At 41.7% G+C, this 526,829-nt stretch overlaps 7 protein-coding genes across 13 annotated transcripts; 4 read left to right on the top strand and 3 right to left on the bottom strand.

The window, feature by feature from the left end:
• Positions 1–28,299: 28,299 nt before the first annotated feature.
• Positions 28,300–34,342, bottom strand: LOC146304613 (cyclin-Y-like protein 1). Of its 2 annotated transcripts, none has more exons than XM_084713859.1 (10): positions 33,419–34,342; positions 32,301–32,375; positions 32,171–32,205; positions 31,981–32,084; positions 31,584–31,619; positions 30,926–30,977; positions 30,723–30,842; positions 30,472–30,638; positions 29,341–29,503; positions 28,300–29,097 (listed from the first exon to the last, which is right to left on the bottom strand). In XM_084713859.1, the coding sequence occupies exons 1-10, from the start codon at positions 33,576–33,578 to the stop codon at positions 28,981–28,983; spliced, it is 1,029 nt and encodes a 342-aa protein (XP_084569985.1). In that variant the 5' UTR covers positions 33,579–34,342; the 3' UTR covers positions 28,300–28,980. The 2 variants fall into 2 exon arrangements, with proteins under 2 accessions (XP_084569985.1, XP_084569986.1); XM_084713860.1 differs by having other exon boundaries at positions 31,981–32,081.
• Positions 34,343–35,544: 1,202 nt separating this feature from the next.
• Positions 35,545–38,178, top strand: mettl21a (methyltransferase 21A, HSPA lysine). Its single transcript, XM_084713399.1, has 3 exons — positions 35,545–35,825; positions 35,905–36,016; positions 36,508–38,178. The coding sequence occupies exons 1-3, from the start codon at positions 35,679–35,681 to the stop codon at positions 36,903–36,905; spliced, it is 657 nt and encodes a 218-aa protein (XP_084569525.1). The 5' UTR covers positions 35,545–35,678; the 3' UTR covers positions 36,906–38,178.
• Positions 37,014–44,598, bottom strand: LOC146304611 (cyclic AMP-responsive element-binding protein 1). Of its 2 annotated transcripts, none has more exons than XM_084713397.1 (8): positions 44,431–44,598; positions 43,320–43,413; positions 41,849–41,995; positions 41,488–41,588; positions 41,088–41,227; positions 40,159–40,341; positions 39,907–40,060; positions 37,014–39,639 (listed from the first exon to the last, which is right to left on the bottom strand). In XM_084713397.1, the coding sequence occupies exons 2-8, from the start codon at positions 43,404–43,406 to the stop codon at positions 39,495–39,497; spliced, it is 957 nt and encodes a 318-aa protein (XP_084569523.1). In that variant the 5' UTR covers positions 43,407–43,413; positions 44,431–44,598; the 3' UTR covers positions 37,014–39,494. The 2 variants fall into 2 exon arrangements, with proteins under 2 accessions (XP_084569523.1, XP_084569524.1); XM_084713398.1 differs by lacking the exon at positions 44,431–44,598 and adding an exon at positions 44,254–44,424.
• Positions 44,599–120,802: 76,204 nt separating this feature from the next.
• Positions 120,803–167,430, top strand: LOC146304610 (Krueppel-like factor 7). Its single transcript, XM_084713975.1, has 4 exons — positions 120,803–121,127; positions 150,093–150,720; positions 159,740–159,863; positions 164,407–167,430. Exons 1-4 carry the CDS (start codon positions 121,026–121,028, stop codon positions 164,456–164,458), a joined length of 906 nt encoding a protein of 301 aa, XP_084570101.1. The 5' UTR covers positions 120,803–121,025; the 3' UTR covers positions 164,459–167,430.
• An 18,154-nt stretch (positions 167,431–185,584) lies between these two features.
• LOC146304609 (putative methyltransferase DDB_G0268948) lies at positions 185,585–189,015 on the top strand. Its single transcript, XM_084713746.1, has 6 exons — positions 185,585–185,727; positions 186,548–186,708; positions 186,876–187,089; positions 187,214–187,317; positions 188,077–188,214; positions 188,802–189,015. The coding sequence occupies exons 1-6, from the start codon at positions 185,620–185,622 to the stop codon at positions 188,887–188,889; spliced, it is 813 nt and encodes a 270-aa protein (XP_084569872.1). The 5' UTR covers positions 185,585–185,619; the 3' UTR covers positions 188,890–189,015.
• A 2,255-nt stretch (positions 189,016–191,270) lies between these two features.
• LOC146304608 (receptor activity-modifying protein 1-like) lies at positions 191,271–200,496 on the bottom strand. The gene is made up of 3 exons (XM_084713960.1): positions 200,208–200,496; positions 196,906–197,041; positions 191,271–191,689 (listed from the first exon to the last, which is right to left on the bottom strand). The coding sequence occupies exons 1-3, from the start codon at positions 200,260–200,262 to the stop codon at positions 191,434–191,436; spliced, it is 447 nt and encodes a 148-aa protein (XP_084570086.1). The 5' UTR covers positions 200,263–200,496; the 3' UTR covers positions 191,271–191,433.
• A 4,168-nt stretch (positions 200,497–204,664) lies between these two features.
• On the top strand, positions 204,665–524,541 carry LOC146304607 (receptor tyrosine-protein kinase erbB-4-like). Of its 5 annotated transcripts, none has more exons than XM_084713356.1 (27): positions 204,665–204,992; positions 364,321–364,472; positions 396,670–396,856; positions 425,533–425,667; positions 427,117–427,182; positions 428,960–429,078; positions 429,856–429,997; positions 431,898–432,011; positions 434,150–434,276; positions 435,891–435,964; positions 436,815–436,905; positions 438,076–438,281; positions 441,073–441,205; positions 446,980–447,073; positions 451,165–451,319; positions 457,600–457,644; positions 462,618–462,750; positions 472,772–472,894; positions 474,542–474,640; positions 481,117–481,299; positions 508,550–508,711; positions 512,232–512,307; positions 512,505–512,651; positions 517,532–517,629; positions 517,832–518,002; positions 520,467–520,758; positions 521,689–524,541. In XM_084713356.1, exons 1-27 carry the CDS (start codon positions 204,929–204,931, stop codon positions 522,525–522,527), a joined length of 4,227 nt encoding a protein of 1,408 aa, XP_084569482.1. In that variant the 5' UTR covers positions 204,665–204,928; the 3' UTR covers positions 522,528–524,541. The 5 variants fall into 5 exon arrangements, with proteins under 5 accessions (XP_084569482.1, XP_084569483.1, XP_084569481.1 ...); XM_084713357.1 differs by having other exon boundaries at positions 481,114–481,299; positions 508,550–508,705; XM_084713355.1 differs by having other exon boundaries at positions 481,114–481,299.
• The last annotated feature ends 2,288 nt before the right edge of the window (positions 524,542–526,829 follow it).

The raw sequence follows: 526,829 nt of genomic DNA, 5'->3' as shown, positions 1-526,829 counted from the left end.
CACCAGCATGCGCAATATACACACACACGAACGGACGCACAGCAGCCGTCACGGTGCAAGGCGGATACAAGGCAGGCAGAGGGTGAGATGATTGTGGTGTGTGTGGAGAATTGGGTCGAAGGGAGAGAAGGAGGGAGGAGAGAAAGAAAGGATGGAGGATGACAGAAGAGGAGAAGGAGCGGGGTGTTGAATCATTGTGTCTTGGGTGATTATTTCCCTCCACACACACACACACACACACATACACACACGACTGCAGGTGGTGCACAGGCTCGTTCACTGTGCTGCAGTCTCTCTACGCTTCAGTGGGAGCACATTTTCACTGCAGAACGCTTTTCTCTGCTACACACCCCCCCTCCTCCTTCCCTACACCCCTACAGCCCCAACCCCTCCCACCCCAGCACACCACCGCCACACCAACGCAATCACAACACATCAAAGCAATGAGCGAGGGAGATAAAGTGTAGAGAGGATGCTGTTCTGTCAACCAAAGCTAGCTCAGCCTGAGGGGGGAGCATGGGGAGGGGGGGCGGTGGGCGAGGAGGGTTTGTCAGGGGGGTGTTTGGGGGTAACGTAACACAAATTGTTCGACCATATGGAAATGCACTGGCAATAAAAGAAATACAAATCTTTCCACTGACAGAGAAGTGCTCCCATCAGAGCCACTCTTCATACTATCATCTGCAGTCAGTACACATGTCAGTATATAAATACTGTCTGTCATCCACACATATATGTTCCCGTATGAATAGAATCATGCATCGATGGCTTTGTTAGTGAATATTTCGTAAAAAGTAAACATCTACAATCATTTAATGCTTTGGGAGGGAACAAATGTATATGAGGTAATTTATAAATTCAAGTTGTGCTTTGCTAATGCTCAACAACTACTGAATGACTTAGTGAATGGTTTAAAAGGCACATAATAAAATATAAGAATCGCAGCTGACATATAAGAAAAGGCTTTCTTTAAGAAATGCTAATGCTTTCTGGAAGAAAGCCTTTTGGACGTCAGGTGATGTACTATAAAGGGTGATGAAGTCCATGTAAGGAGCACACATCATTTATCCATGTATGTAAACTTGTATTAATAGAATCATGCATCAATGGCTCAGTTAGTGAATATTTATTACAAAGTTACCGACGTATTCTGAATATCTTGCACATTCAGAATAAATGCATATCATGTAACTCATTAAGCATTGCTTTTGTGCAACATGTATTGAATGAATTGGTGAATAAGTGAATCAAAATCCAATGCACTTTTGGTTTAAATGACATATCATAAAATGTATGAATATCAGCTGACATATAGTGCAGGTTAAAAAAAAGAAAAAGCACTGAGATGCTTATGAGCAGTGCAGCTTCACCCTAGAAGCTAATGATGAAGTCAAGCCGATTATATTTTAATTTTATTGCACCAAATCACAACAGAAGTTATCTCTGCCCTTTTCATATAGGGCAGGTCTAAATCATACTCTTTGTATCATTTACAACCCAATAGTTCCCACTAGGAGCAATTTCTGACAGTCCAACGGCAAACTGAGGAGTAAATAATGCTTCAGCATGCAACTAACAAACCAGTTAGCTTTTCAAAACATGTCAAAGTCCAAACTGTAAAAGTGCACATTTTCAATTTTCATGTAGACTCAGCCAACCAATATTCCCTGTGACCCTCAGAGTCTCCTCTGGTGATGCACGCAGCAATAGTTGTTGCAGTGGCGGAAATATGGTAAAATTGTGACATAATAGAAGTAGAAGAAGAAAATATTCTAATGAGTTACTTTGTAGCGTGTTAGCCCCAGCACACGACCAAAGTCTTGTAATGAGATCTAACAACGACACCTGAGCAAGTTCAATTCAAGAAAAAGGCCATGGATTGGTTAAGTCTAAGTCTATATCTTGCCACAGATGGGATAATAGCAATACAGTAATTCCTACATTTACCAGAATGCCTTTCAATATCCTAAAAAAAATAGGTTTGAACATGCTGTTTTCAATCAAAGTGAGAATATGTGAATATAGTAGCCAGCTACATAATTATTAACAATGCTTTATGCAAACCATCATGGCCGCGCTGCATCCAGGAGGAACAACAGAGATATCTTTCTTTGCTATAATGGTCGACATATGATGTCAATATGATGCTGATGCAAAGTGGCAGCTCTATAGAAAGAATCCCTCACTGTCTGACACCAAAACCTAATATATGTCCTTGATGTTTTTGATCTGGCTGCTATAGCTAAAAAAAATCTATGCAACATCTCACATCTCTGCTTGGCTACTTGTCTGCAGGAATAAGAAAAATGTGCCACCAAAAAGCAAATGGGCCCAGAAATGCAAAGCAGACAGTGTATTTCTCCTTTATGTCAACATTATTGATGATGTCCTGTGGACCTGCTCCTTCTACACTGAACTGGTTGCCTGCTTTACTTTGCAAGGTCTGCAACACAAATACAGCCTTTTTCCCCCCACAAAGATATGAAACCATTTAGGTAGAAATTTTAAAGAATTTGTTGTAAAATAAAAATATATTCAAGCTATTTTGTCGACATCATCAGTAATATTTCTGTTTAAAGAGGGCGTTTCAGTTTCCGCAGCACAGATGAACGAGGAATATGTTTTTGCACGGCACATTATTCTACAGCAGTGTGTACTGTACATCTCAGTGTGAGACTGGGCTTGTGTCCCACTCTCTTGGCAATGCGCTGACCTTTCTCATTAGGCATAAGCAACTTGCATAATCACTGCTGACTTCTATTGACTGGCCTGTCACACTGCCTATCCGTTTGACTGGAAACCCTGTGAAAAAGTGCAGGCTGCCAAAAAAACTTCTCCCTCGATGACTTTCCCCTGTCATCCGCAGCCGGATCAGAATCTATCATTTTTCACCAAGTGCACAAAAACAGAGACTTTGCAATGTTAGCGAAGATTTATCCTCTATTGCACCTAAGGTTTTCTAGCAACACCGTCTATCGATATTTATCAAGTGTTGGCTATTTTCCCTTCATCCAAATATATACACTGTTTGAAATATTCAACATCAGATTAAATCCTGTCCATTAATGGTGTTTAATGTTGTAATTTGGTTTCAACAAGCTGATAAAGACCCTTTCTCCAAGTCGAAATCCTCACCTGCACACTCACATCTTTTGAGTCTTCATTCGCCTGGAGCAAGGTTATGTAAATTTTTCATCACATGCAAACAAAATCCGAGTAAACCTGACTTGAGTTCATGCTTTTCATAACAAAGATTGTCATGAATGTTTTATACTGTACATACAGGGTATTTGTTCTATTAAACACCTTGTTGATTCATAACATTTGAGGAGATTACAGACAAATGTTGAGGGATTTTTGACGAGGTTTGTTTGTTTTTGCTCGCATTTTTGTGCAACTGGAGGTGGGTTCCACACGACATTTAAAGGAATAGTTAGTCCTTTACTTTCTTGCCAAGAGTGAAACAGTCCATACCATCAACATCTGGCTAACTTAGCTTAGCATAAAGACTGACAACAGGCAAAAACAGCCAGCAACAACATTTTCTACCCAGCACCTATAAATCTCATTGTTGCATCTTGTTTATTTAATCCATACACAACCTAAAGTGTTAAAAAGCCAATTTGTATTTTTATGTGGAGGTAATATGCCAGGTTACCTCTTGGTCAGGGCTGGTTGCCAGGGTAACCAGCAGAGACGCCAGGATGTTACCAATCTCAGCCAAGAACTCGTCTGGTACATAATCCCTCGTGAAATGGCAAATTGACACTAGATAGAGCCAGGCTAACTGTTAATTATTTGTTTTCTTGAGGAGAAAGACATGAGAAGATTAAATGTCACTATCATGTTCCTCACCATCAGCAGGTGGCAAACTTAGCTTAGCATAAAGACTGGAAACAGGCAAAAACAATCATCAATAACGCTGATTAACTTGTTTGTTTAATTCATACAAAACCCTAAGTGTAAAAAGGCTATTCGTATTTATATGGCAGGATTGTGTGCCAAATTATTTCTTGGCCAAGGCCAGTTGCCAGGCAACCAGTGGAAACCCCAGGAAGTTACTGATCATGTCCAAGAAATAGTTTGCTACATAACCCCTCGGTGAAATGGCAAACTGTTGTTACACTGGCGTTTGAACAGAGGCGGGCTGGCCTTTTCCTGACGATTTTAGTGATAAAATTGCGTTCCTGGAGGAAGATATTACACCAAACTCCCTTTAAGAAATGTAATTACTCCTTACATCTCCTTTAAAATACGTAACTCCACAAACACAAGCTAAAAGGTGTCACATGTCTTCACTCTTTTTGTCAATTCGGCATTGGTATAATTTGTAAGTATAAACTACATGTCTGTACAAACTTTACATTTTGGATTTTGTCACCTCAACTTACTACCAGCCTCCGTTGGTTAGCTGCGCAGTTTTAGGGCCACTGATGGCATTATCATCTCATAGAAGGGCCGCAATGTTCAAGCACTACAAGAAAGCACACTACTTCTGAAAATGTACCCTTCATAGGCATTACTAATATGTTTACACCACACTTAATACAAGCAAAAAAAAATGGGGATGCAGCTGCTCTGTTTGCTCCGTTGCACCGGCGCTGCTGGCTGTAACTTCATACAAACATGAGAGTGGCATCAATCTTTCCATCTAACTCTTGGCAAGAAAGTGAGTAAGTGTGTTTCCAGAAATGTCAAACTTTCCCTTTAAAATTTGCGTACAGTCTCAGGAAAACAGATTCAGGTTAGGTGATTATTCGGGTTAAACAGAGAGCAGGGTGGGAATCTTCAGTTTGCTCAAGGACAGATTAAAAATGTGACCTTCCACTTGTCCCAGGCACAATCAAAATCACACAGAACCACACAGAATCAGAATAATGAGCAAAATTAGCTCACCGCTAGAGTTCCCAGGCGTGCGGTGACGTCATGCAGGCCTCAAGTGGGCTTTGTTGTGACTGACAGCTGGTCAGCCTGGTCTACAAAGCTGCAGGAGAAACAAGAGACAGAAGGAGGTGCAGAGTTTAGTTTTCTGCACCAGCATCCCATTCACATTCAGAGCACAGAGTGTGCACTGTACTGAGCAGACAGCAGATTAGGTCCCATCACACACCTCATCATTCACTAACACACAGACTCATCTGCCTTCCATTTCTCTCCCACTCATCCTCACATTCCCTTCTTTTTCACTTTCTCCTCTCCTCCATTCAAACTACTTTTGTTTTATTTCCCTCCCCTTTTTGCCCTTTTTCTCTTCGTGCCTCAGTATTAGCCTCCATCTTTACAGCATTTGTGATTTTTAGCCTCTTTACTGCTGTTCCTTTCTTCATCTGCTCATGTAAACACCCAAAATTTTCACGTTTTTAAAGGTCATCTATTTTCAACACTAAATAAATTGTTAGTTTTGATATTCTTTGCAGCGAAAGTACAAATCTCAAACTCTAAAACAAAAAAAAAAGCACACACACAGACAGAATACAACCTCCCGTGCCCTTGCGCTGCAGGCATGCCAGCCCTGACTCGCGGGTGCAGGGTGCCATACATAATACATAATAATACATAATAATGACGACACCTCGTTGTTTCAGAAATGTCCCTCTTCATCACATCTAATCCAAGAGAAAGCACTGCAGAGACAGAGGTGACCCTCATGGCCTGTGATCAATGATTCAGTCTATTAAGTGAAGGTGCTTTGATCAGTGATTCTCAATGACACCGGATCATCGTGCTTCCCGAATTATTCAGTATTTTCACCAACCGTCTGAAGCTAAATTTGATCTTATTTAAAAGTATTAAAATAAATGATAATCAGGAAGTAAACTTGGAGAAAAGGTGACGATAAAGATGGAGTATGGAGTCCATCCCTGCCTGGAAAAACCTCCAGGTGACAGGTTTGTCTTTAGCAGGAGCAAATAATGTGCGGGGACAGGGGGAGCACTTGGATGCGCTTAGAGTGGAGGTCTATGAGCGGTGACACTTCCGGGGCCTGCTGCCAAGAGAAACTCAGTTATCCAGCGACGTCTACTCCCCTCCCCCCAATACACACACACACATGCATTCACGAGGCGGCGTCCAACCTTTCCTCCGACCCCGAGGGAGAAGGGAAGACAGGAGGGAAAGGGTGATGATGAAGCTATTGACAGAGAAGTGAATCTACACTCTCTTAGGAGAGCAGCACCAACATGATCAATTTGTATTCGGTTTTGCAAAATTTTGATCTAGAAACACGGACATATGGCATATTTTTATGGTTCGCATTGGGGTTTCTCTTTCAAATAATTTAGGCTAATCTGAGGGTTTGTTTAAAAACTGCCTGATCTTCTGATTGCTTGTGCTTCTTTGCCATTTTAGTTTGAAATCTAGTAAAGTGCACATACTGACTTAAAGGACTTAAACTTAAAAGTTAAGCTTTTTAAAGTCTTACTGCAAAAAAAAAGTCCTAATTTTATTGAAAATATTTTTGTAGTAGTTGTAGTTGTTTTCAGTTTTTTAAATTAAATGTAAAACTCTGTAAAATGTACTTTTTAGCGGCACATGCAAGTGCTGGCCATCTTGTTGGTGTCCAAGTGTTTTGAATGCAGCTACAGTAGCAGTGGGGGTGGAGTATCAGATATGTTCTAATGGTAAATAATAAATTATTTATCATGCAAGTACATGTAAATTATTGTCAGTGATATAAGTCAGTAAGCAAACAGTTATATTTAAAGGTCAACCACAGACCTTTGCATCGGCCGTCGCCCTGGGCTGAGGTCATCTGTACCCTTTGACCCCCACTGACGGCAGCCACAGGCAGGAACTGCAGTTTTTCACAACATTGGTCGTCACAATATTAGCTTCCACTTCTTTTACATTTAGATGATTTCACTTAAAAGAAATGAAAGAGTTTTCTTTTTTAATTTTGTCTCCACCATGTTTAACTCAGCCAACAAGGTTTTCAGAGCAGCTTTGCCTCGAAGGTGCATTTTTAACCTGAAAATATGGTCTGATCATTTCTAAATCTATCTTATATTTTCCACTGTTTAGCTTTGTAATCTGATGCAAAGCTGAGGTCATGTTTTTTCGTTTGGTTTGTTTGTTTGTCTGTCTGCAGCATTATGGAAAAACTACTGGCCTGATCTTCATGAAACTTGGTGGAAGGGTGAAGCATGGGACGAGGAAGATCCTATTAAATGTTGAAATGAATCCAAATTAGGGTGCATATTTACAAATTATTTTTTGCTTTCATTAACATGGCAAGTTAGACTGTCAGTGGCAAAATGAAGTGAATTTGTCACATATTTTTTCAGGCTTGAGCCTATATAGTGGTTGACTTGCATATCACAGAAGACTGGACTATTACCCTTAGTGAAGGTCTGACTTACACAATTCATTTTCATGCTTTGACATAACTGTCATTATCAAAAATCTCATATGGTCTTTTGTCAGTTTTACTGTCTCACGGGCTGGACAAGGACAGGAGATCTGGGTTCAGTCACAGCAGGCAGAAGGTAATCAGTGATGTAAATGCCCCTGATAAGCTGCAATCAGGTATCAGCCAGACGACAGCAGCGTAATGCACCTCAACAACACGGTTATCGCAGCAATCAGCTGCAGACCAGGGCCAAATTAGAATCGACCCCTGACTCTCCACTCCTGACTCTTCCTTTGAATCGTCGGCACTGTGCAGCTTTCACCTTCTCGAGCCTTGAGCAAAGCGGGAGAGGCCGATTCCCGTTTGACTTTTTTAGCAATGGCATAAACTGAAATATAGCTGGTGCAATGGGATGATAATTGTTATTCATGGAAACCGTTTTTGGGATTGAAGATGCAGAGAGCTAAAAAGAGACATAAAACATAACAAGGTATTCTGCTAAATTTACCAGCTGTTTAGATCACAAATGGGACAGCTAAACCTATTTATTCATATTATTTTCAAACCATTTCCACCACTTTAAATCATGCAGCATATGAAAGAAATTGGCTAGCAACAAAGCTGACCACTGCCCCCAAAGCAAAGCAAGCACAGAACAATAAAATGAACATAACATGCAATACAGCAAACAACCCCCCAAAAAAATCTATCGATATCATTTGGTCATTAAAATGTTTCTGGAGCGTGAAATATAAAAAAAAAAAAATCCAGCACGCTGTTTATAAAATCTAATTGTCCTCCTTCTGGTCATCACGGGATGTGTGCCTGGAACACAGCAGCGGGATAGTGCATTGTGGCTATTTTCATTTGGAACAAGCTTGGAAAAAGCCTGAGGGAAGCTATTCACCCCCCCTTTATGTCCGAACATCCAGCTCATAGCTCACGTCCTGCTGCTGACTTGGCTGTTTTCCAGTAGGGTTTTGCGGCGTGCTTTTAGCCCCGCTAATGTAGCTACCTATGTAGGTTAAAGACCCCCTCGTGGTCAACAAACACACCGGTGCCAGGGGAGACATCTCAAGGTGAACACGGTGTTCAGATCATACTCTCCCCCTTCAGAGGTGGCGGCAACGATAAATAGGACAGAAACAACAATGTCAGAGAGACTCGTTTCAGTTGTGATTGATTTATTCTGAGTGGCACGGGACGACGAAAACATTTAACCAAGACAATAGTCTAAAAATATTAAATCAGATCCTCTTTTTTCAGCTGGTCTGGCAGTGTGTGATTGCATCTCTGTAAGCACACGTGGGAAAGCAAGTTTTGCTCTCTGAACGATGGGACCTTCTCTATTTAATCCTCCAGTCCTGTCTGCTGTGCTTAGGAATTTGCAGACCCCTTAATTCCCTAAATGAGCCAAGAAATCGATAGGAAGACTACAGGCCCTTACTCAGTCTAATTATACACATTTATCACCAATCACAGCCTTGGATTTGGATACTGACTGCTGAGACTCTGTTGTACTGTAAGGCAAAGTGACAGTCCACTGCAATCCAGTTCATCCGTAAAGCAAGACTCAGCAATGTGCTATCAGGATAGAGATGAGAGAAAATAACCATGAAACCAGAGGGAGAGAACATGGAGTGTCTTCTGGATAATCGCAGAACATGCATTTCTGAGACCAGGCAGAGCAGAGCGGCACATCCCTTCACACTTAAAGCTGTTCACAAGAAAGCGCTTTAATCCCAGCAATTACTGTGCAGCCGCAAGATGCAGAGATCTGTCTGGACCAATCTGGAGAAGACTTACTGGGCTTTAGAGATGAAAATCAACAATGTCAGCCCGTGTTCTTGGCAATGGAGGTCTGGCTAATACCTAGCCGCTATGAAGTAAACCTTAACAAGTGCAGACCTTTTGTCTCAGAGGTGCAATAAAGCATTTCTCCAGTGATGAGAAATACCAACTGACACCATGCTGAAGGCAGATAAAGTATGCTACTGGCGACGATTCAAAGTGGAACTAAACCAGGGTTCAGTTACTGTGTGAAAAACAATAGTCAATGTTAATTTTAAAGGACATATTTATTTATTAATTCCCTAAGCTTAACTAAGTAGTTTAGGTAACTAAACCTACCCAAACTTCTATATTTTGAAAGTGTAAGTGCAGATTTATTATCGCTAACTTGAGAATGAAATGAAATGAGAGTGGCAGTGCTTCTATGGATGAATGGTACAAATATTCTTGAACAAACAAAGCTTTCAAGCAATTTATTAAATACTAGAAAGGCGCTTGGAGCGTGCAGGCCTCTGCCAAGGCCAAATGTCCTATATCGCAATGTTAAAGACCGAGAAAAATAAAGATTTGGATCTGCTCAAAAACTTAACAGGTTCTTCCTTGGCCCATGGCACACGCTTCCACCAAGTTTTTTCCATAATCTTGCTGACAATCAGACAAACAAATGGTACGATAAACATGACCTTCTTGCAGAGTCAATGATTTAAACATGAAATGATTGGATAAAAATCTAAAAAGGAACCATGGACTCAAAAAAAGGAAATAATTTTTTTGTTGAGGATGGTTGGATTGCTGGGACTCTTTGCCTACCAGGCTTTTGCACTATACAGTGATGATTTGAAAGCCAATGTGCTGCTTCATGTTTTCCTCAAATATGTCTTTGTCTGAGCACACCTACAGAACTAGAATTTCTTTTGACAGCAAGTACACTGTGGCCTTGGATGAGAAACCGCGAGAAAGGTGCAGAGTATTGAGACAGAGATGACACACTGGATTCGGCCAATGCTACACTGTCACATTGAGTGACATTAAATTTACATAGTGACATTGAAGTCGGCCTGCTTCTTAAGCAAATAAGAACATTCGGGAAACGGGCAGAAAAAAATGAGCAAAGGCAAAACACTTCCCACTCGTCGGGAGGAGCAGTTCCCTTCCCTCTAAATCTCCTTATCTCAGCTGAGAGGCAGAGAGAGGAGGGAAAGGGACAAATGGGAAAGGACAGAGTGAAGCAGACGGAGAAACAGAGACAGAAACACTCAGAGAGAGGAGGGAGGGGGTCATATTAACAGCAGAGACTGAAGGTGGATGAGGTGAGACGACTGGAAGGAAAAAAGGTTGCTGAAATGGTCACTGTGAAGGAGAAACGATGTTGAAGGTCCAATGAAAATGAGGAAGACCTTCTCCATGTTGTTGTGCATGCTGTTCCACTGTGTGCCAGAGCTGCTGCTTTAATTTAGTATATTTTGACAATTTAAATGTGAGCAAAATCCCCTAATGTTACATTTTACACAGAACAACACGGAATAAGATGAAAACAAATTTTCTGTGGTTATTTGTTTCCTTGCTTGTCTGTCACAATCAGCTCGCACATTTTCTAACACATGAATGGATCATTTTATTGCACTGATGTGTAATTTTCGCAGTTAGACTGACTGGAACAAAGAGGTCACTGCAACTCAACATGTTCGTCAAACTAAACAACAAACTGGGTCACTGCCTTCGAAGATTAACTGATCAGTGTTTTCTGATCCAACAGTGCAATCGGGACAGACGGTGTTGTTTGACAAATTCCAAAATGCATGATTGTTCCGAAAAACATTCACGTGACTGTGAAAAATGTGGTGGTGGTTGTTAAAAAGAAACCTGCACTGACTGGCATGGCTGCTGGCAGAAAACAAGATGCAAATAGCATCAACAAAGTCATGGATTTTCACACTTTAATTCAAATTACGGTTTTCTGATCTGCCACTGCTGTGGTTTAAGTTTGGTAAGGAATCGGCACAAAACTGCTTGGTCAAGGTCAATGACATATATAAAGATAGACAACATGACAACTCTTAAAAAATGTGGCCAGAACACCTGTATTGCCCCCTGGAGGCTGGCTGCAGTATAGGTCATTAACCCCACCCTCTCCACATTACCAGATGCAACACTGGCCGAATTAAATACATGTGAAATAAAAAAAATTACAAATAAATTTTGCCCAGAGACGCTTTCTGTTATTTTATGTAGTTCTAATCACGCTTATGTCTTCAAGTGTTAATTTTTCTGATAAATTTGGTTTTAAACAGTTATTTGATGCTTTTACAGGAAAAGATGAAGGGTGAACCAGGTACCAACTCTAACTGGAGCGCAAAGCAAAAAGGGGCAGGACTTGCTCTTAAGTCTGTACCTCAGCTGGTGCATAAGAATGCATAATGAGTATATTCACCAAGGTTGTGCGTTTGCGGCGGCTGGGCCAGCTGTTGTCCTTTTCACGTACTTGTATGATCCATGTTTGTCCCCAAAGGTTTTCCAGCACTATAACATTCACATCATTACTCAAGAGATCCATGTTAAAGAGGCATCAACACAGGTCGTTTTAAGCATTTGACCGACCAAGGATGTGACTTTTCCTCGAGTGAGGACGGTCTCCATATCACATATGTTTTGACATTTTCAAAATTAGCCTGCTGGACCAAAGTGGTCACAACTCACTACTGCAAAACAAGGTGACATGAACTGCATGATTCACGGACAACAACATATTTATTATTCATTGGTTGTGGTCTGATTTGTGACGGCCAATCAACCGTCCCTTTAGCCTGAAACTGTGTTTATGTGCATTTAGTGACTACAAAGGTAAATCTACGCATGTTCACAACGTGTACACATTTTGTAGCTTATCTTTTCATGCAATATGAGTTTTCAATTTTAAAAGTAAACAACGAAGGCCAGATAAGAGGTGAAAATGCCAAATTCTCCTCTGTCCCCTTAAAAGCGCTGGCAAACCTGACCTCTTTCGTGGACAGAAAATGCCGACCAGATATTAGCAGAGACATTTCGAGGAAAACAGCGAGAGACGCCGAGACCTCGACTCTCCTTCATAGACGAAGCCATGAGAGGCAGTGAGCAATGTGTCTCTCCTGGGGGAATTATGGGAAATGAAGCGTTCTAAAGGCCTAGTATATCCAACGGGACACAGCTTCAGGCATCGCTGCCAAAGTGTCACAACATTGGCAGGCCACAAAACACTGACACACACACAGGCTGGACAGAAGCTACAAAAACAAACAAAGAGCGCTCAGTCACTGCAGACTCTTGGCTTTGGGTTTAAATATCAAAAGAATAATACAAAGTTTACAAAAATGCACAAAATATTCATAAAAAAATCAAATGACAGCAGTCGGCTTGTTAGCTGACTAAAGGAGGTGCTAAGATGGACACAGTTTGCCTGCACAGGAAACACATGGCTGTAAATATCATGCATCAAAGCCAGCTGACACTCAGCTGACCAGACCGACGATGATGTTTTCCGGTGACGGCTCCTCTCACTGCCTTCGCCTGGCGCCGGTGCACTGTTGCCATGGGAGATGTTTATGTAAGCCATGCCTAATCCTGTTAACTGTTACTGCGGCTACTGAGCAGCATAAGTGTTCGGCAAATGCCGCACTGCAAAAAATGTCTATCTTTAAGTCCTTTCATTGAGTGCTGAGTTTTATTTTTTGTCTTGGAACAGGCTTGAAAAGGGAAAATGGGAAGAGATAATTTTAGGCTTTGACTGGGGAGAAGAGAACAGAGAAGCAAAGAGGCAGGGAAGAAAGTGACTGGGTGCAAAGACATTTACACATGCATGAGGAGATTTTTGCAAATATTGTCAATAAATTTCACTGATTGAACCCAGTTCTAACATGCTCCAGTCATCAACCTTAATTTGAGTGAACAAGCCAAATGGTTTAGCTTTCAGAATAACATTTAGGTCTAGTAAAATTTGTAAAATAGCTTTTTTGCTGTTCAAATTGTTCCTTGTCTGATTGTCTGATGAAGAGAAACAAAACACAAATTGGACAAATTATGCTGCACCGTGAACTTCAGCTCTTACCGGTGTCAGTTTTTCCGTTTTTTCCAAAAGCGTCCAACCATAGATTTATATTTATCTCAAGAGGGTGGTGTCTTTTTTTGTATTCTTTAGAACAGTGGTGCCCAACCCTGGTCCTCAGGGACCACGGTCCTGCATGTTTTAGATGTTTCCCTGCTCCAACACACCTGATTCAAATGATCAGGCTTCTGCAGAGGCTTGATGATGAGCTGATGATTTGAATCAGGTGTGTTGGAGCAGGGAAACATCTAAAACATGCAGGACAGGGGTCCCTGAGGACCAGGGTTGGACACCACTGCTTTAGAAAAACCTAACACAAGAGCAAATGCATGAGGAATGGATATTTTTCTACAATAACTGTAGCTGCAATCATTAGTATTTCCAGTCATTAGCATTTCAAGCTAACTAGTCTTTTAGTCATAATTTTAGATAGAAACAAAATCAGCTAGAAATACTTTTCTGCAGAACTAAAGACTGAATTTCAACATTAAATCTTCCACCTGATCACTATAAACTGCACAGTGCAGTGTGAGAACAGAAAGCTTGACAGATGAAGCATCAGTAACTAAGGGGGGGGGCAGGGATCTGAAAAGACAGATATTCTGGACATTCCTACAACTACTGACCTACAGTCCTCATGATTCAGGATCATCTTTGTGTCAAGAATGGGAGAGACAATGAGAAGAGACAAGGCAGAAGTCACAAGACCCTATGATGCAGCCTTGTATCCTCATCTCATTTCCTACTGTAGAGTGTAACGCTGTCACTAAAATGGATTTTTTCCCTGGACAACATAAAGCATCATGGGCCATAAACCCCCACCTCATTGCCTTATCTTCAACCTTCACCGCTGCCATAAAAACACAACCTTCAAATAATTTTTAGATGATTATCCTTCAATAATAGGAGCATTATTTAGGTATTCCACCATCTTCTGCAGGAAAGGAACGACAAGGGAGAAGTCTAAGCCTAATTATCCTGATTAAAAAGCAGAGAGTATGAACGAGTCATACAAAAGAGGATTATAGAGACATGAAAGAAGAGAGAGTGGGAGAGGAACAGAGCAACGGAGAAATGGGAGAGCTCATGTAAAGGCAGACGTGGATGATGAGACACCACATACATGCTTTCTATACGCCTCACAATGGAGATTGGACAGGGAAGCTATGCATCGCTGTCTCCTGGTCTCCTCCCCTCATTCGCGCTCCTCTCTTTTGCTCCATTAGCTTTATTACAGTCTCTTGGCTGAGGAATCAGGCTATTGTGCAGTTACTTGATCGTGAAGGTCAACAATAGATCCACTGTGGCTTTGATTCTGGCCTGCAATTTTTAGGGTTTTTCCCAAAGCCATTTGCAGCCCCTACTGACTCTGGATCCCCTGACTTTTCCTCTAGCAACACCATGACATTGACTTTTTGTTTTTAGTAACATGTCCAAACACCTTTGAGTTGGACTGTCATAAAATTTGGTACAGATATCCCAAGTCCCCGGAGGATGAATCATCATGACTTTGATGATACCTCGATTTACAGCCTGATCGAGCACCACTAGCAGCGTGCAGTGCATTGAAAAACTAATGACTTTCCAATTAGCCTCAGTTGTGCTAAATGCTAATTAGCAAATATTTTCTTGCAATGTCAGCATGTTAGGATTGTAATTGCATGCATCTTGGCAAGCTGATGTTAGCATTTAAGGTACAAGGTAGATGTATTTATCATTTTTCAAAACAGGGTTGCATAACACAGAGAGCATTTGCACTTACGAAAAATATGGCCAAAATCTTAAGGGTCAAGCTCCAGAAATGCTAGATCCCACACTTCCTATACTGCATCTTGATTATCTTCTTGCATTTAGCTAAAAGTGTGCTGCCTCCACGTCCAAGCTGAGGAGGAACTATGGAGGATATTCAGAGAGTTCCTCCATACATACAATAAAACATATCAACATTTTTCCCTCTCTCTCAAACACACACACACACATCTCACCTGCCCTGTCTGTTGTGTGCCAGCGCTGCACAGCAGCCGGGCCTCCAGCCCATTAAACACAGTTTTGTTCTACTCAGCGTGTCATCATCACTCTGATGCATCTGCTGATCACAGCACAGAGAGGAACATTAAAAAACAGTCTCCGCCGGTTACCAGGGGACCATGAGGCCCCAGCCTCATCCTAAACCTCCCCCCTTCATAACTGCCTGTTCACACCTCCTGTCCAGTTAGACTTTAGCTGATACTGGACCAAGAAGGAAGCTATAATCCTGAAGGCATTTAGATGCAATTACTACTCATAAGATCATAGAGGAACGGGGCCACTGCTTGACCTCATACTCAAAGAACCACCGTTTTCTAAAGCCTGGTTTGCAACATAGTTTAATGCTGATTAGAATTATGACGGGACCATCATGACTTTTAGCACAAATTAACCTCAATTTTAAGATGGCTTAATGCAAGAGAAATTTTGGTTATGAGATGGATGGCCCTTTCTCTTGTCACTATGGAGGAACTCGTTATCACCACAGGGACCAGGGTCCAAATTAAGTTCCTGGAACATTAACTCGTCCCTAAGCACTTAACATTTCAAGTTGAGCACAGAAATCTCAATCGCAGAAAATCTGCAAGTTCTCTGTAATCATCACCAGTCCTTTCACAGAGGTTCTGTAGAACACAACATGCTATCAGTATTTGCAGTAGAATAATTTCTATAATAATAGATATAATATGCTCTTAAAGGTGCAGTAACTGATTCTGGAAAAAGGTTGTCACATTACTGATGCTTGGCTCGAAGATGGTTGATTGTTGGGTCTCATTCCCATCTTATCAAACACTGACATGTGAAGAACGAGGCTCAACAATCAATTTTCCAGACCTGTGATTGGCCAAAGTCTCCCGTCATGGGCTAGATTTTCTAAAGCCTGAAAACAGAGCCACCAAAAATAAACTGCCTACCCCAGTTTTAACAACAACTCTTTGCATTAGATACATCATTTCAACTATCTTCTTGTGACTTCTTAAAAATAACACTATCATATACTGCTATTACACATGGGATGGGCAGGTGAACACTGCATGACTGCACATTCTACGCTCTGCATCATAAAAAGCAAAACTCAGGACAAATCACATCGAAATGCCTTCCGCATGCAGGAAAAAGGAAAATCACCCTGGTTCAGCAAAGCCGACATTTTCTCATTTGCTGTGCAAATGAAAACATGTATATGGGTAAGCAGTTTTGTGTTTTTGATGAGAACTACAGTGAGACTAGTGCAGCACAGCAGCTCCATCATGTATAAGATTTTCAATCATAGAGGTCCTTGTAACATCACAACTACATACACTATGATTCGCCCTGTGCCCTTTACATACCGGTTTAATGTTGAAGAAGTGAAAAGGAAAATCACTTGCCTCCTCACCTTTCCTCCTACTCCCCTTAAAGGTCAAAGAGCATTTGGCTCTATTTGGACCAAGTTGGCTGCTGGCATCTGCGTAATGTCTGGTTTAATGCTGACAGACTGACTGTCCTGGTATTTTTTCCGATGCCAGGAGCCAGGGGCGCAAAACAAGGTTTAAATCTTCCACCGAGCTCATTAGAGGAGAGGCGAACCAGCAGTAGTCAACCACCATTTTCATGCCAGCTCAGCAGTAGCAACAGTGGGGCAGCAAGGTTGACATGAAAGCCGTGCCATGAGATGGTAGGAGCTTGGATCAGAGACACGACAAAAACTTGAACAAATACGCACAATTTTTTTTTGCCTCTTCCGTGAAAAAACAAAGGCTTACTACAAATCTTGTACACAATCTAAAACAGATTTGTGGAACCTACGTGACCTTGACATTCATGAATTAACTCTCCAAAAAAGAGATCGAGTCAAGAAGGCGCCTGAGGACAGTCAGATGGAGAGAGACCGCCAACACTGAAAGCAGCTTGATGAGTTTACTATTGGTGATCAGAAACTATACAACAAGTGTTGATACATGTAAGTTTCTCCAAAACTTCACAGTTCACACTCGCCTCGCCTCAAAAAATGCACACCACCTGTAACACCTAGACCCACTGACACACAGATCAAGACCTGCAGCAATAGAACAGGACTTCACCTGGAACCAATTAGACTAAATCGAATGTGGAACCTGATGTGGGTGTGGATTCTCCAAGCTACAAAGAAATAAGTACACCCATGAATACATCTATCTGATCCTGCATTCATGTGGTGAAGGAATCATTGGAAAAATTAGTTCCCAACTGGGAAAATTCATGTCAACGCCCCCTCAAGTTGGAACAAAAACTTTGAAGGTTTGCGAATAGTTGTAAGAAGTAGTGTGCTCTATCTGTAGTGAGACAGAAAGTATGGGTGTGGAGGTCAATGTGGTGGATGAACGTCTCGTGTGACTTGACAGAAGTTTCCTGTACCCTTTAATTAATGTTCTCCTTCTAATGAACTGTAAGCACAATCTTCCCCAATTCTAACCATAGTCTAGTAGCCATGCACAGATGTCAAAGAAAACAATACAGTTTAAAATTGTTGGCATCATATGCAAAGAAAAAGTTGTCACTGACCATGATCTGGGGTTGTTGTAGTTTAGTCGAAGACTGATGTTCTTGTCTGGCGGCAGATTTGTTCAAAGCTTCTTACGTTGAGCAGGGACACACAGGCTGTTCACCTGAAAAAAAGGGCAAAATAAAGCAACTTCTATCAACTACACCGGCTTGTTGATTGAACATTTAGCACAACTTGAATGAAGCATGTTCAAGAGCACAGCAAGCGACACACGTCACAAAGCAGAAACACATAGCGTAGCTTCATATTGACAGTCCATAGTCTAGCATAATTAAGCAGTCCGAAACATTAGATCCCTGTATCTCTATAAAACACTCACTTAAGGTAATGGTCATAATGGTCTGCTGCTTGCTAGCCCACTGACAACTGTCCAAATGGCTCCAACACATGGCTATCAAAAAGTAATAAAAGTTTCGATGACATGGCGATTTAATTTGGTCTACTTTTAGCAACTGTGGGCTACTCGTATTTCTGCAGCCACAACAGCAGGGCAAATGGGCCGTTGCTCTTGCAACTTTAGCCCGGCCTTGTGGACATCCCAGGTTTGAGCCAAAAACAACTCATGAGGACAGTGCCATCTTGATTTCTATACAGGTATTTAAGGTTGCATTGTACTATGAAGTTAACGATGTAAAGAACAGTCCGGTGTCATCCTGCCCAACTCTTCTCTGTGGGTAATATAGCTCTGTTAGCACACATTTTTAATGCAGGGAAAATAACCATCAGCATTTTACACTCTAACCACATGCGGCTGTGGTGTAAATTGTCTCATCCAACAATGCTGTCAGTATACACCATGACACACCGAGTGAGAATTGTGGAGGTTCCCATTCAGGGACGAGCTGGTGGATCAGAGCAGCATGGAAGCCAAACGTGTTACATCCTCCTAGGCTGATTTAATTATAGGTGCCATTTATTTTCTCATTCATCTTCCACACAGGGAAACCGCTTTTCTGTTGGGATAAGCTTTTGTGGTGAATCCACTCGGGATGATTCTGTGGCACAGAGTGCAATGGTTTAAAAGCGGCGAGGAAAACAGGTGATTTGATTAGATTTGATTGGATCCCGACTGATTCCAAGACTACTACAGCTACTGATGTAATGCTCTGACTCCCACTTTTTCTGCTGTCATGTTCAAAGCTGATAAAGAACATTTTTTAAAAATTTTTTGGAGCAGGGTGACATTGAAAGACCTCCAGTTTTTATTAAAAGGCAAATATCGTCCTGATATCCTCACGTTGGCCTACACTCCAAGAAATAAGTTCAAAAACGTTTCTTCTTGAAGAAACCTCAGAACCACTGGCTTCAAAAGAACTATTTGTTGAAGAAAGCATTCATCAAGGGTTTGATGTAAGACTAAGGGTTCCTTTAAGAAATCTTTTTATCCTAAGAGCCCTTTTAAAAGAAAGAGTTCTTCAAGGGTTTTTGAAATCCTCAAAGAACTTTTTTGTCAGGGGCTCTTTCCACCACAATATTCTTGGTAAAACTCTGTGGGTGGGTTCTAGATGATACCCTTGGAATATAAAAGGGTTCGTAGTAGAAGCACCTGGGTGGGTTCTACATAAACCCCTTGTAATATAAAAGGGTCCTTGGTAGAAGCAACTTGGTGGGTTCTAGATAAAATCCTCTTAATATAAAATTCTTCTCAGCAGAACCCCCCTGGTTGGTTCTAGATGAAAACCTAGGAATATAGAAGGGTTCTTTGTGGAAGCCCCTGGATGGTTAGCCCCCTTTGAAGGTGGAAAGATTCTAGCTAGAACCTCCAGAGAGGGTTCTGGGTGGACCCATGACACCATGCAGGGGATCTGGTGATACCTTTCACAAACGTCTCTTGATAGAACCCTTTCTTTATAAAAGATTCCACCAGGAACCAAAAAGGGTTCTCCTATGGGGGCAAGCTGAAGAACCCTTTATGGTTCCAGTTAGCCCGCTTATTTCTAAGAGTGTAACTGTAATCAGTATAGTGTGAATCTTATCCCTATGTGAGAGTCTTGAGATATTTATAGCAGTATGTTTTGTAATGTAATCAGTATATGTGCTTTCCTATGCATTATTGAGGAGAAATAAATATTTATGATACAGTCGTGGCACAGTTTTTGCTTTTCGCTACTTGAAGAAATCATGCAACACATTCAGTATGACCCACATACAGCTTTAAAAAGTCTCACTGTCTAATATGCACCTCTCACCCTCTATCACTCTTCATGCATGGACAAACACAAATATGCACACGCAGATACGCACATCACACACACATTCTGCACAGATCAGCAGCAGCAGTTCTGTGTTTTCAGGCCTTCTGGAGGGTTTGACATTGTATAGTTGAAGAGTGTGTGATATGAGAAGTGACCTGAGTGCGTGGAGGGTAAACGGAGTGACTCCCCGGGGGGGCAGCTTGTTCTCTCCAGCCCTCTTTTAGAGTTCAGACAAGTCCCAAGATGCTGAGAGATTAATGAAGCTGCACTGGCACTGTGATCCCTACAGGATACACACACGCACGGACGCAGGCATATATGCACACACACACTATTCATTTCAGATTAGGACGGTTTTCGTGTACCTGCACTGATATGAGCTTTACACCAGCCAAGTACACTGAGGGTTGGTGCACACACTGTAAAGAGACTGAACTCAAGGAAGTTTTAGTAAGAAAATTTAAATAGGATTATTAATTTATTATAGTCAGTTTCTTCCAACATAAATTTTACTTTTAGGTACAACCCCAAGTTCAAAAAAGTTGAGTAAAACTTAAATAAAAACACAATGCAATGATTTACAACTTATTTTATGAGCTTTGGTGTTTTCTTGAAAACATGTACTCATTCTGAATTTGATGCCTGTAATACCTTTCAAGAAAGTCGTGACATCTTTACCACTTTGTAAAGAACTGCATGGGAAAATAGTAAAAAACATTTTTTTTCAGGAATATAAGAAGGAAAACCCTTTACAGTAGACAGTTTGTTGCTGCATCTACCAACACAAGTCGAGACTCTACATACCGAGTGAAAGCCAAATATCAACAACTTTTGGAAATCATGGATTTCATGACCTCCGCACTAAAGAGAAAAAGGAAAATCCAGATTGTTCTGCAACTTTCAGCAGGTTTGGGAGCAAAACGTGCCATCCAGATGTCTGATGCCATCCAGACGTCAGACAAAGCCAAGACAAACTCTGAGCGTGTTACAACGCTGGACTGTTGTGCGTCCTCAGCTCCCCAACACTGAATGCTTTTGCCCCGTCCCAACTTTTTTGGAACACGTTACAGGCATCAAATTTAGCATTTGCAAAAAGAACAGTAAAGATCATTAGTTGGAACATTAAACATCATGTCTTCATACTAGAATCAATTAAATATAGGTAGAAAATGATTCGTAAGTCATAGCATTCTGTTTTGTTTACTTTTTACACAACTTTTTTGGAATTGGGGTTGTAGAGTACTTCTCTTAAACAAGGACATATCTAACATGGCTTTTTAATGGTACCTTGTCTGCCATTTCAGCATTATGTCATAAATAATACTCAGGAACTCATCCTCAGGATTTGTTGATTTGCTCACATGAAACAGGCCTGATTGTGTCCATCTCCATCATCCAGTCTGGCAATGATACAGAAGCAAGCTGCACCAGAGCTGGGGAGAGCCAGGAGGATGTCGCATTAACACATGGATTAATCTCACACCTGCAATTAGGCCAGCCGTGTTACACACTGCAGCACTGCCTCTCTGTGGCCACTAATGGGTACTACATTTCTGCAAGGAGCAACCTCTCAGTTTGGTTCAGCTGTGAAAGGGAAAAGAAAGGACACCGAGGCAATATATTCCCCAATGATGTATACTACTTTAAAGTATTTGAGGTTACGTAAAAGGAGAAACAAAATATTTGAAATTATTTTTGAGTCAGTTATTACAGAGAGAACACTTCTGTATGATGGATATGTTTGACAGTATCACCTACAGTAAATATAAGTAGTTGATTGCAGTAACACTTGTATAATTTAAGTACAAAGTCATACTTTTTAGAGAGACAAGGTATAAAAAAACATCTTTGCAGCAGACATATGTAAAAAAAAAAGTGTAATCTAATTACATACATATTTCAAATGTAATCTGGGCTGATTATACTTTGGAATGTAATTAAGTAATCTCAGTTACATATAATGCATTACTACTCAACCCTGCATATGAAATGGTCTTATGTATAATATATCGTATTATTCAGGGTGACCTTCAGATGTACAATATAACTTGTATTACTTCAGATTCTGGCTTTACTTTGCAGATGTTTTTCACTGAAAAGGCTTTTCAAATTCAAGGTGAGCCGTTGCCAAGAACAGATAGAAAAACAAATTCTGCTGCCCTTCTGGCATTAAAGAGATTTGTTTTTGCCTCAAACTCTAACAGGCTAAATGTCTCCTGACATGCATGTAAAAGAAAAAAAATAGGACAACCATTCAACGTTTTAGTTAATGTGATAGCATGCGAACAATTGCTTAATACTACAAAACACAAATCATAGCTGAGGATGTTGGGAATGTTTGTTTTGTAGATATTTGCTCATAAACGAAAGCATCAGACAAATTTTGACCTGGTGGTGGTGCTAGAGGAGTCAGAGGATCATAAGGGGGGCGTCATGGGTGTAATCTACCCTGGGGATGATTCGTGTTGAAATTGCCAATTTTGTCCCCCCAAATTTTTTAAAAGCATTGTCTGTTAAAAAAAATGCTTGAATATATATTTGTGTATATATTTATTCCCTGTGTTGTTTCTGTTTTATAGCATTTTAGGGTATTTGTATCAGATATTGTTGTTGCTAGGTTGATTGGTGTTGCAGCAGTGGATGATGACGTTTTATCCTAAGTATTTTTGTATTGTAGACTGTGTAGTAACTTACGCAATGTCCTTTTGATGCGCCACTATACTTTCTTTTTTTATTACCCGCTGTAATTACCTACATTGACCTCACACTGATCCCCCATTGTATTGCTCAAAATTGCGTAGGTTGAAGGCTTCTTTTTTCCATCTGAGCCCTTCTGTCCCACCCACTTTTCAACACAAAGTCACACCCTTGGAGGTCATGTCAAGCTTCACTAAACACAAAGGTCAAACTTATTGAAGTCCTTAACAGTCATTGTCAGGAAATCATGAATAGATGTTATTACACTAACTAGGGAGAACTTTATAAGTCAAACTTTGCCATCTTCCTGATAGTTCACGCAGCTAACATGCATAATCAGAGAGCCGAGCTACATTTAACAGATCTTTATGCTCTGGTGATGTTCTTTGACTGAATCTTTAACAGCAACAAGTATTCAACCAGCTAATTGCTATGTCCTCTAGGCGTCTGTGTTAGACCAGATCAATTGTAGCTATACAGCTGAACACCTTTTATGAAGATGTAGCCCCTAGAAACCACTAATCACACTCAGAGCTGCAGGGTTTCTGCATATAATGAAGCAGAGAGCATGTCAGAGTCATGTTTGCATCACTTAGCTTGCATGAGCAGCACTTAAATCTGAAGCTATTTATGAAGCATCTCATTACATTACAGATAACAAACAATCAAAGTTACTATAGCACAGCTCTGAAAGAGAAAGTGACAGGTGTAGGACAGGAAGTTTTGTCCAAAAAGAGTCCCTGTGGCAGGCATTGGCCACCTAATAAAGAGCCTTGATTGGTGTCAAGTTTTCATCACTTAAGATGTATTGCAGAAAATATGTGCTGTAGTTAATCAGAAAAAAAGAAAGAAGAAAAAAAAATCTGTCCTTGGAAAGTGTGAGGTAGTGTGACACGCTGACAGATTTAAAATAATTTCCGGTGGCTGGTTGAGTTGGTAGCATGGCAACATGTTGCTGGACCACTCTCTGAGCTAACATTTATAGTTCATCAAGTAGCTCTTCATTTCTGGGAATTGGATTGGCTCTTATTGAAGCTGCTGCTATTAAAAGTAGGTACTTTTAGCAGTTTGTATCCTCCATTTCTTGGAAGCCATTGCGTCCATTACAATCAATTTAAATGCCATAGCACAGGTAAATTACAAAGAATTGCAAAATGTATCCTGCCTGTTAGCCACAATGGTTGAGGGAGAGAAGAATGAGGAAAATGTGTCTGACGAAGACCTTGTGGTAAAAAAAAAAACAAAAAAACAGTGTTTTTGCTATTTGGAATTAATTTTAGTATCAGAAGAAACAATGTTTTATAATTACAGATACTGTGTAAAACATGCCGAACAGTTGTCATATCATCATCGCCTTATTGAACAATGTTATTGCATTTCCCAGATTTTCCTCATATTGTGTAGGACTAATTAGTGCTGCTATTAAATTAGAAAGAGACCAACGTCACCTTACCTATGCAGTAATGTACAATAAATGAAGATAACATTCATAATAAGAAATGTTCTCATACTGAATTATCATTATGTGCACTGCTGTTTCCAAGAGCCAGAAATAAAAGTAACTGGTTGATATTCAGAGAGAGATTTTTCAGAAATAGCAAACTTTCACGGCAAGTTCAATTTAGTGTGAAATGTAAATTAAAAGAAAATATGTGGCCATATGCTTGTAGTTCATTTGTTGACGGCATTCCTTGATCTTAAGTGCTGTCTATTATTCTACCAGTCACAACATTCTTACAGCCTGGAAAATCTCAATGCAAAACTGTGACCATACAAAACAACAGCTTCGATTTGGAGTCCCACAAGGCTCAATTCTTGGACCACTACTTTTCACTTGTTACTACTTGCTTCGGTGGACGGTAGATTTTTATGTTGTTTATCCACCTTTACAACACAGGGCGGAAACTTGCTCACTGCAATAACTTCTGAAAAAAATGATATAGTTTCCCCCAAACCATTAAACAGAGCTCATGCAACGAGGCTACAAAACCAGATGGAGACGTAGCCTTAACATTTTGCAAAGTTAACAGTTTGTGAAGATGTCTGTCTTGTTTTTCTTTTACAAAGTACTGACTGAAAAAAGGAGACATGTTCAAACTATAAAGTAGATCCAACAGATATGTTTAATCATGTGTCAAAGTCACAACACAACCTTTATAGCTACATTTACTGTAGATATCTGAAAATGTATTATCAAGTAACCCACAAAAGTAACACTGACAAAAACAAAAACACCAGTACAACTATTAACAGCATAATGCTAATTAAAATGTGTACAACAGCAACAATTAAATATAAAGTCACATTTAACATTAAACTACCCAAGCTGAGTATTTAAGTGATACATGTACAAGTTACATACAATATACATTGGTATATCACAATCATATTAACAATACATACAAAATAGAGGTACTACAGTATGCTACTCAGTACTGTGTTGAACTGGACCATCTTGGCATTGAGAACATTTTTGTGTGATCAGCTGTGTTAAAAAAAAAAAACATAATTACATCCTGTGAGCTCAGAACTGGTCTGCTGGTCAAGTGCTGTGAAGAGTGGAGCACAACAATGTCTGATACTCCGTCGCTTTGACTGTTGCACACATGAGCACGTTACCACAACAGTGACCAAAAATGGCACGTTTGTATTTTTAGGAGAAACATTTGGTACTGCTCTTGGCACTGTGGACGGATCTAAAAGCGGTCAGTGGCTAAGACTATTAACAGTCCTCAGAGATGGAGGGAAAAACGTTGCCGGGTAGAGGAAACGGTGTACTCTCTCTGTGCACTTGCCTTTTGGGCTCAACCTGACATGTGTGCTCTCCTGTCCCGTCAGCCATCCTGCTCCCCTGAAACAACTCTACCTCTGTCTGATTTGGAGGCTGGAATGCAGAAAAGAGAAGTCCTTTAATCTGTGGGTTGCGGCCGAGAAGGAAAGCGGCATTGATGAACGCAGGAATGATTATTAATAGTGGCGTCACTATGGAACCGATCGTCTTGCAGAGGAATGCTTTTCTCTTTCCAACCGCTGTAAGGACGACGAAAGACACGTTCAGTGCCAGCTGCAGCAAAAACATGAAAAAGTAGAATCCGACAGTGCGTTTGGCGCGGTGATTTTTACGTTTAAGAGCTATGCTCACCCTGAGCGCTGCATGATACATGCACCCATAGCAGTAGCAGATGGCCAATATGCAAAAAGTTCCTATGACAGATGGGGGCCCGAACAACTGCATGTCCTCTTCCCAAGTAAAAGTGCTGTGCTCCCTCAGAGTAAAAGCATCACAGAGGAGCCCGCTGGTTTGCTGTTGGAAGCCACACTGGATCCGGCTCAGCACTAACCCTCCATGAAAGCTCAGTGCCACACTGACCAGCCATGCAAGTCCCATCCCAATGTGAACACTGCAGGTATTGATCATCCTGAGGTAGTGGATGCCATGACAAATGAATATGTAACGTTCTATGGCCATTAGAGCCAAAGTCATCTGGGAGGTTAAGAAAAAACAACGCAATATACAGAACTGTGCTATACACCAGTGACCATATGTCTGAGTTTGCTTGCGCACTACAGACGACAACACAACCACAGCGGTTACAAAACTCATCCCAGCACCACATGCTGACATATTGTTTATCAAAATGTACTGCGCCTGCCAAAATCGCTGCTTATATCTCACCATCAGAAAAAAGAGAAAACCATTTGCCGTACATGACAAAAAGGCACAGCCAAGAAACACAAAGAAAAAAGCCAGGAACAATTTCTCTGAAAAAGGAAAGTCCAAAGAGGAACAGCTGGACATTTTATCCCCACGATGATTCCAGTCACACTTAGTTGTCATGTTGGAGGAATTGGAGAAAAAGCTGTGTGAGGAATTCAAATGCACGTGTTGCATTTTCCTGCTGAAGGGCAAAACACCGTTTGCTGTCTGTTGACATGTACAGTAGATCAGGCATAGATTCAAAGCAGGGAGGAGTGGCCGTGAACAAATCAGAGGTTACCAGGAGGTAGGAGGTATCAACGTTCATTCACCCTCATCATATGAGCACACGATCCTGCACAGACAGAAAAAAAATCCCGAAAACTGCAACATTGCGACTGACAGACAAAATTCATTTAATTAAAAATGAAGTTACATTTAAGAAATTCAAAAGGAAACTACAACTACATATTTTAGTACAGCCCTATGTTATATAATGATAAATAAACCTACCTTGTACCTTGTCAAGACTGCACAGTGCTGCTTTAATAGGTGGCATAATTATGATACATTGTCCACCGACTGAAACTGAGGAGATGTGCAATCTGTACAAAAAGACCACTGTGTGAGATCCTATGACTGGTGTGACATTTGTCTCTTGGCAACTGCATCAGAGCTGTGTGAGGAGCACCTTTTTTTTTGCATTTTGAACTTTGTGCTTTGCAATGCAATTTTTACTCGTTTGTAACGTTTGCTCAAAACGAAACAAAAATTACTGGGCCATCTAAACAAATTTAACTTTATGTTTGTGAGGTGTTCTTAAATAATTTTCTGTATGCTGTCATTGTATGTCATTTAATTTCCCTTTTCACATTTTTAGAAGTAGCGGTGATAATCCCGTTTAGCTGTGATAAAAGATGTAACATATAAAAGTGGTGCTTAGATCCATAATTGACGAACAAAAGCCTAAATAGTTCCATCTAAAGAAAGACAGGCATGGTATATAGTTCCTTTTTTTCACAGCAGCCATACTGATATGAAATTGTAGGGTAAGTTTTATACTTACATTTCTGCCTGCTCAATTAGCCTTTTCATGGCATCATGGGTGAGGAACAAAGCAGCACTTACGATACTAAATTTAAACACCACATACTTGTGGCCTTTTATTGTGAGCAGTCAAAGGCCCATCTGTGCAATCATCATACTGTAATCAGCATCTCTTTGTCACACCTGTCAGCAGGTTGCATCGACTTGGCAAAGTAAAAGTGCTCACTAACACATATTGCCAACAAAATTTGAGAGAAATAAACCTTTTTGTGGGTCTTAAATCTTTTAATCTCCTCCTGGTTCTTTTGAACTGTGTAACGTACTACTCACTGTAACTCTGGTTCATTTAAACTGATTTTAAGGAGAATCTGACCTGCTGCCAGACATTAAGATAGCCAATTTTCTCGCTGATGGTCTTGTTTGGTTCTGCGAGTCATAGAGAGGCATCAGTATTAAACTGATCCTGTTTCATAACTAGTTCAAAACTCTTTTTAAAAGTTATCTAAGAGCTCATTCAAGACTCTTTCCTGTTGTATAAAATCAAAGTTTTAAATTCTGACATTGTGATAACTCTATTTGGGAGTTGGACAAATAATAATTTTCTGGAGGAGCTAACAGTAGCATGTTCTTGTAAGTGAACAAGTCATAAATTTATTAAAAAACCAGCAAGTCTTATTCAGTATGAACAGTCCCCAGTGATCCTTGCAGTTCAATTCAACTAAATTTGATAAAATTAAGGTAAATGTGATGTTTTACCACTTTTGTAGAGAAACAATGTATTGTATATGATTTTTTTGTTTGAAACACACAAGGCAACTCAAAATGCAATCTCATATTTTTCATTTCTGAAAAAGACCCCAAACTTCCCACAAAACAAACAAACACCACGACACATTTCCCACCTAAGCAGCCTCAACTTTAAACAGCGACTGAAATTTATTTGAATTAAATAAAATCTTGTACATTTCACAGCTATAGGGGCCTACATAGTAAGCAAAACAAAGTCTACTCTTTGTCCATGTGCAGAACTACACCACAGGGTAGTTCAAAGACAGGTTGTCATGTGAATGAAGGAGCGGGGACACGGCTGGTGGACAGAAGAGCCAGAGAAATGACTCCCCGAAAGATCTGCTGATGTAAAAAAAAATATATATAATAATAAAAGAAGAAAGAAGATGATGAGGTCCTCAAATTGTGTGACTTCAGGAAGCACTTTCATGCGAATTCCTTCCATGATTACACATCCACCATTTGAAAGAAAAAAAGTGACAATCTGCAAAATATTTCACCAAATTACCATGCTTTAAAGGCAAATAGCTGAAGTTCTTTGCAATGAACACTTACGAGACTGGATTCATTGTATTTTAGAGATATCGTACGGTAAACTTCTGCTCTTTTGTTCGTCCCCAAAGTCGATATTTAACATTTTGTAACAGAAATTTTCAGTTATTGATATTAATCTACTTTTGAAATGTCTCTTGGCGAATGTCGTCCGACTGTAGCATCAGCTCCTGTGGCTTCACCCTAAGCCCGTTGCTCCACCTCCTCGCTGGATCCACGACGGCTGTCGCAGATTTAAGACAACACAGCCTGGGCGTTCTTGATGCCAACCAGGTTGTCTGCACTAATAGATCTCCTCATAGCAGCTTTACTTAGGTCCTTGTACTTGTCCTCGCACAGCCTGGAGATGGCCTGGAGACAAAGACATTAGCACAAAATCACTGTTACCACCTAAACATCAAAACAAGTTCAACAAGGATGCAGACATTTACTGGACTTACTGACAGAAAACAGTTCAGTGATGACATGCATGATTTCAGTAAACAATTTCCAATGAGAATCATGCTGTCCTCACTGAGACTTTTTTTTTTTTACAGAGGACAGAAAATTCCAAATGCAAATTCCAGTTGTGAATGCAGCTTTGGGCAAACTCACCTCCAGTTTCTGGGCCCGCTTGTTGCTCAGCGGCTCCAGAGGGAAACTGAGGTTGTTGTCGTCGGCCAGCGAGCGCAGGTCAAAGTAATACTTGGCGTAGACACTGGCTGGGACGTTGATGTTGAACTGGAGAAGCTCCAGGAAGTGACGCTCCATCTCATTCCTGCCGAACACGCAACAAAGCAGACAATCAATCAAAGAATTCATCATTTTTTTGTTCAAAGTTACAACACTTTTCTACAACAGGAAAAATGTAATTTCAGTTGTAAAAATACAAATTTGACAATATTTACAACTGAATGATGGTTATTGCACGGAGACGTTACTAATAAGTGCAGAAGACAGTGTGCAGGAGTCTTTTTGCTCGGTATTTATTTACAACAAATTAAAATCCCTTCCTACTTCGCTCTGCCCTCCCAAACCTGTTCTTACAACTTACAGCCTCTCAGAATATCACCAGGACATTTAACACTGTGTGTGACTAAGGTTTTGGACATACTAATAAATCTCACATTCTGTTTTAGCAGGTTGGTAAGGAATTTCAAACCCAGCCAGCGGCTAAGTGTTTGGAAACGGCAGTAAAAATGACAGATATATTTCAGACAACAACTTATCCAACGAGCTAATTAATCACCTGAAGATGAAGATGTCGACGACTCGTCCATGGAGGGTTAAACTTCTCCTGCGCTGCCTGAGACATGCTATCTGTGGCTCTGTGGGGGACTTGGCTTTCAGGCCGTCAGAGATCACTCGCTCGTCACTCTTCAGCTTGTAGATATATCACTGAGTGTCTGACCGGGTGAACAGGTTAGACGTGTTCCCCTCACCAGCTTTGCATTTCGCATCGCAAATACTGCAGTGAGTCCGTGTTGAGTTTTGAAAACTTGAAATACTGCGACCACTGTCGGCTTGCCACTGTTCTGTCTCTCTGAGACTTCATCAAGCTGCAGGGGTGTGTCCTGCTGTCTTTATTGTAATTTGGTGTAGATTGAATTAACGTGAATTATCACCTGGCAGTACTGACATAATTCAGTCGGGACCCTTGACAGGGCGGAGTTTGGTACCCGACCCTACAGGTCACCCAAGTGATTTTCGTCAAATGAACTTTCATAAATGAAAAGTAAGACTCACATGTCCTCCACTGTGATATCTTTGAGGATCTGGCAGTAGTCGACATTCCACACAGCCTGGTCGTCCCAGACCTTGGAGGCCAGCAGGATGGCACCGAGAACAATTCGCTTCCAGTTACAAGGACAGATGTCCATCTCAGCGTACGTCAACAGCCTTTCCAGGTAAACCTAAAACACAGGCAGTAAACAAACACAGGGATGAATGTTTAAATCATTCACCAGACTCCTGTAATGTGAATGTGGTAAACTTACCAGAGTGACGATGGCGCACTCAGCAGTGAGCTGCGCAGAGCTGAAGAGCGTTCGTATGAAGCGGTAGATGAGTTTGTGTTCTGGGTCTACCACAGAGTAGTCATCTGGAACCTTCTCTCGCTGTTGAGCAGAAAGCGGTCGTCATCGGTCGGTCACGACAGAGGGAACATCGGTGTGTCATGAAATCAAACACGTCAACTTACCGACAGAGGGTGCTTCTTCTCATCGAATATATCCAGCGAGCGGTTCGAATCTCTGCAGAACATTAATGAGTCAATGTTAAATGTGCATATTGTGTGATCTTCGTCCCGCTGCGGGGGTTTAATAGCGTTAACTGAAATAGTTTCCTAACTAACTGACTGACTACAGGCTGGCTGGCTATCTATCTATCTACACTCCATATTTATTAAGATGTGACTTATTTCTCAAATGTGATCTTTAAGACAGACTGCAGACAGTGTGTCTGCACAGATTTGTGTCCAGACATCACCAACCTATGTGTATGGGCTTCTGTCCTGGTGATGTTCTGCTCAGCTGCTCTGACGCACTTCCATCACTCCGGTTTTGACGATGTCAGTGTGTGTCGTGTTGCGGGGGATGCAAAAGACACTCTGAAATTTGATTTCAGACTGAGACGCATCTGTAGATATCAGATTTGAAATCGTGTTTAAAGCCACCTCTAAATGTGGCTTGGATCCAATTTGCAAAAATCACATTTTTTTGTGTTTTTTCTGCTGTCCAGACTTTCTAAAATCAATCTGGATTTGCCAAAAATTATTTGGGCTAGGAGCCTGAGCAAGACAACAATCTTCCTGTCAGACAGTAGCATTTCTTTTTGATAACATTTCAAACGTTACCTACCTGTTTTTTATGTGGTAGTATATGGCCAATGCAACGCTGGAACAGAGAGAAGTTGACACAAACAGACAGTCAATCACTGGATGTAATTTTGTTGCATTAATGTTTGCTTATTATGATTATTCTGATTGGTCGATAAGGATATTCTATAATCTCTGAATAGCAGATCATTGCTATGGACACAGCTCTCATCATAGATTCTGGAGAACGGAGCGGAAGCAATACTAGAATTTTCAAATCAAATTATTGCTTTTTCCAGCTCTGTAATAAGTGGGATAATGTGCAGTGACCCTTCAGAGTGAATCAAGACATTTTAACAATTTGTTTGCAGCACACAAAAATTCAAACTGCTAAACTATTCCTGTAAAGACATTTAGAGGACAGAGGGAAAGTCAGTCACCATTTGATCGTGCTCTTGAGGTTGGGCTGGCTGACCGTGCTGTCATCGATGAATATTGTCGAGCAGGAACTGTACTTTTTTGTCAGGAGCCCCGGGGACATCTGCTAGAAAAGAGATGATAGTTTAAGACACACGTATGCGACCGGAGAGATACCTGTCATACCAATCAGCGAGGCGTTTAAACACTTACATGATTCATGTAGTTGCTTTTCCTTTTCTCACGCACTGAAATGAGGAGAGAAAAGTCGGTGAGATTTTGAGATTCAGAGGAGAGTCAAAAAAGTAGATAAATAAATAAATAAATCATGAGAAATACCAACCATCTGTCTGTGACTTGTTGAGGAAGAGGGTGCTGGCTCTTGGGTGGTCTGATGGGTTCGCCTCTTGGGCCAATTCTGCAAGATGCAATTGTGAAAGTGAAGGGGGACAGCATAATTATAGCGCTGCACTAAAATAGGTCTCCAGTATGGCTCTATTTTGCTGTTAATTTAGGGCTTAAGTGGATAATTTACATTATTTGAAGTGGGTTTGTATGAGGTATTTATCAATAGTCGGAGCATTACAAATGGTAGATGCCAATCAACACGACCCAGTTTGGAGAATCGGAGAGCAGCACCAAACAGAAGCTAAGCAATGTGCTGCTGTGAACAGGGTCAGCAGCAAATTTTAATTAATAATTTTAGCAAATTAAAAATATTTAGAATATTTTAATCAGAAAGCCTTTTCTGGTGGGAATTCACTGTTATATCAGCTAAATACTGCTCTCCCTTTCTCAACCAAACTCCACTGATAAAATCAGTAATTTTACCTCGCTGGTCTGCTGCTGCCTTGATCTGTTAATTTATTTGTGTTACTGTGTGACTTTGTGACTGACCTTTTAAAACACAGAAGTCACACAAACAAACTTAAGGACTGAGGCAGTGGTTGACAGGCAACTCCTACTGTATGTTCTGCAATGTAAAATTACTGATTTCACCCGTGGAGTCTGGTTGAATGAGATAAAGTGACATTTGGCTCATAGAGCAGTGGTTTCCCTTTTAAAAAAAAAAAGAAAAGGGCCTGTCTGATGGCAAGGTGGTGGTGGTAAAAGTATTCTAAATATAACATACACTTAAACTGATATTGATTCTTTTAGATGTACCTTTTCTTAAGTGGGGTGAAATATATTTTGTTGCTGACCCTGTCCACAGCAGTGCACTGCTTAGTTTCCATGCTGGTGCCACTCTCTGCTTCGCTTAACTGGGGGCATGTCAATCAGCATCTACTGTAGGTGATAAACTGACTTTTGACAAGTACCTCCTGCAAAAAAACCACATTCCAAATAATCAGAACTGTCCCTTTAACTGCAGATAGATGATGTGAGACATTATTATGAATCCCATGTGGTGTGAACAACATGAGGACGTGGAAAGGTGTAAACAATCCATCCATCACCCACCGTCCGGGAGCTCCCTGTCGCTGATGTGCTGCAGGTAGGTCCCAGTGTCTTCACTCACGTCCTCAGTGGTGGTGATGGGGCACTCCTCCAGCTCCACCTCTCTCCTGTGGATCTTGGGACTCTCTCCAGGAGAGATGCAGCAAGACACCGAGCCTCCCATCGTTGACCTACAACAGTCCTGCTACAGCTGACACTGTTTCCCATACAACTGAGGAGGGATCACCTACTAGTCTACTGTGTCTGCAACTTATGTAAAGTTTAATCTAAATCTTATAAGTGGCAGCTAGTAGAAGTAAATCTGAAACTAGATCTGACTGGGACAAAAACTTCAACTTAAATCTTTAAATCAATTCAGTATATTATTATTATAGGCCAGATTAGCTGGTGTGTTTGGCTGCAAGATGAAAAATGAGGCTTCAGAGTTGAATGGGATCTATGTACTACAAGAAGCCAACTGGGTATCTGCGGTATGTGCAGGACAGCTGACATGCTCAGGGCGTATGCGCAGCATAGCACTGGCGCACTTTAAGAACAATTACATGCGTGGACTGAATAGTTTTGGACGGAAAATAACTAATATCACTTATTTTACGGACTAGAGGTTAACAATACAAAGTCACAGGCTCCTCTGTCTCCCTCCATGGCTAGCCGGCTAGCTAACGCTAGCTTCCGCACCTCAATCCATTCCTGGCTCCTTCAGCGGCATGGATCAATCCATTTTCACTGCAGTTCAAGGCTCTGTCACAATTTAAGTCTTTTCTACCAGACTAGCGGGCAAATCCACTCACAACAAATGATTCTAGAGGTAGCTAAGAGAGCGGAAAGGCAGCGAGTGTTGGTATTTTTAAGAGATAGCCAACGTTAGCTTTCATCTCGTCGCATTTGCAGGACACGTCTTGGATGTCAAATCAGCCGAAGCAACTAAGTTCAGAGGTAACTTCCGGCCCCTTTCTTTCAAAATAAAAGTCCAAATTGTGTATCTTATGGAGTTAATATAGTAATAGAGTAATCCAGAGGTTCTCTTTTTTTTTTCTCAACCAAGATAGATCCAAGACAGAAAATATACCAGAGACCTCCTTCTGTCCCCTGGAGTAATTTGACCATATGTCTTCCACATTTCTTTGTTATATAAGAACAACATAAGAGAAATGTATTAAAAAGATATTAAACACACACACACACACACACACACACACACACACACATATGTATATATATATATATATATATATATATATATATATATATATATATATATATATATATATATATATATGTATATATATATAATGAGGGTTCTTAATAGTTTTAATTTATACAGTAAAAAAAAAAAAGATAATAATAAATAATATAAAATGTTTAAGTACCGGTCATCTTATCCTTTCGGCCTTGAGTTGCCGGTAATTACAGGTTAATAGGTATTAGGCGAAAAAAAAAAAAATCACATCTGTGCACGCCTAGTAATGTTTTTATTTTGAGTGCGGGGACGCATATGAACCGGAAACTGTATTAGTGCAATGCGTTGTAACCTTTACAGACCTGGGGGGCATTCATTTGTAGGCACCGCCCCCTCCATTATGGAGAGAACACAGCCTTTGAGAAAAATCCTCTTAGGCACGCCCATCATGAAATCAAACTTTCCCATTGGTCACTTTTATCTAAGCGGTTACATGATTGGCTTAAATTTATCATTGACTGGTCAAGAGTGGTCTGTGGACGTTGCATTGAACGCACCTCGCACTGCAATATTCACTAAATAAATTGGCAAAGTAGCTAGTTCCGAAGTGACGAGGCAGAAAACTGGTGTGATGCAAAACAAAAGATAGAACGAATTAAAAAAAGAAATGGACACTGAAGGTGATACTTCCGCAAGAATACCACAAGATGGCAGTAATGAATCAGGAAAGCAGCCAACTGCTCTTAAAAACCTCAAGGAAGAACATAAGGGAACCCCAAACCCGCGAAGATCTCGCGAGAGGAATGATTCTAGCAAAAAATATAATAATTTCCTAACCATAACCAAGTATTTCATGTCCGCAATCCTACCCAAATAGCAACGAGGTTGTCACTTAAATAATGTAAGTAAACCTAAATAATTTGCATACATGCTCATTGTATAAAGGACACGTACAAAACCCGCGAGAGTTCACAAATCAGGGCTCTCTGCTCGACACGACTTAGTAGGTTCGCATTGCGCAGGCGCACTGAGACACAAGGTGAAATATGACTACATAGCTGTAGTTTTTGTTCATGTTGCAGCATGGCTCTCGTTCCGTATGTAGAGAATTCGTTACCTGCGCTTTCCAAACTCCACAATTCATCAGCACAGTTTCGTTTCGCCAACCACGACCTCCGTCTTGCCCAGGACTGGAAAAAACATGGGGTAGCAGCTGTTGTGTGGGATGCGGTAAGTGATATTATCAGTGGCTACGTTACGACTGTTTGTCATTTTTGACTAATGCATACTCGCCATATCTGTTTTGTAGGCAGTCGTCATGTGTATGTACCTGGAGCTGGGGAAGGTGGAGTTAAACGGGAAGAGGACAATTGAACTGGGAGCTGGAACTGGACTGGTGGGCATTGTAGCAGCTTTATTGGGTAAGTGTCTGTCTTAAGTAACTAAGTACAGATACTTAGTTACTGTGCTGAAGTAGAGTTTTCAGATCATTTTTCTTGCAACTTTTTAATTTTACTCCCTACATTTTAACACAATTATCTTTACTTTCTACTGTTTAAATTTTCAAAACAGGCTCGTCACTTTAATTTTAATGTATTTGTGTGGAATTATTATTTTTATTTTGCATCATTGTGTGCCACCTACCCAACATCAAGACTGATATCAAACTAAATGGATGGAAATTAAAAATAGAAAGATGGTTCCATAGTGCTTATGACGCACAACAAACGTGACAAGTTGAAAATGACGTCAATGATGCAGATAGACGAATATGACATAATAAAAAAGTGCAACTACATTCAATTAGCTTTGCACAATAACAGCCAAAAATGCACATACAGGTTTTAAGTATACACGAGTATCTGTAGTAGCCTTTAAAAACTGTATCACTGTCACATTCTTATCTCTCCAGGTGCAAAAGTGACCATCACTGACAGGGAGCCTGCCCTGGACTTCCTCTCTGCCAACGTGAGGGCAAACCTGCCCCCAGACTCTCAGGGGTCTGTGGTTGTGTCAGAGCTGAGCTGGGGCGAGGGCCTCGAGCGTTACCCTGCAGGGGGATTCGACGTGGTGCTGGGAGCGGACATCGTTTACCTGGAGGACACCTTTGAGCCGCTGCTCAAGACTCTGGAGCACCTGTGCTCCGACACCACTGTGGTGTTACTGGCCTGTAAGATCCGCTACAAGAGAGACACAAACTTTCTGAGCATGATGAAGCAGCGGTTCAGAGTTGAGGAGGTCTACTACGACAAACAGAGGGACATCCATGTGTATAAATCCTGGAAACTGCCACCGACAAGGGATTTGTGATGAATTAGGTGTCATAACTGGCCAGTTTTTGTTAATTGACTGCCTTGTTTTTTGTAATAATTTTTCTATTTTTGCATTAAAATAAAATAAAATGATTAAAATCAAAGATTACCAGAAACACATTTATTAACAGCTGCCAAAAATGTAATATTTCAATAGCTCTAACATAATGCACTGTATTATACAAGTTGGTGCTGACATTTAGAAATTGTGAATACAAAATTAATGAAAAGCAACATAAAAAAGCATACTATGTCATGACAATACATAATACCAAAAATAATACAATATGGCATTTCTTTATCATGAAAATAATCCATTTTGTTCACTGTGAAGTCATTGTCTTTTTGATTTGGTCGCACTTTACAATCCTTTAGCAGGGTGTTTGATAGGTGCAAATAATCGAGTCGTACTTGGTGATTTGATGCTCCACACAACTAATAATCAAATGCATGATGATCGCTAAGCAACAAAACGCTCATGGACACCTTGTAATTCATTACCAGTTAGCAGTGTGACTTTCAAGTAAAACCTTCCAGGCATCTCACTGTGCAGCAGCAGGGTTTGCCCGTTCTTAAGATTTTCCTGTTAAATCGTGTGAAATGTGGTAGGATTGTATATGCAAGGAAAGTGCGCATGCCACTTTGTAACCCATAAACAGAATTTGGAGACAGCCTCTGCAGATGCTGTAAACAACCAGGTATCTTAGTAGAAACTTGTCCACCTCAAATCAGAAGAATCGGCCCTTCCTAAGTCCTGCCCCTTTTTGTTCTGTGCTCCAGTAACGGTTGAAAAAACTTGGTACCTTTGCCAGTTTTCTTCTTTTTGTTTGCTTCATGCTAGCTAATGTTAGCAAAATGTTAACTAACTACCTAATGATGGATGTAGACTGGCTAGTGTTTTCCTGTCTTGAGATGTGAGTACGTGTCACTTTTACAGGTCCACCAAAAGAAAGGCAAAGAGGAAGTTGACTAAGGTACCAAGGCTGCTCAACATTTAAGTGAAAGGCATAGCAAAAGGGGGTGGGACTTAAGATTAATTTCAAAGAATTAATCAAAACTTTCCTAATAATTAACAGGAGGAAACAGAGACAGAATAATACACCAACATACCAGACATTCCAAGATTCCAGAGATGAGTAGTAGCAGTAAAGGTTTTTCTTTCATTGCATAACAAGTAAGTCTCATTATTTTTGGTTTTCATACAAAAAGAATCCAGGAATTTGTTTCTTTAGATCATATTAGATACTGTGGAGCTGCAACTATTTAAGGGGGGGAAAAAAAGTCCAAATTCTCTGGTATTTTAGGACGTCACCTTGGGCTGTGATCAACATTTTCTGGACCAAACAACTTATCACTTAATCGAGAAAATGATCAACAGATTCACTGAAAATGAAAATCATTAGTAGCAGCCCTAACCTACTGTACAGTAACAGTAAATCAATAAAATGAATTAAAAAAAAAAAAACTGGATTGAAAAATCCAAACACTAATGAGAGAAAATCCAACTTTTAAAACACTTTTAGTGCCAACACTAACCATTTTTTTTACTGACAACACATGCACACAAGCAGCCAATTTGACCAATTTCTGTCATTGGAGGCATAAAGTATTATGCCACAGAAGACCATGTTTCCTGTCAACTATGGTGAGCAGCAGGAAACAAAATTAGCCCGGGGCTTGTTTTTTGTTAAAACTGGCATAAATCAAAAATAATGAGCCTTAGAAATTTGATTGGGAACATGCATCAGAGAATAAACACTTAACAAGTTCTGTAACCATAAATGTTCCGCTTGGTTTGAGAGGTCTGACCTACAGTCGCTCATCATGTATTTTTAAAGCTGCATTTAACATGAAAACCATTTTACAACCCAACTTGATGGTTAGCTTTTTTGTTCATGTCGTATCAAGGCAAAGTAAATTTAAGTAAAAAAAGAAAAAAAAGTCAATGGCATTATGCAAGCAGATAATCCAATACATAATAAACCAAAACATAGCTAAAAGATAAAATGTCCATGACACAGCCCATCTACAGTTCAAAGCATTAGTAAGTAACAGATGTTAATGCGAGAGCGTAGTTACAGTTACAAACGTTGCACACAAAGGTAACCTCTCCACATGACCCAAGCGTCTCGGGGAGGTTAAACTGTAAAAAGTTCCTTCGTTTGTGGCGGTTATCGAGCAGTTCCTCGTTGCTGGTGATGTTGCCCAGTTCGTCCAGGCACCAGTGACTGGAATGCTTCCCGTTGGTGGCGTCAAAACAAGAGCGGCCTCATTGTCTGTTCTATAACTTCACCACAAGGACCCTGTAGCCTCCTCCACGTCCGTCCTCGACATCGCCTCTCACCCTTTCGTGGGAAACTTGATGGGAACAGAATTTTGAATCGCTGAAGTGGGAGGTGGGGTGTGTGTTTTCCTATTCCTGGTGAGTCACTTTACAGATTTGTCAGCAGTTTTTTTTTTTTTAAAAAGAAAGCAAGAGAGTAGAAAAGGGGGAGTGGCATCCAGATGCATGGCTCTGTGCTGAGTCTCTGTACATGGGGACAGACGGATGCCTGTCGAGCCCCTCGCAGGCATTTGGTGACGTTTCCTACTCGGATTTATGGCAGTACAAGTCTTTGAGGGCTTTGAGTTCCTCGATGAGGGTTTTGTTCTGGTTCTCCAGCACGGCCACGCGGTTCTCCAGACATTTGACGTACTCCTTCTTCTTCCTGCGACACTCGCGGGCTGCCTCCCTGCGTGAAACAAAGACCGTGTGTGAGTGTGTGGCTGTTTGTTTTAATTATTGAATTCTGTCCAGTACTGAGTGAGAGTGCTGCAGCCCGCTTAACAGGCTACAAGGTAATCCTCACGGGCAACTCATCACCATCATCTTGGTTCAAACTTGACAGAAACAAAACAAACAAACAAAAAACCTTCAAGATAACAGCAATGACCTGTTAACACTACCATCAACTGCAAAAAAAAGTACACACCATTAGTGAATCTCAGACCACACATACCTGTTTTTCATAAGTCGGACCTCCCTTTTGCGTGTGACTTCCTCAGTGCCTCCACCTGTACCCAGTGCAGGCGAGGTCGCCATGACCACCCCAGGAGTGATGGCGCTGGTGGGAGCTGTGCGGATCTGATAGGCCTGGACATCACCAGAGGCAGCTGACAAACACACAGGTTTTTTTTTTTTTAATTAACAAATTCACATGGAACTGCACCAATTAACACAGAAAAACATCAGTGAAAACTGCATTCCCTACCTTGTACAACCACTTGGTTGCTGGGCACGAGGATCTGCTGCCCGTCGCTGGTCTGTGCGTACTGCAGGATGGTGGCACCGGGCTGGGCTGCAGCAGCGTTGGCCATGGTCAGTGTTTGCAAGCCCTGCACTCCATCTGTGCCATTATTGGCCAGCTGGATCGCGCCACCCTGAGTGATGGCAACTGCAGAGGGACAACGTCATGTGTTAGAATTAGTCTCAAAACATTAAGAGACATTTACGAAATCCAGAGTGTTGGACATGGAAACTGCAGTGCAAGGCAGCATGTGGCAAAAATATCATGACACCCAACAACTTTGCGTGTGTGTATGAGCCAAACAAATGCAACTGATAGACAGTATCGTGCCATAACACAAAAACAAGCTTTTTAAAGGCTGATTGTGGAGACATTTTTATCATGTAAAACAGAAATAAAAGTTTCAAAATGGCTTTTTCCAAATATGTCACATCACTGGCATCACCACATCTTTTTATATTGTATACAGCAGCTCCTTTTCTATTTGTTTTACTGCCTTCATGTGCTAAATCCCTCTGTGCAATGTTCAATAGTGTCTCCACACATCAAACAACTGAATATGGGGCTTTAATAAGACAAACTCTGCCTCCTGTCAGACAGTTTCTGATTCAAACAGCTCAGTGCAAACAATGACACGCAGGATTTATTTCAGCCCAATAGGAGGAGTGTTTCCAGACAACAATCAATCCTTGGCACAATAAAAAGCCAATTAAATCACAATATTACTCACCATTATACCATATCTAATTATTAAGACAACTGCCTCTAAATTCAATTGGCCTCAGCACAGACAATTCATTACTAGAAAGCGTAAAAGAGCACTGACTGATGGCAGGAAATCCCATGTTCAACAACATGTAGCTTCTTGTATCAGAGTGTCCAGATGTACTTACTGTACTGGCCACTGCTGGTCTGATAGATGGGAGTGGGCATGGTGACTGTAGTGATGGCAGGGGCTGAGTCATCCTCTGACTTCTCTTCCTCAATTCGAGGCACTGCTGGAACATCTGACGATAAGTCATTCAAAATCTTCCTGCAGAGGGGAACAAACACAGAGAAATTGAAACTGACATTGAAAATTATTTAACCTCTCTCTCATGTGCATTGGAAGCAATTGCAAGTTAAGTTGTTTGCCAGACAGCAACAGTAGTAGATAAAACGGAATAGCATCAGTCAAACATCAGAGACAGGCAAAATATAACTGGGTAAATGTTTATATTCAATGAAAAAGCTCTACCTCTACAAGCACACAAGTAATTGAGTAATACATTTGTGATAAGATGTCTCACTGACCTGTAAGAAGGTCTTCTGGACAGGATCTCTCTCCTCTTCTGAGAATCTGTCACACTGTCTACAGACTCCTGAGAGTCCTCGCTCTCGGCAACAGTCGAAATCTGCAACAAAAATCAGAATCATTTCATTTCAATAGATGACTCAAAGACAATCAGTTATGGAAAACATTTTTGCACCACTTACAAGGCTTTGTGTCACTGCAAATATGTAGTGGACAAGGTAGAACCAAACAAGGAAACGGAACTACAGGTGTACAATTACAGTGACTAGTGGTGTAAATCACAAGTTTCATCACAATGATTATATTGATTCTTTGGACACTGATCTGTGATAAAGGAATAAAAAACAAAATTTATCTCACCTGTACAGTCTGGACTTGTGGGGACTGGATGACAGAGGGCTGGGCAGCTTGGATCACCCCGTGCACTTGGACTGTCTGGCCGTTGGGTAACTGCACAAGGGTGACTGTGGGACTACTGGTTGACACCTGGGCTGCAGCTATGGATGCCTGCAACCCACAGTCATACACTGTCAGTATGCACAGTTATAAACTGTTCTCAACAGCAGTAATTACTTTTCTTAACAGAAGGGCTGTAACCTGTGCAGAAATTTGTCAGCTGTAAAATAAGAAGAATCGACGTTTGGTTCTTCTTTTTCAGTTTCCAGTTAGACCCACATTTTAATGCCTGTCTTTATCAGGCATTAAACACATTATGTGTATGCGTCCTGCTCATAGTTCAGGTATAAATCCCAGCACACTGCAGACCATGCTGTTGCATTGCTGTGTACATGACAAATCCAAAAACACAAGCCCAAACTTGTTTGCCAAACAGTAGCGTCACCTTTTCATTCCAGGAAACACTAGTGCATTTGAGGGCTGCACGATTAATCTTAAAATGCAATCTAATTTTCAGAATAACAAACACTCATTCGAGCTTATACGCCATTGCATTCACGTCACACTGCATATTAAGAGTCTGAGCCAAGAGGTTTCAAGTCAAAGCGAAAAAATGAGCAACACTGAGGAAAATCCCAGTGGCGACACACAGGCTTTTGTTGTATTCCATTTGATGCTCCTTAGCTGGGGCACAATGTTTTTGTACGTGAACGTCTAAGAGTTTAAAAAATGTTCATGATGAAAAATAATAGGAATTGTGAGTGAACTGTGATCTCCACCCTAAGGGGAAAAAAATGTGATTCACATTTCAATCATGCAGCCCTCACACATGTTGTCACATGGATTTGTTTTAAGTACACCAGCAAATATAACAGTATATTCATGATTCCTTTTACTTTAAACCCCTGAGTGAAATGTTCTCCTTGTGTATTTTTGCATCCACTTTATCCTGTTATTGTAATTCACACTCACAAGGGCTCTTTCACAGACTTTTTGGGCCCTTTATGCACAATTTCATTAAATCCACATTTTTGCCTGAGGTAATTACCCACAGTTCATTGTGTTGTAACTTTAAACAGTGGTAAGTCCTGAAGTATAAACAAATAATGGGAGGAGCAACTACAACTGAACAAGAAAACCAAACTTACATCTGAGTGTTTGAGGCTGTTTTGAAACAGTTGAGGATCGAGGCAAATAATTCAGGCAATTAAAACAATACAAACATAAAATAAAATAGTTCTTTAAAAGCTGTCCCTGATATGTCAGTCCAATTTCTATTTATACCAGTTTGAGCCCTTGCACGCTCTCACACTCAAACACTACAGGGTGACGTCAGCTAAAGTCTGTGAGGGTTTCAAGGCTTAAGACTTTAGAGAGGACACTGGGATTGAGAATAATAATGCAACATGTGAATACAAGTGATGACAAGATTTACCTGGGCCAGGGTGATCTGCTGGGCCTCGGACTCCGAGACAGCTGTTTCACCACTTTGCTGTGTGTCTGCACCAGCCTCCATGGTCATTTAAAATCTGCAAAAAAAAGTAAGAACGTGCTTGTTAATACACGTATCATACATCATACTTGAAACAGAGCAGTGCAGCACAAACAGGGAGAAAGTGGCATGTGGTGTGCAGAAGACACTCTGGAGGTTTATCCACAGTGATTGTTGATATTCTAAAAGGAGGGTGTGGCTTAGCTTAACATGCTAGCATATAATTCATTTAGAAAATTTGAATGAGTTTCCTTGGGAAAAAACATACTGACTAAACTTACTTAAAACATTTCGCAGATATTACATTAAAGACTGGGCAATATGACGTTAAAATACAGATTTAAAAACATGCTGCTTGTTGTAACTGGGTTCACACTTCCCTTAAACGCCGGAGGCTAAAGCTAACTCCCTCTCTATAGTGTTACTACAGTTAGCATGTAGCCTAGCTAGCTTGAGCAGTATGAGCTTCTTTGCCTGTTAGCATGCTAACATGCTAATAGGAATGCATTTGGACGTTAGCAGATCTTTATTTAACATTTATCGAAGCTCTATTTAATCTCGTTTTCAGCTTTTAACAGCTTGTGTCGCTTTTCTGTAAAAATTAATCTGTAACGTTAGTCTTAACTAATCCTGCACTGATTAATAAATAACGTTATAGTGCTCGCTGTGAGCCTATTTGGAGGGAAATGTCTGCATGCATTGTATGCCAGTTTTGTTTGCAACTAGGGCACCCCACTTTCACTTTTTGGGCTCAATTTTAGTTAAACATAATGTTGACATGAATACATTTAACATAACATAGCCAATTGCTTCTGTAACGTATTTCTAGACTGTTTATTAAAAGAAAAAACATTTAAGCCCACTCCCATATTTATACCTATGTCTCAGTTGTGTTGCGAGCCACCGAGCCTTGCAGAGACTGACTCATTTTGTGAGCCTCTGCAACACGGCCGCCATGATCTCTTTGTTGGCTTTGTGCGGATATTAGCCGCAAAATAACTTCTGCGGGCAGCCATCTATCTGTTTAGCAAACATCGGATGCGTATCCTCTTACCAACACAGACTCGCTTCGTCACTCCCGGGTCTACGGAGCTCCACTTTTATTCAGACCGACACGTAAGAGACCGCGTCAGGCTACACCTCCGTCGCGTCACCGAGAACAACAACACGGAGAGGAGGACGAGGGAGACGACGACAGAGAAAATCAGCTCTATCGACAGGACCCGATTGAGAACGGAGAGAGCCGGGAAGTTACGAAGGCTACCGAGGAGAGGATGGAAACTCACGGAGATTGCCGAGGAAAGCTATTGAGGCGCTCACATTTATCTGCGCATGCGCACGGTTGTGTAATACCTTTTTCATTTTTTTTAAAGACAACACCGCGAATCATGAGATCTCTGACACACTAAAACAGCCAGTTCATCTTAATTTTAGTAACTGATTTACATATAAATACAAACATTTAAATTAATTAAATTAAATAACAGTTTTTCTTAACAGAACCTTACACAAAACAGAAAAAAATACACAAATTTCTTGCAAAAGCAAACTAAAGCAAGTATAAAATTTAAAATACTATACTTGTTTTAAAAAAAAAAGTTTAGCAATAACCTAAGCTTCCCTGGCTCACTTCCTGATTTAAAAAAAGGAGTGAATACTGCTCAAGCACTATTTTTCAAGAAATTCATGAAATTATATCAGAATATGAGAATAAAAACTTGTCATTAGGAGGCTGGCCCTTTACAAGGTATAATAGCTAAGAGTTTGATCTTCCAGCAAAACTGAAGAGTAAAAATCACTGCAAAATGAGTGAAAAGCAGGAAATGTGTTGTTGGTGTGCAGAACTGCTGTAAGATAAGATACATGACATTCAGTTTCTGGACACCGTGTCTCAAGTTCCAGTGTTAATGTAATTATGATAAACTTTATTTATGTAGCAAAACAGAGTTTACAAGTAGATTTACGGGGTAGAAAACAACAAATGATAGGAAAGATAAAATTATATATTATATTTAATTTTAGCAGTACATTTTAATAGTAATCATATTTTTTTAACGGGCCTGTCTGTTCTTTTTTTCTTTATTTGTTCAGCTTTATTTTCCTTGTTCTGTCTAAGTTAAAAAAAAAAAAAGTTTGTTTGTGTACCAAGGTTGCAGATTGTAAGCCCTTTCCTTCATTGATTTTTGGTACAAATTAATGCTTAATCAGTCAACTCATCAGAATATAACAATTTGGTTATACCAAACAAAACCAAATGCTTTTTTCCCCACAGCAACAGCAGCATGTTCTCTGACATCATTGCGCCGCCTATGAAACGAGCAGGCGACATATTACACACATCCAACTGAATATCAGATAACATGCAAACTCATAAAAATAATCTCAGCTGTATTTCAGATTTTTATTGACAGTAGATCAATTAAATTTTACAAGATCTATCAGTCGCTGATTAATCAATACTATCCCATATGTATTGGCTAATGAAGCTAATGATGATGTTTATTATCTCTATACCAATTAAACTTCAGCTTTATTTAACTTGAAGACTGGTTTTTATGATTATAAATCAGATGTTATTATTAGTCAATGTGAGGCACATTGTTGAGATTAAAGTGTGTGGGCTGCATTACTCTTGTTGAACACATGATGGCAGCAAAGTCTTTTTTTAAATCTTTCCACACTGACAGTCATCACCGGCTCTGCATCATTATGACGTGTTTAGCCACATGTTTCTCTTATCCTAGCCTGATATGATCAGTTATTGCTGAATTCGATTAGTCTTAACTGTGATAGAGGCTTTCTACCACCACACCACATTGTGATTTCATTGAAAAAGCAGTGGGCTCCTGCTCTTTATTACTTATTATGTACTATTTACAGCCCTCGTGATTGCCATCACATTTGCTTCTCCTTGGTTGTCGAATCTGGCCATAAAGTGTACTCATTAACTCGGTCGCTCGGTGTGTGAGCGCGAGGGCCACAGGAGTGAAATGGCTTCTAAGCTGTGGCAGCTGGTCAAAATCCTGCAGGGAAAATGAGACTTCAGACCAATTTATGACCATCATCTCTATGTGCGAGGTCATTTCGGAGGTCTCTTAATGCACACGCGCGCAGACACACAGATGTCAAACATACCAATCTTCAACTGTCGAGTGATTGACTGCACTGCTGCTGACCCAACCAATCTTGCGTCTATAAAAACTGCCTGAAAATTGTCTTGACTCCCAAAAATCTTAAAATTTTCACTCTTCTACTCAAATTAAAGCGCTGATAATGAATTGTACTCATCATTATAGCAAATGTAGTAAATATTTGTCTCAAAGCAGCCTTTGTATTGGTTCCTGTGTCCATGTCAGTGACTTGATTGGACATTGATTTCCCTTAATAATGACCACCAGCTAGGATAGCCTTAGCGAACCATAATTAGCCTGCATCCCTACATGAGTGGAGAGGTTTCATTAGTTCTCACCCAGTGTGCGCTTGGCTATGCCAGCTGTGCACATTCAGATCATTTGCAGCGTTTCTGGGAAAATTAGCCCACAGTTTGTACGCCTGTTGTGCATATTTTGTCAATTGCTTCTTGTTTTGCACATTCGGTGAGTATTCTGACAGATGGAGGAACAGATATCAGAAATCAGACAGTGTATTGAAATATTTTTCCGTCATTTACAAGGATTTGGGTCATCGTAAATGTGTAGCGATGAAGTATGGCTTTTTGTAGACTGTAAGAGCTTCATGACATGCATGAAAAGTACTCATATTCTCTACTCAAGTATAAGTACAAATACTCGTTTAAAGAAGACAAAAGTGGAAACACTGATTCAACTTCTTTTCTCAAGTTAAAGTGAAAAAGTACCAAAGTAAGAAGTTGCCCTCTGACGGACTTTTTCTGTGCAAAGCTAACTTAACAGTATAGTTTTTTTTCTCTCTTCTTGTGTCTTTTGGTTTTCTGTACATTATTTTCATCTAGCTGTTTCATTTTCATCTTGTTACATCATTTATGCTGTTTTCATCCTGTTGACACGTCCATCATTTACATCTCGTTACGTCCTTTATATTGTTTTTGTTTTGTTATGTCATTTTCGTCTGGTGATGTCTTTCAGGTCACCTAAAAAATATTAAATTTAGAGCTATATTAAAAATAAAAGAGTTTGTTAAGGTTGCAATTAAAGATTATTTTCTGATTATTAACTATAAAACATTTAAACATATAAACTTTTAGCCAACCAACAGTCCAAAACCAAAATATCCCCAGTTTATGATTTAATTAGTTAATTATGAAAAACAAAACATTTTTATCACCATACAATAATGAAAATTGTTGCCATTTAATTTTCTGTGAATAGACTAATCTTCTCAGCTCCAAATTTTGTATAAGTCCATTTTGATTTTGCTTCTTTCTGTCCCTGAAACCCAGAGCCTTTCACATCTGCTGCTGAAAACACATGACTGCACAAACACAATCAGACTATCCTTGTGTTTTTCACTTCTTTATTGCTCCGCCATCTCATGTCGAGTTCAAAACCAAACATTTACACTCTTAACTATTGTAAGAGACTGAGAAAACCAGGGTATGCTCACATTTTTTTTTGGCATTTTTGGTTAAAAACATATTTTGTCATTTCCATGCAGTTATTAAATTTGTTGACATTAATTTTCTGTGGATCAACTGATCTTCCCAGCTTTAAATATTGCATAAATAGCTTGCATTTTCATTATACTTCTAAACCCAAATCCTTCCACATTTGCTGCTGAAATCACATGAATGCACAAACACAATCAGATCCTTGCATTATTCACTTCTTTATCACAGCAGCATCTCGTTTTCTGGGTGCGTATCGACGTGGTCAGCGTGCGCCCTGGTGATTAAAGCAAATTTCTGATTCTGACTGCTAATGCTGGTGAGTTCTGGCACGGAATATCTGATTGCAAGGCTTTTTTTTTTTTCTTTTTTTTTTTATAAAACCAGAACGCTCTGCAGCAGCGACCCTGGCTCTGTAAATCACTGCTGAAACACCCACAAACAGCAGAGTGAAATGATGCCACAGACGTCCAAAACGGTGTAGGAGGAGGAGGAGAGGAGTTTAATCTTCGGAATATGAAGCAGAGACCTGACTCCAATCCGTAGCCCTTTCCTTTCTCCTTAAACCCAGCTGTCAAAGCCCCGGGCTTAACACAAGCCTCCAAAACCCCATCGACAGCAAGCCCTATGACACTTTCTGTTCCCCCACTTTCTGGCGTCTCTCTGTTTTCACCTCTTCCTCTTTCTGCTTCACTCTGTTTATCATTATGTTCTATTTATGTGTTTGTTTTTAATCGCACACTCTTATGAAAAATCATGACCCTGTCCAAATCATGATGATGTACACTCTTAGAAATAAAGGTGCTGACTGGAACCATTAAGGGTTCTTCAGCTTGAACCCTTTTTGGTTCCTGGCAGAAGCTTTTATGAAGGTTCAGCTTACGAAAGTTCTCCTTAGAACCCAAAATACAGGGTTATGCTTCGAACCATCTGTGAAAGGTTTCGCCCAAAAACGCCCAGCGAGAGGTTATACAGAGAACCTTTATATGGTCTCTCTCTGGGGGTTCTACCCAGACTCTTTCCACCTTCTAAGGGTGCTAACATGACCCCACCCAGCAGGTTCTACAGAGAACAAGGGTTTTACTTAGAACACACTCAAAGCGTTCTATAAGAACTCACCGTTTCCTGTTCTTCCAAGAACCTTTTTTAGATTTCAATGGGTGTTATCTCAAACCCACCCAGGGGTTTCTTCCAAGAACCCATTTATATTCCAAGGATTTCATCTGGGTTCTACGGAGAACATTTTCATATTCCAAAGGCTTTATTTAGAACCCAGCCAGGGAGTTCTCCCAAAAACCTATTCCAAGTATATTTTCCTGAACACACTCAGTGAATTCTACTTTTTATATTCCATGGGTTTTAGAACCCATGCAAGTGGTTCTAATGAGAGCCCTTGTAGATTCCTAGGGCTGTATCTAGAACACACCCAGAGTTCCTAGAAGAACTCTTTGTTTCAAAAAGTGTTCTTAGTCTTACAAAGAACCCTTGACAAACCCTGTTTAAAAAAAGGTTCTTCAGAAGTAAATGGTCCTGTGTTCAGGAAGAACCCTTTAGGAACCCTTATTTCTCAGAGTGTAACAAGCACCCCTTGGCGTCGGGCATGTCTTCTGCAATATTGAGTGTATTAATAACACGCCTGATATATTCTGTCAAGATTGCAGACGAATTTTAAATGCAGTCCTCAATCAAAGCGAGTTGAAATATCATACCTGCCACTCAAGCAGGGCATTGTGGGAGACGTTGGCTCATACGGGCGCGCAGGAGGCCATGTGGCGGCGTCCGGAGAGAGCCTGAATATGAATACGGAAGGGGGGGGGGAAACATGCAGTGCATTTGAATACCACTGACCTTATATGCATGCTTTTCATCGCAGGTTGAATTACCTGAATCGCATATGAACCAGTGCACCTGGCTGGGGTTGCCATGGATACTGGGCCCCACAGTCTGTCTCTCTCTATCTACACACGCACACACAGATTCTCAAATCTGGAGATGTGAGTTTCAGAGATATCCAGTAAAATATTGTGTTGTTGAGGTGCAGTATCAAGCTGCAGCTGCGAGGCAGGGGAGTTATCTAACACACAGAGATTGTGCTGACCCAGACCTCTCGCTAATCTAGGCTGTAGGCAACGCTGTGTATTGGGCGATCTCAATCAATCCGTCAAGGTGTCAGCTCCTCCCTCCCTCTCTATCCTCTCCTCCTGCAAGGATTTTTTTTTTCGCTCGCTCCCCTCCCCCTCCGCTTCATCCACCTGACCATTTCGTCTTTCTTTTTTGTCTTAAAGGCTAAGATCAGATTTGTTTTTCAAGTTTGTTAAAATACAAATCTCAGTTGCCAATAAATGCCTTGAAAGAGATATTGATCACTGTCCTTGTTCTGTGCAAAAAATTCACTCCGAGGTTCAGCCAAAGCTCATGTGAGGCTTCAGCGGGCTGATATAGACAAATCAAGAGGGTGTCTTTCAAAGTTGTGGTATTTTTAGCATGAATTGCACTCTTTGTGTTTCTGCAGAGGAGCAGGAGGATACGTTCAGGGACTTAGATGTAGATTTGTTGCCGGGACAAAGCACCCCGGAGATGAACTAGCGACCTGTCGAGGGTATACCTCGCCTCGCACAGAACGTCAGCTGGGATCAACCCACCGAGGGATAAACTGTTACACATGATGGATGGATGGATGGATGGATGGATGCAACACCAACAATAAACCTAAATGCAAATGTCTTTGCAGCCTTTTTAAGTGGTTCAGGTATTGGTCATGATGTAATTTCACAGTGTCATTAAAGAAATTCATTATTTTTCTCTTTCAGTTACATTCATCAAGGCCTCATTCTTGTTTTTAACAGAGTTATGGACTTGAGTCACGAATTTAATGACTTGAAAAAAATAAAAAAATACTTCACTTGACTTGAAAATACTTGACACCCTCTCCCAAACCCCAAAATTATATGTTATTTAAAACATGTGCCAGAATCAAATTAATTTCAGCACCTTTGCAGTGTATTTTTGCATGAAATAATTATTGCAAGTCATATGGCAAGTGAGTTAGATAGACTTGACAAAATGTGAACCTCTGTTAAGATGACTGAAGCTGTGATCCTGCAAGTTACATCCACAAATGACCTCCATCAAATATTTGTTACTCCTCAGTCATCATATCCTTGCATTCCTCTGTGTAGCCACGCCGTTTTCTTTTTAACAAATATCAAATAAAACTAACAAATACAAATAACATCTCTTCCAGAAAACCCTTACCAGCACTATAAACATGGCAGTGAAGGTTGCCAATTTCAGTTATTCATTTTAAGCACCATCTTGTTACTCTCAGTCCAATTTTTCGTGCCGCTGCAGCATCTGTAATTTTCTATCTTTGATTGCCAGGAGTTTCAGGCTGGTCTCTGGTGTTTCTTTATCGGCCGTGTTTGGCTTCACACAGGTAGACGAGCTCTTCCCACACTCCGCCGCGTTTTGTCAAAGCAATTTGAGCTCGAACTGAAGCCATCTCATCCCTGTGAAGACACCAGAAGCGTACACCGATACTACAATCTTTCCTTTTAATTAGAGGAAACGGCTTGTTCAGGTATTCATGCTTGAGGTAAAACATGTAGTCAAAGCCCTGCAAGAGTTTTGATCGTCATGAAGCAAGTTTTACCCCAATGAACATAACATTTTCTGAATACTGTGTGATCTAGCAAGCTCATTCATACTTTTATTTTTTTATTTAACCTTTATTTAACCAGGAGTGAAGTCTCATTGCAAATAAAAATCTCTTTTATAAGCGTGTCCTGGCCAAGACAGGCAGCAGCACATGTCACATGGATGCAGATATAAAACATACATAGCCTATAAGAATTTAAAACAAAAACGGGGGACAAATTAGAGAATAGTTATATTTCAAAAATCACTCAAAACATCTACAGCCAGATGTCCTCACTTCAAGTAATTTACAATCAGTTCTCGAAGATTCAGGTAATTCTGTAACTGATTCCAAGCAGATGGAGCGGCATATTTAAAAGCCCGGTGGTACTTTGGGGACAGTTAAGTACAATAACTTTGCATACTATTTTTTTGAAGGATTTAAGTAAGATTGAAGCAGATGAAGAATAGCTTTATAAATAAGATGATTGAGAGAGCATAATCCCTCAGGGCAACTGCGCTCCGTCAAAGTACGTCCACTGAAAGTGCTTGTTTTTGCCACTGACAGGCTCAGATTGTTATTGTAAGTGTCTCATAACATTATGGAAAGGATCACGACGGACGCAAATCTGTCATTTTATCATCATTATCATCATCTTTCCACTAACTCTGGTTTGGTTGAAATAAAAACTTTATTCATCATGTTAGATCAGAGAGGCAGTAGGGAGAAGAAGCGAGTATTTTTGCATTTAACACAGTGGGTAACAGGTTTATTTTGATCAAATCATAGAGTCAGAGGGGACAACTGACTGGGCTTTTCACATATAAATTCAATAATTTTTCTTATGTGAGCTGCCAAAAACACAACCCACACCATGGTGGGAAATGACAGACATTTGGATTTTTTTTTTATTTTTGCTGAAGATCACATCACATAATCGCCATCCTTAAATAGCGGGCCCAATTCGGCTCTTTCTGCCAAAGATAGACACTGTTTGCTGGAGGGAATGGCGATGAAGATTTCTGCGATTTTTCTCATACAAGTTACTAAAAACTGTACTAAAGTTGTGTGCAAATGAGGGACGTTTCTCTTTTATTTTGAAAGCCCTGCTTTATCTGTTGAAGGAAATGTTGTGGATAATAAAATTGACCTAAAGTCACTTCCTCTTTATTTGGACAAACTGAGATTCATTCCATCACAGGTTTAATGCTACTTGTTATCTTGGAAATTGTGTTTTTTTAGTAGAATTCTGCTGGGGTCTAGAGGGTTAAAGGCAGGTCTATCTCCGGCCTATGGGGTTTAAAATTTGTAATAAATCTCAGAGCTCTGTGGCAGACGGTATCCAGCGTGTGCAGGTATTACAAACATCCCAATCGTCCAGCAAATACTCAAGCAAGACTTAAAGATTTAAAGTAAAAACCCAATTTCAAAATCAGTTCAGTGCCAAAACATTTGATGCAAGTTACAGTGAAAAGGAACATCCTCACACTTTTAGCACAGAAGTGCATTTTTCATATTTTAGCTTTTTTTTTTTTGATCTATGACTTTCTCCAGCTGGTTTTCTCTCCTAAACGAAAATCGACATTCAATCCCCCCTGTTGACTTTTTTCTTTTAGTGAAGCCGCCGGGAGGGCAAAGACAGCGGTAAAGACAGACGCACACATGATGGGCTAGGTGCTGGCATGCGTGTGTGGGTTTTTTGTTTTTTTTTTTTGTGTGTGTGTGTGTGTGTGTGTGTGTGTGTGTGGACTGGCCGCAGTGCTCCGTCCCGTCATAACATGTCATTCTGGACACTATTACTCCCAACAGAGGCAGACACTGCGGCTCAGTGACACAGAGCGTAAGGTCATCTGTCAAACAGAGAAACCAAGTGTGTGTTTGTGTGTGTCCATATGACAATGTGCTTGTATATCTTCTCTATCTCGGCTTGTGTTTATATGATATATATGTGTGTTTTTCCAGCTTGAAAATATGTCTGATTGAACGTGTGTGTGTGTGTGTATGTGTGTGTGTTAGAGAAGATATATACATAAGACCCTGGGAAGCTGTCACTCACACGGGCAGAATACCGTTACCTTACAAACCTCACTCTCATCTCTCACCTCCTCTTGCTGCCGAGTTCAAAGGTTGCCATGGCTACCGTTGTCCCAGTGGGAACGCAGCGTGCTCTGCCCCGGAGCCATCAGAGCGGGCGAGCTCAGAGGGTGGGGAGGATACGCCGACCTTTGACCCGTCAAGGTCTTACCGATGGAGAATAGGAGCAGGAGGGGGGTTAGCGGAGCAGGGCCGCGCCGGGTTGTAAATTCAACTGATCCTCGCTGGAGATTGGCGTGCGGGGTTGTGGGCGGAGCGGCCTTATAGCTTCTGAGCCCGGCGACTCGTGCCGGCTGCCTCCTGGATTTCCGAAGGAGGCCCTGGGCGAGAGAGATAGCCGCCCTCTAATCCGCCGACTCGTTCTCACCTTGCCTCCTCCGTGTTCCTCAGATAGTGCATCTTTTGTGTCAGATCTTTGCAGCTGTCACCGCTGTTGCTTGTAAGGATGATGGCGGCTTTGTGTGGGTTTGTTTGTGTGTGTGTGTGTGTACAATGTGTGACAGAGGCAGAGACAAATACACATAAAAAAAAAGTGATAGATGTGAGAGGCACCTTTACAACCACCCACCCCAAAGAGAGGCAGAGTAAGGTACCCACAGGGCAACGGTGCAGATATCATGTAAATGTGAAGCATTTATTCTCAAGAAGGAATGTCAGGGTATTTGAAAAATTCTCCAGAGAAGCTTTAATATCAGGATAATTCTTGAAATTGGTCATTTTACAGGAATTATCTCTATTTGTGCTGTTTCTTTTTGACCATTTTCAGGGCAGGTTGCATATTTAAAAATGCATATAGGTGTCTCCATTTCTACCTTAAATGTATCATAATATGACATTTCAAACTTTAATTGTGTCATTTAACAGTATATTTGTGATTATGGTAGGAATAAAGCAGATTGCTTGATGAAATATAATAGAATAAAAGAAGTCTAGATTCTCTACATTACTGCGTGTTCTGCGGTGTGTTTATAACATAAAACGAAGGAGAAAATGTTTTACTTTAAACTTTTTGTCCTCTTGACTGTGGGAAATTTGACTTTCTAATCATGTAGCGTGCATTTTTAATGCTTGACACTGAACTCACTTAGCTGTCTCTCCAAAGTCAGAAGATGCAGAAATATTTGTGTGGAGAAAGAGCAGCCAGTGTGTGTGTGTGTGTGTGTGTGTGTTTGTGTGTGTGTCCATGCCTGTGTATGCATAGGGGAATAGAAGGGGACAGTCAGGAGAAGGGTTATTTACTGCGCGGCCCAGGCGACCTGTCCGTCCTCACGTCCAGCCCCAGCAGATTAAGATGCAGCCGCTGGCGGCTGCCAGAGTGGGCTGAGATTGATGGGGAACACGGGGGCCACAGAGGCCCCGCAGAATTCTGAACAGAGCCTGTGGGTACCGAGCAGCCATGCTGCTAGCAGACAGCAGCTCCTCTCTCCTTCCCTCTCTCTTGTCACCCTTTTTCTATCTTTTTTTTTTCCTGACTTTTCTTTATCGCTCTGTTGCTCTTTCTGGCATTTTTCTCTCTCTGTCACTCTGCCGCTTTCTGCATCCCTGTTTTTCTGTCTCTCTGTCACTCTATCGCCCCACTGCGCCCCCCCAAACAGTCTCGCAGCCCCCCCCAAAACCTCCCTTGAAGACGCTGTCTCAGCAGCTTTAGCAGATTTGGATGTCATGAAACTGCAGGTGTGTCAGCACCGTGGGTGTGTGTGTAGAAGATCGGGGCAAAAGTGAGGAGGAATATGCTCTCAATAAATAATTCTCTGGTTAATGGGTAGCAGGAAAGTTAACTATGAGATGGATGTGTGTGTGTGTGTTTTTATGGATCGATCGCTGCCTCTGAGTCGTCTGCACAGCTGACGAATTTTAGCTGAAGGAAGAAAATAGCAATTATCTCAGCGTGTCAACATCTGCATGAGTGTTTGTACTTGCCGCTTGTTTCAAAATAATTCTTATGTTGCAGTGATGGAGGAGGAAAAAGATGAGAATGGAAGATGGATGCTTGCGTGTGTGTGTGTGCAGAACAAACTGCACTGGCAGGGTTTTTGTTGGAGTCCCCAGGGCAGAAGACGCATGAGTCAGCGGCCAGTAGGATTTATAGCCAATTGATTAAATTAGCATTTGTTCTGCTACTGGGGCAGCAGCCTGTCAGTATAAACATACACTGAAACACACGCACACACATACTCCCACGTGGGCAAACAAACACACACTCGCACCCCGAGTGCAGTTAAGGAACGCAGAGCGAGAGAAACGAGACAATGAGGAAATGGGGGAGAAAAAAAAAATCCAGCAAGAAGCAGCAGACAATTAGCAATGATGTCAATAAGTCAACATGATTAACATCAGGATCACTGGGATGTAAATACTCAAAGAAACACGCACAGCGCTCCCTTCCTGAGCAGCTCCTTCATGCGATACAGCGAGTGAGCAAGGGGGTCGCACACACCGGGCTTGCTGACAAGCCTTTTTTATGACATTCATCAAAGCCATCTGCCATTTTCCGCTCAATTAATTTGTTATGGGAAGTGGGATCAATTAAGTGCGCACTGTAATGGCTTTATATCCTTGTTTCCCTTTTATAGCCCAATATTTTCTGTGCTCCACTCTGGCATGAAAAGGCGAAATCGATATCCCCAGCTATTTTCCCCTCCCGTGGACTAATTTGTTTTTGCCACTCTCTTCCTGGCATGATAAACTGGCTGTAATGAGGGGTTAGGGCGAGGGGACAGACCAAACATAAACCCGCACTCCAGCCAACAAACGAACTGGGCACCGACTTTCTACTGCAGCCGCTGGATCCAAGAAGATACACTCTGAGAAATACAGGGGCTCACGAGAACTACGAGGGACTGTAACCGGCAGAGAGCTTTTTGGTTCCTGGTAGGACCTTTTATAAAAGTTACATTTGGCGCTCTTACAGAGGGTTCTACTTTGAACCCAACACTAACCATTTATCACCCACAACCCCCTATGGGAGGTTCTCCCAAGAACACCCTGAATCTTCTGTGGGAGTTCTAGGATTTTGTCTAGAACCCACCCAGGGGTTTCTACCGAGAGCCCTTTTTATATTTAAAGTGTTTCATCTTGAACTCGCCCAAGGGGTTCTACCAAGAACCTTTTTATAGAACAGAACACCTTGACAAAAGAGTGCTTCAAGGATTTCAACAATCTTTGGAGGCCTTTCTCCCAGGAAGGATTCAGTGTTCTAAACACTTGATCTTACAAAGGACCCTTGACAAACCCTTTCTTCAAAAAAGGGTTTGGAGTAGAACCTCAGCCCGCCATGAAGAACGCTCCAAAGAGTGTACAGACTCTAATCTAACCAGCTCTCATCTGGATGTCGGGAGTGACGTTGTTTCGCCACACTTAACTACAGACGTAGTAGTATCAAGAGGGATTGACCTCCGCCCTGTTATCATCCGACACATTGGTCACCCGTAGCGACTGTGAGTGGCTTAGGAGACGGCGATGATAAGGACAATGGACGGCTCATTCGGGACGGTTAGTCTGACAGTGACAGGTGGAGGCGCGCTGGCTCGTAGCGCCATTAGTACGAGTGTCACGAGCCGGTGGTGTGCTCCTATATGCCTGGCTCACCTCGACCCCTGCGATGTATTGATCGCTTCCCCATTAAGCCTGCTGATGGGCTTGATGATATGATGAAGAAGCGGGGGAGTGATGTAGGTGTGTTTAAGTGTGTGCGTGTGCATGACTTCACAGCAGGTTGAGGGACCATCATTACTCCTGGAGCAAGCCTGATGACATTGCCATATTGATTTTGACATCATCTGGTTGGGATGTGCTTTAGAGGCCCGGGTCTCAAACCAAGGCGACCAAAGTGTCACCTTGTTTGTGTCAGCAGGCTTACAGGGCCACCGAGGTCCCAACTGTACCGACATGAGCTGAACATTGCTCTGTTAAAGCTGAGGCTGTGTAAAAGTCTTATTTAAGATGTGATTCTATATGTTCTAGGTTTAAAAGCTTGGTTAACTAAAAAACAAGCAAACGAACAAACCCCATATTTTCACTCCAACTTAAACTACCAAGGTAGAATTAATGTGTTAATTAGTAGGATTTTGAGGTATTACAAGGTATATTTGTGACCTTCAGAGAGAGCCAGGATTGCTGTTTCCCCTCTGCCTTCCAGTCTTTGCTAAGCTAAGCTAACTGTTGTCATGTTCATATGTATGAGACCGATATGCAGTATTGATCTTCTCCTCTAATTCTTGGCAAGAGAGTCAATAAGTGTATTCCACTAAATGCCAAACTGCTCTTTGAAAGGTCCAGTGAGTAAAACTTACAGGAATCTAGTTGCAGAATATGGCAAAAGTGGGGTGTAGTGTTCATAATTATGCTTTCTCACCTGAAAATTACACAATTCTTGCCTGGAACTGTCAAACCAAACCCTTTATTTCATGAGTTTTGCAGGCAAGTCGGTTTATAATGCACACTTGGGGAAGGTGATGCTTTCTGCAACACAAATAATCAGCTTCATTTCTCGAATGATTTGCTTTAATTTGGATTGGCATTTTAATTTTCATTTACTAGTATTTGAAGAATAATACAAGCCTTAAGGCGATTTCCTTACAGTATCTAAAAATTGTCAAAAATGATGCAGAAGATGAGGATATTTCCTGACATTCATTGCCACTATATGAGTCAATTCATAATGCAAATAATATTTATATTAGATCCCAACACTCTTATCTTTTGAACCTCTATGCTCTCACTTTGTAAGCTTTCTGTTAAAGCCCCTGAAAATGTTCATATCTTAAGAATTTCACTATATCTAAATATTTGTGGCTAAATAAGCAACAATCAAGTAATGAAAAACGCTCTAAATTACTATTTACTATTTTAACATTCAGAAACAGAGCTAATCTGCTACATCACATTTGACTGACAGTGGCCTGGCAGCATCAGCAAACAACTCAACAGCTGCCATAAAATTGTGATTCAAGCAGCGCAAAATCCTGATGGGTGCAATAAAGGCAAAGACAAATACAGACATGAACTGTTGTAACTTTGGCAGAAAATGGTGTGCTTTTAAAAGAATTTCCCAGACTTGACAAAGCTCCTCCAGAGCCACAGGAGACATACAAATATTTTCACAGGCTGAGCTGTACTCTCAATGTCTAGTAAACTGATCTTGAAAATTGTCAGATTTCCCCTTTACACAAAGAAAAGTGTGCTACGTTTGTTCTGCTGCAAGTTCGCCTTCCGCCCCGGAGGTCACAGTCTCCCATTGTTTTCAAAACTGCATTAAAGCAGTTGCTGCAGCACTGGCAAACGCAATTCATCATCTGATGGATGATGACCCTTTTAATTTTACCAAACATGGCTTTGTAGCTCCATAAAGCCCAAATCATTTGATTTGTATTGAAAGTAGCTCCATTCCACTGGAACTGAAAGTGAGGAAATCAATGCACGTCTCCACCTAAATTTGCCTGCCACTCTCCCTTAACTTTTTGTTTTGACACTTCATTGCAGCCAGAAGAAGTATGTAACAGTGCACTGTAATAGAAAACATGAAAACGGTGCCCATTAATGGATTTTTGAAAACAATGGGAGGCTGTGAGCTCTGGGAGGTAAAAACCAGCCTGCAGAGGAACACACACTTGCTCTAGACAAGCAAACCGCTGGTGGGCTCAGACCATGTATACTGCAAGGAGTAAAAAATAAATGACACTGCTGTTTTCTTTAAATATCAATAAATCATTTCCACATTGATTAATTGAGACATGAGTTTAATTACTGTAAACAAATGAGACTAATTACCAGCGTCTACCTTGCATTTGTATCATGGTTCACTGGGTCACAGTCTGTTGGATTGCTTTATGGCACAATATATACATTTACAACACAAAATAGAAAGTAATAAGCACATTTATATTATATTATAATATAATATTAGGGTTGATGAGAGCACTAAGACCAAATCATTGAAGCAAGATTATGCAACTATTTTACCATAAAGTCATTTTGACCGACTTGCAAAAGGGAGAATGGCGCTTCTTTTGTTCCCACTTCACACTGCTGCACCACTTGGGTTGCAGGGCACAATTTCCCATGATACACCACCAACTATGTCACTGATTTTTGCACTCCAACGAGGAGACCAAAAAGGATGCTGACAGAGGACACTAAGAAGAGAAAAAGAGACAGCAATTGAGCAAGAGGCTGCAGGAAAAGAGATTGTGTTCGACTGTTTTGAGTTTTGTGAATTGAAATGGTGCAAGTCTGATGCCAAGCTTGGTTTCTTGCTGTTGGAATAATAGGCACAACGAGTTCAATCATAACAAATGGACATATACACCAATTCTTGCAAAATATATTTTTAAAGCTGGCCGTGAAACCTCTTGCACTATGTAACCATGATCCCCTGAACTCTTGTCAATATAAGAATATTGATTGATGAAAAAGTGCCAAATTTGACGCATTTTTGTGGTTTCGTTTGTGTGAGAAACATGTTTCCCCATGCGTTAGTGTGTTGCGCCACAGCTCTTAATGTGTGCGAGGTCATGCCTGAAGTGGGCCGGGCACCAGAGATGAAGGGGGTCAGGCTGCTGGACACAGGTTTCATTCATAATCAGGCACCCAACGCTGGCTGCGCGCGGTGGGCGGGAGGGGGAGCGAGACTTGGCTGCCTGTCAAGACCGGACGCAGATTAAAACCCCATCGATCCGACTGTAATTTATTTATCAATTCAACTAAAAATTAAACATTGACCTCGTTCTTTGAAAATCCCCCCTTTTCATCTGGTCGGACGCAGTGACTCGAATACCAAGCGAGCAGTCAAATGCGGGGCCTTTTATTCGGAAAAGTTAAGCAAATCGCGGTGAAGCAGCATCTTTCTCTTTCTTCCTCCTGCTTCAGAGTTCAAAAGCGAGACTATTAAAAGCTCTATACTTCAGCTCCTGCATTGCTGCATCTCCCAAACCCTTAGGACTTCTACTTCTGACAATAAACAACTCACACTTTCCTCACCGCCGCGTCAAAACCTCTCTCCACCATTCGTATTCTCGTCACTCCTCCCGCTCTTCTGATCTTTTCTTCCCTCTCTGGCTATCACTGGGTGCTGTCTTTCTGGGCGCCGTTACATACTGTAACTTTCTTATCACCACATCAAAGCCTCGTCTCAGCCCCCCGTCTCTGCCCTTCTCTGTCCCCCCCCCCCACCGGTTACAGATGTGCCGAGTTTCTCTTAAAACCAAAATCCTGCTGACTGCAAAAAACAAACACTCATCGCATCATTATGAAAGCTTCATCCTCCCTTCTCCTTCCTCTCTTCCCCTCCGTGCTCTGCCCCCCTGCTCGGCCAGAATAATAAGGTTACCTCGCTCACGCTCATGTCAAACAGCCTCTCCTCCCTCGTCCCCTCACCTCGCGCCCTGCTCTCTGTCGTCCTCCTCACCCCTTCCTGAACCCTCCCCATGACCGGCCCTGTAATCCAATTAAAAGCACATTAGGGCCAAATGAATAGCGGTAGATTTAATTAGCTGCTGACGAAGGCTGGCTGGATGGCTGGCTGCCTGGCAGTCGGGTGGGTGGATGGGGCACTGAGGCTCACGGGGGGAGCCGAGCGTTATTCTCCTTTACCCCGCTGATGTCGCAGGGGTGAGGAGTGTTCGCTGACAAGTTGGTGCATGTTTTGCATGCACTGCTGTGTGTGAAATGGAATTTGCGCGTGTAGGATTACAGTAAAATGGACTTAAAGGATGAGTTTGCAGTTTTTCAAGAGAATCTCAAACTATTTTTGCACCCTCCTCACTCCCACATGTTATTAGATGCTATAATAATTCTTACTCTCCATAATGGCTGTGAGGGGATGCCATTTGTAATGTGTGTCCAATGGAGGACACTGGGGAACAAAATCCAGTTTCTTTGCTGGACTGAGGTAGAGGTAGAGTTACACAAAGATAAAAAGTCATTATTACTTTTTAGCTGAATTTACATGCATTTTTGCACACAGTGTAATGTCTATGAGCCCAGGGGGAAGTCAGGGTGCGGCCGGCAGGAGAAACACTACTGTGTAAAACTCTTTTGGCAATGTGCCAAGCATGCAGTTCTCATTGAACTGAAAGGATGCCATTTTTGTGTGCATTAAGTTCATATGGACTATATATGTTGCTTAAAATGTGTCTTGGCATTTGTGTATTGTTTTCAGACAGACTTAACAGCTGCAGAGTTGAAAGATGACTGTGAGAACTTGTTCGTTCATATGTTTAGCATGTCTCAAGGGCTTCTTTCGCCACAAATTAGCCAAACACTTCACACACACTCCAGACTGAGCATGAAAAAAAAGGTTTGCCTCTCTTTATTGTCTCGGGTTTGGCTGGCTTTTGTGGCCACTCGCGTCTTTCTAGTGACTTTGAGTGTGCAATCTGTCTCAATTCTGCACCGAACGCTCGGCTGAATGCAGCTTCCACAAGATACAGTCGCGTTCTTCAAGACGCGGAAAATGGCTCGCTGGATTTTGCAAAGTTTGAGGATGCTTCTTTGGGCGCCACCGACGTTTTCTTCCTGCTTTTTAGCCTTCTCGTCTCTCATCCTCCCCTCACTCCAGAAACTGGATGCAACCTTTACTGCTGCAGCCTCCCAATGTGCGCAGTCAGCAGAGTAGTCAGCGTAACCCACTGTGGCATTTGCATCATGCCCCTCTGCGTGTGTGTGTGTATGTGTGTGTGTGTGCTCAGTGCCTAATGAAGAGAGACAGTCTCTGCTGGGGTCCCTTTTTTCCAGCCACCGGGGGTCTCAGGTACAGGTGGACAGTTGGTGTGTGTGTTTGCCACCATGCTCGAATGCCTCTTTGTGAGTGTGTGCGTTTTTGTTCATGTGGTCATGCATTTTATGTTTGCATACATGCAAGCCTGCACTCTTAGAAATAAAGGGCCTAAGTAGAACCATAGGAGAATCAATAGGAGGTCTCACTTTTAAAGAGTTCTACTTAGAACCCAACATAAGGGGTTATACAAGAACAATGTCAGAGATTTAAGGGTGCTATCAAGAACACATTCTACCATGAACTCTTTTTTTCAATGGTTTCATCTCGAACCCACCCAGAGGGTTCTACTGAGAACCCTTTTATAGTCCAGTGGTTTCATCATGATTTTTTCATTATGGTACAAATAACCCTTGACAAAACTTTTCTTCAAAAAAGTGGGGTTTTTTTAGAAGCAAATAATCCTGGGTAGAACCTCGGGCCTTCAGGAAGAATCCTTTTGGAACCTTTATTTCTAAGATTGTGCTGCTGAGCATGTGTGTTTCTGTGCGTGCAATCGTATATGTGTGTGTGTGCGTGTGTGTGCGTGTGTGTGTGTGTGTGTGTGTGTGTGTGTGTGTGTGTGTGTGTGAAATGAGATCCAGGTCCTGGCCTCTCCATTTCTCTCTGCAGGTAATAAAAATATAGAGTGCCCTCCAGATCCCTTTATAGAGAGAGAGTTGAGACCGCAGCGAAATCTAGGACAGGCTCCATTGATTTGGAGGCTACAGTATTACTAGCCATCACAGCCAAGGCAATATGAGAGGCCTTTTTTAAATCACACTGCTACCTCGAGCCCAGAGGGACAGAGAGACGGCACAGAGACAGAGAGAGGACGGGGGAGGGATAATTGGGGAAAACTATCCTTATTTTGTTTCCTCTCCCTGCCATCGCAGCTTCGCCGTGTGGATTTTATCACATATTTCACATTTCCTACTCACATTTCTTCTTCAACAGTGTCTCCCCGCTTTGCGACGCCGAACGCCGATCAAATCTCCACATCTTTCAGAAGACACAGAAGATGTAACGTGAGCGTGGCGCTGCCGTCGGCATCACTCTCCCTTGGTATTGTGATCATGTTTTCTTTTTGTTATTCGGATTGAAATTTACATTTTCATTTAGGGAGTCGGGTGAGCCTGCTGGGGTGTTATACCACGCCATTAAACCTGTTAAAAGCTCATTGTATTATTTCCCAAATGTCATTCTGCTCTCAATTTGGTTTCCATCCAACAGCAGTGATTGGTACCATTTCAAGACCTGGGCTTTTTATACTTCAAAGGTGTGGACAAATGAAAAAAAAGCATGTTTTCATAGTACTTCTCCTGGATTGGGCTCTTCCAGATCTCAGGAGAGTGGTGGAGTATTCTGGGTCGGGCCAGGAACCGACCCCCTCTGTCTGGCTAAATAAGATAAGACCCTGTCATTGTATCCCTCCACTCCACAGCCCTGACCGCATCAAATATTCATGGGCCACAGCAGACTCTTAAGTAAACTGGCCAATTTGTTGCGGAAGACGTGCATTAAGATTGGCTGGGCCGATACGCGACTGGCCCCCGGGGACGGGCCAGACAGGGGCGGGCGGCTGCCATTTTGGCTCTCCTGTCTCTATTGTTGCCACCCGTCGGAGCGGTGAGGGACGAGGACGGGGCAGCACGTGGCGGCCTGTCTGACGGTAATGGGCTGGGTGTGAAAGTGAGGGCGGGGCAGGAAAAAGCAGGAACGGATGGGAGATAACGGGAGGTCACGAGAAGCCGTCTTTCATCCGGACGCATGTTGAGAGGGAGTTAAGGACGGACAGAAGAACAATGAAGCATTGAGGTGGAGTCATGTTTGAATGACAAAAGATATGAAGTGGGGGGCTGAGGGGGGGTTTGAATTGGCATGAGAAGAAGGACAAAGTGGTGGCTGCTGATCACATGATGTGATGGCTGCCGACAGCATATGGACACATGAATGGGAACAACTTCATAGATCATATCGGCCTTCTATAGTGTAATGGTTCCACCCAGAATTTCTAAGAGTACTTGAGTTTACCTGAGCAATTTTTTTTCTGACAGCTTTTTACTTTTACTCCCTACATTTTAACACCAATATCTGTACTTTCTTCTTACATTTTTAAAGCTTGTTACTTAACTTTAATGCTTTTATGAGGAATTACTGATTATATTATTTTGTGTGCCACCTTTCCAACATCAAGAATGGATGGGACAATAAATCGACTCTTTGACTCCTTGAGTAAAGAAGTTGAATCAGTATTTCTACTTTTACCACAGTCTTTATTTCTATCGAAGTATCTGTACTTCTACTCTAGTAAAAAATGTGTGTGTTTTTGCCAACTCTGCATATCACAGGGACAAACAAACAGAAAGTACAGATGTCGCAGCACACACACACACACACACAATCACACAAACACAAGCGATCACCAAGCACTTTTGAAAGATGGCTCATGCTGCGTCTCCAAACAATAGATTTCAAGGATAGACCGTCTCCACATTATATCTCCCCGAGGACAGAAGTTGACAAATCACTAAAGCACATTTTTATTTTGCTTTATGGGCGCCGAAGTTGAGCGGTGGCTTGGGATAGACACAACTTTACGCTCGGCAATTCCCTGTAGGGCATCCGATGGAAATGAGCTGAGAAAGCTGTCTGCAGAAACGTCTGTTAGAAAAAAAAAAAAAAAGAGGAAGAAGAGGAAAAAATAAGTAGATGAAGCTCATAAAACCCCAACTCGTAAAACTGTTGAGCGGATCTGAGAAGTGAGGATTCCTTGAGGCGGGAGAAGGAGGCGAGGGGGGGGGGGGGCGGCTGTAATCCTCGAAGGCAGCGGGGGCGAGATCACGATCTGTGGCTGCTGAGCGGGCGGCGGGGACAGAGATGGCAGGGCGCAGCGAGGGCCTGGCACAGTTATTAGGTCACTTCCGCGGAGGACCGGCGGGTGTTTAGAGAGCGACCGGGTTGCCGGGTGACCCCTGACAGCCTGCTCGTCATCTGGCACCAGGGAACTCTGGGGGATCGGCGAGAAGCTTGTTGTGAATATCAAATGTGACATTCTGCCTTTCGCTTACAGAGGGAAAAGAAAAGAGATAGAGGGAATAATAATTTGAGGTGAAAATGGCCGCCATTTATATCCAGCGGGGCTGATATCACTCGTTGGAGCATTTAATTTCTCCTGCTTGAATTGTGGTTGAAATTTGCAGCACAAAACTGCATTTAAATCACTTGAAACCTGCATTCAACGCATGGAAACAGCTTCTTCCTTACATCCTCTGAGAGGTTTGATTGTTGCCTCAATGGGCTGGATGGTGAATGGAGCCATTTACATGCTAATAGCCATGCAGGGCAATTTCCTTATCATGTATGTAAATGAACACATGCGCTGGATCTATGTTGGCCAAATACAAACAGTAAACAATATGCTGACTTCATGTTAACGTTTCACTTTATTTATTCATACAGTAATTAAACACTGCCGACACACATGATTCCCCGTTCATGGGCTCGTTAGCATTAATTAGCTCTAATTAGGAAAACGAACCAATCTATCACACCTGTGGTTTCTGACATGGTGCATTCAGCATCTGTAACATGAATATCACCTATATGAATAATAATAAAAGGCATATGGCAAACATGAGTGGGAGTTTTTTGAGGCCTGTACACAGGAGCAGTTATTAAAGTAGGAGTAGAAAATGTATGAGAAAAAAAAAAAAAAGAAGGTATGTATGAAGCCAGCGTGTGTGGGCGCGGATGAGGATTATTCTGAGCTCTGCCATCTGTAAACAGGCGGACAGGTTTGTTTCCAGAGTGATGAGACAGAGCAAGTAAAACAGCATAAATAAACAGTTAAAGTCAGCAGAACGCACGCTTTTAGATGAGAGAAATGATGGTGTTTCTGCTTTTTTTTTTTTTTGCCAGGAAGGAATAAAAATCTTTGTGATCTGTGTGTGAAAGAGGGTGAGAAAGATTGCATTGTGTTTTTTTTTTTTTTTTTTGCCCCTCAGGTTGAAGGTGCTGGACGCAGATTTCATACATGTGCATTTTAAAGCGCGGGTGAGAAAACAGTATAACATACGAACAAACCATGTGGGTTTTTTTTCAGCTCGGAAGCACATGTTGTGTGCACAATTTAAAGGAGCAGCATTGTGCATCCAAAAATGAACACCGCAGTCTAAATAGAGGGTTTAAGAGAACAGCATGATAATTAATAGTGATTTTCTAATGACTTTGATTAAGCATATTTAAAGACAAGAGATTAATTTTGCTGTTTTAGTACATTATGCACACACAATACATACAGTTTATACTGATAATCTTCAAGATTTTGAGTTTAATCACATCTCAGCTTTGATTCTATTTATGGCTGTCATTTTTTCTTTCATTTTGCATTAGCCATTCAATGTATTTACATCCTCTAATTACTTTTCTATTAAGTACTTTTCATTGTTAGTGGTGCAGTCGCCAGTTCCCTCCTTTGTCTACCAATGCATACTAATATTTAACCCCACTTCAAATTATCTAATAATCCTTGGGATTTTCCTTTAGGTCAAAATTTAGCAATAAGGCTGATAAAAACCATGTTGGAAGCATCATATATATAGTTTTGAATTATAGTTTGTACTTTCATTTAGCTCCTTCTCTCTTTTACAACAGGATGACATTAACATATTATAGCCTAATAAAAACATAACAATTTTTTAAGTGACCTTGATTATGCACAATAAAGTTTAGAGCCCGAAAATCCAGTCCAGAAAAAAAAATGCAACATTGGCACACTCCTTGTGGCGACTTTGTCTGAAGAAAGTATGTTTGCACACATGCCAAATTATCTGAAAAGGTGCATGCACACACAGCTACTGAAGTGTTTCGGTGTGTGCGCCTGTGTGAGAGCGTGTGTGCATGTGACCGACTCAGAGGTCATTCCCATAAAAAGTAAAGGGGACATTTTGAGCGAGAGAGGAAATCCAATTAGGACCGCGGTACAGTCGTAGTGGCATTTAACAAATAACTCTCCTCTGTCTCTCTCAGCAGCCGCCCCGGCACACTAATAATAACACACTCCCTCTAAGTTATAGTCTTATACTGTATTATGTCTCCTATATGTCCGAGAAGAGTTACGTTTCCATTCGCAGCCATGATGAAGGCATTAGTCAACACATACTGTAACGACCAATCATCAGGGGCTTTATCCATCATGTGTTTATGCATGTGCACACACGCGCGCACACACTCACGTAAACTCATCCATTCCCTGAAATACGTGTATTATCCCAAGGTGGATAAAAAATCAATGAAAAGCAATATTCCTATTGGATTTAGTTTATGCCATCGACCTATTTCTGTGAGCTGGAGTGTAGATCATCTGTGCAGCGGTGAGTGGATGACCTGCTAACCTCCATCCAGGGTCACCGCATTAACGCCCGCCGCTGCTGCTCCTCCTCAGATAGCGGGTTTACCTGTCGTTTACATAATAGATTCTCAAGGAATATTGATGCAGATTTGGAGTGGATGTTCACTCCAGTGCCTCTTTTGGACGGGAAGGTTGAATTTTCGCAAATGAAGACCTAATCCTCTTTGTGCCATGCTGCTGGAGCAGATTTTATTCTTGCCAGATTAAAATAAACATCCAAAATTCATCTGTATACCGTACTTTAGGCCAAAAACAACAAATCAAGAGGTTTTTCTGTAAAATGAAAAGTACTAAATGTTAATAGTAATCCTCCAACATGATCAGGACTGGAGCTTTTCCCGGGTAATATGAAAGCTCTAAATTTTGCATATTATTCCTTTAACTTGTTGTTTAAGTGCTTTTATTTCTATTGTCTTGTTGCAGCAGACACACAAGTTAAACTTCAGGCAGTAATGTTGTTTTCCAATATTAGAAGTAGTACTTTATAACTGGCCTAACAAATGAATCATCAAACCTCTGCAGATGCACCATGTGATGCCCCAAAGACCAAAACCGGGCCCCGTGTGTCAACCGTCGCCTTGTCTTTCCGTCTCCTCCCACCCAACTGTCTCTACAACCCATACACTTGAACCCAATGTCACAAAGTGACACGGTGGCAGGAGACCGACCTGGCAACTCGTGGCTCCACTCGTCTGGGAAGATAATGAGTTCCCATAGGCCAGAGATAGGCCGCCGAGCGCGTGTGTGTGTGTTGACTGAAGGTGTATGTGTGCCTTTCCTTGTTACTGAAGTACAGAGAGATAGCGCTAGAAAGAGACAGTGAAATTCTTTAAAGTTTAAACTTCAAATCGCCCCAGTTTGGTCAACCCCCAGCAGGATTTGGCCGTAATGAGGACTGGTTCTGCTCTCGCTGTCTGCTGCCCTCTGTCAGTTTCTCTCATTCTCTCTTTCTCTTTCTGTCTCTGCTCTCCACAGTTGATGGTACAGACAACAGATCACTCCCAGGAGAGCTAGCCCTAAAACATTATCCATCATGTTGACAGCAGCACAGCTCTGGAGTCTTAAAGTGAAGAAAATATCATGTACTACACACAGATAAACTCCTCCTTCAAGCTCTTCTACACTCTGTTTTTCTTCCCCGTTCCTGCCACGTCTTCTTCACTTTCCCTGACAGAGGCAGGTGTTGAAGAAGAAGGTAATGCTTCGTAGTTGAGAGGTTTGCAAGTCTGATATTACTGAGACAAAAATCACAGTTTTCATGATCAAATGGCACCTTAAATCCATATCTATCTGACAGGTATTGGAGCACCACCACTTTGGCCAACAACAGCAGGAATACTGTAATACAAGTCAACAGGCAATTGCTGGCAGTATGTCATCCTGGCTGTATATGTCCTTGTAAAAATAAAAGCGTACACAGACAAGTGTGGACAAGAGGGAAGGGGTGAGATATATGGTGAAGAAGGGAAGGTAAGAGGACACGAGGGGGAAGAGAGTGTGAGGGCAAAAATGACGATATTGCTCTCGTAACTTTAATTTGGTGGTTTTAAGAGAGGGGAGCGAGAAAACCTCATTCAAAAATCCCATTGACATTTACACCAATCAGCCGTAACATTTAAACCACCTGACCCACTGAGGCACGGACTCAACAAGGTGTCTGAATGCGCCCTGTGGTATCGGGGGTGTCAAACATAGAGCGTGGGGGCCAAAACCGGCCTGTCAAAGGTTCCAATCCAGGCCACTTGATGACTTTGCAACTGAATCTGTGATCACCACGGTTGCCCAAAGATTTAATGCTTCTCCTAGATCTTTCTGCCTTCTTAACCGCTATTTATTTGACTTATTTGCAGCTGTGAGTGCCTCCTCCACTTCCTTTGTGCGATAGTATCCCTCAATAGCACACTCAAAAATCAAGGGCCTTTAGTCTGCAGGCTGAGTGCACTTGATTTTTAAAGTTTTCCAGTGTTGACATATTCAGAACTCGCTCGCATTTGCAGACAAGGATGTCAAGGTTGGACGATCCTGCAGAACCCCAGACTACATTTCACTTTTTGTACACACAAAAAAATTAGTCTCAATTTCTGCAACGCCTGTGCATGAAAGCTACGGTTTGGTGAGTTTGGGCACAGATCGTGGCTTTGGAATATAAACTATGATAAAGATATAATAAATGTTAAGCCACTAAAACAGGGGAAACGTCATGGTTACAGTTGATTAAAAGGGCAGAGATCAGTGATGGGATGTGCTACACACCCATCCACCACACCAACCTCCAACTTCACACTGGATGCAAATCATGAGGTGCAGAATCGTCCAATATGGGCATCATTTCTAGGAATGCTGAGCTGCAAAACTTGCTTAAAATGTGTATGAAATCAGGACACAGCCCTAGTTTTGGTCACTATCCTCCTTGGGCTGAAAAATGTGTGTGACCTCCTGGCTTACGTTCTCCAAACTCATTGTATAATTCAAAAATCCATGGCAGTCATTGTGAAAAAAAAAGTTTTTCATACCACACAAAAATGTGGGCTGAAATACTTGAACAAGTTTGAGAAAGTGCACTTGGTTATCTCTGAAGACACTGCACGCAGGACAATTCATGAAAAGACTCGAGTGCACACCCCCCCTCCCAAAGTCTTCTGGCTGCATTCAATTACGACTTTTCCAAGGTCTGGGCTGAATGAAGCTGAAGGTAAGGAGTGGGCAAAAAAGAGAGATGGAGGGAGGATGGAGGACGAATGTGTTGAGGTGTGTGACGACTCTGTAAGGAATGATAAAGAGACAGAAAGAGAGACTGCTGGTTTTACTGCACCAAGGCCGACATGCTTGGATTTATGGACGCAAAGTGTGTGTGGCCCGTTTATGTGTGTGTGTGTAAAGACTACAAGTGTCCTAACTCTGCTGCTGACCTTGTAAAACTCCTAAAAACTGTGTTTGAATCCATTCAACGCAATGACACTGGCCATTTCCAGTGGGTTTATTAAGTGAGGAGCAATACTCGGACATTTTAAGAGGGTCTTAAAAGACAGATCTGCCCTTAGATGCTCGTGCACAGCAATAAATCATCGATCTGCGATCTTCAAGGCATGCAGGAGTTATTTTGTGATTAAATGTCGCAGCCTCATTCTTTGATGTGTCTAGTTTCTTTCTCCGCAAAGAATTTCTCGCTGTATGAGTGCTGAATGTCGGTGTACAATGAGTTTGCAACAAAGCCCCTGCTCTTTGATTCAGACAATGACCAAAGTATTGACATTCTGACAAATTATATTTTAGGGTTTTCAGCGCTTCACCTCGTCTCAGCGGGAGGCCGCAACATCTTTTCACGGGAGGAAGACAAACACACGGGCGCTGGTGGATCGTAACTAGTGAAGTGTTTTAGGGTTTTTCACTGAACTCAAGGTTAACCGATGCGCAACAATAGAAGAAACTTGTGACTGCAAGTTCTTAAGAATACATTTTAGATACTTGGGCTTCAATTATAAAAAAAGGGTTGTCTGTATCTGCAACTTTTCAGAAAACATGCACATGGACAGAATGTTTAGCATAAATTATTCATAACTCCTCACAACAGGCTTAGGCACAAGTGTTTTCCAAACTGCAATACGCTGTTATAACCAGCAGGGAAATCACTTAGTCATGTCTTGATTTCCATGTCAAAGTATAATAAAGTTTTGTGCATTATTCATATTAAGAATATATATATATTACAGAATATTTAATCATATAGAAGGAGAATTTTAAGGATTTTAATGTGGAAATCATACTTTTTTGTTGAAAGAAACACATCATATATGTCTTATCACATGCCTGTAGGGATCCCTAAACCTCACATGCACTTGAATATTAATGCAATATGTAAGTCCTACTAAACTGTGTATATGGTCATAACATGCACTGTATACACAAGGGGTGTATTAGGCTCCATCTACTGCATTAAATAACTTATAACAACTTGAATTTGTAATGGCATATATACTGTATACAGGAGCTAAAATACAACTGAGGTGTATCAGACTCCATAGATTCCACAGGTTTTAATACATTATATAAATTATAATCATAGTGAACTTATGTGGCGTTAAGCATTTAAACATATAATGTGAGTTTGCAGTAAATACAATAAATCAGATGTGGATAAAATTATAAATTATTGGATTGTTTGAATAAATAAAGTTATAGATTTTGACAAAAAAAGACATGACTTGTCTTAGCAGCTCATGTGCTAATCACGTTACATGCTTAGGCATGTTTTAAAGGAACATTTCACATGCAAATGTACGTAAATGTGACAAAAAACAATAAATCCACAAATGTATATGCACCGATTGAACATTTGTTACTTTTACAGGTACAAGAGAGCAAAGAATGAAATGATTGATGAATAATAACATGATGATAAATGCATAACAACATGAGTGTGACTGCTGCTTGCAGCTCAGAAGTGGGTTTAGCTGACTGTCGATGTACCGTCAGGAAACGCGGAGTAGAAGAGCAGGTACTGTATGTATGAACTGACTTCAAGACTCCATTACCAAAGCGTGATCTGGGTCTAAAGATAAGCTCACGGTGCAGTCAGTGAGGGGGAGGTGATTACTCTATTCACAGCAGAGGAAAGAAAAAAAAAAGAGGCGAATAGTCAGAATGTGACAGCGGAGCAGCAACCTTGAAACCTTAGGTGGGCGAGAGAGGAGCCTGAGGGGGCTTTATGTTAGTGAGCGAGGGAGATCATAGGCCTATTGCTGCACAATGACAAGAGCCTCCACGCGGGGACAAGGACACATGTGACTTCAGTTCTCTGCCGCTCTCTGTGAGCTGAGGGACACGGCCTGCGTGTCTTCACCCCTGCTGTGGAAAGAACACAGTGGAACACGGGTTGGAGGTTCATTACTGCACGGTGACGTCTCAGAGCATGACATGTGGGTATGAGCGGCACTGTAGTTCATCTACAGGAGTAAAAACACAAGTATCTGCCTGATTTCATCAAATGCGCTATGAGCATGCTGCAGGTTTAGCACAAATTTGGCGATATTTTACTCATTTATAGATGAATGATAATTTCTTTGCCTGGCATAATGTTGGACAAAGGTTTGTTTTTGTCAGAGATCTTGCTGATCATCTAGGCCCTGATCGGTCAGTGATAGATTCTAGGGATTTCTAAATGCAAGGTAGTTGCTAGAACAATGAAAATCACAGCGTCTTCTGCTTGTAAACTCAGGTGTTACCAATGATACTAATTAAGGTCCCATTCCATTTAGTGTAGCAGAGTCTTATCAGTGAGTCAACATGCACAATAGCGGCATCCCAACTCTGTTTGACCTGAATCACTTGGTGGCGCCTGTGTTTACCGTTTCACATCGAAATGGCTGCCGTTAAGCCTCGAGCCCGTGTGCCTCCAGAAGTTCAGCACAGCGAACTTAAACACCCCCAACCAGCCGTGATCAAAACCGTTTCCCCTCTTTGATTTGCGCCTTCGCTGAAATGACTAAAGGTGGCAGCTTACCGCGTGTCAGCGAGGAAGCCCTTTAAAGGTGACAGGTCAAAATCAAAGATCAAGACTGCTCTAATTTTTGGATACTTTGTGCGCAAAATGACTCACCTCTGTTATATACCGCTGGAGTAGAAATCTTAAAAAACACTCTGCATGAATGGTTACCTTTTGTGATTTGTAACTCACTGTACCTTCTTGTGATTTGTGTTTTTTTGCATTTACGTGCATAAATGAATATCTTGTAATTTTTTTTAAGATGACCTGCACAGACACAAACCCAAAATATGCACACACACAGGCTTGCGCTCGCACACATCCCTTCTTTCCCTTTAGGATCGCATCCGCTGGATGAAAGGTGCAGTCCTCCCTCCCTCCACCTCCCCTCACCCCTCCTCTCTCTGCTCTCTCTCAGTTGTCAAACATCAAAAAGAAGGGTGCTGTCTCCAGAAAGACTCACCCAGGGCTCATAGGGGAGGGGTTGGGTTGAAATTTTTTTTTTTTTTTTTTTTTTGGGTAGAGGGTGATAGATAGAAAAAGGGAACATGGCTGACGTTATTCATGCCCCACACACTCCCCTTGTGTGTTGGGCGAGGAGGACAGGGTTCCACTGATTAGTGCGAGAATGTTCTAAAGAAAGAAAGAAGGTGCCATGCCACTGCCTCTAGCAAAGTTACACAGAAGGAGAGGAGTGTGTGAACGTGTGTGTGTGTGTGTGTGTGTCAGTTAAAGGGAAAGAGGGAGCGGGTGAGAGACATAGAGATAGAGCGCTGGTGCAATGATTAAGTCATTTCTTATACTCGCCTTTGAGTGTCTTGTCTTTGATGCTGTAAAAAAAAAAAGCCCCTCCCACACAGACATCATTAAGGAACAGAGGAATTGTCTCTCAAGTTGGATGAGGAGGATGAGGAGGGGTGGTGGCGAGCATGACGAGGATGAGGAGGGAAGGGGTGGGGGTGTGTGTGTGTCAAACAATTCATCCACAAAGAGACAACACGGCAGATTTGTATCGCAATCTTGGCATTTTGTTGTCTTTCTTCTGTTGCACTAGCATGTTGTGCATTTCTTCGTTTGGTTAGCTAACGGCTCGGCTGCGTTACTGAGGGCTAATTTAACAATGTGGCGGCGCGTTGTCTTGTGAATCGTTGCTTAAAGCATATTTTTACATAATGTGTTACCTCCTGTCTGTTTTATTCCCATTTTACCCTACAGTAATCATTATCACAGACATAGAGGTAGCAGCTGCAGCACCACTGCTGCTGCTGCTTAAATTAGTATAAAGTAGTATTGTGGCACTACAGCAGGAGTTGTATTATTAGTCAGTGAAGGAAAAAAGTATTCACATCATCTACTTAAAAGTAGCAACACCACAAAGGAGAAAATGCACGATTACAAGTCATTATAAACTGTACTGTAAAGGTACATCAGTATGGGGCCTACAGGCAGCTCAGTACTTTTTAATTTTTATTTCTCATCCCTGTTTATTCCATTTTAGTTTTTGTATTTAGACGGTTCTTTATTCTTCTAATTGTATGAGTCCAAAATTATATGCACAACGTTAAGCGCCAAGTAGAATTAATTTAAAAAGAGAAAATATGTCAGTGTTAGAAGCAAAATCTGCTTAAAAGTCTTGGTACTAATTATGATTAATGATGCCTTTTAGCCAGTGGTAAAACTACTCAGCTAATGTACTTAAAGGAGCAACATGTAGCTGTTGCACATTCAGAAATGTGCCCAAAAAGCGGGTTGGAGCTGCAGACATACATTAGATAAGTTGAAATTGATTAAATATCCATGGTTGAAGTGAGTTTTGAGTTGTTTTGTCTGTCTTCTCTGCACAAGGAAGCGTGCATCTACTCATGAATGAGAGGCTACAGCTTAGCTAATGTTTTAACTAAGATGCATGACTCCAAGTGTTAAATTTGGTACAAACTGGCTACTAAAAACAAGTTTTAAGTGGCAAAAAACTGGCAAAGTAAGTGCTGCTGGTGGTGACAGCGGTAGTAGCAAGGAACGACAAGGCGACCACTGCTCACCCAAACACAGTCAGACACACACAAACACACATATTGTAATGTTTTCAGTCCCCGGTCATGAGTCAGACAGCCACCGCCGTGCCAATGATGGCCTGAGCTGTGAGCCATCATTGTAACTGATTTTGTGTTTACTTGTCCCCGTCTTGAGTGCAACTATTAAACTATAAAATCTACATTAAGCGGTCGGGGCATCTGACACGAGGAGCCATGCACTTGATCATGTCGGATAACAGTAGATTGTGCTTTTGATTAATGTGTCAGTCAGGGAGGCCATGAATAACATTACTGAGAGCGCGTAGGTGCAAAGTTCTGCTCGGTAAGCTGCAGGGCTGCTGACTGAAACAGCAGTGTTAGAGAAAAATGCTGTTTATGCAGCATGTATTTTAATGTTAAAAATCCTCATTGTGTGTGATTTAAACACAACAATGGTGATATGATACAGTGGCAGACGATATTGTATAATGACCACTAAATGCCACTTTAGATGCTAAAACCAGCTGGATAATCCTACTTTATCCTCATAACAGGTATCACCAGCCTAATATTCCATCACTACATGGCTCCTACACTCTGAGAAATGAGGGTTTGAAACAGGTTCTCCCTGAAAGACTGAGGTTCTCTCAAGAACCATTTCTTTCTAAGGAAACTTTTTTTTAAAGAAATGGTTTGTCAATGATTCTTTGTAAGATTAAGGGTTCCCTTGTCATCCAGTGAACCCTTTTTGGAGAAAAAAGTTCTTCAAGGATTGTTGAAAACCTTGAAGAACTTGGAATATAAAAAGGTTCTCAGTAGAACCCCCTGGGTGGGTTCTAGATAAAACTCTTGGAATAGAAAAGGCTAAATTTTGGATGAAGCCATTGGAATTTAAATGGTGGGTTCTTGTTAGCACCCTAAGAAAGTGGAAAGATTCTGGATTGAACCCCCAGAGAGGGTTCTGGGTTGAACCATTACACCATAGAAGGGTTCTCTGAATCTCTTATAAGGGGTCTGGGTGAAAAAGGTTCATGGTAGAACCCACTGGATTGGTTCAAGATAAAACTTTTTGAGCATAAATTGCTTCTCAGTAGAAGCCCCTGGGTGGGTTTTCACAGGTGGTTCTAGGTATATTCCTTTATGTTGGGTTTTTAGGTAGAACCCTCTGAAAGGGTTCCAAGTTGCACCTTTATAAAAGGTTCTACCAGGAGCCAAAATGGGTTCTCCTCTGGAGACAAGCCATAGAACTCTATATGGTTCTAGTAAGCATGTTTATTTGTAAGCGTGTATAAAAAATTGGACCATGTGATGCAGAGACGGAGGAGAACATAACCGGTTTGTTTGTCTTCCTTTATCCTGGGCGAGATGAAAAGAACGCTGTTAAGTCTGATGTTGTTGGTTCTCTCTGCCGTCAGAATGAAAGACTCGTAGACTGACAGACACAAAAGGGCTTTTTGAGATTTGTTGCAACTGCAGGAAGCTGCCTCTCCCTCCAAATTTGCCACTTGACAGTGATGGAGTGCCTGTCTAATACGATGATGTGTTAGTCCACCAGTGTGCGCGCAGCGGCACACCCGCAAACACAACTGGGAGTGTGTTCAAAGACTCGAAGGCTGTCTGACAACATCATTAGTGTGTCTGTGTCTGTGTGTATTACGTCTCCTTTCTTCTCTATCTTACCTCTTTCACCCTCTCCCCCGCTTTCTCTCTGTCTGTCTCTCTTGACGGGAATCGTGGGGGAAACAGGTGGAAGAGTATTCACAGGGAACAGACATCATACATTCCCTCTGTTATGTCTCAGAAGCAGATCAATGTGCTGGGGTGGAGATATGAACTGCTACTGGGTGACAATGGGGAAAGCGTAGATAATTCCCTCCGCAGACATGAAGTGAATCTCAAGTCTGGGCCTGGGTTGTACAGTATCCCTCCTGGTAGAGCTCATACTAAGTGTTCATCCCACATCTGTGAAGCTGCGCCTGCATCAACAGTCTGTGTCGCTCCCGTTCGGGCCTCTTATTGCCGCGTTACATGTGACGTGGCCAATTTGTGTGCACCCAATTACGGGCCGCACAACAACACACATCCAACCATCTTTCGTTTGCAGCTGCTATCATATGCTTTATTTTCAGGCCAGAGCTATTGTCGTCAAGAAACAAAGCACAGTTTCTCGTGTTGTGATCCCATCTCAGTGCCAAAAACGAGTATTTTCCACCAAATAATGATAATTTGTTGCATTTCATTCAGTCCTGATGAGCACTGCTGCCTGCAGACAATGAATAAATTTCCAGTTAGTGTGAATGAGCCTGTTCACACTTGGTTTAAAATGCATCCTGGGTGATCCAGCCTCCAAGTGGACAGATGTGAATGCACCCGAGATGTATTGAGGAAGCACTGAGATCCGATCACTCAGACCTCATTCAGAGGTTGTCTCAGCCGCATATGACCTCATTCTTCAAACAGTGTCTACTGATTGTGTCCTGGGCCACATTCATACCTGCCAAAATGTAGGTTTCAGAATACAAGAGTATTCTGAAATCTCCGCAGCGCCTGAAGGCAGCAGGATATGTTGATAAATCCACAGTGCCACGCCACAACACATTTAATCAAACTCAGTACATAAAGTTGTTTCTTTCCTTATAAAAAAACATTGTGTTGCTGTGAAGAGCAGACAGGAGAGACGCTCCATGGTGCGCTATGATGCACTCTTTTATTTCCTCTGAGTCTGTCAATTAATCTGTCATTAATTGTACTATGTATGATTGCACGGTCACACTAAAGTTGGCCTTTACCTTAATGTCTTTCTTCATCATCTGTGATGTGAAAACATCAGACTTCCACAGTCAGAAAAAGTAAAAGTGTGCGTCCTGCTCCTAATTCAGGTATAAAATCCCAGCACACCACAAAGCGTCTCAGGCTGCTGACTGAGCAGGTAAAACAGGCTCATGTAGACGGATATAAGGATTTAGTGTGACGCTAAACAAACAAAAAAAAGGAACAAATTGTCAAATATTTATACTGAACAGCAAAATGGACAGTGATGGACATTCAACTGACAAAACAGTGCCAGTGTTTATTTGCATGTAGAGCGGGGAAAGTGAGATCCAATCACAAGTGGTCACTCAAGACACATCTGGAGACTCATTCTAATGCCAGTTGTGCACTTTCAAAGTTAGAGTTGTTCACTTGTGATTGGATCCTCGATGTGTGCAACTGTTTCACGCATTTCACACCACAAAAAGTTTATTTTTATGCATTTACCTCACAAAGAGAATCTGACAAGACTCGAGAAAGCGCACAATAAAGAGAAGAGTGGCACAACAAAGGGCGCAGAAAGAGAAGAAAGGGGGAAAAAAAGACAAGGAGGTAAAATTGTGCTCTTCACTGCTGGGCCTTGTGCCCCCTTCTCTCCACATGAGAGGGGGGCCTCTGATGAGGTGTTGATTGCCTGTGGGCACAAGTGGTTTCTCCGAACACTCTAACAGTGGCCTATCCTCTGATTAGATTCAAGTGTTATAACGGCAAATAGGCCCAGACACTCGACCATACATTACAGCATTGAGATAGACCTTGAGACGAGGGCTTTTATTAAAACGGTGTCTCGTAAAGACCCGGATGGACCCAAAGGTCCTTTTGTGCACATTATTGCACTTACGCCGTATTCATATCTGAAACCATCAGCGGCTTTGTCCTTGCTTTTTCGAGTCACAACAATGTTTTAAATTACTACAGATGTGACGCATCACTGTGATGGTGGCGTGGACCACAATGTATAAATTTGATTTAAAGGTACTACGTGTAAGAATTAGAATTTTAAACATTCAAAAATTAACTGAAATGATCATCAGTGTGTCAAGATATTGTCACTCTGGTGATATGCTGCCCCTTAATCGTTTGAAGTATGAATTTGACCAGTGGACAAATCGTACTTGTTGAACCTTTAAGCTAATTCCAGTTTTAACTTTATGCAAACTCTGAATGAAACTTATATTTTGTATCCTGGGGTTTTTGCAGGTTTCAACAAGTTAAACTTGAGAATATTTAAGACCTTTAAAGGTCTAATACTGCAAAAATTCCCATATCATCTACGAGCTCTTGTCATTTATGGATCCAGAAAGTTTTTTTTAAATTTAAGTAGAGTCTTGAGAAGAGAAGATCCCGCTCACTGCTCTTGCTCAGCATCACAATTTATTGATAATACTGACGTTCCAGATCCCTCTGTAGCATTGTCAAGGGAGTTTTAAACAACTCTTACAACATTAATCTTAAATAGATAATGCTCCGCTCATTCTGTGGGCACAGGTGTGGGAGTTTCTCTCAATAATTGACAGTGACAAGTGTACAATCTGTCACATTAAGAAAAACAGGAACAAGTGAGACAGCAAGGCACATTTATTTATTTACAAGAGTAGAAACTGCATATCTAATGAATGAAAACAAAACAGCAGCATTACCAATAAACTGTTATGCTGAGCGAGAGCAGTGTGCAGGATTTATTTTCTGAAGACTGAAGAGATACTTTCTAGTTGGATACGCCAATATCACATTTTAAAAAAGAAGTAGCAGAGTAACAGAAAATAATTAGGACTCAGTTGTGGACTAAAACATAACTTTTTTTGGAAGTTTTCCAGGTTGGCCAGGTCTCTAGTTTTAACTCTCAAACAGTGCATGCTGGGAAATTTGTTAATATACTGATCATGTTTCTTTTGGAACTTATTTAATGAGCTGATTGAGCTCTGTACGTTATTCATTTAACTGATCATTTATAGTTGAAAGTTAGAATAAATACTAAATATTTTAAGTTAACTTAGACTTTAACTTAGATAAAAGAAATAAAACTTGCATATTTACTTTATATTTATAAGAGAAGATTAGTTAATTTCACTAACTTCCTGTATGTATGTAGCAACATGTTGCTGGAGGCACAATGTTTTTGTGCGGTCAATATAGTGATAAAAAATACACTTAATACCTTTTATTAAATCCCTTCAAACTTTTCACTACATATATTATACAGACATGGATGCTGTGGGAATGAAGTTTCTCCGCTGTAAAAACTAGACTCACAGGTTTTACAGTCACAGTTGAAATGTGGGACAATAGACGTTCACTAAGTATACAATCATGTACAGATATGCAGCCAACGCACACACACCGACGAGCCCAGACTGGCATCTGTCCGCAAATGTATAGACACACACACACACAAACACACACGCACAGACATGCACATGCTGTCTGTGATGCACACGGCGATGTACGGGCACACAGACGAGACATGAATATTTAAGAGGCTTCAGTCTGCATGTGTTCCATATATGTCACCATCAGTGTCTCAAGAGCCGGTTAGAGGGCAGGGGGCTGATGAGCTCTGTGTGCGTGTGTGTGTGTGTGTGTGTGTGTGTGTGTGTGTGTGTGTGTGTGTGTGTGTGATGACGGGCTCAAAGTGGCCATCTTCATATATCATGTAGCTCCTCCTTGCCAAGAGCACTGCTTCTGTCAAGTGTGTGTGATGAGCACCCACAAGACCTCTCCGCTCTTCACCCCCTCATCTGTGTGTGTGTGTGTGTGTGTGTGTGATGGAGAGAGAGAGAGAGAAGAGAAAGAGAAAGAGAAAGAAAGAGGGAGAGGGAACATCATGTACATCTGCTGTGTCGAGAAAGCAGGTCAGTGGGGTAGGTTGGACTGTGTGTGTGTGTGTGTGTGTGTGTGTGTGTGTGTGTGTGTAGGTGGGTGCGAGCCTTGTGTAAATCATCTTAGAGCACTCAAGTTCATCAGGTTCAATTTTTTAAATTGCAAACAGCATATATCATTCAGAAACCATCACAATATGTTTCACAAACAGCCGGAAAACAGCACAACAGATGACTGAAAACAGATGGATATTTGTCATTTTCAGTCGTAATTATCAGTTTAAGTTTGTTTGTGGGGAGGCAATGATGCTCAGAAACATGTGGTGGGTTTTGACAGTGATGAAGGCTGATTAAAATCCATGATTAAAATTGATTAATCTCCGCTAAAAGCTTTAAAAAAGTAGATATTTTGGAAGTCATTGTGTTTAGATTACAACCTACACTAGTATTAATATCTGAAAGTTAAAAACAGTAAACAAAATTACATAAACTATAATAGCAATAAAATGAAATAGTGTGTGTGTGTGTGTGTGTGTGTGTGTGTGTGTGTAGACCTTAATTATAAACATTAAAGACCCTCCAGACATATTTAAGACATGAAAATACTTTGCTTGGAATAATAATGTGTTTTAATATGTTTTTTCCCATAAAGATTCAATTCCCTTGTTAAAAATGATTAAAATTATATATACACTTCTTCGCCGTCATTTAAACATCCCTAATATTCAGATATGTAAATAAGAGTTGTGATGTCACAAATTGGAATTTCTATAAAAAGTAAAAAAAAAAAAAAAAAAAAAAACTAAAAACATTTAAAAACTAAAAATGTTTCAAGTTTCCTTGGGTCCCACTGGGAACCAAACCCTCAATGGGGACTAGTCGAAGAACCCTATATGGTTCTAGATATTAGTTTCTCTTTGAATGAATCAAATGCTCACAGTTTGATCTTTGTGGTCAAACACACTGGAATTCAATAAACCACTGCAGTAAATCGGCACCTTTACAGTGTCGACTTCTATAGAAGCCAAAATGATATTCAGCTCGACGTCTGCTTGTCGGGACGCAGCCACACGTAAAGGGTTAATGACACGACTGGTGATGCCTCGCTTTCCACAACGCTGCATGATGGGTAAACGACACCCCCCGCGGAGTTTGACAGTAGCTTGCAGCGGTCCGTCGCCTCATGTCCAGTCTCAGCGTGACGTCTGGCACTTGTGATGTTATGGGATATGCACACAACAAGCACAAGTCTGCACAGGCCCCCGCGTGGATATTCCCTCTGATCTGAGTGCATCCAAGTAAAGTTGATGAAATAAGAGAGCCACCATCTGGAAAATAGGACACTGACTAAATAACTGCTGGCGTAAAGGTAATACTTATTTATGAGCCACCTTGAGACCTTCTATAATATCACAGTGAGGGATATAATATCATGAGCAGCCTGTCGCTTTAATCAAACATCAGATGCATCACTGTTTTCCTAAAGTGCTTTTGTAGCTTTTTGAATTTAAGCTCTCTAGACAAATTTTCTACATATACAGGACTTCTTTTAGTGACAAAAAATCCCATTAAAAGACCAAAAACAAAGAATTTAAGTATTGTCTGTGTATTAAAAGCCCGTTTTAGCTTCAACTGTGTCTAAAAGTACAACAATGAGCCACACTGTTGCTCTGAGTGACATGTTCCTTCATTGTGATGAACGTGGGCTCTGCAGCTTGTTTCAAGTCAATGCCACACGCCACGCTCTACTGCTGCACATGCTCACTAGAGCATGAAATGTGTATTAATCCACAGCTGAAAATAGTCCCAAACAAATGCACAATCTTCTCCTGTTTGAGCTACATTTGCTACAAAAACTACAGGGTGGGGGCGTTTGATAAGAGAGGGACCTGAACTACTGCACCTCCTCGTCCTTTAAAGGGAAATTCCACCAATTTTACACAGAAAGGTCAGTTTATCTGCCATGAGGGGAACCACTCAGCTACTGTCTTGTGTGTCATCACAAGACCTCAGAAAGCCTGGGGGCAGGGCACGCATGCAGAGTGTAATAAAAATATGCCATTGGTTGCATTATGGCAGTGTTCCCCAGCCCTGGTCCTCAGGGCCCTCTGTCCTGCATGTTTAGATGTTTCTCTGCTCCAACACACCTGATTCAAATGATCAGGCTGATGTCAGGCTTCTGCAGAGGCTTGATGACGAGCTGATCATTTGAATCAGGTGTGTTGGAGCAGAGAAACATCTAAACATGCAGGACAGAGGGCCCTGAGGACCAGGGCTGGGGAACACTGCATTATGGGAAATGTAGGATCTTTTGGCTGACTTCCAGGGGCACACTTAAAATAGCTCTTTACTTGAGTAAAATCTTTTCATGCTTTCATGCTACATTTATTTGACAACTTTACTTACTAGTTACTTTACAAGTTAAGATTTTTGCAAACAAAACATGAAAATGTACAAGTCCAGCTGAAACACTTAGACAGAAAATGAATTGACTATTTTGATAATTGTTTAAGCTATTTTTCATGCAAGAATATTTCATAGTTCCAGCTTTTCAGATGTGAGGATTAATGATATTATACTATTGGTTGGACAAAACAAACATTTTGAAGCTCTAAAAGTAATCATTAGCTGCAGCCCTACACAAAATAGTTCACAATCAACTCCACCTCAATCAGCTACTGTTTTTACATGATTGCATGCATTGCAGTCAGTTTTTATGCATTGAGTAATTTTAATGCTTTAAGTACATTTTCCTGATTGTTCTTGTATAATTATATTTATAAAGGGTTAAGTAACATTTGCATAACTTCTACTTTTAATGGAGTGTTTTTGCTGTGTGGCATTGGTAGTTTTTCTCAGCTGAGTGTTCCTGACATCTCATCCACTCGCTGTATTTCTGCTCAGGTCACGGAGAAAACAGCACACTTATTTGCCAGGAAATCAGTTCCCGAGCCTGAATGTTTACCTCCTGAGTGTGTAACACGGTAATGTGGCCGCTGTATGAGAACAAGCTTCACTATATGACCGATATGAGGCAGAAACAATCATGCGATACATTGCCCTCGTCCGGTGGGCTCAGCTCCATTGTCGCGAGCTTCTGTTACAGAGCAATCTATAAGTACTTAGCTGCTAAGGAAATTAGCCGCTCCACCAGCTGGAGAATGGAGAAATCATTGTGGAGCGCGGTATGCTTCTGTGCGCCTGTGTAATTGTGTTTCCAACAAATGTGCTCGCAAAGTAGGGGGCTCCAGACCTTTTTCTCCCTCCACTCCTTCCAACTCCTCCTCCTCCCCTCCTCTTAACTAAAACCTCCTTGCAGCCCCTTTAACATGCGAGCACAAGCTAGCCGCGCATCGGGGCCACGCCAGCGCACCGCAGCCAACCTCATTACCGTGTGATTATGCGAAATCAGCAGAGAGGAGCGAGAGAATCAAAGCCGCCGCTGGAGATGAGTGAGTTGTACAGTAAGTGTCCCTGCCCCGCCGGATTGGTGGGGGAAAGATTAGAGAACTCGCTCCCAGAGACTCACGGAGATCAAATTCTCTCTTAGTTTGCCTCCCTCTTGGGCGTCAAAATGAGTTTCAGTGATGAGGCAGATGTCGAGGTCTATCCTCCGGTTGCTGTGGGGATATGAGAGGAGCAGGTTTGGGTAAGCTTAGAAAATGAGGGAGATCCTCGCTATGATAGCCATAAAGAATTCTGGGAGCCTTGCAGAGAGGAGTGGGTTGAAACACCGTCATTTATATTCAAGGACAGCTGCAGCCGAGGAGTGGGTATAAAATCGATGCAGGGGCTTTACCTCGTCTCATCCTTACTTTTTGTTCATGCTGAAAAGATGGCTGTGTGCTCGCCTTCGCAGACCTCAACAGTGGCTGAAATGATGTTTAGAGGAATTGAACACAGGGACGTCAGGCCGACACGCACTCATTCATACACAAATAAGAGCACAAACGCATGCAAAGAAACACTGAGAAATAAAGACGCTACTTGAACTAGAAAGGGTTCTTAAGCTTGTCCCCATAGGCGAACCGTTTGTGGTTCCTGGTTCCACCTGGAATCCTTTCAGAGAGTTCTACCTACAAACCAACAGAGTTCTACCTACAAACCCTCAACATAACCCTCAACATAACCCTCGGCTCTATTCAGAACATTGTAAGGATTTCACCTAGGATTTCCCATACAAGAGTTTTTTTTTGGTTCCTGGTAGAACCATCTGTGAAAGGTTCACTCAGAAACCCTGTAAGCTTTCTAAAGTAGAACCCTTCTATGGCACAGCTGTGCCACCCAGAACCCTCTCTGAAGGTTCTATCCAGAATCTTTCTACCTTCTACCGAGAATCTTTTTATATTCCAAGGGTGCTAACAAGAACACACAAAGGGCATTCAACAAGGGACCCTTTTTTATTCCTTGGGTTTCATATGGAAGCCACCCAGGGTGCTCGACTGAGAACATTCTTATATTACAAGATTTTTTTTAGAAGAACCTACACAAGGGACTCTACAAGAACCCTTTTCATATTATGGAACAAAGTATCCTTCATGAAAGAGTTCTTCCAAAGAGTTCTTTGGATGTAAAGGGTTCCTAGTCTTAAAAAAAGCCCTCGGCAAACATTTTCATCAACAAAGGGTTCGTCAGAAGCAAATGGTTTTCGATTGAACCTCAGCCCTTCACAAAGAACCCTTGTAGAACCCTTATTTCTAAGCGTGTATACACATACACGCAGCAGCCATCAGTGCTGCGTGAGATAACAGAACCATATTGAGGATGACCGGAGGGGTGGAGGGATGGAAAGGAAAGGCGGATGAGTGAAAGAGTAAGAAAGTGGTCACGCTTGGCTTCCTTTTGCCATGTAGCTGCCCTATCTCCCCGCTGCACTGACCCTCTACACGACTAGCTCCACGCCTTATCAGTGCTTTCCTTGGTCCCTCGCTCTTTCTCCCCTGGCGCCGTGCGGAACGTGATGCTGGGAACGTAACGCCAGATATAGGTTGAGTCATAGAGCGGCACTATCATCTTCGGACACAGAGCCCCGTCAGCCCGCAGTCATCAGGCAGTTCAAGGTGTGATTTAAAAGTGCGGATTGGTCTTCCCCTCAGGCGTATATATAGACATATGTTCATGCACAAACACACACTCCAGTATCCCCTGTGAAAACACACACACACACACACACACACAGTTATGAGCTCGCCTAAGTGCAGCCTTTAATTGAAGTGGTAGTTGCAGGTAAAGAGCTCATTTATATGCATTTCTTCAGCCTAAAGCCACACATGCAAACACACAAACAGATCTACACACACTCACACACAATGGCAACAATACTTACAGGGGCCTTATCCGCCTAATCCAAATTTACATACACCACTTCCGTTTGGTATTTCGACAAAAGCATTAGCCCCCCCTCCCTCTGCCATGCAAATAAGCCATAACATTCAGCTTATTGTCCAGACTGATACTGGTGGGGCTTTCCGTGCCAGCTAGTCTGGACCAAGGGTCGAGATCTGCAACTGCTGAAAGACAATTGATGATGCAGGAAATAAAACAGCTGCGTTTTTTACCCCTCAAAAGGGTCGCTAGAACTTCTTTCTGACTTGCCTTTCTCTTGTGAAATGCTGGACAGTGTTCAGCTTGATTTCTAGTTGTGGGACTGCGGTGAAGCTACTGTGCCGATAGCTACGCCATGGTTCTTCAGGCATGCCTTCTCTTGTCTTGATGTAGGGAGTTCTGGTTTTATTCTCAAACTAAAAGGACAAATGGCAAAGCTCCCAAATTGTTGCGCAGTCCAAATTCACTCTTTTGGAATCATCTCTGGCACAGCTCCATCTCCTCTGCTGATCTCCGTGCCGCCCTCAGGTGTGTTACATGAGTGCAACGATCTCTCAGTCTACCAGAATAAAAGATGCATAACAGTTTCACCATTTTCAATCAACAATCTGATCAGTCTGATGCTAGAAAGAAAAATCATACTTTGATATAACTGTTACAACTATAGAACTGTTTTCTGTACTCTGACATTGCTTCATTTTAAGAGGTCATGAGCCAAAAAGGTTGGGAGCAGAATGTTAATAGCAGTGTTTAATTTTAATGTATGATCAATAATTATATTAATGGTGAATTCTGCTTTTCTTCATTTATCGTTGTAGTTTGTTTTTATTGGTTGTTTTACTCTCAGTGTGATCGTCCCAGTAATATGTTACATCTGTTTGTGGTGTTGTAACAAATGTGGTTTGTGCTTTTTAAACAGAGCAGGACACACACTGTCCCAATCGGTCATTAACAAATGCACAGATCTTGGCATGAATAATTTGGAGTCCCTGGTAGCCCTCCTCAGGACGAGCAGAGGGGGGTGTTGCTGAATCAATAGCCATAAGGAGTCTGGCTCCCGTTTGCTTTCAAGATCTACAGCCAAAGGACCCAGTCATCAAAAGTTAATGAGCTATTTAGATCATGCTGTTTCCTCCGCTCTCTACTGCAAAAACACTGCTGGACTGGAGAGAAAAGAGCCACCCACGAGTGTGTGTGTGTGTGTTTTATGTGTCTCCTATAGATCTACAGAGGGAGATTGGCAGCTGAGACAGAACAAAGCAGTGAAAATGGTTATCATGCATGTGCAGTTGTTCTCGCATTGTTCGCCGCAAATGCTTGACATGGGTCGCAACCCTTTTTCTGGCCAGTAATGTGAAAAACAAAGCCTGTTTTTGACTCTCGGTGTTACATTATGGTGGGGCTGCTCAGCCGTTGCAGCAGCCACGTTATTTGGCTCCAGTCTTCAACGCTGTCCAGCAAAAACCACGCATCTGCGAACATCAGCTTTTCAGTGTTTCTTTAAACAATCAAGTATGTTTGGACATGATTTTCTCAAAAAAATGAAAGAATATGGGATCACTGAACTTACTTTACCTACCATCTTTTTACTTTCTCTGTCTTCTTTTTAAGTTAAGTGCTAATCATGTAAGTCTGAACACTCCTTTTGGAGACAAAAGACTTCAGAGAATATACAGGAAGTGATGTTACCATCCTGTTAGATCACCTGTAGGCTACCTGTAGTCTGCAGTCTGTGTTCATAGAAGAAGTAAACTGCATTCTTGATCGCTGATGAAGTTAAAGTAGAAGAGATTCCCCTACTGTTATATGATCCTGATCATGAACCACAAAATATGCATTTGTTATATTTTGTTATTGTTGCCCACACGTGCCTGACGTCGGAGCATTTCAGGAGTCGGACACAAATCTAACCAGCATGCATTGTGCAGCAATCATGACTGATCTAGAAGAAAGGAAGTATTTTTGGTACATTCTAAAGTAGTTCAGTTAAGTTTTACTTGACACTAAACTGCTTACAATGAGGTGTGTGGATTATCTTGAGTAGCCGGGTCATTCCATTATTGCCATATTCTGTCAATAAATCAATCTTACTGCACCTTTAAAGAGAGTTTGATCATTGAACTTACTGTACTGAACACACTGAAAAGGTGCAAAAAAATAACTGGAGATACAAGGTAGCATTAAGTAGCATTTCCCCCATTTTTTTTCTTTGTTTTTCAGTTGCTTAGTACTGAGAAAATGAATTATGTAAGTGCAAATTATGAGTCTTACTTTCTTAAATAATCTGCCAGGGCAGTAAACATATTTCAAACTCTTTCCACTGTGTTTTTTCTTGTTGTTTCTCAGACATTTATAGCATTGAAGTGTGATTTGAATCCGAGTAATAATGACCGTTGTGCTCATTAGTTGGATTATTGTCGGTCTCACCCCTGGTTTGAAAACAATTCTTCTTTCTTTGTTCCTTACCCACCTACTCCCCCAGCGCCTTTACGTCTTCTTGCCTCCCTTCCTGCTTATTTTCCGTCTCCCTTCCCTTCTTCATCCACCCGGACTGTGCTGCTAACGATGCCTGAAGCAGACCGGTCGACATGTCACCCAGGACTCCTGCCAGGTTCCCTCGCTGGCTGTTTCCCTGGTCACTGGCCTTGTTAAAGAGATGGCACATAAATGTGGCAGTGAGGAAGAAGTTATGGCTGTCCAAATTCCCTGCAGGACAGTGGGGAGAATAGGAGGAACTCCTTATTGCTTAGACCACAAAATGTGTGTATGTGCACCAAGGATGGAAGACATGATCATTAAGAATTAACATTATTCCCACTGTGGCCATTTTAAAGACTAGGGGAATGAAACATGACCCCATAGACTTATAAAATATATATAACTCAAAGTGGAAAGCAATTCCCATCCCAAATGTAATGTCAGTTCAATATCAATGCTGTGGGAGTAAGGTGTAATGTATAGCAAACTTTTCTGGCACTATTACTAAAAGAATTTTGACCATCCTGCCAGTCAAGCAGCTCTGCAAAAAAGACTCACTCACTGAGGTGAGCCAAGCAGAGCATTGATTTTCAGCATGTACCCAGTGGAGCAGGTTTTATCTGTTGTGTTCACCACAGATGCACATTAACCTCCAGCTCCCTTTGAAATACTCCTAAAACCCCCAGAGGACTCAAACCTCACCAGTGACGATTAATTGGTCAACCTTTATGTCGTCCTGCTTCTGCCAGTCTGCCCGGCCGGTTCTCTATTTGTCTCCTTCTGTCTGTCTGCCAATTGATACCTTCCTTTCTCCGGCGCTTTTCCCACAAAAACCAAATCCTGCAGCTTGAGAATCAGGCACCAGAGGTTCAGAGAGAAGAAGAGATGTGGGATGAACTTTGGCTTACTGTTGGGCTTGGCAAGTCTTCAACATAAGACCTCCAAGAGAAGGCGAACTGATCAATGATCACTGGCTGAAGGACATTACCCACTTGTTTACATTTGCAAACAAATTGACTGGCTCACACCGACAAAGATTAATTTAATCGGAGATTAGTTCTAATCAGAGTTCAGTAAAACTTGGTTTAAAATGAACTGAACCAGAAAATTAAGCAGAGCTCTGTTGCACAGTTAATGAACAAATCTCCATTTATTAAATCATGTTGTGATGTAAAATGAAATTAAGTACAGTCTATTCAGTATAGAGCTGATTTTCTACCCAAATTAAAACAAATGAATAAATAAAAAAAACAAGCTAGCTTGTGAGTATAAAAAGGGATATTATCGCTAAGTTTTGGCTGCACTGTTCTCCTAAGTAAAATGTTGCATTGTTAGCCAGCTAAAAAGTTCACAACCATTCATTTGTTTGCAGTCTAGCTGAAAAATTAACAAAATGTTTTTAAAAAATTTAGCTCGCCATAAAAGTCATGGAACATTAATTTATTTGCTAGCTGGCTGAAAAGTAAACAAAAAATTACATTGTTTACTTGCCAGATGAAAAGTTATCAAAACATTACATTGTTTGCTACCTGGCCAAAATGTTAGCAAAATGTTGCATTGCTAACTGGCTAAAACAATTTTAACAATTTAACAATTTTTGCTCATGAGCTACGAAATTAACAAAATTTACATTGTTGGCTAACTAACTAAAAAGTTAAGAATATTTACACTGTTGGCTAGCTCATCACAAAGTTAACAAAGCTTAAAAATTAGTTAACACTAGCCTAGTAGCCTACTCATGATGGCCAGATCAATATGGCTTAGAATATTATAACTAAGCATGACAAAAAAAGAAACTGCCTAACAGTAGATCAAATTTAAACTCTGTTTAGAGTAAAAATTAAACTGAGGTTTAAAGAGCTTAAAAGCTTAATTTTAGGATAGTGTTAAATTTTTGCAGCATATATCTAAATTTAAGGTGCAATTTTTGGTGCAATCCAGCCATAAGATTTATCTTTTCAGTGCCATCCTTTTGAAATCCTTTTGTACTGGCCCAAATATAAGACGACCCCAGTGATAAGACAACTGTGTCTCTTACAACTCCTGTTTCTGGAATGACTCTCTGAAGATGGACCAGAACATTTCCAGAGTCATCTGTTATGAAAGTCGTGTTCGATGATGGCGAGCCCCAAAAGACAGTCTTTAAAGACAGTCAGAGAAAATCTATCTGTGGTCCCAAAATTGGCTTCTAAGAGTCTGAAAGGAGAGCGTGTGACATGACTTAGAAACAGGATGGACTTTTTTTTTGTTACCAAAAATGTTATTCCAATCCTGAATCCAAGAAATCAAGTCTATATGTTATGAAATTGCTTTCATAATTACATTTAGGTGCCAACAATTTTGTCCAAAAGCAGGTGTTACAAACAGGTGGTAGTACTGCATCTAGCCTGGAAACATAAATGTGAAGAAAACAAACAATAATACAGATACAATAGGGCCTTTCCTGACAGCACACATTTTGACTTGTCACAGTAGGAAAAGCACAGGTGCTACTAATAAGGTTAATGATGACTCCCTTTTATTGAAGTGTCCCAGAAAGTCTTGACAGTGAGGCAGCATGCACAACACCAGGATCCTGAAATCCAAGCAGCTAAATGGAATTCAGGTGTCATCAGTTTTGTTATTTACACCTGTGCTTTAACAACCGTGACATGTTTCAGTGCCCTCTGTTGAAAAAGGTTATATTTTATTGAAAAAACAGGCTCACTTGGCAATGTGAAAGTTAGTTCTCTCTCTCGTCAAAGAGGATGCGGAGCTGCACACCTGCACAGGTGTTTTCATTCTGGCTGATTAGACCTCTGCTTTGAGACTGAGTGATGATCAAATTAATTCTGAATGTTTGCTGAATGAGTAAGTATCTGTGTATGATTAGTAAAAATCATTAACAATCTTTTAGAGGCAGAAGACGTGTATAACAATTAAATTGAGCACTTAACTCCAACTCCAGAGTGTGTATTTTTGCAGTGTGAAGACTCTTTGCCACTTATTATTGTCAAGTTATAATCTTGCACTCGTCTTGTGCTCCTGCAGTGTTCCTGCAGCCTGCCTGAGCTTCCTCCACTCTGGGGAGGAGGGATGTAAATCTATTTAAATAACATCTATGGCTCCAGCACTCTATTTGGACTGCAGGACTCATTTTTGGACGTGCGAATGTGGCATATCGCTCCTTTAAATGTAAACAGTAATTTTGAGGAGAAAGCGCAAAAACAAATGATAAACCATGATAATTAGCTGTTGAATTTACAGTCCACAGTTGCCCACTGAAAAGAAAAAAAAAAAATCTTTCTGGGATGGAGCTGGGGCCCACTAGGGATGTTCATCGGTCACTGATGAGCGCTCTCCACAGGACTGGAGCAACAGCCACTGAATTATTGAACACAGTGGCGTCCCTAAGGTGAGACGCTGCATGGAAGTCTTCAGTCTCCGGGCCCTGACAAAGAGAGAAGAAGGCTTGATGAAACATGGTGGGATGCTTACAAGCCATCCGTCACGGTACCTCCCCGGTCACACAGAGGCAGGATTGGATTTCCGGCCGGGGGGATTTGTCGTGTCGGGCGGTTGGGGGGGGGGTGTCGGGGATTGAGCAATACTTCAGCAAGATGGCGTGATAAGAGTAGCCATGATTGTTTCCAGAGTTTTTTTTCCCCCATAAAATCTAATGCACATGTCAATTTTCCATTTGTATCTGCAGTTTGTGCGTGTATGTGACAACACTTAGTCATCAGGGTTCCAAAAGGGTTCTTCCTGAAGGGCTGAGGTTTACCCAGAACCATTTGCTTCCAAAGAACCCTATTTTTGGAGAAAGCACCCCTCAAGGGTTCTTTTTAAGACTAAGGGTTCATCCAAATAACCCTTTTTTGAAGAAAGAGTACTTAAAGAATTCCTGAAATCCTTAAAGTTCTAGATAAAAAAGACTGGAATATAAAGGGTCCTTGATAGAAGGATAGGTGGATTCTTGATGAAACTCTTATTTAACATAAAGGGTTCTCGGTAGAATCCCTTGGGTATGTTCCAGATGAAACCACTGGAACATAAAAGGGCTCTAGTTAGAACCCCATGAATGTGTTCTAGATGATTTACATATTATATGATTTAGATTTTCTAATTTTTTTATGTTGGGTTCTATCAATCCATCAGTTTTTTATGGTTCCAGTTAGCCTTTATTTCTGAGAGTGTATATGTATGTGGAACTGTGTATTTATGTGTGTCAGCATCTTTATTATTACATGCGTACATGCGAGTAAGTTATGCGTCTGAGCCCGTGAGTCTTACACCTGACCCAGCGCACCAGCAGTAATACCATCAGAGCTCTCCCACTGAGCACCTGTTTTATTACATTGCATACCCCTGATCCTCAAGCTGCATATGAAACCTGATAACAAGCCACAGTCTTTGATTTACCTGCCAAAGAGAACAACGTTGGGCTCGTGTTGTCGGTAAGAGCGGGCTCCACTGAAATCAATTGCTAAATCTGCAGCCTAATGGTGCTGGTGAGCTCATGATATTACATCAGATAGTGTAGGCTTGTTGTGGAGGGTGAGTTCTTATCGTTCTTATTGTGGTGATAAAAAACAGAAGGGTGATTTGAATTTCACATCAGAGGTTAAAGCCTTATTTTAATGTGCTGCAACAATATTGCTCTTGATTTTCTTCAAAAAAAGGAGAGGATGCGACCAATTTACATGCAGATTTTACACTCCCAGTTACCCAAAATGTATGTTTCCTGCTGCAAGAAGACACTGATTACTGCAGTTTATTGCAAACAAGGCGCTCCTCCAGGTTAACAGCTCAGAAAATGTTTCCGGTAATTGAAAGTGAAGAGAAAAGGAGGGGACAGCACGAACGAGCTGCTGATTATACGTCTGAGACGCTTCTAGTAATCTGATTTTCTCATGAAAATTATTACAGATACATCAGAACTGCTATATTATTTTTTTTTCAAAGATTGTTGTTAAGATGTTTTTTTGCCTTTATTTGACTGGAGATATTAAACAAGCAGACAGAAAGCAAGGCTTGACATGCTCTGAAGCCCCCTGCAGGGGATGTTGTGGCTGCAGAGCATATGTCTTAGCCACTAGACCATCAATTTGCCCCATGTTTTTTGGGAGTTAGCAATTAAGGCTGACCCGAATACCATTTCTGGGACCTTTAAGCATCACTGAGAAATGCTTCACAACAGAAGCTATCAAACTTTCCTCCTGCTTGCATCCATTCTTTACTTATATATTTTGCCATTCTTGTAATTATGTGTTTAATGAGATACGAAGGCAGCAGGGGAGATATCAGCAGCTGCAAGCGAGTACAGTCAACCTTGCAGTCATCACAATCCCCTGCTTGTGGGACCACACTTGTGCGCCCTCACAAAGACGCTTTTCTGCTCACACTAAATATTCTGTGCACTTGTATCACATTGTGCGTGCAGGTTTTGAGACTAACTAACATTGGTCTTCATCAGTCTTTTGCCACTTTCTCAGGAGCCTAAATGCAGTTAATTGATGTCTCACTAAATAGTATGCATACAATACACATTGATGCATTTCTAGTTTGTGTTTACAGTGATGCAATCTTTCAAAACGTGGATTATTTGAAGAGCAGGTAACTATGTTTGATGCTTCCTAGTAACCAGACACCTTTAATTTCCTTATACTACGGTCACAAGAAGAGCGTTTGGGAGTTGGAAGCTTGGATTTAATGTTAAAATTTAACTTAGGAAATAGACACTTGTTCTGTACCAACAGTTAAACTTTGCTGAGTGGTCATGTGGATTTTTTTTTAATGTGAATTGTGACGAGGGGAATCTTCTTCATCTCCTTCATGCAGCATTCAAAAACTGATGTGGACGTTGACTACCATGGCAGTGTTCGGGTCGGCCTCATTTGCAATATTCACCACACGGATCGTTTGTTCTGCGCACTTTCTTTATATTTTAAACATTCAACATATGTTCTTCTATCTCCTTTATAGAACATGAAAATACCATCTATTCTTCTGCTTAAACAGATGCAGGTATCTCACCTACACACACATCTAGTGCGCACACCGAAACACCTACTCACACATGCAAACACCTTCCCCGTTCCCTCCCCATCTCCACGTCCCATGTGGGCCGTTGCATCAGCAGCGGGGCCCTCTGACTGTTGTCATGGTGTGAAACATCCCTGTAACCCCAGCGGGTTTAACCGGCCCCCGTCTGCCTGCGCGTACCGTGCAAAGCACCCTGCTACCCAGCCAGCTGCTTTCCACAGGTGTTGTCAACAGATAGAGGATGCGAGAGGAGGAGGAGGAGGCAGAGAAACAAACACAGGCAGACCTCCCCTCACCTGATGGAGTGCGGCTCATCGGGAGCTTACACATCCCCGTGATGGTGTGTGTTTTCAGCAGGGCTCCCGAACCCCCCCCTTACCTGCCCACTTTTACAAGCTTTGCAGCAGCTGCGTCACAAATCGCCTAGCAACCACACCTGGCGTCATCACTGTGACCCATAGGAGAACTGTCTGCGCACAAACACTGGCTAAATAACTATATAAGCACCGAGCTGGAAAGACATAACTGTGTTTATGGATCAAATCAGTAATTTCGTTTGCTGAGGTAGACTGAGTCAAAATGATGGCAAAATAGTAACTTGATCATTCAGAAATGATCTCTGAGTGGTACTTTTCTCAGCAGTCTTCCTCACAGATAATAAAATTGCAGCAAAAAAGGCCACGGGCTGTATTTTATATAAACAGAAAAGAAAGTAGAGGGTGTAATTGCTCCATCAGCACCTATTTAGGATAATCTGGGGCCATATTAGAGAAAATCACGTCGTCACTGATGCAACTTCTGGGTACTTCAACTGGACTGTCTGGACTGGAATCTGGAAAATTGTGTTTTAAATTGACAAACACTATATGTGCAACTTGGGGTACATTTAGGAACTTTTTTTGACTACCAAAAATGATTTTTCCTTCCAAGGTCCCATGGTGGTCTGCCAGAAGGTGATGGACTTCACATCTCTCTATCAAATTGGCTGTAATGCAGCCTGCGATCTACAAAAAGCCCTCTGATTGGCGGAAAGAACGGAGGCCGATGGGTACATCCTGCGCAGGAGAATGAAGGAGCGACACAGGAAATACAGATGTAGATAGAGACAGACTCAGAGAGATAGAGCAGGAATCAGCTAATGGTCAAAATGGGGCCTGGCTGCTTCCTGAATTGTTAATAAACCCTCTCAGAGAGCCTGATGAGTGTGATTGATTGGTGCTGGCCTGTAACAATGCGAGCCTCTTCAGTGCACTCAAACTCATTTACCTTTCACCGACTCTGCCTTTCAGTTCCTCTTTTGTGCGACTGTGGCTTTATCTGCGCCGATCCTCAATAAGCCTTTATGCATTGTCTTTGAATATTAGAGTGCAGCTATGGAGCCCTAAACACAACATTCATCCCCGTATCTCACAGGGAGAAGAGTCGCTCCTGTGAAAACGGTCAATCATGGCACGAGTGTGCGTGTGCGTACCTGGGATTGTTATCAGCTTCTGTTTGTGCTGCTGTGTGGGAGATAACCATCGCTGTGTGTTCTCGTATGTGCTAAATGGATATGCATGTCCACTGTGTGTACTTTATTGCACGCAATTGTGCGCAATACCTATCGGTTTGTGTTTGCGCTCCTGTTTGGTTGATCCCTATCACCGCGTGTGTGTTTATTTGTGTGTTTTTGTGTGTTACGCCCCCAGACAGACAGGTAAACATCGCCGCCCGGCCTCTTTCTCCTCCATTCTGATACCGTCTCTCATCTTGTTGACTTCACCTAAGCCTCCAGATTGCATTTTGACAAGCGCCGATCATCTCGCTCCGTTCCCTGGCATCCGACAGCAGACAAGCCGCCGCCGCCGCCGTCACAGCCGCCGCCGCCAAGATCTTATTAAACAGGAGAGGGGAAAGCAGTGCAGAATGAAAATAGGAAGCTGAACTGACTTCTAAAGAGTTGATTTTAATGAAAAAACTAAAAAAAATTATGCCCTCTTTTTGCAGGGAGGTCAGTTTTTTCTGAACATTTAAGCTGAGAAAGAGAGAACAGAAAAAGAGAAGCGTGTTTGTCAGTAAAGTGCAGGCTAATGTGTTGTCAAGGCTGAAATGACACGCCTCAGACGGAGAAGATAAGATAGTGAGGCCCTGGCAGCATTGTGAATGTGGTTGCCAGGGAAAAAATAATCTATGCATGGCGGAGACGGGAGCGGAAGAGCCAAACATTATTCAAACACAGGTGAGGAAATGAAAACGGCCAGTAAGAAAAGGAGAAGTGTATCCTTTTGTAATATATTCTTGATTTATTCCACGCTGGAGCTGGAAAGTGAGTCAGAAAAGGGCCCATTTGACGGCCTCCTATCAAAAGACTTGTGCTTAATGCATGTACTCGACTAGCCTAGCATCTTTTTCCTCTTCCCTCCTCACCTCACCTCTCTCATCCTTTTTCTCCTGCCTCTCAGGTGTACTAAAGCTGAGGCCAATCTCTCCCCTCGCCATCCATCCACTTCATCCCCCATCTTCACTCTGTCTTCTCTCCTCGGCTCCCATCACTCCTTCATCTCATCGTCTTTCCTCCGCTCTCTCTCCCCTGCCTCTTTCGCTCTTACCTTGCTATCTCATTTCTTTTTCTTTCTCCCCCCTTTGAAACGCCTGTTGCTGATCCATCAGGCTGCTACTAGAGTATGTTCCCACTCGTTTCTCACAGTGAGTAAAGTCTGTCTCGGAGGAGGCGGCGGCGGCGGCGCTGGGAGGTAGCATCTACTCCAGTAGGGTACCAGCCAGTTATTAATTACTCCCCAATTCCTCATCTGTTCTCCGTCTGCCGAGAGAAGTAATTACGTCTCTCCCAGTTTCTCCCCTCGTCGGCATCAGAAATGACGCGATAACCAGGAACCCAAATTACTCCCGCTGATGAGACAATCATTGAGCGAGAGGGAGCAAGCCGGAGATTTTTCAGCCCCACTGTGTTTCACCCATTGGGGGTAATGGCACCTCGATTCGGTTCGGGGATGTCTCCCCGACGCATTCGCGGGGCGTTTCCAATTTCCACCTCGCAAAACACTAGAAGATGGGGAGGGAGAGATAGGCAGAATGAATTAAATGAGGATATATTTTTTTCCTCCTTTCTTTTTGCTCCCAATAAGAGAGTGCAATCATGAGGCGGTTCCAGCTCCAATCAGTGTTTTGCAGCTGGAGAGGAGCGGTGATGGAAGAGGGACATTAGCACCGGATCCTCATCTGCCACAGAAGACAGAGGGAAAGAAAGGGTGGGGAAAACAATTAAGGATGCTTTCTTTCTTTCTATTTTCTTTCTTCCTTTCATTCTTTGGAAAAAAAAAGAGTAAATTGGTGGTAACCAGGTGTCTACACAGGTGTGAGCGGCTATAATTCGGCTTATATTTCAGCCTGTTGTGTGCCAAGTGCAAAAAAAAATTTTTTTATGAGGTTGCATGAGGTTCTAATGTATTTTCTTCCGTTCAGTGAAGAATCAACCAATGGTTTTCTGCAACAAACCTGCTTTATATCAGTACCTTGCTAGAGTGTTGTCATGTTTTAAGACATTTAACTCTTTTCCCTGCCAGGCAGCGCCAGCAGTTTTTATAAAATTCACTGTTGCTGCAGTGCACTGTGTCCCAGGTGCTGTGGAGGGCCGGAGGGCTGCAGTACGAGCTCTGTGCCCGGGTCACGACGCTTTCTGACACGTGAATCTGCCACTGAGCTCCACTGTTTTCATTCTTGACCATCACCATCATCTTCAGCTGCTGCTCAATTCCAGTGACTCCCTTTTTCTTCGAGTGACAATTTCTTGTCAGATGACGTGTCACAGCATCCACTACCGATGAGATATTCACCACAAACTCCTCCTTATGTGGACTTGGTTGCTCTTTACATAACTTTCTGGCAGAAAGCCCTCAAGGCAAACTTCTCCCACAACATGGATAAAGATGTTTGGCTCTTATAAACACCTCAAACTAAAAACAATAAGACAGGAAACTAAAGGCATAAAAATTATTTTGTATGTTAAAAGAAAACACATTTCATTTTCTTTTTTCATAGCAATAATATGATCAGCACTTCCTGGTTTGTGAGAGAAGGTCTGATTGGACCATCGTTTGTCATGGAAACCATCATCCATGGTCATCCACAGAACAACGTTGCAGTTTTTGATGTCCATTTTTGGACAGGAACATCTGACTAATGCTTGCTGGGAACTGATTCAAATTGAGACATAATTTGCATGATTGTCCTTGGCTTACTGGGTCACTTGAAGGAACAGAGCCAGCGTTAAAGAAATTTATTTGCTTTTTACCTGTGCTTTCCCTGCTTTGACTGTATGCTGATGTCACATAACAATTAATCTTCTTCTGCTTCATGTGACAAGCTAATGTAACCTTGTAAGACAGTTTACAAAGTTAGCAAACTTTATCTTAAATTACATTTTAACAGTAATTCCAAAATGCTTTTGAACAGTATTTTCCATATGGTTTGGTGTCATAATTATCCATTCAGCAGGGCTTGCTAGTTTCCTCCTTTTCAACTTAGCGAGGAGGACAAAAACAGCTTAGCTCACTGAGCAACAGGGCATGTAATAGGCCTTTTTCATGGCTGACATTTTGACATGTCACAGTAGGAAAAACACAGGTGTAAATAATGCAATTAATTCAACTGAAAGCTATTTAGCTGCGTCAGTCTCAGGGTCCTGGTATTGTGCACGCTGGCTCTCTATCACACTGTCACGGCTCGCTGGGACACTTGAATGGAACGGCGTCGTCATTAATGTCATTAATAATACCTGTGCTTTTCCTACTATGACAATCTAAATGCCTATAGGTCAGACTGCACAGCTTGTTGCACTTATACAATACATTTTCAATTTGAGCAGATTGACATTCAAATCGTAGCTAGAATTTTAAATAAAAAATGACAGATTCACCTAATAAATTAATGCACTGAAGTACATCAAAATGACACTTGATATAAGAAAATTTGGTCACACTTCATTTTACAGTACAGCAATAATGAGAACTGTACTGTAAACTGATGTGAAATTACAAATCTGCTTTTTCTAGACCAATGCCGCCTTCTTTGATCAAATCAGATCAAATAATTTGAACTTTGACCTCGTTTCCAGCTGACCTTTCAAAGCTGGATGTGACAACGTAGACAAAAGCGACCATAGCAGGGACAGAGTGAGGAGTCTTGAAGGGAACCCCAGACCTGTAAAAGGTCTCATGACAGAGATCATTTTAAGGGGGGTTCCCTTCCAGAGTTGACTGAAAAAAAGTGTTTCAGAGTTCCCCCAAACTGTACAACACAATACAACTTTTATTAAAAAGTGTCCTAAATTACCATCTAAGAAAGTCTAATATGGGTCTCAACAGTGGGAAATTATACACTTTAGTTTACAGTAGAGTTTTGTTAAAAAGAGCAGCAAATAAAGTCTAATAAGCGTCTAACAGCAGGAAATAATACACTTACTACAGTTCAATCAGGAGAGACTAAGAGTAAAAGAAAATGGTTTATTGACACGTGCATGAGATATGAAATCAGCCTCATCTGGAGGAGCTGCCTGGTGTCTAACTGGCTTATAATGAACATTATTTCTAGTTTTTGTCTTATTTCATACAAAGTACACCTTGTACTTACTGGTGAACTGTGAAATAAACTGAGAATTCTTCAAACAAGCTGTTTAAATGCAAACAGGTTTAATAAAGATCAGATTGTTTTTAAAGGACTCAGCGCTGGACAAAAATAACTCGATTTTTGTGGTGTGTGTGGATTCAAATCTTCTGCTCCTCCATGGGAGCCCTGTGTCAGGGCCGATCGAGACATCTCCAAATGCACCCCCCACCCCCTCCCTGCTTCCCTCCTCAGCTGTCAAACTGCAGTTTAAATGGAGCAGAAGAACCAGCAGGCTAGTGCTGTTCTCTATATTGTATTTCAGTACCTGTCAAGTGCTTATTGATTGGCTGCGGTGGATTAGGACGGCTACGTTGCTGCAGAGCAGTGTGTGCTAGCGAGCGTGCGGTGTTATATGTGCGAGAGTTCATGTGTGCATGTGGAGCTACGCTGGAGGTCTCGGCGCTGACAACGAGCACTCTCAAATCACACCACCTAATCCACCGCTCTCTTACTTTATCTCCTACTACGTCTTCTTCTCCCTCTTCCCCATCGCCCCCTCGCTAACTTCCCTTAGCCTCGTGCGTCTTCGGTCCAGAATGATTTGGATCCTAATAGTCTTTTTACAGCTGCCGGCTAATGTTGCCATGGGGGAATGTAACAGGGCCATAACGAGACAATCCCATCCCATATGCAGAGGATATGAGGGGGAATTTGTCTGCTTCAACAGTGACAGGAGCAATCTGTACTGTGGGGCACTTCCAATGAAGAGTCCATCTGAGAAAAAAAAAACCCTCAGTGTATTCAGGATTATGGTGTAGGAGCCCATTGAAAATCTAATGGACTAGTCACATCAAATAGACTTGGTAGCAGCAAGCTCAGATGAATACATGTATGCCACCGCGCACACACACCCGCACGCAGAAAGAGAAGCCATTACCACCACGGGTTGGGCTATTACTCTCTGTCCAGTATGCCACTGTGTGTGTGTGTGTGTGTGTGTGTGTGTGTGTGTGTGTGTGTGTGTGTGTGTGTGTGTGTGTGAGGCCCAGCCATAATGTTTCCAGTCCCACAGGGGTCTCAGTACAGTACGGCCCTCCTAAATAATTACCACAGGTCTCTTTATATAAGAACAGGGGGAGGCAATAAAGAGACCTGCGATATTGCATTGTGCATACGACACTCATATGAAAACATGGTGGTGATTTCATAGAGCTGCAATAAAAGCAGGTTTGTGGTGTTACAGTGAGTGCGGCTGCTTCATTAGAGGAATCTTTGAGGCTCTTTTCTCCAAAATGAAGTCGGAGATGATTCCATGATTACATTATACTCTTAGAAATAAGAGCTCCAACAGGGTTCTTCCTGAAGAACTCAGGTTCCGCCAGAATTATTTGCTTCTGAGGAAACCTGTTTTTAAGTCACTTTACTGCCACTTCCACCTAAACATGTAAAAAAAATTCTCAGTTTTGCAGTCAGGACTGAATATCTTCCTCAAATCCTTTAGCATCTGTGCACATTTCACAACATCTTATTGTTCATATTCCCAAAAAATACAGTTCAAATGACAAAAATCATTTACAGCAGGGCTGTTCAACCACAAATTCAGTTAGGCCAGATTTTAAAACCGGGAAATGTAGATGGATCAGTCATTTTCAGCGGCCTATTTTAAACCTTTTTTTAGCTCACGGTAATGACAAATGTGCCAGACACTGGTACAGTTTTAATCACGGATGGCGCACAGATTTTTTTTTTTTCATCATTTATCACCTCATTCTCGATGGCCTGCATGCATTCGTTCACATTTCGGAGTCGGTGGTGCGAATGGCCTTTTCCTCTTTGCCAAGATCCAGCATAGACAAAAGCAAGCTCCCTCCTGGTCCTCCTGGCTTCCCTCCCCCTGTGACCCCTCAGGAAAGTTTGTCCAGAAAGTTTGGTATTTATATTATTTAACTACCATCATTGCAAATTAAACACAAATGGTTTGGAGTTTGGAGATGGCAGTAAAATAAAAATACTTGCTAGTCCAGGCAGTGTCCATAAATGTCCATCTTTTGCTCAAGTTGCCTCTAACTTTGTTGTAGGTCTCCAGTCCAGCTCTTTAGCAGGTTGTCCCCTCCACAAAGGGATAAAATGTATAATTTCCTGGATAGGGAAAGAGATACTTTAGACTCATAATTTCAGGCATCTAAAATGCATTAGAATTAAACAGTCTGAGAAGGGGAGATCAATTTTCGATTAAAATGCCCACAGCTCAAAGATGTTTAGTTTACTATCCTCTAAGGTGGAGAAATGCTGCAGAACGTCGTGTCTGAGAGGCAGCTGGTTTGGGGCATTTTTTGCTTGAAGAAAAGACACTTTAATCAATTATGAAAATTGTCAATTAATTTTCAGTCTGCTGCCTAATTGATTAATCGGCTGGCTCGACTACATTGACTTTGGTGACCTTACATAATAAGGCTTTCTCACAGCAGACTTCTTGACTCATCATAGTGGGAAAAGCACGTGTGTTACTAATGACATTAACGATGCTTCTGTTCTAGTAAGCTGTGACAGTGAGTCAGCGTGAACAGCACCGCGGCTTTGAAACTAAAGCTGCTTAATTTCATTCATTTTAATCAATTTATTTTACACACAACTGTGCTTTTCCTAATGTATCAAAATGTTTTCCTCGTCTTAGCAGAGGTCTAATAAGCCAGAATAGCTAAAAAAAAAAACGTGGGTGTGCATGGCCTTTAAATGTTCACACACAGTTAGGCAGTTTACTCTACAGTGCTGCATGCAAACACTGAAAGCTCCAAGAATCGAGGTTCAGTCCTGCAGCAGCATCGGCCTGATGGATGCAGCTGCGCGTTCGGCTGTCACACCTGAGACGAGTCAGCCGTTAATCCACACCACCACCACCTCTCCTTCACCCTGATGACCATCTGAAAGCAAAGCCCACATTTTTAACACACAAAACATGGTTTTGCAACTGTCAGGAAGAACTGAACACTGAATATTTATGAAATAATGGTTTACTGACCACCCAGTAATCCTAATTTTGGTGGGTCAAAAAAAACACAAGTTAAAATTTTCATCATATTTGATTGATTTAAAGCAGTGGTGCCCAACCCTGGTCCTCAAGGACCTCTGTCCTGCATGTTTTAGATGTTTCCCTGCTCCAACACACCTGATTCAAATGATCAGCTCATCATCAAGCCTCTGCAGAAGCCTGACAACAGCCTGATCATTTGAATCAGGTGTGTTGGAGCAGGGAAACATCTAAAACATGCAGGACAGGAGTCCCTGAGGACCAGGTTTGGGCACCACTGATTTAAAGCATGGCCCTTTTGTCAAGTCAAGTCAGTGTTAGTCTAGCTTTTTTTTGTCATCAGTTCAATTTTATTGAATATTTCAGTCAATTTAGTCGAACAAAAAACAATATGTGTGGCATTTTAGTCAAACAGATTTAGATTTTATTTAGATTCAATACAAAACAGGCTAAATGATCCAAAACACAGTTTGCCTAGTAGAGCTTAAAATAAAAAAAAAAAACTTTTCATTAACGTGCTTCAATTTCTTTGTGATGAACCTTAATGTGTCTCTTCAGGTTTGTGGTGGGAAAATAGGTTGTGGTTGAGGATTATGGCTCCACTTCTCCCTTCTGATATCAGAACGCCTTCATCTTTTTTCTCAAAATATCAACTTGTTTATTTCTCCAAATCTCTGTTGTCAGTCCCGACTTTAACCTGCTTTTTGTAAAATAGTCAATAAAAGTAATTCCAAGTCCTGACTGCCATAACGCGGAGAGAGATTAGTTTTTATTGTTGAACCACATGTCAGTGTTGTCTTTAGTTGTCAAGAATATTGCATGTTGATACGGTCACAGTTTGTGTTTACTGAGGTTGGTGCCATCTCGTCGTCATTTCATCTCAGTCATGGGAAAAAAGTTATTAACAAACATATTTTTACTGCTTAGGCAGCATTTTAATGACTGTAATTTGAGGTGTACTTTTGACTTGCTTCAGCTTATAATATAGCCAGTAAATTGCAATTGAAACAACAATAAGATGTAACCTGAAAGTCTAAAAAAGCCTTCCTACTTTTCAATTGACTTCAGTCTGGTTTTAACCTTTATCTACAAATCTGCGATTCGCCAAATGACTGATCTTAAAAAATCCGCAATTTTCTGTCACCAGAGTTGAGTCCTCAGCCTCCAATAACCTCAAATTTTGAATATCCCATTTTCTGGGAAAACTGTCCAGCTGTCAAGCAATCACAGATGAGGCGATACCAGATGTTTTAAAACCCATCTTTCACAAACCCTCCTCGTTTGCAAAAGTATATACCTGAGTAGAAACGTGATAGTCTTATGTTTAAATGTCTTTTTTAACTTTAACATGTGTCATTCAGGGAGGGAGAGATAATATCATATTACTGATGCAAATCACGTATTTTCAACAAGGCTGCTGGTGATGAAATGATTGGCTTCATTTTAAGATATTGTCTGGATTTTGTTGGAAAAAAGTAGAGCAGATAAAGTTTTTCAGACTTGTTACAGAAGTAGAAGGTGGGTGTTCTTCAGGAGCACATGTCCTAAAACATTTTGTGGCGTAGGTTTAAACACATTTATCTATGCCAAGTCCCCAGGCCTCGTTGGGAGGAGAGTTACGTGCCTGCCGGTGTGGCACATAGGCTGTCTGTTGCCTCCGATTCCTCCCCCCACCAGTCATAATCTGCGTAAGTCATCCTTGATTAACCCCTGCTGAATGACTCTAATTAGAGCCAATTAGCCCGGGCAGAATGAGACGCTCTCCATGCAGATGAATGCGATGGAGAGGTGGAAGGACGGATGGAGGGATGGAGCCGGGGTCGAAGTGGAGGTGTGGAGAGCCTGGGATGATTGAGGGATCGAGGTGCTCGGGGCGTGGAGAGAGCCGAGATGCGGTGGGAGGCGGGATGGTTGAGAGAGAAATAATGAGGGGATGAAAGAGAAGAAGGCTGGTGGAATCTAAAGAAGCCATGCCTGTTGGGTGGCTACCAGCCGCTCGGCCATCCAGTCAAGCAGTCATGAATAAACACTTGTAAGGGCAGATTAACAATGATGAAATGTGTATGTGAATCAAACACTGCATTTTTATGAATTTTATTTTCACGAAACAGTTTGGAAATTGGCTGCACACACTAATGGCTGAAAACACTAGAGATGGGACTGATCCAGTCTAGTATTGGTATAGGGACCTGATATTAACATAAGGAATTCATCAGGTATGGGACTTGCAACACCGATAAGCATTACGATCTATGTTCCACAATGCCACATGTTTCCTAATTGTAAACTCTGCAAGTCACAGCTCAAAAGGGCATTTCACTTTTACTCTGAATTTTAATGGAATTGAAGGGAAAAGCATTCCAAATGATCAGAAAATGATACAGCTGGAGTGACGAAATGTGCCACTTAGTCCCTCCAGGATTTTGCAGTGTTTTTTTTGAATTGTTGCAGCCTAAAGTGCCTGATTTCACAGCAGCTTTTCTAAAAACCAATTTTGATGCGTCTTGCAATGTTTTTCAGATGTTTTTTTTTTTCAACAAAATTACAGAAGCATGTGAAAAAAAGAAAAGGGTTCATTATTCATTAAAAATCACAGGCAATTGGTTCCAGGGAGAATAAAACTGTGCTCTGTTCTGAGTCTTCTAACTAACCTTACCCAGAAGGCTCAGGATTGCAAAAATTTCAAACAAAACATGCTTTATTTGTGAGAAGATCTGCGCCCGGGGGTATTCCACAAAGAAATAAAATCATTTTGGAGCTCAAACTCAGTCAAAACAGCAAGCATGACATTATAAAATATAAAAGTGCACAAAAATACAAAAAATAGTAAATAATAAAAACACTGAGTTCAGATTATTGGTCAAATTTGTGGAAAAGTTGCACTGATTGGACAAAGTTGCAAGGTCTTTGCAGAATTCATGGGGATTGAATTTGCATCATTAATTGCACCTGCAACAAACTTAGACTGTCTGCAATGCATCATGGGAAATTATGCAGTTCAATTTACTAATGCAATCTTACTACTATCAGTCATTGGAGTCATCGGCAAACAAACTATTCTCTCATTTACATATACAGATGTTTGGGATCTTAGCATAAGGAGTACTGCTAAACCTGTGATAAATGCTGCTATGCATTCTGGGAATTGTAGGATTGAGTGTTTTTGGAACTTGACACACACTAGGGGCTAAAAGTCAGGATGTCTCAGCCTTTGCTGTTTCAGTTTTAACCATTTGTTTTTTGCTCTGTCGTCCAGCCTCGTGGAAGTGCAGTGGTAGATCACTTGAGTGTCTGGACCTACATTTAAAGCTGTTCTGGTTGTGTGAGCATGTGAAAAAAGAAATTACAATGCGTAGTTTTGTTAAACTAGCCATTCATTTTGACTTGTGTGCTACCTGTCTGTGCTTTTCCATTCTACTTCCAGAACATTTAGCTAAGTGAGGATATCTTAAATTAATAAAAAATAAATGAATAAAATTGTCTGACAGGTGAAAAGATATAAAAATTCTCCACAAAACAAATTGTCCATTTAAATGATAAACATATGGTGCTCGATCCCCACAGCCCTGAGTATTTTTTTTTTAGCTTTTAATTATTGTTTTTTTTTTTCACTCTCCGTACCCTTTACCCTCCATGTGTATCCATCCAGTCTGCCAGCCAGCCAGGGCGCTCTGAGGCCTACCTACCAGATACCCGTGCCAGCCTCCCCCGGCCCTCCCCTGCTATCAACCAGCAGCAGGGGTGGAGAGGCCAGACTGAAGAGCCCACTCAGCCTGCCCAGTGATTGCCTCAGTCTATCATCAGCCAGAAGATTTCTATTATTGCAGATGGATGATTGGTCTGGCTAGCTGCCGGCCTGGCAAAGCAAGCTCATTTTAGAGCAGTTTGAAGTGCGAGCCCCACTGTACTGAGGCGGACGGGAGGGGGACGACAAATCGAAGAGGGGGATTTGGTGATTTGGTGTTGAAATAATGGAGCAGAAATGGTCGTAATGACAAGGCACGCTGACGCCGAGAGCATTATGCACAGAAGACGAGGTTGTTAATGTGGACTGCCTCTATTTCCGACAGCAATTTAAACGCTAATGGGGAGCGCTTTTCTGCTAAATAAATAGACGCCCCGCTCTTAGAACAAGGAGTTTGTTTACTGTTTGTACAGCGATTCTGTATCAACCCAAAACCCTGATGATGAGTTCATTGCATCTGTGCAAGCGTCATGATTTCCTCATCATTCAGTGGGACATCATGACAGTTTGCTCACAGGATGAAAGATGCTTTAAAGGGATAGTTCAGACTATTTGATGTAGGGTTGTATGAGGTACTGCAGTGAGGAGTGCCGCACAGAAGCAAAGCAATGTATGGCTGTAGACAGGGTCAGCATAATAATGTATCTTAGGCAAGGCAACTTTGTTTGTACAGCACATTTCATAAATAGGAAATACAGTGTGTTTCACAGGGAAATGAAGATACAGGTTAAGATAAAAAAAATGCAATAAATTAAATTAAAAACTATTTTTTCTAAAAAGCATGAAAATGAAGGCTATTTAGATGAGCTTTTCTAGGTAGTTTAGCCACTTAAAAAGGGTCCACCTAAAACAAATCAATATCAGTTCAAGTGTATGCTATATTTAGAATATTTTCACTGCTTTACATCACCATCACACAGCCTTTTCCAGTTGCAAACAGCCATTATATAAGCCACACACCAGGCCCTTCAAACCAACCAAAGTCCATAGGCAAATTCAGTAATTTTTCCTCACAGAACACAGGAGTTGCTAGTCTACTGCTGCCTCAATCTATTAGTTTTTATTATTATTAGTATTAGTTGTTTCTGTTCTTTTGTTACTTTGGTGAATCCAAACTTACCTTTTAAACACTGAAGTCACACAACAAGACCGACAAACTAAAAGACTGAGGCGGCTTTAGATCAGCGACTCCTGTATTGTGCAAGGTAAACTTTCTAATTTGACCAATGGAGTTTAGTTGGCTTGGAGAAAGTGATGTGTGGCTTATATAAAATTAGGTTCCCAGTGGAAAATGCTGTCTGATTGCAATTTAAAGCAGTGAAAATATCCTAAACATAGCATACGCTTAAAATGATAGTGACTTTTGTGGGTGAGCAGGGTTTCTGCAGGTTTCAAGAAGCTAAGACCTTTTAAAGACCATTTTGAATGAATTTAACAGCTATTTTACATCTATACTGGCAACAAAAATTACATGCACAGTTTGCATTAGTGTTCATCAGTTCTAAGTTGGTTTTGTTTTGTAGTTGTTACAGCGTGATAAATACAGTTTTTCCTCAAAAGCACTTGTAAAAGCAAGACTGAAATTAAATCCAACTTCACGCTGACCGACATCTACATCTATCCATAAGCGCCTCATACAGCCCCACAATAAATAATCTGAACTATCCCTTTAATGACATGAGTTTATGAGTTGGAGGAATGAATCAGGACGGGCGTTTTGGGCTCATTGCATCTACTTGTTGGATAAATAACATCAATTTATTCAGTTAGTTTCAGCTGCAAACACCCAAATGTCCCCTTCACCCCCTTTTTTTCGACATCACATAAAAGACGCTGTATTCATCAAACAGACAAGGGGTTGTTATACGAACGCAACCTCACTATCATATGACTATCATATGGTTACACCCACCGCCCCGTCCTTCATGTTGTTGCTCTGCAGCAAATCAAATTACCACAACACATTTCAGCTATGAATATGACTATTTAAAGCACTTCATGGTCCAACTTAGCAGCACTGGCTTTACTTTACTGTTTGACATGAGGTCAGTTTTCTCTGTTGTCGGAGCGCTGGACTCTGCGACCTGCAACCTGAATCAATAGTCTTGAGGGAATTTGAAGTATCTGACTACATGGCCTCTGCACTTGGGAGATTGGAGAAGTACAGAGGAAATGCAACCCTACATGTTTTTTTTTTCTGCAGTATTGATCACTGCACCCAGAGCTTTAAAATAGTGTTGTACAAAACAGTGGGAAATATATGATGCTCTTAATGTATAAAGCTGTCCAATAAGGCTAAAGAGCTTTGATTGCAAGCTCAAAATCAAACGTGGATCATCCAAAGCACATTACTATTGGTTTATATTTCATTTTGGAACAAAATCTGGACATGTATGTTCATCTTTGAGCCAAGTATTACTTTACGCTTTGCTCTCCTCTCCTCTCTCTCTGGCGTTCTTTCGTCTCATCTGTTTACGCAGCTAAGGCGCTTTGAACCTCGGTGCATCGGTGGCTCTGTGGCTGCTGCTGTCACCTGCTAATGTCACCGGTAATGATGTGAGGCTGGTTTTTCCTTGAAACGGCGTCACAGAGCCAGGACTCAATCATTTCATTTAAGCAAAACAAAGTGCGACAGCGACAACTGTGAACCAGCCAAGAGAGAGAAGCGGCGTCGCTTTCGTCTGCAAATCATTCCGCTAACACCTTTGAAGTGGTGACATGCCTCTGGAAAATGTAGCGAGAAGCTCCCGGTTTGTGGGATGAAAGAGGAGTCAGCTTCTTGTCAACTTTTGACCTCTATATGGGAGAGATCAGTTGGGGTTTGGGCCAGCTGCTGCTCCAGACGCTCCTGCACTGTTTGATAAACGACGCCGAGAGTTTTCTTCTACTTTATTGAATTGAGCAGAACTGCAGAGAAAAGTAAAAGTAAACTGGCTTGAAATGAACTGAACTAAACTCAAACAGAACTGAATCACATCAGAACAAAAATCCATTTTCAGAGGACCCGTCTCCGCCAGGTCGCAGAGGTTAGCTTTAGAGCTGCAACCACAAAGCATCTGTCTTGCTCATGGACAAATCAGCAAAATGGATTAAAGCTACGTGGACAGAGGACAGAGCTCTTGCATGTAAAGGACAATTGACCCTGCTTCTCCTTCAAGTGACCTAACCCTGGTTGACCCTTAACAGCTGTCAGCACCAGCTCATATGAAGTGAGCTTTACTGAAGGGTCAAGACGTCATAAGACACTAAACCTCAGATCTGCAGCAAATGTTATCAACCATTCAGAGCATTCTCTTTTTTGAACAGGGTTGATAAAGGTAGTTAAATAGATCGTCAATTGAATTGGGCCAACTGTGGCTGAATGTCGGCACATTCGGCTGTGTTCTGGCACCAAAGAACCAAACCTAAGACAGTTCTGGTGCATATATCGCTGCAAAATAAGCATTTGGGGAGATTATTGAGTGGATTTGGACTGATAATCAACTCCACTTAGCAGCCTTGGGTCAGATTGAGTTGAAATTTAACAAAAAATCTCGATAGTCAACTGAGTAAGGCCAACTATAGCTGAATGTCAGCACACATGGCCCTGTTCTGGCACCAAAGAACACAATATAAGCCAATTCTGGCTCATATAAGGCTGATAATAAACTCCAGTTAGCAGTGATTCGGTCAAATTGAGTTAAAATCTAACTAAAATCTTGATATTCAATTGATTTGGGCAAACTGTGGCTAAATGGCAGCATCAAAGAAACAAATATATGCCAGCTCTGGGCCAAACATGGCTGCAAATTTAGGATCTGTAAGTGAATTTTGGGTGGATTTTGTGTGACAATAAACTCAATAAACAGTTAGCAGCACTTTGGTCATTTTTAGTTGAAATCGAACTAAAATCTTGACAGAATATTGAGTGGCTGAAAGTCAGCACACTTGACTGTGTTCTGGCATAAAAAAACAAACAAATATAAGCCAGTTTTGGCACATATACGGCTGGGAAATTAGGACTTGGGGAGATTTTTGGGTGGATTTTGGCTGATAATAAACAGCAGTTTGCAGTGCTTGGATCAGATTGAGTTAAATTCTAACAACAATCTTGGTAGTCAATTGTGATTAGCATACTCGAGCCGATTCTGGGGCATCACGCATCAATAGGCTTGAGAAGTTGCGTGCACATCTGCAAAACAGTGGGACAGGTGCTGGATATCCAAAAAAAAAAAAGAGAATAATTGAATTTCAAAACAACACAGGTGTTCCTCAGGCAAAAAAGAAAGATGTGATATTAGCATTGAAACATGATGGATTTAGGTCAGTGTTGAGCCAACATATTTTGGCTATCATGGAAATGACAAATGCAAATAGTGACCATGCAAACAGGCCTAAAAACCAGGAAAATGCAGAACAATGTATTACCATTAAAGGCAGTGGGACACTGATCACATACATTAACGGCAACCACTGTTAAATTATCACTCTTGACAGGCGAAGAGTAACATTTAGCATTTGCATAGATTCCCTGTGAGGATTGTTTTCCAACACACCACCCTCCTCATTGAATTCAGCTTCAAACCTGTGAATCTAGTGCACGCTAAGCCCTTACACTGATCGCTGATGCGGTGGGCGTGCTGTCAATATTGGCCCATTCACTGTGAGTGAGCAAATCTCCCCTTGACATGGCCAGCCATGCGAGTAATAGCTAGGATTAAGATAGGAAGGTACACACATGAATATACAAAACACGGTATGGCGCAGGCGGATCTGAGGCGGCAGCCGGGGGAAATTACTGAGGCCTCAGATGTGCGGCGCGCATAGAAACAAGATTGACTGGGAGCTCGGACATGAAAAGACTCATTCATCGCCGGTGACCCTGATGACGAATGACGCTTTTACATTTGAAACCATTGTGAATCTATCAAGGTAATTTGGACCGTTGTACAGTTTCATGTGCGCACAGTATAAAAGGACAGAAAGTCATGCAGCTCGATGATGTGTTTCTGTGACACAGAAAGAGTCCGCGTGTGCAGCTGCAAGTGCTGAATTCAGATAATGTAAATGTCTTCTTTTGCTGCAAACAAGGTCAGCTGCTTCGCTATAGCTACCGTTGCCATAGCTCCCTCCAGAAGAGATGTGTTATTCTTGACCTCGTGGCTGCTGTTTTATGCCAAGTCACCTCCTGAAATACATCCACAGCCACACACCCTTTTATAGGTGAATGCGGTGTCTAGTTGCTGCAGGGGTTTTGTGGAGAATTTATAGCTTTGCTGCCTTTCATGTGTGTTTTCATCATTTAGTGGTTGTTTTAGGTACTTCTGATTTGTTCTTTTTTTTGCTAGTTGAACTCTCTAGACCACTCTTCAGGGGTGAGCTGCACTTTTCTACCTTTTCTTCATGTTTTAAAGGGGTCAAGGGGTCAAAGTTTGAAGCACAGTGGTACTGACCAAGCTGCTGTATTTGAGGTGGTGGGAGCAAGTGCATAGCATCGGGGTGGACAAATATAAGTGAGGGGTCTGGGGGTCACGCTTCATTTTTACCTTGTTAGGCAACTAAATTGACACAGTCAAATGAGTATCCAACTTGCAAGGTTGCATCAGTGTGCTATGAGGGACTGGTATGTAACAACAGTGAGAAGTATCCATGGAAGTGTTGATCTTATTGGTTGAAATAAGCCAGATGGTTCATCCAATCACCTGTAGTGTTTTGTTAAAGTGCTTGCCCTTTTCCAAGCAGTTTCTATATTTCTCTGTAGAAATATTCATTTCTAATATTATTTATTTAGTGGTGTTCTGACATGTTTTGTGTTTTACAAGTGGGTGTTTTGATCATTTCTGCAGGCAGCTTACTGTTTTTTCTTTATTTTGTATATTCTGTTTCCTGAAAACCACGGCTTTCCAACAACACATTAAATGCATCATTAAGTAATGAATTCATGTCAGTGTTTATATATATTCAGCAGTGGATTAGGCATTACAGAGAACTGTGAACTGGAAAGGCAAAAATTGACCCTGCAGTAGAGAAAACAGCAGCATCTGTGTCAAGTTGGTACTTTTTTCTCAGTTTTGCATAGTTTAGTTAGTTCTTTCTTTCTTTTTCTCAACATATTTGCTTTGTTTCTCATTTTGGTATGTCGTGTCACGGACAGAGAACCCCTGACATCCAATTTAAGCCCCAATTACTCGCAATAAAAGATTTGTCTGCTACTCATTTGCCTCATCTGGTCTCATTTAACTCCCAGTCCTCCCTGACAACGTGGGAGTCGTAACACAAACACTGTGACCCACGTGGAAGGTATACATGCACATGCAAAGATATGCAGACGCCACCAGATGCAAACTAACCTGAATAAAGAATAGGCATACCCACACGCTTCCCTTTGAAAAGCTCACTGTGGAAAAAAAAAAAAAAAACGTCCCAAAAAAGCCACAGTGGCTCCATTTTCCTCACCCTACCTTATCATTTTCTGTGTCATGGACTAAATACGTGAGTGAATTCGCTCACTAATTGGACGTCTGACACGGGGCATTGTCCTTTGGCATAATGTGACAAGCTCTTACAAAACGTTGCTTTCAGTGGCCTTCAGAAGAGGTTGAGGCCAGACGGAGACAGAACGAAACGGAACAGCAAATCATAACCCACATTTTCAGCCGACACTGATGTGACGCTACCTAACAGGCGGGAGGCGAGATAGAGGCTGAGACGGAGAGCGACTCCGGGAGAACTGACAGGGATTAGGCCCTATTTGTTTCACTTTTTGACTACTCCTCCCCGCCTGCTTGCAGGAGTGTGTGTGCAAATGGGTATTTCCGTCTCCCACTCATCATCGCCTAATTGGCACTTAACAGCTGCCCCTCATGGCCTCCTCACTGGCTGCGTTTCCGCTCACTTTTCCCAGCGTAGGAAGGAGCAGCACCGCATCAAACATCACCCAGCTGAGAGGGCACTTTCTCCTGCACCCTTTACTCCGTTCACCCCCCTCCCCTTCTCCATTCCCTTCCCTTCCCTTGCAGCTATCTCACGCGGGAAGCAGTTTGCACCCCAGACAGCCCCGAGCGCTCATTATCGCTTTTCTCAGTCGGCCTGTCGCTCTGAAATCCACCCCCTCCTCCCCCCGACTCGTTGCCCACCTCCACCTCCATCTTCTCCCCCGGCTTTCCCCCTACGGAAAGAGCAGCACGAAGAAGACGTCAGGATATTGAAGATGTTCTGCATCCAGGCTCTGAGCCAAGAGAGACAGTGCATACGGCAGACATATGGCCACGTTTTCAAAATCTTATCTTTATTTAACCAGGCCCATCAATCACCAGCAAATTTCCTCCTCTGCACTGATGGCTGGGCAAAAGGCATGTTCAGGGACAGATGTTGGAGGAAAATTGGTATATTTTTATTTTCTATAAACATAAAGGTTATCATAATACTCCACTGAGGCAATTTGAACTAGAAGAAAATGCACCACATTTGTGCAAATGTTATGTTCAAACACATCAGGGCATGTGGATGTCATATTACCCCAAATGAGGCAAAATGAAGCAAAGCAAAGCACCGACACTCAAGGTCCCCCGGTTGCAGGAGACTAATGGATGGAGAGGCGAGCTGGGGAGTGTGTTTCTGCAAACATCAGGTGCTGTTTTCAATGCAAATCGATTTGTTTTTGGGAGCTTGGTTATATTAGGTTAGAGGAGAATGATTTCTTCTTTTCAAAATGGGTGAAACTGCTTTGGAAACAGGTGAAATAATCCCAGAATTTTACGTCTTTACAAAGACATCCGGCTCGTGAGCCGCATCATTAAAGGGTAACTTCAGTATTTTTCAACCTGGACCCTATTTTACCTTGTTTGAGTGAGTAATGGAGGTGGCATGGTGGCTCATGGTAGAGTATTTGACCCTTGTGCCGGGGCTGTGGGCCCTCTACGGCAGTCGTTCCCAATCACTGGGTCGGGACACACAGCTGGGTCACAGGAGATTTTATTTGGGTCTCCGAATAAATAAAATACTATAGAGGAAATTCTGCAAATTGAAGGTTTATATCTGCTGTACACCTTTAATAAATCATTAAAATGTATGGATTGTTTCACTGATATGAGGGTTTAAATGAAGCTGTCCTCAGGAAAAAAGTTTGGGAAACACTGGTCTACAGCAGCTGAGGGTTCAGCTCCCACCTGCAGCCCTTTGCTGCATGTCATTCCCAACCTTTGCCCCATACGTTAAAGGCATAAACCCTTCCAAAAATATATTTAAAAAAGTGACTAAAAGTGAGGGACAATTGGGACAGAACTGAGGGAAAGTGCTGCAGCTGTCAGATGCAAAACTTAGCTATAACGTAATCCTTTGGGGTAACTCCGCACCGTCACATTAAGGTTACTAAAAATGCTTGTTTTTGCCACTGACAACCTCCCTTTTCTCCCCCTCAAACAAGCATGTGTTGCAAGACATTGTAACCTGTCTTTGTGTTCAGCTCTCAAGACTTTTGTAGCTTCTAACTGAATCTCTATGGTTAAAAGTTTAGTTTCTTACTTTCAGGAATCTGCATATTTTACTGTTTTATGGTTGCTTTCAGTTAGATAGGAGTTGTGTTAAGTTACAGTCAATAAAAACAGCATTTCCTGATTATACTGCTTCAAACAACAAGCTTTCAAATAACAAAATAATGAGAGGGACTTTTATTTTGAAGAATTTAAAAGAAATTAAGTGTCATCATTCCACAGCCACTTGACCTAAGCTAAGCTCGTCTTCAGGTTACAAGACACACCTTCAAGTGGGCAACTTAATACAAAAACATGGGAAAATAGGGTTAACCTTTAAACTGACATTTTCCGTTTGTTTTCACCCTGTAAAGCGGGGCAGCCTCTGAAAAACTCCCCACATGCTCGGCAGAAGTTCCTGGGACAAGGTCTGAAAGATTGGAAAGTTACAGTAAAGTGAATATTACAATAAAAATGCTGTTATGAAGTTTTAACCCTGCCAATGTCAGCTAACCATATTAGCATTCCCACATGGGGGAAGGCTGTGAGTTGGAATAGAAATGGGCTGGTTCAGTGAGCAGGGGGAGTCGAGGTCCCATTCGTCTTGTCCTGTTTAAATACACTGGTTAACTCCTGCCAACAGGGAAGCCATTCAGCAAAAGGCCAAGGGCATCTGTCATGTGTTCAGCACATTGATATTTTCCCCTTCCATCTCCCCCTTTCCCCCTCTTCTTCCCCTCATTTCCTCTATCATTCCCCCTCTCTTTGTTTATCTCCGCTTCTCACCGTCACTCTCCCGCTCTTCCTCCTTTCCCCTCTGTCTTCCTCTGCCTCTCTCCTCCTCTTCTGATGAAAGGAGTGAATATGCAGGGAACTGACATGATTAGCAGCCTCATATCCCCATGATGGATGGTGCCTGCTCCATTATTAATATAGTAAAAGCACCAACTGCCAGGTAAGAGCAATGTCAGCATCCACAATATAACGCTGTGTGCCCACGGATAATGGTGAGCACTTATTTTTATCTATGATATGCATGGGCTTCGGCCCGAGGAAGAGGAGGAGGAGGAGGGTGGGGGGGTTATACGGCTGAGAGCGGGCACTAAGATGGGGCTTTCAAGTTTTGCTAATTCCCAATGATGGCAGCGGGGTGGCACACTGCAAAATAAACTATTTCAGCAACTCAAAGAGGGAAAAAAACTGCATTTCTTCCAAGGCAGTTTCAACAATTTGATTGAAACAAGTGAGATCTTTAAGACTGGCTGATAAAAATAAAAAGGAAGATTAATTTAAATTGGAAAGTTATGGCACAAAATGGAAAAAAGTACCCATAATATTGCTACATAGGAACATATAAAGTGTCATAAACTCAGGAATAAAGTTCATAGTGACCTTAATAATATTTAACGCTGTTCGTCAAACTTTATAGTTGATATTTTATCTCCTGTACTGTATTCCATTCTGGTCTCAACAAAAGGCGGATGAATAACACAGCAGTGTCATAAATATATATATATTTTTGCTTTTTTGTGTCATTTCACGCCATTTAGTCTGCACAGACTCATGCAGAGACAGCGTGTCATTTTACACATGAATGTCAGAGAAAGAGAGTGAGGAAGCCTGCAAATGGAGGCGTTCGGGGGGGATGGATGCATCAAACAAATAAACAAACAAAAAAAAAACATCCATCCTGCAGACCACAGTTCATGTCCTGTTTAAAACAAAGAGTCAGAGTTAACTTATTTTAACTTTAGCATGTGAACTATGTACTTAAAGCTATAATATGAAATATTTCTGCACTGAAATGTCAGATGTGTGTGAGATATTTTGTTGAGTTGTGTAGTGTTGTTTAGCGTGCTATTTGTTTTTTCCTAGTATTGATCAATTTCCTGTAAAAACAGACATATAAGGAGAGACTTGTTGCAGTAGCCAGCAGCGCCGAATGAGTGTTTTTGTCATATATTGTTAAATAGGTGCACAGTATGACTGGAGATGTGATCTAAAAGTAGAAATAGACTGTATCATTTCATTTTCTGTATGGGGGACTATGGGAAAACACCACAAATATGTACATACACTCTTCATAGTCTGTTATTTACAAATGATAACACTTGTCAGGTTGCTCAGCTGACAGTGCTAATGCATAACTTTATCATTTCAGTAAATAATGTATTTCCATTCTCCATCAGGGCTCAGCACCAAGGTCATGTTGTCAGTGTTGTTTCACAAAATCTGGGGGTTTAAACAACCTGAGGAGACACTAAATAAAGACAAATTGCATGCAAAGACTAAAAAATCCTGGATTCCACTGCTTTACGCCAAAAGCATAGTTTGATTAAAAGGATTTCTTATTACTTTTACAGAATTATATTCCTGGCATTGTGGGGGAGGTTGTGAAAGAGCATTTAGATAATCGTGTAGGAAGATCACGTTCAACTTTTATTGTTTAGCTCTTCCATGTGAGCATCAGTCAAACCCAAAGCAGCAGGAAATCCTTGTGGACGCAGCCAACTTTGACTCCAGTTTTAAAATTCCTGGTATTTTGTTGTGGTGCTAACACGGTTCTTTGAAAGCGAAAATCAGCCACGGCTCAGGAGAATCGACTTTGTCACATGAAACAGTCCTGGACTGTCTGAACCGGTTTCCGTCAGACTTCGACTCGTCCAAAGAGCCACATAAAGAATGCATTAAAATAACATATGTTAAATATTTAACACTTCAGTCAGCCATGTGGAGATCAGCTGAACGAGACACAACAAGATTGTTGTTTTCTCTCAGTTTTGTGTCAGTTGACCAACCGCTGCAACGCACATGGCAACCGTTGATGTTTGCATTTATGTCCTGTCATGTGTTCTCCTTCTGTGGGCGATCAGTTCCTGCTGAAGACACTGATAGATTCAGAGTGTGGAACAGGATTATAGGGGAGAAGGATAGATGGAGAGCGGCAGAAAGAGAAAGAAAGATGAGGGGCTGATGTAAAGAGCAAAGGGGTAGAGGGAAAAAAAAAAGAAAATGTGAGACAGAGAGATGCAGGAACAAGAAGCAGCAGAGGCAAAGAGAGACTGAGTGAGTTGTGTCAAATGGATAAATGTCAGCGGGAGCTTCATCGTCCGTCTGAGCTGAGCTCTCCCTCCCAAAATGCCATGTGTAAATCGCATAGCCAGGGCCCTCGGCCAGCCTTCCCCTAGCACTGTAATGAGATTACAGACCTCTACAACACTCTCTGTGTGTGTGAGTGTGTGTGTGTGTGTGTGTGAGAGAGAGACAGAGAGAGAATGCTATTGAGCCTGCGTGGAAGTGTACAATTTTCGATAGCTTACACAGGGCGAGCGAGTAAGCGGCATTACTCACACCACCAAACAAGACATATTGAGGAAGATTTGGCTACTTATTTATCATTCCACACACACACACACACACACACACACACACACACACACACACACACAGGGTGGGCTTTTTTCACCCCGTTTTACCTACAGCACATGAGCTGCATAAAAGAAGTGCAGAGACTGATTTTTATCGATGTGGGTCAGTGTAATAAGCATCCTGTCGCCTCTTTAACATGAACATTTTATGCAACTTTTAAAAAGGCTTGGGAAGTAATGGATTACATGTCACAGAGTTACATAATTACAGAAGAGGTAACTGTATTCCATTATAGTTAAGATAAGATACTGCAGATGATAGAGATTGCAATTTGCCTTTATTTTGTCTTTAAATCAGAAAAACAGACTACTACTAGAGGAGAGGTGCATTTATTTAGAGTAACCATATTTTATTGTGAACAGCACACATGCTCTGACTTTGTATAAACGAGTTGGGACACAATCAGACTGGAAACTGCTGTTGCGTGTTGTTATTTTTGTCCCTTTCCGCTGGGATGAAAGTAAACAGCTGGATGAAACAAAACCATGTTATTCTCAGATCTGTTAATCATGCTGAATGTCACTTTTGTATGAAATTTATCCAATGCATCAGACTCTCAATAGCGCACAATACTTCCTACAGACCGTCCCTCAGATAAAACGGCCTCACATGTTCTAGGAAACACATCTGGACTGGTGAGACGTTTGTTTGGTTTCCTCACCCTAACACGGGGCATTCCCTGCAAATATAACGAGCAAAGAAACACATTTTTAATAATAGCTGGACAAAAGTAACACCATGTATATGTACACAAAGTATATTCAAAAGTGCATCATTACTGCTATTTAGCTAAACAAGCATTTGCACAAAACAGAATAGCTAATAATAATAAAAAGAATAAACAAGTGAAAGAGAGTGAACTCTCCCCTGAATAAATAAAAGTAGAAATATATCAATATCAGATCTTTTTTTACTCCCTAATATCTGCATCCGACCCCAAAATCCAGCTGAGCCGTCATTGTGATATTTGGAGTAAAATACTGCGATTTTTTCATTTTACTGACATTTTAAAACACGTAATTAGTAACTGTATTGCCACACATTTTTAAGTTAACCCTCCCAACCCCTGCTGCAACCTCAGTGAACTTGTGAGGAAGCCTCTGCTGGATTATGGTGCTACTCTGACATTAAAAACATATAATTAACAGACTAAATCTATATCATGGACAGTATACACACCATATTTAATGATCCACAGGAAAACTGCACCAGCACTGTCACACCTAATATTTTAATCTCCTGTAATATCACTATAACTTTACTATAAACTCATGTTTAAAGCGTAGTGTGAGTCCCTATACAGGAATATGTTTTCCTACAGTCTAATGCCTCATCCTGCACCTCATTATAATTAAATATTTATACAGTGGAACAATATAGCAGCCTATTAATACTGTTTCCAGCTCCTGTTTGTGAGCACATGATGTTTACACCATGGCTTCTCCTCTCAGACTAGCCTTTTAGACCTTCTTCCAAATCTAATATACCCATCCATAAATAGCTCACCTATCGAGCCCATATTTGGCGTGAGCGACGTGGCGCTGGAGCCAATGGCGCTGTGTAAATCTGCCTAACCCCGCCTCTCCACGCTCCGCCGCCGCTCAAATAACCCCACAACCGCCCATTCGCCTTAAATGGACAAGTCGAGGAGTTGATTGACAAACTAAACGACGCCCCTTCGTTTACCAAACCCCTCCCCTCCTTTGGCTCCCTATCAGCGTCTAGTTTGGCAACACGGATACGCATGGAGCCTCCATCACCTCCAGTCTCTTTTACGCACCGAGTCCGATAATGCGCGTAGGTACAGGGACTCTAATCGCCACATTTCCCGCATCCATCCACACCGACTAATCTCCTCTTATGGACTAATATGAAAGGAGTGGATGTAGAGGTCTGACACAGCCAAGAAAGGAGGCATTTTTTCTCTCGTGGATCGTTCTTGTTCTCCATCAACGAGCGTCAGCATGGATGTCTTGGCGAACCACAGTATCTTTCAGGAACTTCAGCTCGTCCACGACACCGGCTACTTCTCTGCCATGCCTTCGCTGGAGGAAAACTGGCAGCAGGTACGTCCCAACTTTGCATTTTAGCCGGGGTGCGCCCTCTCAGAATCATTAAAAACCACGCTGATGGTGTCACATGCGCTCGGGATGCAGGCGTCAACTTTTTCCCCGAAGCGTGTGGGATGGATGGTGTGTAGTTCTTGTGGAGGGGGGAGGAAGAAATGAGCAGATGAAATGCTTTATATCACTCATATATCTGACAATTTTCCCAGAGATGGCAAAGTGGATAAGATGCGAACGCACGCCGGCGCGTAATAAAGCTGTCAAATACGATTTGGGAAGATGAAGATCCGGATTCCATAATAGAGACTGAATTGGTCGTGAATAATACATCTGCATCCCTCAGATTACTGAGTTGTGAACCCCCCCCGCATGGAGAGAAGTCCCCTCTCTTATCCATAATAGATTTCCTAACATGTCTGGCTTTGTACCATCTTTAAATGCAGTGCTGGAAAAAAGAATGTGCGACGGCAGGCAGGGCAGGAAAAGGAGGAATAACTGTCATCTGCGTGTTGACTTCCTCCATTCAAGTTCAGTGGAGGAATATGGAGAGATAAGCACGGGGATCCACGCGGCCACATGGTGATAGATGCGTGGGGAGAAGATGCACCGGCACTTTACACGGCCATTACTGCTCTTATATTCCTCACACACTCTCTTTACTGATTGTATGAGGCTGAAATTCCATGTGTTTGGATTTTCCAGATATTTTACATCTAAAAATGTCATTTATAGTTGTAGAAATAGTATTTTTTAAACATTTTCTGGTGTAAAATTGCTTAAAATCTCAACTTTTCCACTAATCAATTTGGGTTTCTCAGCCCAATCTAAATTTTCTCTCCTACAGTCTCAATTTAGTTGCACCTCTCATGCACATGAGCACCATCTTTTACTAAAAAAGCCCAAATAAGAGCCATGCAGCCATCAGCCCACCTGCATTTTGTGCTGCTGCTGCTACTGATGGTGCTTTCTATGCTAAAATGTCACTGATACTGACAGAAATGCTGTCTTTTTAACATTTTCGGGTGTAAAATTGCTTTAAATCAGTACTTTTTCATGAATCAGTCTGGGGTTTCTCGGCCCAATCTCCATTTTTTCCCTCCTGCAATCTCAATTTAGCTGCACCCATCATGCATATGAGCTCCATCTTTTACTAAACAGGCCCAAATAAGAGTCATTCAGCCATCAGCCCACCTGCAGTTGATGCTGATGCTGCTGCTTCCACTGGTGGTGATGCTTTCAGTGTCACCAGTACCTGTAGAAATGCTGTTTTTCAACACTTTTCCAACATTTTTCATCATAATCTGCGCTTTCTCGATAATCAGTCTGGTTTCTCAGCCTATTCTCCCTTTTTTCCCTCCCTCAGTCTCAATTTAGTTGCACCTTTCATGCTCATGAGCTCAATCTTTTACTGAACAGCCCTTCATTTTCCTTATCTAAGGGCCTTGCTGCTGCAGGTGGTGGGGATGATGCATGATATGCTAAAAATGTCACTGATACTTGTAAAAATAACATCTTTCTTGGTGTAAAATGTCTCACTTTTTTCAGCCTAAATAAGGGCCATGCAGCCATCAGCCCACCTGCATATGGTGGTGCTGCTTCTTTCCATCCTAAAATAGGACTGATACTTGTGAAAAAATAACATTTTCTGGTGTAAAAATGCTTAAAATCTGTACTTTCTTAATAATCAGTCTGGGTTTCTCTCATTTTCTTCCACAGCCTCACTTTAGTTTCACATTACATGCATATCTTCTTTTACCAAACAAGCACCACCTGCATCTGGAAATGTTACTGACACTTCTGATCCCAGTTGTTTCCCCTTTCCTCCACAATCTCACTTTGGTTGCACCTTTCATGCATACAAGGATCACTTTTTACTTCACAACCCTTCCTTTTCTTACATGTGCCCACATGAGGGCCATGCAGCCATTGGCTCACCTGCATTTGCTGCTGCTGCTGCTGGTGGTGATGATGCTTTCCATGTTAAAATGCATCTGGTACTTCAGGAAATAACCTTTCCTGCACTATTCAACAATCAATCTGGGTTTCTCAGCTTAAACTCCAATTTTTCTCCCACACTCTCAATTTAGTTGCATCTTTCAGCACTATCTAACACTTTGAACACTATCTTTTTCTAAGCAACCAGTCATTTTCCTTATCTAAGCCTGCATAAGGGTCAACCATCCATCAAACCACCTGCACCTGCTGCTGGTAATGATGCTTTCCATGCTAAAAATTTTACTGATTCATACAGAAATCTTTTCTGGTGTAAAATAGGTTAAATCAATCAATCTGGGTTTCTCAGCCTAATCTCCCATATTTTCACCTACAATCACAATATATTTGCATCATCTTTTACTAAACAATCCTTCATTTTCCTTATGAAGCCCAAGTAAAGGTCATGAAGCCATTGGCCCACCTGCATTTGCTGCTGCTGCTGCTGGTGGTGATGCTTTCCTTTTCTGGTGGGAGACTTCATAAAATCTGCACTTTCTCAGCTTAATCACTCATTAATTCTCCCACATTCTCAGTTTAGTTGCACCTTTCATGCACATGAACATATTTGACTAAATAATCTTTTCATTTTCAGCCCAAATAAGGACCATGCAGCCATTAACCCACCTACATCTGCTGCTGCTGCTGGTGATGATGCCAAAAATTTTACTGATACTTGTAGAAAACACGGACTTGTTCATTTTCTGGCCTAGAATTGCTTAAAATATGTACTTTCTCAGCCTAATGTTACATTTTTGTTGTCCCACAATCAGTTTAATTGCAGCTATGAGCATCTTTCACTGAGCCCATCATTTTCATCCCAAATAAGAGCCATGCAGCCGTCAGCCCACCTGCATTTGCTGCTGCTGCTGCTGCTGCTGCTGGTGATGATGCTTTCCATGCTGCACTTGACTGACTGGGCAAGAAAAAAAAAATCATTGCATGGAAATTTGACACCGGTATTGTTCATGCAATAGGAGCTCCAGCTTTTCCCCACTTCTCTGCTCCATGCGTAAGAGAGGGGGAGGTAGCGAGGGAGGGGGAGTGACGGGGGGCAGAAGGAGAGGGAGAGAGAGAGAAACCGGTGCGTGACCGCGCGGATCCATTCGTTGTGGCCAAGCAGCCTAATTGGCATCCTACTGTTAGCCACCGACGCATCTTTTCATAACAAGTCTCCAACTCCCCCTGCCTTCACTGTCAGTGGATTTTTAAATTGCACGGGCCTACGTGTACCATATGCAGTGCATGTCTCTCCCTGTTTCTCACCCACAGCCTGCATATCAAAATCAATACCTAATGCAAATGGACGAGAGAGGAAGAGCTGCATGTGTAGGCAAAAGGCTGGGAAAGCTCTTATCTGTGCAGACTGAAAATGTCAGTTTTCTTTCACTGTCTGCAGCTCGTTCTGCCAAAGACAACGTCCATTTTGGAATTAAAGAAAATCCTGAAACTTAACTGCTACTGTCTCTTAAATGCAGAAGGATATCAGGTCTTTTAGTGCTGTAATTTTGCATGGGAAAATGCCATTTTTACATGTGGGATATCCGACTTTAGAGATAAACCCTCCTATTGAACCTGGCTGGCTGACTTTTCAAAAATGAAATGTCACATTTCTTTCCTGATAGCATTTATAGATCTACATCAATGCACGTCTTGCACCTTTAGCCACTTTTACCTCTCAAAAAGTGTAGATTTCATTTCCTTTTTATACCATAAAGATTTATTTTTAGCCATCCTGCTTTAAAATAGGATCATAATTAAAGAAATCGTCTTAGCATTTGAAAGCACTTTTTCTTACAATCTGCAGGCTTTTACTCAACACATTTGGAGTCTTGTGTCCCTTTATGAATCATTGGAGCAAATATCACAGAGATGTTTTTGGAAAACAACCCTTATTTGGGATAAGAAGATTGCATTGTGTCCGTGTGTGAGCACAAGGATTATGAGTTGCCCCACACTTTGAAACCTCCCCCCCTCTCAGTCCCCACGCAGCGCAGAGATGTTCTTGGCAAAGCGATCCTTGTGTTCATTGTAGCAACATGAAGATGCCACCGAGCCCTCCTGAATACATGAATTATGAGTTGTGGCTCTCCTTAAAAGCTCCGTCTCCAGCCGAGTCCCCGCAGTTTGAGCAATCCCCCTCTGTATTCCAGGCACAATTTAGAATTTGATGCTTTTATGGGGTCTGATGGTGAGATAGGAGGCCGTTGTAGTCGGCCCCTAAATGGCTCCCTGAGATGCGATGGCAAGAATGATGACTGTGTCCCCTGTTGGTGTCTGTGAGGCATGATTCAGGCGCTTATAGGGGGATGGGGAGCAGAAAAGGAGGAAACTGTTCTGGAGGTCTACGTTTGAGGCTGCTATTTGTTCCATTATTGAACCAAATTGTGCCAAACTGAACGGCGCTGTCTGGCGTCCAAATCCCAGTACAGTTGGTTGTTCAGATTTGGAACAAACAGCAGGGCTGAGCTGGATTTGGAACAAGAGAAGCTGGTCATAACTTACTCTTTACATGTAGAACCCAGTTCCCTTCAAAGCATTTGTACATGTGTTGTTTTGCATCTTTATACCAACAGAAATTGCTTGTTATCTTGGCGGCAATTTCCACTGCTTGTTACGCTCATTTGTAAACTGGCTTTCACTCTGATAAAACCTTGTTTGGCTTCACTGTCAAACATTTATCAACATCTTTAGAGCGTTCACATGTGCACTCTTAGAAATAAAGGCTGTTCTTCCTAAAGGGCGGAGGTTCTGCACAGAACCTTTTGCAGAACTATTTTTTGAAGAAAGAGTTCATCAAGCTTTTTTTGGGAAGACTGTGGGTCCAAAGAACCCTTGTTGGAAGAATTGTTGAACTCTTTCTTCAAGGGTTTTTTGTATTATAACCTTAAAGGTTCTTCCTGGTTGGGTTCTGGATAAAATGTTTTGAATACAAAAGGGTTCTCCATAGAACCCCTGATGAACCTTTTCACCAAAAAAGGGGTTTTTATCAGGGTTTTTTTTTTGCAGGAACTCTTTCTTGAAGGGTTTGCCATAATATAAAAGGTTTCTCAGTAGAACCCTCTGGGTGGGTTCTTGTTAGCATCCTTAGCAGATGGAAAGGTTCTGGATAGAACTCCTAAGAGGATTCTGGTGAAACCTCTCACAGATGGTTCTAACCATTTATGTTGGGCTCTAGGTAGAACTCTCTGGAAGGGTTCCAACTGCAACCTTTACAGAAGGTTCAACCAGGAACCAGAAATGGTTCTTCTGTGGGGACAAGCCAAAGAACCCTATATGGGTCTTGTTAACCCCTTTATTTTCTTATACAATACACCACATTCTAAATAAAACCCTTGGAATAAAAACAGGCTCTTTCTGGAAAAGGGCTCTTGGTAGGACCCCCAGTTCAGTTCGAAAAGAACTGATTGACAAGATGAAGAACGCTGTATGGTTCTGGTTAGCACCTTTAATTTTAGAAGTGTAAAATATAAAACACAGAACATGTGGATTGGGTTTCAGGTTGGTATGATAGATTTTTCAAGCGGCTTCAGGCTCAGCTGATGACGTGCCCTCATCCACAGCACTTGACCCTGATGGTTAGGACGTAACATGACACCACAAATGGCTGTCTGTCATTGACCTCAGGACACACTCCATACCCTCCAACACATATATTATCCCTGAGGGGTTCAAAACACGCACACACAGACGTACACACGTGTAGACTGAGTGCCTGATGCCTACTCAAGTGAAATGTCTGTATGTTGCTGCTCGGTGCATTATGGGCGTCTATATGTGGATGTGGACAGATTGCATAGGGCTTCGGAGTTTCTAAATATGGAAGGAGTAGCAGGGCGCTCCGGCGCGACCTCCATATGCAAGCCGACGTGCTCAGATGCATCCACTTACATCCACTTCTTGCTCGATAACACGCACATTGGCAGCAGCAGCAGTGGCGGCGGCAGCAGCTCCGTCTGGGTTGGGGTGAGTAAGGGGGGGGTGGGGGGCGTAGAGGTGGAGGAAGTTGCAGAGCACGCACATTCTCCCCGCCGCAGGGTTTCGCATTTCACAGTCCGGTGGGCTCGAAACCCCCCAGGAGCGACCTACACATGCAGAAAGACAGTCAGAGAAGAAGACGGGGCAGAGGCATGATGTCCTGAGGAAGTGGAGATGCAGATAAATGGAGTTACTTTGTATTTTGGGTGAAGCCTCCAGGCGACAAATAGCTCCATACTGGTCTGTTAGGGGAATAGTATGAATGATTTAATATGGGGTTGTATGAGGTACTCGATAGTGTATTACCTGCAGTAGATTGCAGCCAGACTTTTCTGACAGGGAACTAACATTATACAAGCCAAATACAACTCTCTATAAAAACCAACCAAACTCCATGGGTAAAATTTGTAATTTTGCCTCACAGAGCACAGGAGTTGTTGGTCTGCTGCTGCCTCAATCTGTTAGTTTGTTAGTGTAATTGTGTGACTTTTGTGTTTTGAAAGGATAGTTTGGATACACTGAAGTCACACAATAACGCAAACAAACAAACAGACCGGGACAGTAGTAAAGCAGGAAGTCCCGTGTTCTGCAAGGTAAAATTACTGATTTTTTCAGTGGGGTTTGGTTGGTTTGGAGGTTTTCTGTCAAAGTCTGACGGCAAAGTAAGGTGGGGGTGGACTGCCATCTACCACAGGAAATACACTGAATGTCCTATTAAATCTGTGGTCTGGGTCCGAGAGATGCATCACCATGGTGACCCCCTCTCTCAGCCTCCAGCGAGATCATGATGAGGATAGACAGAAAGAGAACAAGTAAGACGAAGACGAGAGAACTGTGAACATCCATATGCATCCATACGCTGCCGTGTGCGTGTCTGCATACATGCACGCCACCGCGTATGTGTCTCAGTATGTTATGTAATCCTCAGTAGGCCACAGCTGCTTTCTCACACACAGCAGGCATGCTGGGGAGCGCAGCCAACTGGCCCCCTCCTTCCTGTCTCCGTCTTCCTCCATCCCTTGTTCCTCCATTCTCTCTTTCTCCCTCTCTCTTTTTCTCCTGGTTTCCTCTTATAGAATTAGCACGGTATGGATTTTTGATCTCTGCAGGGCTGTTGTGTAAGCTCAGGACTTGTGCGTTTTCCCTGCGCCGTACTGTTGTAGCATGGCGGCTGCCAGGTAACGCTGTTCCCCAAGTCACTTTTCTTTGCTTTGCAGAGCAACAGCGACGAGAATGAATGAATTTAGGTGTCTGAATCATGCTAAAATAAATCAGCCCGTTAAAACACACACCTCATATCTTCTCTGTGACCTTTTACTCGCTGCTATTTGATGTAATTTTATGCAAATTAAAATTAAATCAATCCTGCAACGGGCACAGTTCAGTATCCTGCAGGAGGAGGAGGAGGAGGCGGAAGGACAAACTGGGACCTAATCTTATTTGTCTCAAAAGAGCTCCTGGTAGTGTCTTCGTCGCTCGCCTGCGGCTTTATTAAAATGTCACATCAACTGTAAGTATGAGACGTGGAATTCCTGAAATCAAGTTTGGACGCTCTCCAAAAGAAAAATGCAGTTAATTCCCTTTTAGTTTAACTGACATCTGCTCCTGTTTGCACAAAGCCGCTCAGAAAGTGATGGAAGGTAGAAGAGTGGCGTTGCGGTAGCGACCCAGAGTCATTCCTAATATTTGAGAGCACCCTCAGAAGGTGGAAAGTTTCTGGATAGAGCCTCCAGAGAGGGAACCTGGAACCTTTAGAGCTTTTGCAGATGGTTGTAGATATAACTCTTTATGCTGGATTCTAGGCAAAACCCTTATAACCTTTATAAAGTCCTACCAGCAAATGAGCCCTTTAAGGTTCTTGTTAGCCTCTTTATTTCTAAGAGCATCCAAACACCAGTAGTATTTCCAGCTGCAGTTAATTTCCAGACATCCTCGAAGAATCCCAGACGAGCCTCTGTTACCACATGACGCTCAGATGTCGAATATGAAATTGATTTCTCGCAGCGTTGTTTTGCTCGCCTCTAACCCGATAGCAGTCAGAAGATCTTGAAGATGGATGCCAAGTAGAATCTATTTGACATGGCCTGGCCCGTGACGCACCGAGGCATGAAAGGGAGCCTTTGTGCGCCGGTGCACAATGCGGCATCTCTGCTGGACGCTTCTAAGTGTTTCTAGCCACAAGGTTATTACTCAATGCACTGAATCGAGGAAAAGATTCACATCTGTTAAAAAGAGACAGGTGCACAGAATTTTGGGTGTTTTTTTCTTAAATGTGCAGGATTTTCTCTCGATACCAGGATGTGATTTCACCTGCAGGTGCACAGGTTTGTGTATGTTGTGTAATGAGATGTGCAAGCGACCCCCTGACCCAGTAACATCCATTCTGCCATAAGAGCGCTTAGTGAACTCTGCCACCTCTGTCTCATCACTCAGGCAGCTGAGAGGCGATTGCCGGTGATAGGTGCCTGCTACTGCTTTATGGGCGTTGATGAAAAGGTTGGAAGCGCTGATGAAAGAGAGGACGGCGGAGGAAGTATTCATTTGTCTGACGCTCTGGTGACTGGCCCGTCAGAGATAGAGGCAGAGGAGGAGGTGTAGAAGAAAAAAAGGCAGCAAAAAAAAAAAAAAAGAGGGGGTGGCGAAGGGAGAGGAGAGGAAGGTGGGGGAGTGAGAGGGAGCGTGGTGAACAAGCACATCTTTATGTATGGCTTCCGTCTGCAAAACGCTCTGCCACCCCAGGTTTGATTAACAGTGAGAAGAGGAGCCAGTCATTTTTTTCGCCTCACACCAGCACACATGGCTTGGCAATGACTTTCACATCATTTGAGGCGAAATCGGGAAGCCGTTACAGCACCTTACAGTGATCCGACATGCTTCGCTGCTGCCATCCGGCTTGGCAACCGCAGGGAGAAAAGAGAAAGGAAGAGAAGTCTCAGGCACTCGTTTTATGCTTTGGAATCACCACCGACTCTCTCTTGCGCTTTATCTCATGACTCTCTCTTGCTCTGTTTCTCTTTGACAAATTCTGAGAAGACGAAGTCACAGCTGCCTTGTTTGATTTGCCCTGCTCTAACCCCTATTTAAAGTCAGTCTCTGCAGAAAGTTGAACTCTGGAGAGTTATGCAATCAAAATTTGGCACAATGCTGAATAAAGGCTCTTTTACACAAAGCGTGACGCAAATAAACGGCATGAAGCTGCTGGTGGAATCGTTGCACCAGAAGTATTTACATCTGTCACAATGCAGATTTCAGACCACTGCTCTGGGTTTTTCAAAAGCTCCTTACCTCATTTACATTTAGCAGAATAGCTCAACATTTTGGGAAACACATTTGTTACCTTTTGTGCTGAGAGTTTGATGAAACATTTGATATTGCTTGCATATCCAAATTTCAAGAGTATCTATCATTCACATCATGATGAGGAATTTGATTTGAACATTGAAAAGTGGGCCTGTCATAACCAAACCATGCTGTTGCTACCTAGTGAGGACACGTCATATTATTCACAACGTGAATGTGTAATTGTACTGATGAGAACATGTGCTCTGATTTTGCGGCTATTTTTTTTTAAAGAGCATGTGAATAATAAGCTTTAAAAGAATAGTTTGAATTTGAAATACACTTATTCCCTTCACTGGCAAGAGTTAGATGAAACAATTGGTGTAGCTGACATATCTCTCCATTAAACATGAAGCTAAAACCAGGTGACAATTAGATTAGCTTAGCATAAAGACTAGAAGCAGTGGGAAACAACTAACTTGGCTCCATCTAACAGTAAACAAATCCAGTTTACAGCACTTTTAAATCGCATGTATTAATACGGTTTATCTTGTTTATTTAATTTGTGCCATTTTACAGGGTGTTTTGTGCGGGACTATTTCTTGGCTGGGTGCAGTGATTTTCTTCGTTATTGTCATTGTGGGCTTCCAAAGTAATCGTATTTTCCTAAACTACTTACTGTCATCACTTAAGTACATTGCAGATGTGTAAGTATCTATTAATAAGAACATGTGCTCTGATTTTGCCGCTAGCTTGGTCTGATGTGCCAGTACAGTATTCTTATGGGCTTTATCAAAGGGCTGCTGTTAGAGGTAAACAATGAGGTGATTCATCATGGTTTGCGAATGTTGCCATGTAGCTGCTGGCACGTTTGACGTTGCTTGTTGTAATGAAACTTCCCTTTGTATGTGTGAATTGTTTCCTTCAATGATATGTTTTCAAATGACCATGAATCAGGGTCTCAAGTATATAAACGCATCAAGCGATAGCTGGTTGCCTTGGTTACTTCCTCCCCATCTCCCCACTTGGACCACAGTGTGATTAATCTTCCAGCCTGCTCACATATTTGTAAATCCATTGGCTTCGATAATGGCCACACATTCACACTATGTCCAGGCATTTTATGGCCATCGTTGGCTGTGACATACCAAGCGTTGCATCCCATCTTACTGCCTACCTGTTGCTAGGCAGCCTTGGCAAGCAGGAAGCCCGGCTTTGGCCTATTTGTTTGTTTAGCTGTCAGTCTGGGAGGCTAATCCCACCCCGAGGGACTCCTAGCCATCCAGAAACCAGAGATCCAGCCATGTGGACCATCCCTCTCCAAAGACGGAGCGAGAGGACGGGGGGAGAAAGAGATGGAAGGGGGAGAGAGACAAGGGCAATTTGCCCTGAGTAAACACCGCTGCTTGTTGTTGTCATCCGAAGCCAGTCATCAATCACGGCCCTAAGCTCTGCGTGGTGACAGCCACAAGGACGCGCCACGCTCTGAAACTGGTTGGATAGTTTATAAAGCAACACAGTCATTGGTGAAGATCACAGCTGAGCCTCCAATGCAGGCCTTGTTGACTTTTTAGGAGCTTTTTTTCTTTTTAAAAGGGTGTTATCTTGGCTCGAGGTTCCACTCACTGGTGTTACGGAGTTCAGTAAAGACCGAACAATGCCAGTTATCGGCTTTGAGAAGGGGTGTGTGCTTGACTTTTAGCTCTATTATGTAAGTGACGGGCGAGTTCGTGTGCCTTTGTCAGTGTCCGTGCAGTCACGTGCGTGTGTGTGCTTTGCATGCCAGCCTCAACACTCAGCTGCGGTTGTCCAACATGCAAAGCCAGTGGTGTTTTTCCACCTGCTATGGCTCGCTGCTCCAAGGCTGTCCGCCTGGTTGGCCACTGTGTCAGGACCTTTTTCCTCCTTCAGTATCTCCCTCCGTCCCTTCATCCATCCATCTTTTCCCCAAACATTCCTCATGCTGCCTTTCCTCTTTCATCACTCTTTCCTGCCTTCACCTCTCTATATTTCTGTCTCCTACTTCTTATCTTTTGGCATCTTCACTCTGACATTGAGTGCATTTACATGTGCATTAGTATCCTGGTTTTGAACCTTATCTTGGTATCTGGCGTCTACATGGAACATGAAAAACCTTGTTATTCATATCCCTGTATACATGATCATAGCATTATCCCGGTTTGTGATTGTCTGCCTTGACAATGAGCCTTGATTTCTCAGCATCTCAGACACTATAAGATGGTTCAAAAACCCAGATAAGGTATCCTGTTTCTATTCCAGGTTGCAGATCCAGGTTTCTGAAACTGGGCTAAGCTGTTATACATGCCCAAAATGTAACCAAGACGCTAGTGTGCATGAAAACACACTCAGTGTTGTGTGTTCTTTTCTCTGCTTTTGATTTATTTGCATGCTGGTTGATATAATGTCCTATGAAAGGCAAAAATGTCCCATATCCCTTGAAACTGATATATTGAAGCAAACAGCCCAAAACAACATAAAGACTCTTCATTTACCATCGCAAATGACAAAGAAAAGCAGCAAATCTTTGACAATTTGCTTGAAAAATGACTTGAGTGATCAATTGATCATCAAACTTAGTTGTCAGCTAATTTTCTTTTGATCAACTAACTGATTTATCAACTAATTGTTGCAGTATTCTTAATTTTTTGCAGCCCTTGGAGGTCTGTTGTCTGTTGACCACTTTGCCCATGTGGTAATCCAGCCCTGGATAGAATAAATTGGTTGGACTCATCCATGTATCACAAAATATTACAAATTACTATTTATTGTGGCATGAAAAGACGCATTTACTATGAGATACAGCTTAAATCTCCATCTAATAGTAAGTGTATTTGAACCCAGGGCGAGGACTCAGATGGGTGGTCCAAAACAGATAAAGGATGTTTTCCATTGTCAGCAGCTGATGCTAAATTCACTGGAAGATTAAACTGGGTCCCAAATTACCCTTAAGATACTGGTATCTCCAGCCAACTGGGTACGTCATGTAGTTTCAGTCATTCCAATCCCCTGCGGCGCTAAGTTGTCTGAATAAGATACGACTTGTATCCTCAAAACCAGGCGGATTCAGCTTGAATTGGGATTAGCCTATATGTCAAAGCCTGAAAGCACAATTTTTCACTGGGAGAAATATTATTTTGACAAGCAGCCTTGGAAAAAAAAAGGGTGTATAAGTGTCAAAGCAGACAGACAGAAGGGGTGAGGAGATTTTGCACCCTGCTTAACTCCTCGAACGGCCTGGGAAGTGCCCTTCTGTGATTTAATGAGACCTGTGGGAAGAGCCATTCATCAGCGTGACAGCGTACCTCTGTTTCCCATTGTTCTGTTCTGGTATGTGAGGAGAGCAGTGTGTGTTTTAGCCTTAATGATGGGCTGGCAACCCTTTGATTAGATGAATCTCCTGGTGCTAATTAAGATTTGGGTTGCCAAAAGACATCTGTGTTTATGTCCTCCTTCCTCTTTTCCTGTATGTACAGTGCTTACACATCAGTGTGTGTGAGCAGCTCACACTGTTGGTGATATTTTGGTCGAAACCGGGAGTTTTGGTGGTATCTCGTGGGCTGACGTAAGCGCAGGGCCTTGGGCAAAGACAGTGGGCAGTTTCAAACAACTCTGGATACAATCCCAGAAAAGGGGATTTTTTTGAGGACGGTCATCTGTGTCTGAAATCTGACAGCAAATATTTTAACTTGTTTCCTACATAAATCAACTCGTTTTAAGAATGCTGTAAAAATGAGTGTGTGTTGAAAGAAAATGGCAGAAGTAGGGACGCTGGTGGCTTTGGAGAGAGTGATATTTGGTTTATTTAAGAGAGGTTTCCTGTTGTAAAATACTTTGCGATATCCTAAATATTGCATACATCAAAACTGATATTAAGTTTTTTTAGGTCTCTTTATAAGTGGCTAAAAACATGAGCCCTTTAAGGATTTTCTATAGACAAACATGACTTTATAGGGAGATTTTTGCATCAATATGACAGCAGAGATGCATATCGTCTGTATTTTTGGATGTGTGTGTTGTCATTCTTCAAACCCAGCCAAATGCTAACCTAAATGTTGCAATTCCATTTGCTATAATTTTTCCCAGTAAGAGAATCTGCATCTATTAATAGGGTCCTTGATTATATCCTCATGTTAAGTGCAATAAATTATATTATTCAACACTAAATCAATAAAAACACTCTATCCATGTGGGGATCTGTGCTACAAATCTTCAAATGCAAATATCAGTTTGTGACTTGAAAACATTTAAGAACCCTCGCTGTGGATGTTTTTCCCATCTTTTAACTCAACTGATGGTGTCACATAAATGTTTCACTACCCAATTCCCCCCTCACGTATTTTCAGGGAAGAGAATTTGATAACTTATGCTAACAAGAACGAAGGCATCCCCATCCTCTCGCTGCCAACCCTCCCTTTCCTCAAATCACTCCCCGATTGCCTCTGCGAGCATTTTGTGTGGCTAGACAGCATAACACCCTCCTGCTCTCCAGTTTACTGCCATGTGTTATTCCGTCTTTTGCCCCAGATATTATTTCATTGTAAAATGATGCCAATTAGTAAAGCCAGTCGCCGGTGGCTGTGGTCTGGCTCCTTCGTCGTTCCGGCGGGGAAAGTTATTTGGGTCGGCAGCTATTTTCAGCCTGTGATGTTGCCAGGAATACTTTAGGGAGCAGCCACTGTTTTATAAGAGAGCACATCAATAATTTTCATTGGTGTATGCGTGTGTATGTGTGTACAAGAGAGGAAAAGAGAGACGTAGCGAGCTTCGCAGACAGAGTTTATTGGGTTTATGTGTGTGTGTGTTTGTACCTGTGTGTGCATCAAGACAGAAAGTGGCCGCTTTCTTTCTAATATTCAGATGAGCAGGTGGTGCGTGCACACTCTTAGAAATAAAGTGGCTAACTAGAACTATACAAGGTTTTTCAGCTTGTCCCTTTTAGAAAGGTTCCACCTGGAGCCCTGTCAGTGGGCTCTACGTAGAACCCAACATAAAGCATTATACATAGAACCATCTGTTAGGTCTTTTCCACCAACAAGGAACTGGCCCTGGTCCAGTTCAAGCACCTAACACTCGGACCATTTCCACCAAAAATAAATCCCAAAAAGTTAGTTCTCTCCTGGAACCAAAAACTAGCACTTTTTTCTTAGGAACCAAAGTGGGCATGTGATATTCTACAAGTTCAGTACCTTCTCTTGATGACATCATTCAAAGTTCCAAAAACCTGGAACAGAACTGTTTAAAGAACCAGAGCTAATTAGGTGGAAAAGTAATCTATTAGGGTTTTTAAAGGAGAACCCTTCTATGGTGTAATGGTTCCACCCAGAACTCTCACTGGGGGTTCCATCCAGCATCTTTTCACCTTCTAAAGGTGAACTCTCCCAAGAACCTTTCTATCCTTTCTATATTCTCCCCAGGGGATTCTATCGAGAGCTCTTTTATATTCCAGAACCAACCCAGGCAGCTCTATAGACAACTCTTTAAGGCTATAATTCAGTACAGAGAACCCTTGACAAACCCTTTCTCTTAAAAAAAGGTTCTATAAAGGGTTCTTTACTCCTTAATTCAGCCCTTAGTCTCACAAATACTTTTTCTTCAAAAAGGGATTTTTCCTCAGAAGCGAGTGGTTCCATGTAGGACCTCAGCCCTCCAGGAAGAACCCTTTTATGACCTTTATTTCTAAGTGTGTACAGTGTGTGTGTGTGTGTGTGTGTGTGTGTGTGTGTGTGTGTGTGTGTTACACATGTACTTGTTCTTATGTCGGACTGTAACCGTCCCATTAATTTAAAACGTTAATTTGCCAGCCCTTAAACTTTAACCCCAAATCTTAATGCAGCTCTTATTCTCAGCTTCACCCCTTTGCCCCGTAATCACCCGCTTCTCCAAACTGAATGCTCTACTTGTCGGACAGCAGTCAAAGTGCGCACACACACCGACACACACACGGAGCTAAAAGCCAGAGTCAATGAGTTCCTAACACCTTTCTTAGTGCATCTAACCGCTCTCTTCCTCTCGCCGCTGAGCAGCCGTACATTGTCAGGATGAAATTGGGGTGAAAAGTCCTCGCACTCCGCTTACGCTTCCCCGCTGAAAAGCCAGCCGCTCGGCACAGAGGGGTGAACAGGTTCAGCCTGCCGTGCTGCCTCCGCCCATCGCCATCCAACCTAAACTCACACACACTCTCTCCGTCTTTCTCTACCCCTCTATCTCTTGGAGGAGAGCCCACAGCAGTGGCGGTGGCGAAGAGACGTCTTTCAATATTTTAAGCGGCTTGGGCTAATCTTTGTCGCTCAGGTTTGTTTTGAAAGCATTGCCATGGGAATAAAGACGGAACGACAGTGCCCCGCCTCCTGTTTGCACGGTCTCTGATACACATAAAGTCAGCGGGATGTACACACTCTTGCATAACTGCGCAGATTCCCCGCAAACACACACTCTCCCAACACGTCTGCGACCCTGAGCTAATCCACCTTGGCCTTGCGAGACTGTGCCACTGACCTGCTTTTGCTGCTCATGCTTGTTTTCTTACAGACATACTCCCCCCTCTTTCGTTCCGTGATAACCCTGAGGTTTGGGGTTGTGATGAGTGACAAAGCCTGAAACAGACAAGTTAAGTGTTACACAACACCTGCATGGCAAAAGCAGGGTAAGCACTGGCTAAAAACAGTGGTGGTTTCTTATTTAGCCATAAGAATGAACCGTTTTGACGCTTATCAATGCGGGCACGGCACCACAGTTGCACTTCACGGTTTGTGGACGTGATTGGGGTACCGAACGGCCCTTTCTGACTGGCACTGTATGAGGAGGAAGCAGAGTTTTTCCGCTTCACTGTTTCCTTTATCTCTCCCCTCTCCCCTCTGTTATTTTCGGCCCTCCTCCCCTCTCTCTGTCTTTCTCTTTCGCTGCTCGCCGCTCTTTTGTTTCTCCGTGCCTTTTCCAGCCAAGGCCCCATTCTCTTGCCCCGTCATTGTGTGCGGTAATGAAGATTAGCCAGCCTGCCGCACACAATGGGGTCCCCACATCCGGAGCACAGACTCCCCAAATCCTGCCGCAAGCTGCTAACCCCGGTGTAAAACCACTGTTGTCGCCGACCCCCTTCTATCCGCACACATATACATGCTCCTGTTCACCCACACACACACACATGCACGCACAAACATGTCCAATATGCACTCTGCACGCTGCCGTGTTGAACGCAAATGGCTGAAATGTCTCCTGATTAGATTAGGATGGTTTTGACAGCTGAGAGGGAGCGCTTGGCGACTCATACGCCGATAAACAGCAGCTCACCCAAATCCAGTTAAAGAGAGACAGAGTTCCCCTCCCCAGTGAGTGCAACACGGCTCCAGTCCTTGGGATTATACCCCCCCCTCCCTTTCTCCCCCTCCTCCTCACCCCTATCCTCCATGCCCTGCTATTCTCCTCTCCAATCTCATCCTCCTCTCCATCATTCATCTTCTTCAGTCTCAAGATGCTCCTTCTCTTCTTCTCTTCTCTATCCCATTTCACCCTCACCTCTCCCATCCTCGACTTAATACCAGAACAAAGACATTTTCCACACTTTGTCACAAGCTATTTAGATGGCGCCGTAGAGGTCTTTATATGCAGTACACTTGTTGTTGCCTGAGCCTAAGACCTCTTAATAATGTCTGTATCGCTCTCAAGGTCGGCAGATCTTCGCCAGTTCAATCTGTTTACTTGTCAAGCTACTTTCAGCGTTTAGAGGATACTTGCATGGCTTTGTGCGTGGAAAGATGGATTATCCACATGTGACAGCAGTTTTTTTATTGTCGTACGATGCACTGGGAACACAAATAATCTTATGTCAACTTGCCACGTACTGCATACATTTTGGGATAGTTCCACATTAAGGAAGTGCATCAGTTTCTTGCCAAGACTTGAGATGATGCCACTCCAATGTCTGTCCTTTATGCTGGAGCCAGGAGATGCTAGCTTAGCTTAGCATAAAAACTGGAAGCAGGGAGAGACCGATAGCCTGGCTCTGTTTTCACCTGCCGCCATCAGCCCAGCAGCTTGCACGTTTCAGCTGAGAGGCATGTGCATGCAGCAAGTTTGCTAGGTCCTGCAAAAATGTTAAGAAAGCAAATACTGAAATATACCACTGAATCCACATCTCCCTTTTTTACCGAACTAATTCAAACTTAACCTCATCTGAAAAACAGAATACAATTCACTAAAACATCTTGGTTTGTCTCGCCACTGTTCCAACAATCACCAGCTTTGGTTTTGTCAGAATAATCTAATCAACACATTATCTCCTGTTTGTTTAATCTGCAGTTGTGCTGGACTAGTTCCTGTGCAGGAGCACTCACTTCCTCTCTTTTAGTGGCTTGGTAATATTATTGTGACATGCAAAGATCAAAAGATCACAAGAGAACAAATAATAAATAAACTTTTCAGTAAACATGTCTGCAGTTTAGTGTCAAGCTTGTCAAAATATGTAGGGCTGCAACTAAATCATTATTTCATCATCATTATTTCTATTTGTTTGACGTATTCAAAAATTAAGAAAGAAAATGTGAAAAAATGCTCAAATGAAGTTCCTGAAACTCAGTGCAACATCTTCCGATTGCTTCAGATTCTGTCTGACCCACATACAAAGTCAGTTGATTAATTGATAAGTATTTTGATAAACAATTAATTGTTTTGAGACATTTTTAAGAAAATGTCCAAATCCTCTGATTCCAGCTTGTCAAATGCTTTTGTCCTCTGTGGTGGCAAGCAGTCATTGGAAGCTGTGCACAAAAAAGAAATTGATTGATGTCACCTGGTTTCGCCTTGCATCAGTTTGGTTGCTGGGTGCTTAAGCTCCAATACTTTTTTAAACATCAAATTTTTACAAAGAAGTTCTTGTATTTTTGGCGTCCACGCTGTGTTATGGGGAGACAGAGGGGAGGTCCCCGGTGTCGGTGATGATGTGGATGTGTGCTTTCTGTTGTGTCTGCACGGAAAAAGCAATGGGAAATGTCTTTCTGCTCCATTAAGCAGAGGTCACCAGGTTTTTTGCGCTCTGAGTGCTCCATCATTGTTGCTTTCCTGCTAGATGAAAGCTGCTTTGAAGATCCCTCCATCACACACAAACACACATCCACATCACGTCACGTAAACCTCCAGAAACTGAGGGCTTAGTGGGGAGATGTGTTGCTTCAAAATGGGCAAAACCGGACCACATACCGGTAGTGTTCTGCACAAGGAACGAGTTTGATTCCCATATCCAAGAGAACCGCATGAAAGACTGAATTAAAATGACAGCTTAAGTACCTAAAATTTAGATCTGAGCAAAAAAATAAATAAAACTAAATTGCATTTTCTGCCTGAACACTGCGTCAAGTGCCCAAGTGTCTATTAGCGCATCCATCCAAACAAAAATTGACTGTGTGCAAAGGAGGTGTCAGGTTTACTACCAAATGTGCATTATTCCCTCAAACTCCGTCAGCAAATCATGATTTAACAACTGGCAGTGTCTGTTATCAGCTTGAAGCCCGCACTGTGTAAAACCGCCTCAAGGTGCTGCGTTGTCAGGCTTTGACGGAGGGTCTGACGGCGGCCCTGATTATTACTGTGAGGCTAATGTCGTCTGATAAGGCCGTGTGTGTAATTAAGCTGTTTCCGTGGCGTGTTATCTGAAGCTAGGTGAGGCTCAGCTGCCTGGAGAGATGGAGCTGTTAGTCAATGAGGAGGAGGAGGAGGACTCCTGTCTCCTGTCTGTGGCCTCGTGTCTTTCTTTTCCTCCTCAGTCTTAGAGTCAAGGGTTCCAAAAGGGTTCTTCTTGAAGGGCTGAGGTTCTTACCCAGAATAATTTGGCGCCCAGGAGAACCCCTGGGTGTGCTCTACAGGAAAGCATTGGAATATTTAAGGGTTCTTGGTATAGCTCCTTGGATGGGTTCTTGTTAGCACACTTACAAGGTGAAAAGAGGGACGGTTTTGGATGGAACCAAGGGTTCTCCTTCTGTGTGAACCCTTTCACTGATGGTTCTCATAATAACCCTTTATGTTGGGTTCAAGGTAAAGCCCTCTGATAGGCCTTTTCCACCGACACAAACCCAGTCCTGTTTTAGTTCAAGAACCTACTTTTGAACTGTTCTGAAAAGAAAGTTGGTTGCCTGCTAGAACCAAATCACCAGGTTTTCTCTTGGGAACCAAAGTGTCATATTCAACAGGGTTTTGGTGCATTGTGCAATCTCATCCTTGATTAAAATGGTTCCACTCACAACTGGTGGAAATGCAGACTGGTTCACTAGACAGCACCAAGGTTCATGCAACTTTTATAAAAGCTTCTGCTAGGAACCACAGAGGGTTCTCTTATGGTGAGAAGCCCTCATGGTTCTAGTTAGACCCTGTATTTCTAATAGTGTAAACTGCAGATTTTTGCTTACACATCTGTAGTAGGGAAGCTGCTGAGGCTTCACCCTTCACCTCTCACACTCTGTTCAAACTTTCCTAATCTGAAATGTAATTCTTTGCATAGCTTGTATTTCTTCATCTTTCACCTGTCTCTCTCTTTCGTAGTCTCTCTGGGAAGGCAGATAAATTAGCTTTGTTTCTGCCCTCTAGCTCTTTCTCTTTGTGTCTATGCTCCCTCCGTCTCCCCTTTGCTTCGTTGCTCCTCCGGAGCCCCGTTGGGGTGTCAGGAGGAGCTCTAAGATCCCTCCTGGCCAAACACTGCACCCCCTGCTGCTCGCTCCGTTGAGAGTAACAGGGTGAAGCGAGGGCGCTCTGCTATTCAGATCAGCATTGAGGAAAATGAAGTGTTATCTCCCCACCGGCTCCCCACCCTTCCTCACCTCCTCCTCCTCCTCCTGCTGGCCCCGTAGGCAGGTTCCCCCGCTCAACTGGGATACGCCGATGACGCCATGCTGCTCTCCAAGGAGTCTGAAATCTGGGGGCCAGAGCTCTTAGTGAGCACACGGGAAGGAGCAACAACCCTGAAGGGCAGCTTAGAGGGGTGGGAGTGCTTTTTGGAGATTTTGTGAGTGTGTGTGTACGGGCGAGCGGGGGGTGGCTGTGTAAGTATTGCTCAGTGAAGCTATAGATTACCGTCTCTGTCAGCTGCGACGGCCACCGCTGATGAGCTCCTGCGCGGTATCATTTCGTATCGATTAGGCACTGCGACGCAAACACACAAAGGCTGTTGGCGAGATGGCCAGTGCCTCGGGCTACTGGTCATTTAGCTGTCACCTCAAAGTGATGGCTTGGCCCGGCTCACCAGATCAATGGTAGACATAGGTCCTATAACACACTATGGCAGACGAAGACATGCGCATAGACACACTCACATATATGCACGCACACACTCGGTGAAAGACTGCTCTCTGAATTAAGTGCCTGCCCAAACTTTTCCTTCGATAAAAGTGCCAAGCGTGTTGCTGAATTACAAACAGCAATAACAAAGATGGCTGTAAACAAAGTCAGTAAAGCACAACAGTGAGTCATAAAAATGAAATCAAAAGAATCAGAAAGAAAGGATAAGACAGTCTGGTCCTCGGTTCATCGCAGGCCAGATCTCTGTATTGATGTGAGAACTGATGTGGCTGTTGTGCAGCCTTACCTGTAGGGTAAAACTGTGATTAATTTCCCACAAGGATTTTAATCAGAGCTGGTATCGCTGTGCTATTGAATTCACAGTCTGTGAATCAAACCAAGGCCCTCTTTATTTTCTGTGACCAATGACAATGTGCGATTTAAATAAAAGCACACAACAAGCAATAAACAGACTGTCAGTTAAATGTGAAACAACAAAAGAGGAGAAGAAAAGCAGCGGAGACGCCAGTGTTAATTCATCCATGACTTGAATGTTACTCACTTTTAAAATGAGTAATCCTGCGAGATGTAAAAATGGCCCAACCAAGTAATCAAAATGTCATGTCAGCGCTGAAAAGGAATCTTTTTCCAATTTGTGGAAGATGATGACGACAATCAAAAGCATATTCTGTGCATCACTGTTTTGCTATGGCGAAAGCATCGCAATTCAACAGCCTGCGTACAAAACTCCTGCCGTACCAATAGTTTGACATTTTGGGAAATACACTTATTTATTTACTTTCTTGCCAAGGTTCAAATAGACTACTATGTCAGCATAGTAAATATGAAGCAGGAGCCAGAAGCCAGTGGGCTTAGCTTAGCATTAGGACCTGAAGTTAGGTGAAACAGCCAGACTGGCTCTGTCCAAAGGTAAGGGCTTCAGCAATTCTGGTCCTGACCAAGAAATAGTCTGTCAAACTCACTGTAAAATGGAAAGTTTCACACTTAAGTTTTTGTTCAGATTCAACAAACAAATTGTAACATGTTAAATAAGTAGGATTTCCGCTGCGGGGTATGACTTGGCTTTACTCAACTCTACTTGATTTTTTTTTTTTTTTAGGTTTCCATCATAGATAGTGCTTGGTGCTTGGTACTACACATTTACCATACAGATGTGAGCAGTATCAAACTTCTCATTTAACTAATAGAATAAAGATGAATTTTCACACAATGTTGAACCATTACATTAATGTATTTCATTACAAATTACTTACAATAGACAAGAGGTGGGCATCATTGTTCATAAGTAATATCTTATATAAATTATTGTGTAAATTTTCTCTTTTTAACCAAAAACCAAGATATTCATATCTTGGCAGTATTGTAGGGATGATTATTGGTGCTTTCACAAAATAGAAACACTTAGTGATGTGGATATAATGACTAAGGGGTTAAAAAACAATTGAGATATGAATTAAAAATAAAACCTATATAATCCTGAAAGATGAAACCCTGTGACGAAGGTGCTGCAGGGAATCATGGGTCATCTTTGAAAAGAAGTGACAGCACCCCCCCTCAACCCTTGTGCATTTAACAATAGTGCTGCATCACCCCCTCCAGCTCCGGGCCCCCTTATATAGTCCTGCCCTTTTCAACCCTGCTAGCATCAGCGCTGAATATTATTCATAGCACCTTGTCTCTATCACGGCATCTGTAAAAACTAAACACGGTTATCCTAAAATTAATGAGCCGTATCCACCCCATTACATTTATCTGTTTAGTGGTGTTTTGGGCCTTCCTTTAGGGCATTATGCATGCTCTTCTGTTCATATTTATAACCCAGGCTTTTTATTAGCGACGTAGCGGGGTGCTAACAGTTGGGAGGCAGCCTGCACTTTGATGGTGATGGCAGGCGGCTTGGCGCAGGCCAAATGTGACGGGGAGAGAGGATCAGCTGCCAGGCCAAGGGCCCCGTGGAAGGGGAGGAGAGGGTGAGACAGAGAGGAGAAGTGAGGACTGGAGGAGAGGGAAAGAGACTTTTTTAACTTGAAAGACAGAATAAAATGCAGAAGTTAGTGGATTGGGACTGGTTCACAGCTCTCAGCCTGCTTAACTTTGGGAGAAGTGCGTCTTGTGATCACCAAATGGCTTTTTACCGGAGTAAAGCATAAATGGGGAGTGAAATGTTTGCACGTAATGACATCATCAGTGTACAATGTGATGACACAAAACAGAAGCCTTAGTTTTCCATTACAAAAAGAATAAATGCTCTAGCTAATATTGTTTTTTATTTTATTTTGGGTAGATTTAAAAAAGGTCTTGCAAACAGTTTGTCACCACGTTTTGCATGCACCATAATGCAACATAGTGACATCATCATCAGTGTACAACATCTTGATGCGAAAGACAAAAACCCCAGCTTTCTGCTGCAAAAAGGAATAAATGCTTTGACTATTATTATATGTTTTTATTTCAGGTTGATTTAAACATGATCATGCAAACGACGATCTCTTATAACCAGTTCAGAATCACCTGCAGGAGGCCAGTTTTCCTGTGTGACACTTACAGCTGCTGAGTCTTGTTGTTTTTTATGTGTTTAATGTTCAGTTGAGTTTTTCTCTCAGGAATTTTCTTATAGATTTTTCCACAAATATGATGCATGTGTATTTATGAGTAGGAAGATACAGAAAAAGGTCTGTGCCCATGCACAATTTGTACTAAACACTGCTGAAGTGTGAAAAAGTTTAGAGGGCTTTAATTTCCACACTTGCTCGTCATTTACCAATCAGTTCTGACTGACAGCTTCTTCCTCTCTTATAAGAGCCACTATTTCCATTATGCAGTGTATACATATAAAATGTCAACCTAATAAAAAGCACTCAGAAAGCATGTATTTTTTTTTTTAACAGTCTGATGGTGACTGAAGCCACAGCTGAAAATTGTTCAGGTAATTAGCTGTGCAGTTAAGTGTTGCTGTGCTCAGCTCATCAACCCGTCTTGGAAATGATTTTGAGTTTGGCAAGAAAACGACAAAAAACATCAATGTAAATTAAGAATTTACTCAAATATTTTGATATATGATGAATCGTTTTGCTTGTTAAAGAAAAGAAATATCAACATTTGTTAGTTCCAGTTTGACAATTGGATCAGATAAGTTGCAGTAGTGACGACACTTTTAGATGCAAAAAGGCATCAGTACTGAAAGTTTCAACAGTGCTTTTGTTTTTTCCTCACCATTGCACTGAAACTTTGAACTTATTAGTGGTAACCTTTCACACCTCAGCCAATTAGATAAGACATTACATAACCTGAGAGTGACTTGAACAAAACAGGCTGAAAAAAAGTTTCACACAGTATTTGGTTCAGAAGTATCCCAAAGATCAGACATGATATGCTGTTGTACCAGTTTTGCGTTTTCCTGACTAGCCTGTGTTCATGTTTCCAACAAGTACCATCAGTACCCAGGAGGAGGAGGAGTCAGCAGCACTGTTAGCTGCTGTGCGACTGAGATGCTGACGGCTCTTGGTTTTGCACTTTAGTGACGTTTTTTTGGTTTCAAACTTGCAGTAAATACAAAGTTGGAGTTTTGCTCACATCCTCACCCAACTAAACATCTGTTTCCAGGATAATTGAAAGTCTCACTTGTGCATCATGTCTTAAACCTTGTCTTTACCTGCTGCCATGAGTAGGATGCAAAAGGCAACCCCCATTCCTCTGCTACTTCATCATTAGCTCCAGAAAAAATGATTAGCTCAATTCTTTTATACCGTTTGCCCGATCGCAAGCAGTAAAAAACGAAAGCAAGCGGCCAGTCCTGATTGTTGACACCTGCATGCTTTTGGTACCATGTTAAGTCCAAGTGTCTGATGTCAAAAGGCTTACTGATTCTTGTTCACTTTGCCTTTGCGGTGCTGTATGTTCATCATGTAGCAGACACAGAAAGATAAAAGGCTTCAGGGGGTCACTCCTGAATTCGGTCATGAATGTCTTGTTCCAGTGAGATGGACATATGGAAGCATGAATCTGGGTTGAAGGACTGTCCCACCGCCCTGCGCCACCAAAGAGATTTACTCCAGTTTGGAGGTGGAGGTTGGGCTGCTGGAACAGCCATTGGATTGTCTCAGCTTATCCTGGCTCGCATGAAGGAATCATCCCGAAAGCCTTTCAGGAAACGGACCCTGGCTTTATGCAGAGCCAGTTCATGTTGGCTCTCCAGATCGGCGTTTGTCCAAATAGAGCTGAAGCGGGCCATGAGCTCTCCTTTATCTTGGCTATTGTGCCATGCTTTTGGCTCTTGATTCCTTGCCTACACACGCACACACACAAACGCAAGTTGCACATTCACTTTAGGCCACAAGATCAGCAAATAGACGCGTTTATGCATGAGCGTAGGTGTTCACACAAACACACACACAAGAGCCGCATAATTACACACAGAGCAGCATAATTATGCTCCTCACACGTGCACTTGCAAAATTATGTGCACACACGCACACGGGCAAACTAGCATAATTACATGCAGCCACATACAGTACATACACCCACACTACACACACACACACAGGAACCACTGATCAACTGCATGACCTTCTCTCTTACAATGTTAATGTCACCACCTGGGGGAGGAGGGTGGAGGAGGGGAGAGAGTCGGGGGTGAGGGAAGTGATGGAGTGATGGGAGGAAGGAAGGAGAAAGACGGATGCAGAGAAAGAGCAGCGCGATCAGGCTGTCGTACCTGCCGCCCCCTCACCTGCAGCCTCTTTCATCTGTCTTACTTTGTCAAACCTTCCACAATATATGGAAGCCCATTACTGCCAGTAAAAAACAATCGAGTGAGTTATAATTATGAGGTAAAAAAGTTTGAATTACAAGTAAAAAAGTAAAAAAAAAAGTCAATATTTATCTCTTACTTAGGATATTTTTCTCTTAATTGACTTTTTATCTCATATTATCAATTTTATATCATTATGACTCTCATTTCAGCTTTTTAACTCATAATTTTGACATTTTATCTCTTAATTATGACTTTTTATGGAATCATTTTGGCGTGCTCTCATAATTATGACCTGATCAGATAATTTTGGGTCTTTATCTTAGAATTTCAACTCATAAGTCATAATTATGAGATGAAAAAGCATAATTATGATTAAAAAGTCAGTAAATTTGAAAATAATGACATATAATTATGACATTTTATCTCATAATTTTGACTCTTTTATGTAATTTTTGAGTTTTATCTTAATTTAAACTTTTTTTTATTATAATTATGTCTTACCATGGATATATTTTCTTCTTTTTCTCAGAGAAATGGGCCTCCATACACATTCTGTACGCACACATAAATGCACACCTCATATTTTTTACTTAATTCTGAATTTTAACCCTCACAACTTCTACTTTCCAATTTATTCTTTCACTGGTGGAAACAGGCTTCCATGCACATTCTGTACGCACACACGTACACACACTTAAAAGTGAAGTCTGCGTGTTCGTGCTCACACTCGCACTTCACCTTGCGCGGTGTCACAGCTGAAATCCTCGCACATCCTAGCACATCACCGTGGGTTGTAACCTAACATTTAGTGTGCGTGATTCCTCTCCCGTGTGTGCGCGCGTGTGTGTTTGTGTACGAGGCCCGTGGCTTGCCCGCTGACACGATCCTGTTATGCCAAATGTCACACTTCCAAAAAGGATTCACCCCCCACGGAGAAAATGAAGTCAACACCTTCCTTCGCTCTTTCTCCCTCTCTTCTATCCCCTCTTGCCTCTTTCACCTTGTCCCTCCATCACTCTCCTCCTTCCTCGTCGTCTTCACCTTCCACTCAGCCCCCCTCTCACTTATCCGTTTCTATCCTCTTTTCCGCTCCCTTGAACTATCTCTACCTCACACACACACACACACACACACACACACACACACACACACACACACACACACACACACACACACACTCACCTTGGTTTGCAGTCCTAAGCGTTTTGCTGAATAAAGTCTCCTTTAACTGGTTGGTTTTAGCGGATAATTAGTCCTCACCTTGGGAGAGGAGGAGGCGACAATAAGGAGAGAACGAGGAGAAAAGGGAAGGAGAAAATGGTGATTTTGGGGAATCGATAGAAGGTGAGGCAGGTGGAGAAGGATAATAGTGAAAATGAGTGAAAAGGAGGATGCACTCTTAGAAATACGAGTTCTAAATGGGGTCCTCCTGAAGCGCTGAGGTTCTACCCAGAATCATTTGTTTCTGAAACCATAAAAGAGTTCGTCAAGGGTTCTTTGTAAGACTAAGGGTTCCATTAACAACCCTTTTCATCCAAAGAACACGTCTAAGAAGAAAGAGTTCATCAATGGTTCTATGTATCATACTATAAAAAGGTTCTCGATAGAGCCCTTGGCAGGGTTCTTGATAAAACCTTTAGAATGAGAAAGAATTCTCAGTAGAACCCCCTGGATGGGTTTGAGATAAAATCCTTGAAGCATAAAAGAGTTCTTGATAGAACGCCAGTGGGCTAGGGTTAGCTTGTTATGGGCACCATTAAAAGGTGGAAAGATTCTATTATAGAACCCCCAGAGAGAGTTGCAGGTGGAACCATTACATCATAGAAGGGTTCTCCTTTAAAATCTCTCATAGAACCTCCTGGGTGGGTTCTAGACATATAAAAGGGTCCTTGATAGTTACACCTGGGTGGGCTTTAAATAAAAACCCATTGAATATGAAAGGGTTCTTGATAGAACCCACTGAAACGCTTTCTGAGTGACAGGATCCTGAAGATCCCACAGAGAGTTGTGGGTGTAGCCATTACACCATGATAGGGTTCTCCTTTAAAAACCCCTGAGTGGGTTCCAGCTAAAACCCTTGGAATATAACAGGGTTCTCTGCAGAACCCCGTGGTTGGTTTGGAGCAGTCACACCATAGAAGGGGATGATGTAGTGTGATGTAAGTTTCTATGTAGTTGTTACCAGGAAACAAAATGGGTTCTCCTGTGGGAACAAGCTGAGGAACCCTTAATGGTTGTTAGTTAGTGCTTTTATTTTGTTAGACTGGTTGTGGGCCGGTGAAAGGATTTTTTTTTTCTGTACCCCTCCACCCTCTCACACATGTTATTCTCTTCATCATGTCTGGATTCCTTCAATATTTAATTGTCCTCTGAAAGAAAGAATAAAGGAGGAAAAAAAAAAATCCCTTCTCATTTAATTCACGACTCACTGGCCGCAGCCATCAAGGAAACAGTAGAGACCTCTCACATCGTGCATGAAAGGAGTTATTTTTCAAAGCCATCACAGGAAAAAATAAAAACATGTAGGCGTGCAGTGGAGGGAGGAAGCACGGTGCATTATCTTCACTGTGGTCTCGAGCAGCTTTTTAATTTGATGTCAGTATATGCAAATACTGTAGACAGTCAAAAAACAACGCCAAATCCCTTTTTCCTTCCTTGTTCCTGGAAGGAGACAACTTACAGGAGAAATCACACTCCCTTAGCAACAGACACCACCCTCCAAAAAAAAAAAAAAGAAAAAAAAAAGAAGTGTGGTTTTATTTTTAGAAGGTGCAAACAAGGAAAGGGGCGGGGGGTTGTGAGATTGTAAATGTCTCTGATGTGTTCAGTCTGTACAACCTTATTCCTGATAATGGAACTAGCTACTCTTGTCTGTCAGTGCCTATTTACACACAAATGAAGTGGCGAGTAGCGTGCGCCCAGTGGAGCTGCTAGCCTCCATCTCAGCTGTCAAAACGGGTTAGCGGCTACAAGTGAAACACAACGATCCCTGGGATCAAACTGGCGCCGTCCATTCAAACATAATAGCTTCATCCTTGGACATGGGGCGTCTCTTTCCCTCGCTAGAATCTCGCCAGCTTGTTGTGAAGTAATAGACTTCTCAGGATGCCAGTTCACACAAATCGGGGATGTAGCCTTTTATTTGCCCTCCACGGGGAGAGGTGTTTGGAGTAATAGGGATGAAGCAGACCATAACTACAGCTGAATAAATCTTCCTATCTTGGCTCAGAGGAAGCCGGTGCACACATGGCTTGTCAAAGCTCTGTAAAATGTTGTTTGATAGGAGTTCTGTACAGTTTAGGACTTCTCCTCCCGCTATCCACCTCGCCTCGCTTTCGTTCCGCGCCGCAGCGGTTGCAATCAATCAGTGTGTAATCAGCCGTCTTGCCGGAGCTGCCAGGTAATCCTGGCTGTCTTGGTGGCTATCTGTGCGTGTGTGCATGTGACAGCTGGCAGAGCTGCTAAGTTGCCTGTCTGGGTGAGTGGATGGCACCATGCAGATTCTCTCTCCACAGTGTGTAAAGTCATATCAGATGATCTGATGGCTGTTGAAATTGTCAAGTGGGATTTGAGAGTGAGGACGGGCATTTTCTGTGCAGATGCCCAAAATCTGAACCTACCTGAATTGAGTCTAAATTGAGTTTCCTCTTCCTCTCTTGCAGACCTGCCTAGAATTGGAGCGTTATCTGCAGACGGAGCCCAAGCGTCTGTCTGAGCTCTTCGACCAAGACCTGGATGGCCTGCTAACTCCGGCCTACCTGAAGGAGGATGGCGAGGAAGAGCTGACCGACGCCCTGCTCCCCAGCCTGCCCAGCCTCCCCGAGCCCCCGAGCCCGCCTCCGGTGATCCTCTGCCCGACACGGAAGAACTTTCCCTCCGCGGGTGCAATGAAAAGAGACCTCAAACCCAAAGGCCAGGGGCTGGAAAACGTAGAAGGGATGGAAGGCGTCCACCAGGCCCAGCTGAGCGCCGTCACCTCCCTGACGCCCCCATCATCGCCAGAACTGGGCCGGCACCTCGTCAAACCCAATCAGACACTGACGGCCTCAGCTGACGGGACGCTCACGCTGAAGCTGGTGGCCAGGAAGGTGGGGCTCAGCGCGGCCCGGCTGGTGGCGGCGCACGCGCTCCCCGTCCGGATGAAGGACGAAGAGGAGAGCGCTGCATGTGTGATCGGGGTCGGGGAGCTACCGGAGAACAAGAAGAGGATCCACCGTTGTCAATTTAACGGCTGCAGGAAGGTGTACACCAAGAGCTCCCACCTAAAGGCTCATCAGAGGACACATACGGGTGAGAATGACGGCTATGATATGATATATTTAGGATATTTGCATCACTTTACTTTCTTGTCAGACTGTTTTGTCCAGCAGGAAAACATTGTTATATAAGCCGAATGTTGTTCTCTTCAAACCAACCAAACTCCATTGACAAAATCAGACATTTTACCTTGCAGAGAACGTGATTTGCTGGTTGACCACTGCCACTATCTTTTAGTTTATATGTGACTTTGGTGAATTCTAATTAATTGTTTAAAACACATAAGTTACAAAATTACACAAACAAATAGCAGATTGAGGCAGCGATGGACCGGCAAATCATGTGTTCTGCAAGGTAAAATTACTGATTTTGCCAAATGAGTTGGTTTGGGAAGAGGGATGTTTGGCTTACAGCAATGTAAAGCAGTGAAAATAATCGAAATATAATTTATGGACTATGAATAAGTACCTCATACGACCCTAGTGCAAATAATCTAAACTAAATCCAAGACACAAGGTTACATAATCTGTATGTAGTTTAAGTATGAGCATATTAGTTTGTGCATTTTTCAGATACAATGTCAATGAGTGAGATTTTCATGCAGGCAGCTCTGAGGACACCTCACTGACCAGAGGTGGCCACTTGATACACCTGCTGGTGATAAAATTGATTGACACTCATTGTTGGTGACAGGCTAAAAAGGCTCAGTCCTGAAGCTAAAAGACTGCTGCACACTGAAGAAGACAGACAGAAATGTCTGCACTGAGCAGAGAAACTGAAAGACTAGAACTGAAAGTGCTTTCTATTAATCTGAGTTTGCAGGCTCTTTTTGTACTTGCAAAATACTATGTTTCTTTCAGTTTGCTTCTGGGTAATTCTTTAGGTCTAAGAAGGGAGATAAACTGTTAGCATTTTTCTACAAGAGACATATAAAATGTGGGCTGTTTCCAATGTAGACTGATATCAGCAATTTTATCTATCTATGTGCGCACTGCATCATCCTTCCAGCCTGCCAGCTTTCTGAATTCCTAGATAACCTGACTTGAGATAATTGAGGAAAATCCACCTGCTTCACATTCTTGGAACAAGTGCAAAATGCACATAAAGTGATAAGAAACGTAACGAAAAAACAGCTCCGTCATCATGGAACGGGATTAAAGTGGCGTCCCTGTGGCACCACATGGAAATATAGCCATGTAAGGCAAAACTGTGATGATTTTAAAAAAGAGAAAACACTTCTCTTATCCTGCTCTTTCTGCCTAAATACTTCTCTGAGCCAAACCAGGACGGGTCCTCCTTGTCAAGGTTCTTCTCAAGAAGGAAAGCGGGGGAGGGTTCAGGAGCTATAACTCTCCCGCTCTTCCATCTCAATCCCAAACCACTCAGACCCCTGTCGGGGAGCTGTCCTCCGTCTGAGTAACTGCACAGTGATGGATGGATTGACCTGGATAGGCCGCCATTTCCCCGGTTTATTTCAGGCCCTCCCGTCCTCTATGCGTTCTATAAGTCTAGGTCAGTGGTTCTCAATCTGAGGTTTGAGACTGCCTGATTTTGCACGGCTGGAAATGGGATAAATTTAAGGCTAGGAAAATATGTTTTGAATATAAAAGTGTATTATTATCTTTGAAGGATACCATCCGAACGCTTCTAACGGGAGCCATTGCTCATGCTTGGAAGGCTCAGAATAAGAAATTAAATGTATGTATTCTGCAGTCTGGACTCTTCTTCTGATTTCTTTATGTGATTTAACCCGTGGAGGTACAGCAAAGAGCGTCCATCACGCTAAATCAAGTTACAGGGACTCAAATGAGATTTTCCTGCCATCTAAAACTTAATGGTTGACAGATCACCAAAGCTGTCCAGCTCAGAAGCGACACATGACTTGTTTACCAGCTCTGGCTCGGGGTGTGAATATAAATAAAATGAACTTGTCAGCTACTGTATGTTAGGAATAAAGAGAGGACGCTGTATGTGTGATCACACCCTCGATGGTGCACGCCACAGGTTTAGGCATAAGCCTGGCCGGAACAAAAGGCACAGACATGCGATCATTGATTTCCCCAGTGTGGCGTGTCTGCAGCCCCCGTGCTTCAGCTCCAGGCCAACTGGGCCAGCTCAGGGAGACCAGCGCCACTGATGCTGTCCAGTCACGATATTGATATACAAGCAAAGGGATGCACTGATAGAATATTTGGATTTGTATTAAGGCTGAATTGACCAATGATGTTTGATGTGTGTGAATTTTTTCTATGAGGCAAGATTTAACCTTCTTGAACTTTTGCGGAGCATTCTAATATCCATACTACCATACTTTTTAGCATGCCAGAAAAATAATACGCAATATGTCAAATGCAGTATGCCAAAAATAATACAATGTCCTACTGCACTGGGGTGCATTATGCAGTATGCAAGCTAGCATAATTTTCTAGCAATTCTGACCCACAATCCTTTGTGTAGCAGATGATACAGTAGATAAACTGAGTGCACAGACGGGCCTACGTGCAACAGTAAGTATGAATCTTATGTTAGCATGGCTGTAGACTCCAGGACCTGTTTTCTTTCTTGATTTCTGTATTTGAGTAATTAATTAATAATCTTTTTGTCAAATGTCAGAAAAGGAAAGTCCAAGTTAAAGTCTTCATGTTGCACATTCAGCCCAACCAACAGTATAAAAGTACAGTGTGTAGGATTTAGCACTGAGATTATAGATTACAACCAGCTGAACCCTGCTCACCTCACCCTCCCTTTCCAGGCGTGTAGGAGAACCTGAAGTGAAACGCAAAACTTGCACAAAACACAAAAGGCCATACGCAGAGCCACAGTTTGGTTTGTCCATTCTGTCCTACTGTAGAAACATGCAGGTGGAGGAGGATACATTTGACAAGCTGGAACCAGTAGATGTTTGCTGATTTAAACCATTAATAGATTCCTTTTCTCTGACTCAGCTAATCAGCGAATCGTTTCAGGAGCACATTGTGCTGTACCTCCCAATACACCGGTCTATTCCTGTTGGAGCTGGAAGCTAATGTGGCATTCTTTCATCCTCTATTCAGTTAATTGTGTGAAAACTGATATGATAATGATTTAATGACACACAATGTAACATATAGCACCATAAAGGGCTCTGTTTCTTCAGGAAACCTCCCCCTCCAGAGCTTATCCTTGTCACTTAAGGTGCTTTAGATAAAAGCATCCACCCAAAGAACATCTGTCTTGTTATTCAAACCAGGAAGGTAGCATGATAAAAGGGGGAAATGTCGACATAAGATGACAAAAGGGAAACACAAAAGCGGAAGAAAGAGGCAGAAGAAGAGGAGAGAGTGATGTGGCGTGAAACAAAGAGTGTGATGAAGACAGAAGACAGGAATGGGGGAGGTACAGTAGAGCGACCCTCTTCAGAAAAAGACAGCAGTGCCACAGGCTCCCCCATTCACTGAGCCATTATCCTGACAAGTTTAAAGATGTCATTACTCAAATCCTCTTTTTCTTAGTTGTTATTTCCATAAATTACCGACGGAGAAAAGGCTACGATTTAATCTGGAATTAGACGGGCTGAGTTGAAATGACAGTGCCCTGTAGAGCTTTTTGTGAATAGGCTTATGGGAGATAAGGAATGGTACAATTAGATTTTGGGCAGGGTGAGGGAACGGGTAAAACACGACGACTGTTGGGTTATTCTGCCGCCTCTCTCTCTCGTTTCCCTCTTTTCCTCATCTGCCTCGCACTCTCGCTCTTTCCATATTTCAAGTCTTTCTCTCTCTCTCCGCTTCTCTCCTTATTTCACTCTCGATCAGTCTTTCATAACACGTCTGTCTCTGTATATATTCTTCACTCTCACGCTCTTATTTTATTGCTCTGCTCCACTCTCTTTCTCTTTGGGCTGAGGAAAATATCTAACTGCAATTTTTCCGACCAATATTACACTTGTTTTCTATAAATTAAACTGCAGGCCTGTATTTGTGGTCTTCGTGGTATTACACATTTCTTTTCCCAGCCCACAGATCTGCTCTATGTGGTCAAAAGTACAGAAGTTAAATACTCATGGTTGCTTTTTTTCCAACACCATGTATTAGAAAAGCATCTGATCCATCCTGAAAAAGTTGTTGCAGTCTATATGTGACCCTTCTACTTCCAAGCAGCATCCCATGTGCCATATTTTTTTAATAACCTGAGCCAGGCCATACAAAAATGATAGCAAGTACATAAAAAATAATAATAATGTATAAAATATATATGGGACTCTGTATCTAGCGATACGCAAAGTTCAGGTATCAGAATCTGTTCAAGTGTCCACATACTTCAGGCCATGTACTGTATGTCGTTTCTACATAAATTAAATATGGTAAAATAATTCTGTTGCTTGTTTAAGACAGAGAAATGTAACTTTTAGGTGCACTTTTCTTTTTCTGTCTGCTACTTCAGCACCATGGACAGCAACACAGGCCTATGAATAAACAGCACAGTTAGGCTGCTGGTATTTCAGAGCCGTGGTTGGGGCCATAGATTCGAACTTGCACAAACATCCATCAGATCAGGGATCACTGGGTCGGGCAGACCAGACTAACACATCATCCAGTCCGGTGAAAACCACTTATCTCCAAAATGTCAACTTTTCAGGAGCTAAGAAAGGCAGCCATGTTTTCAGCTTTGGGCCAGTGCATTTTTCAGATAAAAAAAAATGGTATTAGTAGATATACAACTCGCAGAATTAATGTTTATTAACTGCAGCAGAGTAAATTTACCAGAGACAGTTGTTAAAGCTGTCAAAATCAACAATCACCACCAAAAAATACATGAGTAAAACTGTGGTTCTTTTAATTTGAAAATTGCACATCCAATATAATGATGTTCATCTTTCACCCCCAGTTTTCCATCATCCTCACACCTCTCTCTAACATACTTAACTTCTCCATCACTTCCCTCATCTTTCATCTTCCTCTCTTAACCTGTTTCCCTCTTCCTCTGGTTTTTTCGCTCGTCTCCGAGCCCGCAGAGCTCGCTGTGGACAGGATTCTGTAAAGCGTTCTCCGAGAGCCTCTCTAATGACCTCTGAGCCCCGGATGCCCTGCTTCAGCTCCGGCTAATGGAGGGAATGCAATTAACTTCAGCACTGGCACCTGAGAGGCTGGAGCGAGCGCGTGCGTGCGTGTATGCGTGTGTGTGCATGAGAGCATTCGGAAGTCATAGATTACACGTAATGGGATTACAGTGACTCAGGAAACACCAAATTATCAGATTATGGATGAGAAATATATGATTGCTTATTTGATTACTCTCAAAAAACATTTTCGGACGGAAAAAGCATTTTGGTTGCACATGATTTTTGCCTGGAATAAGCGAATGGTGTCAGATGATGTGGATTTTATTAAATAATGCAGAAAAATAATGATTTTTAACAACAGCACCATCCACAATCCTGATTCTTTAAATCAGGAGAAATAATCCACTTAGCTTCATAATCTACATTATATGTTTAACAGGCAAAGTAATCCAAAAGTAACAGAGCATAATCAGATTAAGCTGCTGAGTTCAGGCTAATCCGGTGGATTAGGTTACTGATTGCCATTTTAAAGTGCCAATCAGTCAGACTGTGTGTTTTTTAAAAGTAACCTTCCTTGTCCGGTTTGTTGGTGAATGTGTGTCTGAGAAGGCGAGCGTGCACCTGCTCTACTTGCCTTTTTGTACGAGGGCATCTTGAGGGAGAGGAGAGAGAAGGAGGGGGGCTCTGTTGCTAGGCAACGGGGGGCAGCGTATCGTTGGAGGAGTCGGTAGCTGAGTGGTTATGTACTGCTGCAGGCTCTGGTCTCTTAGTGCCCCCCTCCCCGCTTTCCTCTCCTCCTCCTCCTGTGCACTACCACCACTACTACCACCACCACTACCCCAGCACTCCCTCCCTCCCCCTCTTGCCCCGTACAGCTCTACGGTTACCGTCGCTAGGCAACTGCCTCCGTGCTCTGCCAGCGTGCTCGGTAATTGGCCGGTGGCATGGCGGCGTGCCGTTGCCAGATCCAGCCAGCTGCACTGACTACTGCCTCCTCATGTTTCAGCGCACCCCCCCCTTCTCACACACACACACACACACACACCCCACCCCCTCGCTCCCGTTGCTAGGCAACACATTCAGGCATCCTTGCCTCCCGGGAATTTCATTGGCCAGAACGGGATGGCCCAGACCTGCTGCTCTGGGTGTTTCAGGGAAGTGAGGCAGTATGAAGGGATACGTGTCCACAATGGGGACATGTATGGATGGATAGGATGGGACATGGCTTATTCCTGGGTTTACCAGCTATGAATATGATTTCATGAGAAATAAATTCATTTCATTTACCATAGTACAGTTTCTTTCTGTGTCAAATTAGTAAGCAAGTGGTACTAAAACGAGGCAGTTAAAGGGTTAAAAGTCCAAATTAATCATAATTGATCAAGTGTTGTCAGTCTGTACTCATTAGTGGTTGTTTTTTTGACATTACATGGTTGCCCACTGAACCTTCTTTTCTCACTTGTTCATTTATCACCTCATCACGGCTGTAACCTTGTGCACCTCTGTTTCTCACCATCAAATCATACATGATTCCTGTTAATGGACTGTTCTGGAACATGGCTGCTCGCTGAGTACATCTGAGAGAAACAAGTGCTTGTGCAGGTCATACGTGCACAGAATGGCTTGTGCCATTCTGCGCTGCATTGCCATGAAATTGCAGTTCATGTAAGTGGAATTTAAAGCTATAATCTGCAGCATTTCTGTATTAAAATTCAAACCAGACTGCTGTATTAGTTGGCTGATATAATCGGCTTCATAGCATTTTATGTATATTTGCTGCTTTTTCTTTATTCACATGTATTTTGCACTATTTGCATTTTTTTTATTATAATTATTAAAAATAGGAGTGAAAGTTTCAGTGCCCTGATGTCATTTTTACAATGAAGTTTAGTGTCAAAGTGTAAAATATCCTACCTCAGTTACATACCTTTGTCATCAGTTTCTTAATGCATATATTCTATATTGTGTACATTTTAAATATTCATGCCAGGACAAATCAAGTACCAGTCAGGCCCTAATTAAAATTTCCAAAGATGATAGACATATGTTGTATGTTGACCAATACTGGATCTCACGCTACTTCACGACATCATCGAACTATGTTTTCTGTTTTTGTTTTAATGCGAGAGATAGACCCCTAGTGGCAGAACTTAGATGTGCTTTTAATATACAGAAAAAAACAGAAATGCACCTTTAATTGGAACACAGACTACTTTATACATTATTGATTTTTTAGCTTGACCAAATCTGTGCACAATCAGTGAATTTCTGCAACAGCTGGTCCAGATAATGGCACTGAAGCACTACTGTCTTTACACCAGCGTTCTTCTCAATCTTGCTTGTCTTCACAAAGCACTTGATCCATTGATTGTGTCCCTTTGATAATCACATTCAACAAATTAAGCCTGTTTTTGTGCCCGAGCCACTCAAGCAGAGCTGGTCAGTGTGTCAGTGTGACTGTATTCACCGGTCCAGATGGGATGTGACTGATGCAGGTGACATCTTCGGAGCTGGACGCAGCTGGCAGATTGTGGGTTCCTTGCCATTATGCCGTGTGACTGGCCTAATTATCGCCACCCCTCCTCCCCTGCCGGCATATCTGCAGCCTCCTCTCTGCCTTAATCCACTTCTGCAGCACTTCTCTCCTACTCCACTATTCCCTCTCCTGGTCTCATCTCACCTCCTCTTCTCACTCTCTCATCCACCTTGCCTCTAATCCCCTCCCCTCCCTCCCTCTCCACTTCTTCTCTCGCTCTACTTCTCTCTACTCCTCTTCTGCGTGTTCAGCAAGATTGGAGACCAGTGGGAGCTTCTCCATCTCAGTGTTAAACATTGCCTTGCTCTCTTTCCAGCCCCAGAAAAAAGGGAAAAAAGTGAAGTGCAGGGATCTTTATCAGTGAAACAGAGTGCAAACTCCAACTGAATAACAATATACAGGATATAATCTTTCAAAGAAAATCTCTGCACCGCAAATTTGCAGAATTTTGTTTTGACTCCCGTTTTTCATGAGTTGAAGTGAAAGATCTAATACTTATTCTATGCAAACAGAAAACTTAAGGTAAGATCACATGAGGCCGAAACTGTGGTGAAAAGTTTTGTGTCAGTTGATGCTGATGCACATCCATTTTTTCCTCATCTGGAAAGCTTATTTAGTTTATGTAATTTAACTTGTGTAATAATGACCTTCCATGATGATTCTGCCATCCGATATTCACAAGTGCAGCAGATAGGCTGAAAGACGGCGTTTGCATCATTTCCCATGATGCATTGCTGAGAGTTTAAGTTTGCTATGTTATGTATAGAGTAAACACAAAAAAGCGCCATTCAACTCTTCACTTTTAATTTGCACTGTTTAACAGGAATCTAGATTGAAACGCCGATCAGTGACATAAGTCTACTACCCAGTGCCTGAGTGTTTTATGTCAGTATCAGGCCCCGATACAGATACTGGATCGGACTGGTCCCATGTCTATTTTTTTTCCCATGAGGGCAAAGTCATGATGTGCCTTACTCTGCCTTTGATTGGCTCACCCTGATATTTTTACCGTAAACCAAACCAAGAGTCAGAGTCGGATAGATCATGACTTTGCCCTCCTGGGGAAAGAAAATTCTATCTGTAGCGCTATGTGAAATGGCCAAAATATTTTATATTAAAATATTAAAATATTAATTATTTTCAAGAAAAAAGTCCATATTTTTGAGTGGTAATTTATTGTGATCAGTCCATGGCACATAGTGTGCAGAGAAGTGCTCACTAACATGAATTTAACAAAATTATGAATAAAATTTGAGAGAAATAAACCTTTTGCATGCACTGAAAAAGTCAGATTTTTACATTAACTAAAAAGCAAAAACAGTTTCAAACATCAGCTTGAATGGACCACGTATTTAGATTCCACACCAGTGCCAGAGAGGTTTCTTGCATGACCACAGAAGCTTGCAGTCAAATAAGCGTGTGATTGGTGGACGAGTGGAGAAACAGGTGCTTAAGTGTGTTTTTTCATCCCCCAGGTGAGAAGCCGTACAAGTGCTCGTGGGAGGGCTGCGAGTGGCGATTCGCCCGGAGCGACGAGCTGACGAGGCACTACCGCAAACACACCGGCGCCAAGCCTTTTAAGTGCAACCACTGTGACAGGTCTGTCAAAACACATCTCTCCCCTTCCTCTCCCTCATATGTGTTTTCTTCCATTTTCCAAGGGTTATTTGAAGTAGTTCCACTAGCGCAGCGGGCTGTGTTTTCCCATTGTGTTTTGTACACAGTTTGGTTTAGTCAAGAAGTGCTACAAGATGCTGGTAACACACACCCAAATGTGTTTGGTACTGACCCAGTTTAAAAGTGTGCTGGCAGGATTACTAATGTGTGCTCCTCTGCAACACACGCAAGACCCAACCTGCTCAGTCTTTCATTGGGAATCCAAAGGGTGCTCTATACCCTCACTAGGCTCTGCACAGAATATTAATAGTGCATCTCCTCACATGGTGTTACATGGCCTTGATTTGGAGGCTGCTTTCACACTGGGACAGAGGTGTAAAATAGGTGTAGAATCCATTAGCACTGTCACACATCACTGGTGCAGAATATTAATTTGAGCTAAAGTTTTTGGGCACTTTTAACCCATTTTATGAAGTATCCTTTTCCAAATAACAAAAAAAAAAGTACAGTTTTGTCGGTGTGCTGGACATTTTCAGGGGGAAATGTGTTTGGGAAATTTACGAAGCCACCGTGACCCAAAATACAGGTATCTGTGTTACTGTAAATAAAGCCTCGGGCTGGCCCGCCGATTGGAGGGACTATCCTGTAAACCGGATGATTCCCGGTCTGATCCCTGTGAGCTGAGCACGGAGTGTCCTTGAGGACAGCAAACTGACCACCAGAGCAGTTTGCCACACACAATCTCACTTTAAAGTCATTCTTAAAGGGACGGTTCACCTCAAAATCCAAAATACATGTTTTTCCTCTTAACTGTGGTGCCATTTATCCATCCATCATTCTGACTCTTTGAGTTCTGCATTCTTAACAGCAGAATTGCAGAACATTAATTACCGCAGATAAATGTTACTAACAGAAACAATGAGCTAAGCTAACATTAGCTTTTATGACTGCAACAACAGTTGTCTCGATTCTGGTTTCTCAGATATTTGGGGCTTTTCTGAAGCTGCTTTTCACAAACGATGGAGAGTATCCCATCCTTCTAAAGTGTTTTGTAGCATAGCCTTTGTGAAACTGGAGATGAGAAGACATGCATGCATCAGTGCAGACAGACAGCCAGGTCGATATATGGTAGGCGTTTGCAGAAGCAGAATCTAAATTAAAATTTCTTAATGATTGCTTTGGAATTGAAATTTTGGAATCAGAGAGAAGAGAAGAATCTCCAAAACTCTGCAGAGTACGCCAAAACAGTCTAGATAGATAAATAGCACGACAGGTCAGGGGGAAAATATGTATTTCTGATTTTGTGGTGAACTGTCCCTTTAAAATGTAATCATCCTATGGGATCTTTAAGTGGCATTCTGTCCAGTGTCACCTACTGCTTACCATCAGAAAATATCCTCCTAATCTTAAACAGAGGTGTTTGGTGCACGGGTTTGTCACTTTGAAGAGTGAATCTGATGTAATTTGCCGGCGCTTCTTAATTAGTCACCCCGGCTCCTCTTTAATTATGAACCACAGCAAAATGTTAATTTGCAGGGCTCCAGTGACAAAATCATCAAACATTCAGTGGCCATTATTCGCTACAAAAAGATCAGCTCGACTCAGACACAAAAATCTTTAACTCCTGTTTTAATTACAAACCCTGTGTCTGTGATCCGGCCCTCGCTGACACCTCTGGGATCTCAGAGCAATATTGTCTGCAGGAGCCACCGTGGTGTTTAAGGCGAGAGGACCCCAGGTGAAAATTTGGGTGAGAAGGTCATTGTGAAGGTGTCACAGTGCAAAATCTCTCTCTATATTTTTTTTTAATAAAATGTGAGTATAATTTAAAGTGACATTGAGTATTTTCACTGAATAAAAGACACTTTTATAGCTATATTCTTAAAAAAACGTCTTAAAACCAGTGTGTGGATATGATATAGATACCTAATTTAACGCAGTGCCCCTGAGGCATTTTTGGCAGCTTTTGTCATTTAATGTCTTCTGCATAAAGATTTAATGATTTTTTATAATTCATTTGTTTTGCAATGTTGCCACATAAATACAGTTTAAATGTTTTTACATTTTATTTCTATTTTTTGTCGCATACATACAGTTCTATCAATATTAAAAGGCTCAGATTACTTTTTTGACATGTGCAGTTTTGTCAACATTAAAGGAGTCAAATTAACATTTTCGGTTAGACATATGCAGTTTTGCCATTAATATAAAAGTTATTTGTATTTTCGACAGATAGAGTTTGTCTGTCTGTGACTTGGTGACAATACAGCATGTGACTGAATATGTGACCTCCTGAATCATGTATAGGTTCATTATGAAAGGACAAAAAAGAAGTCCCTCTTCACCTGGGGTACTTTGCCTTAATGTGTGTGTGTGTGTGTGTGTGTGTGTGTGTGTGTGTGTGTGTGTGTGTGTGTGTGTGTGTGTGTGTGTGTGTGTGATGGTGCAGAGAGGCCGGGCAGTGTCAACTTAATCAGGTCTCAGCTGGACAGACAGTAAATACAGTATCCCTCCCTCGTCCACCCTGATTTCCCACCCACCCCCACCACCACCACCACCAGACCCCCCCCTGCAGGCACATCCCTAATTCGGGCCCACCTCTGTCATGTGTCACAAGGCGCCCAGCCCCTCCAGCCCAGCACACACACACACACACACACACACATACACACACACACACACACACACACACACACACACATACACCCTGCTGAGATGAAGGAAGAGGGGAAACAGGGGAGACAGAGAAGACGTGGTGGAAGATTGAGGATGAGGGTGGGTGGGGTGGGGCAGGGGGGAGGAGGAGGAGGAGGAGGGGAGGAGGAGACAGACCCACGGTGTGCCAGCTGGTGTCGTGCCCCCGAGTCGTGACTCATACTTTACCATCTGTCTCACCAAGCGCACACACACTCTCACAGCGACACACACACACACAAAACCACCCCTGCACGTCTCCTGAGCCGTTCATTAATCTCACATGTGTCTGTCGGCGTGCACGCGCTCGTCAGACACACGCGCACACACACATGCAGGTGTGACAGTAAGACAGATGACTGGTGGCTCATCACACTGTAACTCCCCCTCTTGGCCAAACACTGATTCATCTCAACATCTTAGACAGTTGCCTCTGTCTCAGTGGAAAGAGCCAATCTGAAACTGGTGTCAAAAAAAGGAAAAAGAAATCAACAGTTGCACAAATGTGAAAAGGAGTCTGACTCCTGAACTGGGACTTCATATGCAAATGCTTTTCATTTGTTAAACAATGAGGATTGAAGTATAATATTTGGTGTTTTTCTTATTTAAAATCATTAATTTGAAAAACAATTCCCAAATTATTTGTTGTAAAGAGTATTAGCAAAAATCAGTTTTAAAAAAAATGGGAAATACATTGTCCTGCATAAACCACAATACACCAATAAAAGTGGGGTGTGAGGGGGCCCTACCCCTGTGTTTGCCTTAGGCCCCAAAATGACTAAATCCGCCCCTGCAAAGAAGATTTGTATACCCCCTTGTGTTAATCAGAAAATACTGCATGCAGAATAAGGCCTAATTCACAATATCCAAACAGAATATTCTGTTTACATAACCTGTATGAAATTCAGAAATTTGTGTGCGTGTAAACGTAGTCAATGATACGTTCTGCACTGATTTACTGAGCTCACCTTCAGTTCCAACACATTTCCTGCCCTTCTATCAGAACATTTAGAGCCGTATTCAGGAAACGCAGCAGCAATTGGGAGCAATTTTGCAGTGTCTTGTCTCTTTTTGTCTCCCAAACATTATTAAAAGGAACCACTTTAGTAAACTCTAAAACAAGTCTCCATCTCAAATATTTCTTAACACACTAATCACCAGAACATGCAGCTCCCAATTACCTAAAAGAAAGCAACACTTGCTTTTTGAAAAGCACTCCTCCTGGGAGCGGAGCTGTAGTATTAGTTCAGCGAGCGTGCAACAGAAACACTGGTAGTGGTGATGAAAAAGTAGGTCTCCTCTCTATAATGGCTGCATCTTTATGTAGGCATGCTTGGAATAAACAAAACACCAGCTGAAAGCATACATTATATCAATTTGTGGCAATCAGGTTGAAATAATCAAACATTTTTAAAACCCTCGCAGAAAAAAAAAATAGGCCAGTGTACTTCCAGAGCAATTTAATTTCTCACTCCGCAGCTATGCCCTAGCAATTCTGCAAGCCCGATTTCAGATGAGAGGCTTCGATTCATCTAATTTAGCTATCGTTTTACAGCACATGTTTTGCATGTTGCTTTTTTTCTCCTCTCCCCCCTCCGCACTGTTTCAACAGATCCATCTGCGGGCTCTCTAGTTATTCATGGCGCAGCTGAAGTCATTAGGAGTGCTACTGAAAATGCTGATTATGAATTAGTTACACATATACTAATTGCGTGTGCATTAGTGGCTCAGCACTCACTAGCTAACAGCAACATTTAGCTCAATCGACAAAACAAACTTCTTTCCCCTGCATTGGTAACAAGCTGTTCTCTGTTTCGCTCTTTGGTTGCAGGTGTTTCTCGCGGTCGGATCACTTGGCGCTACACATGAAGAGGCACATCTGAGGAATTTGAGAGAGGTCAGCGGGAGTGGAAGAGAGGGGAAGGGGATGGAGGCGGAGTGGAAGAAGGAGAGGGAGCATCATCTGCAGAGAAATAACACCATGGATGTTTGAGAGAGAGAGAGACAGAGGGATGGACTCAAAGAACACCAGATTTGGCCGTTCTGGACTGGAGGGAGAGGCGCCACACAGGGACGCTGACTACAGACAGAAACACAGGCAGGCAGACAGACGGATGCTTAGTGCCTCTGTCAATCTGCGCTCAACCAGTTGGTCCATGATTCCACAGTGATACATCGTCACCTCGCAAATGTCTCCCGGTGTTGTCGCGTGGACGATAAAGACGCTCCATCCAACCCTTCGTATGTGTCTCACGAGATGAGTGGTGGACCACGTGCCTGTAGTTGGCAGCTCTTTCTTGTAGTCGTCCTTGCAAAAACGTCCCCTCGGTGAGACGCTTCCCAAATGTCAGCCCTGTTCATGCAGCAGTGCTCCATGTACCAGCGAGCTCACCATCAACGCCAAACTGGACCAGTTGTACAGTAATTTTAGCCCACAGCAGAACCGCTGTTTGTATATTCAAGATTTCCTCTTCTGTAGAACGCACTGTACTTTGAGCTGAGGAGAACAGTTCATTTCCAACAGTAGCTAAACAGCGTCATCTCACAGGGTAAGCAAGCAGGAAAGCTGGCTTTCTCCCCCTCGAAACTTGCCACAGCCTTTACAATTCGCCAAAGGGTTTGTTATCTTCTATACAGGACCGATAATAATTTTACAGTTTTTCATCTGACCTCTGTCACATCTGCCAACTGGATCCATTCATAAATCCTCCTGGTTCGATGGCATCGGAGCACTTGTTTGAACGGAGCGTTAGATTGGATTTCCCGAAGACTTGAAGATGTGTTGCACTGGTGTGCTGTGAAGACTGATTGAGGTCATCCGGAGGACTGGCTTGTTTTCTGACCACCATCCATTGAGTTTTACTGCTGGATGAGGCTAACTAATCTACTCTGGGAAAGACCGTTCATCTCCTAGAATGTCAGCTGAAACCAAGCGTCTCCAGAGAAGCTAGATGGCTCCTCCTAAGATCCTCGCCAGGATCTCGGCTCTTGCAAGTTGTTGTCAGGAACTGTTGCACAATTGACTCTTTGCAGACTTTTTGTAAAAAAAAAAATTTAAAAAACGCCCCACCGTCTTGAACTGGGAGACAGTTTGGGACTCACCAAACTCTGGCTTCCACCTGCCGCCGAAGCGTGGACAGCCACATGCACAAGTCGAAGCAGCTAGCTGACTGCGATAGCACACCGAAAGCAGGCAAGATCACTATGTATGATAAAGGCTATATCGTTTCTAAGAAAAGATTCTCCTATTTGTTCAAAACAGACAGTTGAAAAGACCATTTTGAAGAACACATTGGAAATTGATGCAGCCAAAAAAAACACAAGTGTCTAAAGTAGATGCCTGAAATGATCTCTTTGGCCTTTGAGAGTGATTGGCACCTAACTAGCCACTGGGTTGAGGAGGGTTTCGTCCTGTTCACGCCGCCCATGCAGATCTCTTCCAATTTAGCAGCTCTCAGACTTCATTTCAGAGAAAAGCAGCACTCAACAGCTCTCCTAATTGGGCCCTATGCATATCCAAGAACATTCCTGCTGACTTCCTTGACCATACATGTATGTCTGAATGCAGATTTCTGCCCTGCTGGACACGGAAGGACTCATAGGAAGACATTTGACACAAATTCAATCAATTGGATGGCTCTTCTCGGAGCAAATCAATGTGAATGTATCTGTTGTAAGTCTGTACATGTTGCTGGGTCCATGAAAACACTTGAGTGTGGTTGGTAAGATCATACCAGACACCGTTTGTGTTCATACAGTAGTCTCTCTTTTTCACATTAGAAATGAATGGCTGGACATGGAATAACTAGCCGGTCACGGCTGGTGGCTTTTGACATTTTACTGGTTGTACAGGACCAGCGGGAGGTCATGAGTGCAGATTTCCAGTGGGTGGCTGAAATGGGTTTGGGGAGGAACAGATCTGCTCAGTCAGCAATGATAACTGCCCCATCAGCTCATGAAACTGCAGTGGAGTGAAACCCACACGCACGAGACACATAGATACACTCCTAGAAAACTGGAATTAACATTTGTCCTTGGTGACCTGCCTCTTGTCTGATAGAACACAGACCCTAAAATCTAGTTGTTTCTGTTTGCCGCATTACACTTAAGTGTCACGTCTTTAATCTGCAAATAGAAGTGAATTTTAGATGAACATCAACTCATCTCACACATCAAACAGGCAGCTTGGACAAAAGTAAATTGTCAGGATTCTTACAAACTCGATCGGGAACAACTATGTCAAGGTGTTTATTCTTTATTTTACAAGACTTTTAATACTTTGAGGCAAAGTGAGGCGCACAGCATTCTGCTTTTTGGCAAGAGAGACAGAAAATTGATTTTCCTCTGGATACCAGAGGCGCATTTCAATTTGGGGTATGAATGCAGCCCAGCTCAATCATATCCAGACATGATCTGTCTGCGGCTATGGAAGTGGAAGCTGTATCAACTCCTGCTTCGCATATAATATTGAACTCTTTCTGTCCATACGTGCAAACAAGCCAGACTCCCTTTTATTTCGAACATCCTGGGGACAGCTAGGCCTTCGCTTGCAAAGACAGGAGGGACCACAATAGAAACCAACTGATACAAGTTTTAACTTCTGGTTTGTTTTCAAGGAGACCAGAAATTCTCACATCTAGGTTGCAGCTACAACACTATAAATGCTACCATTCTTTCTTTGTGTTTGTTGACATTAAAGGGAGTTTTTGGATTATTTTATGTGGGGTTGCATGCAGTACTTTTCCATAGTCAGTGTATTACCCGCATGCTCCATTTGGAGAAGCAGAGAAAGGCACTGGCATGGAAGTTGAGCAATGACCTGCACTGGGCCAAATGGTCTTTAAGTCACTCAAAAAAGGTCCACCTAAAAAAGTCAATATCAGTTTATAGGTAGACTATATTTAGAATATTTTCAATGCTTTACTTGAAACTAGGAAACTATTATTTATGTATGGGCCAAATATCACTTTCTCCAAATCAACCAAACTCCATAAGCAAAATTAGTCATTTTACCTCGCAGAATGTGGGGATTGCTGCTCTACTGCTGCCTCAATCTAATAGTTTGTTTGTATTATTGTATGACTTCTGTGTTTTAAAATGATAGTTTGGATTCATCGAAGTTGCAAAAAAACACAAACAAACTAACAGATCGCTGCAGCAATGAACCAGCAAGGCCCATGTTCTGTGAGGTACAATTGCTCATTTGCCTATGGAGTTTGGTTGATTTGGAGAGTTCAATATTTGGCTTGTATTTCCTGTTGTCGCCAAAGGAAAGCGTTGAAAACATTTCCAAATAAAGCGGACATTGCCTCCTTTCCCGTACTCCTGCTGTTTCTCTAAAGTGGTGGTGTGCCGACCAACGTTTACTATAGGTAATACATTGATAAGTACCTCATACAAACCTTCAAATAATCCAAACTATCGCTTTAATTAAAGTCAAATACACTGGCAAACATTTTGGATTTGATTTATAGACTAAACTAAAAATATCCAGTTCAGATGGGAACGTTGGAGCCGGTTAGCAGGTTTGTGGTTTTCCTGCTTAGCCTCAATGTGAAAGATTAAATGAAGAAAAGCATTTTAACCCATGGGTTAAAATTGTATCATCAATGGCAGCTCTACTTGTGTGTTTCAGTATTTCAACGGGGCACTCTTGTGTTTTAACTGAATGGTTGCGAATGTGTGGGAATGTGCAGCTCGGGAGTGTTTTGTTCCTTTTTTTTTCATGTTCTGTACCAATCATACACACTGAGGATTTTGGACTGAAACACTAAATGTGTCGTTGCTGTTCATCGAGTCTTTAAGGAGACGAGACATGGAAATACTCAAATTACAAGGACGCTTTAGAATCTGGTCTTCTCGCGACTTGACATAAACAAATTTTTCTCATGTTTGCCGGGAGCACAAAAACTGGGATTTCAAAATGTGAATGTGTTTTTCTGGAAAAGGTTGTGTCATGTTGTCTCTGAGGATGCGGTTCAGTTCTGTGTCATCTTAATGAATGATTGTCAATTCTGCTGTGCCTGTGTGTTCTTCGTCTGTTTGTATTTGCACTCTGAATTTTTGGAAAAATCACTTGCATATCTGATGTTTTTCTGTCCGCTTGTACACTTACACTTCACACGACGACCCTGGGTGATGAAACACTGATCACAAAGTCTGTATAGTAGCCGTTTTTAGCACAAATGTACACACTCATACGCGCATACATGCAGTCACACGCGTTTACTTGCATTCACACGCATTGCAGACACACAAACTACATGCATGCAGACACTCCCCAAACACACAGATGCATACAGATCTGCTCACATACATGCACAAGCACATCCCAAATCCACACAGTCGCACACAAACACCTGAACGTACTCACAAACACACCCACACACACACTCTCCATTCTCCTTGTGTGTTTTTCACCGTTTTTCATGCCACCTTGTGAGAGTCAGACATCCAGACTGCAGCTCTTGCTTTCAGCAGAGGAGGAGGCGGAGGTGGGGGGGGGGGGGGACACGCATTACTATGTGTGACACCACCTCTGTTTCCACCAGGTCTGAATTTCAAATCAAACGCACCCCCTTTTTCTACCAGCATTCCCTCACCGCTTCCCCCCCTTCCACCCGCCCCGCCACCTCCATTTTCTCAGATATGATCCCTTTCAACTCCTCTCCTCTGTCCGACTCCCCCTCCACCTCCCCTCCCCTCCCTTCTCCACCTTTATTCCTTCCGTTGTCTTTCTCCTTTTCTTTCGCTGTACAAAGTGTTTCAAATTTATCATTTGTATATTATGATGTATGGGTACGATAATGTTCTTTATTATGGAAAAATGAGAAAGATTTATTTTTGTTACCGGTTTGTTTCATAATTCCTTTTTTAAATTGGTATTGTAATATCTCTATGCAAGGAACTGTTCGGTGAATCGTTTTTATTTAAGAATGTAATTATGTGTAATAAATGGTAGAAGCAGTTTGGCATGGAGTATTCATGGTTCTTGGCTGGTCTGTTAATGGCGGTTTCATCCAGCAACAATATGCACCTAATCATCCATCTTCTCACAGAATATTTTCTGATTTCTTATCGAGTCTCAATCACAGAGCCATTCAGTTTGCTGACAATGAGCGCCCGGAGTACATTCGCACACCCCTCTGCTTTAATTCCCACTGACCAGACAACTTTTAAGGGCTGCCTGCTTCAGGTTTGCTGCATTTTAGTTCTAAATCTGCAAGCTGGCTGGGTTAAAGTGGGCAGGGAAATTAATTTACCTCCCTCCCTTTTTCTGCTATTTGCAGCAAACCACCCCTGGATGAAAAAAAAAAAAAAAAAACGCCTCTGATTTATCGTTCCTTTTGATCAAACACAGGAAATGGGCCAGAATACCTTCACTGTGCCTGAATGCACTCCCTCCAAGGGAGCTATGGCATGTTAATTACATCTGTTACCAACCAAGGTGATGACTTATCCGCTATTCCTGCCTTTTGACCATGACTAGCTGATAAAAGGGTAATCGAATAACTAATGGCTAATTAGGGAGTAATTACTCCCTGGTAAATGGCCCTATGCAGTGTATTAATTCTCCTTGGGTCTGGCAGTGAGAAACTCCCATAAGGTTTTTTGTTTCATTTAATGCTCCCTAATTGAAATGGGCACCCTCATCAAGAAGCTTACATGTATCTGTCGAACTTAATGTTCTTTTATCTGTAATTACAGACAGCCCCATATTATCTACCTAACTACACCTACTACGTCAATCCCACAGACACATTATGAAATTAGAAACGATGGAGTCATTTTTCAATAAAGGTCGCACGTCCCATGAGCGCTTTCCGATCGTCATTTTCCATTTCACGTGATGGAAATGAGGCTGTATGTGAGTTCACAGCAGAGCTAAATGGCCTTAATGTGTTTCCGCAGAGGAAGGACCACGTTCACATCAACATATATTCATAAAGGTTAACGCACACATTCACAAATGCAGAATCATGCAGTGTAATGCTGTGTATCTGCAAGTAATCTGTCTTTGTTTCTTTCTTTTTTTGAGTATGTGTGAGGCTGCTGCAGTCCCAGGAAGACTAAAGGCTGCTTTCACACCTGCAGTTCAGTTCATTTGCTCTGGACCAAGAGGGAAAATATGATACATTGCATATATTGCATTTTTCCTCTGGTCTAGTTTCTGTTCGCACTGACTTTATACATTTAAACTGAGAGGAGTAATCATGTTAGAAACAAGTTATACAGACTGACAGATAACATGACGATTGGACAGTTCGGGAAGAAGTTTCGTAGCACTTGTATGTTGGTGTCACAAAGAGCTCACAAAGAAATAACTGATTATAAGCATTATTAGTGTTATGAGACTGCAAATTGACTACATGTTATGAATAATGCCTAGAATAAACAGAGTAGGATACAGGCAAAGTACTTTTAACATCTTTTGACTTATTAATGAGGGCGCTGATGTGCACACGTTACCATGGTTATCAAATTATTTACATATGTACATACCTGGCTTATACAGATCAATTATGACAAGATTGTATAAAATGTACTATGGTAGAAAATCTGAAAAAACAGACACAAGGACCACAGTTGTCTTTGTGGTGACTTTGCAAAGGTGTACAATCACACAGAGAGTGTAAAAGTGTATCTGTTTTATAGGATAAAGAAACGCAGGAGTTTGGGTCAAGATGTATTTTAAGTGCTATCAGAAGAGTCATGATACACTTGTGTTATCAGACGTTGTCCTGCCAAAAGGAGAAATACTGTGTGGACAAGTAACCAATTAGTCCCTGTCAGACAACATTTGATGAGAGGCGACCAGGAGGAACAAAGTTCAACATATAATTTTCTCACTTTAGTACTTCAGTTAAATATATACCATCACAAAAAATACCGGTCCATTTGCTTTTCACACCACAAATAAACCTCTCAGGTGTTGGACAGGAGACGAGCCGGGCACCCTTTCTTGGCGATCTTGTTTTGTTCCACATCTTACACACCTGCTGCAAAAGGGCTCTGTTATAGCCCTGAATGGACACGGACAGCTGCAAACACCATGGATGTCTGTTATTTTTGTTTATGCTACTTTCTGGAGGGCGCTTGGAGGACATGTTCTACACAGGCACAATACATCAGCATCTGTGGTGGCAGCATGGACAAGCCCTTACACACTTGCCAATGCAGGATGTGTAATTTTGGCCGAAGAATCTACAGCCATGCTTGCAGGAGTGTGTAACTCAACGTGGCAACAGTGATGCTTTGAGCTAAATGCTAACGCTAACACGCTGATGTGCAGCAGGTATATTGTTTACTGTTAGTTTAGTATGTTAGCATGCTAACATTCACTAATTAGTGTGAAACACAAAGCACAGTTTGCACACTTAGCGGTGCATTGCTTAACATCCATGCCAACAAAAAGGATGCATTGAAAGTATTTGTGCATTGTTTTAAAGGTCTTTTTCATACGGACAGGGAGAATAAACTAGCCTTAAGGAATCACCACATTATTCCAATGAATCCTGGAGGAGACATGAATGTCTGAACCAAAATTGGCGGCAATCCATCCAGTAGTTGTTGAGCTATCACAGTCTGAACTGACCAGAATGATCCAGCACCCCTTGAGTCATCCCACCAGCGGGGCTAAAAATAATCATAATCTGATAAATCTGGTGAAAAACCAACAATAATCTTGATTAATACACTATATGACCATGCAGTTCGGCTCAATGTAAAATTCAACCATGCACGTTCCACAGATTTCCTTCTTTTTCTAACAGACAGCTGGTGAATCAATGCACAGACACACTCTGGAAAGAGGTGGATTTGTTATCCAGCTAATTACACTGGGGATCCCAAGCAGAATAATCTGAATAATAGAAAAGCTGAGTTGATAAACATAGCTGTTGAATGCTCCGTTACATGTACTCTGTCACCCTGTTGTTTCCAATCATCTGCATCAAGTGATAACATCTATGTAAATCTTATAGGACAACAGGATTAAAGCATCCCATGATATTATCTTGTTGTGTTATTCTGAACATGCGTTTATAGCAATCAGATTTCAGCTTTTATTCAAAGTACTTGACCTTAAAATGTACACACACTATTTATCCATGCATGGATGATGGTGATGTGCTTTTCATGCACAGAGGTGCTCTTATCTATACACTCTTAGAAATAAGGGTTCCAAAAGGATTCTTCCAGAAATGCTGGGGTTATACTCAGAGCAATTTGCTTTGCTAGATGAAACCCTTGTATATAAAAAAAATCTGGGTTGGGTTCTAGGTAGAACTCTCTGAAAGGGTCCAAAGTGGGACCTTTAGAAATGGTTCAACCTGGAACCAAAAAGGGTTCTGCTATGCGGACAAGCCAAAGAACCTTTTATGATTCTAGTTACCACCTTTATTTCTCAGAGTTTAGGTCTCAGACATTAAATTTGTTTTGCACCCTAGAATTCAGTTCAAGAGTAAAAAATGTAAAAGCTGATTATTTCTGAAATGAAAATTTAATATTTAATGGTTACAAAAATTCTGACCACAGGAGAGTTTTGTTTTTTCCAGACTTTTCAAACATAGCGTCTCATTGTTGGGGAGGCTGCAGGCTTATCAGCTTGCCCTTGAATCGTCTACCGTCTCTGCTCTGCTATTCAGCTCCGAAACACCTGAGCACATTTCAGAAATGTTGTCTTTGTTTTATATACAATGAATCAGCCGTGGCTCAGGCCATTGAAGGAGGGTATAAATGGTGTGATGGCGCTGAATTGAAGCGACTATAATGAAAGAAAGACTGATTCTTCAGGCGAGGCAGTGATTCACTTAACCGGCAGAACATAAGGCCCCTTTTTTCATGGTTGTGCAACAGAAGATTTCACCAGGGGAGCTGCCAATGCCTGTGGGTGTCTTGTAGGCGTTTGGCAGCCATATAGGGATGTTATTGTCACATCTGGCAACGTGGAGATGCCAGCATGCTGAAGCAGAGCTACAAGTTTAAAGCTTCCCTCACAATATCTTATTCCACGCTCAGACCGTCGGCGCTCTCTGTCACCAACTCTGGTGATAACAAGAACTCCCTACTAAGATTACATCGAACTGCTTAGCAGCTAATCTGCATAAAGACAAGCCTCAATCTGAAACACCTCAAAATCTCCTGCTGCCGCGCCTACGCAGAGTAGAGTTCACCAAAAGTGAGAACGAGGCTTGTCCTACAGAGGGTTGTGAACCGCAGATTCTTTGGTTTCATGCCACGAGCAGCCATGTGCTTAGGTATTTCCAATTATAGGGAATATGTCGAGGCAGCCCTCGGTAATTAAAGCCTAATCATGCTGGTGGATTCAGAGAAGCGTCCTCATCAAGCTTTCATTAGTGTCCCTCCTTGTGATGCCCGGCAGCAACCCAACCCCCGTCAGGGACGCTCAGATAGCCTGTTCCAGATCCAGTTATTTAATGGCGTAGGAGTGTACGGTGAAAAGTTATTTTCCAAATTCTAGCTGCACAGTATGTGAAAGTAACAGCAAAAGAGAGAGCAGAAGTTGACTGAATTTGAAAGGACAAGTTCAAGCTAGATGAACTCTGAATGTTAATCAGTTCTGAAGTGTCCTGAAATTTTAATTAACTTAAATAAATCTTGTATATTTAAGTTAAGTTAATGTGAAGGGATTAGTTGATTCTGTATGATTTTTTTAAGCTTCTCTTTTCTTCTCTTTTAGTTTTATGGTTGATCGAGGAACAACAAACAGCACCCTTACAGACCTGCTGGTAATATAAGGCAGCAGTCGATCTTTAATGCAGGCAGGAGCATGACCGCGCACGGCTCTATAAGTGATGGATTTTGAATTAGACGGGGGAGTCGGCGAAGAGAAATCAAAACAGGCGTCACATGGGACCTTTTGGTGGACCTGCAAAGCTCTGCAGCAGCGTAGTGGACGGCTCGAAAACAATCCAGAGATGGGATGCTTTGGTTGCAACAGATAAGATGGGAGTCCAGAGTCTTTCTTCCTTCTAAGGGTGCGTACAAGAATTCACCAAGGCCCTTCAGGAAGAATCTATTTGGAACAATTATTTGTAAGAGTGTCGACATTACATCGTGTTTACCTCCCTAAAGAAATATTTTCTGAGCTAAATTTGGATCCAAACTGAAGCAGCATTGTTTCTGAGACAGGGGAAATTAATTTCAAACTGCGACACAACAACTCATGAGTTGTTGCCATAGATCTAAAAAAAAAAAAGTTGCTGCATGACCCTTAAAACAATCGTGTGCATTTGTCCCAGATGTACAAGCACTCTTGTTTTCAAAGTGGTTTCCCGCTGCAGCTGGGTCAGTGTATAATGTGAATGTATGTGCACTTGTTTCCCCCCTGCAGCTCCTGGATGCTCTCGCACTTCACAGGTAGATCTGAATGAAACTCCGGGCGAGGTCTCGTGTTCAGGGGAGAGAACAAGCAGCTGGAGAGGCTGGTGGTCTCGAGCTCTGAGAGAGATCAACTCGAGCATCGTGTGAGAGCACCTGGCTCTGCTATATGCTGCCTGTTTGACAGACAGCACAGACACCTGGAAGCCCAGTGAGAGAGCGCAGTGTAAAAGCCACTGCTGCTCTACAGGGCCATGCATTATGCAGGAAGCTCTCTCTCTCTCTCCCCCTCTGCCCCCTGCTCTGCGGTAAAAATAGATCAACAGACCTGAGCGTTCAGCTCTTTTTTATGCTTCTCACTTTCACTTGGATCTCGCCAGGTGCAGCGGCTGCTGGCTCCCAACTCGCATTTCTTTGCCTGAGTGTTTGTGTATCTGTGTGCGAGTTTAAACACGCATGTGTTTGCACACACTTTCGAGAGCGTGCGCAGAAGCATGTGTGCTGCAGCATGTGTGCATGTCAACCAGGGTTTATCAGTTTGCCACTGCACTTGGATTTTAATAAAAGTGGGATATTAGTCCTGCAGCAGTGTTTCCTGCTATTATAGCAGCAGAGAGGAAGTGATTTTATCTCACAGGGTCATTGGTGACATTATATTTGTAAAACCTGCAATAAAACTTAGTATATAAGGCCAAGAAGTTTATGGACACACCAAACTGTTGTGTTAGGTCTATTCAGGTGTATCACGATTCAACTCAATTCTGATTCAGAGGGCAACAATGTAATTATAAAAAGGATGGATGGATGCATCTTAATACTTCACAGTGCACGATTTCTATACTGTGTGGCTAGTTGCTTCTTTTTAAACGTTGCACCACTTTAGTTAGAAGTAAGTTGCATACAGTGTGACTTTTGTCCAGGTCCCTTTTCCTTCAACTTCACAAAAATGCTTTAAAAAAAAAGGTGGTGATCAGATTGTATCCATGTGCATTTGGCCATGTTCAGCCTCATCAAAACTCAGGAAGTAGCCCACTTTAAAACACAAAGTGTTATAGTGTTGAGAATTGGGTTTTAAATTTCCAGTTGACTTTTCTGCAATAATCTTTCAAGACAGAATCAAGAAGAATTTATCCAATGTTACACGTCAGTGGAGGCTTTTTAATATCACACCACCTTACAGACTAGATGCAGTCAAAAATCAGCCAAATCCAAACTGTTGAGACTAAAGTTAATGACGAAATCTTTTCCTAATTGTATCTATATGTATGTATACATGAGCGTGCTGCATGCTCATATGTGTAAAGGTCTCCTGTTGCTGAGTGCAGAGGCTCCCTGAAGACCATTGATCCGTGTCTATGACCACAGAGGTCTCCGGCTCCTCCCTGATTGCCGTTCCACTGCTAATTAAACAGTCCTGCTTAACGAGTTCACGTTGATAACAAGGTTGGAAGGAAAGGTCACCCTATCACGCTCACTTCAACTGGACACCGTCAATAATGATCCTGCCTGGGAGGAACAGGTACACACACACACACACTCACACACACACACAGAGGTAATCACCCAAAAGATAAAGACAGACACAGAACATATGCTTTAGTGTTGAGAAAGACAGATGAACCAGATGTGTTGGTGCAGAATTGACTTTTTTTTTCTACCGGTCGATCTTACATAAGCTTTCAGAATTTGATTAGTTTGAAGCGTCACTCCTGGGAGTGAGGCAGAGCAATGGCACGCTATTCTGTGTATTTTATCTTTTTTTCCCATAAAGTTACACATTTTCTGTGTTTCTCTTTGAATTCTACGCCTTTGAATGTAAATTCTTTGAAACAGCAGTTGGAACACTCGAACTCTCAACTGAAACTCAGACTAATGGAATTCATTTAGTGCATTAGCAGCACTTCAAGGCTACGGGTGGTTTTGCATGTTTCAGACCATTAACTATAAATTTACATTACCCATAACCATTTTCCAAAGCATACAATTAGGGATTTAAAATCTATTTAAATCCTGAAAACCAACTTCCAGAAGGCTTCACTGAGACAGTGGCATCAGGGTGGATATTTCCTCAGCTTCATTCTTTTTGGTAAAAGTTATATGTTGTAGTTGTTTGCAAAAAAATGAAAAAATGTGTGTCTTTGAGGGAATCTTGAAGATGATTAAGACAGGACACAAAGGCAATTCCATGTGCTTTACATGAGTAAAGGCAGAGGTGAGGACTGGACTCACATGACTTGGACTCATGCGCCTTCATTTCACAAATAAACTAATGTTCTGACTGCTCGTTCACACCAAGTCTACATTTAATTCCCTGCAATCCCAAGATCCACTTTGTTTCAAAAGAATCTGACAGAGTCCAGTCAAGCTGCAGGAGATAATCATGATGAATGTTACTGAGCTCCAGTTGAAAAAAAATGATATTAAAGATCATCAACACATTGCGGTATGAAAAAGGGAAGAATTACAGACAGAAATGCAACTACTGCCAACTTTTTCAACATTTAAAGTTGCTCAAGAAACTGAAACTGAAACTCAGCTTGTGGGAGCATGTAGATGTTAAAAAAATGAGGACTGACTATGGAGCCTTGGGGAACTCCACATGTGTTTTTACCCACTGACATAAAGTCGTCGCTATTGTGCAAAAAGAAACCAGTTTCGCTTTCTGTCAGAAAGTCTCACCCAGTTTTCCAATCTGTTCAAGGCCAAGAGGATGTTCAGTTGTTGAAAGACCAGACTTTTCAGTGCTTTTACTTAAAAGCTTTAGAATGGGCCTATAATTGGTCATTAGTGAGTTGTTGAGATTATTCTTTTTTAATAGTGGCTTAATAACTGCAGTTTTCTGGGCCTTTGGGAAATAGACGGAGAAAAAGAAAGTGTTGACTGCTTGTAGAAGAACTGATGAAAAGCCTGTAGGGAGAAAATCAAGGCAGCAGGAGGAGGATATAGTTTCACAATTTCTTCCGAGGTTTCATAGCTGATAGCACCAAATGCAAAATGCTAACCGAATCATTTCAAGTGGACACAACACAGATAATATTCCTGATATAAAGGAAGTGACAGTTTGACTAATTCAGAATTTTGTCGGTGAAAAAGGAGGTAAATTTATTGCATTACTCGTTGGATAGAAGTTCAGGGGCTACTGACACAGGAGGGTTTGTCAGCCTGTCAACAGTTGCAAATAAGGAGCATGAAGAGTATTATTATATTTGGCAAATTTGACAGGGACAAGAGACTGTCTACCTGATGTTTTATTAAAGCTGAATTTAGTCAGTTAAAAGCATTCTCTGACATTTTATTTTGTGACAGAGCTGAAAATAGGAGTTGATAGAAATTAGTGCCATTGTGCTTATAGAGCCTGTTTACACTTTGTATTAAAATGTGTTTCGGGTGATCTGATCACAAATGGACAGCTGTTAGTGTGTTGGTTGACACTTGGCATCACAATGCGTCTCCACATGTGTCTCCACTGACCACTTGTGATCAGATCTCACTTCCCCGCTCTATATGCAAATAAATACTTTACATCATTTCCATTTGCAGTGACAAAACGGATCATTTTAACTGGTGGCTCAACAGTAGAAGCCAACATGCTTAAGAAGACAAAATAATGAAGAATTTGTCACTAACAGTATTTCAGAAGGTTATAAAGTTTCTCCAAACTATGTATTCTACATTGTTTTCAGGCTACCATCGTCATCGTAATGCCAATCATAATGTCGTCTTTCATAAATTTAGGGCAAATGGTGAACTCAGTCGTAACAGCATAATCATAAGATGCATTTTTGACAGGAATAGCCACCAGTGCAGCAATGATGCGACAAACTAAATTTACAAGAAGGCATGATGAATAAAAAATTGCTGTAAAATTTTAAGTAGACTGAGTATATAGCAATCACAAGTTCAGTGGTGAAATCAGCTGAAACAGTGTGTTCACAAATATCTGCTGCTTATCTTGGCAGGTAAGAGAGCCAAAACTAATGGAAATCAGATAGTGTGTTTGTTGTGCTCTTATAGGATGTCAGTTGAGTAGGCGGTCCTTCACTGCGGCCCAGACCACCTCCAACTTTGGTCTGAGCAAGTGGATCTCAATGCATCCCCAGTGTCCTTTTGGGGTGTCTAAACTTAGAGCTGCTCAGTTGTGATCACCCAAGACGCATGTTAATGCCAGGTGTAAACAGGGCCAAAATAATAACAGAGACAATACTGGCAAAAATTTGTACATTGGCAAACTCATATATTGTTATGTGTTCTTTTTTCTTGGCAGAAAGGATTTGAGATGGTCCAGAAATAAAAAGCAGAGGCACAGACACGAACAAAATTGTTTGAATTTTGCTGAAATCATTCTCAATTTGCCCGTCTTGCAATATAAATGGACCTTTGTCCACGAGAGCAAAGTGCTTTTTCTGTATTTTTCGAGCAAGCCTGTAAACGTCCACAGACACACAAAACCGGCGAGCCAGACACACAAACACACGACCTATATATACTATCTGGCCTTCTCATCATTTATCTTACAGCGGCAGAATCAGGATAGATTGGTTCAATTAGACTGGCCTTTAATGTAATCTGTTTAATCCATTTCTATCATCAAAGCCAATACCTACCTCTCTCCTTGGAGAGTGGGATTAGCCCTCCAAGTGCATCTCCGAGCGAGCGTCTCGGCTATAAAAAAAAAAAACGCAGCCTCGGAGTCACTCAGATCTCCTCGATATTTGTTCTTTACAACTGGCCGTGGAGGAAACAGAGAGTGTCTCAAGTGAAGTTTTAATGGGTAAAGATTTAAGATCTTCATATCCGAGCAGAGATTGCAAACGCTGTTTGGCACAATGCACAGTGCCACAATAAAAAGACAGGGAGGATTTGACGCTTCTTCTTGCTTTCACTTCAAAGACGAGATCTCATATTTGAAATGGAAAAAACACAGGAGTCAGACTAGTGGTTTACTAAATTAAGTTGCACTAAACTGAAATGTCCTCACTGATAAAGACTTTAATGTTAAAACTGGTCATAATAGGAAACGTTTGTGCCGCCATTCCAATCAAAGGACATATTAACTGAACTGCCAGTCCTTTCTAAATGCACAGCTTTGCTTTGTCCATAGAGAAACATGCACGACATGAGTCAATAGATTTCATGCAGCTCAGTCAGTGGGAAATAACCTAACCATTAATGATAATGATGATTATGGTTTTTATTGTCAGAACGAGTCTGAAACTTGTCATGCAATGGCTCCACTTGCAACATCACAGCAGACAAGAACTAAGAAAAGAAGCAAAAATATCTACAATTGATTTAATATTACAATCACAAAAAAATAAAACAAGAGAAAAAGTACATACACGCAACATTACAAACAAAGAAGATTTTATTCAAGGACTTTTAATATATATTTGATCTTAAATGTTATTTAAGATTTTCCCACTTTGCACAATATCTTCAGGTCATATGTTGTCCATATTCTATTGGCTACTACCTCTTTTCTTCAAGCTAAACGGGTAGCAAGCAAATGTTTTGTCAGGTAGCTGGAACAAATCTTGCAGTTACTGTGTGTAGAATCACTCTTCTGCCCACATAATGAATGTAAGGCCACATGCATATGTGTATTTTGGACCTATTCGTGCTTAAATGACTGAAAAAAGAAATTGTCCCAAAGATTTTAATAAAGTCTTCCTTCTTCTGGTTCTTCTTAATATCACTCTCTTATAGCTCTGTTTTTGGTCTCCACCAACTCCTGAGGAAAATATATGGCAGTTTAGCTCACCAGCTGGTTGCTAACTGTATCTGTCTGTTATTTGGTGGATTTTTAGAGTTTTTTTCATGGATAACAGCAGTCATTAAAGCATGCATGTGGTGGGCAGATAAACAGTCAAAACCTGCTTAAAAAGCTTTGTAAAGCTGAGGGGAGCTGCAGATTCAAGTGATGATTGTTTGGTTCTGGATGTTTTCCGACATTGTCGTTCTTTTCATATTGCTGTTTAAGACATTTTTATTAAAAAATATCGATTCTGACTGCTTTGAGAACAACTGGTGAAAGTGGCTTCAGAGCTCGGTGGCATTTCGGTGGCTGTGTGTCTGGTTTCTGCGCTCCAATATTGAAAAAGTGTGTTTTAAGGACCCAGGGGCCTGTGAAACCTATTCAAAAGCCATGACAAATTTCTCCCCCCCAAAAAAATGCATGGCTGTCAATGCGGCAACAAGACTGTTTTCTAAATTCATGGATTTCATCCAACAGCTGCAATCTGCTTTTACCTGCTGAGATTTCCGCAGGGAAGTGGGATTTTATTCTCAATACCCATCTATCCATCCCCCTACCCTGCACGTCTCTGTGCTCGCGCTGTCAGAAGAAAGAAGAAAACGATGCACAGGTACTTACTACTGCACGTCTATTTTAGGCTGAAATGCATTTAAAAGATAGACACTGCATGCACTCTGCACAATATTATCCCCCTTTTCCACAATTCCTGACTTCCCAGTCACTGTGGAATCTCCAAAACTGTTTTCCACAAGCTAAAAATCAGGATTTTTCTCTGCATCTGCCCTCATGGAAAAACCCAGTTTAAATACAGCATTTCTACTATTTCCTGCCCCTAGTGTGTGGATTGCCTGTGCGATTGCCTTTCAGGAGAATTCCCTGTGCAGCATTAGCAGCACTGCTCATCATTGTCGATGGAAGAGCTCCCATAGCTCTTTTTACTGTGTCAGGAGTGCCTGCAGATATTAAAGCAATACATGAGGCTGCTTGTCTGAGTCCATTGACTTTGTGTTTTTAATAGCTTCTGTGAGGAAACGTGTGAGGACGCCGCAGCAAGACTCGGTGATAAAACGTCTGTCCTCCAAAGTGCGGTGCCGCTCCTCACGCCTCGGCAGGCGGACGGCGGCGTGACTTGAGTGCAGCTGACAGGTTTGATCAAAGCTGATTGATCGGACGTCACAAGGCAGGGCTGCGCATAGCAACACGGTGGGGTTAAGGGTTGGGGCTCCTGTGGCGTCACAGGACACCCCGCCCCCGCTTTGTCAACACGAGCCTTATTGCAAACCATATCTGACAGTGGGTATCGATCAGGTGAACGGGGAAGATCAATGCTTGTTGATTGGGTAGATAATACAGAGCCAAGACTGAATTTAGGAGATTCAAACTTAAATCATTTTTAAATTTACTTGGAACCAAAGTTTTGCATGTGAATAGTAGTTACAAAATTACAAGCTTTAGCACCATTCTTGTATAAATATAAAGAAATCTGATCAGATTTTTATCCACACGTTTCTGTTTCACTTTTCTCGACTTACTCTTGTGATAATATATCAGTATGCAAAAGAAACCACGGTATGGGAGATTAAATAAGGGAATGAATTGATGATCTCGGTGCCAATATCTAATGATGAGGAATTACAGCTAACATGTGTCTCCCAAAGCATTCCAAAACTCAGCAGTACCAAACCTCATATCTGTGTATTTACTGCCACCTGCTGCTGTTTTTAAGCAAGTGCATGTGCCAAAATCTAGATCAGAGAAGCTGATGGCTGTGCATGGCTGTAGAACTTTAATTATGCTGTTTTTTTTTTGTAGTATTTCATTTTATTTTTTCCTTTAGTGAGTCTTTATGTGGAGGTTCTGCTGAATTCAACAGCAAGCCTGACCTTGTGTGTTAATTTTTGAATGTGATGTCTTTAACTTTGGACTGTCTTGTTTCACACAGCTTTTAATAAGCTTTGTGATTTGTTCTCTATCTTATTAAGCCACATGCTGCTTTCTTTTAGTTTTTGGCTTGTGTGGCTTCATGTTAAAGCAATTGTTATCAACTTTTCTCCTCACACAATAGCCAGAAAAGCCACAAAAACTTAAATCTCGTATTGTCAACCAGGGATTTAACTACTATGCTGTTACATCCTTATAGTTGCAGCGTTAGTTTATCTATGTGACACATTATACATCTCAGAATGGCGGGAAAAAGTCTCTGAGGCGACATGAGGCAAACCACCAAAACAATAAAATGAAATGACTACACATAATGTATTATTAACTGAAGATACTTAGATACTAATATAAAGCAATAAAATGTGAAATCCATTGATGCTTTTAATTGCATGTAGACACACAGCACAGTTTTAGTTCTGGGAGTTTTTGTGTGCACTGAAACCAGCTCAAAAGGCCATTTAATCTAAACTAGCCAACGTTATTTGGTCATTTGGTTCAACAGTGTTGATTTGAGGTACTGTCTCAAATAAATAATGATAAAGACTCCAAACTGTGGGAGCATTACACTGGGCCCAGGTGCTCCCCCATTCTCTAATAACCTTTTAAACCTCTATCCTGCATTAAGCTGTTTTAATGTCCTAATATTATTATATTTTTAGCCAGTGTTCTCCAGCATTCACAGTGCCGTCTAAAGGTGAGGTGGTGTGGGGGCGGGCACTGAAACTAGTTGGAATCCGCCCTCAAAAAAAGGTGGTGCATCAAATGTTCAGCTATGTGCAGACAACCATAAATTGCACATGATGGTTTGATATGTCACCTTTATGCAAATCCAAAATCTAAAAATCTAAAAATTATTATTCAGAGTATCTTAACTATAGATGACTTACAATGTCAGCATTATTATATTTTGTTAATTACACAGTTCAGAGGCCACTGAGAAATCAGATATTACAATTTTAATATCTTAATCTGAGACAGAAACAACAAAACATTCACGTTTTAGACCAATGACACAGTGTAAGTATAAACTTTGCAAATGTCTTAATTTTAATTCATTAAGTAGCCAAGTGTAGCTAAGAAGGCAGTTGTAGTTAGCTATTCAACTGTCATTAAATCTGATTTATTAATGTTAAAAACCATTTAATGCATGACTTTCAATGTAAGTGGCAATTAAACCTCTTACGTCTGCAGTATAAGTGACATACTAGTCATTTTCATGCCATATCCTTTAGACACAGAAAGTACTACTTCAGATTTAAAGTCAACTATAAAAGCCCATTGTGTTCAGCTGTATTAGCGTGCATTTTAATTGTATATTATTAACAAGACTCACAAGAAACATGTTATGCATTTAGAGACATTTTTCATTCTCATTTTTATGTTTACGTTCATATTTGCGGTTGTATATTTCTTGGTGGAGTAAAGAATAAGAGTCAGACTTGTATATGTTTGACATCTGGGAGTTTTCTTGCACAGAGCAGCTTAAACTTGAGCAGCTGGGGTCAAGTGTCTTGTTCAGGGGCATCTCAGTATATTGTCATGGGAGGAGAGAGTCTTTCTGATGCATTATAGCGCCTAGATTTCCCCCAAAGTCTACTTCCTTCCTTTAACTCCCACTCACAAGGTATGATGGTTAGATAATATTGATATTTCAGCTGGGACTAAACATCGTTCTAATGACATCAGTCAGAAGTGGCCCTGAGCTGAAAGTTCATCTCCTAATCTCCACCTAATTTCATTTATTATTAACAACAACTGCTGAAATTCATCTCTAAATACTGTCACAATCTTGGGCATTAATCAGAAAAGCCAAACACTGCTTGACTAAGCTTAACTGTTGAAGGTTTTTTTTTCAGCTTTGATAATATAACCGCCATTAATTCCCCTGCCACTGACAGGGCAGAACAGCCCAGCAAGCAAAATATACAGAGGGGAAGTGCTGAGCCATAACTTTTACATGGATAAAAAAGTATGACATTGTATTTAATTACTATCACAGACACAGAGTTGACCTGTATTTTGTCTTGTGTGGTCTGCATGGAGGACGGAGAGTCATTTGAGGTTTTAGTTTATTCACTTTTCTATGATAGAAACATTTATTACTCTTCTTTCCTCTTTTTCTTCCAGATTTAAAACAATAATTCATCAGTGTCATCTGCTGTTTATGTGTTCACAGATGTTTATATGTTTTGAGCCATGAAAACAGATGGTAAATAACATGCGCGGCCTGTAAATGCCCTGAATCTCAATATTAGTGATGATATACACACATAAATTACTGCACAGATAAAGTTTTATTTATTCTTACACCGAACAGGACAATCGATTACATTTCACAGTACTAAGTGGTAAGAATTTACATCACTGTCTCTCGTTCCCTGAAAGCACCAACCATCATATGTATGTGAATTTACTGCCACCTGCTGTTATTTCCAAGCAAGTGCATGTGTAGAAATATAGAAAAGCTCATCATACAGAATTTCTTTCATTCATTTTTGAGTGGTTACTTATAGCTGAACTTTTGCAGTGTTATTTTTTAAATTTTCTTTACTTTTTAATTGGAAGTCAAAACTCTATATATGGTCTCCCTAACTTCTCATTAAGTGAAACACTGGTTTCATTGTGTAGATCCTGCCATGCATATCTCCATATTAAAGCATTTTTTCCTCACACCACAGTCAGAAAAGCCGCAGAAAGTTGCAGAATCATTGAAGACTTACTGCTGTTTGGCACATGGTGTTTTGCATGTCAAAAACCATAAAAATAAATGACTACATCATCAGAAAGTGAAGCTACATTACCTTTATCATTAACTCAAAGCAATAAAATGTAAAGTCCATGCATTTCATTGCATGTCTGCATGCTTTTCTTGCAACGCTGCAGGCGGGCAGGACAATTTTAGTTCTGGCAGTTAATGCGTAACTTGGTGGTTAAATAAGGACCAGCTCAAAGTGCAGAGTCAAAGTATTCAGTGAGTTAGGTGCTTTGACATGCACAAGCACTGACATGGCTGTACGTCTCTTTGAAGGGAAAAATCATGCAGCTGCTTACCTGCAGTACAGGGTAGCACCCAGTGAATTAATCAGCATAATTATGGGCTACATGGAGAAAAAGGTAGGTATGTATCTTCAAGTTTTCAGCATTTGAACAGCCTGTAACATGCTTATGTGTTCTGCTGCTGTTTTATGTGGCCTATGACACCTCTACTGAAACACTGAGTAACATTTTTAAAAATCATCTTCCATTTAGCTGCTCTAATGTCTAATCTATGTTCTTCTGTTAGTTTATTATTATTTCATTCATAGCATTCATACTTTCTGCAAAATTTCATCCGATCCCAATTAAATCCCATTCAACGAAAACTTTGTAATGTAACTAGTTCCACAAACTTCAACCGTTTCAAACCATTCCAAGTCAAAACATTCATCTGAATTATGACTTTCCCAAAATGTCTTTTCTGATTCATACTTTCCCAGAGATTCCAGCGGACAATTTTCCCATTGACAATGAATTATGGAAAAAAAATGGGAAAAAATCTAAAAATTTCACATTTTTTCAAATGTTAACTAGTGATTCATACTTTCAGGTAGAAATGCAATTCAAACTGGAAAATATTTTCCATTTTTCTGACTTTTTACATCTGATTCAACCTTTTAATTGTGACCGCTGAAGGTTTTGATCCAACATTTCTGGAAGAAAGCAGATGATCCCAGTTTTTTCCATCGCACTAGTGGCTTTTCTTGCAACGGAGAAATTGCTTCAGAAATTGCTTCTCTAGTTTATTTAATATTTTTTTAACTCTGTCTTCTAAATGCTGAACCTTGGTCTGTGGTATTGTCTAATCTATAATGGAAGCTACTGAAGTACATTTAAAGTAGATATTTGATTGAGTGTGTTATCAACATTAAGAGGGATGGTTTTCTATTCCATTTAGGCTTCAAACCAGTTCAAACTTGCAGTGGATGCGGGTTGCGGTTCAGGCCAAGGGACGATCCTATTAGCTCCGTACTTTACCAAGGTTGTTGGAACAGACGTCAGCCCCGCCCAGCTGGAGATGGCGCAGACCAATAAAAAACCTGCAAATGTGTCATACAAGTGAGGTGAAGGGAAGGTGTGGGAAGGGAATTTGATAAAAACCAGGGTTGCGATTTTTATTTTTAACTGCATTTACAAATTCACTTTAATGCAGCATAGATATCGGCTATATTGAACTGCATTAACCCCCATTTCCTGTTACATTATTCTGATCACTTCAACCCCAGACAGAGTCCAGCAGAGGATCTACCGTTTGCTTCAGGTGAGGTGGACCTCGTCACGGCCTTCACGGCGGCTCACTGGTTCGACCGCCAGAAGTTCCTCTTGGAGGCCGACAGGGTGCTGAGGCCTGGAGGCTGCCTGGCCCTCCTGAGCTACACAATGGAAATGGAGCTGGAGTACGGGGACGTCTCAAATACGCTCAATGACATCTGTGAAGAGGTTTGCAGAGATTTGAATTGGTTTCCCCAAAATTAGACATATCTTAGCTATTTTTCAAATAGCGTTGGCCTATGCAAATTTATTTGGTAATGAAAATTTGTTTTTGTTTTTCTTTTTTTTTTAGTTTTATGATGCCCTGCGTCCTTACCGAGATCCTTACATTGGATTAAGTTCTTTGAATATCTACTCAGACATGTTTGATTCCTGCTCATACCCGGACAAAGAATGGTGAGTGTTTGCAGATGGGATTCCCAAATAGGGGGCAGCATCAGACAATCAAGCTCCCCCTAGCTGGTCAGCTGTGCAGGTACCAGTCCTGTTAGCTGACTCTGCCCCCACTGAGCTAACTGCAAAGCTCTTACCTCACGTTATTAATCAGACTGTAGATGACGACCAGTGCACAGAAGAGGAAGTCTTGGCCTGGACATCTGTTATCTGGATGTCCAGATATCTGCTGGCTACACCGGAAGCCCCCCAAAATGGCCATCGCCCTAAGAGTCTAAATCATCATCAGGCGATAGCAGATGGGTTCGGGGACAGAACAGGCCAAACATAGCCAGTTAGTTAATTTCAGCAGATATATCTGCAACTCATATCTTTTACAGTTATTTCTTCACACATTTTGTTGATAATTTCAGAAATTTTCTGAATGTTTAAAAATAAAATTCTGATAAACAGCACCTTGAAGATGAAATCTAAATGAAGGCTAGGGGCACAGAGGCTATAAATATGTTCATATTCGCAGTTATGGCTTGGTGGAGTAAAGAAAAAGAGTCATATGTAAATATCCTGACATCTGGGAGTTTTCTGGAACAGAGCAGCTTAAACTTAGGCAGCTGGGGGTCAAGTGTCTTGCTCAGGGGAGACGAGTGTGTTTCTGAAACATTATTCAGCCGAGATTTTCCCAGAAGTCAGCTTCTTTGACTTTTAACAAACACTCAAAATATAAAGCCTATAAGATGATTTCATGTTTTTTTTCCTCACCAGGAATGAGTGTTTCCGTGTAAAAAGGATCTTGCCAGTGAGTGGATACATCGGCATGGTGGAGACCTTCTCCAGCTACCAGAAACTGCTGCAAAATGACCCCTGTGAAACCGAACGTCTTTCTACTGACATCAGGAACAAGTGAGATATCAACCTCAGACTCGTCCGCAGGTCTAATCATCAACTTCTGGCCCTGAGCTCTCACCTCCACTCTCCTGGCGCTGAACGTTGATCTCCTAATCTCCACCCAAATTCATTTATCATCATCAAAAACTGCTGAAATTTGTCTTTGAATGCTGTCACAGTCTTATGGGCATTAATCAGAAAAGCCAAACACTGCTTGACTAAGCTTAACTGTTGAAGGTTTTTTCAGCTTTGATAATATAACCACCATTAATTCCCCTGCCACTGACAGGGCAGAATAGCCCAGCAAGCAAAATATATGGAGGGGAAGTGCTGAGCCATAACTTTTACATGGATAAAAAAAAGTATGACATTGTATTTAATTACTATCACAGTTTGGGAAGATTTACACACAGTTCTGCTGTCTGTCTCTGGAAAGAGTTGACCTGTATTTTGTCTTGTGTGCTCTGGGAGTCATTTGAGGCTTTAGTTCATTTACTCTTTTATATTACCTCAACTGTTCTGCAAATAATGTCTGAAGACATGAGTCGATCCATCATTTCAGATCCAATTAAAACACTGTCTTCTCATGTCTCCAATTTCAGGCTCCTGTCTGCCATGAAGGCGTCTTCTCCTGACCCAGAAGTTACAGTGGTTGTAAAGTATTTTTATTGGCTGGCGTGCAAACCTTGATTCCTTGAAGATTCTGACTGACTGAAGCCATCACACCGTTGTTTTTGTACACAAAAGTGTTATACATGTTGTATATGAATTCACATTTTTCATCAGGTACTCAAGATTTTCATGAACAAAGTTGTTATTATACAAAGTTGTTATATTTTGATCCACAATGGCATGTTGTGGTCCTCTGTACTCTCAGTCAATCCATATAGGTTAGGAGTTTTTTGTCTCAGACAGCATCACTCATCATAAAGTAGAGGCTGGTGTATTTTGCATTCTGTTGAAATCTGACACTACTTTTGGATCAGACGGACAGAACAGAATACTCACGATTTCCTACAGACTGATGTCAAAATTAACATTGCATAAATAGTAAGTGGGTGGCTAGAAAAATTGTACACTTATTATGATGGATTGCATTCATTTGCATTCATTTGCATTCATACTGCAGGGAGATGCAACCGCAGCAATGGAGTTTTATTAACTTCTGGTACTTTGCTTGATTTGTCTGTACATCATGGCATTAAAAACACCAGAGTAGCCCTTTAACAGTAACACACAGATACAGGCTACACTATTAACACGCCAAATTGTATTAGCATTTACAAGATAGAATTAGTGATTCAGCATTAGCATATTCAGCTCTAGCAATGACATCATGACATCATCATTATTTAATTACAATTATTTATTGCAAATGACACATAATTGATAAACAGCTGGACATGGATCATTACAAACATCATAAAAGTACAAACTAAGCAGCAACAACATAAAAGTTACCTACTTACCTATTTTAGCCAACTTATTTTTCACACAAATGCTGCTCAGATGCCAAAGTCCAGAACGAAGTGAAAAAACTACAGTAAGCGCACGTAAAGGACCCTTTGGGAGGCTGCTGTAGTAGTCTTGCTGGCTGCCTGACCAAATGACCACCACCTGCTGGCACGTGTTTTTTAATTCGGAGAGGCAGCCAGCAACCAGCAGCCAGGTATCTTAAAAGCAAAGAGAAGTGGATTAATATCACTTACTTAATATAACTTTTGCAAACTTTGTCAACCATTTATCCACTGCTTTTAGCTAAGAAGGACATTGCAACTATATATCCGTTAGATTTGGCTAACTATGTCAGCTAGTTATCTCTGCTTTTAGCTAACTAGGCTATTTAACTATTTATTCATTACTTTTAGCTAACTGTTTCACGCATTTGTCCTTTTATTTTAGCAAAGTGGGTTATTTTAACCACTCATTCATCACTGTCAGCTCACTATTTCTAGTTAAATCTGTCACTATTTGTATTTATTTTAAGACTACTTCCAGCTAACTGCTTTTAGTTAACTATATTACTTGTTGCAAGCTTTGTTAGAGTGAAAACCTCTGATGTAGAAAACATGATCATGTCAAAGTGTCTAAAAGTAATGCTGCAGGTTAAACTTTTCATTTTGTGGTTGTGGGCATCACCATCAACCTCCTTTTGGGGTTCTGATTCCCATTTTTTAAGCCACAGCTGTAGTTTTCATCAGGATGTGACAAACCTGGAAAGCCAATATGCAAACACATTGTTGCCCCTCTTCGCTTGAAATACAAAGCTGAATTTGGGTGCTTTTAAAACAAACACGTTATTTGTACTTTTATGTATTCTATATAAAGATGTTCAAATGTTCTACTCATGTGAATATGACAAAATGATAAAATCTGGGATTATTGATATTGATCTCCAGAGTGAACACTAGATGGAGCCCTGTCATACAGTGATGGATGACTGTCTATCTGAGTCAGTCCACGGTCGACGATCTGATTGGGCCAGAAGCAGTCCATCCTCAAGGCCCCATGCATTTGTTTTTGCCCTCAACAAAATGGAACACTGTTTATCTTTTTGTTTTGGAGGAAAAACAGATTTCAAAAGGAAACTGTGAAAGCTTGTACTGTAGATGCCTTGAAAGTGAACAAATCACTATTTGCATGGAAATGTAATCGAGGCACCATTTGCTTTCCTCCAAGTTGTATGTAGCTCTGCAGAGATTAGAATAAAATATGTTTTCCTTCAGCACAAACTGATTTGAAAGAACCTGACCTCTTTGTCCAAAAACCCTTCTTCCCCTCTCTTCTTCAATCATCTCCTCTCTATTTTCTGCCCTCCTTTCATCCTTCTTCACATCTCTTCCAAATTTATAACAATAATTTATCTGAGTCATTGGTGTCGCCCTGAGTGCTCTCCTCTCTACTGTTATTTATGTGTTCCCAGATTGTTTAGGGCCATGAGAACAGATGGTAATTAACATGCATGGCCTCCAAATCCCCTGAATCTCAAACACTTTGTTACTCTCCCCCTGCCAAACTTTGCCACTCTCATATTGGTGATGTTATCCACTAAAAAAGACTGCACAGATAAATTCTGTTCTTGTACAAATAGAGCATTTATTACAGGTCGACATACTGCAGTCAGACGGTTCTTCATGAGGCATGCAAGTATTTCACTGCACCGTACATACACAACACAAGATAATAAGTATAAGTGCAAAATCACATATATATTTACAAGCCCAAATCCAGTGTCTATAAAACCCCCTCTGTGCGTTTACTCCTCCACACCACCAGGGCCGTCATGAGCAGGGTGACCAGCACCGGCACAGCGATGAATGGGGCGAGGATGCTGATCGGCGGGTCGTGGAGGAGCCGGCCGGTGAGGGCGCAGTCGTGGAAGTAGACCCGGTGAATCTGCATGAAGAAGCGGTCGACGATCTGATTGGGCCAGAAGCAGTCCATCTTCAAGGCCTCCTGGTAGGTGCAGTTTGTCAGTCTCTCGTAGATCCTGCGGAGGGCGACAACACACAGAACTTTCACAGAGGAAAAACATAGTCTCACATGCTGAGCCAGTCGTCACGTTTCATGGCCCTATTTTCCACACTAAACTTAAAGTAGTGAGTATCGCTGTTCCCAGTTGCAGAACTTTAGACTCTCCAGATTGAAACAGTCTCTCAAAATGTCTTTGAAATGTCCTTTCAGAGGCCAGAGCAGGGATTCCTGTTGGTAGGAAAAAAAAAGGCAAAGGAGCGTCTAGAATTACCAGTGGGCTTAACGCAGCTAAATATAACTGCTAGGTGGTAGAGGGCAGGGGAAATGGAGACGCATACCAGCAGAGTAGCACCCTCAGTACAGCATTGCCCCATACCACGACAGATTCTGTTCCGGATGGCCGCTGTGTTTAACTGCATAGCTGGAGGCCGAGTGGTCAGAAAGCTACGTCCTTAAAGTGACAGTTCAGCCCAAAATCAAAAATACATGTTTTTTCTCTTACCTGTAGTGCTATTCATCCATGTAGATTGTTTTGCTGTGAGTTGCCGAATATAAAAACATAAAGGGAACTATTGAATTTTTACATGGAGGTCAAATAATTTTCTAGTATGTAGGGTGACCCATATGGCACTGCCTTGTGTTTTTTTCCACTTAAAGGGCACTTTTGAGGACATGTTACCATGTTTTGTCCACTTGAAGGGAACCTTAGTGGGCATGTTTTATCTACCATAGGAGCATCCAAGAGATCTTTTTTTTTTTTTGAACATGTGGGGACCGGGGGAGCAATCTTGCCTCCCCCTTGAGTCCAGCAGTAATCCAGGGAGTCTTTAAGGCCTGAAGGACCCCTGGGTGGTTAGTAATCGATCCTAATTATTGATTATTGTATGAAATTACATAAAATTACGGTGTCGAGCAGAATAAGGACGTTTTATCACATATGCGGTGTATGACTCACTGTCCACTGACTGTCAGTTACTTTGGATAAAAGCATGAATTACATGATTGGTATGTAGTGGTATTGTGTGTGTGATTCTGGCACTCTAATCCTTCTAAGAGCCGGCTATCATCACCAGGAGCTGTTTCAGGAGCTGGTGTTGCAGCTGTAAGAGCTGGGATCAGGATTAGGTTTAAAGGACAGGGTTAAAGTTAATCATAGTTTAAGACGCATGATTAAGATTTGGACTTGGATAAAGGTTTGAGGTTAGGGTTAAGTGATTCTCACAAGCATGTTAATACAAATTCGTGTGTCGAGCTTCCACTCAGTGAAAGCATTTTGGCCTAAAGATAAAACGAGTCAACAGAGACTGGGGTGTTTTTATAGCTCGGAGCAGTACAGAGTGTGAATAACGCCATCTTGTTCTTTTTAAAAATATAATTTGTTTCTCGACTAACAAGCAAGTCTTGGAGTGAAGCTGCAAACACATACAGTATTTACACCCACACACAGTGAGACACTAAGACATGGACAACACAAGTGTGTGTGTCCACAAACACACACACACATTCCTATTTAAAGCCTCTAGAAATGTGGCTTTAAATAGTAAAAATGCATATATTATATCAAAGTTTAGTTTCTCATTATGCATTCATAAGGATCTAAGTGTAAATAAAATTTCATAACTATTCGAAAACTAGGTTCAAAAACAGCACATTTTGCTTTTTAGACCATTTTTCAAGACCGCGTGGTGGTGGCAGCTCATGTTTTCAGAGGCTTTAACAGTTCGATATAAGACTTTAATCTGATTGCAAAAATCGAATTTGGCAATAAATCAAAGCGTTAATTAGACAGAAATTGTCTTGCTAATTTATAAAATCCTACAACAGAGGTTCACTTGCGTTATTCTCAGACACAATTGTCACTCGTGGTATTTTGTTGCAGACGACACGAGCAGACAAAGAAAGGTCACTAATAAAGAATAACTCTGTTCATCATTTCACAAACTAAACAAAAAAAAAGGTTATCATGCCTGGCTGCCAGTTTTGCGATATCCCCTGCCTTCAGGTTTTTCCTCAGTCATCTTTAAGGTGAAACCACAGGGATTGCTTGTTATCTTTTGGAGAAAGAAGTACTTGATCAGCAAAATGACCAGCATTCACAAAGCACTATCAGAGTGTCTGATAAAAGAGATGGATAGATCTAAAAATTGTGGGGAAGAGGACGCTGGCTTATCTGTAGATGATAGCTCAGATGCTTTGTGTTGTATTCCATTGAAACACAGCTGAAAATAATTCATAGTACGTCAAGAGTAACAAAACGTTTTCTAAATGTACAATAAAGTGAAATATAGGACACACTTTTGCTGTATAAAAGCTGATGTTCTTCAAGGAAATGCAACAGTAGGAAACAACTCTTCATTTTACCCCAATAATTGGTAATTACCCCCGCTTAACCCTAACACATAATGAATCTTTATTCAGTGGATATGTGAGCAAACTCCTGTCACAATGCAGAGAATCTAAGCTACTTAAGGATTCATGTCTGTTGAAGCCTTTCGTTTCACTTTGGAGGACAAACTGTTTCAGCTTCATAACTAGTCAGACCTTTCTCTCTTTGACTTGGCAGGCAGTGTGGTTTGGACTCGCATGAATTTGGACCGGAGAAATTTCTATATTCATCACTGTGTATGTGATGTTTGGATCTCACCTAAATGACAAGACGTCTGTCTCTAGATGTTTACTGTATAATTCGACTGCTGACAAGTGGACGAATTATAAGTGGGAAAAGTATTTTATGAAAACAAAGCACTCCATGGATTGGAGGGGTTTTAGCTTCACAGATGTGTGGTTGTTTTTGAATATCTGCACGAGTAATTATGCTTATTCTCCTTTACATATTAGGCTGTGATTTGTGAAGTTTGGTGTTAACAACTAAAGTTTAAAGTGAGTTTGAAGTTACTGGTCTTTCCAGAACAAGTAAGAGAACAGGAGTGTAATGAATGGACAAAGAGTGCATGTTATTACTTATGAATTCAGCTTGTCATTTGTAGAATGACGATTGTTTTATTTCTTCTTCAAAAAGTAATTTATTCTTGCTTTAAAGGACCAGGGTGTCGGTTTTTGTGGTATCTAGTGGTGAGCTTGCAGATTACGCCTCACTTCACCCTCCAAGTTACCTTGCGAGGCAGCTTGATTCGCGAGATCATGCGAGAATCCATCTCGCCAGGCTTCAAGTAATCCGTTTGCGTCCGCACCAAAAGTGGTGCAGCCAGTCAGCGTCCTAGGATGGACTACTGGCAGCTGCAGGTGTGGTTTTATGTGTGATGACAGCGAGAAGCGTCCATTGAAGCGCCTCATCTTGAACAATCCTCCAAATCTTACACACCGGTTCAAAAGCTCACTGTGTTGCATCTTACCTCTATTTTGAAACAAGTCCAACCTTTTAGACTTGAATTTTCAAAGTCACTAAATTGGTTTGCACACATAAAGCTTGTTTGAGTATTTCTAATTTTCTATTCTGCCTTGTTTATTTATCAGTCGTGCAGCCAGCTCTCCAGTGCACCTCGACAATGGCGTCAAACAGAAAGTTTCATGACGCAACTGCAAACCCTCTGCGTGCCTCTACACATCTTTTATGACGAGTTAAAACTGTAAAGTCAGACACAAACACACACACAGAAAGCGGCACCACCAATTATGTGCTGCTGGACCAAGAGAGGACAGTGAGCCAGGAGGGAAATCACAGTTTTGACAGTATGGCTTCTCCTGTGGGCCTCTCAGCTCCTTTCGCCCTCCTGTCTGACTCATCCTCTGACTGCCAGTGTTTGAGAAAGGAGTGCTCGGAGACACAGTCTAACACACACACACAACATAATGTGCGACAGATACAGTAAAAGGCCGTGACCAAGTGAAGCGGTGGAGAGCTGGCGATGACTGTAAGGCAAACAGCCACGAAGACAGGTTGACGATGTCTTATCAGAGCAACATACTGTGGGCTGCAAAAGTTAATGCAAACAACCTTGTTCCTTCACAAACTACTAGACCTGCAGGGAGAATGGAAAAAATCCTACATTAAATGTGACGTTATGTGCTGCATGTAATGCATTTTTATCAGTAAATATAGAAGATGGCTAAGATCTACTGCTTATTAACAAACGAAGAGCAAGTTAAGCATTGAGTACATGTGTACAGAATGTGCTCTCACCAGTATCATACTTCCTGTGTCATAAAGTGGGCCACTGTAGAAACCGATAGGGCCACCGACAGAAATACTGATGTACTTTGCCTGTGCGCAATTGTGATTTCAGTCAAGATTACCACAGATTGACTTTTTTTTACCATATCATGCAGCCCTACTGCCCAGTCAGGTGAACCCAAAATGTTCAGTTACATTGGTGGAAGTGGAGTTTTGTGTGAGCCGCTGCTAGTTTGTTTCTTTCATGCGTGCAATTGTTTTCTTAGTGTAGTTTTCTCAGTATGAACACAACTAAGTTATTAGTTGTTAGTTATCACTTGTCAGGCGCTCGCCTGGCACGGATGTGGGAGTTGATCTGCCTGCTCCCTTCGCTGGTGATTTTTCTTGGCTGAGTGAGACAACCGGCGTTGGGAAACGGCTGCGACTACAATGGCGAGCAAGCTGGCTTTCCTGCTGCAGCGTGGAACTGCCAACCCTCTGCCAAACCTCTCCAACAAACAGTGTCATCGTCCATCGATTATTTTTCTGTGGACATGGTTATATGCCAGTTTGGTAGATATCACCCTGTCTTAGAGCTCGGCGTTTCTTAGAGTGTGTCCTCAATAAACACCACAAATATAGAGGAGGATCAGACAGGTATAATGACTAAATGTATATGATAATATTGATGGTTCAAATGTGTTCTTCTGTGCTCTGAATAAGAATCAAATGAAGCATAGAATTAGTTCAGGCAGAGCACTGAAGCCATGCCTCAGCTGCTTCATTCAAGCCTTCACTTCATCAGCTGTTTGGATACTAGCTGACTGTAACATCCAATCATATTCATGCAGGTGTTGAGTGCAGCTGTTATATCCTGACTCTTCTCATTATGACCAATACTTTCATGCAGTTCGCTGCTGCAGCTTATCTTACTGTTCATGTTGGTATTTATTAAAATCATCAGCCTTTTCCGCCAAATCTAACCCTATCCTCTCGCCATAAATGGTAAATTCCTCAGACTGAACTGTACGAGAATGGCTGCAAGTGATTTTATGCTGTTGGTAACCTATTTTCTATGGCTTTGCCCACTGATTTTGCATGCCCCAACAAGGTAAACTCACTCCATAGTGTCCGGCCAGCTGCACCACAGGCCCCGCTCCAGTCTTTCCATGTCCAATTTGAACTTGGCCAAGCATACATCATTGATCATCTCATAGAAACCCCTGTTGCAGTCGGACGCTGATGGAAGGACTTGAGCTTAAGAGGAAGGGAGAAAAGACTGCGTTAATCAAGTTACAAATAAGACGATGAGAGATCATCATTTTATTTCACTGAGTGTGGGGAGCAAAACTTTGAACCATTGTAAAGATACAAATAATTTGACAAAGCACTACAGAGGTTATCTGCTCTGTTCAATTCTTGATAATTAGGAATATGTTTAGACAACAAACAAGGTCGTGTCCTGGCAGTGCTTATTCCTATTGGGCCATTTTCTTCCCTATTAGGCTGTTACTTTCACTAAGAAAAGATTTTAATTTGCAGTCGGCATCCCAATCCCATTTGTTTACTTCAGAGATGTGTGTAAACAGCCTCTTAACGTGGAGGCAGACCGCAGCCGTCCCGCAGGACCCGGGGCTGAATGTAACACCACTGAGCGGTACAGTAGGAGAGGGAGCTTAAGCTGGCGGAAAAGGCCCGTGTGGAACGAACAGGTTGTTGTTACGATGAAGGAACATGGTGGATCTCGGTCTGCGCCGGCCTGATAAGGGCCAACTGTGTGCCCATTATGTTTGCTCTGTCTCAGCTGGCTCTCGAGGCTCTGAAACACTCAAAGGAAGACTGAATGTGTTGACATGGGGATTTCGAAAAGAGATGCTTCTCAAAGAAGAATGCGAAAAATTGTCGAGACCCTGTTGCTTGTGCAAACAGAGGCTTGAGGTGCTGCAATAAAAAACTAAAGTGCAGCAAAAAAGCATCAAAAACAGTCATAAATTGAGCATATAAAAGGAAATGAAGCACCTATCAGCTTGTTTATCACCCACAGAGTTGTAAAGGTGTTATGTTTCACCTGTCTCTCTTTGTTGGCAACTGCTCATAGAGAAATCTGACATTCAGGCGTTCAAAGATGCCTTCTAACTTGGCTGCAAACCAGCATTTCATTCACATTCCGTTATCCTGGAAAATCAAGGCAAACCGTGACAGATGCTACAGGACTCTATTGACTTTCTGCCTTCAAGTTTTCCCATATTTTGGCTAAAGGAAACACCCATCAGTGGAGCAGGAATCAGAAATTCACCCTGCCCCGCTCTAGGACTCAATAGTTATGGATTTTAAAAACTGACGCTCATGAATATGACATGATCCATCGAGCTCAGATGTCACTCATGTGAAGCCAGCTGCTGTGCTGCTCAGCATGAGAGCCTAATTTTCACATTCTCCCATTCATGTAGGGGTGAAAGTGAAGCCCAGTGACAGAGGATTTTCAAAAGCCTGTCAAGAGAGGAGAGTGTTGAAAGCATTCTCACATGTGAGATTCCTATTATGCTGAACACTCGTCCTCGCTGGATACATGTACATTGTATTGAGAGCACATGTCCTCGTACCTAAACAACAGAACAGGCTGTTTGAGAAACGCCAGTAATACTTGTAGTATTTCAAACATCTTTATTTTCAGTCTGAGAAGAAAGTTTTTTGACATACGGCAAGTGTTGCTGGTGTTCTTCATGCACCTTGGAAGTAGGAGAAGTTGTGCTAGAAACCCACTAGACCAGTGACTCCTTAAACAACACGTGACTGTTCCTTAAACAACATTTATGACCGTTGGAGAGTAGTAGTGGCAGGCGTACTGGGCTGTCGTTGCAGTGGACCTTCATCAGACCAAACCTTCATTGTACCAGGTCTTTGTCTTACCAGACTGTTGTCGTAATGTGGTTAATGGTGTGAAACGTTTGCAGTTTGATTTGGTTTAAGGACCAAAAGTACTTGGTAAGGTTTAGGAAAACATCTTGGTTTGAGTTAGTTACATTAATTATGTGTTGTAAGTTACTTTGTGTATAGAAGTTAAAATAGTTAAAAGGAGTCAATGTTGACTCTTGGTTTCACATGGGACACAAACAGTGTATTCCTGGTTGTGGTTCTGACTCATCCATCCACACTGACCTCCTCCCTATGTGGACTTTGTAGTTCTTTATACTATGTTACCTGACTTCCTCATTTGCTCCTGTCATAATTACGACAGCCACCGCCTAACAAAAATGCAAATATCGGTTGTAGTAAGCTGCTTGCACAGATGATGTCGATCCCTCCATCCATCCATCCATTCATTTTCTTTAGCTTATCTGGGTTGGGGTCACAGTGGCATATTTCATATTTCATCATTTTTCTGGTGAGGGCAGGCTGATTTAGTAATACGGTATCACGCTAAAGCATATAATAGAGCCACCGCACTGAATTTTGCCTCTTCTTGGCATGAATGAACACATGTTCTCATTCTGTAGTCAAGTTAACAATAATACATGTGCAACATCAAATTAGACTTTCAAAATAAATCTTGCTGAGAAAGATTTCATGTGATGGTCACAGGTTTAGGCACCAAAAATTTCTTGGTTAGGGTTAGAAAAAGACGCTGATTTGGGTTTAAATAACTACTTCCTTAAAACAACCAGTACTCCTCCCTAGATGGACTTTCTCGCTTTTACTACCTAACAGGATTTGTTGACATTAATGCATTTCTCTGTAAGTTATAAACTCCTTTTAGAAGTTTTGTAAGTCCTCCTAATAACCTGTTGAGCATCCAGATTGCAACAAGTTGCAATTTCTGTTTCATGTGACTTTAGACTTTGTTCTTGGAAAAGTTGTGCTTTTTGCAGCAATAATTATTTTATATTTTACTTAATTGAAACAATATGCATGATTAAATACGATGAATCATTGTAGATTAGACTATAACAGCATGTAAATAAATAATAATGATAGTCAAAGGGACCAGTTTTCTACCTGGAGTACTTTGATGGAGAATTTTTGTACTTTAAATACATGCTGCTTGTAGTACTCGAGCTTTTCTCACAAGTAAAAGTTGATGCAGTATACTTTTACTTATAAAAGAGTATTTTTACAGAATGATATTGCAGCTTTTACTTAAATAAACAATTTGAATACTTTCTACACCCCTGATATTGCCTCAGACTGAAAACAGTTACAATTTAAAGGTAGTGTATCGTCAGAGTTGTACAGTGTATATTTTTGCATTTAACAGTTTGATGTTTGTGGCATCTGAATGAATAAACAAATAATAATATGACTGAACAGTGAAATAATAAAAAGATTAATTAAACCCAAATATTAACCAATACAATATCCTAAAAGTAAGTTTAAGTTTAAGCAACTTAGAGGAACTTGACCCTCCGTCGTCACAAACACTCACCTGCCATCAACAACACCAGCCCTGCTCTCAGGAGTGACACGGTTTCCAGAGCCATGCTGAACACCAACCCCAAGACGTTTCACGCACTCTGCTCACTCCCTGGAGATCACCCACACGTGTCTCATTCTTCCCCCGGTATTCTAGCCAAAGCCACCAACACCGCCACGTTTCAGATAAATCAACCGCAGCTCCTGGTGTGCGGTCAACTGCGCGTTAAAGCCCCTTGACCTTCCACAGTGGCAGCCTCCTTCCCCTCGCCGCAGCCCTAATCATAGACGCTCTGCCTGTCATCCGATCCCCTTGTCCCACTGCTTACAGCGTGGAGCTGCTCAGAGGGGACAAAACAAAGTCAGACTCCAAAATTAGTGCTGGTCTTAATGAACGCAGGGAGTCATTAGAAGGAAAAACAAAGCTATCACATGATATATAGCCCTAATTCACAGCCATGTTATGCAAATATTAAAGCATATGGGAAGCCACATGAGATCTTGAAAGTAGTAAGAGCTGTCAAAAAGTCCCAATAAATTCCCACCACTTGTCTCATGTGGATTATTGTTGGAATATTAAAGGCTAGAGAAAGTATCAAAAAGATTAAAAGCCCACAAGAAACCATAATAAGAAGCTTCATTGTATATAAACTCCCTATTTTCTCCAGAATAGATCTTTAAATACACAGTTATCACTTAATCTATAATGCTTTTTGCTCTATTTGAATTGTTATCACTTTAAGATAATACATAGGCTCATAAGTTTTTAATTAAATGTCTATCAGTTAGGTTTTCCCCCATTACTTATGTTATTTGTAATGGATTACTTAAATACCCTCTTCAGTATGAGCTGTTGTTCTGTAATCATCCAATCAATCCTCACTCTGGGCTCCCATTTCAGAGCACAAAGAGAGAATTCCCATTTTCATGTCACACTTGTATCAGCGCAAATCTCACGCAGCTCACTAATTGAATGTTTTATCTGCAGATTTTTCAGTACGGGAACAGAGTGACGTTCATTAGTATTCTCAAGGCTGCTCTGTGCTGTGCTGCCACCCAGTGAGGCTGCCTGCACTGCTGGTATGTGTGTGTATGAGTGTGTGTTTGTGTGTGTGAGAAAGAGAGAGGCTAATCCCATAGCTTAAGTAAATGTTTTCTTATATCTCTTACTGTTGTGTGTAGAGTGACAACCAGTGTGGTATATTTCCCTCAGGTTCAGATTTTAGAGGGTAGATTTCTTTTAAAGACAAACCCTCTTTTGCTCATTTTTTTGTTCACACTAAAGGGCATTTTACACATTTTAGTGTTGGTTTGTATGTTTGCAAAATGAATGTTTCAATCAAAACACACAACATTGATTTTTAAACCCTCAAAGGAATAGTTTGGGTTTTTTGAAGTGGGGTTTTATGCATTACTTATTCATCAACGGCAACGGCAAAATACGTTTTTAGCCACAAAAAAAATGCTGCTCTACTTCTGCCTTGATTGCTCAGTTTGTTTGCTTTATTGTGTGACTTCAGTGAAGCTGCATAAACCGGCGAAAACACCAAAGTAACACAATAACACAATCAAACTAACCAACCGAGGCTGCAGTAGAGCAGCAACTTCTGTGTTTTGTGAAGAAAAATTACTGTTTTGGACAAAGGAGTTTGGTGGCTTTGGAGAGAGCGATAATTGGTTTATATAACCGCGGTTTCTTGGCGGCCGTCTGAAAAAAACTTGAAACTATCATTTTAAATTTCATTTAGTGGCTAGACAAAAGTTGTTTTAAGAAAAAAAAAAAAGCCCAGCCCTCTCTGGTGTCAATACATTTTTCTTTGGACCTTCCACTTGATTAAGAGAAAAGGTGCAACAAAAACACCATTAACAACTAAAAATGCATTAGTAATTCAAGATGGTGTAACTCCCAAACTTTTTTTTTTTGTTTGGCATGCCCCCCTTCAGAAGCTGTAAAAAGTTCAGGCCACCCCACCCCACAATTATTATCAATTATCAATCAACAATAATTGGGGAAGCAACTGATTAAAAACAGGATTCAAGCTGAATTTTAGTGAGCATGACAGGGAGTGTGACAGCATCAGCAAAGTGTTGTTTGTTTATTTTCCCGACATAAATCATATTCAGTTAATTCCATGTCCCCCCTTCTGCAGTGGGAACTAGTGGTGTAACTAAATTGAAACTTACAACGTTGACTGCCAGTTTTAAAATTATGACAGGATGGTTGGCCCCTACAGATGGCTAATCATTGATTTTGGAGTGGATGGACAGGACAGGTCCCCCTCAATATTTAGAACACATGCATCTGTCCCCCTAAATAAAAGCATCAAAGTACCAGAAGGACTTTTATTTTGACATACTGGTTACCTGAGCGCCTTATTGCTTTATATTCCAGTATATTTTGTCATCTAGCACCTGATTTTTCTGTTTTCCATCATCATTTTCACTGTAAATTGGTGCAGAAAGGGCACAAATCAGTGCATAAATATCACCAAAATTCAGAAAATAAAGTGTTAATATGTGCCCCTCCGTCCTGTAATGTTGAAACCAGACCTATGCCCTTGTAGGCATCCCCAAATAATTTTCATACAGTGTCTTACCTCAGTTTTTATTGTCAAAAATAATAATAACTAGGCTTTAAAGTCATCATGAGGCCTTTTAGTTGAATTCCCATTGTTATGAGCATAATATGTGGGAGAATTACAAGCCCAAATGTTATTTTATGTCCCTCAAGAGTGTTATGATTCATGCAACCTTCAGAGAGGAGCCTCAAAATAAGTAGTTCTGCATAAATTCCCCTAGAGAGCAGCAGAGGACACCAAATGAACCTCCTCTTCAGCACTGTGGGGACATGAGGGATCACTCCAGTCCTCTTGCACTCTAGAGCTGTAGAGTCATTTTGTTAATAGAGCCAGTTTATGCCTGCGAGTTTTCACCTTACATGGATCACAAATCAATATCTTTTTGTCCTCGCCGATTTCATACTTTCACATCAGTCCAACGAGAAACGGAGCCAGAGAGCAGAATAGGGTACACTGGCTTGTAAAATGAGCGGCCCTGAAAATGGTATACTGCTGGAGCCGTTCCCGTCACTGCAGCCCCATTAGAGCGGCATCATCAAAGTTTATAGGCTGTGCCTTCTACCCGTGGATATTTGCAGAGGCTGACCCTGCTGCTGGCACCTGGAAACTTTTCTCCAAGTCTACATTTAATGTACAAACACAAATGAAGCAAAAGTGTAGAAACCCATTTCTGCCTGTAAAAGGAAAAACATATCCCCATGGTAAGTCATTCTGAGGAGATAAAAAGTCATGTATTTTAATCTGTCTAGTTTTTATCTAATATTTTACACTTTTATCTCAAAATTTGGACTATTTATCTCATAATTTCCATTTTTATCTCAGAATTCACACTTTTTATCTCATCATTTTGACTTTTTACCTCAATTTTGGCTTTTCATCTCATGATTCTGAATTTTTATCTAATAAGTTCCACTTTTTATCTAATTTTTTGACTTTTTTTTCTTAAAATTGTCTTTTTATATCATAATTTTGAATTTTTATCTCATCACTTTGACTTTTACCTCATAGTTATGATTGTTTAATCTCATAATTTTGCTTTTATCTCATAATTATGACATTTTACCTCATAATTTCCCATTTTATCTTATAATTTTGACTTTTTACCTCATAATTAGGATTTCTATCTCATAATTAGGAATTCTTATCTCACAATTATACTTTTTGTCTTATAATTTCAACTTTTTTGTTTTCTAATTGACTATTTATGTCATAATTATGACTTAGCTTATATTTTCCAACTTTTAATCTTATTATTTTCATTCAGAGCTCACAATTTCTACTTTTTATGTCGCAGTTATGACTTACTATAAGGATATTTTTTCTTTTACTGGCAGCATTGGGCTTCCATACAAAAGTTCTTTTTAGGAGTTGTAAAATAATATGTAATATTAAATGGAAAGTTATAATAGCGTAAAATATTAGTATGTCTGTTCTATCCTTAATGCTCCTATAAAGGAATTTCTCCCTGTATATTATTAATATATTGCTCTGTAAATGTAACCAATAGAACTTTAAATTATGATCATTATCAGATAATAAAAGGCTCATTTCTGTGTTGTCTGTGGCGACACAGGTAGCAATTTGGACGCTACACCACCCAGTGGGGAACCAAAACAAAAATGTGCTCCTGACAGGTGCACTGACAGCAGCAGTGAAGCCAAATAGCCAATCAGGAGAGGTGATAAGTGAGGTGGGCGGACTTCCAAAAAAGACAAAACGCTCCTAATCTTTTGGACAGCCGGTGTAACTGGATCGAGGAGGCGTCAATCACTGTAAGGAGGCGTGATCAGACCCCCCTCCCCATCCCAACGCACACTCCACCTCCCTCCCCCCTCCTCCCCCCTCAAGCCACCGGCGCTATGGCAGTGTGAGGAGTAAATGGCTCAGAGTAACCGCGGCGGAAAGCGACCTAAACACTGGTGTGGGAACTGATAAACAAACACAGCGACAGCGCGGCGCGTAAAAGCTCTCCACGCTCCTGGATGCGCACGGAAACTGTGCCAGCCGAAGCCAAGAGGAAGACTCCGACCTTTTTTCTTCTTTGGTTGTTTATTATTTTTCTGTGTTTGTGTGTGAGGAGAAAAAACGAGGATATCTTATTAACTGGACATGTGAGTTACGGGAGTTAACAAGACAAGTAGCCCCCCTTTCCAAGATGAAGTTCACCGCTTGCGTCCTCGTCACTTTGGTGGTGATCCGATCGGGTGCAGCGCAATCAGGTGAGTCTCTGCGCCCGGGTCTCCCCGGTCAGGGATCAAGTGAGGGTCCAGACACCCACAAAAACACCGTAAGCCTCTGCGTTGGGGCAGAGTTGGAGGATGCATTCACGGAACTTGTTTTCTGAGAGATGATGAGTGGACATCAGTGTTTAACACCTGTGTCGTTAGCTATACATCACTGGTACAAACTTAACACAAGTTCACATCCAAGCACGGTATGCTGATGCTGATTTGTATCATCACACCTGCAGTAAACTGTAAGATATCAGCAGCCTCGGGCATAATGTCGAGCTCTGCGTAAAACCCGAAGTCCCCTCCTTATATTTTTTAACCCCTTATAAATGTATCGCTGCGCATTTTTGTGCGTAAAACGTGCCAAATCCGATATATCTTGTGGTAAAAAGAAATCTGGGTTCAGTCATCTTTCAGAATCCATTCAAAGACAGCACATCTCTGCCCGCACTCTGCCGTTTCACATTGCACCCTAAATATGAATGAATGCGCCATCTGATCGTTTTAATTTAATTCCCTTAAGCGGACGTTGATAGAGACCGAGCACCGCGGCTATTTGCGCTGATTTATCTGAACTGAGCTCTGTTGCACCAGTGGCACAGCTCTCATCCCTTACTGTCTTTGAATAATTTAGATGTTAGCAGATATACTGAGGGGCTGTATGGATATGCAGTGGGAAAACATCTCCCTTTCATCATTAGGACCCCTGTGGTGTGAGTCCCTGGACGAAAATCACTTTAATGTTCCTGCAATATTCCCATATAGCCTTGTAACACGTCCATGGTACTCAAATGTCAATTTATAGTGGAGTTAATGATATTTTTATTTATGTCTTGGCTGTAATATTCCTTTGGCATCCCTGTAGGTTGTTTGCAGATAGTTTTCACCACTTGCTTGGTGATATTTTGTGCATGATGTAGGGTTTGCAAGAAAATCACACTGATGAATAACTGTCAGAAGCTTTGATGATGAGGATTTGAACTTTTTAAATCAGCCTTTTGTTCACAGATGCACTGGTCAATAAGGATTTTAATATGCTCTAGTATTCTGTTTGGTTTGGAGTTTGGTGCTTTGGAATCAAATCAGACTATGAGATGCACTCGCGTTAATATTTAGTGTTTCTTTTTGGGCTGATGAGCACTTTGTGGTGCCAGAATCTGCCTTCTTAATTGATATAATCAAGCTCTGGCAAGGACTGAGGAGGTGGAATTAGAAAGGAACACCACAAGCAGAAAGCAGGAAGAGTTTGTGGATTGATGTTCAAGAGGTTAATTTTGGCCATCGCCCAAACTCTCAGCAGCACAAACAGGATTCCAGGACGCTTTTCTCCCCCTGCCTCCAAGGACAGGTCGAGTTTTGGCTCGATCTCTGGTGGTTTGTGGTCCTCCTCAGGCAGAGCTTGAGAAACAAACACACACACTCCCCCTCCGGCTGTGTGGTGTGGATCTTGGATGCAAGGCGCTGAATGCTGCCTATTAAACAGGAGTGGATGGATGCACGGATGGATGGGTGACAGGCGGGATGAATGGGGAGGAAAAAGTGGCACCCTCACTGCTTTATTTATCCTCCGTGCACACACTCCCCATCCAAGATATTTGTGATGCAAATTCTGCCCAAGAATCCGAGCTATGCCTCTTGGGAAGTTCATTGTGCGTGTGGGTGTTTGTGGGTGAGAGATATTTGTGTGCTGCTGCCTATCTGTCCACTCTTTCGCCTCTCTTTCACTTAATCTCCCTCTCCTTATTGTCGTTTAAAAAATTCATCTCCAGCACCGTAAATCAAACACATTTAAAGCAGGTTGAAGTCAGTCAAGGCTGGAGATGCTCACCTCACTGGTGTTTAACATGGTGATTGAATCTGTCAGGCGCTCCTGCTGCGAGACAAATGTCTGCAGCATTCCTGCCAGTCAGCTGTATACACTATACTATGTCTGTGTGTGTGTGTGTGTGTGTGTGTGTGTGTGTGTGTGTGTGTGTGAGATGTAAAGTACAGCCACTTGTGTGCCAAAACTTGAAGTATTCACACAGTGAGCTGCTTGATTGATGTTTCGCTCTATTCTGACTCACTGTTGGCAATGTATCTGTGTAGATGCTTATACAGACTCATATTAATCTTCATTTCGATGTAAATGAAACATAAAAACAGCAAAAAAAAACTAGTTCAGAGTTCAGGATTAACCCCACTGATGTGTTCAAGTGTTTACTTGGAGGCTGACCAACTTTCTCCTCCATCTTGGACATCTTGGAAGGCGAAACAGAACAAAAAAATCTGTACAATTAAGCCGGCTTTTCTGTGCCTAATCTCCCAGATCACTCAGGTCTGAAGGAAGTAAATTGACTTCCTGGTTTCAGCAGGATACTGGGTTTTGGGTAGCAGCTTATGATTATTGACGCTGACTAATCTGACAATTATTTTCTCAACTAATTATAGATTCTCACAGCCTAAAAACTTGTGCTACTTGACCTGAAGTATAAAATTCAAAGACATTCAGTTTACTTTTATAAATTAGGGCAGACTTATATTCATTATTGATTAATCTGATTGGTCGTTTAGTCGTTTGGTCCATAAAATGTTAGAAAATGGAAATGTGTTACGTCCTTGAATTTCTTGTTTTATTCACAACCCACAGATATTCGGTTTACTGACTTGGAGGTTTAAAGAAACCAGAAAATATTCACATCTGAGAGGATGAAATAAGAACATTTGGAGTTATTTTTACTTAAAAAAACAATCAATTAGCAAATAAACTAGTTGCCATAAATAACATCTTAATGCACTAATTGATTAACCAAGTGATCTGTGAACCTCCATCCCAAGACTTAGCATGTTTATTGATTGATTATTAGCCTGATCTGATCTTCAGCAATTTATAATCATCGGAATCTGTTTGTTTTTGTTGTTGTTGTTTTTCTGATTGCAAATAAGGAATTCGTTTCAATTAATTTTTGTGCTACTTTGGTTGTGATACAGCCGCCCCTCTCTGTCTGTAGCCACCTGTTTCTGGCCTCACTCAATGTCCCGCCCACAACATCGTCTGATTGGTTGAATGTTGAAAAGTTGTATTTTAATCGAACGGATCCTCAAAGGCATTCCAGTGAAGCCTTGTGTTGGAATTTGATTTTTACTGCAAATGTATATTGATTCCAATCATAGGTTATTGCTGTTCTTGATTAGTAATCATCAGTATCCGCCCTGGAAAGAGCGCATCAGCCGATCCCTACTCCTGTCTTTGACGAAGATGGTGAGATGCGAGTAAGATTTGTCAAACAACTGTGTCCAAGATCAAGAATGAATCCAGTTAAATCCAGTTTTCTCTGGGCGGCATGTTTGCTGCCAGTTGTTTGAGAATCTGTTGATTTGCTTTCAGTGTCCTGAGAAGAACTCAGCAAAATGCCAAATCAAAGATGATGATATTCTCCTGAATAACTGATTTCTCTGCAGAGCTCGGCAGGGTGAATCTTTGATATTTAACTTGTGAGGATGGGACCCCGTTCCCTGTTTTTTGATTTAGGCTAAAAAGACAACCGAGCTTTTGCAAAAAAGAAAATCTCACCTTTTGCACCTGAACAAAGCTCACAGTAATTTCATCATCCTGCATGTACAGCTGTCTGTTTGTGTGCCTCGAATGTTTCAATCGCCACAGCTCTGGAGTGTGTACGGCTGCATTGGCACGTGTGTGTGTGTGTGTGTGTGTATTTGGGTGACATTTAAAGACGTGCTCTCCTGTGAAATGGCCGGGGGAGAGGAGGGGGGTGGTGGGGAAGGAAACCCGCTGAATGCCAGTATCAAATTACTGGGCGTCTGTCAGCTGGCACACACGCAGCCACAGAGCTGGCCGAGGCTTTGTAGAAGACTGACGGAAATGAGAATTTATTACAAGCTAATTAAGCTTTTTTTGATAGCATCAGTCTAGACCGCGAGCCCTTTATTTGACAGCATGAGAGATGAGGGGGGTGAAGGAATTCAATCTTGCTCTAAATTAGTCAACATTGCTATCATAACTTGATATCTGCCAGGCGTTAACCCGTGCCAGGCTTTGGCTGGATGGTAGTCAAGTTTGTCGTTTCTGACGAGCTGATTGAGATGTGGACCGTTTCGGTGCGTTTGTCTGTGTCTTCCGGTGACAGAGCCACGCAGAAGGAGGGTAAAATATGGCAGTTTGCACAAAAGAATAATAATTGCAGTTGAGTGAGGGTGACATTGAGGTGTGGGCTGTTATTTGCTCCCTCTGTCACAACTGGGCCGTCTAAAGAGAAGCCTTACAAATGACTATGTGACATGTGGGGGTGATGGAACGCTTTTCCGAGGCCTGAGACAGCAGTACGCTTCCTCTCGTCTGAAGCGGCGTTCAGATTATTATCTCCACGGGCCGAACAAAGATGACGCTGTTCCCTCTCGTATGAAAAAAAAAAAGCAGTGTCTTTTTGTCTCCCACTTTTCTCTTCCCAGGCATTCGAAAGCGATCCGGCGACGTCACGAGCCTTGTTTGCCGCCGGCTGTACAGAGGGGCTTCTGTTCTTTCGAGTTTGCGAACCACCCAAATATTTACATGCGGAATCACAACTGCACAGCATGGGAAGGAAAACATCCAAGGCTTGGGTGCAAAATAGCGGCTTTATTGGCCTCTGTAATCATCCCCGAAGCTTCTTAGTCCCTCTCTCCGTCTCTGGCGCTGTGTTTGTGTGTTTGGCAGGACAGACTTTTGAACCCCCGTGCCTTTGCTGCCTAATGATGAGCAGGGTTGGCTTTGGTTGTGCTGAGGCGTCCGGTGCCAACTCCTAGTGTGAGTTAGATTGGCTAGTCGGAGGCTGGAAGCCTGGCACAGATGTCCCCTTTCAGGAGGACTGAGATCTCACTCCCACACAGAAAACACAGTCCACCCATGCACAGGGATTTACTTTAAACACCCTCGAATCTACATGCCCTCCTTTTAATTTCTTCATGCATGCTGATTCTGCAGAAGTCCTGGAGCTTCATTTATAGTAACAATCAGTTTTATTATTTATAAAACCCTACTTTTGACATGAAATTTAGTCCACAGTCTCCTCAACCATGGCTGTGATCTCATCTAACAAAAAGCCTCATTTCTGCCACATTATATGAGGGCAAGCCAGTAATTGTAAGGCCATGCTTAAGATACAAATGTAGGGTTTCCCTCAGTGTCAGCATCTGGGAATTTTATTGTTGGGGGATGTATTTTTAATGTTTATTAATCATAAACATGCAAGTAGGGCTGCAACTAATGATTATGTTCATCATCTATTAATCTGTTGAATATTATCGTCATTAATCAGTTAAGTCTTTGGTCCATAAAATGTCAGAAAATTCTGATTCACTACGATCTACAGACACAATCTGCACACGTCATTTATTTAACTGCATCATGAACTAACCTGTGATGCAGTGTTTGCCACAGACGCACGCTGATTGGCTGCTATTACAGTGCTTGTTTTCAACAAAAGGGGTGTGTGGTCATGGGTCGTGATGTACGGCTGCTCTCATCCATGGAAAGGCAAAGTCCCTCCCCTTCCTGTGTCCCCCATGGGATGAATTACATGTCACTTTAAAAGTCAAGAAAGTTGCAATTTAATTTCTTTTGTTCTGTACAAGACGGTACATGGTTAGATTCTTTGTAAAATTCGACTATAGTTGTTAACCTACCCTACCTTAATACTGCCATCAGTCTGATGCTGGCCCACGCCATGTCCTCTGTCAAAAAGGACACCTATTCGCCAGTCCCTGTCAAAAGTTATTTGCCACTGGGCCTAACAGTTTGCTTGGGGAAACCTTGAAATTACTGAGCATAACAAGCCTTTGGAAGTAAGGCTTGTTATGCTCAGTGTCGGAAATGATCTCAAGACTGAGTTCAAGTATAAATCTAAGAGGAGTTTTATAAATGAGGCCCCTATTATTCATTTATCTCCCACACACACACAAGCAAACACTCAAAGTCATGCGAGTTCATGGGTGAAAGGGCAGCGGAAGCCTTGTTTAGTGGGTTTCAAGTGCGAGGCAGCTTTATGCTTCCTCATTGTTTGCTTTAAGCACAAGTCTTGAATCTACTTTTAGTGGTTTGTGTTGCTCTCAACTCTCTCTCTTTCTCACACACACACACACAGCATGAGCGAGGCATGGTCGAGGAAAAGAAAGGACAGGAAAGACAGAGGAATCTTTTTTTCCTTTCCTCTTCTGTTTCTTCTAGACCACTGGAGGGTTTGTTCGGCCCGCCACTTGTAATTCCACTCAGAGACAAATGCCTCCATCCTGCGTCTGAGGGGCTTCCTACACACACACACACACACACACACACACACACACGCAGGCAAGCATGGCAAACACACGCAGATCTTTCCGAGCAGTACGGGTTGGCTCACACCACTTCAGAGCTCGTATAAGAACCTTTCTTTTACTTTGACTTGTATTTCATTAGCTCTCCCTTCACTTCCTTTCTCACACATTTGTCATCTCTTTTCTTTTTCTTTATCTGTCTCCTCATCTCTGCTTCTGTCTCCCTCACACACACACCTTGTCTCCCCCCTGTTCTCATCCATTAACATCTCCGTTCTGTTCCTCTGCTTCATCTTTCACTGCCTCTGCTTTTCTTTCCTTTTAACAGCTTTTTCATTTCCTCGCCTTTGTCCTTCCCTCTCTTCCTTCCTCCTTTTTCTCTCACACGCATATCTACACACTCGCACACACTCCTCCCTCTGTCTTTCATTAGCCATGTGCGTGTGTGAGGCTGTCACTGAGCACACAGGGAGAATGGAAAACAGCTCATTTTTCCCCCTTTAATTACGACACCCAATTTGTTTCATGGACAACATGCTGTCGGCAGCTCCTTACACCACTCAAACTGTCATTTACAAGCTTACACACATGTATTTCTTTGCGTGTGTGTATGTGTGTTTACTTCTAGACTCTAAAACCTTTGGACCGAGGTTTAGATGCTAATTGTGTGTCAAGATTTTGGCCACGTGTGTCAGCTTTTAAAGATGAGCAGTCTAAAATCACCCAACTGATTGCCTCGCTCCATTTTTTTTAATCGCTGATTCATATTACCTCAAACCTGGGAAGGTGTGTTCCGCATTTAAAGCTAAATGCTAATTAATTTTTAATTAAATGATCAGAGCTGGCTGTTTCAAATAATTAATCTTTGAAGTTGTACCTAAAACATAACACAAGGGACTATTTTGAACTCAATTTATGTTGCTGTAAATGTCGTCTGAAGTTCACAGAAACATTAACGATTAGTACAGTAAGTGGGTTTCATTCAAATTCTAATTTTCTAAATGTGCCTTAATCATTTCATAGAAATTAGAACGAGTAACACAAGAAATTAATAAGCACTTTAACAATTTTCCTGACTTTTCTGCCAGTTAAAGCGGTTGTGATGATGATACACCTACAGATTATTGGTATTGGACATCAGCTCTTAACTTTCTGCTGGTTTTTTGTGTGTATCTGATTAGATAACAGTTAACCATGGGGCTTAAATATGCATAAACTTTCCAGAGACATAATATTAGTCTATTAAAAATGTTTATCTACTTTTCTCCTGCAGCTCAGAGCATTTACTGTGTAGATAATCTTACTTAACTCTGTTCTGAAGTGTCATTAGGGAGCAACAGTGTCACTCAACAGAAATTTACTATTCAGAAAACTAGGACCATATTAACACTGAAAAGGCTATTTGTTGTGTTATATACTACACAATGATAGTGTCCAGAAATAGCCTGCATTAGTAGTGTGATGCTGGATAATGTCATGTATGACAGCACAGTGCTAAACTGAAATTTCATAGGTTAAATTACAATTAACTGTCCATAAATATATACATTTAAAAGCGAACCCTAAATTTAAAATATTAACATTAATTTGGAGTCATTTTCTGGTCACTTGGTGGATGTTCACACTTCTTTTAGCTCTGTTTTTGGTCTCCACCAACTCCTAAGGAAAATAGCTGCTAGCTAAAGAATGTTCCATGCTCGGTAGGTTATGGACAGTTGGATTATCTGAGTTTTGCTGAAAACAGCTGCCTGCTGTGGCTAGAAACAAGGTTAGAAAGCAGTGAAGTGAACTAAAGCAATAAATATATAAGCCTTCAAACCAAAACTGTTGGCAAAAAGATGCAAAAACGCTTTATAGTGCTGCGAGGAACCACAGAGTTGGATGAACGTTCTCTGCGGAGTTATTGCATCACACATAGGGTTGTCATTTGATCAAATATAAAAGTAAAAATATGAATTTCTGCAGCTTTTTAGGGTGTTTTGTGCTAGCATTATGATTAGCATAAAGTTTAGGGTTTTGAGTGAAAGCTGTGCTGCCTTGTAAGACAAAAATGTATGTGCGCATATGCATCCATTTGTGCATCTGTGCTTGTGTGTACAAGTGTTGGCTTTGGATCTACATTAGCAGCGCTGTGCTCAGGCACGAGGCCAAGGCAGGAAGTGGGACAGTGTTCAGCTTCCTTTGATTGGCAGCACTTCTTTGGCGAAGCAGGATCAAGTGCCATCGACTTGGTCTTTCACGACGAGTCTGGCCTTTTTCTCTCGCTTCCTTTGCCTCCTTTCTCTGGCTTCCCCTGCCTTCTGTTCTGCCTCTCAGCGCGGCACAATAGAGGGCATTAAAATCACAATAGAATTTTTTTCCCCCTGTAACCTTGACAAAGCCTGACGTTGTAATGAAAGTCTGTGAAAGGAGAAATGATCACTGGTCTCTAATCCCTCATCTGCGCGCGTGTCGATTCGGCAGTTCAACCCCAACTTGTGGATTTATGTCTCTACCTCCGTTATGTGGTATCCCTCTTTCTCTCTTGTATGATGTCACTATACACTCATACGCACACCTTTACACACCAACTCATCTGTCTCACAGTTGCATGTCACGGTTGTTAAAAACCTAGCTATTTTGGATGTTTTTCATTAGTTTACTCCCTGTGTGTGTGTGTGTGTGTGTGTGTGTGTGTGTGTGTGTGTGTGTGTGTGTATAGTCAAGCCCGCCTGGTGTATTGTGTGTGCACTAATCCCTGTTAAGATATTCACGGCAGCTAATCTGTTTAATTACACTACAAATTAAGGATATTTACTGTTCCAAGACTTTTATGCGACACCCGCCTTAATCAGGGCCTTAATCTGTCTGGCAATGTGTGAGTGTGTATTACTCTGTGTGTGAGCATGAGTGTGAGTGTGTGTGTGATTGATACTCTGTATGCTTAGGCGTGTGCGCCTTTGTGTCTATCAGGCTATTTCTGCCAGAGTCTGCCTGTATCTCCCTGTTTTAATTCTCTTTCTGAATATTTGCCCACAATGAAAAAAGAAAAAATAACAAGAGATTATTGTATTTTTCCGGTTGTCGTCATGGCAGAGGAAGGCAAAGTTTACAAGGATTAAGATGTAATATCAGTGAGATGTTGTTGTAGTATTTTAAGGACACAAACCCAGTATCATTCCCCGCAATTGAGACTCGTGTTCAGCTAATTCTACAAGATTAAAACGGTGTTAAAAACATGGAAACATGCTGTGTTCACTTTCAAGGGCAAAATAATGAAAGTAGACTACTGCAGCCAAGTGTGCATGTGCACATACAGTGCAGCATGTGTGTGAATGTGTACTTTAATTGAATGTAATCCTTGTAACATTGCTACATTTGTCAGTTCCTCTAGGAGGCTTTTGTGTGTATTTTGCCTGGATTATTCAACAAAATTTGCAAGGAAAATATTTCCGCTTTTAAAGGAGCAATATGTAACAATTGCCTGTCCAAAAATAAGATGGCTGAAGGCTGTAGGAGCACTGCAGGAGCGCAAGACGAGTGCATCATTTTAAATTGAAAATAACAAGCGATGCCGAGTCCTACACTGGAAGCTGAGCAGCTGTTTTTCACTGTCAGCTGTCAGTGTAAAGTTAAGCCCGTTGTCCTAAAGACAAAAGCCCATTGCTCTGAAAATACACACTGTTGAGCTCGAGTTCAGTGACTGCCTGTTTTACTGCCTCCAACTCTAACTTTTTGCTCAGTTTATAAAGTTATAAACATTTATTCCTTCTAAAGGATTTTTAATGATTTGTCACTACTCATGAGCAGACACTTAATCATTCAGCGAACATTCAGCATTAATTTGAACTTTAATTAATGAGAAATGTGAAACAGTTACAGGCCAGAATAGAAATTTCAAAGAAGGACGCTGCGGCTGTAACGTTCTTGTCAGAGTATTTCAGCCTTGCATGTTTCCTTAATCTCTGATGGCATATCATGAAAACAAACATAAATTCAAATTATAGTAAGAACAAGTTCAGGAATCTCTCTCTTGTTCAATCTGAAAACACACCCTTTGCTACAGTTTCTGGCCTGAACAGCATGTTTCCTCTGAACAGTGTGCAGCAGCGTTTTGCTGGTTTGGTGGCTGTGTCAGAGATGTTACCCAATCAGCAGGGTGTTTAATGCACCACAGTTTCTGTTTATATTTTGCTGTGTTTTGTCAGGGGCGATCGTGGTCCTGCTTATGGGCAAAGCAGAAAGTTGGATACATCTCTGCGAGCTCTAAATGTAGTCTGTAAGGCAAACCCTTGTCCTTCCTTCCAAGGTGTGTAGTGCTGCCAAGAAACCAAATCATTTTGAGCATCAGAAAGGTTCACTTTTGGTAAAAGAAAAAGAAAAAAACAGATGACTTAAAGCACATTCTCCGGGTAAGCACTGCATGATAAGATGAATTCTGGGAAAAATCAATTCTTTTTGCATATGAGGAAGTTTGTTTTTTTGAAATCGAGGCTTAATTTTTAATTTGACTTCAGCTCTTCAAGTGGATCTGAATTGGGATGCTTTTATGTGCAAAACTACAGTGAAAATTGGCAGAAAAAAATTTTGGATGGAAAATTGCAAGGAGGGTGGGTGTCATTAGGATGTTATTGATACCAATATAAATATTGATACTGTTTATCAATACCAATACTTATTAAATTAGCTAAACTAATACTACTAAATTGGTGCAAAAAAATAAAGACATGACAAGGAAAGATGTTAAAAGATTCAACAGCTATTTTCATCTGTTTTTTTAAGAAGTAACAAGTCAAATTGTTTCCAGAATGACTGCAGCATGCACAAAATTTTGTGCATATTAGTTACAGGTTTCAGTGTGTTTAGGTACAAAGCCATGTATACTGTATGAGCTGGAGGTTGTGTGTGTGTGTATATATATGCCTGAGCGTGTGTGTGTTCAGATGGGGCACGTTGTCCTTTTTAAACGGCCCCTTCTGCGATGGTGACCTGTAATAAATGAGTGGGCGCGAGAAAGTGGCAGCCGTGACAGCTGACTGGGGAGGAAGGGAATAGAGAGAGGGGGAAGAGAAAAGGTGGAGGTGTGTGCGCGTGGAGGAGAGCGGGAAGACAAAGCGCGACGAAGAGATGGAAAGTCTCTGAGGACAGATAAGGAGGGAGCATGAGAGGATGAGGGGAAGACAATGGAGAGGGCGATAGTGAGGGATTGTGGGTCGGACAGAGTGGAACAATACCTTTGACCAGAGGTGGAGACTCTTACTTGTTCTTCTCATCCTCATTACCCCCCACCTTCCTGCTTTTTTTTTTTGTCTCTCTGAAGTCACCTTGCAGTCCAGTAGAAATATGGCCGCTCCTTCGGCTGCTTTAAAGGTACATAAAACTCGTGGAGGAGAAAACCTTGGCCAGGCTTTGCTGTTATTGTGTGTGAGTGTGTGTGTGCGTGTGTGTGTGAAGGTGAGTCACCTTCAGCGCCAAGAAAGATGAGAGAGCGCTGGATAGAGTGCACTTATAAGAATCTGTTTGTGCATTTCTATGGTTTTGTGCATCGCCTCATTAATTTGTCTGCAGCTGAGAGGCGAAAACACACACTCTTGGACGCACACACACCCGAGTGCTCCCCTGCGTCGTACCTTAACCAGTTGCTCCGCGGCAAAACACCATCGCTGTTGGCAAGGTGAAAGTGAGCTGATGGCGGGTCATTTGCAAGATGGGAGACAGAGACAGAGAGAGAGAAAGCAGGAGAGGTGGTCTAATTTCAGCTGAGAAAGGAAGGGATGGTGTGTGTGTGTGTGTAGGTACAGTATGTGTGTGAGTGTGTCCAGCAGAGGTTAAGGTGGAGTGAGAGAGACAGTGTGTTGTCTCAGAGGAGTACAGCTATCACCGCTGCTGAACACTCCAATTAATCAGCCTGGGCCACACACACAGGCACTCACTGTGTGTGTGTGCATGCACTTGTGTATTTATTAAGTGTCTATTGTGTGATTGTGAAGTGTGTCAAGATCTATATTTGCATCAGTTTGATGCAATATCACACACACACTCTTGCAGGGCCTTGTTTTGTCTTGTCTCCATGGATAATGCTAATGGGGTCACACATGTCTTGGTTGTATCAAAAGACAAGAGAAAGATGAAGAACAAATACCGTATGTGTGTGTGGGCTTATGTTTGTTCTTAACCGCAGTTCCTTAGAATAAAATTGCATAAATCTAATTAGCATTGGCAAATAAATATTGGTTTGTAGGGTATTGTCAAGTGGATTATGCACAGATCTACAAACTGTTCTCTGCCAAAATAAAGTGTTGCCACTAAACATCTGCATTTACAAGCATTCCAGAGATATTACCTTCACAAGAATAAGGTCACAGCGATTTTAACCTTTGACAACCAAAATCTAATCAGTGCAGTCTTGAGTCCAAGTGGATATTTGTACCAAATTGGAAGAAATTCCTTCTAAGTGTTCCTGAGATATCACCTTCACAAGAATAAGATAACTTGAAAACATAATGATTCTGGCCACAGCTGTAGCTGGTGTGGCGGCATAAAAAAAAGAAGGGTTTTTCAAGGTTTTTCAAAAATTGTAAATCACAGAGGTCCTTCTTCTCTACAGCGTACACCTGGTGGGGATAATAATATGTTACCTGAGTAACATAAAATAATAACCACAATTTTCATTAAAAAGTAAAGCCAAAGTTCTCAAATGTAAAATACAGTCTAAACACAAGTAACCATTTACATGGACCCCAGGAAGCGTAGCTGTTGCATTGTAACAGCTAAAGGAGATCCAAATAAAAAGTAAACCATATAATAACTTAAATTCATGAACTAATCTAAGGATATGTAGAAAGATTACAAATTTGAGATATCCTAACAGACCACATAAGATTCACGTTCTTTCTTTATTGGACCTGGCCTGGACAATAAAAGCAAAAACAGCCTTTCATAACCGTACATAAAAACATTTCATGATCTGATGCCCAAATCTGCAAGTCAGCCTTTTGATGCAATTGTCGACTGTTGAGTCCAACATTGGGTTGACTTTTTTCTTGTTTAATTTAACTTGTATTCGTTATCACAGTTGTAACTGATTGACATTTTTGACGATTTAACAACTTTTCAATTATTCAAAGAGGCCATTGTTTCAGCACATGAAGACCTGCACCATAATTTGCGGTATGAGAGCAAAACAAGAGAGAAAATAGAATATAAAATAGCGATCAAAGCAAATTCATTCAAATCAAACCAAATTGATATTAAAATACTTGAAATGTCTCTATGTTGCCAGTTCCCAGGTTCATTCCAAGTCCATTAAATTCCAGAGTGGCTGCATGTATTCATGTGTTTTCCTGCTGATAAGCCCTGTGAGAAAATACCGAGCGAGTATGAAAGACAGACAGAGAGACATTCAGAAAGCGGGAGATAAATACAGGGACTGATAGAGTCGAAAAAGAGACGCGTGGTCTCATCGTCCGGTGTTACAGACAGCGCTTCATGCCGTCACGCCGCTGCCCTCTGCGAGCCCGTGTTCCGCTTGAAAATGAAATTCTCAAAAGGCTTTCACTCCCTTGAAATCATGTTTCAACCGCGGGGCAGTGGGGCATACAAACAGGTTCACTCACAAAACTCATTGTTGTGGTCTGTCATAGCTTTTTGTGCCGGATTATAGGCTGCTTTTAGAGGTTTTTTTCCAGCCGAGAAAACACTATAAATCCAATTAGGTAAAAAATAAGACCCTGCTCATCAGTCGGTATTTGTAAAACGGGAGAGAAATGTGTCTTATTTGTTGTCTTTGTGGGTTCTTCTGGGGATTTGCAGACTTTTCAAAGCCTGTTATAACCCTGTGCAGCAGCTTGTTGCACAAACTGCGTGTAAATTCAAACTGAGCTTAGCTATAACCTCAATTATAACTACTAAAATAAATGCAGTTGACCCCAGAGATCAGCTGCATCATTACAAGTAACAACTAAATAGTTACAAGTGCCCCTACACTCAGAATCCAAGTGGATATTGAAGATATTCCCTCAAAGTGTTCCTAAAGTAAAGCATTTACAACCGTGGGATCAACATAGAATATAGTGACCTTTGACCACCAAAACCTGGTTGTTTCATCCTTGAGTGCAAGTGGTCATCTGTGCCATTTAGGAAGAAATTCCCTCAAGGCATTCTTTGGAAATAATGTTCACCACAGTGGGATGATCCGAAAGCCTTTTTGAATCCAGGGTGGGAATGGCGAACCCCGCCACTAACTGAATATTGGTACATTTAAGGGTTAACTTTTTGAAAACATGCAGACCATAAATAGGCTTTGGTTTCATAAAATATTAAGGATTATAACTGTTAACAGATGAACATTTCTTTAAATAGAATTTCAGCCATTTCACTGGCCATCAGGATTCCCAGGGCGACAACACAGCCAAGCAATTTCTATCACAGCTACTTCACTCAGACAAAATGTCATGGTTTGACTGAGCTAGCAAGCAGAGACTCGGTGCAAAAACATTTTTTTTCTCTTAAGTGAAGATAAGACGGCGAGAGAGAGAGTTGTTGTAGTGCCAGACAGAGAATATGCACACACACACACACACCTTCACACATACACCGACAGGCTAAGCAGCACAGAAATTACACTGACATGAAATATGGCGAGGGGAAAGATGTGCAGTTTGTCCTACATAGGAACATATTAGATACACGGACACTCAACGCAAGCAGTCATATTTCATTTCCAGTTTCCATTTCCTTTTGGGGGACATGATATCTACCTGCAGCGCATGTGACACGGGCGTACAGTAAGCACACACACGTAGAGGCAGAGGAACAGAGATAACAAGGATAACAGACAAAGAGATCTCGACAACAAGAAAGCAAGCGTGATGTGTGTTCTTCCAGAGTGAATTACCAGAAAAAGGCCAGCAAGCAGAAGAAGTACGAAAAAAAAAAAAAAAAGGCAGAGGTGAGAGGAAGGGAAACAGTTGCAGCCCTGTGGGCTACCCAGACAGAAAGAGGAGGAAGTGTGGCTATTTGCCTTTTCTTCTTCTCCCACCATCTGCCTCCGCGATTCTCTCATTTACTTAATTAGAGTGCTGCGTCTCAAGGCCGCTGCTCCCAAATGACATCAGCAGCGCGTGTGTGTGCGACTAAGCGTGCGTGCGCATACCTCAGGCGTGCATGAGCAGCGTGTTTGTTAATGGTGTGTGTGTGTGTGTACTCGTGTTCACGTTTGGAGGGCTAACCTAAAGCTGCTCCTGTTCAGAACAGGGAAAGCAGGTGATTGCAGCACCCACTTCCATCAACAAAATCTGGTATTATAGTAAAAAAAAAAAAAGAGCAGTGACCTGTATTTGACCATTTCAGATTTCCTCTAACATTTCACACATTTTAAAGACTTTAAGCTCTCCTAAGCTTTTCATAATTATTTATCCTGATCTACTCTAATCTCGACTTATCACGGATTTCAAATAACACTGTTTTGTTCCTGGATATTCTTACATTGACTTTGTCATCTTGCAATGTGTTGCTCTTCTTTATGTTGCTGATAACAGACAACATCTTTGAGGGATAGTAAAGATTATTTGAAGTGGAGTTGTATGAGGTTCTTATGAATGTATTATCTGCAGCAGATGGAGCTGGGAAGCTAAGCTGTGGACGAGGTCAACAACAAAAGGTTATTTTTAGTCACTTAATAGAAGGTCCACGTAAAAAATCTAAATCACTTTAAGTGTGTGCTATATTTAGAATATTTTCACTGCCTTACTTTGCTGTCAGACAGTCTTTTCTGGCAGGAAACAGCTGTTACCCCTCTCTCCAAACCAAACAAACTCAATTGGCGAAGTTATTTTACCTCACTGAACGAGGGAGTTGCTGGTTTATCACTGCCTTGATCTCTTAGTTTGTGTTATTGTGCGACTTAAGTGAATCCAAATGATCCTTTTTAAAATACAGAAGTCACACCATAGCAGAACAGATTGGGGCACTTGTAAATCAGAGACTCCTGTGTTCTGTGAAGTGAAATGACTGATTTTGCCTAGGGAGTCTGGCTGGTTTGGAGAGAGCAATATTTGGCTTGTTAATCGGCAGTTTTCCTGTCAGACAAAGCTGTCCAACGGTAACGCAAAGCAGAGGAAATATCCTAACTGTAGCATACACTTGAACTGATATTGATTTTCTTTGGGCGGGCTTTTTTAAGTGGCTAAAATACCTTTTGTTGCTGACCCTGGTCACAGCAGTTCATTGCTTAGCTTCTGTGCTGGTGCCCCCTCTTCTTCTCTTAACTGACAGCATGCCAACTACTGTCAAATAATCTGAATATCCCATTGATGCAGCAGTGAAAAAGTAAGAAAAAAAACATTATGTTTACTTATTAGCAAATACATGCCCTGTGGCCAGTCCACCTTTGGAACTAACTGGATTGAATGGGGGCAAAATAAATCCCTGCTCTCTCAGAAGACTGGAGGCTGTCATTCCAGCAGATTATCGCCTACAGTTTTGAAGTATTGGTCTAATTTTGGGGTGTTCACATACAATTATGTGTACTTTCTGCCACTAAGTTCCCTTTGTCCCTTCCATCCGATTACCTCCCATTCACCTTAGCTGATGTCAACGGAACTGACAGCTCCTGTTCCCCTGCAAAGTTCTCCTGTCTAAAAGTGAGTTCACATCTGCACGGTCAGCCAATAGACACACATCAAATGCCTTCACAGACTACATTTTTTACAGCTGAAATACCAGACTAGACATTGTTACATCACTCATATACACTGTTAACAGTCTGTGATCCTTTGCCTTGTTTTGGTATCGAGTGTGAGGCAGCTTCATTGAGTCTGGCTGAGCATTTATCCAAGGAAACTTCATTAGTCTTAATAAACAATGTTGACATAAATGAAATTTAGTGTGCAGGTACAGGACAGTATGGGTATTTGCCCAAAGCTGAAAGTAATGCGTGACTCGTCTGTCACTTTAATTCATGCACCCTTTGGTTGTTTTATTGTCTCTGGCCCCGTTTACACCTGGTAATAACATGCGTCTAAGGTGATCAAATCACAAGTGAACAGCTCTTATACAGGTTTACACCTGGCATTACAATACATCTCACTTCCCCGCTAAACACATACATCAACAGTGGACAACATGCTGGGGGACAAACACACATAATGTTAGATACACAAAGAAAAATAATGTATAACATTTACAGAATTTACATGAAGAATTTTTTCATTGCCAGAATTGTAAAAAGTTTGGAAAGTTTCTCTGAACTGACTCAGCCGAACAACTCAAAAACTTTTATTGAAGGACAGTTAGAGACTTTCTCCATGGGCAGCAAAGAAAGTAAAATTTGACACGTTTGCTATCTGAAACTGTTGTCTTCTTTTATTGAGTTTAAGTGTAATGGTGAAATCAGGTGAAACTGTGTGTTCAAACACTTGGCTGCTGAAGGTTGGCAGGAAGGAGACAGACACACAGACGTAAGCTGACACAATGTTTTTAACACAGAAAGAAACAACCCGATGTATTGCATTTAATGCAGGATGGTTTAAGAATTTGCTGTAGTCGTTTTGCAAAGTTTATTTCGTTTCTCCTCAAACATTCATTTTCATCATAGTGAACCAAATGGAAATCTTACAATATCTTGTTCCACTCAAGGTTTCTGGCTCTTAAAAGGAAGTTTTTCTTCATCGCTGTCGCCTTCATACTTGGTCGGCCTATTTGGTTTAAACCTGCTCTATATGAATAGTAACCTGACATAACTTCTGTTTGGATTTTGGCTTGCATAAACTTGACTGGAGCAGATGAGGTTGTCCGTCTCGTGGCCCAGACCACCTCTGAATGTGGTCTAAGTGATCAGATCTCAATGCATCTTAGGTGCACACCCGTACTTAGTGCTGTCCACTGACCAGACCACCCGAGACGCATATTAATGACAGGTGTAAACGGGGCTTCTGTCCACTCTACTCTATAAATAGGAATATATTTAGACTTGAGTATCTTCAGCAATTTCTTTTCAAAGAATTACACTGACAGTTGGTGGAAAAGCCTTGAAAAACAACTTCACACCATTGTGCAACTCTACTCTCTCTAATAAATTCCTATTAGATTGCTTCTTGCAACCAAGGTGACCCTCTACAGTTTAAATGAGCAAAAACATGGACATTTAAACTAGAATTGCAATGAAAATAAACCCGCATTGCAGGATTTATAGCCTTTTTTTAGTGTAGCTGCGTTTAGGGAAGAGCATCCATCATATCTGTGATAGAGGACACTGACTGGCTGATATCTGATATTTAATAAAAGGCCAATGTCTGCGAGATAAAATGGCAAACCAGTATGTCTAAGCTTATATAGTGTGACTGTTGGGGGTTTTATATAGCTAACTGCGTGACTACTTTTCTTGCAGAATTGTGCAGGAAAAAGGTTATTTTCTCATTCAGTATATATTGTTGATATAGTAATCAACAATGAAATCTTTATTGTAATTATGCAAACGAGCAAATATGTATCTGACCAATCACAATGCTTGGCTAAAATTGCTGATTGTATACTGATTGTTGGTCACAGTTGGGGTTCCGTTCTTGAACCGACAATAGTAGCGAGTCGCCAAACAGTCGTCTCTGCTGCATTCAAGTGATTTCTCAAGTGCAGCAAGGAAAGCAGACATAATCAATTGTTGTCTTGAGTGCTGCTGCCACTTTTGAGATTGTAATCATGCTTTGGCACTCGTTTAGAGGAGCGATCCAAGTGCGCACACACACACACACACACAGGATGCAGTCCTGCTCGGGCTGGCGTGGGATGGACAAGACTGTAAGCTGCCACTCACTCCCCCTCTCCCCTCTGTGTCTTCTGACGGGTATCAGCTCCCGCATCTCTCCGTCTCCGCTTCATCCGCCTGGAAGTTTTTTTTTGACTGGCATGAGCAGAGGAAGAGAGGGGAGGGAAAGTCAGCAGTGCCGAAAGCTGACATGGCATTCTAAGTTTGTAACTGTGCTGTGTTGCTGTTTCGCAGCGCGGCGCTTCCAGGCTGAGCGCTCTTTGTTGTGCGACATCAAACATATAAGAAACCACATTCGCGCTCCTTTATTCCCCTCGCGAACAAGTTCAACTCTGCAGCTCCTTCAACCATATACATGCCACAGGAGACCGCATAAACCTTCATTCAAGGCAAATGGGGGGGAAAAAGGAAAAAAGTCTTCTAGGGAAACATTATGAGGGTGTTAAATTTCTGCCACACATCCAAACCATTTAACATTTGAACTTAATGAAGGCCTTTTATCACCTCTGAGAGCCGCTATGGTTTGTTTTCCCCCCTCCGATTTATATTCCTGCAAAAGAAGCAACTTCCCCACAGCCCACGTCAGAGTTTTTCTATCTGGAGCAGTCCACTATCGCAGCTATCCTGAAAGTAAATGTAGTAGAAAGGGCGGAGAGAGGAAAGCGCTAACGAAGCTTTGTAAGAAAAGATGGTGATGCAAGGCCCCCAGTTTTATCAGTGGGAGGGCTGCGGTAATCGGCTATCTAGGGGAGCGAGGCGGCGGGGGGTCCCTAGTTATCAAGACAGCTTTGGAGACTCGCAGAGAACCTGCAACAATGGAGAAGAAAGTGTGTGAGAGTGTGTGTGTGTGTGTGTGTGTGTGTGGAAACAGACAGTAAAAGTGAGATAACCTCCAGTTTTTAAACTTCTTTTCTTTCTTGTTTAAAAGTCATTGCTGCTCTGGGAGGAGAAATGAAGTAATTAATTATTTTGACATGCAGTGTTTGCTCACAGCCAGTCAGGTTTTTGTAGATGAAATCAAAGTTAATTTTTCAGTAATGAATGCCTTTTTGACACCAAAATGGAGACAAGGTTTCAAGAGCTTTCGCCACATGGTAAAAAAGAGGAGAAACTGTGCACTTTTTTTTTTCAGAGCATCTGGTGCTGCTTCAGTTTGACATTGCAAATGAAAAAGTTCATTTTTGTGTTTTATAAATGGCTGGTTTATTATATGGACATTTATTGAACAATGTGAAAGGAGCAGAGAGTAGCACCATTAAAGGGATAGTTCAGATCTTTTGGAGTGGGATTGTTCAAAGTGCAACGTGCCAACAAAGTGCCAAACATCATCTACTGTAGGGTAACTCATACTCATAAAACCTCACTATACTGGATTGTAATGGAGATATTATTTAGCGCTTATCTGCAACTTGCTTTCCAAATGAATTATTTGTTTTAATCTGTGTCAGATGTCAATTTTGTCCAGCCCGAGTGACGTCTTAATACTGCTTGTTTTAAGACATCACTCGGCACTAAAGACACAGAAAAGCCATAAATTTAAGGGATGTGCTGGCATCTTTGCCAGCAAGATGTTAACTAATTTTGTGTTGATAAACTAATCATTTAATCACCCTCGATCTTCGTGTTCAATATGTCCCAAACAGTCATAACTTTGGTATGAAATAGCTAACTTTTTTTATGAACTTAAGAGCTATGAGGAGACAATAGTGGGTATAGAAGTAGTGTATTAAGAAAGCAGGTCTCTTCAGTCTGTGAACAAATGACTCCACTTGACACTTTGGAATTGTGTGCAGTGAAAGTCCAAGTTTGGTTAGGTTTAGGCAGCAAAACTGCTTCAAAAATAAATACGTTTTGGGAGTCACATGATGTGTAATAAACCCTTCCTTGCGCTTGTTTGACCCATCTATCCAACCATCCATATAATGTGCTTTCCCGCTCTTTATACTTCATCACCTGACATTTATTTGGTATGAATGGCATTTGGACGCACCTTCTCTCCAAAGAAACTGATGGGAAGAATCTGCATATTACCTGCATGCAAAATTGCACTTTGGCATATGCAGTGCATGAACTTTTAAAGTCTAAAGTCATGTTCTTTGTATGCAGATTGTGGCACTGCAGAGGGATGTGCTGCAGGAGCGCTTTGAGACGTGACACTTTGATAAATTTTTTTATCCGTTGGAAACCATTGTAAATGCTGTGAATCCTGCAGTGAATTAACAAGCTCCAAACTTTTCAGAAACATGATATGAATATATTTGTGGGAGTATTCCTTTACAAGAGAGCGCCTGATGATTATATAGAGCCACCTGATTAGTTTGAAGAAAAACAAAAACATTACATTACATTGTGTTGTTTGCAGTTCCTTGCCCTTTATGTAAATGATGATGTGCTTGTGTTTATACATGAGGCATTTGGAGGCTGTTTGTACATATATATCACAGACTCATAATTTACTACACAGAGGCACAAATTAAAACTAATCATCACATTAACACTGAGTATATAAACTGCATTCAGTAACAGACTGCAGCTGCATTCCTATCACCTCAGACTCACAAACGCCTCTCTTTCAGTCGCTTCCACACTCGGAGGCGATGAGAGTACAACACCGATATAAAACTATACAGGCGCATAAAACACTTACTGCTCATTTCCCTGTGTGTGCCTGTATAATGAGCATCTGTGCTTTTTTTATGTAACGTTATTACCTTTAACAGCGCACCTGTCTGTTCTGCGCCTCAGATAAAGAACGGAGATTTGCTTTTTTTGGAAGCCCTTTTAAATGCCAGCCGGCAATGGGCTTGGTGGGTAGTTAGCAAAAGGAGGACCGACACACACACACGCACACACTTGCACAACAGAAAACATTCTGTTGGGGAGAATAGTGCTGCTAATTAGTGGAATTAGCCACAGATCAAAAGGTTCAATTAAAAAGTGGTGTTGTAGCGTGGAGGCAGCGGGCCTCATTTGCATCACAACACATGTTCAGTGCGGACGAGGAAGTCTGATGGATGGATGGACAGACAGAGGGACGCTACAATATGGCATGCACCTCGCAGGCATGCAGTGAATCGCTGAAACAGACAACATATTACCTATTGTAAATATATAGTAGACAACCAGGTTAGAGGGGCGGCTTACCCAAATTACCTATGCATAAAATTGTTTTCTGCTGCCAACCCAATACAATGGACCTTTCCAAGAAAAATGTCCCATCACAAAGCCCATGACAAAGCCCATGACGTGAACAGTTTTCATTGGAACTACAACACTGAGTCAAATAAAGCTAGATACCACTAGGACTGAGTGAGAAATATGTACACAGCCTAATTCGGATGAACTGGCCCTTTAAATTGATTCTCAGTTTCATAAATGGACTAGTAAGCTTGCCAAATATATTAAAGTATTAATATTTTTTTCACAATACTAACATTAAGTAGTATCAAAAATACAGAAGCAAAAAAAAGATCTGAGAGCTCATTCAAGACCTCAGTTCAGTTCATTTTTTTGTCCTGCCTGAAAATTTGTCTTGCAGTAAAACCAGACACCGTTGAGTGACTTTTTCTGTACCATCACCGGTTGTTAACAAAAGAAAAAAAAAAACTTTTGTGCCAAGATTTGTTTTTCTTTTAACCATGGTATCAAAAGAGGTATTGTTAAGTATTGTATTGAAGTTTAAAAATCTGGTATTGTGATGACTTTTTTGACTGCGATGTAAAAGCAACACACTCCAACAGGATGCCGGTTTAACGCAACTACTGAAATTGGAATTCATTGAAGGATACTTTTTTAAGTGTCATGTAGCTCCTTAAAGCAGTAGGGTAGCACCTAATATCTGTGCAGTATGCGAGTGAAGAAGAGCAAGCAGTAGGGCAAGACTGACAGTGTTCAGAAAATTGAACATAGCAGTTGTCATAGTGACAGTAAATGTACAGTTCAGGTCCAAAAAAAGCTGCAGCTTCTCAAGACCAAGAGTGTTCCAGCTGCTGGAAAAGTGAAGGGGGTTAGCATTGACTCGGATGTGATTGTATCCCTTTCAGAAGCTTTGTAATCCAGCCTTGAACTGCAGGGTTGTTGTGGTTGTTATTAACATGTTGTCAGCCGTGTTCCCGACTTTTTGCGTTGCACAGTGTAATAAGATGAGACTGACCCTTCAAAATAAAATCTGCGGGGATGATGGCAATTTGTTCAACTGCACGATAAGCGTAATTTGACCGGTAATGCAGTTAGCATCACAGCCCTTATATATAGAATACACTCATGTACACAAACACACTTGAGTACACACACACACACACACTCATATGCATACCAGGAGATGAGAAATTACATTAATTTAGCCGGAGATGAGAAATAACATTCATTTGCTCTGAAACAAACTTGTACACACACCAGCTAATCAGAGGCATGTCATTCATTTGCACACACACACACACACACACACACACACACACACACACACACACACACACACACACACACACACACACACACACACACGCTCTTGCTGTGCGGTTGTCCGTACAGTGCGTGTTGTTGGCCTTTTGAGTTCCGGGCTTAATTAGGAGTATAATTAAGTATGTGCTTTGCTCAGTGGGGTGTGTGGTTTTGTGTGTGTGCATTTGTGCGTGTTTGCATGTGTGGACATCCCCCGAGCTGCTAAGCGTGCTCTCTGCCACAGCTTGGACCAACACGGCCAATTCACAGCACCGCTAATTTACCATTTAGATACCACATGTTTGACTCCTAATTAAATACAGTGCCGACACCGGCAGCACACGTGTTTTTTTTCTCTCTCTCTCAATGTTACTGTTTATTTCAGCTAAAGGAGTTGCACAGTCTAAATGTCATGCCATGTTAAATGTGATTTCCTGCTTTGTTTGCTTTCCGCTTTCCATTTCGCTTACAAAGTCACCTTTGTTGCTTTTTTCTGCCACCTTTTTATCAGTGACATGTGAGTGTGTGTCTCTGGGTGGACTGTATATGCTCCCATATCTGTGTATATAACCCTACTGCATATGTGTCCTGTAGTAAAGGTCAGCGACTAAATTGTCTGTCAGTGCCTTTTGGAAACCAACCACCCGTTTCCAAAAAGTGATTCATATGATTTTTGGCAACCTAAGTTAGTGGGGGAAAAAAAATGTTGACTCTTATCAGAAGATGAGAGCTGCAACCAATTTATTATTTTCACTGTCTGTTAATCTGTTGATTATTTTCTCTAAAATCCATTAGTTGTTTGGTCTAGAAAATGTCAAAAAAAATGATGAAAAATGTCACAAAACCCAAGATGACATCCACATTCAGTTTGCTGTCAAAGAGGAGTAAAGAAAGCAGAAAATATTCACATTTAAGAGGTTGAAATCAGAGAATTTTTCCTCTTTGTGTCAAAAACAAATACTCAAACCAATTAATCTAGTATCAAAATAGTTAGCAATTAATTATAATCGTTGGCAACCAAATAATTCATTGATTAATCATTACAGCTCTAGATGGAACCATGTAAAAGTCAAAAAAAGTCTTCCAAAGCAGAATTTTTTGCCACTTGGGGGCAGTAGAACAAGCTGGAAACATAAAATTGAAAAAAAAGAGTTGTTTAAAAATTGTTGTGGCAAATGTGTTTGCTTTTTTACATGTCTAGCTGACATGACGCGACAGCAGCATTCATTCAAGTTGTGTTGTTGGCCAATATTTAGCGAGTTGCTAACTAAGTATGCAGGCAGTGACAGTTACATTGTTAGAAATGGACATATATATTTTCAGAGGGCTTAAATTACAATAATTCCCTGCAGGTTTGTCACTGCATGCAACCCTTTTTACTTTATGATGTGACCCATTGCCAAAATAAAAAAAGCAGCTTTAAGTTCCTGTCATGAACTGGCCAAGAGGCATCTCAGGCTACAAGCTGAACCCCAACCAGTGAGGACAATTCGTTGTGCAATTTATTCATTTTCTTATGAAGCCAATCACACTACGCCCGCCTGTCCTACTCAGTGGGGACACTCATTATTTATATGACAGCAAGAGGTCATTTTTAGCATTTGGACAATCAACCAGTGCCGTCGTTTTCTTTTTTTTTCTGGCCTGAACAGTCTTGTTTTGTCAGTTTCAGGGTGCAGTCATGCCAGCACCCATTTTGTGAGTGTGTGCAGTGTGTATATGTGTGTGTGTGTGTGTGTGTGTGTGTGTGTGTGTGTGTGTGTGTGTGTGTGTGTGTATTCCCATGCTGCTACTGTCTGCTACAGTGGCAGTTTGTAGCTCCATGCTGTGTTAAATGGGAGTGTCCAGGCTGTTACTAGGCCTCATTCATCAGCCTCACACGGGAGCGGACCTGGCTGCTGGGAAAACCGCCTGGGACACACACACACAAACAGAAACACACACTCTGAATGTTTAGCAAACAGCTAATACTTACACCCTCAACAGCGCAAATTAATACTTTGATAGGACATATTTTAACGTGCACACACACACACACAGTGTGTATAGATGCAAGATACACACAGTTTCTTGATCGCAGATCGGCTATGTTTGACACTGACCGCCTCTCCCCGACCTCGCCGTCCTCCTCAGTGTCCCCACGGCATTTTTTCCACCATTCTCAACCCCTTTTTGCTATTTTGCAGCTGAGTCTTTCACGCCTGACTCCATCTGCCGCTTGGCTGCCACTGTTGTACCCGTTCACACTGCAGCTTCTGCCTGAGCCAAGCTCGCATGGGCCAGCATTGGTCCGCGTCCAGCAAATTTCCTCCAGTCGCATCCACAAGAATTAAAAAAATAGAAGAAGAGGAGGGGGGGAAAAAAGACATATTCTCGGATGAAGTCCAGGGTAGCCTTTCCCAGGAGGCACCTCACTTCCATCTGGGTGCTAAATGGTTTTGAGAAGCACTCCATTTTTTTCTGTTTTAATGTTAAAAGGCTAAGAAGTGTAAGATCTGCCTATTTTTGTATTTTCAAGGACCTACCTTTTTAAAAGGTTTTGACGGCGGGGTGTAAAGCCACAATTGTTTGTTTGCTATTTGTTCTTTTTATTCAAACTCCCTTCCAGCGCTGTGAGTGCATTCCTTGTTCCCTAAGTATGGCTGAATATCCTTTTTTGTTGATTGCGTTATTAAGTCAAGATCCTTGAGAGAACCGTGAATTTTGACAGGTTTTTTTCCTCCCTCAGAAGTTCATTCCTTGAGATTGTAAACAAGCGCACATGCGTCAGAGTCTAATGTTGAGCTACTTTGAAAGTACCAGAGGGAATACAGTGTTTTAACTAAGTCAGATTCAAAATACCTTGCCATTATTTCAAGTCAGAAATGATTAAGGAAACAAAAAGCAGCTTTTTGTAACTAGGCCGAGTTTGTTCAGCTGCAGGATTTTTTTAAACCCTGCAGCCATTTTTGCTTAAAATACATCGGGTGTTGTGGTCATTTGCAAGCGTTTTTCTATTGAGATTCAAATGTTCCTTCATTAGTTTACCACTTGGGTTTGGTCTTTTTTTTTTTTTTTGTTCTACCTATGTGGAAAAGACCGCCTGAGAATCGTGGCTCACATCAAGTCCTGGAAAGTCTTGAGAAAGAGTTTCAGAGCTGCTCTCATCGCTGCAGCGAGTCTCTTCCCGCTCCCATGAACTGAGAGGGAGATTTATACGGCTCCCCTCGACCTTGAGTTTCCTGTTTCATCCTTTTTTTTTTTTTATTTTACACCACGAGTGTTCTGTTTCTCTGAAGACTTACGCCTTTGTAGTCTGAAATCACTATTCCCTGTGTTGAGTCACGGTAAAGGAAAAGGCAGTTTAGAAAGATAGACGGAAAGTAGGAAGAGAGTGTGTTTTTCCCAGATGAAATTCGCCGCGACTTGATGAGGCGCTTTTATCATCCTAACAAGTTGAAAAGCAGCGGCGGCGGCGGTGGTGCGGACATTGTGATCAATCCTGAGCATCTTCACTTAAATTTCCTACCTTGATGAGCAAACTGAGGAGCGAAGTCAAACCCTTACTAGAGAGGCAAAGTGATGAAACGGCTCTGCAGCTCCGCGCCGGTCTGTTATTTCTGTCTCTTGGGTCTTTTCATGAGTAGAAACGATCATGTCAGCCTGGTTAAACGGTCACATTTTGATCCTGATCTTTCTGTTAACCCTCACTGGAGGCGCTGGTGTCATTTTTCTTTACTGAACCAACAGTGTCTTCCTTTTATAATGAGGTTAACCCCAATCTGGTGGGCTGCTGCCTCCGTATTGTACGAGAGATCAAAGCCTGTGTTGAATGTGCAAAGCTTGTTTACTCCTACTGTGTGACCTTCTTAGTCCTGCAGAGTCATACGTGCCGCCTGACTCGTCTCGCTTCATTTTCACCCCGTGTATACAGTGTGAATTAGTGAGAAAATACATGTCTTCCTTCTCTTAATGTTCCCCAGTCACACTGTAAAAAAATCACGCAGGAATTTAGAACTTTTTGTGTTTATTTTCAGAACACTTCAGAAATAAACATGAGTTCTTCTAACTTGAATCAACTCATTAAATTAAGTCTTAAAAATACATGATCGGCATATTAGCAGACTTCCCAGCATGCATTTTGAGAGTTAAAGCTCTCCTGAAATCCTTTTTTTTAGAGTTTGAAGAAAACAAACACCTAAGAAAACTCACCTTTGCAAGATTTCTTACTTTCAAATTAAAGTGAAACTGAAATTTGAGTTTTGTAAACATCAAAAACTATTCACAGTGAACCTGCTTTATCATTATTGGGGTGTTTGAAAATTAAATATTAATTATTAGTTGGTACTACTTGGGAGTTGGGCTCAAAACTCAATTATCTGTTGATCTTTTTAGATTTTACAGTGTTTAAGATGAGTCATGGTTGCTTGTTTTCACAATAATGAAAACTCTGGGAACCAGGATGAAGGTTAGTAATGAATTAGTTAATTAAAAGTTCATAAATTTGGAGAAAAATGTTAAATGTTTGTCAGTGACTGAAGAGTTGTTGGTTCTACGTAATATATTAGGACCATTGAACATGTTTTCATATGAAGTTTGTTCAGAATTTTGGTCAGCTTAAAACTTTAAGGCAGCCTGGACACTAAGTTTTTAAAGTTAAAACAAATAGTTTATTTTTACAGTGCGTTTGCTTTTTGAGCTGGATCTTCCTCCCACGTGAACGAGCTTTTTCCTCTTCTGGTCTTTACATTTTCCTCTCCTCTGTGATGTTTTCGCCCTCCTCGCTAATTGGCCGGCAATGCCTCCCCCAGGGGGGGCGGAGCCCGTGATTGACAGGGGTGATAATCAGTGTAATGGCAGCTAGTAGTGGCGGCGAGGGCCAGCTGCCTGCCAAGGTGTTCAGAAAGCCTGCAGGAGAGAAGCGAGAAGGTGGGAGGCTGCTTCTTATCAAAGCCGCCGCTGGTGTTTTCTGGCGGTGTGTGTGTGAGTGCTAAGACAGGTGCACAGGGACACCAGCTCAGCCACTGTAAGCTCAGCTTGTCTGTGAGCTTACTGTGCCCGCTCACCCTCCTCTGAGGTAGTATCTGCCACTTTTCTCCTTAATTTCTCTCATTTCTGCTCCCTTCCTTTGCTTCTTCTCTCACCTCCTCTCCTCTTGTTCTTCGCTTAGCCATGCAACCATGGAGGTGTCATTAACACCGTGTCCTAATTAGTCCAGTGCCAGCTAATTGTGCTTCTGACGCTGTGTCTCTGGGGAGGCAGGCCTTGCTAATTTCAATAAGAGTAAACAAGCAAACCGCTCCCCACTGACGGCTATGGATTAATTAGAGACCATCCACTGCATGTGCCGACTGAAGGAAAGAGAAGGAATTCGCGTGAAGAATTGGGGGGGCGGCGGTTGGGGGAAGACGCGGCAGATAGAGACAGCGGAATAAGCTGCAGACGACGAATGCGAGGTGAAAGAGAGTTCGCTTTCATTGTTGTCACGCAAAAGCGCTCAGAGACTGGCGCTCATTTTAGGAAATTACCATCACTTTCATTTTGCGCAGCCTCTCAAAAGCGTGAGCCTCTGGAGCGGCAGCTCCCCGTCGAGAGACAACACCCCGAATGTGTTGTTTTTCACAAGTTTCATTTAAAAGGTTGAAATGAAGCAAACAAGTCTGTTTTCTTTTCCTTGAGAGAGACTGATTTGTGTACGCTCAGGGCCCACATCGCTACAGTAAAGGCTTCTCTACTGTTCTGTTTATCATTCAACCTTACAGAGATACCATGTTTTTTTTTTTTTTAGAAGATTTCGGGTTGGCTGAGCATGCATACTTCTTTTCAGCGCCTGTTCAGTCAGTTACAGATACACCTGGGAGCTCCTCCTGTGCAAGTACAACTTTTTTGCACTACTGGTCACTCAGCAGCTCAACTTGAGCAGGTCTACTTCCAGTGCCTTGCTTAATGGATCTCCAGTAGCATTTTGTGTGACACCTATTCATTTTTAAAGGAGAAACCTGTAATGCACTGAAATAACTTATAAAATGACCATTATATGTCATCAGACATCATAGAAACATGTTAAGTTGAAATATTCCCTTTGAAATATCTATTCTGGTCTGAAACTTGTGTCACAGTTTGTCTGTTTCCTGTTAATTAGAGTTCTAATTAATGCCGAATGTTTGCCAAATGATTAAGTGTCTGTTTATGAGTCATAAGAAATCATTAATAAGATTTCAGATGGAGCAATTGTTCACAACGGTTGAATTGAGCAATATGTTAATGGAGTCTGGCAGACCGTAACACCAGCAGTCACTGAGCTCCAGGGTGTGTATTTTTGTAGAAGTGGGCTTTTGTTTTCAGAATAATGGGCTTAACTTTACATTGACAGACAACTGATGGTTATAAGCAACTTATCAATAGTGAAGGAGGAGGATTTGTGTTATTGTGTGACTTGGGTGTTGTCAAAGGACACTTTGGATTCACTGAAGTCACACAGCAACACTCCACTGTTCTGCGAGGTAAATTGACAGATTTCACCCTTGGAGTTTGGTTTGGAGAGAGCGATATTTGTCTTGTATAAAAGCGGATTCCACCCAGAATAAAACAAAAGTAAAGCAGTGGAAATATGGACTTTTTTAAGTGGCTAAAATATCTTTTGTTGCTGACCCTGTACACTGCAATACATTGCTTTGTTTCCTCGATCGTGCTCCTGCTGTGGGGCCGTATTGACTGCCATTTAATGGTGGTAGGTAATTCGCTAACTATGGAAGTACCTCATACGACCCTACATCAAATAATCTGAACTATCACCTTAATACCACAGAAAATAATTACATTGTGCTACATATCAGTATTCTGCTCTAATCTGCTGACAAAAAGGAGTTTACAAATGTACATACAGATTTATATCAAGTTTTATCAAGAAAAGCATTCTGGGCTCCTTGAAACACCTCTGTGTACATTGTGCGAAAGAATGATAATGTTATCATCCAAAGAAAAGAAACTCCATTAATTGATAAAACCAAACACACAGATCTGAACATTTTCCAAAGGCTTAGGAGGAAATAACTTCCAGTTCCAAAAATCTTGAGAACCCATTCTTGCTGCTTTCTTTCCAGCAACAATTACTCATCATCTGCAGAAATAACAAAGAGGACTTACACCTACAAAGTTTATAATAACAGAAGGTATTTCTCAGACAAACACTGTTCTCAGTGAGGCTGATAAAAGTATATATCACTGTAACACTTATGTTGTCTAAGAAACAGTTTGACACATCGCATGGGAAGCATTTCTTCTTTCCAGCTCTGAAAAATATAGCTAAAGAGGAGCAGTAGTTACTGGCTTTGTGAATGCTGGATGCTCTACTTTTGTGATATTTCGTCTCGCGATTGCGATAAAAATACAAAGTGCAGCCCTGTGATTCAGCAAGATTCGAGGCAGACACCTTCTCATCGCTGTTGTTGCAGCCAGTGGATTTAGTCTTTTTTTTTTTCTTTATGCTTTTCCGGTGGCAGATGAGCTGATGCAAACGGCGAGCAGGTGCCGCGCTCACTTCCACCCCCATATGAGAAACTCTCAGCAGTCAGCAGTGAATGGATGGACTGCGACGTCTCCCTGGTTTCCCTTTTTTTTTTGCTATCTGTGAAATGCAAGTCTTCACATCTCACTCTCTGCTGCAGACCGTATCGCACTCTCCCTTCTCACCTAATTAATCATGCTATTGAACTTAATGCCACTCAACAAAAGCCAGTTGGCAGACAGAGTGAGGTGCCTTCCTCTCTCCTGTCCCCCCCGACCCCTCCTCTTCATCCTCTCTGCTTTTTTGTTCCGGTGTGATTGCGACTCTTCCAGGCAGGTTCGTTTGTCATGGTCCAGATATTCCGCCGCGCCCATTGTTTAATCGGGTTCACGGAGGGTCCTTCTTTATCACCACGCGCCTGTCTGTGTGCCATTAGGTCAGGCATTAACAGTCGAGCACGACATCCGCCGGTGATGGAGCGGGCTTGTAAATCTGAGGCCGCTGAAGGGTGTGTCTCCTCCCTCAGGAGATGAATGGACTAATGGATTTTCATTACGTGTTTCATTGTCGACACTTAAGCACACCCTCGCACACACTATTAAAATGTAAATATAGGCGCTCTGTTGGAAAATACGAATGCGAGAACGCACTCAAAGCCAGGTACGTGCCCCCACACACACACACTCCTCTCACACTCTTTAATGACGGCAGTTAGAGCTGCCTCAAGGGAGTGAAGGTGTTGCAGCCGACGCCGTGATGGACGGTTATTTTTTCAGGAAGACGTTAAAGTTAACACTCTTTCGAGTTTTGTCATCTAAACACGTGGATGCGGCTCGTGTGTGAGAGACGGAGAAAAGGAGGGGGAGGAGGAGACGGGGGCATCGGAAGGATTTATGGGTGTAATAATGGAATCTCAGTGGCTGGGCCATTGACACTGAGACATTTTCTCTCATCCTCCTCCCATTATTAGATGGATGGACCAGGAGGGAGTAAGCACAGCAACATATGGGCGGGAGAGAATGGCGTGCTGTTGTGTCGGAGCGCAAATCACATATCGTGGTTGTCTCTCTGCCTTTGTATCATCCAGGCATCCATACACATCAGGCTGAATTATTTCTCAGCTCCATTTCACAGAACTCACAGTGTGATCTGTGTATTTTGTTGCATGTGTAAATGACATTGTCTGGAATTCTATTGTTTACAGACTTGTTTGTCTTAATTTGCGAGCCACTTGGGATAAATAAAGTGTTTTGGCGTGACTCAACTCACTTTTAACAGCCTACCAGGTACTTTTCTCAGTTTTGTTTTCCACTGTAGGTAGTACTCCCTCAACGTTGGCAGGGTTCTTACAGTTAGATCCCACCAGGCACAGATGTGTTGCGTTACCGCTAAATTCCACCAGGCGTGGCTGCGTCATGTTACGGCTGCGCCACGTCAGCCAGAGCCAATTGCAGCCACCAGCAGTGCCTTAGCGTGTCCCAGAAGTGGCTCTCTGCTTCAAATATGCAAGTCTATTTTTTATCAATACTGCATCAATTAGCACAGAGCAGATCGAACGGGCAGGAAGTCAGTCATAGAAAGTTAATTTTCAAAATAAAAGACCCTGTGCAGACTCATGATCATTAAGACAGACAGAAAAGAAACAATTTAACCACGTAGCCTGCTTATCCATGGTAGAAGCACAAAGAGCAAGGAAAGAGGACAAAATCTGAGCAAATAAACATAATCAGGTGGGCAGGACGCTGAAATGCTTGCAGCCATATGGAGGACGGATTAGAACCATGGCACAGACGTGCTCGGTGGAGTCAATCGGTTACGGCTGCACCACATCAGCTGGAGCTGATGACTGCCATGCTAAACGATGCTTGCAACTCCACCAACAGCAGGTCGCCATGTCCCAGAAGCGTGCACAAGAATGAGGCGGGCATAAGGTCACAGTGACCTTTGACCTCCAGATTTAAAATAATTCATCCTTGAGTGCAAGTGGGTGTTTGTGCTGAAATTTGAAAGAATTCCTTCAAGGTGTTCTTGAAATATTAAGTTCACAAGCATGGACACAAACCAAAAACATAATATTTGTGGCCACAATTGTTGCCAGCATGGAGGCAGAAGAATGACGACCTTATCACAGAAGTCATAAGGAATTAAGAAAGTTAGACTTCCCACCACTCAAGGTAAACTCCTCACAGTATAACTCCTGGTATTTTTGCAGCTCAGTAGGCTTCTCCAGCTGTTTGTTTGTGATGTAAATTATGTTTATGTTTATATTCCTGTCTCCTCTCCGTGTCTTTGTACCTCCACACTGTGTTATAACCCACAGACTCATACAGAACATAGTTGTGGCTTTTTTATTTTATCTCCAGGGCCATTATACCGCCACTTCCTGATTATCTGTGCCGTTGTAAACACTGGCCGCAATGACTGTTTACAGTAATGTGATTTGTTTTTATTATCTCTCCTTAAGGTCGCCATTGCATTACGCAAATTTGCTCGGGCTATCCTCTCCTCGTCCAGCTCAGTGTAAATGAATTAAAGCTGTAAAATCTGGCCTGTCACGGTTCAGTGTAAACTCTTAATGAAGGAGCTCATGGTCCGCTCAATTAGGGAAATAGTTTTGCTTCATTTGGTGGATGTTTACAAGCTCATGTTTGCTGCTTTCATACAGTACTTGAAGAAACTTTGCTTGTCCTTTCAAGTGACTTTAAAGTTGTTTATCTACAACTTCCTTGCTTTATTATGCTCTTTTATTGGCCATGTTTGCCATGCAGGGAAAATATGTATATCACTTTGAATAAGTGGGTTAAACAAAGGTTAATGTGTCCGACTACCCGTCCATCCGTCTGTCTGAATTCAAACTTTGCAATTCCAATGAACCCACATCTTCATTCTATCCCAGAAACCTCCAGGCTGGCAGACTGCCACAGACGCTGCTCATTGGCCGTCACCGAGCGACAAACACCTGCCATTTCATAATTAACACCTGCTGTGTGATAACAGACACCTGCTTTTGCCTGCATTGATTATTTTACGGTGACAAAATTGAATGTAAGGAACGGCTAAACGCTTTCCTTCATTTACATCAAAGTAGCGTCCTCAGCGCTCGTCACAGGCGCCTTCTTCATTAGCATGAGGACAACAAGGTGTGTTATGGGAGAAGTGAAGGTCAGCTACAAACTATCATTCAATCATTGTTAAAAAAAAAAATGGCTACGTGCAGTTTTGGTCAATGTTATTATGGCAATAGTAACATTAATTTGCAAAATTTCTGACATTAGGTTTGAACCAAACTCCATTATTGTGTTCCACTCAATATCTCTCAAGGTTTACAGACTGCATTACCCTTTCGATAATGATGTCATCCAGTTTAAACAAAATAAATCTTTATTAATAATCTTATAAAGCCAGATAAGCTGAGTTTAAAGGATTTTAACACTTGCTGCGGGCAAAATCAGGCTGCATTGCATTTTTTATGCTATTATATCCTGTAAATTACCATTAGATCAGGCTGCGCTGATACTGGAGAGAAACACTTTTCTTTGGATCATGTGTTTTCTCAACCTTTCTTCATTTCTTCAGGTTGTTCTTTAATTAGAAGCAGTAGTAGACAGAAAGTGTCACTACAAAGTCTATTTAGTAGTAGATGTTCTGCAGCTTTTAATCGTGTCACACACGCTTTCTTTGCAGACTGAGTCACACAGTTACAAGGGTTGGGTGTAGTTCACTGTTACCGGCACCTAGTTTTCTCTGTTTTTAATAAGAAAAATGGAATTTCAGTTGTAAAAAATAAGTCTAAACTTATCAATTTCACTTATTTAGAACATTTTGTTATTTATTTATAATATTTTAAACAATAATCATTAATCACACAAAGATGTCGGTGAAGTTGTAGATACTTTCTGTGTACTTTTTGTACGTTTTGTCGTCCATGAAGCTGCTAATGTGGCTGCTGTGGGGGACCAGGTTTGGCTTTCAGGCTCAAACCTGAAATATTCCTCAGCTTTTAGACATTTTTTTGTTTGGTTAAATGTGTTACCCTTGACATCTTTGCATTTGCGATTGCAAATATTGCCACGAGTATTGTGTGTGTCGGGTTTAACCACGGTTGTGACCACTTGCCCTGACTCATTTTGACTTGAATTAACGTGAATCTGTAGCTAGTAGTACTCACGCAATTTGGTCATTACCCTTAAAAGTATAGAGTTTGGTACCCAGCCCTACTAGTTGCTGTATCATGGAATTACAGATGTTCAAAGTTCTGTTTTTCTGAACACTTTACGGTCTTTTAGTCTATGTTGGATGAAACATGTTTGATTTACCAAAGATCCAGATCATACTGTAGTGTCCTCACTGTGAGGACAGCATGATTTAAGGCCTTTGCGAAATCATTGACTAGGAAACCTGGCGAGCATATGATCTGCCGAGCTGCAGTGGCATTTAAAAGAAATGTCAGCATTTATTATATACTGTAGTTTCTGAGCTCCCCGCTGTACTGTGTACTGTAATTCTTGTACGGTACTGTCTGTTTTCAATTACAAGACAGAAAAAGGTTTCACCTGAATTGCCACGGACAGGCAGTGGAAAAGCAGCGGCGAGTTAACGCTACATATTCAACCGTGCATCAATAGAGCATCACCATTTGCTACCAGCCATTCAGATGCGTGACAAAAAGGAGCAGGTTTTAGGTTTTGCTAAGTTAACTTGAACTCAAGAAGAGGTGCTGAAAGTAAATTAATTCATCCACTTCTCCTCTGCTCATCTTTGCCCTCGTGGGCTCGGTCGAGCAGCATTGGATTTGATGGAGACAGAGAGAATAAAGAGGCAGCCACCGGAGAGAGGCTGTGTAGAAAGTGTAGTGATGCTGAAGGCCAGACAGCTCAGCATCTAACAAGAGGAAATAACATGCATACCATAGAAGAAAGCGGGCAATGAAAAAGTTGGGGTTTTTAATGAAGCTGTGAGCGTGGATGGATTTCTGAGCGGGCTGACTGGGCACAGGTCCAGGGGGCCTGAGGTATCAGGGGGCCCCTGTGCAGTTGACTGTTCAGGAATATGACTAAAAAGGAATGAAACGACAGACACAGACAGACACAGAACTACCGCAAAGAAAAGCAAAGCTACTACACTGAGAAACAAAATGACCAAAGGAGACGTAACACTAGCACAAAGAGACACACAACGACTTCAAGGAGACATAAAACGACTGCAAAAAGACACAAATTAGCACAAAGGGATGAAAAGGACGATGAGGAAACACAAAACTACAACGAAAAAAGATTCAGAACTGTCACAAGGAGACACAAAACTACTCACAAGGAGACATAAAACAACTACAAATGTACTTTGAGTCTGGGCAAAGGAGTGCCAAGGGGTCTGTTGTGTCCTAATCCATCCATGGCTCAGTGTTCTTATGTCAAAGGAGCCACATACTCTTGAAATTTAGGCCCACCGCTGTTCTGTAGAGTATTTTGACCTCCGCACTCAATATCATCGCTTCCTTTCTCAACTTTTCATCAAAGAAATGAAAAGGGGAGTGATGGCGGGAGCGGCGTGGAGCTGCCCTCGTGTTCACCCGCTGTTGTATTTCAAACAAGAGAGCAATTGAAATATATGCTAATCCTCGACTCGTTTTCGCTGCCATCCCACAGCGCGGAGCAGCAGAATATTTCCATAGCGATTCGGACATTTTTGAGGGATTAAGGGGGGGTTAGGAGGTGGTCGGGGAACCCTGGGCAGCTCTACACACACACACACACACAGTAGATGAGACGACAGTGAGCACGGTAAAGGGCATGTGTTTAACCGTGATTGATGCATTGTCAGTAATGTAGAAGACAGTGGGAATCCAGATTAGAGAAAATGACCCATGGGAGCGGAATGAGAGATGGGTCGGGGAGATGGAGAGAGCAAGAGAAAGTAAGAAAGACGAAAGATTGTCTCTGTGAACGTCTGATAACCCGTTTTCTCACTGCGACACATTTCACTTTGAAGCCCTGTGTATGTCTGCGCCGGCCCAGAGACTAAGATATGCACGAGTTTCTTTCTGCTCCCCGCTGTTTCCTTTTTAATCTGTGTCTCTTGTTTTGTAAAGAAGGCTTAATTTCAGTTGGACACTGCAGCGGCTGTGCCCAAAGACCCTTCTTCAAAGTCCACCCAGTGACTTTAGCCGAGCAGTTTTCACGCTGCGTATGAAATTAAAGTGACACGGGCAAGTTGCGCCTCTGTGTCGCTGTCATGGCAGGAATTTATCTTAATTGAAACTGGTATGATAACTCGTTATTTCAAGCCCAGGTAGCAAATCTGCTGGTCAGAGAGTTCAGCCAGGCAAAACAAACTCCAAATATCAGAGGGAACATGTGAAGCTTTTGATTCTTTTTGGGAATATGGCATGAACTTTGGTTGAATTGCATTTAGATCTTAGTATTGATTAGTTCTCAGCACTGTTTTATCTCTGAGTCTGTAAAAAGAGTAGAAACAGTAGATTAAAGGCATAAACTAGTCATGATTCTCCAAATTCATGATTCAATATGACTTTGGATTTTTCCCAGTTTTGCACTGACAGTTATGCCCTTGTTAGACTATTGACTTTTGATTTTTAGAGATCAACAAATAATTGTTTTTCCTTTAGTCTTTATCGTACCAAGTGTGACATAATGGCCGGTAAGCCACCCTGTCATCTTTGAAATATTCCTTTTGACTTTGGACATACACCAGATGCTGCGAGTAGGTGGGGGTGGAGAGTGAAGTAAATACTGGGAGAATCGATTCTTAAAGATGAAAGTTCATTATGATTGATTTAAACCCAACTCAGAAAGATACCAAATAATGTTGTTGATCATTTATTTTTCTTCTTTAGATGACTTTGAATTCATCACACTCATTCTCAACCTCAAAAATTAAAGTTTATCTAAAGAGGAAAAATCTCAACAAACAATTATAAGTCAGCAAACGTTTGTGAGTTTGCGTATGTTTCAAAACACAAACGTCTAGTGAAGACAGCGGCCTGAAAATTATGAGTTTCCTCAACTTTCTTTTTTTACAGTGCCATATTTTGGATAATTTTCTTCCTCTTCGCCATGAATTAATTTTGTATAATTTTGCACATGCCATTTAAGTTGGGCAATTCATCAACATATTTAAGTAAGAACAAACTTGACTGTCAGCAAACGTCTCATGAATCCCATGTAGGACTTTCTTATTTCCTCTTACTGATTTGTATAAGAACCAGTATAAGAGAAAAATAAGAAAACATTCATGTGCGAGGCTCATTGTCATCCCACGCACAGCTGCAGGAGTTGATGAGCTTGGAGTCATATGATTCCAATGGATCGGACAATTTGCAACCACTTCTGAACTGGAACCCATTCTTGATTCCCATCCTCGGTATTGATCTGGAATCCTCCCTACAATCTACAACCATTTCCTAGTAATCCTACCTGCGGTGACCTGGGAATTTCAGCATGTGTGTAACACAAATGCATTCTCCACTGCACTCTCATTAACTCTGCCAGGAGGCAGTCGCTAAATTCAATCCTGACCTTGAAATGTTGTTATTATGATAAAACAACAAAATCATCTTTTCAGCTACAATGAGTTCTTCCAATTACTTTTGATGCTAAAATGGCATCTTTAAAAAAGTTCAGCTCTGAGTGCAAAATCTGCAGCATTCAACTGGTGGAGCACCATGTCCATAACATGTCCCTAAAATTACAGCTGATTGTTAAAGAAGAGTGCTGCTGTGCCCCAAACCACTAAAATACCAAATAAAAATCACCATAAAAATGGTCATATCCCCCCATATAATACTATCAAGTAGTAAATCTGAAGAGGAGATGCTGAAAAACAGCAGATCTAAGGATGTTGGTATATTTTTTTTAAAGGGTTTGCACTGCTAAAATACACTATATTACTACATAAAGTAAAGAATATGACAAATAACATAAAAATTTAAGTGCAGCTGGTCCACAGAATCACTTCAACTTCATCTATTGTGAGGAATCCCAACTTTCCCAGGAAAGAAGCAGTATTTTCATGTGAGTAAAGGTCCACACGGGACAAAAGCAGCAGCCCCCCCTCATTCCTCTTTTTTATTTGCTGCTTGACTTCCAGATAACATACAGATTATTTCCAGGAAGGACAGAAGCAGCGGGTGGTTATGGTGTCGATGTTAATGTGGCGAGCTGTGTCACCCATGGACAGCAAGGGGCCTTTGGTTCTTTTGTGGATGTTTGCCTCATCTGTGGACGGGGTTGTCAGTTGCAGGGGCCCCTGAGATCGAGCTAAAAGTTAACTGAAGGGTACTGAGACCCCCAAGCTTAGGAAAGGTTTTGAAACCGCAAGTGTTTGGTGATGAAATGAGAGGTAGAAATGTAAATGCATGTTGAAATTGTGCTTGCATGGCTTGCGTTTGTCTGTGGGTACAAATAGAGAAAAAGCACCCAGGCAGGCCATCTATTGTGGCTGTAAGCATGGCCCTGACAAAGGGTAATGGCCCTTATTCTAATCCTCTAAAAGATGAGGGGTACAAGAGGTTCAAATGCACAGAGAGGAGCGGGAGGACGACACAAAAAAAGAGGCAGGGGAGGGATGGAGAGGCCCCATTCTACGCCTCATTGAGTCCTCATTCGGAACGGCCGGCACTTCATTAAAAAACGAAGGCGTCTTCTGCAGAAACAAAAAAAAAAAAAGGGCCGCTTGTTGTTCATACTCCATCACGACGCTCACACAGCCCAGAGAGTGTATTTGTTTTATCGCAACCACAGAGCAGCCGAGCGTATCTCCGAAGGAGGCGGGCCACAAGTTTGTAATTTATGATAATTGTTTTCTCCAAAAGTGTAAATATATTATGACGATTATTTCCGGGGGAGCACACAGCAGCCCGACGCAACGTTTCATCAGATGAGGGCAGAGAAATTGCTCAAGCACAATGCTTCTGACGGCGGTGAAGTGAGCGGGGCGGAATGTGGTGTCAAAACAGTTGTACTTTCACACATGAATGCATGCACACAGGCAAGCCTCGCTGACTAGGAATAACTCAACAGGAACTTGTGTTCACTATTTTATTTTATTTTTTTAAATTGAACCTTTATTCATCCAGAATCAGCAGTCCTTCACAATCACTTTCACATGCAACAAATTCAAAGCACTGGATATGAGTAAAATCGTATTAAAGTTAGAATAAAAATGCTCGCTTTTTTTTGTAAATCTGCAAGTAATTATGCACATTATTTTCAGAGTTTCTGGGCTCTTTGGAAAATCTAAAAATGATGTTTCTTAGTCAAAGTTAACCTTCCCAAGACAAGGCAGGATGTTACCTTGGATAATTATTGGGTAAAAAACATGTCAAGGACCTTTAAAATTGATGTCATCAACTCCAAAGCCACACTCCCTTATGAAGAATCAAGCTTTCACATAATGAGAGAAACGGGAAAATGCAGAAAAGCTGTTGTAGGAGGTTTCTAAACAAATAAATACAGACCCAGATCCCATCCTTCCTGGAAAGGAAAGGGATCCCAAAAGGGGAGCCTCCAGAAAACGCTAATTCTTTATTTTGGCAGCAATGTAAATTCCCTTTTGATGACAATAAATATGAATCAGCTTCTATCATTTAAATTATGCCAAATAAGAACTAGAAACCGTATTAATAACCCAAGCTTTCACACTGAGATTTGAGGCACATAAGATCCATGAATACCCACTGTCAGTGTGGTAAATAGCTAAATGATGCTGGTGACAGTTGATGGATAGCTGGTTTGAGTGGGAGACTGTTGGAGTACAGTAATGTATAGCAGTGTCAGACTGTTGTCTCTAAGTAAATCTCAGCCTAGCTTAGCTCAACAGTTGGCTTTTAACAGGGTGGTTATTTACAGATAATGCATAGCCTAACAATACCTGGTAATTCAACATAAGCAATGTCTGGACACTAATCTAATTGGACAGATAGCTGACTGATCAACCTTAATCTATTTAGATATTGCAAAAATAAATTCAAACACTAATCTGGGGGTCCTCCTAGTAATTTTCTGAATTTCAAGCTGGTGAAGAACAAGCAAGACTTAGCCAGCTAATGAAGATTCGGGAGTTTTGTTACTTGTGTATTTAGTGGCTGGTGAAGTTTTGGAGAGCACCTTTTTCACAGCATGACTAAATGATGAGTCAGTTTTCATCTTTGTGCTAGCTGCTTGATATTTTAATAAACTAGCAGGTCATGGCTGAGTTTGTGTTGACAGTTTCTACGGTAAAATACTTTGGGGAAAAGTTTAGATTTATTAGGAAGATTTTTGCTGCTGTGTTCCTATTGTGGAACCCTGTGTTTCATTAGTGGGCAGAGTTTTAAAGATTTTGTCTGCGCAGAACGTTGGCTAATTAATGCTTTGTGCTAGCTCTTCGTTCACTACAGAGACTCGAGCTGGGTCTGTACACAGCCACGCTGTCATGGATCGAGGTTGGTTACTCTACTATGATTGATAGGCAGATATAACAGCAGAATCGTGCAACACAAGTAATTGTGAAACATGAACGCCCAGCTCAGCCATAATGGTCAGACTTTAAGCTGATCTGTGCCTATTGATTAACATTATTGTACACTGTCAGACGTGTTGATATGCTGTGTGTTGTTAATGCACTGCTTGTGAGTGATGAGAACCAAAACGCAGTATTAAATGTCCCTCGGGGCTAAATTAATAGGCCAGAATATTGATTTTTATTATCACGCAGCTGCAGCTTGACGATTACTTGAATTGACAACAATACGCTTGTTACTGTTATTGCAATAAAATCCTCATGACTAAAAAGCCGATACTTTATCAATACACTTGTCTAACAAGCATAAACATGTAGACAGCATTATCTCAATCTGTTCTGTCTTACACAAGCATGGCCCAGATAATAGTGAACTGTTACACGCAAGCTAAAAAGAAAGAGGAAGCTCAGGCAGGCTGCAGGAACACTGCAGGAGCGCATGACGCGTGTAACATAGTAAACTGACAATAACAAGCGACGATGAGTCCTACATTGTAAGTTGATCAGTTGTTTATAACTGTCAGTTGTCTGTCAGTGTAAAGTTAAGTCTGATATCTTGAAAATATTACACAGATTTCTCCTTAAATTCAAACATGTCACATAGCTGCATCTTTAAGCCCGGACAGAACGAAAACAGCTTAATTTTTATGTTTTTGCCATTAGAGCTTATGCTCTTCAAAGTTGACACAGTTCTTTCATTGGAGTCAACAGTGGCATAATAGGCCTCAGTTCTTAGTCCAAAGGTGACGCTTTGCCTCTGGTGTTGGTGGCATTAATGCACCATAAAGTTTGCAAAGCACCAATAAAAATCTGAAAAAAGCTTTCACATTTCTTATGTTATGAAACAAGCAGCATTTATGTCTTTTAATCATTTCTTCTGGGGTTTTACCTTTGGCTTTTATACACTAGTGTGCCTTTCCTGTCTATAGAAATGGATTGCACCTTTGCATCAGTACAGCTCTTTGCCTCCTCAGAATAGAGCTAATGTCATGTTGCCTTTCACATGTGAATTTTCTCCTCTGAGTACTTGTTCACCTGCCAGCAACCTGAATAATGTCCCTTTCCTAACAGATGTTTCTGCCACTGGCTACTCAGTTCGCCAGGGTCAAGGTACGTTTGTTTTTCTCTCCAAAACCCCTTTGCTCGGGAGGGTCAGAACCACGGAGCGGCACGGCCAGTTCTTTTTATCCAAGTCTCTGTCTCTATGTCTCCATCCTCCACGTATTGATCGCCCCCCGACCTTTCACCCCGGCTGTGAGTAATGGAATTGCCTGTCGTGGACACGGGCCCTGGTCAAGGTCTTGTAAATGTACGGCACATGTTTGCACGAACTCGCCGATCGATGCCTCGCTTGCTCCCGTGTCAGGGAGAATAGAGCCTTCCACTGTGTTATTTCTGTCTGAGTCTTATCTTGATTCCTTAAAAGTCCTTGAAATTGAGCTGAAACCCGACGGTTTTGCAGAGCAGAACTTCTATATTCAATCGTGTTTACTTGAGGTACTCATACTCGTGTTTTTAAAAATATATCCTCTGTTTTGATGCGCTGTACAAATTTGAAATTTTGTCTAGATTCGCCAAACATTGTTCAAACAGATGTAGTGCCTTGTAAAGATGATATTTGATGTATTTTTAATGAGTTTATTTCTAAATAAGAAGCACCAGAACACAGTGGACACCTGCTCTTACAAAATGATTGCTGGCATGAAAGGAAGCAGAAATCTTGATGTTGTGAGTCATCTTTGGATCTTTGCTCGCAAAACGCTTCTTTAAGGAGTGACTCATGTGTGCTTTTGAAGTACTGACAGATGCATTTCAGGTTTGTTCCCTCTTTTTTTTCTCTTTTTTTCAATTAAATTTCACCCACAAAGGGAGACTCTGCACACAGACTGAGAGAAAAGACTCGGGGTCCATCCTGGAGAATCGCTGGACCGAGATGACATGACATACCACTCAAGAGTCTATCACATTTCATTCTGACAGATAAGACCAGCATGGGGAGGTACCGCAGGCTGATGGGAAAGATTGTGGTTGAAAATAGGGCAGCGTGGTTTACAGGAACGTGTGAGCTGGGGGGTGTCATGACTGTCTATCCAGGAATGTTTGTGCTGGTTACCACAGTGTTTGTTTGCGTGTGACAACAACAGGATTACTGATATTTTTGGGTATAGGGGGATGATGCATTGGAAAGATGCCTGTGAAATGTACACTGCAAAAAGAGGCAAGAGATTTAATTACCTCTGACCCCTGTCCAAGTTATTTTTGGGGTATTTTTATGATGGATGGCATCAAGTGTCAAGAATGTGATTTTCTGCAGCGTAGCCCCTCATTAGGTTTCATCCAACTCTGTAACCTTTTCTTGAAATAAATGTCTAAAGGGAAAGGTCAACTTTATTGTCATATATACAATTATACATAGTACAGCGTTCAGTGAGATTCAGTCTCTGCATTTAATCGGCCTGTGTTGGAGCAGAGGGCAGCTGCAGCAGCACCCTGAGGCCAACTCCAGTTCTAAGTCTGCACCTTGGTCAGTTGTATTGACGGGAGAATCGATCGAGTGTACGTGTTTGTGATGGTGGGGAAATCCGGATCGCCCGGAGGAAACCCACGCAAGCACGGGGAGAACATGTAAACTCCTTCTTGCTGTGAGGCAACTGATGACTGCATCATCATGCAGCACAAATACGTCACCGTAGAAATCATAAATTTATTGAAAAAAGTCATGCAAGCACACAGTGTCCACAGTGGCAATGCCAACATGCAGATGTTTGCAAGTTAATACTCACAGTTTTCAACATTTTAGCATGTTAGCATGCTAGCATTGCTACTTAGCACTAACACAAAGTGCAAATGGGGAATGTTTCTTTTGTTTTGCAGTTTTTTTTGCAGGGGATGACCAAAGTTGTTAGAATACATCATTTGGAAACCATGAATATCCATCCAAAAGATGTGGCGATCACTAGCAATGCTAAAAATTGCCTTCCACAGTTATTATGGATATTAAGAAAATGCGTATTAAGATTGTACTTCACATTGTAATGTTTGCAGTGTAGCTTCTGTTTAGGTTTTATGTGGCTCAGTGGCCTTAACCCTCACCCAGCACACATGGAAAAAATTCTCTCACACACACACACATAGCCTACATAGATACACTAATGCCAGGAATCCGGACTCCCCTTGAAATAGCTGAACCCCCTGTGCTATGTCGATGACACACACACACACACAAAGCACCCAGAATAGCTGCACTGCCACATCCATTGCATTCCACTACCCAGCTGGCTGCCCTGTGGACACAACATACTGCTGCAGTCTTCCACACATACCTAGTTAAAGCAGACATGTCACATACACATTTCCCAGCACATACACACACACACACACACGTATAATCACTCCCGCCTCTGCCAGAAGCACACTGATAGCTCCTCTCCCCCACTACACACTTCAGACTTTTCCCCCATTAGTCTGATTTGGTGCATAGTGTTCCCCGCTCGCCTCACCCCATCAATGAACAATACAGGTTCAGCCTCACAGAGCCCGTAGCTAATCCCTCAGCTGTTTGGAGCTGGCAGTGGACAGCCGAAACACTGGAATAGTCCGCACCCCCGCCAATTGCAGCACAGATCAGATATCAATTTGTCAACAGAGCTGGCTGGTCAGCCGGCCGGCCGGCTGGCTAGCTGGCTGGCTGGCTGGCTGGCTGGTACAGAGCCTGGAGGCAGAGGTGAGTCAGCAACTTAGACAGCCAAGAGTGGAGAGCTGGGCGAGCAACCAGCCGGTGTATTCAGCTGCAGAAAGGCTAAACTCTGACTTTTTAGAGGAAAGTTAGGAAAGTTGAGAGAATGTCCACACAAGAAAAAAATGACACCAACCTCTTTTCCCCCTGTGGATATGAAACATTTTTACATAAATTCTTACCACTTTCTTGCTAATTCTTTTCAAATACTAATGATGGTTTGATAGCAGCAGTTTTACTGCACTGTAGTGGGCGTATTTTGTTTCTAAATTAGCTCTCCATGTGGATTTCAGTCCATTTCAGCCCCACGGGTTCAATTGCACACAAATCCAGAAGATCCCACGACGAAGAAACATTTTCTACCATTGTTCTTCTCGTTACCAGTATTTACTCTCACCTCCTTCTCCAAGCACATTGATCTTGAGAATTTGAGTGGGATGGCAGCTTTAGTGCATGCAGGAAAACTTACCAGCTCAACTCTTGGCCTCAGTTAGAGGATGCTGCAGTCCTGTGGAGTCATTACCATGCTGCTTCTAACAATTATTTTCATAATAGATCACTTTTGCTATTAAACTGATGAAGCATTCGGTGAAGAAAATTTCAGAAAAGAGTGATTCATCTTTGACTGTTTAATGGCAACGGAAAATGGGCACAAAAATGGCAACATGCCTTGTTTCTTTGATCGATTTGACAAAGTTAAGTGCTTCTAGCAAATGCTACTGCAGATCTGGGTCGACTGAAAATTATGTTGATTGGATGGATATGTCACTCTCCACCAGGGGGTTAGGGCATATTAACCTCTCCTCACAAAGGGAAACAAAAATTGGCTGATTTGAACACAATGTCAGGTTGAATAATGAAGTGACAATTCAGTCTGATTTTCAGGATTGAGAAATGCCTAGTCATGCCAAGGAGACATCTTCTAAACAGAAAATCAGTGCATTTGAGCTTTTTTTGCGCTGTTTTATATGGACATTGTTCTTGCAGGCCCAAAATTAAAACTGCAATGTGAAACTGGCCATGACACTAATTGACCGCTCTTAAGTCCTTCCCTTTGTGGAACCTCGGTCCTGTTTCCTGCACTGTAGCCTGCTTTGTGTTGGCAAGTCAGTCATCCCTTGTTGGTGAAAAATGGGTCACTATGTTTGCACAGGAAATGTTGCCACTTAGACCAGATTTAAAACTTCAGACACGTCCAAACGCGAGAGATTTATATGGTGGTGATGGGCTCAATCAGCGATGTGCCTATGTAAAAGTCCAGATTTAAGATTAGGATATTCCCAAGTCACACTAGTCTTTGTTTTTCACTTAGGTTATCTAGATGTTGCAACTGCAATAGGAGCACAGTGTGGGCAGATCTAGTAGCTTCTTTAAGTGGGTGATGAGGGACTGAAGAAACCGAGTTTTGCTCCAAATTGTGGTTGTTGGCATGACGGTGAGTAAAGAGGAAAGATGCAGAGCGGACTGACAGTGGCATGTTTAATGACTGTGCTTACAGCTTCAGCATTTTTGACATGACATAATGTTTGGTTTTGGCCTGGTACTTTGTAAATGATTTGAAACTGTCCCAAATCCTGGTAACCACAGAGCGGCCTGTTGGTGGGTCACTGGCTCATGTGAACAACTTGTCTCATGCACGCCACAGTCACTGTTTTTGGACTGTGGCCACATCCTGCTGTTCACGCCGTCGTTGAATCATAAAAGCCTCGTTTTCCCCTTGCGTGGCACATAGCTGAATTAAAATCTATTATGAATTGTGACAGGGCCATTAAGAAGACGGATGGTCAGAGCCCTCCGTGGGTTTGGCTGGCTCTTTGTCCACCTCGGGGGCCCTTCTTCCCCGACAAAAGCTTGCCCCTGGGCAGCCCCTGCTGGGCATGGGGCTCTGACCTGGGGCTGTGTTTGTGCATGAGTGTGTGTGCGCAGCGAGGACGATTTATGCGGTGACAGCATCCTCAGGAGGGGATTTGATGGGAGACGGATTCAGCGTTGAGTTAATTGAGTTTGGGCAGCGAAGAAGATTGTGCAGTAGGCCGGTAACACCTGTACGATAGCGACCAGGTTGGGATTCCAACCGTCACAAGTGAGCGCGCTGTCCTACAGGCTCTCCTGGGTTCATGTTGGAGGACAAGAGGTGAGGGACAAAGGGGGGTGGAGACATGATGGATGACAGGGAAGCACATGGAGGCAGGAATGCTCACAGCTCAGTGGGAAGAATTTATAGATGGAACAGAACAGTAAGTACTTGTCAGTGTCATCTCCTGGACTAGATGTGCACACCCTGAGGAATAAAGGTACCAAGAATGTGACACACCCACTTTCTTTCCCGAGAAACACCTGCTATTTTTTGGTTCCAGTGGGGACTGGGAACCGAGACAGGGCCAGTTCCATCTTGGTGGAAAATGCCTATATGAGAAATTCTACACAAAACCCTTGGTGTGATAGTTCCACCCAGAACCCCAGAGAGGGCTCTGTCCACAACCTTTCCACCTTCGAAGGGTGCCGACAAGAATCCATCCAGGGGGTTTGACCAAGAACCCTTTCATATTCCAAGGGTTTTATCTAGAACCCACTCAGGGAGTTCTGCCAAGAACCCTTTCATAATATGATACAAAGAGGCTGTGATGAAAGAGTTCTTCAAGGCTCTCAACAATCATTGAAGAACTCTTTGTTCCACTTTTTGGATGAAAAGAGCTCTAAAGGGACACAAATAACTTTTGACAAAACCTTCCTATAAAAAAGGGAAGCAAGATTCATATTTAACTCTGTAGTTTTCTGATGGTTCTATAGAGAACCACATTGTATTCTACAGATGAGGCAAAATTACAAGAGCACAAGTGAAATGAAGTGATTTAAAGGGATTCTAGATACATCTACATTTATGAATACCATTTGAAACATGGGTAAACATTTTAACGCTCACTGGTCAAGCAATCCTTGAATAAATCTTTGCTCTTAAAACGTTCTTTGGATGAGAAGGGTTCTTAATTGAAACTGTAGAAATAACCAAGGGCTGGGGGCTTTGTAAGACTAGGAGTGTAGTTGTACATGTGCGTTTGCACTTGCTTGTGTACATGTGGTAATTTCCCCGCTGTCTGTCTTCGGAGATGTCTGGTTGCTATTGGGTATGCGCGAAATGTTTTGTCTGCAAGTACTCATTATTCAGCCCGCATGTGAAATAGTTTGTTTTTCGTCTCTGCTCCCTCTTATGATATATGACATACGCTCCCTCCCCTTCCTGCTCTATTCGTAGCTGCTTGTTATGCCTCTTGGACTCAGATGTGTTCGAGGAGACACGGTGCTGTTCAAGGTTTCCACATCGATTTCTGTTGCAGCGGCGTTGACAACATTTTTATTATTATTTTGTACAATATCATCGACCCTGGATAGACGTGGGCCCTGGATAATGCAAAGGGAGAGGAGTCTTTGAATTAGAATCACCGTGCCAAATAAAATACACCATCACGCTCCCATGAATCTCGTACCATACAAAGAACTGATACACCAGCGGCATCATAAAAATACGGACCAATATAGCCCCTCCTGACTCCGTACATGGATGCTTCTGGAGGGAACGGTGTTGGGGGAAAAATTCCCCAAAGATATCTGGCATAATAAATGAGATGAGAAGAAATTGCAGAAGGAACTATAATCATTCTCTCTCTCACACACACACACTTTGGGACTTCAGGAGCTCATGCGTGGCGGTCATCTATCACCCCCATTGACCAATTACTGTGCCAAGCAGGCCAGTTTCTAATGAGCTGCGAAAAAACACAATGGAATAAGAGTCGATATCAGGCAAATAAATTATTAATAGCTGTCTGAGATTTTTATTTGCTCGCTTGCAGTTATACTTGGCAGGGGTTGAAAGGGAGTGGAGCTAAGGAAGGAGGTGAAGCTCTGGCTTTTCAATTATCTGATTTTTATGAACTCTAGTGTGGTCTGTAGCCACTGCTGGACTGGATGGATTATCCTCTCTGCTTAATATATTTGAGAGGAGTTTTTCCTCTGCTTTTCTTTGTTTTTGGGGGATTTTTATTTTTTATTTTTTTGGCTTGTGTTTGTCTCAGGTGAGAAAGACTTTCTCAAGCATCCAGACAACTCTTTTTCCAGTGGTGGAGGAAGTATTCAGATCATTTACCTGAGTGAAAATTGCAATACCACGCTGTGAAAAGACTGCATAAAGTATTAACAACAAACAACTCATTCTGCAAAATGGCCCATGTGAGTGCTAAAATATTGAATTATTCAACTACCTTTTGTACTGTTTTATGAACACATCACAGGTTGTAGATACAAAAACTTAAATGGAACTAACTATAGTAGTAGTCAGTTAATCTGATGATTATCATCTCAATTAGTCATTTTGTCTTTACTGTCAGTATGTCATGTCATGAGTCGGTGTTGCATGCCTCCATAAACCAATCAAGTTGCAGTTTACAACCATGTCTGTCCAGACTCAATACATGTAGTGAAGATTTTGAGGGGATTTAATCAAAGGTATTCAGTGTATTTTATTGCAAAATCAAAGTAATCAATACACACGTGCAATTCCAGTGAATGATTATGAGTGAGAAACGTGCTGTTTTCACAGGAGTACAGAGGACTGATAGAGAGCTGAACACTATGATGGTCATCCTTTTGGATACCAAATGACATCATCATCTTTTTGTCCTTCAACATGTGTGTGAAATTTTGTCATAATTTGCGTATGGATTCCCGCGTTATGGCCAAAAACGTGTTTTGTGAGGTCACAGTGATCTTGACATTGGAAGTCACAGTGGATGTTTGTGGACAAATTCTACACAGGTATTACTGCGATATTGCATTCACAGGAATGGGACGGCTGCTTTTGTTGCGTCTCAGCCTTTCCCTGAGCTGTCAACAAAGGCATACAATATCCATTTCATTTACCCAAACAGCCCGTGCAGTATATTCCAAGTGTTTTCTAACCAAACGAGTGCACTGTGGGCCCAAAAGTCCAATATTTACCTAATTATCTGTTGTATTTTCCTCACCAGCGAGCCTCCAGTTGGTAGTGTGGGGCGTGCGCTCCACAGCTCTCCTGTGTGCACTGTGAACCCTGGGTAAAAAAAATTAATCCAAGTAAACCCAAACATCAAAGAGTGTGCAGTCTATTAGCGTCATTTGACTCTTGGTATCTTGCCATGTTCTCTCTCCAGCTTGTTTGCATTAACTGTGCAGGAACAAGTGTGACTAAGCAAAAAAGGAAACACTCTAATGCAGCAACCACGACTGACTGTGCATCATCCAGATAAAAGAACAGAACCCAGATTAACCTTATCAGACTATTAATACACACCATAAAGATCGCTATTAACGACTGCAACATCTATTCTTGCTTCAAATGTTCCCCTGGGTGCAATATGTACATTTCATTTGTTCTTTTGCTTTATCTTGCAGCACTTATCATCTTTAGATTGTAATGCTGCTTAGCGGATCTCCCAGGGATGCACAGACAATCACAGGCATCAGCTTGTTTGGCTATTATCGGGGATGTTTGAGGTTGTTTCCACTAATTGCACTTGTATCTCCTTAAATTCACTTCATAAAAGATGATTGCAGAACACTCATGGAGAGATTGACCACTTTTCTCCTTCCTTTCTGCAGTTTTGTTATTCATATTTAAAGGGATGGTTTGGATTATTTGATGAGAGGTTTTATGAGGTACTGCTGTGGACAGGGTCAGTAGCAAAAGGTATTTTAGCTACCTAAAAAAAAAAAAATCAATATGTCATGATTCTCCAAATCCATGATTCAGTTTGACTTTCAGTTTTTTAGCACTGATACCTATGCCATTGGTAATCTATCGTGCCTTGATTTGTAAAGATCAGCAGATAAGTGGTTCCCTGACAACAATCATTTACATTTTCATATTATTCTTTATATTAATTTGATTTATATGGTATCAAATGTGGTATAATGACTGCAGATGCTGCAAGTAGCTGTGGACGGACGAACATTTTCGAATTAATTTTGAAATTGTGGCATCCTTACTATATTTAGAAGATTTTCACCACTTCACTTTGTCATCAGACAGCCTTTTCCGATGGGAAACAGCTGTTACATAAGCCAAATATCGAGCACTCAAAAGCAACCAAACTCCATAGGATAAATAAATAATTGTACCTTGCAGAACACGAGTGTTGCTGGTGTACCGCTGGCTTGATTTGTCAGTTAGTTTGTTTTTGCATGACTTTGGAGAATCTGAGCTGTCCTTTTAAAACACCATAGTTGCAATCAAACCAACAGATCGAGGCAGTAGTAGACCAGCATCTCCTGTTTTCTGCGGGGTTAAATTGCTGATTTATCCTATGGGGTTTGGTTTGTTTGAAGAGAGTGACATTTGGCTAGTATAATGGCAGTTTCCTGCTTGAAAAGGCTGTCTGATGGCACAGTGAGAATATTCTAAATGTAGTGTACACTTGTACAGATCTTAGTTGTTTTTAAGTGGGCCTTTCTAAGTGGCTGCAATCCCTTTTGCTATATATATTCCGAGCTATCCCTTTAACGCAGTAATAGAGCTGTACTGTGATTATATAAGCAGAAATGAGTCTTTATTATGGGCAAACCAAGCTGGGCAGTTGTCGAAAGGAAAAAGTGAGTTTCAATCTGTTCTCAGATGTCACTAATCTGGTCAAACCGACAATATTTTTCCACTGTGTCTGCGATATAAATAACTCTTACATGAGTTGTCTCCATTTAAGGTGGTTGGTTGAAAACTGGAAGAAAAAAAAAGCAGACGGATTATCATCCAAAGCGGTGTGACCTCTGGCAGTGCGCCTCTCTCGCTATCTAACTGCCTTTAACTTTATTTGGCTGTCGACTTGAAAGAGTCTTGCTGGGCTGGCTGCTGCGACGGTGGACACACACTCACACACACACACACTTACACACAGACTCAGAGATATCCTCCCATATGGCATCATTTAAAACTCCTGGCATCTAATGTTTGTGTTTATCAGGACAACAAAGCCCACTCCTGGACAACAACGGAGAGAACCTAAAAAAGGTTCCCGTTTAATTTAGCAAACATGCTAACAATTCATTCCACGGCTATTATTGCACTGATGGGGGTTACTAGAGGTCACGGCTGGACTGGGCACTGGCTTATATTTAGCTCACATTGTGCACACTTGTCTCTGTCCAAAGCCTTGATAGCGAACCAACCGTTGCTCCCATTTGATACATGCATAGTGTTAGGTGCTCCAAGTTAATCCTCTGATAAGGAATTACTGCTCCTATTATGAATTAATAAGTGGATTAGTCTTGTAAAAAGCCTGTGAATAGTCGAGCTGCCTGCACAGCAGCATGAGCAGAGCATTATCCTTGATCCCTGCTATTGAATATATGTGAAAACGGGCACCATGTATTCAGTTTGGAGGGGGTAAAAACTACCTGAGGTTCAATTATTCAACTCATTGGATTCATTATTCAGAATCGTTAAAATATAGAGGAACTACTCTTTACAAGAGTTATCATTTTGTCAGGCGGAGGATCCCAAGAAACTTAATTCGCCTTGGATTCTTTTAAAAGTGCCTTAATTTGTATTAGTTTTGTGCTCTCAGTCATTTTTTTTAAGAGGAAGTGTCATTTACATCTAATTTTAGAGCAAATTATTCATGTGTAATTGGGAAAAAAAGGCGGAATTTTTACCACTGCTTCCTGGCAGGTCTGATCTCGTTAGCTGGGTATGTGAAGCAGCAGAGTGAAGACCGCGGCCATGTTCTATGTATAGTGTGCGAGTGCATAACACCGGCCCTTTCTGGACTTAGTATTCCCTGCAATTCCTGTTATTCACACCGCCTGCCAATGAGTCCACGCTTCTGGGACTCGGCTTTGACCTGCAGAACAACAAGCCCCTGTGTATGTGTGTATGTGTGTGTGTGTGTGTGCGTGTGTGTGGGTGTGTGTGTGTGTGTGTGTGGGTGTATACAGGGTGGGGAGGGTACCTGTTATCCAATGATCACTATACGAAACTAATGTAACTTAAGTACTTTTCATTACTTTTGGATTACCTCAAAACCAAATATGGTGAAATTATTAAGCGTAATATAATGTTTGTTGTAGGTTTAATTGTTTAACACTGGCGGATGGTCTGCGTGAATAAAATCAGCGTTTGGTCTATGTAGCTAACATTAGCGGTTGTTCCTTGCAGCTAACATTAATGGTTGGTCAGTGTAGCTCATGTTAGTACTTGGCCTGTGTAGCTAACCTTAGCGGTTGGTCTGTGTGGCTAATGATAGCGATTGTTCTGTCTGTCTGTCTAACCTGTAAAACTTTCATTAATTTAGATGCTGAGTTCTTGATTGATGACAGTATTTTCACAGCTGAAAGCAGAGCTGTCACTGCACTGAGATGTTATTCCCGTTTTCTGATTTAAAGACAAAATAATGTTGAAATTTCCACCTTGTAAAACAGTTTTAACAAAGAGGAGATGATAACGAATTGGCTGTAAAATCTGCTGATTTCACTGAGACAAGAGACTTGTGAAGTGTCGTATTGTTCTTTATTTTAAAGTGTATTTCCAATCCTGCTTATAATCCCCATTATTCCAAAATGTTACAACAGTTACCTTTTATTTGTGTCCTAATTACGTGATGAGATTACATGTAATCTGTTGCACCTCAAGCCTGTGTGTGAGATTCTCGGGTGGTGTGGGAGTTGAAGGGGGCGGTCATGCAGGAGGCAGCGTTGACGGTAATGACTGTGAGCAGAAATTGCTAGGCTGCAATGCTCTCTGCGACGGATGGATGAGTTATAACGCTGAGGCATGTGTGCAGCACCAGACAACAAGATCAAACTCTTAACACATGCTCTCACACACACACACACTTGTTCCTTTTCTAATGGTGACCCGCTGTAGAGGTCAGCGGTGTTAGTGCTCAGCTCTCTGGACCCGGTCATAATAACAATGAAAAATGGCCTCGTGGCATATGGCCTCTACCTCTGTGTGCACGAGGGCAACGCAGTCAGTCTGTATGCGAATGTTTGTGTATGTGCTCCATTTAACCATCCGCCCTGCACCCACCGCCCTCTCCCCCGGTCTCCGCCTGCGTCCGAGCCTGAACTCGCCGAGGGAAAATGGGAAACAATCAGAAGCAAATTGCTGTGCCGCCGCTGCCTGCCGCACACAAGTGGAAAAGAAAAGTGTTGCGCGCTCTCACCGGGCGCTCGCTCGGCGGTTAGCGAGCAGCAGCTCGCTGATGGATGTGGGGCAGAAATGATACACACTGATAGCACTGTGTCTGTTACACTCCCCTGAAAGATAGATTGAGAGCGAGCGCTGCTGCCGGAGTCGGGGACGCCACCTTTTTGCAAAGCATCTGGCAAGCACGGCCCTCGAAATGTATTCATGGCACCATTCACGTTGACTGGAGCGCAGTTTAAAGTACTTCTGGAAATAGCCTGGAAAGACAAGCAGTCAAAACAATGCATGACTGCTGCCAACTCACTTGTAGCAGCGGTGCATTGTGTGACGCACACTCGCTACACACTGTTGTTTTCTATTTGCAATGTAATGGAGGGAGAAAATAACTGTGGTTCTCCAGGTTAAGAGTGGTCCAGCTTGAAATCTGTTAGCAGCAATGATGAGTATCAGGGCTGGGAGTTGCCACGTCAGCGCCCACCTAATGGAGAGGTGCTGCACAAATTAACAGACACTCAGGCCAAAGGTGGAGGGAGTCAGCGCACAGGTGTGTACGAGCCACGAGGAGAGGGTTCTTTTTCTGCTGATTGGCAATTTAGTGTCCAGTTTTGTTGAGCTTTGCGGGTATGTTCGCTGTGAGCTTTGGCTAACAACTCCGCCTGCTTCCCTTATCTCTTCGGATAATGGAGGAAATCTGCCTGGCTGACAGAGACGATGTAATGAGGTGATTTATGCGTGTGTGCACATCTGTATTGGATATATTCATGGGCATGAGCACGGCAGCTTGTGTTTGTTTGCTTGTGTGCGGATAGGATAATAAACATGAGCACATGTGACAGACTACATACCTTTTCATTATTTAACTTTGTGGGGAGTTCAGCCGGATTCCTGCCTCTCAATTATACATCACATCACTGAATTCCAGTGGGCTCTTACAGAAACTTCCTCAGTCTGAAATTCTATCTCATCTCACTGGCATTTAGGATTTTAAGTGTTACAGAAAGCTGCTTCCTAACTGCATTTACAAAAATCACCCTGTCTTCTCCAAGGATAGGAATTTAGGTATTACAGAAGTGTCCTAACTGAGGTCAGGATTGCATAGACCCCGTCTTAAATTCAAAGTAACTGTCAGAAATGGCATAGGCCTGTATGTGTAAGACAGTGAAGGGGAACAACATGAACATGAAAGGCTCCTCAAACTGTATGATGAAGCTTTAGATTTCCTGGACCATGTAAGAAAGGAGAAATTTATAATATTAACTGGAATAAATCATAAAATGTCCACGGTGTGTCATTAGAGATCAGGAATACATGTCAGGCTGAAATACTCGCTTCACTTGACACGAGCGCTACAGCTGCGGTGTCGCCCTTAATTGGAGTTCAAATTAATGCCGACTTTTATGCCGAAAGAGTAAGTGTCTGTTTATGAGTCATAAGAAATCATTAATTATCTTGCAGAAGGCGTAGATGTTTATAACTGTTAAATTGAGCAAAATATTAATGGAGTTTGGCAGGCAGCCTCTTAACTCATCGTCTAGACTGTTATGTCAGAGCAAGTGGGCTTTTGTTTTCAGGATAGTGGGCTTATCTTTACATTGATCCACAACTGACAGTTAGAAATGTATTAAGTTGAGGACAGGACAGCCATGAGTTTAGGAACTGCTCTTGTAAACTTAAGCCCTTAGGACATTTTCCTGTAATGAGGCCCGGCTCTAAACAATGGCTGTTATGACTACCTGTGTCTCTGTCTCTAACTGCTGACACGTAGCACCTGTCCTGCTCGCTATGGCCAGATGGACAATGCCCCACTGCACCTGCCCCCTCGTGGTGGCACTGCCCGCTTTGTGCCAAGCCTCAGCGCTGGCACCTGAACATGTACGCACGCAGTCGGAGCCCTTGGATAACCCCTTTCCCAACTTGGCATGACTTTTTCTGGCATATAAGCATATACACTAAATCAAGGGTTTTCTTTAAGAGGTGGAAGAGATACAGCAAAGGCTGGGGGAAATGATGTACATTTAATTTCTTGCTTTAATCTCCATTAGACTAGCATTGAGCACATCATAATGGTTATTATATCTTTAACAGAATTCAATGTTGCATACTAAACATTGCATTTAGTTTTACAGATGGCTGGAAATATATTTTTATTTATTTATTTTTAATATATTTTAGTATATTTTTGTGTATTTTCTATTTGTGATTTAATGTTGCAGTTTAGAGCTGATATACTTGACATTTCCCACAATTTTCCAGCACTGTATAAATCAGAAAATAAGTATATTATAATCACACATTATCACAAAATGTTTTTTACTCCAATAACAGACTACTTTTTCCACCGTAAAGAAATACTTTGACAATTTGGGGAGTATGCTTATTTACTTTAATGTATGACAAGTTAGGATGTTTTATTATCATATCTTTAAGTAGTGTTTGCTGATTTGCTTTAAAAGCTCCACAAATCATGGTTAGGTGGTTAGGGCAGCCTGTATGTCGCCTGAAAGGCGAAAGCCAGGGCAAAAAACTTCCAAGCACTCGCCACTAGTCTTTGTTATGAGTGTATGTTAACAGCTGAAGGCGACCACAAGCCTCTGCTAGGTTGCGACAGCTGGACAGTAAAAGACATTTTAGTAAGTCAGTCAAACAGTAGAACTGTTAAGTTCACAGACAGGTGGCGAACGAAGACAGCAGCGGTAAAACGAAAATGGGAACTTTGCAGGAGTCGTTCCAGTATCCCGCCAAGAGTAAGGGGGGGGGGGCGTCCCTGGAGTGAAGGCAGAAACACCTGTGTTTACTGTGGCTTCAAACAGAGAGGGAGGGAGACGGAGATAAAGAGAGGGAACAATATACAGAGAGACAAACTTGGCACCGAACAGGCAGAAAGCTGGTCACACAAACTCCTCTCCTCCCCCCCTCCAGTCCTTCTCCGCTCTTCTCTCCGTTCAGTGGGAACCGTGTTTGATTCAGATCTCTCATCATCACCCCTCCCTCCCCTGCCGAGCCTTTGATACCCCTTCACTCTTCCCCCTGGTGCTCCTGGGGGATCTGACTGGACGCGGTGGGATCTATATGTGATGTGATGTAGAAGAACTTCAAATTTTAGCAAAATGGAAATTCATTCATATTACATTTTTTTCAATTATATAGTACTTAATTAACTTTTGGTTACACTTTATTTGAAGGGGTGTGCATGAGACATAAGTCATTACACTATAACCATGCCATGAACCTGTCATGAACGTGAGGGAGTCTATGAATAATTTTGACTGTAAGTGTTTAAGTGTCACTTATAATGCAAAGTTGACAGTGTTTTACATGTCTTTGTTATGATGAGCTGACATTAATCCAGCCAGTACTGTCTTTGTGATGTCAACTCGACATCAGTACACAAGGCAAAAATGTCTTTGTTATGAAAACTTTGCATTAACCAAGTCGACATAACCTATCAATGTGTTTGTTACAACAACTTGACATTGTCATACTTTCACTTTATGTTTTAACGTGACATCAAACTGTCATATGTGGTTGGTTTGGACACTGACAGTCATAATGTCAAGTTGTCATTACAGATTGACAGGCTATGTTGTCATAACAAAGACATCTCAACTTTACATTGAAAGTGACAAAATTACTTGAATGACACAACTAATCACTAACAGAGACTCCTCTATGTTCATGGCAGGTTCAGGACATGGTTTTGACAGTGTAACGACAGTTTTATGCACACCCCTTCAAATTAAGTGATACCTAGCTTTTTCCTTTTCGCACCTACTGTCCCATCACTTGTGAGTCACGGGGACACTCGAAAATGGCATTGACAAAAATACAAAGCTAGAACTAAGGCAATAAATCCTCGACCAGCCCAGGCCAGCTGCCGAGAAAATATTTTAAATAAAAATTATGTTTTCCTTCTGAGTGAGTCACCGCCACTGCAACCGCCGCCCCCACCCGCAGCTCCCCCACCCCCTCCCAACTCTGTCTGAGACAGAGGTCAGGAAGGTGTCGTGTTTTCCCGGAGCAGAAGAGGTGGGCAGCCCTGCACCTGCTCTCACATTTTCTCAGTAGCTGTCTCCATTTCCATTTATTTGCTTATTTTATTTTTGTGAATCCTCAGTGTTATGTGAATGCTCTGGCAGCGCTGTCCATGCAGCATTGGTGCATACTAGGATAAAGTTATTACAAAGCTGCACAGTGCACGTGTATTTGTGTGTCAGTGTTGCTAATAAGGGATGGAAGCTGCTTGATACTCTGGTTGTCCATAATTTATTTGGTTATATTGAATTTTCCAGTATTAACATTGATACTGACATCTAAATTTTGCTCTCAGGAAATTTACACTCTTTTGATGGCAACGTTACTTTTAAGGCATTCGTTTCTGCTCCCACACTCCCTAGTAAGCCTCTTTCTCCTCACGACTCTGCTGCGGGGGAAAAAAAAAAGTTGCAGCAAAGAAGCTTGGAATGAAAAGAAAGAGCAAGGGAGTATTTGTTATGTCATGTGTGCGGAGGAGGGCGACAGCGTCCCTGATCACCACCCTCCGTGTACCGGTGACAACGAGACGAAAAGTGCCTCCATATTGGGTCGGATGGCTGGACCGATTGCCTTTTTGTCCTGTGACAGATACACTCCACATGTGTCACAGCTGTGGACCCGTCACCTCGCCGGAGCGGAGAAGATGAGATAGGGAGAAGGGACGGGGGGAAGAGGAAGGCGACGGGGGCGCTCCCGCTGAAAATGCTGTCAGACTGTTTATCACCGCGCATTGAAATAGACATCGGCCGCCCGTCTTGCTGTCTCTTCCCCGCAAACCTTCATTGTTTCTGGAGGAGGTAGATGTCTAGGACCTGCCTTGCTAAGTGCTTACAGAGCACCACTCACTGTCACTGCAAAGTGCCACAGCTGCAGGAACAACCAGGCTCGAACATTGTGATTTTACCTGGCTGCAGCGGCCCTCGGAAAGGCCTTTTTTTTTTCCCTGTAAAAACATAGAGTGGTAGAGCTTCACTTGCTTCAGCTGTATCAAATTAAAGCTTTCTGGAAAACTCCAGGGAAAGAGCTCTTTAAACCTCTAAGAGTCTGAAAGGAAGTTTCACGCTTTGGGAAATATTTATTCACTTTCTTCTAAAAGTTTGCTGAAAACATTGATGTTTATACCATTGCAGCCCCCTGCAAGAGGAAATAGTGTAGCACATAACCCCATGTAAAACTGCAATTTTTTTCCACTAATACTTAGCATACATCTGTAGCAATGACATATCGGTAGCTAGCTGGTGACAAGTACTGTTCTTTAGATAGTTATGGAACTTTAACACAATTGGTGAAGTGGTATGGGCATAAAACTTGGTGGCCACAATAGGCATGGAATATTTGGTGGCCACAGAGTCAAGTTTTGTAGCCCTGGGCATCAGGCCATGGTTAATGTTGAACCCTTAACAAGCTGTTCTCCTCTGTTTCCACCTTTATTCTGAGATAAGTTAACTTGCAGCCAGCTGCAGTCTAATATTTATTGTTCAACTTTCTGCAAGAAAGTGAAAAAGCGATTTAAAGTTTTGTCATTTTTATTTCAGTGCGGAGAATATTCTTGCTTACGCAAATGTCATAGAGCATACCTGTGTCTTGAAATCTGAAAGGAAAAACCAGAGAGCTAGATGCCAAACTTGAAGTAGAAAAGGTCAGCTGTTAAACCAAGTTGAAGTTATTTTGTGTTGTGTAAAGAGTCCGCCTCCTCTTTTATATCTCAAGTCCTCTTTGGCTGCAGCTTCTCCTCACTTGAGTTTATATATCTCATTGCTGACACAATGAAATATTTGAAAAGCTCTTGATGTCAGCGAGGACTCAGAGAGTGGTTCGAACTTCATCTCTGACCCACTCACACTTAACAAACTGAAGCGTTCACCTAGTTGAACCCTGATTTGGGGGATTGAATTATTAAAACTTGTTTGGAATGCTAAAACGGTCCCAAAGTTTTGTGCTCTGAGCCAAACCAAAGTTTTGTGCTCTGAGCCAAAACTTTGGGTTCAGCAGATACTTTAAGACAACTCTGTACGAGTGTTACATTAAGATCTAAACTTCTTTGCCTTTGAGATGAACTCGTCTAGACATTAAAATCACCCTCATATGGTTAATAATTTATAAGTGTTTATTTCCTTTTATACTGTTAGTGCAAATGTAGGATCCAGTCTTAAATGTTTTTATATATATTTAAGCTGCACAACTTTTTAACAGAATTCATTTAACATGTGTGGTATTCTTCACTTTGGCAGAGTAGGCGTCTCTTTATAATGCAGCTACAGATAAAGGGCTTCATTCCAAAAAGCACAGATGATTGCACTTTATGAAATATTCAGACTGCTGTAACAAACTGCTAAAATGTGTCTGTATTTTTAAATTAAAGCCAGCCTTAATAATGCACAGGGATCATGTAACAGTTCGTACCCCCACTCCTCTAATCACATGCAAGTCAGGGACTGAATCTTATCAAAGCCTTCCCTCTTGTGCTGGCCTTTCCGCCTTTTTTTTTACAGAGTAAGAATCAAGAGTAGCAGCATGTTTTTTTTTTTTTTCAAAAATTAAAGATGAGTAAAGCTTCTTCAACTGGAAGGAAATTTAAGAGAGCAAAGGATGTCAAGAAGGTTTGTATACAAAAATGGCAGCCATTCCAAAGCAGTGAATGCATCTCTGCCTTGTTTTATTGTACAACAACTACCACAACTTTGTCATATAAACACAAAGGAGCTATTTAATTATTTAAAGGCACATAGAAGCCAGATGTTGTTTTGATATGCAGGGCAGGCTTTTGTCTGTGCCGTTTTTTCTGCAAGGGCACCTTAGAGGGAATTTTTGGCCATCCTAGTGGGTACTTAACCGCATTTTGTCCACCAGAAGGGCAACCCAAAGGACATTTGTCATGTTATATTCTCTAAAAGGTCACCAAGGAGGGCACTTTACCACATTTTGTCCACCAGAAGGGCACCCCAGAGGGTATTTTATCATGTTCTGTCCACTCGAAGTGCACCCTTGAGGGCACCTTTCCCCATTTTTTCCACTTAAAGGGCATCATAGAGGGCACTTTTTCATGTTTTGCCCACTGGAAGGGCATCCTTGAGGGCACTTTACTGCACTCTGTCCTCACCACACTCTGTCTACTGGCATTTCAGTGCTGTTTTTATTAGAAAATGGGGGCACCATGGAGGCCCTCCCTTGCCCCACCCTTGAGTCCACCCGCGTGTCTGCCCAATTTTTTCTCAGATAATAGCTGGCATGTAATTCTTGCTGAACTGAATAGATTGTACTGCAGGTTAATTGGACAGTTGGCTGCTTGGAGGGTCTCCTTTCAAAATTTGAAATAACCTCCCCACCTGGTGCAAACACGCGTGAATGTTGTGTATAAAGCAGGCATTCGCTGGAATGGTGGAGGCACAGTTGGGGCACCCGGTAGACTATCTCTGCTATGTGAGGAGCATTCGGGCCAGTGTCAGGGTCAAGGTATTTTTAACCACGCATGCATGCATGCACACAAACCTCGCCGCCATGTGCCACCTGCTGGACCCCGTCAGCTGTTGAATAACTGAAGGGGTGAGGGGGAGGGAGAGGAGACACCAAGGTATGTTTCATGTGTCCTTTGTGTGATTGTGTCTCTTTTATACCACCAAGAAATCTCCCCGGTATTGAAAACCGTCCCGGACTTGGAGTTCTTACACACAAAACTCAGATAAAAAAATACCTGCAGTTTACAGAGCAGGAGCCGAGGTTGCTTGTTTATTCCACCCGAGAGAGCCAGAGGTGGTGGTAGATCAATACTTGGCAGATATCGATGCTGCTATAGTGGTTATTTGTTCTTGAACCCTTTGGCTGTAGACATTCCTCCAATAGGTGAAGGCATGGTGGGAGTCTCTCAATATTCTCTCCCCATTCTGGTCACAGCTGCTCTCATAAACCAAGGTTCATATTGCAGCAGCTGGGCCCACCTCTATACAAGACTAATTGTAACACGATTTCACCCTCTGCTCCGGAGCCAATTTATGAAGCCACAGGAAGGCCGAGTAATCAATTTCCAGATTTTTAAGTGAAGTTTTTGAAATGTTGATTTGATTTGTGCTGCATCGGTGCGGCTCAAGGGTTTTTTTTTTTTATTTCTTCTCAGCTCTCCTTTAAAGCTTTGCACATTTCAAGGTGGATTTTAAGTTTAGGACATTTTTTTGTACCCCACACCTCAGTGGATAGAAAGGATGCAATCTGAGCTGTCATGTGCTCTTGTCCTTGTGGCTTTTATGACAATTGGGACTGTCAGAGCACCAAGGACTGAGGGAAAACAAGCCTCGTAGCAACAACAGAAGCGAGAGCACGCTAAAAACATACACCAAGGTTACAGATACTCAAGGCACACGGCACAGACTGCTGTGTGCGCACGCGCACCAGCGATTATCCACTCTTAATGATATCCAGCAACTTTGGCCATTGTGGAGGGACGAGGCAGGCTGGCGCTCGAAAGTTTCTTCCGTTGCCGGGCAACCGCACAGATTGTACAACAAACAAGGGTGAGGGGGGATTTTGTGCGTTTGTGTGTGCCAGTCCGCTTTTAACTTTTCACTGAACACTCATGCACTGGACATGACAGGCCATTTTGAAATCCACTCCTCGCTCTAATTTTGGATGAGGTGTGGAGCTGCGGGTTGGAGTCATGCATCGACCTGCTGATATACAGTATAAGGCTGACATGGAGTTCCCCTTAAAGAGATACTCCACCTAAATCCACCATCTGAGTGTCAAGCATTCTTTCTATAGCAAAATAAAAAAGGTGTTTTAAAAAAGTTTTGTAGTTTCTTCACTAATAAGGATCTGTATATGTGGTCAGATTGAGTTGCTTGAGGGAAAAAAAAGCATCAAAGCGTCCATGTTTACTTCTCAAACCACTGCTGCTGCTTAAAGAACTTCTCTTCTGTCCAACCAAGTACTCATTACGTTAGAAAGAGTGATCGATCTTCCAAAATATGACCTCTTTCAGTGGCGGATTTCTTACTGAAATAAAAGCAGCAATGCCACAAAGAGAACATGCACAAGTAAAACTCAAGCTTACTTAACTTAAGGTAATAACAGCTGGGTAGTTTCATATTTTATCAACTGATCATATTTTAGCCAAATGAAATCTTGACCTTAAAAATATCTGTTACATAAATGTAGTGGAGAAAAAAGTGCAGTATTTCCCTCTCAGATGTCCTTTACTGGAGTAGAGGTACAAAGTGTCATGACATGAAAATACTCAGGATATCAATTTTGTACTTAAGTACAGAACTTGAGTAAATGTACTTAGTTAAGCTCCGCTAGAAGGAACTTTTTAGTATATATTAGTATTTTCACTTCACGCGGTTAAATTCAAAAGATAACTTTTGTGCAGAATATCTCTAAAATCTAATTACAGATAATAACTCCAATGTTGCTGTGATAAATGTGATGCAATTTAAGTGTAGAGCACTTGCTGAAATATTGTTATTGTTAGGTACCCAGAACGTTCTGTAAAGGTTAGTTCAATGTTCCAGGAAGGTTACTTAAATGAAGAAATGAGTGAGAAATGAATCATTATCATCGTTAATAAGTGCTTCCCTAATAATTCCTAATGGAGGACTCTATATGAGATAATGATGAGTTATGAGAGAACAGACTGGTAGATTACTTAAACAATACTTATTATTATTTTTCTGTCCCCTACAGTAAAGTGATAGTAGTCATTAAGTAGTCTCTCACAAAAAGGGAAATGAAAGACTACTTATTAACTACTCAGTATTATGTATAACTTTATTTTAGGGTAAAGAAAATAATCATAAGGTAATGAGAGACTACTCAGTTGACACTCAGAATTATATCTCACTTTACTTTAGAGGAGACAAAAAGAGTAAATACTCAAAAGGTAATGAGGGATTACTTAGTAACTACACAGTACCATGTATGACTTCACAGGTATGAACTCGTCCTCTACTATAAGGAATTATTAGGGAAGTACTTCAGTTATCAAGTACTTCCTGTTTCGTTCTGCACTTGTTTCCTTGGTAACTAATCATTAGCAACTCTATAAGATTCAATTCGGAGTTACTCTAATTTCATTCCTCATTTATTCCTTGTTAGCTGCTCAAAATATTGTGTACATTATTTGAAAAGTGATACCGCACATTGTTTTAGGGTATCCTCATTAAGGTTACTAAACCTGTCCAACACTGAGTACCAGCTCTAATCAGCTTAGGACATAAATGAATGTTATCGCCATTCAAGAGGCTGTATTAGTCAAACCTTGATAGGGAGAGCGCACACATGCTTTGATGATGTGCCAGCCACCCCTGGCATGCCAGGCGTGGACGAAGCTCACATATGAAAAAGAGCCTCCTCTCTAGTCAGCGCCATCCAGACTGATGTGATGTGACAAGGACAAACATAATGCGGCTGTTTCATTGTCTCTGATCGTCTATTGTTTCAGTCTATTACGGATATCAAGTCTGGCAGGGATCGGATTGTGTTCCCGGCACCTGCGTCCCATCAAAAACAAACACAGGGGCTGGTTTGATTTGCTGGATGATTTCCAATCCAGCTGTTGTTGTGGAGGCTTGTGGGAGGGATGGCGATGAAAGGGTTGACAGCTAGAACCATCGCGTTTGCAGCCCTGGTCTTTTCATATTTCTTGCAGGGGGACAAATGAACCTGAAATAGCAGGTTCTGTTCATAAAATCTACAGCTGAACTGACTCTCTGTAGGCCAGGATTATTTGGAAGGAGGCATTTTGACCCATTGATTGTTCACGTAACATTTATCCTTTTATACACTCCATTTCTACCTCTAATAAGATTGTTTCGACGCATTTTCAGCTGCTGGGAACCAGCGACAGCTCTTATCAAGAGGGATGGTGTAGTTTTTCGTTATCTTTCCCCATCTAGTCCATCTTCCATCCCTCAATGAAATTTCCTTTTTATGATATTGTTTGTTGATGGAGCGGTTTGTGTGGGGCTGGCATTTTTTTGCTGCCGCAGGCTTTATGGAGCCAACATTTTCTACTGCTTCAGGCTGTTTACTTGGCTGTTTTTTTATTTTATCAAAAGACCCTCCATTTTACTCATCCAAACGCACTCTTGTAAGATTTCCAGTGCTGGACTCCCACTTATTATCTGCAAATCAAATTATAGGCTATCCACTGCTGTGCTGAGTTAGTTAATGTGAACTAGGTGAAGTGTAAAATAGGGGCAATTTCTCCCTCTTCATTTGTAATTTTCTGATTATTTAACAAACTTATAAGGACATTTGTGTTATGTTGCTGAATGGAGAGCCATCTACATCCCTGCCTTCAGCCTCCAGTTGTATTATTTAAAAGACTGGGATGTTTTTTAGCCCCGGAGTAGTAACCTGGCATTATTTTCAAATGCAAGGTTTGTTGTTAGCTGCTGTATTATTTAGTGTTACAGGTTACGTCAGAAAATACTTCTGGTTTGGACAATCCACCCTGTGGGAGCCAATGTGCTTGTGCAGTGGTTTTCAAAATGGGGTTAGGGGACCAACGGGGGTCTGTGAGTGGGTTGTAGAGGGTCCCCAGCAAAAGAGGAAGTAGAATATTTTCATTTTTATCATATTTTTTGGAAGCAGTTTGATCAGAGATTGACAATGTTACACTGTTACATTTATATTCACAATACTGGAAACTTTTAAAAAGTCAGCTAGCAACAAACTCTCTGAGTTTTAGCATTTGCTTACACTAGCTAGCTACAGCTGATTCCTATTCTTTTGAATGAGATTTCAGGAATATCTTGAGGGGATTTCTTCAAATTTGGCACAAATGTCCACTTGGACACAAGGATGAACTGATTAGAATTTCATGCTCAAAGGTCAAAGTCAATGTGACCTCAGCACACATGACCAGTTGGACCCACTTGAACTGATACGATGTTGGTGATCAAATGTCACTGTGACCTTAAATTGGGTACAAATGTCCACTTGAAGTCAAGGATAACCTGATTAGAATTTGGTCGTCAAAGGTCACTGTGACCTCACAAAACACATTTTTGGTCATAACTTGGATAAAACAGGATAAAACACCATAATTCAGGAACAGAAGGAGAGATTATGCCTATACATTTGGGTTGGATACTGAAGTGGTGCCCTCTTCTGAGCCGATGGGCTGAAAAAGTGTGTGAAGTATCCACATTTTAGAATTTGTAGCTTCTTTGCCATAATATGCAGCTTTGTTTTCCACCACAAGCTCATTGGTTTTGCTGTCAGTGAGCCTCAGGTAGCTGTCGTTGCGTGTGGCAGTAATTGCATTGCCGTTCCGTTCTGTTGTGCTGTTCTAAAGCTTAGCGAACGGTCACTTTCTGATGCACCACGTACACAATTAATCAGACATGTTAAGCATTCATGAAACAACCTTGACCTCAGCATTTATTATAGTATTTTAAACCGCAGCCATTATCGCTTAGGTTATAATATCATTCAGGAGGGACCTTCCTAATTTAAATCACTAAATTCAGGTCAGCCGGTCCATGAATCTCATTGTGGAGTCCTGCTTCACTGGCAGCAGAGTACAGCGTGGACTCAACAAACAACTTAAAAGATTTATTGCTTTTTCCTCCCTCCGCATGTATATTCTACCATGTCAGCAGCACAGTACAGACTCTGTGGCTGTTATCAGCTTGAACATCCCATACATGTATTTCCCCATGACCTCTCTGCTCGCTATTGTTTGACATCTTTAATGCAGTGTTGCTTGTCATTGAAAGTGGCATTCAGACCTATGCTCTTGAAGCTCTGTACCTTATATTCATTTTCCTTGAAAGCATGTCTTGGTCAATATGTTTTTCCTGTTGTGGCCTTATTTATATTCCCCCTCACAGGAGTTGGGGACACCATACTATTGCGCTACACAGTAATCCAATGATTTTCCTCCTCGCGGTCGAAGACTCCCCGGCTCTTTTTTTCCCCAGAGGGAAATGAGCGGACATTACTCATGTCTGCTGTCTATTGCTATTATCTTTGCCTGTGTGTGAGATTGTGTCTTTGTGAACATGTATGTATGTGCATTCACGCATGTTTCTGCTGAATCAATTGAAGGGGGTCACGCTTTTCCAGAGTACTTACCTGTTATTAAGTGCAGATCAGCTGTGATGCAGGAGGCAGACGGCTTAATCCTTTCAGCACGTTTTGCATCTGATCACAACAAAAGAAAGAGATAGCGAACACAGGTAGAGCGGTGTTAGGAGTTTTTTTTTAGGCACGTAGGTGTTCACACTTTGTGCATTTGTCTGGGAAAAGTCACCGGGGCTTGCTGCTATTTGTGTTATTTGTTCTTCAGCTCTCGTGTGTGTATGTTTGCGCCCGGTGAGAGCCGAGGTTGGGTCACGCCGGGAGGACAGGCGCCGGCTCATTTTTTATCCCCTCTCCTGCGCGCCTCAGTCAGGGGAAGCTTTGTCACCAGCTATCTGCCTGCCAGCGCCGGGTATTGTTATTCCAAAGTACAGGCCAGTTAACATTTCTCTTGTCACTGCTACATCTCCTGCACAACACAACAGGAAAAAAAAAAGAAACAAATAAAGCAAAAGAGGGAAGGAGATGCTCACTCTGCTTCTTTGCCCATCGGCGGACTCAGGCTGTCTGAGGTACAGGGGCAGGGGCACTAAAAGGACACCCTAGACAGCACTTAAGCCACTCTAGAGGGCACTGTATCGTGTTTTGTCTAAGTGAAAGGGCACTTGATCACATTTTGTCTCCTAGAAGGGCATTCTAGAGGGTGCTTCATCAAGTTTGTCCACTAGAAGGGAACTCTAGAGGGCATTTTATCATGTTTTGTCCATTGGAAGGGAACTCTAAAAGGCACAGTAAAGGCAGTGTAGAGGGGTCTTAAGCATGTAGTTGTAGACATTGGGCTTCTCTAGTGGCCATTATAATATCTTATTTATCACAGGGGCATCCAAGAGGCCACTTTTATGCATTATTTTGAACATGGGGGCATGGGGGGGAGGGGTCCACCAGAACCTTTGCCCTTTCTCTGTCTCTGTCCTCCCATCCTTTCTGTATCCCCAAAAAAAGTCCCAGTTTTTATCTTGTTCTGTACTTTATCTGCTTAAAAAAAAAACACTGGTGCTCTTTTAATGAAACAGAGCGCTTGTTCAACATAAATGGTCTTTTCTTTTTTGTAACTCTGAGCTGCGGCGTTTCATGTTTGGCTGAATCTGATGGCGAAAGGGAGATGCAGATTTAGCGTCGTGACAGGCAGGTGTTTTCAGTCGGTCATGTTTTTCTGGGCTAATGCTCAGCATGTACCATTCAGCCCCCTGCTGTGAGCGTGGAATACAGAAAAAAAAATCATTCATATCAGCCTGGCTCAGCCGAGACACATGACAGATACCTGGATTCATCAGCAAACGTGGTATTTACAAATATCATTTGCAGCGATGATGAATGTTGGATGATGAGCTGGATTTGTACTGAGTGATTAGACCATTACCTCGTGGCAATTAGCTTTAACACTTGGACACTGACGGGGGCCGTAGGCGTTTGCCAGATGCATGTCCCCTCGGAACTTTTTGAGTCAATGACAGGGCTTTCTGTGCCCATATTCCTGAGATTTATTTACCCAGCGAGAGGCTGGCAGGCTCAATCGCCATGCAGTAAAGTCTTTTATGCGGTACGCTGTTCGATTGGGAGCAGCTCGTAACTCAGGCAGTCTATCAAATCAATGCGTAGCGTGTTGAGCACTGATTTAGGATGGTAATTAGAGATGTTAATTGTTTTCATTACTCAGGGCCGGGGGAGGGAATCTCCAAAGAGAGGGGGAAACGGGCACTTCTGGGGCTGATCGGGGTGGGTTTCATCACTCAGAGGGATGCGGAGTGACCTCTCCATCACGTACAGATGGTATCTCCATCCTTACCATGTGACCTCCATTGACAAAAGCTGCTGAATGTGACCTGTGAGTGACCTTTGTGTATCTGGAATAGATCCAAGATGGTTACACTTTGATATATTAGCTTCTGTTAAATAATTAGCTCTGAGGTTGAGCATGATTTGCAGCAGAGGGAGGAAGTATTAATGAATAGTTAAGCCTGAGCATGGTAGATCATAGCCGCTGACACTTCCCTCTGCCCATTTAAAAATTATTTATGGGGGCACATCAAAACAAAATTACATTTACAGGCTGAAACCGTGAAGTTCTTAACTGCTGTGTGAAAGGTAGACTATTCTGGCTGGAAGCGTTCAGCCACAACTGTGCTGTAAATACGTTTAAATCATGAATAAAAGGAATGAACCCCAGTGAATAGGTATTGATTTGTGCTCAGCAGGGGTTGCGGTGCTTCAATGGAACAGGAGCATGCACTTTTACGCCGTCTATGGTCTATTCAGATGTTAAAACCCGAAAAGGTTCATTTCAGGTTGAGTTCCATGACCACTCGTACAACATGGGTGTCCCCACAGGATTGATTTAAATGTTTTTACCTTGTAAAATTATATTGAATAGTCCAGAGACAGGACTCTGGAGCTTTTAGAAACTGAATACAGTACGGGAGCAGTTATTTTTAGACAACAAATTGCCTATAGATGTAGATTCTATATGCGTTTAGCTCCATGATTGATTGGTAACCTGTCTTCACAACCAATGGATATAGGGGAGAGGTTCAGGCCCTGCAACCCTGCAAAGATTTATGGGATACACTGTACAAACTTGAATGAAATCAGCCAATCTCCTGAGTGTTAAGTGTTTATTAGATTAGCATTTTAACATGTTGTCCAAGATGGAAACTTGCAGTGTTACTTGGTTGGTAAAGGTATAATACCCCCCAAAAAAGGTATAAACTCATACAAACATAATGCCTTTCAACTGTGGTGGCTTTTCCTTATTTTTCATCATTATTTTGCTGTCCTGAAGGCGCTTTACCAACACAGAACATAAGTATTTCCCTTCCTGGTACCTCTCTGGTGTGCTTAGTACACCTTGAACAAATCCTACTAATTCTACCTTAAAGTCAGTCAGTGTGACTAAGCCGCTGTGATTGAATTTAATATCTTAAGTTTATTCAATTTGATTCCTGAAGTTCAGTGAATGTTTTTACATAATAACATTGACATTTTCAAACCACAGTCAAATGAAAAACACATTCAATTTATCTATTGTTACATGTGAAGTCAAAATAATCATTCTTGAGTATTTTTTATATCTAAATCTTTCCCTTTTTCCTGCTGTAAAATATTTTTGATGATTTGTCTGTAACAGCAGCAGTTACAGTGTTTGAGCTGTTATTCTGGTTCATAGAGATCAGTAACACCTTATTTGTGCGTACAGCCTGAGGTCCTGGGGGTTTCGTGCTTGACGGACAGTTTAGTGTCCACCCTCCTCTTGGTGCCAGTGTTGAAATTTCACACTCGACTGCCCATTCTTATCCTTTCAGAATAATGAGCACGCTGCTCATAGTACTTATCTGTAAGTGACATTTTTATTGGGCGAATTAGTCTCAGATGTTACTATCTTTGGCCAGGGGAGTAAGACCTCCGTGACCCTGCACGATGAAAATCTTCCTCACTTCAGCTGAGCGTGATTAAGATGTTTTCCCCCTTTTCTGCCTTCTGCTTTCTGCTCATCACAGTTACTCCTTCATGTGAGAAAAAAATGCTGCTCTGCGGCCTTAAAAAGAAAATCATCCGCAATCTGTCCATTTTAAATGAGGTTCTTGAGACTGAATGTTCTCCGGCTTCTGAAAGATGTTGATTTGTGTTTGTGAACACAAAGATTTTTTTCCCTCTCCTCTGTGCACTTAAGTGAAGCAGGCTACACTCAGTTTCAAAAGGGCTCTTCCTGAAGGGCCGCGGTTCCTCCCAGAGGCATTTGCTTCTTTTTTTTTTTGAAGAAATTATTCCTCAAGTGTTATTTATAAGCCTAAGGGTTCTGGGTGAGATCTCTATAGAACCTCTCAGAGATGGTTTTAGGTATAAACCTTAATGCCGGGTTTTAGGTAGAAGTCCCTGAACCTTTACCAATGGTTCTATCAGGAACGAAAAAGGGTTCTCTTATGGGGACAAGCAGAAGAACCCTTTATGTTTCTAGTTTTCATCTTTTAGAGTGCAGTTTCTGTGACCTGGCACAAGGCTGACTGAAATCTCTCAATCTCTGCTCCTTGCATGATCAGACCAGCTTTATTCTGGCCTAATACTCGGGCTAAAGGACAAAAGGACATTATGGACGGCGTATAGGACAGCTTTAATCTCTGTCTTCCTTCTGTAGGGCCACTCACACTCCTTATCTGAGCACCAGATAAAACAAATCTTCTTGCAGAACATCATATAGCGATTTAGTTGATCTATTGAAGTCTCTGAGCCGTGCAGCAATGATGGGAAATTGTCGTCAGGAGAAAAGTAGGCATTCGATGACCCCTGCATAATGGTGTAATGCCTGTAATTATGACAGCTGAGGATGGACATGGAGTTAACGGAGCCACCACATCAAAACACACAAACACTGGAGCCCGCTGCGCCATCTCATCTAAGTCGAGGCAGTCGCCAGAAATAGCCCTGATTGGGCCCTGAATAATTCAATGTCATTTTTTTTCCCTCCTCCAAAAGGACTGGGGGAGCAATTGATGAGAGCGGATGAATATTTAATGGCTCGGAGTCTCTTGGACAAGCCGGGGCCCGGGATGACAAGCTCCGAGAAATCAAACAGAGAAGAGGAGAATGAGAAAAGGAGGTTGCGCAGTGAGGGGTAGCACAAACACTGAGGGGAGATATGAGTTCAGATGCAGGCAGAAGCAGATAGATCTTTGCCATACATCTACAAGCAGCCAGAGCTAGCACTTTCTCTCAAGCGTTTAAGTGGCCGTACTGCAGCGCCTGCTTAAAAGTTAAACAGAAGTGTTTGATTGCCCTTGTGAAAAACTTTGATACTTTGCGATAGCCTTTTTTTTTTTTTGCCTCGATGTCACATTAATTATTAACTGATGGATGTTCTATAAATGCATTAAATGTTTCCTGCTAGGAGTAAAAGTCGTTTTGGGGAGTTCGGAGCCAGCAGGAAAGAAAACTGTTTGCATTTTCTTCAACTATTTCCTTTCAAACGTGTAAGGTTAATTTCCCGGGAGATGTAAAAGTATATGATATCGAGAGCTGCAATTTTACAGTGATAGCGATAGAGCATCAGAGAGGTCCCACGGCGATATGACCCCAATTGGTCAGAGTGTGGTGCTGTTATTGAGGTCACATCAGCTGAGAAAACAAGCATACATATTTGGATCTTTAGATCTCATGTCATTTTTAATGCAAAGTTGTCAGTGTTTGACATGTCTTTGTTATGTCAACTTGACATTAACAAACTAAGGGAAACTTTTTACCTTTATGTTACAACATTACATTATAGTGTCATATGTGGTTGGTGTTGATTCTGGCTGTCATGAGGCTACTTTAAGTGTGTCATGAATATTTCCACTGACCTCAAGTGAAGTGGTATATTTTGGACCCAGATCGCGGCTGGACCTAGACCGAACAGCCTCCGAGAGCAGCGGTGGCCAGTTGGACAGGGAATACAGTACTGAGGTGGTTTTCATGCTGGGTTTGGCTCCTGGCACCCTGGGGCTGAGTCAGCTAATTATGCAACTAGCTCCATGGCTAACTGAGCTAACGAGCTGACACCAGATACAGTTAACAGCAGACAGTGGTTAGCCCACTTTAGCAATGAGCAAACTATCAGCTAACTCTGTAAGCTAAACCACCTTGGCACTGTACTCTCTTGCCAAACTGGCATTATAACATTTACTTAACTTCACTTTAAGTCCAAGAAATTATTCATGGCACTGTTACAAAAGCATTTGACAGTGTAATAAACTTAATGACATCCTTGTGACAAATCCAAAATATACCACTTTACTTGAGGTCAAGTAGAATATTAATGACAAACTTATAATGGTCTCATGACAGCCAGCATCAAAACCAACCACATATGACAGTATAATGCAATGTTAAAATATAATGATAAACAGTTTCTTTCAGTTTGATAATGTGAAATTGTCATAACAAAGACATTTTGTCTTTGTTAATGTCAAGCTGTCATAACAAAGATGTCTCAAACAATGTCAGCTTTGCATTATAAATGTAATGACAGTATGTACACCCCTTCAAATTATGTGGAGCTGGTTTGTTTTTCTAAAAAATGACACTGTGGTAAAATCATTTTTCACCACTTCAGTCAGACAATCTATTAACTGATAAGATGAGAATCAATTGCTTAATCGTCAGGGAATGCAGTCCAAACTCAAACACATGTGAAAGCATTTTCAAAGTAACTGAAAAATGTTAAAAACCAATCGATTTGGCTTTAATTTTTGAAAAACAAGTAGTGTGATTGAGACCCTGTTGCTTATCCTGAATGCCAAATCAAAAACACCGTCCTGTCCTGTGCCCACCGCCACATCATTAATCAATGCATTTCATCAAGAATTTCAAGCTTTAGTTAGTTAATGACTTTATGCTGTTCAGATTTACACGACTTTTAGCTGTAGGTGTTTTACACAGTCAATATGATGATTGATTTCTTTTTCATCCACGCTGTTTTTTTTAAATGTCCTTATTAAGGTTTAATACAAAATCTATCAAAATGGGAACAGAATGTCAGTCCTGTGAGTGTTTTCTTTCATTCAGTAGGCATTTCACTGACAAAAGGGATGCATATAAGACTGTCACAGTGTCAGTAGATAGACGTCATCACCATTGTGAAACTCTCTATGTGACAGTCTAATATCAGTCTAGTTGGAGATGCTTGATTGAAATAAATTCATAGAAATTCTCACCTGCTTTGAGAGCTGGATTGGTTTGATTTGGTCCATTGAATTTACCTCGATATAATCACTTTATTTCAAGCGGCCCCAAATGATATTGCATGTCAGAGTCAGTCATTGAGAGTGCCACTCTGCTTGTGAAAACAGCTTCTGTCCGTCTCTAGATTAAACTAGTGCAGAGGTCAGCAGATTCTTTTTATTTTAATTTTAATATTCATTCATCATTGTTGTAGAACTGAAGTGATCGCTACATATTCTCCAACTGTAAAATGTGTAGCTTACCAAATGTAAAAAAAAGTGTGTCAAAGCTTATGTTTACAGCTCAGCGCCTTTTCCTCCAAGTCGTGCCGGTGGTTAGTCTTGAGTCTCTCGAGGCTCGCTATGGATGCCAAATCCAAAAAAAAAAGTCTCAGAGGAAAATATAAAATTAATAGTTGAAACTTTTGGAGGTAAAAATATCTCTTTTTATAGGAAAGGTCACTGACCCATCGACTTGTAGCTGTTGCATTATGGGAAGTGTTTAGAGAGACTAAAACTCTGCCCCTGGCACATCATGCCACTCATTTACACTTGATACAGGCTGAGTACCCTTATAAAGTATATTTTATTTATTATTCTCATATTGGCTGAATTAGCTTATTGCAAATATACTGATGTATATGTCAGCTGATAAGAAACTTCTGTGCAGAAGTACCAAAATATATTGGAGGTAATTTGCTGTAGAAACAGTGGCTGTGTTTGAACATATATAACATACATTCCTCAGCGAGAAATGCATGAATGTATACTGGATTAGCAGGGATTTCTGAGTATGCCACATGAGCTTACTGGACACAGTCAGCCACCCCAAAATGCATTGCATCTTATCAGACTTAAAGCAACTAACTGCATCTAGTAAGAGTCATGGTTAGCCCCAGGACGTTAAGGTCGATTTAAAGGGAAAAATGCAAAATATTTAATAAATATTCAGTGGTTGGATCAGTAATGTTGTCATCGATTTGATACAGTGGCCTGCTGGTTATGATCTCTCATTTAGAAGGCAGTATGTTAGTGTGTGATTTTGGACACAGCCAATAAAAATTACTAAAAATAAAAGTAATCTAAGGGATATTGTATCAGGACTTTTTGTTTATGATATATAAAATTACTATTAGATGACATGTTGATGTCTTCCAGTATTGGCCTCTAAAATCCAGTATCAGTCAGGCTGCACTGTCAACCAGGGCCAGTGAAAATGGGGGAATACTGGGTCAGTTGCTCCGAGCCCTGAGTCAGGATGGTGGGTACGGCAGGCCTGTTGTCAACACATCCACATCCTTAAATTTCTACACTTGATATTTGTAAATTTCCTATTTTTCTTTGATTTTCTTTTGATTAATACAATAAAATGTAAGTACTTAATTTAACTAATTAACTAGATTGATTGATTGATTGATGTTCAATCAGTCCACAGATTTTTTGAGAGAAACTTAAATTAGTTTGGATACCTTCCACCCAGACAGAAAAGGCGAGAGGTGAGATTAAATATTCTGTCCTCACAGTGTTGATATTCATGTATATTCACTGCGGAGAACACTTTTTGAAAATGAACAATCACAGACGGAAAGGTCACCGTTGTGCTGAAGTAGTGCATTATGGGAGTGGAATAATTGCTTTTCTCACATTAGTTCCTATTGTAATGAAATCTCGGCAGTGCCCGACACTGAATGACAGATTACGCCACGGTTCAATCACACAAGTGTGGGTGCCGGGGGTTGGGTGGGGGTGAGCGGTTGGGGAGGGATGGCGGGGGGGTCAATTGGCTTTTGTTGAGAAGCGTGGCTCTCTCAAGTCTCTGCATAAATCATCTGTATCATTTTCAGTCCTTTTAACTAACGGTGCCACTTTCATCAAGGGTTTGTGTCATTGCACTCTAATTGTTTTGAAGTGAGAGCTATTGTCTGAAGGGAGAGAATGAATAGAGCATAATGATTTGTAATGTGGTATGTTTAAAGACACGTGGCACGGCTGCGGCGCGGCAATTTAGTGCTTCTTTCTCCTCTCTTTCTGTCTGTCATGCCTCGCCTCTGAAGGTGGGTGTACTTGTGTTCGCGCATGTGCGTTGCACGCGCGTCCGCGTGTACTTGCGCGAGTGCAGTTAAGCACTATTTCTTGGCCGCGCTCAGATCTTTGAAACCCAACTGTGTTAATCATGGTTTATGTGTGGGAGACATCAAACCTCCCTCTACTTCCCCTGCCTCACCCGCTGGGTTATACACACACCGAACACACACAAACACGCACAAACGCACAAATCTCTCAAGGGCACCTTCACCATAGCCCCTTCATTTACAAGGCTGACCATGGGCGATCAGTTATCTACCGCCGTTTCTCTCTATTGGAAAGATGAATCACTTTCTTTAACAGAGACATTTTTATAGAAAAAGAACAATATGTTTTCACCGCAGCGCTGTATCCTCTTATTGACTGACCCCTTGCATATTTAGAGAGTAAGTCTTTGTGACCAGGGGTTTTCTGGGCAAAATTGAACCATCTTTAAACCCCACGGTTTAAGAGCCACCCTGCTGGAGGATTTTACTTCAAAAATCGCTCCACTCTTTTAACCGTGAGGGCAAAATCTCTGCACTGCCATGCTTCAATCCAGGATGAAATGAGCAGTCGAGTCAAGAGAGGTCTGTCTGTCGGCCTACAGACAGAATAAAGGAGACAGTGTAGCACAATGAAAAGGTGAGCAAGGAGGTGAGATGAATAGGTAATTACTCTCCTTCACTAGTGCTGGAAATCCTATCAATCTGGTGTGTGTGTGTGTGTTTCATTTTAGGGGAATCACAGGTCTGCTTGGGTTAGACTTTAGGGAGATTTTATTGCCGAAGCGGAGGCGGAGGTGATGTGCCACGTCTTGTTAAGTTTTGTTAAAAGTGACATCTACGCTTTATGGTGTTAGGCGGATGGTGTGCGTGTGTGTGGCAGGGCGTCAAATGCTGGCCTGAAGGCGTGAAGGTGAGGTTTATTTTTATGATGGAGATGATATGGTAAGCTGAATGACTTTTTTAACATCTCTCTAGGGTCTTTAAAGGTATAGAGCCAGTTTACCAAGAGGTGTTTTGGACAGAAGAACTAAATACTCACTATGATAAAATATGTGATAAATACGGCCATGGTTCCCTTCTTTAGTTGCTGGTTTGTCTTCATCTGTGGTGTCAAGCGCTCCAACCTTTTCTACCAGAAGTTTGAGACTTTTGTTTCACTTGGATTTGTTTCACAGACTTTGTTCTTCTGCCTCTGCCCGACCTGAAGTGTGAGCCTTTTGTTTATTGACTCTTTTGAACCACACCTGCTCTGCCTCCTGTCTGCATTTCGTGTCCGTCCCCTTGTTTCTTCGCCTCCCTGCCTGACTCCTGACACCTTTCTCCCTCTGGTTTCAGGCTTCCCACCAGAATTTACAACCTGGTATTCATTGTTTGGCCCATAGGGGGCACTCTAAATAAAGCTGCACAAAGCACTGCTGCTCCTCTGCTGCTCTGACTTTGATGAAACACGGAGGCTGATGCATACTTGAAACGCTTGACCTAAAGTGGTACATATTGACTCGTCATGTTACAGGCACTTGTAGAGCTTTCGTTTCTGGAAACGCTCGGCCTCGCTGCACAAACAAATGTTTCAGGTCCATTGGCTTCCTTTCTTTGTCATGCTTGCCCGCGCACACTGATGGCAGCGTCTAACAAACATGTTTGGTTGGACGTTTGTAGAGGTGGCCTCATCCATGTGGAACCTTCTCCAAGCCTGCCTTCACTGTTTACACAAATCCGACCTTTATGCTAATTACTTTTATGATGATAAAGAGACCAAGATGATGGGAAGGAGAGGGAGAACAGCTCTGCCCACCCCGGCAAACAAACACACACACACACACACACACACACACACACACACACACACAGTCAGGCTCACCCTTTCTTTATGCTGATCACAGCTTTCACAATTAGACAAACTGTGATAACGCCGTTTATGCAGCGGGGAGATCCATAGCAATTATGCTTGGAGGGCATTTCTCTTCCGGCGCAGGGTGGCGGGTGTTGCTTCCCTTCACACAGACGTCTGACAAACACACACACGCACGCGCGCGCACACACACGCTGACTGTTTGGAAATTCACAGCTCCTCTTGGGAGGTTTGTAGGGCAAGGGTGTGTCCTCAATTCCCTGCTGAGATGCGTTCAGTGAAGAGAGGGAGAGAGAATGAGACAAGGAGATTCATCAAAAAAGAGAAAACAGCTGAATAAAGCTGCAAAAACTAGTTTAAAAATGTGCACTTTGTTGTGTTTATACCTAACATCCTTTAAATAATCCTACAATAAGACTAGACATAAATCAAGACGCAATTACAGAGCCTGTCGATTTATTACTACAAACAATGTTTTTGACGTAAAATTCAAAAATGAGGCCAGCAATGAGAATCTGTTAACCAAATATTTTTATCTAGGAGTGTACTTATTATTAAAACTTGGAAAATATTAAAACTAAATGGAAAAATTAGGCGAGTAACAATGACTGGCAATGACACTGCAATTATTGCCCTTTTTTATTTCATAGATAATAATAATGAACTGAATTTTATTGATAAATTGACCGCCAAACTGGAAATGCTCCCGGTTTTCATTTCAGAAACCTGCTCACCTTACATTATATAGGTTGTTAGCTAGCTTAAAAAAATAAGAAAATGTACTATTTGCTTGCTAGCTAAAAAGATGACAAAACAGTACATTGTTTGCTTGCTAGCTAAAAACTTAAAATATTATATTAGTTACTAGATAACTAAAAAAAATGTCTATAAAATTAAAATTAATTTAAAAAAAAGAAGAAGAATCACATCATAACTGGATCACTTTTTAAATTTAAGTTTAAAGTTGAGTGCAACATAAATAAAGGATTTAATCCTTGGTGGTGCAGCGCAGTGTTAGAATATTCGTGGAGCAGGTTTTTGGGAGTGGAGGTCCGTACGTGCTTAAAGTCACTGCTAAAAGCTTTTAAGAAAGCCTCCTAAAACAGCTGTGTTCAAGGTGAACATCTGCTGTCAGACTGCTGCAGGAGCCAAAGCTTATTTTCACACTTGCGAGCTAAAGGCAAGTGGGTTACTGATGAAAGAATGATTGCTGGTGTATTATTTTCTCCCCTTCCTCAGTCTGGGGTACACATTACCGTCTTATTCACACCAGAGCTGCTTCACAATTTGAGGAAAACAAACACCGTTGGGTTCTGAAGACAACATCATTTTTATTTTATGACTGTGCCTCGCCAGCGATTCCCCGTAAACTTCCAGCCGCGTGACACTTGCTGAGGTGAAGCGCACTCTTTGCCCCCTCCCACATGTACGTGTGAGGCAGCATTCTGCGGAAAAATCGATGTTTTATGCAGAAAAGGGCACACTTGTTTCTGGTATCAAGTAAATGATCACGGCCAGTCAATGAAAACAGACATTTTGATTAATAATGTACTTTATGGCAACATAAACACATAAATAACTCCCTACACACACATGCAGCTGTTAGTATTTATCCATCAGGACACTATAGTTAGTGCTTTCAGTGCTTACGCCCACTAATCCTCCGTCCCTAAGGGCCTCAGCTGATGAAGATCGACGCATCACACCATCCTCCATCCCTAACCACACACATACACGCACACACACACACACACTCCTCGATCTCCTCTTCATCCACTGCCTTGGTGCGCAGTCACGCCCGGTGCAGCGTGAGCTTTGTGTGTGTTGGAGGAAAGCGAAGAAGAAGATAAGATAGACTCTTTTGATCACAGGATGCGTTCTGCCTGCTGTTCTCCTCCACCCCACATCAACAGCTGAGCCAGTTGTTGTGTGAAGGACACGAGATTAGAAAGTTTGCATCGGAATAATGGGGTGAAAAGTAGCAGCGTGGCCTTCAGGGTGATGGACGGGCAAATGATTTATTTACAGATGATCAGTTCCCACATTGCAACTCTGCTGTCAGTCAGCTTGTAATATTCTGCAAAAGTTTACACTTTTGCTTTTTCAATTTCTACCTTTCTAATACAGGACACTTTTAAAAGGATGCATACAATAAGTTGGATTTATTATTAGTAGCCTGTGAATTATTGATTTCAGTAATTAGTAGTTCGCTATTTGTGTTGAATCCTGGACGAGCCCACAGTTGTTGTGACCGCGCTCAAATGGCCAATAGAGGATGACATTTTCACTGTTCATGGAATGGGACAGGAGGATCCTTGTGGGAGTGGGATGGGACAAAAGTGAAAATCCAATCCCGTGTCACTCTCTAGTGACCACAGCAAATGCAAGATAATAACATTTCAACAGGGTATTTTATTAAATAAATTCACTGTCATTAAGTTGTCATATATCAAGTTATGCTGGAGGACATAAGACAAACTTGGAAACATCCATTTTTTTCTGGCCTATAAAGCTTTAAGTGTATTAATCATTAATTAAACTATTAGTCACAAGTAATGGACAAAGTAAAGTATGTCTTGCTAACTTAAATGGGTTATTGAAAGGTCCCAATGGGGCCTTATGAGTCTCGGGACCCTCTGGAGCCTCTGCTGTTAAAATTTATTCCCTGAATATCGATCTGCAAAAAACGTGTCTGAGCTGCTATTTATTTTTCATATATTTTGCATGTACTTTGGATCATATTTTTTCCAAACACAGCTGCACAGTGCAGGCTTTGTTTACAATAAATCTACATCGTGATGAGCAAAGAAATGTTTGACAGCAGAAGAGCAGAAAATAGAAGCTGCTAATCACAGGTCTCCTTGGTAGGTTTCCTAACATTTCACTCACTATTTGTTGGAACAACTGCACAATTAAGTAAATAAAACTAATTGTTAATGAAACCTAATGAGTGGATATATCTGATCATTACACCACGACCACCTCAGCCTCAGGACACATACACTCAAAAAATTAGATCCAACCAAATTGAGAATGTTACTCTTGTTTGTAGACTTAAACGGTAAATTGATTGACAACTCACCAGTCAATTAAACCATTCATAGACTATTTATTTTGGCTCTAGTTTAGATAATCTGGCTAAATGGTTAGCTTATTTAATGCCACTTAATATAACTGTGTTCCCCAAATTTAAACACTCTGAATTATCCTTTAATCACTTTGCACAATTTGTTCAGTTATAAAGCACAACTTTTCCGAGCCTGGCATCGCTAGACCAATTTGCAAAAAGTTATTCTAGAACCTCTCGGTTAATTTTCGATTTCCAATGGGGGTCATCAACAGGCGTGGACCAGAATGCCTCTGGACACAATTGACCCCTCCTAAGTCCCGTCATAACAGTTGAGCGAGCTTGATTCTCAGCGGAACCTCAGTCAACTTTCTAACTTCCCGTTTCATGTACTTTGATGTGCTATTTGCTGGACTAGTCTGTGTAGCAAAGAAAAACAGATTTTGAAGATGGTTAAAAGATGTTGCTAGGTAACCTGTAAATGCAACGTAATGTCTAGTCACATCATAAGTTAGCTAATGTTAGCTAAATCCTAGCTAACTAGGTTTTCCTAACATGAGGTAGCAAATGTAATGAGCTACCTAACGATTGATTCGATTCGATTACCTAGTTTGTTTTTGGAGCACAGAGCAAAAAGGGGCGGGACTTAGGACAGGTCAATCAGACGGACCTACAACCAAACAGAGCAACAAAACTTTAATAAAATCCTGTTTGCAGCATGCCAGACTCAAGTTTATCAACAGAAGCATTCAGTGAGGATGGTTTCTCTTCTTTAAAATAAAATTTACCATTCAACATCAGTGGCAGCCATTTTGGTTGCTTACAAAAATGCCTAAATGGCGCTCCTCTGCACATCAGATAAATATTTGATAAACAGTTATGATTGGCCTGACATGGGACATCTGTCTGAATGGGAGGGGGACAGGGCTGGAGACACATCTGCCAGAGCAAATAAAACATGAGCTCACAGACACGTTTTGGTCCCAGGCTAAACTTTTTCCTCACCGTATTTGTGTCCATCATCCATAATCCACATCTCAGGATTCACAGTTGCTTCGTTTTTTTGCCGTAACGCGTTTGCTCCGGCCCCTCCGCTGCGGCGTTCGGCAGCTGCTCGGTCGCACCCCTCCTCCCATAATTCTCGGGCCGGCTGTCTCAGATTGATGCTGAGTGCGCCGCTCCCAGATGTGGTTATTCGTGCCTCCACAGTTATTTTGTTTGGGAAACTGAGTTAATTAGAGGCAGCAACAGCAGTCGAGTGTGTGTGTGTGTGATTGCATATGTGTATATCCATCTGTACGCTGCCTAATAAATGCTAAGAGTGTAGATGGAGTGTATCTCTGTCTGCGTTTTGCATCTGCGCCTGTTAAAATAACACCAGAGATGGACCCTCTACATTCTGATAAGATCGCTGGCGACCTCTTTCATCTCTCCTCACTTATCTCCCTCTCTCTTGTTTTCTCTTTCACTCTCACACTCTCTCTTTCATTGCCGTCCAGCACATTGATGTTACAGATATGAAAACCTATCCAGCGACAATCCGCCTGATCTCCTGGCTGATATAACAGAAGCAATGCCTCTCCTGTCTGATTCCGACGGCAATAAAACCCAATATTCTCTTTAACATGCCCACAGATACTGCAGTTTTTCTGCCTTCATATGATATTTGACAGATAAAACCAATCTGTATTCTCATAAAAGAAAGAGTTTCTCCCAGCAATTCCTCCTCAGAGTGCACAGTGCCATCTAATGAGGGTTCTGTATATTTTCCGAAATGAACGTGCCTGACTAACCGTGCGCGCTTAAATTTAGAGTTGACCTGTCCAATTTGCTGAAAAAAATGCACCTAACCAACCATTCAGTGCACATTACCGCCAAAGCTGGGAGCTCAGCATGCTTTGAAATCATTACACCTTTACTGGACGATGAAAGGCGCCATCTGACCAGCATTTCCTCTGCTTTTTAGGAGTAGGATCAGGTAAATGGGATATGCCTAATACCCTGTGTCTTTTTAAGTCCCTTGAGCTTGCCGGGATCCCTTCTCCAGTGCCTTTTTAGATGCAGGAACGATACTCAATAGCTTTAGCTAATGAAGCATCAATCTCTCTAGAAAACTATGTAGTTGTTCTCCCTTTGCATGGTGTTCAATAAATAAAACCAGCTTTTATTCCCATAAAATAAATGCTAACAAAGAGTTTTTTTCTCATAAATTCCTCCCCAGTGGCTGCAGAGTGCACAGCACCATCTAATGAGGGTGCTTTATATTTTCTTAAATGAATGTGCCTGACTAACCGTACAATTTAGAATTGACTTGTCCAGTTTGCTTAAAAACAGTGGCGGACTCAGGCTATTTTGGGAACAGGCGAAAAAATAAACATCTATATGCAGAGTCTGGATGTACTTAATCATGTTTTGTCCACTGGAAGGGACCCAAGAGGGAACTTTATCATGTTCTGTCAGCAGGAAGGGCACTCTAGAGGGCACTTTTCCAATTTTCTACACTGGATGGACACCCAAAGGGTGCTTTATCATGTCCTGTCAACAGGAAGGGCACTTCATCACATTTTGTCCCCTAGAAGAGAACTCTAGAGGGCACTTCCTCATGTTTTGTCCACTGGAAGCGCACTCTCAAGGGCACTTTAACATGTTTTGTCCACTGCAGGGCTCTTTTCTACATTTTCTTCACTGGAAGAGCACTTCATCAGAGAGGTTGATTGCCCCTCTGTCCACCAGTGCTGAAAAAGATGCACCTAATCAAACATTCATTGCATATTACTGCCAAATTTGGGAGCTGTGCATGCTTTGAAATCATCACACCTTACTGGACAATGACAGGCTCCATCTGACCAGTATTTTCTCTGCTTTTTAGGAGTAGGATCAGGTAAATGGGATATGTCTAATACCCTGTGTCTTTGTTAGTCCTTTGAGCTTGCCAGGATCCCCTCTCCAGTGCCTTTTTAGATGCAGGAACAATACTCAATAGCTTTAGCTAATGAAGCATCAATCTCTCTAGAAAACTACGCTCCAGGAAATCCTGTTTTTGTGGGGACTGGCTAATTGGGCAGAGACCTGCTGGTCAAAAGCCTTAGAGTGGGTTTCATTCCAGGGGAGGGCGAGAGTGAATCCACATCCTCGTCTCTTTCCTAATCACCAGCTAAAGGAGAATGGAAATTTGCCCTCTGGCGGGAAATAAGACCAAAGTACCTGCCATGCCTTCGTTAGCTGTCTTTCTTTGCCCTGGCTGATGAAATTGAGGTCTGAATTTACTAATGAGAAATCAATGAGTGCACGGCAAGAACCCCGAGGCTCCCCTGCTCCCGCGGTGACATTCTTTTATTCCCCCCACATGCACACCCTCTCTGTTCACTTTATCCCGCTTTCCCCTCTCACTTTCGCCTTCGCTGCGCGGCGGCTTTTTGACATATTTCTCAGAATTTACTTTCTTGCGATAAACATCATATGTCTTCCTTTGAAATAAAGATCAGAGTGGCTTATTTACTTTACTGGCCTATTTTCGCTGCAGAAAGCCAGAGCTTTGAGGGAGTGTGTGTATGTGTGCTGGAAGTGGTGTTTCAACCATGCGTAAATGCTCTGAGTGTCTGAGCAGAGCTGTGATGGTGATCCTGCTATCTGCACCCTGCACTGTATCTGTAAACTAACAGATATATTTTTTGAAAGAAAATTGCTTTTACCGAAACAAATCACCCGACTGACAGGAGGGGACTGTCAAAAGAAAACTCCTTTTGAAATGCTGTTATTTAGCGCAGAAGGCCTGAATGTGGGGTGCTCTGTCACAAACTACGGCCAACTTCCAGTTTTGTTTCCTCTTCTGTTATCAAAATGTGCCAAAAACACTCCAGAAAGTAGTTATTTGATGGATTTGAGTTGCTTTCTTGGAACAGTTGTGAAGAAAAGCAGCAAAATAGCTGCAGGATGGCTCACAAAATTGATACCTACGCTGTATTTACACCTCACGCCGCAACACCGTCTGTGAGTTTTACCCTACAGGGATATTAATTATGAATACTGTGACACTGACATGATGATCTCTCTTTTTGTCTCTCTTCTCTCCTCTAGGTAAGTCATGCATCCCTCCTTTCCTCTCTCCATCTACAGTCTGGTTGCAGAAGGGCCCCTGCAACAGTCATGAGTAATGTATGGCTTATTTATCGTGATTCATCCTAATTATGTATGAGCATCATATGGTAAATCTGGTTGTTGCCATAATTCATGAAAGTCTATGGGTTATTCATTGTGGTTATGGTTTTGCGCAGTTGATTGGAATGCAAATTCAATCATTATTTGCTGAGTGAGAGATAAAAGGGGGAAAAACGACGGGGAGGGGGTGTAATAGTTGCTGATTTGTTGACTGCACACAATCCTCTTGCATGCTTAAATATGGTTTGTTTGCAGATTTTGGTGCATTAGCATTGTTGATATCCTGTCCTGTATTTCTTCAGAAGAAGAAGGCGTCAGTATTCTTACTGACGGGGTGTTTAGCACGTTGTTTGCCTGTAAAGACTTTTCCAAAATCTGCTGAAACAATGGAAACATGTCTTCTGCGGTGGTGGAAAGTCATTAAGTACATGTACTCTTATACCATACTTGATTTTCATCTGCTTTGCTGCAGTACTCCACTACTTTTCAGAGGGAAATCACTAGTTACTTTATTGATTAAGATTTGGCACACAACCTGTAAGTTTATAAAATGCATCGCTAAAAATTAGACATGCTTTTCCCAACGTTTTTGGATTTGGACCCTGTATAAAAAGGCAGTGTTTAATTAGGGCTAAATGTCTAAGATGGTTTCATTTAAACTGTTTGAGGCTCAAAGAGCTAAAATTATCTTTTTTTTTTCACTAAAAAGCAAACATTAGATAAAAGCCCAAAATCAGGAATACAAATTAATGTAGCACAAGTTTGTTTTTACCTCTTTTCAACCTCATTAATCATCTCACAACCCCGCAGATATTTTTGTGACCCACTGGTAGGGTCGAACACTTAACTGAAGTTTTGGCAAAACCGCAACATGGCCTATTGCATTTTTTACATCGCAGGAGGTGCAATACTTGCTAAAGGCAAGATGTGTGTCAAAATACCATATTGTTGTGCTGCAAAGATGTCCTGGCCTCTACATCATGTTTGACAAACATCTTAGTTTGTTACAAATCCCTGCAAAAAATAACCATAATGTTTTTTTCAGTGAAAATGAGAATATCTAATATTGCAAGTCTTATCATTGTTGCAATATCAGTTAAAATATTAATATTATTATCACAGTTGTTTTTATTTTTTCTAACTCATTCGGCCCTAATCCCTGGAAGGTTTATGTCCAGGGATCAGGGGGTCCCAAACTTTTTTATATCCAGGAACCTTACAGTAGATTCACATAAGACTACCACTAATTTGAGAAGATTTAATAATAATAATAATAATACTAATAATAACTGTGATTTTGCTTCAGTGGGATTTTGAATGACAGGCCTGTAAAGCAGTATTGTTACACTTGTGCACTGGAACTTTTACTGAAGTAAAGGACCACAGTGCCTCTCCCTTCTCTGCTCTTTTTTAATTCAGGTCTAGATTCTTCATTTTGATGCAGCACAGAGAAAAACTAAGCCAAAACATCAGCTGTCAAAATCGTGACAGATTAGTGACGAACCCGCTAATTGTCCCAAAAGAACTTGTTCCCTCGGAGAACATTTTCGCCTGCCAAACATTCCTCAAACGGCAGTCACTCCGACAATGTGCTGATAGCGTGCCACTCAAAAACATACACTTTACATGACAATCGCGAGCACCTCTCTGTGCCGCGCAGATAAGAGTGAGGAAATGAACTGACCCCCGTCCTCCCCGTGTTTCCATCAGCGATTAATGAATACCTGCCAAACATTTGAACCTCGCTGCTGTTTTTCATTTTTTGGCTAATTACAGAGCTGTTTGACTCGATAGACGTTTGCAAGTGCGCACACCCACATGCATAAACTGACACACACACACAGTGGCTGTGTGGTCGATTTTGAGGTGATTAGCTACGCGGCATTAAGCGGTAGCCTTGGCTGGCCCTCCTGATGTCGCCGTCAAAGTGGGGTCACCGTGGCCCGGGTTACACAGAGGCCGCCATCAATACGCTATTAAACCCATTTGCTCCTCTTCGATCTATTCTGATGTGAGGTTCATTGAACTTGGCCTGTTCTCCATAACAGTAAAGATCATCCCCGCGAGCGTCCGGCCCTCGGTGGTGACGGTCGTTTACATATTTCCTTTGAAAGGTGGATGTTCGCCGCGCCATTTGTGGAGTTAATGAGGCTCTAAGTTGCTGTCAAAGTCACATTTTCAGCCGGATTCTTCGCTCTCACACTGAGCTTTTAAATTTGTGAGGGATCACCAAATGAATGGCTTAAGGAGAGTAAGATTGAATTTTTTTTTTCCAACACTGTGTGTAACTATTTTTCACTGACCTGATGTTCATTACTCGCTGCTTAAAATTTCAAGAGGAGAGTTTAAGCCAGGCCAAGCCAGCATGTTTACTTAAAAAAAAAAAAATCTGTTAACACGAGCATGCTGAAACTGAGAGAATAGCTGAACAGTATATTTAATTCATATGTTGACTTTACTACCACTCTTTGAAAACACTGTGCTGCTCTCTGGTAGATGGGTGGAAAATGCAGCAGGCTCCAGTTTGTGGCAGACAAGTATTCTTCATGCTCGAGTGACTTCTTCTGGCTTGCCTTCTGTATTGATGTATAAGTGCACATTGTGTTTTCTTTGCACCTCTCAGCTCTCTGAGGGCTCTAAAGAGTACAGACACCAACTCCCTCAAGCACTGCAGGCTGCAAGAGGTGTTCAGATTACACCTTTTTTCCCTCCCGTATTTTGTAGAAATGCACTTTTAGCCGTGCTACCAGCATGGCTATGTGGATGACAGTGGCAGCCTGTTGGTCTGTCCACTATTTAAATCCATAGTTTAGATGATATATGCCAAGTTTGAGGTGATACATTTGCTTTTTCATAAAAGCATGAAACTTTGTGCACTTGGACAGTTAGGGGCCCTGGAAATTTTTAGAAATTTAGCTGATTTATTTTGCGTGCATTAAGCTGTTATAGTCATATTAAATGTTTTTTTCATTTCTGACAGTGACAGTGTGAGCAATAAGCTTGTTAACCTCTACACAACATACATGAAACTGACATGATATTATAAAGTCTAGCCTTGATCATTTTCTTCTGATGTCGCTGAATTCACCATTTACCTGAACAGTTTATGATGTTGTTGTTGTGGGGGTGGGTGGTTACTCCTTTAAATGAGTACATGATTTCTGCTGAACGTATTGATGTAAATAGCCCATTAGAGGGCTGCACACATAGTCATAGAACTGGAATAACTACTATTTACAGTAAAGAGATTTTACTTGGTGAATGGAAAATGTACCCACATTCGGCGTTTAGTTTGTCAGCCATCAGCAATACCCTAACAGACGGTGCTATCATGACTGGCGGCATCGTTTGGAGCATAGCGGCCATGGTAGCAAGGTCCAGGGCTCAGCTGTCAATCATGACATAAACATCAAATAACTAATAAAAACCAAACGTAGAAAAATGGACGCTTGAACAAACATCAGCATGATAAGATCTACCTGAAACGATAAATACTAAAATGTATAACCAAATGATATGAGCATCAGTCTCAGCTGTACTTAATGTTTTGTGTGATTGTGCCAATTAGTATTTCATGTTGTGGGAGGACACTTTTCCCAGTGGATAATTCCATTAACCTCCATTAGCACTGACCGTCTCTTTCATCCATTCATGTTTTCTACCTCAGGTCTCTTCCTATTAACAGAAGGGAGTTCGTCAGTAGTTGCATTGTTAAAGATGAACAACTCTTTGTCAAATATTTGAATTCTAAGCGGAACGAGGCTGTAATCTGGCACATAGATGAAAATTTAATGATCCCTTCGGAGAGTTCATTCATGTTCAAACTCAAACGCTTATACTATTTTACTCCCAAACTAGAAATGACACTCTCACTGTGTGACAATGAAATTACCTAAGGTGCAAGGAATGGTTTTTCTATTTGATTTCTTTGGAACTTTATATCTGTCTTTCTTCTTCACTCTGGCTGTGGGAGATGGTTGAAAAGCGTTTAGTAATACAGACTGAACTGCAAAGGTCATTGAATTTGTTATTTCAAACCAGAAATCCAATAGTAACCCCTTTTTAAAATATGCCCAGAAATATTCCAGACGGCTTCCCTGCAAACTTCAAATCCCAGAGTGAACTTCAGTGCTTCACAAACAGTTCAGAGGAGGAGACAGAGGATGCAGCCAAGGAGAAAGAATATAAAAAAAAAAAAGGGCCAAAAGGAGAAAATTGATTTGAAGTCCATCCTTCGGGTTTAGCTCAGGATGGTGAGATAGCATTTTTATGCACTCCTGCTGATGCCAGAGAAGCTGAGGATGGACCTTGGTTTAAAAGTAGATCTTTTTGCTTTGGTGAAGACGTCTGCTGAGAAACTGCTCTCATGGGACATTTTGCCAATGAGATATTTTGATAAGAAAGCTGCGATACTGGAGTGGTTTCAGGGGGTTAGACTCAATGGTGGGAAGATCAAACCTTTGGACCACGTGAATGCAATGAGTTGATTTTATTTACTTGATTCATCTGTAAGAAAATGATTGTGGTTTTAATACTCATCAACCAACAATTAATGGAAAAAATTGTCAGTTTTCCTCTGGATGTCCCGTCAACGTTGATGGTACATGTAGTAAATTGAGCCTTCCTAAGTCCCACCCCTTTTGGCTACCTCTGGTCAAGTTTCTCCTCCTCCTGTTTTTTGTACTTAAATATAAATAATAATCTTTGAAGGTGGTTAAAAGGTGCTGCTGGGGGACCTGTAAAAGCGACTCATACTCCCATCTTAAATTTGCAAAACAAGCAAAACATTTACCCTAGTTTTGCTGGCATTAGCTAACTTAAGATGTAACCCAACTGTTTTTTGAGCACAGAGCAAAAAGGGAAAGAAAGCTGAGTTCTCCTGCTGCTGCTACAGTGAGGACATACATCACACATCTCATCTGCTGAGGAAGATCAGTTCTGAAGAAGCAGCCTAACACTTGAAAAGCACAAGGTTTATGATTCATAACTGTCCTTCATAAGCCAAAAAATTGTGAATGCTTGAGTTCAAGAATCTGAAGCGATTATTTTAGTCCTTGTCTGATCCTATATTGATTTCTAAAATCATGAGTAACTGCTTTATGAATTGAGAAAAAAATACTTAATCACAGGGTCCACTTACTTGGTTTGTTTGTCATGAAGAGGGTTCAGTGCTTATAAGGTCTATGAAATTCTGATAACAGGTGGTCGCGCAAGGCCTCTGTTCAAGGATGGCCTCTGGCATTGGATTTCTCCAACCATCTACTGACTCTTGGGTGGTTTTGGACATCTAATGTTCTCTGTGTCTGGTGTTGTTTGTTTCACCCATGTGGTTCTCCCCACAATTGTTGTATGTAATGACATGTATCATTCCAGTCTTCCTCTCTGGGGGAGTGCTGTCTTTAGTGTGCGCAAGCAGAGATGTTAAGGCGTTAAATGGTTTGTGGCAAGGGACTTGAAGACTCTGGCTAGACATTTTAATGCCCAGCCACACAGGGGAGTTTCACTTTCGGTTGCTTTGTGTGGTCCCTGTTGAGTTTGCAGTGTTTGTCTTGGTTTTGGGTTGGGATTTTGGGACCCTGGTTGTACCAGCTGGCCTTGAGTACTCATTGGACATGCTTTACCTTCCTGCAGCAGTGGTCTTTATGATCAATATTCACATGAACACAGGTTGGGATCATCTCCAGACTTATCAATTCCTTTCATTAGTGCCAACATGTTTTTCTGCAAGTTGCAAAACTTAGTTCTGAGGCTACAACAATCAATAAGGGAATCAATAAAGAATCAGGCCAATGAGCAGAATCAATAATGGCATCAATGCAATTGGGTCAATTCTCATCCCTAAACACAGGTGTCTATGAGTACCATCCTTTTCCTATTTACTCATGAACTCGATGTTTTGGTTAATGTTATTGATGTCCTTGGATGAAGATATATATTCTTGAACAGTGCAGTTCAGGGAAAGCGTCGTCCATGTAGCTGTGGAAGGGTCACATGGGTTAGAATTCATTGTGACAGAAACTTGAGAGTGGCTCTGCTTTAAAGTTGTAGCGGCAATCTAGCAAGCACCTTTCTCTGGTCTTTCAATTGCTTTAATTTGCATCCCTTGCTAGAAAATTAGAAAAATAAAAATCCTGTTTGCTTTGGCAAGAGCACATTTGGCAAAAACATCTCAAACTTAACTGTATCAAATGAAGGAATTGCGAGTCAACTATTTTTTTTTTTTTTGAGCAGCTGTTTGCCAATTCTCTTTGAGCCCGGACTGACCCTTCATGAAGTTTCAAAACCAGAAACATAAGTGGTGTTTTCACAGTACGTTACCCCCTAGCTACCATGTAAAATATAAGAGATGTCCCCCATGACTCCGTAACTTCAAGCCATGTCTAGACATCAAACATGTCGAGGAGCAAGCTCACATGTTCTGCCACCCGGCAGTCTCACAAAAATCAAGAGAGACAGGGTTCAAAGCAGGGGAAATATACTTCCTGTCTTTGCCAGTTTCAGTGCGGTGTACATTAATTCAAAGTCAAAGAGGGGAAGCGGTGGAATTAAAGCACCGGCCCCCCCAAGGACAATAAAGAATTGAGGTGTGAGGGAGAGAGACAGAGGAAAAAGAACGAGGGAGATGGAGTAAAAAGGAGGGACAAGTAATACCGAGGTGGAAATCTTTTACTATGCTCATTCTCTCCTAATGTAAGGCTCCCATGGCAGAAAGACAGAGAGGGCATGTGTGGAATGGCTGATGAGCCCCCCGCTGCTGTCGCCTAGACAGTCGATGATTCCTCCATATAGCCCGGGAAGGCTGTAAAAACGTTGGCCATCAGTTCAGAGCTGACGGCGGTGAACTCTTGGCCTTGCCTTGACCAATGGGCTGGAGTGGACCCACACTGAGCTCAGATGGACCCTTTAAATCAACTTTCCAGGGGTAAAAGACACAGAAAGATTTTTGCCTGCGGCATTGAGATAGTGGCACATTGGGGTTTGGAGACTGTTGCTGAGATCCAACACAAGTTGGCCTACATTTCCGTGAATTATAATATATCTACATAGAAAAAAAATTAAAGTCACTTTGTTTTCAACTTGGATTCTTGCTTCAAATATCTTTCCAATGAATCGATCAGTGATTCACTTTCCGTTGTCCAAAAGTCATTCTGAAATGTTACACTTGAAAGGTTACACTTGTCCTTTCAGTGCAGTTTTTATGATTGAATGTGCCAGATTGGATGTTACCGCATTGATGTGTCCTCACTTGACAGTCTGAGGTGGTCTGAATCTATCTTACCAGCAAAATATTGCACAGATTCTTCAAGCTAAATGACAGAAGGGGTTGTCATTGCCTTGCCAAATGATCCTGATCTGCAAGCTCTATTAACATCAGTGCCCTCCAAAACCATAACGTGGCTGTTTTCTGATTTGCCACTGCTTTGTTGATGTTTAAAAATCCAATGCCCTCATTTATTTCCATTTTGATGTTTATTTTCATGAGGACAAATATATAGCATGGACCAGTGCCACATACCACAGCATTTATAGCTGAAGTTTGCTTGCATTGCTCGTCCCTACATGGGCCTTATTTCAATGGGATCGCTGCACAAAAACTGCAGGGTCATCCGACTAACTTTTTGTGTAATTCTTTATGATCCAGTACAGGTCAATTAAATGGGTGCAACTGCAAATGACTGGTAGATTACTTTGTAACGTAAATGCTGTGTTTCTACAGTTTTATCTTATCATGTTCATAAAAGTTATGGAGCATTTTGGCGTCTAGCAAGTCTTCAAACTGGATGTGTTACTTAAACCGGCCTTTCTTGAGCATAATCCACTCAGCGCCCTCAAAGAAAAGTTTTGTGGCACCATAACAATGTCTCGCTACTTCTGCTTTTGCTTCTGACCGTCAAGTCGGACATCTTAAACGTTTCTCATGAACCTACCTACTGTCACGTTCGTGAGAAGAAGTCCGTGTTTTTTGTTGTCTTTGAAAGCGTGGAGAAGGACCACTGTTAGCTGACACTGATGAACAATAGCAGTGACACTTTTTTGACGAACTGACAGCCTGTTCTTGTGCTTTAATGATGGATAATTTGTGAAGGTGATGACTCATTGTTGGTATATTAGTTGGTGTTTTTTTTTTACTTTTTATTAGTGCTATGAAACTCATGCATTCCATCACTTAGCGCAGCGGTTCTCAACCTTTTTGAGTCTCCCCAGAGTAAACAGGTTGGTGCTCGCGACCCCTCACCGCTACCCCACTCCACCATCAGCCCAGGACTGTTCAGGGATTATTGTATAAATAATGAAACCCACCAAATGCAAGCCCAAGGCAAATAATATCACTGGTACAGGCGACATACCGTGAAACCCAATCCCCAGTTTAGAATACAGCCTCATTTCCCATCATGCTTATTGGACTGAGTAGTTTTTGCTATTTTGTCTTCTCAAATGCAAATATTACTTCTTGTTTGTGTTTGTGTCTGTTCAGATCATGGTAGCTTCTGTTCGTTATTGTCATCTTCGCTGTGCTGATTTAGAGTTTTAACCATTAGTGAAGTGACTGCTACATTTCTTGAACCCAGCTGTATTTTACATATTTTTGAGTGTGTGTGATCGGCGAGCAGTGAGGAAAAATGGTAACCCAATTATTCTGTCTTGTATTCTGTCTTGTATTAATTTGGAAAAGAAAAAACTCCCATATCGGAGTCGGCTACCATCATTCAGTTAAAGGAGGTGGCTCAGAGAACCGATTTGTTCGCAAGTGACACAACTATTCTGAAACCCATGGAAATGATCTCATGACCCTGAATCACTGATTTAGTGTATTTTAGTTGTGATCATTCTGCAATTTGGAATAATTTGTTGCTATTGTTTGTGATGCAACCATAGGATTGTGATAGATGTTTTGGGCCTTATTCTTTTTCACTATTTGATTACTTAAGGTGATGGGTCAGAGTTTATTTTTGTATCCAAGGTTCATTCTGTTTCCTTTTCATCATGCATTTAGCATCCTCCCAGTACCTCTGCACATTTGGACATGCCTATAATGTGTCTGTATATGAGGGTTCTCATTAAGATTTTCCATATTTAGTCATTATGACACGGTCAAACTCCCTCCAAGTTGGGCTATTTGTTAGTTTACGACCAGACAAGCCACTGTCATCCTATTAGTTTTCAGAAATAACTGTGTTTAATTCCAGTGCACATCTTTTTTACTGCCCAGATATCGTGTTGCAGTGCTCCATAGAATCTTTAAATAATTCCTTTCCTCAACTTTTCTTCTAAGGTTTCAGTCCTAATTGATCAGTTATATTAGCTCTAAATAGGCTTGTCTTTCAAGTGTCCTTGGAGGCGTGCATTTATGATCAGAGATACAGAGGAAAAACGTTGTTTCTGTGCTGTTTTTTCACCCTTTCAAACCTTAAGGTGGAATTTACATACCAGTCAGTATGTGAGTGAGATAAAGGCAGTGTCAGTCTTGGAGGACTTGGTAATGGCCTCCTCTCCTCGTCTCCCGTCCTCCTCCTCTCGCTTTGACGCTGCGTCCCAGCGGAGCTCCACCGGGTCCGCTCATAAAGGAACAAGTGCGCCTGTCCATATCTTTGACAGCCACACACGCTGAACAAAGACACACAAAACGGTGCGCACACACTTGTCACAGTAGTTTCACTTGATACAATCCCTTGATACAACCCGCAGATACCCTCCCTCCCTAAAACACACACACACCTGACACACTCCCTTCCAGGAAAACCAAGCATATCATCATATCAGCTCTCTCTGGAGTCAAACCCACTTGAGGATATCTCAGTGAGGACTGAAAATAAACTGCCTAATGTGCCAGGAAGCCTCTTCATATGTGGGGCTGGGTATCACTAGTTAAAATGCTTGGCCGTGGCCCAATAATGATGAGTGACCGCCGAGTGGCTTTCGGCTGTGTTTGTGCAGCAACTTCACATCTCCAGTCCTGGGAGATTGATGAAGGAGGGAACGAGGGAAAAAGAGGGATGCCTGTTGTCTTTCTCTTTCTCCCCCTTTTCCATCTCTTCCTGTCTCCACAGGCAAACTGCAGAGTGATGATCTTCCTCTTTTTCTTTTTTTCTTTTCTCCCCTCCCTCTGTCTTAGCCTCCTCCGCTCCCCAACAGCCGAGTCATTCACGCGCCACATAATTGCTGCCTTTCTCTCCAGGCATCACCCCCCCACCCCCCAAACCCCTCACCCCCTTCCCTTCCTTGCAAGGTCACTCCTCTCCCATTGTGTTACCTCCCAAGTCACTCTCAAAAGGCTCATTCAGATCAGTTATGGGGCTTTTGTAAATATTTAGTGCGGGCATTCGCCGCACACCACATCATTTTCACCCGCTGTATAATTCACTGGAGGATTATCATGCGTCCTTGATGCGGAAATGCAGCAGCCCTGTGAGTGTCCAACACCTCAGTCACAATACATACTGTACAGCGAGAGTGTTGCTCACTTATGGACACATTTAAAATACGAGAATTGAATTATTGCGCGCAGCTGTATTCATTCACGTTGGGATTTGAGTAGACTGGTCTGTTGTTGCAAGGTCACCATGCTATTTTTATTTGAAAATGTTTCATAAGTGGAGCAAATGCGATGCTCTAATGTGTAATCACGCTTGAGTAGAATACAGCACAGTAAGACATACTTCACTCAGTAGAGACTAAGGACATTATCCCAGCTTTTGTTGCTAAAAATGGAAACAATTAGAGAGTTTTTTTTTTTTAAAAAAAAACTGCATTGTGGAACCAATCCAAAGCCTTCAAAGCCTTCATGTTGGGGTGGTGACATGCAGAAGTTGTGCGCTTACTACTGATGAAGGTGACTATTCGACAGCCTTTCACATTAACTTCACTGCAGGACACTGTCGGCTCACAGAGGTTGCTTATTGACACCTGGATATGGTTGTCAAGACTGAAATTCACTAGAAGGGCAAGTGAACAGACCCCCATCACCAAACATTCATGGGATGCAGGCGGACAAAAGTGAGATTTCTGTGGTTTAATACATGCTCATGAAGGCGTAAGCTGGTCCTAATATGTCAAAACTGAAGCCAACTTTGCTAAACCAAGGTAGCCTCAAGAAAGAGCTAACATTACAACTGGTATACGCTTCACATTAGTGTTACTCTACAGCTCTTCTGTGGACATCAGCTACAGTTGTTGCAGTCAACAGGGAGTTTTTTGTGAGCAGCGTAAAGGGAATTACAGCCAACATCTCATTATACAACCCTGTGTTGTATAATGTATTCATAAATGAAATCAACGTTATAAAAAATTCAAAGTAGGCTATAAACAAAGAAAACTGTTGACTTAAAAATAAAAAATACCTGCCAGATAGTCAGTTCAAACTAAGGTCCTGCTTTCATACTTGAGGATACTGGGGTGGGACTTGGGGTGGCCATATTTTAGGGGTGGCCAGTGCCCTCACAAAAAGTAAAGAAAAACAGGTTGCAATAATTTCAAATACTTACCAATTTGTACTCAATTTAATTCAGTTTAAAGGCATGATATTTAATTCAAACTAATAAACTTTATTATTTTTTTTAAATATACAAATTTCCTGAATTTGACAGCAGTCTGATGTAGTTTCTTGTACACTTTTGAAGGGGAGGGTAACAATCTCACTGCTAGATGCCACTAAAACCCACACACTGGTCCTTTAATGCTAAACTTTTTAGTCAATTAGTTGATCTACGAAGAAAAAGTAATTGCCAAAACTTTTAATGCTAAATGGATTGCACTAATATTAGCATTCATTCTTTTATTGAACAAAATGCTAATTTTCATCATTTACAGTGCAAACATGCCAAACATTTGCCAGTTCCAGCTTTTCCAGTGTTACAATTTGCCACTCTCCTCTGTTTTCTATCAAGGCAAATAGAATATATCTAGCAATTTGTGCTAATTATTCACATTTGTTATGCAAAAATGCTGATGATGGTCATTCACAAAGTAAAAATGACAAATATTTGCAAGTTCCACCTTTCCAAATGTGAGAATTTGCTGCTTTTCTCTGTTTTTATTTAACTGCCAAGTGAATATATTTGGGTTTAAAGCAGCTGGTCGGACTAAACAAGCAATTTTCAGACAAAATGATTTTGATTATTTCATTAGCAATGAATATAATTACCAGTTGCAGCCGTATGCTATTACTGTTGTTGGAATTGTTGCTTTTAGAAAGTAAAAAATCTGATTCTTTGGGTCTGTTAAGGCTGTTCGACCATTTTACTTGGTTCACTGCCTTGATATTTAGCTCGGCTATAAAAAAAGAAAGCCATTCCAGAACATGCAATGTTCATTAGTATTACTATCGTTATGTAAAGCATGATTAAACAACTCATAAACATGTAAAATGTAGCTTTAACTGTAATTATGATGTGTTTCTTCAACACCACAGTTAGAACGTCATTTACGGCAGATTACAAATAGAAAGCATTTTGTCTCACTGTGTGTGGCCATGCGGGTATTTTGATGTGTGTACTTTGCCATTGGCGTTATACAAGTTCACGGAGGCTCAATAAATGGCGTGGCAAACTGTGTCAAGCGGAGCGCTCTCAGCGAGTGCATGAGATTGGTTGATAGATAGATTTCACACTCTGGTGACTCACTCTTGATGTTGGCTTTACACCAGCTTTGGTGTTTTGTCAGGGAGCATAACAGGTGATTATTCCACTCAGCTTACACCGGGAGAGGCTGGGGGGGGTGAGGGTGAGGGTGAGGGTGGAAGGTACGGCGAGGGAAGGACGATGGTGAAGAAGATGATAGAGGACCTCTAGATGTATGTGAAGACAGAAATAAAGAAGAAAATGATGGAAAAACTGGGATACAGAGATGGAAAAACTGACCTTTAAGGTGACTTGAATCTTCAGATTGCCCTGGATATCAGCAGCCAGTGTCAGCTACCAGTATAGAAGTAAAACAGTTTCAAGCTAGATTCATGATTCCTCTTTCTTAAAGTTTTCTTGTGATAATATTTTAGCTTCTGTGAGTGGCGCCCAGTTGTAACATTTCCTGCTCTTCTTGTGGACGGCAAAGTAAAACGATTACAAACTTGAGCAGAGTTGGAAAAGTGCCAGTTTCCAGGCCTTGAGGGGCTCCCAAAGGTCCAGGATCACTGCATGTCAAGTGGTGTTGGTAATTTGATTATTTGCAAATTTGCTAGGGAATTTACACCATTATGCATGTCCTGGATTATTAGCATTATGGTGTAGAGGGACCCCATGTCAAATCAATTTTTAAGTGCTGCATAAGGTTGCGCTTAATCACAACAAATTACGCCAATTAAGTGTTATTCCAGCAGTACTGGTTGCACTGGACTAAATGGGAGCTGGGAGGGGACATGGTGCATGCACATTGCACAAGTCCATAGGTTGGGGTATCTGACCCTCGATGTGGTGTGTGCGTAATGCATATATGTGTGTGTATTTGTGCGGTATGTAACTTTACTTGACAAACATGGCTACGTAGCTACATGTGAAAAGAAATGGTCAAACTGATCTAATTTGCATTTTTTGCAAGAGTGGGTAGAATTTCAACCAAGATGTTTTTTACCGTCTTCGAAATTTGGTTTCCTTTTCAAGATAGATGAGCCTAGCACCGTAGGTTCTAGTGGTGAAACACACCATGTGAGCTCCACCTCCTCCTTCCTTCCTGTGAAGCCCTCTGCTTTTTTCACCTCGCCTCTGACCTTTCTGACCCTCCTGTTCAGTCGCTGCTACAGTCCTCCTGCAGCGAGGTTTGGCCTCAAAGCAATTAGCCAGAGAACTGCGACTGGCCCATCGAAAAAGCCTCCCTGACCCCACTTGGGCTTGACGGATTATGGGGAGGGCCGCGGTGGGGGGTTTTGAGGCCGTCCAGAGGCCGGAGTGCCTGACTTCTTGAGTGACAGGTGACGCAGGGTGCAGCAAGACGCAGTGCTTGCGGTGGACTCGCCCGTGTCATCAGTCCGTCGTCCCTCAGGAAGGAGGCATGTTGGAGGAAGGCAGAGTGGCTGAAAGCCCTTATAATTGGCAGCAGATGATAGGTGGACACACACACACACACACACACACACACACACACACACACACACACACACACACACACACACTTGAAAGCACATTTACACATAAAACTAGAGGAAAAGGTTGACAGTTACGCACATTCTTATAGAGTGCAGCCCCACACACAGTGATATTTTATAAGATATCTACTACACTGTTTTCAGTCAAGGACACACACACACACTCACACACACTCAGGATGAATGACAGGGTCGGGCAGCTTTGTGCACAGTTGATGTGGGAAAGTTGTTTCTTCCAGTTCAGATCCTCCATATAAGGTTGGACTAGACTCACAGAGAGGAGCTGTTACTCCCTCTGCTCCCTCTGGACCTCCCCTTCCACTCTCTCACTCTCTCTCCAGCTCTCTCTCCCCCTTTACCTGTATTTCAAACTCATTCTGTCACCTCCACACACACACACACATAGTATACGATATATGTATGCGTGCAATGAGCTGATTCCATATGCTCGAGTGGTGTTCACATTGATTTCGCTCAACGCTTGACTAATGCCAGTGTGCAGAACCAATGGAGCGGTGCGCTGTAGTGGGGAGAAGCTCAAAGGTAGAATAAAGAGCAGGCTGCAGAGCCTTTAATTCATACTTATGTCAAATCAGAATAAGCAAAAAACGGAATTTAAACTGCATACTAAATGCGGTACATATCAGCATAAAGAGCAAGTAATATACATAACACATCCATAGTTAATGCACAATCAGAGCAGAAAGTAGCACAGAAAAATTCATTTGCACAGCCTTTAGAAAAAAGTGGTGCTGGCCTCCAAGGTTGTGGAGTAGCTCCCATTGTTTGCAGTTGGTTTTGTTTGTGGAAAAATGTATATGAGCAGGGTTATATAGATAAGCAAAGTCTATGTCATCTGGTAGTTTGAGGAACGTTGCTGAGAACTTGGAATATGTTGAGAGTGGAGATTGTTCTTTGATGCACCAGTTGCACCTGTGTGCACAAATAAAATGGATCACTTAATATAAAAGGAGCTAATATTCTGTGCTTTACAGTTTTATTCCCAAAAGACAACAATTAAGAAGGTAATTCCCCGATTTCCCAGTGAATGGACTTGAATTCAGATTTAGATCAGGTAACTAGTTGGTTGACAACTGCAAAATCTCCAGTTCATCTATGACTGGATTGTTTCTCAAGTTGCCAGTTTCATTTGTATGCAGATAACTTCTAGTGTTTCATCCCTTTTGCTCACCACAAGGACTGCTTACTTGGAGTCCAAATGGAAACCAGAATGATTCTGTTCCCAAAATCCTGTCCCTTGCCAACAGATTTTGCATTTGTGCACAGATATCTCTAACTTTAAATAACAGCACCATGTGAATTTATGCATTTTGCTCTTCCTTCCTTTGCTGCGATAAACGTTGAGGCAATGAAATGCTGTTTCGTGCCGCCCCACTTTATGATCGAGGCTTATCAAACAGGTGTCATTTTCACACAGGTTAAATCTTGAAGTGCAGTTGGTGGGCTTAACACGCGACCCAAATCTCTTCCCAGGAGCTGCACAAAGCGAAACGCCAACCTGCAAAGGGAAAAGAACTCTGCTCACTGCTGTTGATGCCACTTAGTTGTGGAAGCTGTCTGACAGACTGTGTTAGGCTGAAATGTCCAATTCTCCCCAGTTTATTAAATAAAAATTGCATTTTGGCAGCAGCAGTGCAGTGAGCGGACACTCCTCCTTGCCGCTCTCCATCTATCCCCTCTCCCATTTCCGCTCTCTTTTCCCCGCTGTGTTTCCAGCGCAGATGGCTGCTGCAGACGGCGGCATTGGGGTGTGTGTGAGCCCCAACACAGATCGACTGTGCCACAGTACACACATTCAGCCCCCCTGCTGACAAAAAAGGACACATGCCTGTAACATGCGTGCACAAATACTTACAAACACACAAGGACGCACACACTTTAGAACACCAGTGGGGAAACCCTTGTTTGTCTGTTTCTTCAGTCTTGTCAGTGTTGTTACGTCTCCGCTCGCATTGTAATTCAGTTTGGAGTTGGCTGCCGCTGTGTCGTTCACACATACATGCTTGCACTGCCACAAACACACGCAAACACAAACACACTACAATTGTGTGAAATCCATGGCAAAGGAAATCCTTGGTGAGAAAACTGACAGCAGGCATAAACTGCAACTCACTTATAATCATGACGCACAGTGTTCATCTCCGTGTGGTTGCAGATTCCATGATTTTAAACGGGAGAAAAAGAAGAAGTCAACAATCTACTGGATATTTACATTGGTGGACAATTTTTTTTAGCAACAAACAGCTTTCAAAGGGCTGCGGAATAAAAAAAAATGGAATTGTGAGTGTTCTAGCGGCAGATCTTTGGTCCCACTGGCAGTGTTGTCGCCTCTCCTCTCTCCTCAGCTGCCGTACACACAGCGTCACCTCGGGGATGCTCTCACAAAGAGAGTGCCTAATGAATGTGGAAAATGAGAATACCAGTTTGATGAACTCTGTTACTCAATTAGTGCAATTAATTTTCCTGTGGCGCCGCTGAGTAAAATGGAGTCACGGATGATCGAGCCACTGTTTCGCTATCTTATTTTATTTTTAGGCAGCTGCCTGTTCGCACGGGTGTGTGTGTTGGTGTGTGTGTGCTAGAATGTGTGTGTGTGTATGAGAGAAGCAGCGAGGGAGAGAGATTTTTGGAGGAGTCTCATTTTGTTTGTGTGCGGAAAAAGAAATTGTGTTCTTGCTTGTTCACTGCACAAGACTGGTTTTCGCCTTATCTCTTCTAAGCTAATACTGTTCACGTCTGATTTAGTCTGCATTGAATTACAAATCTGTATGCGTTGGAGAGATGTGGAGTCTCTGTAAAAGGTTGATTCGCTCTGATATTCAAAAAATGAAGTCATATGAAGAGATGGAATAGAATGAAACTTATTTAAAATGATCCAAGGAGAGTTTTTGTCTCAAAAGGAACAGAAACTCCAGTGTTTGGGCTTTACAGCATGTTGGATTATTATGCATTATTGGTAACACCAGGGTAGATTATTTAGATTCTATTCATGTGATTAGAAGTACTGCAAACTTAAGTTGGATCGATATGTTATTTTCCAGCCCTTATAGTAGAATGTAGTTGTGCAGAGTTGGATACTACTATCAAAATGTGAATGAATTAATTAAATTTACAATGAGCCATATATATACATATATGGAGCTCTGCAGGTCCCGGACAATTATAAGTGTCCTCTGAGTAAAACTCTCCACAGGAGTGGACCACTTGTGTTTGAAGGGGATGAAAGTAACAAATGCTGTAATGCACGATGCGTGATCTCTCCAATCCCAACCTGTACTCAAGTGGGCCACAGGTGTGGCATTTTGGAGCGCCGACCACTTGGTTCACAGAAACAGAGCTCATGAAGTGAACATATAACCAGCATCATGTTCTGAACAAACCACAAAAACAGTTTTGTAACATTTTCATTCTGAAACAACAAAAATAGCAAACTCAAACTCCAAGCTACAATCCTACAGTGCTCCACAATGGTTGAAGGACGCTGTTACACAATTTACATTACACAAACTAAACAAGCTGACTGGATGTGCATCAACGTCAGCTGAATATTAATAGTAATAATAATGATAAAAATAAGAAGAACTGAAAAAAGTGCATTGGTACATCCTTAAATTTGCTAATTGCCACAAGGTCACAAAGTATCAAATTAATGCTAGTTTAGCATTGTCAGTCTTTTAGATCATGTTTTCCCACTTCAAATTTACCATATTACAATATGGAGATAAATGTCTTTTTACTACCTACAGCTCCCTCAGTCTAAGGCCCAATCTGCATCTAAATCAGTGTTTTGCTGAAGCCATTTGGCCAGACCAGCTTCTAGCCGCCCTCTCAGACCTGTTACCATGCAACCACGTCAAAGTGCCTGGCATAGGAGGGCCAACAGGCGGGCACCCGGCATGCCCGCAGATGGTAGGGCGGTCAGAACAGGCTGTGAGAATGGTACCCCTCGCTGCTCACACACATTCACACACGCACAGAGCTGTCGACTGTTGCTTTGTGTGCTAACAGCCAGGCAGGCTCCACTCCCACTCCGCTCTTCGACAGGCTAATTATTGTGACTCGTGTTGTAGCTGTTGGAAGACGCTGTTCTCTGGTCCGCGAGTTGTTCTGCAGGTGGATGCAACATGGGATGTCAGAATGTCTCATCCTGGGTTTTTCCCTCATGGATGCAGAAGTTGTGTTAATTAATTGCAAATAGATATAGAGAAGGGTTGAAAAAAAATGAACTTTGAACATCTCAGCCAACAAATTACGCAATCCCCCTGTGAGCCAGTCGGCTGCAGCTCTCGCTGCGTTTTGATCTGTGCCCTCACTTGGTGTTAACTGTTAATTATGAAAATACTGGATGAATGTTGCCTCTAAACTGAACCAGTAATATCTCTGATACAGAATGCAAAAGATGAACTATCGTGTAGCTGCATGCAAAGTCATGCTCTTTGAAAGAAAACGCAAACTGAGCAACCTTGTTTCATCTGTGAGCGTTACGTGAGCAGATCTCCACCCGCTTTATCAAGTGTCGATAACAATCGAGCCTGCGGGCGACTTAAAACAAATGGCTTTGAGTGACAGGTGGATGCATTGCGGCGCCAGCGCGGCCGCGGTTGGCAGGCAGCGGTGACAGTCGTCCTGCTGCCACACAAGCTGCTCCTACTGGTGAAACTACAGGCGAGTCCAGGCTGGTCACTCCTCCCCGTCCCTTACTCCTGCCATCCATCCATCCATTGATCTATCCTTTTTTTCCCCTCTGCCTCGTCAGCCAACTCTTGTCTTTCACTTCTCCTCTTCTCTCCTCCTCCTACTTTCTCTTTTGTTAAAAGGCTTGAGAGAGAACCAAAAGAATGCTCCAGCTATACATACCTGTCTTATCAGCTTTGGTGGCTGGTCACACCAGCATTTATGATTTTGTACCAATTCTTCTGAAATTGCTGGGTTGATTTCAACTGATTGTATTGTCTTGCGGTGAGGTGGCGGTAGTGTCCAGTTTAAAGTGAAGAAAAATATCCTTTTATCTCATTCTGTTTTCTACTGTATTGTCAGGCTGAATAAGAATTTATAGCGTGAAAGACCTGCGCCAGGGTTTGTAGTCCGGATTTTGATGCATTATAAAGAAGCATTAGCCCCAACTTTGGTCTGGAAAGAGACAGAAAACTAAAGGAATTTTTGATCTGAGGACAAACTACAAACAGTAAACCTCCCTGTCTTTCTGGGCAGCTCTTATTAAAATTCTGCTTCAACATCATTTAATAATAATGACATTTTATTCACATTTTATTGTTTCCTTCATTCCCTCAAGTAAGTGAACATCCAAACAAAGTGTGTGGACACTGGAACATTGAACTTTTTAACTAATTTCAAAACCAAGGTCATTAATATACTGCTATAACAACCTCTACTCTTGTAGGTTAATGTGTATTGATGGTATTGCACATTGCTAACTGCTCTGAAAACATGTAGTTTTCCTTTAAAGCAGCATTGAAACTTATAAAGTGTCTGTGTTTGGTCATTACATAAGTGCTGCAGCTACTGTATGTGCCAGAAAATTTAATTCCTTCTAGAATAACAGCTAATTATGTTAGAGACTGTTTCTTGTTACTGATGTTGATGTTTGACGTTAAATATTTAACCATTATTGGCTCATGAAGTCATATTAAGAGTGTGTGCAGGTGTGTGTGTGCGTGTAGTTTTTTCTGTGTTGATCCCCAGTATTGAGATTAATGCCGCAGGTGTCTTTGTTTTTTTCTCCCCTGCTCCTTCACTGCCCCCCAGCTCCTTTTGGCAACCCATCCATCCTCTCTGTGTGTGTGTGTGTTTGTATGTGTGTGTGTGTCAGTGTGTGTGTGTGCACAAGAGGCCTTCAGGTCGTGTACTTTATAGGTCTTGGCTTATCTATGTGATTTACAGTCCGGCACTGTGCGCAAGAGAGTGGCAGACAAGGCACGCCATCGATCGACAGCCACCGCATGGGGGAGGATGTGTGTGTGTGTGTGTGTGTGTGTGTGTGTGTGTGTGTGTGTGTGTGTGTCAGACAGAATATTGCATTAGGGCAAACTTGGCTTCTGCTGCTCAGACTGTGTCCTAATTGTCGGGCTGGAAAACAGATGGCAATGAATGCTACGTCTCCTCCTGGTTCCCCGGGTGTCCCTGACATACACACACACACACACACACACACACACACTTGCACACAAACACAGGCGCAGAAAACTTTTATATGTATATTACAATTCTGCTTTCCCCCACAAGAAATGATTTATGTTATGCAAAGTTATTGCATTGGACCCTTGTTTTTGGATGCAGGCTGCCTCATTCGGTATGTCGTCCTGACTTTGTTTGTGCGTGTGTGTGTGTGTGTGTGTGTGTAGAAGCATGCGTGTGTGTGCGTGAGAGTGAAGGTCTGTTGAGGGACGTGGCACCCGTGGGTGGTGTTTTAGCTCAGTGTGAGCGCGGTATCGCTACACCTCCACATCACTGCAACGCCACAGGGTTGCAGCTTAACGCCCCAACCACTACATACAGCATCTCCACCTCCCTCTCAGATATACACACCCACACGCGCGCACGAACACACACACACACACACACACACAAAATTGAACACTAGTTGTCTGGAACCCTGCAGATCTTATACCACTGTCCCTCTTGGAAGCTTATTTGCGAGTACAGGTCTTTTGTCTGTCTTACACAGGTGGGAGATCTTAATACACACTCTCACACAAGCAGACATGCACATACCTCCTTACCTCCCCCTCTGCACAAGCTTCACAAAGTTAGAAATTTACAGCTTGCATTTAATTTAATTCCATCTGAGGGATATTTTCCTATAGAGTGGTGTTTGTAATTGCCTAAAATTGTTTCTGTCATTACTTTTTCTTGGACATGCACCTGTCATGTGAAGCATGTTTCAGGTGTTGGGAGCTTGTTTTTAAAGATGTACTTTCCTCCGAGTTATGTGCCAACATCCCAGCATCTCACACTGATGCACAAGGTACCTTTTAGCAGCCGTATGAGACGCTGCCAGACAGGCTTTTTAAAACATGGTTAATATTATGATCAATTACGGTTGCACTTTTGGGTAGGTTTAGACAACAAAAATATTGCATCACATAACAGTATGTACCTTAAAACATTTTGTTTTCACATGGGACATGAACCTCAGTGAAGGTTCTGTGTTTTTTTGAACCCTCCGTCCAGCCTGCCTCCTCCGTACGTGGACTTCCTCACTCTTTTTACTACGTCTGAACCCTGGTGCGTTTCACACAGCCACACATCAAAGTCGCCGGAGTCTCTTTCAGCCAGGAACATGTATCGGATGCATCTGTATGATGCAGTGCGGACGTGCCGTGCTTGGTGGAATCAACCGGTTAGTTGTGTTGATTTGTTTGATATTATGTGAGATTATTTTCTTCTTGTTTCACAGTAAGTACACGCACATGCACACCTCAGCAATGCCGTACAACCCTGCAGCTAATCACCTCAACACTAATAGTGTCTGAATACAGCCTAAAGGTGCCTAACATAGCCAGAAGTTTGGTGCTACAGAGGAACTTTTTTAAATAGTTTTAATAGATATGATGTGTTATAGTGGTTTCAATGGCTCTACAAGGCTCTTTTCTCCTGATTTCTTCGTAGGTGCACAGAATCGTTCGTGGGTGCCCAAACCCTGTATCTGACAGTATATTTACAGTATGTTTAGCTTTGTTTTGTTTAGTATTGTGTTTACTGAGGCGAAGGTCTGCCCACACAATATGGCATCTCTTATCTAAACCGTATCATCCTTAATTTCTGTTGCATTTCAGATGTTTTCTTTGTCCAAGTTGGGCCGCACTGACTTTTAAATGAACTCACAAGCACACGCTGACTGACAGGAATTGGTTAATTGTACTTCAGGTTAGATGCAATTTGTTGTTGTGCTTCCAGATGCATTATGGGAGTGGGTGAAAACATACAGACGTGATGCAAATTAACTTGATGAGAGATTGATTATGTTGGTTAGGGTAAACAGCCCTAGGTTTTCCGTGAAACATCAACCAAATGAACACACACTGCATTGGATGTGTAGGTGTGTGAGAGAGTCTGACTCATGCATGTACAAAATGCTCATATAGCATTTGCACAGACTAGTGTGTGCATTTCCTCTGATAAAAACATTAACAATGTGAGTGTGCTTTTTGTTATTTCACTTGGCTGTATTCATTTGTACTCTTGGTTAGGACTGTGTGTGTGTGTGTGTGTGTGTGTGTTTGCGTGTCTGCATGTGTGTGTTTTGGCAGCCTACTACTGCCTTTAGTTTCAAAAGTGTTTCATTCAGAGCCAGATGAAATCCCTCCTGCCTCTACGGCAGCGATCAGACGGCGTATCATGCAGTCGTCGCCGCAGGCTAACACACTCACACATACACAGACACAGGTGGATTTTACTCTCTGCATGTGTGTGTGTCTGAGTGTGTGTGTGTGTGCAGTCAGTAATATGGCTGAGGAGCTCATTACACATCCCCAGTTCCCTGTGCTTTCATGAGCATCATCTTCTCTTAGAGAAAAAGCATGTGGGAAAGACAGAAAGACTAAAATGGACAGATAAGGAGACAAAAAAAAACACACAAGGACTGAGAGAATGAATGATCAGGGATAAGAGAGAGAAAACAGGCAAAAAGAGTCATTATCTGCTTCTATACCAAGCAGACAAGTAAACAAGCAGATTCCAGTTTTCTCAAATAAACCATAAGCAATATCTCATGAGTGTGCACCGTTCAGGAGATAGTACAATCATATTTTCTTTGGCAAATGTGTCTATCTAGATGACAGATCTACAGAGAGAGGAGTGTTATGGGTAACTGTCAGTGGCCAAGGCTGCAGTGGAGCAGATGTTCATGCCTCATCTTGTGCAGCCCTGCATGTTAAAGAAGCTAACTGCGTTTTTCCCAAAGCTGTTTCTTCACCGTGGTGCATCTCTTGTGCTTTTGGTGCAGCTCGGTGGACGTGTCCATGCTGATGAAGATCTTATGGCGCTCATAGAGCAAGGAGTTTTGTTTGCCTGAATTGGCCGGGCGCAAAATACTATCCTTCTCCTCTTAGTTGAGAAATTCCCACATCCTCGGCTCATGGTCCAATTTGGTGCGCTCTTCCTATAGTAGGCCGATTTTGAAGTTTATCTTGGCTCAGCTTCTCTGGGAAAGCTTTCTCCAGCAGTTTCATATCCCACGTGAAACCAAAACAATCTGTGCATTCCAATACCCATACTACCATACTATTCAGTATTCCAGCAAATGATCTAGTACGTCCCAATGAATAGTATGTCAAAGGCAGTACGCCTGTTTCTTGGCGGCTATGTCAGACACAGCCATCAAAGGGTACCTTCCTCTTCAGTATCAGATGCTGAGGGCCGGTAACAAATCGTGAGTTTGTGGCAATTTGGGATGAGAATTTGTTGTATATTCACTTCGTCGACTGCAATTCAAATAAGATGGCGTTCACCAGTGGCAGTGTCGGATGTTTTCTGTTGTGTCGCATCAATTTGGCACTCACTAAATGTGTTTGTGGCCTCACTTGGACAACACTAGCTTGCTGCTGTTTCAAAGAAAAGGGCAACAGGTGTCCTGCTTTTTCTAATAAAGAATTCTTTGTTTCCCTGGCACAAAAGGGGAAATAAATGATGGCAAAAACAAAATAAACGACCGCAAAAAAAAATATTGGTATTGGCATCTGCTATCTGTCAAGTTGATTTAAACATCAGTGTTGTCTCAGGATTTCCCAGTTGGTGCATCCCTAACTTTATGCCCTTAGCATATGACAAAGTGCTGGAGGCGTGCTGGAGCACTTTGGAACGTGCAATAATTACAGTACAGTTCTTATGAGCATATGTTTGTGTGTGTGTGACCATGTGTGCATGAGGGTTTGACCTTGATATGCAAGGCCCGAACCGTTAATTTTTGCGCTAATTAGTTTGTTTATCATCAGCTTTCAAGACCTCTCTCTCACACACCTACGAATACACACTCCGGCAGCGTGTACATATGTGTGAGTGGCTCCCAAGTAATGGCCAGTGGCAGGTAGAGAGGTGATGGATTGCCTGATTAGTGGTCTGGCAGGGTTCTCCTCACAGATGGGCTGTTAGATGTGGGCATCTGGCTCTGACATGCACACACACTCACACACACACACACACTCTGGAAGATCGGTATAGTGTATGTATACACACACGCAGGCCTCCTTACCTACACATGTTTACGTGGATGCTCAAATAAAAACTTTTCTCTTCTTTCGCCATCTGTCCGCTGTCTTCACTTCTCTCTCTTGTCCTCCCTCTGTCCTTCTTCCTCCCTCTCACTGTTTGTGTCCCCATGCTTTGCTCGTTAGTCAGTGTAATTACCAGGGAAGGGGAACAGATTAGGGCGTTTACGCGCCAGGATGTTTACATGCGCGGACACACATGCTGCCCGTATCACCGTGCAAGGGATTAAACACGCACGCACACACACACACACACACACACTTTCTTTCATGCAATCAGAGGGATAAAACACACCAGTGCAGCACAGCGTGTGTGCACTCATATCCATGGCATAATCTGTAACGCACGAACACATGGGGAGCAACACACATGTACGCGAATGCAAATCTGACGCACACACATATAGGTTCACACACTGAGAGGAAACAGCACATACATGTTTCTCCTGCTGTGAGAAAATTTCATGGCACCAGGAGGGTTTATGGGAATGTGTGTTAGCGTGAGGAACAAATTCACACGTCAGTTTAATACCATCCTACCGTGAATTCTGCGCTGCAGATTTAAACCCGATTCACAGCAAACGCATTATTGCATTTTTAATTAACCTTAATTCGAGCTAAAGAAGGCAGTTCTGCAAAAACACAGTTGACTGTTGTGTCTCATTTGCAAGATTCAGAACAGTTTCGGATGGAAGTTGTAATTGGTTGTTTTTTTGTTTGACATATTATCTGTCTTATGTTGGCATGTAGTGACATTTTCAGCAAATATGACAAAGTTATATTTTTGATAAAAGTTACCCACTGAACCTTTAGCCAGTAAAGCCTCATTGAAGTGTTCTGACCAGGGCAGACAGCAATAAACTAGTTACGGACGAATAATACAAAATATGTAATAGTTTTGGTTTAAAGAAAGAGTTTGACATTTTCTTTATAAATGAGAAGAGTGACACCACTTTTGTATCTGTCTTTTGAATATGAGCCTGCAGCTAGTTAGCTTAGCTTAGCATAAAGACTGGACACAGGGGTAAACAGCTAGCATGGCTCAAGAATATGAAATTCAAATTGTACAACTTTGATTGTATGTTTTTAACATGATTATTTAATGTGTGCCAGTTTCCAGAGTAAGGGATCAACTTAGCTATTCTACTCTCTCTTAGTCTGTTTTCAAGACTTTGTAAAATCCTTAATATAACCAAGGATTTAATTTAAAACTGGAAACTGAACTCAAAGAAGGTGCCCATTCACTTGAATAATAATAACTCCTAAGGCACAGTTTTCCAACTTTTGGTTTTACTTCCACGCAGACTTTGCATCGGGTTGACAAATATGTGCAATATTTTTTTCTTGGCTCTAACCTTTGTTTATTAAAAATTCATCATAAAAAGAATGAAATGAATGTTGCGCCGCAGGGGATTTTTAAGTTGCAGTAGACTGGCCACCGGGGGAAACGACATGCATGGATATAATGTGTTAATTAGCAAGGTGCTAGCAGGCTGATATTTTTTTAATCTTTGTACAGCAGAGCCAGACCAGCCTTTTTTCCCCCCAGCGCTTTATGCTAAGCTAAGCTAACAAGCTGCAGACTGTAGCTTTAACAGCCAGATATGAGAGTGACATCATCATCTTCTAATCAAACTCCCTGATTATTTCCCAAAACACTGGACTATTTCTTGAAAATATGACCAACCTAGAACAAAAAAATAAAAACTTTGAGTTTGTTCTCAGTTATTCCTCTGGTTGTGTGACAAGCGATCAACATCGCTGTCAAAATGCTTAATGAGAGCCAAAATTCAGACAAAACCAGGACGTATCAGCACTGAATTGACAATCTGAAGGTCATTTCAGAGTTGAAGTTTCACCCAGCGCCTCACAGATCTCGAGCCCCGCCCCTCCATCAACATGTAATTTAATTTCACATGTGTTTCCGTGTCAAACCTGCAGGTGCGCGCCCACTGAACTGAACTGAACTGCTGACGTGACACTAAAAAAAGCCCCTTTCACTGTGTCCTCCTATCAGTAAATTTCCCACCAGGGCTTGAGGCAGGCAGCTTCCCCTCCCCCGGGGGGATGGCTCGTCCAATCGCACAGGGGGGGGCTTGCAACATGGATCCACAGCATTTGATAGGCTGCCTGGCGTCTCCATCCGGTGTGATGGTAATGTCATGTGTCGTATGCTTATTCAGGCTCAAAGTAATATCATTTGTAGCATTTTCCTCTCTGCCTTCAGCCTTCGCTCCATAAAGCTAATTACAGTGCTTGGCTTTGGATCGGGAAGGGCGAAGAGGGGAGAGACGGGGGAGTAAAAGGGGAGTAAGCAGGGGCTAATGGCATTTTAAGGGTGGGGAACCACTCCCATTACTTATTATAATGAAAAGCTAATGCACACACCTGCAGCCTTAAAGGCACATGTGTGGAGATAGATAGATAGACAGACAGACAGATAGACAGACAGATAGATAGATAGATATTTCACATTTTCATGCTGTTTAAAGAGACATTCTGAGCCTTTGAGTGTGAAATTTTTCCTCCGGGTGATATCATCCAGAGGACACCGAGCCCTCATTGAGTTAATTAAACCTTAGTGAAAAGATGTAAAAGAATAAAGTCTCAGGCTCATCGAGCGATACTGCTGTAAAAATGCAGTTTTCCAAGTTATGAAGTTGTTTCATGCACTGAAAGGGGTTTCATAGGAATTCAAATAAAAACTCGTAACAAGCCAGACATCTAATAAACTGAAGAGCTTCTCGAAATCCAGAACGGGGGAGCCATTATACCCAAGGTAAGGACAAAAGCATCATAAATGGAATTGTGATTTGCAGGCGCTTTGCTTTGAAAGTGTTGCTTTATTCATTAATTTTTTTTTAAGTAGTACTTTTTCGAAAGTCGACATTTAAAATCTGGGGAGACAGTTTTTAAAGAGCCGTGATTTGCTTTCATTTTGTCCTGTCATTTTGTAAGAATGGATCTTTCTTTCCAGATGATAGATTCAGATAAATCTTAGTTTGGGCTGAAATTGTTCCCTACTGAGAACACCAGATATTGCACATGTAAAGCATATGCAGTGACAGGCTTACGAGCTCACAAAAGCTTGTATAATTGTCTAAATCATCACCTCACATGCACTAATGAAGACTCACACACCCTCCCGGCACCTCCTTTCTCTCCAGTCACTGAGTCGGTTTTACACAGACAGGTTTTGTGTAAACAATGTGCTCGAAAGTGGGTGAAGTGTCCAGAGAGATGAAGGAGCGCAGTGACTTCTCTTCATCTGCCTGTCGCCAATCTCCTCTTTGCCAAATAGTACATCTGTGTCACTTGGTTTCTGTATCTTTGCTCTCCGACTACTGTTCGGTTGTGCAGTGTGTGTGTGTGTCCCGACCCCCAGGTTGGAAACAGTTGTTTTAGACTTAGCCTGACAACTCAAACAAATCAGCTTAGTTTTGTTCAGCTCATCTGACATTTTTGCATCATACAGCTTAAGACTTCTGTATCCAAATTACTTTATTAAAATGAGGTTTTACCATGGTAGTTTGTGAATAAGGGCTCGGGAAAGAAGAAGCGAAGGTCGGACTGGGAACGATGGTGCGGTGATGCAACCCGGCCTCTGAGAATCAGGGTTAGGGGCCAGATCAGGCTGAGGCAATATAGTTTCATTGCCCGCCTTTTGGTTCCTGTAATCCAAGATAAGAAGGCGAGGAAGCAGTTGGGGAGATGAATGGCAGTGCAGCATATTTGACTTTCATGCAAGAGCTCTGCATCACTGTAATTAACATATGCTGTTTTATTAACCTCAACCTCAATTTTCCCCCCGACCTTTAAGTCAGAATAAGCAGGATTTGTCCGAGCTGCTCGTAAACGCATCTAGAAATATAGTTGATTGTTGAGCCTCATTCCCAGGACATCAGATACCGATGTTCTGAGTTAGGAAGGCGTCGCAGCCGCAGCAAAACAATGAGAAAATAAGGAAATACAGGCAGAGGGCAGGGTCTCTGCAGATACAGACACCGCAACGCATTTCTAGTGGGTCAAATCATGATTGAAAGGGATTATATTTATATGAGTCTATACATTATTTTTTGGGAAAATTATTATTTGCCATAAACACAAACTTTCCCAGACATTTATAGACCAAAGCTGCTGATATTGAATGAACAAATATTGAAGGAAAACTTTGACACAGACTTAGAATTAGTGTGCATCAGGCACACAGTACAGTGTGTGACACAGGACATGAGGCACCACCCCTGGATGAAATGACAAGTTTTTTGGGAGTCCTGTCTTTTTTTTTTAACATGAATTCTGCAACAATTTCACTTTCTAAGTGTTTGCATCTTTCATTTTCAGTGGCTGCAGATTTATCAATTATTTGGGCAGCTCTCCAGTGGGTCTCTGGGACATTCATGATGCAACCACAAAGCCTGTGCAGAGAGGATAGTAAATTATTGATGCACCATTGATGTATACTGTATAAGCTAATACTAAGCGTTACGCTCAATGAGTGCAACTTCAATGAGAAACACTAAACGGTTGGCTGCCAAGATCGAAACAATGACCCTTAGGTTAGCACTTATTTATTTATTTATTCTGTTTTTTATTAGTGAGAAAGTGTGACAAAAAAAGTGACACAGACAATAGACTTAACGGATATACAGCACATGCAGATATAGACAATAACACAAAGCAGTTGTGATGTTTGTACGAGAGGCAGTAATCCAGTGATGTGTGAGGCAGCGATGGAGTATAATTTAAAAACTAAAATAAAGTAGAATAAAAATAAAAAATAATAAAATATACTAAAAGAAGCAATATATAAAAAACTATGATATTATAATATCATAATACTATAACAGTCATTATGTACTAAGAAGAAAAAAAGGCCCAATGTCAGTGTTTTGGTCGGTGATAAATACATGACATAACCCACTATGTGATATAATAATAGGAGTGATAAATAAAACATTATGATGTTATTATAATGCCATTAAAATCATTGTATATTTAAAATTAATAAATAAATAAAATGAATAAATATACGATGTAACCCATTATGTGATGTGATTATAGTAGCAATATATAAAAGAATATTATAATATTATATCATAAGTCTATAATAGTAATTATTTTTTAAGAATAGGAATAGAAAAAAAAACTTTGTTCAAAAATACCACACCAACACAACACACACAGCACCACCCGTACTTGGGTGAGGATATGACAAATGCCACAGGACTTCATGGCTTTCATGTTGTGTGCTGTAAAAGGTCTGTGTGTGTGTGTGTGTGTGTGTGTGTGGAGAGGATTATGACATGCTCTGAAGATATACTGTTGCCCCCACTATCAAACCGCCCCCCCCAACCCCCTCGTCCTTTCAAGGTCGGGACTACACTGTGAAGAAGAGGAAGGGAAGGGTGGTCTTTACACACTCTGCAGAGCGCACCTACTCCCCTTCTCCCACTCGCTCTCCCCCTCCTCCTCCTCGTGACTTTTCCTTTCCCAATTTCCCCCTCCTCAATCCCCTCCCCTCCTACTTTCTCTCCCGTCTCTGCTCTCGCTGCTCTTCTCTGTTCTCTTCCACCGCTCTCCACCTCTGCTCATTTGAAATGTGCATGCTCACCACTTGATTCAAGGCTGGTCGGTGGGACCCTGAGCACGCTGTGCTAACTGTGTCGATTGTGCAGGAACCCAAGGACGAGAATGAGTGAGCTGTTCACTGCTTACAGACACGAGCTAGCCGTTCAAATAACACTCTTACATTAGATAAAAAATGCTGTGCTCATTTATGTTCGTTATTAGATTTTTAGATGCTCTTGTGTGCACAATATCCAAGCTGCAGCGCAATCGAAGTGCAAGGCTGATGTACTTTGCCATATTGATCATTTGATTCCTTTTTTACCCATAATCTAGAAGAAAAATTATTACATATATGTTTTTGCTCACAGTCAATCACTGCAAGCTTTCTTTTATTAATGCGACATGTAGTCTTGCAACAATTAACAGCTTATAACTATTTTGGTAATCAGTTTAAGAATTTTTAAAGAAAAAATGTGACTCCAGCTTATTAAGTACTTATATTTTAATTTCTTGACTCCTTTATTCAGAAATTGAGTAGGATGACTATACTACATGCCTGTGGTGTCTGATGAAAATAAATGAACAATACTCAGCCCGAGCAAGGAAAGTTGTTTGAGGAAAAACCGACTATTTCCTCATTTTGGCAGCAAAAGGACTGCACGAGCGAAATCAGTGTCCACACTGTTCGCCATATCCCATTCTGGGAAAGCAATGGTCAAGCAAAGCTAGACTGATCAGAGAAAGAGGAAGTTGGCAGGCAAAGAGAAAAGGATGGCACAGCAGAGAGCAGACGGTTGGAAGGTAAAGGTAGGAAAATGAAAGATCCACGGAGCAGGTGAGAGGATCTGTGCAGCCACGGATTGATATGTCCACTAATCCCCTGCTGTGTTGACAGGTGGGTCCAGTCAACCCTAGATTGTGGCTATGCCAAGCGAGGCCCTCGGCCCGCAGTGGGACCAGCCATGCCAGGCTTCAGCTGTGGGCATAGGGGCCATTGAGTCTGCCTGGCGTACCACTTTACAGACAGAGAACAATGTGTAGCGGTCAAGGCCCCCAGCAAAATGTTATTATTTGGACATGATTCATGGGTGTTATGGGACTTTCGAAATCTGCCAAACAGACGGCAGTAATATGGCAGTGGGCACACATGAGCACGCACGTATCACAACAACTTCAAATGCTCTTAAACTTGCATAGCTCTCCAGAACCAAGGTTGCCACTTAAAAGTAAGAGAATCACATGATCCTGGCATCACAAAGGCCACAAATGTAGAAACAAAGACTATTCATGGTTTGTGTTTAATGTATTCAAGGATGATAATTAGGTTCTCTGCTAACGAGAGTGAGCTACCACCTGGGGTTGGAAGCTAGCCTTGCCAGTGCTTTGGCACATGTCTTCAATTAGCTACAGCCGAATTTGAGTTTGTGTCCAGAATCGGGTGATCATTTACATGAAAAAATGACACCAGATAGGTCTGACAGAATGTTTGCCGGTGTAACAGACATGCAAAGCAGGGTTACTGGTGAAGTTGTGGGACCTTTGCAAGGACATGGCGCACTATTTGGTCAAAAGCGTGTGGACAAGCCAACAAAGCATGTTGACACCCAAAGATTACACCCATATGTGATTGTTGAACACCTCTTCCCAAACCATGGGCATTAATCTGCTGCTCTAACAAGGCTCTCCACCAGATTTTGGAATCTGACTGCAGGGATTTTATCCCATGTAGCCGCAAGACCACTGGCGAGGTTGGTCACTAACGGTTCCAGAAAACCATTCCTTAATAGACCTGGCTTTGTGCAGGGGAGCATTGTAACGCTGAAACAGGCAAGAGACTTACTCAAGGCATTGCCACAAGGTTGGAAGCAAACTGTTGTCTTGTGTATTAATGTGAGCTTTAGCATTTCCTTTAATTGGAACTTGGAACACTCAGAAACTGCCTTGTTTTTCCAGTCACCAAAAGCTTTTGGAGATCGCCAGCCGGGTTGGGCTGATGGACTGTTATTTGCACTATTATTTTCTTAGCATAGCATCCTCAGTATAGCGGGCAAATCAGCTGCAATGTTATCATCCATCGTGTCCATCATGTCCCAGTTTGGTAGACAACCGTAATAGCCGACAAAAGCCCCCAGACCACTGTTGGATCTTAATGTGTGGACTGTTCAAAGACGCAATCTGTGAGACACCCGAAGGATGTCAAGAAGGTTTAGTATCTGGTCGTGTCTGGGATGGGTCCACAAGCCATGCAGAAAAATACAGCCAATGAGAGCCGATATGGGCTATGGAAGAACAAGAGTCAGAAAAGTAGTCATAGGTGTTATAAAGAAGTTCAAACTAGATCCACCTCTGGCAGCTACAACAGAGGTGGATCTAAAAGTCACTTCTTGTTTTCATGACAAAATGTTTGGCGACCTTCTTCTATCTTCCGTCTTCCTGGTGAAAGATCGTGTACCCCCTGTCGCTCAGTCATGTAGTTTGCAAACCGATTACAAGACAGAAAGTTGTGTGAACAGTACAGCGATCTGACAACCTTGAAAGTCATTGCGTAACTCCTAACATCCCAGACAAGTCTTTGTAGAGGGCTATGTTCCCATCATGATGACATGTGAAGGATCATGCAAACTCCCTTCTGATCCTCGCTTTTAAAGAATGGCCCAACATGGATAAACGTGTCGCCCGCTTCACTCTGAGGCGTTCTGTTGGCGCTGCGGGCTTTGTGCTGTGAGAAACGGAATAGCTGATTGGTCCTCCCTGCTTTCCAAAAACCACTTTATCTTTCTGTGGGCTTAAGTGTTCCTCCCAGACAGCGGCTGGGGCCTCTGCAGGCCCCTCAGAGTCATGGCCCTGCCTTGATCTTGTTTACTTAGTATTCCATCAGAGCCCAGAAACGAGGAGGAGGAACGAGGAAGCAGGAAAAAAGGAGGAGAGGAAGAGGAAGAAGAAGGAGAAGAAGAGGGTGGCTACCTCAACCCCTTGCAACCTTTCCACTGTGCTCCTCGACACTCGAAAGAACTTCCGCCCTTTGGTAACTTTTCAAAGGCGCCAGTAATGGTCTTTGAAGCAGCCATCAAAAATAAGTGTTTTTTATCCTCTGCTTTTTTGTCAGGCTGAATGCTCTGAGGGGTTGGATGACTTTTTGTCTGTGTGTTGTATGCATGAGAGGAAGAGAGACAGAGGGAAACATAAAGAAGCCGAGGGGTCTCACAGCCAGAAAGCAAGGAAGTGTGTTCTTTTCAACTGCACCTTTCAGACCTTTGTCTTATTTCCGTCCACTATTTTGCTCAAACTTTCTGTTTGGAGGGCTTTTTTTTCTTTCTGAAGACCAACATGAATGCCATGAATGAGTCGTGTCATATTTTTTCATGTGTTTGATTCTTTGCTTTACTCCGTTGCTCCACTTTTTTTTTTTTTTAGCTTTCTCTCCAGCTTGTTTGTACTTTTACAGCCCTCCTCTATATCCTCTGAGATGACGGAAAATGATAGTGATTGTGAAACAAAGGCTAATGGAGAAATTCTCAAAGCCAAGCTGTGTAGAGAAGTCAGTCTTTTTATTCATCACTGGAACAACTCTCTTTTGGAGAGTCGGTGGACAGCAGCAGCAATGATTTCTCTTATCCTACATGATCTCTCTGGGTTTCAATCAGAATACTTTCATGTGCATTATGATGTATTATAAAGGAATGAGTGGATCAGAATTGCTGCCCACATCACAGATTTGTTCAGACACTGAATCTGTTATGTGTCCACTGATGTCTGTTTCCTTCACTTCAAGAAGCAACTGACCAATCAGAACATAGCGAGCTCTTTCCTTAAATACATTCATGAGAAATGCGATATGAGACTAGATATAGTCTGAAGTTTTGGACGTTGTGATATTGTATAAGTGTTTTCCTGGTTTTAAAGGCTGTATTACACTAAAGTGTCCTGCAGTTTTCTGAACTTACTAGACTGTTGTAGCTGTTTGATTATTTGCCTTTACCAGCTTATTCATTGCATCCAATTTTCTGATGATTATTTATCAAAAAAATTATTTTGGCAATAGTTTCTGAAAGCACAAACAGTCATCCCTGCAATATTAGTGTAATATTGATATTGAGGTATTTTGTCAAATTATCAGAGTACTTTGAAATGTTTTCAGTTACTGAATACAAATGACATTGGTTATTTTATAATTAAGAACAGAATCCACTGTATTACAAAAGACCCATAACCTCAGCTGAATACTTTTGGATTGATTAAAAAATTAAAACATTGAAAATATTGCCCTTTATACTTAAGAATTGTGAATTTTTTCTCTTTAAACTTTTCAAATGCATTTTTGCATGCAGTGGAGCACTTCTCTAAGAAACCTCATAGGTCAGATACATTTTTCATGAGTTAATAGAGAACCAGTTATTACTAAAAAAAATGTCATAAACTTTGAATTTTCATATTTTAAAGGCATCAAAAATGTGATCAAGTATTCCTCAGCAATGTAACATGTTATTACATGTAATTACACATTTTTCAACTGTAATCTGGACTAATTATAGTTACTTATCTTTTGCAGATTTTAAAAACTGTTTGGGTAGGATCGCGTCTGTGTAGATTCTCAGTCTTTCAGGTCATTGCATTCGTAGAAAGGGTTGTCGTAGGCAACTAGACTTGGTAGAGTTCATGAAGATGTTTCGCTTCTCTTGAACGAAAAAACAATCCAAGGCACTCTCTTTTAAAACGATTAAAATGCCTGTATGGTCACGGCATGGTTCTGTTTAACCTCAAAACAAACAAACTCCAAGGCTTTTTGGCACTAAACCTTCAATTTGACTCCTTGACAAAGGCTTGATGCTGCAACATGTCAGAGTGTGTTAGGTTTAAGGTTAAACATGACCGTGCCGTGACCATAAAGGCATTTTAATTGTTCTAAAAGGTAGTGCCTTGGATTGCTTGTGCACTTATTTTTTGGGAATCGATTGCATCACATGTAATCTGTTGCTACCCAGCCCTGAAAAAGTGACTGTGGTTGAAACTCGTTGGAAGTAGATTTACAGAAATAATAAATCTTGATGAATTTAATAGGAAAAACTTGTCTGGCACCAGAAACTGCAGCTTCCATGTTTTCATCCAACTGAAAAAGACAGGAGATATGTCTCAAGGGTTTATCCTCAACAACTTGAACACAGCCTGAGTAAGTCATTTGGATCGCTTCCATTGTGCATCACCAAATTTTGGTTTCCGTTTTGAGCTTGATGATCTCAGACAAATCCCATCCTATCCTTGAAATGCTCTTTGTAAGCCCCTTCTCCACTTGCAGAATGCAGCTAGAAGGCAGTCACACTGTTTATTGTGTAATTAGCTGCTGCCTTAGTGAATCACGCGCTAATTTGACGCGCCTTTCAATCCGCATCAGTCTGAATGTCAATCTGCATGTCCTAAATCTGGTCATCAATATCTGGCAGCTCTTTTCTTGGGTGAGATTCTCCGGCTTGCAGGGGGGAGATGTATTTTATATGCGGCTGGAGCAGCAGCGGTTCTTGTAGAAGGAATAACTGAGCATAGAAGATGAGCGGCATCTAAAGAAAATCTAACTTCCTTAACAGAAAAATCCAGCTCATAAAGTTCTCTGAGAAGCGCGAGAGCAAAACAGCAAAATCAAATATCCATTTGACAGTCGGAGGAAAACATGTCTGCTCTCCTTCTGTCTCTCTTTTGCGCTCCAAAGGTCATTGGGAGGAAGAGCATGCATCCGTCTCAGATATGTTTTCGCTATCAGTTGCAGTGTGTCCTCAGCTCACCCTGCTGCACATCACTGTGTGTGAGTGCATAGCCAGGCTGGACGAGGCTTCTCTTGGTGGGTGACTTCTAATATAATTGCCTGTGTGTTTGACTGACTACCTGGATGTGTGTGTGTGTGTTTGTGTGTGAAGGTGCTTTTGGCCGAATAAAAGCACTTTGTTATATCTCTTGAGTGGATATTTACAGTTTTTTTCCTCCTCTATAACAATCTCCTTTGTGCTCTTACTCTCAATAAACCTGGAAGAAAACGACTTCTTTCCACTTCACTACAGTTTACAAAACATCGACTCCAGCTGAACAAGAAACTTCTATTAGAATTTTTAGCTGAAATGCTAAAAAACTTTAGTAAGTTTAGAGTTTTCGTGACAAAGACCTCTTAATGGCCACGCAGTTAATGCCACACTGTAAAACCTTATTGTCAAACTATCCAGTCGTTGCTGTGTTTTATACCGCATTAAAATTTCTGTAAAACTAACTACAGTGACTTTTAATTTACTTTATAGTGAAGTCTAGTGCTAAACTCTTTTTTTTGGCCTACTGTACATTAAAAAAATCATATAATCATATATCCTGTATGTTTTTACAGTGCTATTATATAAATGTCACTGTGATTTATTTTACAGTGCTACTGTATAACCTCTAGTGTATGCATATAATGAAATACTATAATTTAGCTGTTGATAAAAAAAACACAATAGTTGTAATAAACACTTTGGAAGCTACTGACATGGACAGTAGATCAGAAACCTTTAAACCTTTTTTATTGTTTAGAATGTATAATATGGTTGAAAGTGATGATTTAGCTCTCCATGAACAGACAGAGAAAAATACATTTATTCTCATGAGGTTCTGACCTGCACTTGACAGACATCCACAGGCAATAATAGGAAGTGTCACACTCTTTACTGGTGCAATAATATTTTTCATTAATTTACTGTATATGTTTGGCCATATGTTGCTTTCCTCAGGAGAAATTTAATTCTGAATGACAAATGTAGATGATTCCCACTTGTTGGCGAAAGTAAACAAGCCTGTGGCGCTCATTACTGTGGCGGCGTCTCACTTGTAAATTTGCGCAATAACACTGAAATGTATGAACTGGGTTTTACATTTTAACCACTTCAGCTGTACACATATCCTGAAAATCCCTGATACACATGGAAAATACTGTCCCCAGATGCTACTAAAATAAAGAGTATTATCTGAAATGTTAAAGGTCTTGTTTTGGACATCTTTTCTGGGCTGTCCTTTTATTTGCAGCAGCAAGACAAACAAACGTCATTTGTTCAACAGTTCAGCAGCACCACAGATCACATCCTCTAAAATTAAATTAAATTAATATTATAACCTTTAAGATGGTAGGATTTATTCAGTAGGACATTTGTTCATTTTCAACAGGGAGCACGGTCTGATGGGATTACGCCAGTGATGATTAGAACAGTTAGTAACCTGGTTCATTTTGTTCACCTGCCACGAGCAAACCGACTCATGAACGACTTATTTGATTCTCCCCTTGAGCTATATAGTTTAGAGATCCGAGATGAAACCGATAGAAAGGCAGAACGGACAGAAAGAGGCACAATCAGATCCGTCGGATCAGATTCAGCACCACGGACAGCGCCGTGGAATCATCAGTTCTCAGTGCAGTTACCAGTTGATTCCACCAAGACCGGCATGTCTGCCCCACGGCTCTGATCCGTCCTCGGCACGGCTGCAAGCCCCACCAGCGGCGTTTCAGCAGTGGAGCGTCTTGCCCGCCTGATTATGTTTACTTGCTCAGATTTTGTTGATTTGCTCCTCTTTTCTTGCCCTTAGCGCTTCTACCATGGATAACTACATGGTTAATTTTTTTTTTCTGTCTGTCTTTATGATTTTGAGTGTGTATGGGGTCTTTTATTTTGAAAATTAACCAAATTCTCCCTGCCTTTTCCTTGCCTTACTTCCGTCAGAAATAGACTTGGCGTGTATTTGGAGTGGAGCCGCCTCTGGGATGCACCGAGGTGCTGCTGTTGGAATCACAACCATCCTGTAGAATGGCTTCGATCAGCTCCAGCTGATGTGGCGCAGCTGTAACATGACGTAGCCTCGCCTGGTGAATTTAACAGTTATGCCACTGATATTTCAGAGCCGTGGTCAGGGCCATTGATCGTAACTAGCTCAAAACTCAGTTAGATAAAAGATCAATGAGTCGGGCAGACTAGATTTACATATTCAACTAAACTACAGCTTGAGATCTGTGCCTGAACCAGATGGGACCCTCTCTGACAGTGTACATTAAATAGTTCCTGAAGAATATACAATCATGCATCCCTTAAAATATGAATTCAGCATAACGTTTTGTTTGGTCCAACTCTTAAACATCAAGCAGGTCGACGTTTGGTCATGTCTGGAAATCTTGTCTAAACTTGTCATTTGAAATGAGTTGTAATTTGCATGACCAATCTTAGAAGTGTTTTTTTTGTGAGTTCACATTTATTTTCCATTTACCACCCCTTTAAGAGGAGATTTGGTGAGCTAACAATATAAGTAGACTGACCTTATATAAGTGAATCTGTATCTTGTGATTGTGCAATTTAACTTCTTTTAATAACGTTGCAGCTCTGCATCACTGCTTCATTTAATCACCTTTTCTACACTAGCTGTGATTATCAGATGGGATGTTTTCTCCAGCAGAAAGTAATAGCCCATAGCTGCCCATTATTGTGGTTTTAAGTTTTTTTTTTTCTACCAGGGATGCGGTGCTTTGTTGTTCCACCTTTATGGCGATTTCTGTCTTCGAGGGAGGGGTGATGAGAAAGTAGATTTCCACACATCTCCTGCTGCCCTCGCAGCCCCCGTACCTGTACCCCCCCCCCCTTCCCCCAAGATACCTTGCAAAGAGGCGGAAACAAGCGTGGGAGATGGTGCACATTTCTCTTTTGAACTTCAGAGGAGTGAGGTGCTTTCGAAACGCTCCCAGGTGCAGATTTTTCTTAGATGTGAGGAGGAAGGGCAGGGAGTTCAGAGAGAGAGGGACAGGAGAAGGAGCGAAGGAGGGAGAGGGAGAGATAGAGAGGCGCAGAAAAAATGCAGGCGAAAGAGAGAGAGAAGAGGGCGAGAGCACAACAGAAAGAGTAGGAATGGATTTGTGTATCCCGCTGGGGGTGAAACGGTAAGCCACTTTCTATGTTTTGGAGGAAGTGGATTGATTTCCCCTTCTGTGACCTCTGTCTCACTCGCTGCTGTTACCGAGTGTGATACAAAAGTCTTTTAACTGGAGGTGGAAATACAGCGGCTGCTGCATTTGGAAACAGCAGAAGTTGTACCGAGTCCAAATGTTCTCAGGCATCATGCAGAACAAAGTCAGAAAGGTAGGCCTACAGGTTTAGCCTTTGTGTAAGTGCCAGCATTTTATTACATGCCTGCTGAGTTCGATCCCCAACTAAGCAGGTAGTTTTGGGAAAAATGAAGCCAGAAAAAAAACAAACAAGGTCTGGTTTGTTTGCAATCTAGGCACCTTCTGTTCAACGCATATCTGTTATTAAACCAAAAATAGCAACAAAAAGGTAGTTTTTTGTTTCATAAAAAAGGATAAGCAAGGTTTCTTAAATGCAGAATGCGTAAATTCCCTTCATGTTTAAACAACCAACATAGCTACTGAAAATATATCTGGCAGAAATCACAAACAAGGTAATATAAAAACTTTAATAGTTACGTGTGCCAACTTCCTTCTTTACTCTCTGATGTATCCAACGCATCTGGACACATCTGGAGATATCTGGACATATGTGGACGTATCTTATTATAGCTTTAATATGTCTTTAAAAGTCTAAAATCCAAGGACCTAATTTTAGGGCCATCTTCTGATGATCTGACGGGTCATAAAAATTGATTGATACATGACGTTAAAGTTACGCGTCTAAAGTTGCACTAACGTCTGTCTTATTTAAATGTGTTTGGGGAAAAAATTAACCATGAACCAACATGGAACCAAAAAGCACCGATACACTTTTCCAACGAGCCAAGAGAAGTAGAAAACAGGTCGGTTTTCACCCCACTTTCTACAGTGTTTTATGATGTTTACAAGGTTTATTATAAGAAGGTAGGTCAGCTCAATTAGTGTAAATTATTCACATTATAATACCTTCTGCTTCCAGCTGTCTCTCAAGTGGACAGACTGTTAAAATCAACTCCACGCTGTTTTGTGGTAGGACCATATTTTTTCACAGTAAAAACTTTAGTTACATCACCAAGACTCTTATCCTTCATAAGTTTTTGAAAGAATGGTCATGAAATAAGGCATGTTGCTCTTAAAATGCTCTTTAAAAGTTTTTAATTCACCTGCAGAAACCCAGATTAAGAAAACTAGCTTTGAAAATAGTGGTTTGTCATGCTCAGGACTTTTGAGAGGTGGTGACCGACTAATTTTTCCTGGATTCGTTTCCTTTCACGCTCCTGTTGCGCTGAAATCCTGTACATCCTCGAGCCTCCTTCTCCGGGTCATGTCTGCACGTCCACTCGGCGAAACATAAAATTAAAAAGACTCTTAGCCTTTTGACATCTCTTCACAAGGCTTCAAAAGTTAATCTGTCCTCTGTTGAATTCAAATTAACTTGACCTTCCCCTTTATAGCCCGCGTGTTCCGCTGAACCCTTCAAATGGCACAGGACAAACCAGCGCTGTTTGCGTCCAGGCCTTCGGGGGGCTCGACTTGTATCATTTAGGCAAACACAAATTACCTTTAAGAAAAGAGGTGGGAGGGGGCGGCAGCGGCACAGGTGAAGGTCAAAGCCGCTGTAACCTACAGATCGGACCCTGCCAACCATTCAAAAAAAAAAAAAAAAGAGCTGTGAGTGAATGCTGTGTCTGAGCTCAGTATAAATCTCAGAGCTGTAAAACTGGCTCTGTCTACACTGCCCACCCTCATAAATTGGCATCTCCCTGCCAACCCCCGTCCCACCACCGGCTTCACACATGCTTTATGACAAGAAGATCAGACCACTAAACGAACGGAGGCGAGGGGGATCATAAATCCTCCAGGTGAAGACGGAGATACAGTGAGGGAGGTTGTTTCGGTTGACTCTCGACCAAAGACGAAAAGTGAAGTTCGGCCCTTGGGGTGAAAAGGGACAGAAGTCAGACGTGAGGCGATAAAACTTTTGCATGCACTTTATTTTAAAGTACACCAATAAAATGTAACATACTGTACTTAGTATCAAATTACACAAAAACTATAAATAATATGGTTTTTATTAGACAGTATTCGTCCCTTTTTAAACTTCATTAGAGGGTAATTAGGGACACTTTACAACAGACCTGTACTGTAAACTAAAGAATATTATTTCCAATTGTTAGACCCTTATTAGAAGGTAATTAGGTACAAATTACAGCAGAACTGTACTGGAAACTAAAGTGTATTATTTCCTGCTGTGTGACCCTTATAAAACTTTATTAGACTGTAAATTAGGGACACGTTACAACAACTGTACTGTAAACTAAAGTGAATTATTTCTCCACTTTGGAACCAATGTTTTCATGTGATTTCACTTGAGTTACTTTCTAATAAAGTCTAATAAGGATCTAATAAATGGCCTAACAGTACACAATGAAGAACATATTATATTTAGTTTTTGTCTAATTTAGTACAGCTTGTTACATCTTATTAGTGTACTGTAAAATAAAGTGTTAAGTTCTATTTTTTGCAGGACTATAGTGTCATCATGGTATAAACTTAATACACCTCATGTACTTAGTCTGGGGTAGATGAATTCGCCTTTCAGCCAACAATTTGCATAGTAATGAAGAAAAATTGATTTCCTCAAAACTCCCACAACTCCATTGTTTTAAGACCCTGAACTCACATTAATACCATCCATATGTTATGTGAGACAAGTATGTTGACGTAGAAGTATTTGCTAATTATACATTAATTTACTTAAGTAATGGCATCGTTAGCATAAATGGTTGCTGGAGCTTTTCTATGTGTGTGTGTGCCTGTGGCTTGTGGAGGAATACAGATGCGCTCAGATTTCATTGCAGTGTTGTTTTAATTAGGGCTTCTCAATTGAAAACATATTGAAATCAAATCGACGGCTGTAATTTTCAGATTACAGGAGGATATAATGAAAGAAGCCTTCAAAACAAGGTACCGCGGGGTTGCTATAGTGCGCGGGCATGCAAATCAAATGCCACTATTATGAGGTAAACTTTAATTTAATTCAACTCCCAAAGGGCTCAGCGCTTCACGCTATTGATTTATGTCACCATCTGTATTCTCGAGTTGTTCGCAGAGATCAATACAGCCTGAAATCTCATACATGTGTTAAATGACAGACCTACTGCATTGCTTTCTGCCTGTGATATCTATGGCCTTATATCAAGGGTTTGAAGTAAGGTCTTTCCTGAGATGCAAGAGCAGTTTAACTTCTTTGTTTTGGAGCACACACATGCTGTGTTCCTTTCTGTGCAGAGGAGGGAATTAATTTACCTACAGAGGGCAATTGTGCTCACGCAAACTGTTTAGAGAAGCCATTTTTCACCCTTTATGGGGCCATTTCATCAGAATCCCAGTTTGAAAATAGACAAACTCGCACATTAATTTTAGAATTATGACACTGTGGCGTGCAAAAAAGCTGTTCTTTTCACTTCTCTAGCCTTGTGTTCAGGGTCAGCTTTGCAGCCGTGGAGGCAGTTTTGAGGGCAGTTTCTGCTCACGCTGTTGAGATGAAAGAGCAGTTACGGCAACCCGTCTCAGGGTTTCCAGTAGCCTTTGAAATCCTTGAAACGTCCTTAGAAAGTTTTTTTTTCGGTAAATGATTGGATGGCATTGAAAAAACTTTGTCACAAGTGTGGAGTGTGGCACTTTTTCCTAAAGATCTTTCTGCCTCTGCATGAGACTCACGTTGAAATAAGACATGATCCCTCACTGGCTTCCCACTCAGAAACATTAGTTCTTACTTTCACCAGATAAGGCCTTGAAAATGCAATGAAAATTCCTTTTGTTTTGCTAAATTTTTGTCATCATTGAAAGGCTAAGTAATTTGTCATTATTTATTATCTGCAGTAATTTTTGTTGCTTTGAAAAGCCTATGCTGTGAAGAATCTAACTAAAAAAGCTCTTTATTTTTCAGTTTTCTAGTCTTGTATTCAGGGTCAGCTTTGTAGCCATGTAGGCTGTTTTGAGGGCATTTTTTTTCTCACATTGTCAAGATGGAAGAGCAGTTATGACGGCCCATCTCAGGGTTTCTAGTAGCCTTTGAAACCCTTAAAAAGTTTTTTTGTAAATAATTGGATGGCATTGAAAGAACTTCAGATTTCAAAGAAATCGGCAAGAGGTCACACTTTCCTGCAGATCCCTCTTCCTCTGCATGAGAATCAAAGTGAACTCGGACATGATCCCTCACTAGCTTCCCACCCACGAACATTATCTGTCCTTGCAAACTGAAGGCAGCACTGTTGGTAGTTCGGGGTGTTTTAAGTCCCACTTTGAATAGTCGAATTTTGCTTGAAAATTCTTAATTTCTAAACGCGTTTAGTAACCGTGCACAGACCAAAGCAAAATTATGCAACAGCTATGGTTTCCAAAGAACATAATTTTAAGTTTTAATGTTCAATATTCATTTTTATCTTGTTTGAAAAGCCTACAGAGTGATATAATCACAGGACATTTTTATAAATGAGACCCTTGGGTCTTTTTTGCTTAACTATTGAATATCCACCTGCCTGCCTTTGAAAATGAAATTATTCTCAAAGCATTTTACTGCCAACATTTTTAGCATTTTGTCGTGATGCTTTCCTGCATCATTGTGAAAATATTCATGCAAACAACACTTTTTATTAAAAAAAAAAATAGAAATACCTGGCAGCGAGGGGTTTCATTGGTCACAAATGCGGAGAATGACGCGTTTTCCTGGAGATGCCTCCTCCTCAGCAGGAGAATCACAGTGAACTCTGACTTGATCCCTCACTGGCTTCCCACCCACAAACACTATTTGTACTTGCAAGCTAAAAGCAACACAGCTGGCAGCTTTTAGTGTATGATGTCTAAATTGCCAATGTTAATTAATTAAATAAATAATAAAACTGCATTTGGCAACCCTGCACAACCCAAAGTTGTTATGCAACAGCTCTGCAGATTCCAAAGTAAATAATTTAAAAGGAAAAATATTAAGGCTAGATACATGCATACAAGCTCATGCTGTGTGTTCAGGGATCAAACCAGAGGACATCTTTTAGAAATGAGGCCCTTGGGTCTTTTCTTACTCAACTATTGTATCTCCGCCTGCCTGCCTTTGAGAATTAAATTATTCTTGGAGCGTTTGACTGCCAACATTCATTCAGTAGTTTGTTTTGAACTCCTACATTCTGCTCTGATTTGTATCATCATACGTTTTTATCATTGTTGTTTTTGCGAAATCATGTCACTTTTCTGCATCACCGAGCAAATATTCAAACCAAGTAAACAACCCTCTTTCTTATCGCTTTTGTTTCTTTTTCTGAGGAGCAAAAACTACTGTAGAAATTCAGGCTATGTATGCGTGTGTGTGTGTGTGAGTTTATACCTGCTCAGGCACACATGCCTCTTCATGTGTGTGTGTTGTGTATGCGTATGCTGACCAGATCTGTTGATCCTTGTGCTTAATGGATGGAACAGCCTGAGATTTGCTGCCCTGTGGTGCACACCCAGGGGACTGAGGCATCAGCAGGTACAATACACACTATTATAGTCTGCTTGGTAAAACACACACACACACACACAGCCTGGACACACCAGTTACTCATATGTTCTCTGTCTTTTTCAGTTAGTTTGCTTGCCTCTTTGCCTCCTCCCTTAATTTATTTTCCACATTTTCTCCTGGATGCTCTCCTCTCATTCTTTCCCACCTCATATATTCATCCATCCATCCATTAAATGTATTATTTGTGAGCTCTTCTCCTCCTTCCCAGCTCACTGCTCTCGTCCTTTTATTGTATACAGATTTGACTAATACTGTACAGCACCTACTGAATCTATAAATAATATATTTTCTGCCCCCAAATGCGCATGTTTCTGTTTCCCAAGCTGGATGTGTGTATGAGTGTGTGTGTGTGTGTATAGTAGCAAAAACATTTCCACTTGTCTCCTGGGCTCTGCTAATTAAAACATCTCCTGTCTTAATTTCCCTCAGATTAACATCACACACGAGCGTCTTAGACAGAAGGACTTGTCGAACTTGGGTACAACTGCTGCGGTTTGACACAGTTTGTGTTTTTTTCGCCTCTGTGCTTGTGTAATCGCACACAGACATTATCTTAGTGAGACCAACTCTCCCACAAAGAGATTCCATGATTACAGGACTAACCCAGATACTTGAAGACGCGGGTATAAAACGGCCCGAATCTCGCAGCCCATTTGACATTCTTTCGATCAAAATCTCCAAAAGCTGACATTTTCTTGAACTTTTCACTCGCCGATTCAGATGTTTCACGGCGCCTTGATGTGCGCCCCGGCGAGGTGCGATCGCCAGAAAGTCGTCTGAAGATTTCCGATGTTGACGCGCATGAGCGACACGCTGCCTCTCAATGGCAAACCCCATTAAAGGTGGCTGTTTCTGGTGTGAGGGCCTTCATTAGACGAGAGTGCGGGCGTGTGGATGTAGCCGTGTCATTAGCACCATGTTCTCCCTCGTCCATCAGCGCTCCTTTATGGCACATTTCACTCCCAACTAGGTCATTCAGGTTTGCTTGGCAGATGGAATAGCCCGAGCGGCGTGGAGACATAAAGCAGGCAGGCGCGTAATGATGCACGCACACATGCTTCTGTACACAGACACATAATAATCACACTTTTATTCTTTCCTCCTGCTCCGTTTAGACAGGAAACACAGTCTCATTCTTTCTGCTCCATCCTAGTCTTGTTCTCAAGTGAACTCAGACAGAGGAAAAACAGGCATTATTCTTCCCTCTGCTCTCCCTCCATCCACCCTGCTGTCAAACTTTCCTTTCCCCCGTACACAGGCTGTGGAACGTAAACACACAGCCATTGAGACAGGCGTTCTCTCGGGGCGGAGCTGGGTAATCATGCCGCGGCACCTCTGGCAAGGCTAATTAAACCGGGACATCTGTGCCTTATTCCACATCTGGAGCAGGTGGCGGCGTCGCCTGCAGGATCTTCCCTCTCCTCCCCTCTTTGCCACCACCTCCTCGTTATTGCACTGCTAAACAATGACGACTGCAAGGGCGCACACAGACCTCCCTCTCTGTCTTTAATCTTTAGTTAAAGGGATAGTTTGGATTATTTCAAGCAGGGTTCAAAGTATGGAAGTAAAGCAATGAACTGCTGTGGATGGCGTCAGCAGCAAAATGTATTTTAGCCACTTAAATAGAGATCCACCTATTTAAGTTCAAGTGTGTGCTATATTTAGAATATTTTTCACTGATTTTCCAGAGAAACTGCTGTTATACAAGTCAAATATCACACTGTCCAACCCAACCAAACTCCCTAGGCAAATTCAGCAATTTTACCTCACAGAACACAGAATTTGCTGGCCTACCACTGCCTCTGTTTTGTTTTTTTCTGCCTCTGTATGACATCTGTGTTTTAAAGGGTTAGTTTGGATTCACTCTTTAGTCACTAAATAACACAAACAAATGAACAGATTGAGGCAGCAGTAGACCAGCAACTTCGATGTTCTGCAAGGTAAAATTACTGATTTTTCCCATTGAGTTTGGTTGGTTTGGACTGAGCAGTATTTGGCTTACATAACAGTGGTTTCCTGTTGGAAAAGGCTGCCTAAAAGCAAGGTAAGGCAGTGAAAACATTCTGAATATAGCATAGACTCAAACCAATATTGATTCTTTTTAAGGTGAACCTTTTTTCAGTGGCTAAAATACCTTTTGTTGCTGACCCTGTCCACAAAAGTTCATTGCGTAACGTCCATGCTGGTATTCTCTCTCCTCTCCTCTCATCTCTTAACTGAGGCTGTGCCGACCGCCATCTCCTGTACTAAGTACCTCATACAACCTCGCTTCAAATGATCCAAACGATTCCTTCAAAACTATTACATCTTATGTTAAACTTTATGCTGCATTTAGACTTCTTGTGCGTCGAGGGCAAAGAGGAACTAAGCTTCCCTTTGTCCATCAATATTTTCCAGCCAAAAGAAGAATATGTTAACTAATTTATCTCACCAGAGAATTAATTATCTCCCTTCTTTTAGTCTATACAGTTCTAAAATTCTGCACTTGATCAACAACCTCTCCTGTTGGTCCCTGAGACAGAATTTTGAAAGCCGCAGTCGCTCTTCCATCCTCGCTTCCTCCCTTTTCCTAGCTTGTCTCTGCTGAATTCTGACACAAAAGTGAACCTTTCAAACCGAAATCTCTTTAAAGACAGATTCAAAGTCTCAATCGGGCCGGTGGGGATAGGTGAGGGTTTATCCAAGTGAAATCAAGTCAGACAGTGAGACGGGGTGGCAGGATTTTGACGATGCTGGGTGTTGAATCAAAGCCAGCTGGATCCTCGGGAGTCTACAATTACACTGTTCTCCTGGGAAATCTAAAAAAAAAAAAAAGTGTCTTTATTCACATGCCCTCATGAGTATGATTGTGTTCATAAAAACTGATGAAAAACAGCTTTATTTAAACCAATAAGGTCATTTACACTAGAATAAGCTAAACTTCTCATAATCCCTGCTTTTGATGTCTTTAATAGTCATCCTTAATCTGAATTCACACTTCCCATGATTCTTTTGGATGCTCTGCATCACTCTTTATTATCTCCTTCCTCTACTAAATTGTTATGGGATTTTCTATTCAAATTACTTCTTATTTGGCTGATTCTTGGTGACCCTCCAGCCTTCACAGTGCGTCCCTCGAGGCCCGATGACATGCCCGTAACAAGGAGCTTATTGCAGCGTTATTGCCCAAGCATCTAGAAGGTTCCAGGGGCCCGAGGGCACGTGTGACGGCGCTGACAGGTCCCGGGGACTCGACTGTCACTGTCAGCGAGCCAGCGGGTCGGCTCGATGCAGTTGTCAAGCGGCAGGCGAGGAAACACAGGCAGCGCAAACACCCGGGCGTTTGTTAATAGATGCATATCGTTCTTACACTCGTGCATATGCAAACACGCTGCGACGGCGACGTGCATTGCAGGCAGTGCATGCACATGCAAAGTGAAATAATGTTATTCTTGCAGCGGTGTGACAGGAACACACACACATATATATATATATATAAAACACACACACAACCTGGTGAGTCCTTTGGGAGCCCCTGACAGCTCTGCCCTGAGCTTCCAATCCGTCTCAGGGAGCTCCAAACACCCAGTGCAATTACTCTTTCTTGCTGACTGCACCTGCACAACATAATTGAGAAGGCTACTGGGGCTTTGTCACTTAAGGTAAAGATGTAAAAGAAAAAAATGTGCCCCGGCTAAGCTGCAGAACTGCAGCATGGGGCTATTACACCTCAAACAGAGTGCGTGTTTGGGCTCCCAGTGCCTGTTGGTGTATGTGTGTGTGTGTGTGTGTGTGTGTGTGTGTGTGTGTGTGTGTGTGTGAGGCTGCTGGTGGATCTGTGTGTCTTGTTTACTGAAGGACACAGTGTTGGACGAGTGAGGCAAACTGAATAAGAATCCTCCACAGTAACTTTTGCATTGAATATTCCGTGACGAATTTGCAAAGATTTGAACTCCGCGAGACAATTCCGTCGAGATGGCGCGTCAGCCAGACTGCCAGTATCAAATATTCATGCATTGTCCGTCTTTTGAGTTCGGCATTAATGGTTGGAGAGCCAGTTTTAATGATCAGAGATTTAATTAAGCTCCGCTGGTGTGACTAGGGCTGACTTCTTGAGACCAGGGGATCCGGAGCATCCCCCAGTCTTACTTTAATGAAACCAGCGGCAGGTCATTTTCTGTAATGAGGAAATTGACTTGGATCTCATTATATGTCTTTTATTTCACTGTATATGTTGTAAGAGGAAGTTCCAACTGAATGAAATGTGTTAAAAATTAACTTTTTAAACAGTTGCAGGTCATGAGTGTTGAGCGCTCTGGCTGACGTCACTCTCCCTGGTGAGTGGTCCTGGAAACAAATTGCCCGTGCTGCCATTTAACTTATCTGGCAAGCAATTATAAAACTCGAGCTTTGAAATAAAATTGACTGGTCGAAATGGCAGATCCCTGTGACAGCGTTTTCAGTAATCTGGCAACCACGCAGTTTGCTTCAAGGCCAGCAAACCAACCTCGATTGGGAGCCAAATCCGTCAGTCCTTTCTTCCCAGTTTCACATGAGGCAGACAGACAGACAGATACAACTGAGCTGGGACGAAAAGACCTAGCAAGGCAGATCTTTAAGTTATTTCGCTGTTTATTTATTTGTCTATATTTTTATCCCAATGTTTGTTTCAGTACAACTTTCATTTTTGGAAAATAGATTTATTCCCTGTGTTGCCAAGACTTTGATAAGAAGATGGGTAAATATGAGCCAGCAGGCTGCTAACTTAGCTTAGCTTAGACTGGCAAGAAACAGCTAGCCCAGCTCTGCCCAGAGGTAAAAAATATCCTCGGAGTTGGACACAGAGCAGCCTGTGAAATTATTTTTACAATCACAAGATTTAAAATGACCAAGGTTTGGACATACTTTTAACTTTCAGGCAGGCTAGCTGTTTCCCCTTTTTCACAGTCTTTATGCTAAGCTAACTGTCTCGTGGTTCATATTTGCTTTGCAGACATGTTTATGGTATTGATCCTTGTAACTAATTTTTAGCATATTTGCTAAAATGTCAGATTATTCCTTCTAATCCAATCTGCATAACCCAGTTTTCCGCATAACATGTTGTGTGAAAATATGAGCCTGATTGGCTTATCTGTCTCTGGGGGCGGGTCTTAGGCTGACTGTGTATCCACATACACATCATGGCTGCTTTGTGTTTCCTTTTTTAATTTGAACTAAGTTCACAGGCCCATAAATGAACAACACCCACATTTATGTTTATTAATTGCAAATTGATTCATGCAGTTCACCATTAATCAAAAATATGAGAATGTTCAATGAAAGCAGCTCTTTTAGCACATTCATGCACAACACTGGGCACTAGTATCATAATAATTCAATCCATACTCAGCCCTATATGTTACAGCACACAAATATATGTTTTGATTTGGCCCCTTTTGTAAAAACTCACATACATGAGTATTTGTTAGGACTGAATGCAAACAGCCCTCATTTCAATTTCAACTTGATCCATCTGCCACTTGTGCCATCCTCCTCTGAACCCGAGGCTAATTTTCATGGATTTCCACACACATACACACACCTTGAATACCTAGAAGTCTGCTGACTTGTTAAGTAGACCTATTTATGAGCCAAAATGGGAGCTATCATTATGTCCTCTATGAAATCTTGCCCACTTTTGCAACTTTCACAAATGAGTTTCCCTCTGTTTTGCCGCTCTTTTTTCCCCCCTCCGCACTCCTTTTTATACCTCCACATGCTCATCCTTCCATCACTCTTTGCTCCTTCCATCCAAAACTTCCTCTTCCCTTCCATCTTCTCACTCATCCTCTTCCTCCTCCCTCTAGCCCACCTGTGAAAATATCTCACTTTCATCCCCCCTCGCTTATGTATTCCCCCTGAAGGCAGACTAAGCTCTTTCCCTATCTCCTCCCGCTCTCTCTTAGCCCCTCTCTCATTCCACCCCGTCTTTTCTTATTCTCTCTATCACTTGTGTGCCAGCTCGCACAGAAAAGACACCGCCGCTCAGACACACACTCCCCTGTCATTTGTCAACACTGTCAGCTCGGATGGAAGGAAATTTCCCCACCTACCCTGCCTACCGCCCACTTCTTTATGTCAGATCCCACCTCAGCGGAGTAGGCAGTACCTCAGCCCTCGGTATCACCTCCAATATCAAGGAGCGCACATCAGACTTGCAGAGTCACGGTGGAGAAATGTCAGCCTTGCCTGCTTCCTTCGCTGGAAAGGAAAGCAGGTTCCTAATGAAAAAAACGTGACTAATTAAACTCCCAAAAAAGCGTCTCAGATTTACACTTGAGTCCTAAAGAAATAAGACTTTGAAGGCTTCAGATCGTGGCAGCTTATTTCTGGCATGCTGTCGTACAAGAAAACGAACTAATCCTTGAAAAGTCAACTCAAGCGCAGCACATTGTGATTTGTTTGCATGTTAAGACATCTCGAGGCTTTTTGTTTGATCTGAGCGTATGACAGATCTTAGTTTTTCCTGGTCCGGTTCCAATTACTACACAAGTTAAGATTTTGTCAACACATAAAAGGACGAGCGCCACTCCCAGACGCCGCGGCGTTTGAAAATACTTACCGAGAAGTGCAGCATCAATCAATCGAGGGCTTAATTTGAAGAGTCGACCAGAAAAGTTCCCGCATATTTGCACAAGAGTTTCATTAAAGAGCTCTAGGTTTCTTCCCTGCTCATCTGGAGTTCACAACCTCTCAGTTCTGCTAACTCAAACGTCGTCGTCGTCAGGCGTCCCGGAGCAAATTCTTTGTGTCTCTCTTTGCTTTATACTCAAAGAAATGTGAAATTAATTTATAGTTTGTTGCTGGGAGGGGAGCGCTTCTGAAAAGTGGCTCATCTGAGACCAAACTTTGAACGCTCGTGGTCATAGAAGTTCGATTGGCCTTTTGTGAAAAGTTACATGAATTCCCTCTGACAAGGACATTAAGTCTCAAGTAGCATTTAGTAAAATCCACACTGACTGACTGAAGCTGGCTGTTTATTGTAGAACAAATATTAATATTAAAACTAGAACCACTTTCTACACTTCATTTAACATGCTATAAGAAGTGAAATAGTGATGACTTGGGTTAAATTATTTCCTCAATATAGCATAACCCCCCTGCTCATCACACAGTGATGTTTCCTCTTCACACTGATTGCCTTTACATTGTCGCTCGCCTAAAGAAAGGTTGCGCTTCATTTCTTAACTTTGCCACCGAGGCATCAGAAGCAATTAAGCCGCAGCGTTTGAGCCCCGGCTTTCGAGTTAGATGAGAGGGGGAGTGAGAGAGAGAGAGAGAGAGAGAGAGGGGAGGGGCAAAGGGGCATTTCGCCTGTTCTTACGCAGCAAGAAGTCCAAGTGTGCAATGCAGGAAGCATGGTGTAACACAGAGGTGGAAAGTAACTGAATAAATGTGTTCAAATACTGTACTTAACCCTCATTATATGTATTTAACACATAAGGAATATTGGGGTTCCCACGAAAGAAATTACAGCTACATCTCCTAGAAGTCACATTTATATAACACTGCATTTTTTGTGTTTATAAGCGTAGCTCCTGATCGCTGTCTGGATTTTGTTGAGGGACAACCACACAGGGAGGATTGGAGCTGCAGGACTTTTAGTCCCGTCTGTGGTTAGATTTAAGCAGCCAAAGTACTTTATTGCGTTTAGGGAAATACTGTGGCTTCAGTTAAATATTAAATCACAGTGTGTATCAAGTCATTTCAGACTTTATCAAACAGCTTATCAACATTTTTGCAACTTTTGCAACACTATATTAGTAATATTTTCTGATTTTGTTCATATTAAAAGTAATTAGGTTGACATAATTCCTTCCGATTGCATTTGCCATTGGAAATTAACTGTATATGAAGATGATTGTGTTGAATGTTACATGCTAAACTACCCAATAGTATGAAAGTTAATAATAGTACTGAATGGTTTGGAGAGATTTGGAGTGCACAGTTGATGATGAGGAATGGCGGATGATTGTGTCCAACAATGGAAATGAGAAATTTATTCAGTTTAAAATATTACATTGTTATTATTAGGCACCATCAAGGCTGTGCAGAATGGGTTTATTAAACAGTAATCTGTGCTGGAAATGCCAAAATGAGACGGGCACGTTTCTGCATTGCATAAGCAGCATTTGTGGATAAAGGTCCTAGAGTATGAGAGTAACTGGGAAGAGACGACATTACCGTTATCAGCATGGCTTTGTCTGCAAGGTGACAAGACAGAGATACCCCACCGTCACCCCCTCACCCCCCATGTTTTCTTTATTGTTTTGCTTTTTCTTTGTCCTTATTTACTTCTATCTTGCCATGTAAGAACTAACAAGTGACTGATTTGCTCATCTTACAAAAAATGACAAAATACAATTACAAAAACAAATAATAATAGAAGTAGTACTGTGACATTTACCATATAAAACACACAAATGAGTACTTCATGTATGTTTCATGTTTAGGCCAGCAGGCTGCAGGGTGGGTGCAGTGGGGAGGAAGTTAGCAGTTTGAAACTCAATGAATCAAATCAGCCTGCTTTGACTCAGTCCTGTTGTTGTTTATCATGGTTAATGCTCATCCACAGCTGGATGATGCTTTGATACTGAAGCCCCAAGCAACACACTTAGGTTTGCTGATGATACTCTACTTTTAGTTTTGCTATTTTGAATGCAAGACTGATGAAACTATTATCTTTTGTTCCCACTTGTGTGATGAAAGATGTGTTGCCAATTCTGTGTGATCGTGCTATTTGAAGTGCATAACACATCATGTCTTCTTTGCATAATTTGACCGGGCATTTTTAAATGAAACTTTTATCAGTTTGTTTTTCCGTGTCTTTGTCAATTAACAGATCGCAGCCTGTCGTGTTTAAAAAATGCATGACGCTTTTGAGTGGAAGTCAAAGTTTTGCATCGCACTTTGTGATAAAACTGTCATAATTCTCAAGTGGGCCTAACAGGTGGTTTTACAAATGCAGTAAAGATTTTTGGCTTACGAAAGATGATTTGTACTTTTTCTTTAACAAGTTGGAAATGCTGCTTCCCTTGATTCCCAACTGGAGTATTTGTACTCCCCAACTTATACATTTATTTATTAGTTTCGGTTGCACTTTGTGCCCGGTGAGCATATGTTCTTTTAAAAGTCGGGTCAGACAGGATCAAGGTAAACTGTCGGCGTGTGCGCATTAAGCAGAAAAGCTTGGTTTTCTTTGATCTTGCACTCAGATAGTACAATGAAATGCCTTTTTGTCTCTTGAGTGAGCTCCGGTGAGGTGGAGGAAGGAGGGCTGGTGGAATCGCTCGCAAGCTCCTGAATTCATAACTACCCCAATGAGCAATAACCATCCCTCAGTTAGCACGGAGCGCAATAACCCATTTAATTTCATAATTATCGATTGCTTTTGATGGCCACGCCGAAAAGGTCAAGATGAGTTTTTATCTTTTTTTCTTTTTTGTGCTCAGTTGGCGAACGAGAAAGCAGGTTGAGGCAGTGCAGGGGAGAGGACTGACTCACACAGACAGACTCTCCCGCTGAGCGTCTGACAACTGGCTGGCTGATTGGCGAGGAAAACACACAAACACATGCGCACACTCGTGCATTTTTAACATGAGGACACCGAGGAGTACACATGTACCAAACACACAAGCCAAGAAAATCACACATGCGTACACACTTTTCCACAGCCTACAGCGCAGAGCTAGAAAACAGTTTCTTTCTGTGTTTTGCGAGGATAGAAAAACACCACACTTGTACACCCACTCACAAACACATACGCATGTTTTTTTTTTTGCCACAAAGACACATCACTTAACGCCAGATGTACAAATGATCCACATAGACGCTTCAAAATATCCATACATTTAAAAACGCACAGAAACTGACCCTTTCTCATGTCTTTTTCATGTCTGCACATCAGATCATTTCATTGTGTGTTGCAGCAGCTCGTCTGTATTTTTCTCAGTTCCCTCACAGCTCAGTGGCCTTTCTGTGTCTTTTGTGTGTCTTTTTGCTTCTGCTCTTTTTTTTTTGTTTTTCTGGCTCTTTTTTTCTCCTCACTTCTTGCTGTCCATTTGTCTTCTTTCTACTGTCTGCAGATGGAGAATGGATGCAGCTGCTCCCATTTTTAATAAGAAGCTTTTAAGAAAGAAATGGAAACGCAAAATGATGGAAAATAAAGATCAAAAATTGGTCCTTTTTTTTTCCTGCTTTTGCCCATCTGAGTGCTGTCCTGAAAGGTACTCATGAGTGCTAAAAGGTTGAATCAGACTGAACTAAGTTAGATCTGTTCCTGTTAATTACCAGCCAATCTCTGAGGACTGTCAAAGTTTTACCAAAATTTCTTGAAAAAGCAGTTTTCTCAGGTATCAACACAGGGGTCGTGGACTTTTCTGAGCAGGTTCAGCAATCTGAGCCTGACCATGACAAAAACAAGCACTTTTAGTGGACGTACTTTGACAGGTAGCAGTTGTCTTCAAGGATTTGGATTCGTCATATAAACCCCCAAATAATAATAAAAAAAAAAAAAAAAATTAAAAATGCCAGAAGTAACCTCCTGTGTGAATTACTTAGATTTATCAAGTGAGCCTCTGTTAAGTATATATTTTCATTTACATCATTTATTCACAAATAATTTGAGATGTCAGGTTTTAGGATGCACCATAGCACAATCCACTGTACTGATAGTAAGAAGTGATTTGTTCTTGTCTTTAGATTCAGGAAATAACAACAAAACCTCCAACAAAAATGATCTCTCTGCATCCTGTGGAGTACCATAAGGCTCCATATTAGGGCCTGTTTTATTTCCATCATATATGCTTCCTATTTTCAGAAAATGCTCACAGCTGTTTCTTCCGTTTAAAACCTTGTGATCTATGTCCTTCCCTTTTGACTTGCACTGAGGTTGTAAAATCCTAGATGTCAAAAGAGCTGCCTTCAGCTAAACCAAAGTAAAACTGAGCCCCTAAACTTCGACCCTTCAAACAGCTCCGCAGTCCGTACCCTCAGGCTTCTATCACTGAGTGATGCAAAAAAATCTCGCTGTTGTCTTTGATTCTGCTTTAAAATTTGATAAACAAATCAGCTCAGTTGCCAGCACTGATTTCTTCCAACTCAGATCACTCGCAGAATTAAAATCATTCCTGTCCGTTAGATTTTGAGATAGTTTTGCTTTTATTTCCTCCTACCTGGACTACTGCGATTCCTTCTCTGTGGGAATCAGTCAGTCAGCCCTATGTAGCCTGCAGCTGGTTCCAAATGTAGGAGTGAAACTCTTCACTGGTTACCGGGGAACTACAGAACTGATTTTAAGATTTTTGAAGCTGGATTGGCACCAGGTTACATCACAGAACTGCTCGACATCTATTCCACCTCCCGACCCCTCAGCTCTGGTGATATTTGTGTTGATATTTGATCCATTTTCATTTGACTCTAATAATCAAAAAGCACTTTGTTGTTTTTAAATGTTCTCTAATGATAAACTGACTTGACTAATGAATGCAAACTCAATCTAATAAACGGAAATAAAGATCCTGATCATACGTATTTTGTGAGAGTCTCGAGCAGGAGAACCTTAAAATAAATCCAAACCGAGATGCCAGTGATATAAAACCAAAAGGAAAATTACAGGACACACACACATTATCACACTGTAAACACTAATACAAATTACCCCGCGCTCTGTTCTCGCCCTCAATCACTCCCTCCCATCCCTCCTCACCCCTGTCATACCCACAATTCCTGACTCATCAGACACTATTGTCATGCACCCTCCATCGGCAGTACACAGGGCTAAATTATTGGCCCCTTTTTAATAAGGCTATGGATTGTTTGAGGAATGGCACCGGCACCGCTGTTGATTATATTGAAAGCCTGTTGTTTTATATCCTGCGAATGTCAGATTTCTGCTATTTACATCCCTCAACTCCTGCACGCCAGCGAATGGCTATTGATTTTGCCAAAGATGAATGGGAGTGGCCGTGTGGAATTAAAAACAAAAAGACAAAAAGGGGCGAGAAGAGGAGAAGGAGGAGGAGGAGGAGAGCGGTGGAGAAATTGAGGATTTGCCTGGAGTCTGGACAAAATTTAAAAGACAAAATAAAAGGGATGTAAAACAGTGAGTGTAATTATCTCGGCCAGGTGTAAGTCTAGAGGGGATTATGCGACCGTTTTTGTAATTTTTTGTACACATTTATAACTGAAGCACTAAACTAAAGCACATCTGTGATTCACAATTTTTAAAATACCTCGACTCTACGACAGCTGTGGCTAGAGGCATTACAATTTTGGATTACCCAATTCTTGTGAAGGCGATATCTGAAGAATGGTCAGTTGGACTAAACTGATTAGATTTTGGAGGTCAATGGTCAGAGATCAAGGTCATTGTGACCTCATGTCTGTCCCATTCTTGTTAACACGATATCTCAAGAACGTCTTGATGGATTTTCTTCAAATTTGGCTCAAACTGATTACATTATGCCGGTCAGAAGTCGCTGTTACCTCACTTCCATCCCACTCTTGCAAACACAACATCTCAGCAACACTTGGAAAGAATTTCTTCAAATTGGGCTTTGGGAAACACTGATCAACATTTTTCACTACTTTTCACATTTTCTAATCAACCATTAATCAATTATTCAAGAAAATAAAAATCACTTGTTGCAGCTCTATAGTGCACTCCTCCAGTTTGAAAAAAACTTTGGCTCAGTTCGGTGTGTTTAAATTCAGCAGGAAAAAATCATCAAGCAATGTCACAAAACAGCAAGCACTGAGATCACACTTGACTTGGACGAATTTTACAGCAACTCACGCGCGAGGGTTTTAGTGCCTCGGCTGGACGTCCATCTTGGCCGGCTCTGTAAGCAAAATAGTTCCATATTTCGCTCCTGGCACTGTTTTTTTTTTTCAAGCAGTCTTCGATGGACTGGGATTCAGTTCAAGACGTGGTGGACTGTTTGATGCTGTTGCCATGTTTTCGGCCCGATTGTCTCCATTGAATTTTTGCGCCCACGGCTACAATTCGTGGTCAAGAGCCAGGCTGCAGCTCTGTCTGTTCCAAGCCTTCATCTCATTCTTTTAAAGGGGAAAGAAATGCCCCTGTCACGTACTCTCTTACACATCAGCAATCTGTGATGTTCAAAGAGTTATTCTTCAATGAAATGATGCTGTAATTTTTAGTAACCTGCTGTTTTGTCTACAACTTCTATGAGTTTATCCGTCTGTATTTCCCAGAAAATCTTCAGTCATTCTCTTTATTCCAGACACAACATGTCTTGTAGCTGCTTTTGTAGGGATTGAATGAGACTTCAAGTCCATCCTTGACCTTGGAAGCAGCAGTTGGCAAAACAAAGCTCACCACAAGGTCCTTCAGTCGCCGTTTCAGTCGCGTCACATAATCTTACTAAGCGGATTAAATTCGCCCAGTTGTCATGGAATTGTGGGTGTTTAAATGTCTGTTTTGTCTGAGCATTTAAACGACTCCTCATTCAGAAAATTTGTACGTCTGATCAGGGGTGGACAGGGGCGAACAAAAATAAGAAGGCCACCAGCTGCATGCGGTGGGGCAACGGCACGCAGAAAATCGCTGTGGATTTGTTTTGAAATAGTTCTGTACCCCGGTTAAGATTAAAGGAATTATCCAAGGGGGGTACAAGGGGACACTTTTTTGACATTCTGTCCAAACATTGGGGCAAAATTGTGCTCAGCGTGGAAACAAATACACACTTCAACAGGAAGTATGTAGTATAGTAGTATAGTATAAGTTTGTATGACCAGTAGTGACAAAATAGTTAAAAATGTACTGATCATAAATGTCAAACATTCACGTATTCCTACTTATTAATTATGAGGCTATGCTGCTCTTTTTGTGTAATCTTGTTGTAAATTGAATATTTTCTGGGTTTGTACCATTTGTAAATGATTTAATATAATAAAGAAAATAAATTCAGAGTATAAATTAGGTTAGGAGGTGTAGTAGTCAGTGACTTCTGTGCTATAAATATGGATGTAAGTGTGAAGTTTGTAGTTTAGGGTATGTGCACGATACCACTGAGTCTAGATTTGGCCTTTTGCATTTTGCAAAGTTTTGCAGCCACAGTAGTTTTTCCTACGTTGGAATCAGTCAGATCAGTCTGTAAGCTCACTGTTAGACGCCATTAAATCCTACACAGTCGTCTTTTTTAATCATTTTGGTTAAACTGTGCTCAATTTTGAGTGTTTACTTACTTCTAGATTAGTTGACTAGTGCAAATTTCAATTTCTGTTTAATCAACGGGGTAATGAATCATTAGTAACATCCTTAGTGAAGGGTGAAAAGAAAACCAAAAGCCAAATTGGACCCACCTTAAAGACAGCATTTGATTTCACATTAATCAATACTGAAATTAATCTTTCGCCACATTTGACAAAAGCAGCAGCAGAGCTTTGAAGGGGAGAGGAAAGACGGTGGCAGAGGAGAGGCAGATGACAGACAAGGACTAAGTCGGGAGGAAGAGCGGCGTCAAAAAAAAAACTGACAGGAGAGTGAGGTCGGGAAAAATGGGAAAGAACTAAAAAAAAAAAAAAGAACGGGAAGGAGAGTGGAAGAGGAAGAGCGTAAAAAAAGATGACAGGAGTGGAATGAGGTGGTGGGGAGGAGGAGGGAGCGAGGCCGGAGTACAGATAGATGAATGACATTTTGGATTCTCTCAGCAATAAAGCGTCTCCCTAGACACAGGCTGTCTGGGTTTAGATAGAGGCCGTCACACTGAAGGGCTCATTTGCCTTTCAGTTGCTCATTACATCCAACCCAAACTTATTTCCTCCTCCGGGAGGCCAGTTTCCCCCCCGGTGCTCCCACTGTCTCTGTGTGTGTTTACATGTGCAGTCGTGCATGTGTGCTCGCATACAGAATTGTTTTTGCATGTGTGTAGCTGCTTCCAGTGTGTGTTTTTGTGCATTTCAGGGGCAGAAATGACCGTACGGGCAGCATCTGCTCTGTGTGTGTGTGTGTGTGTGTGTGTGTGTGTGTGTGTGTGTGTGTGTGTGTGTGTGTGTGTGTGTGTGTGTGTGTGTGTGTGTGTGTTTCATTATCTCTCTGGCATGTTGTGTTTGTGACACGCCACTTCACTTTGTACACAATCTGAAGGCAACTGCTGTGTCTGGAATAACTCAAGTTAGTGGATCTTTGCACAACATGGACACACACACACACAGAAACCATACACTCTTAGAAATAAAGGTGCTAACTAGAACCGTAAAGTGTTCCTTGGTTTGTCCTCAAAAGAGAACCCAGCATAAAGGATAAAAGCTTTCACTGAGAGCCCACTACAAGAAGAACCCTTCTATGGTACAACTGTTCTACCCAGAACCCTCTCTAGGGTGCTAAATAGAACCTACCTGTATCTACTGGTGAACTCACTCAGAGGGTTCTACCAAAAACCCTTTCATAGTCCAAAAGTTTTTCTCTCGAACACACAGGGGGTTCAGTTTTATCTAGAAGCCACCTATGGGGTTCTACCAAGAAACCTTTTCTATTCCAAGGGTCGAATCCACTCTGTGTTCCCTCATGAACCCCTTTATGTTCCAAAGGTTCCATCTAAAATCCACCCAGGGGTTCTACCAAAAATCAGGAAGAACCATTTTGGAACCCTTATTTCTAAGACTGTACTGTGATTTATAAAAGGAGAGTGAAGCTAAACACACAAATAAACACACACACACACACACACACACACACACACACACACATAATGCATGCATCTTCACACTGAAGGCGTATCCTTCCCTCGCTCCGATATTGAAACATGCAGGCCTCACGGCATAAATGTTCTCGAACCTTCCTTCATAATGATTTCTCCCATATGGTTCCTGCTAATATTCTGCTTGGAGCCAACTCACTGGAACTGAGACACACATTCGCGCGCACACACTCTCTCTCTCACACACACACACACGTATGCATGATCACAGGCAGCCCTTCTGTGCTACATTAACTACAAACCTCATTTCCCCACAAAGAGAAGCCACCGGCTGAAAATTGGCTGGGACGAGTCATTAAACCTGTGTCTGACACACACACACGTGCACACGCGCGCACACACACACACAACTGTTATACAAATGACCCCCCACCCACCTGTGTCAGTGTAGCAGGTGATATCCCAGCGCTTGCTGAGAAATGATTGCCCTTTTGATGGAGGAGGTCCAGTATCGGTGTGTGTGTGTGTGTGAGTCTGGACACTCTGGCTTTTAAGTGCATGTCATGATGTGCGAGTGTGTGTGTGTGTGTTGCAGACATACATGGAATGATAATTGATGGTGGCTGCGAGGGCGGCGGATTAAGATACATGGGAATGCCCCGTGGGAGAGAAGGAAGGAAAAATAGAGGAAAAACGGTGAAATGATGACATGTTAAAGGCGTGAAAATACACAGAAGGGGGGAGGGAGAAAAAAAAAGGAGCTAAGAGGTTCCAAAAATCAGAGAAGGACAAAGAGGAAAAGGAGGAGGGAAGAGGAGCTACAGGGGAGCAGTCGGTGAGCATGAAGGGGAAGAGACCCCGCTGAGAGGTGATTGATGGCTCTGAACCCCCGCTGGCCGCCGGCTCAGCCGCCCAGAGCTGTCAGGGACAATTTGAAGTTCACCTCGTGGCGAAATGGGGACGCCCTAATAAGCAAAAACTAATGAAAACTCTTCTTGTATGGTGGCTTTTCTGTAATACATGTTGGGTTCCTTACATCTGCATTAATTGTGCTTTTTACTATTTTAAAGATTTCATGTTGAATATTTGTATTATTTGTATCTTGTCGTGCTGAATGTGGGCAGCGCAGGATGTGCTGCATACAGAAATCAGTTTTCTGGTTGTAGTCCATTTGGATGGTTGTGGTTTTACTTAATGGCAACAATCAAAGTCTGCTCCATCTTGGCTCGGTGTTTCTCTTGTAATTGTTCAGAGTGGATAAGCAGGCTAATAGGAACCCTACCAGACCAAAAAAAAAATCTTTTTTGTTGTTGTTCTTTTAAGTCCAAATATCCGTTCATCCAGCGATCAATGATTTCCATTTTGTGGCAGCCTTGAGTCAACCTTGGATGCAAGCGCTGATCTCTGAAAGCGTCTCAAACTTGCATTTTTGTTCTTATAGAGTTTCTTTATGTGTGACAAAAATTTACCATGGTGAATTTTTTCTTAAGGGCAGCAATGAATGTTCATGATGTGCTAATGTTTTGCAAAGATCATAGATTATACATCTTATTTATAATTTTTATTATTCGTTGTGTAACATTAGCCCTGCTGGGACATACGTCAAATCTTTTAGTCAAGACTGAGAATTCGCTGGACAAAGTTCACCCAAGTTGAACTCAACTTTTGTTTGCCACTGGGAGTGAATTTCTCATTCATCCCTTTGCTTGCATAGAATGGAAGCAAATGGTGCGCCAAATACTTGCCAGTGTTAATTTCACACATGTGTGGCTGTGCCCTAAAGGTGCGGCCACATTACCTCACACTCGGTCTAGAACAGGCATGTGATGTCACTGGATAATAAATAAATCACAGCAACCATAACCACGTTACAGTTTGCAGTCTGATAGTGAGACGATGAACAAGTGATGATAGAATACGTTATTTCCATGCACAGGACACTAGTGTTTCTATTGGCCGACTGAGCAAAAGTGAACTCCAGTCCACCACAGCCGACTACAGATTATTCAAAATGACAGTTTCTGTAAAAGGAGACTGGTTGGTTTGGCGAGAGCAATAAAGCAGCTGTTTCTGGTTAAGTAAACTGTATCTTACTCTTTGAAAAAAAAGGTCTCTCTATAGCGATCGTTTTGATCATTTTGACAGACGCAATCTAAGCTTGTCAGTGGAGAAACAAGGGCTTTTGAATGTATTTTGGTGGTTGTTGTTGTTCCCCATTAGTGACCTAGACATAGAAACAAACCCAAGGAAGCCTGCAGACAGTACTCAGCATTTAAATAAGTCAGGGTCAACCCTCTTTGCATATTCTTTGGAGTAGAATAAAATAATTCTTCTAAAAAGATGCTCAAATTGAACATTAATCAAAGATGAGGCAGCAACAGACAAGGATTAAGTATCTGGTCTGTATCGATGACATTAAATGTGTTTTTAAGTAGGGTTAGTAGTGCATTAATGATACAGCAATTTACATAGCTTTTCTACTGACTTTTTTTGGTGAAGAAGAAGAAGTTTTTTTGGTTAAATTTACACCAAATGTCCATCCTTGTTTATCATTCTCATAACCACACTTAGGTTAGAGGTAATGTTGTTAATAAAGTAGTAGATCGACAGAAAAAAGTCATTTTTAAGCAAAAGTGCAAAACAATGTGAATATTTACTGGATTTCTTCACCTGCAGTGATAGTTAAGAAAGCATCTTTGAGTTTTGAACAGAGGACATTTTAGCGAATATAATCTGCAGATTAATTAAGAATGAAAACACTCATTTGTAGCAGCAGCAATTAAGGCACATTCATGCTTAGAGGTTAAGTTGAAACACTAAAGTGACTCCAAAAGAGACAGCAGGACTTTGCAAATTGAATAAGCCCATTTCAAAGAGTCTCCTCTTTTTTTTTTGAGGGATATGTTTTGGTCTCGGCCTTCACTAACAGGGACAAAGAAGAGAAGGAGGCTGCAGCATTTTAAGCAGTGTCACCAAACAGCCAAAAAAAAGCTTTTAAAAAGTAAAAGTTTGCCTGGATTAACATACTGTCTCACCACGCAGCACCTTCAGAGATAAGGATGAGGCGAGGAGGGCTGATTAGGAATAGATTAACCTACTTCCTCAAAGAGTCACACACACTTTTCAGCATTTCCCAGTTTGCAAAATTTGAACAAAGTTCAAACAACTGTACTGCGCCTCTACTTTTCTGCTTCACTTAGCAATCATTCTATCATATAATTGTTTTGTTACATCTATTATTTTGGTGCCCCGTGCGAGGAACCCACACTTTTGTGGGTTTTTCTCAAACATGATTGCAGTTGTTTCACTTCAGCACATAAAAAAAAACTGAAAAGGGGTCACACTGACCCTTTATATGTGTTGGAAGACTTCTGTATATATTAAAATGTACAAAAAAGCCCAGAAATATCATAAATTTGAGATTCATTATTAACTGTGTGAAAGTCTTACCATTCTATTAACCAAGGGCAACCTGCAGGCCTCTAAAAAAGTACTATACTGGAGTTTTAATTTGTGCTATCAGTCATTGTGTGAGAGTAGGTACTTTTCTCCCCCTTTTTTCTAACGGTGGGTATCTCATTCTGGAATGAAACTCTTCATTTCATATACAGTAAGCCCGCTGAGCCTATAAGCTCCTCGGCTGCCTCGTCAGCACCACCTCAGGACTGTGCGTGGCTTCTCAGATGGTGATGATGATGTCGGTGGCGATGGCGGTGGCGATGAGGTGGGGATGAAGGCCGGTAGGCCCCTGGTAATAACCCGCGTCCACCGCTGATGTGGTCCGGGCTGCTGGGGCCATTTGAAGCTGGGCGTGTGCAGGATGTGTGTGTGATGAAGCGATGGCTTCTCTTGAATGGGATTCCAGCTCAGAGCAGAGGAGTTTACAGCCAGATAGACTTCTGCGCATTCATGATAAAGGAACATTCTGTGTATTGTTGTGTCTGCATATAGTATTTTGGTAACATATAAAGTCAGGCTCACCATTTGCAGTTTTTCTTGGAAAATACACAGCAGGAAAAAGTTGCAACCTGCTTTTCATCACAATTTTCTTTCTTTGAATGTTTTTTTTTTTGCACAAAGGCAATACTTACGCCAGTTAACAGTTGTTCCTTTTGTGATTTTGACAGCTAAGAAAATGGATCTTTTAACCAGGACTGAAAAGGAAAATGGGGAGAAAATGCAGGGTTTTTTTTGTTGTTGTTGTTTGTTTGAATGGTCAAAAAAGCAAACTACTTGGCAGCAAAGTCTTTAGTTTGAATTCAGCCTTGGAATTTTGTTGCATGTCATCACGCTTTCTGAGTCAAGATATCATAGGATACCATAACTGCTTCTGGTAATATTATGGTCTATGATACACAATACACAGTTATTATTGATATTTGTTACAATGTCACAAAATATTATGTCCTGACATACATGAAATTTGAAGCATTTTTTTAAATAGAATTATATGTAAAAAGTCTTCCTTTTGAAAATAAATTTAACTTTTTATCATTTAATCGAAAGACCAGATAGATAATATTATATACTTATATAATAATAGATAGTATAATAAGAAAGTGAGGATCCACTTGTAAAAATATTGTTTTGTAGCACTAGTTGTTGTTCTTTTAAAAAAATATATCACTGTTTTCAGCTCTTTAAATGTGAATATTTGTTTATTTAAGTCAGCTTTTCATAATGAATTGAATATCTTTGGGTTTTCGATTGATGATCAGACAAGACAGACAGTTTGAAGACCTCATCAGTGGTTATGAGCATTTTTCACTGTTCTCCGACATTTATATAGACCAGACTACAAATAGATTGATTGAGAAAATCCACAGATTATTTCACAATTAAATTCATTGTTAGTTGCAGGCTGAGATATGCATCGTTTATCTTGTTCAAAGCTCCAACATTGTTTCTCTGCTTCACTTCTCTCCGACAGGCTGCTGCTGTCAAAGGAAAGGTGCTTAATTTAATACTTTGTTACTCCTCTGGTGCAGACCACTGTGATCAATAATTGTGAACCTGAACAATGAATTTGAAATGATTGCAAAGGTGACTGAGAGAGGACCAAATGTGATTTTCAGAGTGTAAGTTCACATTCTCATCTTCAGGACTGAGCACTAGTGTAGGGGAGAAAAAAAATGTCCTTATGCCTTAGAAATTTAGTTATCGGTTTTTCTACCGCGGGAGAAGCTGTTTATTTTGAACTTTATTGATCAGAGCGTCCTGAAGCCGTAGGAATAAAGCTGAATAAATTCGTAAAAATTGATCAGATGCGTGAAGGATCATGCTGCTATGTGCGTCCTTGCCCTGCACTCTCAGGCTGTATGTTTGACCATGACCTCCAAAAAAATAACACTCCAGTTTTAGAGATTTGTGCCAATATGACACTTCAAACCTGCACTCTTGTAAATATACACTGAGATTTAGTAGATACAGAGAACAGATTTGATGTAGTGTAGAGTTCCTCTTAGGATAAAGCATTTAGAAGGTGTAAAAATGGACATTACATTACATCATACCTACTTATGATATTTTCTGCTTGGCTCAGAAATGTGACTGCCACTTAGTGAGCTAAAGGTAGATGAGACCCTGTGTCTTTGAAAACAAACTGTAATGCTTCTACGCTCGAAATAGACCACTATCCAGCGAACAGAGCCGTGACCTTGTGCCACAGCTTTGAACCCTCTGTTTTACTTATCTTTTCATGTCCGCGTCGCTTCGCTGACCCCTGCAGTTACCAAGCCACCCACTCGGTCAGCCATTACGGCTCAAAACCCAGAGGTTAACATCTTTTTCCACCGTTTAAATGTATATGTGCTCTTTCCTCTGACGTCTATTAATGTCAATTTTCCAAGAAATGCGATGGCGTGTAATATTGTTTGAATTCAGAAATGATCTCCCTATTTAGTAGTTGTGGCGGAGTCCGCCATTCCCGCTCCGAATTCAGGGATTCATGGGAAAATGTTGCCTGTGTGTATAATCCAGCGCAAAATGATAAGATTGCACTGTCCCTTTACACTGTGTCAGAGCTCTAGTAAAGGGATAGTTCGGATTATTGGAAGATGGACCAACACAGAAGCTAAGTAATGTACTGCTGTGGACAGGGGCGGCAGCAAAAGGTATTTTAGCCACATAAAAAGTGCACCCTATATTTAGGATGTTTTCCCCACTTTACTTTGCTCTCAGAAAAACTTTTTCAAAAATACATAACAGTGGAGTTCCTGTGCTGTTGAGCAACAGTGAAAATATTCTAAATATGGCATACATTTCAACTAATATTGTGTTTTTTAAGGTGGCTAAAAGAGGTTTTGTTGCTGACCCTGTCCACCGTAGTTCATTGCTTAAGATCTAAGCTGGATCTTCTCTCCGGTTCTGATTCATTCAAATAATCCACACTGTCCCTTTGAGTTACTGCTAATGCAAAGCAGAAAAGGGTCAAAAGTGATAAGAAGAGAAGACAAGAGGACTGATGGAAGAGCGGCAATAGGAGGACAGGAACGTGTTAACAGATCAGACGCAGAGAGAATGGAAGCTAAAGAGGAGGCAGCAATGTGAAGGAGAGGAGATGAAATGAGAACAAGCAGAGCTGGATGTGTCAGTGAGAATAAGCAGGGAGGTAACTGTCTGCCTTCGTCTCTCACTACATGGATGGATCAGAGATGGGCTCAACAGCCAAAACCAGCGTGCACACGTTGCCCACACACTTCCCCGCTCGTACCTGTCCTGCATTAATCACTTCAGCTCTCTAAAAAAGGACGCTCCCTCATTGTCGCTAAACTCGCTCGTCGGTTCCAGGAAGAACGGCGCGAGGCGGGATTAAGTTGTAATTCAATTTAGGGAGATTAAATTCAGTCAGTTTCAGCTAGAAACGCAACTTGAAGGGATACACCGGCAGCAAAACTAGGTTATGCAGCTACAAGAAGTTCTCTTTTTTTTATTAATTCAATGCATATGCATGCATTCAAATGCGTACACAAGCCTCATGGAGCCAGAACACACATACAATCATGCACAGAATGTATTTACACAAAAATGTACATAGACACAGACATAACATGCACACACTCCATCTGTATTTGAACTGGAAGAAGACCAAAGAGAAAAAAAAATTACCATCATCAGCGCCTGCCAACGCAAGTCTTTCCTCTCGTTATTGCTCATTATCTATTAGTTATAAAGACATGCACGTCATCAAAGTGAATGAAGAAACTGACTCTCTAGTGAAAGCATTGAGTCACTGGAGTCTGATATCTGCAATGTTGGACTGCTGAGCGCATGAAAATCCCCAAGAATTGTACTATGCATTAGTATTGCCAAGAGCTTACTCGTTCTTCTCTTTCTATTGTTCTCTCTCTTTTTTTTTCTGTTGGCTGCTCTGTTTTTTTCTGCTCCTCCCTCTGTTGCATTCATCGTTTTGCCTCTGTGACCATTTTGGTTTTCTTTCTGCCTGCTTCTCTACTCGCTGCTCCTCTCCCACTGATGGATCCCTTTTGGTGATGATCATGAGTGAAATTACAAAACTGTTCTCACCAGAAGAATGACGGTATTGGTCACGTGTTCAGGTGCTTGTGACTACTCGTCTTTACCCGGCAAGGAATTCTGGCCACGTGCGTGTTTTTTGTGTGCAAACCTGACCAAACAATTGGAAGCCCTCACATTTCCATGTTTAATTGGGCTTTGGTTGCACATAGGCAAATGGTCCAACAACAGTGTGATTTGTAGTTTAGTTTTCAGGAACTTTTTCTATTTACCACCCAGTGTAAATCAGTTTTATGCTGCTGACTGGTTTCCTGGTAGACTGTTCAGCTAGTCCCAGAATCGGCACCATCTTCTTCTGACAGTGGAAAAAAAAAGTTAAAACATGTTGATCTGCAGATATGAGCCATAAATGTATCTTTGCATCTAAAGATAGCTTACCTGTCTAACTCTGATTGACAGATCACTCCGATAAGTAAAACTAACAAAATATTCACGTTTGAAAACTTGAATCAGGGAAATTGGATCATACTAGTTACAGCTTATCAATGATCTAATTCTTGCAGCTCTACACTCCTCTAATTTAGCATTACACTTTTATTCCACCCACTCTTGTCAAAATGTGTTGACTACATTACCCACAATTTAAATGAATGGCCAACAGTGCAGCTTGAAGTGTGGGTGTGTTATGCTAGTAGCAGCTAATGTAGTTATGAACAGGTGAGCTAACTTTTTTTTTTCCATCTGCACACCCCCACAAATATTTGTTTTCCATTTTCAAGCTCGTAGTTTTCAGACACTGACTCATCGGCCGTCACCTGAGGCAGTTTATCCCACGTGTGCAGCTTTTAACACCTGTGAACAGACTCTGATGTGTGAAATTTCCCTTTCAAAGAGTGACTGCAGCTCGTTTGAGGTGTCCTGTTATACAACCTAATGGCCACCTGCCAGCCAATCAGAATCTTTTTTTTCTCCTTGACAATAGAAAATCACTCATGAGCTATTTTTGCAGTTTCCAATGAAATAAAATGTTTCTAGAATAAAAGCCCTAGTTTTAAAATAAACAATGCTAATGACCCTTTTGTGTAGTGTCACCCTTGTAGGTTGTAATTTAAAGCTGGTTTTGTTAAGTTTAGATAATTAAAACCACTCGGATAAGGTCAGAGAAGCTTTAGTTTTAAAGAAATCGAGGTTGGATAAATGAGCTGCCTCGCCTGTCTTTGTCTCTGCAAAGGCGAAGCTGTAGCGATATTCTGCCTATTGCAGGGATTGGCAGATATATGTCTCCGACCACACACACACACACACACACCGGAGCTGTCAAGTGGACATGGCCCCGTGTCACCCGATGCATTAACGGGGGAAAAAAGCAGCGGCTCGATACTTACATTGTCCACCGCTGAGCCTGAGAGAAAGAAGAATGGAGGGGGCAGAGACAGAGAAATGGATGGCTAAGGGCAGAGAAAAAAAGAAATTAGGAAAAGAGGTAGAGCAGATGGATCTAGACACTTTCAAAATGAGCCCAGAGAAAAGAGCATTTACAGTAGAGCGTGTCGATATGAATGCTAATGCTCCTGGACGTCATTCCCACTCTCGCAAATACAAAATTGTGTCTCTCTTTTCGTTCTCCGTCTTGCTTTCAATTCTATTTTCCTTGCCCGGCTTTACCTTGCTTACTCACCCCGAATGAGTGCCATTTCTCTCTTTGTCTGTGTGTGTGTGTGTTTGTGTGTTTGTGTGTGTGCTGTCGGCCGATATTGGCTTTTGAGAGTTGTTTTCCCCTCACTTTTCACCTCTCCCCTCTGATCTTTTATCACCACACACAGACATAAACCTGCCGCACACACGCCTGCAAGTAGGTTTCAATAACTGATTATTACAGACGCCCGCTAACCTTTCACACACGCACGCGCGCACACACACACAAACAGCAAAATACCCCACCCCCCACCAACACACACATACCTTCATCGATCCGACCAATTTTAGATCCTCGCGCAGACTTCCTTTGAGTTTGTAGCCGCTCCTAAATCATTTCATCTAATAACTCATCTGTGTGTGTGCGTGTCTGCGGGTGTGTGTGGTCAGCAAATCTCATTTATCACCGTAGCTCAGGTCCCCTCACTGCCATTCTGTCCCACACAGCCCGTACCCACAGCAATATGGAGGATCACAGAGGAGAGGAAGGAGCGCTCATCTTTGCAGAGCCAACGATCCATAAAGCAATATGGGAGTTTATGAGCTCTCAATGTTGTTCAATATAGGGGCAAGTTCAACTATGCAATAGTCCATTGGTTTTTTCTCCTCTTTTTATTCTCTCTTTCTCAAATTTTCCCACTTTGGATGTGCAGAGAATGAACTTTAGGTTATGAAAAATGTACAGCAGGTGTATTTGAAGGACGTGACACAGGGTGCAAATAGAGGACGCTGACAGCGTTCCTACTTTAAAATCTTGTTTATGTCAGTTTATTTGATCCTTATTAAACCTCAGTGATCTCTTCAGATTGAAATCTCAAGGCCTTTTCATTATTAATCAGTCGGTTATTTTCTTGATTCACTGTTTGATCCATAACATTTCAGAAAATACTAAAAGCGCAAAGTAACATTTTTATTGAAGATCAAAGATGCAGTACAGTCTTCTAATTCCTTCCTTTATCCAACAAACAGTTCAGAATCCAAAGTTTGTAATTATAGAAAACCAAGAAAACCGGCAAATAGAAGCTGTTTTTTTTAGTCATCTTAGCCTATAAAAATCACTTAAATTGAGTATTTGATCATCAAAATTGTTTTTTTATCTCTTTTAATTTATTCCAAGTCAAAAAAGAAAACATGTTGTTTCAGTCGTGCGATTTCCATCAGATATACCACACAAAACGGATAAAAAAAGCAAAGCACAGAAGCAGCATTCACTGAAGGCATAAGGTAAAAGATATAAAAGACATTTTAACAAATAAAGATGCCCCAGACTTTGTGTATGTTATTGTATGTTTCTATAGTTCTTTTCTTGCAGAGGGAGTCTTCAGGGTGTAAAAACAAATATACTGTAAATAGAAGTGGTGAAGGATACCCTGATAAAGAAGGAAGTACCACTAGTATGAAGTGAGCATGCTCTGATACACAACAAATATGATATATACATGACATAAGCAGATAATAAGCAGAATCCAACGTACAGTACAGTACTGGAAGTGAACTGGAAGAGGCATTTAGTATCGATTACAAAGAAAAAGTGGTTTCTACATCACCAGCTTCAAAATAAAAGCCTCAAGTATGATTGTACAAAGGAAGAAGCTGAAGTGCAGCAATCGAGCAAAAGAAAGAAAACCAGTGTTTGCTTTTGGTAGAAGTTGTCGCCATCAGTGGTCAAAGAAATATTCAGATCCTTTATGAAAGTAAAAGCAGGAAGGGTTCAAAACAATTCTATTAAAAGAATCAAAAGTACTCTCATTATGCAGAAAAATGTTCCTCCTTCAACTCTGATGTTTTTGGATTAATATTACTGCTGCATTAGTGTGAATTTTTAGATGTCAAAGGTTGAGCTCAGTCTCACTACTTTATAGAGTGTTGGGTAGTTTAATCTACAGCAGTGCATCAGATTCTCTGAGATCACCATATGTTTGTAGCATCCCTGTCCTGTGAAAACCACATACCTCTAAAAAGTTTCAGAATAAAAGCAGCCCTGTTCACCAAACATTTTTCAGGTAATCTGGGGTTTAAAGTAGTTTATTTAGCTTCATCCTCCAAAGAGGACGTTTTATTCGTACATGGCTTTCACTGGACAGGAATGGACAGTTGTTACTTGCAAAACGACAGGAGGTAAAGTCAAGAAAATGTAATTATAGGACAGTCACTCACATACCCATTTGCTAGAAACTTCTGGACCTGAACCCAAAGCCAGTCAGTCCATTTTCTTCTCAGCAGAAATGGGAAGGTCTGTTCTATGTCTTGTTAAATAGAGTAAGTTTGAATAGGATTTGGCAAAAAATGTGAAGCTGGATGGAATAATATCCTCTGACTCCCATTTTTACAAACCAAACCAGCAGTCGCCAGTTGCAGTTGTTGGCAAAAATGTTTTTTTTTTTTCTAACAGCTAAAAAAGTGAGGCCTGTTCGAAGTTGAACTGCTGACAAACTTTAATGAGCAGTTTAATTACATTCAGCCAAACTCAATTCCGGTGCCTGCGACACACCGACACACACACCAACACACAAACCTCCAGTCGTGCCCGTGGTAACGTGGCGATGGTGCCAGCTGAATGGAGCAGATGGTAACAGGACTGAGGCTGGGGAGGCTGACTGACTGGTGGAAAGGCTGGCAGGGATGGAAAGAGGGCTTGATGGGTGGAAATAAGAGGAACTAATTACAGTGGTAGCCTCTGCATTAGTCCACTGTCGGGCATTTAACATTAGCACTGCAGACAAACAGTAATTTACCGGGTGGATATGTTTTTAACTCTGTTTTTTTCTCCCCTGTTATTTTAAAATCAAGAGAAAAGCAAAAAAATTCTCAAGATCACGAGTCAAAGGTGCCATCAGTTTCAGTTTTCTGCGGTCTGCCAGTCAGAGGCTCCTTTGGCTTTTGTGCAATTCTCAAGTCAGTGTTTCCCCTAGATTTTTTTTTTCAGGCCTGATGGTACACACCGAAAGAAAAACCCTAAACAGACGAGGCGTGTGGGATGGCATATTGACGCGGTCGGCTTTGGTCAGATGGCACAGCAGGCGGTCTGCAATTTATATTTGGGTTCAAATTTTTGTTCACTCTGTATAATCAAGACTCTTCAATCTCAAATTTTGCAGATTTCTGTTGTTGGCCTTTCAGTTGCTTTAGTATTGGAGTAATGTGGTCGGTTCTTTTGGTATTCGTAAGGATTCTAGCAGCTGCGTTTTGTACAAGCTGAAGCTGTTTAATGCATTGAGACTGTAGTGGACGGGAGTGGTTAGGGGAGACGTATCATCTGCATAGTCATGATAAGAGATATTATTGTCTTTAATTATCTGTCCAAGCAGGAGCATATAATGGTTTGATAATAAAGGGCCAAAGATGGACAGATGGATGCCTGGGGGACACCACAAGTCAGCAATATTGGTGCTGAGGTTTAATTTTCAAGGGAGGCAATAAAAGTTGTGGTCCACACTGTCAAAGTGTCTGGTATTAAGGTGCGTGTCATGAACATGAACACTAAAATGTCAAGTGGAGCTCAGAATAAATGTCCTGTTTTTCCTCACTACTGTTGCCCAGTGCTTGCTCATGGTGGACATAGCTGCGTCACTGTAAATAATATGAAAAGAAGTTCTAGATCCTCTCTAAATGAAGAGATACCTTCTATTATGATTTGGCGCCATCAGTAAAAATTAGTTGACTTGTAGTTCTAGGTGTGTGATTGTGTCTTTCTGCATTTTCATGATTATTTTTTTGTCTGTGTGGCTTAAACCAAGCGAACAGACTGCCAGTTTTCTAATTGCCCAGCCTTCCCACGCACCAATAGAGCTGTTTCTACTCACCATAATATCTTCAAAGTCTTGTAATCTCGTTGGCCGAGTAAAGTCTCCAAGTGAAAACCCTCTGTAAAGGTCAACCAATGTAATTTGAATATCTTTGATTAAACGGTGTGCCGGTGCCAGACCCAGACTGTAGGTCACTGCCTCGGAGAAATGATATCCGCCCCTCTCACCCCACTTGTCCCTCCCCGAGTCTCGACTCTCGGAGCTCCCTCATTGTCGAGGGTCACGTCTGCCTCACTCTGCACTCTTTTTAGCAATTTACGTAATCTCCTGGCCCATTCTTTCACCGCCACTACTCCCTCTGTCCTTCAATCCTTCCCGTTTCACTTCCCTTTATTTCTTTCCGTCCGTATCTCATATTCACACAATAGTTTTAGCCCTGAAATCCCTTATCCTAAATGTTCCTCTTCTGTCTTTTCTGCCCCCTTTCTCTCATTCTCCATTCATTATCTCGCTGATTCTAACATTTTTCAGAGACTGTACTATACAGCAGTCATTGAACCATGCATCTGCAGTCTGGTATGCTAGTTAAAACCTCACTCAGTGCGGTCAAAGAATCAGAGTTTTCCAGGCAAAAAAACTCTGGGGAAAAGAGACGGATGGTATTTTACATCAATTTTACCACTGAAAACGCTAGGTTAGCTGGTCGGCTGACCTTTAAGTGTAAAGGAGCACAATTGTAGCCTACTGTATGGGATCAAGTTAGCATGCCTGATGGCATTTCAAGATAATGACTATCATGGTCACGAATGACCGACAAACCTTAATTATACTTTTTATTCATGTATTCTGAGTTAATTCCAGCCACATTCTGAAAATCTGTTGTTCCTTTTTTCAGCCCATTAAGTTTGAACTCTACTTTTTGGATGTGCTAACTTGCCCCATGTGACAAATTGCCTCTAAAGTGACCCCAGTTTTTTTTCTTTGTTTCTTTGTCCCTAGTTTGTCCTGGCACAGAGAACAAGCTGAGCACTCTGTCTGACCTGGACCAGCAGTACCGCACCCTGAAGAAGCTCTACGAGAACTGCGAAGTTGTCATGGGCAATTTGGAGATTACCAGCATCGATCGAAACCGCAACCTCTCCTTCCTCAAGGTATGAATGTAGAACCATCTCCGGTTTGTTTTTTTTGTTTTTTTCCAGCAGAGGTTCACAATAGAATGAATGATATAGACTGAATATTTCCACACTTTGGAGAGGACAAAGGCTGGTTTTCAGGGCCATGACGAGAGGAAGGCAGGCAGACTGAGGTTTAGTGTTTCAGCTCCATGTATAGTGGTGAAGGTTCAGTCACTGACTCAGTATTTCCTACACAGTATTTGCCACTCAGTAGTTTACACGATGGTGGCAATAAATTGAGACTGCTGCTGCTGATCCTCAAAATCATCATCATTTTTTAAAAATCACTGACGGGTGTAGTGCCATACAACTCTCTTGTATAAAATTTAATGCATTTCATTATATGAATGTTTGGAAAAAGTTGCTCTATATTTTGAATTGTTTAGGGCGATGTATGGTACAGAAACACACGCTGTCCCTTTAATTATAGTGCACTGTAGGACAGTCAAAGAAACAGGACTGAACAGGAGGCCCATTCAGAGAAGGTCAGAATGTCTCAGCACCATGAGTAGTACTCAGTATTTTACTTTATTATATACAGAAAATAGACATTTCAGACCCATGAGTCATCATTTTGCATCATGACTCTGGCGAGGTATAACACCAGAGTATAACACAACATTGTTAGCAAAAAGAGTCGTGCTATGGATTGTGCTTTTTTCATTGCGGTGTGGGAGTTGTTTCAGGGCGCTATACAGCCAAATAAACAGGATGGGAGTGTTTCAGCACCATGGACAGCGACACAGGGAGGCTTTAGTGAGGGATTTCAGCACCATGGATAGTGACACTGATAGACTGGTTTGAGGAGTTTCAGCACCATGGATAGTGACACCGGCAGGCCGGGATTGAATGGTTTCAGCACCATGGATAGTGACACCGGCATGCCGGGATTGAATGGTTTCAGCACCATGGATAGTTACACCGGCAGGCCGGGATTGAATGGTTTCAGCACCATGGACAGCGGCACTGGGATAAACACTCGGAAATGTTGCAGCACCTCAACAGGTTTAGAAAGTTTCAGCACCATGGACAGGGACGGAAGCAGAGGGCTGGGACTGCATGTCTGAGCGGAGGCTGCTGGCTTTGCATATTTTTTATAACTCTCAAGAGAACACTGCTGATTCTTAGATGTGACTAGCTTGCTAGCTTACAAGCATAAACTGTAAATTAGACGGTTATGGGATCGCTCTGAATTGAATCCGTTCTATTTTAATTGTGTTCTGTAAGCTTGGCAAAGCACATCATGGAGCTATCTCACTAATATAGCAAATTAAATTGAGCGAGTTTGCCAACATTTATTTAAGTTTTTAAAATGCATATAGATATGCAGAGTGTGTGTTAGTTTTACTTACTACCCTGTCAAAAAAAACCCTTTGTTTATGTTACAACTGTCAGATAAATGCAACTTCAACAAAAAACTGTAGCAGCAGAATACTTTACTTGGCACAGGACTTCCATCCTGATGATAAAAACTTAAATTTAAAATAGAGAGGGTGTGATACATAAAATGAGATGAAAACAAATATATATAAATCAATTAAAGTTTAATTATAAAGCACTTTTAAAACAACCAAATGTGACCAAAGTGGTGTACAATAAAATATCAGGGTAACATAAAAATAGCAGTAGAGCTAACATTACAGTGTTATCTCATATGCAAATAAATAAGTGAAGAAACAGATGAAAAAACACAAAACCGTAAGGAAGTTTGTGGGTGTTTTAGTTAAGTTTAGCTTTTAAAGTGTATACAGAGGGGTCAACACTTTAAAAACTTTGCTGCACCTACTGTGAAAGCCTGCTCGCCTTTACCCCCTCAATACATGAGGACTGCCTGCCCTTTCCCTCGCCGGTTCGGCCTCACAAAGCAGCGTCAAACTGTGTTTTTGTTGTTGTTGCTTAGCGCGTTATAGCAGCTCCTCATCTGGATGCTAATTTAATGGTGTGACCTGCCAGGCTTTGCTCACAGGAGTGGTAAAATAGATGTTGAAGAATAGACTTTAAAGTCTGTCCTTTTCAGACAACAACTGAATTCTGTTATCACTTCTTGGATGTCGATCATCACCTACATCTATTTTCTTTCATTACATACAATCTGATGGATGTTACTAATTCACCAGACTGTTGAAAAGTGGAGTAGTCCTTTAAGAAGCAATAGTAGGACACTTGTACATTAGTATTCAGCTCATGAAGCTCAGCCTCTTATCTGTAGTGGTATAGTATGTAACCAGCACACTTGGACAGAACTCATGGATATTGATTGAAGCCCTTTGTCTGTACTATACAGTACAATGGAACTGATAATAAGGGGTGTTGGGAAGAATTACTATAAATATCTGTGACATACTGCAGGAAGATGAGCAGTATTTGAATGTAAAGTTTCTCTGGAACACAGTACTCTCTTGGGTCTGATTCTATGTGTGTGTGTGTGTGTCCATTGTCTTCAGCACTGTGTTTGAAAATTCACTTGTGCTACTTCATGTGCTTATACTGTACGTGCCACCAGGCGCCATTCCTCCCCCCTGCTGTTTAATGAAGTGAGGTGTAGTCTAATTACTGGGCCAGAGCTATCAAATGAATACCATAAACAGTCCCATTAGGCCCAGCATCATTAGGGAAACAATTAGGCATCTGGGGGATTGTTAAGTGGATGTGAGTTTGGGTGGTGGTGGTGGTGGTGGGGGGGTCAGGATTCAGGAGACTTATGTGGTTGCCATGGAAACTATATAGCAATCCCACTATTGGTCACAAGAAATCAGAGACCCCACCCTAATTCTTAGGAAGTGCTATGATGTGAGGATGGAGAGTTAAGTGTTTCACTTTCATGGACCACCCCCTTCATTTTCAATGATTTCATAAAGATAGTTAAAGAATTACAAGTGGGCATGTTTAGCTCTGCAGCACTTCATTGCAAAGCAATACAACAAGACTTTAAATTAAATTTAGAGGCATGATTTCATAAGATGTTATTAACATATTCCCAGCTGTAATGATCACAAAACCTTAAGTCAGGGCAACCCAATTAGGCAGCAGACAGGCCAAAATATATCATTGTGATTTTAATTAAATAACCTGCTAACGTTCGAGGTTTGTGGATGTTTAAAATTGTTTATTAGAAGATCGTTATTTTATTAGCAGGGTAACAAGCTCATTCATTGGTTAGGAGAGTCAAACTTAATGAAAGAAATATGTTAAATTGGGACATAGCAAATCTACAGGAAACCGACCAAAGTTCCAAGCTTGCTCAATTCTTATTGGAGCACAGAGTGAAAAGGGGCGGGTCTTAGGCAGGGTTCATGCTGAAAACCAAGAAAGTGGAGGACAAACATTGAAAGTTGCATTGTTTAACAGTTTTAGTATGTGTATCATGTATCAGTTTTACTTTCTAATTTTACAAGACAGACATGGCCGCGAGCCATTCTAAAAAAAAGTAATTGAATAGGCCTGCCTTAAGTCGACTCAAGTCAAGTCAAAATTTATACATGTAGCCCAAAATATCAATTTGCCTCAAGGGGCTTTAAAGGCTGTAAAGCGTACAACACCTGAGACTCTCGATTCTGGTTCAGAAAAGCTCCACAAAATCTCCTTTTAACAGACAAAAAACTGGAAGAATCCTCAGGAAGAGCTGCAGTGGAGGGATCTCTCCCCCAGGATGGACAAAAATGCAATATATAGACGTGAACAGAGCCTTAAATATGTTAGCAGCACATCTTTGGTATTTCTTTCTTTTTGTTTTTGACTTTTGCATTATCTGAAACTTTCACACACAGCGGTTCACACAAAGTTCAGTGCACACATGTTGTATCTTCACATACATGCCACACACATTTCAGCAGATACACTTCACATGAGCTCATGCATTCAGAGCCGCAGGCAGGCGAGGGATTTTCTGAGAAGGACTGATGCACTTGGAATCTCTGTGTTTTATTTTAAAACTGCAGCCTGGGAGGTCCTCGCAGTGCATATGGACAAGTGGATGGACACGGAGGGAAGGGAGGAGGGGTGAGGCGAGAGAAGAGCTAGAGGGGCGTCGCTTTTATGGCAGGCAAAAACAGCTGCTGCGCTAAAATTACAATGTTCAGCTACCGTGCCGCAGGGGCGCGTGTTTGTGTTTGTGTCCGCGTGTATCTGTGCGGAGGGAGCAGGGATACGGGGCAGAGATGGAGAGGGAGAGGGGGCGAGGGCAGGGACAGACAGGACGACTTTGTGATTTTTGCCTGGCGAGATGCTGACAGTTAGATGGATGAGATGGCTCCTCAGGTCCAGCTTTCCTCCAAACCGCATCTCTCAGTCTCTGCCTCCTCTTCAGCGAGAGTGCAAGAGGACCAGAAATATGATCAAGTTAGTTTTATAGCCCAGTCTGAATCAAATCTGGGCCATTTTGTATTCAGAAATACATCTTAGTGTTTGTTTTATCCAGTTTATAGGCCTGCATGTGTGGAGCTTACTCCGTTGTGTCACTATAAAGCTTTAGTAAAGATGGTGAGATGCACTTTTAGGACTGAAAGCTCAATGTCAAAGGTCGTAGTATTTGACCTCAGTTGACCTTTGATGACAAACAGAAAATAGATCCTACCTCACATCCTATTTTCAGTAACCGGGTCATGATTTCTGGAAAGAAATATTGCTTTTGAGTTTTTCTGATGCTTTGAGCACCACAAGTTAAGCGCCATCTACTTCCATTATATCCAAGAGAAGGCAGACATCTGTACTCGCACTGTTTATGCTGTCTGACCCCAGTTTTTCTTTTACACGTTTAAAAATCACTTTTGACCGAGCGCAACACAGCTCATAGGACCTTTTTTTTTTTTAAAGCTGTAATCTAGTTTAATGCCAAATATATTGAATTAGCACAGATCAGATCAAAGTTCATAAGACTCCTCATCAGTCTCCATCTGATACACAGAACAGAAAAACTCTAAAACTCCACCATTTGATTCAAAATAACCTCTCTTTCACTTATAGTCGTTAAGGGTTTAAAACCCTTAAAAATTAAAAATAAATAAACAAATAAATAAATAAATGTGCCAGATGTTTAACATTTTCTTCCCTTCTCTAATTTGCTTCAATTAGAAATAGGCAACAAAGCTCTTTGAGGCATTTTTAAATGTTGTATAAATGTAAATGTGTGCTTATTTGAGTTAGTCAGTTAATGTTACTATTACAGCAATGAATGAAAGCATTTATATTGCCTTTATTATAACTTCACTGAAGTTACTTAATGAAATTTATTAGTTTACAACTTATCTTGTATAAAATCTGGCAGTTAAATGTTAAATTTTACCATTTTTCAAACCTTATGCAACAGAATAGATATAGATGTATATCTGATTGCGACAATTATATTTTTAAAAAGATGTTTATTATGTTTTTGTCTTCAATTGATGATCCAGAGCCCAACAATGCTGCATGTTTTGAAGGATGACTGTGTAGAGTTTAGTTTCATCTAGTGGTGATCACACGTGGAAGAAGTTGGCGTTCAGAGCCTTCTGCCAGAAAGCACTTCCTGGCAAAAATCTTGCTATTTTAACTTTTAACTTTTTTCCACCTAAATCAACCTAAGATGGACTTTCTGGCAGAAAGCCTTAAGGCTAACTTCTCTGACGCTACAGATAGCAAACACTGGGTCCTGGGCTGCTGTAGAAACATGGCGGTGCAACATGGTGGCCCTCTGGAGATATACTAGATATACTTCAATCTAAGTTAAGAAAAGACAATAATTCCTATTTTCAGGTTCCATTTCTACAATATTCTGCCAGTAAACCCCCGTAAATCTTACACACTGGACCCTTAAGACCTTTAAGAATCTACTATATTTCTCATAACTTGACTTTCTCAGCATTTCTTGCCCACTCTTCTCTGGGTTTCTAGAAGGAATGAAGCCAAAAAAAGTGAAATTATGTCATAAACCAGCAGTGGCATCAATCAGCTCACTAAAGTTGGCCTGAAAGTTGTGTTCTTCATAAAAACTCCTTCCTAAAACTGTTTAGGCCTCCTCTGAAGTACTTTTTGGTCCAAGATAAAATGTTTTGTGAATACAGGCACAGGTGTCTGAAGGGCATCAGCGCGCCGCCGCCTGGCAGGCGTACCCCCCTCTGTCTGTCTAGTTTGCTGGCCGGCTCCCCTGGCCACTGTCTGTCTGTCACTCACAATGACCCATTTTCCCAGAAGTGAAGCGGGGAGCCGCGCCAAGTGGCCCGCAGTGGCCCACAACCAGCTAATGATGTCACCTAGGCTGAAGGACTCTTCATTAAAGCCGGATCAATCTGGCGGCTAGCGCTGCAAAACACAGGGCGCCATGCCAGGGCTGCAGCTGAGAGCACAGGGACGGGGGATGTCCATCCATAAAGCCAGGAGGAGACGTATACGGCCATGCATGTGTATTTTAAACTCTCAAACTTCTTCCCAGAGGACCGACTTTATCACAAGTTAGTTAGAAACACACACACACACTCACACACACACAGGCTCCAGCAATAAAGAGAGATGAATGACATGGTCACTGAGGTGTATAGTCTATGTCGACATGCAGACAGAGACACTCTTTACAGAGCTTATCTCTGGCAAACACCAGCCGAGACAGACAGAGAGAAAACAGAGATACAGCTTCTTCTTCTTCTTTTTTTTTTTTTTTAAGAAGCACTCATTTCCAAACTCTCCCAATTTTTTTTAAGAAGGGTAACGTGGCTCGGCAAGTTCAGTTCAGCGCAGCGGAGGCAACAGAGGAGACAATAAATAAAAAGAGATGAGAGAGGAGAGAAAAGAGACTCCTCACACCAAAGGCTTCCCATTTTCCTTGGGCTGTATTTCAGCTGCAAATGAAAGCGCTCAGTGATTCTGCAGCTCAGCTATTCTCAAAGCGTACATCCTCAGAAATCTATTGTGGAGGCACGCGTTTTCTGCTCCGCTGCCTCATATGCTTAGCAAACTATCAGCGGGTGTGTGTGTGTGTGTGTGTGTGCATTAACTTGTAGCCTGCTGTGTGGATGGTATATTAGAAGAGGTGTTGAAGCTGGGTTTGGAGTTAAAATGAGGTTACAGAACACATTCGCAGGGGAGTAAAGGTTGCTTATCTCATACATTATGACTAAGTTTAATCCCTGGTCGTTTGCGTCATGACTTAGTCAGCTACAACTTTTTTTTTTTTTGATTCTTTCATGTCCTTGCTGTAACCTGCTGAGATCAGTGTGCTAGTCGGAGATTACTGCTTCTCTGTGTCATTATTCAGCACTCATCCGATCACTCTCCTCTCTGTCTGAGAGTGCGACTCCGTGCTATTAATTTACTGTGAGGCAGTAATTCAGACTCCACTCTATCACGCCAGCTTCACCGTGTATGTCCTTCAGCGATGTTTCCCATCCATCCTCCATTCACTCATCATACACATGCTATAGCCAGCTTTTGTTCTGGGAGCATTTCTCATGGTTTGGGCTCTTAGTTTCAAATTAAAGGACATCTCAGATAATAATTGATGATAGTGAGTGAATATCATCGCGGCGTGGGAACAACGGCTCACTTAAAGGCCTGGAATTTGGTGAATGAGTCAGTTATTTTTTCTTCAGAACATTACTGATGAATCTCACATACTGTTTTAGCATACTAAGTAGCACATTTGAAAGGAATTTCGGAAGCAGCCAGTGGCTTTGGCCGCACAAGTAACACTAGTAAAAATGCTAAGCTAACATCAACCAAGACAGTGAAAAAAGCCCAGATACTGTATTTCCAACTAGATAAATAATTGCCTGAACATGTCTACAAAGTTGTCCAGGTCCAGTGTGTAAGATTTGCAGGGATTTATTGTCAGAATATGGCAGAAATGCAATATAATATCCAGAAGTATGTTTTCATTAGTGCGTAATCGGCTGAAAATAAGAATCGTTTTATTTTCGTTACCTTAGCTTGAACAGTTTATATCCGCAGAGGCTGCCATGTTGCACCAGTACTAGCCTTTCATAAGTTTCATGGCCACTGTAGTTTATCCTATATATCTGGAAGGGGAGGGTGAGACAAGGTGTTTGCAGCTGTAGATGCTACTAAATCCTACACACAGGTTCTTTAAAGTTGAATCATCAGTGGAGGGTTAAACTTTGGCATTGGCTGCAGGTGTGCTAACGTTAGCTGCCTGGTTATGTTAGAAGGCCACATAGTTTCTGTCTTGTCTGATTTTATGATCGGGATTCTTCGCAGGGTCTTTTATTTTGAAAGTTGACTGGATTCTCCATGTTGTTCCTGGGTCTGACTTCCAGCCAACTCGATCTGCTCTGTGCAGCTTGATGCAGGGCCCCGTCAGAAACAGTCTCAGCGTGTATTTGAAGCAGAATTGAAGCAGAACAGAGTGGAGAGCTGCCTCTAGGATGTACTGAGGCGCTGCTGGTGGAACACATTAGTCACAAGAATTGACTAAAATGGCTGCAATCAGCTCCAGCAGACGTGGCGCGCCTGTAACTCGACACAGCCGTGCCTTGTGGAATCAGGCCTTTACTCTCGCCAAGATGAGCTCTCAGATACTGAAATCTGGCACAGATTGATTTAACATGAATCGATAATCGGTAGCACTGACATAATTTGATCGGTACTCCTAAGTGTATCAAGTTCAGTACCCACCAACCCTAGAGGCAACAGAGAAGAGGAAGGTTTTAAGTTCAGATTTGAGAATAGTCATGTGGAACTTTGTTTCAAGTGTGCAGCATAATGACAAAATGCTTTAGTTAAGTATTGCATTAAAGTTCCTAGTCTAGTTGGTGATTTGTAGACCAGTAACAGGATTTAAAAGTGAATTCTCTCACTTATTGATAACTGTAGAGACTTGTGAATGATGTAATATGTTCATCTTTCTTTATTTTGTTCTTCTCTGGCTACTATTTTTAGTTAACTAAGAGCTTTCTTTGGTAAACCTGAGAAAAGTTACAATGATCTGACCTACTTCACATACATGCACACTCTACAAACTCCAGTGATCTGAGTTCCAGATTTCCAGGTCTATAAGAATAAAGTTTTTCCCAGTTTGGTGACCAGCACCGAGCCCCGACCTCAACCCCATCCGGCGCCGGTGGGATGGTTCGGACTGCCAAACTGCGAGCCAGGCCTTGTGAGCCAACATTGATGTCGGAGGATCTCACTAATGCTCTTGTGGCTGAATGGGAACAAATCCCTGCAGCCAAGTTCCAAAATCTTGTGGGAACTCTTCCCAGAAGAGTGGAGGCTGTTGTAGCAGCGGATTAAGGCTCAAGGTTTTGGAATGAAATGTTCGGCACTCACATACGGGCATCCATGTAATGTCCTTGAGGTGGACTGGGGAAACTAGAGACCTAATTAACTTATCCACGGAAAGACGTCAGCGACCATAACCGGGGAAGCACGGCGGTCGTTAGCACTGTGACAAAGGTCCTGGGTTCGAATTATGTGTGGGGTTTCTCTCCGTGATCTACCCATGTTTTGCATGGGATTTATCTGGGTGCTCTAGTTTCCCCGTCGTAAAAAAAAACATGTATGTTCAGTTACTTATCCTGCCGTGTCCTTGACCAAGGCACTGGCTTAGAACTGGAGGTGGTCCCTGGGTGCTGCACAGTGACTGCCCTACTACTGAGAGAACAAAACTTTACTTTACATTACTTAACCTTCCATTACTTCACCTTATTTAACTTAACAGTTGTACTGAAACACTAGCAGTTTAGAACCAGAGCAGTATCAAAGGTCAGGTCTGTTGTTTCAGGTTTCCTCCAGTGTAAGGAGGTCTGTTGGTTCGTCAGATTCAAAATGATCATTGGGGTCTAGAGCTCAGCTGCTTCGCACATAAATATCGGGCCCATCACGTTTAACAGTCGGCATTCTTATTTAGACTAACTTTGCAATTGATATGATTTATGATATTAGTGGGAATGATAAAGTTCACATAATTTTTCTCATGTCTATTTAAAAAGACTGTTTGTGGGGATCTGTCCCAAACAGAGATGTTCTGTCTGCAGAAGTCTGTAGAACACAACCAGGACACAGAACCAGGACAAGACGGTATTTTATTTAAAATGATGTTTTGATACGCATTTTGTCTCATACAAATATTGCACCACCTGCGATTTGAAAATTGCAGTCGGCCGTATTGCAGTTTCGATAAAATTTCATTTAATTGTTCAGCCCTCGCTGGCTGCCGTTAATCCACTTTAGATGAAGAGCGCTGCCATAAAATTACAAGACTAAAAGAGCATCAGTCAAACTACAGACAAACAAATTGGGGATGTGTAATTTATATTTGTGCCACAAATTAATTTGTGCCTGCATCTATTCCTCTCCTCAGTGGATGTTTGAGCTACATGCTCATTTCCGTCATAATTTATGCACCTTGTTTGAGTTTTATCAATACACCCACTTTTGAACCTCAGCCAATTGTAACATTTTTGTGATATGTTGACTCTTTTCTAAATTCCCGTCATTTCCACTCAGGTGTGAATGATGTGAAATGTGCTTAAAAACAAGTGGATGGAAACAAACAGGAGGAAAAGGGATGACAAACACAAAAAGGGGTCCCTGTAGACTTGATTGTAACAGTCAAGTGTTCATATCTGGTGTGTTGGAAAGTATCAGTGGGTTCCTCAGGTTGTTTGATTCTTATTTTTGTGGAATTTTCCCCCAATTAGTTTCTCATGACAACGTGAATCTACGTCTGTGTTGTCTGTGCTGCAGGCCTTTTGAGTGAGGCTGAGAGCAGAGCTTTCCCCTCGCTGTGAGAGATGTTATTTACATGGAGAGACAGAGAGAGGTAGAGGACAAGGCCAGTGAGGAGGTCAAGTGCTCCTCTCTCTCTCACTCCCTGTCCCTGCTCTCTACAGATGTTTCACACTATTGTGCTTCACGCCGCACAATGGCTGTCACCGGCCCTCTTCACCAAATAATGACACCATGATCCCCGAGCGGCGGTTGGAGAGGGGCGTGCTAGCCGGGCGAATCGTGCAGTTTCATTAGCCTCTGAACCAGCTGAGGAGCTCATAAAAGGTTGGGACTGTCGCCTGGAACGGGAGGCTGTTAGCGCCTCGCGGGCTCCCGGCAGCGTCTGCATAATTACAGCTCTTAATGCTGGGAAAATTAGCACCCTGCTCGCGCCAGCCAGCACCCTGCCAGATCACGGTGGCACAACCCTGATGTATCTTATAGCCCGTTAATAGTGGGGTAAATGGAGACGTCTAAGTCCAAGGGAAGAAAAATATAACATTTTACGCTTTGTTTTATTCTGTTACAGTTTTTTTTTCTCGTTTCTCCCTCTCTTACTGAAGAGGGAAAGCTTGAAGTGTTTTACTAGACACTGCCGAACACAAAACTAAAAGGAAAAGAAAAAAGTTGCTGATGATCCACTTGTCTTTCACTTGTGTCACAAATGTGTAGAGATAAAGACGAAAAAGGAAATTATTCTACACCAATTTGTAAGCACAGTTTATTGGAAACGTGACTGGATCTCATTCTTTTGGCTGATGTTTTCAAAATTCAGGATTTGAACAGACAAAATTACAGAATAAATATTCTATCCAGCATATTTATGCCATCTAGCATATTTATTTGTGAGACAAATTCTGTTATACAAAAAAATAAACTGCAGTCGGCATGTTGTTTCAACAAAAACAAAAATATTTGTAGAAAAATGGCATTTTAAAGATATCCATGACAGAAGACCATAGAGAGGCAAAGCTCCCTTCTTTCTTTCTGGTGGGTCACCACGGGGCCTTATTTAGGAAAAAATATGCAGAGAGACAAGTCATTTTTTAAGAGCTCGCAGCTGCACCACACTATCTGTCTGAATGTGCACGGCTGAACCTCTTGCTTTTCATTTCAGCGCACATATTAGCAGGTTTGCAAAGCCGCTCAGTGCACTTAAGCAGCACAGCTCACTGTTTTCTTGTCTGCAGAACTTTTCTGCAAACTCAGTGTTGAACGATTGGGCGGACAGTAACAGTCCCTTGGCGACAACTCTGTCTGCTCTCAACATGGCTGGAGTGATTTTGACCTCTTTTAATTCTTTTTCTCACATTCTGGAAATACTTGTAATTCATGGCACAACTCAAACAGGATTTAAAAATGATTTTTCTGTCACTGTTTGTGTTTTCTTTACTGGAATAATGTCCCCTGGGGGAGTTCAGCTCTCTATAGACCGATGTATACTGCGACAGATGAACACAAGCTAGCATTAGCATTAAAGCTACAACAGCAAAAAAGCCATCTTTCATCTGCGCTGCTGCTTAGACTGAATGAACTTGTCATTTCTGCTTTGTTGCTGCTGGTGCAGCTGTTTTCACCTGAGCACAGAGGTGCACAGCCTTGATGATTATTTTGATGTTTTTCAGGTTTCCAAGCTTTGAAACAATAAGCGTGGCTTTCCAAATTACCTGATGTTCACTCTGGGGAAAATGTGTCTTTGCAGAAGCAAACATTGGAGACAAGAAAGGAAAATGTAACACATATGAGAGTATAACAGTGAAATACCTGGTGACAGTTCTGGCACTTAACAAAATAATCCATCTCATATATTCTAAACCCTAAACCCAGTTAAGAGACTTTAACCCTTTTACACTCAGCCCAGAAACACCAAACTTCTGACACTGCTGCACTGTGACTGGACATTCTGTATGAAAATGACAAAAATAAGAGTTAAGAGTCATACATATTCATACATATATTACATATTCATGTAACTTTCTCCTATTGACAGCCCCTACAAGTTTGACATAGTGCAGCTAACATCCCAGAGGCAGAACAGTGGGTGGTAAAAGGTGAAAAACAACCCCTTTAACCACCACAATATAGTTGTATACAGATTTTGGGTTTAGTGTTTATTAAAATATTTGTGAACAACTATAACTCCCCCTGTGGGCACACATAGGGGGAAGGTTGAAGTCTGGACAGATAATGGATGTAAAAACATGGATGATAGTACAAACCACGATTCCAAAAAAGTTGTGTAAAAGGTACATAAATACAAAATACAGTGACTTCCGTGTACTTTTCAGCCTGCGTTCAGTTGGATACACTACAAAGATAAGGTATTCAATGTTCAAACTTTTTGTAAATATGCATCATATATAAAAACAGAGGCAGACATTTGAATATACCGTGCATGCATATTGTTGACAACTTTTTTTTTGCAAACTGCCCTGTTTTGGCTGCCACTGTTGGACCTGACTCCTGTGGGAGTTGCAGCCCCACAGTTTGGACGTCGGGGTGTTTTCTGCCCCCAGGGGGGGTTTGGTAGGTGGTACGACTGAGACTCTGCTCCTGCTCATTACCGGGCTGGTTGGCTGAATAGCCTGCAGCATTGGAGAGCTGTTGTTTCAATGCAGGGAAAGGTGCAGAGGGTAACAGAATAGATGCACACACACACACACACACATATTCATACAGCAAATATTATGGAAACATATGCATGAACACACAATCACACACATTAAACATGCATGCACACAACCCGCCATTGTGTTCTGGGATGCGATTGTGCTGCTCACTTATTCATCTGTGTGTGTGTGCGTGTGTGTGTGGTCGGCTGCATGCCTGCTTTTTTGTCGGCCTGATCAAAGCAGACACAGTGCAGAGCAGAGGTCTCAGAGGTGAAATTAAAGTCTTGCTGCCTTCACGGTGTGGAGGGGGAATGTGATTACCGTTAAATTAAAAGGTACGACCATAAAAGCGCGCTACGGCCGAACCCTTGCAATTCATCAAAATGATCCCACGGCGCGTCTTTTGCTTATCAAATTGTAAAATATTGTCCATGACACCAGTGTAACAGGGGCGTAATTAATGCACTAAATCAATTCCGGATCACTCTGCGCAGAGTGGCCCTGCTGGGATGCCGTCATTATCGCAAATTATGGTGGCAGATGCATGGGGCCGAGAGGAATGGATAAAGCTCTAGCGGTGTCTCCCCCCTCCTCCTCTACAACCAATCCTGTTAGTTTCCCACTCGCTCTGACTCAGCGAGTGTCAAACAGTGTGGCATTTCTCCTCACTCACACCTGTGCTGCCTTATTAGCAGGTGCAAATAGTTTCATTAGCGAGCGCTATTTTTAAAAAATCATGCCCTGAAATCATCTTTTGGCTGTGGTTGATGTGGGCTTTAAATGACAATAATACACACCCTCATCTTCAAAGAGGTAAATCAAAGAGATGAATATATTAGCTTTATTTTCTCTTTTTTTATTATATCTGAGGATGATGAATACTGAGAGATTCAGCATATAATCCCCATTAAAATACAACAGTTTTATCATCTTAAAGAGGTTATTTACTCCCACACAAGTGAAAGCCTTCCGTCATTCAGTGGTGTTAAAGAGCAGTTGTCGAAGTTCAAATCTCACCATACATACAATGTTTTTTTGTAATTTGTTTGCATGAGATATGGATGCACTTGTTGCTTCCCCCTCAAAAATCTCATACAGTAAAAAAAAAAAAATTAAAAAGATCTTGTGTGGAGTGAGATTTAAACTTCTACATCACTGTTATATAGCTTTGTTTGAGTTCAACGGAAGTATTATCACAACTAATCCTTCCTAAGCTCTGCCCCTTTTTTGCTTCAATAACAGTTGAGCGAGTTTGGTACCCAACAGAGCCTTGCTCAACTTTGTCCTTTCCTGTTTCCTGTACCAGAGTACAGACATGCTGTGTCTTCCATGATATGATGCACTACTTTAATACGAATCTATCCAGTATTAGATAAAGTTTACTACACATTAACAAATGCCAAACAAAACCCAAACAACCACCTGGAAGTTTGGGAAACACTCAACAGTCTCATACTTCTGCAGGGAAGAGTGAAGCCGAGCCAAGAAATAACCTCTAACTGCAAAGCACAAATAAATAATTGACTTTTCCTTGTTCCAGTCTTGTCTTCCACAACTTCCCATGAACTTTCTGAAATCCTCACATCTCGGCTGCTAACATATGAATAGTTACATTATGAGACAGTCCACGAGACTGAACAATTTCATGTCTCACTGTGCTCAGCAGCGCTTGTATAACCGTTCTCTGAGATCATATGCCTTTTTGAAGGCAGCGCATCATAGCTGCAGGATATATTATGTATGCATATTGCATTTTTATGACATTTCCTAAAGATTTCGTGACTCACAGTGATTTGAAATATTTCTGCCATTGCATATTCCACACAGTGCACCCAACAGAAGTTGAATTTCCTGAATTCTGTTGATTAATAAAGAGGTGTGTTTGCATATGAACTCCAAGCTCCACATTTTGTGCATGCAAAATATTCAGCGTGTTTGATAGTCTCACATTGTCGCACATTTTTATTATTCCCGAGGTAATGATAGTGGCACAAGATGCAAAGGGGGGGAAAGTAGCTGAAAGTGGAAAAGCGGAGAAGGAAAGATCATAGGAGAGAAATATCAAAACACCCTCACCTACATTATTATCAGCATAACATAAATCTTCTTTATTTGTGCTCCATAAACAGTTCATCGAAAAGTTCAAGTTTAAGTAAAAGTGCAGGTTTGTCATTTCCTCATACTGTGAATAGGAACAAAATGTTGTTTCTCATTCCCCAAGCTGCTAAAACAAATATACAAAAATACAAGATAGGCAGAGACGTTATAAACACAGCAAAAAGTGCAACTGACGCTTCACTAGGCTCCTCCTCCGAAAAGCAACTGTCTACCTGCAGTAGCGTTACCTCCAGCCAAATTTGTGTTAACTACCACTGCATTTACAAAAGTCGTGGCTTATTTCCAGGGTTTAAATTGGGATTTGTTATGTGCATTTATTGCATTTATTGTATTGATACATAATGTGTAACATGTGACTTTCTGGATTTAGTTGCTGAATTTAGCTTTAGCCTCAGTCTGTTAGCATTAACGTTATATCATGTACACTGGCATTAAGTAACGTAAACTGATACGTGCAGCGCAAGAATAGAAAGCTTGACAGACGTAGCAACAGTAACTAAGGAGAGCAGGGCTTAGTGAAGACTCAACTACAGATGAGAAACAGAACTATGAAGGCATAAAGGTGAAAAAGCGTGGCAGCGTTGGTGTAAGGCTCTATTTTTCAGTAATACATGATCAGAATATAGCAACAGAAAACCATGCAAGGTCAGTAAAACCAGTTTTGTTTTAGTACACTTATTTAAGTCCTGCATTTAAGTACAGTTTAGAGTTTCCATTATGCTAACTGCTACAGCGTCTAAGGGAAATGCAGCAGTTCTAACTCCAACTCACTAACTTACTATGAAGATTAATATGTGCATACATAATGCATATACTGCAGAGATCTTCCTCTTGCTTATCCTAAGTCTTCAATCAAGTGTAAAAAAAAATATTCCACCAGTGCTGAAAGATCATTTTAATCTGTTTTCAATAAAAAAAATCAACTGGGTTAATTATTTATTATTGATACCAAAAGACTGATTAAAGTCTGAAAAGGGAGAATTTCTGGAACTTCAGATGATCTAATGGTGTTCAAACTGACTTGACTGATGAATTATGGGATAAATGCCACTCTTAAATAGCAGGTTATTAGAACACGTGTGTCGGTGTTTTTCAGAAGTGGGACACATTTGCCTCCATACCAGGTGGCAGTTGAACGTGCTAAAATCCCCCAAATGTGTGCGATGGGACAGACCCAGCGTGTTATCAGTGGTGTTATACCTTAATACCAGTCTGCTGTTGTTGTCCTCTCGGCTCCATTACCTCCACTTATTCAGTTTGGCGTCGTGGAGCTACCGGGACATAAAGTTCCTCCCGGTGCAGTCGCTTCTGGTGCACCTCACGTCTGTGACACCGATCCTGCCATTTAGAGCACCCCGGCCCCCTTTCAGATATTAAAACCGCATCTTAGCGGCGGATTAATTTATGGGTGTGTGTAAATTGTTTCTCCCAGTGCCATTTTAATATCTGCCTCTCACAACAGGCTTTGGGAGAACGCACCCTGCATCGTACTGCTCCTGCTATGCAGAGTGGAAGGAACAGATTGCATTCCTCAGTGACATTTACACTGTGTGTGTGAGAGACTACAATATGTATGCATATGTATGCATTATGTGACTCTGTGACTCGGCTTTGTGCAGCTTTTTTCTATGTTATAGTAGCTAAGAGTATGAATGTTAATAGCTCATCAGTCTTATTTCCCCGCATTCGCACTGTTAGGACCAGAAGTTTGTGTCGGGCTGCAAAAACTTCGTCAAAAATGTTCTGAAACGTTGAAGCAAAGAAACATTTTTTGTGGCAGCTAATAAGCTCACAACGTTTCCACCTCCCACACTTCTGTTTAGCGAAGAGTACAAGGAAAGGTCACAGAAGTTGATTATAGACGTTTGAAGACTGTTTAAAGGTGCTTCCATCTATCTATTTTTGGATATTTGGATCATTTGCCGAGACTTTCATAGTTTTTTGCTGTGCTGGGAGTGTAGCTCTAGCAGTGGCAGTGCCGGTCGGTTGGTCCATTACTTTGACTGAAATATCTCAACAACTATTGCCTGAATTGCCTTGAAATTTTGCGCAGACTTTCGCAGTTCCAAGAGGATGAATGCCAATTATTTGGTGACGCTGTGGTTTTCCATCTAGTGCCACAACACTTTGGCGTATGACCAAATACCTGCAAAACAAATAACATTTGTTATACGGTCTATACAGCATCCTATAGCCACTAGTATAGCTGTAGAGTAGTGTTATATTTTATTTTATTCTGATTGGAGCTTACAAGCTAATTATGTCAGCTCAACCAAACAATGCAACAGTTTAAGAGCAACAAACTGCTGGCTAAAAACGACATCTTTGTGCTGCTGTTCCACTGTCCTGAAATGACTGTAATTCTGTTAGAGTGACTGTAAACCCTGTCCTTTTTATTATTACCTAGTGTATTGTACATATTCTTGAAATATTTATGCAAATAGCAAAACGCCTCAGGAGTTATTTCCATACTGGCTGAAAATGTGTTCCATGCATTTCCATCCCGCTCACTCTGCTGCTGGATGGCCGGAAACTACTTTGTAACACAGTCTGGAAAGTATGCCTCTTTGTTTCAGAAGAAATCTCATCACAAAGTTAAAAACATTATTGAACAGATACTATTACAGTTTTGTGCAGCTGTACTTTTGCTGGGCAGGTTTTTTGCTCTTTATAAGGTGATCCTGATCCAGCTCGGATTGCATCCAAAAACCCCTGGAGGTGAGCAGAACAGAAAACCGCAGGCACAGATCACTCAGATCGTAAATATGTTATATAGAGAGAAGCCAATACAAGCCTGGAAGAATATTATTTCATATATTGTTTAATAAGGGACGAGGAAATAGGTGGCTGACTTATTCGGGTATGTTAGGGCAGGAAACCGAGAGATAAAGAAGGATCTGTGGTTAAGGTTTGGTTGGTTTTAGTCAACTAAAACTGCTTGGTTAAGGTCAGTAAGGTTGTTTAGCCAGTGTTGCTTGTTGGTAGGACACAGGATGCAATATTGCTCTCCCATGTCAAAGTCAAACACTCTCCTGATCCAAGCGTCTATGCCAACTTGCTCCTTAAGCACAGACTTTTCAAACTTTTCTGACTTCAAAGACCTGCTGCTCTGTTTCTCCATCACCTGTAGTGCTCTTGACACTTTCACAAGAATCTTTCGGAGGTTTGCTTTCCGTATTTATGTATGTAGGCCGTGTGGTTCAGAAGCTACAGTCCTTTTAATTTGGGTACGTCATTTTAGCTATTTTAGGAGGTGAAGAAGCCCTTTAAAGGTACAGTATGTCTTAGTTTAACTAAATCAACAGAATGTGGAGAAACAATAATAGGCGCTTTCCTTGCTGGTTTGTCTCCTGATACCCAGGGGATGATCTTGCCAGAGGTGGGCACCTGCCTGAGCGTGAAAACCTCCGCCCGCTAGCTGCACGACTAACTAGTTAATTGCAGCTACAGTTAGCAGCAATTAGTGGTCACTGTGGTGATGCTGTCCCTTAACAAAATGATACAAGACTGAGTCCTAAAACCCGGAGATGAGTTAGCATGTTAGCACTGCCAGTTCCCTCTTCTCAAAGTGAGTGGGTTGTGTGTGTGAAGTCACATGACCATTCTGTCGGCCCAAAAAAGGATGTGATCAAGAGCTCTCAAACTGTCAGGAAGGGCAATGCTCCATTTGATATTCTGGTGGTGTCGTGTTGTACAAAACACAGTGATGAAACACTAGAATAATGGGTCCTTCATTTCCAAACACAGCAGCAGTGTTCCTCCTGGCCGTGTGCGCTCATAGAGACAGTCAACATTGAACAAAGGTGACCTCTGACATGCACGTCTGCTGGAGCAGCCTCAATGAAACCAGGAACACATCCTCTCATTTGTCCATCGCGCTGTCCTCAGTAGAAGTCAATGGGATGCAGAGTGGAACTTCGGCGTGATGTGACTTTAATTTAACACCTTTGTACCACTTCAGCGGCCTTTATTTCCCACATTTGCAACAGATCGCTTATCAGGAAAATTTGAAAGATGAATCTTTTGCTTTCTGGGGATGACAGCGATCCACATTAATGTGAACCCTTTTGTTTTAAGATGTAAAGATGCTCATGAGTAAATGTGTCCAGCGTCTGATAGGTGTCCAATTAAATGACTAATCTCTGCATCCATCACTGTGTGAGGGATCTGAATCTATATGAATTAACCATAAAAAGAAAAGGCTTTAGGCTGTTGTAGAGATCAGCTTAACCCCCCTACAGAGTAAGAAAATGATTTCTTGCAAATTCCGGTTGGTTAAGATACCATATTTTATGGACGGCCTGGGAAGAGGACACCACATGATCAGACTAAAGCAGAAAACGGCAGACATCTACACTTTGAAAATCAGTAGATACCAAATGTAAAGTTCTGTCTTATTATTCAAGCAGGCCTCAGCCTTGCTACATGCAGTATAGTGCATATCAAATTAAGCAATCTTGTGTCCTAAATGGCGTTTGTCATGTCTGCTTTACCTCAGGTTTCATTATGCAGTCAAATTGATTTATATTGCAATCTCACCCCCTCTAAAAACACATGGACATTAGCATGTTCACGCATGGATGCACCTGTAACATGCACATATCCACAAAAACGCACGCACACACCTTGTGTCGCCACAAATCAGGACATCCATCTCCGATTAGGGCAATTTGATTCCAGAGTAATGAAGTAGTTTAGCGCTGAAACGTGGTGTGCTTCGCAACCGCTGATGATGCCACTGCCATCATTTTCCCCGGAGGCAAAATGGCTAACAAATACCCTCTCTAACCAATACACACACGCGTACACACACACACACTTTATAAAGAGACAAGACAGATCAGATCTGACATGGTTGTAATCAGTCCCACAGCTGCCTGGTTACCTGGCCTGAATATATTTGGAGTTATATAAATTCTACTGTGCAGCATCTGAGAGAAAGAAAAGTAGTTTATTTGACAGAAGGTGCAAATAGTAGCATATAAGAGTATTTTTAATATTTTACTTCTTTTTTTTACCCATTTCAACCATTGCTTCCCTACTATTACTGCAAACACTTATGAGCCACAACATTAAAACCATTTGCCATCAGAAAGTTTCAACATTGGGTCTTCATGGATTGGACCCACAAATGCTTGATTGGATAAAAAATTGTGGAATTACTTGTGGTTTATTTGACTTGACTACTCTCATTTAGATTTGCTGTTATCCTGCTCTTCATATATGTACCATCCAGGCTGAGTGTATTAAAGTAAAAATAGAGTATAGGTTTAGTTCTGTGTGAAGATAATGGTGAATGTGGGAGAATATCATTCATGTAGGAGGTTTTTGTGTGATTATGGTGCCCTGTGTGAGAGCCAGAATGATTTATGTCCTCGGTGACCTCTCCCAACACAATCATTACCTGTAACTTCTATTTTGTTTCCGTACATCCGCCCTGGGAATTCACATATTTTTGTCTTCTCTCCCATTGACATAAATGGATTGTCCAAGCAGTGTCTCACATTGTCTACCTATGGCTGTGTCCTACCTCTGCTCTGGGCCCAATCATCAATCACTTGGAAGGGCCAGTAAGCACCTTTTCTTTCCCAGAGGAGCGAGCTGACATTGGGCCTCGGAGGCCGCTCAGCTCCCTCTTCCTCCTCTCCCCGGGACTCGTCGAGGGGGCCCCCCGTGCAGCAGATTAGCCCCTCCTCTCGGGGGATCTCGCCAGCTCTCAGAATCTCCGTCCTGAGCTGGGATGACCATGAATAATGAGGGACTTAAATATGAGCTACAGGAGCTAGGTGCAATAGGAGATAACATGCTTCTCACTTTTTTTACTCCATAGCTACTGTCAAGCGGGCAGAAGCCAGCCTGTGGCTGACGTGGACTAGCTTTGTCACATAACTGCATTATGTAGGGTCCCCAAAGGCTACAGCATAATGCGATACGCCATGCGACTGTTGCTGGGTTGCTACAACAGCCTCGCCTCATGAGTTATGTATTAGTGTTTTCACTGCGGCTTACGGATCAGATACTGTACTGCACTGTCACTGTTTTAGGTCTGCCTGCTAATGCGCTGCAAACTTTCCCCTTTGGTAATTTTAATTTCGGAGTCAGGGTCTTTACTGTAAATGTGTCTTGACAACACAGACGCCTCACGGACGCCGCTCATGAAACAGGCTTATATGAGATTGTCGGGCTGTCTGAGACAATAAATATCAGCGCCGAAAGCCAGTAGCACAGCTGCTGCTGGAGGCACACGACTGGATATCAACACACACACACACACACACACACACACACACACACTGTGTCATCCCAAAGTCATTGTCAACACTAGCTGGCAGTGTGGAAACTGAAACGTGTCAGTGTGTGTATCAGACTCTGAAAACTTGCCCTTCAATGAGTCTCGTGGCAACTTTAGTAATTGTGATCCAACATGTTTTATTGCATTTTTAAATCAATATTTTTAAATTAGGTTTAAAATTTTAATTAGCGAAGGAAATTGCATTTAGAAGGTTAATTTCCCAACTCTTGCACCAGCTATCAAATTTGCTCTCACCTTGTTCAGTGTCTAAATTAAGAGCATTAAAAATACCTAAAGATGAGTGAGCTCTCTGACCTATTTTTAAAGGAATAGAAATGCAGTCGCAAGTAGCAATAAATTGAGTTGAAGCAGATTGTGAAGTTTTGGATGATTCTTATTTAACTGACATGAAGCACTTGAAAACACACAACAAACATGAATTGCTATACTGTTGGCATCCATCTGGAGTTTTTAATCCTTGATTTTGTTTATATCAGAGGAGCTATACTCAGTTTTACTCTTACTCGGCTTGATTTGATCAGTTTGGCATATTTGCATTAAAAAATATAGAGTGACAGACTTCTGAGTTAATCATAGGTTCCAGAAAGGCAAACTTTTTGTCACACACGAGTGGATGTGCTGAAAAATTTCAGTTCTCTAAGACCTGTGGTGAAATGTAAAGAATTCTTGGAGGCTTTGACTTCAGTGTAGCATATAAACCGCTTCCCTTTTCAACAAATTTTCTTCAGTGAAACATGACCAAACAAGCTTTTTTCAGGATCGGTCCAGATCTGCCAAATTTGAAGCGAATTGCTCAACATTTGTACAAAAAGTAGCAAATGAACAGATTTTAAGAAAATCCCTCTTTCCCCAAAAATCCAGAAAAAACATATTTTGTGTCTGAGACATAAAGTTCTAAGCCAAAAAAAGTTGCATGCGGCCAATCGATATAATTTTTTTGCCTGAGTAGACAACTCAGATTCCCAACTTATCTGCCAAGTTTGGGAACTAGGAACTGTAACAGTTGAAGTTTCTGAGAGTTTTTAGGACACAAGAACAAAAAGAATCCTAAGAAACGCAGCAGGGAAACTGCAGGTTCACTGCTGGGATCACTGTTTGACGAACCTTCTCGTGGATCAAAATAACTATAACTGTTTTTAATTGACAAGACAGTCAGTTTGACAGTAATAAGACAGAAAGCTCAGCTGAACATTGTGACTGTTGTGGTAACTTGAATAGCATGTGTACTTTCTACTCTCCTGTAGATGTTCTCATTTGTAAATTGTTGTATTTTTGTGAGAATTCATTAGAGTAAAGTTCTCGCTGAGGAAACACCACAATGATTATTTCTCCCCATGTTTCTGGGGTGTAACACCAGCAGCTTCACTGCTTGGATCAGTTTTTGATTAACCTCTTTGCGGGTCTTCTCTTAGTTGAGGCCTGCTTCTTTGTATTTCTTACAATAACTGCTATAACTTAATTGAGAACGCCGTGTGAGATATTCTGCCACTGAAAGTTTGATTAAGCCGAGCAATAAAATGGACTTTCCCTAATGTGCTGGTGGAGAAGTTAAAACGCCTTAAAGGGAGTGGATTTCAAGCCGCTCGGCGCCACCGACATGAAAAGTGGTGTGTGGGTTCAAAACGCTCGCCCCTCCACGTTTGATGTGCTTTCCATTTGAAGTGAGCGAAAGCCCCACCTTCCCCCCACCTGCACACTTTTCACCCTGTTGATTCATCTCACAGGGAGTACCTCAGGGTACCATCAACAAACCCGAGATGTTCCCTCGGAAAAAAAAAAAAGTCTCCTGCACAAATACCTGCGCTGAATGACTCAGTCATTTTCACGGTGACATTTCATGCAGCTGGATTTTCATTTATTTCAAAGTCAATGGCCCTCCTCTCAAAGGCCTTGATTTTTTATTTTTTTTTTAAAACAGGATTTCTCAAAATCTTGAATGTCACGCCCGAGTGCTCTCAGCATACTTAGCAGCCAAACAGTCGCGCGAGGTGAAGGAGTGCATACTTCTCTTACAGAGCTCATTGAAGCGAATTGGTAAACAGGTCCCTGCCCGCCCATTGACTTTGCTGCCGTGTGGAGGAGTCAGATTGCGCCCGGCGCTGCAGTCGGATCAAACTGTTGAGAGTCGGCAGCCTTTGCCGCTGACATGCGCCGCTGCACTCTCCTTGACTCACTGGCAGAGTGCTCTATATGTATGGAAATGAGCCATAATCACCATAATATGTGTCCCATCTCTTGTATTTTATAATGGTGTCATTATACTTTTTTCCTGCGTGATGCCTTTTTCCCCCTTCCTCCTCTCCTTTCCCACTTTGCTGTACCTTCCCCTCTCTCTCCACCCCTCCTCCTCCTCCTCCTCCCTTTCTTCCACCTTCACCGAATCCTCCTCCTATCGCTCCTTCTCATGCCATCTACCTCATTTACACTCTCACTCATCCAGATGACAGGAACAGGTGCACTATTAATTATGCTTTGAAATATATCTCCTCTGTGCTCCACTTCCCTTCCCCTTATCACTGAGCGCTTTCTGCAAATGCCTCACTACGCTGCACCTCCTAACCCTAAACTTCTCTCTCTTTGTTCTTCTAGATTGTTGTTTGTTCTTTCACTTTAACTTTCTTTACCTCCTCTATCAACATTTTTGCTCCCTCTGTCTGATATTTGCATTTTTTACAGAAGCTGAGAGCAGCTCCTACTATTTTTAGGGCCTGTTACACTGAGATTACAACTTAATTGTGTCATTATCTGCAGATATCAAACTGTTTTAACACGATCGTGTCCTAACTATCTCATTATCTCAAGACGGCAACTCAGTTTGTAGTGCTCATGTTTGCTATCCCGAGATAACAATTGAATTACATCGTTATCTCAAGGTATCAAGCGTTGTTTTCTCATGGGCGCGACTTAAATATCTCATTATTTTGAGATAACAAAGCTGTGGGTTTTTTTTTTTTTTTGCAGAGATCCAGCTGCTTCATCCCACCGATGTTGTTTAAGAGTCTATCCAAATCGGCTTAGTCTGATGAAAGCGACGCTGTCAGCGGGACAAACCAGAGTAGATTAAATTTGAGGAAATAAATAAGAGAATTAACCCCCGTGATGGAAATAAACCCACTTGGATGGAGCAGTGGCATCTACAAGAGTAGAGACGTTGGATCACAGCAAACTACAAATCTCAGCATAAAAAGTTAATTACTTTATGATATTGAGACGTACAAATGAGTGACAAATGCAGTCAATGCAAGATTTTTAGCGTCAGTGCCTCTTGTCATTGATTCTCGTGAGTCTCTGTCTGCTGGAGAGATGAACCCACATAAACCCCACATTTTTAATACTGAAACATGCACTTTTTAAACCAAATATGTCCTTAAACTGAAGCGTTTTTAAACTGAGAAATGACCTTTTTAATCTGAAAATGTATGACTGGGTTGTGTATGTTTTAGTTATATTATGGTTGATGTTGTTGTTTTAGATGAATATTAACACTTAATACTACTTTATACTTCAGCTTCACCACATTTGAGGGGAATTTTATTCCACAACATTTCACTGACAGCTGTATAATGACTATTCAGATCACTTAAGAGAAGACAGAACAAGTTTATAAAATACAGTGCACTGTCAAAGATTAATCCAGTGGTCGACCCCTTTGTGGAAAAAAGAAGCAGCACCCAGTCGGGGCCCTTCATCATGTTTCGGAAAAGTTGTTAGCGGTTCCACCGAAGAGATTTCACCTCTAAACTTCTCAGATGGTTTCATTTAAATAACTTTTCAAGGCCAAATGAGGTGAAATGATCCAGTATTTCACAAAGAAAGTGAAAATGCTACAAAAAAAATGCATGGAGCAGAAGTTTGATTTTATCATTTATCATCTCACGACCCCTCAGATTTTTCCTCTCAAACTCTGGAGGCGGGGCCGACCCCGAGTTTAGGAACCACTTGATTGAACTATTCAACAGTACAGTGTTTGAAATGAACTGCAGCTACAAAATGCAGCACAATGCTGCTTTCACATTGATGTATCAGTAATTACACCATAATCATTTGTCTTCCTCATCTGTTAAAGAATAAACGAGTATTTTGTCAATATGGAATAAGAAGAACATGTGAAAATACTTTGATAGACAGCACAGTGAGACACAAGTAGGTTTTAAATCTTAACCTTTAAGTCTCAAGCAAGTTCCAAGTTTCTTTGGTTGCCAGATTTACGTGCATAGCATAGTGGGTCAGAAGTCTGCTTGCCTGAACCACTTAAAATGTCATGTAAAATATAAGACAATAGTGAAAAATGTCCATCCAGGAGTCCAAGGTGACGTCTTTAAATGTGTTGGTGTGTCAGTCCAGAAGCCAAAGATATTCAGTTTAATATGATAATAACCACAGAAAATGGCAATCTCTGAAAACTGTATTTTCTGCCACTTTTGCATAAAAAATTACTTTAACGTTTAATGAATAACCGGCATTTTACTTGCCCTGAGCGAGAGGGCAAGCCTCATTGTTGAGCCCTGACTAGAAATGACAGTTCAGTATCTATAAAAATGCAAATACTTTGTCCAAGTCCAGTGTTTTATAAATACTCATCAAGTTCTGCAGCTAGGTGTCTCTTTTACATTAAGATGAATTAAAAACCTAGTTGGATGACACCTGAAGCAGTGTGGGATCATGGGAGTTGGGTTTATAATAATGTACTCAAAAGCATTTTAATGTAGAAAGTGAAAGTGGGACTGATCTGCAGTTACTGACTGTTAACTGTGTGTTAGAACTAAAATTGAATGTGTAAAAATGGCTGCTCTCGGCCTCCTCTTTGCACCTTTTTTTATCCTGAGGTGAAATTAGGCTCTTGTAATAGTCATGAAGTCAGATTTCATGGCTTCGGAGATCTGTTTTACTGACCTTCTCATTCATTTTCAATTCTCTTTGAATGTGTTGACCTCATCAAGGTCAACACATTCACTGGAACATTAAGAGGGGAAAAAAAGATAAAATGGTCCGTATCCAGTTATGTTGGTGATATAAAATGTGAATAATTCAGCTCAATAATACATGTAGTATATACGTATCCATATGGAGAGCACACAGTCGTGGTGTTTTTAATTCAAAGCTCCCTTAATTCTTCCTCTTAAATTCTCTAATGCAGCATTTTCCTCTAAATCTCGAGTGAAGCCCAAAGGCGATTCTTGGGAAGACTGGAACAGGAGAAATTTGTATGCAAATCTATCGGCTGTGTTGGCAAGACTTCCTGCGTATCTGCAAAGTAAGTTAAACGGAAAATTATAGTAGAGATACAGGCTATTAGCCTAAAAACATCATGCAGTTTGGTGAATGAGCTTACATAAGAGTCTGTTAAGTCATATTTGGGTTCAGACAGGAGGTTCTTGAATGCTGGTGAGCCAATAGTCACTTTTTTTTCATCTTTAATCCGGCTTTAGTATTCACCTCTTATGCGTCTGCTCTCTTTTTTACCAACTGTTGCTGAATTATAACACGAAACAGCCGACTGTGCGCACCAGCAAAGCAGGTCTCGATTCATTAACTGATAGAACTGTTTACCTTGCGAGGCAATTGTTGGCTTATTTCAATACTGGCTTGAATACAAATCGTCCTCTTTCCAAATCAGAGTTGCCATGTAGTGCCATGCGAGTCAGTCTCCACACTGCGAGGGAACATTTCCACATATCTGGAGGGGTTACGGGTGCCTGAGCGGAGCGACTCGCTGCCTCGTATTGAGCAGGTTTCTGTTTCCAAGACGGCACCGCTGCCTTCTATCCTGATTATGTTGTGCGGAGTAAATAAAGCACTTTTGGCTCCCCTGCCTCGGCCTCAGCGCGATGTTTCCCAGAGATGCAAAGACCAATTTCCAACATGTGAAAATTCACATTTCGCCCAGAGGTAAAACCAAAAGAAGAGAGGAAACGAGCCTATCGGGGCCGCATAGGATTCTGTTTGACTGAGCGCTCCACGCTAGGCCGCTAATTGCCTGCGATTGATGGAAAAAAAGCGCTTGAGGAAACGTTAAACTTGCAATGCATCCTGGGTAGTTGACCTGCGTTGACTAAGTCTTGTCTGTGCCTCTTGGCGGTGTTTTTTTTTTTTTTTTTGCCGCGTAGGTGGGGGTTATCGGAATATCTGAGGCCTGTTTGTGTGTGTGCGAGTTGGGATTGTGTGAAAAGAGAAGAAGGCAAAATTCCTCACAAACCCTTTGTGGCTCTCACAACAGAAAAACACTCTGATCCATCAGAGTCAAGCTGGAATCAAAAGATTCAGTCAAAATGGCATCAAAATAATGACCTGGACTTGTGCCAGGCTGTGTGAAGGTTTTAGCGCTTTTTTTTCACATTTTGAGGCACTTTAATCACTCAGCTCGAATGTCATGAGGTTCATTTTAAGGGAGGATGAAGGGAATGTGTGTGTGTGAGCAATCGAGGGTTCATGCACCTTGTTGGTGCAAATTAGCCCTCCCACTCACCTTGTTAAGTGTATATTTTTTTGAGGAAATACAAGGGAAAACACATCTCTGCCCACCGTCCACCTTGTTAAGTCTGAGCACATCACCCACGAGGCAGCGGTGGGCAGCCTCTCCGGGTAACATCCTTCATCTTCTGTGTTTGTGTTTCTGAAACTGAGCGCGGTTGATGCGGCGGGCGGGAGGGGAAATGCAGGTGCTTGTGTTTACTTCCCTCCGGACCTCCCTCCTCCTTGTCTCCCTGCTTCCTCCCTCCTCCAGCTCAGAGGAATGCAGATAAATATTGATCTGGAGAGCTTTCAGGCTCACAAAAAAGAAAACAATTCATGGCAATGGAAGGAAATTAAATAGCGTCAAAGCAAAGGAAAATTACTGAGAAAGGGCAGAGTAATCCTTTAATTTAATTAGGTAAATTACAACAAAAAACCCTGTCTAAGTGTGTTTTTTTCTTTCTTCTGCCCGCTCTCTCCCTCTTTGCTCTCCCTCGCTCCCGCTGGAAGGCTTTCCTGCGGTTGCTAAGCAACAGGGAAACAGTTTTTCTTTGGTTTTCGCCAGCGGGTCCCGGAGGCTGGCAGGGAGAAGGGGGCACAGTGGAAGCACTGTGGAGTCTGCCAGCAGCCGAGTGCATGCCTACAGCTGGGTCGCGTTGCGGAGCAGCCTCCCCCCCTCCCCGTTTCCCCAGTCATGGCGCCCGTGGCAGGAACCCGCAGGTTACGGCGCACAGTTAATGATAGCAGGGCGAGCTCACGAGGCACCCTGGCCCCTCAGCGGTAAACACGGGGTCACGTCGGGGTCAAAGTGATGAAACGGCATGACTTCCAGCCACGGGGACGGATCAACAAGCCCTCGTTTGTTTTTTAGGAGCCGAGTCACAAGTTGCATGCGGTTGCATAAAGTTGCACAACTTGCCAACTCTTTGACAAACATAAAAAACATATTTGACAGAAAATGATTCCACCAAGGGGTTTTTGACAGGCAGTGAAGTACCTCACAATAGAAATCCTTTTTACAATAAGTATGCTAATCAAAGCCGCTGCTGAAATGGATTCTACTTCTCTTTTATTATGTTGTTCTTTCTCTCTTCAGGTGATTGACACATTGTAATCTTGCTAATAAGCACCTCCACTGTCTGTTTCCTTCCCATTGTGTTCGTGTTACAATAGGCCAACTTGGCAGGTGTGCGTGTTTGCTGAGTGCTCAGTATAGAAGCAGATCTCAGTTACCTGGTATTATCCTGAAACGCAGGCTCTCCACATGCTGTATCCCAACTGTCAGTCTCCAGTAGCGTCTCCCAGGGGTCAGCAGCCAATCAAACCTCACATTACTCATTTCCTCCCTCTCTCCCAACCAATCATCCGGCCTGTCTCTGGTCATTAGGGTGTCTCCTTAGCTGCCTGATGCTCCAGAACCATTTCCCTCTCTTGTTGCTGGATATTTAAAATGCCTTTAAATGAGTGGTTATTATTTAATGATCATTGAGAGTTTCAAGGCACGTCAGTGTTGCTTGGAGCTGCTTTGAGCTCATATAAAAGACTTAAATATTAACCAAATCAAAAAATGTTAAAGGTACTATGTGGAATTTTCAGAAAAGTTATTAATGACGTCTGTGCTCACCCTTCAGATATGCAAGTGAGCGTCCTGGGTATCGGCCAGAACAGCAGTGGTTTTACTGTTACTTTACAAAGAAAAGGGGTTTCTGTTTCCCCAAATCTTCAGTGCACTGTGCTGCAGCAGGTGTTTATTTGTCCATCTGACCTGGTTTTCATTGGCTCATTTGCAATCAAATAGTCAGATGAAAGGTTTATATACTAATTCAAATTGTACTCAGCCCTCAAATGTTATTTTAAAAGTAACTACATTTCTTTAACTAGTGTTGCACACTATTTAGGGGATCTGACGGGAGGCAAGGTAGACAGGAGTGTGCATAGACGTCACATCCTTTTGCATGGAAAAACGTCCTTTAAAATGAGTCTTTTACACAGACATCAGGCCACATGCTGTTATAGGCAACTGGGAAAATCAGGGAAAGTGTTATTTTCTAAGTTGCTATTCAGTATGAAACTGGTGGTGTCTCATGTTGTGTTTTTTTTGTGTTTTGATGAAGAGATCCAGACCAGGAAATCTTTCGAGGCGATCTCTGTTTATTCTGACAAAATCCTCCGGTTAATCGTGATCGTATAACTTGTAATAAAGAAGCCAGTGAGGGATCTTATCTGTGTTGCTGCATCGGTGAGTCCTACGAGAGATTATATCAATATCTGCATGTTTTACACCTACCTGGTGTCACCTCTGGTCTCCATGTGAAAACGAGCAGCTGTCAACGATGTGTAAACCGCATTACGCAAAAATTTACGAAAAAAAAAACAAAGGATTGATTCCCAAAAACGAGAAGAAAAAGCCACAGTAATAAAATCTGTGCCTGCCAACAGCTGCGAATGATGCCTCCATTGTACGAGTCAGTGTTGAACCTTGTAAGCAGATCTGTTTCCTCCCCCCCCCCACACTTTTAAATGTAGTGTTCTAATTAGGCTTGTCAGTGGTGGTCGGTAAAATGTGTTAGCGTGGCATTTAACAGCTGTTGTATGTGTGTTAGCGAGTTTTCCTGTGTGTGTATAAGTAAGCTCAGGCTGCTGTTTGACTGACTCAGATGAATATTGCATGGCCACAGAATTGGAGTTGTAGCAACAAGGGAATAAGCTGTCTTTCAGAAGACGCACACACATTACAGTGCGTACACATACACGCATCAAGCTATGTTTGATTATCTGGCAATGACGCCGTGTGTGAAGATTTGATTGGCTGCCAAATTGATTGATGAGGGCGTCCGCCTAAAGAGGTTTTTCTCAGCTTTTTTCTGAAGGGCTGTTATCTGTTTATGTGATAACTGTGCATTGTTGACCTTTAAACCTCCAGTTTTTTGTTGTTTTTTTCTTAATTTTTCTGGGAAATTATGATGAAAATATTCTGAAATCGTGCTTGCCTTGGCCCCATCCGTCGGCCTGACTCTGCAGTTGAATTAATTTGCCTCATCAAGTACATAACACAGACGTAATCAGCCTGATTTTTTGTGACTTTTGAGAAGGTCAATTGATGCACGATGAGGCAGATAGCTGAGGTCTACCATGCTTTTCAGCAAGGCACTCAGTGCGCATATTATGTGTCTGGCTCAGGCATTCAGCCAAGGCCTCTGAGCTTGAACCAGTGCCAAATTGTTTTTCCTCTTTTAGTTTTAGGTCTCTGAGGTATTCGATCGCACCTGACTGAGAGTTTCCATGTGACGCCTTCAACATATGCTCTGTAAGATCAAATTAATCAAACACAATCGCCGTATTTTGATTTGAAATAATTGGTTCTGAGGGTGCGATTGCTTATTGGCTCCACGAATGACGTATTTGCCGCTATCATGACTTCTACAGCGTTAAAGAGCAGCTGAGAGACTGTAATCAGATGAGAAGTGCAATCAGCCTGCAATTGATCTGACATTTTAATCATTTTGGACTGTATGTCCAAAGATTTCATGAGCTTGACATTTCAAAATGCAAATAACATGCTCCGTGCACAGAAAATGAGGAGAATGCATTACCACTTTAAGTGCATTCCATGAGTCAGATATGGTTTAAAGGAATGTGCCGTTTGGCATTGAAAATGAAGATTTTTGGGGTGGTGGACTGTGTGAACTTGTCCCTTACATCTCTTCACATGACATGAGTGTTTGTTATTTGTTTTCCTATATTCTTTTTGGAAAAAGAAACAGGATGGCATTGAAAAAACTTAGGAAAAGCTTTTTCCCAACTCTATCAGCAGATGGATTATTTGCACTTGGCAACTGGAGTACAGGTTAGGGAGAAATTCCAGATATGGCAAGTAAAATATGGTTAAGAAAAAGACAGGATTAGGCAAATGAAACAGTTGGTTAAGGTGACCTCAGCAGCAGAAGCCTCATGCTACTTATTATTTCTCTCCATGCAGTCAATCAGAGAAGTGACGGGCTACGTGTTGGTGGCTCTCAACCAGTTCGACTACCTGCCGCTGGAGAACTTACGCATCATCCGAGGCACCAAACTGTACGAGGGCCGCTACTCTCTGGCCATCTTCCTCAACTACAGGCGGGACGGGTACTACGGCCTGCGGCAGCTGGGCCTGCGCAACCTCACAGGTCAGAATGATTGCATGACTAAAGCAACATTTCACCCAAAAATCAAAACTACATACATTCCTCTACCCTGTAATTGCTAAATTAGGATATCAGCTATAGAGATGTCTTCTAGCTTTTGAATATAATTGAACTAGATGGTGCATGAAAGGCCAAAGGAAAAATATGTATTTTTGATTTGGGTGTATGCACTTCTATTGTCTTGTTCTTTTGCTTTGTTTTCACTCTTTAGGGGAAAATTAAGCAAATAAATCAGAATAAAAGACTATTTTGATGCATCAAAGCACCACCAAATCACGTATGTTTTTATAATAATTATGATAAATCACTGGAGAAAACCTTTTTTTGCAATATAAACTTCCTCGGATTAATTATAGCAGCTTTTTTGTGAATTAGGGTGGTATTTTTCACCACCCTGCAAAACACATTGCCATTCCCTGTGCTATAAATGCTTGTGTTTGACTTGTTTTTACACCCACATGTACAGATTTAATAGGGCCTTTTTAATTAAGTCACAAAATTGAAACTCAACTTTTGAAGCTACGTATCTGCTACCCTGGCAAATTAATCATCTGGGTTGCTATATAGAGGGATCAAATATCTGTGAAAAGTCCTATTTTCCTGTTAATTACATTTTTGTTTACACGCTCTAAAATAGGGCTCTTTCATGGGGCAAGTTTTTGGAAGTGGCGGTGTTATGTTTTATGTAACAGCTGTCCTTTTTTTCTCGTCATGTGAGAGGGCAAAGGCTAAAGTGGATTGCGTTTGTAAAGGGTAGCTTTTGTCTGCGTTAACATTATCTTAGTATCAGACCTTTGAGTCGCGACCTCTGCATCAGTAAATCTTTGCCATTTTGGCGTTACCCAGTGGTGGAGTGACCTTCCAACTCCAGTCAGGATAACGGAAGCTCTGTCTTCTGTTACAGGCTTTAAAATCATCTTTTAAATTCTTGCTTCACTGTCCTCCTGCTGAATCATATCCCCTTTCGCTGCTCCCCAAATAGCCAATTTCCTCATTAGCTGTATAAATCATACATGTAATTCTCACAGCTTGAGCCGCTGCTAAAAGGTTCACTTCTTTTTTTCAGCCTGTCAGGAGTCAGGTGCTGCCTTTTTTTACTTCTCCTTTCTTTAGCGGCGGCATTACCATCGCTCCGGGAGAGAAACTCAAGGCGTCGCAGAGAAAGCGCTGGCTGAGGGACATCTGTCACATGCAATCTGAGCAGAAGCACTGCAGCTCAGTCTTAGGGGTCACTCTTTTTCTTTTGCAGCGTTTTTTGCTCTATTTGATGCTGTACAGTCTAGAGTGACAGGGAAGGAAGGTAAACAGAGAGAAGCTGTGACATGGGATGAGGGCTGTGAATGAAAACTCAAGTGCTCCAAGAAAAGATGACAGCGTCCAAGGCTGTATGAGACAGTGTCTGCACTTGAGGGGATGTACTGAATCTGTGAACATGAAGTATAGTACGGTGTGGTATATTAAACATCTGAAGGCACTGGAATGAGAAAGAACAAGAAAATAAAGTTCTTCTTTACTTAGTACAAAGCAATATTCCTCCACCTTGTACATTTAGAAATTACTTGTAGACCACAAAGAAGAGAATATGACGCCTTTTTGCGTCTCTGCACATCATTTTTACACCTTAGCGCCAACAACATCAGGTTGTACTTAACATCTGTTTGTCTGCACAACCCATTCTTGTTAACGCCTTGAGGGAATTTCTTCAAACTGGGCGCAAATTTCCTCGGTACTCGAGGATGAACTTGGTGGTCAAAGATCACTGTGACCTCTTGTCTGTCCCATTCTTGTGGACGTGATATCTCATGAACGCCTTGAGAGAATTTCATCAACTCTGGCACAAACGTCCATTTGGACTCAAACATAAACTGATTAGATTTTGGTGATTGGAGATTAAAAGTAAAGGTTACTCTGACGTCATAATCTCTCCCAGTCGTCTAGATTTCTCTATAAAAACTAATACATGTCACTATATTGCATGAGTCTTTATAGACATGGATGTAAATTGAAACTTGACTGGTTGGCGGAGACATGCAACCACCAGGCGGTAACTCTAGTTTTGCCTCTCATCTTGTGGGATTTTGGAGAAAATTTCCTGGATTTCTTTATGGCAGGAAAACAGGGGGGAAAAAAAATCACTGTTCTTCCAGCACGAATGGAGCTAAATCTTTTAGAGCATCTCACAACGGCCAATGGGAAAAAATCATGTCCAACACGTATGTCCTCTAAAATACAGCCAAAGAACAAATGCATGATAAGCTGCCAATCCTCCTGACAGTTTGCTCATACCAAGGTACCGGAAGTCATTTTTAGGCCTATAATGATTTTAAATTGTAAAATCTGCTGCACGTGAGACGTTTTGAGGTTAGTTTCATCACATTATTCTGCAGAGGACATGCCAGAGCATGAAATAAGGAAAGGGTATAAAACTGGGCTCAGTCCCACCACGGACCGACCACGTGATGTGTGCCCTAAACTGCCAAGCCACCAGGACGCCTTTGCTGCATCCCTCTTTGTTGTATTTTGCCCGAGGCTTCTTCTCTGGCATCGATCTGCCCGCTTTACACCGCTCTCCTGTGGGCATTGCAATTTATCCTACATCCATCCTGCGTTTCGACTGCAGGCGATTCTGTGTCAAAATGTCTCACAGAGGAACCAAATTAATTTTAGTGTAAAACAGAAGTCATGCGTCCCGCAGTCCTGAAGCAACCTTTTTAACTTGTAGGGGGATCGGGGCACAAATACGGCAGATCTTCAACAAAGCAGTCAAATCTTTGGATGTCGATACGTTGATGAGTAAACGCCATCAGTGTTGAGAAAGTTGGACAGCAGGAATTCATCCTGGGCTCTGGTGCCATTGACTTTGCCGTAGTGTTTTTGTGATTGATGGTGGGGGATCAAATAGTGATCCATATTAAAGCACATGACAGATTTAGTGTAATAAGCTGCGTTTTATGGAGTCTGAACACGGTGATAAAGGACTCCTGAGAGTTTTAAGGGCATGCTGACACCCTAAGCTGGTAAAGCAGCAGGGCGCCTTCCATTTTGACCACCTCTACAAAGAAATGGAGGCCTAAGTGGACCTTTATCCCTGTCGGACTCATGATAAGTAACTCATGCTGCTCCTCTCTGCATTTTTCCTTCTACCACTGACATCTCATGACTCATTCTCTGGTAAAACTGCAATAATGAATGCTTTTTGTCTGCAAGCCAAAGACTGTTACTGGACTACAGACACCTTGGAATGAAGAGATCATAAAGTATGTGAAGAATACTAAAGGTGTACGACCTAAAATATATCTCACGGTATTCTTTTTTTTTCTCTCCATGATGACGAAATATTAGTATTACAAAAATAATAAGAGATGCTCCACTCTTTTCACACAATTGGCAATGTAGGTGAACATATCTTAAAAAAACACGTGTTTATTGGCCCAAATACAATGAAGGTATTGGCCTACATTTGTTTTTGGAGCCCATAATGTAGGTTAATTAGTGAGCATAATGTGATTCATTCTCGGAGTTAGACAAGGGCTGCATTTGGCATCTCACCAGCGTTTATTTGTCAGAAAACCTAAAGTATATAAATATAAGTACATTAGTCAGTCACCAAAGGGCATGTCTATCAGTACATTTATAAACACACGTTGCTCCTAATCTTACCTTCCACATATTTTAATGTTACACAGTCTGGATGTGAAATAAAAAGAACTGTATCTGACCTATAATCTTTAGTTGGGATAATTCACTTTTCTTCTTTAGATAATAAACTTGAATCTTGAGCTGAACATTATTCACTTTCACTTCAGTGAATTTATTAAATTTTGAAATTCCAATTTTTAGGAGTTTCTAAACTTTTTCAAAACTCGAAAACCTATTAAAGTAATTTGCCCTGTGCTTTCTGAACTTTTCAACTTTTCAGCTGGAGTCGGTTCCAGTTCTACAAAGCCCGCTACCTGCATTACTTTATCGTGCTAAAATATTTATGACGGTAATGACGGCATTGCAGAATCCATCGTGGGGGAACGTGTTGTCACCACGATGCATTCTGCAATGTGCTGTGCTGTTTTTTTGGCCTTATAGAATGACCAACCAGCTGAAGTTCAGCCAGCATACAGAAAATAAGATCGGGATGTTTTGCTTTCTGTAACCGGAAAGTGAAAAATGAAAGTGGGATATCTTCAAATAATCCTATCTGGGTGAAGTAAAGTATTCCTTGCATTATTTATGTCCACATTGCATAATCTACGTCTTCAGATTTCTTATATTTTCATGGAACTTTTGGAGACTGTGTTGATCCTCTGAGGCAGAATTTACCTCTGCTTCACCGCTGTGGCGGTGCTCGGGCTCTGCACCGGCCCCCTGCCTGTCTGGGTAGCTCTTCGAACATCTCCTTTTTTAGCACATGCTCAGGATGGGTGCCTCACATCACTAGCCTTTAGTCCATACCATCTGATCCCAGTGCACCCTAACTCTGCAATTAAGCCGGATCCAACCATGCATATGGATCAGTGCTGTTCCTCTTGATTCCCTCCACTCCTCTGCCTGGGACAGAAAGGAACATACAGTGAATTTTCTCTTTTAAATAAGCTCACAATTAGGCCAGCAGATGATAAAAAGGCTGCATGCACATTTGCTTAAATTCATGTATGATGAAATGTACTTATTTGTGATTCATTTTGCAGCCTACCACCATATCTAGAGGGGATGTACGTGCCTGGGCGAGAATATATTCAGCATTTCTCACTGCTCACAATACATTAAACAACAGCTTCACTGCTACTTTATCCCTCTGTGGATTCACCACACAGTGGGAGTCCACAAAAAGCGTGGAATTCAATTTGGCGTGGAGCCGGTATGCATACAGCTGTGCGGTCTTTACACTGGCAGGGTTATAGTAATCTGTGCTAAAGAAACTCCTCTGATATCGACTTGTTCAGCTTCACCCTATGATGCTCCTGCAGCTCCTCGTAACACACGCAACACAACACATGCCTCAACACCCGCGTGAACTGTGTGCATACACATAACATGCCTCACTTGACACCGCAGTGCTAATTACCCCATGCTGGGCAGCAGCGGTGATAATTACCACCATAAGACTCTCAGAGCTGATGAGGTGGCATGTATGAAATGGTTTGCAGATCCAGATCCCCCCCCCTCTTTCTTTGCTTAAGTTTTGCTTTGTTTGTGAGCTTTTTTTTTTTTACATATTTTTTCTACCCTGTGAAATTGCCCATTTGGATGGGGGCCAAATGGCTCAGCGTGCCCCAAAGAGAGCTCTGACTCCAACTTCCCATCTGGCAGCAATACCCACCCCCCCCACCGCCACCACCACCACGCCCGTGTACAGAAAGCAAAGCACCAGATCTGCCATCTCCTTTCTTTCCTCTGTAACCTCTCTACCTTTCTCACTCACTCTGCCTTCCTTAAGGCTCACTGGGACTGTAGTGACACTGCTGCGGCCTCACAACCTGGCAGCGATCCCCTAATTTAAAGCCAATAATGTCCCTCTACTGTCTCACTAATTGCAGCATTTTTGTGAGTATTTTGAATGCATTTAGGCCAAATTACCAACAGCAGTCGCTGCTGAGATGAATTGATTAATAGACTTCATTATAATTAACCCCATGTGCGTCTTCATTTTTAGAGCATGGCTATTGATTTACCGGCTCACAAGCACTCTAAGCAGTTTCTCATTTCCACAGTCACTCTGCACAGCTATATCAGCAAAACAAATGGAGATCTTTCTTCATGATTAACGAGATTTGCAAAGTGATGATGGGAGGGAATAAAAAGGACTGCGACCAGATCACACTGATTCTACAACAGCGTCAAGGCATTGAGTTATAGATATGATATGGTCTTATGTAGCTGCACCAGCTGTCTTAGACCAGTGTGGAGGATTTAGTGGCATATAGCAGCGGGACTGCAGACTGCACCCAGCTGAATTCTCTACACCTACTAACTATCATCCTGAAGTTAGCTTGGTACATATTGTTAATAGTGTTTACTGCCCAATTTGTGTTTCTGAGCATTTTGATAATCATCTCAGTGTCTTGAAATAGGATTTAGCAACGTTAGCTAGTTCGCTACCATCATCATCCTCATTCAAACTCCACAAAAACAAAATAAAATTCATCAAAAATGCCTCATGTCATCTTAACGCTGCCCCAACAATCTCAAACTCTCATTTGGTCAAAATTAACCCTTGATAAAAAACGAAAAATATCAGGACAGGACCTTTAAAGAACCTTAAGTGGACCTTTAAAGGGTAACTACATCTATATTCTTCTTCTGGTTTTTCAAATGGAACTTAGGCTTCCATATATATATATATATATATATATATATACATATATATATATATACACACACACATATATATGTATATATATATATATATACTAATGGGAAGACTAATGGGAAGCTAATAATAATAACAATATAAATACTGGTGGTGGTGGACTCACCTTTCCAGTAAATATTTCATTTTTAGTATCAGGAATGTAACAAAAAGTCTCCTCCTAAGTTAGATTTTCCCAGCTTCTGAGATTGGGCAAACTTTTTTTTTTCTTATAAGTGTTAGTTTCAGAAGTGTCATAAAGGCTGAATTTGATCTATACAGTAAATCCCCTCAGTGGAGAGTATAAAGATCCAGCACATCAAAGATATTATACCCTCTGCTTATTTGAAAAAAGGGCACACACCTTAAAAGGGAGAATCCTACAGCACTGCAGCTCACATGAAGACAGCTGACTGATGTTGCCTTCTTATGTATCCGTGCTCGCCTCCATTTTCAACTTTTTCCCACCTCACGTTCAACTCAAACTGGCACTTAAGAGGGATAAATTTATATGCATTCCTCTGCCAGGTGTGAGAAAATGGTGTGATTCCCTCCTTGTAAAAAAACAGCAATGAGGGGAAGGAACCATGGTAATTGTGTTTGGAATTTGTATTTTAAAAAACTACTTTCAAGGCCTCTTTATTTAACATAAAGCTTGTGGTGTGATCTCCAAAAAGTGGTGTAATTACAGAAAGATCAAATAGAGCAAAAGCGGCTAATGCTAATACCCACTCTTGCTCTGGACTGTTATGAGGAAGAGGGAGAGTGGAGGGATGGGGCCCATTAATAATGAATTCAGTGTCATCATTAAGGCACCAAATGATTAAAACATATCTCCCAGCTTCAAACGCTGCTTTGCTACCCCAGAAAATGCTGCAGTCGTGGATGTGCAAAGCAAGCGAGCCCTTCAGTGTGCTTGTGAAATAAAGTTTTGCTTTTTTTCTTTCATCTTTACCCTCCTTTTTTTTTGGAGTGTTGAAACACCACAGCACCAGTATTCCCTTTTGAAAACAAAAAAACACTCCGGTGTTACGTAATGCAATGCAACCCATAGATCTGCCGAGACATTTCTTGGGTATGAGCTTTCATGCCAAGGCAGGTTGGAAATCATCTTTGTTGCACATTCTTGAGTCCTCTCAGTTGTGTTGTCACCTGGAGAAAATACAGCCCAGCCAAAAGAACCACAATAACCTGCTTCTTGTTGCTGCTCAGTGTCTCCTCTGAAGAACAGACATGATAACGGAGCACGTCTCGTTAAAGAAAGGTGACACTCATTGACATGCAGACACACAATAGGATGCCATGTCTGACTCCTCGGTTTATTTTCTCGTCTCTTTAGTTCCACGTTTTTTTTTCACACTCTTGCCCCCAGAAGTCATTGTCATGCCATGCCCGTGCTCAGCTTTATCTGTGTTGTGCTGTCAGCGCTGTGCTGCCGTTGGTGTGTTTTTGTTTAAATCCTTTGACAAGAAGGCCCAGGGGGCTTCGGGTTTGTCTCCATTAGTGGCGGTGGCATGTCTGGAAGGAGGGCGAAAATGATCTCTAATGGAATGGTAATAGTTCCCCAGGGCAGTGTGTCTGCTGCCCTGTGCACCAGTCTTTGATGTTAGGGTTCACTTCCACTGGCTGACACACTGTGTGCTGGAGGTCAGCATCAGCTGACCCCGGCGAACTGAGCTACCTGCACACAGAACCCCCAGGGGGCAATAATGGCCCTTACTCCATAATACTGTACAAAATAGCAGGTAAAACAACACCCCAAAACGCCAAACTAAATGTCAAATTATTAGCTAGGAAGTTGAAGTGTAATACTTTAAGAGGATTTCCTGTCATGATGTTGTATGTTTTTAACCCTCATAAGTGAAAATATTGTGCTTCAGATTGCTCTGAATGCAATACCATTTGTTTTTTCTACTTTTCACTGTGCCTCTCCACCCTTTCAGTCTGTTTTTTAACCGCTCAGCTCGGGACTTTTTTTAAGAGGTTGTTCAGAGTGTCTCACACCGCTAACTACTGCAAACTGTAGCTACTGTCAGCTAGTTAGCTCAGTTAGTCATGCAACTTCCAGAAGTACAGACTTCACTAATATTGGGTCATATTGTATTGAGAGAATACTTTGTAGTTTTATTTCTGATGTCGTCTGGCTGCTCTGCCTCAACTTTCAGTGATTTACAGAGTTCACCGATGGACAGATAGCTTTAATTGTTGTTAGCGGTTACTTAAGCTCCTAAACTACTACTAACTTTAGCTGACATTGGCTACGTAGCTCAGTTAGTCATCCATCTAGCCTGCCCATTAGTTGACTCTGTCTGGAGGGGGAGCTCGAAACACCCGTGCTTCCATGGGTCCAAAGCTCATGAGGTGGAAACACTCCCTAGTACTCCTTGCCTCCAGTCCAGGCAGAGCCAAAGTATTTTCTCCATAAAATACGACCCATTGTCACCAAAATTGGTGAATAACGTTAGACAGTTATATTTTTGTACAGTAATCAGTGAAGCCCAGCTCTCAGAAACACTCTCCTCTGGCAGCCTGTATCGTTTTTCCAACCCAAGTGCTGTCTCATTTGTGGTCTGATAAACAGTAAATTCATCCAATTCACTGCCTCATATCGCTATTTTTCAAGCTAACGGTAAGTTACTGTTGCTGTCATTTTGTTGAGCACAGTCCTACAATAAAAAATATAGAGCTGGAAATGAGCATAATGCATCCCTTTTAAGTAAACCTAACAATATCAACAAGAAATGTGCTATGAGTTTGTCAGTAGAGAGTGAGCTCAGCACAGTGACCATAACAGATAACACAGATAATAGATAACTCTTCCCTGGGAGACTCAGAACTGACAGGTGGATGGTTGGTGGAGGTGGGTTTTTATGAAACACTATATGATCTGTAGTTATAGCAAACTTTTCAAGTGAGCAGTGCAGCAGCTGACGGCTTTAATACAAAGTGGGGCAGCACATCAAAACTGTCTCCTTGAAATAGCTCAAACCCTATGATTTCACCATGTCACGTTCTCCAAACTAAATATAAGGTTTAGGGTGAAGGCCAGACGGTTAGGGTGGGGAAGTTATAGAAAAGGAAGCCTGAAAACCTAATTTCAGAACAAAAAGTACTGAAGCATTTCATGGCACTGGTTTGCAATTTTGGTGTCACAAATTTTGGTGAATGAAACATTTTATTCATGCACATATAAATATGGATGTACAAAAGTGAAATTAAAACCAGCAATGCCTAGAAAAAAAAAGTTAAGTTACTGAATTAAACAATTACACAGAGAACATTAAAGTCAGACAGCCTTTAAAACTTTGCCCAACATTATCTTGTAGAAACAATAGGTCTTCAGTCTAATCTAGCTCAGACTCCCCAGTTCTGTTGAAAGTGAAAGCGGTGGGTGGTGAGGCTGAATGAGTCAGCATTTCCCCCCCAACAGTCCTTGGAAGCCCCACCTAATCAAACCAAATAACCGTGACTTCATCAAACTTGCTCATTAGAGCAGAATTCTCTTTTCAGGAGATTAGAATTAGTTGTGACCAGACTCTTGTGTTCCCCTTTTTAAACGGTCTGAACCACAAGCTGTAAGCACTGTTTGGCCTTCAGCAGAGCAAAACCTTCAGCTTTTGTCATTCAGGACAAAACCAACCAGCCTCTAATTTGTTTGGGGACAACACTGGACGCCGATGTGGTGTCAAAACTTAAAATTTTCTCCCTGATTGAAACAGTGTCCCTACAGTTTGGAGAAATTATGAAACCCATCTTTAAACCAAGTAACTAGAATAGGTGAGTTGCCTGTGATTCACAAAACTACATATGAGATCATCAGAAAGTATCAGTGACAGACAGCAGCAGACCTTACCTGCTTACAGATCTTACTTACGTTATGTAGGACTAAGTCATGTGACGGTAAATATGTGGTCACGTTATGCACTTACATACCTCTTCTACCTCTTCTACCTCTTCAGTGAAGTCACGTAATGTTGTGTGCCTTAAAGTTTTTAATAACATCTTGCTTTTCACTCCCGATATGAACCCCAGTCCTCCTGGGTGAAAGTCCTGTATTTGTTTGACCCATCCATCCACCCTATCTCCTCCATACGCTGACTCTCTCGCTCCTTATGCTGCTCCATCGTAATTACTATGGCCACCAGAGGTTGCAGCCTAATGATAAACATAAATATGGGTCATAATAATCACCCTGTACAGCAGCTTTACTGGTGAGGATGGGCTGCTTAAATTCCATTTGATAACCCCAAAACTCCAGTGTCATCAAGCTCAAAACAAGGCTGACATTCTGATGATGTAATTATATTCAAAGCGCCTGCTTGTTTTGTCTCGCCACGAGGCACATGCTACCCTCCTGACATTGCAACATATTTGTATGCTCTGGGGTCTCGTGGGGGAGAAATGAATGGTGTCTGCTTTGCACCGCGTTTGTCTGCGTTCACTCCCAGGCGTTTGAACGCTGCTTGACTTTGGCGAGTTTTTAATGACATTTTTTGGGTCCGTTATTTTTTTTTTAAGCACCCCGCCTCAGTCCAAACCCCTCTTGAGACCTGTTGTGTAACTTCCACTCCAAACTCCAGAGCCATTATGGTGTCGAGCACGCAGCCAATCATTACCGCTGATGAACACGTCCATCCGCAGCAACCGTTGAAGAAGAAGTCACAAGGTAGTGTCAGGAAACGGGAGGAGTGGAGTCGTGCTGGACTGGCACACAGAACCTCACACTAAATATACTGTAGAACCAGATGGAGGCAATTTACTGGTCATAGTTGATTTGCTGGTGTGTGTGTGTCAGTGGGTCCCAAATTACCCAAGTGGAGGGATGAGTGCTGCAGCTCTGTGCCAGGAAATGACAAATTGCCCATTTAGCCCATTGTAGGTGTCAATTTTAATGCAGCGGGTTAGCTCTGTTTCCAACACTTCTTAAGCATTTTGCTCCATGAAAATATGTAATGAGTCCGATTTGAATTACAAAATGCGTGTCAGACAGAGCGGCGTGTGTTTGTGTGTATATGCTCATGCGCTGCAGGTGTTCACGCGATCATGTTACGGCTTAAAGGAGTCTTTTCCTTTCTGGTTTCCTGACTCAAGAGTGGACATTTAATAATAGCCCACATTTCAAGTTATGAGCGAAGCTGCTCAGCAGTTTTACTGTCTTGATGGCTCCCCTATGGTCCATTCATAGTGCCCTCTAAATTTTAGTTTGATGTTCCGAGCTTGGGCAATTGTACCAAAACACTATTTCCAGCACAATAACAGAGCGGAGAGTGGACTGACTGTCGAGGTAACTCCACTGTAAAACAACCTATCACCGCTGTTGAAGAAAAACAACATGGGGCAGCAGTTCTGGGGTTGTTTGTACTTTGAGACTGTACCTGGCAATTTATTTGATGAGTGAGTTGCTTGACCTCTGGGTCACTGAGACCTATTAAAAGCTCAGTATGAAACTTCAAAAACTCATGACTGGTAAAAGTACTTTTTTTTTTTGCACAATTGTGACTTTTCTTTGAGTTTTTGTCTTTAATTGATTTTTAAAGCTGCCCTAACTTAAAGGATGACTTTGGTATTTCTCAGCCTGGACCCTATTTTAATATTTCGTTGTCTCTAATTGACTCATGGGGACAACAGTTAGTACTGAGCATGCAACTCCACTTGGACTTTAACATGAAGAACTCGTCTTTTCACTTGGACTTGAGCCCTTTGACTTTAAAATATTTGATACCTTCCCCCAAGCACAAGATGTAAAAGTGTGTCATTAACAAAGTGTTTCATGTTTTCATGAATCAATTAATTTATCTATATTTTCATCTTCTAATGGTAGTAACTGATGCATACTACTATACTATTTAGTAAGCCTGAAAAATATGTAACATGTCCCCATTCACAGTATGTCAAATGCAGTATGCCAAAATTATGAGGAAGTATTATGTCCCAGATTGCATGCATACTGCATGCACAAGTACATACTTTATAAGAGCAGCTTCAGTACAAACTGAAAGTTTAAAAAACTGGATTTGGAATGCAGGATTCATTTCCCAGGTCTTCTTCACTTCAAACCAATCAGACAGCATCCAAGTTCCAGGAAAAAAAAAAACAGGAAGAACTAACTTTATGTTACTGAGCTCCAGTTTTAAACATAAAGGAAATGGCAGATGGAGATACAACAATTTCCAGCTTCATTCAGCATGTGAAGTTGCAGTCCACTCGAAAAACCAAAGTTTAGGACTTGGGATTTGTTAGTGTTGACTTGAGGCTTGAGATTTTGTTTCAGATACCAATGATTTATTGCTCCCACAGAATCAATAATTTTATCATCACAGAACACACTTCTCTTAAACTCTACAGAAACAAAAATAAATCTTGTTTTGTCTTTACACTGTTCCAAAACTCGCCAGCTCCAGTTTGGTCGAAATGAAACATCGGGAGAGGAACGAGAGGGAGGCTGGACATCAGAGAAGCAGTTCGGAGAAACGGCATGCACAGACGGAATATTTTCACATCTAATGCAGTGAATTGAGGTTTGATTCAAACCGAACCAGAGTTGGTGGTTTTTGGAGCGCTGCAAAGATGAATCAAGATGTTTTTGGAGTTTGAATGAAGTGTGTTTTCCTGTAAATGGAATTTGGTGTTTTTGGTGACTGTGATATAATCCTCACTCTTTTTACAAAAAGGTAAGATAACATTGTCAGACACTTATAATTACAATCTGAGCCTTTTCAGTGCCAAAACACTTTAGTGGACGTACCCTGACAGTTCGTCCATAAGATTTACACTGGAGCCCATTTTACATCTGAGGGCTACAGCAGCTCCCGCAATACTGGACCAATTTAAAAACTTGTTGTCCCCATTAGTCACTTGGGAAAATCCAGTTTGATAAATACCAAAGTTACCCTTTTACCAAAATAAAAGTTGAAGTGCTTATAAAGTAAAATTAGTTACTTCATAACAAACTGCTAATAGCTGGGTGTTAATAGATTCTCCACCAATCCCCACGCCAACGCATACACACACACACATCATTGTTGATCATTGACGACCACTGCCGTTTGTTACCTTGATTAGTATTCAGCAGCGCTCTCGTCTCTTTGGCTGGCTCTTTTGTTTGCCTGCGCTGATTGGAGGGCCTCTGGTTAATTTAGATGCAGGGAAGCGGTGACAGAAGAGGGCTTATTAGGGCTGTGAGCCCATCCCGCCTTAAGTGCAGAGTCTCCAGTTCCATTTTCATTTGCCTCCATTATTGAATTTGCTGGCTTCTCATTCGCCCTGATTGCATTTTGTGTCACCTCTAGGAAAAATGTAAAAAATCGGCCTCCCCCAGAGGTACTGTGACACTCTGAGGGGGAGACTTACATTATGATTGTAAAGTAATGAGACAGGCAAAAGTTTAGAGATTGACCTGAGATCACCTCTTCTTCTCCTTCCCTTTTATTTTGAAGGCTTTCTTTTTTTCTTTGTGAGCCAAACTCTGGAAATTTTGGTCTCACTTTATTTTGCAGTACACTAATAACAGATAACAAGCCGTACTTTGTATCAAATTAGACAAAAACTAGAAATTATTTTCTTTATAAAACAGTATTAGACCCTTAATAGACTTTATTAGAGGCAATTAGGGACAAATTACAACAAAACTGCAAACTTAGCTGTATAATTTCCTTTTAGATGCTTATTAGAGAATGAAGGGAACAACAGAACTGTACTGTAAACTTAAAGTATAGTTTCCTACTGATAAACCCTTATTAGACTTTATTAGAAGGTAATAGAATTACAGTACAATAGAACTGTACTGTAAACTAAAGCAGTCATTCCCAAACACTGGGTCGGGACCCACAGGTGGGTCACAGGAGATTTTATTTGGGTCGCCAAATAAATAAAAAGACTAAGAAGGAAATTTAGTGGTATCTTAATTATGTTCTTATAATTCAGTAGTCTAAAATGTTCTACATCATTTTCCTGATTGATGTTTGCAATAACATGCATGAAGATTAGGGTCGCAAATAATTTATTGCTCATCAATCTGTCCATTATACTCACTACTGATCAATCAGTTGTTAGTGAAAAATGGTGAAAAATATCAATCTTGCAATAATTTTTCCACTAACTGATTAGTTGTTTGGTCCATAAAATGTCAGAAAATAATTAAAATCTTTTAATTAATCCTGTCACAATCGAGTTAATTGAAAAATAGATTCAAACGCCAGAGAAAAAGTTTGGGAGGTCGTGAACTAAAGTGTATTGTTCCCCACTGTTATGCACAAGTGTATAAAACACAAATCGTGGCATCATGTGACAAAACACCACAAAAATTTGGACTTTACATGATAGATCTGGTTCACAAATTATTTTTAAATTTGGAAGTAGGAGATAGATGATTTCTCTTTGGTTTGCAGTCCAGTCTTGTTGTAATGTAGCCTTGTGCATCCATTATAAAGTCTATTAAGGGTCTAATAAAGGGTCTAATACTGTCTTATTAAGAACATTGTTTCTAGTTTTTGTCTAATTTAATATAAAGCTTGTTACCTCTTAAAAGTGTACTGTAAAAATAAAGTGCGACTCAGATTTTTCTAATCATGATTGCTGTGTAACCTGTACGTCTGTGGGTGTACTTTGTTAAGAGAAGGAACATTACCAAAGAAGAACAGGGGTGTTTATGTCTGTGTGTGCGTTTATAAGAGGAAGCGTGACAGACGGGTGGAGCAGGAGTGGGTGGAGGAAGAGAAGAAGAGTGATGGCAGGGATTCATTTAGCACCCATTGAAGCTTTAGAAATAAAAAACAAAAATTCTGTGTCATCTCCGCCTCCTCCGCCACCTTTTAGCTGCCTCCTCCAGCACCTACACAGCTTCCATATAATCTCCTAATGCGAAGCGTTTTTCATAAGGATTCATCGCAAAACAATATCATTCGAGACTGCGAAATTTAATCAGGGGCTTTAAAACACAATTATGGTTATCGGGGAGGACGTGGCAGCGGCGCTCAGGATCGTGGGAGAGGAGGGGAGGAAAAGATGGAGGGGACCTCCCCCGCACTGTCTGCGCCCTAGCGCTCCTCTCCCATTTGTCACCAAGCACAATATCTCTTTGGCTGGCAGAGCTAATAATGGAGAAGTGGGGAAACGGGACTCTGGAGACCCACCTCCGCCTTTCCGTGAAGATCAGATAAGTTCTCCTCAAGTCAGAGGCCCCGAGCCACCGTGGATTTGCTTGTAAGGACTGTATCATTTATAAAACACGGCGCAGCCCTTTGACAGCTTTTTAGGTGTGTGAATAATGCAGCTCTTTATAAAATGTGCAAACTGCAGGAGGGAGCGAGATGTTTCCCCCACTGGAAAGAAAACGCCACGCTTACCCACTTTGCACTTTGAAAAGTTCGATTCATTTTTTTTTTGGTCAGTCCGCACCACCAAACCCCCTTTCCGCTGATGCTTTTTTTTTTTTTTTCTCGCCTCGAGGCAAACTAGTTGCCATTTTCTGTCTCTATTATCTCAGCGATCTGCAGCCATTTATCTACCAGCGGCTTGTTTGCAGTCTGGAGACTTAACAGTTATTCATGGGATTTGGGAAGTCGTTTTCACTTAAGCAGCTACTTTCTCAACAGCCTCTGTTTTCTTTTTTTTTTCCCTCCCTCTTTAGAGTAAACATGCTTGGAGGCACTGTACATTGGAGTGTTTCACAATTACACACAGAGGGTTTCCTAAGGGACCGACTGCTTGTTTTCCAGTCCAGTCATGTGTTTACCTCAAATCGTTGGGTTACTTAGTCGTACTGTAAATTGGCTCAGGAGAGAAATCCACAACTTTAATTTTAATTACTGGTAGTTTTGGCGATTTTGGTGAGAGTTAGCAGAAACACTACCAATTAACCATCCCATTCATGCACGTTCACACACATGAACTTCCTCGCCTTCTTCAGAATCCCCACTTGTAACACCCGTGTCTTTTTTTTTTTTTCCAGGACGTCTCTTTGTTCTCTTTCTGCTGGAGTTCAGTTCATTCGAGACATCGTATTGTGGGCATTCCAGCCATAAGATGAAAGAGACTTTTACACTAGTGTGGGGAACTTAGCGCTTTATTGTTCCCCCGGTTCGACTGATCCCGTTGCAACGCTCTCTCGTTGCCTCGCATGTGTGCGTGAAGGAAGTTCAAAGTGCTTTATGAAAACCTCAGTGTGGATGGCGGTTTGGTTGGCTGAGAGTAGGGCAGCTTCTGTTGATGGACGGTTTTGTGTTATTTTCTTTAGCTTGTTGTTAGAGGATTGTACCATTTTTAAAAAAATAGTCGCCCTTTATTTTGCAATACACTTATAAGACATAACAAGCTGTACTTGTATCATTGTGAGGCCCTGACTAAATTATTATTTCTAATTTTTGTTTAATTTGATACAAAAGTATCATAGTGTATCATTAGGTGTGTTTGTTTACTGAGTAAGACAGAACATAAGTCTAGTTTTGTCTAATTTAACACAAAGTACAGACTTTTGACATCTTATTAGTGTACTGTGAAATAAAGTGCAGCCTTATTTTCTTTAGCCTGTTGATGGAGGATAGAGTTATTTAAATTTTTTGTGCTCCCTGTGTCTCTAAGAGCAGTAATTTCTATAGATGGTTATCCTAAACACATTGTTATCTTGAGGAAATTGAAAATGTTGCACAGGACAGCAAAAAGAACTTGAGCACAAACCTCTCTGTCTGCCGGTTTTCTCTAACTTTACTCCGTTGGCTCCCATGCGAGTCATTATTTTCCAGAGTCGCAGATTTGTTGCGGTTTCAGTGGTGTAATGTTCATCGGTGTTCCCTGAAGAGGTTGCACTCTAAGAAAATGAAGGCAATTTGTTTCATTCCCCACTTCGGCACCTTCTGTCATGCCAGCTGTCTGCACTGTGTCACAGGCCACACAGAGCACCGGGAACTGATGCATGTAAATGACTGCGAAGAGCTTGCACACATACCGTAAATTCACAAATAAAAGCCAGTCTTCAAGTAATGCCTTGGCCTGCTGGGTCCTCCATAAAGGCTGCGTTAAAAAAAACACATTTGTGCGGGATGGAATTAATTGGCTGACATGCTAATTTCGCCATAATCTACATTTCTGCGGCATTAATTCCTTCAGTACGACATCATTCACTTGCTCTGACTTTCTCCATTTGAAAACACTATTCTCGCTCCCTAATTTATTCCATTTGCTTAAAATTAGCTGATCTTTTGTGTCACCGTTAAGCTGTTGTCAGTGAAACTTGATACTTCCTGCATATTTTTCACATTAAAAGATTTCCACCTTTCGACCTGGCTTGCAAGCTCTGCTCTATGCTGGAAGACTAAACCAGCCTGTGATGAGAATACAAAGACGTTTAATTAATAATAATAATTAATAATGTCCATGTTTAGTGTACATGTAAGGGGTCTTTCATCATGTGTTTGCCTTGTGTGCACAGTAAAGGTCTTCTATGGCCTAATGCTTGTACATAATTAAATGGAGTAAAGAGAGAGGAGTGTGTGGAAGCTCTTTTATGTATTTGCATTAAAAAAAAAAAGCCTGCTGGGAAAAGTTTATACCCTTTGAGCTTTTAATGTGGAACATATGGACAGGAAGTTAGGAGATTTATCAACAGAAGCTTAACACAGATTGAAATGACTCAAAGTAGGATGTGATGTGCATGCGCATTATCCTAAATTTATTTATAACAGAAGTTTCACCACGTCTGTTGTTGTCAGAAACTTTTGATTCTTCCTCTTCTTCTTTGGGGTAACTTCTGACCCTAAGCAGCCCCCTCTTGTGTTTGTGGTGCTAAACATCCAATGTAAAAGACGCACAAAAGTATGTGGACACTGACAGTTACGTTACTTAAAATCTATAAATGAATGAGCCTTAAGTTTGGGGAAAAAAAATAAAATTCTTTCCTAGGGGAGCCACAGTTAGTTTCTGCAAGTCATGGAGACCATTTATTAGTATTTTAATAGCCTGTCAACCATTTCCCATGACTAAGAACCACATTTCTGGCCACTTAGCATACTTATTATATGCTGGTTTCTCTAAAATGTGCACCCCGCCAAATAACAATGTTTAACTCTCCCGTGTTTTTGTGCTTTCTTTTATTTTGTTGTTGACGCTACAGTTAAAATATGGTGATATGCAAATGACTGTGTTGTATGCACCAGTAAAATAAAGAGGCAGCACTAGCAAATTAAAAAGGGAGCAGATCAGAACACAGTGAGGCATCTTACTAAAATATGATAAAATAGACTTTTAAAACGGGGTAATTAGAAATTATTAAAGGCCTGTCTCTAATACTAGCTTGTTTCAATTAAAGCCCGCTCTGCAGTTGAGGTAATTAAACAGTATGTATGCATGAAGAAAAACATTAACGTCTCATTAATGGCACTGTTTGATCTTGCTGGGATTTCTATGAAGAAGGTGCATTCGGCTTCATTTTTTTTATTTTGGAAAAACAAGAAAAATTACGTGGCGCTTCCCTTGGGGCTCTCAGCGTTCCTCTCTGAAGCTCTGAGTGATTAATTGGCATTTAAGAGGTAAAGCCTCGGCTTAACTCTGCAGCTCAGCCTACAAATGCGAGGCTTTGTCGACCTGCTGCAACAGAGCTCCAAGATGCTTTTTGCTGTCGGACAGGAGCTGTTTATCATAGGGATTTTATATGTCTGGAGCGCTTCATATGTTCGCTTGAGAATTTTAGGCGTACTTGATTAAATGTGCGATCCGCCTGCTGTCTTTTTTTTATGTTTGTATGCGCATCTTAGGGCTTTTCCTGTGTTTGGGAGTGTGTGTGTGTGTGTGTGTGTGTGTGTGTGTGTCGGTGTGCCTGAGCAGAAAGAGGGCACCAGAGTGTGGAAGGAAAGAGTGATCATCTCGATTTCTCTGTTCCCCGTGCTCAGCAAGTCAGCCCATCACCGGAGTGAGGAAGTGCATCTCCAGCGTGCAAGGGGGGGTGGGGTCTGAGGGGTGGAGGACGACAAGGATGGAGAGATGATCCTAATAAAAAAGAGCGGAGTGGATGGCCCGAACGCACTCTGCTTGAGTTGTGTGATACGTGACACGCCCGCCCCCAAGACAAGACAATAACGGCAAACGCATGGACTCATCAGTCGAGGACGGATCACTATTACGGCCTTATTCATCAGCATAATTAGGGAGAGAAAGAGATGTGGGACAAGTGGCTAGCAGCACTGATGAAAGCTCATCAGCAGGCTCCCTATGGAGCTATGGCCACTGATTGGTGTTCGGGCCATCATTGCCTAGAAACTACTTCAAAATAGGGGCTCTTCGCTCTGCTGAACGACAGTAAAATGAACTTAATTGGCTTGCAAAGGCAGCTTGGCACAGGGATCATTTTTACTTCCTTAACAATCTGTGCGCTGATTGGCCTGGTCTCTGTTGTGAGGGCGTGTGATGCCCAATACAAATAAATATTCCCAAGACCTCTTGCGCCATGTCCTCTCTCCAAATTTTAATCTTTACTCTCACCTCGAGCTTTTAAAAAACGACCTCTGCCGAAATCTGTAGCTTTTATTTCTTTTTATAGCTCTACATAATCACTTCAGGGTCACAGGAGTATTGTCAGGGCACTCTGACTCTGTCTCTGCTCTCTTTGGTGCTTCTGATGTCAGTGATCTAGAAATTACAGCTCATGCTGGCCGCGCTGTTTGTTCTATGCCAAACTGATTTCAAACTGTGAAATATAACTGTAATACAGTGGGTGTGGAAAAGGTTACTTCCTTATCTTGTTCCCCGACATTATCAGGATTCCTCGAGTGTTAAGTCATTAATTAAAGACCAGCGTTTTGCCCTTTAATTAGTTAATTTGTCAACTTGTTTCAGTCGTGTTGTTTTATTCTGTTTATACTTGGTCGTAAAAAGACAAACCATGAGAATGAATGGGGATAGAGGGATTGAATTATTTGACGCTAAGAAAGGTACCAGATTGTAATCTCTCAGTCCTGATGTGCAACTAAATACTCAAGGATAAAAACACAAAGCTTACTTCCATTTGCAACCAGGATTGCACTACTTAAGCTCCATTTGAGCCTGGTTGTAAACCAATGGTTTCCAAGCCTTAGTGTTTCTTAATTATTTGATTTGAACATTAAAACAAATTAAACTCGACAATAGTTTGGAGTGCCATGGAGTGCATGCCAGCACCTCTCTCTCTCCCCTGTTTTCCAGCTTCTGCTGTCTGATAAAATCAAAGTCTGCAGGATTAAGCACAACATAGATGTCACCTAGTGGTTTGTGGACTGAACTTCGTTTGGCATTGTGAGGACTGTCATCTTGTTTTTCTCTTTTTTTGGCCTAAATGTGGCTGTGCTGCATGACATACAGCAACTTGGGTGGTGCTTAGTTTTGGCAAGTATGTGCTAAACAGTCCAATAAAATATCTTTATCATCCATTTTACCCTAAACAGGACCATAATTTACTAAAAGAACATCAACTTGTATTGAAGAAGACTTTAAACTAACGATTGAGACCATTAACTCATTAGGAAAATGTTTACTGATTTAATAAACCAATTGAGAAGTAGGGTCATTTTCTCATAAGACTCCATACAATCTGGCCTCTTTTTGCAACCAGTGGAGCTGCCCTCTGCTGGCCGTTTGAAAGAATGCAGGTTTAACACATTTCAGACCCCGAAGCTCCATCCACTTATTCTACTGTCTATCATCTTACATCCTCTTGTGGGGGTCCCCACCCTCAGGTTAGGAACCACAGAGCTCACTGCAGCATCCCACACAATGTAAATCAAAAAGCTTCCTATCAAACACTTTATTACCTGTGTCATTTAAGAGCATCACGGCGCTGCTGTTCAGAGTTCAGTCAAATTGTATGCGTGAAGAAAACACGGTATGATCACTTAGCAACTGGTGGTGAATAAATGAATGCAGAAGCAAATTTACACTGACTGTAGCTTTCATCTTGTAGCAGGTCATCTATTTTTTTTAATGATATTGAAAACAGGTCGGAGTCCTTGGATCTTCAAAGCAGTGATTGGCCGCTGTCAAGTGGCTGAGGGAAGGCGAGAATATTTACACTGTATAATCGAGTTGATTTGCTTTTGTAGATGTCAACAGTGACAGTATGTTAACTCTAGTTTTTATCATATTCTTGTTTATTATCATGTAGACTTTGTTTGCTTAGCCTTGTTTAACTCACCCCTCTTATTCCCTCAGCAAATAAGAGATTCTAGTTTAGATGAGACTGAAAAGGTGTTTGTAGTAGGAGGCTTGCTGTGAATGTCTGGGTTTCAGTTCTTAATTTCAGGTTAGTTTCAACTTGTTTACTTGTTTTCCTTGAATTTTCCCAGCGTGTATCATTTTAAGCAATAAAGTCCCTTTATTTGGGCGTTGCAGCAAGTTAAATTTGTGGGATTGATTGGACTGCATGACATGGAAGACAGACAATAAATGAATTTCATGAGTGGTGCCATTAAATAAAGTCTTTCATTGATTTATTCAGTTTTATATGATAAGATTCTCCCAATCATCTCCTCCTCCAGTGATCACCTCATATCCCGCCGCACAGCTCCGCATCAAATCTAATCCCTGATTCTTCATGACACTCCAACTTTCACTTGGTGAGATTGTTTTTCTCCACCGCAGCAAGACTCTTTGTTGAGAGAAGTAGCAAAAATGCTCCACCAGAGATGGTTCTCGAAGCAAACGTGACCTGAGCGTATGGCGGCTGAGCCCTTAGCAGCCACATACACGCACAAAACGGCATCGCTGGGGTCTTTGTCACCCAACAAAGCACCCGGCAGTACTGAGTGCTTTGGTCCAAAGTAGTTGGGAAAGGCTACAAGGTCCATCAAAACATGTTTTTCAATCAACTAGTCATCAGTAGTGCAGGAATTAAAAGGAGCAATGAGGACTGTGATTAGATCAGTGGTAACTTATGAGCAGATATCCAACTTTTCCCCTCTGGTCAACAGGAATTAAATGAATGGCATGAACTACTATTGCAAAGTTCTGTATGACATTATAGAATTACTTAAAGCGACGTTCCAGATGATCATGACATTATCTTTAGCATCGTAAGGGCTGAAAGTTAAACAGAAGTGTATTTCTCAACAGCTTTGATCCTTAACAGTCAATGTTTAGCACTGTATTTGGGACTGGTGCTGAGCTAGCTTGAATTTTCTGTTAAAGATACAGAAAATTGTGATATTTTTATGCCCATCTTCAAGTGTCGCACTAGACAAGTTGGTGCAAACAGCCAGATTTGAAAAAACCTCAATGCAACCTGCAAAAAACCTGCAATGAGATGACGTTTTTGAAAGTGCCAGTCAAACCTCAGTGGTGATGTTTCATGTGCATCACGATTAATGTTTCCTTTGCATTTTGTCACATTTCACAGGTTTACTCGGTTTCTTTATGTGCAAATTGAAAGCAGTATTGAATGCAAAACATGACAAGTAACAAAACAAAAGAATGCACGATATTGGATTTATTTTTCCTAATTTGTTTTTCTATCTTCCTTCTTTCTTACTTTTTGAAGTGTTGAAGGAAAGTGATTTGACTCTGCCTCATATGTCTAACGCTGAACATCATGCATCCCTAAAAAACAACCCAACCCAAGTCAAATTAACCTAAAGATGAATTACTCTTTCCAACCCAAAATGATAGTCTTGCCAGCATTACAGCACTCTTGGTTATTTTTACTTCATGAATGAGATTTAATTTTACATGCGTTCCACATTTTACCCTTGTCATGAAAAGTCTGGACCTTGAAGTCAAGTCTGCAAAAGGTCCCCTCTGGACTATGGAGTTCACTTAAGGCCCCTGATATATCTACAATTTTGCAAGTGCGAGAAATTCTAGACATTAGTTTCAGCCAATCATAAATAACGAATGCGGTGACCACACCACACCACTTCCAGTTTTTAGAGCTGCAACTCAAAAAGCTTTTATGGACAAATCACTGGCACATTACATCCACATTATAGAGCAGTGCCAGTATAATTCAGCCTATTTGTATAAAAGGTTTGGAAATTATTGCTTTAAATAAAACTTTTTTATCGTAATTAATTTTGTTAGCCTTAGCAATAACCTCGTCTCTCCTCATATCTCTGTTCCCTCCCTCTCCCACTGCCCTCTTTATCTCTCCCCCCCTCCACCTCCTCGCCCCCTTTGCTCTGATGCAGGACAATAGCTTTTATGACGACCTCGTAACTCACAGCAGCGTGGAGGGTAAGGGGATTGGGTGTAGTCGCGGACGGTCGGCTGTAGATCTCCCTCTCCTGATGGAAAGATCGAAGTGTGGAGGGTGGGGGTGCTCGAGAGAAGGGGGAAGGAGGGGCGTTCGGCGGCGCAGGACTGTCGCGCGTTAATGAATGACCACCCGATACGGGCTTGTCATCCCGCTGGAAGAGTTAGTGCCCTTGCCTAGATGGACAGCAGAGGTGGCAATTTGTCTTGCAGCGAGCATGGGGGATCTGGACACAGGCACTTAAAAGAGCATTTGGGACAGTGCTGGGCGGGTCGAGCAGAAAGACGGCTCCCCATAAAATATCAAAATGGATTTTATCTGTCATACCTTACAGGCTTCAAGTGTAGAAATTATTACTTCAAAAATGTTAGTGCTTTCTTATTTTGTCGTTCTTGAAAGTCTGCACTTTTAAATGTCAAATATCTTGTAATTGCTACTTACCTCCTCACTGCCTCTGGTGCACTCATGTCACAGCTGGACAGCAGCTGGACAAGCTTGAGATTTGGAGAAAATCATGATTTACAAACACTAAATTTTCTTTTTCAGTGTGTATCAGTTCTCTCTAGTTTCATTTTACTTGTTTAAAGTCTAACTATTTATTAACTATTGGTTAGATTGCTATGGAATTTGTTACATTTATCAATGTTGCCCAGGTTGTGACATATCCATTAAAATCTCTCTCTATCTAAAAATTGTGTCAAATATCTGGACAACATGTGGTTGGATTGTTATGAAATTCTTCCAGACATTCATGTCCCCCTCAGGATGACTTAAGTGCAAAGACTTCAGACTTTGTGTGTTTAGTGCTGACGAGTCATATTTTGGTATACTAACATGCTAAGCTAAGATGTTGAACATGCATAAAATTCTATCTGGTGGCTGTAGACTCTTACACCTGGGAGACACTGCCTACATCTATCTGAGTATGATGGCTACCTTGCTAAATTGCTACAGACAGCATTGCTGCTGTGGTGTTGCAACTGCCAGCACTACCTTTTTGCACTGAGTTAGCAGAGGAGTTTTGAAGAGAAGAAAAGAGTTTAACCAGAAAGTAGTCAGTGATCTTCTTCCCCTTTTTCAGAGAGAGAGGGAGGAAGGAAGTGTTGCCCAGGCAATAGTCTTTTTTTCTCTTCAGTTTCTTTAGACTTCTCTGAGCTTGTAAGATGGAGATCTGGCAAGACAAGATTACTTGTTGTCTCATTTCTGCGAGCACTACATCAAATCATGCTCCCTATATAGTGTAACGAAGTCATTTGTTCAGATGCAGTGTCTGGTTACACAGTCTTTCCATTTTGGGTTTATCATTTATTACAATTTAATGATGACCATATGCTTGAAAGTACAGACAGAAAACTGAAATTTGATTGTGGAATCAGTGACAACATGTCCTCATATTCCAAGTTTTTCATGTTTGAAGTGGGAGATTAATTTGTCTCTAACACAGCCAGTTCTGCTGTTTTTGACCACATACATTCCACAGTGTTGAAGCAATATCAGGTTTTTTGCACATACAAGCCAAGCTACTATAAATACTTGGTCTCCATTAAAGACAAAATCTGTGTTTTTATGTAAAATAAAGCATTATTCATAAACTTCAAGACTTTAAAGTAGTCTTATAGTTTTATCATTAAAAGCACATAAGAAAGAAATGAAATAAAGAGTTGGCTGCTGAGGGAAGAAGAGCTTGCATCCATCATCAAGTGTGCAGTCATGTTGAAAAGATGTCCCAAACAAATGTCTGGTTTAGCCAGACTATAGTGAATTAAATTAAAATTGCTGGCTTTGGGAGACTGTGGGTATTTAAACCTTGTGGTCTTGACCATAAGAAGATTATGACACAATACCACAAAAATCCTTTAAATAAACTGAGGTGCGAAAACACTCACTTAAGATGCATCATGGTGGTTTCTTTCTTGTGACATCCTCAGAGTGAATGGGTAAGTTTTTCAGTTGGACTTTTTGGGCTCTATTATGCACAGGCTGACTCAGGTCTTTGACTACTTTGACTTCTTTTTTTCCCATGATTTTCCCGTATCTCAATCTGATAAAGCAAAAGAGAGTTTGCTGGCTGTGACCTGAGCAGAAAGTTTAGCAGTAAAGTTGTCTTGTGGCAGTAAATGTACAGGAAAGGTTACAGCTCGCAATTAAACGCTGCTTCCAGTGAAGGGAGAGTCAGTGGGATCAAACCTCAGCAGAGTGACCGGCTAACTGGAGCACACTGCAAAATGTGGATAAAATATATATTCAGTGGCTTTTCCTTTTGTTTAAGCACATATTGTCAAAAAAATAGGCTTGAATGCATTTAGTGGGACAGAGATGAGACTAGCAGTGCGAACCAGCATGGCAAATCTGCTTTTAAAGCGTAAGCCTTCAACTTATTTACTCAATATCTGCAGCAGAATATATTAGAAATAAAGTAGTTCCTGCATGATACTGCTCACAACAAGGCCTGCGAATTGTCTGGAGTAACAGGGTCGTGATTTTTTGAAAGAGATGCTGGTTCTGAATTTAAATTTCAAATGTACTTTTTGGCGTTTTAAGCATTACAAGACTTGTGGCATTTCGTCCCATTATATTGGAGAGAAAACTCTGCAAGTCACACCAGAAAATCTAGATGGACAAACAGCACGACAGGCCAGGGGGAAAATATGTGTTTTTGATTAATAATATAGGAACTAGTTGCATTGATATTTTAAAGCAAGGTGATTTTAGGGTTCACTGTGTGTACCCTTGTCTGTGGTGGTAGTGGTGGGGTTTGGTGTCAGAAAATTTCCATCATTTTCAAATCCCAATACAAAATGCAAAGTTTCTAACACTTATTTAACGCAGAGGCTCTGTCTTAGCCATGGGTTGCTGGGCCCATGCAGCGGTTCGATGATGGTCTTGACCGAAGGGGTCAAGTTGTCTTTTGTCTGTGGACGATCTTTTGAGAAGTAAAGCGGTACTATATAGTGGTGCCCCGTATCGTGTCAAGGTCACTTGAGGGAAACCAGATTACAATCTAGAGGCGGATTAAAGAAAAAGCACATATGGGCACATCTCCTGGAGATAATTACATGCTATTCATGGTATTGTCAGTCATGTTAGAAATCTGTGGAGTGGGTAATGGATGGCTGCTTATTTCATTAGTGTTTTTAAATGACATCAAAGCTCACTGTCAACGTGGTCCACATGTTATTTGAATAAAGCACAGCCTGCCCCTTTTTTCACCCACCATCCATGAATGTAGAACACCCCCTGATAAATCGTCCATTGTGACGGGAACATGATTACATGAAGCCGCGGCTGTAGGCCATTCAGCGGGCAGACGGAGCGCCATGTCACCTCTAAGAGGGCTTTGAATAAATGTCCCCGTCTCTACCAAGGCCCACTTCCTTAATCAGGGTGTCGGATGGTAATGATTAGCTTCCTGCGTGTGCTTCTCGGCCGCTGAATCGTCGGCATAACTCATACACTGTTAATAATCTGCCTGGGGAGATAATACCCTTCTTTACCTTCAGCTAATCCAGCCCTGATCTGAACCACATTGTTACTTTTTTTTATATTAAATTTCATTTATTGTGACAAGTACTTTCATGGAAGTACTTCATTTTCAAGGAGAAAGAGATGCAAGGTGATTGTATCTAAATCCCCAAACTAGGTTAAATAATACAGTCAGCTGGTGTCCCAGAGAGATCGAGACACTGACGGGGGCTGTTGTTTCTCTTCTGCCACGGGTCACGGCTTGGGAGGGGGGATTACTGCGGCATCATTTCATTCTGTGTCCATATCCAAAACCTGGATTAGTAACCGGGAGAGGGATTAGAATTTATTATCGTACTCCACGCGCAGGCATCTGTTAAGGGCACTGGTCCTTGAAAAGAAACATATTTTTGCTATTAAGCAAAAGCTGGATGAGGATCCAGCCTTTTGTCTTTGGAGCGTCGGCTCCAGCTTTGATAGCGGAGTAGGTCAAGAGAGCTGCGATTCCTCATTTCCTCTGAGTCAGTTTGATGACTTGGGCCTGTTGTGAGCCAAAAGAGACCCATTGAATATAATCGTGAAACAATAAAAAGAATTGAGCAGGTTCCAAAACACTTTATTTTTTATTCTACAACCAGAAATCAATGAGATGCAAGATGTAAATATACTTAAGACAAACTGGACACTTGCATTTTGGCTCCCGTGAGTCGAAGTAAAAGACTTTTTCTATGCACACAAAAGGTTTATTTCTCTCTAATTTTGTTGGGAGGAGGAGTTTGAAACCAAAGCAAAGGGATTTTCTTTGTTTCCTGCATGTAAAGAATAAAAATAACAAAGAACTACACATTTTATGGCAAACAGATGCCTGCAGATGACCTATAACTGACACAAAATCAATAAGCAATAATCTCTACATGCAACAGCTCAGGTGGATGAGTTATATTTGCAAAGGAAAAGTGCTCTAACACAGATTTGAATAAATTAGCGAACACAATTTGAGACAAATAAATCTTTTAAAAGACAAGAAAAAAGATCTTTTACTTAAAATGGGAGCAAAAACAAAAGTGTTTGCTCATCTAAACCATCTAAGCTCTCTACCTATAGCATTATCCCTCCCTGACGGAAACCTTACACCAGTCTTATTTCATGAGCAACATCCTTCTGTGAGGATTTGAGGAAAGCTATATATCCGCTCCAGTTTATTATTTCAGTTTTAATCAACACAGCAAGTATCTGGTGTCTTCCTGTGACATTCAAACTCATTAACTCCCTCTAAGTCTCAAGCCAAATGAAATTATTTAATACGCCGTGCATAATTAGGAAATAACACCGCCGAACAGCTTTGAGTTCTTCTCAAAAGCGGGGCTGGTGTTTTTACATTTACTTATTTTCTTGTGGAGTAGCTCTTTGTGAAGCATCATTGTCTTTGGACCTGGCATTGAATTACTGTGTGCGTCTGTCAATAGCATTTATCTTCATGCTCAGATGCACTTCAGGGAACACCTTATGCAGCTCGGTACTTTTGAGACAAAGGATTGGAGTTAACCTTGAAGTATTGATTTTCTGCCATCATGTACATGTACTATATATCCATGGCTATATGCTCATTTCTCTCTCTCTTTTTTTTTTTTTACCCTCCCTGTGCAGAGATCCTGAATGGGGGTGTTTACGTCGACCAGAACAAGTTCCTGTGCCATGCGGACACCATCCATTGGCGTGACATTATCAAGAACCCCCAGGCTGAGCTGCTCGTGGTGCCGTCCAACAACAGCAACCTTGGATGTGAGTCTCGGGCGCGGGTGGAAACCAGTGCGACCAGTAGCTTTGGATGAAAATCAAACATTCTTTTAGGTGTCTTCTGTGAAATGCGGAGGCAAAGCACATGCCAGCATACTGTGGGAGTACACATGCACGAATACACACACTCGCCCCACCAGCAGCAGTCATGCCCTATCCCTTTTTATTCATTCTGTTTGCCTGGCGGTCATTTGGAAGCGAAATCACATAGTGTTAGATCAGCGTGTGAACCTTTCCATTGTAGTGGTATGGTGGCGGCTCTGCAGCGAGGCCCATGGAGCTGCTGTCTGCTGTGCTCCTTTTAAATCTCAGTGAATCTGACAGCTGGTTTGAAGCTGCCCACTTCCCCTGGTGTCCCTCCCTCCTCACCCCCCTCCGTGGTCCCCGCAGTCCCTCAGCTCGCTCTGCTTTGGACATAACAGGCGTCGCTATCCGGCGGACATTCTGTGTCAGAAGAACTGGCTGTTAAAGACAGGCTCTCTCAAACTTTTCTGCACATCATGGATGAGCCCCTTGCTCCTTTTGAGGGGAGCGACAGGGAGACCATAGAAGTTTCTTTGGGCCCTCAGTATCAAAACATGTCAGGGTGAACAATAGGGACAGCTGAGGCACCAAATAGCGAGCAAAAGCATGGACAATGGGAGGGGGGTGAATGTTCAGAGATTCTTTGATGAAGAGTCATGATGACCTTTTCTTTGCTTCCAGTCGGAGCAGAACAAAATCTGCATAGCCTCGCGACATCAGCAGGGAGTTAAACATCGTGCAAAGCTGGTTACTCTGAAATAAAGGCTTGAGAAGACACTTTTAAGTACAATATGTGTAAAACATTGCTATTTTGTTGATTAGATGGCACTGACGGGGGAGGAGGAGGATGAAAAGCAACAAAGAACAGAGGAGGTGGGCCAAAAAATGACAAGAGAGCGTGTGGGAGTTGAGGTTGCCAAATTGGGGGCCTTTGCCAAGTCGTAGTTAGTATTTAACATTAACAACCCCACAGTGGGAGTGGTTGAAGGGGCCGGGTGACAATCTGCTGCACTGTTCCACTTACTCTGTAATTAACCCATAGTCAATTAAGTCTTGATGATGGGCCACTGGCAGATGAAGGCTGCGAGTGCGCTGTCAGGCCCCACTTTGCCTGTGCGAGCGCTTGACGAAAGGGAGTAGAAGCCTGTCTTTCATGCTTATGTTCTCTACAGGCCACAAGTCGCCGCAGTGACTCTGGGTCTATTGTCGGATGAGCGGAGGAGATTCGACAGATCTGTCACTGTCGCTAGTCGGGGGAAGTTTTAAGGGTGTGTGTGAGTGGACGATTAGGCATTTGGTGCATGAGGGGGCTGGGGCTTGATGTGTGTTTGTGTCTAAACTACATCAGAAGTTTGCTGATGAGTTGTCTGATGCACAGTTTGTGTTTGTGTTTGTGTGTGTGTTCTGCAGGCAGACGCTGTCACCGCTCATGTAACGGACGCTGCTGGGGCAATCAGGAAGACCAGTGTCAAACCTGTGAGTATGCACGTGCAAAACACACCTCTACAGTTACCCTGGAGAGCAAACTAGGGTGTGACTAATAAGGCATTACAAATCCTGACTTAAAGGAATAGTTCAACATTTTGGGAAATAAGCGTGTTTGCTTTTCTGCCAGGAGTGAAATTAAAACATCAGTATAGTTCTTCAGCCTTTATGCTAAGCTCGGCTAAACGCATCCTGACTTGAGCTCCATATTTAACACACAGACAAGTGGGATTTACAGGTGTTGTGAGGCAACTTTGGACAGAGCTAGCTCCTCCCTCCTGCCTCCAGTCTTATGCTAAGCTGCACCAACTGAATCTTTATTAAAACTCTGTATTTGAACACAAGGCACATATTAATATTTCCAAGTCCCACACAGAAAAAAAAACAATGTTGAAACATTTCCTTAGGCACCCAAATAATTAACATAACCTGACACTGAGTGGCGAGGTGAATCACTGGAAGTCCAGGTTAATAAATTCAGTTCAGTCAGTTATTATTCTAAGGCAGAAAGCAAATTGAGGATACCACATGGTCTGCTTTAAAATCATCTATAATCTGCTATAATCTGATTTGACACAGATTTATTATTTTTTGGCTGTGTGATCACATCTGTTTTTAGCTTTTTCTTCTTATTTTATTAAACGCAAAGACTAAAATCAAGGTCAGATTCGTCTCTGTGTTAGAATATTTCACGTAGCTGTAGTAAGAGGAGTTACGGATGAACAATATAACAAAAAAAAGGGATGTAATTAACATAAACTAATGAAAAGAAACAATAGAGAGACAAAAGAGGAAAGGAGCGTAGCCAGTGAAATATTAGCTCTCTGTGTAATTGCAGTTCTACTGTTCTATTCATGTCATCAAGATCTAGAGAGGGACTGGCCTGTTTTTCACAGACTAATAGACTACGGGGCCTTGTTGTATTTTTCACTGCTGCATCATTATGTTCCCAACACAGCAGAGAGTGAGCACAGCAGTTTTTAATGCCTCGGCTTGGAGCTCCTGCTGACTCGCTGGCTGGTGTATCTCCTACTGTACCAATAATGTGTGGGAGGCTGTTCTTTAGCACAAGTGCTGGAGCAACTTTGATGCAATAGGTGCGAGACACATCCAAGTATTAGCACTGTACTAATAATGCAGACAAATATAGCTCGCAATAAAATGCAGGACAGGCAGTAAGTATTTCCCTGGTTACCACAAGAGCTGGCGCGGCGACGAATGAAGCCCGGCTTTCTGGGAATTATGAGCACAGTTGGAAGGTGTCCTTGGCCGATCGGTCCACTTGGCTGAAAACACCCATTGTATAAACACAGATATGGTGAATTGGAGAGGTCCAGCTCTTTAGGAAGTTTTTTTTTTTTTTTCAAACTTTATTAATTCGGGGAAACCGTCAAGCTCACTCCAGCGGCGTCCCACTTCAGACCGGCACCTGCGAGCTGCCAAGCGCAGCCACAATTTTCATCTGCTAGTTAGCTGAAGCTGGAGTGGCTGGAGGATGAGAGGCTCGCTCAGGGGCAGCTCGAGAGCGCTTTGTTGAGAGCGGAGACAGCGCTACATGTTTTTCAAGTCCATCTGGGCATTCATGCAAGCGACCTCGTGCTCACAAACCCACTTCTCCTTTAGGTTGCTGAAGGCGCTCATTCCATATCAGATAATATTTGCATGCACCTATAGCACAAGGCGAAGGTTAAGGTTGGTGGTACTGTCTTTTTTTTTGTGTGAGTGTGTGTCAGACCTTTAAAATTCTCTCTTTTTACTTCCCGGGCAGTGACAAAGACGGTGTGTGCAGAGCAGTGTGACGGTCGATGCTTTGGGCCTTACGTCAGCGACTGCTGCCATCGCGAGTGTGCCGGCGGCTGCTCGGGCCCCAAGGACACGGACTGCTTTGTACGTCAGATCGCACACACACACACACACACACACACAAGAGCCGTTGCCCTGTCCGTCACTCCCTCCTTCTCTTTCTTAACTTTCTCTCATTTTCTGGTGTTTACTTTTCCCCTCTCCTCCCTCATATCTGCCTCACGCACACGTCCAAGGACCCTCATCATGGTCCGTTCCACGTGTCCACGTCTTTTGTGCAACATCTGTTTGTCACCCTCCCCGCCCGAAAATGATCCACTTTGTTTACCGGCTGACAAATTGTTTGTCATTTTACGGGGCTGTAAAAGTCTGACGCAGCAGCGCTCTTCAAAGAACAAATTGGTGATTCAGTGTTCCAATTAGTATCCCTTTTATCACCCCAAGTTCCTTCCTATTTTCGCAAACTCGCACGCGTGCACACTGACAGGGATGATATTGTAGTTGTAATTCACAGAAAGGCTCATCCAATTCAATTACTGCCGTTTCAGCCTGTGGCCACAGACGACAAAACACTTAAGAGGTTTATGGGAAAAACATTTCACCATTTACATCATGGCTGTGGATCAATGGCTCCAATTTTTCTCCCATTTGGCGTTTAAAGAGACAAGGGACGGCTGCATGATCCACATGTCACGATCCGACGTAAAAATGAAATGCTGCTGTAATACTCTCACTCACAGTGACTTATTGTGAGGAAATCCCAACACCGCCCTGCTGCATGCACCCCACCCCCCAACCCCCACGGGAAGTCCGCCTGTCGTCCTCTGCCTCCATCTGACTGTGGTTATGTACTCTCTGCAGGCTTGCACCAATTTCAACGACAGCGGAGCGTGTGTGACCCAGTGCCCTCAGCCGTTTGTGTACAACCCCACATCTTTTCAGCTGGAGCACAACCCTAGAGCCAAGTACACCTATGGAGCCTTTTGTGTGAAGAAGTGCCCACGTAAGTCTGCTTCATGTCGTAAGCAAACAAAACGCTTTGCTGCATTCACTGACCTGTAAAACAGACGAACAGGAAGTGAGTGGAATCAGCTCATCTTCTCTCATTGAAGCTGCTGCAAGAAGCTTTTAACTGGTTATGAAACAGTCTCAGTTTAATCTGATCCCTCTGTATGAGATAGACAAGCAAACAAGACCGTTCACAAGAAGACTGGCAGCAAATGAGGGTTCCAAAAGGGTTCTCTCTGAAGAGCTGAGGTTCTACCCAGAACCATGTGCTTCTGAAGAACCCTTTTTTGAAGAAAGGGTTACTCAAGTGCTCTTTTTGTCCAGAGAACCTTATTTTGGAAGAAAGAGTCCCCCAAGCAGTGCTGAAATCCTTGGGGTTCTGGGTAAAAAAAACCCCTGGGATATAAAAGGGTTATTCATAGAACACTCATTAGAAGCAGGAAAATTGGATAGAACCCAAACAGAGGATTCTGGGTGGAACCATTGCACCATAGAAGGGTTGTTCTTTAATGCCTCTCATAAGGTCCTTTTCCACCAGATAAGCCATTCTGTTCAGGTCCAGTTGTCCAGCGTGTCATCAGCAGAGGATGTTACACAAAGCACAAGAACCTGTAGAATATGACATGCAAATTTGGTTCCTAAGGAAATGTGCTAAATGATCCAAATTAGGTTCTTGAACTGAAATGGAGCAGGTTCCATATTGGTGGAAAAGGCCTAATAGGGGGCTTTGGGTGAAACCTTTCATAGATGCTTCTAGGTATAACCCTTTATGTTGGGTTCGAGGTAGTACGGTCTGAAGGTTCCGACTGGAACCTTTATAAACAGTTCTACGAAAATCTTTGTCATAGCTTAAACTTAACATAAAGTAATGGAAGTTTTCTCTCTTCAAGTTAAGTAATTTTTAAAATTTCCAGTGTTTATTTTCAGAGCACATCAAAACTCATAAACATGAGATCGTCTAACTCGATGTCTTTTGACTTGAAATGACGAGTTGGATGAATGTACTGTCCAGAGTTCCCTCAATTCATTAAAATAAGTTTTTAAAGACATGATCAGCATATTTGCAGACATCCCAGCATGCATTGTTTAAAAGTTAAAACTGTCTCCCTCCGGTGTGGCTGAACATTTGAACTTGTCTCAGCTTGTCTTTTCAAATTCAGTCAACTCAAACTTTTTAAGGCAGCAGTTTATTTTTACAGTGCATCCAAGCAGCTGCAAGTATATAAAGTTACTGTAACATTATATTGCAAGAACATAGATGCTCATTATAATGCTCATAATTAAGTTTTATAGTCTGTGAACTGGTGTCAATTGAAGAAGCATTTATCCTCTATCTGTTCTGAAATAAGACTCAGGACAATTACTTCAAGTCAAGATAAATTACCCAAACACAAATAAATTGTGTATCTCAATCAACTACTTGCTTCACCATCTGTTTCAGCTTCTGGCAGCTGAAAAGGAAGCAAATCTTAGTCCTTTCTTTCACGGATGTGGAGTCAAGAGTGCAGCAGTAATTCAGCAAGCATGCATTAAAAGTCAAGCTACATCAACAGATTGCATATTCAAGTTCCACTGATCATCAAATGAGCGCACACCAGTCGCACTTCTCCGCTGCCGCAACCCAGTTCTAATTTGATTCATTACTTTTGCCGAGCAATACAGCCCTAGACCATTAGTTTTGATCATTATACAAACGTGATTAAAATACAATCAATTTCTCGCCATTAGAGGGGTCCTTCTAGGAAATTGTTCTGCGAGTAAATGCTGCACTTTGGTTTTTGTGATTTTACATGGGAGGATCACAAAAAAAATGGTGTGTGAAACAGCTGGTCATCACAGCCTCCCTGCTGTGAAACAACAGACGCAACAGACAACGTTTTTTGTGTTTCTGTCAGATAACTTCGTGGTGGACCACAGCTCCTGCGTCAGAGCGTGTCCCAGCAACAAGATGGAAGTAGAGGAGAACCGCATCAAGATGTGCATCCCCTGCACTGACATCTGTCCTAAAGGTAAACCACTCTTAGCTTGTCCTTTTCATAATGTCATAGATTGCACCACATTCTGAACAGTCATATTGATTCTGTGCATTTTTTGGCACATAAATTATTTAGTCTGACCAAAACCAGAGCTAACGTGTAGCCACACAGATATTAAAAGAAGAGTGGGGAAATCCACCCCAGCAATTCTCACCCAGAACGAAACACTGCAAGTGGAATTATGTTAAAACTTGGAAAAGTGAATCATCAATATTTTAGTGTTCATAGATCATATCTTTTGGTCTCACGGTTGCACTACAAGTATGTATCACAATTTGACATTTTGAGTAACTCTTAACTACCATCACTGGTCCAATTTTGATGAAACTATGAATGATGATGTATTTTATTGCCCATTGGCTCAGGGGGGGAAGCTGCATCACTCATAACCAGTGACTGTTGCCTTGTGAGATTGTCAAATTTGTCTTGGTGCAGAGAATCACTGACAACAGATTTTCACAATAGAGCCCGACACACCTGTGATGTCAGGATGTTGCATAGAGAACAAAATGTAAGACGCGCTAAGGCGAGTAGAACACGGCCATGATTCAGTGATCAGTGTGGAAGTTACACTCGCTGGGATGAAAATCAAGTTTTATATAGATACCCATTTGTCCTGCCTCTCCCACTTCTTGGCCCACTGCTCTGCATTTACTGTATGTACAAGAGCTTATGCAGTTAAACCATCTTAATCTAATAGCTTTATGCTAACAGTGATGACGCTGGATCAACAGTAGCCCACAAGAATTACTTTAAAAGCTTTATAGGAAATGTAATTTGTTTTATGGGAGCCAGCTTAGCTTTTTTTATTCACTAAATATACTTATAGCTGATATATTTATTCTGATGTACCCCCAAAATATCAACATCTTTCATTTCAGGGTCAGGTCGTGCAATACACACTTGTGTCAGCCTGTTCTCACACCAATTGCATCAATACTTAAAACTATGACACTGTTGGTACCCTGCTAGTTTCATCTCAAAGTCAGGACCAGGGTTTCTGGTCTGGCCTGATAGTTTTGTTGTCTAAACCTAAACAATAGTTTTCGTGCTTTTGTTTTGAAAGTCTCCTCGGCTGTCACTTCATATACCTACATTGCCATAGTTTGAAGGCTACTAACCAAGTTGCCATCTTATTAAAGAGTTGGGAGTGAGAGTGTTTATTTTATATGTATTTATGTATTTATTTAAAGGGCTCAACTGTTCTCATATTACTGCTGTGACTGTCCGCTGTGTACTCATTACGTATAGGAGGATAAATATGACAAATATGGCATAAACGAAAGGTCACATGTTTGATTCTCGCAACCGTTGAGGTGCTAATTAACACGAAACGGTCCCACAACGAGAAACTGCTCTTACCTGCTCAGTAATTACAGCTCATTTTGTGCGTGAGAGTCAGCTGTATGGCTACAATCTCTAATGTGAAATTAAACAGCATTACCTCAGTTCAATACAGAGGATTAGCCCCTTCATCATATTGTTCTCACAAAGGTAAGTGATCTGCCCTTTCTCTTTCGAGGGAAGACAATAGTGTTTTCCTTCAGGCTCCATGTATGGGCTCTGGCACCCATTGATTGGCTAATCTCTTGATTACATCGTCACGCAGCAGGGAGGGGTTAATGAGGGATAGCCCAAGGAACTGTGGGAAATGATAACAAATTAACATTTCAGATATGGAATTGGCTGGTATAAATCACTATCAAAAACTGGTTACACCACTTAATGCAAGCCTTATTCATCATCCCCTCCGCCTCTGTCAGAAATACTTGGCTCACTCTAGACCGCAAGTTTAATTAATGCAGATGTAATGAATTCATTATAGGGAGGAATTGGCTGTGGATTGGCCCATGCTTTCATCAAAAGAATTCCAATGCATGGAGAGGGGCCATGGCCTTGCCTGTGCACCAAAAGAAGGGGTATATTTTCATGAAAGAGTATAAAGGATTAAAGTGACAAATAGCTAATAGCGGTTTCTCAAGATGAGGTCTGTGCTGCACAAGGTCACACTGGAAATACACTACGGTAGGTAATTTGCTCCAACTGAAAGCAACTTAAAAGTTAATTATTTTGAATAATATATGATTGTGTGTTTGCGTTTGTCTCCTCAGTGTGTGATGGCATAGGGACCGGCAGCCTGCAGACGGCTCAAACAGTGGATGCCAGCAACATTGATAAATTTGTCAACTGCACCAAAATCAACGGCAACCTCATCTTCCTCATTACTGGTATTAAAGGGTGAGTGACAGCTTGAAGCATCGCACGCGGTGCTTTCAGAGATTGTTTCTTGCATTTAACCGTATGTCAGACAACCTCTGGACACCTCACATGTTTGTGCAAGTTTGAAGGTATCGTGAAAGGTGATTTATGGATATCTGCATCTAAAAAGCAGGGAAATGCACTGTTATATTGCAGCAGACATTGATGTTCTGAAACCAAGTAAACAGTGATTTGTTGATTTGCACATCAAAAGACATTTAAAATCTAACTAGATGTCAAGGTTACAGATAATCTGCATTAATCGATTCAGGAGTTGTTTGTTTTGGTCACTTGGGAACAGCACAAGAAGCTTCAAATGCAACATTTAAATGTGACATGATGAAATGGTGATAATTCATAGATGCAAGAGCAACATAAGCATTTAAGTCCACCTGACTATGACAACAAAAGCTGCCTGACCATTGTTGCCATGGTGACAAAGGTCACTCAACCTCCACCTGGTGGCTGGCTGCAGTATGAGTCCAAATGGGACATGGGCCAAACTACAAAAAAAATAAGTCAATCAAAGTCAAATAAGTTTCTGCCAAAGATGATTTATGTCCTTTTAGTCAGTTCTCATCAATGTGATGTATATCCAAGTGTTCATTTTTTCTTATAAGCTTGGTTTTAATTAGTTATTTGATGCAATGCAAAGGACGTTTCACATCACGATTGACAGCTGAGCCCTGCTCATGACACGGCCGGGTGTATGAGTGGGACGTCATAAGCGCTGGGATATTTTGGCTTCATTTGCTCTGTATTTTCAGAGCAATGGGCTTTTGATTTTAGTTTGAAGGGCTGCTGGACAAATGGGCTTCCAGTCAAATGGGACAGTTTTTGGACTGTTGGGTTTTTAGAACAACGGGACATCAGAACATTTGCCACCAACTCAACTAAATGCGACTATTACCTGCTAAATGCTCATGCCACCATGTTCATCAGCGAGTCACTAAATGTGCCTGTGTGCTGTTTAGTGAAAGGTAGTGTGCAGGGGATTTATTAGAGCTTTTTCACTGAAAACACTACGAGTTGCAGCTTGAAATGAGGCTGAATGGAACTGCTGAGATAGGTGATAATTTTCTGTGACCTCTTTTACATCACGTATACTTATTTAATCCAATGTTAATAATATAAGGATGTCAATTAGAGCAGGGTGAGATAACCAGTTATTACACAATGAATCACAAAGCCTCAGCATCTGTTCTTGTGAAGAAATAAACTCAGTGGAGTTCTAACTGTATGAAACAGCAGCATGAAGGAGAGGTAGGCATGTAAACAAACAGCTCTCCATTCATATCTCATTGTGTCAGAGAAAATATGTCTCGGGAAGGTCAATGAACAATGTACTCGATTCAATCAAAACCCACTGTCAAAGTGCCCCAAAGCTCCGATGATAGAATAATACATAACTATGAATGTCACACAGCACATCAGAGGAAAAGAACGCTCCGACTTTGGTTTTGAAGTACATCTTTTCTCTTTGTTGCCTTCAGGTTCACTGTGTTTGTTCCTTTAACAACTGTTTTATAAAGAAGGTCATGCTAAAGCAGTCTAAGAATATTATTGTATTCATTTTTCTGTTTTTTTCTGCAGGGACATGTATCATGGTATCGGACCTTTGGACCCAGAGCGTCTTAACGTGTTCCGCACTGTGAAAGAGATCACAGGTGAAACTGCCTCACCTTGGAATTATGTTGTGTGTGTGTAAATGTGTGTGGGTGTGTGTGTGTGTGTGTGTTATTTGGCCTCTAAGGTAGTAAAAGGAAGCTTTAGAGGAAAGTGGAAAGCTGATTTTTGTCAGTGAGCTCCAAAAGATGCTCTTGTGGATATTATGTTATTGCCTGATAGTTTTACGTGCTTACAGTATGTGCTGCTGTGTGTGTGTGTGCGCGCACATGCTTCTCAGCGTATTTATTCATTAACTATTAGAGGCCTTAAGGGATGAGCAATATCTCGTATACAAACCCTTTTGTCATATTAAACTGCGACTTGCAGTTGAGCCAAACAGCTAATGGAGTGAAACTGCATTTTCATAATGAAAACCCAAGCAATAAGGAAGAGCAATGGCCATTCCATCCCAGCCCGTTTCCTGCTCTACCCCTTTAATGTCATCTCCACAGATCCTGATTTGATATCATCTGTCATTAAAGGCAAGTGCAACCAGACAGATTGTGCAGAATATTAAATCCATTCTTTTAATTAGCGTATATTGTTTCCTCTGAGCACGTTCCCCACAAAAGACGGGTTCTTGCTTGAACTTCACAGAGGCGGCGAAACTCCATGACCAACATTTTCAGCGCTTTTTAGAATTTGAATGAAGACAGTAAAAGAATTCTTATGTTCCTTCATCAAATGCACTTATACTTTCCCTTTTCATCTGTTTCCCTTTCACCAGAAAAATAGTCGTATAATTTGTGGTAATTATCCATGCACTCTTCCCATGCACCCATGGGCTTCAGCTTCAAATAAGTTTACTAATTAGCACATGTTCTTCTGTCTTGGCTGACACCTCTTTAGGTTACCTCAACATCCAGTCTTGGCCTGAGAACATGACGGATCTGAGTGTTTTTTCGAACCTGGCAACAATCGGAGGTAGATCTCTTTACAGGTATGTTATTCTATCACACTTCAGACACAGTCTTTCTTAATCAACTCAAAAATGGACTTTTCAACAATGTTGCATCCCACCGAGTGCTACAGGATTACCAACATGTTCTCACTCCTAAATTTTAAAATAAAGCAGTTTGGTCAGGAACGCTAGGTTTCAAACTTTCATGCTGTAATCCAAGTAGAATTTCAAAATAAAGGCGCAACAACATCTTGGTTAGATTTAGGCAACAACACTACTTGAACCTCTTGAGTTTTTGGTTTCGTGCAGGACAAAAACCCTGCTTTCCTGCGTGAAAGTTCTTCGTTGCTCTTTGAAATGCATCACCTGGCTTCGTCAGCACGTCGACATGTTATGCTAGAGTGGCGCCTGCAGAAATGACGCCAGAGGAGGATCTACAGTGCCACAGTTTGAAGCATACCATACATACCAAGCTGCTGAAATGAATGCTTTGGGAGTGAGAACGGAGCTGCGATTTTATCTTACTTATATGCAGATGACATGCTCATATTTTAAGCTGTGCATGTACAGAAAGATCATTATTTCTGTCTTTTTCTTGCTGTTTTCCTGTATTTGGATGGCTACTGTTGGAGCTAATGAGCCATCGGCCCGTGTTTTTCTGCAGAGAGAGAGTTCACGCAGCTTTGATTAGCCCTGTTTTGATGACACATTCTGTGTGCGCTTACAAGTGGCAGATCCGAGGGGAAGTGCTGGCAGAGTCAAAGGAGATCTTGTTTTTTAAACGCCGGTGATGAACCTGTAGCTCAGCAATGTTTCATTCAGACACATCCTGCTGCATCTTTTTCATCTTGATCTTTGTGCTTCGTTTCTGTCATAATGTTTTTATCCAATCTTTCCCTCTCTCCTGCTCTGTTTCTCCGTCTTGTCCCTTTTTTGTGTCTTCTTCCTTCTGTCATGTTCTTTTTATCATCTTCCTCGTTTTTGTGTTTTCTCTGTCTTCTCCTTGTTCTCAGTCTTGTGTCTTCTCCTTTTTGTCTCATTGCTGCTCTCAGTTCCAACATGCTTCTTTGATATCTGCTCATTTCTTGACCATCTCCTCCTCACTTCTGTCTGTTATTCCCTTTTTCTGTCCCCCTTCCCTATCCTCAGCTCTTCTTCTGTCTCATAATCACTTTACTCATTTCCCTGTCCTTCTCTCTCCTCCTGCAGCGGAAGTGGGATTTCTCTCTTGATCTTGAAGCAGCGCTGGATCTCCTCACTTCAGTTTCAGTCACTCGATGAGATCAGCGCCGGAAACGTCTACATCTTCAACAACAGCGGCCTCTGCTTCTACAACACCGTCAACTGGACGTCGCTCTTCAGGACCCCGAGCCAGAAAGTTCTCATCCGCAACAACCGGGATCCAAAGGAGTGCAGTAAGTACTGGATTCCACATTCAAGCATTAGCAAGTCAAGTTGTCGACTTGCTGAATTCAAAAGTCCATTTTTAAGGTACTCAGACTTACAGTGTTAAGGGCATGGCCTTTCCAAACTTGCGGCGCCACCACCTGGCTGATTGGACTCATATTTCTTTGGAAGCGCAGTGTTTCCTGTTATTTGGCCAAGTTTCCTCTTTCTATCTCATTCCAGCTTACAGCAATTTGAGCCACCGCAGAAGACAAATAATAATAAACCAACACACACTCAATAGGGTTCTACCCCATTAGGATTGAACCCTAGTGACTGAATTAAGATGTAAAATCCACAAAAAATGAGCTGCAGCGGTGAACAATGCCACAATTGCACTAATTAAAGCCCCAACTGTTTGCCATACTTTCCCAATTTAATTAAACTGAAACAAACTAAAAATCTCCTGAGCAGCTGAAAAACCTTGAGCCAATCACAGCTAAACAAATTCAACACTAAGCAGAAGATATACCTTCAAATAGGGCATAGTTTTCTAAAAACACAACAGTAACTTAACTTTTATGGGTGCCTTGTTGGTACAAAAAAAAACCTGTTTGGATTTTGTGCTACCAGCCATATTCAATAAAAATGTATCATTGTTTTCAATTTGGGAAATTTAGTATGAGGATGTTGTATATATAATTATGAAGATGCAGATCTTGACATGTTGATGCACCTGCAAATCATGCAGGGAAACGGCTTTAACTGCCAGAGGAAGCTCTCACATATGCCGATACACCTACACACACATCCAGTGTTAACTAAACACCTATTAAGTTCTCCTGTTCGCTTATTTTCTTTCCTATTAGCCCTCTAATTAATTCCAAACTTAGACTCCCCACATATCTCTGCAAATCCAGCTCCACCCCAGCCTTACACACCAACATGCCCGTTTCCAGGGCGACTGTGTCGCGGGCATCTCTCGCTCCTTGGACATGAAAGCCCTTATTCAGCTCCCTGCAAGCAAAGTGCTTAATGTGTCATGCACAGAGGTGGATTAAGCTCACTGCTAGCAACAGGGAGGTGGACACCTGATGGAACTATGAATAGTCGACATGTAGCTCTGGCTGCAGACGGTGGAAACTGGCCACATATAGTTGTTCAGTAACTATAGTTGTTTTATTTTCGTCTTTGATATCCAATAAACATCGCTCTCTGTCACTCAACCAGACTCCATGTATGAAATCAGTCATTTTACCTCACAGAATACGGCTTTGCTGCCTCGATCTGTCGGTTTGTTTGTGGTTTTGTGTGACTTCTGTGTTTTAAAATGTTAGTTTGCATTCACCAAAGTCACACAATAATACAAACAAATAATCAGATCGAGGCAGCAGTGCACCAGAAACTCCAGTATTCTGCAAGCTAAAATTACTGGTTTTGCCTATGGAGTTTGGTAAAGCAACAGAGTGATAACTGGCATCATGTACGTGTGTGTTACACCTGTATAGGTCACTGTTAGAAAGACAGAGATAACTAGAGGACAAAGGCATGGACCACTGTAGTTTTTCTTAGTCCTGCCAGGCTGCGATTGATATCATTAGCCAGTTAATGAGTGTGGTGTGTGTGTTAGAAATCGATTGATAGGGCCTTACACAGGCCTCTTCATTAGGCTCAACCCTTCTGTCTACCATTGACTGTTCAGCTGTTTACAAAGGGCTGTCCCCCCACCGGGCGACACTCCCGGGGACGTGGATGTCACTCACCGGATGGAGGACACGCTGAGTCTGATGAGCAGCATCGATTGTTGTGGTTCGACTGGAAAAAAAGGGCTTAGGGTTCTGGTCGGGGCGGTCTTTAATGACGGAGGTGTGGGGAATACCAATGTTTACTCACACAGCTGGGCAGCCCGCAGTTCCACCAACACACACATGCAGGAAGATGCACACACTCACTTATATCCTGAGCATGACACACACAGACCATAACAATCGGGCACAAACGCAAATACATGCTTTTTTCCTGTAAATTGTTGGTCTTTACAGAGTAATTTATGTGCTGCGTCATGTTTCCAGTATGCTTGAATTGCTTTATGTTTGTGAGTGTGTATATGCAGGCTGAAGTAGTGTGTGTCACTGCAAGTGTGAATGCCTCAAAGGGATAATTCAGATTATTTGAAGTGGGGTTGTATGAGGTACTTATCTGGTATGAAAGCTAAGCAATGTGCTGCTGTGGACAGGGTCAGCATCAAAATGTATTTTAGCCACTTTTCACTGCTTTACCTCACAATCAGACAGCGTTTTCCAATGAGAAACTGCTGTTTTATGAGCCAAATATCGGTCACTCTCACTCAACCAGACTCCATTGACAAAATCAGTAATTCTACCTCACAGAACACAGGAGTTGTTGGTCTCCTGCTGCCTTGATCAGTTAGTTTGTTTGTGTTATTGTGTGACTTAAGAGTTTTAAAATGGTCATTTGGATTCACTGAAGTCACACAAAGACACAAACAAACTAACCAATAGAGGCAGCTGTAGACCAGCAATCCCCTGTTCTCCGAAGTAAAATGACTGATTTCGCCAGTGGAGAGAGAGAGAGCAATATTTGGCTTATATTATGCCGGTTTCCTGTCAGAAAAGGCTGTCTGACAGCAAAGTAAAGCAAAGGAAATATTCTAAATATTGTGTACACTTAAACTGCCAACCGGTTTCTTCTGTATGTGATACACAGACTAACGATAAGTACCTAATAAAACCCCACGTATCTGTCCCTTTATCCCATCTGTGTCAGTATATTTCATTTGCTTCCTCTCTCTCTCCACAGCTCAGCAGCGAATGGTTTGTGACCGGATGTGTTCGGATGACGGGTGCTGGGGCCCAGGGCCCGACCAGTGTCTCTCCTGCCGATATTTCAGACGGGGCCGCACCTGCGTCGAGTCCTGCAACCTCTTTAACGGGTGAGCATGCACAAACACAGTTTATTTTTTTCATCTTTCTCTCCTTTTCATGCGTTCTTCGCAACAAGTGTCCAGTAGTATGTTTGAGGTGATCTGACATAAATCTTTAAAATGAGTGTTTTCCTGAATGTCAGATCATTATGGTTCCAGAAGCTCACATTAATTCCCATGCAAACATTCATACCTGACAGGCAGATGAAATACAATCAATTTAAACAGCTTTGACGCGTGAGAATGAAGTCAAAACATTCTCAGAGGCTCTGGAGGAGGAGAGTCTAATTGCTGATTGGCATGAATGTAATGAGATGAACCAATAAGGAATCTCACACTGTGAAACGTTTAACGTGAACATTAAAGGAACATTTGGCCGCGTCTTACATCCATTGTCCAAAATCAATTTGAATATATTGTAGGATCACTGTATTTTATTACAAATTGCCCATTTAGGCTGACAGACAAAAGTGTTTACTGCTCCGAGCTGGGAAATGAGTGGCATTTGCGACAAAGGCGCTTAGAGTGTCCTCACAGTTCACTGATGTTCTGTTTTCTGTGTGAATAATTGCATTCAGGTCATTGCTTTATGCTGCCTAGAGGCACATCAAAAAGATCACTGCCAACTCACCTGGGGAGAAACACTTCTTTGTAGATGTAGTTTCCAGCCTTTTGTGCTACTCTTGAATGAACAAGGAGATGTTATGAATCACAACACTTGAAAGCATCCATCTAAAATAAGACCATGCCGTACGGCGTACGCCACAAGATAAATATGACTTTCTCGCGAGCGGTGATGTCAAGCTCGTGTTTTCCGTCCCCCCGGGGGGGGAAAAAGGAGAGAGTGCGCGCGTACGTGTGCGAGGTTGCGTGAGAGTGAGCAACCCCTCGGTCATGTTGACTTGTTGCTGGTCCTTTTCCGCCGCCGTTTGTGGGAGGGAAGCTTTGAAGTTGCCGGGAAAAACAGCTCACAGCAAAGGCTTTGAAGAAGACTGGCGAGGAAGAGATGCGTGGCAGGGCGCCGCTGAGGCTCACTTGTTTCCTATACTGTAAATACAGTCAGGCGCTGTGATGCATTGCAAGTAACAGGCCTTTTTTTGCTTTGTGTCACTGGCCTGAACCTGATTCAGAATGTCCATAACCTAAAGGTTTACTTGCCAAGCTCCAAGGAAAATGTATATTTGGCAGATAAAGGGTAGCTTTTTGAGAAGGAAACCTTGAATAACCTGGATTTTTCCCCTGGTGGCGACTACTATATGCTTCCTGTCTCATTCAAGACATTGCAAAACTTGATTTGTAGTGCAAATCTGTGTACTTCTTGCCAAAGTGATTAACCAGATATAGTATATTAAGAAAATTAGACCCTATTTTCAATGTGAGTGAGACTACACCAGGACATAAAAAGAAGAAATAAAATAGAAAAGACAGAATACGTATGGCCAAAGTGAGTCAGAAGAGGCTTTAAATTAGATTCTTAAAATGACCCTAGAGAGCAAACTTTCAGCCTTTAGAAAAGCTTTAAGTTAATTCCAAGAATAAGCATGAAATCTGCTGGTAGTTTTGTCCAGTTTGGAGCTAATCAGCCCCTTTGACCGTGGAGCAAAACTGATTTCTTGCCACTAACATCACCGTCGACATGGAGACTCACAGCACAGTGGGAAGACAAAGTTCGAGCAGAATCCAGAAATTCTAATCTAATACTGAAGGGCTTTTTGTGAATGAAAATATACAGTACCAGTGCTCATAAAGTATAACAAAGAGTGGATAAGGTTTGTTCTTTTATACAGTAGGATGTTTGGTGCAATACCTGTCAGCAGTGATAAAATGGTGAGCCTTATCTCAGGTTTGGTGGCTGCTGCATGTCTAAATATAACATCACCCTAATCTAGTACAGACAGAGAGAGACTGTTTCAGCGGTTTCTTATTTTACAAGACAGTGAATAAAAAAAAAAAACAGGCCATTCTTCAACACAGACAGCCAGGTTTCATCTGCCACTTTTGTTACACTGAACTTTAGAAGTGATTTTGTGCCCTGGTATTTTTACTTCGGCTATGTTTAGGGCCCTTTCACCCATGCCATTACCCGCCTCATTTGGTCCAGACCATCAGACTTTTCAGTTTGAACCTCCCCCAGAGCTTTTATTTTTTCAGAATCAGTTGGAATAAACTCACAAAAATTCTGATACTAAACAATTAGTTGCTGCATCAACTTGATGCAATGTGATGAGGCCCTAAAACTGCTATTTAAATGTCTGGTCACCACTTTTAAATGTGATTTTTTTTCCCCTGTGTGGGAGTCAGATGAATTCCCTCTGAAGGTACTGGGGGATAGTCGATGTCACAGGGTTCACTAGTAATGGAAGAAAAGGGATTCTGCAAAATACCCCGGAATCCAGAGAGGGGTTTTTCCTGAGTATTTCAGACTGTGACACATATGTGAGGAAATCCATGTTGGATACGCTCTGATCATGGCGTTTTAGGATGTCAAATCCGAATCATACTTTATCTCCTGATTGGGACCACTTTGACAGAAAATACTAATATTTTTCTGATATGACTGATGCTGTATTTCTTTTTTTTTGTGCCACACATGCTTCAATAGGAAAGAGTGATGACATGCCACAGATTTGGTCATATTCTAGCCAAGATCACACCTTTCAATGTATAATATAATATGATGTTTTAATATTAGATGTACCTGGACACAGTATACTATAGGAGGCAAATGCTGACTTGGTATTTGACCCAGTATAAACGCCCCAAATATGATGAGTGCATGAGCATTTAACACTTTTCAAATGTTGCCTGACCATCCAAAAAAACTACTAAGTTATAGACCAGGAGTTTGCCATCACCAGTTGTGGAAAAATGTCTGTGGAGAAGAAGATTATTGCTGTCAGTATGATTTCTTAAGTGTTGAGAATTGTGTTTCATGACAGTATGGTATCATCTGCATAATATATGATATAAATAGTGGATGCTATCCTTACTTTTTGTACTCTTCTATGACATATACAGAATGATTGGTTGGCTGGAAATCTTGGTTTTAGTTACTGTATATGGGATTCTACAGTGTGCAGCATAAACTGACTTAATATCTGCTTAGTTCTGAATATATTGTATTGGTCTGTATATCTCTAAAGAATTTGCTGTTAGCTCATTAAATATGTTTTGAGGTTCGTGATTTTAAACCTTAAGATTCCTCGCCTCGCCCTCGTTATACGTCTCCATTCTTAATGAGGAAAGGCGCTAATTCCCTTTAGTTTATACGTCTGTTGAATAAAACAAAGGAGGCGCAAAAGGAGTGCGAGAGGGGAAAAGAAAACGTCTGAGATGGTGTCCACTGGGGTTAGGGGGAGGGGGGGGGGGCAGCGGATTAGGGAGGCGTTGAAAGTGTTTAATTAAAAAAGTTGCTCCGGTGGGTCGGCCATGCTCTGGGTTGCTGGAGGTTTGGAGGTCTGAACAGTGGCCGCAGTCCTGCTTAAATTCCTGCTAAAACAGGGCTAATCCCCCATCAGGCCGTCCCCCGATGGGGCCTTGGCGTACACTTCCAGCCGTGAAGGGGGCCAATCAGGAGGAACGGCTTTGACGGAATGGAAATGACCCTAGAGAGCACCGCTGCCGAGGTCTTTGTCTCTCATCCATTCTCCTCCATGTATTTTTTCCCCCCTCAACCAACAAAAGAGATATCTCTCCACTGCCTGGGCCCTTTTCTAAAGGATTCCCCTGGACGGAGCTTCCAGGAGAGAAATCTAATTTATTTTGGAACAAGGGAAAGAAAGACCAGGGAGAAATGCAAAGAGAGCAATGGGAGTTTCCTTTTGAGTCCACTGAAAACATTATTAATAAAAGGCCACTCTGTGATACTGTATATTTGGGTGTTGAAATGAACTGCTGTGAACACGATGAACCATTAGGACGGTTAAAAAAATGCCCTGACATTAAAGGTCAGTAATAAGGAAATCTAGAGCTTTATCTTCACTTTTATTGGCCTTTAATGTGATACAGTTGAACTCAGGAGTGTCAGAATGTCTCTTTTCTTTTTCCAGCTTTTAGAACCACCAAGTTTTCATCTAATATTCACCACATGAAAATGCATAAAACACACATACCCGCAGGAGATCCAACTTTTTCAGTGCAAGATCACATAAAAAACAGCTCACATGGAGGGAATCTGTTGAATCTTTATTCCTCCCGAGTAGCATCACATGCAAATACAAACAAAACACACACACACACACGCAGAGCCACTCTCATTATTTCGCAGAGTGTGAGAAAGGGGCTCGTTTGTAACTGGGCGAATCCGCCTCTGAGGAATGTCTGTCCTCTGCATCGGTTGATCGATCGCTCTGATGTGAAAAGTGGTTTTGATCGGCGGCGGTTGTTATTGACAGCAGCCATCCTCCGCTCGCCAGAGACGCCGCACTTCAAAAAACTGAGATAATACGCTGATTCTGACACAAACAAAGGAGGGGGGCGGATTTATAGATCTGGCGCATGCACACACACACACACACACCACACCCATATACACATATAAGGATTCAACAGTATGGCCTGAGGCACTGTGCAGCTCCTGTCGGTGTAATTGCAGAGGATAAACCCGATATTGAGCTGTATTGTTTACCTCCTTTAGTCCTTCACAAGTCTAAGCGGAAAAAACAAAACCGTGAACTTGAATGCATTGCTCTCGCTGGCTAAATAAAGGGGCTGGTAAAGGTATAGACAGCAGAATTAGTGGACGGAGCTTCCAGGTCTAAAAAAATGAAACCAAATGCCTTAAACCTGCATTCTTTCTTTCAGAAATCTGAATTTAGTGTACTGTTTCGTTATAATACGAGAAAGATCCTTAAGATATCCATGGAAAGATTGCGACCAGGCATTTCTGGTTTCCAACGGAGCCTCCTGAAACTCAGATCAAACCGTAAAAATATGGATCAAAATGCTGCTGCTAAATTGCCTATTCCTCATTTAAAATGTTTTCAGACACATAATTAGCGCACTGTTTGATTGTAAACTGAAAAGAAACGAGATTGCCTCCATTGCGTTTGGTTTGTGTTGCAAACATGGCGACCCCATGATGCCAAACCTGAGGCCACAAACGGATGGGTGTGGTCACGATGGCTCCATCCCCTAATTATTCGACTGCCTATGGTTAGAGCTGCACAAGCTGCAATCATTATTGGATTTTAACAGTATGAATTTCTCTGACTCACCTTTTTTCTTTCATCAGTGCGCGCCCGTCTGAAGCTTTCTTCTTCTCGTGCTCATACACTCCCCCTGTACCTCCCTCTTCACCCCATCCAAAGCAAACTTCTGCCCCTCTCCTCCTCTGCCATCCTTCCCTTTTTCTCATTCCCTCCCACCAGCTCTCCTCTCCTCCCTCTGCGCATTCCCTCGTGTTTGCCCATGATTTAAAAAGCTGTTCATTATTCATGGGCCTTCTCTGTTAACATATTGACCATACTAAGCCTTTAACTTGATCAAATAGTCTTAGGCGGCTCGCTGCCCTGCATGCCCCTCTACCAGAGGGCACTCCAGCAGCCAGAGCGAGAAGAAATCTAAAGACGGGCATGAGTAAATGAAGGTGTACTCTTGCTTTCTTGATGCTGTATCACGTGTTGGTTTAAAATCAAAAGGATCCTATGTACGGCTTGTGCTCATATACACACAGCACACTTCAAAATCCTCCCTCAGCAGGATCTTAATCAATATTTCAATGCGGGTACGCTCTCAAATCTATAATACATGCATCTCTATCTCGATTTCCCTATCTCTACCAGGGAAGTGCGTGAATTTGCCAATGGATCTGTGTGTCTGGAGTGTGATAGCCAGTGTGAGAAGATGGATGGTAACACCATGACATGTCTCGGCCAGGTAAGAACCCACTTCACGCACTCTCAAACTTGCTTTTCACGTATAACGATACTTTCTTGGAGTCGACTTTTCACTTTCAGATTAAAACAGCTCCTCTCATTTTTCCTCTCATATCTCGTGCGTGCTAAAGTGGATTTCCCACTTATTTTGTGTGAGTCTATCGGTCTTGTGCGCAGGATTTCAGGAGATATAAGTGCTGTGTTTGCAAAGGTGAATGGTAGGTTAATGGGAGGAATGATAAACTACTGTGGCTACTTTTGGAGGCATGGTTTTGGCAAGCGCGCACACACACACACACATGCGCACACACGCTCAAAACAGCAAAATGAGATTAGTTTCTGACCTTCCCGTAAAGTCACTGTTAGAATATCGGATGTGATCACACCACGACTCTCCAAAATGTTACAATTTCCCTTTAAAATGTCAGAAGAGATGCACACGTCTGCACACATGCACTCAAAAAACACATGCATCCATAAACATGAACAGTATGTTCAACATGGACGGGCTTTTTTACAGCTTTTATTCCTTGTGAACGCACCCTCAGGCCTGTAAAAAAAAATTAAAATAAATCAATCTGGAAGCAAACACATATTCTGGTCTCAACAAGCAGACATGCAACATCTAGACGTTGCTTTCTTTTTAAGATTAAGTCCCGTAATATTCTGCATTTTTTATCATCAACAGTTTCTACAGAACGACCAAAACCATTGTTGTCCAGAAAGTATGAAGCACTACCCTGGGGGCGAGAACTCTCAATGCACTGAAGCCGAAGAAAACACGCAAATACTGAGGAAAACATCTTCAGCACTTTGACAACACGCGCTTCACATTTAGCATTTAAAAATCTGCGAAAACAAGAAAATTTAGACACAAGCTTACGGATTCAAAATAAAAATGCGGCATCGAGATGTAAAAATACAAGCAAATACAGAAACGCTCACAGTCTTAGAGTGACAGAAAGTACTGGAATGTAGTACAATCTTAATTAACTTGTACTGTACTCAAGTATTTCAATTTTGTGCTACTTTATAATTCTACATTTCAGAGGTAAATATTGTATGTTTGCTCCACCACATTTATTTTAAAGCTTTAGCTACTAGATACTTTTCAGATTAAACTTTTTTACACAAAACAAACATTTTAGAAAATATGATACAGTATTACACATAACATGTGTGAGTAATAAATATAATATCATTATATCAGTATATATGTAATATAATGATATAGCAATGTCGGGGGACGTTCTGCACATTTACTTTCTTATATTTTTGAATTTTGCTGATTAACTCTTCTTTAATCATCACCCATGTCCAAAGAAACCCCGTCCTTTGCCCGTACCTTCTTATTTTCTCATTCTGCTGTGCTCAGGACGCTTTAAAAACCCAAAACGTCGGTATTCAGTATCCTGGGAATGAGACCGGTGGGTTTACAAAGAGAAAATGATGACTTCACCCTTAAACTTTGAATACATGGCTTTAACTCGTCATGGAAGTGTTATAATGGTACTTTTTCTGAGGTGACTGATGGGAATACTTGATCCACCACTGGCGGTATACTTAAAATAATGTTGGAAAGATGCTATGCTGGTTAGCTTTTTTTCCAAACTTTAATAAAGTGAGTCAACTGGAAGGTTTTCAAATGACCTCTGCTTTACTTTTTTTGACATTTGCAGTTAATATTTTTTATTCTTCATGCAGTCTACAATATGTGTTGATTAAATTGCTTGTGTTTCATTTATTTTGGTGACAGCCTTGAGCTCTTTTTTATCACAATAAAAAGATCAACTCTGGCTCTGTAGTTAATTTTGAGTTAAACTGCCCCGCTGCCATAAATAATGAATAGTTCACCAGTTGTGTGTTAAGCTGCGGCTGAAAATAATCCCCAACAGATATTTATTTACTCCTGTTTGAGTAATATTTGCTAAAAAAAAAAACCCACAACACTGCTTAGCTGTCTTAAGAAGTGACGTAGCCTCTTTTAAAAATGAAGAATATCTGTGACCTTTTTTTAAAGATTTAGGGATGAATGTGCTTGTGTTTAAATGCCACAGACGGTACAGGGAGGCAGACGAACACGCTGTTGTTGTTTTTTTTCCCTAAGATTATCTTACTTCGTCAGGGGTCGTGAGCCAAAAAGGTTTCAAACAGAAGCTAATTTTACATTTGTAGTGTTACGCCGCAGAAAGTCGTATCTAATGTGCTGCATGACTTGGTTTGTGGAATTTAGTCGTTGTGTGAGTAACCTTTTATGACTGTCCCTCGAGACGGAGAGTAAGAGATGAATAGAGAGCGGCTGAGACTCCTCAAGGATGCACAGAGGCTGCTGACTTTGAGATGCTGGTCACAGTTGAGTAGTAAATAACACCAGAGTCAATCATCCACAGGCGCTCTCGCACACAAATACGCATGCATACGGCGCGCACAGACATACTCGAATGCGCTCCGACATCTGTATGCGGTCGCGCTCGCGTGCACACATGCATACGCGCGCGCACATGCAAAGTGAGAATAATGTTTATTGATGGCATGTGTCTGAATGTGTCAAACCGGGAGAGGCTGTCCATCAGGTCACTGCGGTCGTCATTAGCAACAGGGCGCCAGAATGCAGCCCTCTTCATACATACAGTCTTGCACACACACACACGCACATCTTTTCCAGACGTGGTTGAAGTACACACGAAGTACAGATACAGTTTTACTGGCTGTTTCCGTGCCAAGCTTAACCTCCACAGTCTGTCTGTTTCCTCTTGTTATGTCTTTTTGGTTGTTTTCCGTCTTGCTGCGTCTTTTATACCATTTTCATCTTGTTACGTTGTTTATTTTTTGTTTTGTCTTTTACATTTTGTAACTTCTTTTTTGTCTCGTGTCTTTTTCATCTTGTTACGTGTTTTTTGTCTTCTTACATCTTTGACATCTTGTTTCTTCTTTTTTGTCTTGTTTTGTCTGTTTCATCTTGGTTCGTCTTTTACGTCATTTCCGATTTGTGACATCTTTTTCATCATTTTCGTTTTGTTACTTTTTTTATGACATTTTTCATCTTTTTAGGTCTTTTATGTCTTTGTCTTGTCATGTTAAGTGTTTTGCGTACTGTTTCATCTTCTAGATCTTGTTGCAGCTTTTTTGTTTTAGTCTTTTTTCTCTGGTAATGTCTTTTAGGTCTTGTCATGTATTTTACATTGCTTAAGACGTTTGTAGTTTGTTATGTCTTTTTCATCTTGTTGCAGCTTTTTTGTCTTTTACGCTGTTTATTGTCCTCTGTGTCTTTACGCTGTTTTTGTCTTTTACATCTTTGACTTATGTCTTTTGCATAGTTGTGTCTTTTACATCTTGTTACATCTTTTATGTCTTGTCAAGTCTTTGTTGTCTTGTTATGTTCTGGAGCTGTTTTTTGACTTGTGTGTTGTGTTGTGTGTTCTTGTCCCATCAAAAATAAATACCCACGTAAAGTAGCGACTGCTTCAAACACACATGCACACACGTAAACTCACACATCAGGTACACCATCAGTTATTCTCTCACACACACACACACACACACACACACCACGCTCCATCTTGCTTATTCATGATCCCGCTGCAGCTGAGCTCAGTTACCACTTGTCATCTCCTCCATCACATTCGATGCGCCGCACTTTGACATGACTTGATTCCTTATGCATTTTGCCAATTTTAACAGGGGCTGCAGCAGAATACACTCTTGGCAATTTTGCTCCACACATTATAAATTATACATGTGTGTCCCGCCTGCTACATTAGCCATGCTAGGAAGTGAGCAAATTGACATGATTCACCAGGTTTGAATTTGATTCTCTTCAATTGTACTCTCTCCTCTCATACATTTCTCTGTATCTCCATTCTTTCCTTTGGCTCAATCTCATTCCATTTTCTCTAACTTTATTTTTTCCTGCTGCTTTCCTTCACCTCTTTGCCCATCATTTTGTCTTACATTTCCATCTAATCGCTTCACTGCTCCTTCCGCCTCTTTCTCTTTATTCATCCCTTGTCCACCACCACCTCCTCCTCCTCCTCCTCCTAACCCGTCCTCTCATCTCTCCTCCTCCTCCTTGTTCTGCCTCTCTCCTCTCAGGGCCCGGACCAGTGTGTAAAATGCCTCCACTTCAAAGATGGACCCAACTGCGTGGAGAAGTGCCCCGATGGGTTGCAGGGGGCCAACAGTTTCATCTTTAAGTACGCCAAGGCCAACAACGAGTGTCATCCCTGCCATGCCAACTGCACCCAGGGGTAAGAGAAGGGATGACTTGTAGAGATGTGTGTCTATGTATAAAAATTAATGCATTTCTTTAAAGCATTTGCTCGCCTTCGTAGTCCTCAGCGTCTTCTGGCTTAGGTGCTTTTATGCTGTTAAAAGAATCCCAGAGACATACTGCATTGGACATGAGCCGCCTCCCTCCCAAGGAGAGAAAAGAAAGAAAAAGAAGATGACTTAATCTTGCGGCTGCTAGATTCCCCGACCTGTAGCAAGCTTCTGGGGTCCCTTCGGTCAGGGGCAGAATGCATTGACCCTCAAGGCCATGTGGAGTACAGTGCAGATGAACTATGAATGAAGGGATGGGTGCAGAGAGACAGTGGCTAGAGGGGAGATGGGAAGCAAGAGGGGTTGTACACTGGGAAAATGTAAGAGAAGAAAGGTTGCAAGCGAAGGAGTAGGTGGAAGAAGCACTTTTAAGAAGTGTTTCTGTAGAAAAACACATGCTGGCTGGAACAAAGAGCACCCAAATCCTCTGTGATCACAGGACGTCACAAATCAAAACATCTCCTGCAGCAAAAGGGCACCTCAAGAGCTTCGAGCGGGCATAAAATTATCCTAAAATATTTCATGAGTCTGCAGCAGAATGTTGCATCTGCACTGGAGAATCCAAAAAGCCCAGATTTACCTCATTATAGAGTGTTTATTGTAGCTACAGGACAGAGCTCTCTCTGTGCAACATTGCAAACAAACAACAACAAAAAAAAAGATAATTGACCTATTCTGCTTACACCAGAACAATAAAGAGAGAGCTTGCAGTACTCACTGTCAAAAACAATTAGGTTTTCTACCCTGTTTGGTACTTCACACAAACAAGAACAGTTGTTAGGAGAGTCTAGTGCTGAAACAACTAGTCATTTAATTGGTTTGCCCGTCAACAGAAAATGAATCTATTGTTTAAGCAAAAGTGACTAACTTAAAGTCTTAAAATCTTTGAAAACTGAATATGCTAAAACATGACTTTGGGCCCTTAGTAATAAAAATATAGATCATTGCTTGGAAGTGTGATGTACATAACAGATTTCTGACTGCAGGAGTCCACATGGTCTCAGAGACTTCAAAACAAACCTGAAAATAAAATCACAGCTTCGCTACCACCCGTCTTTTCCTCTACACAAACAACCTTTAATCCAGAGGCCAAAGCAGGACAAGTCTTCAAAAGCATGAGAGGCTGTAGACACAAAGAAAATTTACCTTCTTTGTATACCAACATGCTGGGTTTATGTCTTCATCCCTTCGTCTTTTGATGTCAGCGTGGCTCTGACTTTGAACGTGAACCTGTTCCTTTTTTTTTTTTCACTCCAAACTGGGAGCATACCATCAAGGAAGCAGCTGAACCAGTGGGGATGGTCAGGAAACAGAGGGGATGGAGGGTGAGGGGCTGAGGTAGACAAAGTCAGAGCGCTGAAACCTAGCAACAGGACTGAAGATATGATCCGCGGTGAAAAGGGACTGAATGCGCTGTCTCACATCGCAGGTCATTTTATTTGTTGATGAGTGTTGATAATCTCAGTGCAGCTTTAAAGAGGCAGAGTTGAAGGTAAAGCAGTGGTGGACACAGGCTGTCTGAGGGGCAGGGGTGAAAAAAATAAAAAGGACACCACCTCTATGCAGTAGGCCAAAAACATTCATGATAATAAAAAAAAAACAAAGGGGCATATTTAAGTATGTAAAGGCATATAGAGGCTATATAGTATGTAGAGAAGCACTGCATTGTGTTTTCTGCACTGGAAGGACACTTTACCACATTTTGTCCACTAGAAGGGCACTTTAAAGGGCACATTTCGAGGTTTTGTCTACAAGAGGGGCACCTTAGAAAGTACTGTACAACATTTTGTTCACTAGAAGGGCGCTTCAGAGGGCACTTAATCACATTTTGACCACTAATAGGGCACTTTAGAGGGCACTTTACCAGATTTTGTCTACAAGAAGGGCACCCTAGAGATTACTTTACCATGGTTTGTCCATTAGAAGGGCATTTCAGAGGGCGCTTTGCCAGATTTTGTCTACAAGAAGGGCACTTTAGAGGGCACTGTACCACATTTTGTGCACTGGACGGGCACTTATTGCATTTTATCGGTTTCCAAGAGGGCAGTACTTTTGTGTCATGTTCGAATATCCACCCTTTAGCCCCACCACCAGCACCACTACCCCCTACCCCCTTCCCTAAGTCAACCTGTGGGGTAAAGAAGGAGACCGAAAAGACAAGATATATTTAAAAAAAACAGAAGGGAGAAAAGGAAGAAAGCAGAGAACATAGATTAGACTTTATAATTCTTTCCATGACAGCTTTCACTCACACAGACGCCTGTTTCTGACTCTGTGAACACTAATCTGTCGTTGGCATGACAACACCTCCATCATGCCTTGTCATCTTATCCTGCCCTCCAGCCACAGGGTGCTCTGGATTAACGCCAAGACACACGCCGAGGCCGGGTATTTGAGGCTGCGAGCCAAAGTGAGACATTGCAGAGGTCGGAGGTCAGTGTCAGGAAGAGAATAGCTCCCTTACAGCCGCTAAAGGGTTTGTATATCACTGAAAGACACTTCAGTACGGCACACAATTAAACCAGAAGGCGCATCACTCGATCCTCAAGAGGAGGCGCGAAGGGAGAGATGTGTGCATGAGGAGAAAGGGACCAGTCCCTGCAGGTGTTCTGAAAACAACAGGAAGTTAGATTTTGTAGTTTGGTCTGATGATTGGGCCACTTATCAACATACTCTGATCATAGACTCTGATAGAGCAATACAATCATATTTAAATCAATAAAATCATTTTAAAATTCATAGTAAGGAGCTGTGTAATAAGCTTGATAATGCGCAGTGAGTCACCTGGTTTATTTAGCAATAATGACCCCTTCACTGTACATTGTCCCTTATTTAACCACCATTTAATCATAACCCTTCTTTTCAGAGTCACAACTCAGTCAGATCAGAACACACAGACAAAATACACACATTTTTAGATTCAGTGCGACTTAAACTTTCCATCAAAATTATCTCTCTAATTATCTCTGTTGTTCATCATGCATAAATGTCAGTAATTCTGTGTAGAAATGATAGAAAAAAGACACTCCATCTGCATCTACTATATAATGTTCTTCACTATTAAAGTATTCCAGTGAGAGCTGTCTCAAAATCCACGGGGACATTGTGAAAAGAAGTTGCTAATAGCTCATTCGACATACTCTAAATGGTACCAGTGTGTTAGTTATTGTAGTTTGGCTCACTGATTTGGCTGCATATTCTCACAATATACATCACTCTCCTTCTTTTCATTTTCTAACTTAGTCAAGTCTGATCACACAGACACAAAATGCATATTTTTAGATCCAGCGTCTCTGACACTTTCAGTCCACCAAAGTGATGCAACATATAACATCAGAACTTTGTTGAAAATTACCATGTTTTTAAGTTATTAATATCATCAACGTAATCCAGTAATAGTCTGTACAGAAAACAGATGACTGCTTGAAAATCACTGTGTTTTTAACTTTTTTGTACTATAAAAGTAATCCAGTGAAAGATATTATACTTTAAATTGTGCCAGATGTGGTAGTTTGGCTCATTTGACTGCTTATCAGCCCATGGAGGCCATTAAGGCACTTTAACTTAATTCCCACTTTTTTTTTTGCGCATCTTCTTTTCAGAGTCATAAATCTGAACACAAATACACAATACACATATTTTTAGATTCAATGTGACTTACGCTTTCCATCATCATCATCATCATTATCTCTAATTTCCACATGAATAAACATCAATATTTCTGCTTAGAAATAATAGAAAAAAGCTTATTTGGAATATTTTAATAGTGACAATTTGTCAAAATACATACAGTTATAGGCTAAAGTGAACATCACTAATTCTCAAATCAAGAGATGATGAAATCAAGATGAGAACTTAAATTAATGCAGGCTTTAAAAAAAAGTCTCAAGTAATAGCCCAGAGCATTCGCTATATTTCTTGTTTGCATCCTCCCAGGCATTATAAGATCTATAGTTCCATAACATGATCCCACAAATAGTATTAAGAGTCCCACTGTTGTTTGAGGAAGGGGCCTGTTGACCCCTGCTCTACCTTACCGAGAAAAGAAAAACAAATATATAGAAAGATGCCGTGATTATGGAGCAGTAAAACTGTTTAAATAAAAGAAAAATATGTACTGTACCTGCCCCATGAAGTTTATTGTCAGACCAGTTCTTTGTTCTCCAGTGATCCAGGGAGGAAACTATGTGGCTAATGTGCACACACATACACTCAAACACACACCCACGTACACACTACATTGGATATAGACACTGATTGCTCGCTAATTAGCTATTTGGTGCACCGTTTAATTGACAACGAAGTGACTTTGGAGGAGCCACAGTTGTCACCCGCTTTAATTCCAAAGTTAGCCTGCTCTCCTAATTTGCTATGTAATTTGTTGTGTCTCGCGTGCTCGTGCAGCTTGCACACACGCACACAGACACACAAACAGACACGCAGAAGCATTCAGAAACTGTTCTCCTGTGTCTATCCTGCTGTTCAGAGTCCTCCACTCAAGGAGCTAGAATTAATGAGCAGCTAAGAGTCTGCTCTAATCACTTCCTGCTTACCTAATGCTAAAAACTCCACTTCTGTTATCAGCACTACCTTCCAGTGGCTTTGATTGTTGAGGCAGGAACCGTCGTGAGTATTACTTGTGTTTGGGAAGAAGTGATTCTGTTAACGATGCTGAATCAGAGAGAGGAGGCCCTGAATCTGAGTCAAATTGAAATATTTAACAGGAGATTTGCATGTACGGAAATATGCATGCACTAAAAATACTAAAAAAAGAGTTATGTGTCTGGCCAACTGATGCAAGTCCAATATTCAGTCTACTTTTAGCTCTATTTTTGGTCTCCACCACTTCTTGAAGGAAATATGTGGCTCTTCAGCTACTAAATGCTCCACTGTGTTAACCAACTAACTGTGTTAGTCTGCTATTTGGTGTTGGATAGGTCTGATACAGGTGGGGGGTTTTTTGTTGTTGTAAGAGTGGACCAAAATGGTGAAGTTGCAGGTGAAATTTGCTAAAAGTCGCTAAAGAGCAGTTGGGATATATGCTGCCTTCAAAGAGGGTCGTGTTTTCTGTGTTCACAGGAAGAGTCTGTTTGAACGCCACACTCTCGTGGTATTCGTGACTCCGGGGGTGGAAATTTTCCGAGAGCTAGTTCCCAAGTTGTGATGCGTTTGCTGACGTCTTCAGAAGAGGCGGACCCATTCATCAACTGTCCTGGCAATTTCAAAATCACTATTGGTTTTTCATGGGTTAAAACAAAACATTGCTAATGGCAGCTTTTCTAAAAACTTGTCATGGATGCTGCAGTGTTTTTAGGCATTTTTTTTTTGCCCCCAAAAAGTTGAGTGTTTTTTTTTCTCTCTCTCTCTTTTTTGTTTGTTTGCTTTAAAAAAAAAAAATCAAAGGCACCTTGTGCCAGGAAGAATCAAGGAATGAAAACCGCACTGCTCGAAGTGAGCCTCAGGATTACAAACAAAACAGACTTTGCATTCACTGTTGTGTTAAATTTTGCGTTAATCCTGGCAGTCACAACATTGCAACTTTCTGGAGGGAGTGTGTGAGTTGGGCATGCAGCCTCTTTTAGTTCTTCCATTATACCTTTGCATTTCCTTTATGTTACCCGCTCGTTAACCTGCTATACCCTGGCAGTAATGTTAATGTGAGCTCTATCAGGCTGATACAGACAGAATATAATCATCTGCACACCGCCAACTATTCCTCATCATCAAACTTAACCTTATTTCTGTGTTTTATCTTTGAAGTAAGTGAAGTAAGGGACAAATACTCAATGGAGAAACAAATAGCCTTATTATACCTTGTTTCTAGATATTCTCACCACTTCAATAGGGGATATTAATTTTTAATAGGGCGCCTTAGTTTTCTTTGATTGAGATGTTTTCCGTTAATTTCCCCAAAGGTTTTAACGCCGCTTTGTTTTGAAAGTGCTTTGAGGAACCAGATGACGCAGATTTGTCTCTCTCAGTCCAGAACTCCATCTGAATATCACATGAAACAAACAGGAACAATGCTTTCCCGCCCGTACGCTTCTTCCTGTCATTTTGACAAGTGGTCAGCCGTGCTCTGGATTCAATTTTCCTCAGGTCCCTGCCCCGTGACAGCTGATTGACGTGGCAGAAAGACAACATGAGGTTTACTCATAACCTGTCCCTGATTTAATGGATGATCTCTCTGGTTTGTCTACCCTGCAGGTGCGTCGGGCCAAGACTCCAAGATTGCGTCGGGATGATGGACAGGTAAGGGATCTCTGGATAAATTTGTAATGTGGAGTTGGGAGACCACCATCAGATACTGCCACTACTCATTAAAATTTCTCATGATACTCATTAAAGAGAGTGCAGGCACTTTTGCGTTTTATAATTGATGGCTGATTAGGAATCTTTTGTTCTGGTCTAAACTTTATCTGAATCTTGAAGTCTAATTTCTGCCACTGTTAGTGCTTAATATGTGTCAGTGGAACCTCTGTGAATCAGCCTATTAGAAATTATTAATCATTAATTATTATCAGGGCCCTCATTGTAATTATTGTAAGATGAAGTGGTTGTGATTGTAGTGGAGATGAGAATAGAGAAGATTAATAGGCCTACCACTCTCATATGTGTCTGAATGAAGCTGGCATCAGGGGACAATTGACCCTTTCTAAGTCCTGCCCCCTTTCCCTTTGTGATCCAGTGACAGTTGAGCAATTTACCTCTGTCAGCTCTCTCCTCTCCAATTTTTTTTACTTAAATATTCTATGTGTTAGGCTAAAAGTGTCTATATTTCACATTTTAAACCTAACCTTTTTTTAACCTAACCTACCTAACCAAAAATGGTTAAAATAAATAAATAAATAAAATAAGTTGATGTTTTATGCATGTTAGGTAGCATAGTGAGGTTGCCAGGTAACCCTTAGAAATTCAATGCTAGATGCTATTTTGTAGGTTCAAACGGTATGTGAGATTTTGTAGAATCTGGGAAAATATCACAGTGTACACTCGCCACTACAGCAGCATATATATCCCACAATGCAGTGCAGTGGTGATAACAACATAACAGATGATGGCAGCTCTGGTATAACTTAATAATGCTTTAGTTTAAATTTAACTAAAGTTTCGCTTTGCAAGGCGTAAGAATTTAATTCATCATTGGCAGGGGTTACCATGGTTACACATCTCCAGCTCTCAGAAACATAAAACACACAGGGCAGTATATCTGAAAAGAGTTCACTTTATACAGTATGTTAAACATAATGTTGCATATGTAGTGTGTAGTCTGTGATTTGTTTTTACACTGATGCTAAGCCAAGTTAACCATCTCTTACCATTAGCTTCATATTTAACACACAGATACGAGAAAGTGCTATCAATCTACACCTCTAACTCTCTGCAACAAAGTGAGTCGGTGTACAATATTTTCCAAAATGTCAAACTATTCCTCGTTCATGACTCGAGACTTGACTTACTACGGATTTGTTGATTCCATAAAGACGTAACTGCTCTTGAGACTTAAAGGCTGAAATATTTATAAAAAGCTAAAATATTGAAGTGATACATTTTGACCTGGTTAAATCCCAAATCATAAAAAATAAATGGAGCAGTGACATAGACCTTGGCATATTTAAATATTACAGATATGCATTGAAAACACTTGGTCTCAGCTGTGTAAAATTAATCTTGACAACACTTTGAAAGGGAAATGTACACAAAATATAGCATATAGTACTCTGCATACTAATGTGACATATTTACATTTTGTACTTTTCCTGTAATGAATCATAACGTACGTTAAAGGAGAATATTTAAGACCCTGGTCCAAAAAGCAAGTTGGAGCCATAGATACTGAGCCCACAGAGCATAACATTATACTTTGACAATGACTGTCAGTTGTCTGTCAATGTAAAGTTAAGTTTTATTATCCTGAAAACCAAAACCCACTGCTCTGCACTGCTGGACTCCATTAACATTTTGCTCAATTAATTAATTAATTAATTAATAACTGTTATAAACACCTACTCCTTCTAAAAGGTTATTATGGATTTCTTACAATTCATATACAGACACTTATTCATCCAGATGAACATTCAGCATTAATTTAAACTCTGTTTAATGTGAAGCAGGCAAAGAAAAACACAAGATGTTGAAAGTCAGTATTTCAACTCAGCGTTTTTCCTTTATTTCTGATGCCATAGCACGGTCATTTTATGATACATTATGGTAAACTTATTACATATTTCTCCTTTAACAAAATGTTAATGCTTGCATATGTTTCTAATTGTGTTATCTCTGAAAGAGTTAAAGGACACACTTATATGGATAATTGCACAGGATAATTGCACACACATTATAATACACACATTGAGTGTCACACTATACTAAAGAGACTTGAAACTGACTTGGAATCTTAAGTCTTGCGAGATGACTAAAACTAAAGTTGATATATTAATGTGCCGCCTCTATCGCTACTAGCAACTACTACCATTATACTAATATAAACAAGCAGGAAAATAACCAAGTAGAATTAACAAGAAGTGTAGTAGAGTTTGCTACCCAAATAGCCTGAAGACACAACAACAACTCTGATCTTTACAATTAGTGCACATTCAAAAGAGTGACAAACTCATTAGAATTTAACCAAACCAGCAAACCCATAAAAAGAGGTCTTGAGCTACTTTTAAACAGAAATGAGACCTTTTTTCTTGCTCCCTGTGGAAGGCTTCTGCTGAGTCCCAGAGTTGTTCTTTTGCTCTTTATTCCCCCGTCTCATGCGGTGACCCTGAGTGGCTTGTTCTGCTGTAAACCCTTTCCTCCTAATTAGAGAAGTCCTTCCCCCGTCTCTCACCTATAGTGCTGTCTAACCACCTTTTTTTTTTTTGCTTTACTTCTGATTTTTGCTCCCTGTTGCATATAATTTCATCTTTCCTATTTTTCCTGTCTTTGAAAATCCCTCCCATATCCTTCTTTCCATTGTTTTTGTTTCTCCTTGTCCCCTCCTCCCCTCCCCTCGACCTAATCGCTCCAAACTGCTGCATTACTATTCACCACATGGCTGTATATCTCATTATGTCGAAACCCACAGCCTCTTTGTAAATTTCAAGCCCCCTCCCCTTCTTTAGGTTCGTCAGAATCGATATGGCAAACGCTGCGGCACCTTGCTCTCACCAAAGCTCCTCGGTACATGAGTCTTCCATTAGCTGCTAATGGCCTCGACGGCTAATAGAGTTTTGAACTTCACGTATCAGGTGGAAGCACGTGTTATTTTATTCTGTTTTGTGTTTCCAATTAAAAAAAAAAAAAGAGGGCAAAGACTATTTTGACTCTGGTTAGAAGGTGAAAATGGAATACAGAGGGTAAGGATAAAGAAAGAGAGAGTAATAGAAGGACAGAATTGAGTGGTAGCATCATAGTAGACATGTGGAAGAGGTATGTAAATGGCAAATGCATTAGCAGCGTTATTAGTGACGAGGAAGAGCTTTTAACTTCCAACCTTTAGGCTTGCCTTAAGCAGATTCTTACCCAGAAGACTCAGAAGCAATTTGTGAAAGATAGGCACTTTTAATTTTTATTGGGAGTGATGACAGATAATAAATCATGCTGGAAACCAAATTTAAATTAACTCAAAGTCAATTGCAGTGCTGTTTAAAATTAAGTATTTTCTAAATCAAGAGTTTAACCTTATAGTTCCACAAAACCAACTGTGTGAACCCATACAGCTCAAATCATGTACAGAGTTAAAAATAATGATATATATAATGAGATCTGAAAGTATCCAAAGGTTGTTTAAAATGAGAGAAAGTCTATGATTTAAGGAGGGATTTGCATGTTTAAAAAAAATTGTGCATCATGTTCTCAGTTCTGCACGTGCAGCAATAATAAATAAGCAACATCCAGGGAAACTTTCAAAATAAAGGCACAAAACTTGGTTAGGTTAACATAAGTAACTTAAAGTAGAAATCTGTAATATATTTACTGTCATAAATCATAAAATATTCATGATATGTCATCAGAAATAAAGTTGAAATACTCACCACTCTGACATCAACATTGCAGCCATGGTGTCCCCTGAAATATTCTTTCTGGGCTGGAATAACTATCTTTGTTTGCTCATTTCAAATTAATGCAGAATGAATAATTGTCTGTTTATGATTTGTGCGAAATCAATAATAATCTTGTAGAAGCCGTAGATGTTTATAACGCTTCAATTAAGCAATATGTTAATGGATAATGTTAATGTTGTTGTTGTCTTGTCTTATTTTCTCTGATATTAATGGCGAAATAAATTCCACGTTCCAGAAAAAAAAAGCGTTAAACTCAGATAATAATGTCCATGTTAGGGGAAATCCAGTCCAGTGCAGCACAAGCTGTAGCTTCTCCACCGGCCCAAGTAATAGGAGCACATAGCCTCAGAGGCTTTTTCTTCTGACCCGAGAAAATAGAAGCATGTGTCACTTGGAAATAGCTGTGTGCTCTGTAGGATTGGCCTATTTGGAAACATGGCGGTGGAAATGTGCTTCTGTGTTCGAGCTTGTTTTTTGATTGTAAACCGAAGCTACAAAACGAAAGGGGATGGACAGAGAAGTTTTGGAGTTGAGGGGGAGGTCAGAGTTGGTGGGAAGTTGTATAAGCTCGCCGTGCAAAGGTGTAAAGGCTTCTTGGATGGTTGTTGGTGGAAGAATAAGGTTGATCGATTAGAAAGCATTAGTCATCAGTCAGACAAGGCTGGTTGTAAGAGCAGCAGGGAGGTTATTATAGGCTGTCTGGGTATGAATCATGCAACGCACCTACCTCTAATTATTTCTCACTGATACAGTACTTACACATGCTGGACACCAAAGGTGGGACCAGGTCATTGTTTAGCAAGTCACACATAAGTATCAGGTCTTTAAACTCGACTTACTGGTCTTTGTGCACCTTCAAAATAAAGCTGAAAGTTTCCACTGGTTCCACTGGCAACACTGGAGCTCTTAAATTGACTGAAGTGAGTCACTTGATCAGAGATTTGACGTCATTTTGAAGATATCCAGCATCACTTTTCTTATCCGCGGCCAATCGAGCACAAGACTGCAGATTCTCTGAGTACAGGGTTAAATCTGAATTGCTAAGTGTGTGTTTTGGTGTAACAGCAGGTTGGAGAATTCGCTGGCTGAGGTTTGCACTTTCTTTCAAAGTGCCTTTTAGTTTCTTAATGTTTCAGCAATGTTAATGTTTCTTCTCTTCCTCCGTCTCTACAGGACACCGCTAATAGCAGCTGGCATTATCGGCGGCCTATTCATCATCGTCATCCTGGCGCTCAGCGTGGCCGTTTATGTTCGCCGCAAAAGCATCAAGAAGAAGAGGGCCTTGCGGCGCTTCTTGGAAACAGAGGTGAGAGGGTAGGGGTCATCGCAGCAACATGAAGGATTTTTTTTTCTTTCTGTGAATCGATTTCTGCAGGAAATGTTTGTTAAAGCAGCTGAAAGTACTTTAGTTTTTCTTTCACCGTTGCCTTGAGCTCATTTTTGTCAAACGGCGCAGACTTGTAGAAAGGAGAATTAATTTGCAACCGCAGAATAAATAGCTTTGTCCTGTATTATCATCAACAAATAACAGCAGTGTAATTAATTTTATTGATCCCAGAGAGGAAATTGGGAAACACTTCCTCTTACAGCTACCTTACTATTGATGTGACAAGAAATGAACAAGGCAAAGTTTTGTTTTGGAGGTTGTTTAATTAAACTGAACAAACACATGGATGGGACTTTTTTTCTGCTCTTTATGAGGACTTTTTCATTTTGGTGCTCGGCTTTCTTTGAATTTGTTAAATCATTTTCAGATATGAGCTATTATTATTTATTTCTATTATTGCTTATTTATTTATTTAGCGGGTAAAATAATGAGCTTAAAGGGAGAATTTGGCACTTTTCCTGTGGATTTCCAGTCGGTCTTGATGAAAAAGAAGCAATAAAATCCTCAGTGCTGCTATAGTTCTCCTTCTAGGTTTTTGCCACTTTCTGTTGTTGCTGCATTTCCTTTTCTTTGTGGGAGTTTTGATCATATTCTGACTAAATCTTTATAGGTTGTGACTTTGTGATGACTTGCAGTTTTCCCTGTTGGGCGTAGAGTCGACGATGCCGCCTTTTGCACAGCCATCATAAAAGCCAGATTTTAGAAAAGTGTCCCGCAGTTGTTTAACTTCTGTGAACTAGAGCCAGTTAACATGTTGGACATGGTCTCAAAATGCTCCCCAGTCCCACATGAAATTGGACACCTGGTCATCTGATTCACACATGTGGCTCACCGGGGCTTTGGATGAGGGACATGGCAGGGTTGGGTCCTTGGCGACTATTTGCATTCACAGATACAGCTCCTCCAGGTGAAGTCTATAATAAGTTGCAGTGCATGTGTGAAAAGGTTGTTTTTAGAAGCCTCAAAGTTGCACTGCACTTTTTCCAGATGGATGCCAACGAAACTGGACTCATAAGCGAACCTTGAAACATTAAACCTTGGCGATGGTACTTAGCCAAACCACGCAGTGCGCAGAAGATTTTAAAATTATGCACGGCTGCCGTCGCCCATCGATCTGGCCTTGGAGGGGGTTCATTTCTGGGAAGCATTAGAGAGCGGAGCAGACTTTATATTCAGAGGAGAAAGTCAAAGATGGAGGTGTAGGCGAGTGCAGGGTTTATGTGCACACGTGTGCCTTCATGCTCCAGTTGATCACCTTTGTGCTGCTGCAAAACACAGTCCTGCCTTTGGTTCTGTTTGTTATGTCATCACTGCAGGTCCGCTGAGTGGCCTTGCCTGTAGGAGTGGGGCAGCCTGCTTGTCAGGCCACATTAGGATAATTTACAGGTAGAGGCAGCAGTGTTATAGACAGCTGTCAGGCTAGAGACGGGAATTGGAGGAGGGCGGCCATGGGCAGTTCCTGCCTCATCCCAGCCACACACATCCATCTTAATCAGCCGGGCCCCGTTCCGACAGCCTCTTGACCGGGAGGGAAGTCTTCAGTCCAAGCAGATTCGCTAATGTACTGTCACAGACAAGGAGGGGCTGGGGAGGATCAAGCTGGAGGGGGGATCTTCTTGACCCCATTTGCATCTCCCTGTATAAAGCCGTCCTGTGACTGATTTCTGCTCGACTCAATACTCCACCAGGAAGACGTGAAATACAGCCAGACCAGTCAATTGTCGCAACCTCCAAGGAGACCTAATTGGGTGTAAAAGTAATTAGACGTAATAGAATCTTTAGCGGCTGCGGTCTGGCCCTACAGGTTAGACACACCACTCATTAAGAGGAGGTCACGGGGTCGATTTCCAGCACGACCCATTAGCAGCCCTGCTGTGGTGTCCTGAGCATGACACTGAACCTGCTCAGCCTTCACAGGTCACTCTGTGTGAGAACGTCAGCCGAATGCTGAAGCACGGAGCCGTGGATCAACAGTTGAAAATGTCATTACCTGACAACATTTTTCTGGTTTGTTGATTGCGAACGTCTCTGATACACAGAGGGATTAAGTGTTCCTTTATGGGTTGAGAAAATTCTCCCGCTTCTTAAGATAAACTATTTCAAAATCCTCGTGGATTAGCTGGAAAATGCATCATCACAAAGTTGAAAACAGGACAGCTTTTCTGAGCTCATGAACTTTCCTTTGCAAGATATGTGATTGTCAAATGTTTAAAAATGCTACTCCTACATTTTGTTGAGAGAAATCTATAATTTGGCTCACAACAGCTAACTACCTAGCTCACTTTCACAACAAACCCCTCTAGACTTCCAACACACAGGTTACCCATAAGCCCACCTTCATTACAGGGGAAGGCTTGGCTCATAGGTGTGTAACCCCATTACTAAAGCAAAGCTGCTAAGAGTAAAAGTTCTGCATTTTAAACTTAACTAAGGTATTATGGCAGAAAGTGTCAAAAGTAAATGTAGCATTACTCACTGTGCAGTAAAATGCTCCCTGACTGTGTTTCACTATTATATCTGATCCTGTTGGATTAATATTACTGCTGCATTAATGCGTATATTGTGTTTTTCTGCTGTAGATGTTGAAGGCTGTGCTCATTTTAACTGTTATATACTGTTGGGTAGTTTAATCTACAGCAGTATGTTATTTTAGACAAAGTGTGTACAAGGTACGATAAGATACATATTTTTATGTCACAGAGTAAGCCTAAAAATATTGAGAAAACATTTTAGGAATGAGACGCAGCAATCAGCTGACCAGTGATTGGCCGAAGTCTTCTAAAGCCTGAAAACAGAGCCTGGTTTTCTCTCAGATTACTTGAATTACATTATATATTAGGCTATTATGGAACTTTTGCCCATTGATACCAAAAATAAACTTCCCACCCAATCTAAAAGCATATTTTTCTGTAAGGATTTGGAGGCAGGACTTTTGCTTTTGGTCAGAGGGTGATATAAACACTTTTACTGAAGTCCACTGCTCTGAATATGTAATCTGTAGTCATCAGCGGACAAAATGAAAAGTTTCAATCCAAAATGCTATTGTAAATGTCCATTTCTTGAAACTCCAGCTAAACACAAATCCAAACTATTTTGTAAGCAGTGGTCATAAGCCTCCAGTAAGCAAAACGTGCTTGATTTCGTTGCCAGCGCTCATTTCATACAGCAGTGGTTTCCTCACATCACTCTGGAGTTTAAATTCCTCCCTTGAATATATGAATATGTGCATTCACACTGCAGGCGTACACACAGATACTCCTCTTCCTCCTGAATGCTGTTCTCCACTCTCACCTTCCCAGCATACTAAGAAACCTGCGCTCCTCACAGCCTGTATCACGCTTTCCAGAGGCTCTCTTTTGGCTGATGAAAGCACACGATAGGCTTTGGACGTCTGGCGAATGTGGATTCTCTATTCAAACGAATAATAGAGCTGAGTCTGTGTCTGTGAATGGAGATCAAGCTTGTCAGGATGAGGGATTTGGGGACAGCGAAGGCTCAGGGACTCCCCCTCTCTCTCCCTTTCTGCTATAGCTTTTTTTTTTTTTTTTAAACAGAGAGCTCACCCCTCGTGTCAGACAGGAAAAAGATGCCTCCAGTGCTCGCTGTCAAAACGTGATCTGAGCGCTCAGCCGGCATTTCCATATCAAGGACATGTGTGAAGGCTGTTGCACTGTGTTGACTTGCAAAACACACTTCTTTATTGTTTTCTTTGTTTTACTATTCTCTGTCTTTTCTTGCGTCTTCACCTTTTCTTTTTTTGTTCTCCATTTTGATCTCTGTATCTCCATTTATCTGTCCGTCCCCCCTCGTGAACACGCTTTATTCTTCTGTCTTTTTTAACTCTGTCTTTCTGTTTTTGTTTTTCTTTTCCGGCTCCTTCTCTCTCACCTTGAAAGAAAAATATAAAAAAAAAAAAGTCCTACGCTGCGGTGTGTCTTATAGAAGTCCCTGAAAACAAATTGCTTTTCGCAGGGAGAGACAGCACACACAGCAGAGTCCCCTCACTGTTGCAGCGCGACCCCAGGCCTTGAACTTTGACCCCGGTCCAATGAAGCAGGACTAATGCACTTGGAATCGCCCCCTCTTCTTTGCCCCCCAAGGTCCTCTTCCAGCTGCTTTGTACAGACATGAGCCATGTGAGTGTTTCAGCACCACAGGCTGTGGACAGCTCCCACGCTGCTTACATGCTCTCTTACAAGAAGGATTTCAGCAGCCGGGGGAGCTGGACAGCTCCCGTTGTTCACCCAAGGGCGGGAGGCTGACTGAACGGAGGCACGGGATGTCGTTACAAATGCATGTAGCGCAGCCAAGCATTGTTCAAATATACTGTACTTGACGTTAAGTCAGTTCTAAAAGATACCAATTTGGAGCAGCAGACAGGGGCACCAGCAGGGACGCTAAGCAATGACCTGCTGTGGACAGGATCAGCAACAAAATGTTTTTAAGCCACTTAAAAAAGGTCCGCTAAAAAAAAAAAATCAATATTAGTTTTGTTGTATGCTATATTTAGAATATTTATTTGCTGCCAGACAGCCTTTTCAAATGGGAAAAGGCTGTTATATAAGCCAAATATTAAAAAGTTAGTTCGGACTCACAGAAGTCACACAGTAACACAAACTAACAGATGGAGGCAGCAGTCGTCCAACAGCTACAGGGATCTACGATGTAAAATTCTTGCTTTCACCCATTGAAACAACAGTTTCCTCTAATGGCAAATTAAAGCTGTGAAACCATTTTTAAATCTAGGTTACATTTAAACTGATACTGGCGGCACAACGGCTGCCTTCTACTGTAAGTAATGCACCGACTATTGATTAGTAACTCATACAGACCCACTTTAAATATTCTGAACAGTCCCTTTAAGGGAACGTGAGGGAATTGTATTTTGAAATAAAATGTTATTATCTGGCCTCTCAGTTTTAAATGGTGTCAAACAAGACTAATAAAATTCGGCCTTAACTCCAGTTTATGACACCTTGTTTTTTATTTTGTTAGGTTTGTCAATTGGTTTTTATTTGATTTTATATTTGGTCTCTCAGTACTAAATACTGTCAAGTCAATTCCAATGATATAACCCAGAATCACAAATTTGCCTCAAGGGGCTTTACAATATGTACAACACACAGTACTCTCTAGCCCTCAATTCAGATAGAAAAAAGATCATTTTACAGGAAAAGAAGTAGAAGAAAACTCATGTTTAGTAACTAAGCAGTAAAGTGAAAGACTGCTCTTTAAATGCATTTAGTGGAGGAGAAGTAAGTTCATTGCTGCTGGGATATACTCACTAATACCACGAATAAATGTCCTTGCATACTGATAAGCCTGCTCTCCTGCTATCATGCACAGATTGTCTTAATGTGCTCTCAATGACTCTGTGTCATTGTGGTTTCCTAAGTATAGCACAGGAATATTTTACCATGCCAGAGCAAAATAAGTGTGTTAAATGTGAGGGATAAAATGGTCTGTGTGGTGACCTTACATGCCTTCAGCCGGTTCTTTCAGCCTCATAGTTAAATTACCACTGCATTATTAAAGTTATGATTTGAGGGTCATTATTTTAGTAACTCACTCTCATGCGTTTAGTCCACATCTGCCATGCATTGTATCATATATTTTCTTTCCTTTACAGTAAAATCAAATCTCATGAGTCTTTTCAAGCACTATTATTCCATTCTGATGTAACTATACAGAGAGAAAATGTCAATGTCTAATTAAAAAGCAGACATGCATACATAGCTGTGGAAGTTGTTTCCACCAGTGTGATTTAAAAAAATCCTTTGAACCAAGAAATACTAGGACATTATTTTGAAATACTAAGTCTTTTTTTTAGATACTGGGTCATTATTCATAATTTTTTTTATTTTATTTATTTATTTTTTCAAATATTATTATTTTGGCATTTTGTGTCCTTATTTTGACATACTATGTCTACGGTATACTTATTTCTTTTTCAAATACTGTCAGTTTTTGAGATACTAAGTCATTATTTTGAAATACTGTAATTAGTTTGAGATACTAAGACATTATTTTGAAAAACTGAGTCATAGTTTTGAGATGCTGAGTCATTTCTATGGCAAACTAAGTCATAAGTTTGAGATACTGTGTCATTATTTCAGGACAGTTTCTCATTATAACGGCCTGCAGGATGTTTTTGTTTCCATCACATTGGCAGAAACGGTCTTCCATACATAAGAGCCCTGCTTCCGCTCTTTCAGTTAAACTTTGTGACGTGGCAATTTGTTTCACCTGATTTCAATTACGCCACACAACAAATGTAGCACTTTATATGAGTAATGTGAACATTAAAGCCTGTACCAGAGGGCTCGCACTGCAAGTTTGTTTGGGGACATTGTTTACTTATTCAATACAGAATAATTCTGTGAATGTATTCTAGCTCGAGGCTCGTACATGCTGCTTATTTGTCCAATGAAGCATCCGAGTCCTCTGCACCGCGGCACTGGCAAAGCTCATTTGGCGAAGGCAAGGCGCATTATTAGCTGGTAAATAAAGTGGCGTGGCGAGTGTGTGTGAGTGAGAGCGAGCTCGGGAGAGTTTTGGAGGCCATGGGTGTGCATCTTATTTAATCGACCCCTCCTCTGCCCCGTCCTCCTCCCCCTCATCAGCTCGGTCCAGTCGCCCTAATGAAACAATAACAGCTACAGCCCGTCACCATCTGCTCTTACTACTACCTCCCTCTGTCCTGATCTCTCCTCCTGCCTTTCTCTCCAGCTACGGCATCACTTGTTTTCTTGTTATTCATGCAGCAGCCAGTGTTCAAACAGACCGATGCAAATGCTGCTCTTTGGCCAAATACCAGGTTAATATGATGGATGTGAGCAAAGTCCTCCTTGTTGAGGTAAATAATGTCGGCAGTCGGTGCTTCTGTGCAATTTAATACTTCATTTCAAGGCCTAACACAAAACTCCCACCACTTAATAGGTCACTTTGACCTCCACAGAGCGGCTAAACCCACCTAAATGAAAGTAAAGGATGTGTTTTAACTTCACAGGATGAGCTAAATGTTATTTTTATTAATGCAGCATTTCAACTAGATTAGCTGTGCATATACCACTGGAGGTAAATATCCGTTGCAGGGATCTTGCTGATAGATCGAGACAGCTACAGTCACTAAAAAGACGAACAAAGTTTCACTGGTGGAGGACATCGCAAGTTATTGTTTGTTTTTTAGTTGGTCATTTATAGAGGACAGTGCACATTTATCATTGCTGGCATTTTAATAATCAATATAAATGTGTTTTGGTTAGCTCAACAGCAAAATTGCAAGTTTATTACTTATCTCTGTGACTAGACGTCTGCATATGAAGGCAGGGTCTGTACTGAAAGCAAAGGACAAGGAACTTTGGTTTCTGCTAAACCCCTAAACATTGACTTTTAAGGCCAAATCCTCATCAGATAATACCTGATATGTTCTATAACACATTTAGACCATTATTGATGACTGAAAGAGAGATTTCTCTAGTTTTAAGTGGGTGGGCCTGAGTGTTCTGTACACCAATCACATCTCAGCAACATTTAACATTTCATAGTTACCATCAGTCAAAAAGTTGTGCACACTGTCTAACTTGCAATATTACATTTGTCATGAATAAAAGTAATATTGCAAGTTTGCCAGTGCGCAGGAGTTTACTTTTTGATCTACTTTTCCCTCTCCTACGCATTTGTCTCATGAAATAAATTTGTGGGGTTTTTTTTTGTTCAGGTCACTGTGAATCAAAATCAAATGTTTTTGCATGTTAAACTTTTCTCGATTGCTGCTTATTTTAACCATTCTTTAATGTTTTAAGGAAATGTTAATATTTCAGACTTCAGAAAATAAGAACTGATGCCAGAAATTTATTGAAGCCAGTTTATTGGTTGAGATAACGTTCATTCTTGACCATGGAAATCATATCGAGTGAAACAGCTTTTGATTGTAACCCGTGGTCCTCAGCAGCAAATAACAGACTTTTTTCACCTTATCTTGTAATTGTTTCAAGGGAACAAGATTTTAGGAGACACTGGGCTAAATGACAGGCTAAGATGGAGGTGTCCAATGGCGCCTCACTATTACACAATCACTCAGCCGTCCTCTCGCCGCTGCCTCTTTACTTCTCTCATCTCATTCACTTCCCGCAGTATTTATCCCTCATCCTCCGTCGCCTGGCCGGTCTGCTAACTCACATCCCGCAGCGACATCTCAGCGGGCTTTACACCTCGCCTTCAGGCCTCAGCCATAACAATAGCCATTAAACGACATGTCATTGCAGAGCTGCAGGCAATGTCATCCATTCTGCGGCCCGGCGTGGCTTTGAGATCGCCGGCTCTATTGTGCCGATGGTTTTATATCACATTAAGTGAGCGCTTGTATGGCTGACCGACTGATATATGGTCTCATTATATTGTTTGATGGCCGTGGCTGAGCGGGGTGATTATGCCGCTGATAAACCGCAGCGAATGAGGAACCCGATAGGCTGATAGGCTCATTAAGACATGTATTGATCAGAGGCATTGACTTCTGGTGTGTGTGTGGATGTGTGTTCATGGGCTCATGTGCGCCTTTGATGTTGATATAAGCGTGAATTTGCATGTGTTGTCAATATTTGTGAAGCTGTGTACTGTACATGCGTGTTATCCGTGTGTGTTAGCGCTCCGTGCTGTCTGGTTAGATTCGTGTGTCCGCTTCTGTGCGGCTCAGATCTTTTCACAGCTCGGCTGCAGGTGCCAGCTCCTGCTTTTTATATTTAGTAGCCGAGGCTTTGTTGAGCGGGCTAGTGGTGAGGCGGGTGGCCCGGCCAGCTGCTGGGATGCTGTTCAGTGTCAGCTGTTACTGGCAGCCAGGCACGCGGAGGAGGCTTGTCATAACCTTGAATTGGAATTGTTTTGTATGTGCACAGCTGGTGAGCTGCTACTCTTTGTCGGCTGTGATAGCAGCTGACACCAGACTGTGATTTGTTCAGTGGTTGGGCACGCTGCAGTCCACATTGGTAACTGCCAGTTTCGACAGAACTTCACGCTCACACCCTTGAATTATTTGTGTTTCATAAACGCCTGTGTGTCTCGCAAAATCATGACTATCAGGACGAGACAGCGGCCGGTTTTTGGCTGCTTATTTATTTGCTGCAAATAAACCTCAGTGTCAGAGGTGGGAAGTAACAAAATACAGATATTTTATTTGAAGGGGATATGCATAAGACTGTCATTACACCGTTATAACCATGTCATGACATCTATTATATAAATATTGAACTGTTAAGTGAACTATTTACTGTTAAATGAATGTTATTTTGTCCTTTTTAATGCAAAGTTAACATTGTTTGACATGTTTTTGTTAAAATTGAGCCAGTAATTTCTTTGTTATTACAACTTCACATTAATCAATACAATAATGTCTGAATGTCTGGTATGATTTGAACTTGTCATAAAGATGTCATTAAATGTTATAAGGTCAGTTAGACGACAGATTTTATCATCTTGTACTTATCTACTTATCCTTCAGAGGGCCATATTTATTTTCACACTTTGAGTGCATATCATGGCCTGCACCCTCTCACTTTTACCTGAGTAAACAAGTTTAATAAGTACTTTTAATCAGTTTTTTACACAAGACGCGCGTGCAAATGTGTGAGCTTTTGCCACCTGTGCTTCGCATTTACCTTCCGGCCTTTCTTTCAGAGACTTTGCTTTGTACGTATCATTTTAAATGGGATGGCTTCACCCCGCTGCACAATCTTAAGAAGCGTTTTTTAGCGTTCACAGTGCCAAGAGCAAAGAGGTTAAAAATATTTTGACTTGAAGCAAAAGAGAGGCACGCTTCAGGATGTCTGTAGTTTCACAAGAAAAGCGATAGCCCGAGAGGAATGCTTTTTTTGTTTTTGGCACTCAGGAATAGGCGATGACAAGCGGGATAAATAGTCCAAATCTGTCTTGTTTGTCTCGTCAGCTGGTGGAGCCGCTGACCCCCAGTGGAACGGCCCCTAACCAGGCTCAGCTGCGGATCCTGAAAGAGACGGAGCTGAAGAGGGTCAAGATTCTGGGTTCGGGGGCTTTTGGAACGGTCTACAAGGTCGGTGTGTGTGTGTGTGTATCTGCATTTACAAGTGCCTGGTGTGTGTGTGTACATAATTCACACGGTTCTCCAGATTAAACAACAAACATCAGTGAGTCAGCTAAATGGCTCGAGAAGACACCCGAGCACAAAGTTTCTTTCAACACACGCTGGCCTCTCACTAGTCAGACAACCCTGCTTGACAACTTAAACAATAAGCATAAACATTTCTTTTTGTTACAGTGTTTCCTGACAGACATGAGCCTAGGGCGGCTCAAGGACCTGGAACGGAAGCTGCTGTTTGCTTGCCAACTTCACTGCCCTTGGCAAAATTATTCATACCACCCCGAAACTCAGCAAACTCATTGAATAAATACTGCGTTTTCCACCAGTAGCTCTAAATTCCTCCCAATTACAGTATTGATGGGCCTATTTGATTTTATTGCCATATTTTACTACAATTAATCTGCATTCATAGTCCTGCATCATTTTATGGCCTTATTATGTTCCAGAGCTCCTTGCTTGTAGCAGACACTTCCATTAAGGCTCCATACAGTGAGAAGAAATGTTAGATTTCTCAGTGTTTTTGCAGGTTTAGAGCTCATTCATATTCAGCCTTGTGAGTCATTTGATAAGGCCAGGCTTTAAAGGAATAGGTTGGATTATTTTATGTGGGGTTATATGAGGTAGAGTCAGTGTATCACATACAGGAGACATCACTTGGCAGACCCAGGTTAGGAGACGCAGAGAGGAGTAACTGCATGGAAGCTAAGCGTTGTACTGCTGTGGACAGGGTCAGTAGCAAAAGGTATTTTAGTCACTTAAAAAAAAGCACCACCTACAAAAATCAACAACAGTTTAAGTGTACGCTATATTTGGAAGATTTTAACTGGTTTACTTTGATGTCAATTGCCATTATATAAGCCAAATATCACTTTCTCCAAACCAGCCAAACTCCATAGGGGAAATCAGTAATTTTACCTCACAGAATACAGGAGTCGCTGGTCCACTGCTGCCTCGTTCTGCTTAAAAGGATGATTTGGATTCACTGAAGTCAACACAAACAAACTAAAAGACTGAGGTATCCTTAGGACTGCAACTGATTTCTGAATTACTGATTTGCCAATGGAGTTTGGTTGGTTAGCGAAGAGCAATATGTGGCTTGTCTAAGGGCATTTTTCCATCAGAAAAGGCTGTCTGATGGCAAAGTAAAGTTGGGAAAATACTCCTAATATAGTTTACACTACATACCATACACTTCAACTGATATCATTTTTTTAGGTGGGCCTTTTTAAATACCTTTTATTGCTGACCTTGTCCACAGCTGTACATTCCTTAGCCTCTATGCTGGTATTCCTCTCTGCTTCTTTAAACCAGAGGCATCTCCTGCAGGTAATACTCTGACTTTCTATAAGTATCTCATACACCCTTACATCAGATAATCCAAACTATCCCTTTAAGATGAAAGAACCGTATTCCATGACCACAAGAATGTGGTTCATGCATGTGCACGCTCTCATCTAGCTGACTTGCTGCAGAGGAATGTTCGCAGGACAGCAGACGCCGTTAAACACAGGCGGCACTCATCAAAATCATCAGGGCCCTGGCTGCGGGCATGTTTATGGAGAGAGCAGTGCATTTATGGTGATTGCTTGTATATTTCAGGGCATCTGGGTTCCAGAAGGTGAGACAGTGAAGATCCCAGTGGCCATTAAAATCCTCAACGAGACCACCGGCCCTAAAGCCAACGTGGAGTTCATGGACGTGAGTATTTATATCGCAACAGTTTGTGTCTACTTTGGCGCTGTGTGTGTTCAAGTTTCGTGCACCTGAGCTGTAGCGTCTTAGCCTTGTCAGAGAGATGGCCGAGCCTGCCACTTTGCGGGATTGTGCATTCGGCGGTAAATTCTTATGAGAGCACAATCTCAGTCAGAGGCAGTAATAAAGTGAACTCCACTAGGCTGTACAGCCAGGCATGTATTGAACGAGGCTCTATTAAAAAACAGCACTTGTTTATGAGATATGGCTTTATTGGAATCCAGGAGTGATAGAGGGGAGAAGAAGAGGAGGACGGGAGGAAGCTGGGGAGTTTTCAGTTCTTCCCACCTTATCTTTGTCACCTCTTTCCTCCATCTTCCCCTCTCTTTTTTACATCTGTCTTCTCACACACTTGGACGGCAATTTTTACTTATCACCAGGGTGTTCACTCCTCCCGTGCAGGGCTTCATCTTTTCTTCTGTTTGCACACAAACCAAAAACAAAGTCTGTAAAAGCTCCTGCTGAATGTGTTTTTTTTTCTTTGTTCGAGTGAAAAATTGTTCTTAAGATTTTAAGTCAGGTTATTTTGTGAACAGATCAGTCATTTTCGCCACTTTTCAAGGAAAACTGCCCTGAATTCTTTAGCTCAAAACCATATATTGTTGGGTTTTTAGAAAACTGACAAAACAAGCAAATTGAGAAATTTCCCCTTTGGCTTTAGGAATTCTTAAATTCTTTCTGACATTTTATAGACAATCAATTGACTGAAAAGTGGAAATATTTGTTAGTTGCAGACGTTCTCAAAGAAAGCTTGACTCAGTCACAAAGACGCACATTAGTCTGGATATGTGGGTTAAATTTAGTCGCATCAAGCATACAGAAAACTATGTCAAGAAATAGGGAGAACTTAAGCTGAGGAAAATAGCATTTTGACAATAAAACGTACGTACTTTGACCAAAATTTCACATTTGAATACATAAGACACAAGCACTACAGAATGACATAAAAATAAATAAATGATGGACCCACCCTTTAATGTGACATCATCTCAGTGGAAAAGGGAGAGAAACTAATGGAGTAGTCAAGTCAGCTCAAATCAGCTTTCAACAAGCACAAAATTAAAAAAAATATATGAATGCAAAAAATATCATGCTTAATAACATAAACATGGAGTCGTTTCAGTGAGACGGACATGTATGGCCTTTGCACAGAGGACGTCTCTGTGGTGGAACTCACAGGAAGCGACGATGCTTGGTCAAATGTGCGGAAAAGTTTGCGTCGGAGTTTGGACAAAATTGCAAGGCCGCACCGAATTCACAGGGATTGGTTGAATTTGCATGAATTGTTGCAGTCACGATATCGCAACTTCCTGGAGGGACTGATTATATTAGTAGGCTGCGCAACACGGAGTTGCGTTTTTTTGGCTTTTATGCTGGATGAGCGACTAAATTTGCTCCATATTGGAGTCCTGTGTTCAGTTCTGATAATACATCCATAATCTTCAGCATTAGTTAACCACTGTGACCAAATATTACATATATTCCATATTATGCACAGGGCATCGTCATGGCAACACGCATCCAGGTAACTGATCCCATGTTTTGTTGCAGTAAAGCGTGTTCAGAGTCCAAGGTGAGGCGTTTGAATGCCACAGTATCCTAGTTTAACCAGGATGCTCATGTAAATGTGCTCAGTGACAATTAAGATCTGGTGATCCAGGCAAAACTTTCATCCACAATTAGCCAACTGCATAAGGCACGGCTGTGCTTTCCTCCTTCTATTTCCCTTTCTGCCCGTTTCTTTCCTCTCCTCCTCTGTCCCTGCATCTTCTTCCTCCTTCCTCATCTCCTCTCCTCTCCTCTCCTCCGATCCCTCCCTTCCTCTTCCCCTGTTTCTCCCAGCGGGGGTCTCTGTCCATCCAGAGCCAATATGCTCTGTCTGCCGGCTTGTTAAACAGCAATCTAAAGGCAGGCTCACGCCTCGCCACTGGGAAACTAGCCACTGGAGTGCCAGCTCCAAACACACTCCGAAAATCCACACATATACACACACACACGCGTACACACATAACCAAACAGCACACATGCACTTTACAACAAAAAGGCTCCCCAGGTGGCGGTGGCCTCACGTGTGAGAGCCGCAGGGTGGTTTGCTTGTGTTGGCAAATATGTGAATTTGCCAGTTGATAATTTGATACGAGAAATGCAAAGGCCTAATAGAGAGCTAATTTAGTGTGTTTTGATGCATACACACACTTCTTGGAACATGCACCGGTTTCACTCTGCCAGCGTGCGAGTGTGTGAGGGGAAGTGAGCAAGTGAGCTAGATGGGAAAGGAGGGTCAGCCGGCAGTAATGGAGGTCAGCGCTCAGGGAGATGAGAGAGAAACCAAAACACACACACACACGCTAGTGCGCGGACACACACACACGAGCTCTCGTAACGTTTGCACCGAGAGTAGCAAGAGTTTAGCCCGACATAGTTTACGACTCCCGGGTCTTTTGGGATCACAGACTGAGAATAAAAGCACTCTCTCCTTCTTTTCAGTTACACACACCTCCGTCTCTCTTGCTCCCTCTGTCTTTTCCTCCTCTCCTGATCCCGGGGTGTGAGGCACGCCCGGCGCCGAGTCGAGGTGGCTGCGGTTGTATAATATCGGGCAGTTCGGGGGGGAGCAGGTGGTTTTATGAAGTGGAGATGTAGTGGCACCACTTTGGGCCGGGAGGCTGTGTTTAAATCAGGGCACTGATGGTGCCAAAAGCCTCCCTGTGGCCTCTGAACCTCCTCCTGTTTAGAATTAATCTACTCACACCACCCACACCTCCACCACCACTCTCCTCTAAGCTCATTCTTTAGCATCTAAATTTAAAAAGGCACCTCATCTATCTATCAGCTGCCCCGAGGCCAAGCCTGGATATACACCTCCTCGACCGCTCGCTGCACACTCTGAGAAATAAAGCCACTCGCTAGAACCATACAGGGTTCTTCCACTGTTTTTTGTTACTAGTAGCATCTTTTATTAAGGTTGAACTTCAACATAAAGGGGTATACCTCAAACCACGTGCGAAAGGTTCCACCCAGAACCCCCTATGTGAGGTTTTAAAGTTAGAATCCGTCTGTGGTGTGATGGTTCCACCCACAACCCTCTCTGGGAGTTCTATCCAGAACCTTCCCCACTTCTAAGGGCACTAACAAGAACCAATCCAAGGTGGTTCTACCAAGCACCTCAAGGGTTTTATCTAGAACCCAACTAAGTGGTTCTACCAAGAATCTTTTTATATCCTGAGCTTTTTATCTAGAACCCACCAAGGGGATAAGAAGCTTTATATTTCAAGGGTTTTATTTAGAACCCACTCAGGGAATTCTACTGAGAATCTTTGTAGATTTGAAGGGTTTGATCTAGAACCCACCAAGAACCCTTTTATATTTGAGGGGTTTTTTATATGACACACTGATAAACCTTTTTATATTCCAATGGTTTTATGTAGAACACACTCTAGGGGGTTCTACCTTGGACCTTACTATACTCAGAGTGTCTTATCTAGAACTTACCATGGGTTCCAAATCTTTGAAGAACTCTTTCTTCAGTACTTTGGATGAAAAGGGTTCTTAATGGAACCCGTGATCTTACAAAGGATCATTAACAAACCCTTTCTCCAAAAAAGGGTTCCTCAGAGGCACATGGTTCCCAGTCCCTCAGAAAGATCCTTTTTGGAAACCTTATCTCTTAGAGTGTACACAGAGAGGGAGTGTGTCCTTGAGTGTGTGAGCGTGAGTGTTTTAGAGAGCTGCCAAGAGAGAGTGTGTCTGCATGTGAGAGTGTGTGAATGAGCGAGGAGGACTGAAGTGAGTGTTTTGAAGCAATGACTCTGAGTGCAGCTTCTGCTCAGCCATAATGCATATCCACGCCGGCCACGAGCATCAGCCCTCGCCATCATAACACTTCATCACCACCACACATCCTTCTGCTTGCAGCTCCGCAATAACAATTACCCAACGTCGAGTCCCAACTGTTCAAACCTCTGCGTCCATCTGCTGCATGAAGAGATGAGAGGCACGACAGAAAATGCATTTACGCGCCATATCAAACAAGAGGCACAAATTAAAAGTAGCTTTATGAAATCAAACACGCGGCATCAGGCGTGATTAGATATGCAGCGCTCACATTGTGCCGTTTTAATTGTGTTGGTGCAACGTTTACAGTAGGAACCTCTGTGCTTTATAAATGCTGAAATATAGATCAAAAAGGCTGCACTCATGCAGCTTTGAAGGAGATTTCTGCAGGATTTTCTCGCACAGTGTGAATGCTCTGTGGACAGATGCTGTGCAAGCAGATACAGTCGTCATCCCACAAGTCTTAATTTATGCATCTAACTCCACCTCCACGAGGAAGTCTGTGGAATACAGTGAGTGCAAAATTATCCATGGATAACAGATGCATGGAGAGACGCAATCATTTTACACTACAGTAAGAAAAAATCTGATATATTGACCAATATTCTTAATAAATATGTATCCAAAATTACAAAAGGGTCCTCCTGTAATCAAAGAAAGAAAAACCAGACACCCAAAGATTAATAAATGCTTGTGACGAGAAAGAAGATAATTACTTATAAAGCCTTATTATTGATTATATAATTGTCCCCCTTTTTCCAAGACCACCAAACACGTTGTTCTTCTACATTTGAAGATGCAGAGCAACCAGTCATCTCTTTTTTTATAATTATAAATATATATTAAATTTGACTTAAAATTAGGGAACAGTTAAACTAAAAACTAAAATAAATAAAACCAATCTGCATGGTGTTCTGTAAAAATAAAATGAATAAATAAATATAAATAAAAAACTTGATAAATAGAATATCTTGTCTAATGGGTCCAAATCGTGGGGTCGGGACTTCTCAAGGCATACCAAGAAAAAAATGCAGGGATCACCAAGTACCTCTGTTGTACAAAATAGTGTATTTTCTGAGATTTATCTCTAATTTATGCTTTTCTTTATTGTGAAATACTGGATATGAACATACAGGGCCTTATGATATGGTTACTTAATTTTAAGGAGTCAAAAGTTTGGAAATTTGGAAATTGCCACCAGCGACAGTTCATTTTCCATTTCCAAGAGGGATTATTAATGAGTGTGGACCTGAATAATTCTTCCAATTAGACAGACCTGCAGCCAATCAGAGCAGTGTAACGTGTGATGTAGTGCTGAGTGAGTCATGCAAGTTAGGGCAGTGCTTTTCGGTCTGTTTTCAAGCAAGAAAAAAAAATTAAATATTGGCCAGGTTGCAAACTTTCTCGTATTGCAGTACATGAAAAAAGGCAAGAAATAGGCAGTGTACTCATATTTGATCAGTGATGCCTAGTTTGACAGTTTTACTGATGTTCGTGAGCCTGCTGTGTTGTGCTTGAAACATGTGGTGTGTGACTGGACCAGTGGACCACGAGCTGGAAGATTAACCTGGTTCCCAGGCTAAACACACATTAATCATGATAAATTCAGTTACTGAGGCCCAATTCTTTAGCTTTGTAATTAGACAAGGAAGTCAGACATTTCTCTTCTGACCACAGTCATTTTTTTTGGAGGAGGAGGAAAATCTGATTCTTTTTTTTGTTCTTGTTGTTGACAATATGACATGACTCACAGTTGGAGAACTTCTATGGCTTGGACCGGCGTGAAATCCTTCCAGTTAAAAAAAACAACTGCTTTAGAAAATATCTGGTTCTTGTTCTTGTGTACATAAAAACATAGAGGGAGAAGTTAACTACAACTCCCAAGGTGGATTTTGGCAAAACATGCATTTTCAGTTCAGTAATGGCAGACGTAAAGCTAAACACATCCTGATTTCACAGTATGTATCTTAAATCAATTATTACTTCGAAGTTTTGGGTAAACTGATGATTTCCATAGTAACAGTGGCTGAGGCTCATAGGTATTGCAGTATTTAGAGCCCTCAGAGTTGTAAAGGTAAATGTAGAGGTTGGTAAACTGTAGTTTCTGCTCATTGATCGATAAAGTTGATCTGAAAATAGATGAGTAAACTCTCAGCATCGTAAAGAAAAGAAAAAGAGGAGCATAAACTTGAGTTTACTTGAGTTTTATCCCTCACTACGCCCCTGGCCATAACATATAAACCATATAGGATCATAACTTTCTCCAGGAGAGTCCCTTGTTTCTTTGTTAAGTTATATTGAGGATACTGTTCAGAGAAAATTTCAAAATAGGATCACAGAATGGGGAAAAACACTCCCAGAACCAGCAGACCTTTCCACTTTGCATCCTTACAACGTTCAGCTATCGTGGATTCTGCTCGGTGTCGAATTCCTTCTGATTTTCATAAGTTTACTCTCTATATTTGTACTTTTAATACCCAGTATCAGCTAGGCAGCAGAACTGTTTTGTTTGGAACTGACTTGGGTCCCTGAAATGCAACAGTCTTCTTAGTCCGTCTTTGTCCTCCTTCCCCCCTCTCACCCAGGAGGCCCTGATCATGGCCAGCATGGAGCACCCCCACCTCGTGCGTCTGCTGGGCGTCTGCCTGAGCCCCACCATCCAGCTGGTCACGCAGCTCATGCCCCACGGCTGCCTCCTCGACTACGTGCACGAGCACAAGGACAACATCGGCTCGCAGCTGCTGCTCAACTGGTGTGTCCAAATCGCCAAGGTAAGTGACAACAATCAGGTCAAAAGAGGACGGCATCTGGTGCTGCTGCTGCTGCAGCATGTGCGAGTTTTGCTGTTGTGGATGTTAGCAGGTGCGTGGGCCGTAATAGATTTTATGGACTCGTGTCGCATTTGAGCCTTTTTCTCCAGCCAGCATGTGACGGATGGTGGCACGGAGAGGCTTGCCAAGTCCAGTGACACCCCAAACAAGCTCAAATTTGAGCAAAAACATGATATTGTTGCGCAGTCCAAATTAAATTCTTAATTAAACAGCTTTCAAAACAGTTTGTCCATGAACTGTAGGACGTTTCAGCTACAGTCAACAAAAATATAATCACAGCACACATTTTCCGTGAGTGGAAATAAAAGATCTCAGACTTCTTCTGTGCACACAAAAGGTGTAATTCTGTTCACAAATTTGTTCAAATTCTTAAGCACTTCTTGTTTGCCAAGATAAGACAGAACAGGTGTGCCTCAGACTGCTCACAATCAGAGGACACTGAAAAATGTGCGGTTTTATCTTGAAAGGAGACATTTATTAGGCGCTGACCGATGGCTATACATAGGGTTGCAGAGATCACTTTTTCCTAGGAGGGCAAAGTCATGACCCGCCCTACCCTGCCTCTGATTGGCTTACTCTGATTTTCTTACCCTCACATGGATGCCTAGTTATAGTTAAAAGTAGGGGTGCAATACTAGTGACAGGCAGGTGGAGGTGTGGTCGGAAATTATATTCTCTTGTCGGGACAGAACTTAAAAAAATATGCATACATTAACAGTTTTCTGAAAGCTTACTGAAGGCCTGTAGGAGGCAGCAGTGTAGTCGAGTAGCGAGACACTTAGAAGAGGTTTTAAAAATCTAAAAGTATTGAAAATGATCTTTCGCACAGACCACCGCATGCCTCTGCTTTTGCCTCTTTCTCAAGAGTTAGATTATTACAACCTTTTCCATGTTTGCTGTGGTCAGAAATTTTTGATTTCTCTGCTTTGGGGTAACCTTTGGCGCCTTCTAGTGGATATTTTGCTTAGCATCCATGCTAACATGACACATGGAAGTGCGTGGGCAGTGACAGTTCTGTCATTTGAAATGGATGCATCTATTTTTGTGTATATAGGGGACATGAATGAGCCTCGACAAGGATTTGAAGTAATTTGTGAACAAAATCTGCGAGAAATAAATCTTTTGCGCGCTTCGAAAAAGTCTGAGGTCTTTTACTTCCACTCATGAAAAATGGGAGCGTGACAAAAGTTTCCATTCCACTCCATTGTGCGAGGCTCCGTGCAAAATGTTTGGTGTAAACTCAGAGCATTCATAACAAATAAGAGAACAGAAGCTGCTGGTTTGAATGTGTGTCATTTTAAGAACAAATGCAGAGTGTTTGAGTCTATTAGTGTCTCTTCCAATTCGCCCCTGTTGATCCTAATTATCCTCACTGCTTGACACGCTGATCATTCTCACAACCCTTCACAATGACACGATAAGCCACTGACGTTGTTAAGCAGCAGACAAGCCTAGTTTGCCTTGAACTCTGTCTTAGAAACACATCAACACGCATTATTCTCTCAGGGAATGACTGACGGCGCAAGAAATTAACGAATTAAAGAGCCATTCTTCTGCCACCCAAACAAAATCTGCACTCTGAATCGTTGAAACAGCAGTAAGGCTTGAAATATTGTGTGTGCTTTTGCTTACCCAAAGAACATTTGTGTTTTGTTTGCAAATTAAGTCGATGCAGCCAGACTGCTTGATAGTGTAACTGCTGGGTAAGATTTAACTTCTCTGAGTTATAACTCTGGGATGGCAGGAGGGTGCTATGCTGCTATTACATGCTGTGCAGGCAGACATCTGCTGTGATACAGAGGCATCCCCCATCAGCTCTGGAAGCAGGAGCAGCAAGAAATGATCTGACAAAAGGCTGATTTACTGCTGGCACCGATCAGCCTTATAGGGTTTTAGACGAGACAACAACTGTTAATATTGAGTTGATTTTGTGCTATTCAGGTTCGTCAGTTTGCTAATGTGTATTCTGAAGATGTGCGGTTCTACCCGAAGAGACTTTTTTGGCTTCCAGCAGCTATGCTGTCTGGGCTGCACCAACAAAAATTAATTTAAATCAAGATAATTTCTGAGTAAAATGAAAAAATCCAGAAAAATTATTATTATTATTATTATTAAATAAAGCATAGCTCTTTTGCACAATTAAAAACTTATCATAGTTTGGTAAAGCCATGTTTAGTGATGTAAACAGAAGTTAAATAGTGTTTAATCAATACAGAGATTGGTTAAATTTGAGTGCTGTCGGGACCAAGTATTATAAAGGAGGCAGAATAATTAAGAAAAGGTGAACAAAACATTGCATGGTTTGCTAGCAAGCTAAAAAGTCAGTCTACTCATGGCGGCTCATCAGAGACTTAGTTTTCTCAAACCATCCAGAAAAAGTTTAACCTCATCAAATGCAAGTTGAAAGTTAATCCTGGATCACATTTTAAATAGAACTTTAAAGTTTTGGTGCAGCAGAATTAAATTTCATATTGCGACTGATGTTTACAGCGAGGTTGAAATTTAATACTTCTTTATTTTAAGATTCAAAGTTCATTCATTCATTCATTCATTATCTTCCGCTTATCCGGGGCCGGGTCGCGGGGGCAGCAGTCTGAGCAGGGACACCCAGACTTCCCTCTCCCTGGACACTTCTTCCAGGTGTTCCGGAGGGACCCCAAGGCGTTCCCAGGCCAGCCGAGCGACGTAGTCACTCCAGCGTGTCCTGGGTCTTCCCCGGGGCCTCCTCCCAGTGGGGCATGCCCGGAACACCTCCCTAGGCAGGCGCCCAGGAGGCATCCGATATAGATGTCCAAGCCACCTCAGCTGACTCCTCTCGACGTGGAGGAGCAGCGGCTCTACTCCGAGCTCCTCCCGGGTGACAGAGCTCCTCACCCTATCTCTAAGGGAGCGCCCCGCCACCCTGCGGAGGAAACTCATTTCAGCCGCTTGTATCCGAGATCTTGTTCTTTCGGTCATGACCCAGAGTTCATGACCATAGGTGAGGGTAGGAACGTAGATTGACCGGAAAATCGAGAGCTTCGCCTTTCGGCTCAGCTCCTTCTTCCCCACGACAGACCGGCGCAATGACCGCATTACTGCTGCCGCCGCACCAATCCGTCTGTCGATCTCGCGTTCCATCCTCCCCTCACTCGTAAACAAAACCCCAAGATACTTAAACTCCTCCACTTGGGGCAGGGACTCTTCTCCGACCCGGAGGGAACAAGCCATCTTTTTCCGGTCGAGAACCATGGCCTCAGACTTGGAGGTGCTGATTCTCATCCCAGCTGCTTCACACTCGGCTGCAAACCGCCCCAGTACAAGCTGAAGGTCCAGGTTCGAAGGAGCCAACAGGACAACATCATCTGCAAAAAGCAGAGATGAGATCCTGTGGTCCCCGAATCGGACTCCCTCTGGCCCCTGGCTGCGCCTAGAAATTCTGTCCATAAAAATAATGAACAGAACCGGTGACAAAGGACAGCCCTGCCTGAGTCCAACATGCACCGGGAACAGGTCTGACTTACTGCCGGCAATGCGAACCAAGCTCCTGCTCCGATCATACAGAGACCGTACGGCCCTTAGCAGAGGGCCCCGAACTCCATACTCCTGAAGCACCTCCCACAGAATGCCACGAGGGACACAGTCAAATGCCTTCTCCAAGTCCACAAAGCACATGTGGACTGGTTGGGCAAACTCCCATGAGCCCTCAAGCACCCTGCGGAGGGTGTAGAGCTGGTCCAGTGTTCCACGACCAGGACGAAAACCGCATTGTTCCTCTTGGATCCGAGGTTCGACTATCGGCCGAATTCTCCTCTCCAGTACCCTGGAATAGACTTTACCAGGGAGGCTGAGGAGTGTGATCCCCCTGTAGTTGGAGCACACCCTCCGGTCCCCCTTTTTGAATAGAGGGACCACCACCCCGGTCTGCCAGTCCAGAGGCACTGTCCCCAACTGCCACGCGATGTTGCAGAGGCGTGTCAGCCAAGACAGCCCTACAACATCCAAAGACTTGAGGTACTCAGGGCGGATCTCATCCACTCCCGGTGCCTTGCCACTGGGGAGCTTCCGAACTACCTCAGTGACTTCAGCTTGGGTGATGAATGAGTCAGCCTCTGGGTCCCCAGCCTCTGCTTCCTCTACGGAAGATGTGTCAGTGGGATTGAGGAGGTCCTCGAAGTATTCCTTCCACCGTCCAACAATATCCCCAGTCGAAGTCAACAGCTCCCCACCACCGCTGTAAACAGTGTTGGCAGGGTACTGCTTCCCCCTCCTGAGGCGCCGGATGGTTTGCCAGAATCTCCTCGAGGCCGACCGGTAGTCCTCCTCCATGGCCTCCCCGAACCTTTCCCATGTCCGAGTTTTTGCTTCCACAACCACCCGGGCCGCAGCACGCTTGGCCTGCCGGTACCCGTCGGCTGCCTCAGGAGTCCCACGAGCCAGCCAAGCTCGATAAGACTCCTTCTTCAGCCTGACGGCATCCCTTACCTCCGGTGTCCACCACCGGGTTCGGGGATTGCCGCCGCGACAGGCACCGGAGACCTTACGGCCACAGCTCCGAATGGCTGCATCCACAATGGAGGCAGAGAACATGGTCCATTCGGACTCGATGTCTCCAGCCTCCCTCGGGATCTGGTCAAAGCTCTCCCGGAGGTGAGAGTTGAAGACCCCTCTGACAGATGGTTCCACCAGACGTTCCCAACAGACCCTCACAGTACGTTTGGGCCTGCCAAGTCTGTCCAGCTTCCTCCCCTGCCAGCGGATCCAACTCACCACCAGGTGGTGATCAGTTGACAGCTCAGCCCCTCTCTTCACCCGAGTGTCCAAGACACACGGCCGGAGGTCAGTTGACACGACCACAAAGTCGATCATTGACCTCCGACCTAGGGCGTCCCCATGCCACGTGTACTGATGGGCACCTTTATGCTTGAACATGGTGTTCGTTATGGACAGACTGTGACTAGCACAGAAGTCCAATAACAGAACACCACTCGCGTTCAGATCGGGGGGGCCGTTCCTCCCAATCACGCCCCTCCAGGTAACACTATCGCCACCCACGTGAGCATTGAAGTCCCCCAGCAGGATGATGGGGTCCCCAGTCGGAGCACTTTCCAGCACCCCTCCCAAGGTCTCCAAGAAGGCCGGGTACTCTGCGCTGCCGTTTGGCCCGTAGGCCGAAACAACAGTGAGGCACTTATCCCTGACCCGAAGGCGCAGGGCGGCGACCCTCTCGTTCACCGGGGAAAACTCCAACACATGGCGGCTGAGCTGGGGGGCTATTAGCAAGCCCACACCAGCCCGCCGCCTCTCATTGTGGGCAACTCCAGAGTAGAAAAGAGTCCAGCCTCTCTCAAGGAGTTGGGTTCCAGAGCCCCGACTGTGCGTGGAGGTGAGCCCGACTATCTCTAGCCGGTACCGCTCAACCTCCCGCACCAGCTCAGGCTCCTTCCCCCCCAGCGAGGTGACATTCCATGTCCCCACTGTGAGATTCCATGTCCTGGGGTTGGGTTGTCGGGGCCCCCGCCCACGACTGCCACCCAAATCACAGTGCATCAGCCCCTTCTGAACCCTCTCGCGGGTGATGGGCCTACGGGAGGGCGGGCCCACGTCGCTCCTTCGGGCTGGGCCCGGCCGGGTCCCGTGGGCAAAGACCCGGCCACCAGGCGCTCGCCTGCCAGCCCCAACCCCAGGCCTGGCTCCAGGGTGGGGCCCCGGTAACGCCAATCCGGGCGACGTAACTGACCCTGGTGTTGAACTTTCCATAGGGGGCTTTGGAACCGCTCTTAGTCTGACCCATCACCTAGGACCTGTTTGCCTTGGGAGACCCTACCAGGGGCAAAGCCCCCGACAACATAGCTCCTAAGATCATTTAGGTTCTCAAACCCCTCCACCACGATAAGGTGGCGGTTCAAGGAGGAGAGATTCAAAGTTAAACCATGATTTAATCAGGTTTAAAAAATTAATTGTTGTTTGTGCCACCAAGCCCAAGAGGTGCTTGTATAATTAAATTTGCCATCAGTTATTTATTTCACCGGTCAAGTCAAATACTTTTAGGATGGATGCAGCGTCTGTGTTACTATACTGCAGGCAACAGTTCAACATTAATGGATAACTCAGTGGTCTAAATTTAACCAGTCATGATCTTTGCTGCTGCTAATAGAGTGATGACGCGGCTTCACTTATGCCTTTAATACATAACTACTTCATGCATCTTGAACAAATTGGATAGCTCTCCAATACCACATGCTAAGTGTAAATGCAATCAAGGGTCTGTCCCCGGTGATAATAGCAGCTGAAGTGACGCTGAAATTACACAGAAATTAGACATGGCTCTCCTTGACTTATATAAAGTGACCAGGAAAAAAGCAGCTTTAGCGACTCCATACAGTTGATTATACAGTTGCAGTGTTCATTTGATCCCTGATTGGATAAACAACTAAATGATCTGTGTGGGTGGAGAGCAGTGATTTGATCTGGGTGAGGGAGCAGCGTGAGGGAGACCCCACTTATACTATACATTGTGTTTGTGTTACCTCATGGATAGTTGTGTGCTAACATTGAAAGGGACAAGAGTTTGTAGTCTGTTTGCAGTCCAAGTAGCATTGGCTATTGTGATAAATCCATGGCGCTGTCCATGTTACTGAAGTAGCAGACCGAGAGGCTGTCCTTTAAGTTTCATCTTGGATCTCTAATATTAGCGGAACTAAATAGCTTGGGGAGGGGGACCAAAAGAGTCATGAATGAGTCGGTTCGCCATTTGCAGGTGTTAATTTTAACAATTGGCTTGCTGCAGTGAATAATTACCAGCACAAAGAGGAGGAAAAGGAGGGCTAAATCAAATCAATATCAATGAAATATCCAGGGACTACTGCGTTGTTGCATGCTTCCCCTTTAAATGCCTTACAGTGGTTTGGTCCACTCCTTACCTATAGGCATGGGTCTCTTTTTACTGCTGTCTAGTGAGTCATTCAGACCACCAGGGGGGGAAGTGAAAAATACACACTAATCTATTATTTTGTAATTTATTCCGAATGAATGCTGTCATCTTAGTCAACACTCCTCTGGCAGCAGCACACAGTGTTTCCTTGTTTTCGCACCGTGCACCTGAGGCAGGAGACTGACAGATGCGCATGTTGACAATCTGTGTCTCTGTTGCTACAGGCAACAGAAGAACATGAAGACAAAACAGATGGACAACAAGGTAGAGAACATAGTTTCAACAGACTTTGTAGTGATGAGAAGAAGTAATCTGGTTCATTTTGTTCACTTGCCATAAAAAAAAAACAAAAAAAAAAAAACTGACTCATGAACCCCCACATGTTTTTGTCCCCTCTAACCGTGGTATGAAAAATCCACCCTTTGGTTGAAAAAACTACTAAAAGTAAAAGTTTTTTGGCCACTTTTACTAAACAGCTTCAGGTGTGTTCCCACTCTCTGGACTATACTTGCATGTAGCCAAGGAAAAAAAAAAACATGACAGATGGGATGAAAATTTTGTGATTTGGCTCACAGAGAAATAAATGGCTAATGGTAAATAAAAGTGCAACTGGATTTTATCCTGATATGGACGTTTGAAATGACAAGTATAAACTGGGCCTTTTTTCATCACAACAGACGCACTTTTAAAAACTTTTATTTGCAAGGAAACATGGTTTTACTTAACTAATCCTCAAAGCTTAAAATATACAGTATGTTTGGGTTTTTTTTTAGGTTTCTACACTTTTGGCAGTTGCCCACATTTGGCAGATGCCCACTCAATAGCTTGGGACAAAATAGTTTGATAGTTGGTCCAAATAGAAGCCCAGTATTCAGCCCTAATTAGTTAACAGCTGTTCAGAGAGCTTCATATGAATGTTTTAGGGATTTTTTTGCTCTTGACCTCTACATAGACATGATAAATAGGGTTACCAGTTGTCATGCGACAATGAAATGGCAGTAAAGCCATCAATTACATGTTTATAAATGACTTACTGTGCGTAACAGCTCTTTCAAAAACCTTTCCTCAGATAATTCCCTCTTACTAAAGTGCTCTTCTATCCGTCAGTCTATTGGAATTGATTCATACTGGTCATCGTTGCCGGCAGTGTATTCTCTTGTATCATCTATCTGAGTCGGGGGGTTGGTGTGGGAGGTCTTAACCCTTTAGTCCTCCATGATTGATGATTCCCAAGGGCCTCACGACCAGGTTACTTAAGCAGGTACTTATTGCTGTAATTGGATTCGATCTCACCTGTGGCGGCAAGCGGGAAGTGTCTGTGTCTTAGTGGTTCTGTAAGTGAGGAAGAGCGGGGAGGGAAGATTATTCACAGCTGTCCTCGACCCTCACTGCGCTGTGACATTCAGTCCAGCAAATAGATTGATTGTTATTGATTGCAATAAGTCCTGCTCATTTTTGTGGATGTGGATGAAGATGCTTGACTGATTGATTGGAAATCATAGACTGTTTTTATTGAGTGAATTGTTGGACCAGTTTGGCGGAATCAATGGGGTTTCTTTTGTTCCTATTGGCCTCTGAATGACCCGTCCTCTCCATCTCTGTCAACAGTATCATGAGTGTTAGACAGTCCCACCTGGGGCTTAATGACAGCTGATGTAAAGTGAGAGGACACATCACTTAGGATTACATGTGTAATGTCACATCTCCCTGTATCGTAATAATTGCTTCATTTGTTTCAACATAGATGATCAATTACTCAGATTACTTCAGAAAATTGGTGTTGTCATGGTGTTGTCAACATCCTTGACATTTATGTGCTCCTGGAGCTGGAGCTTGGAGTCAAGCTCATTACAGTCAAGAGGGTTCATATTTTTGGGACGATGAAAGACAAAATTTCATGGCAATATGTCCAACAGTTGGTGACACAAGTCAGTCTGGACAAAATTGGTGGACTGACTAACAGGCCGTCAAAGAAACACTGCCATACCTAGATCTATGTTGTGAGCATGGAGAAAAAAAAACTTGGCTAAACCAAACCGGACTCCAGAATTACTGAACTGCACCTGCACCAATTTGTACCCGATTCCAGCAGGGAGTCCATTTGACAGCGTGTGTTTTCCAGACCATACAACCTTTGCACATGGAGTTAAAATGCTCACAGCATTACAGGCAGATAGCTTCTCTGTTATATTAGCCTCTTGGATCCTCCTCACAGGCCCTCCATCTTATAGCCCCGAGGTATTTTTTCAAGCCAGAGAAAGACAGACATTCTCTGTGGTGTGTCCATGAGCATCAGCACATCTTTCCATTCGTGTGTGTGTTTCCATGTGCACATGCCTGTGTGTGTTTGGGCATGTGAGACGAATAAATAACTCTGGGCCCTCTTTCTCTGAGTGATCTTTGCGCTCTCAAGGTAATGATGGGGAACCTGTCCTCCAAGAGAAAGAGCATCCTTCGGAAGACACACAATTTTCGAGCAAAGGGGAGAATAATTTTCCCTTGGTCTCCAGTTAGCTTTGAAAAGGCTGTTGTTAAGAGAGAGGACAGAAGAGCGGGAGAGGAGGTATTAAAGAACAGAGGGACGGACAAAAAAAAGAAGATCCTTACATCCATAGACCATAGGACATATGGACCAAGACCAAGGACAGACTGTGAACTGATCAGTGGATACATTTATCAAAAGCTATAGCATTATGGGTACCAATAGTGGTAGAAGTATTCAGATTCTTTACTTAAAGGACAACATGAAGCTGCACCCAGTGTATTTTAGTAGGATTCATAATGCCATAACTTAAATTAGAATAAGTCAATATAAAGTCAGAATAACTATAAAATATACTATTAATTATTATGTGTCAAGCTCATTTGAACTACTTAAAGGACCAGTGTGTAGTATTTAGTAGCATCTAGTGATTAGGTTGCACATTGCAGCCAAGTGAACCCAGCTTGGTTCACCCTACCCCTCCAGGATTGTTGGACTTTTAAACCCCTTTTTATTAAAAAGCATGTCAAAGTTGTTCACAAAAGTGTAACACACTTTTTACACATTGCAGAGGATGGAAGAGCATGAAGGCAGAAGGAAACTTCGAAAAAAAAAACAAAGGTCCTTTCTTTAGCCGGTGTTTGGTTTGTCTGTTCTGAACTGCTGCAGAAAGGTGATGCTGCAACATGCAATACAAAACATAGTTCCACACTGAACCTTTTATATCCCATTGGTTAGTTTAATCTGTAACAGTGCGTTATATATCATAAGACGAATATATGCTGGTAAATCTAGACAGTAATTAGCAGCTAGAGCTGTCAAAGAAATGTTGTTAATTAAAGCTCCATTAAAACTTCAGAGGTTGTCAAATAGAGTGAGATCAATGGCTACACCAGAGCTAATGTGCACCTCGCCGGCTGCAGAGATACCATGAGGAAACAAGAGCTCAGTACCCAAGTCCTCGCTAAAGCCTTAAGCTCTGGACCGTCACTGATTGAGCTGATATCACCTGATGAGCGCTTGAGTGTGAGAGCGTGTGCAAGGGGCCCAAATGACAGCAATTGGACAGCACTTTGTGACACATTACTTTTTACCGTGATAATGCCAAAATCTATAACGTACTTGAGTGCCTGATTTGAGCATCTTCCAGGCTCTTGCGTTATAGTGAAGGAGGTCATTGTTGCTCCTTCCATGTTTGCTTCCTGTTTTTCTTCCAGGCATCCCCTGGTAATCCCATGTTTAATGTCACAGCGCTATGAACTGTGGGAAACCCCTCAGGCAAAGTCTGCAGAAATGTGGACCTATAGAAAATGTGCATAACAGGCTTAAAATGTCTGCAAGGGAACCCTCATGGCTCAGATCGAGCCCGGAAAGTCCATTTTTTTTGATGGTAGGAATATCAAGCAAGTAGAGGAATAAAATTATTCTGCCAGACTGTAAACACAGACAAAACCTCTGCTTGTCATGACCACCGCTCTCCAACACGACGTGATTCAAAGAATGTAAACATCATTATTTTGCTGTTATTCAGTAGCGAGACAGGGGAAACTTTCCAATCATCACTTTATATCAAAAGGTGAATGAAAGAATGCCAGCACAGTTGCTTTAAGATATAATTAGATCACAGCAGGGGCTTGATAATGTTCAACACTTTCCTTAAAAAGTAAAATATATACCTGTGAAACCCACTAAATGACGCCTGAAGGCTGTCAATGCCGGCTGCCAAATCATATCAGCCTGCTGGAGAGAAACTCTCTGTTTTCCTTTTTTCGCCATAATGTCGTGGCAGTTTGCCAGTCCCCCCCGCCACCGCCACAACAACAGCACAAACACCAGCCGTATGTGGGCTCTGACCCGGGCAGGTGACCGCTGCGCCGCAAATTGATTGGCCGAGGCCCATCGCCAGGCAGTGACTCTTCATCACTGAGTGTTTTGGGCATTGAGATAATGGCCCCCATTAATCTACAGCCACACTCAGGGCTGCCCCACTCCCACTGCCACACACACACACACACACACACACACACACACACACACACACACACACAATGACTGACGCTCACATTACGACACACACATGCACTTACACACATTATACAGGACACACACAGAGGTCTCTATAGATCTGTGTGAATGGCCTCTAATTTTTTATTCTCGATCTTTCCTTTTTGCCTTTGCCTTTCCTCTCTTTCTTCTCCTTCCATATCTTTTTCTTTATTGCTTTCCTCATGAATTGTGTCCTGCCCCTTCATTACCTCTTCCTTACCTCTTTTTACTTTTCCCCCCTTTACCTCCTGTTCCTCTTCTTGTCTGTTGTTTCTTTCCTTTACTTTCTTCTCCTTCCCTGTCTTTCTGTTTTCCATTTAGTTCCTTTCATCTATGTCTTCTCCTTTACTTTCCTCTGTCTCTTCTTTCCTTTCATTTCCTTCTTCCCCTTTTCTCCCTCCTTTCTCATCCTCTCCTTTATTTCCTTTCCCTTTCCTATACCTTATTTCGTTTCCTATTCTTTTCCTGTGCTTTTCAGGTTTGTTTTCTTTTTTTTTTTTATTTTCGCCATCTCTTATGTCTTTTTCTCCCTTTAATTTATTGCCTTTCCATCCTTTGCCTTTTATTTCCTTTTATTTTGTGTCTTTTCTTCTTCTCTTCTCCAACCTTCACTCCTTGCCCTTCCCCTCTTTTCTCTTCCTTTCCTGTCTTCTTATTCGTGTCCTTTCCTTTATTTTCTTTTTAATATTTGTTTCATTTTCTCTCCTAACCTCTTCCTTACAGTACTACCTTTCCCTTTCCTTTTATTTCCTTTTCTGCCCTCTTCACCTATTCTTTCTTGTCCTCCCTTTTATTTCCTTTCCCATCTTTTTCCACATTCCCTTTCATATTTTTTCCTCTCCTTGTGTCTCTTCTCAGGTTGTATTCCTTTCCTTCCTCATGTTTGATGTCCTTTTCTTCCTTATGTTTTACATAATTTCCTTCAGATTTATTTGCATCCCTTTTCTCTTACATTATCCTGCTTTTCCTCTTCTTTTCTTGTCTCATCCTTCATTTCTCCACTGTCATGTTAGCAGCTCCTTTCTATTTACAAATCTGCCCATCTCTCTGTTTCCACGGCGACCTTTTGCTTGGGTTAACTGAGGTCAGGGTTTGTCCTACATCTCCTTGTACATTACTCACTCCAGGGCATGTATCCTCAAGTGACTCTGCGTATCTGTGTGTGTGTGTGTGTGTGTGTGTGTGTGTGTGTGTGTGTGTGTGTGTGTGTGTGTGTGTGTGTGTGTGTGTTTGCATGTGTGCAAATGTTTATGCAGTTGTAGAAAACAAGAGATTTCTCAGTACAAAAAACGCACCTCTTTCTTGCTTTTTCTGTCTCTTTCTGCATCTCCCTCTTGTCTCCATCTTCTCTTTATCACTCACTAACTGAATCTCTCTCTTTCCCTCTTACTCACACTCACACACACACACAGTATTTTTTTTTCATTAGGTTTTGGATTATTAATGGAATAATTAGGTTTGGGATGTATTTTAATGAACAAATCAATCACTGAATTAAATATGGGATCGGAACTGAGTGTACGCGGGGCTACGGGAGTCTTTTAATTTGGCCCCCCTCTCCTCTCCTCTCCTCTCCTCTCCTCTCCTCTCCTCTCCTCTCCTCTCCTCTCTGCTCACTTTCCCTCTCTCTGTCTTCCTCTCACAGCCTCTCTCCTCCGGCTCAGTATAATGAAAGTAGAATACATTCAGCACGCCGCTGTCCTGCCGGTGAAATGATTGGCTTTGGCACCAAAGCCCGGGCTGGATGCGGGGTCTCGATTGGTTTTTGTGGGGGGATGGCTGCTGGACGGGGTCTCGTATCTAGGCCACGTTGGCGGTGAGCGGCGAGGGAGTGGAGTGAATCTCATAAACATACCCGACGGCAAACTCGCGGTCTGACATTAGCACAACATACCCTGCAGGAAAACTCCTCACGCCCTGCTGTCATGGCGGCTCTGGACGGCGTTTTACAGACTGACAGTGCTAATGATGGCTCTGCACATTGACCTTAAATAATTTCTCCAAGGCGAGCTTGATACTGTACTACGCCGTGGTTAAATATGCATGGAAGCATGTGTGAAAGTGATACATGCTTGCAGCTGTGTGTGTGAAAGTCTAAGCAAGTCAAGGATGCCATTACACAATCACACAATACACACACACACACACACCTTTTTCTGGCAAAATCAGCAGACGTCTCTCCTCACTGCTTAGTCAGGGAAAGGAAAAGTAAAATCTGGGGCCTTTTAAATTTGGCTCCTGATCTTTGGCCCCCGCATGCACGCACTGGTGTGTGTTAATATTCTTGTGTGTACGCCTCCACATCAGAGTGTGTGTGTTTAGATTTGCATCCCGCGGTGACTCCCCGGAGATGCCACCCGATGGCAGGAGATCCAATCTGGTCAAGCTTAGTGTGGAGCCCTCTGTGTCATTCGCCTCCCCGCTAACGCCACCCAGTGCTGAGCAAACACATCTCGCCCGGACTCATTAGCCAAGCCCCGACACTCCGTCCTCCCTCCCTCCTCCCTGCACATATCCTTAATCTTTCCCTCCCTCGCTGGAGGATGGATTCCAGTCTTTGAATCAAACCACCTCCCCTCCTCCATGTGTCTATCATGTCATCGCATTTCAATGAGAGGAATGTCTCAATGGACTTTACCGACCTGGACATGTGTGTAGACGTTCATACTGCTGCTGAGATTTCCCTGATTACTGATTTTTCTTCTTTTGACCTCCACAGATCTGATGTTTGTGAGCGAAATACCCAAAAAATGTTCACCCAGGTCAAATATATGGACATGCTGTTCTGAAACATCATTTAAACACTTAAATGGCCAAAAGGATGGATGAATTCTGTTTGCATCTCGTCCAAACCTTAACCATAGAGGTGACAGATCAGACGACATAGCGTGGGAAACCTGACATATCTACGAGCTCTGTCCCCCATCCCGTCCACCCATCCTGGATCTGGTCGGGTTTGATATGATGTTTGATACAGAGAGGAACTATTTCTTTTGAATCCGCATCCACAGTTAGTAGCAACGCTTATTACAACTTGATTATTTGTTGATTGTTGAAAGTGTTAGTTCACATACCATAGCAAAATATACAGCATATTTGCAACAAGCAGAAGAAGTATTAGAAGTAGGTGTAGCCTTCTGACTTTGACATCTTTATTGTTTTTACATGGTGATGTTGTTGCAAGATAAGATCTAAAGGCTTTATCTCCTGAAATATATATGAACAAAACAGATGAAATGACTCGAGGAGTGGGGTTTTCTGTCTGAACATCACCTTGGTTCCTCTCTCGATGCTCCTCGCGGATTTATTTTATCTTAACACGTTGTTTCTCATCTTTGACTTGTATAGACCGCCCTCGTACATCTTGAGAGCCTCTTCATCCCACAATGAAAACTATAAAGCAAAGAGGATTTTATCCTGAATTCAGATATGATAAAATGATATTGACGCCAACTGTATCTTAAGGGTGATATTGAATATTATAGATTCTTCACTTTTGCATATAAACTTACTGAGAAAAGGCTTTTCAATGGCAAGCAGCAATGATATATAGTGAGTGATTGATGTGCGCAGTACCACCCTAATACATTCAGCTTCTTTTATTCTACTCTATATTTTCTACTAAACCCACATTATACTAAGTTATAGTGGATTTAATACTGTCAGCAGGCTATATGGTAGTGATCCATGTTCAGCACTTCATTTCCCAGGGGCTTCATTAATAATGCAGTCCCACAATTCTTTGCATCTCAGAGCTTGTCGGGAAGCACATCACGCCGTGATTACCAAACACTGCAACCCATAATACTATCCTCCATCATAAAACACCAAACACAACCAACTAATGTGCACCCTGAGCAGTTTTCCCCTCCATCCTCACAAATTCTTCCACACACACACACACACACACACACACACACACCAGTCCAGTCCCCAGGAGTGCCTACATGTCCCTGCTGATGCTACAAAATGAGGAAACAGGGTGGAGGGAGACTGAGGAGGAAGAGGTGATGAGGAGGAGCGGGCGGTGGAGGGATAAGCCCCCCGGGTCTTTCTAATTATCTGTAAGGATCAGCAGTGCTCAAGGATGCATAAGGGGAGGGATTTGACTGCCAGATCCACTGGGTAGGAAGGCCTGATTGGATCGGTCACCTCTCTCCACACACACCCATTACTCATGACGCCTGGAGCCGAGGCTCATTAGACACAGGCGTTATGCATGCGTGCAGATGGACGGCGACAGCAGCGGAAATTCTCCTGCAACTCCTCGTGACCGTCTGAAATCTGCTGCTCACTGCATCAAACTTTCTCTCTTTTTTTTTCTATTACCAAGCCCTACAAATGTCATTTTAATAAAACAAGCAACAGATAATTCCACCAGGATCCGATACAAATCAATTTTGTGCAATCAAGTTTTCATTTTCTTGATAATAGCAGCCGCATTATAAACAAACTGGATGCAGAAAGGGAAGGAAGTAATAGTATACTTGTTTTTGTGCCCAAACATATGCACTGTAAAACTTTAGTGGAATCATCTAATCTTATCTGGTTAACTTAATGTATGTACCTTTTAATTCTCTCAATGTAAATTATTTAAAAAATATATTTTCTACTACTACCACAGAACTTATAAACATGAGTCGAATTAATGCACTGTGGTGAGTTCACTCAACTCATTAAATTAAGTTTTAAAAGAAACTCAATCAGCAAATTCACTGTAAAAAATATTTTAAGTTGACTGGATTTGAAAAGACAAGCTGAGGTAATTAAGTAATGATTTAAAACAAGCAAACTTTTCTTGTCAAATAAATAAATAAATTCAGTTGTACTTGAGAAAACATGTTCAATAAGCTTAAGATATTAAGTTGCACTAACAACACTTGTATATTTAAGTGTTGAGTTATTGAGAGAAGATGAATTAATTCCACTAAATTCCTGTCAGATTTTTACAGTGTACCTGTTTATGTGCCCAAACACATGCACTGTAAAATATCATACATAAAATTAGTGGAATTAACTGATCTTTTCTCATTAACTTCACGTTTTTTCTGACTTGAAGCCTTTTGAGTTGATCTAATGTAGCGCTGTGAGTTCACTCAGCTTGTTACATTAAATTTCAAAAGATAGCTGATCCACATATTAGCAGAGTTCCCAGCATGCAGTTGTTTGAGAGCTAAAACCCTTTAGTTTAAAGAAAACATACATTGTGGAAAGTTGCTGTGTGTCTCAATACACGCTAATACTTTCATAATAATGTAAATAATACTAACCACACTGTAAAAATCTTTTAATTGTGTGCAGGCTGCCTTAAAATTTTAAGTTGACAGAATTTGAAAAGACAAGTTGATGTAGTTTTGTAACGATTCATCACAAATGAACCTTTCTAGTAAAAAAAAAATATATTAACTTAGTTGTACTTGAGATTTTAAGTTCAACCAGCAACTCTTCCGTCACACTCACAAACATTACAAACATATTTCATTTCCTTTTACATTTTCTCAGTTTGAAAAGTCACTTTTTCATTTCATCTTATAACTGCAGCTGCTCCTGCTGGAGCTGCTTTGTTCCAGCGTGGGCACAAAGACAATATGTGAAACTGCTCCCACTGAATTTTATTAAATTTAAAGGGTAAAGGGTATATGTTTCCTCCAAACTATAAAAAGAAGGGTCTCAGGGAGGTTTTAACTCTGAAGCAATTCATATTGAGAAGTCTCCTGCTAGGCTGATCGTGTTTCTTGTTAACGTACGTGCATATCTTTAAATATTCTCAAGTTAAATCAATTAAATGAAGCATTTTCAGATCACAACATGAGTTGCTCTGACTTGAAGCCTTTTGAGCTGAATTAATTCAATGCTGTGATTTCACTCAACTCATTACATTCATTTTTGCGAGTGGGTTTGCTCATTTAAGTTTAGCTTTATTGTTTCGAAAATATTTGTTTTGTGTTGTCTTTATTAGCTTCAGTGTTAGTTTTTATTTTAATTATACCATGGGAGGTATTTGCAAGATGTAAGATGTTCTCTTTTAACTTAATTCAGTTGGTTTTACATTTTCAGAATTCATAATCTGAACCAATTATTCAACCTATGTTGAGTTAACTCACATTTTAATAATCGCTCATATTTTTGCAGCTTCCTGTGATTTCACATCCATGTGTTAATATCTACAGAACATTTTCATATCAGAAGTAGCCAGTGGGCAGGTCGACTCAAGAGACGTCCGACAGCTTCACACCACAATAATTATCAGCTGTGATTAAAAATTATAACTTCTCAGTGTCGCAGCAAGTAGCAGACAAATTATAGACATTACTGTGAGGGTTGAATGGTGCGTTGAGTGGTGCTCGTTCGATTCAAGGAAGGATCAGATGTTCTCTCTCTCTGCTCCTTCTGCTCCCCCTCCTCTTGGCTTCTCGCCTCCTCCTCTCCGTTCGGTTCACCTGTCGAACCCCTCGGGCCGCCGAGCTGCTGATGAAACCCGTCATTACCGTCCCCGCCGCTGCTCGTAGGCCGTCAAACATCACAGCACCTCATATAATTGATGCTCAGATAGTAACACGCACCAAGCAAAGACAATCAGCTGCAAATGTCACCCTTTTGTTTCAGCTGATTATTGATTTGATCGCAAGGAGTGTTTCAGGAATAGCAACCTGATATCACCGTCTTTACTCTCACTGATCAAAAAGTTGCAGTTTTTCCCCCTCCTTTCTAATTCCACTGCAGAAGCCACAAAATTATTGACATTTGCTCATGTAAATTTGCCAGCAGCGGTCTTTTATTGCCTGCACAGTGACATTTTGGAAGGATCTTTCCGTCCCACAGGGGAGTTGAGATCACGGCGACGGAGCTTAGATAATTTTACATTCAGTTCCCTCTCTTGAGGTGGATATAATTAAAAAACGGAAGCAGGAAGACATCAAGCGCAGATAAGTTCCGACATTGTTCTTAGAGTCAACTCCCACTGAGGGGAATTTCACCCTCTCCTGCTTCCCCGTGCTTTATCTCGCCCTTAAACGCCCCGCACTGTGTACGCGCCTCGCACTCACAGGTGCACGCACGCTCGTAAACACACTCGGCTCGGCTCAGGTTGATAGATAGATGCATTTTTTTCCTGCGCTGTGGTTCCACAACGGCTGAATGCGGAGTAAATGGGCCTGCACCCCGACTGCTGCGCCACCACTGAGCCGCCGTTATATGTGTCACATTATGTCACGTTCACCTGGATCGTTCATTAACCATCCAAACCATCCGGCGATGCAGGTTGGAGCTTATTGGTTTCCACGGTGATTCAATCCAGTACACTGCCTCCATGCTCTGTGCTGGAAAAGTCTGTTAGAAAAAAAAACATACAGGAACTAAACTTCTTTTATTAACTTAATGTAAATATACAAGTTTTATTCATACAAGTTAAAATTCTAGTATTGATTTTCATGGCATTTCAAACTTACAAACATGAGTTTTTTTATTTTTAAATCCAAGTCTAATTAACTCATTAATTTCAATTTTATAAGAAACAACTTTTTAAAGCTTTTTTTCAGGTACAACTTAATTAATATCAAGTTTCTTTGATGAGAAAAGTTTATTTTGAATCATTACAAAATTTGCTCAGTTTCTCTTTACACATTCAGCCAATTTAAAGTTTTAAGACAAAATGTGCACCTATTCAATATATGCTGAAAAATTCAGAAAAAAAAATGTGTTCTATATCAAAATCCAATCACGTTTTCTTCTTGTAAAACAGAATTACACTGGACTTTAAGTTAAAACAGTTTGTCGGTTTTTACAGTGAAACTTGAGTCGATTTCGTAACAATGTTTCAGAATAAAATTAGAATTAGTTACACGCTCATGTGAATAAACACATGATTAAAGAGAGCCGCATCTGGCTATCGACTGGCTCGTTTTCCATCCTTCTATTTTTCTCTTTCTCTCACACACAAACACCAGCACACAGAGGTTTTTCTAACACACACACACACACACACACAGACACACATACACACACACACACACACACACACACACACACACTTTGGAGACTGCCAGCTCTGTGGGAATGCCTTCCATTCTATCTCCCACGCAGCACACAGCGCATGACAGACGACCACCTGCGCCACCCGAGCAGACCCATTGTGCGCGCTCCTTATCGCACTGGTCCCAGTTCCCGGTGTGCGGACAGTCCCATATTGCTCACATTGTTGGTGCCTCTTCACCCATTCGGCGGGGCAGTGGGGTTTGCAGCTGGTTGGGGGGGGGGGAGCACCACACGCGGCGTTCTTATCACTCCCTCTGGAAACAGGCACCTCACCTTGCGGTTCCTGTAAGTAACTGAGCACCCTGCCTTTTTCCCTCTGATTTTCTCAACATGAATCCTCAAATAAACTTGTAGATACTGTGCAAGCGTTTGTACCTCAGAGTTGTATCATTAAAACTATTTAACCAGCGATTGTTCCCATGGTTTCGTTTTAAAAGCATGTTGCCTGGCAACAAATACAGAAAAGTTTTACTCAATAAGTTGTTAAAATTTTTGTAGTATCTCAGACAAATACTAAATCAGACCTCTTGCTCTGGTCTGGTTGGAAAATAGGAAGAAGGTAGACAAAGGAAGGAATTTCATGAGGGATGGAAATGGGAAGTGAAGAGGAAGTAAGGTAAAAGGGAAGTATAAAGGAAGTACAGCTAAGGTTTAAAGTAAGGAAGTAAATGGGAAGTAAATTGGAAGTAAAGAGGAAGTAGAAGAGAAAGTACAGACAGGTTAAAATGAAGGAGGGAAGGAAATTCATGAAAGAAGCAGATGGGAAGTAAAGACAAAGTTAAAAGGAAGTAAAGGAAATGAAACAATGGAAGGAAGGAAAAAAGGATGCAAGTAAGTAAATATGAAGTAAGTAGGGATAAAAACAGAGAATAGAAGGACCATTAAGTAAAGGAGGAATCAAAAGGAAGTAAGAAAGTATAACAGTAGTATGGAGAAAGTATTAAAGAAGTAAGGAAAAGAAATTAAGTGTCCCTATCATGGAAACTGTTTAACCTCAGACTGATCTCAGGGTTTCTTTAGAAAAAGAATGTTGCCCTGCAACAAATACAGAAAAGTCATACTGAATCTGTTGTAAAAATGTTGGTAGTATCTCAGACAAATACCAGATCTGAGTTGAATTTATCACCTGCTGTACTCCATCATGTCCGTCCTCCTCTCCCTCCTCTTACCTTCCAACAGCTCCCCTTTATACCCAGCATCTTTTATTCCACAGCATCTCTCTCTCCCGCTGAGGTGTGCTGCTCCCTGCAGTTCCTCGCTACTCCACTCTGTTTTCACGGCTGGTTTCATCCTCTTGTTTTCCTCCATTACTGAAGACTCAGATCTTCAGTCTTCTTTTCTTCCTTGCTGGAGAAAAAAGGTGCTAATGGGTCGCGGACCAGCCATGACCTGGTCTGTAAGCGTGCTTTAGAAAACTTTTAGCCTCTGTAAACAATTCAGGGCTCTGCAGAGATGAAGAAAAAAATCCTTTTGTGTTTTTAAAAAGGAGATTTTTACCTTGCTGGTACCCAGTGTTGGGTCAGAGGAGGATAACTGATAAAGAGTAATAATGCACAACAAAACACTTCTTCTCTCCTTAAGTAATTTCATTACACAATTAAACAGAGGACAGAACAATCCAAAGCCTTATTTTCTGAATATTACACTGAGGTCAGTATCCTTATCCACTTTTTGCAGCTCAGAACAGAGTAAGGAGGTGTTGAATATAGGGAATTATCAGGGGATACTGGAGTTTTGAAACCTGTACTGACATTTTAGAGTTTGGTGTGATAGCGATACATCAGCAAATACTCATCTTTCTTACCTTAACACGACAGGAACAAGTATTTTTAATAAGGATACCTTAAATTTAGCATTTCCATAATGCAAGTACTTGTTACTTTTCAGCCTTATAACTTTAAACTCTTGACGTGTGAGGTAGCCCTCTAGCGTCATTTCAGGAGGCGCCTTCTAGTTTTAATATGCCACCAAAGTCAGGTGATGTAGTGCACAAGAAAGTGAAGCAAGGAGCTCTCATATTAACAAAATCTCTTTTAATCATCACTTCTGACCTACTATAAGTGTGTGATGGTGTTTGCATCTGCAGAGACCCTGCCCTCTTACTGTATTTCCTTATTTTCTCAGTATTTGGTGTGCTCAGGATACTTACCAACCCAGAACATCAGCATTTGACGTCCTGGGAATGAGACTTAGTAGTGCCAAGTGCCTAGTAGGGCCAAACTGCTGTATTTGAGTTGGGAGTGAGAACATGTTGCATAAACTAACTAGTTCCATTATAGCAATAGATCAAGACTTATTAAACTGGTGCAACAGGCTGCAGGACTTCCCTTTTCATCTTGTACAATTACAATCCAGTAGCGGCTGTTAGAATATTTGTTTCCATTAATAAATCCCAATAAAATCTTTTGTCAGTATGAAATTTCTACAGTGCCTGGCTAATGAGCAACAATAGTACTGCTTACTTGTCCTTAAGCACACTCTGACTCTTGCAAAGGTCTTGGCTAAACAGCCGTTGAAAAGTTCCATGAAGTACAATGTTTTGGGCTAAAAAAATATTTCAAACTACTACAGCAGCACTTCATGCTCCGAGGGCTTAAAACATGCCCCTGTGTCATTTGGGATGTGCAACAGTGCTGGTGGGTCCTTGACCTTAATGCTCCAGTGTCGCGTATGGCTCGCAAAGCTCTCTGTGTGCGGTGAGAGCTGGGAAAAGCTGCTGGGAAAATGTTTTATGGGACCTTTCGTGTGGGGTTCAAGTATGTGTTTTCTGGAAATGGAGGCCTTCCCTGAACTGGACAAATGTAGTCAAATCTGCTGCTGTTGTTGACGGTGACAGTTCATCTGATTCTGACCTAATGTCAAGATTAAATGGCACAGGCTATGAACAGCTGGACAAAACTTTAACATAAAACATTTATTCTAATATGTAGCCTTATCTAACATGCTTGGAACTTCAACATATTTCATTGGGGCAGTAAATGGAAATCAGCAAATTTCAGGCGTTAACATTTCATTTTAGCTCCTTTCAGAAAGCAGGAATTAAGGATGCAAAAAGGAAGTAAAGAATAAATAAAGAAAAGAAATTAAGAGGAAAGAAAAATATTAAAATGATGTGAACAAAGAAAGAAAGGGCGTAAGGGAGAAAGTAAAAAGGAAGCAAAAGGAGAGTAAAAAGGAGTATGAAATATGAAAGCAATATGAAAGTATGTTGGAAATAAGCTAGAAAAAGTACAAAGGAAATTCAAAGGATGTAAAGAGGAAGTAAAATGCAGTTAAAGGGGAAGTAGAGAAGGAATTATACGGGTAAAAAACAAGGAAGTATAAAGGAAATATAAAGGAAGTTAAGAGAAGTAAAGGGGAACTTAAAAGGAAGTAATGAAGGAAGTAAAAAGGAAGTAAGGAAGAAAATTAAAGAATGAAGATCAAAGGAAGTAAAGGGAAGTAAAATGCAGGTAAAGGGGAAGGAAGTACACTAGGAAATTACATAATAAAGTGGAATTTGAAATAAAAGCGACATAAGATGTAAGTAAAGAAGGAAGCACAGAAGTCTTATCGAAGTCACCAAGTACATTTAAATTTCACTGGTTGGTTCCACGGTGTCAGAGACTTTCATGTAAGGAGCTACTGTGTGGGTTGTTAGTGTTTGTAAATCTGCAGCCTTTCTCAAAGAAATAGTACATAAGTCATAGTTGTGGTGTGAATAAATGATATAACCCTTGTGTATACAGTTATAATTTTTAACATGAATGCATAAGTGTTGGAAGTTTTCCAGTGTTTTATTGCACTTGTTAGGAAATTCAAAGACAAGACATCTTCATCTTTCCTCTAAAGGTCAGTCCTAAACATACTGTACACTCTGTACTTTGAGTGCGGCAGCCCAGTGGAAAGTTTGGAGTGGTGCATGGCTCCCAATGTAGCTCTTCCTCCGAGGCAGACTGGCTTTGCTTTCTCCACAGAAAAATAATGGATGAGAGAGAGAGAGAGAGCACAAAGTGATTTTTGCCTCTCAGGCAGGCAGGCAGGTACTTTACTCATTCACTATTAATTCAAGCTGTTGTTGCTGCAACATGCAGTTTGCAACTTAATTTTGTTTGGATTTTGCAGAATTTCCTCAAACAAAGATTGCTCATTTATGATTCATCAGATGGCGAACACGCAGTAATAAACCGAGCCCTACAACCAATCAGGGAAGCTCTACACAAGGTGGCAGGGACCATCTCTGCCTGTCAGTCATACTCAGGTAATAAAGCACATTGTTGTGCACAGCTGAAAGCTCCAAAGAATAAAAAAGGAGATTTTGAACTATGCTTTGTCTATCAGAACAGTAATGTTGTTTACCAAACATGGCAGGTTTAATTACCTCGTCTGCACGTTCCTGTATGATCCACACCGTACAGGTTATGTAAGCACAAATTATCCAATTCCACTTTCCATTTTTAAGGAGTCGGGACTCTGGGGATTCCAATACTTAAGCAGTGTTAAAGCGGCCCAATCAGCGGGACCCTCTCGACCTGAAAACCGAGGCTGCCCCCACATCCTCCGCTGGGACGCTGGTGTTTACCGCCCGGAGTGCCTGAAAATTAATTGGCTCCTTGAGCTGCCGTACATTCCCCCTGTCAGTGCGATGGCCTCCCCTCATTGCCCTGTCACTTTAAGTCGAAGTGTATTAATGGACTGTGTGGGCCATTGATTCCTAATTCCTCTCGACGTCGACATCGGGGATAAATATTGCGTGGCGCGGTCGTCTTCGGGCTTATTGTAATCAGCATTGTTATTGATCGCCTGCCTGAACCCCCCAGAAGTAATCTATTTTAAATACACTTTCAGTAAAAGGGGGGCGTTTTGGGCCTCATGCCAGCACATTGTCTTCAGACTGGTGAGGAAAAGAGGCACAAGAGCTACTTTATCAAAAAGAGGGGGCAACACTTTATTTGAAGGGGTGTGCATAAGGATGTCATTACACTGTCCTAACCATCACAACACCTGTCTTAATGAATGTTTATGACAGTTGTCATTTTAAAGCAAAGTTGACATTGTTTGAGATGTCTTTGCCAACTTCGCATTAGTCAAGGAAACATAACCTGTCAATGTCTTTGTTAACATTACATTAAACTGTTATATGTGGTTGGTTTTGACACTGGAACCCTGAGACTCAGTCAGATAATTAGGCAACTAGCTCTATGGCTAACTGAGCTAAGGAGCTAACACCTGCTACAGATAACAGTAGAGAGCCATTAGCCTATTTTAGCAATAACTAAATTAGCTAACCACTATCTATCCATCAGCATTCATGACATGGATATTCATGGCACACTTATAATGGTCTAATGACAGTTTCAAAACCAACCACATATGACAGTTCAATGCAACATAAAGCTGAACAGTTACTTTAGTCTCATAATGTCGAGTTGTCATGACGATCTTATGTATGCATACCCCTGCAAATAAAGAGTTATCAAAGAGGGACACAGGATGAGGAAGTAGGAAGTGTCCCAAACTGTTATATAAAAGAGAAACAGAGTGACAGATAGAAATATTGCAAGAGTCACAATGTATACTCTGTGAGATATGTCTTCCTTTGGCGTAAAGGTGGTCTCCGGGTGGTCTCTGTCAGCATATGTGTGTGTGTCTATGCGTCTGTCTCCACAAGGCCGGCGGATGATGGATGAGGGCTCAGCCAGTGGCGAGCCAGACGTCAGCGCTATCGATTTATCCTCACATTCGTCTGGGAGGAGGCGGCGCGGGGCGGCTCGCCGCGGCAAGCATTTCAACACAGAAGTGTGCCCCCGCACACATGCGTACACACATATACAGTGTTTTCACCCTAAGTATTTCAAATGAATGACGATTCTCTTGCACCAGCGGAGGCATGAGCCTTGGTTGAAATTTTGTATTGTCTGCTGAGTACAATGACTGCCTCCCTCCTCGCCAAGGTGTTTTTATTGATCCTCCTGCAAAGTGGCATCCACTTGTTTAACATCCAGTCTAATACACTTCAATTGGCCCAGCCTTGCCTGTCTGCCTGCCCGCCCGCCTGCTCGTCTGGCTGTTTTGTTCGGCTATGAGCACAGTAGACGGAGAGGGAGTGTGTATGTGCATCAGCTGAGCGTGCTCATGAGGGCATGATGAAACCTGTGTGTGCTTCAGTGTATTCATGAAGAAAAGGTGGCACGTGTGTCTGTGCGCCCGTGAGTGTGTTAAATGTGCGTGCACGCGCCGCAAATCGTTTTTTGTGCGACTGTCAAAGAGTCCCTGCTCCATCCAGCCCATTGAGCAACAAATTAAGGCTGCAAAAGCAAAGTTGCCATTCCCTCAGCTCAAGGCTTTGTTGTTTTCTTCCCCGTCACTCGCTTTGCTCATTGGGTGTTCATAATCAACGTTAACAAATTGGAAGGACATCCATTGTTCTCCCTGTCTAGCCATCTTGAAAATGGCCCCAATTACCGGGGACACAGAGGCGACATGTCAGAGACGCAATCTCAGTTATGACTGAACAAGATTACACTCGAGTTGGACACGTTACAAGAAGTAGATATTGACGTTGTTCACTTTCAGACACACTGCCAGAACAGCCGGAGCCTGATTTATCTTTTAGTTGTACCAGCTGGTCGATTCAACAACGGTGGAGAGAAATTCAAATCCTTTCCCATGCATATATATTTAATAATACTGCAGTAATATCCAGTGTTCGTAACTATCTTTCAAATATATCTTTCACCAATTATCATGCAGGAATTAAAGGGATTGTTTCGATTATTTGAACTAGAGTTGTATGAAGTTCTTAGCAGCATTAGTACCAGTGTAGGAAGCTTGTACTGCTGTGGACAGAGTGGACAGAGTCAGCAGCAAAATGTATTTTAGCCACCTAAAAAAGGTTGACGGAAACAAATCAATATAAGCTTAAGGGTATGATATATTTAGAATATTATTATCACTTTGTTGTTGTCAGACAGCCTTTTCAGACGGGAAGCCTCTGTTATATAAGCTGAATATTGCTCCTTCCAACCAACCAGACTACATTGGAAAAATGAAACACTGAAACGATGCTTAACTTAATCCTCTGTGTTTTTCGAAACTGGGGGTGTGTCCACTGTCATCTACTGTCTTATTGTTTTTTTTTCTTATGTAGTTGTAGCCTGAAGTTGACCGAAACAAAGCGAGTGAACTAAGGTCAATGAGGTTGCTTCTTTTTTCCAGGTTTTATAAGAGGAGAGGCCCACAGTCTCACACTTTGAAAATCCCTGCTTTAAGAGACATTGATGATGATGACACGTTGCGAAAATCAAAAGAATTGTCTGTAGCGTGCACACTGAATAACTGAACGCGTGTTGATGCAAAGTCAGAGAACTGCATCTCAGAAACAGAGTTGAGAAATGTTTTATACCCAGAGTTGTGATTTGAGAGGCTGTTCTGCTGTATTTTTCACTCATCAAAAGTCTAAAGTTCTGACTTCCTGACATGTCAGAAATACTATAAAAGCTGCCTCGGATTTCCTGTCTCCTAGAGCCATATATATGAGGTATGATAACGATGAAAGATTGAATCTAAATGTCTGAGTGGGTGTGCGGTTAATGATGATGACAGTTATGACAATAATTTTATGTTAGTGCTGACATTTACCGCATCGACGATCTCAGACTGCTCCGATCATGGAATGGAAAATGATAAACGGCTCGTACTCATCTCTCACCTCTCTCTCTCTCCGTCTCTCTAAGGGGATGATGTACCTGGAGGAGAGGAGGCTGGTCCACAGGGACCTGGCAGCCCGGAACGTGCTGGTGAAGTCGCCCAATCACATCAAGATCACCGACTTCGGCCTGGCGCGGCTGCTGGACGCCGACGAGAAGGAGTACAACGCAGACGGGGGCAAGGTTGGTGTAAGTGGAGGCGTGTTACTGTGTGTGTGTACTTCCTGGCCAAGACAAGTTTAACGCACAGGACAGCTTACATGACAGTGGTCAACATAAGTAGTAAATACTGCAGCCAAAAGGTAATAAAACAAAAGGTCAGTGCTGGAGACGAGGGGAGGCTGCAGGGCCACAAGTATTTGTGTGTCTCTGTGAGTGTGTGCGCACCTACTACATGTTTTGAACTAGTAAATACAGCTTCAGCTAATGATCATTGTCATTTTCATGTTTTTGATAATTGGTTAAGTATTAAGTATCTACAGTAAAATGTCAAAAATAAAAAGTACTGTCCACCAGAGCTTTTTTCTAAGATCCAGCCACTCAAATGATCATCTCATCGTCAGCGTTACCGTCAAATTTATCATCTAAAGAATGGTGAATTTCTAAATGTTGACCCAATAACAATAAAATCTTTGACTTTATTAGAAACTGGACAACTATTGAACTAAACATCTGAAGCCAAAGTCATCCATACTTTAATAAATATATATGAAGTTGGAGCTGATAATCATTATTAATGAACGGTAAATTGATAGTTAATTAATAGTTATTTCACTGTGACAAACTAATTATTAGTAATGCTGTACTATCATCAGTTTGTGTTTTAAAAAAAAGTAATTAGTTGATTAATTATATCATCATTGCTGGAAAGAGACAGAGTTATATTCTCTAAATTAGTAAATGACAGTTTATTGTTGCACACATAACATTTTGTCTACCATGTTAAATATTTATTAACGATAACCAAATGATTTGTAAACCTTAAAGAATTATTGCATAGCAGCACGGACCAGATATTTGTCAGACTTTGTTAATGGCTCATAATTGGTTACTAAATATTATTTCACTGGTTATTATAAAGTTGCAACTGATGATTAAAATACCTGACATACCAGCATAATAAAAGTACTTATTAATGATTATTATAATGAATGTGGAACAGAGCATTTTATCTTTTGAGACGTTATTTTCTGCTAAGGAATTCCAGTTGAGAGGCCTTTAAATTTATTCTTTCAACCTTATTTTTACTCCTATTTACATATTTATTGCATTCCTGTGCACATATTTTATGAGGCTGTGACAAATAATCCTAAATGTTGAATTAAAAATTAAATACAGAAGTATTTGTTCACTTTTAGAATATGTGAGGCAGCTAAACTTGAAAGCAAATCTTTCACAGCAGTATCTCCCGGCAAACTTTTTTCACTCCACCACAAACAGAGTAGGTACCTCTGAAAACTATCGCCCTTACGTCTGCTCAGACGCTCCGTCACAGTAGAAGTAAAGTTAAGAAGACAGTTGAGAAGTTAAGACAACTGTCTGTGATCACTCATTTGAAATGTCAATACAGCCAATCAGACGGCACAGCTGCTGTCATTAACTTGTATTTGCACTGTTTGTTTTGTCAGACAGCTTCGCCGACATGAAGTAGTGATTTACTTTTCGCCCTGGGTAACAGGTTGTATTTATAACCTCAGATCAAATCGCTGCTTTATTTATTTATTTTAGTTATATTGCTTTTTGCTCGCTCAGTGGTCTGGCAACAGGAACAGGAAAATATGTAAATGAGAGCGAGTAAATCATAAGTGCGGCTGTATTCAAACACTGTAGAGGTGATGATGGAGAGCATACGAGGGCAGAGCAGAGAGAACAGAATAACCGGGCTGTGTTGGCTCCACCTCACCAGATGTTGGCTGTGATGCATCATTTTCTTGTTTACCAGCCAAAAATGGAGGAAAGAGTAGAAGAGATTTAGCCTTTTTGGAAGACATTATCTAAAAGGGTGTGCAAAGGACTGTCATTACACTGTCATAACCATGTCAAGTGTTATTCGGTCAGTTATGTCCCTGACATTGTTTGAGATGTCTTTGTTATGGCAACTTGACATTATCAAACTAAAAGAATATGTTTAGCTTTATGTCATGCCATAACAATATGTGGTTCATGTTGACCTTGGCCATTGTGAAATCATTATCATGAATATTTCCTTGTGTCATAAATGTCATTGAGCTTTATTACTCTGTCAGATGCTTTTGTAACGGTGTCATGAATCATTTCCCGGACTTCAGCTTAAGTGGTGCCACCCAGCATTCATCAAGACTCTTACTGCTATGACAGTGTAATGATAGTCTTATGCACTCCCCTTGAAATACAGTGTTATCACCTTGTTTTATACAACATTGCAAACATTTTCTACATGACTGGAGAGCTTTGCAAAAAATGACCCGAAAAACATATTTTCAAACTTGAATCTTTTCTAATATAACCAGGCAGAAGATTAGTTTTTTGCTTGTGTTAAAAAATGCTGAAAGAAAAAAACAAAACACAAAAAGGAGTGTATTCTGGGTGCCCTCTCTCTGAGCTGTGAAACTCCTTTGGTCAGGAAAAGCCTCAGTAAAAACACAATTTAGAAGCACTTTATCCAAACAAATAATGCAGCCACAGTTCCAATCAGTTTGTTTTGTTTGGGGACCCAGACTACATTAATCAGGAGCCCCTTCTCTTTTCCTCGCTGGAGACTTACTATGCAAATTGTCCTGATCAACTCCCTTTATTAAATTGGCTTGTTCATTGCCGCATCTATTCAGCTGGAGGCCTAAAGGTAACCACTGCATCTTGAGCTGGAGTTTGAGCTGTTATCTGTGGGCAACGAAAAAAAGAAAAAAAAAAGATCATGTCTTTTCATAAAGTGGACCAGGCATGTTTGATGCGACCATCTGAATGATTGGCTCCATGTCGGAGCTCACTGATGCCTTGATAAATGGGAGATGTTGTCAGCAGATCTACATGTGTGCCATAAAAATAGACGCACCACGAGAGATAAATCAACAGAGATGAAAGTGGAGGCGCCGTACCGCAACCCGAAGCATTTCATTTCCCCTCTTCCTGTTCATTTCCCCCGGAGAGCAGAGCAGGGGTGCGTGTTTCAAGCTCCCACAGGCGAAGGAGAGGCTGTATTTTAAATGACCGGAGCGTGTACATGTGTGCGTTCACATGCAAAAGGCGAGATAATTGCCTTGTTCAGTGGGTTCTACGGCTGAAAATTCCCCCTTACAGTCAATATGGAAATCATACGGCAGTTAGGATACGGCGATGTCTGCCATTGTCCTTGTCAGGAATGTCAAAGGGCCTGTTGTTATTACTATTTCACACACCGCCTGCTCTAAACCTGCAGGCTATGGAGATAATGTGAGACAAATGGCCAATACAATCTCATTTAGTATCTTAAAAAGCACGCTCACTATTGATGATCCCTGGGTTGGACTGAAGCTAATCAATCACAGTACTTGAGTAATATTGAGCAAAGCAAAACTATGGTTGAAAGCACTGTCGATTTCCCGATATCTCCCAAACGCTGGATTAAAAGAGAGGGCAGCTCCTGAGCAAAGTAGCATAATGGAAAATCGTCTTCATTTCATGTGTAAATAAATACAATAAAATGTTTGTTTGATCATAAATCCCTGATCTTTATCGATCCTTCTCTATGCAGATGCCCATTAAATGGATGGCGCTGGAATGCATCCACTACAGGAAGTTCACCCATCAGAGTGACGTGTGGAGTTACGGTGCGTGATGATTACATCCTTGTTGACGTCACACTCATACCTGTGGGAGGAATGAAGTCAATGACCTGAAATCCTGTTTTCTTTATTTGTATTTCGCCCCCTTATCTGTCTGCTTATCTGTTGTTCTTTGTGTCTTTGTCTCATCCTCTCATCTCCCCCTGTCGTGTTCTGTCTTTCTGTTTTTTTCTTTCCTCCAGGAGTGACCATCTGGGAGCTGATGACATTCGGAGGCAAGCCGTACGACGGCATCCCCACACGGGAAATCCCAGACATTTTGGAGAAAGGGGAGCGTCTCCCCCAGCCTCCAATTTGTACCATAGATGTCTACATGGTCATGGTCAAATGTAAGAAAACACACACTAACACCAAAAAAAATCCCACATGGACACACTCATAAACAAGCATGTGTACGCAAAATGTGGTTTATAGAAGAAAGCAGCCATGCAACTGGGACTCGGACGTACTTCCCAGATGTATTCTGACAATTTTGGGGGAAAATAAATGACACCAAAGTCCAAAAACTGCAGTAATACATAGTAAAAATACAAAGCTCCTAGTGCGGCATGGCGTGGAATTTGTATGTTCTCCCCGTGTCTGCATGGGTTTCCTCTGCGTGCTCCGGCTTCCTCCCACAATCCAAAGTCATGCAGGTTAATTGGTGACTCTAAATTGCCTTGAGGTGTGAATGTAAGCGTGACAGGTTGTTTGTCTCTATGTGTCAGTCCTGTGATGAACTGGCAATCTGTCCAGGCCTCGCCTGTCTGTCCAGAAGAAAAGCAGTTATAGATAATGGATAGATGGGCAAACCTCCTGTATAAAAAGGCAACCTTGACTGGGTTAAAGAGATGATAAATTATGCTGTTGAAATACACTATCGATAGTGAAAGCACAGTTCAAGTTGTCGTGAAAAAGCTAGCAGGCTGCTTCTTGCTTACACATATTTACGGAGAGGCGTGAAAGTCCAGCTCCACCCAGTTTGATGACAGGGAATACAGTACTGAGGTGAATTACAGAGTTTTCTGACAGACAGATAATTTTACTTGTTGTTAAAGTAGTTTACTGCTAACTGCTAAGTGTAGTGGCATTAGCTGGTTATGTCAGCTAGCCATGCAGCTGACTGACTCAGCTAACAGCACTTTATTAAGTTGCAGTTAAAATTTGTAAATCACCTCAGTACTGTATTCCCTGTCGGTCATAGAGGCTATGTTTGATCCTGGTCCAGCCAAATTAAACATTTTCACTTCCTTGCCTAGACCTGGAAAGTCACTACTGCTCTCAGCCAGAGTCAGCAAACACTTAGCATATGTTAGTTGATAATGAATGAAATGAATGAATCATTTCTTGCCCAGGAGAACTAGCTTTCTTCAATCTTGTTGTCAACATGAGGCTGCCAGGTCACTAGCCAGGCAACTACTGCTCATAGTCCAGAAATAATAGCGTTCATTTGTAGATTCCCCATGAAACCACAATTTTACACTTTGTCTGACAGTTAATTTTTTTGTATGTCATATATGAAATTAGTCTTCAGTGAAAAAAAGCATGTTTCTTCCTCCATAGCACACATTTCTAAGCATAACTGTTGCCTTAGCCACAGGTGGCAGTATGAAGACAATGTTCCAGAGCAGCACTCCAACACAGTGGGCGTTGAAGAGCACATAATCGTATTTTTATTTTTAAATCATGTTCATAAACTCCTGCTACTCAGCCAGAGGTGTCACAGATGAGTTGCAGTTTAATAAAAGGGTTCATATTTTTAATATTCATCCTGTAAGGTGTTATTTGAGCTCGGGGGCTTGGATTCAAGGCTGGAAGAGAAGCCGGTATGTAAAGAGGCGAGATGAAAAAACACAATCAGAGTAAAAGAGGTGTTGTCGTGAAACCGATGAGAATGCTGGTTTATGGTCCACAACCAGGGACTCTGCCCACATCCTTGTCCGTGTCATCTTCCATCTGGACTACCACACCCCCCCTCCCAACCCAAACCCTCCCCAACTCCCCCTCCAGCCTGCACGACTCGTCCAAAAACCCGCCTTCTCTTCATCCTCCCCAAACTCTCCCGTGTCTGTCCCATCTCCTTCCCCTGGCTGGACTCAGAACCCCGGTGCTGGTGCCGGTGGGGGATCCACCCTCCCATATTTCCAGGAAGCCTTCCAGACATACACGCCAAGCCATGCTATGAGATCTGCCAGCTATCGGCTTCTTGGCCGTCGTTTTCCTCGCAGCAGTCTGGTCACTGCTCTCCCCTGCCTGAACTATGGTGGAGTGACTTTTCTCTCTTCTGGTGGTGGCTGAAAATCTCATTTAGAAAAAACCTCACATCAACTTCTCCCGGCAGACTTTTTTTTTCCCCTCTGCAATTCCACTTCTTTCTCTTTTTTAATTATCTAGTCTTTTTTTGTTGCACAAATATTGTATCTGCACCATGAATATACTTCTTATTATTGGATGCTTGTAGCTTTATGAATTTAAACTTATTCTGCTGTTGCACTCATTGTGAGTCGCACTGGATGAGGACAACAGCAGGGTGCTTAAAATGCCAAACGTGTTGAAAGAGAATGATGTGATTCAGCTTGGAGCTCGATATCAAAACACATTCCCATGACAAAAATGTTAATCCAGCGTAAATGTCATAATATCTAATTGTTTTTTTTCCAAAATGAAAAACCACTGCCAGTGGTTTTTGACAGCACACACGCAAACCATGAAAGCCCTGCAGCCATTTAGCCTAATAACAATGCCAACTGATTTCTTTCCCCATAGACGAGGAGGAGAATACATTTATGTGCAACAATGGCGATGTAATAAACGCTGAGGTCAAAGGGATTCCCTAAACTTAAAGGGATAGTTTAGAGGTTTTACAGTGGGGTGGTCAGTGTGTTACCTACAGTAGATGGTGGCCAGTTTGGAGAAGCAGCTTTTTTTCTCAATGCAACTGCACAAATTGGCAAACAGCATCTGAAATTGCGGTGGGGACATGATGCATAATGTGGAAGGAAAATATGGACAGTAAAACGTTGCTAGCTTACCTCCAGTTTTCTCACAAAGTTGTACCTGCCTCAGAGCTTTCAAACAAATCTTTATCAACAGCTGTCAATAGTTAGAAAGGTCAGCAGGAGCCAGAGGAACATTTTATTTTATTTGATGATTTGCTCATACAGAAGGAGTTGGAATTAAGTAATTCTAAAATCGTACAGTGTCAACTGACTATGTCCACAGCAGGACATTTCTTAGCTTCCTGCACCAGAACTCATTCTGTTTCTCCAAACTGGGGGCATGCCAACCACCATCTACTACAGATTATACATAAGAACCTCATACAACTCCATTGAGCTTAAATCTGAAATATCCCCTTTACTTAACAAGCAGCAAAAATGCTTGAAGGGTTGCACATATTCCTGATTTAGTATTTATATATTATTATTAATATTTTGGGCTGATGACTGAAATATGTCATATCTTTAATTTCCATAGCACCTCCTGCAACACTGAGCAGTTTATCTTTTCTGAAAGTTTACTTCTACTTATCTGTACTCATAGTGCAATGCTGCAGCACCCTGAAAAAGGCTCACATGCACCACATGCACACAGAAATTGGGTGACGTGAGGCGAGCATCACAGCGGTGATCAGAAATAGCCAAAGGAGATCAAGCGCTGAGTCAAACTAGCGAGAGGGTCGCGCTGCTCCATTAAAAGCCAGAAGAAAGCTCAGCAATCGACCGCATTAATTCTAATTACATGTTGACTGAGAGCTGTTGTTTGTGATTGGGTGTGCCATCACACAGCGCAGCCTGTCGCCTTGGCGCCACCCCAATAAAGATGAAATAGAGTTTGATTGCTGGAGTAATTGCACCTCATTTAGGTAATGTGCCTGCGTGGGGGCGCTAGAAGCGGAAATTAGATGAACTGAGCAAAGCCAGGCAGGCAAAATGACAACAGAGAGGGTCAGGGTTTATTTAAGGAGAGCTAGCTTTCAATCAAGTGTGGTGTTGATGGTTAGAGCTGGAAAACAATCAGGAGCTTTTATGGAGAGGAAACGCAGATTCTGATTCGATAACAGGTGCATTAATGTAGCGTGGATAAACAATTACTTCACGCAATTATATTTCGCAGGCATTCCCCCCCTCTGGGGCTGCCAGAGGCACCCAGACCCCACTTTAGCTATCACCGCTGTAGAATATATAATAGGGATGCAGACGCTGGAATCAGCAGCTCAGTTTGCTTACTGTCTAATCTGAGCTGAGACACACCCGGCCTCTTGCTTCACCTGCAGGAGTTGTTTACTGCAGTCATGGCCTCAGGAAGAAAAAAGTAGCCTGGAGATCAAACTGAAAAACACTTTTCCTCGAGCTTAATAACTACCTCTGAGCTGCCCTTGAGCAAGGCATTTAGCCCTTAAAATGTACGGAACTTTCTAAATGTAAACACTGTGCTTGCCTATGCAGTGAAATGGAGGTTAAAGTTAAGAAGGTTCAAATCAATGCAATTTAAGTTTAGAGTGTGTTTGTCTCTGCACTTTAATGGGGATATTTTTACAGGTAAATATAGTTCACATATTTTAGAAATGAGGCCACACACTGAAGTGTGGCAGTGACAGGACTGAGTGAAACTGCAAATGCAAGAGAAGGTCAGCAGTAATCTTCAAAAGGAAATGACAAACAGCAAAGAAACTTGCTAAAGGTTGAGCTAAAGGTTAAAGGGATAGTTTGGATTGTTTGATGTGGGTTGTATGAGGTGCTTAGCCATAGTAAGTGGATTACCTGCAGTCAATACACCCCCCCCTGTTTGGAGAAGAGCTAGCATGGGAGATCGGCGATGCTGCTGTGGACAGGATCGCCAGCAAAACATAAAACATCTTTACTGTCCAGGAAATAAACCAAATATTGCTCTTTCCAATACCAACCAAACTACATAGGCAAATGAGTCATTTTACATCAGTCATCAATCATTTTACATGCTGGTCCTCCACTGCCTCGTTCTGTTAATTTAATTGTGTTATTGTGTGACTTTGTTGAATCCAAACTAACATTTTAAAACACTAAAGTCACACAAAATAACAAATTATTAAGATATATTAGACTATTGTGCACAATAGTTCTTACTTAACTGTCTTTGAGTGTTATGTGAAACACACAAATTCACACCAATATACAAATACAGTACAACTTTGGTTTTATATTGACCCCTCTAACCTCTTCTTCTCCTGCTCGGACTTTCTCCTCCCCAGGCTGGATGATTGACGCAGACAGCAGGCCAAAGTTCAAGGAGCTGGCTGCGGAGTTCTGCAGAATGGCCCGTGACCCCCAGCGGTACCTTGTTATCCAGGTGTGTTTGCCTAAAGAGGCTCACTGTAAGAGCGCTCGATAATAAGGCTTTTTCCGTGCAATCATCCAATTACTGGACACATAAATGTAGTGAATGAAAACATAATCCTCTGAGATATTTTGTGTGTAATTTTTGGGGATAACCAGGCAATAATAGCATCAGTTAAATTAAATTTTAATTATGCTACTGGTGTGCTGTTTAGGGAGACGACCGCATGAAGCTGCCCAGCCCCAATGACAGCAAGTTCTTCCAGAGCCTTCTGGACGAAGAGGACCTGGATGACTTGATGGATGCTGAGGAGTATCTGGTGCCTCGAGGTTTCAACATGGCCCCTCCGTCATACACAACCAGGCCTCGTGTCGACTCCAACAGAGTAAGAACCCTGCATAGGCACACAGAAACATTTTGCAATGGACCTTTCCTAAGTCCTGACCCATTGTTGAGAAAGTTTGCACCCTATGGATCCCTGGTCAACTTTCTCTTCCCTGTTTCCTGCACTCATACTCTGTATTACACTTTTCTGCATTGAAAAGAAAACAAAATTCTGAATATGTTGGGTAATCTGTAAAAACAAGATATATACAGTAAGGTAGCTAGTTTTGCTACCATTAGCTATCCCCTATAAAAAGCTATCTGACAAGTGATATAGATTAGCAAGCTAGTTAGCTAGTGTTTTACTAACATTAGCCAACTTAGTGGCTCAAGTCACATGGCAAGGTTGCAAAAGGGGGACTTTCGAAGAGTTAACTACTAATTTTATAAGATGTAGTCTTCAGATGGATGATAAATCCATCAATAAGTCACGGTGCTTTCAAAATGACATTTCTAGGTATTAAAGCACAAACCTTTACCTATAGTAAAATATTTTAGAATAATCATGCATCATATCTCCTTTCATTCGACCGATTGACTTGCAATTTGTTCTCTTCTCTCTGGTCAAAAACTGCCCGACTCACTGCCCTCTATAAGTGCTCAAGGTGGTTAAGAACTTCTAATACACTGATGATTTTCCTCCGCTAATGGCTCACCTCCATCATTTCCCTCCCAGTGTGTGGCTTAAACCTGGGCTCTTTATGCTCCCGCTCCCCAGGCCCCAGGTTTCATTATGCAGAGCTCCATAAGCAAATAAAAGACGCTCCCTTAAAATGCCGGAGCCGTTGTAGACAATGAGTGCAGGCTTGGCTGCGGCATGCACCACACGCCACTGACTCCCGACTTTGCATCTTATGCACCCTTACCCTCGTGACCTACCCGTTTGTTCCCTGACGAGCCCAAAAAACACACAAGGTAATCCAACAAGGATCCTCCGTGTTCAAGGTCAGCACCCCTATCATGAATTGAAAGTCTTTTGATTATGCAGTCAAAAGCCCCTTTATGCCCAGACAGGGAGAGGAATTCATTGTTAAAATCCATCGGCTGGCTGACTTTGCCACGGAAAGTTAGTTATTCAGGTTGCGCCACCGCAGACGCAGTCCAATACGGACGGTTATCTAATCTGGGCTGATTTGCTCTCACGCTCATACTTGAAAAGAGAGGCAGATAATGACTGGCTTTGAAGAAGGGATGAACAGAGAAGTTTGGAGGAGGGGGAGGTTGATTGTGATGGAGGGAAGACAGTGGACAGATATAACCCCAGGATGTTTCCTCTCCTTTTTTTTTTCCTCGGTTGTGTTTTGTAGCTCTGCTTCCTGTAATTGCTGCTGTAGTGCTAGCAGTTGGCAAGAGCGCAGAGGAGTGGGCCTGGGTTAAATAGCCCACGGCAAGCCAACACAGCACCACAAGAAGCCCTTTGCTTCTCATGTCATGTTTTGTATTTTCTTGTGGGGGGTTTTTGTTCTTTTTTGAGGTTTAGGTGTTTGAGTGGTAGCTTTGCCTTGCTGCCCTTCATCATCCCTTAAGGCTGATGACTGCATCAGCAGAACTTTGTTGGAATACTCTACCTTCAACGGCAGCTGAATGGGTTAAAAGTCACACTTCCTTCGCCCCAGGTGGCATACAACTGGCTCAACCTCAGACTCGAACTTCATTATTTTTAGCATTCGCTATCTATGATTGTTGTGGTTCAATTGAACTATAGACATCTTTACTTTGGTTTGTTAGATAATCTTGTTCTAGAGCTTCTATCATCAAATAGCTGCAAAATGTAAAACAAAAGATCCATTAAAGACATAGTTTAGATTATTTGAAGGGGGCTTGTATGAGGTATTTACCAATGGTATATTTATTACCTACATCAGATGGCGATTGACAAGCCCCCAGCTTGGAGTTGCATCTAAAAAAGTGTACACTATATTTAGCATATTTTCACTACTTTACGTTGCCATTAGACAGCCTTTTTCAATGGAAAATTGCTGTTTTATAAGTCAAATGTCACTCTTACTCACTCATCCAAACTCCATTGGTAAAAAGAGTAATTTTACCGTGTAGAACACAGGAGCTGCTGGCCTCATTCTGTTTGTTATTTGTGTTATTGTGTGACTTCAGCTAATCTGAAATAACCTTTTAAAACACTAACGTCATGAAAGAGTAACACAAACTAACTGATCAAAGCAGTGGTAGATGAGCAACTCCTGTGCTCTATGAGGTAGAATAAGTGATTTTGTCAGTGGAGTTTGGTTGGTTTGGAGAAAACAATATTTTGGCTTATAAAACCAACTGAAACCAGTATTCCTGCTGATTCTCCAAACTGAAAGTGTTGACCACCATCTCAGGTGGTAGTAGACTGACAATCTGACCCCTTCAAATACTCTGATTACTATCCCTTTGACATCTACCTTTGCTCAGTAACATCAGAGGCATTTTTCTTGTCCTTATCCGCTACCTACCCTTTGCTTCAGAACCAGTTTGGATATCGAGATGGTGGTCCAAACCTTGTGGAGGGCTCTGTGGCAGGTGCCCAAGCCAGTGCGAACCAGGAAGCTACAGGTGGACCACTTCCTGCCCTAGAGGACCAGCGCTGTAACGGGAGTCTGCACAAGAAGACCCTGAGCCAGGCTGGGGTTGAGGACAGTGGGGGCCAGAGGTACAGCGCCGACCCTACCATCTTCCTGGGGGAGAGGACGTCCAGAGGGGACACTGATGAAGACGGCTACATGACACCCATGAAGGACAAGAGCTCTTCAGGTACAGGTGCTGTGAAATAAATGTTGTGGCCACTGTAATCAGGAGACAGCTTCATTTTCAGAGCACTTGCATCAAACAGATTTGTTGGGAATTGATTTACAGAAGCTAAGAATAAGTCTTACCTCATTATACATATTTTTCACCAGCCTATAAAACACAAGAAAGACATCACCGTGGCAATAACTGCACCACAATCTACTGCACTGTTCCACAGAGACATAATTTAAATGTAAAACAAGTGCGTCTTGTGTTTACTATGAATTCTAGGGTTGCACCGGTTTTCTCTGTCCCGTCATCTCTTTGCTCGTTCACAGAGTAAATACGATCTTTTGTAGTATCTTCTGCCTGTCATTTTGCCTGTTCATTTCATCCCATTCCATTGATTAAAATTCCTAGCGAGTTCCCGTCAACGGTGTATGTCAGCTACTACAGAGTCATGTTTTGCCTTTGATCATAATTCAGTCCATCAGCCCCGCTCTCGCGCTACCGTCTTTGATTTTTGAGCAGCTCGAAAATATAACAAAGCCTGCAGCAAAATGCATCTGATGCAATGTCAAGGAGCGGAAGAGTGGGCAAAATCAATAGGTTTCGCACCCCACTATTATAGCGCTTGGAATCAGTGAAGAGGGGTCATTTGCTGGCATTTTCACCCCCGGCAGATGGAGTTTGCAGTGCCAAAGAACTGCTGGCAACTTGCCCGTCTGGTCCTGAGTGGCTGCCATTATCGCCATTATCATCTCCATCTCCATCTTCACTCCTCATTAGCGAGTGATCTCTTTCTCTTGCTCTCTTTCAAATTCTATTTCTTTTGTTTTCTCTCCACTTTATTTAATTTCCTTGGATCTTGTTTGCCTGTCTCATTCTGTTATAAACTCCTTTTCTTTTGTTTTCCACATTCCTTCCCTTCCTCCTTTTCTTTTCTGATCTGTGCTACAGAATACCTGAATCCCATTGAGGAAAACCCTTTTGTCTCGCGACGTAAAAACGGTGAGATCCACGCCTTGGATAACCCGGGCTACCACAGCACACCCAACAGCCAGCCCAAAGGAGAGGATGAGTACATCAACGAGCCCCTCTACCTCAACACCTTCCACAGCCCAGCTGAGCTGGGCCTGGAAGCCCTGAGGAGAAACGGTCTACCATTACCCACCCAGCCTCCTTCTTCCATCTCAGCCACGACTTCAGGCTCTCACCTCCCGCTGACCATCCAGACCAGCCTGCCCCACTACCCCCTCCCCACGGCCCAGCCCTCTCCATCTGGCATGTCTTGCCACCATGGCCCACCGACCCACATCCTCCACGCCCACCACACCATCAAACCTGCAGGACAACCTGGCAATCCAGGTGGCGGCTCCGCCACCCAGAGCCAAACAGGAACTTCAGCCCAAGCCCAGGTGTGCCAGTCGGGCGCTCTGTCCACTTCAGCCACCATCGGGCACGGCAGCCTGCCAGCCTACCAGAGCCACGCCACCACGCACCCCGCCAGCTTGCTGAAGCACGGAGGACTGACATCAGGTAAAGTCAGCGGGAAGAAGCTGAAGGTGACCTTTGACAATCCAGAATACTGGCAGCACAGCTTGCCTCCCAAATCGTCGAACCAGGCGGTCCCCGACGGCGCCCAGGGAGGTTCCACCAATGCCAAGCTCTTCTATAAGCAGAATGGACACATACGGCCGGCGGTAGCTGAAAACCCCGAATATATGTCTGAGTTTTCCCTGAAATCTGGCACCGTCTTGCCACCTCCACCCTACCGGCAGCGGAACACTGTGGTCTAGATCGTTCCACTTGATAAACGTTCCTCAATCTGACTCTATAGCCTCCAGAAACCCAGACATCCTCTCCGGTTCCACTGTTCCACGCAGTGGGGAGCGGCCACAGCCAAAGCCGCCCCTCAGACTCTTTCCAAATAACGTGCCATCTGCTGTAGTCTGTAGCGACATCAGAAGGAGGTGGACCGAACCGAACCAAGCAGACCCAACTCAGACTCAACGCACCTTCACTACTATCCAACCCAGTCCATTTCTGTTCTGTAGATAGAGACTGCGCTCCACGTCACTGAGAATGTGAAGGTTCTGGACGGACACGTGACTGTCACACAGCCGTGGACGTACCGTGTTGTCTGAGTACCCAGAATGGCATCAGACAAGATGAATTCGACTTAGGGGACCTGAACTCACTGCCAGCCACTGCGGTGTCAGATTCATGAGAGGAACAAGATGTTTTATTATTTTTTTTGTTTTAGGTCTGAGGATGAACAAAAACTCTCCCGAGGGTTTCTGTGATAAGCAAACAGACGGAGCAAATACAGTCTGTTAGATGTCAAGATGTCTTGTTTTGTGAATGACCTTGTGGAGTGAGGCGAAACAACACAATATGGAGGGGAAAAGACTGAAAGGTTTAGTCAGGAGAGTGACTTCCAGTAACAAAAAATGGAGCACTGAAAGCTGATCAATCATAATCTTTTTGCCTATAGGATTATACTGTTTGTTGTCTAATTTTCCATCAAATATGTGAAACTCATTTCATCTTTCTACTGTGATACTGTGATGGCCAAAACTACAGTGATCCCTCCTTTCACATTTGTAGTTGGACTTTTTAACTTCGCCTGAAAACACGCAGGGCAAAATGCTGTTTTGTTGTTTTTCGCTTGACTGCTGTCTATGAGGAAGAGCTGATCAAAAACAGCTTTTTTTTCCAGGCAAAAGGGAAAAATACACTGTAAACATTTTTATAAACACTGGTTGCAGTGCTGAGAAGATGGATTTTTATACACTGGTTTTCCCTTTCAGATTGTGAAGCTAATTTAAATGTGTATGTCTTGCCATAAGAGTGGGAGGGTATATGGGGAAATTGCTGTATCTGCTAAATAGTGTGATCAGACCATCCATAAAGCAGCTGAACGCAATATGGTGATCATAACAACAGATAGAGAGTGCGGGAGAGGGCGAAAGACAGAAAAAAAAATCTACAGAGAGGCGAGGGAAAGTTCATACAAGCTGCCTAATGAAGACCTCAAGGAATGAACAAGACAGCACCAGCAGAGCACAGTGAAAACAGACTACTTTGTGTGTGTGTGTGTCTGTGGTCATGTCAGTGTGAATGGACCGAATGTGTGTTTTGACATATTAGTGAGCCAGTTTGTCCCCACGGGGATATCTGTGGACAAAGAGACGCGTCAGAAGTCAGCGATGACACGGTCGACAGATAAAAACCTTCATAACCACAGCGGACTAACACTCAACACTAGACCTCAAACAAGGCTTCCATCATTTGACTGCAATCACGTAGAAAACCCAAGCTTGAATCAAAAGCTCATGCAGTGGCCCGACAGCACCAAACCTCTGGGACACTTTCATCATTTTAGGACGTCCTTAAACTTTCTAGCTGTGTTTGATTGGATTGGTTGTAACGTCAGGAACCTGAGACTTTAGGTATGATACAAAGAAAGTGATGTTTTTTCAAACTGTGCCAAAATTAATGCATTAATACAGTCAGTGTTCATTTATAAGGAACCAATTCAGTGGCTTGAACTTAGTTCCTACAAATCATAACCACTTTTTCTCCACCTCCTGTGTCACAAAGTATGCAAGTGTGCGTGTACATACACATAATGTACCATGTCTCATATATATATATATATCATAAACGTGTTTTATATTTTTTATTTAAAATACAAATAGTCCCACCAAACACAACACAACAGAGTGGCATCATAAAAATATGATATAAAGTTTCCATACTCAAAGAACTCAAAAGGAAATTGTACCTCCATTATACGTTTATGATTTTTAGTAAATTAACCTAGCCTTGTAAAAAATAAAGAAGTAGGCTTCATACAAAAGAAATCAATGGACATTTAAAAATACTTATCAAACCAAGGTCCCACCTCTCACTGAACAGATAACCAATCATATTTGATGATAATGGGGGCGGCCAATCAGTGTCCGACCATGCCCTCCAAGCAAACATGTCAAACATTTGCTAGTTCCAGCTTCTTAAATGTACGGATTTGCTACTGTTGGATGGAAAAAAACAAGCAATTTGAACAAGTCCTTTTGGGCTCTGCCAAACTATAATGAGCTTTTGATTTTTTGCAATTTTTGACATTTCAGGATTTAGAGATTAATCAAATGAATATCATCATTACTTGCAGCCCTACTGCAAAGCCAGACCATAATGATTTATTTGACTTTGTCTAAAGTGGGGAAGCGACCTGCACAATTTTAAACCATGAGATTCTTTACCTTAGACAAGCCATCACCAGCAAAGACCAAGACTACATCTGTTTTCTTATTATTTTGACCTAAACGTAGGAGTAATAGTGGGCTAATGGCACTCAATACAAACCTTGTCTCCTAGACATTACGTTTATATGCAACAAATTTCCAAAAGAAAACACACTGCAGCCAGGATTATGTTTGTTATCAATATAAATATAGTCTGACAGTGTTAGATGGAATTCTCCGCCACTGTTAGCGACCTACACGGTGAGAATGTCTAACCTAGTTGCGAATGATACAAATGTAAGCAAGCTAGCTGCTGTGAGCTTTTCTTTTGCAAGGATTTATCCATTTTAATGCCAACCAAGAGTCTGATCACTGATCGACTATTTCCACATTTAATTAAAGTCAGAAGTCAGAGCTGAGAGTGAAGTTACGCCCAAGTCGATTGCATTCTGGTACAAAAAGTCAGAAAACCAAGACGCCCGCCTCCAGGAAAACCTTTTTTGTTAGTTGATAACAGCGCATTTTGTTCTATTTTGCGCTTACACATCATAGTAACATGTCCACTCGTAGAAATTGTGTGTCTGACTTAATGAGACACAAAAGACAGAAGTGTGGACAAACAGTAAATGACTGCAGCTTTCACCTTCTGTTGATTTTGAGGTCGCGGCTGGTGAGGTTCTTTTGATTTTCCAAGCTGGAAATCCGACTTCAGGTGGTGTTTCTGACTGGCAACTTGGAAATTCTGACTTCCCCGTTGAAATGGAATGCACCATATGCCTCCAGTCCATCAAGACTTGTCTCTTCTGAGTCCAAAATGAAGTACCCCACCTGTTTTCTTAAGATCACCAATCGAGCCCTGACTGTTTTCTAGAGAATTGTTCATACCCTCACTACTGATGCCTCTGCAGGCAACCTGCCAGTCAATGCTGCTTAAAGCGCTGGTGTTACAGCCATTATTTCTTCCGCCAAGCCATACAGAACACCTGTGGGTGGGAAAACACCACAAAGCTTGCCAAACGTTGAAGATCAAGGCGGAAATTTTGTAATGATGGTTTCCTCCTGCAATATCTCACTAGAATCACATCTTAGTTCAATCAATACGAATAAAATCTTGTAGTTCGTGACCCTTTAGCGAGTTTTTCCCAGCCATTAACTGTGGAACCTTCACATCATTGCTTCGTCATTGTTTTTAACAGCTTTTCATCATTCTGCGGCATGAGCAGAGCCCCGTCCAAGCTGTTTTCTTGTGTAGGATGTTTATTTTGTGTATTTAAATGTGTGTGCGTGTGTGTGAATGTGTTCGTCTGAGTAAGCCGCATGTGTTTGTCCTCCCCGTGGAGCACTTTGATCAAACTCATGGGTAGAAAGAAAGGATTTCCACCCTTCGTTACTGAAATATTCAACTTGTTTATCTGGTCGTTTACCACTTCAGAGAGCAAAAGCTTTAGCAAAAGTCCAAGGAAGGTAATGCGGCCAGGAGTTCACGGCAGAAACACATTTGTCAGTGGTACTGACCAGCTTCAAGAATGTCCTTGTTTCCAAGTTTTTTGTTTGCTTCAAACAGTATTTATAATGCTGCTTTGATGATATCATGATTATTTGATGAAGGAGTATTTTGTAGTCCCTTTTGGAGCTCTAATTCAATGAAATAGAGACAGCATTTAATATCAATGTGAAATATTTATAGTGCGTTTGAGCTTGTTTATACAGAGCGATGGGAGCGTCTGCCAAATCTGGGTTTCAAGAAGAAGGAAATAAGAAAAGCACGACGGTGGTGAAAAGAAAAACACATGCGTTGGTTTCTCTCTTGTTTGGCCTAAATTATACTGCAGACCCAGGCAAAATATGCGT

The sequence above is a fragment of the Lutjanus erythropterus genome, chromosome 24, assembly GCF_056507025.1.
Source record: "Lutjanus erythropterus isolate fLutEry1 chromosome 24, fLutEry1.hap2, whole genome shotgun sequence".
Classification (NCBI taxonomy): Eukaryota; Metazoa; Chordata; class Actinopteri; order Lutjaniformes; family Lutjanidae; genus Lutjanus; species Lutjanus erythropterus.
The sequence above is the reverse complement of the archived record's forward strand: the minus strand, read 5'-3'. Positions and strand labels throughout refer to the sequence as shown.

What these genes read in the sequence shown, in the direction of transcription:
- LOC146304608 (XM_084713960.1), bottom strand. Translation starts at nt 200,262, where the DNA reads ATGGCTCTGGAAACCGTGTCACTCCTGAGAGCAGGGCTGGTGTTGTTG. An exon ending in GCTGGTGTTGTTGATGGCAG is followed by an intron (nt 197,042 to 200,207) that starts GTGAGTGTTTGT and finishes CTTCCTCTTAAG; the next exon opens with CTCAAGTCCTTCCATCAGCG. An exon ending in AGCTGGCCGGACACTATGGA is followed by an intron (nt 191,690 to 196,905) that starts GTGAGTTTACCT and finishes CGCCCTCCGCAG; the next exon opens with GATCTACGAGAGACTGACAA.
- LOC146304613 (XM_084713859.1), bottom strand. Translation starts at nt 33,578, where the DNA reads ATGGGAGGCTCGGTGTCTTGCTGCATCTCTCCTGGAGAGAGTCCCAAG. An exon ending in CGACAGGGAGCTCCCGGACG is followed by an intron (nt 32,376 to 33,418) that starts GTGGGTGATGGA and finishes TGCATCTTGCAG; the next exon opens with AATTGGCCCAAGAGGCGAAC. An exon ending in AGCGGGCCCAGAAACTGGAG is followed by an intron (nt 29,098 to 29,340) that starts GTGAGTTTGCCC and finishes CTTTGTCTCCAG; the next exon opens with GCCATCTCCAGGCTGTGCGA.
- LOC146304609 (XM_084713746.1), top strand. Translation starts at nt 185,620, where the DNA reads ATGGCTGTACGTCTCTTTGAAGGGAAAAATCATGCAGCTGCTTACCTG. An exon ending in CCTGCAAATGTGTCATACAA is followed by an intron (nt 186,709 to 186,875) that starts GTGAGGTGAAGG and finishes CTTCAACCCCAG; the next exon opens with ACAGAGTCCAGCAGAGGATC. An exon ending in TCATACCCGGACAAAGAATG is followed by an intron (nt 187,318 to 188,076) that starts GTGAGTGTTTGC and finishes TTTCCTCACCAG; the next exon opens with GAATGAGTGTTTCCGTGTAA.
- LOC146304610 (XM_084713975.1), top strand. Translation starts at nt 121,026, where the DNA reads ATGGATGTCTTGGCGAACCACAGTATCTTTCAGGAACTTCAGCTCGTC. An exon ending in TGGAGGAAAACTGGCAGCAG is followed by an intron (nt 121,128 to 150,092) that starts GTACGTCCCAAC and finishes CCTCTCTTGCAG; the next exon opens with ACCTGCCTAGAATTGGAGCG. An exon ending in TCATCAGAGGACACATACGG is followed by an intron (nt 150,721 to 159,739) that starts GTGAGAATGACG and finishes TTCATCCCCCAG; the next exon opens with GTGAGAAGCCGTACAAGTGC.
- mettl21a (XM_084713399.1), top strand. Translation starts at nt 35,679, where the DNA reads ATGGCTCTCGTTCCGTATGTAGAGAATTCGTTACCTGCGCTTTCCAAA. An exon ending in CAGCTGTTGTGTGGGATGCG is followed by an intron (nt 35,826 to 35,904) that starts GTAAGTGATATT and finishes TCTGTTTTGTAG; the next exon opens with GCAGTCGTCATGTGTATGTA. An exon ending in CATTGTAGCAGCTTTATTGG is followed by an intron (nt 36,017 to 36,507) that starts GTAAGTGTCTGT and finishes TTATCTCTCCAG; the next exon opens with GTGCAAAAGTGACCATCACT.
- LOC146304611 (XM_084713397.1), bottom strand. Translation starts at nt 43,406, where the DNA reads ATGACCATGGAGGCTGGTGCAGACACACAGCAAAGTGGTGAAACAGCT. An exon ending in CAACCAAGTGGTTGTACAAG is followed by an intron (nt 40,061 to 40,158) that starts GTAGGGAATGCA and finishes TGTGTTTGTCAG; the next exon opens with CTGCCTCTGGTGATGTCCAG. An exon ending in GTCCGACTTATGAAAAACAG is followed by an intron (nt 39,640 to 39,906) that starts GTATGTGTGGTC and finishes TGTTTCACGCAG; the next exon opens with GGAGGCAGCCCGCGAGTGTC.
- LOC146304607 (XM_084713355.1), top strand. Translation starts at nt 204,929, where the DNA reads ATGAAGTTCACCGCTTGCGTCCTCGTCACTTTGGTGGTGATCCGATCG. An exon ending in GGGCCTGCGCAACCTCACAG is followed by an intron (nt 396,857 to 425,532) that starts GTCAGAATGATT and finishes CTCCCTGTGCAG; the next exon opens with AGATCCTGAATGGGGGTGTT. An exon ending in GGAGGTAGATCTCTTTACAG is followed by an intron (nt 436,906 to 438,075) that starts GTATGTTATTCT and finishes CTCCTCCTGCAG; the next exon opens with CGGAAGTGGGATTTCTCTCT.